The sequence below is a fragment of the Pristis pectinata genome, chromosome 21 (genome assembly GCF_009764475.1).
Source record: "Pristis pectinata isolate sPriPec2 chromosome 21, sPriPec2.1.pri, whole genome shotgun sequence".
Lineage (NCBI taxonomy): Eukaryota > Metazoa > Chordata > Chondrichthyes > Rhinopristiformes > Pristidae > Pristis > Pristis pectinata.
In genome coordinates, this window is record NC_067425.1 from 15,047,384 (window position 1) to 15,468,268 (window position 420,885).

A 420,885-nucleotide genomic window follows, 5' to 3' on the forward strand; every position below is an offset into this window, starting at 1 on the left:
AGCCATCTCCCCTCTTTTTTTCAGTCCAGATGAAGGTTCTTGACCTGAAACGTCAACTGTCCATTTCCTTCCATAAACGCTGCCTGACCTCCTAAGTCCTCCAGCAGTTTGTTTTTTTACATTATAACTAGAATACAGCATGATAGACTGAAAACTGTCATGGCAGAGTTGAAAGCTGTGGAACTTATGCAAAGGAGGTGACTGACAGCAGGAGGGATCCAGTGACTACCATTTGTCAAAGATCAGAATAAATGCAAAGATGGAGAGCCTTAAGAAGCTACCAAAGTAGTGGTTGCTGCAGCTGAGTTCATTGTATTTCATTCATTATTGGATACCATGTATAACTATTGTAGAAGTTGATCTGATTCATTTGTCCTCGTGTTAAGCTTTATGTGAGGAATTTGAAGTACATATGGGAAGACGGTAGCCGAGAATATGCAGTAAAATTTATTCAGAGTAATGAACACAATTACATCAAGCAACAATTATAGAACTGGATGTGAGGCCTATTTGAAGAAGATACCCAGTGGAATTATGATGATCTAGAGTAGATATTTCTGAGGTGTTAAGTGCAGATTACAGTGAAGGGTTCAGTGAGTAAAAAATGATGAACTTACAATTAGTTGAATTTACATATATATTGATGTAAATGGTTAATTGTAATTTTATGTAAATAGTTGATGGTTGAGATGTTTTATATACTAGTTTGGATTCCCCTTTTTAATTAAAAAAATAAGTATAAATGCATTCTTAAGAACTGAGCACACCATGTTATGTGACTTTTGATACATTGTCATAATAGACATCATTAGGTGAGTTACTGCTTTCTATAAGGGATATACTATTGATATTTCTACCTTTTTTGCTGCTTGCAAAGGAAAATAACAGAAGACCCTATGGATGCACTGACTTCAACCATGCTTTTGGGAAGTGTAATCCAGATCACAACTGCTCGTTGCATTGCAATAGATTTCTCAAATCTCTTTTGGTTCTTTTGACAATTATCTTTCTTCTGATTTTTGACCCTTCCCCAAGTGGAACTGTTTCTCATTATTTACCCTCTCTTGAGCCTTCATGAGTTTGTACACTTCAATCAAAGCTCCTGTCTTTTCTGCTCTGAGAGGATTAATTCTAACTTCTCTAATCTGTCCAAGCACCTACAGTATCTCATTCCTTGAAATTCTAGTAAATATTTTCCCCATTAAAATGTGAACCTATTTCATGAGCTAGAATAATGCTGAGTATCCTGTGTACATACTGTAGCAATGAATCAATTTTATTGTTGCTTTGTGGGGCTTTAGAAACCCAACAAAATGGAAGGAAGTTCTTGAGGATATTCTTGGTTGATCCATTCCTCTGTTTCTGTGTTCAGGAGGAAGCTACACATTTGGGCTGTGGTGATTTTGAGGAAAGGGCAGAAAATGAGGGAATAAATCCAGAAGATAATGACACTTTCCTTGTATCAGCATAGTAAATTGGATGGTTATATAGAGTGCTAAATAGGTTTACATTAAAAAAAATTATTGGCATGTTTTGTAAGGGCATCTTAAATTGTAACTACATATCCTACCTCAGATCTGTTGTTTTCTACTGGAGTGAAATTAGTTTATACACATCTCCATATCTTGGATTCATCTGTTGAAGTCTGAATGAAAAATCTTAATTTTCTTTGAATCTTACTTTGGAATGTATTATTTATTTTCCATCTATCAATCATTTGTGGCTATGTACTCAAGTGATTGTAATAAATGGTACATGTTTTAATATGTCATATAGTGGGATGATGCCTTGCATTATCATGTCATCAATAGTGGGAGGGCAAAGCGATTGTTTATAATCCTTACAGATATTAATGGCAGACCTTTTGTCACACATTAGAGATTGTATGCAAATATTAAAATTTGTACAGGTGACCCCCACATTACAGGGGTGTTGTGTTCCCAGAAAGCAGTCTGTATTGTGATTTTTTTTTCCGTAATGTAAAGCATTACTGGTAAATATTTTGCATCAGTATTTACCAAGGAGAAGGATATGGAAGATAGTGAGATCAGTGTGGAATGTGCTAATATGCTAGGGCATTTTGAGATTAAGAAAGGGGTAGTGTTTGAAGGAAGTTAAGGTGGATATGTTCCTGGGGCCTGATGGGATGTACCCAAGGTTACTGAGAGAAGCAAGAGGTGAAATTGCTGGAGCATTGACCAAGATCTTCATGTCCTCTCTAGCCACAGGCGAGGTCCTGGAGGACTGCCAAGTAGCTAATGTTGCTCCATTGTTCAAGAAGGGAAATGGGGATAATCCTGGAAACTAGACCAGTGAGTCTCACATCAGTGGTAGGGAAGCTATTGGAGAGGATTCATAGGGATAGGATTTATGAGCATTTGGAAAACAATAGCCTACTTAGGGACAGTCAGCATAGCTTTGAATGGGGCAGGTCATATCTTATCACCTTGACTGAGTTTTTCGAGGAGATGACAAAGGTGATCGATGAAGGTAGAGACGTTGTCTAATGGATTTTTGTAAGGTGTTTGACAAGGTCCCTCATAGTAGGCTCATCCAGAAGATTAAGATGCACGGGATCCATGGTGACTTGGGCATTTGGATTCAGAATTGGCTTGCCCATAAAAGACAGAAGGTAGTGGTTGTGGAACTTATTCTGGCTGGAGATCTGTGACTAGCAGTGTTCTGCAGGGAGCCATACTGGGATCTCTGCTGTTTGTCATTTATAAATGACTTAGATGAAAATGTGGATGGGTGGGTTAGTAAGTTCACAAACAATACAAAGGTTGGTGGCCTTGTGGATAGTGTAGAAGATTGCCAAAGGATACAGTAGGATATAGATCAGTTGCAGATATGGGCAGAGAAATGACAGATGGAGCTTAATCCGGCCAAGTGTGAGGTGTTGCATTTTGGGAGATCAAATGTAACAGGACAGTACACAGTTAATGACAGGACCCTTAACAGCGATTAGGTATAGAGGGATCTTGGGATCCAAGTCCATAGCTCCCTGAATGTGGCTGCATATATTGATAGGGTGGAAAAGAACGTGTGTGACATACTTGCCTTTATTAGTTGAGGCATTGAGTTAAAGACTTAGGAAGTTATATTGCAGCTTTATGGAAGTCTGGTAAGGCCGCATCTGGAGTATTGCATTCGGTTCTGGTCGCCCCATTACAGGAAGGATATGGAGACTTTGGAGAGAGTGCAGGAGATGTTTATCAGGATGCTCCCTGGATTAGAAGGCATGTTATATATGGAGAGGCCAGACAAACTTGGGTTGTTTTCTCTGGAGTGGCAGAAGCAGAGTGGAGACCTGATAGAAGTTTATAAAATTATGAGAGGCATAGACAGAGTAGACAGCTAGTATCTTTTTCCCAGGGTTTAAATGTCTAATCCTAGAGGACATGCATTTAAGGTGAGAGGGGGTAAGTTCAAAGGAGTGGTGGGTGCCTGGAATTTGCTGCAAGGGGTGATAGTGGAGGCAAATACGAATAGAGGCATTTATGAGGCTCTTGCATAGGCACATGAATGTGCAGGGATATGGACATTGTGTAGTCAGAAGGGATTAGTTTAGTTAGGCATTTAGTTACTGGTTTAATTAGTTTGGCACAACATCATGGGCCAAAGGACCTTTTCCTGTGCTGTACTGTTCTGTTTTCGAATGTCATCTGCACATGTTGATATGCAAGTCAAGAAAAAATTATTTACGTTTTTGCACAAATTCTGTGATAGCAAATTTTATTCCATATCTCAAATTTTTGTGTAGTGATTTGTGAATTCTGTAAGGATGAATTGCTATTAGCTAAATGGCTGTAATGCAGGGGTCGCCTGTACTAAATTGTAGTGGCAAGACGTGGGTGTGACTAGCAGCAAGTTCAAAGTATCTTTTCATACAATCTCATGTGCACATAACTATTTCTCGCCAACAACTTGTAACTGTATCTTTGAGAGGAAAAAACTGATTGCACAGTATTTAAAATCAACAATCTAAATGCTTCTAAGCTTTGAATTAATGCATGTGTTGTCTCTGATTTATTTTTATACTTAGCCAAGCCAAGACAGAAAGAGATACTTTGATAATGTTCTTTGATAAAAGGGAGTCTCCTTTATTTTAACAATCCTTTACAGGCCTGTAAATCATGCTTATCAATAACAGGTGCAAGGACTGTTTTTCTGTTTAAAACATGTTTGGCCATTTCAAAAGAGTGGCGAAATTGCTGCTTGTTTCTTTTTAAAGTATAAATAAAACAGAGTTTGAAGTTCAATTAAATTTCTCCCAAACATTGTGCACAATGCTTAACTCCTGAGAGGTTCTAAAAGAATGACTTTGTATTCATGGCGATAGAGGGAGTGGTGCTGTTTTGTATTCCAAGCTGGGGTAGGAGGTAACCTCCAATAACTTAAAAATTAATGTATTGCCTTTCACAGACTCAGGACACTTAAAAGTGCTTTATAACTAAAGACATCATTTTTAAACTGTGGACTCTGTTGTAACACAGCAGCCATTTTCAAAGATCCCACAAGCAGAATGCAATGATGACCAGTGGTGATGTTGGTTGGGGAAGAAACATTGGTTAGGGTACAACTGGAAAATCTACTCAATATAGTACAATGGGATCTTCTTGAAAGAGTAGACTTGAAACTAGGCATAAAAGAGCATTCTGAGTATCAAATCAGAATAATTGACTCTATAAACTCTTACTCAATAGTCAAGAGTCAAAGAGCACTGAAAAGGGTCCTTCATCTAAGTCTGCTCTAACAGTCAACCACCCATTTATATTAATCCCCATTTTATTCTCCCCACATTCCCATCAATTCGTTCCAGATTCTTCTACTCACCTACACAAAAAGAGCAATTAATACTATCCCATTAACCTACCAAACCACACAACTTTGGGAAGTGGGAGGAAACCAGAGCACCCAAAAGAAATCCACACTGAATGTACTGGGAGTCAGGATTGAACCTGGGTCGCTGGAGCTATGAGGCAGCAGCTCCACTATCTGTGCCACTGTGTTTAAGCATTTTAAAGGAATCTTAAGTACATTTATTTCATCAAACAGAAAGCAGCTTGGCAAGTAAGCCAATTCCTCAATAAAAACAACCATCTTAAGATAATATTTTGAGCAACTTGTGACTACATTATAACAAATTCCCAAATATGTTAGTATAATGTTTGAAAAAGGCTACTAGTGAGCAAGAAATTTCATATTATCATCATCATGTTTTGTTTAAAATGGAGAACCTTAGCAGTTGCACCAATTGTATACACAATTAAACTTTGTGACAAGACATTTAAGAGACAGAAGGTGAATACAAATGAAGTGTGGAGCAAGAGGCAACAGGCATTTGAGATGATTTGATCATTTTAATTAAAGTAATTTGATACTTCATGGCCCAGCAAATCCTTACCCTTTTCTCTAAATATTTCTTCTCAGGATATCCATTTGCTGCCCATCCATGTTATAGGAAACTAGTGCTTGGTAGGGAATGGCTGGCTGCTTTTCCAGATGATAATGAAGGAACAACATCAATATTGCCATCATGACAGTGCATAACTTGAAGATTATAGTGCCTCATTACGTTGCTGCTCTCTGTGGTAGAGTTCACAAAGAATAAACTGACATGCTGCAGTGATTCCTGTAGGTACATTCTGCAGCCATGGTGTGCCCTGCACCTCTATCAACATTCTTGGGAGCACAATTGACCAAATCACTGAAGCAATCCTATTGCCGCAATGACTACCAGAATAAGGCAGAAGCTTTGTTCTTCTCCGGTATGTTGATGTAATATGTGGAGTCCCTCCCAGCTCTTATCCTGAGTCTGCCACTTTGTTTGCTTTGCCAGTAACAATAGATTAAACTTTGTAAACTTGTTGGATCTGCTTTTAGCTCTCTTTTCAGTGATCTAAAACTTACATCCAGCTTCTTGCCTTCTCTCAGCAGATAGCATTGGACAGTCTTACTAGAACACTTAATGTTCTAAGCAATGTAAATCTCGTGGATAGTTCATAAACATCTGAGAGAATCCACTGCTATTTTGACAGGTGGCAACAAAATACCAGAGTAAAAACAGATAAAACGTCACAGTACTTGGCATTCATCTTTATTCTAGTCCCTCAACAGCAACTTAATTGTTAATTTGTTCCTTTTCTATACATGAGAGCAGATAATAGGGCACAGCGCCTGCACCAACATTTACACAAGCGTGTGGGCTTGTTAGTGTAGCAATCTGAGTGTTTGATTTGCCATCTTGTTTTCAGATTCTCAAAACTGACTTCCCTTTGAATCTGGTTAAAAGTAAATATAGGATAATGTTGCTCAATTCATAGGCCAGCAAATAACCTAAACTGTGAAAGCACGTGGCATATCTTGCATTGTAAGTTCTAGACCTCTTTTGCATCCTTAGGATGTCAGTGAAACGGATAAGAAATTTACAGGTGTATTAGCTAGATGATCAGTTCATATCTTGGATAACTTCCCCCCATAATGAGCAGAAACCACGAAAATTAAATTCTGTCCACCCTCAGAGCTGAGAATTGATTTGGAAGATTTAAAAATTGGAAATGACAAGCAAAATGAATAGATGATATTCAGTACAAAATAGTATTTCAAATTTTGATTAAGAGGTGGAAATATTTGAATGTACAGTGGTTTAGAAAAGGGTAAAAGCTTCTGTTTAGGAATCTTTGCTAGTTCTGTAGATGCTAATATGATCAATGCTTTCATTTTGATAATTGTTGAGGAATATGAATAGCTATTTCAGATTGTGATTACCCTCCTTTCTCTGAATGTTTAGGCCAGAAGAAATATAACTTGGATTAATACTTGTGCTTTTAGTGAAATTTACTCACAGCACCTATCTTCTTTGATGAGAAATTACTTGGAATATGATCATTTAAGAAATGTAACATACACATGAGCAAATAACACATTCTATGCATTCTTGTTGAAGATATTAACCAGTCTTTGTCAAGGTCACGATATAGCTAGATCTTTTCATAAATGCTAAAAGTTAAACTAAAGAACATAAAAATAAGAACACGTATCCCTTAAAGTCCACAATTTTCATTACACTACAATGATAGTTCACCACTGGAAAAAGAAAAGTTCCAGCTAAGTATAAGAATTAATATATTTTGATTTGCAACTTTTAAGTGCCTCCTATTTTGAATGCAAATCATGTGTGTAAATTGAAATCAATCTCAGCTCTTCATGCCAGAGCACCCATTGGATCCCAAGCTGGAAGAACTTTAGGTTCCTGCTCCAGTACTTTAAGAATCTCTGCTGGCACATGCTTCTTATCCACGACCACTTCATAGACGTATTCAGTGAACCACTCATCTGATAAAACAAGGTAACCTTTTTTCAAAAAGAAAACAGAGAAATTAATGAATGTGCAGAATAGAGCATTTAATTCTTTTATAGATATGTCCCCATAGAAAGTAGGACGTGTACATTCTTGAAAAATTTGACATTGCTTTATCAGAAGCATTTTCAAAATCATTATTGATGATCAATCCATGAATCCAAAGCTGCACTTATTTTTCATCAGCATAAAGCTCACCTACCTTTTCTCCTAAGATAATAAGATAAAACTATAATAAACTCAACAACTTATAAATAAATTCGATGGAGAGGTAACAAAATTGCATTCTGTTTTTTAAATATACAAAGCTTTGGTATCTTCAAACAAGTAAGGGATTTTAACCATTTTATACCATATTCACATAATGTAAAATCTATTCACCAGTGCAAGATTGCCAGTTCTTTTCCCTTCATTTGACACACCACTCGTCATTTATCTATTGACACTAAAAACTCAAGTATTTATAAATTTGTTCTTGCATCACTTGTCATACACGTGTTCCTTCTTGAAAATAAGGAAAACGTTCACCCCTGAAGAAAGCATAGCTCAGTGTCTTGCAATATCATGGATTGTTGAATTTAAGTCTTAATCTGCTATGAATTCCCATTCACAGAATTATTTTCTGTCAAGCTTTTTTATAATGGCGATGCCTTATCTGAAAAGGTCAACACTTTATATTAGAGACAGAGTAAATCAAGATAATGGCTGAATTATATAATACTTCTCCAAAGTATTATATAATTCAGCCATTATCTTTATGTACTAATATGTTAAAGTTTTAATCAGTGACTGATATTTATTTTTAAATATTGCAACATTATGGCTTGACACATCAATCACTGACTATTTCAGTGTAGTGCTGGTAACGCCTGCAAAGTTTTTTTTAGAACATTCTATCGTAGTCAAAGAAACGTAAGAGACTGAATGGTCAGCAGATGTTTTGAGTACAAGTAAAACACAATTCCTTTATATAGCATTTCAACATAAGACCTTAGACATAGGAGCAGAACTAGGCCATTCAGCCCATCAAGTCTACTCCACCATTCCATCATGGTTGATTTATTTTTCCCTCTCAATCCTATTCTCTTGCCTTCTCCCCATAACCTTTGATGCCCTTACTAATCAAGAACCTATTGACCTCCACTTTGAGTATACCCAATGATGGCCTCCACAGCCATCTGTGGCAATGAATTCCATAGATTCACCACCCTCTGACTAAAGAAATTCCTCCTCATCTCTGTTCTAAAGGAACGTCCTTCTATTCTGACGCTGTGTCCTCTGCCGTCTAGTCCTAGACTCTCCCACTACTGGAAACATCCTCTCCACATCCATTCTATCCGGGCATTTTCCATATTCAGTAGGTTTCAATGAGATTCCCCCATCATCCTTCTAAACTCCAGCAAGTACAGGCCCAGAGCCATCAAATGCTCCTCATACGTTAACCTTTTCATTCGCAGGATCATTCTTGTAAACGTCCACTGGATCCCCTCCAACGTCAGCACATCCTTCCTTCGATATGGGGCCCAAAACTGCTCACAATATTCCAAATGTGGTCTGACCAATGCCTTATAAAGCTTCAGCATTATATCTTTGCTTTTATATCCTAGGCCTCTCAATGAATGCTAACATTGCATTTGCCTTCCTTACTACCAACTCAACCTGCAAGTTAACCTTTGGGAAATCCTGCACTAGAACTTCGAAGTCCCTTTGCACCTCCGATTTCTGAATTCACTCCCCGTTTAGAAAATAGTCTACACCTTTATTCCTTCTACCAAAGTGCATAACCATGCACTTCCCTACGCTGTATTCCATCTGCCACTTCTTTGCCCATTCTCCCAACCTGTCCAAGTCCTTCTGCAAACTCCCTGCTTCCTCAACACTACCTGCCCCTCCACCTATCTTCGTATAATCCACAAACTTGGCCACAAAGCCATCAATTCTGTCATCCAGATAATTAACATATAATGACACTTGTTTACCAGAAACATGCTAAGCTCCATTTATGTTATGTTGCTTTAAGATGCAGTAAGCTTTTGTTTACACATGTCACAGCAATAACCCAAATGACTAACTGGTTAAAGGGAGGGAGAATATCAGTCAGACATGGCAATGACTATCAAAAAAAATGCCACACAATTTTTAAAATCTACTTGATTATCAAACAGACAATTGATTAATCATGTAAACCCTGATATCTGTCTTTTGATGACGTACACATATGCACATGCACAGCAGCTGTAAGTCAAAGCATCAGTAAAGGCACTAAAGAGCTGAATTTGTGAGGTGAGGTAAAAGTGACTACTCTTCACAAGGCAACTCTTGAGCAAGGCATCAAGTAACTCCAGCAAAACTGAAGTTAATTGCATCAAGAGGATAACATTCCACCAGCTGGAATCGTTCCTCACGCAAAAGAAAATGGTTGTGGTTGGTGGTCAGTCATTCCACCCCAATATATCACTGGAGGAGTTTGTCAGGGTTGTGTTCTAGGCCCAGATATCTTTAGCTACATCATTAATGACCATCCTTGCATCATAAGGTGAGAATTGGGGGTGACTGCTGATGATTGCACAATGTTCAATTCCATTCTCAACCCCTCACTCAACAAAGTGACGTCCACCTGCATGTAGCAAGATTAAGACAATAAAAGGCAAGAAATTTTTGCATCACAGAAGTCCCAGGCCATGGCTATCTTCAATAAGAGTTAGAAAACCACCCACTCAATTACATTACCATCACTTAGTTCCCAACCTGCACCATCCTGGGGTCACTGTTGACTAGAAATCAACTGAACCAGCCATTTAAAGCTGGCTACAAGAGCAGGTTAGAGGCTGGGTATCAGGCAGTGAGTGACCTGACTCCAAAGCCTTTTTGACATCTATCAGGCACAGTTCAGGACTGTGATAGGATGCTCAACCTGCCTGGATGTGTGCAGGTCCAACAACTTTTAGATAGCTTGACACCATCCAGGTGCCCCATTTCCACCAGTGCAAAATAGCTCCACTGTGTTCCATCCACAAAATAGACTACAGTTACATACCTGGACCAGTATGATCTCCAAAGCTACAATCTCTAAGAAGAGCAGTGGATACATGGGAACGCTATGACTTGCATGTACCCATCCAAGTCTCATGCCATCTTGACTTATAAGTATCACCTTCACTGTCTCTGGGTTTAAATACAGGAACTCCCTACACAATAGCTTTGTGGGAGTACTTTTACCAGCAGCACTTCAAGGGGGTGCTCACCACGACCTTTTTAAAGGGCAGTGAGGAAAAGATGATAAATACTGGCCTTGCCAGTCACATCCATATCCCAAAAAATGAATCAATGATAAGAAATGTATCTCTGCCACATAATGCAACTTATTAAAATGTTGATACAAATATTAAATAATGTTTGAGAGAATCCAAAGTATTCAATAATCTATTTTAGGCAGCTTCATGTAGGTAGGATTATATTTGGCAGTTTATAGGCAGAGTAATGACCGGTTTGCAGGCCTGATTTAGTTTTGGATTAACGTCTGCAGAAGCAGCACAGCAGTCTAAATATCCCCCAAACCACATAGAATACCTGAAGCATCTATGAATATAAATATAAATCAATGAGAAGGAAGATTAGGAGTGGCCATAGGCTCATTAATGCCCACTAGTAGTGTCTTAACTTCACAGGGCTTTCCAACCACTAGTACTGCTAGCATCTGTAAAGAGAAAACTAAAACTGTGATCTATGGCCAAATACAAGAACCCATGTGAAATCTCCACCATGACATTCTCAGGCAAACAAGTAGTCTGTACAGTAGCAAAGTTACCTGACCTATGACTCATTTCAGTGATACAATGACACTCGTCTCCCTTTCTTCCTACTTCTTTAGAAGCGCTGGACTACTGCATTGGGAAAGATGATGCATAATCAGCTGACATTCTAGATTTCTTATCCCATTGCACTTCAAATAGCCCAGTCTGTGAAGAGTACATGCACCACCTTCACCAACCACCTAGTAAAATGTCTACACAGGAAAATCAACAAACAAAGTATGACATGGAGTCACTTTAGGAAATAATGGTGAGAATGCCTAAAAGGTTGGTCAAAGAATTAGGTTAAATGGTGCATCTTGGAGTAGGAAAGAGAAGTAGAGAGATTTAGAGAGACAATCCCAGAGTTTAGGACCTTAGCAATGGCAAGCAATAAAATTCAAGGATTAGATCAGATCTTAGGCCAATCAGCACTGAAAGATGGCTAATGTCCGTGAGCATTATAGATATTGAGATTACAGATATAATGGAGCAAAGCCATGTTGGGATTTGAGGAATTTTGACTTTAACAAATAAAACGTGCACCTTTATTTCTCTATGCCGGAGTTCAATGTAATTTGTTGTTGGCAATGATACATACTTTGTTTGGATCCTTCCACTGGCTCCACCAACCAAAAGGAACAATGTTACATCCAAACAGCCAGGATGATGAACGAGTCATTCCACCAACAGTTCTAAGCCAAACTTTTAAATGAGTTAGATGAGTACAGCCCTTAGCACTACTTGGAACATATGCCGGGACCGGCAAATCATGTATATAGTCAGGTACGAGAGGGTTAACGTCACTGGAAGTACTTATATAATTTAAACTCAATATCTCATGGGTAAGCAACTAAAAACAGAAAGATATCAATAAGAAGCCCTGTGAATAAATAAGTGTGCAATATCAGTAATATAACATATAAATCATTCAGTAATTGATTACAGTCATATCAAACAAACTGGTAGTTTTTGAGAAATGATCTAAAACTTTAACTTTGGCAACTATTAATTAACAAAATAGTTTTCCATTGAGAAATAAGTAAAATGTACCCCTTTATTTCTCTGTGCCAGAGTTTGATGGAATTTGTTGATGGAAATGAACTAAAATCAAATTGAAAATATGATTAGCTTAGCAGTTATTATAAAGTAGCTTTTATTACTCCCTGCCCTGCAATGTATTTACAGCCTATTTGGTAGTTAACTGTTTGTTATTTTAATACTAGAATATGATTAATACTTGAACACAACAGAGGGCAAAATCATTAATTTCCCAATTATTTCTAAGAAATTGAAATGGTTTTCACCTGGCCTTCGCAATCAAATCCTGTGCATATTTGCCAATAACTGAAAGCAGGGCAAGTTGTGAAAATGATTCTGAAGCTAGTTTTCCAGCATCTGCTCTCAGATTAATACTCCAGCACTCTAAACATCACACACTTATTATGCACTAACTGTCAGCTTTTACAGTGCAGTGTGAACAGAATGTATTATATCATGGTAAATGAAGTTTAACAGTTCTCCAGGACAGCAGTGAGAGCCTACTAAAGTTTATCCACACTTAACTTCTACTGTACCATGAATCTTCGATGTTACTAACTTGTTTGTGCACATAACTTTTTTGAAATTTGTAGCACATTATTGTAGAAGGACATTTTTCCCCAAGATTATATATTTTTTAATTATTATTCAAATACAATATACTGTTGATGCTGGAAACCTGAAATAAGAACTGAACTGCAGAAAACTCAGCAGGCCAACCAGCATTGTAGAGAGAGAGATTAACAACCCATAACCCTCCATTTTTCTACATTCACATGCCTATCTAAGAATCTTTTAAATGTCTCGATTGTATCCACCTTTACCACCACCTCCGGCAGTGCATTCCAGGCACCCATCACTCTCTGTGTTTAAAAAAAAACTACCTCTGACATTTCCTCTAAACTTTCCTCCACTCACCTTAAACAGATGCCCTCTAGTATTGGCCATTGCCGTCCTGGGAAAACAGTGCTGGCTGTCTACTCTTATCTATGCCTCTCATAATCTTCTACACCTCTATCAAGTCGTCTCTCATCCTCCTACGCTTCAAAGAGAAAAGCCCTAGCTTGCTCAACCTTTCCTCATAAGACATGTTCTCTAATCGAGGCGGCATCCTGGTAAATCTCCTCTGCACCCTCTCTAAAGCTTCCACATCCTCCCTATAATGAGGTGACCAGAACCGAACACAATACTTTTAAGTGTGGTCAAACCAGTTATATAGAGCTGCAACATTGCCTCGCGGCTCTTGAACTTAATCCCCTGACTAATGAAGGCCAGCACACCATACGCCTTCTTAACCACCCTATCAACTTGCGCGGCCATTTTGAGGGATCTATGGACTTGGACCTAGAGATCCCTCTGTTCCTCCACACTGCTAGGAATCCTGCCATTAACCTTGTACTCTGCCTTCAAGTTCGATCTTCCCAAGAGCATCACATCACACTTTTATGGATTGAACTCCATCTGCCACTTCTCTGCCCAGCTCTGCATCCCGCCCATATCCTGAAGTAACCTACGACGACCTTCTAGACTGTCCACAACACCACCAACCTTCGTGTCAACTGCAAACTTACTAACCCACCCTTCCATTTCCTTGTCCAAGTTATTTATAAAAATCACAAAGAATAGGGGTCCCAGAACAGATCCTTGTGGAACAGCACTAGTCACTGACCTCCAAGCAGAATACGCTCCATCTGCTACCACCCTCTGCCTTCTTTGAGCAAGCCAATTCTGAATCCACGCAGCCAAGTTTCCATGGATCCCATGCCTCATGACTTTCTGGATGAGCCTACCATGGGGAACCTTGTCAAACACCTTGCTAAAATCCATATACACCACATCCAACGTGCCACCTTCAACAATTTGTTTTGTTACCTCTTCAAAAAACTCAATTAGGGTCGATGAGGCATGATCTGCCCCTCAAAGCCATGCTGACTATCCTCAATAAGACTGTTTCTTCAAATGCTTGTAAATCCTGTCCCTAAGAATCCTCTCCAATAGTTTGCCCACATCTGATATAAGAGTCACTGGTGTATAATTCTAGGATTATCCCTATTATCTTTCTTGAACAACGGAACAACATTTGCCATCCTCCAATCCTCTGGTACCACTCCTGTGGCCAGGGAGGACACAAAGATCATCGTCAATGTCCCAGCAATCTCTTCCCTTGCTTCCCTTAGTAACCTGGGGTATATCCCCTCCAGCCCTTGGGACTTATCTATCCTAATGTTTTTCAGAAGCTCCAATAATGCCTCTTTCTTAACCTCGACATGCTCCAGCATATTAGCCTGATCTATGCTGACCTCACATTTGTCTAAGTCCCTCTCCCTGGTGAACACTGAAGCAAAGTATTCATTAGGGACCTCCCCTACTTCCTCCTTCTCCAGGCATATGTTTCTCCCTTTATCCCTGAGCGGCCCTACCCTCACCCAAGTCATCCTCCTGTTCTTCACATATATGTAGAATGCCTTGGGGTTTTCCTAATCCTACTCGCCAAGGCCTTCTCATGTCCCCTTCTCGCTCTCCTAAGTCCCTTCTTAAGCTCCTTCCTGGCTACCTTGTAACTCTCAAGAGCCCTGTCTGATTTTTGTTTCCTAAACCTTAAGTGTGCTTCCTCCTTCCTCTTGACTAAATGTCCCACCTCTCTTGTCAACCATGGTTCCTTCACCCTACCAGCCTTTCCATTTCAGTGGGACAAACCTATCCAGAACCCCGTGCAAGTGGTCCCTAAACAACCCCTACATTTCTGCCGTGCATTTCCCTGAGAACATGTTCCCAATTTACGCTCCCAAATTCCTGCCTAATACTATCGTAGTTAGCCCTATCTCAATTAAATACTTTACCATATCATCTGCTCCTAGCCTTGTCCATGGCTATGCTAAAGGTCAGTGAGTTGTGGTCACTATCTCCCAAACGCTCGCCTACCGAGAGGTCTGTCACCTGACCAGGTTCATTGCCTAGTACATTGCCAAGTTCAGTGCCTAGATCCAGTATGGCCTCTCCTCTAGTCGGCCTGTCCACATACTGTGTCAGGAATCCTTCCTGGATACATCCAACAAACTTTACCCCATCTAAACCTTTTGCACTAAGGTGCCAATCAGTATTAGGGAAGTTGAAGTCACCCATGATAACCTTCCGAAACCTGTCCACTTGTCTGCTTCTCAGTGTCCCAGTTGCTATTGGGGGGGGGGGGGGGGGGGGGTGCCTATAGAATACTCACAATAGAGGAATTGCTCCTTCCCTGTTTCTGACTTCCACCCACACTGATCAGTAGTCAATCCCTCCACAACGTCTTCCCTTTCTGCAGCTGTGATACTATCCCTGACTAGCAACGCCACTGCCACTCCCACCCCCCCCTCTTTTACCTCCCTCCCTATCCCTTTTGAAACATCTAAACCCTGGAACATCAAGCAGCCAATCCTGCCCTTGCGACAGCCAAGTCTCTGTAATGGCCACAACATGTACTGATCCATGCTCTAAGTTAATCACCCTTATTCTTAATACTCCTCACATTAAAGTAAACACATTTCAACCCAAACAACTGACTGCATTTATGCCCTATCCACTGCCTATCCTTCCTAACAGTCTCTGCACATTGCATCTACCTTTACACCAACTGCTCCATCATCTGACCTAACACTCTGATTCCCATCCACCTGCCAACCTAGTTTAAACCCTCCCCGATACTCCAGCAAACCTGCCCACAAGGACATTGGTCCCTTTCGAGTTCAGGTGTAACCTGTCCCTTTTGTACAGGTTATGCTTTCCCCAGAAGAGATTCTAATGATCCACAAATCTGAAACCCTGCCCCCTGCACCAACTCTTCAGCCATGCATCCATCTGCCATATCTTCCTATACTTGCCCTCACTGGTGCGTGGCACAGGCAGCAATCCAGAGATTTTGAATGAAAGATTATGTTAGGATTGGAAATAAGTGCTTGAAAGGCAAGGTCCTGATGTATTAAAGTAGCCCAGCAAATTTCTAAAATATGAGGTTTGTGCAGTAAATGTATACTTCTTTAAATGGTAGTTGCCTGATGTAGCAGACTGTAAATCTGAGCCCCAATGGTGTAATATCTTCAAGCCAAAAAGGATGAAAAAGTCTGAGATTTTATTTTCTCTTGCAGTGAAATCAGTTTAGAAAGGTCAATTGAGATACCTTCCATAACTTGGAAGAACTTTATTTTTTTCAAGATTCAGTAATAACTGATTATTATAATTTTAAGGCAACTTGCAAAGCTAACTTTGCTGGAGATAACAGCTTAATTTTCTTCTTTGCAACTAATCTGTTATAGATCTTGTCTAAAGTATTCATGGAAAGCTAAGTTATCACATAAATGCTTTCGTATTTGGATTTTGTCCAATTGAAATTGGATAATTTAATGCAAAAACCATTTTTCTGCTTACTTTTGATTCTGAATATCATTCTCCAACTAACAAATAGAACCTAATCCCTGGACTAAACAACTGACTATTTAGGACCTTGCTTCCCTGTTGGGTGAAAAGTCTCAATGAATAAATAGTCATGGCAAATTAGATTACAAATTGCAATAGTGATTAGTTATTATTCTTGACAATTGTAGTTAGGTGCTTGTATAGTTTAGGAATGATACAGTGATTGTTGGTGTCTGCAGCAACTCAATGGTAGACAGTCTGCATGACAAATTTTGGCCATTCTCTGTACAGACTGAAGAATTTTATTAAAGCAGATTAGTTTAGGATAGTGAGAACAGGGTCAAAGCTATATTAGACTACCAACATTGATTTCTCGGAAATAAAAACAGAAAATACTAAAAATATGCAACCTGAGATCCATGGTTAATTCCATGCATTCGATATGTGTATGGTCCTGACTTCTCTCTCCAATGGCACTCTATCTGAAAGCTCTCCAATTCTGCAATCACAGGTCAACTTTCACCATTTTGATGCTTCAACAAAATAAATCTCTCTTTCCATTCCTTCATTCCGTTGCTTATCAGAGATTGCAAACAACTCTCTTTCTTGATACTCCTCTTTCTCTCTGCTTCACTTTCCTTGACCTCCTGTCATCCCCCAATTTCTACCCCTTGCTGGGTTTTCACTATACCTTCTGATCATCCCTCACATCCTGAAAGGTCAATCTTTGGCAGAGACTTCTACTTCATTACTCTTCATTCCCATCTTGCCGAATTCCGAGCCTGGCATAACGTTGAGCTCTTCATCTGCCACCTTTGTGTCCACGCCCAATTCCTTCTCCTGGAGTTTTTATCCCAGACCAAGGCTCCATCTTCAGAATTCCCAATCCAAATGCAACCCCCCCACCCCACCCCACGATCTATCTGTTGCTAACTGCCAACATGACCTCTCAATTCTTCCAATATCCTTGCTCATCCAAACCCACCCCGCAGGAGTACAACAACTAGATATTGAAAAGGTTTGGTAATGAAGAGACTGACACGCATTATCAAGTAAGCTTGCATTGTCAAGTCATTTACCTGGATTTTGCAAGGAAATGCTGGGAGTTCCACATGGAATTTCTGGTATTTCCATGTGTAGGTGCCAGCAGGTTCAGAATTTCCTGCATTCATGTCTGAAAGTCTCAACCTTGCTGACACTATTTGCTTGGGTTCCTTTGGTGGCATACTGACACTCATCCCCTCTTGGAGCATGGTAGTGGAACATGAAGTTGCAGCAATTTCCCCACAGCTCATAGGAGAATCTCCTCAAACTACCTGGAGAGTCTCTCCATTTAAAGTAAGTGCTAGTAATTTTTTTTTGAGTTCATTTGAATGTATCAAAATGTGGTTTAGTTTTCTTTAAAATAACTATATACATTTAAGTTGGATTAATTTGTACTCATCTTAGAATGGTTCTGATCTCCTTCACAGCTGACTAGCCATCTGTCAAAATTCCTCACAGCTCTTACTTGGACAGGGCTTGTTGCAGGCATTGCCCTATGATGGATTTACATGCCGTAGGCTCTATTTCCATGCAGGGCTTCACTATTTAAGGGTATCATTGGCACTTTTTCACATAATTCTCATCTGGGGAATCCCATAAGTACCATTAATTTTCTATCAGGAGCTGAGTGTCTCCTGCATTTGCAATGTATTTGCATTGGTAGCTGGCCTCTGACTGCACATCCTGGTCCATTATACCTCAAAAAAGTCACGTTACTTTCTGGGCAAAAGTATATACAACTTGGTGTGAAGACAAAAAATAACAAACTCAAGAATGAACATAGCTGATTCCAGGAAATATTTTAATTTTAGATGTCTTGACACTTTTTATTGATGTATTTGATTACAAGACCTTAGATGAAGCCAATGTCTGTTCAGATTTGAACAGTAATTAATATATTTCTGTATTGACTGCTAAATTTTAATCATTCACTAATACAACTTGATTGAAGAAGATTTTGTTTAATTAGTTAAACAAGGCCTTTCAAAATTTCCATTTTTTGTGAATCCTCCTTCCCATTGATGGACTGTAATAAACTAGCACCAGAGTATAGTAAAACCTGTATACATTTACCAGTAAACACTGTTTTAAACCATTAAGCTGAATAAGTTTCTTCTGGCATCACCATTTGCTAGCTGCTGTTGTTCTCTTATTGTTGAGAACAATAAAGAACTAATACAGTACCTGGTTTGCTTTGTACTTTATATCACTTTGCACTTAGCTTTGTACTTTCTGGGCCAATTCAGTAGGCAGAGAAGGTGACAAAAATTCTCTGACAAATGTTTTTTTAGATTAACATACAGTTCAAACAATGATCTTTTTGCTCGTCATAAATGCCATGTCATAACATGAAGCAATCAGACAGCTGATAAATATCTATTGTAATTGTATTCAAAGTCATACATCTGCACACACGGTTCTTACTATTGCTAATTCCCACATCTACCTTCTATAACCTTTAAATTCAGCACACTGTCTTTCTACCCTCCCCTCAGCACTGCCATGGTTATCATTATCAGACATGTTTGTATACCAGTTTCCATTATAAAGTTGAACTCAAGCATTTAATTGACATGCAAAAATAAGCAGAGAGATCAGAACCTTAAAAGGACAAAAATTTTGTTTGTATTCTCTGGACCAATTACTGTCAAGCCCTCACTCTACCTGAAAATGACACTGATAATGCAATGCTGGAAGGAACTAATAACACGACACAGACTTACATCTGCATGCACTCCTGTCCATACCTTCCATCATGACTTCCTATATTCTCATATAGGATGGAAAATAGTTGTGGAGACTTGTCATAATGTAATTACACCCTCTATCATTGGAAAGCACTGCACTGCCACCAGTGGCAGAGATGTAATTATTGTGCAAGAAATTCATACGAACAGTTTCTATTTTAAATGCAAATGCTGTAATGCTGTAAATTATAATGTAAAACAAAAATAAAGCCACAACAGGAACTGAATTCTGTCAGTATATCAGAGCCCAACCTTCAAATGACCCTTAACCCAAAGGCTACACCTGATATTAAATCTCTCCACACAATGCCTTGGAAGATTGACAATCTTACAAAATAATTATGAAGAAGGTCATTTGCTGTCCTAATTTATTTGTTCATGATAAATCTTCATTGCTGTATTCAACTGTTTGCATGATCCTAGGGCATTTGTTCCTTTCACTTCACCCTGATAGTGGTGAAAATCCAAATATCAATCCTAAAGTTACCTTTACTAGTTCGATTGCTTTTCCAAAGTGCAACACAAGCTTGAGGAGCAGCACCTCACGTTCAGGTTTGGAACATTACAACACCGAATTCAGCCATTCCAAACATGAATCTCAATTTTCCAGCAGTGTTTTTCCCTCTCTCCCTGTATTCCATTTTTCCTCCGACTTACACCTCATCCAGATAAATATTTATCATCATCTGCATCATTCAATTTCTCATGAACTCCACCTTATCACAGGCCTTCCCTTTTGTTCTATTTGTCCCATCCCCAACTTTTCCTGCAACTGAAAACTTGTTTCATTTCTAACTTTCCCAGCTCTGATGAAAGCTCATTACCTGAAACATTAACTCAGTTTCTCTCTCTCCACAAATGCTGCCCACCTTAGTATTTCCAGCATCTGCAGTGTTTTGGATTACAAAAGTTAATCTTTACTATAATTGTTTACTGTTTAAAAATGTCCATTAAATCATTCCCCAGAATCTTGCTAACCAGAGTGAAAAGCATAAATTTCTCCTGTCTTTCTTAACAACTCAGATTGATAATACTTGCGCTTAGCCATGTGTCTCTTCTTCAAAGTGTACACAGTACACAGATTCAGGATGGCTGGAATGTTATTCAGTTTGATTATGACCTCTGATTTTTATTCTGTTTTGGTGTATAGTGCAACATTCCATTGTCCTGGTATGAAATTTTCCACAGCCCTGCACAAGCATGGCTTTCACAAGTATTCCGAATAAAAAATATTTGTTAAAAGAACGTTAAAAATCATTTGTTCTTTTTTTTTTAAGAGCAGAAAGAACACAAAGTTGGTTACTAGCAGACACTTAAATGAGAATTAGCACAAAGTGGTCTACATGTGAAATGTTAGTTAGCCTCACCGGCTGTCATGTCTTTCTATCTGATTACTTTTCTCCAAGTAATGTCATTGTCCTGCTATTTCTTCCCTTCACTTTCATCTTTCTCCCACCCAACAGCTTTCAAATTGCTCCATGCATACATGTTAAGAGATAAACAGAAGCGTAGCTGTGTGAACTAAGGCACCTCTCTCTCTTCTCACAGGGCTACTGTAAGATTTTATAAGTTGTCTTTCATATCAAGTGCTTCCAATATAAGTTTATGTCAGAAATAAAATTCAGCGAACCTATACATATTTGGTTCAGTTATATTACAAATCCCAGTTAGAAACCTATTTACCAAGTGCAATGTGATGTACAGCTGACCATCCTCAGGCATATTAAAACCTTTCAGTGAAAGGTAAAAAAAAATTAGTGCTGTGCAAAGCTAGAAATGATAAATAGCTCAAATGCATTAGGTTCCACTGATGCACTAAACTTATTAGGAGATAATTGTTTGGTGCATCATATAGAAAGATATGACAGGCAGTGAGACTGCACCCATAAGCTTACCAACTGTCAAAGACTCAGTGTCATTGAGGTTTGCAAATATATTTGATGTTCACAGTTAGTAAAACTTTGAACCAACTTTTAAAAATATTAATTATATAGTTTAACACAAACTAAAAAAAATAATTGGAAGAAAAGATTACGCCACTAACCTTTTTCCTGGCAGTCAACTTCTCCCATTCATTTGAATGGGGACTGTTATACTTGCGCTCAGTTTAACCCAAGAGGTGAGAGGCCATGCAGAAAATCACAATGACCCTTTTTACTCCATGAGGAATCTACCAGTGTTGTAGAGGAGCAGCATAGCAGCTGCAGTGTGGGAGATGGCACCCTGGGCTTAAGACCATATAGGCACTGGAAACCTGGGTTTCCATGAGAATAGCAAGGCAAGTCCAAGTATCAAGATGGAAGATCTGCCCCTTTGCCATCACCATTTAAAGTTTTAAAATGGGGCTGAACTGTGGCAAAGTACTGTAACTAAAGTCACAGAAAGTGAAAAGGAAGATGGACAGCAGCAAGAGATTTATCAAACTAAACATTTGTTTAAATGTTCATGAATAGTTCTATTTAAAGCATGCATCCTGTAAGTTATGCAGCCCATTCAGATGCCTTTTTCAGTTGCTGGACACTGGAAGTGAGAGTTCCACCTCTGTCTATTTTTTTTTGTCTATATTCCATAACCATAATCCCCGTCAGTTCTCTCAGAAAGTTTTATTGGTCTTCCAGACCTCAACTTGACCTCCACCGTTCCTGTTAACTGCCATTTCTTAATCACATTACAAACTGAGGAAACGGCTACCTGAAAACGCTTTGCTATTTTCTTATAGCCTTCTCCTGCTTTGTGGGCATCATTTACTTTAATTTTCAAAGTGCTAGGCAGCTGCTTAGAGGAACCCATGGCTGCTGATTGTGGGACAAGGTTTGAGGAGTCAGGGTATTTATAAAGCTTTGAAATTTGCAGCACCTGGTCTTTCCTAAGGATGACTATGAACAAGCCATAGCCCTAAGAAGCTAATGAAGGTCTGAGACCTTGGTAAAAGTTATCTGAGAGCTCAAATCTCTTGGGGTGCCCAAACTTTTGCATGGTGCTGCTTCCCTTTTTCATTCTAAAATTGTACAAAACAAAAATAATACACTAATCTTGCTTAAAATGTTGAAAAGAATGTTTCATCCTTAACTTTGACTTTTGGAGATCAGTTCATCATCTACTCACTTAATTATTCACAGTAACACAAATTCCCAAACTTTTGCATGCCACTGTAATTTGTTAAGAACATAAAGACAATTTAACTGCATGCCTCATCACCTGGAATTTCCAAGTCATCATTTCTTGTTCCTGTGAACGAATTAAATTTATTTAGCTCCATAACTTTTCTTTCTTTGCTTCCTCCCCTGAAGATATTCCCTACATGGATTCATTTTCACTGATGTCAGTCATGTTATGGACTCGGTGAATGTCCCTTTAAGATAGAGTAGTTGTGTGTGTGTGTGTGTGTGTGTGTGTGTGTGTGTGTGGCGTGCTTACGTCAACAGAAGATAAAGGAAGTAATGACGTTGTTGAAGAAGTCAGTCGAGGAGGGAGAGCGGGAGAGAGGGAGAGTGGGAGACCAGCCTGTTAGTTTCTCTATCGATGGATGAGAAACAATAACTGTCTGTCACTGCAATCCACGTATGGAAATTGGAAGTAATCCGGTGGAGTTCACTTTGTTGCTGACCTGTAGAAGGAAACAGGTATTTGTGTGGACGGCCACGATTCGGATGCTTTTCGGGGTGAGGAAGTCACTACCGAGTAAACACTGAGGTGTCGTTTGGGTTCCATCGTGGAACACATGGACTTCGTAATTACTCTCTCTATGTTCTCTACATCTACTACTTATCTTCAGACAACGGTGGTTGTTGAAGAAGCCTTTGCTCATGGTTCACCTTATGGCTTGCTGAACTGAACTTTAAGATTCTTGGACTTGGAGTTTGGGACTTTGCCACACACACACACACACACACACACACACACACACACAGTTTAGTTTTTGGGGTTAATGTTCAAGGTTTAACATTTTTACTTCTAACATACTAACATTTTTACTTTTATTTTTCTTATTATCATAAGTGGTGATTAATAAAATAGTTTTTAAACACTGAATCATGACTCAGTGTGTTTCATTTGTTACTGGTTCGTGACAGTCAACTCTTTGGCATCATGCCTTACTGGCCATAATTCACACACAAATCAAATCATGTTCATCCCGTGTAACCAGAGAATCAATGGGAATAGATTACCACGTCATGTACCCTACTTGGTTTTATCCTCTATAAGGGAAGAATGAAGAAACAGTGAATGCTTGTCAAGATCAGCTCACCTAACACAAATTGCAGAACTGATTGGTCAGTCACTGACCTTGTTAAGATGCCTGAGAATAGAGAGCAATAATCTATTTTGAAGGTGGTATTTTTTTTTACACACACAGCAAAGGTAATTTTCCCTAGATAGTGATCTCAGTGGTTGCTTTCTTGTCTGGATGAAAACCATTTGCAGAGTCGCAGTTAATGTGCGTACCACAACAACAGACCTTTCTTATAAGAAACCAGAAGGGTTGTTTAAATGCTGAAAGCACATTTTTCTGTGCAAAATAAATTATTTTTTCCAATGTAAAGGCAACAATAGCATCCAGTGTCAGAAGAGAACATGAATGGTACTTAGATACAAACTCTTTAGTGAAAAGATTATGTCAATTTACACAATGGAACAAAGCTTCACATGCACATGGCAACTGAAGCAGTTATAGCAATTGGTTGAAGCAGTCGATGAACTAATGATATAAAGAGAATAGCAGATCAGAGCTGGGTTTGAAATGCATGGTTTAGTTGCTTAAAAGATTAGATTCATGCTAATGATAAGGGTGTATATAAATGATGTTCTTTCAATTGATTGATTAGTTTACATGTGTTGCACAACAAAAGAAACAGGTGTGTTCTATTGTGAAGGCTGCCATGGACATACAATGTTTATCTCCCTGTGTAGTCAGCACTGTATTTTGCTACCTGTGCTTGAATGAAAATGGGAACATGTATAAAGTATTGTGGGAATTATTGATAAACCTCCACAGGTCATGCAGCAACTGGAGAGAGTGTTAACATTTGAGCTGAAATAATTGTTCTGTTTCTCTCCCTCAATTTCCCGCATCTCTGGTGCTTTGCTTTCATTGAAACACTTGTGTCTTAGAACTAGTTCACAAAACAATTGTAACCCTGAACTCTTTTTAAAAGATTAAAAGCTAATAGAAAAACACTTTAAAAAGCTACACTTGGATTCAGATGAAAAGGTTTGATGAATAAACCAGTGCAGGTGGATTTTGGGAAGAAGCAGTGAGCTGAATTTGACATAAATAACCAGGAATTGTTCATTCATTACTGGACCAGAAACTATTCTGAAGAAGATTAATTGGGCCAATGGAGGACTTTGCTATCTTGTGCTTTTAGAATTAACCATTCATTTACTGGGCTAAATGGTCCATTCTGTGTTTTCTTCAATAATAAGTGCCCTCTTCTTGAAGGAGCTCAACTCAAACTAAATTGTTACAAATTTTAAAACAGAAATTAATGTTTTTTATTACTCATTCATGAGGGTGTGGATGCCAGCATAGACTGTCCATCCCTGCTTACCCCCTCAATAGAGTACAAGGTTAAGAGTTAAACACATTGGCGGGTCTGTAGTCACATGTAGGACGGCCCAGGTAAGGATGGCAGATTTCAATTCCTGAAGGATATTTGAGAGCCAGATATCTTTATGACAAACCTCCTATAATTCTTATGAATTTCTTTAATTACTTGAATTTGAATTCCCCAGCTCACAGGATTCAAATACACATCACTGGATCAATGAACACAAGAAAAGAGGAGTAGGAGAAGGTCACCTGGGCCACTCCAGCCTGCCTGCCAGCCATTCAATATGATCATAGCTGATCTGCCCCAAGGCATCAACTCTTTTGTGCTAGTTCCACATGACCTTCAGTTCCTCAATCCATCAAAAATTTATCAAGCTGCTCTAAATACCTCCTGTATTCTAGCCTCCACAACATTCCAGGACCAGAGAATTCCAGAGATTAACCATACACTGAGAGGAAATTCCTACACCCAGTTTTAAATGACTGCTCTCAAGACTTCAAGATATCTTGAAACTATGTCCCCCTCAGACAAGGCTCTCCTACTAGTGGAAACATCTCAACATCTACCTTGTCATTGCCCCCTTAGAATCTTATATGTTTCAATAAGAACTGAACTCTGACCACTAGGTCAGTAATTTAACCATACTATTGGCCCCCTGAGATTAATTCATTCTCATCATTATTGATGTACTGAGTCCCTCAGACTTCCAGGTTGCCAGTGGACACTTCCTCCCACTCCAGAGATCCTTGAGAATGAATGTAACCAAGAGAGGCAAATAATTGGGCTGGACGGTGGATGGCCACCTTAGCAAAGCCTCAAGACAGTCCTGTTTCTACATGATTAGTCAGTGAATAATAATCCAACTGTTTTCTAAGACTAAATCTATTCCCTCTCACCACTTTAAAAAATGTATTTATTGTAGTGGTGCAGGCAGGAGAGCTACTGCCTCACAGCTCCAGAGATCCAGGTTCAATCCTGATCTCTGGAGCTGTCTGTGTGAACTTTACAAGTTCTCCTTATGACTCTGTGGGTTTCCCTTAGGTGCTCCAGTTTCCTCCCACATCCCAAAGATATATGGGTTGGTAAGTTAATTCGCCACTACAAATTGACCCTAGTGTCTAGATGAGTAGTAGAAGTTGGGGCAGATGATGGGAATGTGGAGGGAATAAATTACAGGAAGTAGAAAAATAAGATTGCTGTGTGAGCCAGCATAGATTTGATGGGTTGTAAGGAAAACTGGAAATGCAAACAAATGCTCGGGTAGAAAATACACCACTGGAGATGAAAGGCAAAGTGGTGTAGGTATGGTTAACCGATCCCAGACCTCCTCCATGAAGCCTTGAGGAAAAGTGCAATTAAAGCAACGGAACTAAAGTAAAACTGATATCTGAACACCCCATGACCTCAAACTCTAACAGGTTTGTCAAAAAAATGATTTCCCTCCTATAAATCCACATAAACTCTGCCCCATCCTTTTATTATTTTTCAAGTGCTCTGTTACCAATTCCTCAACAATAGGATCCACTATTTTCCCTGAAGCTTATGTCAGGCTAACTGCTCTCCTTGTGTTTTCTTCTTAAACGGTGGGGTTACATTTGCTACATTCCACTATGAAAATCTATTGAAGTTAGGAAGATAAAAATCGACACATCCACCATCTCCAATAGCTACCTTCTTCGATACACTGGGACACAGGCTGCAGGACCCAGGGATTTTATTGCCATTTGGCCTTTTTTTTAAACTAATTTGTTTGTGCTCCTCAAATTATATTAATAAAGTTTGAAAACAAACCACTTTCATTTTTTCTCTCCCAAATCTTGACATCACCGGTGAGGTCAGCATTTATTGCCCTTGAGAAAAAGGTGCTGAGCAACAACACTGAACTACTGCAGTCCTTCTGGTAAAGGTACTCACAGTACAGTTGGGTAAGAAGTTTCAGGATGTAAACAGAGTGACGAATGAGGAATGTTGATGTATTTCCAAGTCAGAATGAAGGAAAACACATACTGGTACACCTCAAGACACCTATGCACCTGAACTCTCATCCTTCTTAGTGGCAAAAATCGAGGGTCTGGGAGTTCCTATCAGATTGGCCTTGCTGAGTAATTCATTGCAAGGCAACCACTATTATCACTTCAGTTTTACCAGGACTCCTTACAAGCTTAGTCTGAAGCTATGTCAATGCCAAGTCATCCCCTCTGAAATTCAGCTCTTTGGTTTATACTTGGTGAAAGGCTGTGATGAACTCTGGAGCCCAGTCATCCGGGCAAAACTCAAACTGGATGTTGGGGAGCAGGTAACTGGTGATAGAGTGCCCCCTAACTGCATGGTCAATGATATATTCCATCAATTTGCTTATGATTGTGAATAGACTGATTTGGCAGTAATTAACCAGTTTTGATTTGTCCTGCTTTTTGTAAGCAGGACATACCTGGGTAATTTCCCACACAGTTGGGTAGATCAAATGTTTTAATGGACCAGCTTGACCAGAGACAGATTTATTTGCAACCTCTTCAATGATACCTTGAAGATGGATATGAGCTGGACCAATTGCAGATACACTGAGCAAAAATCTTGCATCCTGGATAATTCATTGCTTCTATTTTGAGTTATAACCATTCCAATGCACCAACACATAATCCTTGATAGCAAAGGTTGTTATCATTTTGGACCTTCAGTATATAAAACACTTCAGTGAAAAGCTGAAATTGAAGTAATAATTCATGAAATTATGTTCAGGAGATCAGTTAGTGCAATGAAAAGTTTCTATTCTTTGACTTTGACCACAGAAATGAGGTCTGCTTAACACATCTTTCCTCACAACTAAACTTTTATATTGGTTGCAAACTCCCACAAATCTTTGAGCCCTCTCTATTGCTAATCACAATCCTACAGTATCAGCAGTCAACTTGTGACCTAACCTTTTATACAGTTATTGTATGAATTATTTGCTCACAAATATTCTGTCTTAGACAATAAAAGGAAGTAACCTGTATGCCTTTTTAACGAGCTCTACAACTGTTTTCAAAGATTTTCTTGAATGGCTGTAGGAGAATCTGTCAGCACAGTATATTAGCAGGGGCAAAGAGTACTTTAATCTGTTATACAGGGAGCACCAGTAATTGCCATTATTGAACAAATTACTAGTTAATGGGTTTCATTATGCCAAGTCTGATAAGTTCAGTTCACTTAAGGCAAAATGCCACAAGACAATTTGTTTAACATTATGTTCATTGTTGAAATGGACGCATAGCATGAATCCAATTTACCCTAAAAACTATCAATGGTGATTCTGCCATTAACCTTTTGAGTTCAAGTGGGTAGACTTGTATTTCCAACACTTGCTTAAGTAACTCTAAAAGGAAAGTACTGTGAGATTCAGATAGCCAGATGTGCATGTTCAGCACCCTCTACTTATGACACAATGTATTTCCTTTCTTGTAGGTTTGAGGCTCACTTGCACTATTCAAATATAAGGAATAAGTATTTGAAGTGGATAAATATTTGATAGATTGAGCAAGAGGGGTATGGAGGAATAGCACAGAAGAGGAGTTGAGGTCAGCATCGTTAAGCCATGATCATATTAAATGGAAGGACAGGCTTGAAGGGTCTGATTTCCTACTCTTGCTCCGATTTTATGCATGTGTGTGTGTATGTGCTGTTAAATTGTGGTTAAATAGTAAGCCCAAATTAGAGTACAGATGCAGCCCATCAGTTCAGCTCACAGATAATGCTGATGAGGTAAGCTGTTAGAATGGCAAATTAAACACTGATAAACTTTCTATTACATGCCCAACTGTAGCCCTCTATATATTAGGATTTGCAAACCCTCCAGTGATCAAGTCATCTGATCAGGTCGCACCAACAAAGATCATCTATAGTTCAGAGCTATTTCAAAAAATTAAATACTGATTTACAATCCTGATAAATCTGGGCACCTTTGAGAATTTGTTTAAGGTAATCGGAGACACTGAAATAGAAAACTCTTTGCTCAATTACAAAACAAAAATCGGTGGGGTTGAGGTAAAGGAGGTGGAAAAAAGTGGGGGGGGGAAGGGGTGGGACAGGAGGACGTGGTGGGCATGTGTGTGAGGGTAGCTGTTGGCTAAGTGAGCAGTGGATTGGGGTAATCATTGGAGACTTCACTGGTGGCAGTTTAAAGTGGCGAATGTGGGGTGGGGTGAATTTCTGTCACAGGCAATGTCAGAAAGTGCAATGAAAAGATGGGACTTTTTGCAAAAAGCTCTCAAGGTTAACTTAATTGAAACTGTCAAAACCATAATAGGTGATTTTTTTTAAGGCAGGGAAATTAAGTAGGCTGTATGAAATTAGGATAAAGAACCACCTTTTTGTAGTAGAACTGGCTCAAGAGGCTAAGTTAACTACTCTACTTTGATTTACTTGGAACACTTTATAGAAGGTAAAGGATCAAATATTAAAGAACACAAAGTAATTTCCCAAAAAAGATCAATATATAAACAACATTGGTTTAATTACCACTGATGAACATTACTTCCATTGCATATGATCTGTTAATGAACTGTATAAACGTTCCAAAAATAACAATTTGAAAACTTCTCATGCAAGTCTACAGAAACCAGGTTCCTAATTGTGGTGTAGTTTTCCACTCAACATAGCATCAAATTATTGCTTTTGCTCTGATTATCCTGATCCAAACACAACATTGGTTTTAAGAGCTACACTTTTATCAGGATTCAAACAGTGAGATTCTGGTCAACTTTTATATATTGGAAACTTACCCTTGTTCCCACTTTCTTCTCCCCATGAATTTTCCACTCTCCATTTTTCAAACTCTACTTCATTTTCACCCTGTGTGCCAAAATACACAATCATCAGCAAGATTTTCAGCAGTGTTATTCAATGTGCATTAATTTAATGAATAAGTAGTTTGGGAATAATATAACAGTTGACTTGCATGCAAGTTTACAGTAGAAACAATAGAAACAGTATGCATGTGGAAATATCTTGAAAATGTGTGCAATTTGAATTCTATCCATTCTAGCTGTATGATTGCAGTTGACATTCACCTTAGGTTGACATCAAGCATAATTTCCATAGTGAACGAGTTATTAAATCCTTCTTATATTTTGGTTTTTTAACATTACAGCAAAACTATTTTAGTACGATTTATGCTCATCTTAAAGTTGTGATTTCCACCCCTTCCCTATTTATATACACCTTTATAATTTTCCTTTCAGATCACATTGGAATCAACAAACTTTGCAAAACAATTGTGAAGCTTAAATCCCACTTTCACACAGGAATATTTTGTGATTGGACTGGCTTCAATTCCTAATTCAAAGACTTAAATGACTAAAAGAATATATTCACTGGGAATTGTGGTCAAACCTGATGGAAATTGTGAATCTGAAATGAGAACAACTGTGTGACAAGTTATTAGGCATCAGATTGAAGCTGCCAAGGTATGCTACATCGAGTGTTATTTACCCAAGCTCATTGACCCAGTGAAATGAGCTTTGATGGGTCAAATAGGTTTTCTCATCCATGACTTTGCTTGTGTTGCTTTGGATTGCCTGGCATTCAGCGTGTTACAGAATGGAAACCTGAACACAAGATCAAAATGTATGCCCAACAGTACCTGAATTCACTTTGTAATAGAAAAACTGGAGAGTAATGGCACTTAGATTTGAACCGAAACTTAATTCAACCCAAGTAAATTTGCAACATTCAGAACTTTTGTAATTTTTAAAGACTGGGGTTACTTAGTTTAGGGCGAGAAGTGAAGTTGGATCATCAGCAGTTTAGTGGGAACAGGACAGATACAGGAAGAGATGATCCACTTTGTTTCGAGGAACCTTTAACCTTAAAAAAATCTCTGAGCTTTGTCACAACATTGTAATAAAACACACAAAACAGCAGAAACTAAATAGATTACATGATCCACTATTACTAATTATTGCTGGTTGCATCAAACTTGGTGATCAATTTTCTAAAATTTTTCTCTTTAATTACCACTTCTTTTGCCCAGTGTGGGTATAAAACATTTTTACATTCCATTTATTAATAACAAATAAGGGACAAAAGGGAGGTGCATATTGTAGTAGTTTCTGTTCAAAGTGGACAACGAGGTGAAAAATGTAGGGAAAAAAATTCCTGCCACAATGCAAATCTGCCTGATTCTGTAGCATTGACTGTGGAAACAGAGCTTTGAAAATCCCTCAGATATTTAATTATTAATAAATTGACTTTAAAGCCTCATACTCGTGTCAGATGCAAATACAAGGTTATCAAACAGCGATTAAAGACAACATTCAGGAAATCTTTCACCAAGTATGATTTAACCAGTATTAACAATGGCTTATAACAATGTTGTGACAAAGCTCTGCAGTATCTAAGATTAAAGAAACAGCTTCTGTTTAACTGAATGTACATTTTACCTGTATTTATCTGGTACTAGTTTAATTCCCTTTTAAATGGAGCACGAATGACTGCCATGGCAGGCAGTTCCAACTGTGCTACAAAACAAAGACACACAAAAAGCAAAAGACATGGTGACGTCCTTGCACATACTTCATACCATAATTTTTTAAAAATTCTGTTTCAAATTCATTATAGCTTCAATCATGAATTTCTGATTATAATGTATATTTTTAGTCTCCTTATTTAAGGATGGATGTTAATATGTTAGAACCTGTTCAAAAACACTTTACAAGATTAATACCTGGAGTTGGTGTATTGTTTTAAAAGAGGAAAGTTTGATCAGGCTAGGCTTGTATCTGGAGTTTGTGAGTGAGAGGGGTCCTAACAGGATGGATGTGAAGAGAACACTTCCCCTTCTGGAAGAATCAAAAATGGTTTGAAAATAAGGGATCATTCATTTAAGATACAGATGAGATTTTCTTTTTCTCACAGAGGGTTATGACTCTTTGGAATTGTCTTCCTCAGAGGTCAGTGGAAACAGAATCTTTTTAAAGCAGAGACAGATGCTTGTAAGCAAAGGGCAAAAGGTTACCACTGGCAGACAGGAATGCAGAGTTGAGGACATGATCACATCAACTGTGATCATATTAAATGACAGAACAAGTTTGAAAGGCTAAGTGATGTACTGCTACTTCTAATTCATACATTTGTATGATATTTTTGTGTTCATTGGGGCGAGGATCATTAGTGTCAAGGAAATGACTGTTTCTTTCAAATGCCCAGTGTGAGCACCAAGATCTTCCAGGCTGTGGATACAGTATCTCAAGGCTTGATGAAGGTCATTTTACTCCAGTGGCTCTCAAACTGTTGTCCGCAAACCCTCAGGAATGTTACAAGGCTATCATGCTGGGGATTGCAAGGAGCAATGCCTCTGCTCCAAGATGTACAAATCTAGCATTTCAAAAGTTACATTTCTGACTTTGTATTTATTTCAAAAAGTATTCTAATTGTATCCTGTACCTTCACTCCTGGACAGCATTTATATACTTGAGAGGATTGTTGTAGCTTCAGATTAGACTGGGAATTGTGAAGAGTTTGTGTGCAGGACCAACTTGGCACCAGGGGTTGGTTTCTGCCTGGTGCTGCAGTTGCATTCTACTTAACAGTGACACAAGAGACTGTAGATGCTGGAATCTGGAGCTTAAAACAAACTGCTGGAGGAACTCTGCAGGTCGAGCAGCATCTGTGGGGGGGGGAGGAAGGAATAATCGACTATTTGGGTTGAGACCCTGAATCAGGACTGAGTGGAGAGGGAAGATGGCCAGTATAAAGAGGAGAGGGGGAAGAAATTGTAACTGATACCTCCTGTGCTCCCCCCTCTCTCTCCTGATCCACCTCTTGTCCTCCCATTTGTTCCCCTTTCCATACCACCCCCCCCCCCCCCCCCCCCCCCCCCCCACCTCCCCAGGACCTCCTATCACCCATTTTCATCTCATTTCCCCTCCTGGTTCCATCCATCTACCGCCCACACACTTCACCCATTGTATTCCTTCCCCCATCTGGTTTCATCTGCCCTTCATCTCTCCCTTAAACATTTCCCATTATCACCTTCCATTCTAATCAGATTCCAGCACGTAGCCTTTGTGTCACCCTCCAGCCTCCATCTTCACCCTCCCCTCTCCACCTGGCTCCATCCTGCCCTTTTTTCCTCTTGTCTGTTTCCACCTATCATTTTCCTGCCTGACTCCCAACTCCACCCACCCCCACACGCCTCCCCCTCCGCCGCCATCGTCCTTCACTCCTCCTCAGTTCACCTATCACAGGGCCCTAGATCACCCCTCCCTCTCTCCTTTATACTAGCCATTTTCCCCCTTTACTCTCAGTCCTGATGCAGGGTCTCAACCCGAGATGTAACAATTTCTTCTCTCCTCCCCCCCCCCCCCCACCCCCACCACCAACCAATGCAGCTTGACCCACTGAGTTCCTCCAGCAGTTTGTTTTTTGCTCTGTTTAACGGTTCCTGGTTGAGAGCAAACTTGATTGTAGTGGTGACATAAAGTAGAGTGAGTTTTGCATGGGAGTGGGTAGGGAGAAGGCAGATTCATTTTGAATTGTGAGGTATTAACTATGAACAACATGCTTGGCTTGAGTGGTGTTGGGGGGTTAGGGCAGGGGCAGCTATTTTTTTTTAAAAAAGCCACACTTAGGGACAGGGGAGGCCACCAGTGTAGGAGGTTGAGAACCATTGCCTTCTTGTTTCCCCACACCTGTTGCTTTACACAGAGAGTGCCCACTTAGTCTGAAGTACGAACACTATTGATGTTTACTCCATCTTTACTGGACAGCCAAAGAAGTGGACTGAGTTTCACCCCATCAGAATGGGCCAGATTTGAACCTAGTCTTACATGTTTCAGTGTGTGACCTATTGTGCTACTACAGTGCACGCTTGGAGTGCTTTTATTTTGTCTAAAATTATTTCTTTCTCCATGCATTAGATGGCTTTCTGTACCAGCAAGGAAATACTTATTGTCCATCCATTATTGCCCATAAAATCAGTACCATTTCACAGGACAATTTGGAATCAATAAAACTGTTGGTCTGAGGTCACAATTAGGTCAGAACAGGTAGGAGCCAAAGGACATGATTAAACTAGATGAGTTTTACGATCACGCAGGAGTTTCTTCATTACTGTTACCAGCTTTCTCATTCCAGATAAATTTAATGTCCTGTTTTGTGCTGTATGGTTCTATGGTTTAACTAAATATATGAACTGCCATGATGGGATTTAAATTTGTGTCTCATAACCTTTGGTTTAGTCCATTCGGTTACTGGTCCAATAACAGAACCACTGTGCTTATTGGGTGGTGAGTTTTGGTTATGTACTCACTATGAGCACTCTACTAAAGCTGCAAGGTGTAATTAATGATAACATCATCTACAAACACTAAAAGGTCATTGGGTAAACGAACACAAAAATAAAATAGATCTGCTTACATTAAAGTCTGCATCCCAATACAAATGTGTATATGGGTTTTACAGGTCCACAAACCAGATGGTCACCGTTGACTGATACAAAACTGGTGACGCTAATTAATTACATTAATGTCTTTATGCATTTGAGTCAATTACTTGAGCTGATCATAAAAGGTACTAACTCAAATAGGTTATAGTCCTAAGGTGGCGTCATTTGATTCATTACAAGTGTGACTTGCCAATCCCTCGCACAGCAGACTCGCACAAAATCAGGGTCTGCAATTCTATCTCCGAACATGTGTCTCTTCTTCAGATGAAGAAATTAATCTGGAAATGTTCAATAATAAAAAACTACAAGCTAATTTGAAATTTCTTCGAGCTTGCAGTGTGGTATGAAAATAAGATGGGTTTTAGGCATCAACCTCACTCGGAATGCTCTCAATCAGTCCAGAAAAATTAAGGATGTGGAGAAATTTAAGAAAGGCATTGTATTATTGGCTCCATAAAGAACTATAAATCAACATAATTGGCTTGGTGGAAAACAAAAGGCAAATATTTGGAGAACTTAAGAGTAGTCTCAAGCTTGTTCTGCTATTCACAAAGGTCTTGGCTGACTTGTGACCTCACTTCAAATAGGTCTTTTCCTCCAATACATTAATACCTTGGGTTATCAGAAAATCAATCTCAGATTTAAAATTAATAAATTGACCCCTTTTGAAAAGAATTTCTACAAACACAGGATGGTAGAAATTTAGAAGTGTTTTCTAACCCCAGTCTTAAAAGGCCTAAGGTGGTCACTGGTCCTAGTTTATTTTGTGTTGAAGATTTGTCTACAAGAGAGCAGAAAGTAGATTCTCAGGTTCTGAAGTCATTGCAAAATCACTTCAAGAAATATTTGGAAGATATTAATGCAAATAGGTACATGTTGCAATAGACTTTAAGAAACCTTATTGAAATGGCAAGTGGTAATATGCCTACCATTATTGAAACATTAAATTGAGAATGATATTTCCTAATAGAGTCTGGTTTGTGAATGGTCTTTGAAGTTTATTTTTACTCATAATTAGTTTAGTGATTTTAATGAAAAACAGTATCATTTTTAACTTCCCATTTTGTGACTCACTGAAGGCTTTTATTTAATAGCCTTTTACATTGTGCTTTGTTATCTCCTCTCCAATACTGCTGTCAAGAGCCAGACTGCGTGAGGTTCTTCTTTACACATTTACAGTACTTGGTACTGTATTTTTGAGTCAGTGAGTAATAGCAAATGTTGTAATAAGGAGGCTGTAGCTTTTGTGTTTTACTCAGTCTATTTGGTTTATGCAAATACTAGGAAAAGGGCATCCAAGGTACATTCACAAAGAATTGGTCAAATTACTGATTTTAAATGCATCAAAATTAGGCAATCAAGTAAGCAACAATAACATGCAAATTACAAAGGTATACTGAGGAACTTTGGACAAATTATTAAAATTTAAAATTCTTAAATTCAAACAGCTGCACAATAGGCTTGCTCAACTGTACACTTTTATGATGGCCACATCCAATCTTTGCAAATTTACAAACCAGACCCACTTCTGTGAAGCTGAAAGTACGCAGCAGCAATGTGCAAGAGCCAGACTTCAAAACTAATATCTTAACTTCTGTTAGAAGAATGCATTCTATTGTGTGTGCAATTGTGGCTTTTGCAGTATTTCCCTTCTCTTTGAAAAGCATCACTACAAATCAAATGTCTCTGGACAGACCCAGTCATCAACATCAACAAATCCTGCAGGGAGCAGCTAACCACAGAATGCAACTTACCTTTTCAGAGAAACCAGTTAGAACCATAGCATGTGTCATCAGTGATTCGCCATACATCAGCCTTTCTGCTTTGCCCAAATTCCTCAGACTAACTCCAAACAGTAGCTCTCGGTTCAGACTGCAAAATATTGAAATTTCTGAGAGATGCCAAGACATTTTTATTTTTTTGAAGTAGTGTTTATTTTTGCCATCATTTGGTCTTGCTTCTATAACTAGTCTGCTTCTTTGTAGCTATGCATTCCTTTTCTTTACAAGAAGATATTCTTGTGAAGCCTGTGCTAATAATATCCATTTTCCCTTGCTCAGTCTGCGAACAGGTGGGAATGTTCATCCACAGCAGAACTTGCATCAACAATCAAAAACACTTAACTCAAAAAAGTTCTTAGCCGAGAAATTGTAAAGATTGGTGCCAAGCATAAATTTGTGATACATTAGTTAAAACTTTTGCATTAATCACATAGGCAGAAATTTTTCCACTAAAACTGACATTATTTATTATTTTAAACTTATACGGTCTGCATTTACAAGTAGTAAACTCCAATTCCACTCATTTATTACAGGCATTCTGTTTGAAATGACAAAAGGAATTTAAAATCACATTTTTGCTATATTGTTTCATAAAACTTTCTCTTAGTTGGGGTTACAAAATACAAAAAGTATATGTTTGCATCAAAAAAAGTAGTGAAACATAATTAAAAACATCATTTTGCTTGATTTTAATTAAATCCTCTTTCGTTTCCTTATCCAAATCCTCACCTTGTTACAAAGCACTCAAGTTCTATTGCTTAGGGTAGAAACATCAGGGAATATTATTAAAGAGCAGTGACTCCTGACCTCAGGTGCTGCCTGTGTGGAGCTTGCGCGTTCTCCGTGACCACATGCGTTGATAAGTTAATTAGCCACTGGTTGGTGCATTCTCGATGGGCCGAAGGGTCTGTGGGGTGTATCCTTCACTAACTCTATAGGAATGGTCTTGATGTTAAAACAGAGGAAGATTCCAAACAGGCTCAGGTGGTAGTAGAACTGTAGTTAGAAAGTGCCTAATTATAATTTTACTTCTTAGTTTTCTGATATTAAGGAAAGGCACGATGAGCTTATAGATGTGAAATCTAAACTCCATTATTCAATAAATGTAAAAATAAAATTTGGAGATGCTGGGAGGCTTTAAAACAGGAGCATGAAAGTTACTGAAGAGGTTTCAGAACAAATCCAAATCCCTAGACTTTAAGGGAAAGCTCTTCACATGTGGCTGGCAGTGAAGAAATAGAAAATATTTCAAAAGCTTTTGGGATCAAATAGTAATGCTCATAACTTATGTAATTAGGACAACTGAAATAGATGTATGCTGAAATTACTGTATGTCAAATATGCCCTGGTCATCAACTTCCACCCCACCAGCCTGCACATTCAATGGCTCATCCTTTGTAATTTGCACCAACTTCAACAAGATTCCACCATCACAGACATCTTCCCCTCCCCTTTCAGGATTTCCCTCAATTTCCTGGTCCACTCTTCCATCCCCACCAATCACTCTTTTTATGGCACTTTCCCACCTTCCAAGGATTCAAGAATCCTTCCAGATAAAGCAGTGCTTCCAATCTGGTGAAGTGTATTTGGTGCTCACAATGTGGTCTCTCTACAATGGAGAAACTATATTCAGATAGGGTAACCACTTCAAGGAGCATCTGCATTCAGTTCATGGGGCAACATTGAGCTTCCTATTGCATGCCAATTTAATTCTCTATCCCACTCACACTCCAAACCATCCATCTATGGCCTTTTGTACTGTTGAGGTCCAACAAAGGCTTGAGGAACAGCATCTCATCATCCATCTGGTAATATTTCAATATTGAGTCTGGAAGGTTGCATTCTGTAACTCCAGGCAACTTGTTTTTCTGGCCATATCAGAACTGGTCATATCTACTGTAAGTCATTCATCTGTGACATTGGCTCAGTTTTTCTCTCTCCATTAGTACAGCCCAACCTGCTGGGCATATTCTACGATCCCATATTTTGCAACATTTTACGATCCTTTGTTTGTACTGTCACTTTCTAACTGCCCCATTTCCTCATTATTGGATGACATCTAAAGCTTTTCTCCATGGCAATCCTGGCTTCACCCGATCCAATTTATTCCTTTCTCGTAACCATCCTTTCTTCTCTTCCTCGGCAAATTAAAACCAAGTTGTTTTCTCCCTTTCCCAACTCTGATGAAGAGTCTTTGAGTTTAAATATTTTTTACTCAATTTCTCCTTCCCCAGATGCTGTCTGGCCTGCTGAGTGTTTCCAGAATTTCTGTTTTTTAATTTAAATATTGGATTGTGCTACTTTTAATCCATACACCGCAACTTTATCTCAGTCTTATACTTACATATTGAGATCATTGATTCCTAGCTTGCTACAAAATTGTTTGCCTACATCACATCCAAACCAGACTGCCTAAAAAGTAAAGATCATTAACAAGATTAGTCAATGGACAAAAGAAGTTGCAATTTTATAGCACCATTCATGATATACCAAAGAGTTATTGCCAATGAAGTATTCCAATGAAATTATTGTTGCAATGCAGGAAACATGTCAATTTGCACAACCTGTTTTAGTGTTGGAAGAAGGATAAACATTGACCAGAAATAAAGAACACTCACGAGCTTCTTCAAAAAAATTTACATAAGCTGAGACCCATCTGCCCTGTTAGGTATAACAACTGTTACAGTTGAACAATGGAATCTCTCAAAATGCTGTGCTGATTTTAACTTTCTTTCTGTGCTCTCTATCGACTCTAGTTAGACCACACTTAAGAGTACTGTGTTCAGTTTTGGTCGCCGCATTATAGGAAGGATGTGGAGGCGTTGGAGAGGGTGCAGAGGAGATTTAAACAGGATGCTGCCTGGATTAGAGCGTACGGAATATGAGCATAGGCTTAAGGTGCTAGGGCTTTATTCACTGGAAAAAAGGAGGAGAGGAGACATGATAGAGGTATATAAAATATTGAGAGGAATAGATAGAGTAGACAGCCAGCGCCTCCTTCCCAGGGCACCAATGCTCAAGACAAGAGGGCATGGCTTTAAGGTTATGGGTGGGAGGTTCAGGGGAGATGTCAGGGGAGGTTTTTCACCCAGAGAGTGGTTGGTGCATGGAATGCACTGCCCGGGGTGGTGGTGGTGGAGGCAGATACATTGGACAGGTTCAAGAGTTTGTTGGATAGGCACATGGAGGAATGTGAGATAGAGGGATATGCAGGAGGAAAGGGTTAGATAGTGTAAGGGTGGTTTGATGGACAGCACAACATGGTGGGCCGAAGGGCCTGTTAGTATAAGGGTGGTTTGATGGACGGCACAACATGGTGGGCCGAAGGGCCTGTTTTGTGCCGTATGGTTCTATGGAACAAAGTCAGCTTAGATCTTGAATTTGGATCTATAGATTAAATCTTCAACTAATAACGTTTCTATTCAGTACAAGGCTACTACCTGCCTAGCCAAGGCTGACAACTGTAGCATTTAGAGATTTATTACTACTTTATCATACAAATGAAAATAGTTTTGTTTGCTTTTAATCATTAGGTGAGGTGAATAGCAGGGCGCAGCTCTGCTGACTGCATCTCTGTGTTATCAGGGCTCTCTGTCAGAGAGATTTTGGAGTATTTCCACAGAAGATTTAGTTTGTGCCAGCAATGTCATGGTCAGAGCTACAGAAGGAACTGAAGTCATGGCTACAGGTGTGCACACTGGCAAATGACCAAGGTGAGTAGGGAGAACACCAGGAATGGGAACTGTAAAGCTCCAGCAACAGTTAGGTGATAAGCAAATAAAGTATAGAAAAAGAAACTTAAAATGTGTAATAAAAAAGGTGGAGCTGCAATAAACAAAAGAAATAGAAACAGGAAATGGCCATTTGGTACCTTGTGACTGCTACTACACTAAATAAAATCATGGCCATCTCATTACATCAGCATCGCTCTCCTGCACTAACTCCAAATCCCTTTACTCCTGTACTAACTAAGAACTCATATGCCCCTCCTATTCTGGTCTATTAATCACCCTCAAAATTAATCACTTCCTCCAGTGGTAAATATGCCTTCAGCTGCCAAGCCCCCAAGCTCTGGAACCTCTTCATAAAACCTTTCCACCTCTTGTCTCCTTTTGGTTGCAGCTTAAAACCTACCACTCTTTCATGGTGTATGAATAAGGGATAGCCTAGGGAATAAAAGAAACTATCTTATTACAAGTATTTATCTAAAATAATGGAGTTTAATGCCAAATCCCATTTTGAAAAGGATTTATAAAGAAATTTCAAGAAAAAAAAAGAGCCTTGTTGCAGTTGCACAAAAGCCTCACTATTGATATGATCAAGAAGAAATTTTCTAATTAAATCTGACTTTTCCTTGATTAAACTTTCAGCACCATCATTAGGAAGTCTATCAAGCAGCTAGCCTCTAACTGACATTTCTAGAAGTTAAGAATTATGTTTTCAATCTTAGAGAGCCATCTTCTGGTCTGAGAAGTGACTCCAACCCAAGGGTACGGAAGAGTAGAAGTAGGGGAACTTGAGGCAGGAGGAACTGCTCATACCCCACACAAAGGTGCAGAAATAGGTCTGTGTGAAAGAGTGAGGGAGAGCTGCAGCAAGAGAGTGAGAGAAAAATGAGATCACCCAAGGCATAAATTAAATTCACCATTGGTGTGACTTTCTGACTCAAAAGGTGAAACAGTTCTGGTGAGATTTCTGAGAAATGACATTGTTATTTATGTTAAGTCAGTCAACTATATTCAGAGTAATAGAGTCGCACAGCATGGAAACAGGCCATTCAACCCTCCACATCCATGTCAATCAGAGGGCACTCATCCACGTTAATTCAATCTTCCAGCACTTGCCTTCTATACTGAGGTGATTCAGGTGCTCATCTCGACACTTCTTAAATACTGTCAGTGACTCTGCTTCCACCAAATCAAGTATTCTCATGATATGTGTCTTCTAAAAGGTGGAAGCTAAGTACACTTCAAATATTGCTTATGGGGAATTGCTCACAGCTACTTGGTGACTATCATGATGTTTAACTGCTAAGGCAGAGCTGTGATTAACCTTCTCCTGCCCATGTTCTCTATGGGAAGGGTGGTGGTATAAATTGGTAGATCCTGAAAATTCCATGCCTTTGGAAGATGACAGTATAGAATTTTGTGTGTGTTGCTCCAGATTCCAGCATCTCTATAAAACTCAGTATAAAGCTCTTTGTAGATTTGAGAAGGGATACAAGTTAATGGTGTGGAGCTGAGAGAGAATTTCACGGATTCTATAACAGTTTCCACAGAACGGAAGCTAGCAAATGTAATACTAAAAAAAGTAGATAAAATGTATAACTACAGACCAGGTGACCCAACATCAGAAGAAAAAAAGGTAAAATCTATTTAGAAAGTAGTAACGGGGACTTAAGGAAATAATAATAGGATTGGGCAGAGTCAACATGGATTGATGAACAGGAAGTTATGTTTGACAAACTGTTGAGGTTTTTTTTGTAATTAGCAGAATAGTTAAGGGGCAAATAGTGAATTGCCAAACAAAGGGTTATTACACTAAATTAGAGCACATGAGATTGGGTTAATAGACTGCCATAGTTTGAGGATTGGTTAACCGAAACAGCGTACAAATAAATGGGCCATTACCAAAATGGAATGCTGTGACGAGTGGGTACAAAGGGATTAGTGTTGGAGCCCAGTCTGTTACAATCAAGATCAATGATCTGCACGAGGGGAACAAGTACAAGATGCCCAAGTCTGTTGATGACACGAGGCCAGGTAGATTGTGAGGAGGATGCAAAAGAGGCTTCAGCAGGTTGCTGACAGGATAAGTGAATTGGCAAGGACATGGCAGCAGGAATACAATGTGACAAATTGTCATAGCATCCACTTAAGTCAAGAGAATAGAAATGCAGAGAATTTTTTTTAAAATATAGTGAGTGATAGGGAAGTGTTGATGTCCAGAGGCACCTGGGATCCTTGTAGACAAATCATTAACACACAAGTACAGCAAAGAATTAGGAAGGAAAACGACAGGTTGGCTATAGTGCAAGAGGATTTGAATGTACAAGTAAGGATATATCGTTCCACATAGAGCCTCGGTGAGACTGCATCTGGAAAATTGTGTACAAGTGTAATCTCCCTACTTAAAGGAATATATATTTGCATTAAGGGAGTACAGCTCAAGTTCACCAGATTGATTCAGGAAATGGGGGACAATTCTTTTGCTGACAAGAGATTAAGCAAACGAAGCCTATGCCAGCTGGAGGTAGAGGTGATCTCATTAAAACACAAGATTATTATGCAGCTCAACAGGGTTGATGCTTTTAAGATCCAAGGGTCAAAGTCTCAAAATAAGAGGTTGGTCATTCAGGGGAAGAAATTTCTTCACCCAGAGAGCGGTGAATCTTTGGAACATTCTAACCAAGAGGGGCTGTGGATACTTAGTTTTGGAATATATTCAAGAAATTGACAGATTTTTGGTGACTGAAAGAATCAAGGATTATGGAGTTAGGGCAGGAGACTAGTGCCGAGGTAAAAGGTCTTACCGAATGATGGAGCAAGCCAATGATGAAGGTGCTCTAGCAAAAATCATATAGGTACTGAAACTAATCACTGAACTGGACAAGAGGGGAGGCACATATGGTTGACCTTTGGGGGGATTAAGGGTCGGGGTATCACTTGGGGAAGTGGGTTCGGGGGAAATCAAAACCTTAAGGGAGAGGTCATCAGTGGGACGTGGTTGATCATAAGTGGGTTGGGGGGCGGACAGTGGAGTGGTATGGTTTGGGGTCTTGTGAAAGTCCATTTCTGCATGAGTAGCTTATCCCATCTGTGGTCCAGCTGTGGCGAAGAAAATCAAGGTTTAGGTGTCCGGAGGGCTATTCGTGCCATTGGATGACACTGCTACATCTGGGCTCCCAGGTTGCATGAAAAATCACAGGCTCCATGGACTTCACTGGCGGTCCTGACTGTGCTTCACACTCAGTTTTGCAAAGAAATTCTACTGCACATACACGTAAATGTTGTGTTACGTGATGCAATTTCTTCATTAAAATCTCTATTGTCAATGGCTCCTCCCTCTTTCTAGTCACAAAGCAAACAGGAATTCCAACACCAGGAATAATAAGAATCAACAAACCTCCTTTTAGTCAAGCATCCTTCACAAATCACCATCAGTTAATGCACCTGGATCATTATTTACAATGTCAGAAATATGTAATTTTAGATAATGCTTTCTCTCAAAACTCCAATGCACTTGTGACTTAAACCTTCAAGGGCAGCAGCAAAATGTAACTGCAAAGATCAATACAGTATTGACTCAGATACAGAATCGACTTGTAATTTTACCTCCACCTCAACTCCAAGTCTGAATTACATGGTAATCGTAGCCAACAACCTGAAGATCTGCACTTCCCCATGACAGTGAGGTCATGACAGTGAGGTCATGAACAGCTCAATGTTCCCAGCCCTCCATTATACTTTCCCCACACCCAAGGTGAGGAGCAGGGTGGAATTCCAAATGACATTTCCTTGATGCCTCTTTGGAATAGCAAAATATTAGTATAATACAAGTACACAACTAAGACCCAAATGATAAAATTTCCTCTTTGGAATGCTCATATCTTTCAGATAATTGTTTTTGCCTAGAATCTACATTAAGAGGCCAATTCAAGCATTGTAGGAGGTTTGCCCATTACCAACCGGTGTTTGCTTCCATAGGTTTCCATCAGAATAGATTGCACTGTTTTTTTTGGTCAATGATTTAATTTCATTACAAATTCTAAAAAAAAAGGATACATTTTAAAATATGCAAACCTCTCCATCTTTGATGGAAGCAGCGGCCATCTGCTTTAAAATCTCAATCGGCTGGTTGATGTATAAAGTCTTCCTTGCATTTGTCATGTTATTCAGGAATTCTACTGTGTACAACTTTCCATAGGGATTGAAGGATCTAGGATCGTTAACCAAGCACACCTATAAAACAAATAAAGAATCCTGAAGTATAGTGATTGGTACTGGCAAAATATAACAAATATGGAAAACTAAGCTCAATCCTAAACATTTTGGTTGCAACTGCCCAAAATCCATTTGTTGATGCCTGATATCATTAACACTAGGGTAACAGTGATCAACACTAAGGAGCTCTAGTGTGATAAAGTAACTCACTGGATGCCTTTCAGCATTTTCTGTCATTGATTTCTTTTACTGTGTTTGTCATATGCCAGTGCTCTGAATTCCACCAACAAGCGCCATCACGGGAATGCAAGGAGGAGTAAAGCATACAGCTCCTTTGGACTGCTCCACAATTCAGCACAGTCATCTTCAGGTGATCTTCCACATCACCTCCAATTTATTCCTCTGGGATAGCAACATCTCAAAGGTTCTCAACCCTTTGAGTGAAGAATTCACTTCTAGATGCAGTCCATAAATGGCCAACCTGGAAACAAGTCTCCCAGTTGCAAACTCTTCAGGCAGGGTAAAGAGCTTCTCAACATGTACTCAAGCCCTTTAAGAATCTTCTATGTTTCAATGAGATCACCTTTCATTCCTCTAAGTGCCAGAGAATGCAAGCTCACTCATTCTCATCCCAGGAATCAAGCGAGTGATCAGTTCTGATTAAAGATCATTAGTCTGAAACATTAACTCAGTTTCTGTCTCCACAGATGCTGCCTGGTCTGCTAAGTGTTTCCAGCACTTTGTTTTTAATCTCACATTAGCATGATTTTATTACTGGTCAAACCCAAAAAAACTGTGATGTAGATACAGCAAACTAAAAGAGGGGAGTCAGACAAAGCATTTGGGGGAAGATAACTGGAGTATAAATGTCACTGTATATCACTTCTGGTCATTCAAGCCCAACTACTACTAATACTGCTCAAACCTCTCCCGCAACTGCATCCAGGCTATTTTTCAACTACTGACTGAGTCCTGCATTCTCACTGCTCTTCTGGTAAAGAGGTTTCTTACTTTGATGGTCTCTCATCTTGCTCTTCCACACAAATGGAAGCACTTCCTTTGAATCCATACTTTCAAAACCCTTCATAAATTTTAAAGACCTGTATTATATCACCCCTCAACCTCCCTGAGGGGAGAGATAATTTCTGTTCAAATTGGCTAGTTTCAATGTTGTTAATTTAATATCATAATGAACATTGGCATTAAGCAGTCAGTGCTTAAATGCACTCAAAGGAGAAGGTAGAGCAAAAGTAATACCCTCTACTGTAAGGTGATCACACCCACTCAACAACTCTGCAGATTTTTTTTCCTCCTACCTTGTCTTTCACGTTGAAAAGTGGCTTCACATGCTCTTTGTAAAACTGAAGAGGCGTGATTGGCCCAATCTTATGGTAGTTTTTTTCTTTGTCTCTGAATTCCCATGTAAAAGTTTCAGGGGGCGAGCCCAGACAAATGTTGATGATTCTGAAGATCTGGAATAGACAGCAAATATTTACTTCAATGGCAGGTAATTGAACTACTGCTTAACGAAAACATTCTGGTCAAAAATATTCCAACCACAAATGGATGGAGTAAGATTACAGCATATTTTAGAATGCCTCACAGCCAGGCTACTTAATATATGTGCAAACTACAGTCAGCATTGCAGGCATCTTGAATTGCATTCATTATGTAATCTGTGGAGGATCTGTTGTGCAGTTTCATTGATCATTTTTATGAAGTCCCCAGTGCCCAAGCTGTTGTCATCTTCCCTCTGTCAAAATCCGAGAATTTTCCACCTATCATCATGGAAACACTTCCAATGTGGCACCACATCTAGAATATTTAAGGTAGGTGGATTTCTAGATATAAAATGCATCATAGGGTAGGGGAGAGAGCAGGAATATGGTACTCAGAAACAAGATCAGCCATGATCGTAATGAATGACAAGTAGGCTCGAAGAGACAAATTGCTTACCACTTCTCCCATTTTCTATTGTGCACAGGCCTGGTCTCCCACCTAGGAAAAGATACATTTGCAATAGAGAAACTACAGCAAAAGTTCACCAGATTGATTCCTGAGGTGGGTATTTGCATGTACAAGAAAGATTAAGCAGACTAGGCCTATATGCCCTGGAATTTAGGAGAATGCAAGATGATTTCGTAGAAACATCCAAAATTCTTAAGGGGCTTGGCAGGTGGACGCCAAGTTTATGTTTCCTTTGGCTGGGGTGTCTAGAACCAGGGTGTCCGTCTCAAAATAGGGGGTTGGACATTCAGAACAGAGATAAGAAAAAACTTCTTCACCCAGAATGATAGCAAAGCTTTGGAATTCTCTTCTTAATAGGGTTATAAGAGATTCAGTTGCTGAATATATTCAAGACAGAGATTGGTAGATATTAAGGGAATCAATGGATATGAAGTTGGTACAGTAAAGTGGTGCCAAGGTAACGATAATGATATTGAATGATGGAGTGAGCACAAGGGACTGCATGACTTGTTCTTGCTCCTATTTCTTATGTATCTAATGAGAACTCAGAGTAAAAGTGAATATAGTTTAGTGAGCTTCACCCACATCCCATCAGAAATAGCAAACTAGAATAAGGATTCAAATCATTAAGACATTTTCAATTATTCCTTTATTTTTGCACAAAAAAGATTGACTCATCTTACAGCTCTATTTTGTGCTTTTGAAGTTCACACACTTTTGATGTGTTAACAGCATTGGATGTTAATGGTATTGCTCTTACAGGTGACAATTTGCACATAAGTGATTGTGCTAGTCATTTAAATGTTTTGAATCTGGCTGCCCACATTTTCCAGTGCTGGGTAGGTTCTGGGAAAATTGCATCGTACTGGTAGGCTCCTGTGTGGAACAAAGTTATCGCAGGGCCACTCTCTCTCCAAGACTTCCAATATCTAGCAGCACCCAGTTGCTGGAACCACAGGGATAAAGAATGCACCCACCAGTTTCTTCTCTTATATTACAACACCAATATAAACGCTTTTATGCACCCATGTGACAAAAATTATACTTTCAAATGAAAGTTACCCAATTGGTTCAGGCAGCACTTTCCAATAGTGAAAAATTTAATCATTAGTTTGAGAAGAAGAATTTGTCTGGAAAATTCAACATAAAAAAGGCAATGGGATTTGTAATAACACTGTCCAGGACAAAACAAAAACAGTAACACAGGCATTCCCAAATCAGCACACACAAATTAGAATAAATTGTTTCCCTTCAAGACAGTACAGTCTATTAGGAGTTGCTGCCTCACAGCAACATTGGCATGGACTTGGTGGGCCTATTTCTGTGTTCCATCTCTACAACCCTAAAACATACAGAATACATTTTCCTCAGAGTGGTTAGTGTGGTGTTGGTGCTAGTGGAGGTTGCTCGCAGAATCATGATCCCCTTTTATGAAGCACCTTTAACTCCTGTTTCAAGTCATCCAAGTGAAGTGTTTTCTGAAGTGCAGCTTTTGTTGCAATGTAGGAAATGAGGCAAGCAATTTGTACACAAGCTCCCACAATCAATATTGTGTTAATAGGCACATTATCTGTTTCAGAAATGTTAACTGAGGGCCAAGTATTGGCCAGGATACAAAGGATAACTCCCAAGTCTTCCTTCAAAGTCATGCCAGATCACCTTGAAGAGCCAAAAGACAGTACCAATGATTCTTGAGCACTGCAGTAGAATGCCAGCATAGACTTTTTTGTGCTTAAGTCTCCAGAGTGGGACTTGAACTCATAACCTCCTGTGTCAGAAGCAGAAGTGCCATCTATTGAACCAGTGACAAATCATAAGGAAAAATGCAAAGAGAAATCATAGTAGCATTCAAACAACAGTATAATTTCACAGACCACTCATCCTATAACTGTGCAATCCCAACAGGCAAAAATAGTTTTTAAAAAAATCTGCCAAGTTTCTCTACACTGCAGCAAGACTATGGATGCCTTCATCTCCATATCCAGTACATTTACTCACATAGTATTTGGAAATGTTGTCTTCTCTCACTAAACATGGTCATATAAAAAGGTGCACTTACATTGCATCTTTCACATCCTATAGATGTCTCAAAACACTTCATATCTAATGAAGTACTAGTGATATGTAGTCACTGTTATAACCCAAGCTAGCATAGAACACACAGCAAGAACCAACAGTCAGTGTCTTATAAATGGCTGCAGAGGAGGAAATTGAAATTGGTCTACCATTGTTTCTTGTACCGAGGAAAAACTTGTCATACATACCATTCATACAGATCAATTCATTACACAGTGCATTGAGGTAGTACAAGGTAAAACAATACAGAATGCAGAATAAAGGTGTCACAGCTAACAAGAAAGTGCAGTGGTGGTAGACAATAAGATGCAAGGTTATAATGAGGTAGATTGTGAGTTCAAGAGTCTATCTTATCGTACTAGGGAGCCATTCAATAGTCTTATAACAGCGGGACAGAAACTGTCCTTGAGCCTCAGGCTTTATCTTCTACCCAATGGGAGAGGGGAGAAGAGAGAATGTCTGGGGTGGGTAGGGTCTTTGATTATGCTGGCTGCTTTATCGAGGCAGCAAGTAGTATAGACAGAGTCCATGGAGGGGAGGCTGGTTTCCATGATGTGTTGAGCTGTGTCCACAACTCTGTGCAGTTTCTTGCGATCACAGGCAGAGCAGTTGCCATACCAAGTTGTGATGCATCCAGATAGGATGCTTTCTATGGTGCATCAATAAAAGTTGGTGAGTGTTAAAAGGGGACATGCTAAATTTCTTTAGCTTCCTGAGGAAGTAGAGGCACTGGTGAGCTTTCTTGGCCATGGCTTCTACATGGTTGGACCAGGACAGGGTATTAGTGATGTTCACTCCCAGGAACTTGAAGCTCTCAACCTCAGCACCGTGGATGTAGACAGGAGTATATGCACCACTCCCTTTCCTGAAGGGAATGACCATTTTAGAGTCAATTACTCTAATTATACAAAATAATTTGGGAAGATAAAAACTCATCTTGTACTTCAATAATCTATCAATAACTTCAACTAGTTCACTAAATTTAAATGCAGCCTGTGTAATTTGATTTTAGGATGGGAAAATAGTTTTATAATAGATCAGTTTTCTCAAATTTTTTGGAACAAAATAAAATTATACTCCTTAGTAGTTTCTATTCCAATCTGCCAAGCTAAGTCTAATTATGTAAAAATGATGTAAAATTGGGAAGGAGCAGACAGTTCATTACCAGGTCTTCAAATTTTCTACATGGAAATTGTGGTCAAGAGTGTTTAAATGACATGAGTCCTCAAAGCAGCCTACAGGGGTCTATGCAAGTTCATTGCAAATTATAGGTAATAGCAATAATCTGATTCCAGAAAATTGTAATCAACAACAGTCATCTAATGCACTTTGTTGTCTTGGCTTTGAACTAGCAAACACAATGTTACAGACATTAACCATGAATTCACAGAACTATATTACTATCTTCCTACAAAACAAATGGGCAGAGGTATCCAAGGATCCACACAGCTGGCAGGGGTTCAAGGGCAGCAGGTGAGTTAACAAAGTTGTGGTTGCTTTGATGTTGACGAACAGCAAATCATGGGCAATGGTCCAGTGACAATCCCGTCAGCTACAAGCTGCCTGAGAAGCCCCATTGTTTGTGTGCAACTTCTTAAAGTCACACCCTGGTCTCAAGGCAATTGTGAAGAAAGCACTCATAAATGATCCCATTAAAGTTTTCACACACATAGTCTTTCAGGTGAACAGTGTCCATAGCCCAACACCCTTTGGGTAAATTTCTTCAAAGAAGCCTTCTGTGAAGAAATTCAAGGAGGTTGGAAAAACTACAGGCCAAAGCACCTGATTTACAGACAGCTGTTACATATGAACCAAGCTCACAATATTATTAAATTCACAAGTCTGATACAAGTACACATGTTCATTCCTATGAATGCAAAACAATTTGCCCCCCCCCCCCCACCTTTAGAAATTGTTCTTTCTTATCAATCTTGTGTGCTTTTGATGCCATTCATTACAATAATGTGGAGGTATGGTTACCATATTAAGTGATTTTTGTGTATTTTCCGACTTACGGACAGAATCAACTTAAGCACATCTGTAAAAACGGAACCGGTCTATTACCCAAGGATAGCCTGCGATTTACAAATTGCTGCTTAAATGGCATCAATTCAAAGGCATGTATTCAATCTACAAAAGGTACTGGCAATTTATTCAATAAAGGTGCCACACAGTGGGTAGGAATACACTACACCAAATGGATTTCACTCAATCTTCAATTTACAAAATTTCACTTAAAACATTTAAGACAGGGTATCTTTATTAGTCACACGTACATCGAAACAGTGACATGCATCTTTTGTGTAGAGTGTTCTGGGGGCAGCCCGCAAGTGTCGCCACGTTTCTGACGCCAACATAGCATGCCCACAACTTCCTAACCTGTACATCCTTGGAATGTGGGACAAAACCGGAGCACTCGGAGGAAACCCACACAGACACGAGGAGAACGTACAAACTCCTCACAGGCAGTGGCCAGAATTGAACCTGGGTCGCTAGTGCTGTAATAGCGTTACGCTTACTGCTACACTACCGTGCCTGCCTGTTTTCCCAGAACACATACCTTTTGTAAATTGAGGAAGGGTTGGAATAAAACAAAGTCTTGGAAAAGTAGCTTTGGACCTTGCAAGGCAATGGACAGAGTATTTGCAGTTAGTTTATAACTTGCAGGCAGTTTGGAAACTACAGATTTATAAAGCCAACAGCATTCAAAAGTTAAAATGCTGAAGTACAAAGCACATTGAAAACAAGTCTGTGGAAAAGCTTCAAAAAGAATCTAATCATTGCCTATACCACATCTCATTTGTGATCTGTGCCACTGTGTTATATTTGGGCAGATTTGAGAAGAACATACTGTGGGGGGGAAAAAAATGGCTTCTCCTTTCATGTCTGAGTGCACTGCCAGACACACAAAACAACTAAAGACTTCTTAATGTCATCTTAAGACTGGGCTTGACAAATGGATTTAGAAAAGTACAAGTTAAACTATTCCAGAGGGCATTCTGGTATCAATTAATGTCATTCCCAATACTGACATGAAATTAATGATCCCACTTATTTTTCACCCACGCAAATAGGCACTCAAAATGTAATTGCTTTAATCCTCAAATATTCACTGCTTTCATTTTATTTATTACAAATGCAGGCAGATCTAATTGTATGCAAGGTTAAAGATTCAATTTTGGCTCTGCATGGAAAGCATTGACTTCAAATTGACAACAACTATAAAAGTAGATGGACAACAGGTCACTTGGAGCACCGTCACCAAGTTTAATCTTATAAATGTCTCCACATTTTTGGGATGATGACGCATAAAGGGACCTACTAAAGCAAGCTGATAGATGGGTGAGCTGTGCCAATGACCACAGTTTGTGAAAGCAAATGCAGTAAATCTGAAAACTAAGCTCCACACACCAGGAGGATCAGAGTCCAAAATATAATGCAAAACAAATAAAATCCCCAAAAATTTCAGAAGCACTCAGCAACTCCAAAGGACAAGAAGAGAGAAGACCAGCTATTACACTGAGAGGCATTCAAAATAGATTCACAGGCCAATTCCTGGGATGAGAGGGCTGTCCTATCAAGAGAGACCAGACAGTTTGGGGTTTTATTGCTTGGAGTTTAGAAGAGTGAGGGATGACCTTCTTCAAACACAAGGGAGCTTGAGAAGATAAATGTTGAGGTGTTTACACTAATGGGAGGATCACAAATGAGGACATACCTGCAAAATAAGGGACCAGGCATTTAAAACTAAGGTGTGTGGAAGTGTCCTTCCTGAGGGTAGTGAATTACTGGAATTCCCTGTCCCCAAAGGCAGTGGACGCCCCATTATCAGATATATTTATCTGTCTCCACCTTAAATATATGAAAGACAGACGAATTGGGGAACTGGCACAGAAGAGGAGGGGTTCAGGCCAGCATAGATCGGCCGTGATCATATTGAATGGTGGGATGGGCTCGAGGGGCTGAGTGACCTACTTCCTTGTGTTGGTCAGTGTTCGATGAGCTGATTTTGTCCCAAGAAGGCCAGAGAACTCAACTGGAAAGGAGACATGCAAGGAAATTTAGGTGACTTGCCTGGTCTGGTGGCTGCTACGAGATAATGGATGTTGGCTTGGACTCAGCAGTGATACACCCTCAACAACTTGTCCAGCCACAGAAAATGAGGGAAGAATGGAAACTTGGCAAACATGTTTGGACACCTCCCAATTCACTGAATAACTAGTTATTTTAACAGAAGTGGAAATTTAACAAGCCAACTGGTAGAAAATGTACTGAAATAAATGTTATAATCTAATAGATTGATAAGTGAATATGGAGTTACATTACACAAGTGGAAGATAGGTGATGTCAGACAGTGAATTGTGTAACTGTGTAGCAGTGAGCCAGCAGATAGCAGGTAATTAAACAGTTACACTCTGCAGAGGGTTTCCCTCCGCCATCACATTTCTGAACAGTCTATGAACACTACCTCATTATTCCTCTTTTGCACTATTTATTTTTGTAACTTACATTAATTTTTGTTCACAACATTTGTCAGTGATAATAAACCTGATTCTGATGAATGTCACTGTTGACTATTTCAATTTTAATTTTATTTTCTCCTCCTCCTGCCCCTGGGGTGAAGACGATATTCACTGATTAAAGTGCATGGTGGGCTGCACTGATGAATTCTTTTGTTCTCATAGCAATTAAAGCACAAGTGCTTGTAAAAGAACAAAAATCATTGTCAGAATATTATTGTAATAAATAGAAGCCATGTTAGTATACATCTCCAATCCTGTGAAAAGATGCAAGATTCGAATAAGATAGTTTACACAGAAATTAAACAAAATACCTTTCAAAAAGTAGACTGCTTTAAGTGCCACAGCGCCAAGCCATTATTTTATCCTCAAAGGACTTGTTCTATCAATAGAACTTTTCTCAAATTAGTAATAGCATATTGACAAAGGTTTATAAAAAGTATTCAGTGCAAAAATTCAGAATGTAAATAAGCATGATAAGTGTTCACCAGAAGGTGGCCTGCTGCTTAAGATGTTTACCTCAAAGCAGCTGATGAACTGTCAAGTCTCAGTTTGCACCCCAGCATATATCAATGTCTAATATTAAATTTCACATTTGTCTCACCACTTAGACAAGACTGGTATAAGCACACATTATAAATGGATAATATTTAGTACTATGTTTGTAAGCTCATGAACCACTTATAAACTGGAGAATCATCCAAGCACCATATATCATTGGACAGTCATAAGAATTGTTAACACAGAGACTAAATTTCAAATATATTTTATTTGCTCTGAAGGATCACAGGGTTTTTTCTTAATTTAAATTGAAGTCTTTTCAAAGCAAAATAATTTTAACTGCCATGGTTAAATCACACACAATTTACAAATAGTTTACAAACAAGCCAGCTTTCCCCTGAACTATTTTTTTTGAAGGGTGCCCTAACAGGATTTTTTTTTTTTTTTTTTTTTTTTTTTTTTTTTTTTTTTTTTTTTACACACAACTTCCCTTCACCCAAACCATGACAGGAGGTTTTCTATTCTAACGGTCAAGATCAAAGCCTTTATCACCCAGTAAGTGGGCACTTCCAGGACAGATTGCTGCAAACATAAACCAAGAAAGCTCTGACCTGTTTTTCCTCGATAGTAAGAATACTGCAGAAGCCAACTGTTGTGCTATTGTCATCCGATGGAGGCCAGTTAACTCAGCACAAACAAATCATGGTCTGTAATTTCAATCAATTATGTAAACTGGGGAGCTCAAATATATATCTTTGATGGAGCCATTTCATGTCTTCAGTGACTGGTAATGCCAACATTTGCTGTCAGCTTAGCAGTGCAAATAAAAAGAGGAAAATAAAAACAATGCAGATGCTAGAAATCTGAAATTTAGACAGAAAATACTGGAAACACTCAACAGGTCAGGCAGAATCTGTAGATGAAAAATAGTTAATGCTTCAGGCCAAAGGCCCTTCATCAGAACTGAGAAAAAAAGAGAAAGCCTGTTACTCTAGCGTTGAGTCACTGTGCCAGTAACTCCTAGTTTTAGACATCTTTTTGTTCAAATCATTGAGTCCCAGAACATGTCTGTAAGGAGTTTGTACGTTCTCCCCGTGTCTGCAAGGGTTTCCTCCAGGTGCTCTGGTTTCCTCTCACATTCCAAAGACGTACAGGTTAGGAAGTTGTGGGCATGCTATGTTGGCGCCAGAAGCATGGCGACACTTGCGGGCTGCCCCCAGAACACTATGCAAAAGATGCATTTCACTGTGTGTTTCGATGTACGTGTGACTAATAAAGATACCTTATCGACTGCTAACACTTTTCCAGGCCAATGTCAATTTTTTTGAACTACCATACTCTTCCAGTTCAATTGCACATTGCAATTAATTCAGCAATAACTGGTACTAACATTCACTGAAATCCAAATGCACCTTTCTTCTATTTTAGCCATTTTGAAACTGATACCAAACCCTCAAAATAAACCAGAGGAACAAACATGAAACACCACCCGTTCATGGACCCACTGCACGAGCCGACAAGTGGGTGCAGAAAGAAACACTCATCTTAACACTGTGGGCCCCAAATTGAACCAGTAACAGAATTGAAACCAAATCAAACTTCCTGTGACTCACAGTAAACAAAAGCTTTTATCCCACCGGTGCCATACCCGTAAAATGAAGAGCTGGTGCACAAATCCTCTTTAATACCACGTACTGAAGAAGTGTCAGGTCCAAAAGTACAGTCTGAAGGGCAGAGGTAGCAATGCTTGAGCACAGCAGGAAGAGGCAAGGGAACACAAAGCTGTCACAGGCATCTAAAGCAAAACATGTGTTCCTTATGTTTTACTTTAAATGCCTATGACAGCTGCAGTACAGCTGTGCTAAGTTTGCCATTCAAAAAAAATGACAGACTGCAGGCCACATGAAAAAGAAACCACAACCAACTCATTTCCCCTCTCAGGACTAGTTTCTCACTCTGGACAACAGAAACATTCCCTTTGTTTAAGCATCTATTTAAATAAAAAATACAGAGCAATGATGCATCATCCCTAATTAAGCAGCCCCAAAATAATTACTGGAGACCATCTCAAATCAATGGTCAATTAACCCCCTAGCAATTAACCTCTGACCACCAGCAAATTGCTTCCGGCTTGCAATCACACTGCTGTAATATTTTCCAACTGACAGTTAGTTGCTAATTAGGCTATGCATAACATACATGAAAAATAGTAAGTCCAAAAGGTTTTGTTTTAAAGTTTGGATCGGTTGAAACATTCTGGTTCCAGAATTAAGGGCTGTATTAGTGACCCCTGCTCCAGAGATTAGAGCCCATAATATTAATTTAGCCTTGAAGGAAAAGTAAACTGTTGAGGATACCATTCACAGGTAAGACTTGAAACCACCATTAAAGCTGTCACATTAGATACAATTGAAGGTAAAAAATCCCTTGTCATTTGAAGAGAAGCAAAGAATCACCTTAAAGTTCTCTGGTCAATATTTGTATTGCTCAAGCAACACTAGCATCAAATTATTCACTCACCCAGATTGCTCTATGTGTGACCCTACTCTGCTCAAAATGGCTACCACATCTTAACAAGAGACTATGCTTCACTGCTTTGAAGCATATGGAGATGCCCTGGGATAACAGTGGGATCCCGTGTGAATGCTTCCCCAGTAGAAGAGGACAAATGATAAATAGAGCAGGAAGGCCTTTTGGTCCATTTATCTCACCTTGCCCTGGGGACCTCTGAATTTGCCTGGTTCCTAATACAGGATCTTTAATGATTTAAAGAAACACCCAATCAGATTTTAGCAACACATCTACTATCCAATTTTTAAATATGGAATCTGTTTTTACAATAAAGCAACTTAAGAAATTATTCTTTCATAAGAAATCAGTCACTCAGTGAATCTATTGGGCATTGGCTCCAAGGTAACAACCTCCTTTAGGTACGAAGACCAAAGTTGGACAGAGTTCTCTAAATGTAATCTCACCAATGCTCTCCTGCTTTTATATTCCACCCACATTGAAATAAAGGCCAACTTACTCCTTACCCAACTCCTGGACTCAATACCCTGACCAAGGAAGGTAAGCACTGCAAACACCTTCATCATCCTGTCCACTTGTGCCCCCACTTTGAGAACTATGTAATTGGACCCCTAAGTCTCTCTGTCCTACAACACTCTCCAGGGCCTTACCATTTACTGTGATCACTTAATATAAAATTCTGTAAAGTTGCTCAAAGTGTATCTGCAGATTCTGGCCAGTAGCTAGTGCTGTGGAGCAAATGTTTCAAGTCTATCCCAATTCTTGCCATTGTGTAAAGAAATTTAGCAATGGACTGTGGGGAAAATATGCCTGCTGATTAATTTAAAATTAAATGAGAACCAATTCATAGCACGATGTGTTGAATTAAAATAAAACTAAATCAGTGGAATAGCGAGCATCTGTTTTATTCTAATGGCTACAATGGCTCATCCATTTAAATTTCCATTCACTGGTGAGCTCTCACACACACATTCCTACACACACCCTGCCTCTACCACCCCCACAATCCCTCAGGATATAGAATAGAGGGTTTGGGGATGATAATGCTTAATCTCTACCATTGTTTCATTAAGCCTTCTACTTAAAGCAGTGCTAATGACTGGGAGAGTGTTTCTGCTTCATAAAATAGTGTTATTTCTACACCAGACTACACATTATACAAAGACAGATTTACTTTGCCTCAGGATATCCCAAAGTGCCCAACATCCTATTTGTCTATATTATCCATAAAATGCAAAATGAATCATACCGTCTTTTTGTTGACTACGAGGAAGAGACCTGGTTTCAAACCCACTCTGACATCTCCCTCCTCCCCAATTCTTTCTCCACTACATGGGCAACTGCAATGGTGATGCTTCCTGCACTTGTGTGGAACTTATCATTTTTAACATCATTGCTGCTAACTTCCACTCTACCCTCAAATTCACTTGGACCCTTCCTGACATTTCTCTCCTTCTTCTGGGACTGTCTGTCTCCATCTCAGGAGACAAACTATCCACCAATATTTACTATAACCCCACCAACTCCCACAGCTACCTCAATTATACCTCTTACCACCTTGTCTCCTGTGAGGACACCATCCCTTTCTTACTGTTTCTCCGTCCACACTGCATCAGTTCTCAAGATAAGGTTTTCTATTCCAGTAAAACATCTTTTTTCAGGAAACATGGCTTCCCCTCTACTGTAATTGATGGAGCCATCACTTGCATTTCCTAGACATTTCTTCTCACCCATCTCCTCTCTGCCCAGACAGAACAGAGCTAGAGTTCCCTTGGTCCTCACCTTTCTTGATCAGTTCCAATGAAAGGTAATCAACCTGAAACATTAATTTTTTCTCACTCCACAGATACTGCCTGACCAGCTGAGCATTTCCAGCCCTGTTTTTTTTTAATTACTGCAGTTGTTTCTTGAATCCAAATTGTAGAACCACTCTGCTACCATACCCCATGCGATACATGATAGTGTAATGTGTCTTAATAATGACTTTTTTTGAAACCATCATATTCATGATATGTGGGTGTTGCCGTCAGGGCCAGCAATTATGACCCATTCCTACACTGCTGAGCTGTTTCAAAGTTTTCTGCTTTTATTTCAGATTTCTGGCATCTGCAAATGTTTGCTATTGTCCACTTTGTTTCTGTCACAATCCCAGTACGTGCAAGTTTAAATTTAAATTCAAATTCAATATAATTTGAGAAATTTGAAATAATTGAGTTTGAATACTTCTCCTGGATTGTAAGTAAACATCAACTGGTTTCTAATACCTGGTTCCAGTCCAGATCTCTGCAATGGACTCTTAATATTCTCCAAAGTAGCCCAATAAATATTTCTTCTTAAAAGGAGCTCACCAGATTCTCAGGCCTTGCCAATACCACGTGCACCCCATGCAGAAGTAAACTAAAAGAACAGATTAACATAATATTAACTGTACATGATATCTTCCATAATGCAGATTATGAGAGGCATAGATAGACATCTGGTATCCTTTTCCCGGGGTCGAAATGTCTAATACTAGAGGCCATGCATTTAAGGTGGTGGGGGGGGGGGGGGGGGGGGGGGGTTGTAAGTTCAAAGAATATGTGCAGGATCTTTTAAAAAAAAAAGTGGCAAGTGCCTACAATATGCTGCCAGGGGTGGTAGTGGAGGCAAGTACAATAGAGGCGTTTAAGAGGCTCTTAGATAGGCACATGAATGTGCAGAGAATGGAGGGGTATGGACATTGCGTAGACAGAAGGAATTACACTAATTAGGTGTTTAAATTAGTAGTTTGATTTGTTCAGCACAACATAGTGGGCCGAAGGGCCTGTTCCTGTGCCGTACTGTTCTATGTCCAAAGACTGGCAAGAAATATAAATAGGTGTGTGTAGGGGAGAACTTGGCAGCACCAAGATGGGGAAGCAGGAGAAGTGGCAAAGTCAAGGAGGGGCACGGCTTCACCACATCCCACTACTCTAGTTATTTAAGGCATACTTAATGCACTGTTATAAGAAGCTACACACATGCTCTCCTATAACATTAATGACATGCCTCTCTACAAACCATTCACATGTACGCCCCCTGGAAATTAGTAAATGGAAAATTGCAAAAATAAAACTTAACACAGAATTTCAAAATGGTTCGAGTTCCTTCTTTTCTACATCCAGGAGAGAATGGAAGAAATCTGATATGGTCCATTTAAGCCCAAGTGCTGGGCTATTATGATTGAAGTTTAGTACCCAAAAAAAAAACCACAGATGGTGCTCAGTCTGGTAAAATCCTTGGAATTCTGCTACATAAAACACATAATCAAATGATGCTGAAAATAGTAGCAGAGACCTATTGGATAGGGCTTCTTGGCATGAGCTCATTTTCCACTTACTGGCTCATCCACTGTATGCTGGAAAATATTTTTCTTTTCAATGATACACAGTGGGGTGGATCACACCTTGTGGCTGCTCCAAAATAACTGGATGTGCAGAGAGCCAAAATATTTCATTTTGTTTTTGTTGTTAACCTGAAAAATGATAACCTTTCATTTTGAGAAATATTACATTTTATGCTGAAACTCAGAAATATGGCTTGGACCCAAACAAGAGCAGCTCCTTTGTGAACACTGCCATGAATCTAACCAGCCTCCACACTGCTGTATCATTGAATGGTTTGATGTTTCTTAACTGTAAAATATGCACAAAGTCTCTGCCCCATGGAACTTCTGCAGCTTGGACCCAGACTTTACGGCAAACATTTCTGATTGCTTGAATTGACTAATAGTTTTTATTTTACATACAGACCAACACCGATTAATCAAGTTTGACCAGTTCGATGATTCACAAATACAATGACAAAGAGGCATCAGTTATTTTCAATAATTGATGATTTATCCAAATTCTCTGAAATGGCATTCTCTAGCAAGGTGTAAATAATTCACTTAAATGAAATCTTTGCATTCTGAATGAACTGTAATGATAGATCCTATATTTCAAGGAAGCTTCCCTTTTTGAAATTAGAAGCAAATTAATATAAGTAAACAACCATCTTAGCAACGTAACAGCTTGATACAACTCAAGTAAAACACAAACTGCTGTTTTCTCAGAGTACTTACACAGGACAATTTGAAATGGATGAAGCTGGCCTTGAACATTCAGCACACTACAGATTAAACTTCAATTCTAATGAAGGGTCAGCAACTTCACACATTAAGTCTTTTCACAGATGCTGCCTTACCAACTGAGAGCTCCCAGCATTTTGTGTTTTTATTTCAAATTTCTAGCACCTGCAGTTGTGATTTCCAGAATGAACAATGCAGCGTGGACGAATGTACATACAATACTGGTGTCCTCGACTACAACTTCCTATTTGTTACGACAGGAATCAAATCTTCTCAGTGCTGAAGGCAATGTTACACTCTGCAAAGACATTTAACTAATTTTGTGACTATCATGTTTGGGACCCTTTGATTCCCAAATAACTTAACCATGAATTGCTGAGAGAGATACATTTCCCAATTTAAGATTATTGAAAGGAACACAGAAAGAAGGCAGGGTTGGGAATTGAGTAATCTGGTGTTCGAGTGCTCCAGTGCTAATGAGTTTGAGTACGAGTACTCGATTCTAATGCCAATAAATGTAAAATTCCAAAGGAAGTATTTGGAACACACACTGTTCTCCCTTTCATTTGTGCTTTGATGAATCTACCTCCAATTAGATTATGCCAATGAAATGTGGTCTGAGTGGGATTGATAGGGCAGATAGCAAGAGGCTCCTTCCTCTGGTTGGAGGATTTACAACCAATGACCCAAGTCTCAGGGCAGGGTTTGTCACAGGGCTGAGATGAGGAAGATTTCTTCAGAGGGTAGTGAACCTCTAGCATTCTCTCTCAGAGTTGAGGGTGCTCAACCAATGACTTCCCCAACACCGAGACTGATTAATATTTGAACCAACTGAATTTAGCACAAGAGTATGCAACAATCACTTTCAGATAACTGGGCATCAAATGCTGGACCACTCGGTGTACGTTGCCTTCACAAATAAAGCAAAGTGCTTGATGCTTACAATTAAGAACCATCCACTTTCAAATAATCTCCTGCATCCCCTGGAAAATTGCTCAACTGCTTGTCAAGCAGTGGGATGGGCTGTGAGAAGGATGAAGAGAAGTTTTAGGGAGGTACGGACAGGCAAGGAGTTGGTAGATGGAATGTAATGTAGAAAAATGCAAGGTCAATCACTTTGGTCGAAAAAAAATAGTAACACAGCTTGATTTAAACGGTGAGAGATAGAAAGGTGTTAGTGTTCAGAGGAACTAGTGTGTCCCTCCACACTCGTCATTGATAGTTAAAATAATTTGGAAGGCAAATGTATGTTGCTCGAACTGCAAGATAATTTGAAATACAAGAATAGAGATATCTTCCTCAATTCGATAGGGCCCTAAGGAGACGGCATCGAGAATATTGTGTATAGGTCTGGTCTCCCTACAAGGAGTGAACTGTTGAAATTAAAGATAAAGGAACCAGAGGCCATTCAGCCCCTCAACCTTGCTCTGCCTTTCAATTAAATCATGTCATAGCCATAGAACGATACAACATGGAAACAGGCCCTTCGGCCAAATTCATCTATGCCGGCCATGGTGCCCACCAAGCTAGTCCCATTTGCCTGCATTTGGTCCATATCCTTCTAAACCCCTCCCATCCATGAACCTATCCAACCGTCTTTTGAATGCTGTTACTGTAGCTGCCTCAACCACTTTCTCTGGCACCTCATTTCGTATACACACCACCCTCTGTTTGATCTTGCTGCCCCTCAAATTCCTTTTAAACCTTTCACCTCTCACCTTAAACCCATGCCCTTTAATTTCTAGTTCCCCTTCCCTGGGAAAAAGGCCACGTGCATCCACCCGACCTATACCCCTCGTGACTTATACACCTCTGTCACCCCTCAATCGCCTACATTCCAAGGAATAAAGTCCTAGCCTACCCAACCTCTCCCTATAACTCAGGCCCTCGAGTCCTGGCAGCATCTTTGTAAATCTTTGCACTTGCTCCAGTTTAATAATGTCTTTCTTGTAACAGGGTGACCAAAACTGAGACCAAGTGAAGTCTCACCAACGACTTGTACAACTGCAACATAACGTCCCAACTCCTATATTCAATGCCCTGACTGAAGGCCAGCATATCAAACACCTTCACCAACCTGTCTACCTGCGAAGCTACTTTCAGCAAACTATGGATTTGTTTTACAAATCTGATGGATTTGTACTGACTTGCCTTAGCTTCATATTTCCTAATATTAATGATGAGCAAATAAGAAAAAGAGGGTTAATCAAAATACTTTCCCTCAAGAAATCTCACACAGAGATTTTCATTGTTTATGCACCATCTGGAATAGGGAACACATTAACTGTCTTACAGTGACACCTCCTGGTTAGTTATGAAAATTACAACAGATTTCTTGTTTTGAAATCTCCTCATTCAGATGGGCATACCTCACACCAATGTGATCCAAAAAAAAAGGGCATCAGTCTCCAGGTACACACGGACATCACACAGCACTGCCTCGCTGCTCTTTAAGCTGTCTTTAAGTTATCTGCGCTGATGGGGAATGATATCCTCCAACTAAATACTGGCCTGTCACAAATCCTGTTTCCAAGTCACCATCCCAGTTTTCAATTATCTAAAATTCAACCAAACTCTTTACAAACATAGTGTCCTATTAGACCAAGAGAATGGCTTCAAATCATACATTCATGCCATCTTCAAGGGCATCTACTGTCACCTCCATAATATCATGAAACTAACAAACTTCTACAGATGTACTGTTGAAAGTATCCTAACTGGTTGCATCATGGTCTGGTACGGCAATTCACATGTGCAGGAACGCAAGTAGCTGCAGAGAGTAGTGGACTTTTGCACAATACATCACAGGCACATCCCTCACCACCATCGGTAGTATCAACAGGAGGCATTGCCTCAAGAAGGCAATATTCATCAAAGATCCCCACCATCTGGGCCATGCCATCTTCTCACAGCTGCCATCGGGCAGGAGGTACAGAAGCCTGAAGTCCCACACCACCATGTTCAAGAACAGATACTTCCTTCAACCACTCAATTCTTGAACCAACCAGCACAAACCTAATCATTACAGTTTAGCAACCACTATAACCACTTTGCACTAAAATGGACTTTGTTCTTGTAAAAATTGTGTAAAATTTATGTTCAATTTATGTTTTGTCTTGTGAATGCTGCTTATGATGCTATGTGCTTGTGATGCTGCTACACTCAAGTTTTTCATTGCACCTGTGCATATGACAATAAACTCAACTTTAAGACATTAAACATATTTGCCACAGCTGCTAGTGTGGAAACAATTATCTGGGTTTTATTACGTCTTGGCTCGATGGTTCTTCCGGTCTTCTTTAATCTACTTTCTATACATGAAATCATTCCAAAATTGTGCTGTCCATATACTACCTCATCAAACACAAGTTCCCTTTGCTGACCTTTTTGGCTCCTATCACAATTCTTAAAGTTGTCACTTTTTGTTTTCAAATTCCTTCACTGTTTCATCCCTCCCCATCACTAACCTCCTCTGATCCAAAATCTCCTCTAACAATGGGATCTTGGTCATCTATCCAAACGTGAATAAATGAAGATTACCTTGGGTTCCCCTTTTTTTTTAAAGCAGCCAACGGAATCATACAGATGGTTATTAGAAGAGATACTATATTATAAATTTAATACATTTGATAGATTAGACTGGATTGCACTACTTTTGCCAATAAGGATTGAATATATAGTTTTGTATGTAATATAGTGTACACTTTCTGGTGCAGGGATCATGCCCGCTGCCTGTTTATGCCAGGAGGATGCCACTATCCATTTCCAACCCTTCAGGTACACTATTACTCATGGGATGCAATACATATTCAGGCCATTACACATAATGGACCAAAAAGGTCCATATAACAGCAAAAGAAATTGTGCATCTGTACTGTACCAGCCCTAAGAAACTTTCAAGTTTCTCTGAAAGCAACCAGCAGCAAAATAACACTGGAACATCTTGGCAGAAGGTAGGTAACAGGACATTAATTGGAAAGTCATTGGAGTTGGACATGCATTTATGTAAGCACATGACATAGTAATGTCAGTACATTGTCCTCTGCTTCTGAAGTTCACTTCATTAACTTCAATGGCACGAATTTGGGAACTCGAGTATGATGTATTAATGTTATTACATTTCGCACTTCTTAAAGGGTGGGGGTGAAATTCTAAATAGATAGTTACCCATTCTCCAGCAAAAATCACTATTTATTTATCGAGTGAAAGTCATAGTTCTACAGTACACATCACATGGATGTGTTTCCCAAGTGATGCTGAAGAGACAACAATAAATACCAGATAACCTTACATGATGATGATGTGCAACCTTACAAGTATAAGACACCAGCTTCAGGGTATTTGATATTTATATGTGGCTCAATTATGTATTTCATGAATGGTGCGATGGTACTAACAAGTTAGAACAGTGAAGACAAACCCTGCCACTATAAGTAGATGCCTTTCAACATTAAGTTCTAGAGCAATAAGAAGACTGATAGAACAGCAATTCTTGGACCATGCATTGGATAACACGGCCTTCTCCTGGGTAATGACACCGTTATAAAAATATCTCTTTCTCCTCGAGAAAGTGATGGTGAACTGAGTTCTTGAATCACTATGGAGCATTCAACGCATTGAATGGTGTGCAATGTTGCTTGCAGATCAGGTTTCATTTACCAGTGCCATATTAACTGTTAACACCAAAGGCTGCAAACTGTAACAAACTACCAAAAGTTGTAAGCAAAAGCTCACCTGCTCAATCATATTATCCACCTCAGCCGAGAGTTCCTCCTCAGACGACCCATTCTCCACCAGCTTTCTCAGACGCCAACAGCACTCTCGCAACTTAACAGAATAAAAAAAATTAGCAGCTGTGATAGAAAAAGTAAAACAGTGAAATAAAGATGAAGAGATCATCTAACACCCATTGTCAATCCAGCTCTTATCTGCAACCTTTCTTCTCCCAACCTTCTTTTGTCATTTTTCTGATCTTTTCTCCTTTGAAAGATGGCCATGGCTTCTGTGGACCTCTTCTTCCCCCAAGCTCCAAGTTTTTATTTAAAATCCATTTTTCCACAATGTGGGCATCACTGGCAATGCCAGCATTTATTGCCCATCTCTAATTGCCTTTGAGGTTGAGATGAGTCACCATCTTGAATCATCGCAGGGTTTAGGGTTATGGATTGGAAGCCAATTAACAACATTGCTTTGTCCTGGGTGGTGTTGAGCTTCTCAAGTGTTACTGGAGTAGCAGTTGAGAGTTTTCCATCACAACCCTGACTAGTGCTTTGTAGACACTGGAAGGGCTTTTCAATCTTACCAGTAAATGAGCCACTTGCCATAGGACCCTCGGCCTCTGAACCGCTCTTGTAGCCACAGTATTTAGACAGCTGATCCAATTGAGTTTTGGGTCAATGGTGACCTCAGGATGTTGGTAGTCAGGGACTTGGCAACAGTAATGCCAATGAATGCGAAGAGAAGGTGGTCAAACTCTCATTTTGGAGACATCATTACACAGCACATTGTGGTCAATGTTAATTGCCACTTATCAGCCGATGTGCAAGTGCTGTCTAGGTCTTGCTGCATATAGACATTCACTGGTTCATTTGATAAGGTGTTGCAAATGGAACCGAACAATCATCAGCAAATCATCCCCACTTCTAACCACATGATGGAAGGAGATTAATTGATAACATAACTGAAAATGTTTGGGTATAGGACACAGCCCTAAGGAATTCCTGCAGCAAAGTATTGTGGCTGGGATGATTAACAACCAAAAACCACAATCACCTTCTTGTGTGAGGTATGATTCCAACCACTGGAGGTTTGCACCTTGATGCCTACTAACTTCAATCTTACCAGGGCACATTAATGCCACATTCAGTGAAATGCCACCTTGATGTCAAAGGCAGTCATTCTCATCTCAGGAGTTCAGCTCTTTAGTCCATATCACCAAGGTTGCGATGAGGTCTGGTGTCAAGTGGTCCAGACAAAAACCAAAATTGAGTATTGGTAGGCTCATTATTCAAAACTAAGCATCTCTTGATAATACTGTTGATATCAACTTCCTTCACTTTACTGATGACAGAGTGCATCTTTCTCCAAAATGTCTTCATTGAGTTTAGATTAACACTCATTGCAATGTGCTCAAGGTCTAATGAAGTGGTTGAGGCAGGTACAATAACTCATAAAGGACATTTAGACGGTAGGGAAGGTTTAGAAGGATATGGGCAAACCGCAGGCAAATAGGTATTTGGTCAGCATGGACCAGTTGGGCTGAAGGGCCCATTTCTATGCTGTACAACTCCATGACTATTGACTTTGCACCACTTTCAATCAAAGTACAATTTGAGGCAAACGTGTAGAATATGAAATGGCAGCACTGCCATGGTCATTTTATTTATTCATACCTTGTGATTCAGAACATCATTCATGGCTCTGCTGGCTTCTGAGCTATGAGATTCAGGGAAGCACTTCTTAGGCATAACTCCATATTTTTCTGTAAGGCAAACAACTTGCTTTTAATATCCCAAAGTACAAATTAAAGAAAAATCTTCTTACATCGTCAGTTTTGTTGTCTTGTATACACTAAATGAAGCTACAAAAAAAAATTGAAGCCATTTGATGGATAATTTTAAACTTATACTGGATTCGAAAAGAAAATTGGTGAAAGGAATATTTTTCCACTTGTCCACAGAGTGTACAGTGGGTGCTGCAGGTAGTGCCGCCCTCTCAACAGCTCCAGCTACCCTAATTCTAACTTCAGGTGCTGTGTTGTGTGGAATGTGCACATTTTCCCTATGACCACAGTGGTATACCCAAAGGTGCTCTGGTTTCCTCCCACATCCTAAACATATGCTGATTGTTGGGTTATCTGGCTACAGTAAATTATCCCTGGTGTTGGTGACTGGTGGGAGAACCATGTGGCTGAGAAAAAGGGAAATGCGTGGGAAGGGATTGATGGGATTAGGCTGGGAGCTCAAAGACTCAATGGGCAAAATAGAAATAATGGTCAAAAACTCCCAAAGCACAGGGAAGATTTAAAGGAATTTACTCCCTCATCCATTTCAGAACAATGCCCTTTTCCTAAAGCACTAAATTATTCTACTTCTATCATTTCTTAGTCAACTCTTCCCAATGGGACTACCCTCAAGGAGGTTTCAGCTCTACCAGTACAAATTGAGTCAAGTTTGCTTAAACCCAGTTACAGCAGAACTTTCAGGATTAGAAGACAGAACTCAGGCCGCACGTGCTCTGGACTGTTGCTGGAACAGGTATCAGGAATGATACAAGAGTCCCTCTTCTGGGCACTAAAACTGCCCAAAATCCCTCGACTCAAATTTCCTTCATACATGCATATTTTTAATCCAACAACGAGAAATACTGAAACATTTGTCTTCTACAATCCTAAATCCATTGGCACATAAAAGAAATTTAATTGTATGCTTTTTTTTTACTCAGCGTATTGCTTCCACTCTTCCTCTGACCCCCGCCCCCCCATCCTCCTGTCAATAACTTTCTTCTCACCACAAAGCTATTGACTTGTTTTGTTTTTCTTGTGAATGCTTCTTATCCGATCGCAATGTGCAGGCATGGTAGTGTAGCAGTTTAGTGTAACGCTATTACAGCGCAAGCGACCCAGGTTCAATTCCGGCCCGCTGTCTGTAAGGAGTTTGTACGTTCTCCCCGTGTCTGCAGGGTTTCCTCTGGGTGCTCCGGGTTTCTCCCACATTCCAAAGACATATGGGTTAGGAAGTTGTGGGCATGCTATGTTGGCGCCGGAGCGTGGCCACACTTGCAGGCTGTCCCCAGAACACCTATGCAAAAGATGCATTTCACTGTGCGTTTTGATGTACATGACTAATAAAGATATCTTATCTTACCTATGTTATCTTATCTACTGATGCTGCTGCGTCACAGCCAATTTTTTCATTGCACCCAACACGACTTTGACTCTTATGGAATTGGTTTCTACGCAAGTAGCCATTATCAGATGCAAACTTTGAAAGATTTGACAAAATGATCTACCAAATTTTTCTAACTTGAATTACAATGGACCTCTCCACACTACATTCAGAAGGAGTTGTTAGGCCGCTGGTCAAGCTTTGCCACATATCATTCTCAATCAAGAGAGGCTTTAACTGCTGGAGGTGCAAAGTTTCAGCAACAACCATTTGTCTTCTGCAATCCAATCATTTATATCTATGAACTTCGGAATATGAACTTGTACTTTCAGCTTCCACTTTTCAGTTGTTCATAGCAATATTTATTCATCAGTTATTTAACAGACATCTGCCTTCTTTATAGGTTTTAGAAATTCAGGTACAACATTTAACTCAGGTTACATGTGAATTAAAGAGGCAAGTTGGTGGAACAAATAATAATGGACTATAATTTGGCTGTCAAAATAACATCCAAGATTATAACACCCAACAGTGTTCAGGTGCAAATTCAGGCAGGGCACAGAAGCAAATCAAAAAGAATGGGTTGAATTTGGTGCACTCATGCTTAGATAGTGAACTCACCACAGAATCTTAAAGCTCCATTTCAGTCTAAGTTCCTTTATAAAAATTGGAAAACCATTAATTACCAGCAGTCAATCTCTTTGGCACTGGAAGTTAATCGTTACAAAAGCAGAATCTCAATCTTACAGGTTAAACATTTTGTTCTATTTCCTTTCACCTAATCTAATCTGTCCTCCACACTCTTTAAACTTCCCTTTTACTAAGTGATTTGCTTACTTACATATTACACACAGGAGGCAATTCAATCTATGCCAGCTTCCAGCACACCAATCCCTTCCCTTTTCCATATTTTTCCTATACTCTTGAAAACTAATCCTCTCTCTCACACAAACCCCCCGTTTGACTCTTTTTAGCACTTAAATACGCTAAAGGGGTAATTTACAAATGATGCTTCAATGGTCCGTGCATTCACAACCCTTCCACCCCATTGGTTAAGGAGATGCACCTGTTTTACTCAGGCCCTTGATGCTTTGCTTCCCTTGATGCAACATTATCAGCCTAAACATAAAATATAGGACACTACAGTACAGCACAGCACAGTACAGCACAGCACAGGAATAGGCCCTTGACCCACAATGTCTGTGCCAGGCACGATGCCAAATTAAACTATCCCTTCTGCCTGCAGACGATCCATATCCCTCCATATTCATGTGCCTATCTAAAAGACTCTTGAGTGCCACTATCATATCTGCTTCTACTACCACCCTGGCAGCACCTACCACTCTGTTTTAAAAAAAAAAACTTGCCCCACACATCCCCTTTAAATTTTCCTCCTTTTCACCTTAAAGCTATTGCCCTCTTGTATTAGACCTTTCTACCCTGGAAAAAGGATTCTGGATGTCCACACTATCTATGCCTCTCTAAGCTTATAAACTTCTATCAGATCTCCTCTCAGCCTCTAACACTCCAAAGAAAACTTGCACATTCACAAAATTTGATTTTGATTAACTCAGAAGTAGAACTGTTCACTGTCCTCTGACCCAGACACCGAAATCTGTACTAACATGTCACAATTATATACATAGATATATAAAATGGGATCCTACCAATGAGGTTATGACGAGCCATATCCCACTGGCCTCCATCGTTTGAAGGATTTGCTAGCAGAAACTGTGACAGTCTACCATCAAAGGGTTCTTTTTCCTTGCCAGTTTCTCTGAGCAACCTCAATGAATGCATTCAAGTGATAGTAACAACGCTCAAGCTGAAAAAAAGAAAATACTTATTTGCATTCAAAGACATCAGTATCACAAGTTTGCATACCAGTCAAGGGCATCACTTTAGGCACGATGTCTCAAACAATCACTATATTTTCTCTTTATTTTTGTGCAGTAGATACTTTTGATTTTTAGAGGACTGCTTCACAATCACCACAGTGTTTTTTTGGTGGCTAAATGACAGCATTTAAAAATGAGGGCAAGTATCTGAATATTCATTCATAATTTTTCCAAGAACACTGGATATCTGCGACTATGCAAATCAGGCTCCCAAAAAATTATGAAAAAAGTCATACTACATAAACATTTAATAAAAATGTAAATTCAATGAACCACAAGGAGCAAAGCAAAATGCTTCATGTTGTTATGATGGGTTCAGAGAATTTCAAGTAATGTGCAGGAATTTATAAAATACGCACATCATAAAAATCAACATTTACCATACACGGCAGGGCAGCATGGTGTCACAGAGAGTAGAGCGACTGCCTCACAGTGCCAGAGACCTGGGTTCAATCCTGATCTCAGGTCCTGTCTATGTGGAGTTTGCACATTCTACCTGTGACATCATGGGTTTCCTCTGCGTGCTTCGGATTCCTCCCACATCCCAAAGATGTGCTGGTTGGTAGGTTAATTGGCCACTGTAAATTGCTCCTAATGTGTAGGCAAGTGGTAGCATCCGGGAAGAGTTTACAAGAATGTGGGAAGAATAAACAATGAGATTAATACAAGATTAGTGTAAATGGGTGGTCGATGGTCAACATGGACTCAGTGGGCCAAAGGGTCTGTTTCCATGCTGTATTTCTCAGTGACTCTATGAGTCTAAATTCAATATCACTGTCATTTGCGCTATAACCTTCCATCTCACTTTCCCAGTTATTTTAATCTAAGATTTAACATTAAACAAATACTTCAAAAACCAAACATTGACAGGTCAGAGCTTCATGATAATGCTCATCTTTAAAGGACATGGTATTACCATTGTTTATTCTTCCCACATTCTCGTAATCTGTATTACCACCCCTTAAAGTATTCTAGCAAACAATACAAAGATGCATTTCAGATACAAGTGGTTCTGTTCCTAACAGGATAGTTACGTTCATAAGTCTTCACATTACAGAAAGTCATGTTATAGCAGAACTGGCTGTAGTCGCCTTCAAAGCATAGATTTAAACAGGTTGTTCTCCACTGCTGCCCCCCGCCCGCCCCCCCCCCCCCCCCCCCCCCCCCCCGCCAATCGCAATATAACCAATGCTGCCTGCATAATGCAAACAGTGTTTCCTAATCCATCAACATCAGGTTTCCATAATACATTATAACCAATGCACATTATGAAAACACATTATAGCAGAACTACCTGCACTTAACTAAATTATATGGCACAGCTTTTAGGTCTCTTCCTTAAAATGACGCACTTGACAGAGACTGAAAAACGTTTTCATTGTACCTATCCCAATAGAATAAATATGCTTGGCTGAACTCAAATTCTTCAATATTAAATTTCTTCATAAATGGAAGGCGCATCACGTTGAGGCAGGAAAAGATCCAGCACCGCCCTGAAAATATTTTACATAAAAAAAAGTTTACAAGAATGGAATGGAATGGAGAATATCTTTACAAACTCACAATGGTGACAAGAAAATTCTCTCTCTCTCTCTCTATTTGTTCCTTTCTCGTGTCTTTGGACATGAGCAAATAACAAAGGTGTGATGAGGTTGGGGGGTTGAAGGGACAGGGAAATTAGAAAAGAACTTTATGCTTGAACTACCAATGCACATTTCAGAGTGTCTGGTTGACGAGATGACTGCAAGGCTCTTGCCTCCCTTCCTCAAGCCTAGGCAGGTTGCTCAAGATCAGGCTAGAGAGCATTACTTTGAAATAATGGGACTGTGTTCACGGACAAGAAAAAGGAAGAGTCCATTATCCAGAGAAACTTTGAGCTAAGAAAGTTAAATCTGTTATTTTCATTTCCTTATTAAAAGCATAACTGCAATTATAATTCACAATATCATTTTCTCTGAATTACAATGAGCACTGCCTCTGAAGATCCAGTAATTTTAAATTAAACAGTCAGAATCTTTTTTAGAGTTTGAATTTTTCCAGTTTTAAAACAAACAAAAACTCATCCCTAAAGGCCCATCTGCAAAATCAACTCAACTTCCACTGATGAAATGCTACGTCAGCAGTGTCAACCATCCAGGGTTAACATTTGGATTCACTTTGCACTGAGACAGCATGTGATTTTCAAAATGCTCATTTAGACCAATGCTATTTGTTTGTGGGAATGGGAATGGGAATATCTCACCGGCAAAAAGAAAACAAAAGGATGTTGCAATCACACGAAAGAAAAAGAATTTAAGGCAAAGCCAGAACCAGTCTTCATGCGTAATTACAGATTCTGATGGATGTGCATGCTTTGGTGATCATTATTAGAACAGTATAGCACAGGAACAGGGCCTTTGGCCCACAATGTTGTGCTGAACCAATTACATTAGTAATAAAACACCCAACTAAACTAATCCCTTCTGCCTACACAATGTCCATATCCTACTACTTCCTCACATTCATGTGCCCATCTAAGCTTCTTGAACGCCCCTATCGTATTTGCCTCCACCACCACCAAAAATCTCCAATTTTGCTGAACACACAAGAACCAAACTGAATCTTAAAAAATCCATACCTTAGATTTTATAAACAGGCCACTAAAATCAGGTTCAGATAATTCACAGGCATGCAAGCTTCACCCTCCTTGCATATACTGCCATCTACATTAGGTATCATGATGTGCTTGTTGTACTTCAGAGGTTTCATATACAAAATATGTCAGGTTCTTATTTAATCCATATACCAACTAATCAGGTCCACTTTAGGTGTTTTTTTTCTCTGAACCAACCAGTCTAATCCCAATAATTTTGCTCAGCTCCCAATGTCCTTGCACATTGAATGGAGGTGTCCTGTAAAGCACTTACTCAGTCTGTATTTGATTTCGCCACCATAGACAAGACTACACCGAATGCAAGTAGTGCAAGTGAATTGTTGTTGTTTCACCTGGAGGAATGCCTGTGTACTCAGACGGCTGGGAAGAGCAAAGGTAAAAGGACAGATAGTCCATCTTTGCAGAGTACCTCTGTTCATTCCACCAGGTGACTGAGCTTCCAATTGCCTGTCACCTTAATTCTTGGACCTGTCTGTATTTGGTCTCTTACACTATTCCAATAACCCCAAGGGACACCATTTCATCTGCCCACTAAGCACATTACAGCCCACTGGACTCCACAATGAATTCGACTACTATTTGAGATAAAAGGCCTTTCCACCTCTGATGAAAGGTCATTAACCTATAACATTAAAATCGGTTTTCCTTCCACCATAGATGTTACTGGTCCTGCTGTGCATTTCCAGGATTCACTTTTATTTCAGATTTCCAGTAACTGCAGTGTTGTGTTTCTCACAGTCCCAGCTTTTTCTTTTTCCTCTCTCCACATTCAACTTCCAGTTACATCTCATGAGAGATCAGCTGTGAATGAAAAGCCTTCAACACATTCTGCAGACAGCACCACCACTGGTGGCATAACTCTTTTGATCTCCACCCCTGCCCTTCTCTGCAAGTTTAATTTCAAACTTCTCCCAGTTCCAATGAAAGGTCATCAACCAGAAATGCTTAGCTTTCTCTGCCCACAGATGCTGTCTAACCTGATAATATTTCCAGCATTTTACTTCAATACTAGAGGACATTTTAAATAAAATACAGCAGCTATTAAAAATACATCATGGGCACATCCCTCCCCACCAGTAGCAGTATCTCCAAGAGGCACTGCCTCGAGGCAGCAAAACCCAAAGATCCCCATCATCCAGTCCATGTCATCTTTACACAGCTACCATCTGGTAGGAGGTACAGAAGCCTGAAGTCCCACACCACCAGGTTCAAGAACAGCTACTTCCTTTCAACCATTCGGTTCTTGAACCAACTGGCAAAACCCTAATTACTACAGTTTAGCAGCACCATGGCCATTTTGATCATTTTGCACTAAAATGGACTTTATTTTTATTTTGTTCTGATTTTATTCTCTCATGTAAAAACTGTTTTTATTTTGTTCTAATTTTATTCTCTTGTAAAAATTGTGTATGTTTTATGTTTTTATTGTGAATGCTGCTTATACAATGCTATGTACCTGTGATGCTGCTGCAAATAAGTTTCTCATTGCACCTGTGCATAACTGTACTTGTGCACGATGACAAACTCGACTGACTTAAATTCGCAAATTTCTAATGCCATGAAACAATAAGCTACAATAACAACTATGAAATTATTTCCCACATAGTAATCACAGTGAACCAATGAGAATAAGGAGTCCATAAACAATCCAGAACTTCTGTTTTGTGCGTGGAATGGGCTGCCGGAAATTGTGGCGGATGCTGATATGTTAGGGTGTTTCAACAGACTGTTAGATTGGTATATGGAGCTGAGTAAAATAGAGGGCTATGGGTAAGCCTAGTAATTTCTAGGGTAGGGACATGTTCGGCACAGCTTTGTGGGCCGAAGGGCCTGAATTGTGCTGTAATTGTTCTATGTTCTATGGTCTCAAGCAAGGACTATAAATGGAGCATTATGGATCACCAAACATTTTGCAAAACATAAATGCAAATCACTAATATAAATAAACACTTTGTTTAAAATATTTCATGTTATTCCTAGCAGTGTCAAGTCCACAATAATCCACTGTTTTAGAACAATTCTCCACAGTCTTTTACCTGTACTTTTTTGGTTGGTAACTGGCTTTCCTTCTGCAGGGATGACATGCTTGAATACTTGCGAAGTTTCTTGAATAACTTGCCTATGGAGGTAAGCCTGCAGAAGGTCACCACTAGTTGCCACGTTCTGGGCAAAGCTGTAATGTGGGACAGCCTTGAAGTTTTTGGTGAAAGTTGTCACCTTCTCTTGGGATAGTCCTGAAACAAGAATCAAAATCGAAAATTAAGGCCAAGTTTATACTTTGGAGACAATTACTCCATCTTCTTTCCAAACCCAGTTGACAGGTTTATCTGATTACATTCAGTCACTTAACTCTCTTTGGCAGTCCCTCAGGATCGAGGATGACTTTCACACACTCCATGTTGTGAGGTGGCTGATGAAGCTAATGTAGAAACTGCAGAGCAACAAAATCTGCTGGAGGAACTCAGTGGGTCGAGCAACATCTGTGGGAGGAAAGGAACTGTAGATGCTTCGGGTCGAAATCCTGTATCAGGACTACCCAGCAGATTGTTTATTGCTCCAAATTCCAGCATCTGCAGTCCCGTGTCTTCATTGTACTACTCCATTGCAAAATCTCTTCAAGATATGCCAACCTTGGAGAAGTTTCCCTCCTCCCACAGAAGCCACTCAATCCACTGAGTTCCTCCAGCACCAGGACTGAGAGTGGAGAGGCGAGATGGCCGGTATAAGGAAGGAGGGGGAGTAGTGCGAAAGGAGTCCGAGGTGATTGGTGGACTGAGGAGGGGTGCAAGCTGACAGGTGGGTTATACCAGGAGGAGGGGAGCAGTTGGGAGACAGTGGCAGGTGAATGATAGATGGCAGCAGACAAAGAGAAAATGAAGAGGCAGACGGAGCAAGATGGGGGGGGGGGGGGGGTCGGTTGGTGGGAAAAAAAGAGGGGAGTGTGAAGATGGGAGACAGCTGCTGGAGGGATATAAGCAGGAAAACAAAGGGCTACCAGTGCTGGACCCTGATAAGTAAAGGAGGTGAGAATGGGAACCATTAGGAGAAAGGTAGATAGCAGCTGGAACCAGAACTGGGTGGGTGGGTGGGTGGGAGGTGGAAACCTTGGGGTGAACTGTGAGTGTGGTGGGTTGATGGAACCAGGAGGGAGAGAGGGACGAAGATTAGTGAAGAGGTGGGCTGGGGACGCTTGAGGGAAAGGGGACAAAAATGGGAGGACTGAAGGATGAATAGGAGAGGGGGAGGCTGAAGGACAGGGTGTGGAAGTAACTGCAGACCCTTCCACAGATGGGGCAGGGGACGACTGGCAGTGTAGGTGACAACGCAGCTCCTTCTGCCACTTATGCAGGGCTTCTGCATGGGGTCAAGGCTCTCACAACTATGCCAAATGTCCCTCAAGGGGTCATAGGGCAGAGATTCCCAGGAGCCAATGGGATGTTGCATTCCTTCAGGGAGGCTTTTGTTACGGACTCAGTGAATGTCCCTTTAAGATAGAGAGTGTGTGTGTATTTGTGTGTGTGGCGTGCTTACGTCAATAGAAGTTAAAGGACGTAATGACGTTGTTGAAGAAGAAGAAGAAGAAGAGAGAGAGAAGGGAGAGAGACACCAGCCTGCTAGTTTTCTCTATCAATGGATGAGAAACAATAACTGTGTCTGCCACTGAAATCCATGTATGGAAGTTGGAAGTAATCCGGTGGAGTTCACTTTGTTGCTGACCTGTAGAAGGAAACAGGTATTTGTGTGTGGACGACCACGATTCGGATGCTTTTCGGGGTGAGGAAGTCACTACCGAGTAAACACTGAAGTGTCGTTTGGGTTCCATCGTGGAACATTTGGATTTCGTAATTACTCTCTCTATGTTTCTCTACATCTACGTCTTATCTTCAGACAACGGTGGTCGTTGAAGAAGCCCTTGCTCATGTTTCACCTTATGGCTTGCGGAACTGAACTTTAAGAACCATTCAGGAACTTGGAGTTTGGGACTTTGTCTCACACACACACACACACACACACACACGCGCGCGAAGAGTTTAGTTTTGGGGTTAACGTTCAAGGTTTAACATTTTTGAATTCTAACATACTAACATTTTTACTTTTATTTTACGTATTATCATAAGTAGTGATTAATAAAATAGTTTTTAACACTGAATCATGCTCAGTGTGGTTCTTTTGTTGCTGGTTCGTGACACTTTGAGCACATCCTTGAATCTTTCCCTCTGTCTGCCTGGAAGTCGTTTCCCATGACAGAGCTTAGAAGAGTGTGCATTTCAGAGAGAAATAAAACAGAAAATGCTAGAAACACTCAGCAGGTCAGGCAGCATCTGTGGAAAGCGAAACAGTGCTAATGTTTCAGGTCAGAGACCCCTTGTTTTCTATTTTTCCCAATTCTGACAAGTTAGTTTTTTTTAGTAGCAGAGAAGGTAGGGAAGAACAGAGGTAACATCTCTGATAAGGCGAGACCAAATGGATTAATACAAGTTAGACTCAAGCTATGCCCCTTTGTCGGTGCGATGAATTGCTAATACCAGGGCTGTGCGACCTGCCCAGTAGACCAGGATCTCTGAATGGGGAGAGAAAAACTGAGCTAAAACTGGCAGAAATGGCTGGGTCTGATAAGCAAAAAAAAGTGAGAATTCAACATTGAGTCTGCAAGACTGCAGTGTGCCCAAACAGAAAAACCAAGTGTTGCTCCCCCAGCATGTGTTGGGGCTGGTTGTAACACTTAAGATGCCACTTACCTTTTCCATCTCGCTTCCACCTGCCTGCCTGTGGCCTTCTGCACTGTTACGATGACCAACTCAAGCTTGAGACAAAACACCTCATCTTCTTTCTGGACACAATGCAGCCTTCTAGACTCAATATTGAATTCTTGCATTTTCTTTCTGTCTGTACCAGAACTGGCCAATTCTGCCAGTCATCCATCTGTGATTTTGCCTCAGCTTTTCCTCTCTTCCTTAGTATAGACTGACCTGCTGGGCATGTCCCACAGCCTTGCTATCAGCAACACATAACACAGGCAAAGAAACATAATCTGATTCTAACTGCCACATTTGATCTCATTCTATGAGAGACAATCTCCTTTGTTCTCCCCATCCCTCCTCCAGCTTCTCGGCTACCAAAAACCCAACTTGTTTTCTCCCTTTCCCAGTTCTGCAGATTTTTTGATTTTCATTGCTCTGCCCAGGACCGCAAGAAACTGCAGAGAGTTGTGGACACAGCCCAGCACGTCACAGAAACCAGCCTCCCCTCCATGGACTCTGCCTATACCTCTTGCTGCCTTGGTGAAGCAGCCAGCACAATCAAAGACCCCACCCAGCCAGGTCATTCTCTCTTCTCCCATCAGGCAGAAGATACAGGAGCCTGAGGGCACATACCACCAGGCTCAAGGACAGCTTCTATCCCACAGTGATAAGACTATTGAACGGTTCCCTTATACAATGAGATGGACTCTTGGCCTCACAATCTACCTTATGACTTTGCACCTTATTGTCTATCTGCAATGCACTTCCCTGTAGCTGTGACACTTTACTCTGTATTCTTTTATTGTTTTTACCTGTACTACCTCAATGTATTCTGTACTAACTCAATGTTTCTGCATTGTGTAATGAACTGATCTGTACGAATGGTACGAGTCACAATAATAAACCAATACCACTGTCCATTTCGGGAGTCTGGTGACAAGCATGCAAGCAGTGTGACCTTCTCAATGCAGCTGGCCGAGTGTATCTGGGACTTCAATGCAGGGCATGTTGGTCTAGGAAAGGGCACTGGCCCTGCTCACATCCTTCCAGGAGAGGATTTTTCAGAGACAGCTTTAGTGGTATCCTTCCATTAACTTAATCAATTTAGAACTATATTACGAACATGATAACAGAGCATACAAATAGCAAGTTTGAACTTCAAGTCAAGGACTGGACTGTGTCCACTACTCTCTGCAACGTCTTGCGTTCTTATGCATTGGAGATGCACTGTTGAAAGTACCAGTCAGGGCCCTTTCAACAGTACATCTGTATAATACACATGCCAAATCTCACTTGGCAGCAAGACAAAAATCAGAGGTTACACCACACGATGGTAGTTTTTTCCCATTTAAAATTTAGCAAATCTAGTCCATGAGGACTGATTTTGATATTGATCAATACACTCACCCTGCAAGACTGCACATCATTAGGGGAGCATTGCAAGATTATCCCTGCTACCGTTTCATTGTGTTGTATCACTAGCGACACCCAACACACAAGTACAGCAACTTCATACAGTTCTAAAAGCGGAACTAAAACGGGCGAGAAGCAGAGCACTTCAAGCATGAAGTTCCCAATTTTCCAGGAAGTTTGCTACTTGATATAGCACTTAATTCCTAAACAGGTCGGCACTTTATTGATTTTACAGACATAATCTGAAGGAAACACATCAGCATAGATGTTTCGCGCTTCCTTCCCCACTTTGTTCAACTTATTTTTAATTAATTTTCCTCCATGGTTATTAATGGCGTCCAGGGGAATACTGGAAGTCGTTGGGAAATCACAAAGAAAATCTTAAACCCTTGTACAGCTATGCACATTTATCTGCAGGCCTTAGCACTGATTCAGCATCCATTGAGCTCTATTGAAGCTCCATTTGCAACTCAGCCACACGTTGGAACAACATATAACTGGGCGAATCAGCTCTGCACAGCCCTTGCATTGTAAGACTGGTGCTGCAATGGATGGCCAGGGACGGCCAGCGCAGGGAAGGAGAGGCTTCTTACCCGCTGCCATTCCGCGACAAGACAAGCAGAGAGAAAAGTTCCCGTCTTCAATTTCTGCCAACTTTGAAGATGCACTCGACCTCGGCGGTAGCTGCAGCTTCTTAAAGCAGCGACCGGAAACCGGAAACGTAACTTGAGCCGGCAGAGATCCTGGGATCCTGCAGCATAGAGTTTTGTCTGAATATGGAGCTTTGTCTGAATATGAAGCCGGAGGCTGCCTCTGCCCCGGACCCGGGAGAGGCAAAACTCCGCGCCACGGGCACGCTTTACATCACCCCTGCACTCCGATTTTCAACCTCCTTTCTCCATCTTTATGTTGCATGCAAGGGTGATCCAAATAGGCAGTTGCACAGTCCTAAAGTGGATTGATTTTATGATCACGATTTGATTGTTGATGATGTGCATTCCCTCTAATGATGAGGACAATAGGGCCTCTTTCCAAAGTCCACTTTTCAAAACTTTCATATCACATTTGATATAAAAACAGGGAGGGGAGAGTGTGCAATTTGCCTTCTGGCAAATAATTGCCAACAGAGAAATGCTGAGACTTTAATTGCTCCTGTTAAAGTTATTGACAATAAAAAGTTGCGAATTTATTCTCTGCTGGGAGTTTAGGAATCTATAGACCAGGGATCCTTATCTAATGTCAGTGTTGGTAGTTAGGTGAAGGTTATCAGTGCATCTCTGGAGCTGCTCCAACTGATTCCAGTTACTTGGGTGTGGAAGTGGGTTGTTCAGGTACTGGTTTATAGCCAAATGTCCCAAGGTACAATGAAATCTTTTTGTTTGCATGCCATCCAGGCAGGTCATGGCATATATCAGTACATTGAAGTAGTAAAAGGAAAAACAGAATGCAGAATATAGTGTATCAGCTACAGAGAAAGTGCAGTGCAGGTAACAAATAAAGTGCAAAAGAATGGGCTCAGTTGGTGGATGTTGAGTAGGGGAGGATAAGTGGTGACCATAAGATATAGAAGCAGAATTAGATCATTCGGCCCATCAAGTCTACTATACCATTCAATCATAGAACATAGAACATTACAACACAGTACAGACCCTTCAGCCACAACGTTGTGCCGACATTTTATCCTGCTCTAAGATCTATCTAACCCTTCCCTCCCACATAGCCCCCTATTTTTCTATCATTCATGTGTCTATCTAAGAGTCTCTTAGATGTACCTAATGTATCTGCCCCCACAACCTCTGCCAGCAGTGCGTTCCACGCACCCACCACTCTCTGTGTAAAAAAACTTACCCCTGACATCCCCCTTATACCTTCATCCAATCACCTTAAAATTATGCCACCTCGTATTAGCCATTGTCGCCCTGGAAAAAAGTCCCTGACTGTCCATTGGCTGATTTGTTTCTCTCAATCCCATTCTCCCGCTTTCTCTCCATAACCCTTAAGCCCACTGCCAATCAGTAGGTCAAGCAGTATCTGTGGAGGCAGAGGGATCGAGACCCTACACCAGAAGATCAGATTGAGCTTCTTTAAGTGTATAATGTGCTGTTAATGGTAAGGCTGTGGGACATGCCCAGCAGGCTAGATAGAGCAAAAAACGTCAAGAAACATAGAAGGGGGAAGCGTAGATCAAAAAACATAAAGAAAGGAAAAGCAAGAAAGTGGAAGCTGAGACAAAATGATGGAAGGCTTAAGTGGCAGAAAGAGAAAGAAAGAAAGAGTGAGCCATCTAAAGCTGGAGAATTCAACACTGAGTCCTGCAAGGCACAGTGTGGCCAGACAGAAGATGCAGTGTTGCTCCTCAAGCTTGTGTTGGGCCCCGTTGTAACAGAGCAGGAAGCCACAGACAGAAAGGTCAGACTGGGAGCGGCATGGTGAATTAAAGAGACAAGTATTTGTGAGTCCTGGAAATTGAAGCAGCTGCATGAGAATTTACAGCAAGGTTTGATTCCTTCTTGGATAACCAATACACAGCTTATTTCTCTCACTGAGCAGGCCCATTTAGCAAACATTCCTGCCTGTCAATTCTGGAAAATTACCCTGGTTCTTGTACACCTGCCTCTAAAAGAGCCATTGGTTTAAACTTGGGTTTTATAACATGTTAATTCCATTCCATCATTCCATTTTATGCCAAAGGTCATAAAGGGATATTGCCTTACAATATCTGTTTACAACTTTCCCGAGGCTACCCTCACATTTACCCATCGGACATTTTGCTTTACTCCCCAGTTCCCAACTCGTTTTAGCCTTGTTGATTTGGTTGATATTTATAAATATGAGACTATCTCCATAAGTGTCACTGATTCCTTTTGCAATAATCTTCATTCTTATCTACAACAATATGCCAATAATATTCCTTTGTTCCCTGAACATCTTGAATACACTAGAGAACAACTTTCTGCTTCACAATAAACCCTCATTAAAGTTTTACAGACTTCCCAGGGTATACAAACTGCTAATGTTAAAATACACACTTCCACATGGTGGGATGATTTGTGGACCTGGGGATCCGGTATCCAAATACATCTGTGGATACACCATATTTCACATATTGCAGTTCTCATTATTGCAGTTACACTTACTTGGCTAATTATAACTGCTATTATATTCATTTGTTGGAAAAGGTAAGTTACTCAGCAATTACATTCATCATTTAGGTTACTTAACAAGCTCAGGAAACCTGTTACTAAATCTAAGTGCTAAATATATATATACCCATTATCTCAGCTTTAGCTTCTAATTGAGAGAGAGAGAGTTACAGCCCTGAGAACATCCAATTATCCCTGAACACAGAGGAAAACAGATAAGGATATTCTAATGCACACAACTATTTTGGGATACTGCGTACCAGGGAGAGTCTGGTAAATTTTACAAGCTTAAGCTCTGATGGCCAAGGTGATTATGGCAGGCAGCTGGAATCTGAAGGAATTAAAAGAAACAAGTATGTTTAGGAGAAGTAGTGGACTCATGGACATACAATAGGCCAAAGAATCAATGCAATGTCTAGGAGGTATGCAAATAAATGTATAAAAAAGGTGTCTCACAGGCTGATCGGAGGCAATAACTCCAGAGATCAACAATTGCAGAAAAAGACCCTGAATCAGGAACTTGGAGAAGAACTAGTGACATCGAACACCAGCCAGATTCATCCAGAACGGGTAATATCTAAATGCAAGTAGTGGACTTTGGAAACTGTGAAACTAACAAAAGAGTTGTGTAACTAAAGAGTCTTGTTTGAAACTGCATAGTGAATCTTTGAATTGTTTGAACTAATTGAGATTAATAAAGAAATATAGCTATTAGGCAGTCATTGTCTGACGTGTTTTATCACATGCTGCATTTAATCGGCAACAGAACAAAGACAAAGGATTGTAGGAGTTGAAGAATGCAAGGCTGCAGGATCTGTCTGCCAGGTGAGGCTGTGCTAATGGAGAGAGAAAAACCAGCCCAATGTCACAGGTGGAAGACCTGGCTCATTCTCTTACAGAGAAAGCAACTTACCTGGAATTGCGGATATTGTGTCTCAACAGCTGAAATGCGCCCCAGCAAGGTGCCATCCTTCGAATTTATGCTCATTATAGTGGTGCGGGAAACCACTGACGGAGAGATCAGAATGGGAGTGGGATGGAGAATTAAAGTGACAGGCAACAGGAAGCTCAGGGTTGCCTCTGTAAACTTTTAAACTGCATGCAATGTTCACCAAAATAATGTTCCGCTGCTTCAGCTGATCACACCTGCCAGCTGCCATCACAGTGAGTCAGGCTTGTTCAGACTAGTTCCCGATCTAACCCAGACCCATCATCCAGAACTCTCTGGAAGAAGACACACACCCTTCTTGTTCATGTAATCGTGTTCACCACTGCCACTTTTTTTGAAAAGTGAGGTTATTTTGCTGATAGTTTATACATGGAGCTCTTTCAATAACAGACAATATTTTGCACATTTTTCCTTTACGCAATCCATATGTGTAATCATATTTTATTTAAACAACCTACTAATGTTCTATTCATACTCTGCCTGTAAAGGAGCCTTGGTGGAGTAACGTTACAGTGGTCTCACCTGATAAGACCTTCACATTATTTGCACCTTTGATGCGTTCCTGATGCTTGGAGTATGTTAGTTGGAATTATTCAATCGTGGATGGAAAACAGATTCTGAGTGGGCCACAGGGCCGCTTTCATACAATTGATGGTCTTCCAACAGTTATGATTTAAGAGGCTCTTAGATAGACACGTGAATGATAGAGAAATGGGGAGCTATGTGGGAGGGAAGAGTTAAATAGATCTTAGAGCAGGATAAAATGTCGGCACAACATCGTGGGCCGAAGGGCCTGTACTGTGCTGTAGTGTTCTATGCTCTATGTTCTATGATGTCTGCCTCCCTGCAAACAGCCTGTAGAATGCAGAGTTCTGTATTATTGAGTTGCCAGGAATGAGATGGGACAGATATCAATCCATCTTTCTCCATACCTTCCATGCAAAGGGGCAATCCAGTCAGACTTGAGGGGCGGTCTCCCTCCTGTGACAGCCTCAAGGGCAACATGGGGGCACTGAGATTCCAGGAATGGTCAAAGGACTGCACAGGGCTTTCCTCACCACAACCCAGACTATATCCAAATTCAGGTAACCCGCTCTCCCTCTGTCCCTTTTGTCTCTCCTCCTGACCTACCCAGTTCTTCCTACACTCATCCTGCAACCCATCACCCTGTTTCTTTCCCCTCCTCCATCTGCCGAGCACCCACGCACTTCTTCCACTGATTCACCTCTCCCCACTGATCCCATCTGCTGTCCCCACCTGCCTCGCTTGATTCCATGCTCCACCTTCCTCTCCTAATAGATTCCATCATCTGCAGCCCTTTGTCACCTCCACCTCTCACCTCTGTCGCTATTTCCACATCTCCCTTCCTCTATCTGCCTGTCGCTCCCCCTCAACTGGATCCACCGATCGCTTGCCAGCTCTTGTTCCACCCCTTTCCTTCACCTTTTTATACGGGCTGTCTCCCCTCTATCTTTCAGTACAGATGAAGGGTCCCGACCCAAAACGTCGACTGTCCATTTCCCTGACCCGCTGAGTTCCTCCTGCATCTGCTTTGTTGCTCCAGATTCCAGCATTCGCAGTCTCTTGCCTCTCTATATCCTGTGCCTGGTGGACATCTCTGGTGACAAGGCGTCTTGCCAAATGGCATTAACCATTCAGGGAGATTTCTGTGTTATATCTCTTCATGGACTCCATGTATGTTCCAAGGCTACAGCACTGCAGTTCAGAAGGAATTCATGAATGCATCCTCAAGAGAGAGGTGATGGGATGTAGTTGCGGGGGGAGGGGGGGGGTGGGCAGGTGCTGGAGGTGTCAGTTTGTGCCAGCCAGCATAGTCAGATTCAGTCTTCTCGGGGGAGGACAGGTGGACCCCACCACCTTGGCTGGTGCTCTACACACCTGAGGCAGCCTCAGCCAAAGGCGGCAATCAGGATTTGCACAGCATTGGAAATGCTCTTCCTGCCTTTGCCTGGAGCCTTGTGCATGGTGCCCCTGCGGACTCGTTCTACCTCCAGACAAAGTGGAAGGTGGCCAGTGTGACTATGGACAGCAGTGCTGCAGGGAGTGGGCCACATGGTTTCACCTTCATAAGATATCTATATTAGTCACATGTACATCGAAACACACAGTGAAATGCATCTTTTGTGTAGAGTGTTCTGGGGGCAGCCCGCAAGTGTCGCCACACTTCCGGCGCCAACACAGGATGCCCACAACTTCCTAACCCATACGTCTTTGGTATGGGGAAGGAAACCCACGCAGACATGGGGAAAACGTACAAACTCCTTACAGACAGTGGCTGGAATTGAACCCGGGTTGTTGGCCCTGTAATAGTGTTACACTAACCACTACATGACCGTGCCTGCTCACTTCCTACAATGTACAGTGAGGGAACAATTCAGCACCTGGCCAGCTTCTGTTTGGGCATGGCAATTCATTCCTTTCAGTTTCTGGTACAGATCTGGGAACCACAGCAGACTGAGGGATGTTTGCTTCTCCTGGGAAGACAACCTTGGTGATCAGAGTCTCAATGACAATTACAAACAGTGTTTGTTCAATGATGTCACACACCTTGTGACATCAGCAGGCACCAAGGCAAACTGGCAACCTAAATTTCAATACAGAAGCGTTTGAAATGGCCCATTTAGAATTTGTACCTTGCCTATCATTGGAGACTAGGAGCAAGAAGTGACATTAGGCAAAGTCAGAGATGATGTCAGTATCCTTGTGTATTTGAATGTATTAATGTGGTGACCCCACTTTCAGAGAGGAGTTCTGATTCTCATACAATCTATCTATTTGTAAAAGTGGATGGAAGGAACATGAATTTCATTTCCTCCTCACAATCACCCCATTCTGAGTTCCACTGAATGTAACAGATGAGAAATACACTTCCCTTGCCTTACCCTACCAAAAAATGCAGGTGTTTTAAATGTTTCTGTGTACTGCTGCAAAATTAATTATTCATAGCCCAGAGTTGTTGATCCCCATGTAAGTGTGTCTTACAGATTTATCGAGAAACAAAGTCCCATGAACGAGGATGCAATTGCTCCAATCTCATCAGTTATGACTCCACTTCTCCATAAACAGCTCGGTAAAGTGTCAAGCTGTTGACTTTATAAACCAGTGTTTATAGACTTCATTTAACAGCCCCAGAAATGATTATAGTTTGAAGAGAGTGCAGAAGAGATTAACTAAATGAATACCATGTATCATTCTGTGATTCAGTGATCCAATGCACTCCAAATGTGTGTGTTTGTTCTAATTATTGTTATCATGAATCCACATTTATTGAAGTGAGTTTGGAATAACTTAGTACTACTTCTGTTTGCTTGTTATTTTATTCAGTAAAACAATTGCTCTAAATTAAGTAATTACCTTCCCTTTAAAATTAATGCTGGCTAGCTTTAATTAAATTAAAAAAGACTGCATGTCCTGTTAATTTATAATTTAGGAAGAAACCATGATTGACCAATTTCAAATATCACATTGTACATGTATACTGCATTACTTTAAAATCAGTGCCTGTTGCTGTGAGGATCAGAATATATTAAATTATAGTGAAAGTGTAAGAATAACCTTCGAGCGACATTGATTTATTCTGAGAGTGAGTGTACGAGAATGATATGGCAAAAGGTCTTTGATAAGGTTAAACGGTAGACACTTATCATTTTTATTATATACAAAATATTTGTACAGATAAACATAAAATAGGATTTTCTTTCTGTGTGTAATAATTCATAAAATTTTCATTCTAATTCATATTCTCAGAATATGTCCCTTATTCTTAAGAATTCCATAGAACAAATAGGATCTTTTGTGTTTTCAGTAGTTCCAGACTTATTTTCAATACAATCAGGTAAACCTGGTGGATGGATTAACAACAACATCTATATGAATTTCCTTTGCCTATATTATTTATGAGCATTATTCTGATTATTTCTTTGAGATACAACAAAGTTAATATTTCAGGTCAGAGATCTCTCATCTGATGAAAAGTCATTTGTCAGAAACATTAAATCCATTTCTCTCTTCACAGATGCTTCCTGAGCTGCTGAATATTTTCTCCTCCTCAATATTTGTTTCTAGTGTCTATTCTCGTATTCTTGTTTAAGACTTACAACAATAATTGGGGCAGGTAAATAAAACAGCAGTATCAAAAAAAACTAATCTGTACTTCCTACGGGTTCTGGGAAGAGTGACTCACTATCACTAGCAAATATCACAAGGGAACTTCAGTTTGCAAATGAGGAAGTTGCATTGACTTTTACTTCAATATTCACACTGAAAATGCTGATCAAAAAACTGTTGGACCAGAGCTGTGCATCAGTGCTTCAATATTCATTGAACCAAGGCTGCATTTCAAAAGAATTTAATTGTATGTAAAATTACCCCTTTGGGGTATTCTGAGAGGCACGACAAAAGCAAGTTTTTATTCTTTCAACCTTCATCACCTAGTTAGCTTTTACTTTCTCCCAGGTGTTCTGGGTTGAGTGCAATGTGGTGGTAAGATTATATCACAAATTGTTGGTAACATTAAATTTGCCCCATGCTAAATTTAAATGCTCCAGACAATCAAAGAACATTCACGAATATTTTCTCTGTGTCCAGAAGGACAGCAACTAAACTGCAAGAAACCTGTGTACGGGTGGTCACACTGCTACTAATACTCAAACAAGCTACAGTGCTTTAGATGTCCAAAGAGGCTTCATAGGACATTGGTGTAGTGGCCATAAGTTTTCCCAATGAAGTAGGTTTTAAAGATCTTCTTAAAAAAGGGAAGGAGAGTTAGAGATTTCAGGAGGGAAATGCAGAGTGTCAGATCATAGCATGTAAAGACATGACCACTAGCAGTAGCACAATTAAATTTGGAGATGATCTAAAAACCAGAATTGGAGGAGAGCAGACTTGAGGTTAAATGGTTGGAGAAGAATACAAGATAGGAAGGGAACGAGCACAGAGGGACTTAAAAATAAAAGTAAATTAACTTTGGCAAATTAAAAATACCGTGAATTATGTGGAAGGAAATAATAAACAACGTGTAGCGACTCACCATCCGAGCAAGTGAACCAGCTCAGTGGTCGGGTCGCGCGTCGTCGGAGCAGCAAGGCCCAAGATAGCATTGGGCCTTCGTCCTCCCCGAGCGACAGGGAGAACCCGCGCGTGGGAAAGGTTTGATGACGTAGCGTAGACGTCATTGCTGTTTTTGTTCAGGGGCACACCTTGGGCACCGTTGCAACGACCATACGAGGGGCCGTTCCGAGTCATCAGGAATAATGGGTCCACCTTTATTTTGGACATTGGGGGCAAGGAAGAGGTCTTCACGACGGACCGCCTCAAACTGGCCCATTTAGATCTGCAACAACCGGTTGCAGTTCCAGCACCGTGACGCAGAGGCCGACCTCCTAAGCAACAGCTAACACAGCCCACGGACCTTGGGAACCATATCGCCGGTTCTGATGGGGGGGTTGTGTAGCGACTCACCGTCCGAGCAAGCGAACCGACTCGGCGGTTGGGTCACGCGTCGTCGGAGCAGCGAGGCCCAAGATGGCGTTGGGCCTTCATCTTCCCCAAGCGACAGGGAGAACCCGCGTGCGGGAAAGGTTTGATGACGTAGCATATACGTCATTGCCGTTTTAAGTGGGCAGGGACAGTCTCTCTTAAAAGGCCCGTGCAAGGCGGGAAAATAAACCAGTTCTTTTCTGAAACCCTTCAACTAGTGTCTTGTTTTCACATCGCGGTAGCAGCCGCTACAAATGGTTATTAATGCTCACTTTTCAATGGAAAAAATATTAAGAGGGGTGTAAGATATTTCACAAGTTAATATTAACCAAGATATTTCTATATACATTTTTACCCAAACCAACATTCTTGGTCCGTTTTTTTAAACAGCTCAGAAATTATTCTTAAAGTATTTTTTCTCAGAGGCACAAAAAGAATACAAAATTTGAATTGACTGATATGTAAAATGTGAAATTATTATGTTTACTGAAGAATAAAATAATCTAAAACAAATCAGAACTAATAAAAGTTTTGCCAAAATATAAAATTATGTAGGAAGTACCATGCAGCTTTGTAGACGAGTTTAATTTAATTAAATAACAGAACAGCTGTTCAACTGAAATCCATAATTAAGGTGGGTGGGAGGAAGTGAAATTCAACATGGACAGTAGAGTGAAGGACAAAATTGGTATAAGTATATTCCATCTTCTTACATTCTTCAAGGCTTCTCTTTATTTTCATCTTTGTGTCTTTGACATTAAGCGCAAATGCAATCTTTTTATCTTGGATTAAATTTCAGGAAGTGGTGCGATTCCTCCCTGCTACTCTGTAATAATTGTGCAAAGCCATTAAAACCTATTTGAAGCTTGTCTTTAATTAAAGTGAAGTACAACAGATGATAAACGATACTTACAGTACTGCCTTCCTATTGCGTTTCATTGCATGTGCTGGGATTCTTGTTCTTTCCGCAGCACTGGTAAAACAAAAGATCTTAAGTGAATTTTATTTGCGACCGCATGTATATTTTGCTCATCAACGTTCTCAGATGGAGCCTGAATACAACAGAAGTGTCCCTCAAGACTGAAAAACAGAATGCTGGAAGAACTCAGTGAGTCAAGCAGCTTCTGTAGGTGCCAAAGGTGTGAGTCAATGTTTCAGTTTGAGGTCCTGCATTAGGACCTCATCTTGACCTAAAACATCGACTTACACCTTCTGGCTCCAGAGGTGCTGCTTGACCCGCTGAGCTTTTCCAGCGTTCTGTTTTTTTGTTCCATATTCCAGCATCTGCAGTCTCTTTTGTCTTCCCCCAAGGTAACGTGGGACTATTTCATTCACCAGCATTGTAGCCAAGGTTCAATTGATCCATGTGAGTAAAGCTCAAAGCTCCATTAATGGTCTGAGTTGGTTTTACAGGCCTCACTATTCTCAACAGGAAAAGCTCAAACCGTTGGAGATTTGGTGAAAATCTGTTCCTGCCACAGTGATATAAATAGGAGAATGGTAATTACTTTGTAATTAATAAACTATTAAGAAAAAAATGCAGCATCTGATTGCAATGAAACATGCCAGTGCTGAGGGTGACATTCGTTAAGTTAGGCATTGATGGTAAAAAAACAAAATCAGGCACGCCCTTGATTTCCATTGTAGCAGAATATAGCACATGAATGAATGAATCCCTGCTCCGATTACTTTAGTGGCATCTCTGTATTTCCTGGTGAGTGGCAATTCACTTTAAAAAATCTGAGCATAAAGCTCAGGGTATCACCACTCTGCAAGTGTAAACTTTTGGGTGTAACTCACTCTGACATATTGTAAGGTCATGAAGATTGTTTCTGCATTGCTCCATTTTTTGGGGATTCTCATCCCTGGAGGAGACCATTACAGCCAGTCCCTGCAGGGGTCTCCTTACGGTGGAACCAGTAGGGCTCCTGCTAACCTCCTGGTACACAGGACCTCCTTTCTGTTGTGTATCTCATTGACCAGGACCTGAATGCCCCTTTGGGTGAATGTGGGAGCTATCTTCCTCTTTCTTGTAATCTCTGTCTCCTCTGCAGCAGCCAAAATGGATGTTACTACTGTGTGTCTAGAGAATGTACCTTTAAGGACAGAAGTCCTCCCTGACTGAAAATGCAGAAAAGTATCAGGAGATGCACAATTCATTGTAAACCATATAGGTTCTGTGTCAGTATTTGTTTCTGGGAGTATAAACCATACTAATATCATTCCAAAGTGGATGTTGGCCAATCTCACAATTTTTGCAGGGGACCTGTTACGGACTCAGTGAATGCCCCTTTTAGATAGAGTGTGTGTGTGTGTGTGTGTGTGTGTGTGTGTGTGGCGTGCTTACGTCAATAGAAGATAAAGGACGTAATGACATTGTTGAAGAAGTCAGAAGAAGAGAGAGAGAGAGAGAAGGGAGAGAGACACCAGCCTGCTAGTTTTCTCTATCGATGGATGAGAAACAATAACTGTGTCTACCACTGAAATCCATGTATGGAAGTTGGAAGTAATCCGGTGGAGTTCACTTTGTTGCTGACCTGTAGAAGGAAACAGGTATCTGTGTGGACAACCACGATTCGGATGCTTTTCGGGGTGAGGAAGTCACTACCAAGTAAACACTAAAGTGTCGTTTGGGTTCCATCGTGGAACATTTGGATTTCGTAATTACTCTCCCTATGTTCTCTACATCTACGTCTTATCTCCAGACAACGGTGGTTGTTGAAGAAGCCCTTGCTCATGTTTCACCTTATGGCTTGCGGAACTGAACTTTAAGAACCATTCCTGAACTTTGCCACACACACACAAAGAGTTTAGTTTTGGGGTTAACGTTCAAGGTTTAACATTTTTGAATTCTAACATACTAACATTTTTACTTTTATTTTACGTATTATCATAAGTAGTGATTAATAAAATAGTTCTTAACACTGAATCATGCTCAGTGTGTTTCTTTTGTTGCTGGTTCGTGACAGACCCAATTGGGTGTTAGCGCTAAGCATAGTCATGTTTTAACACACCAAGAATGGGTGCAATCCAATTTCTAATGTTTTGTTTAAATTGCTCGATAGTATCACTGCTGTGTTCAGGGAATGGAGAACCTTGATCCTAATCTTGTTTTATAATTGCAATAAATGTGCTTTATTTCAATAGCTTTCAATAGAATACGTGGACGATTTGGTTGCCAGCTAACCTTAACTGAAATGTTAACCTGTAAACAAATATATATGTCACATTTAATTATAGAAGTGTGTTATTGAGCGTCTCTGACCTGAAGTTCATGAACCTCTTCGGATCATTGCTCAATACAAGATGTATATTGCTCTTTTTACACCATACTTAGCTGAAAAAGGTGTAAAGTACAAGCCATTAGCTTGCATGTTCAATGTAGTTTTTAGTATGTAAGGCAGCAAAATCCTTCCTTAAATCCTCAGACATTGGGCCAGATGTTTCTTGTACATGCTATCACCCACAATCACTGCCTACAATTTCCCCATGCCCCATATTTACTTGGTCTTTTTCTGAATAAATTCAGTCCACAACTCTAAGAGTTTCTGTGGCGGTTTTGCTGAATCAATTTTCAGTCAGAAACAATAAACTCACTTTTCTTATTTAAATATTCTTTAAATCCTTTCAGTGCAAAAGCTTCAACTTTTAGCTGGGTACATACAAGAACCACAGCCTTTTATTTAACTTTTGAAAGATAATCAGCTGATAAAAGCAACCTACTAGTGAAGAGGTTCATGAATTATATCAGTTAATGACCTACATACACACAAGTAATCAAAGAAAAGATAAAACTGTTTCAACTGCTCTGCAACTCTAAGTGTTATAACCAGTGAGCACTTCTGATGAAAGATCAACAATCTGCAATGTTAATTTACTCCAGTATTTTCTCTTTTTGTACCACAGGGAACCTTTTACTTCCGGGCTGGGGAATATAGTTTTCATATATTTGAGAAGGGAAACTCATTCCTTATGCGGTTTTGCAATTTCAATGAAAACAATATCCATTATTTCCATTTTAGTACCAGTCCAGAAGGCGTCATGTTATTGAAGACAAGATCAACAACATTTAATGCAAGGCTACATTGGTTAAAAGGAAAGCATAATTGTCTAGAAATTGGTTGGTGCCTCTAAAGGTGGATTAGTCAGGAGGCTTGCGATAGGTCACTAAATTCATTCAAGAGCCCATTGCTGGCAAATTCAGTAGCCACATGGCCAAAGGCTTGAACAGAGATGAAAGCAGGAAGAGGCTTTTCACCGCTGTGGAGTGTGGTTACTCCACAAGGAAATAACATTGGGACCAGGTGGGGGGGGAGTGGATGGAGAGAGGTCTGGGGATGGGAAGGAGGATCAGAGACTGGAAAGTGGGTGGGGCCCACTGGGAAGCTTAGGGGTCATAAATGGAAAAGAGCGAGGAGATCGGCAGAGATTGGTAAGAGGTCTGGGGCATGAGCAGGCTGCAGCGGAGCATTGCGATATTACTGAGAAATTCAGTAGTGGATGAATTGCATTGCAGAGCATGTGAAGGAAATGAGTGGGTTTGGGTCAGGATTGTTGGAGAGAGGCCAGGCTGTGGAATTGAGGGGTTAAGAGTGATAAGGGGAGTGTGGGGAGGGTTCAGAGCCAATCAATGGATAGAAGACCAGTCAGATGATAGCAGACAGGGATCGTGGGTAGTAGGATTGGTAGTCTGGGGTTAGTTTTGGTAGTCAGGGGATTGACAATTGGGATATGGATGGTCTGGTAGGATTGGTGGTGGGGGTACGTTTGGTAGTCAGAAAGTAGGGATGGTGATTGGTGGGTGGAAGGTGTTGTGAGGAGGTACAATTACACACATGGGGTGCAATTCTTGTCTGGACTATGTGGAGAGGGTAGGTAAGTACAAATGATCATGGAGAAGATCAGTGGATGGGGATGAAGTTGGATGAAGGACACAAGCATGGGTGCTGGTGGTTGTTCGGATGGAAGGAGAGCTGTGTGAGTACTGACCTAAAAGATCTCCTTTCATCAGGTTCCTGCTCAGGCAGACACTGTGAACTTCTGCCTCTACTTGAGTGGCCCATGGAAGTCATGTATGCACATTGACTAAGATTGGACATGCATTATATCTAGTAATCCAGGTACCTTTGTGCTTTACACTTAGGCTTAAACCAGACACAAAGAGGAACGAAATGAAAATTGCAAACATTGTGCAACTTGCATCAAGTCTCTACTTTCAAGCTGGTGTCACTTTTCATTGAAGGTGGATCATGTAACACACAAAATTATGGATCCAATTTCTTGGCAATAATAACTGCTTTAGAATACAAAGACATTGAAATACTTCTGCACCAAAAAAGTTGGAATGTATTGGGAAATGCAGGATTAGAATAAGTTTTATTGCCATGTGTCACACTGAACAAGGTGTTCTTTAATGTGCAGAAACTTTTCCAATTGTCACTGTGATTGGTTTATTATAATTCCTACTGTTAAAACATAGTACATAGAATAAATAGGAACTTTGAAACTAGGATAAAAAGATGGTCTGGAGTAATAAATTCCCGGGTCCAATTGTCATGAAAGCTCTATTACAATGCATTTAAACTGTGGCATTCCTTAAGAAACTCTGCCATTTAATATGGAAACTGATAAATAGGCTGGCGCATGACATTTAATATCTCCCTGCTACATGCTAGAAGAACTATCTTCTAATCTGTCGCAAAAGAAGTACCCATCTGGATGAATTTTTCACTGTTACTCCACAGAGGGTTTGTCCAACACTAAACTGTTGGTTGTTGGTTTGCTTAACAAGTTTACAGGTGTCATCTGTCATCTGTGCAGCTCAGGAATCATCTTTCAACTGAAAGGGGATTCTGATCTTGTGCCAGGACTGGCGGGGATCTGTCACTCACCTTCATCCTGGACTCAAGGCTGGGATGTACAGGTCCAGGGAATACTTACCTCCTTCAGAAGCTTGTGGCCACTGCCAATCAATTTAAAGCATCTAAACATAATAAATTCATTTAAATGACAATTGACTTTTATACATTAATTTAAAAATTATTAATTTAAAAAAGCCATGGGTTATCTTTTTAGTGGTGATCACATTCAAATGATCGATGCTGTGCTAGATATACCGGCGATGGCTGGTGTAAGGCTGACGGACCAGATAAGCAGTGTATCCAGTTCCTTGGCTCAGTATGTCAGAGAATATGCCTGGAGTTAGTAGTGAACAATAGTTCAGATGGGCCTCTGTCCTACCTCCAGCGTCCTCTTACCTCTGTTGCAGTGTGCAAGCACAGGGCTCTAGAATTAATTAAATGCACATTGCAGATAGTTGGCAGTTCCTTGTGGAATTGTTGAATCAAAAGGAGTAGGAACTGGACCAGTGGTTTTCAGTGGTCCAGGAATTGCTACCTCAGAGCCCATTTCACAAGTAAGATAAGATTTCAGTGAATGGAAATGTGGAGTGTTTGTCAGAGTGAACCTTCATATTGACACTAAAAAAAAGAATGTTACAATGAACTTTCAGCAGCATTTTTGGTGGTATGAATACTAAATGAGCTGTACTGTGAATCAAATGCTTGTGGATGATAGTCTTGCTGCACAGTTTATGGATCTTTCTCTCACCTGCCTCAGTCTCCCATGGTTTGTCTGCATGACAAACCATTTGCAACCTGCTCAACGAGGCAGAGAGATGGACAACACCCAGATTTCCACAAAGTCTAGACTTGAACTAACTTTTGAGACCAACAGATGTGCAGAATTAGAGGAAAAGAGAAGAAAATGGAAGGAGAGGCAGCAACAACAGAAGCCCGATCTGCCATCTGGAACCACCTGTCCTGAATGCGGAAGAACTTTCAGAGCCAAGATTGGACTCATAAGCCACTTGAGAGCCCATAAATAGATCAACAGAACGAAGACCATCATCCTCGACCTCGAGGGATAGCCACCACAACAACGAGACTTGAACTAGTCACTGGAAGCAATGAAGTTGGTTTTAATCCTTTTCTTCCTGTTGTGATGGTCTCCAGTGAGATTTACACATTTTACCTTGATATCATAATCAAAATTTTGAACTCACTGCAGTGATTCCTCACAATGTATTCTGTCACAGAACCATATCTTATGTCTCACCAACCCATATTTTCAAATTCCGTAATTCTGATGAAAGGTCATCAACCTGTTACCTGTTTTCCTCTACATAGATGCTGCCTGACTGCTGAATTTCCAGAACCTCCTGATTTATTTCAGGTTTTCATTATTCAAAGTATTTCATTTCTGCCCTTGAATGTTTGCTGTTCAGCTTATTCTAGATAATTTTATTTTCCAACACTCACCTCGATAATTTTATTCCACCGTGAAATTATTCCAAAAAGACCGGTCAACAGGATAACCACTACCCCAGCGATGACTGGCTCAATTGGCACTTCATATGGTTTATCTGCCAATCAATATGATGAATGTTAGTCCAGCAATTCAAAATATTTAAAGATAGATTTATGAATAATCTGCTCAGATTTTGTCCAAAGTAGGTTGATGTTGAAAGTACAGCATGCATTCAATACTTTTCTAGTAGAGTTCAGCCATATCTGCACAATCTGTGCTCAGTGCAAGTCTATAAAGGTTAACTGTGAAGAATCAGGAGCAAGTATTTGACAATAAGATAAATCATACATTATATTAGAAAATACTGAGTCTAAAGTATTTTGAAATCGAACATTTAGGGGAAGGAGAATACATTTCTGTGCATTTTCATTTTGCTATTCTTCTTGACCACAAATGTTGTGAATTCTTACCTTTCACATTTAGATGGAAGGCCAAATTTCTACTTCCAAGTGTGGAATTAGCTATGCAGATGTATGTCCCATTTTCCACTTTCTGTACCTTCTTAATAGACAGTGTAAAGGCACCGCTGTCCCAGTACACATAGTGTTTGCCTGCCACCAACTTGAGGGTATCATTATCTTTATACCAGGACATCACAGCTGGTGGATTGGACTTCACTTTACAAGTTAGTGTTGCATCACTACCATTATACACTTCCACTTGCTCATCACCATTCCTACTCAAGATAGGGATAACTGCAACAAATTAAACACAAAAAAACTAAGCAAAACCTTAAAGAATTTTTAAAATATTCATGATTATACAAGTTTTAAACATGGAGAATTAACATGTCTATCCAAAGGACCTTTCACTGCATACACTTTCCAGAACTCAATGTCACTGATGCTTCAAAGAGGTCAACTGGAAATCCCATTAATAAGATTAGTGGAAAGTCTGGAGGCCACTTCGGGAATACGGCAAGTGGTTATGAACTGGAACACATTATCCAAAACAAGGCAAGCAGCAAAACAATAGTGACTTTTAAAGGTACAGTGAATTAAAAAATTATTTAAATTGTGGATGCTGGGAATCTGAAATCAAAACCTGAAATCACTATAAATATTTAGTCAGTCAGAAATCATCAGGGAAAGAAAACCAAGAGTTAGTATTTTAGCTCTGAAGAAAGGTCTTTGACTTGAAGTGTTTCTCCCCCCCACAGATGCTGAATGAACTGCTATTTTATACTTGCTCACACTATTTGCTTCTCTCTACTGTTATGACACCAGTATTGTATACTTCCATTGTCAACTGAATGACAAAAGTATCCATTATTTACAGACATCTTCATCCAAAGTTTGAATAGAGAGCTGCTTGGAGTGAGATGAGAAATATTTTAGGAAATGCTTTACCAGCTTTCTGAGGTGCCAGATTTCCGTGATGTTGGGGGAGTACTTCAGTACCATGAAAGTGCCATCATGTGTTCCCTAGCATTTTCACTCCTGTAACATTAGAGCTCGAATGCCCAAAACATTTCCTGGCATCTGTATCAGTGTCAGGGAAGCAAATGGTCATCTACCTACCCTCTCATACCAGCACAACATCGGTACTAGTCGTAGAGTCGACAGCACTGAAAGAGGCTTTTCGGCTCACTGAGTCTGCACTGACATTCAAGCACCCATTTACTCTAATCCCATTCTATTCTCCTCACATTCCCATCAATTTTCCATAAATTCTACCACTCACCTACACACCAGGACAAACTACAGTGGCCAATTAACCCGCCATCCACACTTCTTTGGGATGTGGGTGGGATGTGGGTGGGAACCACACACAGTCACAGGGAGAATATGTAAACTCCACACAGACAGCGCCAGAGGCCAGGATTGAACCTGGGCCACTGGAGCTGTGTGGCAGAAGCTCTACTAGCTGCCGATGTGCTGTTCCCTGTACCAAGGTAAGGCAATTAAGAAAGTAATACTTTAGTTTGTATGTTGATCAACTGTAGAACACAAAGGATTACTTTAAAACAAAATTTTTGGCCACAGAGGAACCCTTTTTGCCAATTGCTGAGGTGACTTAAAGGCTAACCAAGTACCTGAAGTCAGTGGCATGTCCATTACTGGGGCAAATGCTCAATACCTTGACACAGACCATGAAAGACAGCCTGAATCTTGGGAAGGCTTCTGGAGGAAAACCCTCCTGCTGTGACCAGGATTAGTCAGGTTTCCCCAAAGTAAAAAAATCTTGGACAAAATCTGTTTGATGATTAAGGTGAATTTCAGCCATGAAGTGGTGGTTCCATCACTTACATTAACTCCACGTTTCCATAATGTTAACGGTTAGTTTCCAATGGGTTAACTATTAGTTTCTAAATATTCCTTTTGCCTGGCTTAGCACAAATAACATCCCTATAACCAGCATAACAATTTGTTCAAACTTTGACAACCTGACGTTATATATTCTCCCCTTTCCCTCCCACTATATTCAACACCAACAAATTTTATCCTTCCTTGTCAGCCAAAGTACTTAAGACTGGTATTATTCTTGTAGTCCGTTATTGGTACTGCTTCTTGTGGCCATGAAGTCTCATTATACAATTGCCTTTATACAGTATCAGGATTGTCCCATTGAATTTTCAACCTGTCAATCTCATGATTTATTGTGACAATATATTTGCATTGGTAACTTCTGTTATGTGATGTCACATTATCAACCTATGATCATTGTTTTTTTGTGTTTGAATTTTTAATGAAATTGTTGTTGTGTCATAAAATTTATTTCAATTTCATCTAGTGATTGTATATAAATTAGAATCAACTTTTTTTTAATCATTTGTCTCTCTACCGAGTCCCTTAAAACTACTGGCTTCTGAAGATTGGTAGGTTTACTCACATCTGATATCCAGAAGCACGCTTCTTTTGATTGTAGAATCTCTGCTTAAATGGCAGCTGAATGTAGCATCATTGTCATCAGCTGTGATTGGATCGATGCACACAGTGCTAACATTGATCCGATTCTTAGGCTTCAAGTTAATTACTCTGTCTCCCCGAAGCCAGACCAACTCTTCATCCTGGGTGCTGTTAATTACTGTGCATTTTAATGTAAGAGCATCTGAGATATTCATGACGAGTCTGTGGTTTTCTGTCCAATCATTAATGGCGATGTCTATACCTGGTTAAGGAATAACAGCATTTGTTTGCAAGTATGGAAGAGGAAGAGAGTTTAATAGGAAAATAACAGCACAATAAGTTACATTACAAAAGGGCCCTTTGACCATTTCCAAAAGTTAATAGAGTTATTTTGAAATTACTACAATGTGGAAATACCATAAAAATCTGTGGTTCTGTAACTATAACATCATTACTTTAATAATTCAATATAACTAAATATGACAGGTCAGCCTAACCTGAAGACAAAAAGTAGCTTTAAATGATTGCCCTGTAGCCAATTCCTTCATAAGAGGAGAAGACATTCCATTACTCTCTGAAACGAATTGCACTTTATCCGTACACTTCCACCATTTACGATGTAATCCATCACTCATTTTTCTTTATGCTGAGATATTGTAAAGGAGTTTTTCTGATTTTACATAACAAAACTCAACATCTCATATGCCTTGCACAAAAGGACATCATCTGAAATGATGTTTGCAGATAGTTTTGGAAATCATAGGAAAGTTTTTGAATTGCTTCTTCACCATTCAACTCAACAAAAACAGAAAAGTAAAACATGACTATTTTGAAAAGCACGAAGGGAAGAAAGTCAAGAGAATTATGCTCTAAGCTGTATAAAGTGGACTACAGTTATAGAATTTGTTCTTTGTAATAAACTGAGATCTTGAAAGAGCTGGGTACAGAGCATTCATTTAAGTTTTATTTTACTTTTCAGAAAAGACTCATCTATTATGCCTATTAAATTGTTATATACTGTGACTGCTGACATTCAGATCTTGCTCTCTCAAGCAAGGACTACCTTTCCCATCTTGTCAAGCTCCACCTTTAAGAACATAGAAATAGAGCAGATTACTTAGCTCCTCGAGTCTATTCCACCATTCAGTTAAATCACAATTGATCTTTCCCTCAACACTATTTAACTTCCCTTGATTGCTTTCTGTCACCAAATAAAAATCAATTACAGATCAATCACAGATCAATTGACCGCAACATCTACTGTATATCTTTCTGAGGAAGGCCAGTTAAAGATTTCCATTCCACTTTGAGTGAAAGTGTGCTTCCTGATTTTGTTCCCGAATACCCGAGCTCTAATTCTTCATTCATCGTTCATTTCCCAGTTTGACAGATGTTACATGCTGGAGTTATTGGCGAATATACAATAAATGGCATGCATAAGGGAGTCATAAAATATTAATAATATTTAGTGTTTTACTCATTTGGCTTTAAAACAGCAACATAACAACACACAAACATAACAATTAATTATTCAAAACATATTAAAACTTGGCATATTTTACCAGGTAATGGATTCAAAAATACTAGGGCATTGAGAATACAGCCAGATGTTAGACGGTCTGAGTTAGTTGGTGGAGAGGTAAGCTCCATGGAGCAAATAAGAATTGCATCCTTGGTTTTGCTGCTTCAATATTCTTCTAGTATCATAACAATAACAGAATTTCCATAAGTCCATAAGATATAGGAGCAGAATTAGGCCATTCAGCCCATTGAGTCTCCTCCGCCAATCAATCATGGCTGATTTTTTTAACCCCATTCTCCCATCTTCTCACTGTAAACCTTAATCCCCTTACCAATCAAGAACCTATCAATTTCTGCCTTAAATACACACAATTACTCACCCTCTGTCACAATGAATTCCACAGATTCACCACCCTCTGACTGAAGAAATTCCTCCTCGTCCCAGTTTTAAAGGGACATCCCCTTATTCTGAGGCTGTGCCCCCAGATTCTAGACTCTCCTACTAATGGAAACATCCTTTCCACGTCCACTCAGTCCAGGCCTTTCAGTATCCGATAGGTTTCAATGAGGTCCCCCCTCATCCATCTGAACTCCATCAGGTAGAGTCCCAGAGACATCAAACACTCCTCATATGTTAAGCCTTTCATTCCTGGGATCATTCTTGTTTACCTCCTCTGGACCCTCTCCAGGGCCAACACATCCTTCTTTAGATGTGGAACCTAAAATTGCTCACAATATTCCGAATGCAGTCTGACCAACGCCTTATAGAGCCTCAGCAGTACATCCTTCCAGGTACACATAGTTTAATGTTGCTAATCAGTTATGCGGAAATGTATTCCTGTGAAGTAATTTGAAGTCTTGCTCATATAGCTTAGCATTATTACATAAATGTAATTTATAATATATAAGTACAATTGCTGCTTTATTATATGCCATAGAGTATAGTAAGGTAATGGATATTTTCACCAGGCTTTTGGATGAGACTGGTACAAATTCATGTTTTCCAAAACTGTATCAAACTCTTTGAAATTATTGAATGTATTCACTTGTGAGTGATGTAAACTTTCAAAAGCCAGATTTTGTTGACTTTTAATGAACTAAGTACACCGGGCACACTCTTAATATATATTCAAAATAATAGCTGAAATGAAATGAGTGTAACAAATTCAATTCAGTATGATATTAATAAGATACATTTATAACATATGCTGAGTTTAACATTAATTTTTATTAAACATTTCCTGTATTGTTAAACTAAAATGTGACAGCACCGAAAGAATATGCACTTAAATAATCAATGTAACTCACAAAATCCAGAGGATCTTAAAACAGTTTGTTCTATTATCTGTGTTATACTACGAAATCAAGCTAATATGAAAATCCATACCTGTACACCCAGTAACAAAATAAAAAGCCACAATACAACTCAGCGTGAAGATAAGGTTCTCAAAGGTCCACTGAGCCATATTTCACAAATAATTAAAGAATTTGTACAACACCAAGGGATCTTGATTATTCCTGGTAAAATTCCAAAGATAAACAATGTTCTAGTGAAAACTGCACATTTATCAAAATTTCTTTACTTTTTATCCTGATATTTGTTCAGTGGTTTGCTTCAATGGATTTGCTAACAATTGACTGCCTCAATAAAATCACGTCAGATATATATAGGATGACACCGGAAATAGTCATGACTAAATCAGATTTCATCACCAAATTTTATACATAATCCTTTGACATAAATTATTTGATTTTTTTTATAGCATCAGTAAATTACATTTGAATTGCAGAGTTTATATCTCACCATTTTTATTTTATGGTTGATGTCAATAAAGATTAACAACTGAACAAGGACAAGATGTTTACCTATCACCTAATCAACCAAAGTGTTTAAATGTTACTGCAACAATGTACTTAAGTTTATTTTGACAATATGAACTTGTAACTTTGCTGAATAAATATTATTTCATCACAAAAATACAAGTAAGGAATAGGTTTTAATATCTTTGCAGTTTTGTTCCAATGTACTCATCTGTATAATAAAAGTTAAATATTCAACTGAGTTCTATGTGAAGATACGTCCCTAAAAAGTGCTTTCTCATTGTAAAAGAAAACATCAGTCAAAAAATTGTTTTATTTATTATTTGTTTCAACTTTTGTAGCTGCCTCTCCTCCACAAAATAATATGGAACTTGTGAATTCCTTTAGTTTGGAACAGTTAGCTGTGATGCGTGTAGTTATCTTTGTAATTACTAGTGGGTAGTTTAAGAAATGAGCAAAGTCTTGAGGAAATAGTTTAAAAATCAGAACATGGAGTCTCTGTAACTGTTAATTAAAAAGAGTAGAAACACAGACCAAAAGTTATAATTAAACCATAAATAAAATGAATGAGAAATTAAAATGACTTTAATTAAGTTGGTACTTAAGTGAATGACTAAATGTTAAAAGGGTTGGAATGAGGAAAATGTTGAGAAACAGCTTATTTACTTATTGTGGCACTCATTCTGAAAGACAACTTGTGATTGGCACAGTCATTTACGAAAGAGACCTCCATAAAAACCAAAAAGGAAGATACTACACATTATAACTCCAGTATATTGCACATACTCTTACAAATCAATCAAATATAAAATGCGTGATTTATTAAATGTTGTTCATTGTCCTGGTTGGAGCATTTTATTAAATCTTTTAAATTCCTAAATTCAGCTCAAACCCTTTTATGTGTACTTCTCTATAAATTCCTCTTTGACTAAAAATAGCACCACTAAAATTAGATTTTCAAAGAAAATTGTTAAAGGACATAATTTCCTCTCAGTGTACTGGTTTATACTAATTAAGGGGGCATTTCTCAGAAGACATATCCACAGCCTACAGGTCTTTGAGGAGAACATCACATTTTTCAGTGTCACCAAGGAGCCCTGTATGGTGTGCCTTTGTTTCACTAGTGAGTAACTCCAAAACTTGATTTGGAATTAATATTTGACTAAACAGCAGTTTGGTTCAAATATTGTCAGTTAAGCTGAATAAAAACCTGCCTGTGCTCTCATACAAGCTATACCTTCAGGCACAATTGCCCCTTTATACTGATTCTTCAGTCTAAGCTTGGAGAGTACATGAGATACCGTATAATGTGAATGGCACCCATGAGCCAGGAGAAACCATGAACACAGCCGCTCTTGGGAGGTAGAAATTCTTCTATTATATGTGCTAAATGAGTGATATTGTGACTTGCATGGAACCATATTTCAGAAGTAGAGCTCAATAAGTAACCACAGGTACATTGCACTTTTGGTGCATCCAACAGAGAATGAATTTTATCCCAAGAACTGTTACATTTTATTTAGATCTATTCATTGAGAATATGATAAACTCATTTCTCCTGGTATAGAGATCTTTGGGGCACCTCCCTGATTTAGTGATGAGCAGCAAAAATGCAAATATGTGGCTGAGGTTACCTGTTACAGTCTGGATTGGTCCATGACATTTGCTAAAGGATCACAATAACCTTGATGGTCGTCCACGCTGCTGTCCATTGACTTGTTTATTGTAAAGCAAAAACTAACGATCAGTGATAAGAAATCTTTATAAAGCTAATCAATCAAAGTGTTAAATTATTTTGCAAATGATAAGTTCACAAAGCAGCTCAAACCTAACTTATCAAATAAGAAAATCTTTTCATCTAAGTGATTATTTTGTTTCTATTTATACTGATGCTATGAAGGACAAAAATACTAATTTAAATGTTTACTTGAATCAACCACAGACTTTACCTGATGAATCTGCATGTCTTTTGTATTTGGAATTAAAAGATGTGATGTCATAGGTCGACACTGGATACAAGTCTATTAATTATTAAGATCTTTATGGTTGTCACATAACTATTAAATGGATTCAATTGCACTTTTGAAACTGTTCAAAAACAAATAAAGAGAAAAATACAGTGGATTCTTAGATTATTTTATAAATTTCTACATTGGTTGGCATGGATTTATTCAGCAATGGATTGTTGAAATGCTTACAGCAATCAGAGACAGATGCATTTCTTCAACTATAAATAGATGAAAACAAAATATACTTTTATATTTATTTAAGGCAAAAACATTAGCAAAACAGAATACCAGAATGTATTCCAGAATTCTTTCTATCAATGTAGAAAAAGAGTATGCTTATTTAACAATAAATAAAAACAGAAAATACTGAACATAACCAGCAGGTCAGGCAGTGTCTTTGAGAATGAAACAACATTTCGGGGTGAAGACCTTTGAGTCAGCATTTCTGGTCAAAGGCACTTTTCTCGGAATGTTCTAATGAAGAATTCTTGACCTGAAACATTAAATCTGTTTCAGTTTCCACAAACACTGCCTCACTTGCTCAGTGCTTCCAGTAATTGCTGTTTTTATTTCAGATTTCCAGCATTTGCAATTTGTTGATTTTCAGTGATCTTAAGTTTGATTTAGGTCATGCTTAGCCAACAGTAACAAATTCCGTGTAGATAAATAAAAACACCCCTAGCAAACAAAGATTCTTACTCCAGAAGCAATTATTCATGCTGACATCAGTTTTAAAGGGTCAATCCCATTTCATAAATAGTTAAAATTTAGGTCCTATAGAGTAACTAGAAAAAGGAAATTAAAGCAGAGTTATTGCTTCTTAAATGTCATTATTCAAATTTTTTCTTCATTATTCGATTATATACCTTGCTTACAATTCAATTATAGGATGTGGGCATTGTTGGCCACGTCCTATAATTGTTGCCCATCTTTAACCCTCCTTGAGAAAGTGGCGCTGAGCCAACTTCTTGAACTCCTGTAGCCTTTCAGCTGAAGGTACTTCAACAGAGCTGTTGGTTTGGGAGTTAGATACAATAATGGCTGAGGAAAGATGTTATATTTCCACCTCAAGATAGCGTGGGCTAGGAGGGGGACCTGCAGGTTGTGATGTGCCCTTATACCTGCTGCCCCCATCCTTCTCAATGGTACAGCTCAAGGTTTTGGGAGGTACTGCTGGAATAGCCTTGATGAGTAACCACAGTCCAGTTTGTAAATGGTACACAATGCAGTCATGCTGCACTGATGGTGGAGAGAGTGAATGTTTAATATGGTGGATGGGGTGGCAAAGGGTCTGTTTGGGCCTGGCTGGTATCAAGTCCTCATGTCAATTGAGCTGCACTCTTTCAGACAAGAGAATATTCCATGATGCTCGTGACTTGTGCCTTGTGGATACTGGAAAAGTTTTGGGGATGAGTCATCTGACACAGAATATCTAGCTTCTCACCTGTTCTTGTAGCCTTGTTTTTATGTGATTAGCACAGTAAAGTTTCTTGACCATATTGACTGTCCAGATGAAAGTTCTCAACCTGAAATGCCGACTGTCTATCTCCCTCTACAGAGACCACCTGACCAGCTGAGTTCCTTCAACAGATTGTTTATTGCTGGAGGGATTCAGCGGGTCGAACCACATCTGTGGGATAAAAAGAATTGTCGATGTTTCAGGTTGAAACCCTGCATCCAGTCCTGAAATGTCATCAATTCCTTTCCTCTCACAGATGCTGCTTGACCTGCTGAGTTCCTCCAACAGACTTTTGTTGCTCCAGATCCCAGCATCTGCAGTCTCTACTGTCTCTGAGTTCCTCCAGCAGTTTGTTTCTTGTCCTTGGTGATTCGCAGGTCATGACTTCCATGCCTCCGTGTTGTCCGCGTTTTGCTCACTGAAAGCACAGGATGCCTAGTCTACTGAAGAATTGTAAGCATCTGCAAGTACCCTCATTGTTTACTTAATCATTGACAAAGCAGCTACAAATGGTTAGACCTGAGGTACTTGCAGGAGTGTGGCAATATTCGAGGGAATGGGAGAATTCACCTCAACAACCATTTTCCTCTGCGCAAGATACTTCTATAGCTATTGATTCCTATTGACTAGTTTTACCAGGGTTCCTTTATGCCAGACTCAGACAAGTGCTGCCTTGATGTCAAGGGCAGTTATTCGCACCTTTCCTCTGTATTTTCCAAATTTGCACTAAGTCTGTGATGCTTGGAGCTGAGGAATCCTGACAAAAAGCAAACTGAGTATCGGTAAGCAGGTTGTGATAAGATAAGATGTCTTTATTAGTCACATGTACATTGAAACACACAGTGAAATGCATCTTTTGTGCAGAGTGTTCTGGGGGCAGCCCGCAAGTGTCGCCGTGCTTCTGACGTCAACATAGCTAGTGGTGAGTTAGACCAGCCAGATAGCGTTGACCACAACACCTTCCATCGCTTGGCTGTTGTTTCAGAGGAGACTGATGTGTCATTAATTAGCCAGATTGGATTTTATTGACAGAACACACCTGGGCAATTTTTGACATTGAGGTTAATCAGGGAGTATCAGCCTGGACCTAAAAGGCAAATCATATTTGACTAATTTATATGAAATTTTTCACAATGCAGCAGAGAAGATCGATGAAGGGAAAACAGAGGATGACGTCTGTGTGGATTTTATGGAAGTATTTTATAACATAAAATGCTGATCAATAAAATTGAGACATGGAATAGGAAACAAATAAATCTGCAGATGCTGGAATCTAAAACAGAAACGCTGAAGGAACCCAGCCAATTAAGCAGCATCTGTGGAAAAAGAAACCAGTTAAATCCTTCGTCAGAACTGAGAATGACACAAAGCAAGCTAGTCTGAGTAACGGAGAAGGTGGGGAGGGGAATGAGTGGAACAAAGGGAACATCTGTAATATAGAGTGAAGTGATGGACAGAGTTAAGTTCCTTTGTCTGTGAAATGTGTTGCTAATATTAAGTCTGGGTAATGTTGTATAGTCTGGCCTACTGGGATGTGCTGAGCAGACCAGGATATATAGATGAGACACAAAAGGGGGGAGGGGAACGGCACGTGCAAGTGGCCAGGCCTGATACAAGAAGAAAGAAAGAGCAAGTTACGTGAAGTTGGAGAATTCAATATTGGGTCCTGCAGGCTGCAACATGGTCAGAAAACAAAATGAGGTGTTGTTCCTCAAGCTTACATTGGGCCCCATTGTAATAGTGCAGGAGATCACATACAGAGTGGGAGTGGGATGGGGAATTAAAATGGCAGACAACCAGAAGCTCAGGGCCACTTCTGCGGACTGAGCATGGGTGCGCTGCAAAGTGATCACCCAATCTACGTTTGGTTTATCCAATGTAAAGGAGGCTGCATTGTGAACAGCAGGTACAGTACACTTGATTGGAAGAAGTGCAAGTGAATTGCTGCTTCGCCTAGAATGACTGTTTGGGTCCCGGGATGGTGGAAAGGGAAGAAGTGAATGGACAGATATTGCATTTCCTCTGTTTACATGGGAAGATGCCATTGGGTAGGGGTTGGTGGGTGGGAATGGAAGATCAGACCAGGGAGTTATGAAGAGAGTAGTCCCTGCAAAATGCAGAAAGAGGAGGAGTGGGGAAGATGTGACTGGTCGTGGGATCATGTTGTAGCTGGCAGAAATTGCAACATTGGACGCAAAGGCTGGTAGGACGGGAGGTGAGTATCAGGGGAACTCTTTGTTCTGTCCTGAGGAGAGAAGGTGAGAACAGACATGTGGGAAGTAGAGGAAATGCGGCTGAGAGCTCCACCCGCTACGGTAGAGGGGAAGCCATGTTCCGGGAAGAAGGAGGATATTTCCGAGGCACCAGAGTGAAAGGCCTCATCAATGGAACAAACGTGGTGGAGATAATGAACCTGCGCAAAAGGAATGGTGTCCTAACAGGAGGTAGGGTGAGAGGATGTATCGTCAAGCTAGAGGTCTGTGCGCTTGTAAAAGATGTTAGTGGCTAATCAGTCTCCTGAAATCGAGACAGAAAGATACAAAAAGGGAAGTATCAGAGATAGACCGTGTAAATGGGAGAACAGAGTGGAAAAGCGATAAATTTTCTGGGTTCTGTATGGGCACAGGAAGCGGCACCAATGCAGTTATTAATGAATCGGAGAAAGAATTGGGGGAGGGGTCCCAATCAGCCTGGAACAAGGATTGTTCCACATATCCAACAAAAAGATGCTTAGCTAAGGCCCATGCAAGTTCCCATGACCGTGCCTTTAATCTGGAGAAAGTGAGTGGAATCAAAGGATTCTGGAAAAGTGGAATTGGGAGGTCATTATCAGTCTCAATAAAAAAATAATTATTTACAGACAGAAAACAGCAAGTCGCGGTTCATGGTTTTTCAGACAAGGGGATGATAGAAAGTTGCAATTCCTCAGTCCTTGCCAGCCCCAGAACTTTCCAAAATACATATGCTTTGGATATTGGAGAATAGATTAAGATTTCAAAATTTAACAATGATGCTAAAAAGTAATGTTAAATTGAAGAGTCCCCTTTTGTGTTAGGCTTCCAGTGGTTATGAGAGTATCGGGGATTTGTGGGACAACTTGTGTGTGCATTTTGCCTGCAGTTACTAGCTTTCCCTTGGGGAGGTGCTGTATAGCCGATGGTTTCGTTATAATCTTTGTGCTCATTTCCTTCTTCGTCAGAAAGGGCGACAAATTGGGAGTTGCTAATGGAGTCAGCTGGTAGTGAGGAAATACAATGGCAAACGGTCGAATTAAGAAAGTGCGGTGGAAAAAACGTGTATCACAAAATATATTGCACCAAAATGGAGCAATTCCCAGCAGATATTCACAGGTTTTGTGACCCTCAGTTGCCACATGGGCGAAGAAAAGAGCTGGTTCAGTTACTGAGGAACATCGATGAAATGACTTGCCAAAAGTTGCAAATATTATTTTCGTTTTCTGTTCCAAATCAAGAAGCATTAACCTTTGTTGCAGATTTAAAGCAACCTGTGGTTTCTGCTGGCGCTGTAAGTAATATATACATTGCAACATGACATGATCGTGCTGTCCAAATCCAAAAATTTATTGTTGTAGCTGGGGCTGTTATATTAATCTGAAACTACCGAGTCTGGGTTTAACGATGCACGCCCCTCTCTCAGCTCATTTACAACATCAGAAATTTCCACCTGCCTGCTAAAGCTATATATTCAAAATGAATTTATCAACTCAGTCAGGGTGCATGACTAGAGTATGTTGCAAAATTGGCTAAGAGTCTCATTCTCATAATCCTAGATACTAATACTAACGTGTTTGAAAATGTGCTCACATTTTAAAGATGAACGTGTATTGAGAACAGACTTATTCGTCGCCACTCTCCTGTTTAATCTTCCAGCTCCTCCATCATCATCCCTCGATACCACAATGCCTGTGTACCTAAATAACGATTTAGTGGACAATGTATACTCTGCAGTATTAGGCTTCTATCTCAGTACTTTTGGCCTGGGCCCATCAGTGGTTGATACTGTCCTGCTGTTTTGTAACACATTGACTTCCTCTCTCTTACCCTCACATACCAACTCTTGGTTGGGGACACCTGGGTTTGGTGAGGAGAGAGACAGACGGCGGTAGAGTACAAGGGACAAATGTGAGGAAGGACTGGCAAACAGGAGGCTGGGTGAGTGTCAGAGAACAGGAAAATTGGTTGGTGTGGGAGTCAACCCCTTCTCAATGAGGGGCAGTCAGCAGGCTGGTGGGTCCTTGTCTTGGGGCTGGGTTGAACCTGGGTGTGAGAGGGAGTGGAGTAGCAGTCGCGCCCTTTGAGGAATCGGTGCCGTTCTGCTCATCCCTGCTCTCCGCTGAAAAATGATGGCCATCAGCTGAGGAAGGGCAGCAGCTGGTTCTCAACAGAAGGTACATGACACCAACATTATTAATCATAAGCAATAGGGGGAAGACTAGGCCACCTGGCCTGCGTCACCATTCATTACGATTGGGGCTGATTTTGATTACCTTAATGTCCAGAAATCTATTGATCTTTGTTTTGATTGAGCTAAATGACTGAACCCCCACAGCTCTTTGGGGTGAAGAATTCACCAACCTCTGAATAAAGACATTTTTCCCCATTTCAGTCCTAATTGTCCTACCCCTATTCTGAAATTGTGCCCCTGTGTCCTAGACTCCTCTGCCGGGGGCAACATCCTCCCTGTATGTAACCTGCCAAGCCCTTTAAGAATTTTGTAAGTTTTAATGAGAACTGCTTTCATCCTTCTAAACGCTAAAGAATATAATCCTTGGTCTACTCAGTCACTCTCCATACAATAGTCTTGCCATCCCTAGAATCAGGCTGGGAAATCATTGGTGCACTCCCTGGGTGACAAATGCATTCTTAAGTAAGGAGACCAAAACTACATAGTACTCCATGTGCATTCTCAGCAAAGCCCTGTAAAATTGTAATAAGTTTTCCTTTCCAATTAAATTCAGGCACACTCATAGCTTAGGCTAACATACCATTTTCCCTCAATTCAGTTGCTGCACCTGCTTGTTGGCCTTCAATGACTTGTGTACAAGCATGTTCAGGTTGCTTTGAATGTCAACATTATCCAGTCTCTCACTATTTAACAAATACTCCATTTTATGTTCACCAAAGTGGATAAACTCTCAGTTTTCTACATTATGCTTTTTCTGCTGCTCGCCCACACGTCCAGCTTGTCCATTTCCCCTTGAATCCTTTTAACATCCTCCAGCATACTTACAATCCCAACTAGTTTGGTATCATCAGCAATCTTGGAAATATAACATTTGGTCCCCTCAGCCAAATCGTTGGTCTACCTTGTGAAAAGCTAGGGCCCAAGCTATGATCCTTGCGGTAAACCTTTAGTCACAGCCAGTCTGCCTGAGAATGATCCATTTATTCCCACTCTTTGCTTTCTTTCAGGTGCGTTAACCAGTCCTCAATTCATATCTGTATATTACCCCCAATTTCATGTGCTCTAATTGTTATGATCAATCTTCTATACTTTATCAATACTTTATCAAACACATGCTGAAAATCTCAATACACCACCTACACTGGTTCCATCTTATATATTCTTCTGGTCAGATCCTCAAAGAACTCGAGTAGATTAGTCAAAATGATTTTCCTCTAAATGTATCCATCCTGCTCAATCCTATTCTTCTTTTCAAGGTGCTCTGTTACTACATCTGTAGGTATGGGTTCTGACATTTTCCCTTTCACTGACGTTAGGCTAACAGGTCGGTGGTTCTCTGTTTTCTCTCATGCTTGTTATCCTCCTTCCACGGGAACAATTCCAGAATATAAGGAACTTTGGAAGTTGATGACCAGAGCATCCGCTATCTCTAAAGCCACCTCTTTCAAAACTCTGGGATGTAAATCATCAGGCCCTTGCGATTTGTCAACTTTCAAGCTCACCAATTTCTGTAGTACTATCTCCTCATTCTCATAAAGCCCTTGATTCTCAAATGTATTCCTTCAGGTTTTATGTGTCTATTGTGAAGACAGATTTTTGTATTTACCTGTCTTTTCCTCCTTATATACCTATAAAATCTCTTAGTCTGTTTTTATGTTTTTCGATGGTCTCCCTGTCGTATTCCATTTGGCTTTCCTTTAGTAATCTTTGCTGAGTTGTAAATGCTCCATGTCATCAGGCCTCCTGTTACTACTAACCTTACAAGCCTCTTCCTTGGATTTGCCACGATCTTTAATTTCTCTTGTCATTCGTGGATGAATCAATTTTCCAGTTGGGGTTGGTGCTTAAAGGAATAGATATTTTTTATTTATTCATTATTTCTTTACATACTAACTGTTGCCTGAACACTGACATACCTTTTTCAATGAATACTCCCAGTTAGCCATAGCCAACTCTCTTCTCAGCATATGTCAGATTTAAAATCCTGGTTTCACATAGGACTACATGAGTTTCAAATTCAATGTCAAATTAAAGTCACTCTTCCCCAACGATCCCTTGACAACAAGATTATCAATTAACCCTTTACCATTGCGCAAAACAAGATCCAAAATAGCCTTTTACTAGTTGATTGCTCAACATATCGATCTTGAAAAACCTCTCATACACTTTCCATGAACTCATCTCCCACCTTATTACAGAATGTGGTTCGTCTAATCTATATGTAGGTTAAATTCCCCGTGATCATTGCCTTAGCCCTGCCACACCCACCTCTAATTTCCTGCTTTATACCTCACCCAATATTACAACTACAATTTGTGGCCCATAAATAACTCCTGCCAGTGTTTTCTGCTCTTTATTATTTCTTAGCTTGACCCAAGTTGATTCAAGTTCTACATCATGTTTCAAGACGATTTATCACCACTTCACTGATCTCTCCCACCACCCGCTTTTCCTTTTTGCCTGACCTTTCTACGTGTCAAATATTTAGCTCCTAGCTTTGGTCACCCTATTAGCCAGGTTTCCCTAATGGCAATGAGATCACACCCATTTAATTCTGTTTGTATCATTAAATCTTTTATCTGGTTGCAAGTGCTGTGAGCAGTCAGATACAGCTGCTTTTGTCATGTTAACAATCTGTACTTTAACCCCCTTTGCTGCTTTGACTTTGTTTTTGCCGTCTATTTATTTCACTTACTGTTTTCCTACTGTTTTGTTTCTCTTCTTTCTGAATTCCCTTTGAAGTTCCCATCCTGCCAGCCAAGTTAGTTTGAACCCTCCTCAATAACACTAACAAACATCCTGCAAGGATATTGCTTTCAGCCGTGCTGAGGAGCAACAGGTCCAATTTGCACAGGTCCCACCTGCCCCTGGAATGGTTCCAATGCCTCAAGAATGTAACGCTTTTCCTCCTGCACCATCTCTTCAGCCACACATTCATTTTCTTTATCCTGTTACAGATATAATGTTTTCAAAGGTGTAAAAAATGTTAATGTAGTGTAAACTGCTTGCCCCCCCACCCCCGCTCCAGCCCTCAATAATCCAACTCTCAGCTGCAAATCACTGCTATAGATAAAATGTTACTGCTATATATAAAAATTTAATACGGGTAGTCACGGGTTCCCTTATTACAGACATGCTTAAGTCAATTTGTTCATAAGTCAGAAAATACACAAAAATCATTCAAAATGGTAACAGAATTGTAATGAATGGCATCAAAACCGTATATGGCTCATAAGAAAGAACAGTTACTGAAAGTGGAGAGAGAGAGGAAAGTCATTCTGCTGTTTGTGGGAACGAATGAATGTATGTACATGGACCTTTGAATTTAATAATATTTTGGTAGCTCGTTCGTATGTACAGATGTCCTTAATTTGGGTGTTTGTAACCCAGGGATAGCCTGTAGTACTTTTCCATATTTTTGTCTGGTCGGCAACTCAGCCACACGTTTTTGAAGTTCATTCATCGATTGAGGTAGTGCCTTATCTCTGCCTCAGTTATTCTGTGTGATCAGTGAATTCCTTGTCGCAAGAATCAGAGTGAAGAAAGTTTTCCAATCTAATCAGAGTTGGTAACCTCCTGTCACTGACTGCTCATTCGGAAATATTTTCTTCCATTTAATCCAACCAAAAAATTATGAATATCTTTAATACATCTCGGCCTTTTCTCAACATATGTTAGACATTTTGAGAAGATAACATCAAATCAGGAAGAAAGACAGATGATGTGACATAGCTAAACTTCCAAAATGATTAAGTACCAAATAGTGACAAAATAGGACATCGGTTTATTTGGCACTGAATGGGCTGTCCAGAGGGCTTTTGCTGTGATTTCTTCAGTTCACAGTAAAAGATTGAGGATCACAGTGTTATTATATTAGTGGGAGACACAAGCTGAGGGGAAGGAATACTGACTCCAAGGAGGACCACAGGAATTTAAGTAAAAGCCTGTCAGAGTTTGCCTTTTGGCTGATCAATGACCAATGGAATTAAACATGGGTAAAATGTCTGGAAGCAAAAGTAGGCATCATATGTTCCCCATGTGTGGAATAAAACTTGCCAAAGGAAATGCTGAAAGAGGCCTGTAGTAGATCATTATGCCTGAAGATCAAAGAAGTGACTTGGATGGTAGGTTTTATTTCAACAATAAATTTAGTTCAAATTGCCAAAGATCAGTTTGAAGTTCAGACAGAAGAGACTGCAGATGCTTTAATCTGGAGCAAAAAACAAAATGCTGCAAGAACTCAGCGGGTCAAGCAGCATCTCTCGATGGTCGATGTTTCAGGTCGAGACCCTGCATAAAGTTGCACAGATTATTTCTGGATTACCGTACACACTTCAGATCACCGAAATCAGCAGTTAACCAAGCTTCTGGGATCAAAGAATCTGCATCAGAGAAAAGTTATACACTTTTAAAAATTACTATTTTGGGAGAATAGCATCAAATAACTAAAGGACTCAACATTTTAACCAGCCATGTTTAATTCTGTTTTTCTTTATATATAGGGAACAGGATACTGGGAATATTTGCTTCAGTGCAACGGAGTAGACGTGATATCTTTTGACACAAATGAAGTTTATCCGTCAGAAATGCGATATTCAGAGATTTTGGTATGTGGTACACTTCTTCAGGGTGATCAGAGTCATAAGCAATGTGCTGGGTTTTATCTGACAAATCGCATGTCCCATTCAGTTAACTATGAATTTTATTGTTTCCTTTAAATCTTCAAATTATTGTCTAATGCAACAATGTGTTTATTTTATCTTTATTTTGATTCTCATGTGTATGTTCACTTTGACATAAACTGTAGATTTAATTTCTGCAGTTAACAATGATAATTTGCAATAAATCCACTCTTAATAGAATCATACAGCATGGAAGCAGGCCCTTCGGCCCACTGAGTTCATGCCAACCATCAAGCACCCATTAACACTAATCCCATTTTATTCTTCCAACGTTCCCATCACCTCATCCCAGATTCTACCACTTAGCTACATATTAGGGGCAATTTATAGTGGTCAATTAGCCTATCAACTACCATGTCTTTGGGACGTGGGAGGATGGGAGTGAACATCACCAACAGCCTGTCCTGGTCAAATCACGTAGATGCCACAGCCAAGAAAGCTCACCAACGCCTCTACTTCCTCAGGAGGCTAAAGAAATTTGTTTTGTCCCCTTTGGCTCTCACCAACTTTTATCAATGCACCATAGAAAGCATCCTATCTGGATGTATCACGGCTTGGTGCAGCAACTGCTCTGCCCAGGACTGCAGGAAGCTGCAGAGAGTTGTGGACACAGCCCAGAGCGTTACGGACACCAGCCTCCCCTCCTTGGACTCTGTCTTTACCTCTCGTTGTCTTGGTGAAGCAGCCAGCATAATTAAAGACCCCACCCACCTGGGATATTCTCCCTTCTCTCCTCTTCCATCAGGTAGAAGATACAGGAGCCTGAAGGCACGTACCACCAGACTTAAGGATAGCTTCTACCCCACTGTGATAAGACTATTGAACAGTTCCCTTATACAATGAGATGGACTCTGACCTCACGATCTACCTTGTTGTGACCTTGCACCTTATTGAACTGCACTTTCTCTGTAGCTGTGACACTTTACTCTGTACTGTTATTGTTTTTACCTGTACTACATCAATGCACTCTGTACTGACTCAATGTAACTGCACTGTGTAACGAATTGACCTGTACGATCGGTTTGTAAGACAAGCTTTTCACTGTACCTCGGTACAAGTGACAATAATAAACCAATACCAATCTACACGACTACAGGAAGAACGTGCAAACTTCACACAGAAAGCACGAGTTCAGGATTGAACCTGGGTTGCTGGAGCTATGAGGCAGCAGCTCTATCAGCTATGCTACTGAGTTGCCCAGGCTGTGTCATTGTGCAACATTGCATTTCATTGCAAGGTGCTTCACAGAAGTCGAGCAGTGTTTGAAGAGTTACGGGAGTGAGTAAAGGGTGAACGAAGTGGCATGTTTAAATAAAGGCAGGGAGTTAGCAAAACAGATACTAAGAGAAAGAGGGAAGGTATGTCAGGGAAAAGAATTTCTAAATGGGATGAAGATGTAAAATTCTGTACATAGGGCAGAAGCCATTACAGGCTTGTGAGGACGTGGGAGATAGAAGAATGTGGCTGGGTGAGGTACAGGAAATGGTTTTGAACTGGTTGGTCAGGCAGCATCAGTGGAGATTTCCAACATCTGTTTTTCTTTTCCTGTTTTCTCTCTGCACAGATGCTGCCTGGCCTGCTGAGTTTTTCTGGGATTTTTCTGCATTTTTTAGATTTTCATGTTGATTTGGATCATAATAACGAGAACCATGTTTCCAGATTCTGTATGCAGTTGTTCTTTTTCTCTGTGCAATCAACAAATAATTTTCTTTTTGATTTTCTAATTTCTGTCTATCAGTGTTTATCTCCACATTCTTGGCTGTCTTCAGCTTTACCTGATGACTCTAAAATTGTAATCACCCAATTCAGTGCTTGCATATCCCTCGGCAATATATCGGGATGCTCCTAAGTCTGTCTTTCCCCACCACTTAAGGACCAAATTTGGCCTGGGATATGAGAGGAACCTGGAGGAAACCCATGCAGTCTCAGGGAGAACATGCAGGATTGAACCCAGGTCTCTGACATTGTGAGACAGCAGCTGTGCAAGAAAACATAGCACTAGTTTCTAGGCAATGATCTTTTTAGCAATGTTGGCTCAGGATAAATATCAACCAGGACACCAGCTCTCTTCAAAATAATTTTATCTTGCATCACTGAAGGAGGCCATTTGACCATGAGGCCCATGCTGGCTCTCAGAGGAATAATCCCATGAGTTGTATTCCCCTCTCTTTATTTCCCTGTAGCCCTTTGATTCCTTTTGCAATTAACTTTCACTCAGGGAGATGCTCACAGTAGCCGGTTAATTTACCTGTACAATCTTTGAATGTGGGAGGATACTGGAGTATCCAGAGAAAGCGAACAGGGTCACAGGGAGAACATGCAAACTCCACGCAGGCAGTGCCTGAGGTCAAAATCGAACCCGGGTCCGTGGAGCTGTGAGGCAGCAGCAATGACTACTGCACCACCATGGTACCCTAAATGCCATGACCATGGGATCTTTTACCTGTGACTGAAAGAGCAAGCATGGTCTTAGCTGACTGCTGTATTCAAAGGGCACCACCCCTAGTGTAACGCTTCCTCAGTGTTGTAATGGACTGTTGGCCTAGACGTTTCTCCCCAATGCCTGGCATGTGATTTGAACCCACAACCTTGCAATTTAAAGGCAAAATTGCTCTGAACCAACTCTGAGTAACTTCTATATAATTTTGTCAGTTATGTTATTACAACTATTGAAAAGTTGGAAGAATTAAGCACTCAACATTGGCATTTGCTTTTGCAATTTCAGACTAGTGGGCCTGAAATCCTGGAACAGTTTCCTGACAGAGTTCTTGTTCTGGCCTGGCCGGACACAGATGGTAAGAAAGGAGGGGGTTTTACTCTCCTCATCTGGTGAGAATTTTCTTTGGATCTTCACAGCGGCATGTTGCAAAATGTTTTAAAATTAGCTACATTGCTCAGAAGGATTTCAGTGGGACTTGGCTTGTTTCTTCTCAGAATTCACATCAATTAACAGAATAAAGCTTAATTGACCTCTAATGAAATAGGTGAAACTTTTTTTGGACAACGTATTTACACGTCCTCCCCAGGTAACAGCAGGGTTCCATTCCTGATGCAGGGTTGGACCCTCCCAAAGATGCTGCTCGACCCACTGAGTTCCTCCAGCAGATTGTTTGTTGCTCCAGGTTCCAGCATCTGCAGTCTCTTGTGTTTCCATTCCTGTGAACTGTTCATAACCCGGACAGATTGGAAGCTGGAAATGCGGCCTTGAACTGAGCTCTCAGGCGGCAGAAGATGCTTGTGGCCCTACAGCAGCCTGCAAGTCCATCCCCCTGCTCTCCCAAACACTCGTTCATATGTACGGGCTGCCCTTAAATCAGACATTCATAACCTGGAAAGGACGAAAAAATTTTGCAGACAGATTGTGTTTGTTTGTTGTGGCTTCTTTGAGTTCAACTGCATAACAATTTATCTGTGTAGTAAATATTGTAATTTCTTTTACAGTTACAGTTTTTTTGTATTTTAGCAAATAATTAATCAAAGAACTCAAGTGTCTAATTTGATGTCAAGTGGGCGAAATTGTAGTAAATGGGCCATGTTAAGCCGAGTGACAGCTGGCAGTTCCGTAGGGAGCGGTTCAGCTCATGTTGGCCAAAAGCAAACAGCTGTGATGAGTGGGAGGCAGCTGATCTCCCGTTCTGTTGTGTAAGCCCAGTGGCAGAACACTGTCAGGCGAGGGAGAGGGGTCAGGTGTGCTTCACATCTGGCCCTCAGCTTTAATCCAGAGGATGCTGGATGAGAAACGGCAACACTGTGGAAAAAAATGTAAGTGTTTAAATTATTTTACTTAATTCTGTTTTAATATTTTTAATTATTTGCTGGTATTTTAAGGTACAATTTTAATTAAATGCATTTTTTTAATTTTAACATGCATATTTTCAATTATTTGTATAGTTTATAAATATCTCTGACTATCAGAGATATTTAAGAGCAGTTCCAAAGTTTAAGGCAACCTAGTGCTGTCACAAGCAGCAAACAATCTGCTGGAGGAACTCAGTGGGTTGAGCAGCATCTGTGGGAGCAAAGGAATTGTCGGTGTTTTGGGTCAAAAACCTGCCTCAGGACTATCCAACAGATTGTTTATTGCTCCAGATTCCGCAGTCTCGTGTGTCTTTATTGTACTATTCCACTGCGAAGCTTATTCAAGATATGCCGACTTTGGAGAAGTTTTCTTCCTTCCAATGACGCTGCTCGACTTGCTGTTCCTCCAGCAGATTGTTTGTTGGTCCAGATTCCAACATCTGCAGTCTCTTGTGTCTCCCTCATGCTGTCGCAGGCTGGGAGGGCATATTGGGGGCAGGGCCTCAGCTCTGCATCACTTGAGGCCAAGTTGCCCCTCACAACCCACTCCATCTCACGAGATGCCTCTTAGGCACAGAGAGTCAGGTGATTTGGCCCTTTTTATTTCAAGAAAGGAAGTGCGGTTGGGCACTGTGAGTGGCGAGTCAGTGTGATGGGGTTGGTTCAGCAGATAGCCTAATAGTTCAAGTGGCTAATAGTTATGAAGTCATTTGTAAATGTTGGAAATTTTTCTGCACTTCCAGAGACATTTAATTATTGTTTTTCTTCTGCAGAATCGTCAACGTTTTCTCTCGATTGCCTGAGGCATTTCAGAGGGGATACCATCCTTCATATAGGCGAGTTACTGGGTGAAACACTATCAGCCAATCAGTGGGGACAGTCATCATCTCGTGATTTCCAGCTGACACTTGCAGAAGATTTCTGCTGTTTGAGCAGAATTAAACTTCCAAACTGGCCAGGCCACTTAGACTCCTTAACCATGTGGAAAAGAAAGAGCACTCAACCAGTTATGTGTGATGGAGCACATTTTCATTATGTGAACACTAAGTGTAGAGTGTATTTATAATTAATCTGAATCAGATTCATATGGTAAATGCTGCCTTTTTTGATTTTTTAGTATGCAGTCTCTCATGCATTTTGAAAACATAAATTGTTTGCAAACTATCAGTGTGTTAGAAGATTAAAGTGTTGATATACTGGGAACACAGAGGTTAATGTGCTTTATGTCTCAGAGTGAATTTACTTTCCTTGGTTCATTTCTCAGAAGTCACACATATTCTATAAGCCTGATGGGTCTCCCGCACCAAGCAGTTTTGAAACTTTAGAACAAATAAATGCTCACATGCAGTTTGAGACAAACATTTTTTGACTTTTATTTGAATATTTTAATAACTCAAGTTATGTTGCAATGAGATGATAAATCAATCTCAATACACAGTTGGTTGTTCTTTAGCAGAATACACTACCAAGTGTACTATAGAGATACAGCCCCTCTGTGAAACTCTGTTGAGGTATTGGAAAAAGATTTACTCTTGAATGCGGCGGAGTGACTGGATCTGGCAGGTCTGGGCATGAGATCCCCATTCTCTCCAATGCTTGTATTCTCCAGCATGGCGATCACATTCCATAATGTACTGGAAGCCACGGTATCCTGGGTACTGATAGCACACCCATCTAGGGCCATAAAACAACACATTTAACTTAAATGAAGCTTGAAACCTGATTAGTTTCACATGAACATAGTAAATGAAAAGGTAATATAAGCTAATGCCCATATTTTCTATTTGAGTTAAGTAGCTAATACCAATAGATTTTGTTGTTCTCATTTAGCAGTTCCTACCAATGAAATACCCCATGCCTACAAAATTCAAATGAAACAAAACAGAGGTATAATTGTGAGTAGGACACAAGTGTAGGTGTTCAGAGGCTGCAGAAGACTACTGGAGACAGCATGCCTTTGATTACTTGAAAAGCAGCTGGAACTGTTCAAGTAGGATAATTATTTATGATTCAGGCCTTAGGTAATCTTTTATTTTAGAAGAAGAAACAGCAAATTTGATGTGATTGTGTGCTTCTAAATGCACAAGACTTTACTGGATCCATCTATGCTTTGTTCCTTACCATGCAGTAACCCAACCTTACTATTTAAGTGTGAAAACATAACTTACGCGCCAGTTTGAATCTTCATGGATCCAACTTCATTGTTGCACCAGCCCATGGCTTGCAAAGAGGGATAATCATCACACATCTCCCACTGTCTACCAATGAAGTTTTCCTTCTCAAAAATGACTATTTTGGACTCTTTATGGTGCTGAAAAAAAAGCATATTATGGACATTGAACAGATTTGTAGGTACTGCAATACAGTACATTTGCAAGTGGACAAAACAACTTTCAAGTAGAAACCAGAATATATCTTTACCATTTATTCTTTTGCAAATGTTGCCATCCTCTAACTTTCTTGAGTTTAAAATAAGCTTCTCTGACCTTTCCTCAAAACACACCACTTTGCACTAGATGTTAATCTTGTTTTTTCCTTGTCCTTTTAAATTCAATGTTTTTTTATGAAGCAACACAAGTACAGCCTGACAAGTATGCGATAAAGCTTCAGCATAACTGCTGGAGACTTGTGTGCTGGATATATATTCAAGGACAGTTAATGTTTTAATTGTATTGCAACATCAGATATTAACAGTGATGTTCCATCATTATTTTCTGATCCCCCTCCATGCCTTTTCAGCTAACACATTGTCTAAAAACTAGTGGAACGACAGAACAGCTAAAAATTAATCATGTAAGCTACTGCGTAATATGTAAACTTATTTTCCAGTGTATGTTGCGCTGCCAATTACGCGGAGAGTATGCTGTTCTAGCATCAAGTCTGACAAATATTGACTAGTGAACCAACTTACAGCAGAGCAAATGGGGCGGAAGGACATAAGCCTCTCGGTGTGGTAGGCGTTGCTGCCACTCCAGGCATCCCAGCGGGGATACTCTCCTTTCTCCAGGATAAATTGTTGCCCAAAGAAGCTAGAATGTTCATAACCAGCCCACCTAGAAGAAGAAAATTACTTTCATGTCAAATTTTCGAAATTAAATATACTTATTCTCACACTATTTGAAGATTGAGAAATTCAATTAACTTTTAACCTATTAACCATCAGCCATAATTTTCTGATTTGTCCAGAACACTTGCACAATACGCAGTAGATACTAGCCCTGGCTGAGGAAGCTTTGAAGAAATTGCTCCCATAAAGTGGATCTTAAGATGCAGTTCACTTATTGAATTAATCCTTTCAACAGTACTTAAGATAAGGTTACATCCTTTAAACTATATAGAACTAATAGAGATCATGAGCAAGATCTGGAATTACAGGATGATTAGTTTAAATAACTGAGGTGGCCTGAGCCTTTTAGTGTATCAGATGGAACTTCCTGTTGTCCATAACATGTCAAGCTGCTGTAGTCTGGAACCATAGCCTACTGAGCCCCACAGTTTGAACCACCAAGCTCCGTCAACTAGTGTGACAATGAATTATGCAGCACAACTACAACATGGTCAATGTTCCATTAAAAGAGAATTTATTATCAGAGAATCCTCTGATTGTGCTCATTCAATAGGAAGGAGGTGGAGGTGGTTTGTGATATCTCTCAAAATTGAAGCTATATTATCAACTACAGCATGAAACAGATAATCTTGTCTTTTAATTGCAATTTTTTGGAAAGAAGTTATCCATACTGAAGCCTGCTCTGTATTTTCAATATTTCATATTTCTATGTATTTCTGCAAGTACATAAAAATGCCAAAAGATTAATCACATATAAAATGCAGGTTTCTAAATGTGCCAAGCTCAATATGAATGAATACTGATTCAATCCATAGAAATATACTGCCGTTTTTCCCTTAGGCTCCAATTACTAATACTGTTGTACGCTGCTTTTTAGTTTTTTGGTGTGGACACTGATATGGACATGTACAGATGTGTGTGTTATGCAGACTAGTTGTAAAAACTATTTAGTTAGGAGAAGAGATGTTGGAAGCCACAGGGGAGCACATTGTTTTTTTGGAATTTCTATTGTCCGAATGCAAAACTGAACTGTGTGACCTGGAGCTGTACTGCTACCCAACCATTACAAATTCATCTCCAAACCTTCAAATATATGGGCTTTTAGTCCCCTAAATTTATTTTGTCACTGCATGTGGAAAGTGTCTTGCATTAAAACAGAACTTTGTAACTGGATTCTAACAGACATATTTACATACTTTAGATCATAAACTGATATGATGCTGGTCTATTCCCTCCTTTGTATTAATGTCTAAATTAATTAAGCTGAATCACAAAGAACTCAACATCAGCAATATTGCTTTATCTTAAGGTATGTAAAGATAAATAAAAGATACATTTCTGTGAGCTGATTAATTTGACCTGCAAATAATGGTGATATTTTTTAAAAATCTATGATTAAATTTTAATGATGTTTGGTTGTGAATATGTTTGAGAGCAGCTGTTAGGGGTGCAGTTTTTTGGTAAAAAATATGTAAAGGTTATTGACTCACGCTCCGCAGTCGACTTTGATAGATCGAATATTGTCAAAACCACACTCCATGATGTTCTTGCAGGATGCTGTAAATTCCATCCTTTTGCCTTGGAAGTTTTCTTGATCATAAACAGTAATCTGCAATTGAAACAAAATTTTTCATGATATTCAGTAAAAAAGGACAGTAAAAGAAACAAGTTTCAATGCTCATTAAATATGTAGAAAATTAAAATGTTAACCTTGAAAAGTCCTGCTGGGTTTGTCTGCGCCATGTTTGTAGTTTGGAGTTGTCAGTCCTAAAAAAATCACATAGTAAAATTTCACTTCAAAATTGAGATTTAATGAAACTTTGACACATGAAAATCTTATCTGCACTCACATGTTGCTTTAATTTAACAGAATTGGTGCTAGAGACAATTTATAAAGCATGAATAAATCTCCAACAAACTGAGGTAAATTGGGCAAATCTGAAGTTAAAATGAGATAAAGTAAAATTGCAGACCACACAACTTACCAAAGCTGGGCTGCAATGGGAGATTTCCGAAGATGATTCTGTTTTGAACTTCACCTCCACTATTTATAGTCAAACTTTCAATAGAAAGTGAGAAGTGTGCGAGTCTGATTTGAGGTCCAATGAGCAGCAGATACTGACGTCAACATCTCATTGTTTGTAGCTGATCCCATGGATTTCTATTTCAACTCTGCTGTTGTACGAGCATAAAGATTAAAATCTGCATGCCCAGTGCATGCATGAATAACCCTTGGCCAAAAACTGAAACAAAACTGTGTTTAATATGATTTATTAAATCAATATGGTTTATTTGAAAACTACAAAACTCTTAAATTGTACCATAGCTGTCCAGCAAACTATCACACTTATTGAAACTTGCCTCTCTATTGCTTCAATTGGTCCATTTAGAATAGCTGAGATATTGTTACTGTAAAATAGCAGGGAGCAATGTCAGAAAAACATTATTAGATTTCAACTGTTATTATTCCATGGCCTAAATACTTGGAAAATATAACTTAAAATTAGGAGTTTAGATTTTCACTCAATAGCTTAGGCTGTACATTTTATATGGTTAGGATGGTCACATGCACAGTTCTACTTTAAGAACATTGGAAAGCAATCCACAGGAACTTCATTTAAATTTATGAAGCACACAGGTAGTTCAAGATATACCACAGCAATAATTAATATTTACTTCATACCACACTAGAGTTATAGTGAAGTTGCAGACTTAGCATTATGAACTTCTCAACCTTTGAACTATCAGACTTTTGAAAACATGCTGCAGCTTTTAACATTTATAATGTTAATAATTCTTCAAAGAGATATGATAAACCGTGGTTCAGATGTTACACTATTAATAAATGCAAGGCCGTTAATATTCAGTGTTGTTAAAGTGAAAATCAAACAATAATTATCAGTGGTGACACAAGCACACTTAAAAGGTATCAAAGTTACTTTGCTCCTCCAGAATCCTCGCTAGAACATTGAAGCACATAAATAAATATTACATCTCCACCAGTTAGCAGAAAATTTTGTTGTCTCTCTTGACAGGTGTTGCTGATCTGATGAGCAATTATTTCTTTTCCTGATTTTATTTTAGATTTACACCATCCTTGATATTTCGACTTTGGATAGATGTGAATGACTTACATGATAAAAACCATTAAAGTTACCAAAAAAATGGTGCTCATTCTGGTGTCAGCACTTTTGTAATTTGTTGTACCAAGCAACTTTTCTGCCACTAAAAAACAACTTTTAATGGAGATCTACGATTTTTTTATAAATACTTCTGTTTTTTATCCCTCTCTGTTAATTCCATATTTCTTTCTCCCTATTTCACTCTCAGTCTGTGACTTTTCATTGAATTAATTATTTTGACTTAAATTTCTCAGTTCAGACTCTCTGTGTCTCAGTAAAAACTTTTGAATCCGAGTTATAAAGTAGATGCAAATTCCCAGATCCCTGATTTCTTGCAGAGGGCATCACATAATTTTGGCTTTTCAGTCATGGCAAAAGTTCATGGGGCAAGTGTGAATGTACTAACAGGCCTTTCACCCTGACTGCAAAATTCAGGCTAATATTGCACTTATAAAATGGAAGTATGAATCATTTAAAAATCAAATGGTTAGAAATCAGCAGAAACAGTGCCAGTTTCAAATCAGTGAATTAAGGCAATAACACACATTTCTGGCATCACAGACTGCAATATTGTCTTTCTGTGATTATATATGTATCAACAGTGCAAATTATGCCACATGATTCCATTTTAGTTATTCAAATGAGCAGTCCTTAAATTTTAATAATTTGTCTTGTGCCACTGTTGATCCCCTAGATACAGGGGATAAGGATATTTGAAAATAATTTAGCCTTTGTTTCAATGATTTTCATTGGAAGATTAATTCAGAGAAATGTTCCTTTGCCATGTCACTGAATATTTCTGCTTGGTATTCCATATTGGCAGCTACAACGTATATGATTTCTTAATATTTAAACTTAAAAGTAGTGCTGTTTTTCACATTTACCCTTAAACAAACTTTAAAATATTGACTTCTGTGATAATAGAATATAACGAATGGGCAGGGTGCACATGGAAAGGAGTATACTGGAGAAAGTTCTGCTGGTTTGAATTCTTGATCACTCTTGCTGAAAAGTGCACCTTTGTGCCTGAATATTGGCCCAAGTTTTGAATCAATTGGATTCAATCCATGATTAAATAGCCTGCTGACACACTTAAGAATGGGTAACTTACATGAAATACCAAGCGTTACTTGTTGATTCTTACCTCCAAAATGTCAATGTCACTTTGAAAGCAGGGTAAAAAAAATTCAATGAAAAAGAAACATGTTGCAAGGATACTTAAATCAATATTTGTCTTGTGGGTGCCAGATTGTGGGAGTTTTACTGTAACTCCATACTGAGAATATTTTTTAAGGTCCCCTTTGACTGGAAATTCAGGTGAGTGGCCTAGGGGAAAGCATGAAGGAAGATGCTGCCAAGTGTCATATGGCACGTGTAGCTGGAGTCAAGGAGTGCACTATAATTGGCCTTTGAGTTAGGGTTTGGGTCCTGAATGCATGCAAGCAACCTAAGTGCAAATATGAGAAGTTTTAATGAGGCAGTAGTTTTACAAGGATAGAATGTTAAGACAAGTTTTCTGTCTTAAGAGGGTAATGGTGCAAAGGGGGAGCATTGCCGAAGAACCGGGAACTGTAAAACATGGGGGCTATTTTTGAAAACTGGGTGATCAGAAACTTAATAGAATCAGGAGAGATGATAAGATCAGAGAGAGCATGGGGAGAGATTAAACAAAGATATGTGGACTCAGGTAAGGGAAGGAGGAGTTTGTGGGAGGTTTGTAATGAAGTGGAGGGGCTGCAAGGTGGAGGAGAGAGGTTGGTGATATGTGGCTGATGCAGCTAATGAATGGTCTCAATCTGAGTGACAAGGCAGTCTGAGAATTCCTCAACCTTATCATGAGGGATTGGGGAAGAGAAGAAGTTTTGAGGTGACAGTTAATGATGGAGAAAAGAAACAGGGGTTTATGTCAGTTTTTCAGGATGCTTCTTTTGTAATATGTGATTTTGGTAGAGGAGAGCAGGACCTATAGTGCTTGATGTGGCAGTCATACCTGCTTAAACAAATTCAGATGGGTTGTACACAAAGTAGCCCAAGACAAGCATAGACATGTTAGGCTGATTAGTTTGTGCTGTAATGGTTCTGCGAATCTATGGTTCAATGTCTGCAGTCCTTGAACTTAAGGAGGCAAAACTGAGGATATCACTGAGCTGGTAAAGAATAAGAGGACAAGGACATAAAGAAATAGAGGTGAGCAAGTGGTCGAAGTTACAAAGTGAAAGTGAAGTTACAAATGTTGGGAATTTGAAAGTGTAGTTGCAAATGACTTAGAGGAGAGTTTCCCCATGGCTGGTGTAGAAGAAAATGGGTTGAAGTGAGGTGACGGAACGTGGTTGTGAGGAACTGAAGTGTACATTGGTGGACGCGCTCTGATTTGCATTGGTGGGAGTAGAGAAGCTACACGTCATGACAAGGTTTATGAGGCCGGATATGAATATGGTAAGGAGATCTTATATGGTAAACCTTATGGAAGGGTAAGAGACATAAAGGCAAGTTTACCTATAAATTGAAATCACTGAAGATCAATCATTGATTATTTCAGAGAGTGAGGGAGGAAACTGGGTGGGGTTTGGGGGTAGGAAGGTTAGAAATTTTAAAGGAGATGTGAGTGTGTCGAAATAGGATGAGGTGATCAAAGGGACAGAATTTAGAAGACAATAACCTTGCAAAGACGGAGAAGTACGCTGGGAGGAAGCTGACACTTATGAAATTGTAACTTGTACCCCACTAAGGAATTAACCATTGGTAGGATTGAAGTACAGTTCCGGGTGTCAAAGTGTCTGTGCTTACGGACCAAGCAGAATATCAGGGAGACGGTAAAGTTCACTATAATGCAGAAGCACTGCACGCAATCATTGGATCAAAATCGTGGGTGGTGAGGGAATGTGGGGGAGTGGGCAGCAACGTTGTCTGATTTACTTGTAGTACAGGAAATGATATTTAATCATCTGTTCCCATATCTACTTTAGTGGATTGGGGACAGTTAAAATGGTTAAGACAGTAAGGAGTCTCAAATGCACTTTTGTCCAAGCACCCAGGAATTCTTAATCTGACCAGTTGTGCATGGTTGATACTATAGTATCATGAACTCTAAATACAAGTTGCAAATTTAAACAAAAGAGCTGAAGTTTGTAAGGTGAAAGTTGTTGGTTAGATCAGCACATCCTCTTTAAGTTATAAGCTTGTACTCTTGCTAAACGGAAAAGTTTTTATAACACTTACAGCATAAACCAAACAAAAGCTTTACAAAGCTGTCTACCAAGTCAGCTCTTTGTTCTAGGGTACACTTCTGTCTACAGTAGAACTGTAGCTTTTGCTGATCTGTGCCGCGTCGCAATGAGAAACAAAGCAAAGAGCTGGTGTCAGCTTCTGCTACCTCTGTGCAATGCAGTTTGCTTTGTTTATCTCTTTGTGACCTAACCTGGTTCAAAAGGGGGAGAAAAAACAAGAAGCAAATCCACTGGGGATATAAAAAGGATGAGCTGAGGTTTCTACATCACTTCCATATTTCTCTTGTCTGGCAAAGGATTGAGCTGTTTTTAGGTGAGCTGTTGGAATATTTTCAAAGGGGGTAAAATTATCTGACGTGAAAACTTAATTCAAGGGGAGGCATCACTAATAACATAGGCATGAAATATATATGATATCCAAACTAAATACATTTGTTTTATTTTGATTATTATTTTAGCTGTTATCACAATGTCTCACAGCGGAACTCAGGGTAGTATTGGAAGCCATTCTGCTTCTGGTATTCGCAGTAACAGGGTAGGTGCATTGTTGTATTTCCATTTAAATGTTATCAATAATCTATTTTTATTGGGATAAATGTGCAGTGCGCAATAATGAGAATAAGCATTGACTATCACGCAACTGCTCTCATTTCTGATTTCAACCTTAATGTGAGGTAACTTGTGGGTCATGAAAAGAATGTTGGCTACTGGGATGCCCAGTGTCAGTTCACTTATTGAATGAGTTTTCATGGCATGCACAATGGGATCTCACATTATTAAATATTACTATAGTGCAGTATCCTATATTGTACTTGTTATTTTACTCTCCTAGTATTCATTTGCCTAAGATAATTTTACCACTTACATTTTACTGCAACTAATACTAACAGTTTGAAAAGGGCACAACTGAAATACAAGATGATAATAGCATATTGTTCAAGAAATCCTACTTTAGTGGTGAACTAAACCAGCAAGCATCAGAAAAGCTATTTCACCATGAAGTCCTTAACAGGCGGGACTAATCTTGATCTTTACACTTCGACATTTTCCAGCAACAGTTAATGGATAACAACTAGGTGTGAGAACTTTGGTTAATTCTTTTCTTCATACTCGTTCTTCTGCACCAACTCACTCAGTGCACACTAGATGTTCTTTATCTGAATCGGGAGTCACCAATTATGGTTGCAGTACCTGGAATGCCTTGTTGAACTTAAGCTACTTAGTTTGGTTTAAGTTTGCACTTAAGCTGCAATATTTTGGTTATGTAGTGGTGATTGAGACTCAGTCATCTCTTTTTTATTCTTAGATTATCATTTATGAGCATGAAAACTTCCAAGGGCGTTGGGTGGACATTAACACAGAGTGCAGAAACATCTGCGATCGGGGATTTGATCGAGTGGGATCCATTCGTGTTGAATGTGGACCGTGAATATTTTCTCTATTCTCCTAATCATTTATACTGAAGTGCAACCATGTGTTAACTTTTCTGATGTTTGTGGTTCCCTCCAACTTTAACAGATTGGCAGCAAGCTCTTAAAATTAAAAAAATATATTGATGATGTTTCTGACTAGTGCTTGAGCCCAAAGAAGGTCAGTGCTTTGCCAAGATGATGTGCAATTCCTTCAGAGGATATTGGTGATGCTTTATATAATGGGATCCACAACTGTGGAGAACAATGCATCTGTAGGCATAACTGTGTGTCACAGAATAGTATTCTTTAAATATGGAGTGCAGAACACATATGCTTCATTACTGAGGTAGATCTCGCTGGCTGTTGGTGACAGTTCTGATTTGAGCCATTGAAACTGCAGTTAGTGCCAGACTTACTTACATGTACAGTCACGTTTGTCAGTGAAGAAGCTGTAAGTGGGGTCAGTGGGGTCCAGCAGCAGAGCCCTGTCTTATTGGGATTCCCAGTATAATGCTTTAAGGCAAGATACTTTAAAAATGATTTTACTTTCTTTAATTTCTCTTTAATTATTTACTTTTAAATATTGTTTAGTTAAACTTTATATTTTATGTTTTGAAACACAGCAGTCCTTCTGATGAAGGTTACTCCTACAGTACTGTTGGACAGGAAGTTTGATAAATTTGATTTTTTTGATAGATTTATATTAACCTGTCCTAATATATGCTTACGTGGCTTGGTGTCAATTTTTTTTTATAATGCCCCTGTGAAGTATTTGGGGATGTTTTATCATAAAGGCATTTTTTAAATCCATATTATTATTGATGGCAGGGCATGTTATTTGTAAACCAAAACAAAATAGTCCCATAAAGTTATGCTATTTACAATATATAGGTCCCTGGAGTCTCCAAGTACTGTGGCCTATCCAACATTATGCACTGATTCATTATTACTTCTTTCTACTCAATGCCTTTTACCACATGCACCTTTCTTTTCAGAGACTCTACATCTGGATGCAACATTTCCTCATTTTCCCATTTTATTATCAATTATACCATTTAAGATAAATGTTTATCTTCACTTCCTTTTCCCAAATGTATCACTTCAGAAGAATAATTTTGGTACTGTTTCATACTTTGTGATCTTTATGCATTTCAAAACTGTTTGAAAATGTAATCAGAATCAGAATCAGGTTTATTATCAGTGACATATATCTGTGTTCCCAGTGACCAGGTTGGATAGAACCAAATTTTCCATGTGATACTAAAAACTTATCACTGAGCAGTATCCTTCAAATGCATGATATGAGTTTTATATTATTAATTGCAGAGGAAAATTTGACTTTTCTTGCAATCACTTGTTTTCCAGATGGGTGGGTTATGAACAACAAAATTTCTGTGGTGAGATGTTCATGTTGGAAAAAGGAGAATATCCTCGCTGGGACTCCTGGTCCAATAGCTATCGCACTGACTGTATGATGTCCTTTCAGACCTGCTAAGATGGTAAGAAGAGGCTTTCTGTGAGGCTTTATTGTATTTCCTCAAATGACTATTAGAACATGAGAAATACATTAATTTAAAGTGTTTGCTTAATGCATAATGCCATTTTTCCTGTTTGAAATGGAACATTTTCAAATATTTCTGAAATAAATCCAGAGGAAATGAAACTAGTAAAAACAATAACATGGATTCTGTTCTATAGAATTAAAGAAGGTGGATTTTGTGGGTGATACCCTCCAGTATGATTGCAGAAAAATAGATAAAATGATCAGGGTCATGAATTGATGCCAAAAAGAATGTGTGAGAATGAGAGATTCCAATTTCAACGTACATTAGCAACAGTAATGGGCCATGAAAGAGGACTGCTGTACCTCAGCAAGTCTGAGTCAAAAGAACAACAAAAGATTATAAACTGGTAAAGGGAGGGAAGGTTCATTAGGTTATAAGAAAAAGAGAGATTGACTTAGAAAGCGATGTAAGGCCTGGAGGTGGCAGTAGGACTGGCAGTACCTGCGAGATCGATGGTGAGTGAGAAGTACAAAGGGAGGCAGGTATAACGGGAGCAGCTGTCTTTGGGAGAGGAGAGGCCATTTTGAGAGGAGCTGTGAGGTTGAAGTGCTGCTTTTGAGGTCAAATGCGGGCTTCCGTGAGGAGGGGGAGTGCTGACCAGGTAAGATTCTTTCCCTTTTTCTTCAGTGGAAGAAAATGAGGATACAGAAGCTAGGGCAATGGTATGCTTCTCCTGCAGGAGATCAGGGACATTTTAACAGGTGACTATACCCACAGGAAGTGTCTCCAACTGCAGCTCCTGTCAAACCACATAGAGCAATTGGAACTGTGGTTAGACTCACGACAGAGCATCCAGGATGCAGAAACTGTTGTGAGTTGAGCACATCATAGGTACAGAAGGAAAGAAGATGGATGACCATCAGGAAGGGCAGTAAGGGCAGGGGAACAGTGCAGGAGTCCCTTGTGGTCATGCCCCTCTCAAACAAGTATAATATTTTGGATGGGCATTTGGCCCATCAGACGAAGCAGCAACCAAGTTTGTGGCACCACAGCTTGCTCTGGTGCACAGCAGGATGGGGACAGCCTAAGTGAGCAATAATGGTGGGGGATTTATTAGTGAGGGGAACATTCAGGTGCTTCTGTGGCCGAGAGCGAGGCTCCAGAATTGTACGTTGCTTTCCCTGGTGCCAGGGTCAGGGATGTCTTGGATCAAGTAAAGAACATTCAGAAGAAGGAGGGAGAACAGCTTAAAGTCATGGTACACATTGGTAGAAAGAAGGATGAGGTCCTTCAAAGTGAGTTTAGGAGTTAGGCAGAAGGTTAAAAGTAGGACCTCTACGATTGTAGTCTCAGCGGTTTCTCCCTGTGCCACATGCTAGTGAGGGTAGAAATAGGAGGATAGGATAGATGAACATGCAGGTAAAGAGCTGATGCAGGAGGGAGGGCTTTAGGTACTTGGATTATTGCTATCACTTCTGGACCTGTACAAGAAGAATGGGTTGCACCTAAACTGTAGGGGAATCAATATCTTTGCAAGAAGATTTGCAGGAAAGGCTACTTGGGAAGGTTTAACTAATTTGGCAAAAGGTGGGAAGCATAGTAACAATGCAGAAGGTAGGGAAAAAATCTGGAGATTAAATCAAGCACGACCTGTCGGCAGAGCAGACAGAGGCAGTTAGGAAGCATGGGAGGGCTGGCAGGCTCAATTGCATTTACTTTAATGCAAGGAGCCTTACAGGTAAATCAGATGAGCTTACAGAACAGATTAGCACTTGGAATTATGATGTTATTGCAATCATAGAAATGTCATTGAGGGAAGGGCAAGGATTGGTAGCTTAAACGTTCTGTGATATAGAAGTTTCAGACGTGACAGAAGAGAATGAAAAGAGGAGGCACAATTGCAACTACTGATTAGGGGGAACATAAAGGCATTAATTAGAGAGACTATCCTGGTGGGATCATCCAGTGAGGCCATATGGGTAGAATCTAGGAATAAGAGAGGGGCGATCACTTTGCTGGGGTTATACATAAGCAATAGTCAGTGAGAATTAGAGGAACAGATATGTAAGCAAGTCACAGAAAGGTTTAAGAGCAATAGGGTTACAATAGTGGGGGATTTTAACTTTCCCAATATTGACTGAGATTGCTTTAGTGCAAGGGGTTTAGATAGAATGGAATTTATTAAGTTCATCCAAGAACGTTTTATGAACAAGATGCAGAGAGTCATACTGGAGACAGTGTAGTACTCGACCTTAATTAGGATTTAGGAATTGAAACTGGGGCAGTGGAAGTTTTGTTGGGGTTGCACTTTGGGAACACTGAGCATAATTCTATAAGTTTCAAGGTAGTTATGGCAAAGGATATGGTTGGTCCTCAAGTTAAGGCCTTAAACTGGAGGAAAGCTGATTTCAATAGTGTAAGGGAGGACCTGATGAAGGTAGGTTGGGAGCAGATGCTTGCAGGTAAAATGACAGCTGACAGGTAGGAGTCCTTTAAAAGAAAGTTCAAGGCCAGCATGTTCCAGCAGAGTGAAAGGCAAAGATGACAAGATTAGAGAATCTTGGATGACAAAGTATATTGAAGGTTTGATCTGGAGAAAAAAAGAAACATATGGCAAGTACAGGCAACTGGGATCGAGGGAGTCTCTTGAGAAATATTGTGTGTGTAGGAAAGAACTTAAGAAAGGAATTAGGAGGGCAAAAAGGGGCCATGAAATATCCTTGGCAAGTAAGAATAAGGAGGATCCAAGACATTTTTATAAGTGTATCAGGAGCAAGGTAAGTAGATAGTGTGGTGAAGAAGGTCTATGCTTGCCCTCTTAGGTCAGGGCATAGTTGGGACATTATGTTGCAACTTTAGAAAACACTAGTTGGACAGCACTTGGGGTCACCAAACTGCAGAAAGAATGTGGTTGTATTGGAGAGGGCGTAAAGGAGATTCACCAGGCTGTTGCCTGGATTGGAGGACTTTAGCTATGGGGAGACATAGCTGGACTTGTTTTCCCAGGAGCGAAGGAAGATGAGGGGGTGACCTGATAAAGGTATACAGGTTGAAACCCTCTAGTTCCGGCACCCTTAGGAAGTGACAGGTGCCACACCACAGAAAACCCGGACCACAGGAATTGCCCCTGATCATCTTCCCCTGAGCAGGAGAACTGTTCTTTTTAAGTATAGACACTCCCCAGGTCAAGTAAGGGTTGCAAGAAAGGTCTGTGACCCAAAGTTTCCATAAATTGGAAACACTGTCAGCTGAGATTGCAAATATTGCACTGGTAGGTTAATTAGCCACAGATTAATCTAGATCTTAGTTAGATCTTAGTTAGAATCAGTTAATTAGTATAGATCTGTACTGCAGATTCAAAACATGCCAGACCAGAGAAGTTGCTGGACCACAGAATGCTGGATGAGAGAGTTTCAACCTGTATAAAATTATAAGCTGTATAGACATGGTAGATAGTGAGAATTTTTATCCTGTGGTGGGGGTATCAAAAACAAGAAGGCATAGGTTTAAGGTGAGAGGAAGGAGTTTTAAAAGGGATTTGAGGGGAATTTTTTTTTACACAGAGAGTTGTTGATACCTGGAACAGCCCGGTGAATCTCCTTTACGCCCTCTCCATACAAACCACATTCTTTCTGCAGATACAATCACTACATTTAAGAGATATTTAGACAGGGTTTTAAATAGGCTAGGCATAGAAGGATATGGACCTAGTGTGGACAAATGGTATTAGTGTAGATAGGCACAAAGGTCAGCATGGACGTGATGGCTGAAGGGCCTGTTTCTGTGCTGTACAACCCTGTGACCCTAGAGATAACAGTAGCATAAATCCTCAAGAGCAGAAGATTAAAGAGAGTAACAACAAAATATCTAACTGAAATAAAAAATCGATCCATATTAACTCGCCTGTATAATAAACTATAAAGCATTAGTAACAAAACTGAGGAATTGGAGATGATAATTAGAAGTGTGGAAATAAATCTAAGAGGAATAACAGAAAGCAGATGGAATAGAGTTGGCACTCTAATGTTACAGGTTATGAGGTATTTAGGAATGGTAGCAAGAGAAGAAGGAATAAGAGTTGAGTTAATGATAAATAATTTAGCGAGAAAGGATACAACTAACAAAAGGAGAGAAAAAAATCCAAATAGGCTGAAATGAAGCAAAGGACGGGATCGTTATTAGAAGTGTACTGGAGTCCAGCAGATGGTGGAATGGAAGTGGAGGGAAAAGTAGGCAGGAAAATACCTGAAATGAGGAAAATATGCAGAATCACAATCATGAAGGATTGAACTGCCATCAAATAAACTGGAAAAAATCAGGAGCAAAAGGTGAGATGGGTGGAGGTTTACAGGGGACATCTTTTATGACCCAGAGTACAATTAATTTTGCAAAGATAATTAACCCAAAGACATAATGTCTACATGGAAAAACATCCAGGTACCAGTGATCACAAGTTAATGTTTAACTTGTGTTTTCAATAAAGCCTGCAGTAAATGTACCGCTTTTCAAAATAACACAATGAAATAACTTACATTTCTTAAAACTCTCATATCAGGATGGCCAGGATCACAAAATTTGTCTTCATGAATGTGCCAACTTTGATGGAAGAAAAATGGAGATCTGTGATGAGGACATTCCCAGCTTATGGGCCTATGGTTTCCAAGACCGAGTTGCCAGCATTAAAGTCATTGGTGGAACGTGAGTAATAGCCTTTACCTCAAAGGACAGTTTTTAAAAATTGGTCCATTTGTTTCACATATTTGAATGAATGGCATCTTTGGAATCCTAAAGAAGTCCTATAATTATTTTTATCCACTAACAACTTGAATAATGTGGTATTCTGATGGAGAAGTGTAGCTCAGAACAAATTCCACAGGGGAATAGAAGATGGGAGGTATACAGGAAAGAAAATAACTAAAAGGGAGAGAAACTGTAAGCCTTTTTTTTGGGGAAACCCATCTGAGCACTCATGTAGTGGCTGGAATATCTCCCTCTAATGCTGGAGTGATGGGACTGGTAAATGAGCATTAGCTAATAGAGCTGCTGCCTTACAGCACCAGGGAACTGGTTCAATCCTGATCTTGGGTGCTGTCTGTATGTCCACATGGGTTTCCCTCAGGTGCTCTGGTTCCCGAAGACATGAGGGTTGGTAAGTTAATTGGCTACTGTAAATTGCCACGAATGTGCACAATCTGGGGGAAGTTGACAAGAAGGTGGGAAGAATAAAATATAAGATTAATGCAGGATTAGTGTAAGAAAGGTGGTTGATGGTTGACATGGACTCTGTGGGACAAAGGCCCTATTTCCGCACTGTATCTCTTTATGACTCCAGCTCAGAGTGAAAATTGTAACCTGGGACATATAAACAGAGAAGATCTCATAGATTAGGTAAGATAGGTCAAGACTCTTTGGGTTTTGAGAATGAATGTGGAAACCTTTAAGCAAGGAAAAGGTTGACTACAGGAATATGTGAAAAAGGACACATGGCACTTTGTTTTGAAGAAATAAACTCCATGAGATACAGGATGAATACAGTGATGTACTGAAAAACTGCAATATCTGATAAGAAAGCAGATTGTTTTAAGACTTGATCATTTTCTGAAGGGTCATGAACAAATTATATAAATTCATAATATTATATTCTTTTCTTATTTTGATGTTTAGATAAAAAAGTTATGTTCCACAAAGACTTTCACTTGATTCATTTGAATAAGCACCTATAAAAAATATTTCCTGTCGCTGTTCCACTCTTTTACAAAGCCCTTCAGTTGGTATGGGGCATGGTCTATTCCACTGCCACTGTCCGTGCCTATCTTTACCAACTAATAACTATTGTGCATCAGTGAATTGCACATAAATGTTAAAGTATGTGTGCATTTTTCTATATTATTCGTATATTCTATGGAAACTATGCACCATTTGTACAGAAAATGTATACCATTTTTATCGAAGATGCAGTTTATAAGTTGTGCCACTTTGAGAGAAGTCATCATGAATGTATGTGTCTTCATCTCTGGTGCTTCTTTTCCTCGTTCAAAAATCAGTTCCTTTTGATACTCAGCATTGTTTACAAATTACACAAACACAATTCACGTAGCAGCAAATTAAGTATCATAAAGGCACAGAAGGAGGCCTTTAGACTCAGTGAGTCCATTACCTTACACCCTCCCTGCAACCCTGCAAGTTTATATCTCTCAAGCTACTCTACAATTTCCCATTGAAATCATTGATCATCTTTGTCCACAGTGAGTTCCAGGTCATTACCGCTTACTGCATAAAGAAATTATTTGAGATTTATATCTTTTAGACATTTAAATATTAAAAGAATTTGGGGAAGGTGGGGGGGTAGGTGGTTAGTCAGGAAAGTGGCACAGAGGTAAAGGATCTGCCATAATCTTATTGAATAGTAAACAAGTACAAGGGGCTGAATGGCCATCTTTTTCTTACGTTCTTCATTATGTTCTAGGTATAGATTTTGACCAGAACCTTAAATCAGTGTCTCCCAGTCATTTTACCATCAGTTATAGGGAACCATTTCTTTTTGTCTGTCTTATTTAAACGTGATAATCTTCTTTAAAATCTCCCTCAACATCCAAACTAGACAGCTTCTGAAACCTAAACTTGAAATGAAAATCCCCCATCCCTGGGATTAATTTATGTGTGTAAGAAGTGGCAGTATTCATTATATTTGCATCGTAATATAATTGGACATTCCTCTTAATCAATATTTTTGTATTTCTGTGTTTTATAGATGGGTTGGCTACGAGTATCCGGGCTACAGGGGTTATCAGTATGTGCTTGAATGTGGACCCTACAAGCATTGGAACGAATGGGGTGCCAAACAGCCTTTGATTCAGTCCATGCGTCGTGTGAAGGATCAGCAATGGTACAAAAGGGGCTGCTTTGAGTTTGCTCATTAAAATGAAACGTGCTTCTAGACAGCCATGGGAATGATTTTATTGTTTTCATAACAGAAGTTAAAAATCAATTTCAAGCAAAATTAATCCATCTCAAGTACTGTTATATATCACCATTTCCCATTTTAAAATGATAGTCATTTTAATGTCTTTGACATTACTTCCTTTTGCTGACAACAATCTTAATTATCCTGGAAGCATTACAAAATGACTTCTGGTTTTAATCCAGTTTATGCCTTTTAGCTCTCTGTCCTCTGAGCACATTATGAATGATATTATTTTTGTGGCCCTGAATATGATTTTGGGAAAATGGAAAATGGATGACCTGCAGTGTGGATGACTCTTCGCTGTGTCTTACTCAGGGATGCAGACATCTTTAGTAAACTTCGCATGCATACCGCAACTTTCATTTTTTGTCTCCTTTTCATTTCCATTATTTTCAATATTTGTAACCCATGTCATTAATTTTACCAATAAAAGTAATCTCTGCTGTCTTACAGAGATGATAAAACTATAGCTTCAACCATCTGGCCACTGTTTGCTATTTTTATTGCACAACATGCTTATAATTCAGGAACCTTTAAAACACTAACAGTTAATAGCACATTTCTGTGAGTCATCATGCTACAGGAACTTACACGCCAACATATTTAAAAAGAATAAAATGTATTGACTTTGCAAATTCCTGTGAGTAACAACATTTCTACCAATATGAGGAATTTTAAAAAAGGGGATAGTATTTGGGTTTTATTTCCTCCAGAGTTGAGCACATGCAAATATTATAATGCCTCATCTTCCTTCCATTTATTTCAAATGGAAGCAAAGTCAGGTCACTTCTGTTGCTTGCATGAAATCCAACTCAGCAGTTCTTTTTTGATGTGTAAGGTTCATTCCAGTTCCAAACAGGCTTTTTAATTGGTTCTCTGATAAATGTGATGTGAGCATTCACTCCACTGACATCTTTGACAATAATATGGAAGTAGGAAGTAGGAGAATTAGAAATTTGAGGAAAACGTTAGGAACATATGAGTCCAAAACTCCATGTGTTGATATACCAAATCAGAAATTTTCTTTCCTTATATTACTAATTATTATACCATTAAAATGCACAGGATCTGGTCAATCAGTGGGTTTCATGTGTCCCTTACATCTGAGATATATATGAAACAACATACCCTCAATAAACAGCTTGACTCTACAAATAATTTCTGAGTAAATGATGAGAATTGACAATCCTTATGAAATGAAGCTGTTAAAAAGATAAGATTTACAGTGCAATTGGCATATATGCACGAATATGATCAAAGATGTAAATTGTGAAATTAAATCTTTGTTGTTCTGTTCAGAAGGACAAAAGAACACTCTCATAACCAATTTTGCTTTAAACATGTAGGGAAGACATTCATCTTTGGTCACAAGTGTTAAATCTGCACAGAAGTATTAGCTGATAGTTGTGTTACTACTGCACGTTCATTTCCAATGATTTCAGTGGAATTGAATGTGCAGGAAGTGAGCACATGTGGTGACCGGTCCGATTCATGGTCAGGACCAAAGATGAATTTCTTCCCCATGATTAAGAAATGTGACTGTTCGAAGTTCGATGAAACTATTTTTCTGCACAATAGCTTTAGTGAGGATTCAATGGAAGCTTTTAAAGTAATAAACAAGACAGAAAACACTTTAATTTGTAAACACATAAATTATATTCCATTTAACATATTTCAAACATAAGGAAAGCTGGTCCAATTAGAAAAATTAAAGTTTTCCACCTGTAGGTGTAGCCTTGAATGAAATGCTGAACTTTGCATCTCAGTAAAGAAGAGAGAAACAACTTTTGCTTCCACTGGAAGTTTCACAATCTCAGTATGGTCCAAAGCACTTTTCAGCCAGTGAGTTGCTTTTGAAGTGCTTTCACTACGGAATTCAGGGATTGCAAAAGCCATTTTGTACTAAACAAAGTGCCACAAACAGAAATGAGATTAATAAACGAGTAATGTTTTGGTGATCCTAGTCCAAGGCCAAATATTAGGATATCCGGAGAATGCTGAAACCTTTTTTCATTAAGTGATGCGATGTGATCCCTTACATGCACCTTTGGTTCAAAATCTATTCTAAGAAATGGAAAGTTCAGCCATCCCTTAGAGCTATACTGAAGCATCAACCTTTATTTTATTTTCATGTTGTTCAAGTAGCATTTGAACCCACAACTTTAGACTAAACTATCATTAGGACAAGACTGACATTTTCAGGTGCCGATGCAAAATGCCTGTAACACTTAGGAAAATGTCAAGCTTACTAAAGGCAGAAGTATCAAAAGCCTCCAAAAATGTACTTTGTATTCACAAGGAGTTCAATATAAATTTAGGATTCTGTTGACTCTTTTATTTTTTCTTGAAAAATGCAGCATTTCATATTTTGCATTTGTGACAATTCCACCCACCCACCAAATTTGTCTATGTCTTCATAGCTGCTATAACCTTCCTTTGTCTATGCTCCATAGACAATGCTCCAACATCAACAATTTTGATGGTTCCTCAACATTCAAATCTTCTATGCAGTCAAAGAACAAAAGATATTTTAAAGTAGATACTTAGGGCACAACATCAGCTATTCCTGATAACCATACATCCATTTATTTCTCTCCACTTGCTTCAACTTTACCTTTAGTACATGACCTAATCTTTGCAACAAAGGTTATGCAAAAAAAATCTCTGATCTAGAGTCCAATTTAGTCTAGATTCACCCAAAATAGTTTTTTTTTCATTATTCTAAGGGCCCTTCGCTTCCTTGAAGGCTTTGACTTTTGCGAGCATACAGTTTCTTGGTTAATGGGAACATGTCAGTATCTTCCCCAAATGATCATTATTAATGCATCACATCAATGGTGATTGCTAGCAAGCTATTTAGCTGTGAGAGGCAATGTGCTTAAACCTGATTCTACACATTCATTTCTTTCCAATATGCTCACATTTATATCAAAATTCACTTGCTGGTACTCAAGAGCATAGATCAAGCCTACGGCAGTACAATTATCCATAACATCTCAGCTGCTGGCTTGATTGTGATAACCTACTTTACTGCAGACTTGGCACCAAATGAGACATGCTCCTTTATAGCTCTGCTACTTAAACTCACTCAAACTAATTAAATGGTTTACAAATAAATTTAAAAATGATAAGAATTTCATGAATCTTTAAAAAATATTGATTTTGTGCTTCAATGAAAACTGTGTGAAACTTTGTAAAAATTTCTCACATGTTTACCCGGGGGATGTTTAGTTCCTCAAGAGGTAATGCACAGGAAACTGGGCATGCTGGCACCAGTTTTAAGGCAGGCAGTGTTGTAATGTATCAAGAACGACATCCACAGCACTCTAAGACACTCTTGATGTAAATGTGCAGGATGGTACCTGATAAAGGCATTGGTGGGCGTGCAGGTAATGCCTCAAGAAGAACACAGAACAGGCAGATGATGGCAATCAGCTTGTACCAGGTCCAACTGATGGCTCCATAATATCTCATTTGATAAGGCTCCTATCCTGTTCACAACCCATACACATCGCAGCATGTTTAAAACTTGAACCTTGCTGCCATAAGAAAAGTGATATAAATGAGAACAAATCATTGGTGTGTTGAAACAAAGATCCTCCCCTGCACCAGTCCAAAGGAGATCTGTAGTCCTCAACTGCATGGGTCTCAAGATGCTGCATGTTGCACGATCTTACCATCCCCTGTCACCAACCATTAGATGAGAAGCAGAAACACCAACAGGAAGAAGAGGAGGAGGAATAAGAGGGGAAGGCAACTTGCAACTTTTTCTGCTGAGGTGGGACATGAACATGTGGAATCAAGTGGCAGTATTTTCATCGTCATGTTTCCTTGTTCTTTTACTTTTGGTCAGATTACATCTCTTGGGTATCTGAAAAGAAAAAAGTAGCGTGTAAGTTTGTAGTTATGTTTACACCATCCAGAGTGTGTAAGTCTGGGATTGAAGGATATATAGGATATGAGGAGGAGGATGAAGCATGAGATTATCAACATCTTCAATGGATCCAACCCTGCCGCTGTCCTCAACAATTGCCCATCCATTAATAATCAGTTCTGTTTCTTAAATAGGGCTAGAGCATGTAGGTCCATTTCCCATCAGTGATTGGTGGCTGCTAATATTGATTGTATGCCACCTTCTCCTGCAAGAGGAAGGGAAGCATTCCATGCAATATGTTTGGTTGATAAGGCTGATCTGGTTGAAAAGCTAGTGGTGTGATCAATTTGTGAGATGTGGATGTGAAGCAGCAATGCCAGGTATGTGAGGGTAAGATAAAGCATGCAAAACATTTTAGTCCTGAGTTACTACTTGGTTGGGATTGTTAGGCATGGGATAGCCTTCAGGAATTATGTGGATAGCAGGCATTGATACAAACAAGAACCAGTCTTTAAAAAAAACTGTTCAAATGTAAACTACAAGCAGTAATCAGTTTTGAAATTAAAACGGCCAGCTTTGTAAACAGACAATACTGTCTACAGAGCACAGGCTACTGACCCACAGGAAGAGGCCACTCAAAAGATATGGTTTGTAAATTGACATAACCATGAGACATTCTTGTATGCATTAGGCACTGGGCTATGTTAATTGGCCTACATCAAACTTCTTCAGCTCAGTTATTTTGCACCCTTGTGCCAGAGACCAAAGAGCACTCCCAGACTGGATTGATTTTGTCACTTAGCACATCAAACATGGTCAGAGGCATCCTTGCTCTGTTTGTCAAAAATTGGGATATTTGTACACCCAGAAAGTCAGCTCTCACAACACTCAGAAGTTTTTAACCATCCACGTGAATTACTTTGTCCCAACAAAGATGTTTTGAATTTTCAGACGTATCTTGTCAGTTACGATGTGCTCCCATGGCAAATACGTACTTCGAAGGAAGCACTTGTTGGCATAAAATATTGAAGTAAACTATGTAATTGTAACTATTGAAATTATTTTTATCACCCACTGATATCTTTGATTTTAAGAGAATAAAATCTTGGTGTATTTTGAATTCAGAAAGATTCTACTGGGAGTGTCTCCAAGAGAGTTCCCTCCTTGTTGGGATGAATAAAGACCTGTTACATCCACCAGCTTCAGTCTCCAGTGGTTTTGTTTGAGTGTCAACACTGCTGTGTAACTGGTCTCCAATAACAACAATGGGATGATGTAAGTTTATGCAACATTATCCCAATGTTTTTGCCTCTTAACATTCAACCATTCTCCCAATAAATGACCCTTTGAGGAACTTGACAAGAGGACTCCTCAGTCAATGAAGTCACAGCAGGGTCTGGAGCTCCCTATGATGTGTCACATGGTATACTTATGTACTGCAACCTGCACAACCTTGTCATGTGGAGAAGGAAAGATTTAGAAGAGAAACAGCAAGGGCAGCACACCTCACAGATGAAATTAGATTGGTGAGGGAGGAACAAAAAAAAAGTGTCACCTGTAAGATCCACAATAAAAGCTGCCAAGGATGATTAAATGCACAGAAGTTATGACATCAGGTTTCTCCCCCTCCCTTGAAAACTGTGCATTATACCCTTCATGAGTTCTGATGCAGGTTCTGCATGTGCTGCTACATAAAAAGTGAAAGCTATTAGTATCTAGTGAGGAGACAGCAAATCAAGAAGTGAGTTTGTTTGGAATATCAAAGAGAGGTGGTCCAGTGTGCCCTGTCCCTAATGATGAATGAAATGAAGGAAGGAAAGGAGATGTCAAGAACCCTTGGGCAGAGGGTGAAAGGAATGTTGTCAGATGAGGGCAGCTCGAAAACATCATAGCTGATCCTTGGTTACCAATCTACTCAGCTTATTGGATCTGGTGGAGCGGGCAGCCTGCCATTATCATGGTGCAATCACCCCACACCTTTACCCAGTTGATATGGATGCAACAGGTCCATCCCATTGCCGTGAAGCACTCCAGACTCCGGAAATAAGAGCTAAGGGGTGGCAGGGATTCCAGTGGTAAGCTGAAGAAGCCTCACCTTGCAATGCCTCTGAAAGCCCTGCCAGTCGTCAAGGGTTTTTAAATGTCTCTGAATTTCACCTATAGAAAAAATATAAAAATATTTTAAAAAGTAAATAAAATCAGTTAAAAGATATATAATTAAAATATTAAGCAAAATCAAAATAATTTTAATAAAAGGAACGTACTCTACTTCTCTACAGCCCTATAATCCTTATCGCCACCAATAGGGTTGTGAGTTCTGCGTCAGGAGCAGATTCTCTAACTTAAATATTGGGTTCAGCATGAGTGAACTCACCTGAGCATTTCAACAGGTATTGGGCACTCCACTGCCAGTACATTTGGAAATTTTGCTTTTGATTACAAATACATGGAAGTCCCTCCATTTAATGTTGAGGGTTCCCTGGGCCAGGGTTAACTGTAACAAATGAGAATAAAAAATTTCACCAGGAAGACATTTCCTATTATAAAATAGTAACAGTTTTGATGAATAGGTAATCTGCAATGGGTATATTTAAGCCATCAAAGCGGTTAAATGAAGAACACAACTTTAGTGTCTAATTTAATCACAGACATATTGCGGCATCCCTTAATAATTCAACTGACCAATTGAAAGCTAGAATGAATAGCATTCCCACTACTGCATGTAATCCCCTCTTTCAATACACAATTTAGCCAAACAATTAAAACTCATGCTGGCAGATTGTATGCACATGTTTCAGCAGCAACTTCTAATATTGTTAAAATAGAATAGTCATGATTCCAGCACAAAACTGAAAAAAAAATCATTTATGGCATTGTTTGTCTACTTTTGTCTCCACTATTACTTACTGTGTCTATTTGTGTTTCCAAGATAAATCCATGAGATAAATCCATGGGAAAATACAAAGATTGAAATCACTTACATGACTTTCAGTAGGAGTACACAATAAATATGATAATATTCTAGAGAAAGAAAGCTGTTTATTTTGGGTATAATAATTTATGAGACAAATAGGAAGAGAGTATTATTCTTCAATCAGAATATAGAAGAGAAAGACTAAGTATGTTTGGAACAAGAAAAAGTTGAGGTGGTAAAGAGAATGATGAAGGGGAGGATTTATTAAAAGCACTGCGGAATGGGGGTGAAAATAGTAATTTTACACAGCTATTATTCACCCAGCTAAGGATATAGACAGAAAGTCCTTTGCTGGGTTCTTCATTCCGTATCTTGCTTTGGTATAAACTGTAATGTGCTGCAAATATGTATATTTGCACTTTCTTTGAATGTTTTCATAATTCATTATGTAATTGAAACACTAAAAATATTTAAATGTCTGTAAATCATGAATGCATTTGGTATAATGTTTTGTATTGCTCTAGAGAGCAAGGTTGCTGCTTTAAATCATTTCTAGAACATTCTTTGTTTTCAGCTGTGAATGGTTTACAAAGAAGTTGTACAATTCACCCCGGATTATCTGTAAACACTTTTTTTTTGTCATTTACAATACAGTAACAGTTTTAGAGACAGTTTTAGTTTGACCTGTGTAATATCAGCTCAGTGTAATCATCAAAAACTCAAATGCACTATTGGCTCAACTGCATTTCCATCTACAACGATCCTGCTTTGCTATTTTTTACTTCTTTCCAGAAAACTTGTCAAGTCAGAGCAGAGGGTAGTTCTTATCCAGGTGAGTCAAGTTTGCTAACCTGTAAATAGAAGAAAAATGAAGAAGTTGCAAATATTTTCATTTAAGCATTTCTGTGAGTTTTGTTTCATGTTATAATGTGGCTGGCTGCCTTTTTTCCCTACATTAGAAAGACACCTTTGCTTTAAAAAGCTGTAAAGACTTTAATTGGTTAAATAGTACATTAGAACGTCTTAAAGTTGTATAATGCCTAATATACAAGCGCGTTTTCTTTTCCCTTCTCTTCCTCTCATTTTTTTGGAAATATTAGGGACATTAAGTCTGTTATAATATTTTGCTATCATTGATGCATTTGCATCTGTACTGTCAGTATTAATCATTTCAACATTGATTCAATCATTCCAATCTACTCACTAATTTGCCCAACCTAAATTTCCCAATATGTGAATGGGCAATCAGTGGGCAAGTTCTTCTGCTGAATGTGCGATTGTGATATTCCTAATAATGGTCTGGTGACTTACTGCACCTCACCTTCTTTCTACACTGTCATCAATATGGCTTGACTGGGATTTGAGACTTAGAATGTGCAGAATCTAATTAGATACCAAATTAATACAAAAGAACGCAAATCTTAAGTAAATGCTGAAAATATCGAAAGTCAACTGTGAGCATGTCAAAATCTTTTAAATAAACATCTGGAGGTTAATGTTTCAAATATTCCAAATCCATGAAAAGATAGCCCATTTTTCCCTTGATGGGTTTGGTTTACTGTGAATTTTGAGCCTTTTTTGTTTTAATTCCCATCAATGTACCACTTTTTCCCTACATTGTCATATAAGAGGCATATTTGAAGAACTAGTGCTCCAAGTACAGCTATTATATTTCAGTGTACACAAATTTTCAAGGTTTATTTGCCAAAGTATCATACTGCAGGAATCCATTGTACTTTGAAACAAATGCAATAAATATGTTATTCTTTGATATTCTTCATGTTAAATTGTCAGATAACATTTTGAAATGCTTATTAATAATTTTATGAAGACAGCTTTCATAAGAAAGCATCAATTTATATATATGTAGTTTATTGAAAATATATAATTTGGAATACTCAAACCAGAAAAGTTAAAATATCTTATAATTTCTACACAAACCATACAAGGTAATTGTGCAAACATTATTTTTTTGATTTTTAAATCTGCCATTATGTGATAGACATAGAACATGGAACAGTATAGCATGGGAACAGGCCCTTCGGCCCACGATGTCTGTGCTGACCATAATGCCAAATTAAACTAAGTCACTTCTGCTTGCACAAGATCCATGTTCCTCCATTCCTTGCATATTCACATGTCTAGTTAAAGGCCTCTTAAATGCTACTATCCTATCTGCTTCCACCACTACCCCTGGCAGCGCGTTCCAGGCACCTACCACTCTCTACGTAAAAAAAGAACTTACCCCGTACATCTCCTTTAAACTTTCCCCTTCTCACCTTAAATGTATGTCCTCTAGTATTTGACATTTCTACCCTCGGAAAAAGATTCTGTCTACAATATCTATGCCTCTCATAATTTTATAAACTTCTATCAGGTCTCCCCTCAGCCTCCGATGCTCCAGAAAAAAACAAATTTGTCCAACCTCTCCTTATAGCTCATACCCTCTAATCCAGGCAATATCCTGGTAAACCTCTTCTGTACTCTTTCCAAAGCCTCCACCTCCTTCCTGTAATGGGGCAACCAGAATTACACACAATAATCAAAGTGCGGGCTAACTGAAGTTTTATATAGCTGCAACATGACTCCCTTTCTCTAATACTCAATGCCCCAACCAATGAAGGCAAGCATGCCAATAATTTTTGTTACATCATGGGACTGCAAGGTTAAGTTTTGGGTCTAAGCAAACAAAATGTCTACACCAAAGCTATGATTCAAAACTGTATATGTTGTATAATTAAACAAAATGATTGCACTATAATGTGGTGAACACTATTTACTATTTTACATGTGTGATAGTCTCCAGAGACATTTAATAGTATTATTCATTCAAGTTATCAACTCAATTGAAAATAACAGACAAATTTGTTCCTTGTGCATTATAGTCATATCCACCAACATGGATCAAATACAGATAATTTATAACTCTCAAAGTGTTTGTTAGTTTATATTATTTAAAGACAGATAACAGTATTTTGTATAGATACGGTTACTAACTTGAAGTTGATACATGTCAAAAAAAGGCTATTCTGCATTTGGGAGGAGTTAATTTGATTTTCTTTCTTTTCTACAGATAAAAAATGGGTGATTGGTCATTACTTGGCCGACTCCTAACTGAAGTTCAGAACCATTCCACAGTGATTGGGAAGATCTGGTTGACAGTGTTGCTGATTTTTCGTATTCTGCTGGTCACATTAGTTGGTGATGCAGTATACAGTGATGAACAGTCCAAATTCACATGCAATACCCTCCAACCAGGATGTAATAATGTTTGCTACAACACATTTGCTCCTATTTCTCACCTAAGATTCTGGGTTTTCCAGATTGTTCTGGTTTCAACCCCATCCATTTTCTACATAGTGTATGTTCTACACAAAATAGCAAAAGATGAAGAATATGAAATGAAAAAAACACATAAGATGGACTTACCAAACAATTCTGTATCTCATGGAATCCTTCCAGAAGATGAAATCTTGGCTCAAAGATCTGATGTCATCAACTCAGAGGGAACTAAAATTGATCTAAGATATGGAGAATATGAAGTTGAGGGTCTGAAGATTAAAAGAAATGGGGACCCTATCTATCTTTCAAACAAGGTTTTATCCGTATATGTCATGCATGTACTGCTGAGAGCTGTTATGGAGATAATATTTTTATTGGGACAGTACTATTTGTATGGATTTAATGTTCCTTGTTTGTTTGTCTGTTGGACCTATCCTTGTCCAACCAAAACAGATTGTTTTGTATCCAGAGCAACAGAAAAGACCATTTTTTTGAACTTCATGTTTTGTGTCAGTCTTGCATGCTTTTTGCTGAACATTGTTGAGCTCCATTATCTGGGCTGGGTCTACACTGCACGGGTTTTGTGCACTACTTGCTCACCTTGCTGCAAGAAGAAACAAAGAAAAGCAATGGATCAGTATTCACAGCAAAACCCTCTTCTCTTAGCACTAAAAAATTCATTTTATGACAATTTGATATTGAAGTCATCTGTAGAATTATTGCAGCACAGACCAGCCTACCTCTCACATCAGGCACCAATTTCAATTGAATCCGAATCATTAGAAAGTGTAAGAAGGAACTTTGATGAAAAGGAACATGTCAAGTTGCAGCAAGGGAATCTAAGCAAATCTGGAAAAAGCAAGAAAGTTTGGCTTTAAAATATCAAAGATTACAGATTCTTTGAATTCAAAGCAGCCACAAAATGTTTGCTCTGAGTATAACAACTTGTCACCAGTAAGCAGAAAAGAGCAACTAAACTGAATAAGAAGTTTGGTCTGATACTGCAATGCCCTTTTTATAATGTTGCAAAAGGCATTTCAAATAGTAATAAATCAAGAAAATACATTAAAATGAAACTGTAATTGAAAGAATTAACTTGTAAAAAACTGAATGAAGTTCTCATTTTGCAATAAATGTCACCTCCCCAGAAAATTATATCCAGCAGTGCACTTGAAAGCCTAAAAATCACCTTGCCAAATTCTTCTAATCAGGGAAGTTCAATGTTAAGATTCAGTGGTTTTAAAATTTACAGTTTCGCATTACATTTACTCAATACAGATTTAGCTGAAAACTTTTCTGCATATTAATCCTTGACTTATCTTATTCTGCATACTAATCCTTGAATTATTTTTTATAGCCCTATTACTTAGTAGTTCCTGACTCCAACAAACTATCTGTAATGCTGAAGAATCATCCAATGAGATCACTAACATTCGATAATCCAAAACAAAAATGCAGCACATGATGGAAATGTGAGATAAAACAAGAAGTGCTGGCAATTCTCAGTAAGTCACTCAACATGTGCAGGGAGAGAAACAGAGTTAACTTTTATTTTTTTAAGTCAAAGATTTTTGACCAGAACAATAGTTCAGATGCTACGTCAGAACAGAGTATTGCCAGCTTTTACTTTTCATTCAAAATAAATTGTTGGTTCATCTCACTATTAAAATACTTCTAGACTCATTGTCCTTGCCTCATTATTCTGTAACCTGAATGATATTTTTTCTTGTTGCTTTTAAATACGAGCCCTACCATTTGATTTCATAAACAAATTGCCAATTGGGAAAGAAATCTACATTATCCTTCAAAGACCTACTGCATTAAGCACAACACAAACAATATATAAGTTACTATGAAAATCAATAATTCAGCGTTAAATCGGACTGATTAAGGGATGCTTTAATTGACTATTTAAAAAGATTAATAAATGCTTTGGGAATATTTAGAACAAGGGCAAGAACTTAAAATAAAACAGCTGGACCATTCAAGGATGCTCTCTGTTGAGGTAAGTTAAACTGAAAATTCAAATCTGAAACTGATAAGTTTTTGTTGAAAAATACTGAGGAATACTGAACCAAGATAGTGAATGTAGTTAAAAAAAACAAATCAGTCATGATATAACTGAATAGTGAAACAGCTGGATGGCCTATTTTTGCTCCTGTGCTTCTTTGCCATTGTCACCCTTGGTTTTGGCATCTTAAATGATACCAATTTCTCTGTGTCCCCAAAACCTTTAAAAGCAACCATTTAATTTTTGACTAGAGCATTGTGTTAGCACCATTTTCTTCAGTTCAGACAGTACTGAAATCAGTCTGGACAGTCTTAACCCAATTCTGCATTCAGAGACTGTGCATTGCAAAATTGTTTATCATCTAGCTCTGTCGAAACAGATTTGCTCAGAAAGACCACAAGGATAAGTGGTTGAAAGTAAAACATTAGAATAGGTAATGGAGAGTAAGGTAGGGGAATATACAATGTTTTATTCTACAACTGATACTTGCCAATGCTAAATTAGGAAGTTTGTTACATGCTGACAGCTGGCAACTAAAATAAAAACATTGTTCTACTCTTTTGCCCTAAGTTTTATCACTACACGTAAACAAAAGATTACTCATGATATTAGTGGTAATTAAAAACAATAAGAAATAAAAAATTTATGCTATTTGAAAAAAAATCTGAGGTTGCTCCATGTGAAGTGCATTAAAAAAACAAAATCAACAAGCAAGAAGGAAACAAAATAGATATTAATTCAACAATTATGTGTAATAAATTCCATTTAGAAAGAATGTGAATTTACTTGGTGCCCTTTACAACCATAGGAGCTCTCAAAATGCTATACAGAAAATGGTGTACTTTAGAATAGTTGCACCATACGAAATATAGTAATAATTTGCATATGCAAAAGTAAATGACAGCAATGAGGCAAATGACAATTATTATTATTTGTTGTTTTGGGCATCAGTGTTAGCTTGGATACCAAGAAATATCATTCTCTGAACATTACAATTAAACCTTTCATGTTCACTAAATTAGGTAGATTTTGGTTTGGTATTTCATCCGCAATATAGATTATGTTCTTGAGTCTCAAGACTGGGTTTGCAGGATGCAAAAACTAGAATGTCGTCACGAAATGAAAGTTAATATCTAAGAATGGGATTGCCTTGTTATTCCATGGAGCTGCACTAAAAATATTGTGCCTGAAGTCACTTACAGAAGCAAGTCATCTGCACTCATAACTGCCTTCTGGATAAACATCAAGTTCACCTGGAGTGATCTGAACAAAGCTAATTTGCAGAAGAGAATCAACTTGATTCCTCGTGAAGGAAGAAAATTTTCACACTTGAGCAAATCTAGAACATGCTCAATGCATGCCTGAATATGCAGTGTCAACTGTAATTTTCAAAATGATAGATTAGGGAAGGGCATCAAGAAATCGTGATCATAGGCAGCTAAATGGATCTCAAGTACAGCTTTAATTTAATAGAATGACTGGAGGAATTGAATGGAAAACTCCTGTTCCTAAGTCCTTAGAAAACTTAAAAATATTTCAATGCAAATATCCATAGACAGAAGTGAATTTTCATTCTAATACAATTTTGTAAAGTGTGTTTACACTGCAGAGGTTATTAGTTAATCCAGGGTTAATTTGCTGTAGACTTAATATGTCAATTTAAATAGTTCTTGGCTGTAACGTACACAAACCAGTTTGTGACTGATAGATGTTGAGAAGAAAGTTAGATTCAAATTATAGATCCCAAGATTAACTTTGAACAATATGAGATTTTGAAACCACGTTGGAGAAATAATTTCACCATGTCTGTCCATGGAGTTTTAAGTGTTCCCAGCTTATAATAATTTTACTTCCTTATTTTGCTTTGAATATGCAGCAGCAGGTGTGGCATAGACAAACATGATGGAAACTTAATCAAATATTTAATGACTCACTGCAAAAATAGAACTTGCAATTGGTTTCACAAAGAGATAAGAAATGAAAAATATGGACCCAGGCCATTCAAAGGCAATGCCCCACTTTAATGATGCCTCCTAGATGTAGGGGGAGATATTCATCACCCCCCAAAACAGGAAGAAACCAAAGAAGGCAAATCTGATGACTTTCCAGGAAGTCAGCAGCAAAGCATTGTGCCTTGTTGCGGGCTTTGGTGCAGGAATTGGCTCAATGCCCTAATCAGTGCATGGAATACTGAATACAATTGCACATTCACCTTGATCCTGTTATGCCTATCGTCACACTTGACAAGAAGACTGATCCTAATTATATTACTTCTTAACTTGCAAGCTCATCCATCCTTCTTTCCATGCCCTTTCTGATATTCCATCTGTTAAACCGCCATTTCTACTTCCCCTAATCCTTCTGCAATTTGATGCCTTTGCCTGAAAATCATCTTCACCAAAAACACTACATCTATCGGTGATCACTGCCATTACTCACACTATATGACATTTCTTGAATTTTTTAAAAACATACTCATGTTTTCGATTAATAACTAAAATTCAAGTAAATATAAATCTCAACATTTTGTCAGTTTAGGTTTTGTGTCCTTAAACTAACAAGGAAGATGTAATATTGTGAAGAATATTGTGATCTTTTTTGAATACATTTACTCTCAAAAGAGAGGCTTTAATGCTTTGCAATAGCTTATAGTTAGTAATTGTAGAAAATAACTGTTTATAAATTACATTTATAAATTAGACAGAAGAAAGTACAAAATATATTTTGCTTTCAAATAAATGATAAATTTATTTTGGTAAGTTAGTGGATTCTTCTATTTTGCTCCCTATTTTAAACCTCAGTGCATATACAATAGAGCCAACGCACACATTGCATTCTTGTGTTATGCCACTGTGCATCTGGGTGCTGAATGTATAAGACAGTCCAGTCCAATGACCTCTATGATAACCTAATAATTCAACTGAAATTGTGAACCTGAGTAGAAGGCTCTGTGGACATCTATGATGGTGCACCATTAGGTTGTTTTTCAAAACCATTTATATTTACATTGAAAGATTAAAGGTAGATTTTCACTGTTTTCACAAAAGTCTAGGAGATAGGTATCAATAAAAAGGCTATCTCATCGAGATTCTTAGCTCAGCTAGAGAGCCAGGCATTTCAATGGTATAAAGATAGTGGCTGGAGTGCTTTGGAGCTGTTTTCAAAAGTTAAAATACAGGTTTAATCTCATCCATCTTAATTAAGCCAGCATGGGCGGATGTTTAAAAGATGCACTCTATTTCAAGATATAGTGTATTGCACAATAGAACATAGAACATTACAGCACAGTACAGGCCCTTCGGCCCACGGTGTTGTGCCAACATTTTATCCTGCTCTAATATCTATCTAACCCTTCCCTCCCACATAGCCCTCCATTTCTCTATCATTCATGTGGCTACCTAAGAGTCTCTTAAATGTCCCTAATGTATATGCCCCCACAACCTCTGCCGGCAATGCGTTCCACACACCCACCACTCTCTGTGTAAAAAGACTTACCTCTGACCTCCCCCTTATACCTTCCTCCAATCACCTTAAAATTATGCCCCCTCGTGTTAGCCACTTTCGCCCTGGGAAAAAGTCTCTGACCATCCGCTTGATCTATGCCTCTTATCATCTTGTTCACCTCTATCAAGTCATCTCTCATCCACCTTCTCTCCAAAGAGAAAAGCCCTAGCTCACTCAACCTATCCTCATAAGATGTGCTCTCCAGTCCAGGCAGCATCCTGGTAAATCTCTGAACCCTCTCTAAAGCTTCGACATGCTTCCTATAATGAGGTGACCAGAACTGAACACAATATTCTAAGTATGGTCTAACCAGAGTTCTATAGAGCTGCAACATTACCTCGTGGCTCTTGAACTCAATACCCTGACTAATGAAGGCAAACACACCATACGCCTTCTTAACAACCCTATCGACCTGCGCGGCAACCTTGAGGGATCCATGAATGCAGAACCCAAGATCCCTCTGTTCGGAAGAAATTCGTCTTCCAAAGTGTATCACTTCACACTTTTCCGGGTTGAACTCCATCTGGCACTTCTCAGCCCAGGGCTGCGTCCTATCAATGTCCAGTTGTAACCTACAGTAACCTTCTACACTATCCACAACATCACCAACCTTCGTGTCATCATCAAACTTACTAACCCACCCTTCCACATCCTCATCCAAGTCATTTATAAAAATCACAGACTCAACTTTGTGATCGTAATAACACAATTCATATTTTAAACAAGTGTTATATTAAACATTTTATATAAAATACAAATTAACACAAATGAAATTAAAATGTGTGTATCAACAAATCAAGCAAATATTAAGGTTACTATTATTTTTCAATAGATTGTTACCACTGTGATTAAATCAATGTGGTTTCCAATTTTAATGACACTAATATACAAATCTGCAATAGGAAATCACAAATCACAGGAAGATGCCTTTAGCCTACATTGTCAGTGCTGGTGACTTGCAGAAGCTGTTCCATTAGAACCACTCCCTGCCCTTTCCCATAGCCCTGTTGGTTTTTCCTTTACGAGTACTTAGCCGATTCTCTTTCAAAAACTATGATTGAGTCTGCTTTCACAATCCTTTCACGAACTGCAATCCAGATCACGCAAGAAGAATTCTCCTCAATTGCTTTTAAGGTCTTGTGTCAATTATTTAATCTGTGACTCTGCATTCTGGCTGCCCTTGAGGCAGAAGTTATTTCTCTGTGCTTTTTCAAAACCTCAAACCTTTGAATACCTCTATACAGCTTCCACTTAATTTTCCATATTCTAAAAAGAACAATCTTAGTTTACTGCACATAACTGAAGCCCCGTCCCCCCCCCCCCCCCCCCCATCCCTGGTATTTTGTCTGGTAAATCTCCTATGCACCCTTTCCATGCCACCTTGATATTCATCCTAAAGGGTGATCCCTTGATTTAGACATAAAATTCCAGGTGAGACATAACCTGTGCTTCACAAAACTCTCCAGAGCTTCTTTGCTTTTCTACCCCATGCCTCCCCTTTGAATCCAATAATCTGGATGCATTTCAATAACTCAGTAAACTAGTCCCACTAACTTTAAAGGTTATGTGAACTTCAGCCCTCTCTTCTTCTTGCCCTTTCATATTTGTATCATTTAGCTTACATTGCCACTTTTGGACTTTCACTCAATATTTAAAATAAAATTGAAATTTTAATTAGAGTAAGTGCATCCAAATTCAACCACTAAGAATCTTCCACTGGCAGATGGATATTGGTAGATTTTACTAATTTTTGCAGCCACTAGTATTTTTGAATGTGCAATATTGTGTAATGTTTCATTATGCAATATCTGTTCCACAGGACTCTAACCTGTAGATCTTGTTCCCATTCCTCCGAAGGAAATATCACGAGTTGAGTGAAAAGCAATTTCGTAATTTGGAAATGAATTATACTGACAAACACAATTTATACTGACAAACACTACCTTTCAGAGATGTTTATACAGAAGCCAATGATAACTTGGCAAAAACAGATTTTAGGGTGAGTGAATTCAATTTGACCACCGGGAAGAAACTGTGAGCATTCCGTTATGAAATGGCTCTTCCATTGCTGAACAAGGCTTCCTCCAGATTCCTGTGGGAGCATCTTTAAGAAATGAATTAAGTTCTATCTGAATTCTGAAAGGTGAATGGTATTTTGATGGAATTTTAACTTGGTCTTGAGTGGGACATCAACTGCAGTTGTCTGTAACTCATTTTCCCATGTGGGTCTGTCATCTGCTTGCCAGTGGCTACCCAGTGAGAGTTAAAAACTGTCCTCCTGTCTCCAGTTTAAACATTTCTGTAGCCTTGCTGAGTAAATAACCTTTGTTTATGGAAGCAATTGAAAGTCGTAATGGACACAATGTTTGTCAATATAAATTTAGTTTATTTGTGTTCTCATTCATCTCAGCATAAATTAAACCAAATACCCAACATAGATTTCATGCTAACAAAAAATATTTATGTGATCTGTTCCTCTTGCCATTTCAACATATATTATAGTAAACAGAAACATTTTGGTTTTATGTGTTGTGGTGATTTCATAAATATGAAGAAATCAAAATAAAAATGATTGTATGCATGCAGCTATCCCAGAACTTTGAACAGATATCTACCCATGTGTATTCATACTTTACCTGGATGAAGGAGTTGGCCTTTAGCACAAAAAGGATATTTCTGAGAATTGGGCATGTCCACGTCTTATGGAATAAATTTCAAAATAAAGATGATCAGAGAAAATTTATGACCTGGAAGGAGACCAATTGGCCTCCTCATCTTCCCTGCAGCTTTGGAAGCCTCTTTTGTCTCCTTTTCAGTTCTGATGAAAGGTCTCTAACCGAAAAGGTTGACTCTGTTTTTCTTCCCACAGAAAAACGGCCTGAGCAGCTGGGTATTTCCAGCATCGTTTTTTTTGTCTGAGAATTGAAAAATGATGGTCAAAACCACTGCAATTTCTTCCCTTGTTTATTTCATCTGGCCCTGGTGATTTATCCATGTCCAATGATACTACTTCTTTTCCTATATGTTTTTCTATTCCAATTTTTGAGACTCATCCTTAACTACAACTATTTATACCCTTCTAGGCTTTCTGTTATATTAAGTGCTTGGTATCCCATATAAGGCTCATATGATTCCCTGTTTTGCCTTATCTTATCCTCATTGCACCTTGTGATCCAGGTGACTTTAGGTTTGCCAGTCCTGTCCTTTACATTTATGAGAATATGTTTACCATGACTGTGAGTCTCCTTCTTGAATGCATGGCACAGTAGTGTAGCGGTTAGCATAATGCTATTACAGCACCAGTGACCTGGGTTCAATTCCGGCCACTGTCTGTAAGGAGTTTACACGTTCTCCTGGTGTCTGCGTGGGTTTCCTCCAGGTGCTCCAGTTTCCTTCCATATTCCAAAGACGTATGGGTTGGGAAGTCGTGGGCATGCTATGTTGGCGCCGGAAGCATGGCGACACTTGCAGGCTGCCCCCAGAACACTCTATGCAAAAGATACATTTCACTATGTGTTTTGATGTACATGTGACTAATAAAGATATCTTAATGCTCCTATTGCTGTTTTCAGTTACATGTCAGTATAATTATCTTTAGCATAATTTAGAATCTTTTGTCCTTTTCCATAAGTATGTTAAAACTAACTGAATTATGATCGCTACCACAAACACGATCTCTGAATTCCTTCTGCCTACCCTGCTTCATTCTTTAAAACTAACTCCAGATTAGACCTCTCAACACCCACCCCAGTTGTGCTTGTTATATATGGACTAAAAAGGATCCTCTGCATGCATGTTAGGAATTCTATACTGTATGGAAGCACTTAGACAGGCACATGAACAGGCAGGGAATAGATGGATACAGGCCAATGGGAATAGTTTAAATTGGCATCATATTCGGCACAGACATCATGGGCCAAAGGGCCTGTTTCTGTGCTGTATTGATCTATGTTCTGAGTTCTATATACCTTTTATGTCCCAGCTAATGACAAGAGGGGAACAGTTTCATCTTCATGAACACACATTTTGATTTGTAAACAACATTGTAGATATGTACTTGGTATTGAGTTTGAGGCCACCATAACATTAATAAATAGGAATCAGCAAGAATATGAGATATAACATTCCAGCTGATATTTCATTGTTACAGATTTTTGAATTTATTTTAAAGTCTGGAATTAGAGGGCATATTCTCAGAAAAGGGTATTGGTCGCTTAAGTCTGAGGAGGAATTTCGGTTCTCAGAGGGTGGTGCATTTTTAGAATTCTCTATCCTAAGAGCTGTGGGTGCAGAGCCTTTTAGTATATTCAAGGCTGAAATCAATTGATCTTTGCACTACAGTGTATTCAAGGGCTGTGGGAATCGCCAGGAAGATAATCCATATGCCAATGAATCACATCAGCCTGATCTCACTGAAAGACAGAGCAGGCGTCGGGAGCTATATGGTCTAATTGTACTCATATTTCTTATGTTCCAGTATAATTAAGATATTTCTGCATACGAAAGTACAGAAAGAAATGAACAATTTTCAGTTTTATAGGTCCCTCCACATTATCAGCCTAGCCCAAAGAAGTTCTTTTGAAATGTAATCACACTTGTCATCTTGGCAAACACAGCAGTCAAGGGTCATACAAATGAGAAAGAGATAAATGGCCTAATAAATTTTGGCCAGAACATCAGGAGATCTTTCGTACCACTTTTAAATAATGTTTTGGAACCTTTTGCATTGCTCTGTGAGGCAGAATGTTGCAGTGTATTAATGAATAGAAAAAACAGTAATTCTCCATTCACCCTATCACAATGTTCAGCTGGATACAGTAGCACAATGATTATGTTAATTAATGAACTCGGATCTCAACTTGAGAACTTAATTCAGCTTTTGAAACTTAAGGAAATATCTGACATTTCCAAAAATCAACAATAAAGGTGGTGAAAACTCAACTGGATTACATGTCTTCCTTGCCTGATCTAATTTACATAAGACTCCAGTCCTACACTATTTCTGTCCACTTTTACTTGTTATTTGAAACACATCAGCATGTCTCAGTTTCAAGAAAGACAGTAAGTGTCAATCTTGCCAACAAAGCTCACTTCCTGAAAATTAGTAAACAAAAATGTATTTTTAAGACATTTATTCAGTCTCCTCTTAGCATCCAGTGGAAGTGGTCCTAGATTCTCAAATATTTCCTCAAAGTAATTGTGTCTCATCTCTCACCCTTTTGATTATCATTCACTACAGCTTTACATTGCAAGGTTCTCAAAACTATATACAGTGCTGTAATGGTGCCATAGCATTTGTTTTGCAAATAGTCATTGAACCAAAAAAAAATTCTTTTTTAGCTCAACAATCGACGAAAAGGGTATGAAAGTTGATATGGTTTCTAACTCTTGAATACCACGAATAGGTTGAGGTGACAAAGTGGGGTGATATGTTTTGGTCATACTCACTGAAAATCCATATACTTCCTTTAAAATGCACTACATTCTCAGGGAAACAAGAAATAAATGATAAAGTTGCAGATTTGTTATGTCCTGCATTAATTTTTTTCTCAATCTTGAATGATCTCTTCCGCTTCAAGATTTCTATAGTCCACAAAAATGAATACAAATGACATCTAAAGAAGAACATAAATATTAAAAACTGGAAAAGTTAAGAATTTAAAAGAACAATGAGAAATTGGAAATGTCTAGTTTTGGAAATGTCATGAAAATATTAAATGACAAGTACTGAAAAATAATTTTATAAATTGTAATGAAAACATTGCACAGTTCACATTCAGTAAAGTGTCACCTGGTGCAAAAACAATTTGCACATTCATTACCGTGTGACTCATTACTCAAATTCACAATTGTGAAATAAATATCTAAGTCATTCAATTCAATGGAATGTGCTAAGGAGTGATTAGATCTGTGTTCATTCCCATGATTACATACAATGAGTTCATATCTTAGGCATTTTCATTGAGTGAAGGCATTGAAAGAGGCAGAGATGTTTTGTAAAAGTCAGAGGATGTCACCCTGTGCCATTAGTGACTAGAGCCTCATCAGCTGGCCTCACAGCTGTGAATATTGATGAAAAATAAATCTTTTTTATTTGCCTTTGTTCACTGTTTCCAAACAAAGACATTTACAATGCACACCATTGTGCATTAATTAATCTAACTTACACTGTCCAAAGTAGTACTTTGAACATCAAGTGGCCCAAATAATGGCGCATGAAACTAAATCTCTGATTCCCACATAATTTTTTGATCTAAATTCACTCCTTCCCATTTTGAAAAAGTATCTTTCATCTTTTTTGGGTCTCTGTGTTTTCACCTGAATTTTATTTGCTTTGACGTTGCTGCAAATTTCCTTCCACCTAGCCAAACCCAGCTCCCAAAGGTAGCCAGGGTAGTTTTAATTTTGTTCTTGGTATTCATTCTTTTTCTGTGGTGCAGTACCTATTCTGTGCTGAGCTCTCTTTCCAATAAGGATTCCAATCAATGAGTTGCAATTAGCTGCTACCCTTATTATTGTAAACTATAAAAGATTCTATGCAAGAACATTAAAAAGCAAAATCTGTCACCAAAATTCCAAGGCATAGGGTTTTGACAAATTAAGGGAAGCACAAGATCATATAGGGATCTTCAAACAAGAAGAAAACTTTCAGGTCAATGTGTTGCTTAACCAGAAATCAACATCTATGAGTCGAAGGTGAATGAGACTTGATGCGAGTTATGACATGGGCAGCTGAATTTTGGATTCCCACAAGTTTTATGAAGGGTAGAACAAGAGAGGATGGTCAGGGGTACTAGGAATTGTCACAGTTAACAGACTTTCAGTAATCAGATAAGGAGAGGAATTGCAGAGCTGGGGGATGTTATACAAGAAAAAATTGACGGTATTAGTTACAGCATAGTTGGAAACTCATTTTGGCTTGGTATATTGCAAAAGATATCTTTATTAGTCACATGTACATCGAAACACACAATGAAATGCATCTTTTGCGTAGAGTATTCTGGGGGCAGCCCACAAGTGTCGCCACATTTCCGGCGCCGACGTAGCATGCCCACAACTTCTTAACCTGTACATCTTTGGAATGTGGGAGGAAACCAGAGCACCCAGAGGAAACCCACGCAGACACGGGGACTCTTATATGGTGATGGAAAGCAAATTAAATCATTCTCACCAGACCATTGCCAGGGAGAGGGACGGAAAGTGTTGAGGTGATTGAAAATAAGGGCCTGGGACTTCCCAGATTTTAGTTGGAAAATATTTCAAACACAAGGCTTGAGTTTAGTTTCCAAGTTCATCCTTACATCTGCATATTAACTTTTGGATTCTGTTACAACAACACCAGGAGAAAACCTAGAACATAGAACAGTACAGCACAGGAACAGGCCCTTCAGCTCACCATGTCTGTGCCAACCATGATGACAATCTAAACTAATCCCATTTGCCTGAACATGCTCTGTATTCTTCTATTCCCTGCCTGTTCATGTGTCTGTCTAAATGCTTCTTAAATGTTGCTATCGTATTGGTTTTTACCACCTCTCTTGGCATTCCAGGCACCTACCACTCTCGATATAAAAAACTTGCCTCGCAAATCACCTTTAAACTTTCCCCCCTTACTTTAAATCTCTGCCCTCTAGTATTTGACATTCCCACCCTGCGGAAAAAGACTCTGATTATCTACCCTATTATGCCTTTCTTTATATTTTATAATTTTATATATTTCTATCAGGTCACACTTCAGCCATTAACAGTCCAGAGAAAACAATCAAAGTTTGTCCAACCTCTCCTTATATCTAATATACACCAATCTAGGCAACATTCTGGTAACTCTTCTGCACTGTCTTCAAAGCCTCCACATCCTTCTTATAGTGTGGCGACAAATCTGTACACAATACTCCAAATGTGGCCTAACCAAAGTTTTAAACAGTTGCAACATAATCTCTAAGCTTTTTTACTCCATGTCTTGACTGATGAAGGAAATCATGCTGTATGCTTTCTTTATCACTCTATCCACTTGTGTTGCCACTTCTAGGGAGCTATGGACATGCACCACAAGATCCCTTGGTACATCAATGCTCCAAAGGATCCTACCATTTACTTTCATTTGACCTCTCAAAATGCATCACCTCACACTTATTCAGACTGAACTCCTGCCATATCCTTTGACAACCTTCCTCATTATCCAGCACTCCACCAATTTTTGTGTCGTCTGCAGACATACAAAACAGACCACCGACATTTTCATCCAAATCATTAATATATTCTATGAAAACAGAGGTCCCAAAACTGATCCTTGCAGAACACCACTGTCAGAACTCCAGTCAGAAAAACCCCTCTACCACTGCTCTTTGTCTTCTATGATCAATTTTGGATCCAATTTACCAAGTCACCATGGATCCCATGTGACTTCTGGACCAGCCCACCATGAGGGACCTTCTCAAATGCTTTACTAAAGTCTTTGGAGACAACATCCACTGATGCATCCTTATCAATCACCTTCATCACTTCTTCAAAAAACTCAATCAAATTTGTGAGACAGGACCTCCCCCACACAAAGCCATACTGACTATCTCTAATAAGTGCATGCTTTTCCAAATGCGAGTCTATCCTGACTGAAGAATCTTATCCAATAATTTCCCTACCACTTATGCAAGGCTCACTGGCCATAATTTCCTGCTTTGTCCCTATTGATCTTATTAAACAAAGGAACAACATTGGCTATGCTCCAGTTTTCTGGCACCTCGCCAAGGCTAAACAGGATACAAAAATCTTTGTCAAGGTCACAGCAATCTCCTCCGCCGCTTCCCTCAATATCCTGGGATAGATTCCATCAGGACCTGGGGATTTATCAACTTTAGTTTTTCAAGACAAACAACACCTCCTCCTTCTTAATATTGACATGCCCTCGGATATCAACATATCACTCTGTAATCTCACCGTCATTCATAGCCTTCTCCTTGGTGAATACTGACTCAAAGTACTTATTAAACACCTCAATCACACACACACACACACACACACACACACACACACACACACACACACACACACACACACACACACATATATATGATAAAACCTCTGGCTCCGGGCATAAATTCCCTCCTTTGTTCTTGAGTGGACCTACCCTTTTTCTAGCTACCCTCTTGCTCCTAATATAAGTATAAAATGTCTTAGTATTCTCCTTAATTCTACTTTCCAAGGACATTTCATGGTCTCTTTTAGCTTTCCTAATTTATTGCTTAAGTTTTTTCCTGCTACCTTTATATTCCACAAAGGACTTATTTGATTTCAGCATCCTAAACCTCACACATGCTTCCTTTTTCTTTCTGACTAAACTTACAATATCTCTTGTCATCCAAGCTTCCCGAATCTTGCCATCCTCATCTTTCATCCTCAGAGGAACAATCTGGTCCTGAACTCTAATCAGCTGGCCTTTAAAAGATTCCCACATGTCAGATTGGGATTTACCCTCAAACATCCACTCCTAATCGACTTTCTCCAATTCCTACTGTAATTAGCCTTCCCCCAATTTAGTACTATCACCCAAGGACTAGTCTTACCCTTATCCATAACTATCTTAAAACTTACGGAATCATGGTCACTATTTCCAAAATGCTCCCCCACTGAAACTTTGATTCTCTGGCCAGGCTTATTCCGCAGTATAAGATCTGGTATGGCCTCATCCCTAATTGGACTATCTACATATATTTTCAAAAAACCTTCCTAGGTGCACCTAACAAATTCTGCCCCATCTAAGCCCCTGGCTCTAAGGGAGTTCCAGTCAATTTTGGGGAAGTTAAAATCACCCACTACAATAACCCTGTTTTACACCTTTCCATGATCTGCCTGCATATCACTCTGCCTACTGATATACTTCTCCAGTTCCCATCCCCTGCCACATGAGTTTAAACCCTCCTGAGTAGCACTAACAAACCTCCCTGCAAGGATATTGGTGCCCTTCCAGGTTAGGTGCAACTTGTCCTTCTTGTACAAGTCCCATCTGCCCAGGAAGAGATCCCAATGATCCAGGTATATGAAGCCCTCTATCTTACACCAGCTCTTTAGCCACACATTCACCTGTACCATCTTCCTATTTTTAGCCTCACTAACACATGGCACAGGAGGGAGTAACCCCAAGCTTACAAACCTAGAGGTCCTGCACTTTCAACTTTCTACCTAACTCCCTAAATTCTCTATGCAGGACTTCAGCTCTCTTCCTGCCTATGTTGTTAGCACCAATGTGGACCATGATCTCTGGTTGCTCAGCCTCCCACTTCAGAATATCCTGCACCTGCCAAAAGTCATCTTTAACCATGGCACTAGGGAGTCAAGAAGCCATTCTGGTAAATTGGTTTATTATTGTCACGTGTACCGAGGTACAGTGAAAAACTTTGTTTTGCATGCCATTCATACAGGTCATTTCACCACATCAGTACTTTGAGGTAGTACAAGGGAAAAACGATAATAGAATGCAGAATAAAGTGTTACAGTTACAGAGAAAGTGCAGTGCAAGCAGACAAAAAGGTGCAAGGCCATGACAAGGTAGATAGTGAGGTCAAGAGTCCATCTTATCATACAAGCTTCAATAGTCTTATAACAGCAGGATAGCTGTATCATTGAAATATTTTTCTTTGAACACTCATATATCAGTTACAGAACTATTGGAGATTGTCAAAAAAAGGTTGCTGAGACATTTGGAAGGAAACCTCTGAGAACTTGTCCAACCCTGTGCTGATAGCTTGGTCCATATTTTGCTGGCTTTTGCCAGCAGCCCAACTTAGAATTTTGTGGGTTTCTAAGCATTTGTGCAAGTATTTTTCCTGACCTATGTGAACATACAAGTTACAAACTCACTTGGTGAACTCTGCCAGCAACTTCCCAGCTAGTTTCCACAGGGTTCAAACACAGAGCAGATGCTTGCTGAGATTCCCATCACTTACATTGAGGATTAGCCTAGTGCAGGATCCATGAGCACATTCTTTTGAATTTAGATTATAGGGATGTGAAAGAATGGAGAATGTCATTTTTTAAATTACTTGCATTTTGTGTTATGTTTTTAAATATTAAACATATTTTATGGTTTTAGTTGACTACTTTTTATCTTTAATTATTACTTTTAACAGTTGATTTCAATGGTAGCAGGTTTTAAATGTTCTGCAATGTCGGAGTTATTTAGAAATATAACAGGACGGTTGACAAACAACAAAGGTGGAAGCGAGGCTTTGTAGTCTGGCAATTTTTTTAAAGGAGCTTCTAAGGTGGGGCTTTTTCCGGTTCATTCACATCATTTTATTGTGTTGCTCAAGACTATTTTGTCACTCAGGGCCTTAACAATCAGCCCTAACTCCCCTGGATCTAGCAAAACTCACTTCAGGGAATGGAGCATCAGGTAGAGAGAAAATCTAGGGTCACATTTTCAAGGAAGGTTTTGCCACCTGGGGAACAGAACATATTAAATTATAGATAAAATCACCCACCAATGCAAAATGGGGAGATGCACCAACTTGGTGCTCCAAGTGTGGCCTCCTCTACATTGGTGAGACCAAACGCAGACTAGGTGACCATTTCGTAGAACACCTGTGCTCTGTCCATAACCGCGACCTGCATCTTCCCGTTGCCAGTCACTTCAACTGTCCCTCGCACACTATCACTGATATGTCAGTCCTCGGCCTCCTCCAGTGCCAGGAGAATTCCAAGCGCAAACTGGAGGAACAGCACCTCATTTTCCATCTTGGAACTTTGCAGCCTAACAGCATGAACATTGAATTCTCCCACTTTAAGTAATCTCCACCCCCCATCCCCACAACCACCCCCCCACTATACTTCTTCTCTTCTTCCCTTTCCTAGCCTATCTCTCTTTTTTCTACCTTTTTTTTCCTTTCTGTCCTTACCTTTGATCCATCCCCTGGTGGATCTGCTCTCCCCTCCTCCCCCGCACCTGCCTATCACTATCTCTTACCTGCATCTACCTAGCACCACCATGTGCCCACCCCGCCTCCCCTCTTTTGTCCAGCTATCACTGCTCTGCTTTTCCCTGCTATATATTGGACTTCCCCTTTTCCTATCTTCAACCTTGAAGAAGGGTCCTGACCCAAAATGTTGACTGCCTGCTTTTCTCCATGAATGCTGCCTGGCCTGCTGAGTTCCTCCAGCATCATAGTGTTTTTCATCTGGATTCCAGCATCTGCAGTCCTTTATTTCTCTATGTAGATTGAGGATTGGTTAACAGACAAAAAACACAGAGCAAGAATAAACGGATCTTTTTCTGGTTGGGAACCTGTGACCAGTGGGGAGGCTATGAAGATACTAGCGCCCCTTTTGGTTACAATTTATATCAATGATTTACCATAAGACCATAAGATATAGGAGCAGAATTAGGCCATTCGGCTCATCGAGTCTGCTCCACCATTCAATTGTGGCTGATTTTTATTCAACCCCATTCTCCTGCCTTCTCCCTGTAACCCTCAACCCCCTTATCAATCAAGAACCTATCAATCTCTGCCTTCAATACACCCAATGACTTGGCCTCCACAGTCCTCTGTGGGAATGAATCCCACAGATTCACCACCTTCTGGCTGAAGAAATTCCTCCTCATCTCAGTTTTAAAGGGGTGTCCCATTCTTCTGAGGCTGTGTCCTCAGATCTTAGACTCTCCTACTAATGGAAACATCCTCTTCAAGTCCACTCTATCCAGGCCTTTCATTTGGATGAGGGGATTGAGCGTAATATATCCAATTTGCTCATGACAGTGTGGGTTATGAGGAGGAAGCGAAGAGGGTTCAGGGGAATGTACATAAGTTAAATTGATGGACAAGAACGATGCAGATGAAACATAATGTGGGAAAATATGAGGTTATCTACATTTCTGGAGGGTGAAAGGCAGAAAAAATTTTAAATGGTAAGAGACTGAAAAGGGTTGATGTGCAGAGGAACCTGGGAGTCCTTGTATACAAATAACTTAAAGTTAACCTGTAGAGGTTTATAAAATGATGCTGGGCATAGATAAGGTTGATGGTCATTGTCTTTTGCCCAGGGCAGGGGAGTCCAAAACTAGAGGCCATATATTCAAGGGATATAGGGCTAGTGCAGGAAAGTATTGCTCAGATGAAAGATAAGCCACTATCATAGTGAATGACATGGCCGTTCTGAGGGGCTGAATGGCGATTCCTGCTTCTATTTCTTAAGTCCTTAGGAATCATTGGGAACAGGCAGGCTCACTGAAAAACACTAAGTGTATCCAATGATCCAGATTCAGTAACGCATAACTCATCACTTGCCAAGTATTACTCCAGTGGATTGCCAAATTTCGGTGGAAAAATACAAATTGGTTTAAGTCTGGTTGTAATGTTGAATAGTGTGTTCCCTTTGAAGTATTTATGCACATGCATCACCTACGAAGGAGTCGCTACATAATTTACATTCCCAAAGGGGAGTGTGCATTGATGCAGCCGCTGTCCCGTTTGAACCTCTGGGGCTCACAGCGCCCATTGACAGTCCCGCTGCAAACGGACGTGCAGAGCAATGATCAGCTGTCTCATACGTCGATCATTTCCAAAACCTCTCCCGCCGCTGCACATTTAGTTTCTGTTGCCCTCAAAGCATTGCTGTTTCCAAACATGTTTATGTGCCTCCACCAGTCCAGGGCCAATTGCCCGGGAGCAAGCTGACAGCCTGGGAGGAGCAGGCACGCACACACACGGACACACACACACACACACACACACACACACACTGGCGGACGCTGCCCCGGCTGCTGCGTGCGCGCGCGCGCGCGCCGTGCCCCCCTCCGCCTGGCGCGCAGCGCCATTTTGACGGCGGCGGGGTCGCGCGACGGCGGCGCGAGCGGGAGCGGGAGCGGGAGCTCGGGCTGTCAACGGCCGCGGCGGAGGAGCGACACCCACGAATGATGCGCGCCGCCGCCGCCTCTCCTGTCGGTGAGTACCCTCACGTCCATCGCCTTATTTCAAAGCACAAATAACAACAACTAAACAAAAAAAATCAGCCTGCCGATCTCATCCTTTGTTGCTGTGTATGTTTTACCTTTGTGTGTGTGTGTGTGTGTGGGGCGAAGGAGGGAGGTTGGTGTTTTCAGGAAGCGAATGCCAGGCATTTCCAGGAGGAGGGGAAAAGAAAAGGAGACAGGCACTGATGAAGCCGAGATCCATATCCAGAAGGGAAATTAAAACCCCGTTTGAGTGAATGAACGGGCTTTGACCAGCGTGCGTTTTCCTTCTGCACTGAGGTTTTATTTTCCGCCCCTTCCCTCTATTGTTTCTGGAATGTGTCGCTGATTTTGAACTGTAGGCCGAGCTCAGTACCTACAGCTCTGGCCTACCTTACAGCTGGCAATGGGAATTTCACAAGGTAAGAGGTGTAATCTGGGTTTGCCCTTTAAAGCAACAGTCCCCGCACAGGGGGTTCAGACATTCCAACCCCTCTTGCTACTGCAATTTTTTTGAACGCCGAATCTTTCAAAAACCGAATTGTTATAAAAAAAATTGTGGTAACTTTTACTGACGACAAAATGTTTTGATTTTTTTTATTTGCCTGGAAAAATCGAAAACCTAAATTAAACTTTACTGACTTCAGAAGGTGGTGTTAAATGCTAGCATTGCCTTGGGAAAACTTTGGCAACATCTTTCCAATTTTTGTAAAAACCAGTGTGCATTTAAACTGGGGGAGTTTATTATTTTCTCTATGCATTGTAGCTAAATAACCAGTTGTATCATTTTTTTCATCTATTTACTAATTAGGTAAGTGTTATACCAGTGTGGACAGGCATTTGAGAATTACCTAAACAGTTCCAGTACCTTACACGAACTTGTATTGATAAGGAAACTGACAAAAGTTTAACCCGTGAACCGGGTTAAGCTTTATTATTCATCGGTGTCTAATAATGCAGGAGACACTGAGACATTGCTGTTGGCTACAACAAAGTTATGGTATCAAAATTATCTTATAATGTTTAGTTGTGTACTTAATTTGGTAAAGTTTCACTTGCACTGAGTACACGAGTTCTCAGTTGTTAAAGATATAATTATTTTGAGATCCTAAATTCATAAAATAGACATTAATAAACTGAACACATGGTAAAATTTCACCATAGTAAAACATCCAAATAAATACTTGGAAATGACATTCTGTTTTAACGAGAAAGGGGAGGACCTGTTTTTCTTTGTACAGTGCTCTTAGTGGGTCATTTAATTAAGGGAGAAAAAAATGAGCATATTTGAGATTTTTGAGGTTTTTTTTTCTTCTTAGTCTATCAAAAAATAAGTCAGGGATGATTGGGACATCTGTCTTCCTTAGGAAATTTATATTTGGACATGCTTTACTGTGGGATATCAGTAATATTAAGTGCTGCTTACAAAACAGCAAGTTTTCGAGAGCTATTGACATAAATTAGTATTTATGTTTGTAGAATTTTAAGTTTGGTTGTTTTTTTTAGCCTAAATGTTAAACAGTGTTGGGATGCAACTTGTTTAATAAGGGACTTGGTATGATGTGATGGCGTAGCACATTAATATTCCATATGTTGTGGAGAAAGGGAGGTTTACAGCTGAATTATTTGGGACTTGCACATCTTTTTGATTTGAGGTCAGAATGGAAAAGTAAATGATCAAGACTACTTGTGTGTTTAAAGCTAAAAAGGCACCAGAGTGCAGTCATGATAGTTCCTAAATTAAATAAGCAAGTCTAATGAGCTGGGAGTAGAGTTGTGGTATGCACTAAGATGTTTGTGGTTTGAGATAACATAGTCTCTAACTTATGGTAGTTTGGTTGGGTTGGTTGGTTTGTCCTTTTGTTAGAAAACAGTAGATGCAATCTCTTTCCTGGAATTATGCTCTTAATTTAACTATTGGAATGAAGGAATATTGCATTATTGTAGTTACCTTTGGAAGCTATCAGAGCTTGGGTCATCTTCATGTCTTCAAATAGCCAGATTCCATTGTGCTAATTGAAGAGCAACAAGTTTATCTCTTTCTGTCAAGATTTAGCAGGGGTCATGATTGTCCATTTTATTTTTGTGGGGATTTTACTGTACATAAGCATTGAATTGTTTTATTTTAGAATATTATGAATAGGCAGTCACCTCTTTGAAATCTGGTAGGCTGTTTATGGAAGTCACTCATTTAAATGTACTGATTTCTGAATCTACCACACAATGCAAAATTGATCAATATACATTAGGAACCCGTAGCTTCAGTTATTTTGGAGACTTCATTGTTATCTAAGCAGAATATTGTTACTCTGTCTGTGGATTTGCCCCAAGATTAGGGGAGAGAGTAACTGACATAGCATGCCTATTGGCAGAAACCTAAAGTGCACCTAAATAACATGCTACCACAGGTAATTTGTTTTTGTTTTGTGCTGAAACTGTGAATATACTGTAGCTGACTGTGGTGCAAAATTGCTGTGAGATTGCCACTGATGTAGTAATTAATGCTGTTGCATAAAATGGGAAAGAATTATTCTTTTAGTGTGAAGCATACAAGTATATCTCTTTCATTCTAGTTAGGCTGCAGCCATAATATTTTAAATTGTATGAAACTGAAACTTTCAGAAATGTATGATATGTAACTTAACTTGTGGGTCTTTTGAATTGTTCAGGGTTAATGTCGGAAGTTGTGCATTACCCTGTGCACAATGGCTATGAGGATTTTATTTCTCTAATAAAGTCAGACTATTGTTAAAATCAGGATTTATTTTACTTCTGTTTTTCAAGTTGTATGATAAATTGCTGCCTTTTAGTGCAGAAGTGGTCTCAAGAGAAGAATATCTTTTGTTTGGTAACTTCACTGCAAGTAGCAATGTATTCTTTCTACCCTTGTACAACTTTACTGTGAAATAGTTGAGAATGGACATTTCCCCAGTGTATAATACTAACACTATAAGACTTCCTACTTGTTCCATAAATTGTGGGTCAATGGATTACGGCTTTCGACTCCCAATTGCTTTGTATGCATTTAATCTGATATTACAGAAGTCTGCATTTTTTGTGATGGATGGACTGGCATTGTTTACTTCCACTTGTGTTTGGAATTTATAAATCTATTGCAAAAGTTTTCAATTATTGACTAGAGGTAATAGATTAATTAAACCAAATATACAAGATAAATGATATGAAAATGGGTCAAATAATAGACAAATTAAAATTTTATGCTGCCTGTTTAATGAACCTTGCATCATCTGGATATCAGGATAAAATAATATTGTTACTAGAGATCTTTGGGGAAAAAATCTTCCCATTTTGCTTTGGGTATTAATCACAATTTATGATATTAGCTTAGGGGCTGCTGAGCTATAATATTTTTGGATTTATTAATGCACCTCAATTGCTATATTTATTAACTCTTTTATGAATGCTGTAATCAAAATTAAGGCTGACAAAAGCATATTTTAAAATGATGTTATCCAGTACTTTGTTTACAGAGAGAGTGGTAATCTTCTCAGTTGACCTTCATCCACTCTATTACGTTGACAGGATTGAGGAAAACCATTAGTTCATCCATTTAATACTGTGGATGTTACTGCCACCCCTAGTTGGCCCATTACTGCACCATTTCGGCGAGTCGCTAAGTGTCTTTTTTTTGTGGGCCCAGAGTTCTGTATAGGCCAGACTATGTAAGGATGGGAAATTTTGTTTCCTGACAGAAGTGTTTTTACAACAGCATAGTATTCTCATTGCCACCATTCTTGTTACAGAAAAATTCCAGTAATCTGGCACCTTAGGGACTTTGGTGCTGGACTGCTTGATTTTTCTGAACTATTGGATATTACTCCTACTAATATCCCAACCCACTTTCTATTCAGTTTTTTTGTATATTATACAGTAGCATAATAGTTGAACCAGGTGAGTTTAAAGGGAGTGCTGGAAGCCTGCTCCTGGAAAGTTTAAAGGGAATGTGGGAAACAGAACGAGGTGAGACAGATGCTGTCAGGAATTCCAAACAATGTGATAGCAGATTTTCAGAGCTTTTACTATATTAGGGTTTTCTTAAATTCTAGGTTAATTATCTTAATTTACGTTCCCCAGCTGCTATGGTGATCTGAATCAGGGTTTCAGACTACTTGATTAATCACTATGCTAATATACCAGAATCACCCTGCTGCTGTAAATGCATTAATCCTTGCATGAATAATTTTCTGATATGTTTTATATTTTCCCTTTCCTGGTTTGAATCTACTCTGATTTGTATTTCCTGATTATCTATTTCCTTTTCCTTTTTTAAGTAATCTTGTATCCCTCTGAAGGAATCTGGGTAGCACCTCTTCTAGGATTAAAAAGACCAAGTTATTCTAATCTTGTGTCATAATCGGAGCTGCTCTCAACTGCCTCTTTGTATTAGCCTTGTGAACGCTCATAAAATCTTGAATGTCTTTATGACATTGCATGTATTCTTAGGAACGTATTCTTAGGAATCAATTCATTGAATCAATGCAGCACTGACTCCAGAGCAATTGCATACAGACACCAAAAATGTAAGTATTTCTCCTAATGAACTCTCACCAAAACCGAACAATCTCACCAATTCTTCCTGGCTCTCATACTTAAATCACCTTACAATAAAGGCTAACATGTTATGTGCCTTCCTAATTACTTATTATACATGATGTTTGCTTTCTGCATCACATAAACTAGCACACCAGGATCCCCCTGTTAATCAACTTAGACTTGTTCCTCACTATTGAAAACCTGTTTTATTTTTCTTGAAGTGAATAACCTCACATTTTTTCTGTATTATATTTCACCTGGTTTCTTTTTGCACATTCAGTTAATCTGTCCAAAAATCCTCTTCCTACCTAATTTTCCTCAGTTGTATCATTGGGAAAACTTGGATATGTTACATGGTCATTTCATCTTAATTCTTAATATAAATAGCTGAGGAGCTAGCAGTGATTCCTGTGGCAAACATTCTACTAGAAACAAACCACAAACTTGAAATATGGATCTGTTTATTGTCCGATAACAGATCTTCTACCCATGCTAATATGTTTATCTGCTCTCCCCTCCCTGCCCACAACCCTTTATGGTACCTTATCAAATGCCTTTTTAAAAAAAAATCTAGATGTAAAACATCCACTGGTTTCCCCCATTCTACCCTGCTAATTGCATCCTCAGAAAACCCTTTTCTCTTCCAGAAAACCCTTTTCTCTTCCAGAAAACCATGTTAAGTTCAAGTTATACTTTATTGTCATTCACCCATATGCTATAAAAACACATGGAGGAACGAAATGTCGTTACCCCCAGACTCTCACAACAGAGGACATACATAGAACAGAGGACGTACAATAAACGCAGACAAAAAAAATTTTGCAAGTACAAATAGTGCAAAACGGTATGTACAGAATACAAAATTAGTGCAGGGTTAACTTTACCTTTTCAAAGTTATGATTTTCAAGATGCTCTGACACTGTGTATTTAAAGGGGGATTCCAACATTTTGTAAACAATTGATGCCAGGCCAACATATCTATTGTTTCAAACTTTTGCTTCCTCTTATTTCCTAAATAGTTGTGTAATATTTGCTGTATTCGAATCTGTTGGATCTGTTACAAAATTTTTGGAAATTTTAGAAGGTCATCACCAATGCATTCATCACTTCTGCAGCCAGTTCTTTTAAAAATCCCGGGATTTCTCTGGTTTTGATCCCTTTTAATTTCTTTATAACTTTAATGATATTAATTACTTAGTGTCATTAGACACCTGGCTGCCCTACACTTCTGCATTTATTGTGTATTTGCTTAATATTTCAGCCATTTATTCCGATTATCTCTCAAGTTATTGTCTCTGTGGGACCCCATCTATTTTGTTTTTTTTAACATTATATAGCTCTTCCAATCTTTTTTGTCTTTCCTGTTAATTTTCTCTTGTCATCGATCTGTATCAACGTTTATATCATTTGTTTCTGCTTTCTAATTCTTTACCAATCCTCAGGCTTGTTACTCTTTAGGGGAAATATAATTAAAACGTTGTTCCCGTCAAGATTTAGGGAAAGTAAAATTTACTCCTTCCTCCCTGTATCTTAAGAACCGGCCATTTGTAGTACAACTCTGCCTGGGATCAATTAACTTAATGCAGAGTAGGTGTTGATATTTGAAGTGTTCAGGGTTGGGCAACTCAGTTCTGTATTGATTAGCCAATGTACCAAATTTGCTATTTAGGAAGTTAGTGCATGTTAATTATCATTTTATTATTTAAACTATTATACAATCCATAATTGATGATATGGATTGCAGAGGATATTTCCTAATAATTAAAAGATATCAGTTTTAGGAAAATGAATATAAGGATTGTACTGTTCATAGTTTGTATTTCTATTGTAACTATCATTTCGATGTCATTTCAGATACACAACACCCTAATTCGTCATACTGGATTACGAAGAAAAGTTACTTGCTCTGATTTCAGCTAGACCATTCAAAAGATCCTATCTTTATTCATTCCTTTTTTCTCCATTCTTTAACAATAGGCACATAAAGTAAACTTTTTGAAAATGTTTAACTTAATTAAAAAAGACAAAGATAAAAAGGAAAAGAAAGAAAAGAAGGAAAAGCGGGAGAAAATGTCTGCATCAGAATTGAAAAGCCTTGAGGAGGTTGGTCTTCGTAGAGGACTCTTTAATTTGAATCGATCTTCAAAGCGTGATTCGAAAACCAAACTGGAAATCTCAGCTCCTATCCCAATAAAAGTAGCTAGCAGTTCCGATCTCAATCTTACTGATATTGATTCAGACACCGTTAGTAACAGAGGAAGCATGATTTTTGATTCTGAGCAGTTGAGTACTGCTAGTTCCAGTGATGACCTCAAAATAGATGACAGTAGTTTGAAGGGATCAGTACTTCAGCGAGCAGCTCTGTTTGGCTCTCTTGCTAAACAGAATTCAGTCCAGTTAGTAAAAAGATTCTCTTTTTCACAAAAGAATCGAGAAGAGACAACATCAGAAATATCAACTCCGTCAGAAAACTCTGCAACTCCTTCACCACAAATTGAAATGAGAAATGAAAACCTACTACTTGAGTACCTGGAAGAAATGCCAAGAAATGTATCAAGTACAGTGTTAATGGAAAGCCTTAATATTCAAATACCAGAAGTTGTGGATAAAAGTTTTGCCGCTGATCTGAGGCTACCCCCTGTGGTACCACCTTTGCCTACAGAACCTAGAGAACTTGTATTGCAGAGAAGAAATACAGGAGACTTTGGTTTCTCTTTGCGGAGAACAACCATGCTAGACAGAGGACCTGATGGACAAGTGTATCGCAGGATGGTTCATTTTGCAGAGCCTGGAGCTGGTACTAAAGATTTAGCATTGGGTCTGGTGCCTGGTGACAGACTGGTTGAAATTAACAGTAAAAATGTTGAAAATAAGTCACGGGATGAGATAGTCGAAATGATTCGTCAGTCTGGAGACACCGTGAGATTGAAAGTGCAGCCAATCCCTGAGTTGAATGAACTCAGTCGTTCTTGGCTGAGAAACCATAAAGGGATTCGTCGAGATGCTTTTAGCGTAAGTACTACGAAAAAATGTAGCTCTTGCTTTTATCGAGCCTTCAGTTTTGAAACTATTGTCCAAACCGCTGGATGGATTTTTACTTTTTCATCCTATTCAAATCAGAGATCCAGCTGATAATTGATAACTGAACCACAAGTTTTATTACAGTTTTTCATGGTGCAGTGGGATTATATTAATGTTTTTCATTGGTATGGATCTTGAACCATTGCAAGCGTGCACATTATAAAATGATGTGGCTCCTGAAATTGTTACATGCATAACAGCGTGCTTGGTATGCTCAATTTTGCCTTTTTTCTGCTATAATTAGTGACATGACCATTAAAAGATATTTGTATTTCAACCAATGCCAGGGAGTTCCACAGAATACTTATAAATTTGACTTATTTTTCAATCAGCCATTTCTTGATTAACATAACTGAATAATAAAAGATTTAAGAAAAATCAGAAATAAATTGCTTTTTGCAAATTAATTCTAAGTAACATTTTATATTTATTTTTGTTGCACCTTTGTGTTGCCGTCCTCAAAATTTCACGACCAATCATGATATTGTCACACTTAAAGGTTCATTTACTTTGGATGCTTTAAATAAAATTCGAGTGAAATTGGTCGTGGGCAATCAAGCAAAACATGCAGTAGTGAATGGATACCTTGTTTTACATGAGACTGATTTTACCTTTCCACTTAATTACAGTGGTAAATAAAATCTGGCATAGCCCAAAAATGGGCTAAGGGACACAATTTCTTGTACGTCTGTATTATGCATTTGTGTGACATTAACATATCTAGAGATGCTTGTATTTGAGGCAAATACCTACATAAAAAAAACCTTGGAAACTCTGGTGTAAGTATATTGCATAAGTTGTTATCCTACACCTGAATTTCCTTGGCCTTTCATACTTATCTATTGATCCCATGAGACATGCAACAAAATGCATTTCAGTCTATAACAGCACTACCCATTCTTATATCCTGCAATTCCATTAGTTTTAAAACTGTTACAAAAATTAAGACCAGAAACCTAAGAAATTATCAGAACTACAGAATTTCCTGCTTTTCTGGAATCCATTTAATGCCAAATCTTATTGAAACAGTTTCATTGTTATAGGGGCATGAATTTCATCTGAATTTTGTATTTCATCCCAGACATGTGTCTTCTGGGTGCAAGCCAGCATATTTATTTGAAAGATTGGTGGACTTGTGTGTGTGAGTTTTGAGTACCTGACTGAACTTCTTCATTCTTTGATAGCCTTTTATCTGATCAAACCTCCATTTATGAAGTTTGCTTGACCCCCAGTTTCACTTTTCCAGATCTAAAGACTGCCTTAAAATAATAATCATATTTTCAGGTGGAACAAGGAAGATGCATTCTTCTGTATTCAATTAATTTTTAGGATTATTTTTTAATGTATTGTGCTTTTTATTAAGTAACATTTTAAAAACTGAAAGATGTTCCCAATTGGATGTTTTTAAACATGCTTTATTTAATATGTCTGAATAATAGGGAGAGGCAAGGCGAGCTTAATGGTGTGGTTTTAAGGAATTGTAAGGAACATGGGGATCTGGCAGTTCACGTCCATGGATCTTTGTAGGTGGCAAGACGTATTGCGAGAATAGTTAGCAGAGGATATAGGTTTTTGGGTTTCATAGAGTATTGAGTTCAAAAGCAGAGAAGTTATGATGATCCTTTCTAAAGCTCTGTTTGGACCACAATTGGATTATTGCATCCAGTTCTGGTTACAGTCTTTGAGAGACTGCAGAGGAGATTTACCAGCGATGAGGGATTTTAGCGCTATGGTTAAGTTGGAGAAGTTGTGATTTCCCTTGGAGCAAAAGAAGCTGAAGGGAGATGTGATAGAGATATACAATGTTAAGATTGGATTAGATAAAGAAAAGTTATTCCCATTAGGTAATGTCACAAGGATGAAAGGATTTAGGTTTAAGGTTTTGGCAAGAGATGCAGTTACAGAGGGGATATGAGGAAGAATGTTTTTGCTCAGAATGGTAACGACCTGGAGCTTGCAACTTATGAGGATGGTGGAAGCACAGATGATCAATGATTTCAAAAGAAATTGAAGAGGCACTTGAGCAAAATTAGTCTGCATGGCTCAGGGTCAGAGCAGGGGAATGGAATGGACAAAATTTCCCTATAATCAGCTGGCGTGAACTTGATGAGCTGCATGGCTATCTCCTGTGTAGGGTTGATTCTAAATGTTTATATGTTTTGAATGTATATTTACACATGTTGAATGAGAATAACAGTACATTCGAACATAATTCCACAATTTGATTGTGACAAACTTGGTGTGTAAATGAGTGTTTTGAGTCTAACTTCTGGGTTACATGAAGAAAGAAAATCCATACAATGTGTTGGGCACATCTTGAATGAATGATGACTAAATGGCATGAAACCTAAATTTTAACATTTTATGAAGGAACATCTGTCTTCAGCTTGGTACCCAATTCATTACATTGATTTCAATTTTACACCAAATTGTTTGTTGTTTTATTTATTAATTAGATTAGGAAGATGTCTGGCTTCTTTCTGTGTGGTATTTTTGTTTTACTTCTCAAAGACAATATTTTCTCTTTATGCATTTAATGCTTCTATCCACATTCTAACGTTGTAATCAAAAACAACAGAAAATAAATGTGTGTATGACTTGGTTTGTAATATACCTTTTATATATGGTATTTTGTACATTAGAAAGGAAAAGGCTAATTATAGACGTATGTTGATTGTTTGAAATTGTTTATCCAGTTTGCTTTCAAGTCTGTTTTTGGAGAGTATTTTCCAAATTTAAACTCATGGCATTAAAAACAAATATCGCTCCCTGCCTCTAACTCTTAGCCAGTTAACTTAAGTTGGAGTCTGATGGTCCTGACCCTTTGTGGCCAGTTTCTTTTTAAATCTTTTACATTTTAAAAAAAATTTTATTTACAGCGTGGTAACAGGCCCTTCCGGCCCAACGAGTCCGTGCCGCCCATTTTAAACCCAAATTGACCTACCCATACGTCTTTGCAATGTGGGAGGAAACCGGAGCACCCGGAGGAAACCCACACAGACATGGGAGAACGAACAAACTCCTTACAGACAGCGACGGGAATCAAACCCCGATGGCTGGTGCTGTAATAGTGTCGCACTAACCGCTACGAAATCTTCCCTGGGCTACTTGGAATGCATTTATGTCCTTCCTTAAGTACTCCAGATATGGTCTCACTAGAGCCCTACCCTACGAAAGTATAACTTCCCTACTTTTGTACTGAATTCTCATCATAAACATTAATACTGTCAGCTTACCTAATTACTTTCTATATCTGCATACTACCTTTGGCAAGTCATAGCTGGGCTGCAGCAATCATAATATGATTGAATTTTACTTTCAGTTTGAGGGACAGAAGTATGGGTCCAAGACTAGTTTTTTAAACTTGAATAAGAGTGGTTTTAGTTGCATGAAAGCCTAGCTCGCCAAAGACAACTGGAAAGTTAGGTTCAAGAATCGGTCAGTCAAGGTGCAGTGGCAGACATTTAAGGGGATCTTTCAGAATATGCAGAATGAATACATCACTAGAGTGGTCAACTAAAAATGTTAAAAGACTATCAAACTTGAAGAAAAATCATGTGATTGCACAAAAAATGGGTGTTTGGTCAGAAGATTGGACAGAATATTATAAAAACAGCAAAGGATAAGCAGGAAGGAAAAAACTAAGTACAAGATAAGACTAGCCTGAATGATAGAAACAGGGTAGGAGTTTCCATAGATATTTGTAAAAGAACAAAGTTAACATAGTTACAAAAAGTTAATATGGGGGATTGATATTGAAAAGTAAAAAGATAGCAGATGAGTGAACAGGTATTTTACATTGGTCTTCACTACAGAGGATACAAGTAACATCCCAGTAATAGCCGCAACTTAATTAGGAGGAAGGAATTCAGGAAAATTACAATCACCAGTAGGTGCTACTCTGCAAATTATTGGAGGTGTGGGCTGACAACTTGCTGGGACTTGCTGGACTTCATCCCGGGGTCTCCAAAGAAGCGGCTCGGGAGATGGTTGGTGTTTTGTTTTAAAGCTGACAAAATTCTGTAGATTTTCCCATTACATTGGAACATATGTAACTGTCTTATTCAAAAAGGAAAGGAGGCAGAAAGTATGAATCCACAGGCTAGTTAACATCTGTCAGAAGAAAATAGTTAGAAGCCATTATTAGAGATGTTATAGTGGGGCCCTTCAAAAAAAAAGGCAAAATCACTGTGGTTTTATGAAAGGGAAATAATGTTTTACTGAAGTTGTTGGAGTTTTTTGAAGTAACCAAAGATTATTAAATCTGCTGTTGACACCAGGAGGAAAGTAAGTTGTGTAGAGGATATAAGATAGGTTAAGTGAATTAGCAAAAATCTGACAAATGGAACATAATATGGAAAATGTCAAATTGACCATTTTTGCAAGAAAAAAAATAAAAATTCAGCTTTTTCTTAAAATGGCAAGAGGTTGTAGAGCCAAGAGATGCTGGGGGATCTAGGTATCCTAATGTAGTTTCTCCTTATTTATTCTAACAATCTCAGTATGATTTTTGAGCATTTCCATTATCTGTGTTTAAAGGAGAACAGTCCTGACTCTAAATAAGTAGTCTTGTATTTCTGGTACCATTCCAGTAAATCTGCTTGCTCTCTAATCTCTTGATACCCATCCTAAAGTCTAATGCCATCTGTTTACAAAAGCATGGATTCAAACTTGTACTAGTCTTAAGCATATACAGACCTCTGTTACCTGCATCTTCTTTAAAATTATATCATTTAGTCAATGTTGCTTTTCATTATTCCTATCAAAATGCATCACTTTATACATCTGTGTTAAATTTATTTCAACTTTGTGTTTGCCCTTTTCACCAATCTGCATTCTCTTGAAGTCTGTTACTATTTCCTTCCTCCTTCCTGCTTTGAGTAACCAGTATGGCAAAACTAAATCTTTTGCAAATGTGCAAATGCTGATGCCATTTAATTCCTGTGGTCAAAGGGACATATTTTGTCATTTTGTACGATCCTATTTCCAGCAAATGGTTCTATATAATTTTGAACTTCAAAAATGGTTTCTTTAAATTGCAAAACATTGTGATGGTCAGCATTATATATCTTGACTACAAAAGCGAAATATTTGATTGCAAAAGCAACAGGCTTTATGTACTTTTTAGACCTGTTTTGCCAGAGTTGTTTTTTCAAACTGTACTTGTTTGCCAATTGTCTCAGAATGGATTATAACAAACATACAATTATGCAGATTGAAGTAGGAATTAATAACACATTTTTGAAGTCCCCTTGATATAGTTCTGTGGGGAACTCCCAACCCACCCCCAAGTGTAATTGCATTTTTTAAAAAAAAACTTTCCCTCCCTGGTATTTTTGGAATTCTTATTTAAGACAGGTGGTTTTGCACATTCTACTTGGAGAAGTTGTTTTGTTGTCTGAATTGCAGTTACGAAATATATATGCGTGGAATGTTGACCAGAAACAAGGCTTTGTGTTCATAAAATATTATGCTGTCACTGGGTTATCAGGAAATAATTTGGAGCCTACTGTAAGTAAAGCCTGAACTGCTGATTGTAGAGATGTCAGATGCGCTACACACGAAGTTGAAAATTCTTGCAATACTTCGAGTTACTTAACAGTTATTGCAAAATTTTCTGAATAGCTTTTGTTGGTTTTCCAGCTTAGAAATTGTGCTTTGAGACCCTGTAAAATGTATGAAAACTAAATGTGAACAATATTTCTTTCAAACTTTATGGAAAAGAGCTGGACATATTACACAATTTTTGAGAAAAGATTATATTATTACACTTCATGGTATTTAATATTCAAAACTTTTTAATCATTTAATTATTTTTAATGCTGTTCTTATTAGTGACACAATATTTGTAACCTTTCAAATGCACCTAAAAATGCTGTGTAATAGTCAAAACAATTTGTAGAACACTTTGTTGTATGCTTTTAAATTCTGGATAACTGAAATACTTTTATTAAATAAAATTATGAATGTGTATTATAATTTATAAAAAAAACTCTCACTAAGGTAGATACTGATGTAGGACAGAACGTGTAGCTACCAATAACTCATTGCAAATACCTGAGCTAATGTATCTTTTGTTTTATCCAATAAATAAAGATACAAGGAAGGAAAATAAAGATCAACAAACTATCCCTTTGTACAATATTGAATTGATATTCACCACCACAAATTCTGTCAGACTAAATTATATTTGAAGGTGCCTTTTTTGCCTCCTAGTTCCTAACAGATGATTTGGAAGTCGGTCTCTTGTTTGCAAGTAATAAAATTTGACTTTGACAAAAAGTCTTAAACAGTTTCATATGTATCAAGACATTATAAATTCACTTTGCTATTGACTATTGCCCTGGAGAAGTTATTGGTATTTGTCACTGACCTCCGATTTCTCCCCAAACATTTAGTGAATTTAGGGGTAAGAACTTTTCCAACACTGACTTCTATGAGGCCTCAATTCAATGAGGCTGGCTGAGCAGCCAGTCTTTGCTTTCGAGATTCACCAGGATGTTGCCTGGAATGGAGGACTTCAGTTACAAGGAGGGAATGGTTAGGCTGGGATTGTTCTCACTGGAGTGCAGGAGGCTGAGGGGTTACCTTTTATAGAGTTTCATAAAATCAGGAGGGGCATAGAAAGGGTAGGTAGTCAGTTTTCTTCCAAGGGTAGGGGAGTCTAAAACTAGAGGACATAGGTTCAATGTGAGAGGGGAAATATTTAAAGGAGATCTGAAAGGTAAATTTTACACACAGAGGATGGTGGGTACATGGAACAAGCTGCCAGAGTAGGTAGTAGAAGCAGGTAGAATCACGATGTTTAAAAAGCATTTGTACTAGTACGTGGATAGGAAAGGAACAGAGGGATATGAAAAATGGGATTCGCGTAGATGGGGAGCTCGGTCGGGCATGGAAGAGTCAGGCCGAATGGCCTGTTTCTGTGCTGTGTGACTGACTCATTAAAGAATTCTTGCACTGAAGATCAGGAAGCAATTTTTTAATAGCTTTTCAAGCATGTAGACTTAAATAAAATAGAAGTTAAAAAATATTTTAACATTTATTCTAAAACTCCTGTGCCAGGAAATTGCAGTCCCCAGACATAAAATTGGCTTTCTTGGGTCAGAGAGATTTCCAAGCAGTTATATATATTAGTATTGCATTAAAACATTTGGATCACATTTCCAAGAGCAGGATTTTGTAGTGGGTTGAGTTTGTATGAAAACAGTGTTGCTTGTAGAGCACCAGTGATTTACTGAGGTCTCTACATTAAATTACAAGGGTGCAAAAATATTGAAACTAATCAGCAAAAATGGAGAAATAAAGATGAACTCAGTAGTTTTATCATCATTACTGTCTCAAAATCTAGGCCATTAAAAAAATTAATTATATTTATGTCAGAGACACTTCCTAAAGCATTTGTGGCCAGATGTGCGTTAAAAGCCCTAAGCAGAAGCACAATTACTGGTTTCTGGGTCAACCCTTGTCACTCTTAATTCCTACACAGATTGAATGCTGTTGATAGACTTTTTGGTTGTTTGGTTGATGATTTTTTTTCAAGGGGTTTCAGTATCCTTTAATATGAATCACAGAAAGTTAATTGCCTGCAGTATCTGCATGCTATGAGGGCAGTGATATTTTGGTCTTTTATGATGAGGAGATTTAAGAACAAGAGTAAAGGCATCTTAAAGCAATAATGTAGGGCCTTAATGAGACGAACCAACGTGGGCTATTGTGTACAGGTCTACACTCCCCGCACCCCGCTTTCATCTAAGGAAGGATATACTTGAGATAAATGGTGTAACAAAGGTTTGCCATTTGGATTCCTGGGATGGGGGAGTTTTCCTATGAGGGGGCATTAAGCAGACTGGGCCACTGCTCAGTTGAGCTCAGAAGAACAAAACTCTGAAGCATAGAAAATTCTTACAGGTCTTGATAGGGAGATGCACTTAACTCAGGCTGGTTTAATGGACAGATGCCATTTGTAAAAACATTGAATTCAATCCTGATCTTGTAAAGAATCCTTCAAGTTAAATAAGCATTGCTTGGTTATTTGCTATTCAAATTCTGTGGAACAGCTCAGAGCTATATTAATTGCTGATAGATGATCACACACTCCAACATGGCTCAGTGAAAACAAAGTACTCTAATGAGAGTTTTTTCAGGAGGAAGTGTTTCCAGTCCAATGTACTTTTCCACTTTGCTTCCAACCTTAAAACACTAATACCTTTTAAAATGATTGCTACTTCATAATGTAATATTCTCATTTTATTTGCACAAAAGACTACCCAATGGTTGACCTGCTCTGTTTGTTTTTTAGATTGAAGGGGCTGACATGTCTGGTTTTTATAAGGTGGGAATTTATTAATTGAGAGGTTTTTTTAGATTCTTCTCAATCATTGGTAGTATAGGGAAGAAGGAAAGTTAGTTGGTTGAACTCTGGCACAATTTGTATATCTTCGGAACACTTAGGGAGTTACTCTTTGCAGTATGCTGTGCAAGGAACAAATACGAAAAGATTTGTATATAGCATCATGTAGTTTCAGTTTTAAAAGAGAAGTAATGCATTCTTCAATTATGAAGGTATTATCTGAGAAACTGGAAAGGAAACATTTTTAAATATATTATTCATAGAGCGAGGATGTGGGTTTGCCTTTGTGGTTTCAGATAACGAAATCTGAGCAATATTCAGAGTTGTATGTCCCTTATGGTTCAAATGTGGTTTTTAGATGTCTTCTTGTGGGATTTTAAAACTATTCTGTTACATTGTATTTACTTTATTTAGCATCATCTTTCTTTGAATTTATATCACACTAACAAATTCCTGACCAAAGAATGTTATGACTGAACTGAATCACCAGAGAGATACTGAAGCTGGTGATATAAAAGCCTTTACTCATCACGACAAGCGGGCATTCTCCTGGAGACCCTCTTGGTAGAGACTGCCAAACTCAAAATACATCAGATTTTTATACTCTTGAGAACATGGGTAACAGCAGGTGATTCAATACAACTTCAAAAGCTACAATAACATCATTTACTTCAATACTTTGAGTCTGACAGTGCTTCCATTGAGTTACAGATCTACAATGGGAGACGCTTCTGAATGTTCAAACACCTTTGCTGGGACAAAGTAATTCAAGGATGGTCTAAAAGCTTCTGAGGACAGAGAACCCAGACACCCAAAATATCCCTCTTTTCTTAGTGTTGAGGGATGGCTCCCTGAATTATACAACCAGCCAGAATATTAAGTGACAGAACAGACATATCCTGAACTTTGCATTAAATGGCAGGAAATGTCTTTAACAATGTGTTAATACAGTAGATGGCCCCTTAACCCTTTCTCTGATCGCATCCTGAAGTTTTCAATGACTACCAATTAACATGAACATTCATCTATTGTGTTCCCCTGTGTACTTTCAGTGGTACAGAGTTAGAATGTCCCTCACTCAATAATTTAGTTCTGATGAGCTTAAAGTATCAATTGAAGTTAAATAGTGAACAAATTTTATTTCCTGAAGATGAGTTCTCATTTTAATTAATATCTGCTATCCATAATTTCATAACTCCAGAATAATCCCTAATAAAGAATATGCAAATTATTATCTTCAGTGAATTCTCAAAATCCTCTACATCTGCAAGACCAAGAGTAGACTGGACAAATGTTTTGTGGAATACCTATGCTCTGTCCTTAATGGTCAACCTGACCTCCTGGTTGCATGACATTTCCCCTTCCCATTCTCTCACCGACTTGTCAGTCCTTGGCCTTCTCTACAGCCAGGGTGAGGCTAATCACAAAATAGAAGAAGAGCTCTTCATATTCCACCTGGGTCGTCTGCAACCCAATGGTATGAACATACTCCTTGTGTTCCTTTCTCTCTCCTTCTGGTCTTCAACACCCTTGCCTGTCGCCCAGATTCATTCTGCTCCCCCACCTGGTTCCACCTACCTATCACCCACACCCTGCACCTTCTGGTTCTCCTATCCCCTTCCCCCAAACTGGTTCCACCTGCCCCTCATCCCTCCCTTATCTAGTTCCATCTGTCACTTTCCTTAGTTTCCTGTATCTGCACTCTCTTGTTTCTACTTATCACATTTCAACTTCTGTCTCTACCTCCACCCTTCCCTCCCCCCCCCCCCATCTGGCTCCATCTTCCCTTTTTTTTTGTTTTCTATCCTTTTCTGCCCTGGGAACCAGCCACTGTTCTGACTCCACCCCTCCCCTTTCCCCTACCCCGGCTCTATCTGCCCATCATCTCCATGTAATGTAAATAGTATACAATCGAGGGCCAAGAACTGATCCCTGAGGCAGTCCACTAGTTGCATCCCTCCAGCTTGAAAATAACCCATTTATCCAACTCCTTGTTTTCTATGTGACAGTCCATACCACCTTCCTCCAATACCTTTCAATTTATGTGCCATATATATGGCAGTTCCAAGCATTACGTTGATTAAGTATTGTGAACCCGATTTTGTTTTTCATGGGCTTTCTATTACCAAGTCAGCATAGCTTTGATAGAATTCTGAAGTGAACAAAATTTTGGATAAAATTGCTGCAGCATTGTGGAAGGACATCAATGGAAATTCAGGTCCCAGTTTTGCATAAATAATTGTGAACATCTTAGAATTTTGTGAAATCAGTAAGATTTTATTTGAATACAAATAAAAGAGAGAAATTTTTGAAAGTAACTGAACATATGAAGGTGCATTATAATGTATTCCCAAACATTTTGGAAGTCAGATTTGGTAATGGCAAAGAGACAATTGCCAAGGAACTTTGTTTCCTAAGCTAACTACAAGTAGAACAATTCCCTTTCCTGGATATGTTTGTGCAAGAATCAAAACATTCCTAACCAGCACAGCCTGAGGAGAAATCACGGCCCTCTGGAGGTTGGCTGGGCACTTCCAAATTGGAAATTGCTGAATTGTTGCTGCATCAATGTCTTGATGATGGATGTGCACAGCAAAATCTCACTCCTTTTGTAGCATGTGTTTTAGAGCATTTCTGGTGGAAATTATTTATTTATTCATGATCTTTTTACAAGAGAAGGAAGCCATTCGGTCCATCAAATCTGTACCAGCTCTCAGAACAATTGCATCAATTCCATATTTTCCTGCAATCCGTCTCTCACACATGCTAATTAGCACCTTTTTATTTTCCTACCACTCACTTAGAAAAGGGGTGATTTACATTTTGGGATATGGGAGGAAACTGCTGCACCTGGGAAAAGCCCGTGTTATCAGAGAGAATTGCAAATTCCAATTCCAATTTCCACAGACCGTATCAGAGATCAGAATCGACTGGAGCTGTGAGACAGTGTCACTAATGACTTTCATCCAAAATACTTGCATGGGAATCAAATTTTCATAGTTTTACTTGTTCTGTAACAGTGATTTAAGGAGCCATCATACTTTCTCTTCTAATGCAGAGCATTTTGAAGGATGCCTGCTAATTTTGAATACTAATGGCAACCATGTATGCTCATGTTTGAAAGCTCCAGGCACTTGCTATCTTACTGCAACCTCTTTGAGGAGCATTTGTAGAACTGGAGCATGCCAGAATTTCTTTGCATGTCCAAGATGCGATCACTCTCATAGTTGCCTTCCTAGTCTCAGCCTCATTCCAACCCATTGTGACTGAATTATGCTATATTGGTTTTCTGATCACTATAACAGGGAGTCTCTGATGCTGTCTACTCCAAGAAAAGGGACTTTCGTACTTGCTCTTTAGCAAGGGAGGTGAACCTGATTGCATGTAGTTTTCCCAGCATAGTTGGCTTCCTTAACACTTGGGTAGTGATAGACTGCACTCAGGATCAGGTCCTCTTCATGAATTTCAATGATTACTACTCCTTCGGTGTTTGAGATGTGGCTGACCATGAGAATAATTTAAAGGAAACTTGTATGATTTCTACATTTTTAGGGACTCTGCTAATCATCTTTTTGGAGCCACAATATCTATCCCTGGCTTCTAACTTCTAGCAGATCAGGACCCTAATGTCACATGCCAATGCATTAATCAAAATAAGATTCCACTGTCTATGCAAGTTTAGGGTGCATTACATAAACATCAAATGGGTCTTCTACATCATTATTGTCTGCTGTATCCTGCATAATATAAACAGCAGGAAAGCTCAGCTCTTTCCTGAATGAGTATGCCAAGAGGATGAGAAGGATCTGCATCAGCCACAAGAAGTGTCAGTGCATGATTTATGTGAAGGAGAGAGGCTCTTTCTGGACATGCAAGTACAAACAGTTTAATTACATGTCGATTCTCATGAACATTTTGCTCCATAGTTCATGACCTCAAATCATGGATCTTGTATTGCAAAAGAGTGCCATGATATATTATATTGCAGCCTTTGGTCTCAGTGGATAAGGGCCCATGATAAAATATTGCTGTCCAAAGGCCAATGTTCTCTTCAACTTCATTGGACCTTGCATGCTGAGCCAAAAGAAACACTGCTTCAGTGTAAGAGTTCAAGCATGCCTGAATATTACCCAAAGTTGCATTTGGCCAATATGTAGTTTTGTTATGAGATTGCAGTATTATGTTTATGATAACAACATGTGAACTGTGGAATCAAGCAGAAGAATCTTGCGCTCAAAAGTGCTGAAAAGAATTAACATGAGGCAGTGTTGTTGTTGAATCACAACACTTTGCTTATTAGCACCACTCAGTAATAAAGGAATATTGTCTCATAGGTTTAAGTTGTTGCCATTAAGATTCTTTGTCCATTGTGCTAAATAATCAGCTCTATTTATCTTTGCAGCAGCAAAGTACTATTACATGTTAGTACTCATATGGTGGATCTTCTGATTCCTTTAAAGTAATTGAGCTTATGTCAATTCTTAACATAGCTGGCAGTAGTTGACCCAGGGAAAGAAGCACAATTTGTGGACTGAAGACATTTTAAAAAATTATCTGTTTCAGAACACTTGAATTGTGAAAAGAACTTTGGGAATTAGATCCCCTTTAACTTTCATTACTGACATCACTTCTGAGCACCAGTCAATCATTGAACTGCATATAAGGCAACCCAAGGACAAGAGACACGTGTTGTAGTGGAAGATAGGTGACCTTAAATCATCAATGTGCCAATATGCACAATGCTGCTAATACATAGTTGTGGCTTGATTTGAACATCACTTGAGCTATCATTGGAGCAAGGTGAGACATTTGCGGAACGGAAACCTTAATGGTGCATCATTTAAGTTCATATCTCTGGTATCAAATAGCCATTGGAATATGAATGGAATATGGCTCTGACAGGGAAGCACTTGGTTGAATTAATTTTATTCATTGAACTGTTGGCTGCTTTCTCTTCAGTGGCCATCAAAGCCAGTTCCCACAAATTTATCACTGCCCATCCATCAATCGCAACCTCCGAATAAACTACAATTGTTTTTTGTTGTGCATCTAAATTTTGGGACCAGTGTGAAATTTATTAACCATTCATCTACTTCGTGTGTCATGAGTTCATGTGCTCATGAGGCAAATACTAGCAATAGTTCATTCTGATTTCAGTTGGCATTCAGAATATTTGGCTTCTCCTTTATTATTGGGGAAAGGCAGAGTCCATTAGCTGCTGTGTCTTGAGGAAATGTCCTCTGAAGTCATTCTGCTTAGTCTTACATTGAGCATTTCCATGAGAGATTGATATAATAATGAGGAATACAATTTCTGAATTTCCATACAACATAGAAGGAAGCCATTTTGTATCATGTCTATGCTGGTTCACAGACTAATCTCATTCCCCATTAATTTTCCCCGTAACCTATTTTTTCCTACATTCCCATCAACAATACCCTTTCCATCCCCCACCCCCAAACACACATATACACATACACCCCACCATCCACCTACACTAGAGCTAATGTACCAATTAAACTGCATCACTTGGGATGTGGGCAAAACTCGCAGCACCTGGGAGAAACGGGAGAACATGCAAACTTCATACAAACTTTACCAGAGGTCAGAATTGAACCTAGGCAGCACTCTAGCTATGCCACAGTGCTACCCCCAAGGACAAGGCATTAAGAACAGAAAGTGCTGGAATGGTCATTGGGTCAGGCATGAGTTCTGGAGAGAGTGCTCACATTTGCATTAAAATCATCCTTGTGCCTTTTTTGTGAGTATCTTCCAATTTGGCATGGCAATCCTATAGCGTTGACAAAGTTTTTCCACCCTAAAATGCTTTTGACCCTGTCAGGCTATTTGAAAGATCATGCGTTCCATTTCACTAGGAGAGAACATAAGGAGGAGAACAAACACCAGCAGGGGGAAATTTAGGGAGGAGGAAAGGTAGATTTATTATGCCTAATGATGCTAAAAACCAGCTCGGATACTGGAAACACTAGGGCAAAGAATAACACTTGACAGACGATCGGATGCATGGAGAGTCCATACAATAGTACACCCACCATAAATTCAAAACCTGGAAAGGCCAGATTGTAACTATTTTGTGCTGCCATGCATCTGACATAACAGGCTGTGGGTGAGTGCCATGTGTGCTGATGTTTGAAAGCTCCAGGCACTTGCTATCTTACTGCAACCACTTTGAGGAGCATTTGTAGAACTGGAGCATGCCAGGATTTCTTTGCCTGTACAAGTTGCCATCACTCTCAAAGTCACCTTCCTGGTCTCAGCCTCATTCCATACCCTGAGGGATAGGAAGGGAGAAATGCTGACATATTTGGAGGGTGATATTTTACACTTCCCAATCTCTTAGAAACCCTGAGGGTCCTTGGGTATGGATCTGCTATGACTCCTGATTATCCTTCCCACATTGTACCCTCCAGACCAAGCTTAAGCTGCCAACCACATCCTGCATAACAATTCTTTGATCCCTAGTGACTTAATTGTTCTTTTGGAGGCCAGTTCTCAGTTTTGTCAAAACAGCAGCCTGCTACCCAGGAGGTCAATCTGTCCCTTGGTGTGATGAGTTAATGCATAGCATGGCTCTGCTGCTTGAAAATAGTAACCTGCTCTTGGGTGGCATCTATTTGTTCTCTTAAGATAGTAACTTTATCTAGCTTACAATTATTGGAGCTTAATGGGATCAATCTGAGACTCGACAGAGTCATGATATTTGACTTCCGTCTGTGTCTCTGTGGAAATTGAAATATGACCCATCTGCAGCTATATAACAAAAGTGTCAATTGACCCTGGCATAGAAGTGCATATAACCTGCAGATTGGAAATGATGTTCTCTTGGTTCTGCTCATTCTTCTGTAGGAGGTTGGAAATGGACTTCTCCATCCTCTTTGCCACCTTGTGCATTTGGTGAGACAGCCATTTTGGTATGCATCCACACCAGCCTTCCTGTGAATGTTGCCTTATAATAGTTCTAATCTGAGTCTTCTGGGGCAGTACCGATGTGTGGACTCCCCCTCCATCCGATTGCCTTTGCCTGACTGCAACTTACTAATGCTAGCTGTTTCTCCTTGTGTAGTGCATTGCCCTTGTGTCACCAGTATTTGAGCTAGTGCTCAGCTGCAGCTGACATAACAGTTTTTTCTCCTCCTTTAATCTCATGCTACTTGTGCTTATCATTGCTATTTTGCTCCTCCTGTTTTGCTAATCGGTCTGGGATTGTGGATGTGTCTTGGCCTGGCCTAGAATGAAAATAACAAAACCGAGAATGGCTGTGCTGCATGCATTGTCCTTTTGGGGAAAGTGAACAATTTAAATGTACACAACCATCCATTCAGCAGGGAATGATGGTTTGTGAGGTTGGGGGAGGACAGAATCTTAAGATGCATACTTATCATGGAGATTAATGGCATCAATATTTCCAAATTTATGTATTTCCTTATAACATGGAAGTTGATAATTTGGCCCAGTGAGTTCAAGCCTGCTCACAGAGCAATGCCATCAGTCTCATTCCTTCTACGTCAGCTTGGGCTGTGCCAGTACCGGTGAGGAGGAGGATCATCAAATTCTGAGCCCAAGTGGTTCTTTGTCCCATCTAACATGCCAGCCTGTGGTTCCTCACAAATTTCAGTTGAAAGGCAAAGGACAGACTTCATTAGTATATGAATGACCTTCCTGAATCTATATGAGGGCTCAAGCAGGAACTGTTGGCAGCACATTACTTCCTTGATATGGAAGTATTGTTAGAAAAAAGGCCACCTGACTTATGTTTTTGCATTAGGATTACAAACTAATACTTTGGGATGAATTGGTGTGTGTGCACCATGCAATGATGTTTTAATGCTTCATATAGAGAATTCATAGATTTTCACAAAAATATATTTTGATGCTAGACTCTTGAGATTAAGCATATGAATGAAAAACAAGAAAAAAGTTGTCTTTTACGATATGTGCAAGAAATGTAGATTGTTCAATTTTTTGAATTGATAGTAGAATTAAAATAGTTTTGGGTAATTGGTCATGTTAAACTGCTTTGTATATAAAGTTAAATGAGGGAATCATAAAGATTTGTGCTAGAACAATATGTAATACCATAACATGATTCTGGAGCAACATTGTATATGTAGAATTAATTACACAATTAAGGTTTATATCAGTTGGATCATATAAAGTGAAGAGTAAATGATTTGAAGTTATAACTTGATTTTAATATCCAATGTTGAATGATCAAGTTTACAAATCACACTTTGTATACTGCAACTTCTAACAGAGAAGAATTATAACTCCTGGTTATTTTGAATGCGATCTCAGGTAGACAGGAAGTGTAGAGGCCATTGTGTGGTCAGGAAGCCAGTATGAGGCCATTGGAGGTCAGGAAGCTCCTCCACTGCTTCTAGGGCTATGCAGCAGTTTGCTTACGCTGAGAGTCAAAGGTTTGCCATTATATGCTCCTCATTGTGAAGCCAATGTTTGGGCTAGGGAAATATTTGTTGAGTTAATTGGAAAGTTGTACCTTCTGTGAGGTCTTGTTGATAAAGATTTGTGCTATTATGCTCTCTTGATTTTCTTAATTGAACATAAACTCACAGCGTGGCTAATTGTAGTACACTGTGATCTAGTCTGTAACACCATCTTAATCTAATCAATAAGGTATTGCAAAGATGCTTGCCCCTTCCACAATCCTGTCAAAACTTTGGCTTTTCTTCTTCATTTTCATTTTGTTTAGAGATCAGTTGCTACCATTCTATTTGCCCCAGCTAAAAAGGCAGAACAAGAATAAACCAAATAGAAATTCATTTTTGGATGCTCCCACTAAATGGAGACTAGGGTAACTGCCCATTGGTTAAATTGACTTCAGGAAGAAACTACAGAGTATGGAGAAAATACAGGATTGTAGCAGATGGTTCATAGTTAGCTGCACCTTCTTAGTGCTAGCAGACAAAGAATAATTCCCACTATATCACAATGTGGCACTTGAATGGAACATGTCAGATGGCAGCATTTCACTGATTTGAAAATCTCACCAAATATTAACATGAACCTTGGTAACGTGTGGTGATTAAATTTCTCAAAACCCTAATTTAAGATCTTGCAGCAGTGAATTGAATATCTTGTGACTACTGGAATGAAAAATTACTTTTAATGTGATGCCGGTAACCTACAAGCATATGCTTAAGTGCAATTGACTCAGTTATCCAGGATAATGAGAGAGTACCTCCATGGATAACGCAAAACAATTAAAATACAACAAATGTGTTGCATGGTACTTTATTTAACAAAAAAGTTGGCCATATTTGTTTGAAAGTTGCCTTACAATGGTATCTTTCCTCAACTTTCTAAGCACAGAGTTTCCTTTCAATAGTCAAAACTACATATTTCAACTTGCATGGCTTTGCAGGTATACTTAGGGCACAGTTTGACTGTCCAGAATGTGTAAATAAGCTTCTGTAAAGTTGAAAGTTTCACGCAACTTTAATGTACTCTTTCTGCAGTTAAAGTGCCAACTGTGTATTTTTACTATTACTGGACTTGCACTTCTACTGTACTTGAAGTGTGATTAATATACTTTGTTATTACACTAAAATTCCATTGATTCAGCATGTTCGGGACTTTGGTGCCATATGAGCATATTTTCCAGACTATTGGATGTTATTGTATTAATGCTCCAATATACTTTTACACATTAAAAATTGTTACACAGTAGAATCATAAGTTTTCCAGTGGACTTGGTAAGTGTAAAGGGAGCACAGGGAAACCCCCTGTAGGTTTCAAGGGCTCTGGTGAGTAGAAGGGAACTTGGGATTTGGGGCCCAGGTGAGTGGGAAGGAAGCATGGGATCCAGTGCTCTGTTACATTAATGGGAGCGTGGCAATTGGCACCCGATGTGCCAGGTGCCAAACAAATGAAATTTCTGAATATTTGGTTAGCAGATTATTTGAGTTTTATTGTATGATTAACATAATCCTACTTTATTGTTGCTGTGCTATATGGAGGCACTGTTTAAAAGTGACAGTGTGGGGTTTTGAAACATTGCACTGTAAACTCATAAGCAGATAAATCAGTGCTGATAAATTGAAAGTCCACTGTGTATGCATTTACCCATATTTTGCAGGTATTAGTATGCTATATTGTGAATGCTGAAAGAAAATTTCTGACATTGATCATTCCATATACCTAGAATCACACAATAGTTACAGTATAGGAGGAGATCACTTGTACATTAAACCTCTGCTGACTTTGTAGAGCAAACCAGGGTGTCCCATTCCCTTGCTCTTTCTTCCATAGTTCTGTAGTTTTTTTTCTTTTGAAAGCTATAATTAAACATGCTTTTTTCAGGCAGCGTATTCCAGATCATTATTGCTTGCTGTGCAAAAAGGTTTTACCTGGACCATCCCTGAATGTTTTGCCAATTACTTTTCTAAAAAAAAGAAAACACATAGCTGAGAATTTGAAGTCATACTTAGGCCAGAAAAAGTAACGATCGTAGATTTCTCAAAGGATAATGGTGAATCAAACACACTGTGATCACCATTATTGATACCAGGTCTTTCATTTAATTACATGGAGTTAAATTCTCCAGGGATGTGAGATTAGAATAGATCTGGATACTGGTCCAGTAATCTGTGCCACTTACTTCCAGCTCATTTAGTGCACAGATGTACTTGTATGCTTGCTTAACATCTATGAATAGTATTGGATTGTCCCTTTCATGATGTGCCCACAAAACCTAAGCAAGATTTCTGATTTGAAGCTATATCTAACCAGCTGTTTTAACATATTGGCCCAGATTTTTTGATGCCATTACACAATGAAGCCGACAGTGACTTCTAGAGGACACATGAACAATTAAAAGTGGAAATGTAGAAAAAACTGTCAGTGATTCTCAGTTCACAGTTGGAGGGCATTGTTTTGCAACCTCTCCAGATGTAATTGGTGAATAAATGTGTTCAGCTGTTTATGTGCTACTATTGCTTTGCTTGAGGAAAAAACATGAAAATGCTTTGTTTTGTTGCATTACTGGAAATGAGGTTTAATGGTATACATGGATTAAAATTGGTTAACTATTCTGACCCTAAAAAGAACCTTAATTTTATATACTGGTGGTTGTTTCTTTAACGTAAGCCCATTAGAAAATAAAGAACTGCTTTATATTTATCTTTTGCCTTAATCTTGTATATGTTCCCACCTTTAACATTTTAACCATTTTACAGAATGAAATATAATTTAAAAATTGTGCCTTCTCCTGTCTGTTGTTTTTTGGCATAACTTATTTTCATATTGGCTCGAAAATCAAAAATATAGTAGGTACTAAAGTGCTAGAAACCAAAGTTTCAAAAAATCAGACAGCAAGGATTGGGTGTCATTAAGTTAATTAGTTTAGCACAACATTGTGGGCTGAGAAGATCCTGTTCCTGTGCTGTACTGTTCTGTGTTCTTTATGTTCTAAATTGATTTTGGTGGAGCACGTTACCTAATCGTAAATCAAGCACCTTTGGCACTTCAGCGATTTCTTAATCACCTTTGTTGCAATCCACACTTCTATGTTACAGAATATTTTAAAAGTAATTTTAAGGAAGCACGTGTCTATGACCCACTGTCACATTTGCATGCCATAAATCTGATATTGAGGTCTGTTTTTAAGTTGACTGCATTACTGGAGCTATGCCAATATATGTAAAGTTTTTCATCAGTGTTTATTTGTTTCCAAGTCAGCATGTTTCCAAGTCAGCATGTCTGAAAAATGAGACCTTTTTAAAAAGAAATACCCTTTTTTAAAACAAAAACAAATGAATCCTTTCAGTTTGAGATTTTGATTTGCATTTTGGCATTTGTCCCATCAAAAGTTTATACAGGATCACTGGAACATTTCCATTTTAGCAATACCAAAAGAATCAGTATAATTAACTTTCTTTTTTTGAAAGCCTATTATATCCATTATATTTCACATCCTTAATATAATCCCATCCATCACGTTTCATCTCAAAATATATCAAACATCAGTACTACTTTCTGAAATTTATTCCAGTTGATTATTTTCTGTTGAACTGGATGCACAGTCATTTAATTTTTAATGAACCACTGTTAAAGAATTACCTTGTCTTTACATGGTTTAGCTTAAACTCCCTTTTCTGTCATTGAAGAAAGGTGTCGTACAAATTATTCTCCAGTCCTTTGGCACACATCTATTCTCAATAGAATTTGTAAATGTAATTCCAAGGCCATTTATTCTCTGGCTCTGCACTTATTTTTTTCCTACAGAATTCTTGAATGTATCCCAAAAAGTGACAAGATGTATCTTCCTTTAGTTTGGTTAACTTCTCTATTACTTCTATTTTTACTCAGTATAATATCTCATTTCACTTTCAATTTCTTCAGGATTTATTTCCTCCTCTTTCCTCTGTCCACCTTTGTAAATCATGTAATGAAACATTATATCACTTTGCTAACTTCTTTTCATTTTGTCCAGGATTCCACCTTGCATTGAGTAATTATTTCTTTACTGGTATAATTACATACATTGCTGTTATTATTTTGGTTCTTCTACTTGCACTTGCCTTTCTTAGCCTTATCTTAATTTTTCTTGTCCTCTCTCTTACATTGAATTGTACACTTCTTGGCATCAGAGAAAATAATCTTAACTTTTCTAAACCTTGTCAAATTTGTTTTTCCCTGTGAAACCTCGGCTAAAAATGGATTTTTCTAGTAACAGTTCTATGAATTATTTTAGAAAAGTTTTGACAATAGTCTCTCGTATCCATTTTTTTTCGCTTCTGCTTCCTGAAATCTCCTGCTCTGTTGGCTCCATCAACCTGGCTCTAAAATAACAGCAACAGGAGAAATGCACTTCTGCAAGATATTCAATGTTGAACTCTCAAGGATTCTTTAAACATAGCTCTTTTGAGCTGCAGAGTGCCCAAGATGTCTGGGTTACCCTGAAATCCACTGCACTTGGCATTTGTGAAGAGATATTTGGCTTTTCTACTGGAAAGAACCAGGATTGGCTTGACCAGGAGATTCATAAGCTAATAAACAAACAGAAGATGTTCCTAGTTTGGAAGCTCCACCATGTCGCAAAAGAAAACTAACAACTTTACAAGCACCTAAAGACCGAGGCCCAAAAGGAAACCTGTGATCTAACAAACAGATGGTGGCTTTAGAAAATGCAGGAGGTTTGCACAGATTCTTCAGCATTGTCAAGTTCATCCAAGGCCCAACACTTCCACCCAAATGAAAGCAAAGAATGAAGATGAACACAGCCATTTGGTGCCTGCTGGAGGGAACACATCAAAGGCATCCTCAGAAGGGACATTCTCCTTGATGTGAACACCCTTAATCCATCTCACAGCAAACTATCTCATCTAGCCTTACCACTAGATCTGAGTGAAGAGAAGAAAAGGACAAATGCCAAACAAAGAATAATAAGGCCTCTTGAGCAGACGTTGTCTCTGCTAAATTTCTAAAATTTGGCAGTGAGAAACTTCAGTCACAATGACAAGCTCATCTCCCACATTTTGAAAGATGAAGGTATGCCGGGAGACCTTGGAGATTTTGTAATCGAGACCAGCTTCAAGATTAATTGACCTAATTAATTAACTAGATCTCCCTGCTTTCTGTACAGGGCAAGTCATCACCAGTCTTCTTCCCCAAACAGTGACTAAAAAATGGCATCCAGAATTGCAATGTAGATTCTATCCACCTGTAAGTATAAGGAACATAATCTTCACTGTATGGCACCTTTAAGAGAATGAACATCCTAATTCACCTTTAGGAAGTACGTGGAGGCTTTGGAAAGGATGCAGAAGAGGTTTACCAGGATGCTGCCTGGATTAGAGAGCTTGGGCTATAAAGAGAGGTTGGACAAACTTGGGTTGTTTTCTCTGGAATGGCAGAGGCTGAAGGGAGATCTGATAGAGGTTTTTAAGATTATGAGAGGCATAGATAGAGTAGAGAGTCAGTATCTTTTTCCCAGGGTTGAATTATCTAATACGAGAGGGCATGCATTTAAGGTGAGAGGGGGTAAATTCAAGGGAGATGTGCGTGGCAAGTTTTATTTTACACAATGTTGGGTACCTGGAATGTGCTGTCAGGGGTGTTGGTGGAGACAAATATGATAGAGGCATTTAAGAGGTTCTTCGATAGACACATGAATGTGCAGAGAATGGAAGGATATGGACATCATGTAGGCACAAGGGATTAGTTTAGTTAGGCATTTAATTACTAGTTTAATTAGTTTGGCAAAACATCATGGGCCAAGGGGTCTGTTCCTGTGCTCTACCATTCTATGTTCTAAAAGAAATGTAGGGAGCACCACCAACCATTATGTAACCTTTATTAATCTTGCAAAAGTTTTTGACTCTCATCAAGAGGAATTTTGAGCATCCTCCTCAAATTATGTTGTCCTGTGAAATTTATCTCCATTTTATATTTCCTTCATGATGACATGCAAGCCACAATCCTAACCAGGGGTCCACAATAGATTCAATCCTGGTGTAGACTGGCATTAAGCAAGGCTCCATCATTTCCTAACAATTTTATTAATCTTTCTTGCAGCAGTTCTGTATCTCACCTCCAACAAGCTGCTCAATTGGTATGAACTATCCTACAGGCCTAATGAGAAACCATTTAACATATATTGTGTTTGCTCTAGAACCAAGGTCACCCTGCCTTCAGTAGTAGAGCCGCAGTAGGAAGGTGATACTTGTGTATCATATGTTTGGAGGCTGAGCTCAAAGTTGTCATGAACTTGTTTACTGAAATACGTGAAGGTGTGCCTTATATGTAACATCCATAAAACAAAGGTCCTCTATAAACCTGCCCCACTGTATGAAACTGTTCTCTGACGATAAGGATCCAGGACGAGACTCTGTAAGACATGGAACACTTTCAATACCATAGTCTCTTGGCAATGGCAGGCATTCATGTGGAATTCCCTACAGCACCGTGCATTTGAGGAAAAGGGTGTTTGAAAATCTAGACTTCAAACCCAGCAAAAAGCTCTTGGTTTACAGTCCTCCTGTATTCTTCTGAGACTAACTATTTACAGCAGTCATCTCAAAGCATTCAAGAGGTATCACCAACGCTGTCTCTGCGCAGTCCTCCAAAACCACTGGCAGAATAAGTGGGCCAAGGTCAGGGCACTCACCCTGATCAATGTGCCTAATTACATCCAATTTGCTGTTTTGGTAAGGTCGTGTTGTTTGCATCAAGAGATTATCATGTGGATAGAGGAAAAGATTTGTGTATATTCTCAAAACTTCCTTGAAAGAAGTGCAATATATCCACTGATGTCTGGGAATCCCTGGTCCATGATCACACCAGGTGGGGAAGAACACTTTGGGATGGCACTGCGACCCTTAAGTCTATTCACTGGGAGCAAACAGAATCCAATGGCAGAGTCTGCAGGTCTTGCATTGGCCTTATCAGTTGCCTTGGAAACAGCAGAACTGGAGAGAATTCCTTGATCCCAAGGTGCCAACTAAAAGAGAAGAGGAAGATGAGCCTTCTCTGTTCATGTAGCCTAGTTTGTTGCTACTGCGCTTCAGATGAACCATTGGGAGTGTTACGAACCAGCAACAAAAGAAGCACACTGAGTCATGTATAAGTGTTTAAAAACTACTTTATTAATAACTACTTATGATAATAAGAAAAATAAAAGTAAAAATGTTAGAATGTTAGAAGTTAAAAATGTTAAATCTTAAACATTAACCCCTAAAACTAAACTCGAAGTGTGTGTGTGTGGCAAATTCCCAAACTCCAAGTCTAGGAATGGTTCTTAAAGTTTAGTTCAGCAAGCCATAAGGTGAAACGTGAGCAAAGGCTTCTTCAACAACCACTGTTGACTTAAGGCAAAACGTAGAGAGAAAATAGAGAGTAATTTCGAAATCCAGTTGTTCCACTTTGGAACCCAAACGACACCTCAGTGTTTACTCAGCAGTGACTACTCCATCGTTTCTGCCTCACCCTGAACGGCACTCGAATCGTGGCCGTCCACACAAATACCTGTTTCCTTCTACAGGTCTACAACAAAGTGAACTCCACTGCTTTGTTCCGCAGTATTTGCCACCCTGAAAAGCATCTGAGATGTGGCCGACCGCACAAATACCTGTTTCCCTCTACAGGTTGAGAACAAAGTGGACTCCACTGGATTACTCAAAATCCATATGTGGATTGTAGTGACAGACACAGTTACTGTTTTTCATCCATTGATAGAGACTAGCAGGCTGGTCTCTCGCTCTCTCTCCTCTGACTGATTCCGACTGACTGCTTCAAAAACATCATTACGTCCTTTATCTTCTGCTGTCGTAACCACGCCACACGCACACACATACACACACACACATACACACATACACACACACACACACACACACACACACACACACACACACACACACACACACACACACACACACACACACACACACACAGCTCTATCTTAAAGGGACATTCACCAATAGTAACCTAGTCCGTAACAGGAGCCACTGTAAAATTTATTTATTGAGCATGGTTTACTTATTTTTTTAAAAATGGAGCTTTGTGAATAAAAAAATGTACCACTGGCCTTGCATTCTCTGCAGCACTGATTTCTAGACGCTTTGGTTCAGTTTTTTTTCCCGCATACACTCACAATGTCAGTGAACATTCTTGTGCTAAAACTGGGCTAATGCTGTTCCCTTCAGAACTTGAGCAGTAAAAGTTGATGCTTGAGTATTGTCCGGTTGGGGATGCTACTACAGCCCTGGAAGCATGCCTCAAACCACAAGCAACAGACAGCTTTCCAGAATTTCATATGTGGCTTGACACCCTTGATTAATCCTGAATTCTATTCATTTGTTATACTTTGTTGAACTGATTTGAATATTTAAATTTATAGGATGCAATTCTTTCATAACCTTATTGACTAGGATATTTACTTTGTCCTTGGCTCATTTGAGTGTGTTCTTACTCTGGCTTTATCAGTTCTAGATATAACTTGTTTTTCGTTACTCAGTCTGTGATATTTATGCTTAAAATTGCCTACCAAAATGGTAGTGCCAACTGTGCTTCTTTTGGTCCAGCTTTGTGTTGACTTCCTCTGTTCTCAATGCTGTATTTATACTTAAAATCAACAATTTATTTTCTTCACTTCAGACGTGTTTAGATACAGTGTAATGTAAAGATTTATTTGTTAGAAAAAATATTTCTAATTATCTGAATTGTGAGATATTAGTTCCCATACATCTTTTAATTGTAATTTAGTATGATTGTTCAAATATGTTTTTGTCCCATTTCTTTAGTTTTGCAAATGTAGTTCTGACAACTTCTATGATGCTGAAGCTTGTATCTCATTTTAATGATCTTGATGTACAAATGTTTTATTGACTGATGGAAGTATCTCTGATGAAAGTAAGTTTTGCCAGGAAGAATGCCATCTTCTTATTTGAACATGTTAATAGAACTGATGAACTGTGACTTAATGTTTCTTTGGAAGCATTATCAAGCTTACTGAAAACTAGGTTATTTTTTAAGAAGTAAATAAGCTATCATACCATAATTATGGTACTCTAAGAATCAAATCTGCTTTAGACAGTGAAAAAAGAGTACATTAATCTGTCAAACTTGGGGCCTTTACAGTACAATTGTACACATAGAGGAATACTATACTGTCGGGGTGCTATCTTTTAGGTGAGATATTAAACTAAAATTTCTTCTGGTTCCTTGGATCCCATTTTTCCATTTGAAAAAGAGCAGAAAAATTATCCCTAGTGAGCTGGCCATTATTATCCTTCAATCATTATCAATAAAACAAAATTCTCATCATTATCATGTTGCTGTTGGAATTTTCTCTGTATAAATTGGTTATATTCCTATATAACAACATTTCTATGCTTCACAAGTACTTAGTGGTGGCGGGGGGACATGTGGATGGTTCTGAAGTTGAGAAATGCAAATCTCCATTCTTGAATTCTAGGCTTAACATAGCTTTGGAAACTTTCCAGTGCCACCAAGGCTCAATGACTGGTATTCTTTGCCTCTCTACTGAAAGCTTCTGTGTTCAAGTTCCATTCTAGCCTGGTGAATTCTTTGCAGGGTGCAGAATTGCACTTCTATTTCTCCTGGTTCAGAAGGAATTTACATATTTATCATGAACTTTTCTGGCCACACTACAGATTTGGCAGTATGTTGACATCTTTATTCTTTCAGTTAAATTTTTATTGAACATCAAAAGCATCAATGGACTGCAGTTTTTCAACCTAAGTTTGATGTCTGCCATCTGGAGTGAGCAGCCTTCCTGAACAAGTGGTGTGATAAATTAGAAGCTGCATTGTGTGGGAACTATTGGGCATTATTAATTGCCTGCTCACCCAATTTATTTAGCTCAGAATGGTAGGCCACCGAGGAGTAGTCTGTAAGATGCTATGTTCCATTACATGATGCACAACTTCATACATTAGCAATCATATCCTAATATAATGTTATACATAATGCATGATGTTATTATACGCTCCTACAACTTAACCTTGTTGTTTGATTTAAAACATTTTAAACAGTTTAGTTGGTAGCCATCAATTACAAAGTGATATTGTTCCAGATCTTCTCCTTTTATCTCTGCAATTACATAGAGATTTGGATTTCCAAATGAAGGCAGAAATCCAGAACTTCCAAAGGTTCTAAGTGTGAATTAGGAGCAGGAATAGGCTACTTGGCCCCTTGGGTCCCTCTGCCATTCCATAAGATCATGGCTGATGTGATTGTAATCCCAATTCCATATTTTACACTGCCCACAGTAACTCTTGCTTACTGTGTCCATCTTTCTCTGCCTTAACACTTTCAAAGTCTCTGCTTCCACCATTCTGTTTGAGGAAGGGAGTTCAAAAGACTCAAGATCCTCTGTGAGAGGGAAAAAATGCCTCTCCTCTATTTCAAAAGACAACCTCTTACTTTTAAACAGTGACATCTCGTTCTAGATTTTTCCACATCCACCCTGTCAATATGCAGAATCTTGTATAGTTCAATTTAGTCACCTCTTGCTCTTCCGAGCTCTAGTGAATATAAGCCTAGTTTGTCCAACCTTTCCTCTGTAATATGACCTGTCTATTCCAAGTATTAATCTATTAAACCTTCCTGAACTGCTACCAGTGTGTTTACATCCTTCCTTAAAAAAGATCAATACCATACACAGTACTCCAGATGTGTTCTCACCAATGCCCTCAACAGCTGAAGCATAAACTCCCTACATTTGTATTCAATTCCCCTAATAATGAGCAATAACATTCTGTTAGCTTTCCTATTTACTTGCCTGCTAGCCCTTTGCAAATCATCTACCATTACACTTGGATATCTCTACAATTCAGAGTTCTGTAATCTCTTGTTATTTATATAATTTTTAAATTTTATTTTTCCCATATTCTACTCCATTTGGCAGACTTTTGCCCACTGAGTTAACCAGTCTATATCCCATTTTAGTCTCCTTGTATCTCCACAATTTATTTTCCTGCCTGTCTTTGTGTTATCAGTAAATTTATCAACCATACTTTTGGTGCCTTCATCCAAGTCATTTAAAAATAGTTAAAAGTGATGAGCACAAATCCCTATGGCACACCACCCATTACATCTTGCCAACCAGAATAAAATCCATTTATGCCTGCTCTGTTTCCTGTTAGCCATACAGCTGATCATTACTGACAGGACAGCTGCATTACCTGGTGGACAGATTCAAGGCTGTCCATAAAACATCCTTAAAGTTCAACATCCCCACTAACTCTTGGGAATCCCTGCTCCTTCACTGCTCAAAGTGGAGAAGGTGCATTTGGAATGGCATTGAGAACCTCCAGTCTTTTTGATGAATGCACTCAGGAGCACGGCATAAATGACTAAAGGAAATCGCCAAATATCCTGGCTCTTACCTTGTCAAACAATTACTTCATTTGTGACAGAATTTGCAGATCCCACGTTGGCTTCATCAGCCATGTCAGAACTCTCAGAATGGAGTGGAAACAAGTCCTTGATTTCAAGAGTCTGCCCGAGATAGAGTTATACAGCACAGAAACTCCTGTTGGCTCAATTTGTCCATGGCAACCAAGATGTCTACCTGAGCTAGTTCCATTTGTCTGCATTTGGCCCATATCCCTCCTAAGCCTTTCCTTTCCATGAACTTGTCCAAATGTCTCTTAAGCATTGTAATTGTAACCTCCTCTACCACTTCCTCTGGTAGTTCATTCCATATACTCACCACTCTCGATGCGGAAAATCTTGCCCCTCAGGTCCCCTTTTAAATCTTTCCCCTCTCACCTTAAATCTATGCCTGGGAAAAAGACTGTGATCATCTACCTTCTCTATGGCCCTCATGCTTTTATAAACCTCTATAAGATCACCTCGCAGCCTCATATGCTCCAGGGAAAACAGCCCCAGCCTATCTGGTCTCTCCTGATAACTAAGGCCCTCCAATCGTGAAGATGATTCTGAAGTGGTCTTCTCAGAAATATAGGGAATGAGTCAACTCATCACAGATTTCCTTATGCTGGGAAATCTGCCTGCTGAACCTGATACGAGTCCAGAGATTTCATTGATTGCATTAACCCATTGTTTTTTTAAACAGAGCAAATTGGCTGGAGTGGAATAAAACAGTCCATTTTCTTTCTTCTATTTAAAGCTCTTTTATAGTTTTCTAGTGTTTAAAATTTTAATTTAAATTTTAAAATAATTTTCATATTTTCAAAGTAACTTATTTTGAACATCAAAAAATGTGCACGTCAGGCACTCCAGACATTTCTGTGATCGGATTCTGTTAGTATTGATTGGAAAGGCCCTGTGCTGCATTTGGCCTTGCTGATCAATGGGGAACCAGCTTTCCAGCAGAAGATTGCACGGGAGGACTGTTTTGGGAATGAACATGCTTTGAGAATAGGCGAATGGTGAGCATAATTTGCTGCTTGACCATTGTTAGATTTAAGTAAATCTGTGGCAAATGGTCTTCCACATAGGCAAATATAAAGCCACCCACTTTGGATGAAAATAGGATAGAATAGAGTACCTTCCGAATACTGAAACGAGAGGCCTATTGAGACTATTGCATTTTTCTTGGACAGAAAGCAAATGGAATACTAGCTTTTATAAGTGGAGGACAGGAACCCCAAGGGGATGGATATTATGTCACTTGTACCGAGCCCTGGTTACTCATACTTGGGAATACTGTGTAGTTTTGAACACTAAATTTAGGGAAGAAAGCTTGGCACCAGAACAAGTGCAGCATAAAGTCCATACGATGATGACCTGATTAGAAGAATTAAATTATGAGGAAAGGTTGCAAAATCTAGGATTCTGTTCTTTGGAATTTAAGATAAGATAATTATTTATTAGTCACGTACATCGAAACACACAGTGAAATGTGTCTTTTGCGGTACTGAGAATGTGCTGGGGGCAGGTAGAGAGAAGCTGCAAAAACAAAACACAACAGATACTGGAAATATGAAATTTAAAAAAAGAACAATTACATCTGTAGTGAGGAAAAGAGTTAGTGTTTGAGCTCAGTCTTTTCATCAGTGGAAAACCACCTTTGCTGGTGGGTATTCTGAACCAGGAGGGCATGGTCTCAAAACTAGAGGCAGGCCTTTCAGAAATGAAATTAAGAAGTAGTTTTTTTTTATTTGAAGGTTGATGGAAATTTTGAACTGCAATAGTAATTGATGCTAGATCAATGAGAGATTTATTATTTAATCAAGTCTCTAAATTCTTGAACTGTGCATGTATGCCATAAACTGTATGTTGGATGTATGGAGGACTCGGAAGGAAAATTTCAGACTTCATGATCCATACAGTAAGTCTCTTATTTTCTTCATCAAACATAAGAAACTCAGTTGTGTACCACTTGTAAATATTGCATCAAGTGAAAGAATTTCTAAGTCAATGTTTTTATTGGCAGTATAGTTGGTAATTAGCTGAGACAGACTTAAGGTGATTGGCAAAAAGTACAGAGGTGATATGAAAAAGTAATTATTACACTGTGTTATGATCTGAAATGCTCTCACCTGGATGAATGGTGGAAACACATTCAATGAAAATTGTAAAAAGGGGATTAGGATGGGTGCTTTAATATGCTGGGCTGTGGGGAAAGAATCTTGGGGTTGACAAATTAGGTAGTTCTTTTACAGAGATCCAAATCGGATGCAGTAGGTCAAATAATATCCTTTTGTATGGTTCTAGCTGTTTTTCCCATTCTACATTGAAAACAGTGGAAATGAGTCTGCAGCTAGTTATGGACCAGATGCAAGTTAATCAAATGTGAAGTAACAAGTTAGTGGGTGGTAGGGTAATTACAACAAACACATTGAACAATTGAAGGAACTATGAATTAATATGACGGAGTATTGAGTGGAAAATAGAAGCAAGTGTGCATGTGTGTTAATGGAGTTTCATGGAATTAAAGTACCACTATGGCAAATGCAGTTTGGAAGGAACAAACATCCATTTCAGTTGAAGGCCACACCTACATATAACAAACTTATTAGTATAGATAGATGCTTGATGGTTGGCATGGACACGGTGGGTTGGAGAGTCTGTTTCTGTATTAAATTAATAGGACAAGATGGCTATACTGATGTACCAGCGGCAAAATGAAGTCAAACTGAGTGACTTACTAACAGTTAAGTGTGCACCAAAGTATCATATATTTGTTGTGATATGGAACATCTCAAGTGCCTTCCCTGCAAATAGCATCAACCTTATTTTATACTCAGAGGTGGCTGATTTTATTTTCTTTGATTTAAGGCACCTTTAATAAAAGGAAACCTTTTTCTTTTTATGTATGCTGTATTTTTGTGTAGGCAATTGCTTCTAACAATACAAATTCCTATAGGTGTATTTTTTAATACTTGATTAGCTTAGACGATTAGTTAACACTTTGCACTAAGAAAGTTGCATATAGAAATCTGAGTTTGCAAATGGGGAACTGTTATTTTTATTTGTTTTGGCTTATTTCAAACATCAGTAGCAATGCAAACAAGTCTCCATGCCAGAGCAGGCCTGCTGGATGACTGATCATGTGTGTACTCATAATTCTTTATTTATGGGTTCATGCATATTCAATTGTTGAAGTACTTTATATTTCAACATTTCATAGTTACAGTTGATAGTTTAGAAGTCCAAAGAATGTCCAGGGAGTTGTTCCAACTCTGTTAATTTGTTTATGTATGGAACTTCTGGTACATTTAATATCCTGATAGTATAAACAATTGTTTTGGATAGCTGCATAAAATTGTATTTGATACTTTGAATCCATTGAACCAGCACTTGGCCTAGTCAAAGGTAGAGTTATCAGAAGGTGTTGCGAAGTGTTGGACTTTTGCCTTGGATTATTTATAGATGATCAGAGATAAAGTAGGGAAAAGAATGTCCAGAATTTAATGTTAGAATTACTGTGCAAGTTGGTATGTTATAGAGCTCTTTATTGTAGTACTTGTAAAGCCAATTGAGACCCTAAAATTTAGGAACATTATGCACTCTTGCCTTTTTGAAATTGCTTGTCACAAGTTTATTTAATTATACAAATAAGACAAATACTAGTAATAAGATTCTCATGATCTGAATGGGAATGTGACCTGAATGCGGAAGTCCTTGTGTCCTCCTACAGTTTTTCTGAATCCAGACTGAAGCACTTTTCTGAGATACAAATTTTTCAAACAGGAAATGGGCATATAGTTGGAATCAAATCTTAAGCAAAAACCTTTCTAAGAACAAAGATTGTCTTAAGTCTTTGTAGTACTCATAGAATAATGGAAATTTATGTCACAGAAGGAAGTTATTACCATATTTCCTAGCTAATGGTCTAAGACTAGGTAGGCTATCATTCTACAACTAGTCATCCAGGTAAGTGGTGAGGCTTTTGACCTCCTCACCCTCCCAGGCAATGAGTCCTAGACCCCACTACTTGTTGATTGAAAATGTTTTTTCCTCATCTAGGTTGCCCTCACCATATTAGTGAACTTTTTTGTTATGGTGTTTCTTGAGAACCTGACTGGCTCTGAACTTGAAATATAAGTTGAGTTTGCACCAAGGGTGAGAGGCTATATCTATCTTTGTTATTTTGAAATTAGCTAGGAACTCATTAGACATTAAAATGCAAACTTATCCTCATGCAGGAGTTTGAAACTGTAGGCTAAACATTTCACAACTTGGGCAATCATGCTTTAATATATCATTATTTAAAATTGTGGCCCTTCTAGTTATAATATAAATTCACTTTTAAAATACAACAATCAAAATAACAGTCTTCAATGCTTTGTGGAGAAAGAACAATTAGAACTCTATTCCAACTCTGCTTTAGTTTAATTATTTTTCACGAACTGCAGTAGTGAGAGGCAAAGGGATACTAAAGTTCTAATGGTATTTAGGTTATTTTGTTTAAACTTGAAATGCAATGCTAGACATTTTCTGGGACATGGTGCATATTGATTTATAGTTGAAGTGTGAGCTGTGAGCCAAAAATTCTAGGAACCTTTCAAATCTAAGTTTAGATTTAGAACTCCAAACACAGAATGGAATATGCATCCGGAAGCAGCTGTTTTCCATCTCACTAAAGGCCTGCTTGGTTGTGCATTTAGTTTGAAATTTTGCATTAATTTCAATGTCAGTACACTATGTTCCCAAGTTCCAGCTATAAAATAACTGGAAAAAACTCTTTTTTCTTTGTTTTTTTTTCTTGTAATTTGTCAAATACTTATAAATTTGTTTACTTTATGAACTTTGATATTGCTAAAGGAAATTTTATTAATGTGAGATTATTGTGATTCTGAGCTGCTGGTTTGAAATAAGCTATTATTTAAAAGAGAATTCCTATTTTTATTTAAATTTTACCTGCATAAATGGTAAAATTTAGTCTTGGTAAATCCGGGGAGTTTGGAGGTAACCTTTATTCAGTATGAATACAATATGACACTTATTACCATAGATAGTTGATGTGAATAATATAAATACAGTTAAAAGCAAAGCTAGATAAGCACACAACAGTAAGATAATGTACTACAATTAGGAGAGAGATAGGAAAGAAATGCTAATACAATATGCCAAACTCCTGAAATAAAACTCATTGAGTCATAGCAACAGGCCCTTCGACCCAACTGGTCCATGCTGATCAAGATTCCCTTCTAAGCTAGTCTCACTTACCCATGTTTGGCCCACATCCCTCTAAACTTTTTCTATCCATGTACCTGTCCAAGTATCTTTTAAAAGTCCTTCTATCTTCTCAACAATGGAGCTAAAGATTCCAATTTATTTACAGCATTAGTTGCTGGATCTACAGAGTAAAACTAAGGTTTGTAATTGAGTTCATTATTCAGACAGAGGTTTCAAATTGGCTAGGGAGATAATAAGATACTTTTTCTAATGATTGCATTGAACTTGTTTGGAGCAATGAAGAGGGGAAAAAGATGAAAAAATGTCCAACCAGGAATGGAGAGACAAATTTATGTAGTGAGCTGCAGGGAAGACCTGAGCCACAACTGGAGACAGTAATTCAGGCCACCTTTGGCCTTCCAGTTTTGCAGACAAACAGTATATAGTAAATGTCTTGTACTGCACTGCACTGGACTGGAGAAAGTATACCTGAAATTCCTTCTCATGTGGAACACATGTTTCCAGGCCTGGGACAAGGTAAGTGGATGGATATATCTGCTGTATTTGTGTGGGGAAAATTGCAGAGGGATGTCAACTTGATGTATAGTTGCTGCAAAGTTAAACAAGGATACTCTGAAGAGGAGTAACACACAAAATGTTGGAGGAGCTCAGCAGGTCAGGCAGCATCTATGGAGGGAAACGGATAGTTGATGTTTCGGGTCGAGATCCTTCATCAGGACTGGAAGGAAAGCGGGGAGATAGCCAATATAAAAAGGTGGGGGGAGGGGGTGGAGTAAGAGCTGATTGGGGAAGTTGTGGAGAATGATATGTTGGATGTCTGAAGAGTGAAGTGCTTATGCAAAGTAGACACTGGAAGGAAAATATGATCAATACTGGGATTATGTTTTAGAAGGTATAATGCAGAGGTTAATTCATTGATGGGGACAAAGTTGTTGTGGTGCTTATGTTGATTGCTGGGTGAGTATTGAAGCCTGAGGAATGGGAAAGATGCAGTTGTCTTACCTACCAAGAGGGGAAAAACCTGAATGTGTTTGAGAACATTTCAGAAGATTTGATATTAAAACTGGTCATCGGTGTTAACATAAGATGGTAGAAACTAGGTTGTTGATAATTAGTGGGCTTTTGTATCTGAAAAGTTTATAACCAGATTTTATTTGATCAATATAAGTTGAGATGGGCAATGTGCGAACTTGGTAACACTAGTCAATGGCATTATGGTGTAATGACTTGATCGTTTTCTTAAGCTGGTTTAATGAATCTGCATGAGACATGCTAAAGTAACTTGTTTACTAGAATTCCCTCGCCCTCTCAAGAAATTTGATGTTTCCAAATACATAGCTTGCCATGTGGGGAATACCATCCTGTGAGTTGATTTTAGCATGCTGTTATATTGACGTGTAGATCTTTTAACAGTTAATTGATTTTGCAGCAAGAATGATGGCTTCAAAACAGTCAGAGAAAGTTTTTTTTTGTTGAAAGGTCCTGAGGGTCCTATAGAAAACTTTTTGTATACTTTAGCCATGAGACAGCAATAGAGGACATGTCTTACTGAACGTGCTTGATTACTGCTTCAACAAATTTTTCTTTGAACGTACTGGAATCTTGAATTCTGTTCTCAATGCCTACCCTGAAAATTATTTACCACTACAACTATATGGTTTAAGTCTTATAGTCTGGTTGAGAATAGTTTCTGCAATGCTTTGATTAATTCTCTTGGATAGGTTAGATAATTTTGTTATTCAAGTTCCGGAATAAAGAGACTGAAAACTGGAAAGTTGTCTTTGATAATAAAATCAGGAAATGCTTTAGTTTATACATGTCCAAGCCCTGGGGAAAAGAGAAGTATTTCTGCAGCAAAATTTACTGTTAAAGGTTCAAGAATTTAAGCAATGGAATTTTGCAATGTTTTCCTGTAAAATAGATTTCTGAAGCTATGGGAGTTCCATTGAAAGTGCATGGGTTACAAGAAAAGTATTATGGAACTTTGCCTTCTTGACAATGTTTTGTTTTATTTTAGAATTTGATCATTGCAGAACTTTTCTACCCAAATGAGATTACAGGTACTTCTTTTTGTATAACATTTGGTAACTTATTTGAAGCGAATCTTTCTGTATTAACAAAAGTGGAAATGGCACATAATGCTGGTCACTTTTGCTAATGTGTCCATTAAACCCTTAAATGTAAGCATAGGCACACCAGCAGTAACTTTATTGTGAAGCTCTGCATCATAATTGTATTATCTTTTCCAGAAAGCATTAAAAAAGGGAAAGAGAATGGTTTGCTATTCAAGGTATAAATTCCAAAATCCACTATCTTTTACAATATGGCTGAGAAGTTCAATCCCATAACCTTGCTTATTTTCATATTCCGTAACTCTAAATAGATTTAATAACAACCATTTCTATGTCTTTTTTTTGTCACACCAAGAATAAACTTGAGGCACACAAGATGTCTGATTTATCCCTTAAAAGGATCAATACATGTGCCCCTGCCATTGAAGACGTATCAGTTACTTTTTGAGTCCTCAACATGTTTTCTACATCAAGGGCACATGGCTTAACAGTATATTAAGGTGCAGCTTCTGATGATCAAACACCAAGTTATATGCAGAAATCAAGGAATTGCATCCAAGTTGCCTTATTCCTTCTTTCTGTAACAGTATCTCGTCAAGCGGCTAGGAATTAAAACATATGGAAGGTTGATAGTTACCCACAAAACTTCAAAGTATTGTCTGTGTGGAGAAAAACAAGTTAATACTTCAGGTCAAGGACCTTCATCAATTGATCTTTTATTGACTTGAAATGTTTACGTCTGTTGCCCTCTCTCCACAGATGATACCTACTGATTTTTTGGTTACTTACAGCATTTCCTATTTTTATTTCTGATTTCCAGCATTTGAGGCTGCAAGCTTTTAAGTACTGCTAAGCAAACTTTATCATATTGAAAAGTAAATTATACAAACATGGAATCTCATTCTTCCAAATTTTAAGCATGAAGATGCAAAATTAAATTGAATAGTTCTCACTTACTTTTTATTTGAGTCTCTACTTCTGTTATTAATCCTTTCCCCTCTTTATTTCTTGTGATATGTAGGATTTAGCATTTAGATAAATAATTCAAGCTTCAAGACTCTGGCTCTGGAACTATTCTTCAATCTGCTTAAGGAGATGAACATTTGCTTTCCATGTTCATTGTTACCTGAAAATATGCCGCCAAGATACTAGTAGAGGGGTCTGCACTAAAATGACTCTCAAAGCTCAGTAAAATCTAGTTCAAATGGGTATAGAAAGTCTGTGAGGATGTCTGACTGTAAAATATAGCCTATTGTTTTTTCCATTTATCCCATTCATCATTGCCATTTGAGATGGTCAGTTTGTCTAAACCAATTTTCTTTTTGCAAGCCGATTTTGTTTGCATTAATTGGCAGTTAAGTAAATAATGTTGCCTGTGACATTTTTTCCTCCATGGACAACTTTCCTGAGAGGGGTGGGGAGGCTAAGTTTGGTGGAGTGAGTGAATTTCTTTAATAGTGTGTCTGGAATTAGAAACTGAAGATGTTTTAGTATTGTTGTCTTAGATAAATTTCTTAGAGAAATTTTGGTGGTATGGTTTTTGCAATAGTTACATTATTAAATAACAATTGTTGATGATTGCTGGAAAAGTGAAAAAAATTGACTGAACCTTGAACCATATTTGAAGCTATAATTTGATTATTGAACGAAGCAATGTTTTGTTTTCCAGTACAGATTTTCTTTTATTTTAGATAGTGTATGCTATTTTTATTTCAATTTGTTCAAGGGATATGTTTTGGCTCTGAAGCCTCACTTTTGAATTGGCACGGCATGGTGGTACAGCCTCACAGCTCCAGTGAGCCAGGTTTGGTCACGGCCTCCAGTGTGGAGTTTGCACATTCTCCTTGAAACTATGTAGGTTTCCTCAGGGTGCTTTGGTTTCCTCATGGTGCTTCTGTTTCCTCCCACATCCCAAAGAATTTTTGGTACCCCGGTACATGTGACAGTAATAAACCAATTTACTGTAAATTATGCGAACATAGATGGGAATCAGAGTGGACATGTGAAAGAAAATAAGCTATGGAGAAATAGATGGGGGAATCAGATTGCTCTGATAGCCAGCTTAGATTGAATGGGCTGAATGGCCTCTTCTTTGTTACGAGAATTTATCCAATATTATAGGGGGCAAAATAAAAGCTGTCTTGAAGGTTATGTGTAAAATATGTGCTTTAGCATAACCTTGCAAATATTCTCAATGATGTCTTTGTAATCCATTTGTAAACTATTTTCTTATGACAGCACAGTGGAAAAAGTGCTCTGTACCTGTATTATAGAAATTCAGGACACTATTTTGGCATTATTCTGTCTTAGCATAGTTTATTAGCATTGCATTTAAGTACAGCATACGATCTGTATGGAGAAAAACTACATCTTTTTGTATTTACATTATTTGAAATCTTGGCAAATTGGTGTGGCTCACTGAGCCTGTCATTGAATTTGGCAGTGGGCTTGCATCCACAACTATTATCATGGTTTTAGTCTGTAATTTATGTAAATTGGGTGATCCATGAGACTCCAGTGTGGCTGATGGATTACACAGTATCCTTGCCCAGTTCAGAAATTTAAGAGCCATTGACAACATGGTAGGTTGAACCCAGTCACTGACTATGAAATGGCAGTCTTCCTGTTGCAGGGATCTCCTGTGCTGTGTTAGACAATGCTACCAGTTAGTACCCAATGTCATAGAAAAGGTTACTCATTTGACCACTACTGGATGTAATTTGCTGATCCTTTTATTTACTCATTTTCTTTTAAATATGACATGGAGAGAATGCTGAAGATTGACATTATTACCAATATGATTATATCCATCCAATGTTTCACAGTCTCTTGTGTACTCAAGGATGATTTGTGTGAGAAATGTAGAAACTGTCACTTTCATAATAGACCTTTTCTCTAAACCTGGACGATAGCCACATTTGGCATAGCAGAAGGTCTATCCCTTGAATTTCAGAGCTCAGGTGAGGCTTCAGGGATCTTCTACACTGTTTGAACTATACTATAGAACAAGATAATCCTGTGATGATTTTTTTTAAAGTAACATTATTGATTTGTTTTCCTTGCACTCTGCACTTAAACAGGATTGAGGGAACTTTTAAACAAGCTTTGGTATATGATTAAAAGACTATAGGCGGTTAGGATCCTTTCACCTTCTGCTGTTGTGGATGCTACAATCACCATTAATACTAATCTTTTGTTTTAATCAAATGAAACACAAAAAAAATCCCCTGTTGGTCCTTTTGGACAAATGGATCATGAGTTAATTCCAGAGGATGGGCAGTGAAGACAAAATTGAAATCTTAAGGTATTTGTAAAATAATACTTTTGAGTTTTGTGCAATTGAACAAATTACTGGTAGCAAGTGGCGACATCTGTTGGTAACTTATGAGTAGTTGCATGTTTAATTTTTGTTGTGCTCTGCCTAATATTTAGAAAAAGACATTACAGTATTTCAAGGGTAAGTCAGAGGAGAGGGAGGAAGGAGAAAACCTATAAAAATCTCTTTCTGGCAGGCTGCCCATAAACAACTCACTCGATTGATGCCAATAAACAAAAATCCTATGCTCCATTCATCATCATCTTACTGTTATGGAAAGAACGGAGGAAAAGTACCTGTTTGGTCACATTGCAAAAATAAAATTAAATCTGTTTTTGCTTGCCTAAAACAAATTGGCATGCAATGTCAGCTTTATTACCTTCTGTCCATTCCCTTCAAATCCTGTTTTCTGGATGCCTTTTTGATTCCTCTGGTTCTAATCAAAATATTGTAATATTGAATAATCTTTCGCTGGGTGCCAAGAGGAACAAAAAGGATCTTGCAGTGGTTTTTATTGATCTAGCCAAGGTCTTTAACTCTGTTGGCCACAAACTAATTATTAAAGCTGTGGGCCGTATAGGGGCTGATGTCCATTTTATTAACCTCATTTCGGACCTATATTAGAATCCAACTACTTGTATTGAAAATGGGTACAGGGAAATAAGGAGATGCAAATGGTATTAATGGGAATGCTCTCTTGGGAACCAGCATGGAATTGATATCAGAATAGCTTCCTGTATTGTTGTACATATAAGAGATGAGAAAATCCAGATGTTGGATGGCTCTGCTTGTGTTCCAATTGAAGTTGAGATGCCAGCCTTCAAACACTGCACTTTGGTTGTGTCTGCATGTTCACAAAAAGGTCCACAATGTCCATGCTGGAAAGAAAAAGTTCAAAGCATTGTGCAATGTCCTGTGGAGTTGATGTTGGACTCCTCCATGCTCTTTTTTATTTCACACAGGATTCCTAGCCTGCCTGCCAATGCACGAAGCATTTCAATTGTGCATTCCTAACATTCACAGAAAAAAATTTCTTCCATCTCACATTTGTATCATGTTGGCAGGCAAGCCACGTTCCTAATTTCAGGTTCACAGCAGGTTCAATTTCAATGCAGACTTGTCTCAAGCAAGGTTGCATCTCGTAGCGGTTAGCGTGATGCTATTATAGCACCAACGATCGGGGTTCTATTCCCGTCGCTGTCTGTAAGGAGTTTGTACGTTCTCCCGTGTCTGCGTGGGTTTCCTCCAGGTGCTCCGGTTTCCTCCCACATTGCAAAGACGTACGGGTAGGTTAATTTGGGTTTAAAATGGGCGGTACGGACTCGTTGGGCCGGAAGGGCCTGTTACAATGCTGTAAATAAAATATAAAATTTAAATTTAACCTCCTGATTTACATTGCCACTCCAGAATGAGCTCCAAATCATTGTTGACTGCAGCATAAGTGGGGGGTGGGGTTGGGAAGGAAGGGCCTTGCACTTAAATCCGCTAAAGTCCGATACCAACCTGCCCCTGCTGTACAATATTACCACTGAAAATATGGACAATTTCTCTTATCCTGGGAGCCTTACTGAAAGCAGACATTGATGGAAGAACCATGATCATCTTCAGCGCACCAGCACAACCTTTTGGCAGTCTGAGGAATAGAGTGAAGCTCAAGTCCTCAAAGAAAGCATGAAACTTGTAGTCTACCAGGCAACAGTGATTCCTATCCTAAGATGTGTTTCTAAGACTGAGACTATTTACAGCAGACACACGAAGGCCCTGGAGAGATTTCATCAATGCCGTCTCTGCAAAATCTTCTGAATCCACTGGCAGGATAAGTGAACCAAAGTCAGTGTCATTTCTCAGGCCAACATACCCAGGACTCGCTTGGTTCTGTTGGACATGCCATGTTATTTGCATGCATAGAAAGACACTGTATTCTGTTGCAGCAAGAGATTACTAGCTGGATAAAGTACAAAGTTCAAGGATGTTCTTCTTGAAAGAGGGCAACAATTCCCACGACTCGCAACTGCTCAAAGCAGGGAAGGAACATCTGGGATGGCTTTGAAAACCTCAAGCCCACATGTCAGGAGTACACAAAAGACTAGAACAAATGGTGGAGAGAGCACGTCACCTCCCAACCTACCCACACTCCTGCCCAGTCAAGCATTTCTTGACCCGTATGAGGCTGGGTCTGTGGATCCCACTTTGCTCTCTTCGACTACTTAAAAACTTATAAATAATTGGAAACAAGTCATCTTTCATCCTGAAAGACTGCTTAAGAAGAGAAAGAGAAGCACAGCCACCTTCTGTAGGCTGCACCATCAAAATAGCAATCTAAATCTTCTGCAGCAGAAGTTGTGTGTGATTTCACTCTCTGGGTTGCTGGCACTGGTGCTCTCCTTTTCCATTGATCAAGCTGTCATACCCCATACCTGAATAATATATGTGATAATGCACAAGGGTGAAAGATTCAACTTGACACCATCAGGTTAAGAGCAGTTAATGTTATTTGTTCACATGGTTAATTCACACAATTGGAATCAATATATGGCAACATTATCTCTCCCAGGGCATGGTAAAAAGAATGTGCATCAACAAGCCTAGAGTTTTCAAATTCTGATCCTTATTTTCAAATTCCTCCATAGATTTGATTCTTTTCATTCCAAGATCTCTAACCTAATCTAAACCTGGCCTCTTGAGCATTACTGATTATCATGGTACACCAGTGGTGGCTTTGTTTTCCGATGCAAAAAATTTTGACTTTGGCGTTCCTTTGCTTGAATCTCTTTGACTATCTCCTGCACTCTCCTTATTTTGAACATTCTTTTAAAGCCATGCTCCTTTGTACAAGCTTTATTCATCTGCCCTTGTATCTCCAAAAAGCTATCCTACTGCTAAACAGCAAAGCCTGGAATTTTTTTCAGTCTGAAAAATATCTTTTTGAGTGCGGAAACCACTAAATGATGATTGTGTTAGACGGAAATTAGACTGGGCACTTGTGATCTTACTTTACACTTGCAGATAGCCTGTTTGTTCCAAAGAACGTGTCAGTCCTCAAGAAATGCTCATCAGGTTTTCCATTTGACACCATTGTTTGTCATTTCAGCAGAAGCATGTTTTTCTAAGCATTGAATTTTGTTGAACTATGCAGTTTAAAGTTGATAAAAACAATTTACACATACATCCATTGTAGAACAGTGGATAGTGCCTACTGATTTTGAACCCTGTGGATATTTACCAGTGACTTTGGGTGAAACACATTAATTTCTGTGTTTCTTGACTCTTTGCCATGGGTGTTTTTGTGATACTACCACTGATGTGCAATGTTTCTAATCTTGGTAAAAACAGAAGGGTAGGTCATATGACCCTTCAAATCTGCTTTCCATTCAATAAGATTGTGACTGATCCTGTGTTTTAAGTCCACTTTTCTGCCTGATCCTCATTGATTCATTGATTTCCTTGGTATCCAAAAATCCATTAACCTCTGGCTTGCATGTTCTCAAGAAGTGATGATCTACAGCTTTAATGAAAGGTCATCATCCTGAAGCGTTACATCCTTTTCTCTGTTCAGTGACGCTGTCTGACCTGTTGAGTATCTCCAGCATTTTCTGTGCTTTTTTTTTAATAAAGCATCCACAGTTCACTCAGCTTGAAATTCCAAAGATTTACAACCCTCAGAGACGTCCCTTCTCATCTTTAGTCCTAAATGGTCATAATATGATAGAATTCACCCTGCAGTTTGAGAGGGAGAAGCTAGAATCAGATGTATCAGTATTCAGTTGAGTAAAGGTAACTACAGAGGCATGAGAGAGGAGCTGGCCAAAGTTGATTGGAAGGGGACCCTAGCAGGGATGATGGTAGAGCAGCAATGGCAGGAGTTTCTGGGAGTATTTCGGAAGACGCAGGATCAGTTCATCCCAAAGAAGAAGAAGCATCCTAAAGGGAGGATGAGGCAACCATGGCTGACAAGGGAAGTCAAAAACAGCATAAAAGCAAAACAGAGGGCATACAATATTGCAAAAACTAGCAGGAAGCTAGAGGATTGGGAAGCTTTTAAAAGCCAACAGAAGGCAAATTAAAAAAGCAGTAAGATGATAAAAAATGAAATATGAAGATAAGCTATCCAATAATTTTAAAAGAGGATACCAAAAGTTTTTTCAGATATATAAAGAGGAAAAGAGAGGCAAGAGTGACATTGGACTGCTGGAAAATGATGCTGGAGAGGTAGTAATAGGGAGCAAAGAAATGGTGGACCAATTGACTAAGTATTTTGCATCAGTCTTCACTGTGGAAGACACCAGCAACATGCTAGAAATTCAAGAGAGGGCAGAAGTGAGTGAAGTCGCTATTAGTAAGGAGAAGGTGCTTGGCAAGCTGAAAAGTCTGAAGGGAGATAAGTCACCTGGACCAGATGGACTCCACCCCAGGATTCTGAAAGAGGTAGCTGAAGAGATTGTGGAGGCATTAGTAGTGATCTTTCAAGAATCACTAGATTCAGGAATGGTTCTGGGGGACTGGAAAATCGCAAATGTCACTCCACTCTTTAAGAAGGGAGGGAGGCAAAAGACAGGAAATTATAGGCCAGTTAGCCTGACTTCAGTGGTTGGTAAGATGTCTGAGTCCATTATTAAGGATGAGGTTTCGGGGTACTTGGAAGCACATGATAAAATAGGCCGAAGTCAGCATGGTTTCTTTAAGGGGAAATCTGTTGGAATTCTTTGAGGAAATAACAGGCAGGATAGACAAAGGAGAGTCAGTGGATGTTGCTTACTTGGATTTTCAGAACGCCTTTGTCAAGGTGCCGCACATGAGGCTGCTAAGCGAGATAGGAGCCTGTGGTATTACAGAAAAGGTACTAGCATGGATAGGAGATTGACTAACTGGCAGAAGGCAAAGAGTGGGAATATAGGGGACCTTTTCTGGTTGACTGCCGGTGACTAGTGGTGTTCTGCAGGGGTCGGTGTTGGGTCCGCTTCTTTTCATGTTATATGTCAATTATTTGGATGATGGAATTGAGGGCATTGTGGCCAAGTTTGTGAATGATACAAAGATAGATGGAGGGGCAGGTAGAGTTGCAGAAGCAGGGAGTCTGTAGAAGGGCTTGGACAGGTTGGGAGAATGAGCAAAGAAGTGGTAGATGGAATACAATGTAGGGAAGTGTATGGTCATGCACTTTGGCAGAAGGAATAAAGGCGTAGACTATTTTGTAAATGGGGAGTGAATTCAGAAATTGTAAGTGAATAGGGACTTGGGAGTCCTAGTGCAGGATTCTCTAAAGGTTAACTTGCAGGTTGAGTCAGTAGTGAGGAAGGCAAATGCAATGTTAGCATTCATTTCAAGAGGACGAGAATATAAAAGCAAGGATGTAATGCTGTGGCTTTATGAGACATTGGTTAGAACACATTTGAAGTATTGTGAGCAGTTCTGGACCTTGTGTCTAAGGAACAATGTGCTGGTGTTGGAGATGGGTCCAGAGGAGGTTTACAGAAATGATCCCGAGAATGAAGGGCTTAACAGATGAGGAGCATTTGATGGCTCTGGGCCTGTATTCACTGGCATTTAGAAGGATGAGGGGAGATCTCATTGAAACCTACCGAATATTGGAAGGCCTGGATAGCGTGGATGTGGAGAGGATGTTTCCAGTAGTGGGAAAGTCTAGGACCGGAGGTCACCGCCTCAGAATAGAAGGACATCCCTTTAGAACAGAGGTGAGGAGGAATTTCTTTAGGAGAGGGTGGTGAATCTGTGGAATTTATTGCCACAGACTGCTGTGGAGGCCAAGTCATTGGGTATATTTAAAGTGGAGGTTGATAGGTAGGCAGGCACGGTAGTGTAGTGGTTAACATAATGCTATTACAGCGCCAGCGACCCAGGTTCAATTTCGGCCACTGTCTGTAAGGAGTTTGTACGTTCTCCCCATGTCTGTGTGGGTTTCCTCCGGGTGCTCTGGTTTCCTCCCACATTCGAAAGACATACTGGTTAGGAAGTTGTGGGCATGCTATGTTGGCGCTGGAAGAGTGGCGACACTTGCGGGCTGCCCCCAGAACACTCTACATAAAAGATGTATTTCACTGTGTGTTTCGATGTACATGTAACTAATAAAGATATCTTATCTTGTCTATGTGGGAATATAGGGGGCCTTTTCTGGTTGAAATCTTATCTTGATTAGTAAGGGCATCAAAGGCTATGGGGAGAAGGCAGGAGAATGGGGTTGAGAGGGAAAAATAAATCAGCCATGATAGAATGGTGGAGCAGACTTGATGGGCTGAATGACTTAATTCTGCTCCTGGGTCTTATGGTCTTATGGATGGCCTCTTATCCAGAGCCTTTTTCCTAGTTTTCGACTCTCCCACTGGGGAAACATCCTCATGCCATCTGTTCTATCATTATTCCTCCTGATTTCTTAATATACCTCAGTGAGGACAATCTTGGTGAAGAGTGGCTTGCTCTTTCGAAGTCCAGCTCTGAGCATGGAAGCCTGCAAGTCTTTGGGTGATGACCCCATCTATTTCTCTTCCTACATGGTCTTTGTGGCTCTGATGCCTCTGGTAGGGAGTCACAGAGTCATACAGCACAAAAGCAGAACCTCCAGACCATCAAATTTATGCTGACCGTCAAACACCCTATACCAGTTCTACAAAACCCATTTTAATTTCCCCACATTCCTATCAGTACCCCTCCCTCAAATTCTGCAACTATGACTATACTCATCTCCAGATCTTGGGCAATTTATAGCGGGCAATTAACGTACCTTGGAGAACACAGAGGAAACTCGTGTGGAGTTGTCTCTATGTCATTAAACAAGAAAAATGTTAGGTACCAATAAATCCCGATTGAAAGTCAGTCTGGTGGTTGAAAAAGCAAAGAAGGCTCAGTCATTAGTGTGACTATGTATGGCGCAGAGGTGCACTTAAGAATACTGTGACAAGCCTTTAAAGAGTTAAGCAACTGTTCGCAGCAAATATATAGTACAAAATAGTTCTGAACAGGAAAAGGAGGGGCTTTATTTTCCACTGAATGGAAATTACGTCAGTGATTACCATGGTATTGTTTTCCTCCACCCAAAAAGAGAATTAAAAACATCAAAAATTTGCCTTGAATATTATCAGTTGGTGGCGTATTTTCCTAGTGCTGTAGCATTTTATACATAACGCTGTTTTTCAGTGATTTAATTTGGGAGGTATAAAGTTCTAGTGAAGCACCAACTGTTAGAACTGAGCATGCATTCTTTGATATTTTTAGAAGGCCCATAACTACCCAGCTGTCTCATTGCAGTATCAGTGAAATGACACTTTGACAGCCTATGACATTTCTCCTTCACTCTGAACGGAAGCTTGCATCAGTGGCTGCAGTACTTCTTCAAAGCTGTTCTAGCTGGGAGTGTGTGTAGTTGGCAGCTTGTGTTTTGTTTTAAAGCTAGATGCAAGAAGCAAGAAGAAAGGTATTTGGAACAGTTACTTAAATTTCTTCATGTGTTTTTTAAAATACCATAGATTGTACAAACTTTCCTTTGCTATAAGTTAGTGATCTGTTTTACTTTGGCCAAAGTATTTTGCCTATGCCTATTTTTAGTGGTCCAGAAAGTGTTACAGGCATGTTTGGTTCTATTGCTGAATCATTTTGTCTAAATGGGCCGATGAGGTACCCTCAATTTTAAATACTTTTGCTTCTTAATATTTTTATAGAGTAGAGAAGTCGATTCTAAGTTTAAATGCTTCTTGAACCAAAAGAAAGAAATACAAATTTCAGAATTGGAATGCATGGAAATATATTTTGTGTAACCTTTCTTAATCCTTGGAAAGTATGTAGTTTAGTGACATGTCTAATTTAGTTCCAACGCATTGAGAAGGTTTGACACGACGACTTTTCACTTTTGAAAGGTATTTCCTTTTAGTTACAAGAAAGAAAATGTATTCGTGTCCTGTCCTTTGAAGAAATAATGTAGTGTGGCTGACGTAATAGTGTAAACACCATATGGACCATTACTTTTAAGAATTTAGTACAGTTACTTTTGAGATTCAAAATGAAAAAAAAACTGCAGATGCTGGAAATCTGAAATAAGATTAGAAAATGCCGGAAACACTCAGCAGGTGGGGCAGCATCTGCGGATAGAGCAACTGAGTTAATGTTATCTGAAGTGTTAATTCTCTTTCTCATTTCTCAGATGCTGCCTGTCCTGCTGAGTACTTGCAGCATTTTCTGTTTTGGTATTAAGCAATTTTTAAAATGTTAAACAAATCTAACTCTTTTCTCACAGTTGTATAGCCTAAACACTATTACCTGCCTCAGCATATTTTCCAGGAAAACTATTCCATACCCCAGTCATATCCCGATTCACGAACTGCATGCTTTTCTAGCTAGTCTTGTATTTTCTACCATCTGTAAATTTTGGCAGATTCAAATCTTTATTCTCTGTACACTATTTCATGCAGTTTTAGTCATCTATCACCCTTATCTTTGATGACCTACATTGGCTTTTGATTCTTCAGCATCTCCAGTTTAGAATTATTATCCATGAATTTTAAACAATTTCACAGCTTCACATCTGCTTGTCACAATAACTCCTTCCAGCTTTGCAAACTTCCCTGAAACTCAACTGTTCTGAGCACACCTGCCTTTTTTTATATCTTTAGTGGCCATGTCTTCAGCTGTTCAGGTACTATGGTCTGGAATTTTCTTGCAAAACCCAATTGTTTCACCCCTGTTTTAAGACCCTCCTTAAAACTCTTTGATTAATCATTTGCACCCCTTCTATCTCTTCTCCTCCAATTGGTTTTATAAAAAAATTCCCTTGGCACACAAGAAGCCTTTGGTATGTTTTTTTTCCATATTGTAGTTGCTATTTAAAAACAATTTGTCGCTGATTTAGTGTCTTTTGAAGTTTTCTACAGATGGCTGGGAAAGAAACTGTTCATAATATTCAATATACTGACATATTGAATGGGAGGAAAGTATTTCATTAAAAGGAATAATCAAATTGAAGTACCGATTTCTGTGGAAAAATAAAGTATTGCTAGCTTATAAGGAGGTAAAGAAATGTATTCAGTAATGAGAACAATAGATGTACATTATCTACTAGAGCAAAAGGAAAATGACTTTAAAGAATAGAGCAAGATTTATAGGAAATAAATAGCAAGATGATTCTGTTTTTCACAGCAGAAATGTGAACATGAAAAGGATTGATTAATTCATCTGTCCCCCATCCCTTGAAACACTATTACTGGGAAATAGAGGTTTTATAAGCTTGTGAAAGAATACCAATTGCGCAACAACCAATTGATAAAGGAAATGTATCTCCATTGTAAGGGCATATTCTGCACTTTTTTTGAAAAAAAATAGAAATGAAATTGTGCTTTAGAGAGTGAGACTGTCCCAAGTCGAAGAATTATGTTACTGTTTTTGTAAAAAAAATCCTTTTTATCCCTCCCCATCTGCCTGCCAGCCTCAAGATAAACTACTACATTTGATGAAATAATACTGATTTGTAGGGAAGGAGAGGACTTAGAATAATAGTGCACAAAATAATATACTGGTTAGAGGAGTTTAGATGGGCTGGGGTCTTGAGAATGCGATTTACAGTTAAATTTCAACAATCCAAGTTTTCTTCCTTGTATGGCATGCTCAGTGATACGCAAGATCTACAGACTTAGAAATGGTGCTAGTCTTGTGTTGCAGGTACCTTATCAAATCACAAAGCTGCAGTTAAGACAAATGTTCTGCTTTGGTAATAATTATAATATTCCTAACTGAAGAAAGCATTGAATATGGAAAGTACATAAAATGAATGTCAAATAGGGTTTGGGTATTAGTTACCATTCACTTCCCCTGATCAGGAGGTTAGGTTCCTGCCTACATATTTCCTCCTTGGTTCCACTTCGTCTTTGTTTTCTTTTGCAGTGATCTATGTTATAGCTACTATATTTATACCTAATTTAAAAATGATTGGCTTTGAACTTACTGGTTTCAACTTGTATTATCCTCAACTATAATTGAAAATCAACAAACTGCAGATGCAGGAAATCTGAAAAACAGAAAACATTGGAAGCATTCAGCAGGTCAGGCAGCATCTATGGAAAAAGAAACAGACTTAATTTTCCAGGTTAAAGGCCCTATGTTAGAATTTTAACCCTAAGTTGTGAGTTATTTCTGGTTCCTCTTATCAATTCATTTTCCATTTTGCTTTTTTGGGTATAAACACATTGCCATCTTGTTGGGTTTCGTCATCTGCTATGTAGGATAGAGCTCTTTTTCCCAGCCTTGTGGCCTTGTTGCTTACACCCTACTGAGCGTACATGTGTCAGTATGATATTAGTGTATTGGTATGTTTTCTCATCATTATTTTCCTTCCTATTTTATAATCTAAGCTCATTCTTACACCAGTTATATTATAGTTGTGTTTTCGGTTTGCTACAATAAAACGTACCAACAGTGCATTTTGGTATACCTAGAAATTTGAAAGATAGTTATTTATGGAGAATTCAGAGAAAGACTTAAATACTAGAATTTTGTACCAATGTATGGAAGCTAGGGATAAATCATAAGCTTTTGTGACTGATTACATTCAGTTTTCATTATTGTCCATAAGGACACCTACAGTAAATACTACAGTGAATAGTGAGGCTTGAGATTTCTGTCTAAATTTATCCCTGTTGAATGGTAATGTTGATGAGTTTACTTTGCTTCTAAAATTCCCTTCCATTGATGGTGGTAGTGTGAACTTCAGAGACAGAGTAAAATGCACTGATACTGCTATAAATTGAGTCTGGCAGAAAGGCTAGAATGTTGGAATTGGTTCCTGTGTTGTAAGCTTCTTGGATACCATCTTGGCCCAGGTGAAGGTTTTTTATGAAGATAGTATTTTTAATAAATGCATTTTTGGCTGTCATTCAGGAGGTTGAAATAATAAAGGCTAAAAATCCATGGGCAGTTAATTTGCCTCAGGAGTTTGTTTATCCCAAAACAAAGTCTGTCATTACATAATAGTGACCTATATAGTGGAGCTTTTGAAAGCAGAACCAACTGGGAAAGTTTCATAACATGCTATTTTACTGTAGTGACCACATTTCAAAATATTTCAATTGGCAGGAAGGAATAATAAAAGTGAAAATCTGTGCCATTGTTCTCTCTCTCTTCCTCTTCTTATTATTTCCCTTCCTTCTCACTTTATATATTACTCTCAGTTTTGGCTTTTTAATCTTTCTCTTTCTCCCTCCACCTCCACAGCCCCAGCTACCCCCACCCCCCTCAGATCCTCCTCCATTTTTTCAATTGCCATGAATGAATGTGCAGTATATCTTTCAGGAAGCTGGAACCTTGACCAAATGTTGAAAGCATAAATATGGGTATGGCCTCTTTTGTAGTGATTTATTGCCCTCTCTGTAGTATCTTCAGCATTTTTTAACCATAAGTTTTTTTTCGTTCAGTGAGCCATCTAATTTGGAAGTTTGGATTGTATTTGAACTGAAGGTTGTAATACTGATGAGGCACACTGAGTTCAAATATACACATGAGATGCAATTGGATTTTAAAAAAAAACTTAAGTGGCGTCAGGAAAATGACCATCATAAGTTCTGTGTTTCAGGAAGAGGTTTGTCACTCCTATCTGGTCTAGTTGTTGTAATAAATCCAGTCCTTTCCTTGGGGATCTCAGAGTAGGCAATGCACATTGCCCTCCAAGGTGTTTCCCAAAACACAAGAATATATGCTTTTAAAATTCACAAAGAATTATGAGGAAAAATATAATTAGAGGGATCACAACTGTTAATGGTTTTTGTTAGGCTGTGGAGGAAGACAGATTTAGAGTAACAATCAGGTTCCATTTCATAATTTGGTTTTGAATGTTTGGTTTTCATATATTGAGCTATAACTTCTTATCAGGGTGACAGACTTTTCAACAATATATGCAGTTATCTGTTGATTATGAACATGCAAGAGCACAGAATTCACTGTCTTTTTTCCACAATTTTCATGCCTAGGACAAATCGAGCTACAAACCAAGTCCACCTGACTTTACAGCATGTGTACTTGCACCATGTCATTGTCACACTCCACCTCAGGCTTTTCTTACTGTGGTTTGCCTGTTAGTTACAGTGTGTGGTAACTTTCACAGTGAACAGACTTTTTTGAGGAAAATGTTAGTGCATTCATCGCTGAACCTCAGTATAGTTTATTGTCAAGTTTAGTTAATTGTAGTTAGAGATATTTACCTTAATTAGGCACTTACAGGTTCTATGTTAAAATGAAATGGACAATTAGCGATAAAATGATTTGTGGTTTTGTTGGTAGAAACTTGTCCTTCATGCTGTCCATATCCAGAGTAATTGACTGTAAGAGGGAGCTCAGTGATTTTTGGAATCAAATATTACACAGTTTTCTCCTTGTGGTTCAACTTCCTTTTTAAGCTATTCAACTGATATAGCGTACCATGATGAAAATTTAGTTTTTAAAAAAGTTGAGTGAACGGGATGTTTGAATTGACTAAATTGTATCCACTTCCATAACTTAGTTTCTTATCAAATTCATTGGATTGTAGGCATAAATATAAAATGCAATATGACTGATTAAGTTCAGGAAGCTCCCCTCCAGTCCGTTACACTATACGTAAGCAATTATGACCTCCATTGCTTTTTTTTTCCGTATAGTTAGGCATTTAGTAGGAAAGGTATGTTTAACCAGTTCTAATAGTCCATGCATCCTATAATTAGGTATACTTTGGATGATAATGTCAAGTTCATGTCATCCCACGGTTACGAATATGCTTCAACCATTATGTGTTTTGACTTATTTTCATTCTTCAAAGGCAGTATTTTCATTCTTCAGAGCATAGATTGTGTTGCTATTTGTAGAAACATTACTTTTAGGAGATGAAACTTGCTTAAGTCAAGATTGTATACAGATCATTAATGTATAGAAGGAGATCATTGAAGATTGAAGTGTGCTTTGTTAAATTTATTTATATTTTCCAATAGCATTAATATTCTTCATTGATTTGTACTCACTTTTGACAAGATCAGTATTTACTTAGCTACACTTTGGACAAAATGAAAAGCAAAGAACTACTTCAGTGTGCTGTTCTTTAAATTTACATATCATGCCATGTACAAGTCTGATGATATTTTTTGATATTAAAGTAAAACTTCAATAATCCAAGATCCAATGATTCAGAAATCTTGATAGTTTGGCATCTGGCTTGATAGGTAAAGGTTGCAGTGCAGCCTTTGCACTCACTGGGGTCCTGGTTTCCATGTTCCCTCTTCACTCACCAAGGTCCCGGTTCCTGCACTGCCTCTAACAGAATAGGACCCGGTTCCCCCACTCTCTTTCAACTTACAGCTTTGCTGGAAAATTTAAAATCATACTATGTAACATCTTTAAACAAAAAAGTAAGTTAAAAGTGTATGGAGGTACTAACAGGAAAAACATACAATTGCTTGGAAAATCTGACAGTTCAGTACCACCAAAGTACTAGTGTGCTGGATAATCGGAATTTTATCTGAATTTTCTTACAGGTACAAAACTGTTTGCTTACTGTCACCTGCAATCTATTTGCACTGGATGTTTTGGATATTTTTAAAAATATTTTTGAAAGAGGAAACTAACTAAGCAGTACTTTTACAGTAGGAAGAAGGCTCCCTTACAATAGATCCCAAAGTGTTTGACTGGCAAAATGTTCTTTTTTCAAAGATGAAGAAAGGAAGGCACTTATCTGAGTAGAATATAGAAAGGGGCCTGAAATGAAAATTATCATCAGATTTTGATAAATTTTGGGTATAACTATTTATAAATCTATCGATGCCATGTTTCTGCTGTTCAGGCACCAAATGTTATTGTTTTCATGCTGTGCGAATCAGTAAGTTTGTTTTAAGAATTTATATGGCTAGTTAGCTGAATTCCTAAAATATCTACTCTTCTACATCCAATTTAATTTTTCAACTGGATACAGTAATGTTTCCCAAGGTTCAGTTTTCTCAAGAGTAACCGGCCATGAGGAATGTTCTATTTGAAAGATATCTGGAGTGAGTGTGTGTGTACGTGTCGGTGGGGGGAGGAAGGGTGGCTGCAGTTTTTTTGTCAGTAATTGTATTCCTGCTCCATAGGAATGAAATTTAAAGGTTTGTTTGAAGGTAGTTAGACTGTTGAAGTGTTGGAACAAGCGTGACACCATGCATATTGCATGCTTTACCCATTTGCTCACCAAAGTTGCTTTGGAGTTCTAACATTATTGTGATGGTCCAAGTCGCACAGCTGAGGTGGCAGACGCCTTTTTTCAGGTTGATACAGTGCCCACTTGGAAGTCAGTGCCTTGCAGTTGTTTAGCTGTTAGTCACGGGGAGATCTAATCCAATATTTGCCCTTCCAACGCTTTTTTTCCCCACAGTAAAATGAGAAGGTCTAAGGCTAAAATTCACCTCCAGGTCTCCAACATATTTGTTTGTATAGTGCAATCTGCTACTCAGACATTTATGATAGTTATTTGAAGTTCCAAAGGATGTAAATGCTGCATTCTGGAGTCTTGGTATTTGCACTAAATTGTCACCTTGGTGCTTAATCATTAAGTTTCCATTTAAAAAACAGAAAGATGTTTTTACTTCTGGCTAACATCCACTCTCCCTGGAGCAATGGCAACTCATTTGCTCTGCAAATTATATAACTGGCCTGTATGGATTTTAATAGTCATATTTTTCCTTTTCATTGGCAGCAAGCATTAATATAGTTAAATTATGCTTGATCATGCCCACACCTGTCTCATGTTTGCCAGCCCCCATCCACAGGTTCTGTAATTCCATGTTAAAGTCAGCAAGAGGTAGTATTGTTTTTACCAGCCATCCCTTCGATAAAGCTGAGAGGCAGGATGCGAAATTCTTTTGGCCCCTCTGCTCAGGAATTTGTGTTCAGAAATTGCAGGTGGTGCCAAGACCTGTGGCAGAGCGAGAGGTCTGACCATCAGGTTGTCTCTTACTTCCTCAATGCTAGCTACAGGTGCCTAAGCCAGAAATAAACTCAGCCACAAGGAGGATTTAACCAGCACTTCTCTTCATAACTACTAGCAGGGGCAAGTGCATTTCAACCTATTATTGACCTAGAATCCTCTTCACATCACTTTCACTGTTTTTCACATACCTGCTCCATTTCTACGTATAACAAAAAACCAAACAACTTTTAATGTTTTAATAGACTGAAGCAATTCTATTTTTGTCAGCATTTACATTAGTGTGGAAGTTGGAAATAAAATGCCCAAGGAATGTGCATGTATGGCACAAACCAGTTGATGAGCAAAGCAAAGAAATTCTGATCATTCTAAAATATTACTCCCTTTCACCCGGGTTTGCAAACCATTGAAAACTGGGGCACTTGCACATGAATACACTTATAGATTATGACATAGAGAATGATTTCACCTCAGGCTGTGAACAAAACATCCTGAAGATATGTATAATCTATGCATTGATGAATACAGCTTGTCTCCAGTATTAGTTGAAAAGCTTAATGAATACTCTATAGTTCCAGCAACTGACAACAGTTCTCCCTATATTAAAGGGTCACAGTTGGTCACGCTAAAATCCTTACTTGACTTAAGGCCCTCAACTTAATGGGGCTTCTTTCATTATAATGAGCAATGTTTAATGCTAATAATAAAGGTCAATAGAAACCCCCATTGACTGGAGAGCAATTTTTTTTGGCATAGCTGGTAAAGGGGAAGAGATAGGAGAGTTGTGTAAAGAGACAGGTGGGTGATGGGTAGAGTTCATGGCAGGATCAGGATCGTGGAAAAAGGTGACTAGATCCAGGACAAGGAGAGGACTGGCAAGAGCCAGGGGAGGGAGAGACTACTGGAAAGGGAAAGAGGGCCAGCCAGCAAGAACTAGGGAATGAAAAGAAGGTGGAAAGAGCTGGGGAATGGAACAAGAGCTGAGGGACAGAGATATCTTGTATATTTCAGTTGGTAGGCACCCCAAAAGGGTACATAATTAAATGTTATAAAATTATACATTGCTAATAAAATATTTTATTGTTCCAGATACTTTTATTGGCATATTTCAATGTGTTTAGGGGTTTCTGGCCAAAAATTCAAACTGTACAATGTAACCAGAATTTTTACATTGAAGCTAATGGGAAAAGCTTTCTCTTTTTAGGATTTTTTTATTCAATGCAATATTTTCCCAGATTATAATCCCTTTGGAAAAAGAAGCTTATCTGGACAGGGCAGTTCTTTTTCAGCTATCCATAATTCTTCAACATTTAAGCCACATTGGCTATACCTCCCCAGTTCTGTCTTTTGGAGCTCCGCTATTCACAATACACATCAATAATTTGGTTCAGCCAACCTAAAGCAGTATTTCTAAGTTTGCTGATGACTTAAAACTGGATGGAGTTGTGAGGAGAATGCAAAGAGGCTTCAAGGCAATTTAAACAAGTTGAGTGAGTGGGCAAATACTTTGCAGATGTACTATAACATGGTAGATGTGAAGTTATCCACTTTGGTATGGAAAAACAGAAAGGCAGAATATTATTTCAGTAGTGAGGGATTATTGATGTACAAAGGGACCTGGGTACTCTCGTAACACTAGTAACTGAAAACAAACTTGCAGATGCAGCAAGCAGTTAAGAAGGTAAATGGCAAGTTGACCTTTATTGCGAGAGACTTTTGAGTACAGGAGTGACAATGTTTTGCGACAATTATACAGGGTCTTGAGACCACTCTGGGAGAATTGTGTGAGGTCTTGGTGGTCTTAAAGGATATACTTGCCATAGAGAGGGTGCATTAAAGATTCACTGGACTGATTCTTAGGATGGCAGCACTGTTGAATGGAGAAAAATTTGTGTCAGCTGGGCCTGTATTTACTAGCATTTAGAAAAATGAGAGGTGATCACATTGAAACACACAAAACTCTGAAGGACTAGACAAGCTGTATATGAAGAGGCTATTTCCTCTTGTTGGGAAATCTAGAACAGAGGGTCATTGCCTCAGCATGTGAGGTAAGAAATTTAAAACTGAGGTGAGGAGAAATTTCTTCAGTCAAAGGGTGGTGAATGTGTGGAATTTTCTTTCACAGAGGCAGTGGAGGTCAAGTCACTGAATATATTTGAGAGGTCTAGAAGTGTTGTACTAAGCTTTTTTAAAAAAAAGACCAAATGCTCCATTTACTATATCTGCTTGAGTTAATATTCATTCATCAAAAAATAACCTACCTATCAACGAGGGTCTGTATTTCCTTTGTACCACGCACAAGTTTCTCCAAAATATTGCTTGCATTTAATTGTCTTCAAGGTATTTGTACAACTCCTAAGCAACGTACATCTGAAATTACTTGGTTTCAGGTTTTGTCCATCTCTAAGCTAGTTCAACATGAAATTCTGAATTTTGTTGAGTTTTATATGTCTCTATTTTTTCTGATTGGCAAATTGTGTATTTCTTATTCAAGTCTTTCCTTATTTCGGCTCTGTGATTTAGTTATCCTAATCACTAAAATGATTTCCTAATTGGAAGATACTTTTGAAACAGCAACAGCCAGTCAAATATTTTGGTCTTGTGGTGTTGTCTTCCCTACTATGCTCAACTCAGTCTGTAGCACTATATTTTTAACTGCTTTGAAATTTTTCTGGATGAAATTTAGCTTTGCTGTTATAACTGCAATAACTGTTTAGTTTTTCTTTAATTGATCTCTACTGTAATTTTGTGCTTTCCACTTTTTCTGTACTTGCAGTGTCCATCACGTGTGTCTCCAGTTGTTGCTGCATTGCCATTGTCCAGGACATTCCAATGTGCCTCACCAGTATCAATTACTAGGAAGAAATTGGGCTCCAGGCAAACTCCTGTTTTGTAGTAGACCTCTTTTCATAATTCCACTTATCAATTCATGACAGCAGCATGGCATTCTCATCACGGTTTGCTTTCTGGGAGCAAAAGGAAAGTGCATTTTTAACCTCCAATCAAACTATAAATGTCAAATCAGGCTAGGTTCACTATAGAATTTATATTCAGGGTTTACTGTACCACAGTTACTTAAAAATAATAAAACATTATTTTTCTCAATAAATTGATTTACATTGCCAATAACAATAGAGATAATTTTTTGTCACACTAAACTTTTCTTGGAAAACTTTGCATGCTTATGGTGGTGAGGTATTCGGATGATTGCACAAAGACCTGTTTCAGATTTGGGTGCTTTGTTTACTGTTGTTCGTTATAAAGTCACCACAATACACCAAGTAAAGAACAAAAAAAGTTGGACCATCTTTAAATGTATTTGCCCCCATACTTTCACAATAAAGTTTAGAATATATATTCTTACATGCATATGAATATATATTCTTGCATTCTTAGTTATTTGCAACTGTACTTTTGGAATAAAGTTCATCAGTACTGAAAGGTTCTAAAGGTCAATAGGAAATTAGAAAATTTTCATGGATTTATTATGGTTGATATAGACTATGAAATATTTGATTATTTCTGCCAATTCTATGTGGCATTAATTCTGCACCTGTGACACTCCGGCAGAGAATTTCATTTTATTTGAAAGTTACTGAAAGCACTTTAAAGACTTGAGAACAGAACTGAGGCAGTAATAAAAAGAAACAAGGAATCTCTGAAACTGCTCATTGCGAACATAGTTCTAAAATTTAGCAACTGGGCATAGAAATTAATGCTTTTCTTTAGTGAAATGGACTGACAGTTTTATGTTCAAATTTCTGGAACATTGCTGAAGTTTTCCCAGAGTTAAAGTTTAAATTATGTTTGCATTTTTTTGGAGATTTTTATTGAATTGTGGTAATGACAGCACTGTAGCATATGTTATTCAAGCTTTGGATAGTGATGTTGCATCCTCATCCTGTAAATAAATAGGTTAAAGAGGAAAATCCTGTTTCAAAGAAAAAATCTGTACCTACTCTCAGATCAGAAAATCCAGATGAAGATGAAGAAGGAAACTTTGAACCATCTGTAAGTTTCCTAACATAATGGGTGTTCTTAAACATAATAACAGTTATGATCAGAGCAAATTTACTTTGAAATCCATCAGGAAACTAATCCACATATTTTCCAGTGTGTTTGACTTGTATATCATTTTAGAAAATATGACCTGAGCAAATTAATGGCATAATAGTTTTCTTTAACATATATAGTTTGCCTCTTTTTATAGAAAGATTTTGGTGAATGTGGTAGTAATCTTGTCTTTATCTGCATGCCTTACTTTAATGTGCCAAAGCATTGATGTTGTGGTTACCCCCCTTGATGGAGATACCAACTGATACTGCACCTGTAGGTGCAGTGGATTTGTTGATTTCCTTTGGGCCTGGAAGGGTTCTCTTCTAATCACCTAGATCATAGGAATAACATGAAGGTTAGCTGATTTTTATTTGGAATTCTTTAAGCTGAGACAGTTGTATGGCTTAGGTTAAGTAGTGAACAATAACATAATTGACAATATGATTTGCAACATGAAGCAAAATTTTGTGGGTGGATATATCAGGAAGAGATCTAGCAGTGTTGCTGAATTTCATTCAGCTATGTTGTGAAAATGAGATTTAGTTTTCTTGTTTGTTGAAACAAAAGCCAGCATGGGAGATTGTGGTAAGCCTGAATCCTACACGTAAAAATGCATATGTAATGGTACATGAATAGTTATGTTGTTAAAGCTGTCTACCAATAAGTTAACACAAAATTAATTTATACAAGAAATAATGGTGACATAAGAAAATTACAGTATTGGGTATTTAGTTGTTCATTGCAATTTTTGGCAGAAGATGAAATACAGTTAGACACAATTCTGGAACAATACAAATATACTAAAAAAAAATGGCCTTTATAAATAGCAACCAAGCCTTGCTGCAGTGCAGCACTTAAAATAAAATCATTAATATTGTTCATTGAGTATTGCTCGTAGATGAAAAATCTCTTCACAAAATTGTTTCTTTTTTCTTCAAACTCACATTTACTGTTCAGTAAATATCATTTAGCCATACAATAAATCCCAGAATTACATGAAGGGAATGTTGATTATCTGCAGGCACTTTGATTTGTCCAGCAGCTACATATATCTCTTCATTGTCATTTGAATTAGAAACATCAACTACTTTACAAAGTTCTAAGTTATTTGTACAACAATATTTACCCTACCAACATAGTGCATTTAATTTTCATTCTGTTTCTGTCATTGTTTCAATCCAGTTTAGGATAGATAAATAGTTTGCATAAAAATTCACTTTGATTGCTGTTTTATGGGAATATTTGATTTTTCACAATTGATTGAAAGAGAAACCCGTGTTATGTTGATAATTGATTTTGAATATTTCTCCATTTTAAAAGCAACTTACACAACTTGTACAATATCTTGGTTTTTATATAATTTTAATGCTGTTGTAGCCCAACGAGCTAATTTGTCCTGTATACTTATTTATAATTGTCTTTTTATTGAAGTATTGTGTACATTTCTGGTCGCCCCAGGAAGGCTGTGAAGGCTTTGGAAAGGTTGCAGAAGAGGCTTACCAGGATGCTGCCTGGATTAGAGGATATGAGCTAAAAGGAGAAGTTGAACAAACTTTGGTGGTTTTCTTTGGAACGTTAGAGGCTGAGGGGAGACCTGATAGAAGTTGATAAACTTCTGAGAAGCATAGACAGGGTAGACAGTCAGAATCTTTTTCCCAAGGTAGAAATATCAAGTACTAGAGGTCACTCACTTAAAGATCATACACTTGAGCTGAGAGGGAGAAAGTTTAAAGGATGTTGGGCGGGGGTGGGTGGAGGGCTGGAAAGGCAAGTTTTTTTTTACATAGAGTGGTAGGTGCCTGGAACGGGCTGCCAGGGGTAGTGGTAGAAGCAGATATGATAGTCGCATTTAAGAAGCTGTTAGATAGATACATGAATATGCAGGTAATGGAGGGGTATAGATCAAGTACAGGCAGAAGAGATTTAGTTTTATTCAGCAGTGTGTTTGGCACAGACATCTTGATGACCTCTTCCTGTGCTGTACAGTTCTATGTTTATTTTGTACATTTTGAGGCTTTAACATTTAATACCATTTTGATGTACTGTCCATAACATTGTTAGATTTGTAAAACTAACAATGTAGATACAGTGTGCCATACAGACGCAAAAATATTTGGATGCATTAACCCTGCATTATTTGTGCAAAAACTTAAAGAATATACAGTTAAATTTTTGTTTCTGCTTTTACATGTTTTAGATTTTTACATTAATTTGCTAATTTGGAAATGGAATTAAGGAAAACACCCATTATACATTGATTGCTGGATAGGATAATCCTGTCACATGCAATGTGACTGTATTGCAAAATATAGATAACCCAGCAGTTTTATGTGACATTTGCACAGTTGGAGGTAAAACAGGGACTTTATTTTGCAAAGTCTATATTCTTTCTTGATATCATTTCCACACTGCATTTCTATTTTTCTGTTTTCCTTTGCTGCTGCATTGTTTTTCTTCTATTTCAATTCATGTGAAGTTTTTTCTTCTGCTGCATAAATATAGTCAGAAAGAAGTGAACATAATAATGCACTGAAAGCTGGGACTGAAAAAGTCTGTGGTCCACAACCAGAGCTAAATGGAGAAGGTGAATGTTCAAAGCGATTTTCTGAAAATGCCTATAATGCACAAGAGGAGCTGAAGAATAATATGAATACTGCAAATCAGCACGAGTTGCCTCAAGAAGGTGAGGGATTTCCTAAGAAAAAAGTGGTTAAAATAGTAAGGAAAGTGATGCGGAAGGTTGTGCAAGCTGAAGGAGGAAGTGAAAAAGAAAAGGTCACAGTGGCGAAGAATAAAGAGCAAGCAATAGAGAAAAAGATGGAAAGCAAAACCATTTTGGAAACAAAGGTAGGATCGAAAACAATAAAGTTGAAGGTTGAGAAAAATGTTCCTATTTCATCTAAAGCAGAAACAATGATTCCAACAAAGAAAATGGACAAAGATGATATCTCAGTGGGCTTGACTAGTCTAATGGCTAGAGGGAAAACTAAAGATCGCAAACCTCGATTAAGATCCCCTGAGAAGAAAGAGGATATTTCTGATCGCCGTCCTGATCAAATGCTTGCTGCAAAGCCACATTCACCTACCTCGGAGTCTGTAGAAGTACTAAGTGAGCCACAAATGGCAGAATTGCTGCAAAGCAAGGTACAGTTTTTCCAGCTAACTAACCAATACATGCATGCCACTATGTTGGAGAAAGCAAATGAACCAAAGAAAATATTTTGCCAAAAGCCTGTCTTAGAACCATAAGGAATGTTGTGGTGGTTGCTTAAGATTATCAAGACGGCATATTGACAAATAGTTATTGTATGCTGTACACCTTAGATTCATTTAAATTGTGGAAAAAAAGGGAACATGTTTATGACAAAATTCTGAAGGCTGTAGAATGAGACATCAAATTATTAATTTCAGTAGTGTTTTATGATTGAAGTATGATATTAGTATTTATAGTTTGAGATTATTTATTTCCAGATTGGAACATGTTGCATAGATGAGAGTAAGAGTTTGTGCATGTGCAACAGGAAAAGTTTTGGAACTAACACGGGTGTGGTGCTAAGTTAATACCATAAATGAGAAATGAAATGATTATGATAATCTAGTTGAGACTAATCAAATAAAAATTTGATAATCTGGTAAAGAAAGAGATTGAAGTGGAAACTTGAAGTGTGGTTTAAGTTTCTAAATGACTGACCTGCCGTATTGCATAAGCACACAATTTTTCCTGTTTGACTTGCTTAAAGGAGACCACATCTTCCAGTGGGCAACCAAAACCAGATCAGGAAATGTTGCCTTCACTTATTGCTGAAGAATTTCCAGCAGATGACATAAACCAGGTGTGTGGCTTTAGGAAAGAAAAGTGCATGTGGGGATGTGGGATGATGATGGCAGTGGGAACAGTAAACAACAAAAAGACAGTATATGTACTATGGAATCGATCCAGGAAATTTCTTGTTTAAAAAATGTTGTTTGACAAGGTATTCTAGTATTCATAAACAAGAATCAATATTCTGCATTTCTCTGTCTGGATAGAAAGATCAACCAAATGGGCCACTGGAACATATTCTCTTCATAACTTTCAGTACTGGTTTTGCTACAAATTATATAAATGTTATTGTGCATTTTGTGTAATTAAACAGTATGTGGTATGTTGCTACATCTTTTTCCATTATGTATTGTGCAAAAGTTGACATTTTCAAGTTATCTTCCATTTCAATGGGGTGAAAAGGGGCAATAATGTGAATAGATTAGACAGTGAGTACACAATGATCCTTATTACTCTGATTATTACTAGTTGCATGTAAGAGTGCTTTTCACCCTTATGCAGCAGTCCGCTGAAATGTGAAAATAGGGAATATGGAACTGAATGCAATTGCGATTTCTGTTCCTATTATGATGAAGGGCCAGATTTACTTCATATCTGGCTTCTCAGCTTGGATATCTAGCACAGGTCTATTCATTTGAATGAAGCAATCAATCTTCATTAAGAAGCAAAGCTGTATTTAATAACATTTTGAATGCCTTTATACGAGCTAACAGTGTTTTCAAAATTTGAAATATATTTCAACTGTTTCTAAAGCCTTTGATGATTGGAGGTGTTTAGACATTTTGTGAATACCTTTAGACAACACAAGCTGTCCAAAAGCCAATAAGGCAACCCAGGAGTGGGGCCTTGGGATCCACTGCCTGAGGACTCACCACTGCGTGCGAACCATTTCACTTTTGCCTTGTTGGGATGGCCTTAGCAGCAACACCTCCAGAATGTAGGGAGCTGTAAAGCAGCAAAGGTTAATGCATCTGCAAACAAAAGGCAAAACCTAGTAAAGCATGATCTGTCACATTAATATTGGCCCGCTTGACTGAGAGAGACAGTTTTCTCAATCTCAATTACAATCTATAGTGAATCAGTGAAAGGATTCTGAGACTGCTGCCTGAGATGAAAATGGCGAACTGGAGGTTGTATTTATGTTAGCTAGTAGGTCTCCAACACACTGTTCACCACTCTTAATTACATTTTGTTTCTGAGTTGACGATATCTAGGAATAAAAATGTTATTGCTGCTTGTGTGATCTTTAGGCTCAGAGGAGACCACAGCTATTGACCCCCACAGATGAAGCTCAGATGAGGCTGGAAAGAATTTTCAACACTCCAGTAATAAAAAAAATTGCCATGCATTGAATGTCTCTTGTGTTGGGCTTTTGGTATATGCATGCCTGGAAATAGAATCCTGCCTTAATATTGTATTCACTAGGCATTTCAACATTAACCAAAGTTCCAGATGATTTTAGTAATCGGTCAATGAAGTGATGCTACCAATACACTCAACAATTTCACTTAGTTTATTCATGTTTAAATTGCGTATCAGATATAATGATTGATTAGTCTGATTAGTACAAACCTAACTGAAATAACTATATTGCAAAACATTGGTTATTGCTGTAGTTCATAGAGAAAAAAAGTCAGTGGCCCATCAAGGATTATTCTTGTGGTACCTGATAGGTTATACAGTAGATTCAAATTTAAATTTTTACTTTTCTATAATTGCTCACATAATTGCAGCAATTATGTTGCGCACAGTATCTAAAATAAAATTTTCAAGTTTCTTATTTATGAACAAACAGTTTCAGTAGTCAAAGGATCATGGTGTAGACTTGCAACCCAACAATATAACAACAATTTTCATTTCTATAGTGACTTTACTCTCTCAGAACCACCTGAAGTGGAGCAACAAGAGTGCTAGCAAACAAAAATCCATCAGAAACCACAAATTACTAGGGTAATTGATCAAAAGTTTGGTCAAAGAGATATCCTGTAAGGAGTCTTTAAAAAAGAAAGATTTAGTGAGGGAATTCTGGAGCTGAGGGCTTGTCAGCTAAAGGCAAAGCTACCAAATGTGAAGGAATTAAATTTAGGAATCAATATGAGAGAAGAATTAGAGGAGTGTTTACTACCTTGGAGAGTTAGAAAGTTGAGGGAAAAATGAGCGTGATAATTTTAAAATCAAGATGTTGCATAACTGGGAGACAGTGTAAGTCAGCAGATATATGGGGGAGGGAGAAATGGCAAACAGGACATAGTGCAAACTAGGACAGGGGGAGAAGTTCTAAATGACATAAAGTGATCACAAAATAGAATGAGGAAGGTCACTCAGAATTATGTTCAAAGCAGAGGCATCCACAAGGGCAGACAATCAGGACATGGCCATTTGCACACATTCCCCAAATATTAGATTGACATCATATTTTAATTCTTACACACGTTCCTGATTAAAATAATCAAGTCAAGTGGTAACAAAAACATGGACAAGATTTCATCCCAATGTCCTTTGTTGCTTTTTTCCCTCATGGTGTGATGCTAGTGTCAACCCTTCAAAAGCATTATATTTTAAATTAAACTACTAATCTTCCCTCATAGCCCTGCATATGTTTCCTTTTCAAGTATATTTCTAGTTCTCTTTGACAATAATTAATTAATTCCCTTCCACCGCCCTTTTGACAATGTTTTGCAGATTATAATAACTCACTGCATAATTTGATTTCTTGCTATCCTTCCTCAGGCATTTTCGCCGGTTATTCTAATTTGTTTTATGGTTTAGGGCCCTCCTACCAGTAACCTACCATGTTTGTGGGGAAAAAAAATTATTGATACCCTTCACAGTTGAGTTATTTTTTAGAAGTAATGATAAAATATATTAAAGCACCTTTAATCCAGTCTGACATTAACTGGAAACACTAATTTTATATTTGCTGCTGGAGTGTCAAGTATGCTTACTCATCCTAACTTTAATTAGTTTACATTTTCTGTTAACTTTTTTTTAACCTACTTTAAAACGTCAGCAGTATTTCTACTTGTGTTGCATGTCAATACGAAGATAGATGTGAATTGTAGAAACTGGCTTCTTTCTGTGTCATTCTGTGCTGTAAAGACATAAGAGAGAATAACAAAAAATAATCAAGTTGTTTGTGATATGTGCAGGCTTGAGCATTCATCATCTCATTGGATTTAATAATAAGAAATGTTATTCCATAAGTTATGACATTTTCAACTTGAGTATTCTGCAGTTTGTTACAGTAAGCAGAATTTATCATTTTAAATTGTGAACTGCATTCAGTTCTCTATGTAAAAACTGCAAGTTTGAATGTAGTCCTTTTCAAAAGTTATTATTCATTTGAAATCCTATTTACTTCAGTTTTGTGCTGTAATTTGAGGATTATTAAGCTGTAGTTTTATATTTGACTATTGCGTCAAAAGTTCTTGGAGAGAATCTATTAAGTATAAACTCACTCTTAGCCACTATCCATGACCTTCCAAACATCTTTCAATTCCTTGAATAAATCTGCTACGACGGTTTAAAATAAATTTTATGACAATTTTAGATTGCGTAAGTGCAATATTAACACTTGGTTTTTACGATGTGGCAACATTACCGGGAGCCATGTAGATCAAAATTTATAATAGACACCTTTCTCGTAATACACTTGATGGAGCATTCATGGGAGTTTTGCCAGAAATATCTTCATTCAGTCAAAGTATTAAGATCTTGCAATCACAGTTTTTGCATTTCTATTAGTTATAAAAAAAAGTTTTTAAAGTTACATAATTCAGTTTAGTTTATACAGGGAAACTAATTTCTTCCACATGCCAGTAAAAATAAAAAATAAAAGCTACAAATGCTGGAAATCTAAATACAGAAAATAATGGAAATACTCAGCAGGTCAGGTTGCATCTGTGGGAAGACAAATAGAGTTAACATTTCAGGTTGAAAACCCCCCTTCTAAAGAACTCTGAAGGAGTTTGGTTTCTCCAATCTGGAGGAGACCACATTGTGAATACTGAATACAGTACACTAGTTTGGAAGAAGTGCAAGTGAATTGCTACTTCACCTGGAAAGACTCTTTGGGTCCCTAGATGGTGAGAAGGGAAGAGGTGTAATGGAAAGTGCCATTAGAAGCGGATGATTAGTGGGAGTGGACGGGAGTCACGAAGGGAATGGTCCATGTGAAATGCTAAAAGGCAAAGAGGGGGGGAGATGTGTCTGAAGGTGAAATCACTTTGAAGGTGGCAGAAATTGCAGAGAATGGTCCATTAAATGCAAGGGCTGATGGTGCGGAAGGTGAAGACCTGGAGCACCCTTTCCTTGTTCTGTGCAGAAGGCAAGAGGGTAAGAGTAGAGGTGCAGGAAATATATAAGATGCAGTAAAGGGGTTCCTCCCCACCACCTTGAGACTCAAACAGTCTAAGTGAGGGAGTGATTCACAATGTGGTCTTTCCTACATTGGATAAACCAAACACAATATTGCTGACCTAGAACATAGAACATTATAGCACAGTAAAGGCCCTTTGGCCCACAATGTTGTTCTGACATTTTATCCTGCTCGAAGATCTATCTAACCCTTCCCTCCTATATAGCCCTCCATTTTTCTATCATTCATGTGGCTATTTCCTGCTGACTACCTGCTGATTATCTCCAGCATTTTCTGTTTTTATTCTTCTACAGTCTTTGTTTGTTAGAAGAATGCAGTCCTCATCATACAGTTATGAAATATGCAAAATTTTGGTGCTGAGTATCACACATTAAAGTGCAAAACTACAGAATGTAGTCTCTTTTGATGGCAAACCAAAGAAAAAATATAGAATCTAAATTTTATAATTTTTCGATGCTATGCCAAATGACTGTCATATAGCATAGATGTAATTGTCTATGCCAAATGACCAAGTAGATATGTTATTATAACAGTCTTTGTTGCATTTTGCTTTTGCTGTATTTTTATCTATGCAATTATTTGCTTGATGACTTCATCTTCCTCTCTTCATTCTCATTTTTACATCTGGATTTTGTTTCTTTCACATTGCATTGCTATCACAGCTGGAACCTGTGGTCTCATCTACACAGAGCCTTGATTCCAACGCCCGCTCCAACGATCTCGCACAGGCAGGTGTCTGGGCTGGTGTCTGTGCCCGTGTGTCATGCTGGACTGTAAGGCTGCCTTCATGTCTATCCTATGGTGCATTTTTTCCTCATCTTTGTGTGGTCCTTTGTTTGCCTTGCCTGTTTATTTCCTGCTGATGTGTTTCTCCAGTGGTTTACTAATAAAGTTGAAAAACCCCTATCAATATTCAATAATCTGTTTTTAATCGGGTAAGTTAAAGGTTTTCAAAGAAATGTGATTCTTAAAATATGGGTGTTTAAAGGCAATACTTAAAAAATTAATTAGCATGTGATTTTCCCGGGTGAAATGCTGCAATTTTTGATATTTTTTTTACTTTTAGATCTTGGAAACTTTAGTGTTACTTATTACCTTCTACATACTGCATATTGTCACAAGTATCTGGAATTACAATGGTATTCTAACAACCTATTGAGCTAATGTGAAGGGCTTGCCAAGAGGCTCAAGGGCTTTGAAAGAAATGACATGTTCGATGTGCAAGAAAATCTGTTGGTATTTTATATACTAAAAACACCTGTAACATTGTTTTCACGCAAATTCAGTTTTGAAGTTTGCCTGAGCTGAAACGTGACCTAACCTTCCATCACTTCCCTGGCCCCTTTCATCCTTGCACTTTCTTTCTCCATCCGATTCTGATTCTTGCTTGTTTAAATTGGGACTTAAAAATAGGAAAAAATGTAACTCTCCCTATTTTGTTGAAGGAATTTATTCCAAATAGAAATTTTAACCAAATGGAGGTTCGGTCACATTAGGTTCAGAATATCAATTTTTGATGAAGCTACTACCCACAAGACTTTTTGATGTTAAAAAAAATGGCACTCTAGATAGCTAACTTTGAAATAGCTTAAACATCGAAAAAAAACCAAAATTCTACTTTTTCTGAATGCTGAATTTACTTCATGTTACCATGTGCAATGAAGGGTGAGTTTGACGATAGAGGTACATAATTTTAAAAAAGTGCTGTATAAGCTGGAAATTAAATTAAAAAGAAGCACGGGAAATACTTAACAAGTCAGGCAGCCGCTGTGGGGCAAGAAACAGAGCTAATGTTTCAGGTTGACCCTTTATCAGAGCTGGAAAAATCACAATATTCTTCTATTCTCACCTTTCTGATAAAGGATCATCAACCCGAGACGTTAACTCTGTTTCTCTCTCCAGATACTGCTTGACTGCTGAGATAAATGATTATACTAGCAGAACATCATGTACTGAGCTTGAAAGATCACACTTGTTTCTTCTTTCAATTCTGGTTTATTCATGACAATTTATTCTTTGCTTGCTACTGGTCACTTGCATTTCCCACTTCTTTTTCTGTCTCTGGCTCAAGCTGGCAGTGCATGCCAGCATTCATATCATATTTCAAATTCTGAGGAAAAGAGATGGCTTGTCATATTTGAAGTGTTACCTAATTGTCAAGTTATGTAGTTATTTTTTTAATGTTTTCAATTCCTATCAAATCTGGTAGGTCTTTATTTAATGTGGAGTCTTGCGCAAATGAAAATGGCTAATGACGTGGGTTTTCCTCAGAATATTACAATTTAAAAGTAAACCCACCAAAATTATCCAAAGCTGCTAATCTGTTGTTTTTGATGCACTCTGGCATTTATGCATTTGGATTGTAGCTAATGGTTACAGCTCACAGTGTCATGAATTGGCAACATTGAAATGAGTTTCATACCATAAGAAATCAGTTTTTAAGTCCTATATCCAATGTAATCACTTTGACATAAGATTATAGTCATTGCAGTCACTCTGCCATATATTATGCTCCTCAATGTGAATATTGGGCTTGTATGTCCGATTCTCCATTTTTATTTTATTTACCATATTTGGGTGATGTTGGCAAGGCCATGTTTATTGTCAAACTATTAAATAGAAATCTTCCAGAAGTATTTGGATGTGCAATCATAATATTAGAATTGTATTCAAAAGCAAAGTGCTGCAGATGCTGGAAATACTCAGCAGATCAGGCAGTATCTGTGGAGAGTGGGTTAAAAAAAAAGGTTAATATTTCAAGCTGATATTGAGCCTAATGAGCAGGTCATTGGCCTGAAATATTTTTCTCTCTATGCCTGTTAATAAGTGTTTTTTGCTTGACTCCTTTTCATAAATGATTTTGATTACAATGATGAAAGGGGTTTGTTGAGATACTGCTGTTAATTGAGAATAATAGTGCTGTAGAATTCTTAAAAATACCACCCTTAATTGCTTTTGAGTTTGCTTAAATTTTTGTAATTTTAGAATTGTAGATAATTTTGGCATTTGAACATTAAGACGAAATTCCTTATCCTTCAGAGCTCATATTTTATGTTATATTATTTTTATTATCTGTTTTCCCACCCCAACTAAAGGTATTCAGATATGTTTACTGGTACTAACTTGAGTATAAATTCCTCATCTGAGTCTTAGTAGCACAAACTTTTCACTGTCTGTGATAACTTGATATTTTCATCACTTCAAGTCATATGTTTTCAAAAATGAAAAATGGAGTGTGGCTGTAAGTCAGAAACTATCTTAGTGACAGAAAATAACATTCTTTAAATTTGGTTTGCTTTTCTTTGCTGTGCTTGGCTTGTGCTGCTGCTCACCAGAAGGTGGAAGAGGTGCCAGCAGCTGTGCTACAGTCTTCCTCAGCATCTGCCTCAACCCAGCCTCAGGTTGGCATTCAAATTTCCATGCTGCTATTGTGAAATTATTGTTGGGAAGTACTTGCATGTTGTAGAATAACTAAACTATCTTTAATTTTTCATTTTATCATGTTAAATATATGATTATATGCTTATTCAAATTATTATATATAAATTCTGGTGGTTTGTAATTTTTCATAATGTTGGAATATCTTGTGTATTGGAAGTAATTATTGATTTGGTAATCTTTTTGATCACAGCTGGTCATGAATGGAAAATTTGAGTAAATTAGAAATGTCATTTTAAATAGAACACAAGTTATTGCCTTTATCTTGCTTTATCTACACAATTCTGTGTTCTGTGCTCATTCATTGTCAGTGCATTCAAAAGCATAATGTTGGAAATCACAAATAATGGAAAATGCTGGAAATGTTCAGCAGGTTAGGCAACATGTTGGAGAGAAATTGTTCATATTTCAGATCAATCACCATTGCGACTTAAAAAAAAGTTTTATGATACAAAAAAGGGGGGAAGGGGAGATGAGAACAAAAAAGAAGATTAATGAGTGAGTAAGAGGCATGGAAAATTTAAATAACCAATGGGATAGCAGTACAAGGCAAATGATGCAGTAATAGAACACATAAAGGAATACAAAATGTATAAAGAGGAGGTATAGACGTGAATAATAAAATTATTGGTATTGGTTTATTATTATCACTTGCACTGAGGTGCAGTGGAAAAACTTGTCTTGCATACTGTTCGTACAGATCAATTCATTACACAGTGCTTTGAGGTAGTACAGGGTAAAAACAATAACAGAATACAGAGTAAAGTGTCACAGCTACAGGGAAGTGTATTGCAGGTAGACAATAAGATGCAAGGTCATAACAAGAAAGATTGTGAGGTTAAGAGTCCATGTCTTAGTTAAAGTCTGTCCCATATCCAGAAGCCTTTTTGTCAATCAAAAGGTTAGGTACTGTTCATCCAGTTTTATCAGAACTGTATAAGAGATGGTCCAAGTAGGGGGAGAATTAAAGTACCTGGTAACTGAAAGCTCAGTTTTACTTTTGCAGACTGAGAGACTTGTTCCTTTGGGACAGACATCACTTGGATTGGACTGACATTCAAATACCCAGGGCTTTAGATAAGGTTTTAACTAAATTGTTTGGGGGAGGTAGAGGAGGGTTCTGCTGAGGGAAATTTTGAAAATTAAAACACAAATTTATTATGTAGAGTACCAAATAAGTGTTGATCGCCAGACCTTTTCAGGAAGGGATGCAAGCATTAAAATACGCCTCCAATTTGAGCAGGGCAAATCAAAACCGACAGAAGTAAAGTAGAATACAAGTAATCCAGTTAACAAAATAAAACTGGTCTGTAAAAAAAAAATCTATAGATATGTGGAAAGGAAAATATTAGCAAAAGACAACATGGGTCCCTTATAGATTGAAAGAAAAGAAATTATATTAGGGAATAAGAAATTGGCAGTGAAACTAAATACGTATTTTGTGTCAGCTTTCATGGCAGAAAACCTGGAAATGATGGGGAGCAGGTATAGAGTGAATGAATAGCTGAAAGAATTAGCATTGGTAAAAACTGGTGGCTGTGGAGATAGTGGATGCACTGGTTGTCATCATCTAGAATTTCAATTGATTCTGTTAATGTTCCCACAGATTGGAAAGTAGCAAAAGTAACCTCACTACCTAAGAAATGAGGGAGAGAGGAAACAGAACTAAAGCGCTGTTAGATTGATGTCAATAGTAAGGAAAAGTCAGCATGCATTTAAGAAAGGAAATACTTTTTTAACATTTTAGATTTTTTTGTGGCAGGAGTTATGGGGGAGAGGGAAGGGGGGAGGTGTTGTAACTAGTAGAATAGATAAAGGCCAAACCAAAGACTTTCAGAAACATATGATAGGGTGATGAAATTAGAGCAACTTGGGATTGGGAGTAACATAGTGTTGTGTGTTGACATTCGGTTAATGTCCAGAATACATTTGGAATGAACAGGCCATTTTTGGGTTGGGAGACTGTGACTAATGGTGGTGGGATTGTGCTGTGGCCCAGCTCTCAATCTTATATCACTTATTTGGATGAAGGGATCGTGTGTCATATTTGAGTTTGCTGAGGATCTGAAAATGGGTAGCAGTGTGGATTGACAGTTTATCCTATGTGCATGGTATATAACATGGAAAAATGTGAAGTTGTACATTTTCATAGCAAAATAGGAAAGTGGAGTGTTTTTTAAATAGTGATACAATGAGAGGGACCAAGGTGACCTTGGGCATGAATAACTGAAAGTTAACATGCAAGTAATTAAGCACATTGGCTTTTATTGCAAGAGAATTTGAGGACAAGAATAAAGACATTTTATTGGAAATATATAGGACCCTGTTGAGATTGCACCTGGAATATTATTTACAGGTCTGGTCTCACTATCTCAGAAGAGATGTATACAGTATATGTGTGAGGATGTCCAATGAAGGTTCCCCCGTTTAATTTCTAGGATTATGGCATCCAGTGATCCTCCTATGAGAAGAAATTATACTGACAGGGCCTCTACTCTCTCAAGAGTTAAACAGATTAACAGACAATCTCATTGAAACATACAAAATTCTTCTGTGGTTTGATGGATGAATCCAGGGATGATGTTTCCTCTGGTTCTGGTGTCTAGAACCAGAGGTCAGTGTCTCAAAATGTGGAGTCAACCATTCAGTGCAGATTTGAGGAAAAACTTCTTCACCCAGGAGTGTAGAGGCTTAGCCCCTGAGGTCAAGGGAATTGAATGATATAATATTGGTGCAGGAAGTGGTGCTGAGGTAAAAAAATCAGGTGTGATCTTATTGAATGGCCTTCTCCAGAATCTGTTTCACATTGATATTATTTCTGTAAAGCATTCACTCAGTGTATATTTGGCCTATCCTGTATAGGAAAGATCACATTGTGAGGAACAAATGCAGTATAGTAAACTGAAGTAAATACAAGTAAAAGTTAACTTAAAGGTTTAAGATTGTTTCTTTGAAATGGTAGATTTGCCAATAAATGTGTGTGAGCAAGATGTGAGGAAATGTGTAATTTACTTTTTGATCTGAGGGACATCATTGTAGTATGTAAGATTTTCCAAATGGCAGTCAATAGTCAGTTTTTATTAATGGATTCTATTTTGTATAAATCATACAAGATGTTGTGAGCAAAAATGTACTTTAGTTGATGGAATATGATACTAAATATTTAAATACAAATTTCAGCTGATAGGAACTAAGAAAATAACATAGCAATTATACTAACAATATTCCTTATGTAGTTTTCTGCATTGAGTAGTTGACTCTTTAGTTTCTTTGAAAACAATAATGCCCCAACATATTTGTAGCCCTGAAGGATTCAACAAATTATATGGCCCAAAAATGGGTAAAATTTGATCCAAATGTTGAGACAGAATGTTCTGGCCAATAATAAAATAGGTAGTAACCCAATTGTCTTAGATAATTAAAAAAAATGATCAATGCAATAACTTGTTTTAAAAACTTCTATGGTGTTGCATCTTTGTCAGGGATGACAAGAAGTCTAGCCTTAACCTTACTATCGACTAATTTGACATTCCCTATCCTTTATATCCAATTACAGGTGAAGACTGAGGAGCAGATTGCTGCAGAGCAAGCATGGTTTGAAGCAGATAAGGTGTGGCTGGTCCACAAAGATGGGTTTTCATTAGGTAATTATAAATGGAAATTTCTATTCCTTATTGATTGTATGTAAATTTTGCATTATTCTTGAAATAATGAAAAATGGGAGTCGGGAAACTGGGAGTGAGGCAGGATAAAGAGGGACACAGAATGCATGATGGGCTTAACCCTTTGAGTCAACATGGTAAATCTCAGAGAAAGAGTGGTCATTGCAGTGGCAGGGTGATGGGAAGGACACAGAATTTAGTCTCTGGAAAACTGGGGATTCAGCCACAGGATGTCCAGCTAAAAAAGAGGCATTCACGTCACTGATTAAGAGGGTATCATGGTTTGGGAAACACATTCAGACAGACAATGTGCAAAAATGTGGGGATTGAGATTAGCCAGGCAGGAGGAGTGCTTTTCATAGGATACGTTGTCAGTGGAAGAGAAGTTGATGGGTAGCAGGGAAAAGAAGGCTGGGAGCAGGGTCCTTTGGAAGGGTGTTTGGTGGAATGGGGCATGTTGAAATATGGACAGCCAACTGGTGAAAGGATATTGAGGAAGAGATATACAGTTCCGTGGGGAAGAAGGAAAAGAAATAGGGAGAGACAGCAAAGGAGGGTGGTGGAATGACAAGGAGGGTGGTGGAATGACAAGGAAGGTAATTTCAAGTTATTGGCTTTGGGGCACAGGAAAGGGTTGGACCAAATGTAGAAAATTTATTCTGCAATCAATTATATTATTACTGAATGTTTTTCTACTAAATTTTTCTATTTAAATACTCATGTGTTACATTAAGTGCGACTTTATTTTGTTTAAATTGTTAGCACATCTCTGAACTTAAGTTTTGCTGTTATTGGAGGCATTTTCCAGCTGCTTGTGTTGAAATTCTAACAAATGGTTGAGTTGTAAATGGCAAAGTTGTAATAGGTACCTCATTCTAACAATTCACATGCTTCTAATTTCTGCTTTGAGTAGTGAACACTTGAGCTTCCTTGAATATAATGCACTAAATATTATACTCAAGGACATATTTATGCACATGCATATGCAACGGCAGTGGTATCAAATGGCAGGCAACACAGGCTTGCTTTGACATTAGGTTAAAGGGTATCATGGCTTCCTGACCTGTTGCTAAGGTGTTCTTTGGTAATCATCTGGCAGGTAGGTTCTTAAACTGTTTTGTTTGGCGTTCTGTTCCATCACTCTTTCTTGTTGCCGATCTCATGCCAGACTCCCACATCCTTGGATCTCAGTCTAACTTTGTGTCCGACCCAATATACTACTTCCCTCTTACCACTTCATCATCATCTCCCATCACCCCTGCCAACAAATACAAGACTTGTCCCTCACTATCATCTCCCTTGACCCTTGGTCTGCTCTCATCAGTACAATGTTCACGATAGATGTTGTGAGCAAAATATATTCTTTCCTCTAATGTCTCTTCTCATTCCCCAACCATCCCAAACACTTAAAAAGATGGAGGAAGAAAGACACGTAGTCAATTCCTCCACATGCATTGCCTTGGACTTAAAGCATTATAGGGCATTCTATCAAGGTCCTCACTCAAAACTAGCAGAGGCCCACTAAAATAACATCACTATACCATACTTTTTATGGTGTTGAGGGACATTTAAAGCAATACAGCAGTGTCATTATCTCTTAAGTTGCTTAGCAACCACTCATTTGTATCATTGGTAGATTGTTTCCACCATAAGGATTGTAGTGGTTCAAGAAGCTAGATTATCATCACTTTTTTTTTGAAGTGTAATTGGAGTTGAGCAATAACACCTGCCATAAATACTCACATCCTTGAATTAAAAAAATGAAAATTCCGATGGATTAGAGGGTCACAGTTGCTCATGAAATACCTCAAATGCCTCAGGCATCTGATGAACTTGGTGGCTGGAAGTGGCCAATGGCAGGTATTATGCACTATTTTTTTCTCGGGAAACCTTGACACTTTTCCCCAGATGCACTAATTGACAGTCATTGTAAATTAATATGAAACATTTTGTTGACTGTTTTCCACATTGAGGTGCTTTGGCACACTGATTTTTTTTTATTCTAAACTAAATTAGAATTTTAATTGAAGTTAGATTAGCTCCAGATATGCCTTTGTTACACCAGAAATTGTAACTAGTTACATTTTTAAATTAAATGATATGTAAAATATTGCTTTTTTTTTACATTGCATGCAGCATGCTTAAGATCCTATTTGTTGTTGCAGCTGCTTGTTTAAAAACTGATGCAGCAGTCTCCAAACTCCCAGAAGGTAAAGTGAAAATTAAACTGGATCATGATCAAACAATTCTGGATGCAGATGAAGATGATGTGGAAAAGGCAAGTCTAATGCATCTTACTTAAATGACCACACAAATATTTTGATTCTTTGTTATTATAATTCTGAAATAAATTTTATTTTCCTTTGAAGTTTGGTATAGAGTTACTTGAGTGCAAATTATTAAATGTACTGAACATGTAATAATTCTCAATCTATATGCTTATAACCAAAGGCAGCAACATCTGCATTAAAAAATAATGATTTTTCAACAGGGTTCCACAAAGGCTTAGGCCATGAAGTCCACTTGTTAAATTTGAGTTTCTGGGAGTATATTTGAAGTACAGTATTTCTCATGCCAATACTGATGACCCTCTTCCTGCAATAATTCCTGCATTAGAATGAACCTTTTCAATCATTTTACTAGTTTTAATTGGTTTAAAATGCACCAATACTCCTGTGCATATTTTGGAGGTGAAGCCTTGACTCTGTCAGTCTGGACCCAAGTCTGCTCTCGGGTTTTATTTCAGTGTCACAGCAGGCAAATTGAAGTGCTTTGTGTAGAGATCGTAATAGTCGAATTTAGGACGGAGTCTTTCTGCATGAAGTACTCCCCTTGCTTTTAAGGTTCTTGCTATGAGGAGGAAAGTTCTGAAATTTTGCTTCAGCAACAGCAAGTTTGAGACAGAAATCTGCTGGCTTGCCACTGAAAATCCTCTTTGGTGACTTTTGTTGGCACAAATCCATTGGCATGCTTTAATTACTGATTTTTAATTGAAATCAAGTCTTGTATTCTTTAACTTTTATTCCAAATGTTCATTTAACAGGCCAATCCACCAACCTATGACCGAGTGGAAGATCTTGCTTCCTTGTTGTATCTCAATGAATCTAGTGTTCTGCACACAATACGCCAACGGTATGGAGGTAACCTAATCCACACATACGCAGGGTCAAATATGGTAGTGGTCAATCCACTCAGCTCTCCTTCAATGTACTCTGAGAAGGTATGTTATTAATATTCTGGTATTAATTGTGAATATTAAGTATTAATGTATTTTGAACCATAGAATTTCAGTCACTCTCATTATAGAGATTCCTGCAATTCATTTCAGTGTTTCTAACTTGGAATCAAAATAGTTTTGGCCAATTGTATGATTATTATATGAAAGTCATACAATATACTGTCTAAGTTGTGCCTTTCTTTCAAAAATTACTTGCACTAAGCAATTTATATAAAATGATGTGGGGTTTTCTTGCTGTAAAATACTTAATAAGTAAGTAAGCAAAATGGAATAAGAATTTTTTTCCCCATCTTTTTGTGATATTGATGTCAAAATTAACTAATAAAATTGCACAAATATTAATAATAGCCTAAAAAGTAATTTTGTTTTTTAAATGTTCTTGGAAGAATTCAGTCTTTTCTAATGCTGATTCCCTTTATGAATATGTAAAACATAAAACTTCGAATGTTCAATTTAGAAGTTAATTTTTGCAGTCGTTTACATTGACAAAAGACAAATTTGAAGATCGGCTTATGCTGTGACCAGACCTCTTGAATATCTTTGAAAAGGAATACTAAATCTAAAAATCAATCCTGAACAAAAATAAATGGGATACTTCTAAAATTTATTAAGAAACATCATCTGAGGTCATTTGGTTTGCATACATTTTACAGTGTGTGTAAAGAATAACTTTACATATACTGTAGTTTGGAAATTGTATCCATCTTGTAATTCTGAATATCCTAAGCTGTATATTTTGTCAACATTTATTTGTATCAACAAATTTGTCGATGGCTGTAGTTCTTCATTTAATTGTCAGATAATATTTGATGTTGAAATTGGGCAGTTTGGATATCTAGTTTAGCAATAAACTGATCTGGTGGTCTTCTAGATACCAAGAGTTATGAATTGCTGTTATGCTTTTTTTAAAACAAAGGAACACCAAAAAAACATTTCTGGACCTTTCTTTAGAATCTTACCTGTGTTTTTTACTTTAAAAGTGCAAGCAGATGTGTGGGTTCATTGGAAATTCCCAAAATTCCAAAGAACCAAGGAATCTTCTATGCCTTTAAGTCATAGTGTTCTTTGAAACTGATTAGGATCCAGGACACTGAATTGGGCAAAGAATAAAAACAAAGTTGAGTTGTAAAAGTAGATGTAGCAAAAGATGTACCATGAATTTTTCTGTTAAGGATGATCTAAAATTTTTGGTACTATCATGTTAGGTACTGCAGTTCTTTACAGGTTACCTTAAGAAGACATCTAATGTCAAAGCCTGAGCTTGATTTTGAAATTGTTGATCGTACACTTGTTTTCAATTTTTATTTTGTTTTCCATTCCCCTCTCAAAGTTCTGATCAGGGAGGGACTGATGTTAACGGTACATAATGATGAATTTGTTTTTCAGTTGAGACCAATAGACCTTTCATTTTGAGTTTCAGTAGCAAATTCCATGAAGTAAAGAAGTAATAAAAAGCCAGAAACTAGACTTGCTTGATTGCTCCTGGGTCATGTGACATAAGCTGAAAACACTAACATTTCTATTCTTATATTGTCATGTAAATGTTCACAAATAGATTTGTGTTTGTTATAATTACTTTCATTTTAAGTAACTGGATGTGAAATGCGATCCATCTAAGTACAGTAAAAACATCTGACGTTTTCTCTCATAAGTATAGTTTAGTAATCTGTACAAAACTTTATCAAATACTCATGTTTTAGGTTATGCACATGTTTAAAGGATGTCGCAGAGAAGATACCTCCCCACATGTGTACGCTATTGCACAAGCTGCCTACAGAAATTTACTAACTACCAGGCAGGATCAATCCATTGTTCTTTTGGGCAGAAGTGGCAGTGGGAAAACTACAAACAGTCAGCATCTTGTTCAGTATCTGGTTACAATTGCTGGGAGCACAGGGAAAATTGTGACTGGTAAGAAAAAAATGTTTGACCTTTAGTATGCCTACATCTTGCATTTGCTTAATATTATAACATATGCATTTTAAATCCTCCATGGCCTATCTTCTGATTATCTGAAGACTCATAGAACCAAAATTTGTTTTTTATTCAAAGGATGAAAGGAGTAACATTGCATACAGTAATGTTGCATCAATACCCTAGTAAAACTGTGGAAATGATCATTAAGAGCAAAGTTCAAAATTACTAGTTTGATAATCCATAAGCAGCCTGTATGAATATGGAAGGAAGACCATGCTATCTGACCAACTTGATTTCTTTTGCTATGAGGTGGTGACCTCTCACAATACTGTAAAAGCAGTTTGAGATAATGTCACAGAGTGACAGAGAGAGACAGTATGGAAACAGGACCTTCAGCCCACTAAATCTGCATCGAACATTAACCACCCATTTACACTAATCCTACATTAATCCTTTTTTTTATTCTTCCTACATTCTCATCAACTCTCCCCACATTCTGCAACTCACCTATACACCAGAGACAATCTGCAGTGGCCGATTAACCTACCTACCAGCACATCTTTGGGATGTAGAAGGAAAGCGAAGCACCCAGAGGAAGTGCATGCGTTCACAGCACGAAAGTGCAAACTCTGCATAGATAGGATGCTGGTGGTGTGAGGCAACAACTTTGTTAGCTGCACCACTGTGCCACAATGTTCTTTTTGGAATTTGGTCCATTGAACCAAAACAATACCAGGCAGAAGAAGTTCTGTACTTAAGATATTGTCTAATGAAATAATAATATTTTTTATGGTTTTATACCTCAAGACAGATGAGACACATTTAAGTTCTGAGCAGTTCATCTGAATTCTAACAATATATTGATTTTAGCATGGTAGCAGAGCTAGTAGAGTTGCTGCCTCACAGCATCAGCAACCCGGGTTCAATCTTGACCTCTGGTGCTGTCTGTGGGGAGTTTGTGTGCCTCCATGTGACCATGCGGTTTTCCTCTAGGTACTCTGGTTTCCTCCCACATCCCAAAGGCAGGTTGATAGGTTCATTGGCCACTGTAAATTATCCCTAGTGTGTAAGCGAGTGGTAGAATCTGCAGGGAACGGAAGGTGGGGATTGAGAGGGATGTGGCAAGATTTAAAAAAATGGGATTAGTGTAGGATTTGTGTAAATGGGGGTTTGATGGTCGCATGTACTTAGTGGGGCCTGTTTCTGTGCTATAGTGTTCAATGACTATCGCCTCTTAAGCAGAAAATCATGGGTTTGAGTTCCACTTCGGGTACTCAAGAATAAAATCAAGCCTGACATTTCTCACTATACATTAAACTAACTTATGTTTTCTCGCTTGAGTGAATGTAAAAGATGTGTGGAAGTATTTAAAGAAACGTAGGGAGTTTCTTCCTTTCATGTGACCAATGTTTATTCTTTGGTCATTACTTTCTTCCTGTTATAGGCCTTGTTTTCTAGACATTGGCAACAGTGTAAATATTTATTTACAAGATGAGCATTGCAGACCAATATGTTGTGTTGCCCTTTCCTGATATGCATTTTAGAAGCTGGCAATGAATTACCAGCTTGAACTACTGCAATCTATGTATGGAAGGGAACATAAGAAATAGAAGCAGAAGTAGGCTATTTGGCTCTTTGTGCCAACTCCATTTTTCAAGGAGATTGTAGCCGATCTCCTACCTCACCTCTTTCCTGCATAAATCTTAAATCCCTGTTTTCCTTTATATCTAAAAATGTATTGATCACTATCTTGAATATACTCATGGCCGCCTTGGGTAGAGACTTCCAAAAATTCATGGGTGAAGAAATTTCTTCACAACTCTGTCCTGAATAGTTGAAAACCAATTTTGAAATATGACTCCTGGTTCTAGACACTTCAGCCGGGAGAAACATCACGCTTATATTACAACAGAATTTGAGTACAGGAGTAAAAATGTTTATTGCAGTTATACAAGGCCTTGGTTGAAACTATACTTCATTATTTGGCCTCCTTTCCCTTTGTAAAAGGAAATACTTGTCAATGAGGGAGTGCAATGAAGTTTCCCCAGATGGGTTTCTGGGTTACTGGATGAGAAGAGAGTGAGTAGATTAGGACTATATTGTGTAGAGTTTATGAGAATGATAGCTGATTTCATTGAAACTTAAAAAATTCTTGCACAGCTTCAGGAGGTGGATGTAGGGAGGACATTTCCTCTGCTGAAAAGTCTAGAACCAGGGCTCACAATCACATAAGAAGTCGGCCTTTTGGGACTATGATGACGAGAAATTTCTTTACTCGAGGGTGGCAAATCTTTGGAATTCTCAACCCCAGAAGACTATGAAGGCTGAGTTCATTCAAAATGGAGATCAAGAGATACCTTGATATTCAGGAATCAAGGGATATGGGAATATCGCAGGAAAATGGAGCTGAGGTAGAGGATCAGCTATGATCTTGGTAGATGGTAGAGAAAGCTCGAAGGTCCAGATGCCCTAATCCTGGTCCTGGTTCTCATGTTTATATGTTATACTGTGCTTTTATCCTGTCAATCCCCTTAGAAGATACTCCCGTAGTACCGTTGAGGACTAAGTTCTCAAATTTTATATGGCATGAATTAGGTGAAGTCGGGTCATTGTGTTTGGATGAGCTGAGCAAAGCTAAATCATTTTCCACATCAGATTTTCTGACATGATCAATTCAGGGAATGATTTGCCTTGGGACTTAGCATTTAGGTCCAATAGCAAATAGCATATGTTTTTATCCTTTATCAGCTTTGGATTTTCATGTGGAACTTATGGTTTGAGAATGACTAGTGGGATGATACCAGTGAGCTATTATTGTATACTTGGTCTGTACTAATTTTTCCTCAATAGCACATGATTCTGGATTGGCATGCATGATTTCAAATTACTTAGTTCTACATAATACATTAGACTGTTGCGGAATGGATGAAAATCTTGTTTATAAGTTCCGTAATACTAGCATTGTTTGGTAAAATAGGGAACCAGACTCTTTGAACTTCCTTCAATAATTATTCACTGAATTGAAGTTATATCATGGTCGGTAGCAAATTAAATCACAGTATTTCAACTTTTAAATTTTCTCTAATTTCTCTTGTGTTTTGGAATGTGAAGTCGAGAAATGGCAGGCAGTATATTCTGTTCTGGAAGCCTTCGGCAATAGCTCAACAAGTATGAATACCAACGCCACGCGTTTCTCAGAGATCATCTCACTTGACTTTGATCAGGCTGGTCAGGTGGCTTCAGCTTCCATACAGGTGAGAAATACATAACCATTTTCTCTTACAGCTGCCATGTTGGAAAGTACAGTATGCAGTGGGATGTTACTAGAAAATGCTGGCACTTCTGTGAAATGCCAGCAAATTCTGGATTTTGACATGTACATACTTGCATGGAAGCCTCAAACCAACTGAAAGCTAATTGTCAGCTTTTTGTCAATTATAACACTGAATTCCTTGTGGAGTTTATCGATGGAACCCAAAATTACAGAATTTTTTGCCATAAGGAAGCAGCTCACACAACCTAAACATGGAGAATTACCACTACAGGGGATTAAAGTGAACTTTTTCTTAATGGTTTGAGTTTATTTCAAAACTTTCAATGTCTTGAAGGACAATATTATTCCAGCCTAGTTTACTTCTTCCCTGACCTGGAATCATTGCCCACATTTTTCTAACAAGAGATATAGTTCAGCAATCTGGTCTGGATGGCAAAAGGACTGGGGTTTAACAACAAAGAGGCCCTGTCCATGAAATGTCCAAGCAACTTTTGATAGATGCCAAAGCTGGGGACAGGGCTTTACTGACAAAAAGTTGAAATTGATTCCAATAATTTTTAATACCTTTGACATTCAGAGGTCAAAATATGAAATTGAAATAAATTTTTAAAAACTGTTTTAAAAGGATAAAATTAAATATTATTGGTTAACACTTATAAATAATTAAATACATGTAGAGCAAAACAATTTTTTTAAAGCAGTCAATTACCCTTTGCTTCCTAATTCCTTCCAGTACAATCCCACTGAAATTAATAAGGTCGTGGCTCCTGCGCCAGGACCAGAGAAGCAATTCTCCAGTGGAGGTGAATATGCAAAAATCCAGGACTTCGATTTCAACAATTGAACCTTGACTGTTCTGACAATACTTTTGAAATTTTTTTGAACGTTTCAGAAACATTGAAATGTTTGATTGCTTTAATATCCAACATGGCTTAGCTGCCTGTCAAAATTTCTTTTCTGGCTATGCTGTGGTATGAACATTTTCTGCCCCACTCTTCCTGTCCCCAGCCCTCTCTGTAATGGAGTTTAATGCTCGGAAGGCCCTGCTGCTATTTGGGGCTTCATCAATGAGCACTTGTATAGCAGATTTCATCAGGTTCTTACCAGGGAACTACACAAGGAAAGCACATTCTCTACTTGTAGGTCATGGGCAAGTGCAGTTAGCTTGCTACTGACCTCAAATTCTGTACAATTAGAATCTTTGAATATTGATCAGCCCCCATTTTATATTTCTATTGTTCATTTGTTTACCTTGTAAAATTGCCAGAAGACCTTAACAAGTTGCTTTGTAGAATATACCCTTTGTAGAATATATCTAGGGTACTACCATCTGTGTTCTGTCCTGCACAACCTTGCTTGCTCATTATCGCTCCCCTTGCTGATAGTTCTGGGATTCCTTACATTCGACTTAAGTCCCTCATTGGTATTGGATTTTTTGATCTCTACAAAGAGCTCTAATCCATTTTCTCTATTGTAACATTGATTGTTTAATTCTTGAATTTTAGTCATTCTGATATTCATGGCATGCTGTCACCAATATTCTGGAATTTCATTTTCATATCCCTTTGCCTCTTCATTAAATTCTGGTCAACTGTTTGATCACAACCTTTAACATCTCCATCTATGATATGAATTCATTCCTTCAATCTGTTCAGTCCTTTTCTTTTCACCTCCTATAAAGCATTAGAAGAGCTAGTGTTTCTGTATTAATGTCTAGTTATGTCATTTTAAATTCTGAATGAAAAGTAGACTTCATTTACACAGAAGGGTATATTTTACAAAGCTATCTGGTCAGCAAGCTTCACTAGATTCAGTGTTGTTTTGAGAAGTCATACCTGTTGGTGTTACAGTTTTGCATTCAAATAGTATGTGTTTTGAATGAGACTTACAAATTCATTTCAGTGTGCCAAGACTGGTGGATGCGGTTTATAGATTTAAATAATTACACTGTGTGGCGACTCACCGTCTAGTCAGGCGAACCGGCTCGGCAGTCGGGTCGCATGGCGTCGGAGCGACGAGGCCCAAGATGGCGGCGGACCTCGTCTTTCCGAGCGACGGGGAGAACCCGCGCGCGGGAAAGTCCTGATGACGTAGGACTTACGTCATTGCCGGTTTTTTTGGGCGGGAGTTTTTCTCCCTTAAAGGGCCCACACAAGGCGGGAAAATAAACCAGTTCTGTTGGGCAATCCTCCGAGTAGAGTCTTGTTTTATTCCGCGGTAGCAACCGCTACAACTGAATTAATTCAATAAAACTTGTTTAATTATAAAATTCAGATAATTGAGGTAATGTTCTCTTTTTGCAGACTATGCTTTTGGAGAAGGTCAGGGTATCCAAGCATCCAGGGAGTGAGGGGACATTCAATGTGTTCTACTATCTAATGGCTGGTGCTGACAATACTCTAAGGTACAACAGTACTTTAAAAGCTTGTTTTGCTCTGCGTTTGCACCTATTTGGAGATGATTTCTTTGTTTTGTTTTGAACTTTATTTAATTATTTAAAGAAGGACTAGCTGGGTGGTCAATCCAATTTTATTCTGGATATTTTTAAGGAGTGGTTTGATGTAGTTCAATAACTTGCATGGGCCATTTCAAAGGGCAGCTAAGAATTAACCATGGTGTTGTTGGTCTGGAGTCACATCTAGGTCAGTCCAAGTAAGAAGAAGGGATTTCCTTCCCTAAAGGGTGTTATTGAGCCAAATGAGTTACTATGGTAATTTAATTTGTTTCATGATTCTGCTTAACTGACACCAGCTTTTATTTCTAATTAATTAATTGATGTTAAATTCCCCAGATGTTGTGGTTGAAATTTCAATGTGTTTCTCCAGATCATTTGTTTAGGTCAGTTGATTACTGGTCCAGTTTTTTAAAAATGGCTCAGGATGAATTTTCTTTAACAACATTAGCCTTGGGATGGTTTTACTCCTTCAAAGACACTATACAAACAGAAGCAGTTGTTGTTGGTGTTCCTGGGTCATTACTCCATGCCTTTTGATTATTCTTCCAGTAACATAACTACTATACAACTGTATAATATCTTTGAGTTATTTTTTTCTGTTCATAGGAAACCCTCTAGACCACACATGTTTGTTTTCAGCTGATAACTGGAACTTGTTATTGAAAAATCATTCACTAGATTTCTGATTGCTCATTCTTTAATTCTCTAGGAATGTATCCCTCAAACATTACAAAGTTTTCTGTAGCTACAGACTTCATTTGTCTTTCAGGATAATCTGATGAATATACTCCTTCCTTATAACTATTAGTGCCAAATAGATAGCCTTTTCTCCAATAACAAATGCCCCTAGACTTCCAAGTTTATTTGGGAAGGAAAAGGGGGTAATGTGGAAGAAAGTGTGTTTAAATCTGAAATATTCTTCTTACTGTATTTCCACACGTTCTAGCTTTCTTTTGGTGTCTTGTTCAGTGGCTTTTAGTAGTTAAAGATGGAAAAAGCTGGAAGGATTTAGTGGGTCTAGTAGCATGCATGGAGAAAGAAACAGAGTTGATGTTTTGGATCAACAACTGTTCATCAGAACAGGAAAAGTGAGGAAACAAGTATGTTTTAAATGCTAAGATGGATGGGGAGAACTGAGGAAATATGTTAAAAGGTGTAGACCACGGTTGTTAAAGTAGCAGTTAATATAAAAACTTGTAGTAAAAACTGAATAGAAAAAAAGAAACACATTTAAAACAAAAAGGTATAACCACATCTATGGATTGAGAGAGAAATTAAAGGGTGGTTACCTGAAATTGTTAAATTTGTTATCAAGTCCTGAGGGCTAATGTATTTCCAGTTAGAAGATGCAATGTTGTTTCTCAAGCTTTCATTGGGTATTGTTGGAGCAATGTAGGAGACTGAAGGCAGTGGTCAGAGTGGGAATGAGGCAGAGAATCAAATGAAGAGCGACTAGAAGCTCAGGTCCCCCTTACAAACTGAAAAGAGGTATTCAACAAAGTGGTCACTCAATCTGCTCTTGGTTTCTCCTGGTATAGAGGAGACCACGTGGTGAGTACCAAATGCAGTGCAATAAACTGGAAGAAATGTGAGTCTCTGCTTTACCTGGAAGGAGTGTTTGTTCATGGCGAAGAGGTAAAAAAGCAAAAGTTGCATGGGAAAGTACCATGAGGGGATTGCTTAGTGGAGGTTGAAGAGAGAGCCAGGGAATCGTGTAGGGAGCAATTCTTTCTGAATTCTGAAAGTAGAAGGGAATGACAGTTGTGCCTATGGTAGAATCCCACTGAAACTGGAGGAAATTATGGAGCATGTTGCATTGAATGTCAAAATTGGTGGCGTAGAAGGTGGGTGTTAAGGGGAGTCCTATTCTGGTTCTGGCTGGGAGGAGAGGGTGAGAGCAGAAGTGTAGAATATAGAGGGAAGCTTATAATGATATTGGTTGCTAACCTATCTCCTGTAACGAAAATAAAGATGTCAAGGGAACAGAAAATTGAGATATGGACCATGTGAAAGTGAGATTAGAGTGGAAATTGGCGGCAAAGGTAATAACATTTTCAAGTAGTGTATAACTGCCGGAAGCAATACCAGTAAATGCCTCCTGCTGCCCTACAGAGCTTGATCCATTATAAGCTCACAGACTCCCACACCCATTTTAACTATACCTCCTTCCACTCTGCTTTTGGTAATGATCTTATTTTTCTTTTAGTTTCCCTGTTTCCATCATATCCAGTCTGATGATAATGTTTTCCACAGTGATGCCCTTTTAACATGTCTTTCATTTTTGCTTAACCATTGCTTCATCTTTGTCTTCGTTCATAGGGTTCTTGACTACAACTCCTCCAAATCCTGCACTTCTGCTCTACTTTCATTCCAGCCAGAACAAGGTTAAGCATCCCATTGTTCCCAGTCTCCATATTCATCATATCATCCTCCATAATTTCCATCATCTTGGGATTCCAGCACCAGTCACATCTTCCCTTCTTTTCCCCCTCCTACCAAACCCCCCTCCCACCTTCCCCAACCATCTTGCAGCATTCAGAAAGTCAGAAAGGACCATTTCCTTATGACTCCCTGGTGCACTCTTCCACCTCCATGAGCCACTCCCTTCTCATGGTATTTTTCCCTGTAACGCTTCCCAACATCCAGTGATCCAAATTGTCCTTCCAGGTGAAGCAGTGATTCAGTTTAAATACACTAATTTGAAAGAAGTGTATTCAGTGCTCACAATATGATCACCTCTTTCTTGGAGAAACTAAATGCCAATTGGGTAACCACTTTGAACATTTCCGTTCAGTCCATAGGGTGTTCCTGAGCTTCCAATCGCCTATCACATTAATTGTCTATCCCACTATCACTCTGACCTCTTTGTCTTTAACCTGACACTGCTGCAGTAATGCCCAACATAAGCTCAAGAAGCAGTACCTAATCTCATGTCAGGGCACATTGCAACTCTCAGGACTGTAATGAATTTAATAAGTTGAGTAATTTTTTTTATCTGTCTGGCTCTCGCTCTCCCTCTTCTCAGATGTGACCAGACTTTCTCTTCCCCCCCCCCCCCCCCCCCCCCCCCCCCCCCCCCCCCCCCCCCCCCCCCCCCCCCCCCCCCCCCCCCCCCCCCCCCCCCCCCCCCCCCCCCACCATAGCTTATAAAGTAACTTTAACAACATAGACCTGTACCTAATCACAGGGAATCCCTCTGTTTTGTGTACCCTTCCCCCTCTATGCAACTAAAAACATGGCTATTTTCTCCTTTTCAGTTCTAATGAAGAGTTCTTGACCTAAAACATTGACTCTGCTTTCCCTCTCCATTAATGCTGCTTGGCCTGCTGAGTGCTTTCAGCTTTTACTATTTGGATTTCCAGCATCTGCAATTTTTTTTTGCATCATGGCTTTTAGTATCATACCAGGTGTACACTTAAAATGTGATCATTTGACCATGAGTGCAGAACCTAACTTCCCCAATTCTGCTATTCTAGTAGGTAAGTAATCAAGAGTAGGTATTGTATTCAGCTTTTCTCCTCTTAACCTGGAGGATTGAAGTCAATTGCACTGTCCCTATTGTTTTTCCAGGTGAGAGTAACTAACTCAGTGTTAACAATGTACCCAGTGATCTTATGGATCTTAACGGCTCAGTAGGTTGCTGGGTAAATTTGTCACCTATCCAGAAGCTCTGGAACAAATAATTTCTCTAAATAACAAAAAGAATTCCTGCAGTCCTGGAAATTGGACCAAGCTGTTGAAATTAAGTACAGATATTTTTGCATCTTGTAAAGTAATTCAATTTCCACCGGCTGTGAATCTAAACAAAATCCTGAAAATTGATGGCTGCACAAGTATTTGTGTTGACTTCTGTTGAAGTTTAATCGAAAGGAAAAAATTGGTTAAGTTGTTATATGAATCCTATTTTACGCACTACCACTGAAAGTTAAAAGTAACTGCTTGCTGCTAACTTTATGTATTACAACTAACTGGTTTTCCTATTTTTGTCACTTACAGAACAGAACTTCATTTGAGCCATTTTGCAGAAAACAATGCTTTTGAAATTACACCTTTATCAAAGGTATCTTTAGACTTCAGAGATGATGACTTTTTTGATGTAATCTTCTTTGATGATTGCAAGCCAAAATTCCCCAGAGTTACTCAGTTTAACAATTACTCATATGATTGTAAAATGGCATGGAATTCATGGGAGGTTCCAGTTTTATGTATTTGAATAGTTAGAGTGGAAAAGGAATAGTTCAAAGCACATTTTTGGCGCTATTTTGTTCAGTTACGTGATGAGCAGGGTATGTTTTCTTTTCATTTTTTGGGATGGTTTTGAGTTCCTTGAGAATTATTGGAGCTGCATTCATCCAGACAAGAGAATTCCACCAAGCTCCTGACTTGTGGTCTTATAAATGGTGTCAAGGCTTTAGGGTGTCAGGAGAGTAAATGTTCATTCGTAGAGCTGTCAACCATACCTTGCATCACTTTCCTAATTGAGAGGAAACTGATTGGGTGGTAATTATCAGGTTTGGATTTGTCCTACCTTTTGTGATCACAACTTATCTGTGCAATTGTCATGTTGTCAGAAGATGTCAGTGTAACTACACTGGAATATCTTGGGAAGAAATGCCGATAGTCACTGACTGCAAGTTTTGAGTATCACAAACAGGATGTTTTCTGGTCCCATAGCTTTTGCTGTAATCAATGGTCACAGCTGTTTCTCAGTATCATGAGGATAGAATCCAATTGGCTGAAATCCTAAAAATTAGGTCTCTGCAATGATCCAAATCTCAGGAGCACACCAAGGTAGGTCATCCACTTGACATTTCTGGCTGAACTTGGTATTGGTTTATTATTGTCACATGTAATGAGATATTTTGTTCTGCGTGCCATCCAGGCAGATCATGCCATACATAATTATATCAAGATAGTGAAAAGAAAAATAGAATGCAGAATATAGTGTTGCAATTACAGAGAAAGTGCAGTGCAGTTAGACAAATAAAGTGCAAGGGCCACTGTGAGGTAGATTGGGAGATCAAGAGTTCATCATTTAGCATTTGAGAGCTCTAAAAGTGTAATAACAGCGAGATAAAAGCTGTCCTTAAGTCTTGTGGTATGTGCTCTCAGGCTTTTGCATCTTCTACCGGACAGGAGAGGGGAGAAGAGAGGATGAGCAGGTAACAAATTGGTTTATGAAGATTTGATCATATGATGAGACCAGTTGGCTGTAAGATCGCTGTCATTTCATTTGTTTGAAGTATCACTTGCCAGATGATAGCTGCAATGACGATAAACAATTAAACCATTTTTCCATTCTGTGATAGATTAGGATGGTTTTGAATTCCTTGAGTTCACACTAAGTACTGGTATACTCTGCTATGGTAAACAATTTTAATTAGTTACATATTATTAGTGGATGAACTGAAAATATGTGATAATGATTTTGTTTATTATGTGATCCAGTGGTCAAATATTCATTTGTTTTAATTGTCTTTACAGCCTGAAGAAAAGCAAAAGGCAGCTCAGCAATTTAACAAACTTCAGGCTGCTTTGAAGGTGCTTGGGATTTCAAATGAAGAACAGAAAGCTTTTTGGCACATCCTGGGTGCCATTTATCACTTGGGGGCAGCAGGTGCCACTAAAGGTACTGTGTTGAACTCATTAAGATTTGATAATCAAGTTTTATGTAGGGCTATTCTAATTCCATTTATTTGGCAGAAATTTCATTCTCATATTATTTAATGTCACATTTCCAGTATGGTGGTTGGGCAATGGGCAAGTATGCAAGGGAAGAAATTGGCTAGTCTTCTTGCATTCGGGAATGGGCAGCCAGTGCTTTGGGGGTTGGGATTGTGATTAATCTTGTGGTTAGGGTAGGTGAAGGATATAGGGTGCTGGAAATCGGACAGTTTTTATGGTGCCAGTTGAATTAGCCAACCTTGTTGCCTAAGGTGGGTGGAGGAGGATGAGGTTGGTGGTGTGATTAATAAATCAGCCATTGTCCATTTGTGGCCAGGGTGGGTGAATGGAGTAGGGGCATTGAGAACATGGCATGATTACAGATTTGTGGGAGAGATGAACAACAATAAAGGTGGACAGGTTAGTCAGAGCACTGAAGAAGGGCTGGTGCTGGGGAGAAACGTAAGGTATGGTTCATGAGTCTATGATAGATATCATTGTATGTGTCCCCTATGCATAAATTGTGTTGGTTTTGCTTAGGAAGTACTTGTTGTATTTAATGATTGGCCTGATTTGATTCTGGAAAGGTCACAAGCATGATTTACTCAGAAGTTAATTTTCAGTCAAACAAGCTGGGAAAAAAAAGCACTATCCAATTCATTTTCCAGACAACAGTTGTCTGTTAGTTTGCTCATTCAGAAATAACATTTTTAATATCATATTCTTTTAGTTCAGATTTTAAGATAAGGTAAGATATCTTTATGAGTCACATGTACATCGAAACGCATCTTTTGTGTAGAGTGTTCTGGGGGCAGCCCACAAGTGTGGCCACACTTCCGACGCCAACATAGTATGCCCACAACTTCCTAACCTGTACGTCTTTGGAATATGGGAGGAAACCAGAGCACCCAGAGGAAACCCACGCAGACACGGGGAGAACATACAAACTCCTTACAAACAGCAACTGGAATTGAACCCAGGTCGTTGGCACTGTGATAGCGTTACACTAACCGTTACACTATCATGCCTGTCCAGCTATAGATTTTACCTATAAACACCAAAAAACACTTTTACTTCATGGAAGCTCTTAGACATTGTTATGTTGACATCATTGCAAAGCTCTTTTCACAATATGGCTATATAGACATGCCTTTAAGCTAGCGTAAGATTAATGGAAATATTGAAGCAGGAGGAGATAAGCTCGCATTCTTCCCTTGTGTCCATTTTAGTGCAAAATGATCAAAGTGGTCATAGTGTTGATAACTCTAGTGATTAGGGTTGTGCTGGTTGGTTCAAATCCCTAAAAAGGCTTTCTGCTCTTGAGTGAACAATGGCTCACCTTTATTTTGAGCTGTCCAAAAGTCAAAATCTTTTCCATAGATACAGGTATGTAATTCACGTAATATGGCTTTCTATTTGTTATCCACAAGAACTTGATCTTGTGCTGGCAGTTAAACTATTCCAACACCTCACTGGATCATCTTAACATGGACTTGTATTTTAAATGTGGTTTGATAATATAAGCTTTAAGTGATTTTTAAAGAGAAATGGATCCTGCAAAAAATTGATTTATTATACTTTTTCAAATGTAAATACATGCAGATCTTTCAAATTATTTCTTCTTATGGAGGAGTGGAGAAATAAAACTAAGAAGATTTGTGGCAGTTTCTGTTTAAAATGTTCAAAACAAAATAGCACTCATGTTGAGGTTGATCAATTAGATTCAGTAAGTAGCAGAAAACTGATATTTGCTTGTAAAAGTATTTCCAGGGAACCAGAGGCTGATAAGTCATATTGATACTTACATTGTTAATTATTACTACTTCTTTTGAGAATTAGAGTAGATAACTTTTTATACTTTTAAATGTGAATTAATATTGCTTTTTGGTATTCTATTGAATTACTCACTGGAATGCAAGTAAAAACTTGAGTGTTTTCCGTGTATGTTTCCATTAAGCATGTAGTAATTAATAGTCCTTTATTTTCTCACAAATGTTTGTAAAACTTTTATCATTTAATGTGATATGTAACTTCTGTTTATTTGCCTTGCTCTTATTCGGTATTGTTTTTCCTGTGATTTAATTGCTGAAATTGGTAGTTAATAGTAAAAGCTCTCTCCTCTCCATCCCACAACCCTGATGCCATGCAGTACTAATGGTTCATGAAGTATGATACTTAACGCCTTTTCAGATGCTGAATAACCAAAAGGTACCAAGTAAGCAAAGATAGTCATTAATCAGCAATAATCTCATTAAATGTTGGACAAGCTAAGTAACATATATACTTGTATTCCTATGTTTTTACTCAATTGTGGTTGCTCTTCAGAAGGGCGGATATTTCTAATGCACTACACCAGTCACTTATGCTAATTTACAACCATTTTTACATTTGGTAATATGATTGACAGGATATTTGTGCGTAGTTTGACATTTGTAGAATCCCATAATTTCAAATGTAGCTTCCAAATTTGGCCTGCTTTTTTTTAATGAAAGCCTATCAGTGAATGAGTTGTTCAAATTTCTGTCATGAGTCCTCTGGTCAAACTACCTCCCAATAGTTTGCTGTCTAGGCTTGAATGGGAAGTGCTGATTTGGGTAAGGTTCTGAAGGGCTGCCAGTGTTTCGGAGGGATATGGGTATGTGTGTGCCTATTTTCGGGAAGGAAGAATAGGGAGAAACATATTGAAATGTTGCAGTCATTTGAAGTAGATTTAGTTTTATATTTGAATATCTCTTGAAGCTGCCGTTGTTATTTTGTAATTCCTCCACAAGATGGCACTGCTACAAAGTATTTTAAGGGTTTTCATTTAATCCATGGTTATACTTCGATATAATATGGTAGAAAAATCTTTGAAAACCTGTTCATTTGAAGTCATATTCTCTCCCATGGCCTAAAAAATATGAAAATTGATACTGATGCACCCTTTCCCTGCTTCATTTGTCATCCTGCATACTGTCAACTCCCAGTGAGCATCAATTGACCTTAACATAGAAGAAGTCACCACTTAAATTCTGAATGTATTAAAGAAGCTGACAATTTATACCTGCATTGAAAAAAATATATAAAAAAGGAATTTGTTAGGGCGATCAATGCATGTACCTAACTACCCACATGCACAAAAGTTTCCATTCCAATTCACAACCATTCATGACCCTTGTATTGGATTTACTAATTTACTACTCTGTGTGTCAAACACTGTATAATACTTTTAGTATATTTCAATTTTTGGTATATTAGACCATACACAATGCAATCATTTTTCTTCAATGGATTAAAAACTAAACGTAGTTGCATTTTTAGAACTACAGCAGAGTTATTAGCTTAGAATTTGCATTTGTAATGATGCTGAAATTGAGGGTACTTGTCATCATAACTGTGTAATGTTAAAGCAACTTCTAGCTTTTACATGTGCAGTTAAATGTGGAAATTTGGAATTTGTTGTCAGGATTTCCCTGCCCTTCCACATGATGTCCTTTTGCACTCTTCACAAATGCAACCAACACAATATCAGTGACTTAATGTGAATGATCTGTGCAGTATTCTTATAAAACCAACGACGACAAAAAGCTTTCTTGAATGAAGCTGAAATAGAGTTTTACTGTTTTATTGTTTGTTTAATATTCTGCTTTTACTTTAATCCAATGTACGTCTCACTCTTTATTTCCCTATCTTTAAAATAATTAAAAGCTTAATTAGATTCTTTTGCTACATGCTTTATTGTAGATAACCCTTCAGCCCGTTTCACTGCTCAGATTTTGATGATTTCATTGTTCTTGGATGTCACAGGTTACTACAAGTGTTGCCAAAATGAATGTTGGGATAGGAGAAATCAACAACACAGCTTCTTGCAAAGATTTAGCATGCACCTTGGAAGCTGATGTCAAGCGACTTTCTTTTGTAATTGACAGTGAAGTCTGGGCTAATATGGGTGGTCTATTTTTAAATGCATCTATTAAATTTATATGGCTTATTCATGGCTTAAATTTTTTCGAAGAAGTTGTGCTAACATTTTGCTTGATCATTTTAGCTCTCTAACAACTGAAATTGCCAAGGAAGAGTTCTGACCAACATGCATTTTTTCTTAGTTATTTAATAACCTACAAGCTATTGTAAAATAAGAATTGGGTTTTGGACTTTGTTTGGCATGTGGAACAGCAATCTAAAATCCTGGTCTTATTATGTTTATCTTGAATTCTGGCAAGTACTTTTTTGTGTGAACTAAATGGTGCAGATATGATTGTTGGAAAAAAGTGGTTAGCCATGGAAAGCGTTATTGTGCATGTTTTGTAGTGCAATGATGTTTTTTAAACTGCTGAATTTTTAAAAATGAAACTACCTTCTAACACTTTTTTTTTGTTTGCATGTTGCATGCTGTTCCATTACAAACCAGATGGTGATGAAGGTAAAAGAACTGTTCATTGTTTTGTGCTTATACGTACATATATTCTCTGTTTTTCTTTGAAATGTTGCTACTTTGCTGCATAGTCTCGGTCTTCATAGAACTTGAATGTTATTAAACTTTTTCATCTTTCACCTTGACATGTAACCAATCATTCATCTAACATATTCTGCAAAACTCCACTAATGCGTGTAATGTTTGAATTTCATTTTACTGCAGATGCAAATTTTCAAATATTTTATGCAAATTGCCTTTTATTGTGAATGATTGGTCCAGAATCCCAAATGAATACAACAACTTAATGATGAATAGAGAAGCTGGTTTCTTTAATTCTCCAAAGTTCTCTGTTTTTTTTCCCTCACTTATCTTGGCTAAATTTATGCTAAAGTAAATTTGAAGTGGAGTAGGTCATGCAGCCTATTGAACTTGGGTTGTCATTTCAGTTGAATCATACCTGATCTGTTTTAACTGCCTTGGCTTCCAGTCCTTTGATTTATTTAACAGAAATCTATTGATAGGTGTTGAAAACTTCAGTTTTTCCAAATCCAATCTTTTGAGGGAAGGATTACCAGATTTCTTCTGCCCTTTTAGTTAGTAAAAATTACTTGCTGATTTTCCTCCTAACCTTGAATAAATTTGATTATGCTCCTTTGATAAATATTTGAAACATTTGGTTCCGATTAACTCTCATCGTTACTGGGTTTCCAAGCCACCTATCCACCCAATCCTCCTAATTTATGTCTTTGATCTCCAGAGCACAATGAAACTGAATTTTGGGAGTGGACTGCAAATCTCTGCACCACCTTGTAGTATATTCAGTGTCACTGACCATGGATGAATCCTAGGTGATTGAGTCATAGATATATACAGCGCTGAAACAGGTCCCATGGGCCAACTCATCCATGCCGACCAAGATGCCTATCCAAACTTGATCCATTTGCTTGCATTTGGTCCACATCCCTTCTAAACCTGTTTTCATTCATTTATCTGTCTAAATATCTTTTAAACATTGTAATTATACCTGCTTCTACAGCTTCCTCTGGCAGCTGGTTCCAAATACCCACTACCCTCTGTGTGGAAAAAGTTTCCCCCTCAGGTTCCTTTTAAATCTTTCCCCTCTCACCTAAATCTATGTCTTCTAGTTTTAGACTCCCCTACCTTGGTGGGGAGAAAAGCTGTAGCCATCCACCTTATCAATGCCCCTCATGATTTTGTATACCTCAATAAGGTCACTTCTCGGCCTCCTATGCTCCAGGGATAAAAGTCTCAGCCTATCTGGCCTCTCCTTTTAACACGAGCCCTCCAATCCTGGTAGCATCCTCGTATATCTTCTGCACCCTTTCCAGCTTAATGACATCCTTCCTATAGCTGGGCAACCAGAACTGCACACAATACTCCAAGTGTGGTCTCACCAATGACTTGTACAGTTGAAAAGCAAAAAAAAACCCGCAAATTCTGGAAATCTATTGAATGTTTATTAACCTCAAATGCTAACTCTATTTCTCACTCTACAGATGCTGCCCAACCTGCTGAGTACTCCCAGTACTTTGTTTTTATTTATGAATTCTTAGTTATTGCATTTCCAAAACTCTCAGCCTCTACCAGTTGAAAGTCAAGGGCATTGGGTCTATGCAAATTCAAACATCTTCAAATTCCCCTAAAAGTCTCATCATGTAATGATATTTTTTTTATCGTTGCGGTGTCTATTACTTTGAGTTCCCTGTCTCCACTACATTGGAGAAACCAACATTGATTATGTAACTGCTTTGCAGAACCCTTCCTTTTGGTCTGCAAAAGTAACCTTGGGCTTTTTGTTCCCTGTAACTTTAGTTCTGCATCACCCTCTCGGTCTGACCTCTCAGTCTTTGGCATCTGACACTGTTCCAGCAAAACACAACATAAGCTCAAGGAACAGTATCTTTTACCTGGCATGTTGTAGCTCTTGTGACTTGTTACTAAATTTACTAGTTGGAGGGATGTGGACCATAGGTAGACAGAAGGGATTAGGTGTCATTAGCTTAATTAGTTTGGCATACCGTGAGCCGAAGGGTGTGTTCCTGTGCTGTACTGTTTTATGTCTATGTTCTATGTCTATGTTCTATGTCTATGTGTAGTTCTGATGCACTTATAACATTAGCTCAGTTTTATTCTCTGCAGATGTTGCCTCATTTGCTGTGTACTTTCAGCATTTTGATTTCCACTGGCTGTTGTGTTCTGCATCTTGAGGTTCCAGCATATTCTTTTGTTTTTTCTTCCTCCCTGACTGCCCTCATTGATCTATTAATTAAATGGCATTGAAAAAAATGCAATGGGCCGAATGGCCTAATTCTGCTCTTATGTCTTATGGTCTTAGTATAGACTTGAAGGTCTGAAATGGCCTTTTTCCATGTTCTGTGCATTCTGTTCCTGTCTGGAGAATGACCTACAGGGGGCATGACAGTTGTACCTGATCTTGCCCTTTAACCTTGGTCATCAGGAAGCTGCCAGATGAAATGTTAGAGGCAGGTACAAATATAACGTTTAAAAGACATTTAGACAGGTACGTGGACAGGAAAGGTTTGGAGAGATTTGGGCCAAACATGAGGAGATATTGGACAGGCAAGAATGTTAGTCCCTGCAACATAGGAGAATGAGGGGTGATCTTATAGAGGTGTATAAAATCATGAGGGGCATAGATAGGGTGAATGCACTCTTTTTCAAAGAGTTGGGGAATCAAGAACAAGAGGGCCTAGGTTGAAGGTGAGAGGGGAAAGATTTGATAGGAATTTGAAAGGCAACTTTTTTTACACAAAGGGTGATATGTATATGGAACGAGCCACCAGAGGAAGTGGTTGAGGCAGGTACTATAACAACTTCTAAAAGACAGTTGGACAGATACATGGATAGGAAAGGTTTAGAAGGTTATGGGTCAAACGCGGGCAAATGGGCCTAGCTTGGATGGGCACCTTGGTTGGCATGAATGAATTGGGCCGAAGGGCCTGTTTCCATGCTGTATAACTCTATGAAAACATTATGTCACTTAGACATCATTTGGTCTGCATTCTATATCAGATGTTGCCTATCACAGACATTGCCTTTATCCTTCCCCTCTCAACAACTTAAAACATTCTTGCTTTCTCACTTCTCCAGTTTTGGTGAAGGACTATTGATCTCAATTGTTAAGTCTGTTTCTCCATTTCAGAACCTTGTTTATTCTAGCACCTGCAGTTTTTTTTGCTTTTCAAGCATTGTGGGTTACTTTCACCAGGTGGTCTGAAATGGGTGAAGTTGATAGCTTGTCACCACTTTACAAAGAACAATTAATGACTAGAAATAATTATTAATGAAACTCAAACCCTGCAAATGAAAAACAGAAGTCTCTTTGGACGTTAAATTTCCAGTTCCTTGCTGTTTGAAAATACGCAAAGCTTTTTTACCATAGGATTGCATATTTGTTTTAAATATTCCTTTCATTTCCTGCTCCCATGTAGCTACTATCACTTCCTGGGACAGACATGCTGTACCAAATGGCCTACTGTGTCAGAAATTTTCTATAAAAGGTTGATTTTGCTGTCCTGGGACTGTTGCCTGTGCTCTGCATTCCATTGACTTTACCTTGATTAAACCTGGAAGGTGCATTTTGCTTGCCCAAACATTCTTTGAGCTGAGTGATGGAAGGTCCACAGATGAGATGGTGGAGTAATGTACTTGGGCCAAAATAGCCCTGCCCCTAAAATTTCTATGGAAGCTTTTGACAGCTGGCAAAATTCCCATCCTCAGCCTTGTGGCGATTTCCTTGTCAGAGTTGAGAATTAGAATCAGGTTTATTATCACTGTCTTATATGACGTGAAATTTGTTGCTTTGCAGCAGCAGTACAGTGCAAAGACATAAAATTACCATAAATTACAAAATAAATAGTGCAAAAAAAAAGGAATAATGAGGTTCTATGTATGGGTTCGTGGACAGTTCAGAAATGTGATGATGGAGGGAAAAAGCTGTTCCTGAATTGTTCAGTGTAGGTCTTTAGGCTCCTGTACCACCTCCCCGATGGTGGTAACGAGAAGAGGGCGTGTCCCAAATGGTGAGAGTCCTTAGTGATGGATGCCGCCTTCTTGAGGCACCACCTCTTGAAGATATCCTTGATGTTGGGTCAGGTTGTGCCTGTGATGGAACTGGCTGAGTCTACAACCCTTTGTAGCTTCTTGCGATCCTGTGCATTGGAGGGTCCATACCAGGCTATGATGCAACCAGTCAGGATGCTCTCCACAGTTCATCTATAGAAATTTGCAAGAGTCTTTGATGACATACCAAATCTCCTCAAACTCTTAACGAAGTAGAGCCATGCCTTCTTCATGATTGCTTCAATGTGTTGGGCCCAGGACAGCTCCTTGGAGATGTTGACACTCAGGAACTTAAAGCTGCTCACCCTTTCCACTGCTGACCCCTCAATAAGGACTGATGCCTGTTTTCCCAACTTCCCCTTCCTGAAGTCCACAACTAATTCCTTGGTTTTTCAATGCTTCTATATTTCTCTGACATTCAGAAACAAAGGCTATTAATAATGGAATATTTTTTTTGAAATTTAAGAAAAAGTCATCTACAATACTTAAAGACATTGAATTCATTAAAATAGTGACAAAAAAAACAATTAATTAAAAAGTAACATATTTTTCCCTTTCTTTCCCGACAATCCCATTCATTTGAATGGGCTCATTGATCCTGTGCCGTGTCTAACTTGGGAAATTGCAGTGACTTTCTTCTCTGCACTCAGTCCTGTGTGTAGCCATAAAATGGCTTACAGAGAAACAAAGGACTGCAGATGCTGGAATCTAGATGAAAAACACTATGATGCTGGAGGAACTCGGCAGGCCAGGCAGCAGCCGTGGAGAAAAGCAGGCGGTCAACGTTTCAGGTCAGAACCCTTCTTCAGGACTGAAGATAGGAAAAGGGGAAGCCCGATATAGGAGGGAAAAGCAGAGCAGTGACAGGTGGACAAAAGAAGGAGGCGGGGTGGGCACAAAGTGGTGATAGGTAGATGCAGGTAAGAGATAGTGATAGGCAGGTACAGGGGAGGAGGAGAGAGCAGATCCACCGGGGGATGGGTCAAAGGTAAGAAGAGAGAGGGAAAACAGACAAGGAAAGGGAAGAAGAGAAGAAGCATGGTGGGGGGGGGGGGGGGGGGGGGGGGGGGGGGGGGTGGGAGGGGAGAGGTGTTTGTGGGGAAGGGGGGTTGGGGATTACCAAATTCAATATTCATGCCGTTAGGCTGCAAGGTTCCAAGACGGAAAATGAGATGCTGTTCCTCCAGTTTGTGCTTAGAATTCTCCTGGCAGTGGAGGAGGCTGAGGACTGACATATCAGTGATAGTATGGGAGGGGGAGTTGAAGTGACTGGCAATGGGGAGATGCTCCAACTTGGTGCTCCAAGTGTGGCCTCCTCTACATTGGTGAGACCAAACGCAGACTAGGTGACCGTTTCGCAGAACACCTGAGCTCTGTCTGTAACCATGACCTGCACCTTCCCGTTGCATCCCCTCTTTTGTCCACCTACCACTGCTATGCTTTTCCCTCCTATATTGGGCTTCCCCTTTTCCTATCTTCAGTCCTAAAGAAGGGTCCTGACCTGAAACGTTGACCGCCTGCTTTTCTCCACAGATGCTGCCTGGCCTGCTGAGTTCCTCCAGCATCATCGTGTTTTTCAAATGGCTGATAGATCTTGACTGATAAATTTGTGACTTATGGATTTGCACTTGAGTGCTATCACTTACTGGCATTTATGCTGAGAAATACTGACATTCAAACATACTGAAATCTGTGCCAACCATTTCATGGCACCTTTCCATTAACTTTAGGGCACAGGCAATTTAATTGGTGGTAACATTATCCTTTAATGTCCCAGTGTAAGTAGAAGGAACACTCAGAAACCTTTTCACTGATTCATCTGTTTACTTTTATGAATTTGCAAAGAGTACAAATTACGATGTGTCCTTTGTTCTGAGAATATTCTTAGAAGTTTACATAGAATTGGTCATGTGGAAAATGTATTCCTGTAGATTATGATACTGTATCTTCTGTGAATCCAAAATAAGGCTCTCTTCCACAACATTTCAGAAATATAATAAATAAGAGCCATCTGCTATACAAGCAAAGGTCGCAATGTCTTTATCTGACATCTCCATACCATGTACCTTGCTCACAGTCACCCTAAAAGATGAGGAAACAGGAGGCAGCTTTGGTCCTTTCATAAAACCACAGCCTGTTCTTCCAAAAGCACTTCATCATTATGCTATCGGTGCATACTGGTTAAATGGAAGAGTTTTGCTATTTATCAAAATGAAAAAGATATCAGTGAAGTCATTCGACCATATTTGTAAATAGATTAAATTACATCAGGGTTTAAAACCCAATTCCTTCATAGAGTTTCATTTATTGAGAAGGGAGGTAATACAAAAAAGTTTAATGAACAAATCATGATTAAATTGGAGGAAAATCCATTTCAAAAAGATTATTTCTACAACCCTTTTTTCACAGCATCAGGTGAATCTGGCTTTGCAAAAATTCGTAAACCTGTGTTTTCATCATGACATTTTTTAAAATATGCAATGCCTACATTTTTATGATGGTCAATCTCAACTGAGAGGATGACTTATTTAGCAAATAATTTGATTTAAGGAAAGTGCAGTGCTTTAAAAACATTTTAAAATTTTAGAAACCAGGCAGAGGCCTGTCCTTACTCGATGGAATAGGATGATGTAGTTGGGCCAGAACAAGCTCTGTCATTATCTATGAACAGAAGATAATGGTCCATTGGTGGTTATATTACTGCTTTTGAATGCTGGAAATTGATTTTTAGTGTACATCAGTAACAACTTAAGGAATCTGCATTTTTTTAATATCTTAATGTGTTAAATCAACTTTTCTTCAATTTGCAGTGCTACAATGTTTGTTCTCATAAATCAGAATGTATATTTGCTCTTTTTTCCTTTAAAAGCATGACAAATCTTGTTATATTTATTTTTCTGTAGTGGAATCTTAATTTTGGATATGCAAAGATAAATAAGGGTCATAATGATTTCTTCTCTACCCTTGCATTGTATAAGTGCATAAATGATATAAGTAACCACTTGTAAGAGAATGCGAAATCTGAGTGGACCTAAAATGAATAAAGAAATGGACTATAATTGTATTTCACTTTTACTCATGATAATATATATGTAACAGATATCTTGACTGAAATCTCGATTACAGGTGCCAGTCAGATTTTGGTGTCAAATGCTTGATCGTGAATTAACTGTTGAGATGCTGTTGCAATGTTGTTAGTTTTGTTGTTTTACTAGTTTAGTTAGCTCTTGTGTATTAAATGTGTGTTTTACTTTGTAGTCATCTCCAAATGATCATTACACTGATTTTTATTATTGCATATTCCAGCTGGAAGGAGACAGTTTGCTAGACATGAATGGGGCCAAAAAGCAGCCTACCTGTTAGGCTGCAATTTGGAAGAATTATCCTCTGCATTGTTTAAGCATCAACTAAAGGTTCAGAGGTCAACTTCATTCCGGCAAGGGCCAGATGAGAGTGGGCAGGGCGATGGCTCAGGTAACTCTTTTATTTGATATATCATTTTTATAACCAGTGATTTTTATCATATAACCTTGGGAAACGTTCTGGATTGTATACACTTTTTAATTAATGTATCAGCATTTTGTCAAAGTGCTTGATTAAGGTATGATTAGTTATTACCATTTAGAAACAATAATTAATATTTATATGCCTGAGCTTAGTTAAGTATCCTTAGTGTCTCACAATATCCCAATGTTCATTATAGTCAATAGATTGTTTTTTTATTTCAGCACTGTTATGAGGCAAATATTGAAATCAATAAGTGGGAGGCCATGAATTGCAAAGAATATAATTTGGTTCAACCACTAGCTTGGGATATTGTGCTTGAACAGAGTGGCAGAGGTTTAAGGTATTAGAAGGGATAGAGGCAAGTTTACAAAAAAGATTTTTCACCTGTTTAGTGATGGGGATTGGGAACCCACTATCTGAGTGGGTGGGGAAGAATAACCCATTTCACATTTAAAGTACCTAGATGAGCAGCTGTTCTATTGAAATCTACAAGGTGATGGAATTTGGGTAATGAGAATAGGGCAGATAGCTTTCTTTTGGTTGGCATGAACACAGGTGAGTTGAATTGCTTCCTTCAAGTGTTATAAATTTCTGTATGTGCAAGTAAGATGTGGCATAAAGTTGTCATCATCTGGAGTAGTAAGTCTGCTTTCTTGTTATTCTGTGCTGTAAACCATACTTGCAGAAGTGGTTAATGGCGCATGACTGTGAAATTGTTCCCCTGGCTGCCACAGTCATTGATTTCATTCGGTAGATTTACACACATTCTTTAGTCCTAATCTTATGAATACCACTGAGCTCCACTGATTTATGAATGTGTGCCATCACACAGATGTATATGGTTCACAAATTCAGGGAAATTGATTGTCAACTTCAAGTAGTGATCACTACAATCAGATTTGTGTATAAATCTGAATTTATGATTTTTACTTTTATTTCTTTGCAAAATAACTCATAATTATTGTGAGAATAAATTGTTTGTTAATTAAACATACAAGTCAATATATTGGTCTTGATGAGATTTCATAAATTGTCAAACTAATATTAGGTATGCATTCCACATATTGTAAATAGTTCTGATATACATGTGTTTTTAAGAAAAAAAAGGTGCAAGAGATTGTGCATGGATTTATAATATATGTGTGTACGTGTTTTAATAGGCCCCAAGATAACAGCAATGGAATGTCTAGAAGGAATGGCATCTAGTTTGTATGGAGAGATGTTTATGGTGCTAATCTCGCTCATTAATAGGTGAATCTTCCATTATTTTCACTGCTTGGATTGACATTTAATGTAACTGCAAAGAGGTATTTGTGGATTAGACATCTTCCAAAATTCATACAATTCACATTTGCTTAATCTTTGAGGTACAGAATTTTACTGCACAAACACTCCTTAATATTTATAAATACCAATAGTTACAGAATATTATCTTTGTCATAACTTCTAGTCTTATATCCTCTTGTTCACATCATCCTGAACTCTTTTGAACTCTGTTCTTCTGCTTTCTTGATCATTTACCTTGTTTTTACTTTTCCTTTGATACTGAAGCCTCATTCTATGAATTCTCCACATACCCCACAAAGGTTGTTCCTCTCCATCTCTCTCTTCAGTTTTTCCTTTAAATCCATCTTTTTGTCCCAACTGCAACTGGTACAGCTTGTCTTCCATTTATTTTTCTCATCAAACTTAAAGTACTTTGGCACATTTTTTTGTGATGTTGGCTAAATATATTTGAACATTGAAGATTAATATTACTGAAACATAATGGACTATGGAGAAATATTTCATTACTGATATCCTTTGAAATCACATTTTTTTGGTGCAAAGCACATGCCATAGGTATTTAGTTTAAAACACAATACTTAAAACAATATTTTTTCCAACTGTGTTTGACATTCAAAAGTCTGTTATCACATTTAAGGGTTTGTTATGAAGCTGCCAAGATATCTATGCTTGCAGGTTTAGTATGATCCAATACCAAAGAGATTCAAATCTGTAAAGCCAAGGAATATACAGACTATTGTGATTTTAATCAGGTTTGGTGTTTCTGACAACGCTGCTTTCCATTTAAAATAGGGCTCTTAAATCCACTCAACATTCACTTTGTTCCATAATGATAGTGGATACCCCTGGATTTCAGAATCCAAAGGTCACATCACCTGAGAGAGCTGCAACTTTTGAGGAACTCTGCCACAATTATGCACAGGAACGCTTACAGATGCTCTTCTATGAACGAACGTTTTTGAAAGAGCTTGACCGATATAAGGAGGTTAGTTGTACATCACAGCATGCCTTAACAAATCCCTTTAAGTGCAGTTTATGCAAGCTGTGGTCTGTAAATAACAACTCAAATATTTTTAGCTAATAAGATGGATGAATTTGCATCCACTGTTCATGAATTGTGTATTCAGGCAAACAAATAGACCTGAGCAATATTGGGTTATTGTGGTAATGGTACCCTCTGCAATTTATGACATTTGGTAATGTAAGAATTTGAACAGAATTATTTTATTGTGAAAAAGCAAAACAAAATAGATGCTGAAATAAAAACAGAGAATGTCAGGCAGCATCTGTGAGGAGAGAAACAGAGTTAATGTTTTGAGTCAATAATATTTTATCATAACTGGTTAGCAACCAATATCTCTTATCAGCACAATTTCCCACAGCTACTTTGAATACACCATTTCCCACTTTGTTTCCTGTAATGACTTTATTCAATTCTCCCAGTATTACTGGCTCCATCCAATCTGTTCTGATGATGACATCTCGTTACCAGTACTTCCAAAATGTCTTTGTTTTTCCTCAGCTGTGATTACACCTCCATTGTAGTTTTCAGGGCTCACAGACGTTTCCTGCTCACTCCTCCTCCTCCCACTCAGCACAAGGATGGGGTTCCCCTGTCCATTCCTTCCGTGATTTCTGGCACTTTCAACAGGATGCCAGCACCAGATATATCTTCTTCCCTTCCCTTTCAGCACACTGAAGAGGTCATTCCTTTTGTGAGATTCCAGTTCACTTTTCCTTCTTCAGCAAGACTCAATTCCTCTTCTTATGGCACCTTCCCATGTAATTGCAGGAAATGCACCACCTGTCTTTTTACCCTTTCCCTTCCCACTATCCAGGGACCCAGACTTCCAGATGAAGCACTTGTACTCCTTCCTATTCAGTGTACTCCTGAAAACCGTTGTTCAATTTGCAAGGGTGACTCTTTTATTCTGTAATTTGAATTCTCCATCTACTCCCATTCCAATCTCTCAACCTTTTGGCCTCTTACAATGTTCCAGCAGAGCCAATTTAAGCTCAAAATTAGTATCTTCTCCAAAGTAAGATATCATTGATGACGTGAAATGTTATCTCTTTTGCTGTCTCATCTACTGAGTATTGTTGCCATTCTTTCTTTTATTAATATCTTGTCATTTAATATATCTATACCAATGTTATTGAGTTGCAATTTTAATCAGAATTATGCTCTCTATTTCTTCTGTCCCATACAGGAAAACATAGAACTTGATTTAGATGAAGTAGAATCCAGCTGTCCTTTTTCTGTAGGTGCCATAGATCAAACATCTCATCAAGCGCTGGTAAGGAACTGAGGCATGAGCATTGAAGCATTGTATGGCATTTCATTATACATATATTTTATATTAGATGGCATGAGATGTAGTGATTAAGATTTGTCTTGTTTTCTGTGAGTATGGACATCACAACATGATGAATAACTTAATAGCCCTTCTGAAAAGTTGTACTTTTCTTCTCCATTGGCTGGTTGAGGAAAGAAGTGTAGTTAGCATTGAGCCACCCAATATTTAGTTGAAGAACCCACAAACTCTGTCTTTCCCTTTCCTAATTCATCCACCTCCTATTCCTGTATAACGAGACAGATGGAAGTGTATTTCCCTTTTAATTATTCTGAAACCCACTGAAGTATTTAATCTATAAATTTAAATTATATAATTACGCTAGGTTAAAGGCAAACTTGTCAACTGCCTGAGAGTGTTCAAATAATTTATGCTTTTGAAATGTAATTTTACCAAAATACACGTGAAACAACTTTTGCCTTGATTAAAAAAAAGGGCTTTTTAAAAAAAAGCCCATCTGATTTCATAATAATGGAATGTACTCTCCAATTCGCTTATTGTAATGTGTCTTAAGTTGTATGGTTAAATAATTTATTATTAGCAACCATTAAGCCGGATGCTATCAAGACTTTTTAAATATTTCATGAGATATTAGCATTACTGTTAGTATGGTACTTCTGTGCAATATGGGTGTCTGTATATATATGTCTCGGATGTAATAAAACAATAAAATGTATTTTGCACTCATCATTGAGAAGAAAGCATTGCCCACTTCTTTGGGAAATGAGTTTCTCTGCTGAATTATTATTGAGTGAGTGAAAATATTGTATAGATCACAAAGCTATGGAAGTGTTATCTGGAATACACAGTTAAGAAGTAATGCATTTTACATCTCGTTGCTAGGTTCGAACATTGGCTAGGACAGATGAAGCAAGAGGACTACTTTGGCTGTTGGATGAAGAAGCACTAAAACCTGATGGAAGTGAAGACACGCTTTTAGAGCGACTGTTCACATACTACGGTCGACAAGATGGAGACAAGAATGGTGATTACCCATAACTAAAATAATTAGCATGAAAACTGTTTGAATATTTTATTTTCTGCGTATTTTTGAAAGAGGCTTTTAAGAGTGAATGGTGGTTGACTTCTATATCCATGAGCATTGAACACTGGTATGTTCATTCAATAAGATTAGGCTTGGTAGAATAGGATGTTTATTTTTCAAAATGTTATTTGTTGACACCTGTACTTTTATATTTGTTGATATTTTTCTGAACTTGAAGTAATTAGTAAAATACCACAGTAAATTAGTATTGAATAGGGTTTCAAAACTTGAATTTTTTTTATGATTGCCCTAAAGTTTACAGTATTTTATAGCCTAGAAAAGGGTTTTCCTTAAATTGAATTTCCCAGAAAAAGGAGTGATTTAAGACACTGTTGTGAGTTACAAACCTTTTTTTAATAAACAGTAAATTCTATGTAATAAAACAGAACAAATAACAATACAGAATGCATGCCAATGAAAGTTTGACCAGCATTCGCTTCAGTTTTTGTTTTTTATAACAAAAATATATAACTAAAAACATATCCCTTTTTCAGATATGCAACACGGATCTGATCTAGAATAACAGTTTTCCATTGCATGTTAATGAGAAAGGAGAAATTTAAAAACCTTCAATTTATTTCCTTTTTTATAGGCCAAAGCCCATTGTTGAAAAGCAACAAGCCTCATCATTTCATCCTAGGTCATTGCTACAATACCAATTGGGTGGAGTATGATACAACAGGTTGGTTGAATTATGCAAAACAGAACCCTGCTACTCAAAATGCTGCCACCCTACTTCAAGACTCTCAAAAGTAAGTAGTTTTCATTACAAAGAAATTGTTGAAGAGTTTGTAAGAAACAGTTTTGATGTATACAGTTTTGATTTTTGTGAAGATTTTGAATTTTGATGTGATTTTCTGATTTTTTTTATGTTATTACATAATTACAGTACAATTGCATTCTTTTTTTCAGGAAAATCATTAGCAATCTGTTTATGGGTAGAGCCGGAACTGTATTGTCTGGTTCAATTGCTGGCCTGGAGGGTGGATCCCAGCTTACTTTGAGAAGAGCTACAAGCATGAGAAAGACTTTCACCACTGGCGTAGCTGCAGTAAAGAAGAAATCAACATGCATTCAGATTAAACTCCAAGTGGTTAGTAAATTATTAAATTAACCTCTAGGTATGTTGTGTTTATGATAAGAGTTGGGTGCATGTTCGTGGGGAAGAGTTAGAAGTTAATGATTGTCTAAAGAATTATTTGGTATCTATTCATCTGCTGCTTATAACGGTTTTTCTTCTATGCAATACTAATTTGAATTGCTTTATGCAATACCACAATGTTTTAAAATCTCTGAGAATTGCGCAATTAATTGGATCAATTAACTTTCAAATGTTACATTTTGGTAGGAAGTATAAGAAAAGGTAATTTGTACTACAGGGCACAATTCCAAAAGGGGTACAAAAATGTATTTAAAATCATAAAGGGTATGGATGGAATAGAAAGAGGAAACTGTTCTCTTTGACAAAGAATAGGGAATATGATATGAGAATGATTGGCAAAGAGAACAAAATTGATATGATTAAAATTTTGAGACAGCATGTGGTTACAAACTGCAGTGTTTTGCTAGAGTTAATGATGGCAGATTCCACTGTAGCATTCAAGAGGGAGCTGAATAAGTAACTGGAAGGAACAAATTTGCAGGACTGTGGGGAGAGGGCAGGGCAGTGGGACTAGCTGGATTACATTGAGCAGATACAAACTCACTTGAGCCAAATAGTGTCCTTCCATGTTCTTTGAATCTTAAAAGCTTTAGAGATTGCTTTTAAAAAAAAGTCAATAAGTTCTAACTTGGTAACTGGATTAAATTACATTTATTAATATTAATGTACAATAATCAAATTTGTTCATTTACAGATGGTAATTTTAGCTGTTTTTTTACTAATGCTGTACCAAATCCTTTTTCACTTTAACTATTAGATGGATTTATAGTTTTTTTGCCCTATCATTTTTAATATAACTTGGTCAGAATTGTAAAATGCCACTTGTTATTAGAGAAGCTCTAAAAATAGCATTAAAATTTTAACGTTAAAACTTCATGAGCCTCAAAACTGTTTCTACAACATATTAAAGATTGCACTTTTACAGTTCACCTTTTTTGCATATGTTAAATTATGTATTCTAAATTTGAATTCATAATCACAAGATCAAAATTAATATATGTCTTGATTTTGCTAACAGAATGCAAGTTAATTTGAAACATGGATTAATTCAGCTATATTTTTGTAGGATGCTCTTATTGATACAGTGAAAAAGTCCAGGATTCATTTTATCCACTGTTTGTTGCCAAAAACTGATGCCTTCACTGAAACAAAAGTGTCTCCAACCTCTTCTCTGAAGTCTGGAATCATAGAAACTGATGTCCAGGCAGAAAATTTTGAAGCAGGCCTAATGCAGCTGGATGTACCACTTCTTCGAGCCCAGATTAGGGGCTGCAAACTTCTTGACGCTCTAAGAATATATAGACAAGGTAGGTTCTTTTCAATCACATATCACATTGAGGAAATCTGTGTACAACATCTGTATAAGGAAAAAGTCATAAAAGGTCCTTATAGTTTCTTAATCACAGAAGTAAGCTATTTAGGAAGCATTGGCCTGGTTATTAATGTATGGATTACATGGGTAGGAGTGGATGGCCTTGAATTTCTAGCAAGAAATTCAGAAGCCCAGACATTAGCATGTTTTTTTGTTTTGGTTGTCACCTGCTTGGCTGGTAGTGGCTTGTTCTGTCTTCATAAACTTGGCTGGGAACAAGTCAAATTAAAAAAAAATTAAATCTCCCCAACCCATTTTCACTTTTAAAATTCACCCCTTTGCACTTGGTAACATGGCTTTACACCTTATTGCCTACACTTTCATTGTCTACACTGCACTTTCTCTGTAACACTTTCTTCTGCATTGTTATTGTTTTCCCTTGTACTACCTCAATGCACTGTAGTAATGAAATGATCTGTATGGAGGGCATGCAAAACACGTTTTTCACTGTACTTTGGTACATATGACAATAAAAAACAAATTAATTTATACAGTGTATCATTTAAATGGATGCAAACATTTAAAACAGCGCTCCTCATGGTCAATAAGGTTAATGCTTATCTTACTGCTCAGAGTTCCTTACTTGTATAAACAAAATTCAAGCACACCAATACCAGTTATTAATTATTCATCAAGCTCTTTTATGTTAGAGGTTTTCATGTTTTGGAAATCATTCCTTTGCTTATGACCAGGAACCTTGTTTTGTCTTGATCTTGCCTCCCTTTATCCTCAATCCAATAAAGTCAAAGTCAAGTTTATTGTCATATGCACAAGTAAATGTATGCACAGGTGCAATGAAAAACTTACTAACAGCAGCGTCACAGGCACGTGGCATCAGATACGCAGCATTCACAAGAAAAACAAAAATTAAACACAATTTTTGCAAGAGAAAACACAATTAGAACAAAATAAATCCACTTTGGTGCAAAGTGTTGTTAAACTGTAGTGATTAGGGTTTTGCTGGTTGGTTCAAGAACTGAATGGTTGAAGGGAAGTAGCTGTTCTTGAACCTGGTGGTGTGGGACTTCAGGCTTCTGTACCTCTTGCCCAATGCTAGCTGCAAAAAGATGGCATGGCCAGGATGGTGGGGATCTTTGATGATGGATGTTGCCTTCCTGAGGCAGCGCCTCCTGTAAATACTACCGATGGTGGGGAGGGATGTGCCTGTGAGGTATTGGGCAGAGTCCACTACTCTCTGCAGCTTCTTGTATTCCTGCACATTTGACTTGCCGTATCAGACCATGATGCAACCAGTCAGGATACTTTCAACAGTACATCTGTAGAAGTTTGTTTAGAGCGTTTGGTGACAAGGCGAACCTCCTTAACCTCCTAAGAAAGTAAAGACACTGGTGCACTTTCCTTATGATTGCATTTATGTGCTGGGCCCAGGACAGGTCTTCTGATATGTTAATGCCCAAGAATTTAAAACTACTGACTCTCAATAAAAATTAAACGCTAGGTGTTTTGACCATTTTAAGTCTGTAATCCTGATGTTAATGCTATTATAAAAGAATAACCTCTAAAATAAAGGAATAATTTCTTGTTGCTTGTGGATCATTTTTAAATTTATTCATTTTTCAGGATCTGGTGTCAGTGGTAAGGCCAACAATTATTGACTTTCCCTAATTATTTTTGAGTAGGTGGTGGTGAACAACAGCTTTAAATCACTGCAGTCCTTCTGCTCAAGGTTCTCCCAGACTAGTCCTTCACACATATATCAGGGGACTGGTATCTAAGCAGAGTGCTGTCCTACAGACTAGTCAAGCAGTAGCCTAACATTGTCTGTAAAGAATGATGCTGTGAGTATGACAATATGCTAGACTTCTCCTACACAGTCTCTGGGTATGCTCATTGGCAAGACAGACCCACTAGAGATGACAGCACAGTGGTGTACCAACAGGAGGGAGTAGCCCTTGGAGTTCTGAGCATTGAGTCTAGACCCTGATGAAGTCTCATGGAATTACATCAAGCATGGGCTAAGAAACTTCCTTCTGACCTCCACTTACCACCCTCCTTCAGCTGAGGAATCCGAACTCTCCACATTGAGTAACACATGGAGGAAGCTTTGCGAGTAGAAGGGGCACAGAGTATACTTGGGCGTGGGACTAAAATGTTCATCGTCAGGGTTGTGTTGGTAGTATTAGCATTGACTGAACTGTCAAGTCCTGAAATTTATAGCTACCAGGCTGAGTCTGTGGAAAGTAGTGAATGACCAACATGAGAGATAAATTTACAATTATCCTCACCAGTCAGCCTGTGTCTATTGCACCTGCCCATAATAGCATTGGTGGAAGTGACCACTGCTTATGGAGTCAGTCCTGTCTTCACACTGAGAACACCATCCATCATGTGTGTGTTACATGGCACTACAATTGTTCTAAATGAAGTAAACTTGGAACAGATCTGGCTCTTCAAAACAGGGCATCCATGAGATACTGTGGACCATAAGCAGGAGAAGAAATGCACGCTACCACAGTATTTAATCTCCTAGCCTGACATATTCCTCACTCTACCACTGCTATCAAGCCGGGTATCATCTCTTGTTCAATTTAGTAAAATAGGAACGCAGGACTACATGTGTATTGAACAGCATGCAATGGACAGAGCTCAGTGGTTTCATAACCTATGGGATTGGATTGAAGCTCTGCAGTCCTACCACATCTAGTCATGGCTGATCATGGATAATTAAACAGCAGACAGGACGAGGAGGTTCCAAGAACATCCACACCTTCAACAATGGCAAGGCCCAGCAAGTGAGTGCTGAAGGCAAGGCTGAAGCATTCGCAACAATGTTTCACCACATGTGCTCAAAAGGTGATCCAAATCGGTTTCTTCATGAGATTCCCACGGAAGCCAGTCTTCTGTCCATTTGATTCACCCCCATATGATATGAGGAAATCCTGAGAACACTGTATATCACAAAGGGTTTAGAACCAAACTGTACTTTGCTTCAGAGCTAGCTGTGCCTCTAGCCATGCTGTTCCATTTCAATCATAATACTGGCATCATCTGGACGTTGTGGAAAATTGCCCAGGTATCTCTTATTCACAAAAAGTGAGACTAATCCTAACCAGCTAATTACTTCACACTCAGTCTACTCAGTCATCAGTAAATTGATGGAAGGTGTCAAGAGATGAGGTTAAAGGGAATGCCTTTTGCATCAACGTAGCATTTGACTAAGTGTAGTATTAAGGAGTGCTGGTAAATTTGGAGTCATGGAGAAAACATTCAAATGGTTGCAATCCTGTCTTGCATAAAGGAAGGTAGTTGTGGTTGTTCTAGCTCCAGCACTGCGGGAGTTCCTCAGGGTATTGTTCTCAGTCCAACCATCTTCAGGTACTTCATTAATGATCTTTCTTCAATGATAAAGTCGAAAGTGGAAATGATCAGCTTCAATTTCGTTTGCAACTGCTCAGCAAGTGAACCAGTTGGAACTGACGCAGTATGACAATATTCAGGCATGGGCTGAGAAGTGTAAAATAATATTAGCACCACAATAATGCCAGAGCTGACTACAAGAGAAGTCTAACCCTCTATTCTAAGCTCCTATCTTTGGGGGCAGCGGGATCAGAAACTCTGCTGGACTAGCTACATGAATACCGCAGCTACAGAACTGGATCAGAGACTGGATCTCCTGTGACAGATGACTGACTTCCTGACATCGAAAAGGCTTTCCACCATCTATGAGGCACAAGTCAGGAGGGTGACGGACGGAATACTTATCAATTGCCAGGATGAGTGCAGCTCCAATAACACTCAAGGAGTTAAACACTACCCAGGGCGAATCAGGCTGCTAGATTGGTATCTATTCACCACACTAAATGTTCATTTCCTGCACCAGCAGCACACAATGGCTGGAGTGTGTACCATCTGCAAAATTCAGTGCAATTGCTTGCCAGTGCTACTTCAACAGCATCACCCAAACTTGTAACCTCTATCCAAAGACAGGCAAGGACAACCGGCACATGGGGATACCTGGTGATTCTCCTCCAAGTCAAACACCATCCTGATTTGGGAATATAATGCCAGTCTTTCATCACTGGGTCTAAATCCTGGAACTCGCTCCCTTGCTATACAGTGGAAGCTCCTTCCCCAGAAGGATTGCAGTGGTTCAAGAAAGTTCATCACCACTTTCTTGAGGGCAGTTTGGGATGGGGAATAAATGCTGGCCTTGCCATGGATGTCAGATACCAAAAAATCATAAATAGAAGATAGTTTATGTTTTTGCCCTTTGCATTTAAATCTTATTTATTGCATCAAAACAAAAATTTGCATATTTTTTCAATGTGAAATGGGTGTGCTTCTAAAATAAATGAGCTGTGTCTTTCTTTCTTTGCAACATATAGGCTACCCGGATCATATGGTGTTTTCAGAATTCAGACGGCGTTTTGATGTCCTTGCACCACATCTTACTAAAAAACATGGGAGGAACTATATTGTTACAGATGAAAAACGGGTGAGTTAACTGTGGCGATACTTTATAATTGACTGCCCTGGTACTCAAAGTTCATTTTCTCCAAAATGTTAAATCTTGCAAGCTTAAGGGAATCTGGGCATATGAGGATAGTGCAGTAACTGAGGCAGAAGATCAGAAATGTTCATTGAAAGACAATACAGGCACGGGGGGTTGAATGGAACTGAAATATTGTAATCCATTTTTTTTGTCTTGGAAGTGCATGTATTTGTTTTGCATAATCCAGGGAGGAAAAGTGCAAAATTAGAATTGTATTTATGTGCATTTAATAAAACTAAATTACTACGGAAATCAGGTATATAAAAATTGATTTTATTAAAGTCTATTGTTTCAGTTCTGTACTCGACTGTGGGACCATGTATTGAAGAGGGTGACAAAATGTTGGGGAGTAGCCCTGAAGAGGCTAGGTAGCAGGGGTTGGCTGACAGCCCTCTTGGAGAGAATGGAGAGTGAGCAGCTGAAGAGAGGGGCCAACAGAGGGATCAAGGGGGCAAGGAGAGCTAAGAGTGAAAAAGATGAGTAAAGGGGGAGGGAGCTGAGAAGGAGAGGTATTGAGGGAGTGGGAGACTAAGGAAGGTAGTTAGAGGAAAGAAGATAGAAATAGGGAGATTGAAGGAGGAGGCAATCAGGATAGGGCTCAAGTGTGTGTATGTGTGTCTGGGATCAGAGTGTGTGTTTGCGGTTAGTCAGCACAGAATAGCTTGGTCTTTAATCATCTTGGACTTCCTTGCCATTAGACCATGACCTTGTTATGTATGACCATATGGTAGAGAGTTGCAACAACCAATCCACATTTAAAAGAATTCTTGCATAGGCATCTTTCATGCCTCAGAACTTGAGCAGAAGTAAGTCATCTTCGATCCTGAGGGACAACCTAAGAAGAGTGTAAAACAAGAGAACTTGATTAACTGGATGAATTGGCTGACTTTTTAACAAACTCCATAACATAAATTGTATTGTAATGTTTAATAATATCTTGCCTAATTTCAAAAAATGTTTTGAACAAAATTGTTGGAACAAATAAGTAGAGCAGTGGTGGAGTTTAACCAACAATGCCCATTCATGTGGTACACTGTGTATTGACATTCAACAATGCCCATTCATATGGTGCGTGTTTATTGACATTCAAACAATAGAGGAAGGTTGTTTTGAACTAGCAAGCAAATAGTGGCCAGGAAAATTAATACACAAAAGGTAATGCCCATATAAGGCAGGTACTTGCCACGCAATTAAACTGATCACTGTGGCAACTAATAAACACAGAAGTCTTTTTAGTGTGCAGTGTTTGGATCTTCTATTTAAAATATAACATTGTAAACCAACCACAAACAACATATTGGTAAACTTAAATATTGTGTGCACAAGCGTCTCATATTCTTACTGTTTAAGTCATTGCAATTGTCTTTTTCACATGGAGGCATTAAAGATGAAATGTTTCAAATGTAAGCATGTTCATCTGTTTATATTTCTAGTGAAATAAGTGATTGTGCATAAGCTATTTAAAGTGATTATTTAGCAGTACTGTCATCAGTCTTAATGAAAACAGTACTGATGTATTACTGTTGTGTTTTGCACCTGTTCTGTAAACTGAAATTTAAAACATTTAAGCATTAGTCTACTTGTAATTTTTGTATTGTATCAGAATAATCAATGAGAATGATAATTATCTTAATTTTTAAATGGTCATAATTTCCTATTAACTTACTGTCCCAACAATATGTTTTTGAGTCTAACTGCTGTCACCACAAGTTAGTCTGATGGCAAGTATTGTTAAAGAGGAGGGGGTGCAGGCAGCACAACCTCCTAAGCTGAATGCCATTTCATTTTTAATAACTCTAACTGCATCATGGATCTCCAAAATTAAACAGCTGGTGTACTGATGCAGTTGGTGCAAATCCTGAGGAAGGCATACGAAGCATCAAATGTGGTATTTTTATATTTGGAACCATGTTGTTCGTTCACTGTGTTCTTTCTTTTGAAGTAAAATTCTGTCATGGAAATGTCATTTTAGAGAGTATTCACAACATATCCTGAAGTAAAATTTGAGAAAACATTAAGTATAGCATAGATGAAAGTTATTTTCAATAAGTGTTTCTTTTTTTTCCTTACAGGCTGTAGAAGAGCTTCTGGAGTCTCTGGATTTAGAGAAGAGCAGTTATCACATGGGCCTTAGTAGGGTAAGTAATTTGATTAATAAATTGAGTTGTCTGTACAGATAAGTAGCTGGCACTTGTTCCAACAGTCATAGGTTTTTGCTACATAGCCATTTGGGATAAAAGATGATTTTGTACATTTCTAAACTTCCTCCAAAGTAACTTAAGTTCTCTTATTGTAACCTGAGCAACTTAAACAATGGTACACAGCATGCCATAGCATGATAAGTGTAATAATTGACCCCTATTGTGCCTTTTGTTGTCTAGCCATCTGCCCATATATCTGTGCAGGCCCTCCTCAATTCCAGGTATTTTTAACTTTGCAAAAAGCTTACAGTGTGATGCTATCAAACACCTTCAGAAAATGTATATATAATAGTCATTGCATTTCCTTTATGCAATCTAGTTATAAAAGCATGATCTGTGTTTTATAAATTCATATTGATTGTGCAACCACCCCTGATTTACCTATATTTTTCAAAGAGGTCATTGATTTTGTTCCATACGCAAATAGAAGTTGTTTTACCACAATTATCATTTCTAGAGTATCTTTGGAAACACAAGTTCAATGCCTCTAAATATCCTTAGTGTTCAGAGATGCACATCTTCTGGGCCTGGTGACTTTTATGTCACATAAATATGAAAATGGAAACCACAATGTAAAATTTCAATCTCATATAGTGCCTTTCAGTATATTCAAGTATAATGTTAGTTCCATTTTCAATCTGTCACTTCCTCCTTTTCCTTATCTCCGCTCCCTTTGTCATTCTCCTGGTTCCCATTCCTGTATCTTAAAGGGTTTATCTTCATGCTGTTATGTCCTGCAAAGTATGAAACTTTCTATGCTAATTTACAAGTGTACCATTCAGAGAGTGCTTTACCTCCATGTAAAAGAATGCAAATTGGGATTTTTTTGTGTTTTGTGTTAAGGCATTTCAGTGATTTTAATAATTGTATTAGTTTGTACCCAAGAAAAGCATTTTTTTGATTCTGCAACAGAGAATCTTTTTTAGGCAAAAAAAATTGTTTTGAAAAAATGTTGTTGAGAAATGTAAATGTAGGAATAGTCAGGCACATCCTTTTTAGATTTGTTATCTAATCTACACAATTGAATTTAGGTTTATTGTAAAAAATCTAGACATTAAAGCAAGTTACTTTTGTAGTCCACATGCCAACAGGAAGCCAGATTTAATACAAGTCACAAAACTATGATGAATAAGTAGCCTGCAATTTCAGTAATCAGGAAACTTTCAGTCTGCCATTTTCTCTGAAATCATTTGCAGGCACATCCAAGTGAAGTTGATTTAGTTGCAGTTTTTAGAATCTGTTTTGTATTTGAGTCTTCCTAAAAATGAATGGCAAGCTCACAGACATCTTAACAACCAGATTTTTGCAAAGAACATTTGTTCTCCATGAGCACACAAGTCCCACATTTCCTCCATTCATTTACATGGAGAGAAAGAACTGTGAGGGACAAATGTAAGTTCCAGTTAAATTATACTTTTTGATTTTTGTTTTGTTTTAATTTCTTTCAATACTTTAAATCATTTAAATCTAGCATTGACACCAACTAGCATAGAATTGTCTTTCACCTTAAGAGTGGAAATAATGGTCTCTTTTCTGTGTGCAACTTTCAATGTCAGGTCAGAGATTTATTCCTTCATGCTTTTACCCATGCTGCGGATTCTGCCCTACCTCCAAATTTCTTCCCCATTGCAATCCTCACGCGAGTTCTCCAGAGCAGTACTAGTTGTGGACTGCCCCTCCAGAGATCCACCACACTAGGTTTTCTTTGTCTCCTATGTTACGAACTAGGTTACTATTGGTGAATGTCCCTTTAAGATAGAGCATAGTGGTGTGTGTGGTGTGCTTGTGTCAACAGAAGATAAAGGACGTAATGACGTTTTTGAAGCAGTCAGTCAGAGGAGAGAGAGAGACACCAGCCCGTTAGTTTCTCTATCGATGGATGAGAAGCAATAACTGTGCCTGTCACTACAATCCATGTATGGATTTTTGGAGTAATCCGGTGGAGTCCACTTTGTCGTTAACCTGTAGAGGGAAACAGGTATTTGTGTGGACGGCCACGTCTTGGATGCTTTTCAGGGTGGCAGATACTTCGGAACAAAGCAGTGGAGTTCACTTTGTTGTTGACCTGTAGAAGGAAACAGGTACTTGTGTGGACGGCCACAATTCGAGAGCCTTTCGGGGTGAGGAAGATGCGGTGGAGTAGTCACTGCTGAGTAAACACTGAGGTGTCGTATATGTTCCATCGTGGAACATTTGGATTTCGTAATTATTCTCTATTTTCTCTCTACACCTACGTTTTGTCTTCAGTCAATGGTGGTTGTTGAAGAAGCCTTCGATCATGTTTCACCTTATGGTTTGCTGAACTGAACTTTAAGAACCATTCCTGGATGTGGAGTTTGGGAATTTGCCACACACACACTACGAGTTTAGTTTTTGGGGTTAATGTTTAAGATTTAACATTTTTACTTCTAACATTCTAACATTTTTACTTTTATTTTTCTTATTATCATAAGTAGCTATTAATAAAGTAGTTTTTAACACTGAATCATGATTTGGTGTGTTTCTTTTGTTGCTGGTTCGTAACACCTAACTGATTGCAATCTCCTTGTACCAATGTGTCTCTTTCTTTAGCTATTATCTTCTATGCTCACTGTGTCAGTACCAGAGCTTGGTGGGGTTAGGTGCAAAAGTGGCTAGCTGTCTTAACAGTAGTTATCCTGTAGGACACAATGTAAGTCAAGAAGTAATGAGAATTTGTGAGAAAGGCAATACAATAATCATATTGTTTGGAAAATCAAGTTGGCGAGGGGAACTTTGAGGACAAGAGTGTATTTGAGATTTTTTTGAGGGGGGGATTTTGTTTTTGGAGCAATGCATTGAGTAACCAACCAAGGAGTAAGCTATTTTAGATGTGGTGTTATTGCAATTAATGACCTCATTGATCTCATTCTAGGATAGAGTGATTGTAGAATTTTGAGTGTAAATTAGTTTCAGACCAAAGTTATGCCCTAAACTTAAAGGGAATTGCAATGATAGAAGCACAAAGTTGTTTGCATTAGACTGGGAAAATAAAGGGCAAGATGATAAATCAGCAGTGCCAGACCTTTAAAGAGAGATTTCAGAAGTCTTGGCAAAGGTTTATTCAAATGAGAACGGCCACATTATGAATAAACATCTACTACCTGCAGTTTTGGTGCCTTTGTAGTCAATTAACTAAGCATGAACAATATTTTATTGCAAAGTAATGTGCCTAGCCATTGTTGAGAGTCCTTTCCTTTTAAGGATAATACTTGCTTGGGTTAAAAATGCCACCACTTCATTTGCTGGAAAGTATTCACATTCTTTGTTTTTGTCTACTTTGTTTCCTGACCTTTTAAAAGCTACTAGTAACAATGGTACCATTTAGTAACAATCCCACTCACTCAAATTTAAATGCATAAATCTTTAAGGAGGAAAGACAACATTGTGCATAAAACCATGAAAAGTTATTTGGCACTTAGTATTACAAGGAAGAGTAGGGGAAAACATGTTCATTGGCTTTTGTTACAGGAGATAGATCTTTATATCCAAAAATCTGGAAACAAGGGAACAAGGTGGGACAATGGTAATGTGTCTTTCTTTTCCACTGTAATCTGTATCATTGAATTTTTAACAATGTGGTCTGGCATTTGTCAAGACCAATACTTGAGGATTTTATTCAAGATTCTTGTTTTTAATGAACCTCAAGTGCTGCTTTGTATTCTAAACTGCATAACCTTAGTTCAGTGGTTTTAAATGTTACATTGCCAAATCATACCTAGTCAAGTATATTGCAGTATTCTATGTTATTCAGATGATTAGAGACAGATTCTGAATGGCAAAAGCAGGAAGTATTAATAGGCTATATCAATAGACTGGTTGTACAAACAGATTTTATTTTTGTTGATGATAATACTCAAGCATATTTAGTAAATTAGTGATGCCAGAAAGCTTATTTTCTACACTCAACCAAACCCACCATGGTAGCATATGTATTTGTGTTATAACTTTGGTGATTATAGTATCATGAGAGTCTTGAGAAAGGAGATGTCTATTCAGCCTTCTCTGGGCTATTTATTTCAATCAAATTACTGATTCATGCCTTTGTTCTATGGTCAAATAGAATTGAAATACATATCAATCATTTAATTGGATGACTGATTTTCTTGTGCGTCACTGTAAATACTGGACCAGTTTCAAATGGTTCAGCATTTACGGTCTTTTGTAAATGAACTGTAAACAGCTGGGATCCAATCAAACCATCATACAATTAAGGCACAACTTCTTTCCATTATATTCTAGCCCCATTTAGAAAAGGCCAATGTTCCATTAGCCATTCTGGTCAATTTTGTGTACTAGATTTTCTTTTAACTGCTCCATGTTTCCCAGTTTCTCCAGACTTGGATTTGTCTGTCTTTGATACACCATCCTTCATTGAACTCTTTAACTTTTGTCTGTTCACTTAATCCATGTCCTTTTGTAAGTCTGTGCTCTCATCCATGCCTCCCAACTTATCTAGAAGGTTATAAAATTGTAAGAGTAACTGTACTTTTTCAAAAAAAAACATTGTGCGCTTCTCTGACAATGTGGTGAAAAATAACAATCAATAATTTAGTAAGAAGAGCCAAAGCAGATGAGTCTGGTTACTTGTGGAAAAATAAGGAATTATTAGAAACAGCTAAGCCACGACATCATACAGATATCTCAAAATAAAGATCAAGTTCATAAATCATTCAGATAGTCTAGAAAATAACATACGTAGAAAGAGAGAAGGAATTTTGTTGCCATGTTTAGTTGTTTTTACCCTTTGTTTTCATTTGCTGAAATTGGAGTAAAACAGTGTTAACAATTCTCTTCTAAAAACTGTGGAAAGGGGAGCAGAATTAATTATCAAAAAATATTTATTTTTCAGTATCCTCGGGACTGCTTCTAGGTCAGGAAGACTTGTTTCTCTTTCAGTACTTTTTATTAAATTCATAGGTTGCTGATTTTGCTATTTGAATTGTATTGTACTTTTTCCTTGTGGTTGAAGGAGTGTGTAAATGGTTTGAACTTGTGACATATGTGTTAACTATTCATAGGTCAAAACTGTATAATCCTGCAAAGTAACATAGCAAATTTATCATCACTGCACAAGAATAGTTCATGAGAGAAATGTATCCCTTTGTATAAGTAGGTTATACATTCTAGTCTTGAAATTCAAACTTGCAATATTGCTTATTTCAGTGGTCCATGACTGAAACTGAACTTTTCCTGAAGTGAAATGTAATAATAACCATTTCCTGGTTCTTATGCATCACTAAGGAAATGTAATCTGGTGCCATCTGGTGTGGGTGGTCCTTGTACGTCTTATCAAATGATGTTATGTCATTACCCAGAAATGAGGGAAAATGTTTGATGGTAATAATATTACTACTAAAGCAAAACACTATAGATTCTGGAAATCTGAAATAGAAAAGAAAATACTGGAAATGCTAAGATAATTTTAGCATAAGCTAATTTCTTACCAAAATTCTCCACTAGCTAGAAGAGTGCTGGTTGCATTAGGGTGGACCTTTTTAAGGGCTTTTTCCTGAGAACTGTAAGAAAAGATGCTATTAACAGTGGAAATTCAAATCCTAACTTCCTGAAAGACAGTAACATTACATAAGAAAGCCTGCTAGTTCTGTTTGGAACTTGTTTTAATGAGTATTATGGTTTTGTTTAAATAAAAACTTTAAAAATTGTCTTGGGGAGATTGTTGATGAAGTTTTAATTTAAGAAAAGTGGTGCAGCTGAATGTCTAGGCCGACCAATCTTGTAGTTGTGCGTTAGATGTATAATTATTTGTTTACCTTTTCTTTGATGGTCTTAGGTGTTTTTTAGAGCAGGAACTCTTGTTAAATTGGAAGAACAAAGGGATGAACAGACCAGAAGGAATATCACTCTTTTCCAGGCAGCTTGCAGAGGATACCTTGCACGGCAGTATTTCAAGAAGAGAAAGGTAGAATGTCAACAACACTTCATAAACCAAACAGTTTTATCTGTATTAATTTGGTGTAGATTGTAACACAGTTTCAAAAAGGTTTCTTTTCTTTTTAAAATTAATCTAAAGTTTATGCCCATCCAATGATTAAAGCTAATTTAATATATTTCTTTTCAGATTCAAGATCTAGCTATTCGTTGCATCCAGAAAAACATTAAAAAAAACAAAGGAGTCAAGAATTGGCCATGGTGGAAACTATTCACTACAGTTCGGCCATTAATTGAGGTTCAGTTAACAGAGGAGCAAATACGAGGCAAAGATGTAAGCACTTTAAACTCTTTTTCAATTTTTTACGCTATATTTTTGCTAAGCCATACATGAAATATGCACGTGCATGTGCACATGTGTACACACAGGCACATTTCTCTTTTATTCCTTCTTCCACCTGACTTTGAAACACGTTAATTAGGAATGGGAAGCATAGCAAGTTTCTTATATCCTCCTTATCCATGGGCCACAAAGTTAATGAGACAGTATAGATTGAATGCCCTTGTGATGGAGATAATTGGGCATCCAATGTCATACTGATGATCAGCTGTTCACTGAGAGGGGAAAAAGTGAAAGTTCTTGTTTTACTGAATTATGTGCAGTCAGTTTTGACACCACAGTTCTTATTGTCATTTTTCTCATGGCAGTACATTCAAAACAAGTTTTTTAAAAAAGTTATATTTATTCAATGCATTTGTTAAAATTAACATACTGTCTGAAAGCACTGAAGCTTTTCCAAAACGTTTCTGAAAGTTGTTTTAAAAATTCAAATGTTGGAAAGAACAATGTCAAGGTTTCGTCATTCATGGGATTTAATCTCTCTTGTGCTAGGTAAGGTTAAATTTTCAGTTAATTTCACCAACCATTGTGTAGGATCTAACCAATAAACATGGTGTCTCACTATATTAGGAGGAGATTCAGCAGCTCCGCAGCAAAATAGAACGGGTTGAAAAGGAACGCAATGAATTGCGACTAACAAGTGATCGTCTAGAAAGCAGGGTAAGGTTATACCTGGGATTCTTTTGTATATCTGGTTATTGCAGTTTATGAAACACTAGTTATTTTCCAACTGTCAGCTTAAGTTATTTGGTGCAATGCAGTAGATGGTAAGTGAAATTAAATGTTAAGTCTTCCCAAATATTATGTTGGCTTTAAAGAATGGAGTTGTTGCTACCCATTTTAATAAATGAAATGGAGCATTGTGGTAAATATTCAGTAATGGAAGACTGCTTGAAATTAGTTGAAAACCAATTTAGTTAAGATCAAAATCTAAAGCTTCTTTGAAGCATTATGCAAAATATTAAGACCGTACTTGTTTATTGATCCAGTAAGTGGATTTATATCCAATATGGAGTTAACTTGAATTTCGGATATTGAAACAATTCAAAGTTGCAAAACATATATGGAGGGATTAAGAGTAACTTTATGCATCCTATAGTTAAGGAGAAACAAACTAGCATGGCAATAGCTTGGATTTTGATGTTAAATGCTGATTGTTCAAAAAAGGACAAGTGTCATATAACTGCCAAGATCTCCAGAATGTTCATGTGAGCAGCCAAACGTGGAAGTCACAAACTTTGTGAAGAATACTAGATACCATATCTGTCAAAACACTTCACTGCTGATCTCCCCTGGATTTTATTTTTATATATTCATTTTTCAGGCCCTAGGCCTAGCTGGCAAGACCAGTATTTATTGCCCTTCCCTAATGAAAGGTGGAGTGAACTGCTGCAATCCCTCTGATGAATGTACTTCCATAGTGCTGTTGGGTAGGGATTTAGGATTTAGACCCAGCAATGATGACAGACCAATGATATATCTCCAAATAAGGATGGTGTGTGCTTGATGTGGACCCTGTAGGTGGTGGTGTTCCCATTTGTCTGCTGTCCTTGTCTTTCTTGGCAGTAGAGGTTGTGATTTGGGAACTGCGAAGTTAGAGCCTAGATGAGTAACTGCACTGCATTTTTGAAGATTCACACATTGCAGCCACTGTGTGCTGATGTTGGAGGGAATGAATGCTTAAGGTGGTTGATGAGGTGCCCATCAAGTGGACTGCTTTGTCCTGGTTGGGATTAACTTTCTTGAGAATTGTTTGCACTGCACTGATCCAGGCAAATGGAGGGATGATTCTAATTTGTGCTTTGGCGATGGTAGAAAGGCTTTGAAAAAAAGAGAGGTTACTTACCTCAGCATATTCATCCTCTGACCATCTCTTGCAGTCAGAGAAATTATGTGGCTGGTCCAGTTAGGTTTATCATCTCTGGTCACTGCAGGATGTAGACAGTGGTTTCGGTAATGGTTTTGCTGTCAAGGATTGGTGGTTAGACTCTTTCTTAGAGATGGTTATGGCCTAGCACTTTCATGGTGTGCATGTTACATTGATACTTATCAGTCCATGTCTGACCTTTGTCTAGGTCTTGCTCCATGCAACCATACACTGCTTCATTTGCTAAGGAGCTGCAAATGGAATTGAACATTGTGCAATAATCAGAGAACATCTGTATTTTTGACTTTGTGATAAAAGGAAAGTCGTTGATGAATAACTGAAGATGGATGGCCCTAGAACAATGCCCTGCAGAACTCCTGCAGTGATGTCCTGGGGCTGGGATGATTCACCTATAACAAACACAATATCTTCCTTTGTGTGAGGTTTGACTCCAAATTGATAGATTGAGGAGTGTTTTTCCTCTTGATGACATTGATTTTGGTTTTATCAGGGTTCTTTGAGTCCACACACAGTCAACTGTAGATTTAATGTCACAGGCAGTCATATTTATCTCACTTGTGGAATTCAGCTCTTCATTTGTTATGAGGTCTGAAGTGGACAAAGTTCAAACTCTGCATTAGTGGGCAAATTATTGTAAGTGTCTCTTGATCTAACTGTCGATGACACATTCCATTACTTTGATGGTGATTAAGAGTAAACTTGGTGATAATTGGTCAGATTAGATTTGCCCTACTTTTGGTGAGCAGGGCATACCTGGGCAATTTTCCACAATGCCAGGTAATGGAGCAGCTTGGTTATCTGCACAGCTAGTTCCAGTCTTCAATACTAAAGCTGGCCTGTTTTCTGGTGCCATTGCCTTTGCTCTATTCAGTCATCTTAACTGTTTCTTGATGTAACTTGGAGGTAATGAAATTGATTGAAGACTGGTTCCTCTGATGATGGGGATCTCGGGAGGAAGCTGAGATGGATCATCTAGTTGGCACTTCTGGCTGAATGCTGTTTCAAATGCTTCAGCTTTGTCTCAATAATTGGGAATGGTTTTGTTCTTGGAGCATCCTCCAACTGTTTGCTGTTTAATTATTTACCAGCATTCACAACTATATACTGTATGGTGGAAATGTAAAACTTCTTTGATCTGATCTGTCAGATGTGAGATTGCTTGGCTCAGTTTATTGTTTGGTGCTTTTGCTGTTTACCTGTCCTCTGTGTAAACTTGGCACTTTGTTTCCACAAGGACAATGGGGTAGTTACTTCTACCAGTGCCAACGTAAACATGTACATCTGCCACTGATGGATTGGTGAGGACAAGGTCAACTTGGTTTATCTTGCATATTGATTCACTCACGTTATACCACAGACTCAGTCTAGTAGCCTTGCCCTTTAGAGTGCTATCAATGGTTATATTACCAAGCTACACTTTGTGATGAACATTAAAGTCCCCTATCACACTTTTTGCCCTTTCCTATATTAGTATTTCTTCCAAGTATTGTTTAAAATGGAGGAGCACTGATTCATCAGTTGAGGGTTGTATATTTGTGATACTTCATGGGGTCTGGAATCAACCTTAATGATTCCAAAAGCTAATGCCTTCCACCTGTATACCACTGTGCCGTCACATCTGGTCGGTTGGTGCAGATGGTGGGACCAGACATAACCACAAATTGTGGTGGTGGAGTCTGGCATATTGTGAGTACAATTGTGTCAGGCTGTTGCTTGATTAATCTGTGGAATGGGTCTTCCATGGACACCAGTCTATAGCTGAAGAAGGTTGTCTAGGGTTACAACAGGATCTAGATCAACTGGGGAAGTTGGCAAGGAAATAGCTGATAGAATTTAACTTTGGAGTGTTGTCAGTTTATGTATTGCCATCAATCAACAGGCAATTTAATTAATCCATTGCTGTAGGAGAATGATGAAGACTGGTTTTGCAAAAGTAAATACAATTTTCTTTACATTTGGAAGCTAATTTGTAGAAGTTCTAGTGCAAAATATTTTAAAAAATAATTAATACAGCATGCATAAAGTATTTCAGGATTCAGATGGAAAGGTTTAAGAACAATTGTTTTATTCCATTGTGCAAAAATATAGTAACTCAAAAGAAAACATACTGAAAAAACAATACGTTATTTGGGCACACATATCAGTACTTCATTACATATGCAATTTAATTTTGTCCACTACAATATGTAGTTATTTTACTCACTTCCATTTCTAATTTCTTGATCACATAACCTGTGTTGAACTAAAACTAGTTTGACAATTTTTGATCTATAATTTAAAATGTTAATTTGCTGCATATTGATTCAGATCAAAAATCATTTTGGGGTTCAGAATAGGACACTATTAAGCTTAGAATGCTGGTTCCCTATCTTCAAATTAGTATTGATAATTTCTAATAATGTTTATTGTTACAAATATGTACAAGTATAGACAGTGGTTTTAATTATTTGATTTCAATAATAGCTTGGAGAACTGACATCAGAATTAACAGATGAGAGAAATACTGGTGAATCAACATCTCAACTTCTAGAGACAGAAACGGCAGACAGACTTCGGTTAGAGAAGGAAATGAAAGAGTTACAGGTGAGTTAAGAATTATTTTTCCCTTGAAATTCTGGTAGCCATTGCAGTACAAATTTTTGAGTAGCACAATTGGAAAAGAGGTTTGTTAGTTGTAGAACCAGTTTTTAATTCAGCCCTCAGTTCAGTAGCTGATTTTTTTTCTTGACCTGGAAATTTGAGAACAAAATTTCCCTTTGAATGAGCCCTTTGAATGTAATTAGGTATCTCAAGGTATTACACAGAAGTGACATAAAACACCAAGCTTCCTAAATAGGTTTCAGGGTATTCAAACACTGAGTCAATGGGCTAGATTATAGGAAGTGTCTTAAAAGAAGAGAGACATCTGGAGAAGTGAAGAAGCTTAGTGAGTGAATTCCAGAGATAAGGTCAAGGTAGTTGAAGACCCAGGTACCAACAGTGGTGCAATTAAAACTGTGGATATGCAAGCTGCCAAAATGGGATGTAAAGACTTTGGAAGATTGCTGGCCTGGGAGAGACTAGATATAGAGAGGGGAAAAATCTTAGGGTGGGATTTGAAAGCCAGTCTGAAAGGTATTATCAGATTGGAAGCTCGTGTAGATCAAGAGCAACATGGATGATGGGTGACTGGGACTGTGCAAGATATGGGCAGCAGAGTTTGAGTAGGAGAACACTAGAGTAATCAAGTATAACATAACAAAAGCACGGAAATGGGTGTCAGCAGCAGTTGTGCTGAGGAAGACACAATTACAGAGAACTAAATAGGCAGTCTTGGAGTAGAATAAAAGCAGAAAATGCCGGAAACACAGCAGGCAGCATCTGTGGAAATAGAAGCAGAGTTAATGTTTCAGGTCAAAGACCCTTCATCCCTTGGTGGAGTGGAAAGTTGATGAATCTCTTATCTGAGTCAAGAATTTCTTGATTCAAAAAGTCAAGAAATAATAATTTCTTTAATAAAGAACTTTTTATAAAATATTTGTATGTATGCAAGTATGTGAAGCAATTTCAGTTATCTAACACATATAAATTTTGAGAACTGGTCATTTGTGAAACATCATTTGGTTTAGGCTAAATGTGATGGAATGAAGAAACAGATGGATTCAATGGAAATGGAAGTGATGGAAGCTCGGCTTATCAAAGCAGCAGATTTAAATGGAGAATTGGATGATGATGAGTCTGGTTAGTGGTTCATTTTCATTGTTTGAACATTTTAGACATTATTCTTTTATAGCCAGGAACCAACATACTCTTATCTGCAGATTTATCAACAATTTCCACCATTGTGTTATTGTTCCATGTACTCAAAAAAGAAAACAGATGCAACTGCAAATTTTATTTTCATATATTTAAGATCTCCTGCTATCATGAGCTCTTGAATATAGCAATCCATTCAAAAACCATCAAAATTTCATTGTTGAAATTTAGACAGGTTTGAATATACAGCAAAGCTGAGATCTTCAGTGCAGTTTTTTTTTTGTTGTTTGAAGTAGTGGTTTCTTTTAAAAGTACCTCTTTATTTACATAATGCAAAATCTTAATAATGGCATGTTGGATGGTATTTACATATATGTGAATTTAAATGGGAAACTTTAGGCTGTTGGCATATTGCTTTTATTTTCTTCCCATAGGTGGAGAATGGAGAATGAAGTATGAGCGTGCAGCAAGAGAGATAGATTTCACCAAAAAAACGACTGCATCAGGAATTTGAGGACAAACTGGAGGTTGAATTACAGAGCAAAAGGCAAATGGAGCGAAAAGTGAGGAGAAATAAGGAACAATTATTAATAAATATTTTGCGTATATTTATAGATGAATATTAAAGCTCGGAGTGGTGCAGCACCTTGGAGCACTGACATTTGGTGCCTTTGATAAATTAAACAAAGGCACCAAATGTCAGCTTTCTTCCTTGCCATTGCTAGCTTGCCTCTTAAAATTTTGTCTTAAAGGAAACTGCATTTATTGTTTTCAGTGTGACTCTTACATGAGGCTGAATCTTGTAGGCTGCATTTGTCAATTTCAAAGGAAATCAGTTGCTTAGCTATTTGAACAGAAGCAAGTCCCAGGTTTGTGTGCACCTGCTGTGGGGGTAAAATTTACTGAGTAATGGTTAGCACTATGAGTCTAGGAATGGAGCCCAGTCTTGCTGGGAATCTCTGGCATTATGGTGGAGAACTATATCTCAGATTGTGTTTTGGTCCAACGGTGCGAGATCTGAAGCTCCATTGATTTCACTGGAGATTCTAGGCCTGTAGATTAGGAGGCAAGAGGGGTGTAAATTATTATATTTGTTTATTTATCTTAATACTTTTCTATGTTTATTAATCATGGTTTGTTTTAATTATTTTATTTCAATTTTAATTGTTTTGTAATGTCTCTAAATCTCAGACGCTTTTTTTAAAAACCATTAAAATCACTTGCAGTTTTGACAACAGTCGAAGCTGCATCTTAAAGCTTGTCAGGGACATTCTAGGAGCAAGTCCTGGAGTCAGCCTCCTGAGGCCTAGTTGCCTTCCGGACCTTCCTGTTCAATTTGAAGGCTAATGAGGTTGTCCCTCCACAAATGAGTGAGATAAAATGATCCCACTCAGAATTTTCTTATCCACTATTTAAAATAGTACTGATTATTTGCAAAGTGTTTTTTTTTGTTGATATAGAAAAGTGAATTGTGTGTAAGTGGGAGGGCTGAGAAAGCTTCCATTTGCAATTCGTCACGGACTCTAAATAAGTTATTACATTGCAATATCTTTCCACAAATATTCTTTCCCCAAATCTTTTGATTGTGTAACTCTTATTTTGCCGAATTAATAGCTGCATTACACTGCAACCAACTATTCAACTCAGTTAACAGGATAAATTACATATTAGAAGTTCAGTTACAGGAATTCTTCACTGTGGCAGTTCAGAACTTCAACAAAATAGCGTCTTGATGTTATTTGACTCCACAAATATCCTTTCTTTTATGGTCCTCTTAGTGTGTTGGGTTTCAAGTCCAATTTCTTATCCATCATCAAAATCTTTTGCTTCTGCCTCAGCAACAAAGCATATCTCTATCTGTACTGTACCCCTATATATGTACTGTACCCCACCATCCAACCTTGCTTCCATTTTGGTAATTCTGTGGCCCTTAAACACATCTTTGGAACATTCAGGTGCTACCTCTATATTGCCTCCCTTCGCTGACTTAAAATAATACAGATGCAGTTATCCTATCTTTTTTAAATTGCCTCTAAATGACCAAAGAAGCTTTATCAAATATAAAACTTATTTTTAATTTTTGAAAGGCAGCTGGAAACTAGGGAGAGAATGAGAAGGCAAACAGTATTTTAGGACATTTAAAACTGTCTTGGGTATCACTTCTTTGACATGTTCAATATTAATGATCCTCAACTGACACTTACCACCACATCTTACTTGGTTAAATCCAAGTAATTAATGTAATGTAAGTTTCCATATATCAATGTGTATTGCATTCCAAAATTAACTAACAGCTAAAAATTCTGCAGCTACTACACTGATGCCTTTTTTAAAATCAATATGAACAAAGTCTTGCAGACCCAAAAGATTTTGTAAATAATTTGGCTGCAACTATATTAACATTAATACCTAACACTTGCTCTTGTGCTTTCAGATTGCAGACTTGCAAGCTGATAATGAAGAAATGCAACGTAGCATTCAACAGTTGAAGAAAAAATCCCAGCGACTTACAGCAGAACTGCAGGACACTAAGCTTCACCTTGAAGGTCAGCAAGGACGTAACCATGAATTGGAAAAGAAGCAACGAAAGTGAGTAAATTCACAAAACCCAAATTCTGAGAATGTAACCTCCTTTATTTGTTTGCCATAGGCTGGTTGATCTGGTACATCTTAATTTAAATCTATGTGATTTACAAATAGTAATGAGCTGCTGGTAATGGTGTTCATGCAGTACTAATACTGCCTATTATACATTTATGAAACAATGAAATAACCTTTTGGAATTGTGCAGTTTTACAATAATGTAATAGCCTTTCTAATTTGGAGCACGAGTCGGCTATTTAATGTCACAAGCCAAGTTTTTGAACATTATACAGCAGCTTCTTATTCCCTCGTTCAGCAAAAAAAAATCTAAATTGTAGAATCATTAACTGAGCTAAATCTACTGCTTTTTGTGGGAGCTAGCTCCCAGTTCTAACAGCTATCGTGCAACAATTATTTCTTTAAAATGTTTGGTCCTCATTTTGAATTGTTCAACATTCTTTCACTGTCCCAAAAAGAAATTGTCTTGATCAGCTCTATCAATTCACCCCTTTAATTTCTATATTGCATGGAATACAGTTCCCTGCCATCATCCAACCTTGCTTCCATTTTGGTAATTCTACAGTTCCCTCCTTTCAAGAGCAATATGTATCTTTCAATGGTACAGTGCCTGGAACAACATAAGTACTTCATGTAATAAGAGCAAGAAGAACCTGAAATCACTTAAGTTACATTTGTAGACTGGAATATAAATTCACTTAAGTAAATTTTGAAGCCTTGTAGGGAATAATTTTTAATTTTGCTCGTGTTAAACTGAAAGAAATTGCAGCTCATAAGAATGATATGGGCAAGAAGTTTCACATCACAGAGATGGGAGAGGTTGATGGAGAAATAGATCACAATCTTCATAAGCATACATGTTTGAAGCTAACTTGCACATTAATTCATCAAGGAACAGCAGTATAAATGACTTGGAGGAAGACTGAAGGATAGATATTTTGGGGACTGTATGGGTTTGGGGACTGTATGGGTTTGGAGCAATGAATGATTAGTTATATGGAATATATCTGAAGCACAATTGTATAAATGACTTGGAGGAAGACTGAAGGATAGATATTTTGGGGACTGTATGGGTTTGGGGACTGTATGGGTTTGGAGCAATGAATGATTAGTTATATGGAATATATCTGAAGCACAATTGTATTTTTTGAAGTGGAGCCAAATGAAGGAAGTCCCAGTGCTGGACTTTGAAGGAGATGTACATGATATGATTGATGGTATAAAAAACCTTGGAGAACTGAGGAGGGATATCACAGGCAAAGTAACAGAGAATGTTATTTGTGACTTTGCTTTCAGAGAAGTGGGAGCAGCAGAAACCAGATCTAGAAATACAGTTAGGAAGATGTGGGAAACAATAGATATAACCTTGGGAAGCATGAAAGTTCAAGCATTTTGGAATGATAGCTTGTAAATTTGCATGGGAGATGGGTCAAGGATGAGTTTTTGAGGGAGGAACAGAGGCTTTGAAAGGGAGTTGGGGTGACCATATCTTGCCATTTGTGAAAAGATAGTTCTCATCTAGATTTTCTGGTGCATAAGCGGGAACAGAGTTGCAGCGCTGTGCAGATTTTTAATATGACTATTTGAATATTTCTTTAAAAAAAATACCAAGTTTTATTTTTAAAGTCCAATTCAGTATGTCAAATTGTGAGGGCATTTCAGTTTCCTACAAAACAAAGCATAGACATTATACTAGAATATCGTGTGACATATAAACCCTTAATTTGTTTTATTCACTTGCTGCCAAGGTCAGCATTTATTGCCCTTGTGAAGCTAGTGGTGAGCTAGTTTCTAGAACCACTGCAATTATTATGGTGAAGATACTTGCATGTGCTGATGTTATTGTAGAGAATTGCATGATGTTGAACCAACAGTGATGAAGGGATGATGATATACTGTATGTACAAGTCATGATGCTAAGTGACGTGAAGGGGAACGTAGTTATGGTACACAGGTAGTTTGAATTATTAGACAATACCTAAGCTGTGGCTTTGAGTCAGCATATGTCTAGTTAACAACATACTTTTTAAAATAATGTGTCTCATGTCTAGGAAGCTTTAAATGTATTGGAAGAAAATTGATTTTATGACATCTTGGGGATTGTCCCATGTGTAACACCTTATCACCAACAGCAAGTTAGAATTATGCTGTTTGTTCTAATGTTTTCTTTAACTTTCTTATTCCAGGTTTGACAGCGAGTTATTGCAAATACAAGATGAAGCTCAAAGAGAAAAAATTCAGAAAGAGAAACTGAGCAGAGAAAGAGACAGTTTTATAGCAGAGATATTCAGTCTAAAGCAACAACTGGACGTATGTACCACCATAACCATAAAAAAATTGATCAAATTTGTTAGCTTTGATCAGGATTTGCAAATAACATTGAATAGACCAATAACATAAATCAAATCTTATATTGTCTTTCTTTTTCTCTATGCTTCATGGATATGTTGATTGAAAATTTAAAAATGGTTCATGGCTCATAAATTGTATTGTTAATAGTTTTACTACACTGGCTAACAAGACTTGAGCATCTGTAAATTTGTAGAACCTTAAGCAACAGAAGTTTTGTTTTTAACTTGTTTACAGCAGGATTTTACTATTGATCTATGGCCTGGCACAAAACTTGTGGATTACCAGGCAGCAGTGATCCCTGCCCTATCTGCTTTGAGATCCAGGTTATCTACAGTACCATATAAAGGCATTGAAAATATACCACCAATGATTTCTCTGCAAAATCCTCCAAATTCACTGGAAGGACAATTGAGTCAATGTCAGTTTCCTCTCATAGATCAATATCCCTAATATTGAAATAGAAACTAGAAATACTTAGTCAGATGCATTGGGCCAAGGCATATTATTCACATGCTTGACACCAGATTCCTCAAATGGAAATGAGTGAAATTACCTGGTGGAAAACAAAAAAGATTCAAGGATGTGCTCAAAGCCACTTTGAAGAAATGCAAAATCCCCACCACATCTCCACCAACTCCTGTGAATCTCTGACCCATGACCAAAGTGGGGAAGGAGCATTTGTGATGGTATTAAGAATCTCAAGGTGACAATGGGGAGCACACAGAGGCCCTGTGTAAATAGCAGAAAGAATAGACTACCTCACAAACTAATGTCGGCCATTACTTGCCCCATTTATAGAAGTATTTGTGATTTCCAAATTGGCCTCATTAGCTAACTCCAAGCCCACAAAACCAAAGTACAAGTAACTTTGATCCCAAGGGACTGTCTGCAAAGATTGTATTTATTGAATTTTTTTAATTGAGCAAATTTCTTAATGTAATAATATTGAAATTTGTAATGTCCCAGTTAAAGTTCTTTCCAGCATCACCATCCACAGAAGGAAGCCATGTGATGCATCATTATCTGTGCCAGCTCTTTGAAAAAGCTATCCAATTTGCCACAATCCCTGTTCTTTCCACACAGCCTCACAATTATTTTCTTTTCAATGATATATCCAATTCTTTTAAAATATTGAGTCTGTTTCCAGCTCTGTAAAACATAATTAATTATTGTTAATCCTGTTTTTTTGCCAGTGTCCTCTGGTTACTGATATTCCTTCTGGTGGAAACCTTATTTTATTGAAATATTTCTTTATTTGAATGTCTTAAAGGAACAAAGAAAGGTGGGATGGTAGTGAGATTTAGGGAAAAGAATCCAGAACTTAGGGCTGTTGAAGGTTCTACACTAGCATTTCTATATCTGGTTGCCCAAAATATCTGTCCTCAATTTTCAATCTATTTCTCATCTGTTTTGCTGCTGCTCAGCCACACCATCCATAAAGACCCCATATGGTTCCATAAGTATACTGATGACCTCCAGCTGTACCTTGCCATCACCACTGGTGATTTTCTACTGCTGTAACATCTGACTATTTGAATATATTCCTTGATACCCTCCTTTGCTCAATCCTCACTAAATTCATTCTCTAAAACACTACACTCCCAAGTCCTACCTCATTGCTGTACTATTTACCCATCACCTCTGCACTTGCCTACGGTGGTTTTCAGTCCAGCAACATCAGCATTTTAAAAATTCCCATCTTGCATTCCTATCCCTCTGTGACCTCGCCCGTTCCCATCTCTTGTTTCCTCTGTTTCTCTGCAGGCCTCCAATTTTAGTGTCTTGGACAATCTAGGTTTTAGTTGCTCTACTTTTGATCTCCGTGCTTCAGCTACCAAGCTTAAGTTGGAATTCTCTGCTTGAGCCTCTCCATTTTTCACCCAATTCTCTTTCTCTCCTTTGTGATGCTCCTTAAAATTTAGCAGTTTGACCAAACTTTTGATGACATGCCCTACAAGCACTGCCTACCTTGATGACAAACGTGGTTTGAAAATGAGCTGTGAAGTGTATTGAGACATTTTTGCTACCTTAAGGATGCTAAATAAATATTTGCTGTTATTGCTGCTTCTTTTTAGGCCTGAACATTTAAATGTTCATCTGCATGGATTTACTGGTCAAACCAGCGTCCTCCATGGTGACCTATTTTGTGACACAGGAAATATTACAAATGAAAACATGTTTTCTTATCTGTTTTACACAAGGATGCAATCATTCATGACATTTCACATCTTTCATACTCTCCTCAGAATTCAATCAACAGCTAATATAGCTCAAAGCAAGAATACAAGTTGAACTTCTTTAAGCCACATGGCCGAATCAATCCTGTGTTTTCATACTTGTCAACAAGTTCATTTGATTTATAAAAGTAATTATTTGGAGTTAAGTACCATATTTTAAATTTCACAGATTTCATTCATTTTACTCTGTGACTATGGTGTCTCCTGGTTTATCCGCTACGTCATAGTCAAACAACTAATTCACAGCTACTGTTTTAAATGCAACTGGTTAATTGTTGATTTTTGTTTCTCTTTACATTGACTACTAGGATAAAGATTCTGAGATTATCACTGTAACCCAGAGGGCAGAGAGATTGGATGCAGAACTGCAGGATCTATCTTCTCAAGAATCTAAGGACGAGGCTTCACTTGCTAAAGTGAAGAAGCAGGTTCGTGAGTTGGAGGCCAAGGTTAAAGACCAGGAGGAGGAGCTGGATGAACAAGCTGGAACAATTCAGATGCTTGAACAGGTAGAATCATTTTCTTGAACGAACAATTTAGTATGATATGGAAAGCACAATGCTCATTAATAAGTTGTCAAATTGAACACTTAGAAGTTGGAAGCAAAATATATTGTACTATTGAATGATGTATGAAGTCTTGACATATGAATTTGGAGCTTCCAGTCTACCAATGTATCGGAAAAAGTGAAAATGCAATTGCATTGTTATAATGCAGAAATGTTGAACAATTGATAGAATGCACTGCAGCTTCTCACCTAGGTTACCTATGCACTCTACCTTCAAGAAGGACAAGGGCTTCAGGTGCATTGGAACACAATCTCCAAATTGTATACCATCCTGATTTGGAAATATGTTGCTGTTCTTTGATTTTCGCTGCGTCTAAGTCCTGGAATTCCCTACCCAACAGCATTGAGGGAGTGGATTCACCAGGAGAACAGCAACAATTTGTAACAGTAACTCAGTACCACCAATCAAACTCAGTTAGATATGGGCAACAAACACTGGCCTTGCCAGCAGCATCCAGATACTTAAAAAAAAGTAATTTTTAAAATACTTCTTGATGCCCATAACATTTTTCATCTTTTCCCTCTGTTTTTTCTCCTTTCAATAATTATACTTTTATTTTAAAATTGCCTTTCTCCTTCAGTTATCTTTTTGATCATAATGCTACACATCTTGTATTAGGAGAATTTTGGTATGTGAAGTGCACACCGTAAGAGTATCATTTTGTTCTGCAATTTGTCAGCCATTTAAAAAAGTTAGCATTTCCAATGAGTGATGCAGAAGTGAATACTGTGACCTTGGCAGTGCTGGATCTATTCATTTGAACTTCTGAGTTGCTCATTAACTCTCACATCCTTCCAAGCCACTTTAACAATTTCCATGTCAGTCAGCAATTTAGAAGCTCCTATATCTGATTATTATCCATTGACGTTCTGTGGAAAATGTGGGAATGTCGTAACTGTGTGAGAACAAGGTCAGGCTTGTCTGCGATGACTACAGCATTAAATCACTTTGTCTGGGATCACGCTTGGTCAGGGCACTGGGCACCTAACAGCCAGAGAATTAGTACCATGATGAAAGGAGAAAATAGTTTCAAATAAAGCATTGTTACTTTGCACATGTCTTTGGTAATTCATTTCGATATCAGTTCAGTTCTCCCAGAGTACAATGTTTTTCCTCAAATTCAGGCCAAACTTCGGCTGGAAATGGAAATGGAGAGGTATAGACAAACTCAAGCAAAGGAAATTGAGAGCAAAGAAGAGGAAGTGGAAGAAATTAGGCAGTCTTGCCAGAAGAAGGTCAGTTTTATTATCGTAATAGTTATTGACATATGAATATTGTCATTAAATGGGTAACATTTGAATATCTAATTTTAGGCATGCTCATAGCTGCTGCATTGCATACACATGGTATTTTTAATTGTATTTGGGCTGTGTGACATGAACATATGAGAAGTTAAAATTAAGATGAGCATTTACAACAATCAGGTTTTTCTTAAAATCAGCACTGATAAAATAAAATAAGTAAGAATAAATGTATTCTTCCGTAAAAGGAAATTTATTACAACTTTAAAAAAAAAGGCATAATAGTTTCTTGGCAGCTAAGATAAAACTCCTTTCATATTGATTATTATATTCTTCAAAGCCACCTTAGTTAAGATCAAACTTTCTTTCTGAATATAAGATAATTTGTGATTAGGTATTTATACATATATTATGAAAGATCAATACTTTGCATGTGTGGAGCTAGTCAGCTGCCAGATAAGCAATCCCTGTTTGTCATTTTATTGTACTCATTATAAATGATTTGATGCAAGGATGTAAATTGATAAATTGGAGACTGCAAAATAGGAGCAAGAGAAAATAACCTTCTGTGTGTTGTCAATGTGACTGTGTGCCTTCCTGTTTATTGAATAGCACACCTTGTCACTTTCTGATGGGATTTTATGCCAGTGATTGTCTAGAGTTTATAATCTTCTGTAAACTGGTCGAACAATATTAGCCAATATTGTTCTGCAATATAAGGTAACTCACCTTCTCTGTTTATATCAGACTGACCAGTTCTGCTGTTGGTCATCTATCTGTAATATTTTCTCATTCTTCTTCTCTTCATTAGCGCCACTTGACCTGTTGTGCATTTCCTACAGCTCTGCATTTCGCATTTTTAATGTTACCTTGTGCACTCCCTTGGTATTAAGGGAATTGAAGTATTTGGGGTGAATATGGAAAGACTATAACACAAATGGCAGCAGGAATAACCAATTTGGCTCCTCACACCTGTTTTGCTATTTAGTAAGATCATGGCTGAATTTTCACCTTAGCACCACATTTCTACCACTAACCCCATATCCTTTGAAATAACTGCAGAGCTGAAAGATCAGCCCTGATCTTATTCAATAGTCGAGCAGGCACAAGGGTCCAAATCCCTATTCCACCTGCTATTTCTTATGTTCAGGTCTTAGATTATTCCAAAACTCTCCTGGCCAGCCTCTCATCTTCTGTCCTATATAAACCTATGCTCTTCCAAACCTCCACAGTTTTTATACTTACTCATTTTAGCATGGTTGCCACAACAAACACACCTCAATTTAAAATCCATCCTTCCCTACCTGGTTCCTTGCCTACTCTGGCACATTTTTTCAGATTTCACATTTTTTTCCCTACAAGGGATGACAAAGGATATATGGCAGAGAAACAGGCCATTTGACACAATTAGTCCATGCCAACATTTATGCTCCATTTAAGATTCTGCCATCTTTCCTCAGAAGCTTAAACATGTACAATTTGTTCACCTCTTTCACTTGGTGTACCATGTAACTTAAGACCAGAAAATAAAATAATATAAAATAAAGAAGCTCTTTCTGAATTCCGGATTGGTATCTTATATTGATGTCCTCAAGTAATACTCTTCCCTAGAAATGGTAACATCTTCTCTCTATCCATTCCATCAAAACATTTCAAACTTTAAAGACCTCTACAAGGTTATTTCTCAACCATCTCTCCAGAGAAAAGATACCTGGTCTTTTGTATCTCTACAATCAGATCAGCGTTGATCTCATTAAATGGTAGAGCAGGCTTGAGGGACCAAGTGACCTGTTCCTGCTCCTGTTTGATACATTCATATACTTTACTGAGATATTTAGCCTTCCATTTCTAGTACTCTTGTAAGTCTTGACTGCATGATCTCAATGGCACTTTATCATTGTTAGAATATGTGACCAGAACTGTGTCCTTGATTCGTTTGGACCTGTCATTCTAACCTCTGACTCATCTGATTTTAATCACTTTGTGGCTGGTCATGCTTCCACCTTTTGGGTCCTCAGCTCTCCCCACTGTGCTCCCTCCCTCAAAGCCTGCTTCAATGACCAGTCCTTTGGTCATCCGTCTTGATGTATCTGTTGCTTGGTATCAGTTTTTTGTTTGATAAGTACTCCTGCTCAGTGCCCTGGAATATTTCATTTCTTAAGAGGGAATCTATATTTATACTGCACACATGCATGCCACTTACTCAGAGAAAAAGATCTATTTCTACTTGGGGAGGTGGGGGGATTTCCATATTGAGAAGCTGGAAACTCTGGTTTTCACCACAAAGACACCCACACTGCCCCTACTCCTAATTGAAAACAATGACCCTCAACCGATTACTTGATTAGCAACCTGACTCTGACCCTTAATGAGACGTGCCTCTGATTTTCTCTGCTAACCCACCTTCCTAGACCATTCCCCAGAACTCAGCTTCAGTCACAGGAAGTTCATTTGTTAAAGATGAACTCTTGATCTTTCAATCTACCTTGCCATGACCTTTGCACCTTATTTGTCTACCTGCACTGCACTTTCTCTGTAACTGTAATACAATATTCTGCATTTTTTTTCTTTTGTATTACCTTGATGTGTATGGAATGATCTGTCCAGATGGCATGCAAACAAAAGCTTCTCATTGTATCTCAGTACATGTGACAGCAATACAACAATTACCAATAACCATTTTCAATGTTGACCTTTGGTGCAACTGAAATTTGTAGCATTAACCCACAACTAAACCAGTCATTGGCGTTCTGTTGCAATGACTATTGAGCATACCTCGAAGTTGCGCTGGAATTTCTGGACACATCCGAAGAGCTTAATTAGCTGCAAATTGCTTTGAGGACTTTGAGTTTAAGGAAGACACTATTAAAAATGCAAATCTTTAAAGGAGATTTGCAATTAAATTTGACAGGGCATTGAGGAAGACCATTCTTCCTTATTCCCTAATCTCACAGGAATACACCCCATCACCCCATACAGATAGGGTAGCCCTGCTAAGAATTGTGCCGTATTATTCTTGGAAGCAATGCTGAATAGACTCTTGAAAATCTTGCCTCCCTTTGACTGTATAAACATTTTCTTTATTCCAGTCGATCTTGAGATTGTTAAAATTGATTTTCTTTAATCGTGAGTGTAATTAATATGATTTAAGGTAAGGTAATATTACTTAAGGTATATTCATAAGGTAATATTTTTTGTAAGGGGCACTGCATAACTTCTAGAAGGTAAGTGGAGGGCAATTAACAGATAAATCTGAATCTCTGTTTAGCATTACCTAGGCTTTTGTGATTGCTTACGTAAGTGATTTATAAATAAATACGAATCCATTTATATTGAAAGATGTATTATTAAATTTGTGTTCTCATACCTTTTCATTTTTATTTTCTCAGTTAAAACAATTTGAGCTGCAATTAGAAGAAGAGTATGATGATAAACAGAAAATTTTGAGAGAGAAAAGAGATCTGGAGAACAAACTTTCTGTAGTCAGTGAAAAGGTAACATTAAATCCTACATGAAGAATTGAGTAACTGTTCAGTTTTGATGTGACATACAAGATTTTGAGATTTAGTTGGATTATAAAAATGAGATCCACTAAAGCTTAAAATCAATAATGTTGAGCATTTTGTTTACTCATGCAGTGCAGAAACATGACAATGACCATTTTGAGTCAGAGGGCCAGTTTTTTTCCCGTGCATTCTATGTAATTCATTTTAAAAACATTAGTACTTTAACTGTGGCTTTTGGAAAACAATACTGCTTAGAAAATAGACTGTAAAAGTGGCGAGGTTCTGAGAAGTGCATGAATAGAAGCCCCAGTGAGTTTCAGGGGAGTGTGGAAAACATCACTTGTGAGCCAGATGCTGAACCATTGAGATTTTCAAATAGTTAGGTAGTGGATTATTGGAATTTTACTGAAAAGAGGAGATTTTTCTTCTGTCTCAAGTAGAGATAGCTGATCGCTGGTCCAAATGGTGTCTGAATCTACTTTGAAGGAAAGAATAGTGTGGATAAACTGCAGAATATATTTATATTTATATATATATATATATATATATATATATATATATATATATATACTATATATATATATATATATATAAAATGAGCTTCCCCAAGCACCCATCAATGCAATAAGAAGAAAATAATGTAAGCTAAAGAACCAGGAATAGACTGTTTGGCCACTCAAATCTGTTCTGCCATTCGTTAGGATAGCGGCTGATTTGATCTGATCAACTTCCATGATTGTTTCCCATAACCTGTCATTCTCCTGTGGTCGAGAAGTCTATCAATTCCAGCCTTGAATATTTTTGATGGCTTAGTCTCCACAGTTGCCAGAGATAAAGAATTCCAAAGATTCATGACCATCTGAGAAAAGAAATTTCTCCTCATTTCCATCTTAAACAGGCAATTCCTTACTGTGAAACTGTGCCCATCAGTTCTTGGTTTCTCCACAAAGGGACTATATTCTATGTATAAGATCACCTGTATTTCTTATAAACTCCATTGAATACAGACCCAAACTGTTCAATTGTTCCTAATTAGATAACTTCTTCACCCAGGAATGGACCTAGTGAAGCTTGCCTGAAGTGCTTCCACTGAAAGTAAATTCTCCTTTAAATAAGGAGACCAAAGCTGTAAGCAGTACTCCCAATGTGGTCTTACCAATACCCTGCATAGTTGTTGTACTCCATTGCCCTGGCAAGAGGAGCGGGTCTGAACGACCTTGGTTCGAAAGTAGGTCTGGGGGAAGGGAGAGTTCCTTCAGCATTGAGAAAATGGAATCCAGTGTGATGATAGCCTCGTTTCGTTTTTTTTAAAGAGTCCAAAACACCTTTTTTCACAAGTCCAAGAAAAGAACCTATAATTTATCTACTGAGTCTTTTTCTTGCTGCTGGGCAGAGTTTCCACTGTAAAATATGTTTACACCATAAAATATGTAATTTTTTGAGAAAAGTTTATTACTGGTAAAACTATGAATAGAATATTGAAATTACTATAAAATTGTATTGGTTAGACTTGCAATTTTAGTGCAATACAAGAAGTTTGAATCTTAAGATATTACTGGCTTTTTTTAAATTAGGTCAGTGAAAGAGATTTTGAAACTGAAAAAAGGCTACGCAAGGACCTTCGACGTACAAAAGCTCTTCTGGCTGATGCCCAAATAATGCTGGACCACTTCAAAAATAATGCACCTAGCAAAAGAGAAATTGCGCAGTTGAAAAATCAGGTAATCCTTTCTAGTCTTGTTCATTATATAGTTTATAGTTTCTTAAAGTGACCAAGTATTATTAATCAAATTCCTCTGATGTTGAAGTTTAGATATTTGAGAAAAATACATTTAAAAATTCAATATAATTTAAAAAAAATATATATGTGTGTGTGTGTATGTATATGTGTGTGTGTGTGTGTATATATATATATATATATATATATAAATATAAAAATAAATCCACTACTCTCCAACTGTACCTATCCCAGCAGACTAAAGGAGACTAAGAGAACAGTAGAACACTAATCATAATTTTCACAGGAATTGACCAAAAAAATTTGAAGGGAATAAATATTACCATCCTATTCAAGGAAGAATACAAGCAGCCTAATAACTCATCATCTGTCTGAAATGCACACCAGTTGTGAGTAGGTCAGTTAGCCTTGATTGTGTGTAAATTCTGAGATTCCACCATCTCCATCCCAAGTCTGATGGAAGACCATCTTTTTTTCATAATTCAGGATTCCATTAGTGTAGCTGTCAGCTAGATTTAATCTAATATCTTCGCAAACCCTGCAATGTAGAGTCCAAAACTGATTCTGTAATATGGCTACAGCTTCTTTAGGTGTGCAAGATGAAACAATTAAGATGGCACACCTCCATTTCATTTCTTCACTGCTTGAAAATGCTCAGTCAGTGCTTTCAATAAGCTACTCAGCAAAACTTCCAGACTTCATGTTCTGTTCTATAAGCACATTGACACTAATAGCTAGTTTCACTGATTTACCTAATTCTGCTGAACCCTATCTCCTTGTTTACTGGCTTAACCTTTCTTGGTCTGTCTTAGCATTTTTGGCAAAATTTGGAATATGCCATCTTAGCTTCAGGTAATATTCTGTCCTTTTATAACTTCAGTAAGTAATTCAATAGTGGCCTTGGTTGTAGGCCATTACTGGCAGCAGACTTATCTCATCATCCATCCCACAGCATATGCACTGGTAAGTTTTGCCTGAGTTCAAACTTCAGGATGATTTTTGCCTTCTAAATCAATAAACTTCACAGAATATTCATGCTTTTTGTCTCCAAATTCAATTGTTCTGTGGTAATTAATATTTACACATTCTATCACTGCCAGAAATACTGGCTCCACTATGTTAAAATGGATAAAGCACAAATGATTAGTGAAGCAGATAATTAGTATATTAAAAAAGTACAGGAATTGACCATTTGCAGCACTGGTGTAAAGAAAAACAAAATCAACATTTCGCCCACTGGTGAAGTTAAATTTCTGGTCAGCTGTAAAATTCATAATGTTGATGGTCATGTTTTCTTGTGAGAGGTAGTCTTCATACTTCTGCTTATCAGCCCAAGGCTGAATTTTGTCCAGATCTTGCCAATTAAGGCAATGGCTTCTTTATAACCTATACAGTTGTGTTCATTTCTAGTCATGCTCCATAAATGTCATCAGTGCAATAAACCAAATTTAAAAAGGAATCAAAGTCAACAGAAAATGCAACTTTTATATTTACCAGTTCCTTTACCAAGTTTAAACCTGCACTAAATAGCAAATGTTGGGCAATTTTGATGAATGTTAGTGCTCTTTTTACATTTTAAAGTTCCATTCAGTTTTTTGTAGAGCCTAATTATTTTTACCATTGTTTCTGTACTAATTGCAAATACTGTTGCAAGTTTCTTTCATCCTGCAATCCATATGTTCAGATTTGTTTCAGTATTCATTTTAGAAAGTAGACCATGAAAAAATTTAATTCTGCTTTGCATGTTGCAGGATAGTGTCTTAGAACTCTGCAGACATAAGTGCTCCATGAACAAATTTATTGAATTAATCAATGTTCTCTCAAAGTTGGTATTATAAAAATTAAACTGCCCACTGTCGTAAGAGAAACTTTTTGCTGGAAAAGTAATACACAGTAGTGGCTCTGCCTTGTGCTCTGCTTCTGAAATTCAGTTCGGTTCTATTGTGGAATTGAGTTTCAGATGCAGATTGCACTGCCATTAATGTGTTTGGTGTTACCAACCAAGGATGAATTTTTAGCCATAGTATTGGTATCTCTATGCTGCCACATTCATTGAAAGCAGTTGAGGGAAGTCTGTGCTTTCAAAAGATGGGAACATAATTAAGGTCCTCTGAGAATATCTCCTTTATTAGAGCATGCCACTCTTGAAACAAAAAAAGTAAAATTGATGATGGGCTAATAATTGCCTTGTTGTGGAATATTAATTATAAGTAGAGAGGCTACTGACTGGTCATATTGAGGTCTGACTGGGTGTAGAATTGGAGAGGCCCAGAGAGTCCAGGCTTTATGGCTGAAACATTGCATGGAATCCAGTGATACAATATATCAACAGGTGTGGTACATCACCCAGTAAATTGGTTTGTGCAAGTTCTTCTGTCCAAATGGCTAAATGCTGGTAGTTCCTTTTGTCTCACATTATAATGATGGTGTATGGAAATGTTCTTGCTTGCATTACAACCACAACATCCAGAATTCCAATGTACTTTGTTGCTATTAAAGAGATCTTGCCCATTTTCTTTATGGTTAATTTTTTTCTTCTTATGGCTAATAAAATATGTTTGTTTTAAAAGCAGAAAAAAAGCTATACAGGGCAAGGGCAGTGGCTTTCCTTTGCAAGTGTTTGGCAGAGAGACGAATGGCATTCATCTAAGAGAATAATCTTCAGGAAAAGTGGCATTTTTTAATGATGTATTTTGGATTGCGAGTAAATTTATACAAAGAAATTTCATGAAATAGTTTCTACCAACTTTCCTTTCTCTGACTTTTTTTTGTTCTATATTATTACAGTTCACCTTTTTACTTGACCAGGTAAAGTGTAAACTATTTGTCTGTTGTTAGCTTGAAGAATCAGAGTTCACCAGTGCAGCAGCTGTCAAAGCTCGAAAATCTATGGAAGTTGAAATGGAAGATCTGCATCTTCAGATTGAAGATATCTCCAAGGCCAAAGTTGCAGTAAGTATATTTCTTTGCAACAAAGTCAAATTGCAAAACTTGAGATTTCCAGATGAATGCATAGAAGTTTACAAGTCATTTGGGTGCTTGGAATAATTGCATGTGCTATGATAACACTTAAAACGAGCATTAAAATTTGAATAAATGTGTTGCTGGTGAAATTTCACACTGTTGAATGACTTTTCAATGTGGTGATATAGTGAATTTGATGTAATGGTACCATTTAAAATTATCAGTACTAATTATTTAAGATGTATGAGGGAATTGGAATATATTTTCTACATTGACAGTTAGGTCATAACTATGCCCTATCCCTTCTGATAAACAACCATTATCTACTGCAGAAGTAAATTGTTCTTAAGTTTCAGTTGATGTACATAGTGTTCTAATTTTAATTCTTAAATAGAATAGCGGAAGGCAATACAATACTTTTGAAGGATAGTCACTTTAATAATGTAGGAAGGCCTGGTACCAAATTTGCATATAGCAAGCTTGCACAGGTGATAATTTGACAGATAGTACGTTTTCAGTATTGTTGGCTGAGGGATAAATATTGGCCAGAAACTCCATGCCCTGCTTTGAAATTGTACTGAGGGATTGTAGCACATTCATTTGAAAGGCTGTTGCTGCTAGGAGCAGAACTAGACATGCTTTAAAATGAGTGTAAGCTGGTGAAGTTGCAGCACAAGACCACATGTATGCTAACAATCTCACAACCAACACATCAGATAAAAGTCTTACATTCCTGCCAGATCTGGTTGTGAATGGTGGGGGGCAATTAAACAGCTAAAGGAAGGAAGCGACTTCAAAGACTTCATTTTGGCAAGACCCAGCATATTAATACAAAGCATTTGCAACAGTCTTCAGCCAGAAGTGCCAAATGGATGACATATCTCAGCTTCCACTGGGATTTTCCTCTGGAGCATCCCACTATTGCAGAAGCCAATTTTCAGCCAAATTCAATTAACTTTAACATCTAAGAAAAGGGCATTGGAGACAGCAAAAGACATAGGACCAGAAAACATCCCAGCTGTTTCACTGAAAACTTTCACTCCAGAACTAGCCATAGCTCCAGCCATGTTCTTCTGGTATAGTTACAGCACTGCAACTATTCAACAACATGAAAGATTGCCTAGGTATGTCCTGTTCACAAAAGAATCCAGTCTGACTAGATACCATCCAATCAGTCTACTTTCAATCATCAGGAAATTGGTGGGTGCTATTAAGTCTGCTCACCAATACTCAGTTTAGATTTCATGAGGACCACTCAGTTCAAGACGTTTTTCTTTTTTTACAGTGTTTGTCCAGCTGTGGATAAAACAGCTGAATTCCAGAGGCAAAGTGAGAGCAAGATCTTAAATCTTCTAAATTGGTGGATGGTTCCTGCTAGTGGTAATCCAGGCTGCTGCAATCTGAGTCAGTACACCTGGATTGCTGGAACTCTTTAGCAAGTGACTCAGCCCACAGAGCCTCATATGAAACTATTTTGGATGTTTGGTCATGACTTTACCAATGTATTATTTTGAAGTAAATTATTTTTCAGGTGTAGTTTGTGCTGTTTATTCCGTGAAGCTGGATTCTGAGATCAGGATTGTGGTTGTGAATTCAGCTATGACTTCCAAACTGTTGTGTTTTTTTGCAGCACTTGTATGTTTGCTACAGGACAACTGCTATGTGGAATGTTTCATTAGAATGAATTTTACTTTAGTTGTTTTAAGTGTGAGACCTTTCTTAGTAACTTTATCTAGTGTGTAGGTGAGATCTCCTTCTCTTGCTCATGGTTTATCCTAATTGTATATTGGCTGTTGCTGTTCTAGAAATATGTGGGCTTCAGATAGAGACAGGGTTGGATTTGGTTGTCATGCACCCTCTTCCTTTGCTTGCTCCATACCCTCTGTTATCTTTTCTGCTACACAAGGAGGCACATAGTATTTGAGGATGCATACTATCATAAGAAATCACCATGTGGAGGAGAGGATAAGTAACTGAAGATAATTATATTACCACGTTCAGGACAGCTGCTTGTCAGAAGTACACTGATGATATTTAGTTTTCTTATCCTTGACACCAGCAGAAAAATCAAAGTGATTCTGACAGCTTGTGAAACTTAAGTTTGGAATAATAACATGAATTTTCACATTGGTATTCACTCCTTTGCATTGATTCTCTGATTGTAAGCTTGAGGGAAAAGTTGTCAAACTGTGAAATCTGTGTTTTATTTTGTTTTTCAGTTTCATCTCCATAATGAAAAAGGACAGAGATACCTGTTCCTTTTGATCTTTGAATTGTTAGATTAGTCAAGATTTTAAGTGTCAGATTGTGTTGTGCTTGAACTAATGGAGTTATAAGTTGGCACTGCTGCTCAAGTTAGTATCAAGGATTATTTATATTAATTTTGTCTTTCCAATATGTTCAAACCTCAAGTTAATCATGTTTGACAAATCATCTGTTGAAATTTTTTGAAATTGTACCCAGCAGCATACATAAGGATGAAACCCATTGATGTGACGTGTTTAGTCATTCAAATGTCTTTTGTTAACATGCAACACAAGTGATTATTAAACAAAATTAAAGTGTATAGTATTACGGGTAATGTGGATTGAGAATTATTTACAAACAGAAAATGGAGAGTAAGAATAAGCAGGTTGTGTTTGGTTGGGATGCTGTAGTTGGTGGAATGCAGCAGAGTTGGAGCTGGAACTCCAGCTGGTCACGATTGATATCAAGGATTTGGATGAAGGGCTGAAGTGTAATAAATCCAAGTTTGCTATTAATACAAATTTGGGTAGCAGTCTGGGCTGTGAAAGGACTACAGTGAGGCTTTGGGGGACATAGACAAGGTAAGTGAATGGATGAGGAAATGGGTGATGGAAAAAATGAGGTCATCCAGCTTGGTTAAAAAAAACAGTATTTTTAAAATGGTAAGAGGTTGAAGGGTATGGTGATCTGAGGGGCCTGGGTATCCATATACAAATTATTGAAAGTTAACATGTAGATACAACAAATCATTGGAATGCCAGATGGTTTCTTGGCTTTTATTACCAGAGGATTTGAATGCAAGAGCAGAGATGCCTTGCTTCAGTTTTATAGGGCCCTGGTGACACTGTATCTGGCAAATTGCACATAGACCTGGTCTCCCAAAATAAGGAAGTATGTAACTGTGATAGGAGTGCAGCAAAGGTTCCCACTTTGATTCCTGGGATGATAGGCTTGTCATATGATGAGCAGTTAAGAACATCCAGCCTATATTCTATAAAGTTTAGAAGAATGAGAAGTGATTTCATTAAACAGTTCAAAATTCTTAGTGTTTGACAGGGTAAATACAGGGATGATATTTCTCCTGATTGTGTGTCTAGAACTGGGGATCAAAATCTCAGAATAAATTGTTGGCCATTCAGGATGGAGTTGATAAGAATTTTGGTCACTCACAGTAGTGAAATTTTGGAATTCTAGAATTGGATGATCAGTCACCAAGTATATTTAACAAAGAGATCGATAGAATTTTAGGTTTTGAGAGAATCAACATACATGGGATTAGTGCAGGAAAGTGGTACTGTGGTATATGTTCCTTACTGAATAGCAGATGAGGCACAAAGGCTGAAGGCATACTCTTGTTTCTATTTCTTATGACGTGTTCTTAAGACTAAAGCAAGAAGATTTATTATACTTCCATCTTTTTATAGGCATTAGATGGGAATATCAAAAAGAATATGTTGAAAGCATCCAGTATAAATACAGCTTTGTTGGAAGCGCTGTCTCCTCAAGTCAGAAATGTGTGGATGCAAGCTCCACCAATGATTTGTGGGATGGTATATTCCAGAACTGAAGACAATAGAGGTTATGCATTTTGGATGAAGAAGTAAATGAAGCCACGCATCTGTTCAACCAAATGCAAAAGATCATATAATCATATTTAAAGATCATCAGGGAGTGCACATAGTAGGACCAAGTGGATTGGCATCCACAATCTCCAATACACTGTTTCCAACCTTCCATGGGAAATAGAGCCTCTCTCACAAGTTAAGGGAAAAATAACCTGAACCACCCTTGCTCATCTTCTGAAAGTATGGTTTTGAGTGGCCTTAAATGAGGTGCAGTTGAGCTTTTCTTCTGAGTTGTGGTCGAGTGATGACGGAAGACAAATGAAGGGGCAAGAGTAAGATGAGGAAAAACATTCTGAGTTGATAAATGTGATCTTATACTGTTTAACAGGATATATCTGACATATTTCTGCACAGCTCTATGATATAGAAAGGATAGTAGCATTATTAAAATTCTTAAACAGAATTTACAACCACATTCTCCTACAGCTTGAAGAGCAGCTGAGTCGTCTTCAACGTGAAAAAAATGAGCTACAGAGCCGTCTTGAGGAAGACCAAGAAGATATGAATGAACTCATGAAGAAACACAAAGCCATAGTGGCTCAGGTAGGTAGTATCTGATTTCTTTTTTAATAAATCTACTAACTTCACAACCTTTGTGGTTTGCAGAGCAGAATTTAAAATGTACTGAAAATGAGAAATTTTATATTAAAAAAATTGACTAATTCTGTACAACTATGGTAGTGAGTAGATAATTTTTTTTGATGGTTATCTCCAGCAGTTTTAGTTTTATAATTTAAGTCTATCTATGGCATAGAATAGGTCAGATCTTCCATTGAGCACTGCCAGCAGATAAGCTTGAAACAGGACTGTTCCCCAAAGGAGGCTGTAATGGATCCTTCCACTCATTAGAGTGCTGGCTGCAGGACAGAAACACTACTGGTGAACTTCTTGTTCCATCCAACAGGGCAAAGTCAGCTTCTGCAGTTTTGCCAGCTTTCAGGCTGATAAATTTATTCCCTGAACCTGTGCCAGGTTAATTGGGTACAAGTATGCAAGGCCATTAAAATGAATGGGAGAAATTGTCTGCCAGGGTAAAGTAGCTTTTTTATTTGATTTAAGTTTGTAAGAGTTTTTTAAATTGTATACTGTGTCCATGTGTTCAGTCTTCCAACTTTTAAATTTTTAAAACATTTTTTGACTTAATTTTTAATAGGTCCTTAATAATTTTTAAATATTTGTGCATGTTAAAGACCTTCACTAACAATGACCGCCATTGAGTGTACGGGTGGGAACTCAACTGTTATCAAAGCAATTCTGTCATCTTCTGGGAGTAGCAGTCTGCTGCCCTGGGCCAAACTGAGGACCTGCCTGCATGTATGGTCCAGGGGCTGGTGAAAGATGATCTTAGAACAACAAAGATTGTGTTTTGTATCTGAGATAGAATCTTCCAAAAAGTAGAAGATCCTGTATCCTGAAGAACAGGTCTATTTACAGCCCAAACTTTTCCCCTTCATTCCTGAAAATTAATCTTCTTCAAATTCATATCTATGAAACTAAATATTTCCACAGTCATCCAGGGACCTGGGCCAGATTAATGAACTGCAGTCACAACTAGATGAAGCCTATAAAGAAAAACAAGAATTGCAAGAAAAGGTATGTAACTTATTCACTTATCATGGTTTCTTCTCATGTCATAATCAATAATTGTCATGCTGCAATACCTAGACAACTTACAGGTGGAGCAGGTGGCAAGTAACATTCATGCCCCATAAGTGCCAAGCAATTAACATCTTCAACAAGGGAGAGTTTAATCACCTACCTTCGACATTTATTGGTATTTCTACCATCAATGTCCAGGTGTCCACCATTGACCAGAAACTTAATTGGATCAGCCACATAACTTCAAGAGCAAGTCGGAGATGGGGTAACCTTGAATTTGTGATTCACTACTTGTTTCTCCAAATCCTTTGCATCATCTCTGCAAGGCACAAGACAAATCCTTGATGGAACATTTTCCACTTTCCTGACTGAAAAGCTGAACACCGTACAAGTTAAAGCAGTCCATTTGATCAGCGTCTGATCCACAACCCTAAATATTCATTCCCTCCTCTACCTGTAAATGGTGGCTGTAGTTTGTACCATCTATAAATTGCATTCCAATTACCCACCAAGGCTACTTCACAAGATCACAAGACAAGGGAGCAGAAGCAGGCCATTTGGCCCATCGAGTCTGCTCCAAGGAAAAGGGAAAAAAGAAATGAGAAATGGGGAATGGGGAAAAAAAACCTATTCTAATCCCAATTTCCGGCCTTATCCCCATATCCCTTGATATCCTGACTATTTAGATATCTATCTATCTCCTCCTTGAACGCCCCCACTGATCTGGCCTCCACTGCTGTACGTGGCAAGGAGTTCCACAAATTCACCACCCTCTGGCTAAAGAAATTTCTCCTCATCTCTGTTTTGAAATTGTACCCTCTAATTCTAAGATTGTGCCCTCTGGTCCTGGACTCACCCACCAAGGGAAACAGCCTAGCCACATCTACTCTGTCCTTTCCTATCAATATTTTAAATGTCGCTATGAGGTCCCCTCTCATTCTTCTGTACTCCAGCGAGTACAGTCCAAGAGCCGACAAACACTCATCATACGTAAGCCGTTTCATTCCTGGAATCATCCTCGTAAATCTCCTCTGAACCCTCTCCAACGTCAGCACATCCTTCCTAAGATGTGGGGCCCAAAACTGCGCACAATATTCCAAATGAGGCCTCACTAGTGCCCCGTAGAGCCTCATCAACACTTCCTTACTTTTATACACTATACCTCTCGAAATGAATGCCAACATAGCATTCGCTTTCTTTACCACCGATCCGACCTGGTGGTTAACCTTTAAGGTATCCTGCATGAGTACCCCCAAGTCCCTTTGTACTTCCGTACTTTGAATTTTCTCTCCTTCTAGATAATAATCTGCCTGCTTATTTCTGCTTCCAAAGTGTACAACTGCACATTTCTCAACATTGAATCTCATCTGCCATTTCCTTGCCCATTCTCCTAAACTGTTTAGGTCCCTCTGCAACCTTCCTATCTCCTCAATACTTCCTACTCCTCCACCTATCTTGGTGTCATCCGCAAACTTAGCCACGAAACCATTTATTCCATTGTCCAAATCGTTAATGTACAAGGTAAAAAGGAGCGGTGCCAACATCGACCCCTGAGGCACACCACTAGTAACCGGTAACCAACCAGAACGAGATATTTTTATTTCCACTCTTTGCTTCCTGCCAACCAGCCAATGCTCCACTCATTCTGTTATCCTACCCGTAATTCCATGACCTCTCATCTTATTAATCAGTCTCTTGTGAGGCACCTTATCGAAGGCCTTTTGAAAGTCTAAATACACAACATCTACCGCCTCTCCCTTATCCACCCTACCTGTGATTTCTTCAAAAAACTCCAACAGGTTGGTCAGGCAGGATCTTCCCTTCACAAAACCATGTTGGCTAGGACCTATCTTGCCTTGTGCCTCTAGGTATTCCATAACCCCATCCTTGAGGATAGATTCCAATAATTTTCCCACCACTGACATCAGACTAATAGGTCTGTGATTTCCTTTATGCTGCCTCCCACCTTTCTTATACAATGGAACTACATTTGCGACCCTCCAGTCCTCCGGAACCATGCCGGAATCTATCGATTCCTGGAAAATTATCACCAATGCCTCCGCTATCTCTAAAGCCACCTCCTTCAGAACCCGGGGATGCACCTCATCCAGTCCGGGAGACTTATCAGTCTTTAGCCCATTTAGTTTTCCTAGCACCTTCTCCCTAGTAATTTTAACTGAACTCAGTTCCATTTCGTGAGACTCATGACTAACCGGCACATTGCTGATGTCCTCCATGGTGAAGACCGATGCAAAATATTCATTCAATTCCTCTGTCATCTCTCTATTGTCCATTATAATATCTCCTGCACCGTTATCAATTGGTCCCATATCAACCCGTGTCTCTCTTTTACTCCTTATGTATTTAAAAAAACTCTTAGTACCCTTTCGAATGTTATCCGCCAACTTCCTCTCATAATTCATCTTTTCTTTCCTAATGACCTTCTTAGTTTCTCTCTGCAGGTTTTTAAAAGCTTCCCAGTCTTCTGTTTTCCCACTAATTTTTGCTTCTTTGTACGCCGCCCCTTTTGCTTTTATTTTAGCCTTCACATCTCTCGTTATCCACATTTGTGCCCTTTTTCCATTCAAAACCTCCTTTTTTCTTGGAATATATCTATCCTGCATTTTCCTCATTTCCTGTAGAAATTCCTTCCATTTCTCCTCCGCCGTCCCTCCAGCTAGCTTACTCTTCCAATCAATTTGGGCCAACTCTTCTCTCATACCATTGTAATTTCCTTTGTTCCGCTGAAATGTCGATACACCAGTTATCAGCTTCTCCTTCTCAAACTTGAAACTGAACTCAATCATATTGTGATCACTGGTTCCCAGTGGTTCCTTTACCTTTAGTTCCCTAATCACCTCCGGTTCATTACACAGCACCCAATCCAAAATAGCCGATCCCCTGGTGGGCTCTTCAACAAGTTGCTCCAGAAAAACGTCCCTTAGACATTCCACAAACTCACTCTCCTGAGTTCTACTGCCTTGCTGGATTTCCCAATCCACCTTCATGTTAAAATCCCCCATAATTATCTTCACATTGTCGCTCTGGCATGCTTTTTCTATCTCAAACTGCAACTTATCATCCACTTCCTGACTTCTATTAGGGGGCCTATATATGACTGCTACTATTGTCCTTTTACCCTTGCTATTTCTTAGCTCCACCCATAAGGATTCCACCTCCTCTGACCCAATGTCCTTCCTTTCTATTGATTTTATATCACTACTGACCTTGTACTTGTATGTACTTGTAGAATTGCAGAATGATTAGAATTTAATATCTTTCTAGATTAATAAGTTAATGTGGGCTGAATAGCCTGTCTTAGTTATAATACTCTTTAGATTCAGTAGTAAACCTTTGAAACTCTGCCAGTAAAAGTCATTTGTTTTGAAGGGTAAAATGAAATGGCAAAGAAACCTTGCATTTCCTGAAATCACAAAACATTCATCCCATCCCTTATGTCACAAATCTTTATGTGAAGATAAGAATGAAGGAGACAATATTCAAAAGATGTTTCACGCTAATACACAGAGAGTGGTGGGTGCGTGGAACGCACTGCTGGCAGAGGTTGTGGGGGCAGATACATTAGGGACATTTCAGAGACTCTTAGATAGCCAAATGAATGACAGAGAAATGGAGGGTTATGTGGGAGGGAAGGGTTAGATAGATATTAGAGCAGGATTAAATGTCGGCACAACATCATGGGCCGAAGGGCCTGTACTGTGCTGTAATGTTCTATGTTCTATTAATCCTTGTCATGACACTTGAACCTTCTCTATGAAATGAATGTGTGCATCATGCAACCCAAACTGGGCACAATAGTTCAACTTCTCTGTACAAACAATGCTGATCAGGATATCATGTTACTTAAAGGTGACAAATAACATGGATTTACTTCACTAAGGTGGAATTGCCCCTTTCAAATTTTAGCTAGAACATTGAATAAATAGCCCTGCTGAGTACCATCTTGGTTTAAGCACAAAAGGTCTTCATTTTTCAAATATGTATGACAGCCGAGTGATCTGATCAGCGAAATCCTGGGACTGCAAGGTTATGTGTTTTACCTTCTATCAGAAAATTATGATGCCACCATTAAAAGACTAGAAATCTTTTTGAAGAAATATTGTTTTGTGTGTAACAATACACTGATAGAATGTTTGCTTTAATTCAGTTACCTTCATTATTCATTCTTGGGGAATAAATGATTGAGTAGGACATTTATTATCCATCCCCAGCTGGTGGTAGAATTGCAATTTCCATCATGTTATAGAATTTCAGGATTATAATAAGACTTCAATGGAAAAAATAGAAATGATTGTCCAAATTAGCATAGTTTGGAACTTGGAGGTGAGATGGTAATGTTTCTGTAGCTGCTTTTACTCTTTCAGGTGACAGAAGCATGAGCAGAGGGAGGTACCCCCAGAATGAGTGACGAACAGTAGTGTATTACATCCTGTAGATCATGTATACTGCAGCCACAGTACACTATTGGTAAAAGGGTGAATCTCAAGCCCTTTTTCAGGAATGGCAATTTATTAATCTTTGTGTTGAATAAGGGAAATATGTTTTATTCTGCTGACTTCTATTCAATTGCAGCATTAGTTTTAATCAATATGGCTTTATACATTCTGATATTGCTCTTTTCTATGCAACTTTCTCCAGTTACAAGGATTGCAGAGTCAGCTAGATTTTACAGAACAATCCATGGTAGATAAATCCTTGGTGAGTAGACAAGAAGCCAAGATTCGTGAACTTGAAACCAAACTGGAATTTGAGAAGACCCAGGTCAAACGTCTTGAGGTACGTAGTTGCAGCAAATCTCACTCTAGATTCCTTTGCATTCCAGACTATTGAAAATATAAACTTAAAAGTATATATTTAAGACTGAAGCAGAATGATCATAACAAAGAACTTGTCTGTCCAATACCTTTACTGAAAGTTGCACTGTGACATTAACATCATAAATTACCTTACAAATCAAATTTAATTAAAAAAATTACAAATAGAAAATAATTGTTTTCTCAAAGTTGAGTTTATTGTCATATGCACAAGTACATGTATGCACAGGTGCGATGAAAAACTTACTTGCAGCAGAATCACAGGCATGTAGCATCATATAAGCAGCATTCACAAGAAAAGCCTAAGCTAAATATAAATTAAACACACTTTTACAAGAAAGAACACAATTAAAACAAAAAAAAACAAAGTCCATTTTAGTGCAAAGTGATCAAAGTGGTTATAGTGTTGCTAAACTGTAGTGATTAGAGTTTTACTGGTTTGTTCAAGAACCAAATGGTTGAAGGGAAGTAGCTGTTCTTGAACCTGGAGGTGTGGGACTTCAGGCTCCTGTACCTCCTGCCTGGTAGTAGCTGCGAGAAAGATGGCATGGCTTGGATGGTGGGGATCTATGATGGTGGATGTTGCCTTCTTGAGACAGCACCTCCTGTAGATACAACCGATGGTGGGGAGGTATGTATTGGGCAGAGTCTACTACTCTCTGTAACTTATTGTGTTTCTGCACATTCGAATTGCCGTACCAGACCATGATGCACCCAGTCAGGATATCAGCAGCAGGACATTTATAGAAATTTGTTAGCGTGTTCAGTGACAAGCCAAACCTCCCAACCTCCTAAGGAAAGTAAAGATGTTGGTGCGCTTTCCTTATGGTTGCACCTATGTGCTGGGTCCAGGACAGATCATCCGATATGTTAACGCCCAGGAATTTAAAGCTGCTGACTCTGTGCACCACCGATCCCCCAATGTAGATGGCGCATCTTCGCCCTCCTTCCCATCCCTGCAGTCAACAATAGTTTTTAGTTATGCTGACGTTGAGTGAGAGGTTGTTGTTGCGGTACCACTCCAGTGGAGTGAGATAGGTGTCCTATCTCACTCCGGTAAGCTGACTCATTGCCACCTGTGATTCGTCCAACAACAATGGTGTCATCGGCGAATTTGTATACGTCATTGGAGCTGTGCTTAGTCAAACAGTCATATGTGGCTAATATGTTTTGACAGAAATAGTATGGAGATAACTAACAGACTTAATGTCACAGATCTAGTTGATATGCTGGAACAGAAGGACCTCTATTAGTATGTGTATAAATCTTTGGAAGTGACATTACATAATTTGGAGGGCATATGGAATCCTGGACCACGAATAGAAGCGTACTGTGCAAAAACAGGGTGGTTATGTTAAATCTTTACAAAAGTCCTAAAAAGAGTGCAGAGAGATTTATTATGGATAAGGGACTACAAGAATGGAGAACCTGTTTTTTTTCCATGGAACAAAAATGGTTGAGAGGATATTTAATAGTGTACACAAGATCCTCCTGTGTTTAGATTGGATAAATAGGGAGGCTGTCCCAGTTAGCAGATGGAACATTAGGGGAATCAGATTTAAAGTGAAGGGCAAATGAATTCTGGAGAATATGAGGAAAAAGTTTTGTGCATAGAGTGGTGGTGATCACAAGACAAGGGAGCAGAAGTAGGCCATTCGGCCCATCGAGTCTCCTCCAAAGAAAAGGGAAAAAAGAAATGAGAAATTGGGTGGGGGGGGAGCAAAAAAAACACACTATTCTAACCACAATTTCTGGCCTTATCCCCATATCCCTTGATACCCCAACTATTTAGATATCTATCTATCTCTTCCTTAAACGCCTCCAATGATCTGGTCTCCACTGCTGTACGTGGCAAGGAAATCCACAAATTCACCACCCTCTGGCTAAAGAAATTTCTCCTCATCTCTGTTTTAAACCTGTACCCTCTAATTTTAAGATTGTGCCCTCTAGTCCTGGACTCACCCACCAAGGGAAGCAGCTTGACCACATCTACTCTGTCCAGTCCTTTCAACATTTTATATGTCTCTATGAGGTCCCCTCTCATTCTTCTGTACTCCAGTGAGTACAGTCCAAGAGCCGACAAACGTTTATCATACGTAAGCCCTTTCATTCCGGGAATCATCCTTGTAAATCTCCTCTGAACCCTCTCCAACATCAGCACATCTGGAACTTGTTGCCTATAAGGGTGGTTGAATCACAGTCAATCAGGTCTTTTAAAAGGGAATTGGATAAACACTTGAAGTAAAGTCATTTACATGTCTACAGGGAAAGAGTGGGGGAATAGGCTGAATAGATGGTCCATGATGAAGGAGGCAACATGTTGGCACAGATAGAACTGGATGACAGGAAACCGAGAGTAGGCATGTGGGGCTTTCTTGGGTGGGAAAATGAAAGGAGTGGTGTGCCACAGGGTAAGTGCTGGAACTTCAACTTGTTATAGTTTTTATAAATGACTTGGATGAAGGTACCAAAGGTAAGGTTGCTGATGACACAAACATATGGAAGTTGGGAAGAGGACATAAAGAGGGTGCAAAGGGATACTGATTTGTTTATTAAGTGGGCAAATGTCTGTCAAGTGGGGTTATAGGGGGAAAAACCATGCTGGCAAGAAATATTAAAGTGAAGTATATTATATAAATGGTGAAATGATGCAGAGGGATGTGGGTGTTCTTGTACTTAGGTTGGTGTGTAGGTACAGCAAGTAACAAGGAAAATTACCAGAATGTTATTGTTTAATGCTCAGGAAATGGAGTTCAAAAATAGGGAAGTTACGCTTCTGGGCATTGGTGAGGCCACATTTGCAGTAACTTCTACAATATTGGGATCCTTATTTAAGCGAGATTAAACATGCATTGGGAGCAGTTTAGAGAAGAATGCCAGGCTAATACCTGGAATGGCAGGGTTGACATTTGAGGAAAGATTGGACATGCTAAGCCTATAACTGCTGGAACTTAGAAGAAGGCAAGGTGATTTTATTGAAACACATGCAATCCTGAATGGTCTTGCCAGAGTGGATGTGAAGAGTATACTCCCTCTTGTAGAGAATATAATACTATAGGTCACTGTTTTTGAAAAGCAAGGGCCATCCCTTTAAGAAGGCAATGATTTTTTTTGCTGAGAGTTGTAAGTCATAGAACGGTGGAAACTGCTTCTTGATAGGCAAGGGAGTGAAAGGTTATTGGAAGTAGATGATGGTTATAGAATTGAGGTTATAATTAAATCGGCCATGATTTTATTGAATGAATGAGCAGGCTCGAAGAGCCAAGTGGTTTCAATGGGCTAAATGATCTCTTTCAATACCATAAATTTCTATAATTTAACTATTGTTGTGATGTTGACTATTAATGGTGAGGCGGAGAAGACCCATAGGGTAATGTGCAGATGAAAATGTAGTCTAGTCTAGATGAATCACTGTTTGTGAAGGGAGAAAGCAGGATAGAAATCATTGGACAAATGGAACCAGAAGATGCAACAACTGTGGGTTAGGATTTTTGTAACAAGGTGCATTGGTAGAGGCAGTGTGGGATATAGAAGGAGGTATTGAAAAGGGATTGTTTATTAGAGAGTAAACTGAGCTTGGATTTCAACAGTACTTCAAAGTTCTGCATTTTTGATCTGAGTTGGAAACTGAGAAGCTTGACAGAGGCAAGAATTGAACAACTTAAATGTTTATATGAGCTCATTAAACTAGATAAGTTTTGCTTATGTTAAGTTGGTGCAAGATAGAGCTCACTTAATCTTGATATCGAAGAGGACTCTATTTAGAGAGTCCAGCAGAACCATTGGGCTTCGTGAAGGAAGCATAAATATAGAACTGATTTTCAATAGTTTTTTGTTTCCATGCTTCTGGATGATATTAAAAACTGTAAACACATCAATGAAGAGATGATGTAAACTGCAGATCATGACTGCGGGTTCACCAGAGGTGACCAATTACACATTGGAGAAAGGTTGCAGGTAATCTGATTTCTCTGCAGTGCTAGGCAAAAATGAAATAGGAGGAAGCAATGTTATGGAACAAGAGCAAGTAAAGAGAACTGATGAAAGATGAATGAGTAAATAGTAAAATGGAACAGACAGTGAGGCACTGACCTAGGACTGATGTTGTTATAATGTTCTTCTTTTCTCCTTGCTGCACTTTGTCTAAACGAGATATTCAAAACTGTACAGCGACACTTTCAAAAGCAAAGTTTGGAAAAATTAGGCAGGCTGGGATAGTAGTGGTGAAGAGTAGCCGAATTCAAAAATAAAGTTGAATAATATTGGAAAGTTAAAGCACCTGAGTATGGATTGATTATAGTTCTAGTTTTTGGGGCAAATATTATAAAGTTTACTTAGAAAAAAATATAGTGCCTTTTATGAAAATGTCAGTAAGACAGTTTCTGTTTAAAATATAGATATTTTTATATTTTCCAAGGAAGTTGGGGAGGGGGGAATGTTGGAAATTGGGGATGGGCAAAAGATGCATGTTAACAGCAAAATGAATTTAACAGGAATCATCTCATCTTTAGTAAATAATTGGAAATACTCAGCAGGTCTCACAGCATCTGTGGCGAGAGAAATAGACCTTAACATTTCAGATTGATGAAGGTCATCTACCTGAAACAGTAACTTGGCTTCTTTCTCCAGAGATGTTGCTTGAGCTCCAAAGTACTTCGTGCATTTTCTGTTTTCATTTCACATATTGGGCATCTGTGGTATTTTGTTCTTGCACGATTTATCATTAATTGTGGAATTACTGCATGGGGTATAATTCTTCAGGATCATAAACTTAATTTTGGAATAAATCTAAATGACCTTAGAATTTATACTAAATTTGCTTAGTTGAGCAATCATATACTCCTGCTCTCTTGAACTGGAAGAAAAAAAATAAACCTTAACTATCTAATAAATTTCCCTGGTTGTAAGGAATTTTATTACATTTGGTGAGTGGGGGGGTGGTGGGGGGGAAGGTGCAAATTGTAAATGCAATGAAGGGGAAATTGTTAATGTCAGCAGCTGCATCTTTCAGGATTTCTCCTTTCTGTTTTCTTTTTATTATTATCAATATCATATATATTTAATTGCCAAGGTAGGACAGGAGAATGAATGCCTCTTTTCTCTTCTCAAGAACACTTCTAGTTGAGGTTTATGTTAAGTGTGACCACGAAGAATTGAGGAGAGAGGTGAAACTGATTAAACAACTGACATATATAATACTTTCAAATTCATGTTTTCATCATGGAAGCATATGGGCATTTTATATTTCTGTTAAAGCAAGAAGAATTACAATTTATTTTATAAATATTTATGCTGATAAATCGGATAAATAAGTAACACAGTTTGAATTATGGTATTATATTGCTGTGTTCTAATCCATGCAAAGAATCTGATAGTAGCTCAATAGGTAATTTATTATCTTTTTACTGTTTGTATAGAGCCTAGTTGGTCGTCTCAAGGAAAACCTGGAAAAACTGGGAGAAGAGAGAGATCAGAGATCAGCTGCTGAAAATCGTGAGAAGGAACAAAATAAGCGACTGCAACGGCAGCTTAGGGATGTTAAGGAAGAAATGGGTGAACTTACCAAGAAGGAAGCAGAGGCCAGCCGTAAAAAACATGAACTAGTAAGTGAACAATTATTAATCTTTGTGACTACAATTCATTTTCATTTCTTTAAATAAATGCTAGAATAGAATATAAGTAAGCAGGTATTTGTGTGGAAGGATAATGATTGCAAGTGAATGGTGGACATTTTGGGAAGTTAAAGTAATTCCCTCTTTATGCCAATGATGAAATACAACACCCCCCTCTCCCTCCCCAGTCTCCTGTTGACTTTTGGAATAATGTTGGGAGGGCTTCTCAAAGAACCATGAAATAGTGCAAAATGTCTTACAATCCCATGAATGGCTTATTAAATTGTATTAAGAAAGACTTCTTTACCTGTTAATTGTAGTTAGTAGAGGTGATATTTAACATAAATGATATTTTAACTATCTTGGTGTACAGTGAAAGTCTGATAATCCGGCTGATTTAGGACTTGGCTGCCACTCGGGCAGATTTTCCAAATTGTTGGTCATCACTCCAATTAATACTCCCAACACACTTTTAATTCAGTTTCTTGTATGTTACACAGTACACTGGTATAATAAACTTTCCAGTGAAACAGGTGAGTTTCAAGGGAGCACAGGAAATGGAACCAGGTGGGTGAGAAGGCAGTGCGGGAACCAGGGCTTTGGTGAGCTAACGGACAAAGGGGAACTGGGGCCTTGGTGAATTTGAGCCTAGCGCAGGAACCAGGGCCTCGGTGAGTTAGAGGGCAGTGCTGAAACCAGGGCTTTGGAGAGTTCGAAGACATCAGCAGATTTATTTAAAGAAAACATTTGCCTGTATTTTCACTCAGCCTGATTTTTATTCCTATGGAAGTCTTAAACTTGTAAATAAATTCTGTAGATAGTAAGAGATGGTGTAGTACTTCATCCAACTGATATTCTTTCTGTAACCTCAACGAATGTGTGACATCGATTGATGGACCATGCCCTGACCTACTCGTGTTCCATTTAAATAGAGGGGTTCTAGATGGTAAAGACTGAGAATTCAGAGCCATTTTTTACTTCATTTTTGAAGCTGTTTTAACAATTAATCATGCTGGTGTTTTTTTTATATAGGAAATGGATATTGAAAGCCTTGAAGCTGCAAATCAGAGTCTACAGTCTGACCTTAAACTTGCTTTTAAAAGAATTGGAGATCTACAAGCAGCAATCGAAGATGAAATGGAAAGTGACGAAAATGATGACCTTATTAATAGGTATGTTGTGTGTGATGGGCAAGATTTCAACCTTTTATTGCAAACTGTAAAAGTTGTTTCAAAAGTCTAAAGATGTGCAAACAGACCGGAAGACATCACCATCCTACTAAAAGGCATTAAGTACTTTCAGAAATCAAAATTTATCAAACTCTGTTTTTAATGCTTACATGCATTTCTTTAAGTGAAGTTCTAGAATAACATAGTAGTTAGTCACATAGAACATTTGAAGCAACATTCCCGCTTGTATGTCCAGTGCAAGTGAATGAACAGCATTATCGTGTGGTATTGCTGCATGATACTCAAATTCCAAAACAGAAAATGTTAGAAACAGTTTTCAGATCAGGCAGGCTCTGTGAAAAGAAGAATTAATGTTTCAGGTCAAAGTCGAGTTTATTGTCATATGCACAAGTACATGTATGCACAGGTACAATGAAAAACTTACTTGCAGCAGCATCACAGGCACATAGAATCATCTAAGCAGCATTCACAAGAGAAAGCATAAATTAAACATAAATCATACATAATTTGGACAAAAAAAGTCCATTTTAGTGCAAAATGGATTGCTTTCAAAGGAATAAATTGAAATTTCTAATTATTTTACTATATATATATATAGATAGATAGAAAATGTGCCATAGAAATTCAGGTGTTGGAAGAATTGTAATTGGCTAGTTGGACAATTTTACAATTAAGTTCAACTATCAAATATTAAAAGTATACCAATCATACATTTTCATTAAGAGGTTTGAGCTATTATTCATAGATCATCATCTCTTTATATTTATTACTGTTTATTTGCAATAGCATATTCTTGTCTACATTCTTCCCAATCACTCTCATTTCTACCCAGAACGGTGTATATTTTTGGTTTCTTTGTGTTCACTTTTATTTTATTTGCAGTTTGCAAGATATGGTGACAAAGTATCAAAGGAGAAAGAATAAAACGTGAGAACCATATCAGAATGCCTTAAAACATGTATCCAGATCTAACCTCAGCATGCCCTTAAAAGTGATATTTAAGTTTATATCTGCATGGCACAACTTTTAAAGCAGAAGAATGCATGTGTGTATAAGCCACAATAACACTGTCATATGAGATCTCTGCTTTTTTGAGAGAGAATGCCATACTGACTAATTTAACTGAGGCTTGCGATGGCATAATTGTATTAGTTTTAAGGACGTGAGTTCTCAAACATGTATATAAATTGAAAATAAATTGACTTTTAGCTAGTAGTGAAGCATAACGATAGTATCTATTCTACATAGTGCTAATATCATTTTTAAAAAAAAGTGTGCTGGTAAAGCTTAACTAATAGGTTGCCATTCAAGAATTAAGTATGACACCAATTGTAATTTGATTTCTCTTACAGTGCTAGCAATTAACAGTAAAACCACTAAAAAGGCAAGAGCGTTAAAGTTGAGGTTTGAGAGAAGTACAAATTCACAACTGATAAGTTTTATCCAATGTTGTACAGCTGTAATAATGAATTGAATGGTGGATGCTGTCTACCTCGGGCAAGGTCCCACATGGGATCCAGTGTGAGGTAGCAAATTGGATACAAGATTGGCTTGGTGGTGGGAGGCAGAGGGTGGTAGTGGAGAGTTGCTTTTTGGATTGGAGACCTGTAACCTGTGGTGTGCCACAGGGACTGGCGCTGGATCCTTTATTGTTCGTCATATACAGTATATTAATGATTTGGATGAGAATGTAGGTGGCACGATTAGTAAGTTTGCAGATGACACCAAAATTGATGGTATAGTGGACAATGAGAAGGTCGTCTTAAGTTATGATAGGATCCGGATCAACTAGGAAAGCAGGCAGGTGAATGGCTGGTGAAATTTAATTCAGACAAGTACAAAGTGATGCATTTTGGTAAGTTAAACCAGGCCCGGGCATACACAGTGAATGGTAGAGCCCTGAGGAGTGTTATTGAACAGCAAGACTTCAAGATACAAGTATCTTGTTCCCTGAGAGTGGAGACACAGGTGGACAGAGTGGTGAAGAGGGCATATGTTTGGTTGCCTTTATCGATCGAGGCATTGAGTATAGGAGTTAGGGCATTACGTTACAGTCAAATTGTTGGTTAGGCCGCACTTAGAATTGTGTGCTGTTTTGATCACAATGCAATAAGGAGGATCTGATTAAGCCAGAGGGGGAGCAGAAAAGATTCACAGGAATGTGATCTGATTAGGAGAGCTTGAGTTATAAGGAGAGATTGGATAGGCTAGGACTTTTTTCCCTGGATCAAAGAAGACTGCGGGGTGACCTTTTTAGAGGTTTATAAAATTATGAAGGGCATAGATAGTCATAGTCTTTTCTTCCTATGGTGGGGGAGTCTAAAACTAGAGAGCATAGGTTTAAGATGAGAGTGGAAAGATTTAAATGGGACCTGAGGGGCAAGTTTTTCATACAGAGGGTGGTGGGTATATGGAACAAGCTGCCAAAGAAGGTGGTAGAGCCAGGTACAGTTACAATACTTAAAAGACATTTGGACGGGTACATAAAAAGGAAAGGTTTAGAGGGACATGGACCATATGCGGGCAAATAGGATTTGCTTAGATAGACATTTTGGTCAGCATGGATGAAGTGGGCCAAAGGGGCCTGTTTCCATGGTGTATAACTCTATGAATCTATGGAACCACATAATTATATTGTACTGCAGGAAACATTAAATTTTCATTTGTATTGTGCCTAAAATTGTGTCTGAATTTATGACAGCTGTGTTTCTATCTTAAATATATTCTAAAATTTAGACTGTAAAAAGTGGAAAAAAAAATTCTCCCCTCAAAGCAATCAGCTAAGTCTGACTAAATCTTCATTCTTTTATATCTTTGCCAATATTTTCATTCTCACCAGCTCTGTAAAAATCTGATGTTTTGTATTACTGTGCCTGTTGTCTGGATAATTATTTTATCTATTTATTGATAGCAAAGTAACAGGTGTGTTTCCAAGCCTGCACTTCACCTGGCTTAGCATTTTAAAACTTGTTCTTTGTACCCAGAATTCCTTTCGGGTGTTTCATTATAGTTACAAAATATTACCTCTCAAGTATTTTTGAACTCTCATTTTTAAGTGAAAAGCATTCAATAAACCAAAAAGACCTCCACATTTTTGGCACTCAAACATGAAAGTTCACCAGAAATCAACTCTTTTTTATGTGTCTATTTAAAAATGGATTGGGTAAACTGAGTGGTGCAGTAGGTTGAACACTGATGTTTCATCTCTTGACACCTTTGATCAAATCCTGCCTGCATTAATGTGAGGAGTTTCCTCTATCTACTCTTTTTAGGGTCCCATATCAGCTGAGATTTAGACAGCTTCAATCAATTTCTTAGTAGGCAAAAAGTATAGTAACTTCACCAAATTTAGCACTTAATTGGTAATTCCAAATTAACCACATGATGATCGTTGATGGAAACATTTTTTTTAAACTTGTGGCATAAACTACAGAATGTCATACTTAGCTTATGTTAATGCTGACTTTAGAAGTGAAAGATCAAAGATTTCTCCCCACAATGAGTGTCCCTCACCCTAGACATCAAAAATTTGTTGAAAAGCAGCTTATATTTGAAGATCTGTATTAAAGGATTACGTATATATTTTTCTTCAGAAGATTGGGGCAGTTATTACCCATTTCGCACAATGCTGCATCAAGATGTGATATTGTTCATGAACCTGAAGTGCAGAAAGAGATTAGGCATTTTGACTAACTCATTATGTATTGTCCATAGGATCTGGGCAACATATGCTGAAGGAGTTTGGCTTGACTTCAAAGTTTCAGTAATAATGACTGCTCCCAGACATTTGATGGTATTTATTTTGGAATGCACTTAGGCTGTCTCCTGGGATCAAGGATGGGTTCTGAAGTGGCTAATGAAGCCAGTGTGGGAACTGTTTCCATTGATAGAGCAGGTAGTTTGTGATGTGATACACTGCTTTCGCTTCTTTCACAAGGCTTCCTATGTGCATCACAGCAGGGAGAATATAGGGCACAAAGCAGGACTGCTGGAAAAGGGAGGAAGTGGGGTAGAAGAGCTCAGCATGAGGCCATTAGCACATAGGAGGGATGCTTCCTGAAAACTGTAGGTGAACTGAAGGATCTCCTCACTAAAATATGCCACACTTTCTAGTCTTGGGATACTTTGTCAATGTTGTCAAAGTCTCCAGGGCCATGAGTGTTGAACTATTGGCTTTTTTTCCCATACAGTACCAGGTTATCTACAAATTAGTATATGGGAGCTCATGGATGTTCTCTGCTCCAAGAGAACCATGTATATTTCTTCTTTGCCAGTGAGCAGCATGTGATGGTGCACGTGACTTCACAAGAGTTACAGGCTGCCCCAAATTACAAGATACTATTGACTATATCAGGTTATGATTTTTCATCTTGGAGAAATATCACAAATAGAATGGATTTCATTCCCTCATTTTCAACTGGCCTGTAGTCATCCACTTGGCATGATTTCATCATTCAACTGCAGTCTGCTGTGCCATTTGTATTTGAACTACCAAGACACACTAGAGGGTAAAAGATAAAAACTTGATCATTTGGCTCATGACTCTGGCGTGTGATCCTCACACAAATGCCCATTGCATACATAATATGAAATGCTGTGAAGCAAAAAAATTGGCATGCCCAATCAATGATTTTACTGCTGAGATCATACTAGAGAAGTTTTGCTATACTGATCTAGGCCAGTCTCAAGATTCAATGCCGTCTGCTATATTCTGCACAAATCTTGCTGTTATAAATTCTTGGTCTTTGTGTCCTGTTATATAGCCAGCATACGATAAGGAGGAAGAGGCATTTCAACCTAACCAGTTCCTTTTTGGCCTTTCTTTGATAAACCCATCAGGTTATGCTGCCAATCAACACAACCTCAAATCTCCATTGAACTATAGTTCTGATTTTCCTTCCCTCCATGGTGCATTAACTATGGAGCCTGTGCTCTCCTGTGTTGTGCCATGAGTCATTCAGCAGGTTGCATTTACTGACTTCTGTTACCTACTACAGCCACAATGCATTTCTTTTTAAGAGCAAGCCACATTAAATCAGTACATGCTTATTTTAACTGATGTGCACAAAAATGAACTATCTGCTCTGGCAATAAGGCAATCTACAGTGCATTTAGCACTGGCCGAATGCTAAACTTGTAATGAAGAAGTAGGATAGCTTTGATGTGCTAGGGATATCAGGTCAAACTTAGACAGGGTTATCACACAACATGATCCCCTTGCCCCTTTCTAGGCAGTTTGGTCTCAAATGCTTTTAAATGGGATCCTTCATCTTAAATTGTCTTTTTACTTATTTTATTAGACCTGGTCTAGGATCGCTGGATTAGAGTGGGCAAAGTCAACCAGATTGCCTATTTTGCCTAGTTACTCGGTCACAAGTTACTTCGTAATACCTGATGAACATATAAAAGCGTTCTTCGTGTGGGCACAGTTGAGCTCGCTGATTGTTAGTCTTATTAGTGCATTATTGGCCTGTCAATCTTATTATTAATATCTCTATGTGAATGATAGCCTCTTGCATAAGGCTTTCATAAGAGAGGGTGAAATACTAAAAGAAAACTGGGATACTCCCCTCTTGCTCAAAATCAACCAATTGTCTAGAAGTTTCAGATCACTGTTTTATAATAAATAATATTTACATTAGAATTAAAGTTTTAAATGGAATAGTAGATAGGTCTAACTGCATTTGTTACCAGTTACTTAAGAGCATTAATTGATGTATGTGAAATAATATAGCTAATTACTAAAATCTACAGGAGCTGGAATATAACATATAATACTTACTGAAATGGATCACCTTGCTTCTGCATGAGTGTTCTGTACTCTTATTCCTGTTACCTGAATATATCATTATTCCTTAAGAGAGAAATTTATAAACATGTCTTTTCAATCCATGTCTTGGAACAGTGAATGTGATTCAGACACAGACTCTGAAGTTGAAAAACGTGTGGATGGTGTCAAATCCTGGTTGTCAAAAAACAAGGGCTCAGATGATGGAAGCCTAAAAAGCTCAAGGTCAGTCTAAAATCTGAATTAATTCAACACATTTTCTATACACTGCTTCAATTCTGAAAAATACACAGTGGTATTCTCACTAATGTTATCTTTAAAGAAGATCAAATTGAATATTATTTTCCTACATTAATAATTGCAAAACTAAGATGGCTTTGCAATTTTTTCTAGTAAATAAAATCAAACAGTTGTTAGGGATTTACCTCCCATTTGTCATCCAAATTGAGCCATCAGAAGTACCTACTTCAAAAGTTATTTCTGAGTGTTTTTTCCTTTATCTTTTTCTTTAACTGTCCATACTGTTGTATTTGTTCTATGCATTCTACTTTATGATTCATTTACCTTGGTTTTCTTTTCCTTTGTTTCCCATCTTCCTGTAATCAGATTTTCTGTTAGCTTAGACCTGAAAGAGGGGAAGGAAGGAAAGGAATTAAAGGAAGGGAAAGAAGTGGAGGACTCTAGACCTGCTTCTGTAATGAGTTCCCTCAGCTATCGTAAACGAGGGAATATGAAGGATTCTCTCGGTGGTAAAAGCAATAATGACTCGCTTCTCTCAACGCTAAGTAAAGAACGGTCAATGTCACCTGAGAGATCATTTCGAAAAGCAAAGAAAACCACCAGTACAGACAATTTAAATGACAGCTTTTCTACTACTTCATGGAAAAAATTCCAAGCAGCTGATGATTTAGATGATGGGGGATCTATTATTTCTCAGGCATATTCAGAGGCTACGAGTAGAGCAAGAAAAGGGTTAGACAGGAGATGGGCCTTGACCAGTCCTGACTTTGACAAAGCTTCTACTGTATCAGTTCCAGTAAGCCGAGCCTCCACGAGACGAGGTCTGGAAGCTGACGATGATGCTAAATCATCTATGAGTTTTGCTTTAACCAGTCCTCCATCCAGTTTGAGACGAAGCCTTTCACGACTTGATGACAATCGCAGTGATATGTTCAGTCCAGTTAGTCCTTTGCTCAACCGTAGATCAGAATTAGGACTACAAAGCCCAACACTTAGTCGTATAGATACAAGATCATCCATTTCTAGGAGCAGATTGGGTGAGTTGGAAGATGATGATGCTGCAGTAAGTGTGGCACTAAGTGAAAGGTCATTATATGGTCAGCATTCTGTAGGGCGAAGTTTCAGTGTTCCTCCCAGACCTAGATCATCTGTTTCAGATGAAGTGCTACCAGAAAGTTCGGATGTCAAGCCAGTAGGTCACAGGACTTACTTGGATCCAGATTTAGAGGCTGCCATTAATGAGGTTCTGGATTATAAACCAATTACATTTAAAAGAAAAAGTCTAGACCCGGAAGCTGATGAGAATGAGGAAGAAATAAATAAGCAATCAACCAGCCTTCGGAGATCATCATCCTCATTAGATGTAAGTAAATCCCAAAATAAGAAATACAAAGGCAAGAAAAACAGAAGTTCTGATTCTGAGTCATCCACATCGGAGGAGGACCATCGAAGGAAGGGCTCCAAGAAACACTCTAAAAAGTCTAAGAAAAAATCTAAAAAGGAAAGTGACTCCGAGTCATCAGAATCATCCAGTTCCTCCTCTTCAGGCTCCACAGTCTCGTATCGAAGTATCAACAGTGTCAAACGAGGTACGAAGAAGAGAGAAACTTATTCACAAGACGGTGACGGTAAAGAAGAGAAAACTGATGAAAATTCTGGAAAGAAAATGAAGAAAAGTGACAAGAAGAGAATGAAGCAAGTAGACAGTGTGATGATGAAATACTTGTACAGACCAGAAAGTGACTAGTGAAGTAGGTTTATCTGAATCTTTGTGTGAAATGGAGAAAAGATGCATGATTAATTTTTAATTCACTTTCCCTAACAACTACTAATATTGAAAAATAAGTAGGTTTATACAATTATCAACGTGTTCTGTAGCAATAATGAAGTGGCATGGGAAAGAATTGGGTTGTACTTTGGGTTAGGTATGAGGCTGAATTCAAATCCAGCTCTTATTCATGGGATGAAAGTCTCCTGTTTCAGATATTGTGAGGGTCCTAGGTTAAATGAGTTGGGACGATTCAATCAATTCCTAATGGGTGTGGGTCTGCAGCAGAGGCCTGACTGTAATTAGACTCCATTGGTAATTACAGAGGCTACATAATGATTAGTGTGTGAAATGAATAAAATATCTTATCAGTACAGAAGCAGGCAAATTACTGAGGTTGGGGCAGAATAGTGGAAGCTTTGTGTTGCAACTTACTGCTGATACTGGGTAGAAGTAATTTTAACCTAACCGAACATCTATTTTATTGTCAAGTGAAGTGTGAATAAAATTGGGTGGGAGGCATTAACATAAGGTCCCCCCAAAAAAAGGAAAAAGATGAAGGCAGTCAGCAGGCCAAGCCATGTTGGTTGATGTTTTTAAGTAAGGGAATTGGAAAAAAGTGAGAAAACAAGCAGGTTTAAAGTTGCAAAGAAAAGGATGGTGGAGATAACAGATTAGGGTGTAGAGAAAAGTTGTAAAGGGATCAACAACTTTAAGAACCTGCAGTTGCAAACAAAAGAGAAAATAAGGAAATGCATTGAAACAGAAAGATATAGCCTCATGTGAGAGAGAGGGACAAAAGATGCTCTGGTTGGTGGTAGGAAAGAGGTAAAAGGGAAAGTGTTGTTTCACTTGTGGGTGCTTGGGAAACTGTTATGAGAAGGGGAGTTGTTGGTGGAGATCAAAGTGTGCACTAGGAGTTGTGTATGGTATAGTCTCTTTAGAATGTTGAAGGGGAAGAGAAGGGAGGGAAAATGTGTCTGGTGGTGAAATCCTGTTGAAGGTGGTGGAAATTATAGAGGATTATCCACTGAATGTGGAGATTTTTAAGTGAGGATAAGAGGAACCTTGTCATTCTTCTGGATAGGAGGTGAGGGGTAAGAGCACTTTTTTTCTGTCCAGCAGGATAGGTTAATATTAGCCCTGGGATTCTGAAATGAGCAACTATTTCCTGGCACTTTTATTCCTCATCTTAATGAATGTATAAAAAATGCATGTTTTATTTTATGCTGAAGCAACTTTAAACTGTCTTCAGTAGTATTAACATCCTTCACATTAAGTACTAAATATATATGCTGAATATTTTGTCCAATTTCCTTGATGTGAAAGTTACTATTTGTAATTTTTTTTATTCCTCAACCTTTACATATTTAGTATTAAGCCTGTGTATTTTGTCTTGCTCAAGAGGGAGGTAGGGGATTAAAGGGTTACTATTTGTGATTCTATTGTCCCAAAGACGCAGATGTTGCACAAGTTCTTTTTCAACTAGTCCTGAACCTTTATTCCATAATATACCAGATGTTATGTCAATGCAGTTGAGAAATTATGCAGTAGTAGTTATGATTAACAATACTCAACAACAATTTGCAAAATTACTGGTGGCTGGTATATATTGCCTCAAAATGCCTTGTAGCTGCCTGTCACCAAGCTTTCTTACCTCTGGCAAGTGAGTAATATCTGTAGCATGAGGCTAGTTGGAGTTCACTGCACAGTGAATATGTTCCAGTCTGCAGAAAAAGAAAGCTGAAATCAGCTCTCTTAATATTTAAAGTAGAATTAGTGCTAACTTTCAGTAGTTAGTTTGGTAATTGTTAGCCCAACATTGCATTAAATTTCTGATAGAGAAGTTAACAGAAACTAATCCAGTAACTGGTTTTCATAAATAAAGCAACAAAATGAGAGTAGAACTCCAATAAACTGGCATCATATTGTTCCGAAATCTTGATGGTCAGGCTCACTCACTCAGTCCAGAATGTGAGCTGAGGGTCCAGAGTGCTAGTGAGGTGTGCCATCAGATCAGCGGTCCAGAATGCAGCCAGGTTTGGGGGGACCAGACTCTGAGCCGGGTGTGCAGTCAGAGTTGCAGTTCAGAACCTCAGAGGTGAGGAATCTGGAGCCAGGGTCTGGAGTGCTTGTATATTTCCTGCTCCTCTTAAATTCACTGGGTTCACTAGAAAATTTATCATACTACTTTACAGCATGTCAAAAAGGTGAAGTAAATGTTTGTTTAGGTATTAATAGAAGTAACATCCAATAATTTGGAAAATCTGCTAGACTGGCACCACCAAAGTCCCAGGGGTGCTGGATTATTAAAGTTTTATTGTATATGCATTGTCATTTTATAACCTCTACAAAAAAGCTATTAAACATTTGATACTTTAACTTGAATGCACATTTTAAAACTGAGACTACATCAAAACTGCAGAGTTGTAGCAAAAATGAACCCAGGGAAGGAAGGTGGAGTCAGGTTGAAAACTTCATGTTCCATCAAAACTCATATTTTGTACTAATGATACATTTATAAATATTGCATCAATAGTTTTTATCCTCTTGTGTGACAAAGTTTTTTGTAACTAAACTCCCCACCCCACCCCCATCTTTTTCACAGTCCTCCTTTGTATCGTCGACACATGACTGTTATTGATTCTGATGATGAGATGGATGGTGTGGAAGACTACTTCAAATCCAAGATGGCAACAAGACGACCACTAAGCAACAGTGATAATGACAGTAAAATTGTGGAATCAAATGCATAGCAACAATCATGGTTCTTTAACAACAGGTTCATACTAACTAAAAAAGTACAGCAAATGACATCTGAATTCTTGGGATAATACTTCATTGTTAAACTATAAAAGTGATTAAAAACAAACAGGATGAATGAAGTATGAGTATAATTTTGGTAATAAGTTTGCATGTTTTTGATAGACTGCATTTACTTGAAATTTAATTTGGTGAACTAAGATTGGTATTTCTTACAAGTATGGATGCTGCTGCTTTCATTTGAATATTTTGGAACCTTGAGATACATGGGTTTATTTTTGTCTCCCTATTGCTTTGGCTGAATTTTCTCACAATTGCCTGCTTTCAAATTCTAATTTAAACTTGTCATCTCTGGTTGGATTTAGGGTGCCACTTGAGGTTTACATGTAATTATTATTACCTAAGCCAAAGATTAGTTTTTCTTATTTAGCTGTGGTAAACTGGAAACACAAACTAAAATAATAGCAAAACAAAACTATTGGCTTCAGACTTTTTTCCCTTTGAGGTGTGTGTGCATATGTTAATAGTTTTTGAAAAAGAACACATTTTGTGTGAGTAGTTTGTTGATACCTATACTCTTACACATTCTGTTTATCTTACTGTTTTGAGTTTCAAATTATGAGATGCAGTTGATACCATACATCTCACAATATACACTGACACAAATACAATTAATAACTTTTTGTATATTTAATCTTCATTAATTAAGGTATATTTCCAGATGATCAGAAAGTAATTAGGAAAGACACTGGGAAGAAAAATGCCTTTTAAAAGCAATTGTTGAGTTCCAATAATGTATATTTTTACCTCATTGTCCTGCATGTTTAACATGAGGAAAATAATGCACAATGTCAAAATGTAATAAATAACATCTTTTGATCCCAATTAAATCTTTGTATAATTTGGATCAAATTTGATATGATGTCCACAAATGATGATTTGGGGGGAAATGGATGTTATAAATTCAAATAGGTGTGTTTCTTAATACCCATACCCACCTCATCTCTTCAAAGGATGGTAAATCACTTCATTATGCTTTTTCTCTTTGATTTTTGGGTATGTTGTACATAAAATCACTCCTTGTAGTATTATTGTTCATCAATTCAATTTAGTGACCATTGAAATCAAGGTTGGAGCTTTGATACATTCTATGAAATAATACCATCTTTATATATTGACTCAGTTTTCATAAATTTGCATGGATTGTTTAAATGATTGTCTAGATTACTAAGACACTTCTGTATAAAGCCAACTGCAAATACTACTCTGATTACTTTTCTTAAATGGTCAGTGACTCATTATGCCGTAAGTATTGGATATGAAAATCTTATCTAACTGTGCACTTTTCAAGAATGCAGTCTATGTGCATCTTTAGTTAGTACAGATAATAGCAAACAGATTGCAGTGCTGCAAGGTTTATTAATACTTGTACTGAAATGTTATTAAACGGTACTATTTGATTCACTTAATCAAAATGTAGCACTGATGTACAAAGTCCTGTTATGCAATTAATTTTCAAATTGAATTGTTACGATAAAAGGAATTGTGTAGTTCTGGCTTCAAAGTTTTCTCTTATAGTTTAAAGGAAACAGATTTACCAGAAGAACAAATGTGTAAGATGAGGATCAATTTAAATTGCTTTGAAAGATAGCAAACATCAGAAAACCATACTGTTCTCAATTGTGTATTTTTTTGACTATTTATGTTTCAGAATAAACTTTTTGGTTGCCTTTAGAGGTTCCAAGATTAGTTTTTTTTTAACTATAATGTACTATGTTTTTCAAAAAAAGGGAAATTACTTAAACCTTTTTTGTTTGCAAAGATGCATTTATATCATTTACATTATTCTTTTCATTCGGTCTCTCTTAGACTGCATAATTTATGGAACGTCACAGAAAGCAGGGGTCCTTATTTCTTATTTGCTAACCACACTTTATGCAGTAAGTTGTACTGGAAGTGTTAACTTGAACTTAATTCATTGGTGAAGACCAGTGGTTTGGTGTTAAGAAGCTACTAATTAAATAGCGTGAAACTTGATTATTTTGAGATTGAACAACTCATTATGAATTTTTTTTTTAAATTAAATATCTGCCATTTGTAAAATGACACCAATGTCCAGATCCAAAAAATTAAGAATTCCTTAAATTTATAAAAAAAAGTCTGGTAAAGGTTACATTAAGAGATTACCTATTTCTCAAACAAAAATAAAAGCAATGAGGTTACAGGTATCAATTTAGATTGTCTATTGATATTTTGTAAAACTACAAGATTGTAGCTATTAAATAATGTGTTCCTCATCAGTACAGTAATAATAGCAATTACATATTTGCATTTACTTCTGCAATTAAGTAATAATCGGAAAACTTCAGATTTCCCTTGACTATCACTGTTTTCTTTCAAATGGTACAGATTGATTTCTCCCAATTTGTAATTCAATAGAAAACAATTAGGAATACTAAAATGACATTAAACTACCTAAACCACGACTCTATATATTTCTATTCACTCAGTACAATTTTTTTGTAGACTTATAAAATTCCCTTAACCTTCAACTGTAGTCAGTTGGTCCAGGAATGAGATGTTCACCCATCAAGTAAAAGGTAAAAACTGAGAAATGATTCATTGAAATACACATTTGTGAATTACTCAAACAGCATTAGCTCAATATCAGGTTATTTGCTTGGCTTCTTGAATGAGGATGGGTCTAGTTAAAGTAGGAATATTCATCAAAATTATCAGTTGTGATTCCCATCAGTAAATGGCATTAAATGAGACAGTTTTGTGATTCTTGGTATGGGACTGCAAACTGAAATGCAAACTCCTGCTCCAAAGATTATCCTTTGATATCTAGTTTCAAGAAATGTGAATTGCTTTTGAAGTGCAGGCTCTACTGTGCAAATTTTGTAGTGGCTATTTTGTGCCTAAGCAGTACCCCTGAATAGCTGTGATCCTAATATGTTTACTTTTTTTGAGAAGGGTATGTTGCCTGAATGAATACAAATATGCCACAGAGCTTTTAGTATCCACTTGACCAGATAGCCTTTATCTCATTTCACAACTCAACTAATTGTCAGCACACTTTCAGGTCTTTTCTTGTGCCCAGTTCACCTAAAACCACGAGCAAAACCCACCATGCTCATTTATATGCCTTTTTGTTTTAATAAGGAACCAATTACTGGTTAAATACAATTAAAGTAAATTGTTCAACTGGAGATCATTCAGAAACAAAAAAAATGCAGCAAAAACTCAGCAGGTCAGGCAACATCTGGAAAGAGAAACAAGAGTCAATGCTTCAGCATGAAGAGCCTTTGTCAGAACTAGGAAAGAGGAATAGGGTTAGTTTTAAGTTGAATAGAAGATGGGGAGGAATGGATAGGATAAAGTAACATCTGTCATGAGGTTGAAGCCAGGATTTCTGCAAGGCTGTGTTTTTAATGAGGCAGTGAGAGGGTGACAAGGAAATGTGATGTGTTATAATTCCAGTAGCAACTCTTGCTCACAGTAACCCTAGCTCCAACATATCACAAATATTCCTTGACCTATCGATCCCTTTCCCCAACCTTCTTTGCAACTTAAAACTAACTTTTCTCTCTTATCCAGTTCTGATGAAAGATTTTTCATCTGAAACATTAATTTTGATTTTCTTTTCACAGATGAGTTTTGACTGTGTTTCCAGAATGTTTTTTTTTGTTTCCAATTTCCAGTATCTACAGTTTTTATTTAATTTTCATTTACTGGAGATCATTCAGAATTCTTTTCTGAATTGCAGACTCCATTTCCCAAGGTTTATATATCTTTGACAAGTAGAGAATTGCTCGCATGGTGGGCAGAAGATGATGTTTCATCTTGATTTATCGTTAACACTGATGATGAGATTCTATTTCTGGAGAATTGTATCCTATTTTTCATTCTGTGAGAGATGACACTTGTCAGGTAAGTGATAAAGGATGTTTCAAGACACACCTTCTATGGCACTTTTTATATCTGTGTGTAATCAAACAAATATAGAAAGATATCTAATCCAAATGACTATTCTGTTTTTGGATAACTCCCCCACCACACATACAATGTTTACAAGCCTAGATTGTCAAAGAGATCAATATTCTGGGTAATAGCACCACATAACCAAAATAGGTCTTCCATATAGTCACAAAGACCTAAAATACATAGCAGGAAAATGTAATCGCAGCTGAGGGGAAAAGTTTCCATAGTGGTGCCTAACGATGCCAAGTTAAAATACCCTTTTGAAACCTATGTTTATCAGGTTGAAAACGTAAACCATGAAGGTAAGGTTTTTTTATATAAATTAATAATGATTGTAGGAATTAGATAAATTAGCTATTATATAACTTAAATTCTCATTTTTTTCAATATTTATGATATCCAGTATTGCTGTCTGTCCTTGTACTATCTCATATGGAAATTATTCTCTTAATTGGCATGTCAGAATAAATTTTTGTTCTATATGTCTGTAACTTAAAATGAGCTCAAACTTCCAATTTCCCTTGTGGTGAATCTTAATGCCCCAGCAGCAGCCCTGTCAAAAATAATTCTTTGTACTGCCGTTTTGGTGATGGCATAATTTACCTAAGTCATATTCTATTAGTGAGGAAAGTCCCCGAATGTCTGTATGTTATTCTTATTTCCTGTGAGATGGGTAGATTTAGTCTTTTACTAGAATTGATTATTTTGATTAAAAGAGATGTGTATATTTTGTATTGAATGTATAGTTCATTTTTAACTTAACCAAAAGGCTAAAGTCATCCAGGGTTTGTATTGGATGGGATAATGTAGAAAAAATGCACAGGTTTTTATATGCTTTACTGAATGTGCTCAAATTTAATGACATTAAAATAGGGAGTGGTAGCAAAGTGCTTACAATAGTAAATTGGTAATAATACTGGCAGGCTGGAGCTAAGAATTCAAATCCCACCACAAGTGGCTGGAGAAATTAATTCTGTTAATCAAGTAAATTTAGAATTTATTTTCTAAAACTACCTTAAGCAAGGAAACCTGCTGTCCTTACCTGGTCTCACCTCTGACTCCAGATCTGTAAGTTGACTCTTAATTGCCCTCTGAAAGGGTTTTGCAGACCACTCTATTGCACCTACCTGCCATTATAAATGCATTGAGAGAAAAGGTAATAGTTCGACAGTGCAGCTCACAATCACATTCTCAAAGGCGATTAAATGTTGGCTTCGCTAGCAATGCCCGCGTCCCAAGAGAATAAAAATAAACATTATGATAAATGGGTGCTCTGGAGCAAAACAAATCACACACACAAGTCCTTCCTTGGATCAAACAGAAATGTATTTATTCATTTGATCTTTCATCCAGAGAAGAGAAAGGGACCTGATCACTTTATATGTGCGATCTGCATCCACTCTCCGATTATAAAAATATCATGCTTTGTACATATTGTTGTACTTAATCTCCAAAATATATCACCAGAATTTCAGTTATCACCTCCTAATCAATCTGAAACAAAAAGATGCATGACCAGTTACTTCTGACATTTTCCCCATGTGACCATTATGTACCTTGGAGACCCTTGCCTCTGATCAATATCTGCGTGGTCTCAAAATAAAGCATCCTGTTGACTCACATAATGCTTGATTACTAACTACATCATTTCAGAGACCATTTGTGCACAGGCTTGGAGACATAAGAGACTGCTGGAGGAATTCAGTGAGGCGAGCAGCATCTGTGGGAGGGAAAGTAATTGTCGAAGGTTTGGGTTGAAACCCTGCATCATTACACAGGCTTATTATTCCTAACCACGTTTTAACTGGTGACCAACAGCCTTGCCACTTCTACCTGCATATCTGCAGAGTCTAAATGTATCTGAAACCAGCCTCTATCCACTTTATTAACCCCACAGGGGTTATCTATCTAAAGACAGACTCATTATTTCTTCTCTACAGTCTTTTAGGAACCTTCCATCCAGGAAACAGGCCCATTATCCCAGAGCCTTTATGGTCTGACAGAACATAACATATACTATTGACTCCAAATATATCAATCAAGGCATACATCTGCTTATGCTAACCTAGGTCCCCAAATGCTGTGGAGTTGCTACAAAGACCATAGAGTCATACAGCACAAAAACAAGCCCTTTGGCCCAATTGGTCCATGCCAACCAAGATTCCCAGCTCAGTTAGTCACATTTGCCCATGTTTGGCCCATATCCCTCAAAACCTTTCTTATCCATGTACCTGTCCAGGTGTCCTTTAAGTGTTGTTACTGTAACTGCCTCAAACACTTCCTCTGGCAGCTTATTCCATATAGGTACCACTCTCTGTATATTAAAAAAAAAGTTGCCCCTTAAGTTCCTACTAAATCTTTCCCCTCTCACCTTAAACCTATGCCCTCTACTTCTTGATTCTCCAACCTTAACGAAGAGACTGTGTATACTCACCCTATCTATGTCCCTCATGATTTTGTACACCTCTATAAGATCACCCCTCATTCTCCTTCACTACAATGAATAAAGTCCTAGCCTGCGCAACCTGTTTTGATCCCTCAGTCCCTCAAATCCTGGCAACATCCTTGTAAATCTTCTCTGTATTTTTTCCAGCTTAATGACATCTTTCCTATAACAGGGTGACCAAAACTGAACCCAATATTCCAAATTTAGTCTCATCAATGTCTTGTACAATCGCAACATCCCAACTTCTATTCTCAATGTCCTGACTGATGAAGCCCAGCATCATGAGAGGGCACAAAAAATTGCAATAAATGGGTACTTTTGGCAGTGCTGATTCCTCAGAACTTGGGGTACCTGGGTTTGATCCTGACCTCAGATGCTGTGTGTGGAGTTTACACATCCTCCCAATAACTGCATGGTTTTCACCAATTACTCTGGCTTCCTCCCACATCCCACCGACATGCAGGTGGATTAATCCCCAATTGTAAATTATCCCTTGATGTGGATAAATGGCAAGAACCAAAGTGGTGTTGTTCAGTATGCAAGAGGGAATAAGCTGCAGGCCTGAGGGAAAAGAATAGGGGAATAGGACTAATGGGATGATCCTGCAGGGAACTAGCATGGACTCAATGGGCTGAATGGCCTCCTAAACGGTAATGAATAAAACAGGAAGTTATATTTAAAACAAAAATATTAGACGTTGTTGCACGTTATAACTTCTAATCCAAGTTTACTTGCTTTTATCAAAGCTAATTTCCACACAGTCTACTCTAAATTACCAGCATAGTTGAGTGCTATTGAGCAGTACTTACCAAAAACCTGTTCACCTGTGCCTAGCTCGGGTTTGTCAAGAGCACTCAGCTTTCGACTGGTTTACACCCATGATGCTAACATGGACCAAAGAGCTAAATTCTAGTGATATTATCAAGGATAGTTATTCTCATCTTATTGCAGCATTTAACTGGGATTTAACTCATTGCTGCATCAAGGCACCCTGATAAAACCGAAAATCAATGAGCAAAGGAAAAATGCTCCAGTGGTTGGAGGCATACCTTGCACAAAGGAAGATGACTGTGGTTGTTGGAGGTCAATTATCTTGGTGCTAGGCTATCACTGCAGGAGTTCCAACCATCTACTGCTTCATCAATGGCTTTCCTTCCATTGTAAAGGCCAGAAGTGGGAACTTCACTGATTGTTCCATGTTCAATTCCATTTGCAACAACTGAAGCAGTCCATGCCTGCACGCAGTATGACCAAGGCAACATTCAGGCAAGGGCTGATACATGGGCAAAAAAAGCATATAATATTCAATCTACAAAGTGCTAGGCAATGACCATCTCCAAGAACAGCATTCTAATCATCTAAATTTAATATTTAATAGCAATACCATTGCAGAGTCCCACCATCAACAAACTGGGAAGTCACACAAAACTCAACTGGACCAGCCACATGAACCTGCCTTTGTGACCACAGTGTTCAAGTCAGCACCATGATGGAAAACTCATTTGCCTGGATGAATGCAGCTCAAACAAATCTCCAGGAAGCTTGACACCATCAAGGTCAAAGCAGCCCACTTGACTGACACCAGATCAACCCCAAAACGTCCATTCCCTCCATCACTGGCAATGGGTATTATCTACAAAATGCACTGTTAATCACCCAGGCACCTCCTAAACCTACAACCTTTACTACCAAGGAGTACAGGGGTAGCAGGTACATGGTTACACCACCACCTGCAGCTTCCCCTCCATCCTAACCTGGTAATGCGTAACTGTTCCTTCATTGACTCCAAATCCTAGAATTGCCTACCCAACAGCATTGTGGGAGCACCTTCCTCAGGACTACAGTGCTTCAAGAAGGCAGCATACCACCTTCTCCAGGGCATTTAGGGATGGGCAATAAATGCTGGTCTTGCCACTGATGTCTTCAAAATGTTCAACAATTTCAATACAAATGAAACATTCCAGAGTTGATGGGTACCTAACACCACAATAGTTATGTAATATTACACGCCAATGCAGAATAAGCACTTTGTAAATATCTATTAACATGTAAATACAGAAATTTAACTGATTTTGTTGTCAAAAATATACTTTACCAGGTTTGTAATGCTCTTGTTGTTGCTTCATCTTGAAACACATGCACCTTCATCTTCTGTCTTTTTTTTGATTATGCCAAAAAGGCTTAGAGGAAGGAGCATCATGACCGTCTTTCTCTACTGCCAAATGTGATTAAGCCAAATAATGGCACGATTGAGAGTGACCACATCTAATATGGTAGGAATGGTATCCAATGTTTTTTTTCCTCCGGGCAAGAATATCTATCCACTCAGCAGATTCCTGCACGGAGACCACAAACTCAGCCAAATGCAGGCTTAGTCCTGCTTTTTTTCACACCATTGCTCAAATATATGATCATTCATAAAACTAAGTTCAAATAACATCTAAAACATAAGTATTATTTACAATTACCTTTACATCTTTTCCTATAATGACACAGGAGGCAGCCATTCAGTCAATCAGGTCTATGCCAGCCCCCAGGGAAGCAATCCCATTAGTCTCACTTCCCTGCTCCTTATTTCCTTGTATTGCTACAACTTATTCTCCCTCACACAAGCCCATCAACTCCCCTTTGATATTTTTTGCCATTAACCCTTCGGCTAATTATCCTCGGGGATAATTCACAGTAGCCAATGCTACTACAAGTAGCCATGTTATTGGGATATGGGAGGAAACCTGAGAAAATTTGGAGGAAATCCACACAATCAAGTGAAAACATGCAAACTCCACACCTTCAAGCATCCAGGTCCCTGGAGCTGTGAGGCAGTAGCACTAACTGTTACACTACTTCACCATCTAGTATTGAAATGTTAAGATAGAATCATGAAATTATTATTTTACTTAGCTTTATACAAAATTGTTTTGATTATTTAAAAAATGTTGTATATAAATTACCTTTTTCCCCCATTCTGACGAGAATTTCCAGATGATTCCTTCAGTAGAATAATGCAGCACATCAATAAACAAAAACCAATATTTGATCCATTAGTCAGTTGATTCCTAATAAAGTGGTAGATTCATAGTGTTACACAGCATGGAGACAGGCCCTTCAGTTGAACTTGTCCACGCTGACCAAGATGCCTACTTCATCCCATTTGCATTTGGTTCATATCCCTCTAAGCCTTTCCTGTCCAAATGTGTTTTTTTTTAAAAATGTAACTGTACTTGCCTCTACCACCTACTTCGGTGGCTCATTCCATACACCCACCACTGTGATAAGACTATTGAACGGTTCCCTTATACAATGAGATGGACTCTGACCTCACGATCTACCTTGTTGTGACCTTGCACCTTATTGCACTGCACTTTCTCTGTAGCTGTGACACTTTACTCTGTACTGTTGTTTTTACCTGTACTACCTCAATGCACTCTGTACTAACTCAATGTAACTGCACTGTGTAATGAATTGACCTGTACAATCAGTATGCAAGACAAGTTTTTCACTGACAATAATAAACCAATACCAATACCACCTTCTGTGTGAAAAGCAGATCCCCTTTAAATCCTTCCCCTCTCACCTTAAACCTATGCCCTCTAGTTTTAGATTCCCTTACACTGGGGAAAAGAACCTGTGACTACCTACCCTATCCATTCCCCTCATAATTTTACAAACCTCTATAAGGTCACGTCTCAGCCTCCTTCTCTCAAGGAGAAACAATCCCAATCTAATCTTTCCTTATAACTCAAGCCCTCCAGTCCAGGCAACATCCTTGTGAATGTTTTCTCCACATGCTCTAGCTTACAAACATCATATGTAAAAGTCAACATCCTTGTGATAAAACAAAAAGCAAAAAAAAACTGCAGATGCTACCAATGTGAAATAAAAACATAATGTGGTGGAAATACTCAACATGTCAGTGACATCCACATTCTGGGAATGAATAAAACAAAAAGCTAAGATCAGATATTTGGACCTGGAATCTTATAAGTTTACCCTTTCTGAAGATACTAAATTTAGGCATTCAGTCCATTATTGTCTTGTCTTTTAGGAGTTGTTGCCCAATTTTCTGCTATTATTTTCTGGATGCTGGAGGTAGGAAAAATGCACTTGTATTACTAAACAAAAATGCTGCTTTAGAAACAGAAAGTACTGAAAATACTCAGCAAGCCTGGCAGCAGATGCAGAGAGAGAAACAGTTAATATTTCAAGTCCACAATCTACCATCAGCTGCAAAGCATATTAAACTGAAGGGATGTGTCATATCTGGCAATACATGGATGAGTTCCTGTGATTCTAGAAATGTATTCTACATAAATGTAGAACTTTCTTCTAAATTATCACTGTATTTATGTGACATGGTGCAATGTTTTTGCAACAAAGTATGCTGAATTATGGAATGTAGGATCCAAGTTAGTCCCTGAACTATAGAGTTACAGATCTCAGTTGCGTTGCTAGAAAAAAAAACTGAGCCAAGGCCAAGATCGTTTGTTTGGATGGAGAATCATTAAGAAAGAAGTCAGTCCTTAATTTTTATTGGATTTTTTCCCCAGCTGGCTGTAGATCCTTCATAGTCCAGGTATGAACGACTAACTAAGAAAAACTGATGAAATGTGAAAAGTTTGCTTTAAAAATAACTCAGCCAACTTCCTTTTATTGGGATTGACAAGGATTCTAATAATTACAATGCTCACTTTACTGCAGGAAGGGGCTGATGGTAACTAGCCACTGCTGCTGTGAACTGACGTCTTTTTTGATACTGATGTCACAATGTAACATAAATTACAAACACCAAATTGGGCACGTTCCGATCACAGAAAACTGCAACATAGAATGACTTCCAGCAACCTTCTAGGCTGAGTTAGCAGTTTTACTCTGCAACACTTCATTATATATATGTTAATTTTATAGTTCAACAGAAAAATTGTTTATGTGGACCATTATTCCAAATGTTTTGAGTTTCACATTTTCTGATTAGTGTCCTATCACCTATTGATGTTCCCTTCCACCCAAACCCCAGGCAATTCTATTTTTGATTCAGTTCCATCCCAGCAAGTCACATCAGTTCGAAAGCAGAAGCAACAAACCGTATACTCGGTCATAGAGCTGCAAGGTATATTTTTTGCATTAAGTCCACTATAGAGCTTCCATAAGGGTTGATAAAAATTTAAACTGACCTGAGGTGCATCAGTTTTGTCTTAAGATTTTAAACTGATGGAGCCAAGGAGGCAAACAAATCCTACAGAGACAATGTTCAATCCAGTAAATCCAATACCTTGCTGTTCTCACTCTATACTTATGGATACTTGCAAGCAAAACTGTGTTCTGGACCTTGACTACAGTTAGCACCTTAATCATTAGGATCCATGTTACATTACAAAATAAGTGCTATTTTGAAGAAAGATTTTTTTTTTAAAGAACAAGTTGAGGAATCCTGATGAAAGATTCCATGTTCTCTTCTTCTTAGGGATAGTGAATAATTTGCTTCCATTCTGGTTTTAATCAGCTCTGGGGTGATCAATGAGGTCAACGTGAGAACCGCAGACTCTCCGACAGATGGAGCAGGTGTTGTGTTCCTCCCGCTGCACATGTACAGCTTTAATGTGTTCCTGATACATGGGCTTGAGCATTCAGGGTGGGATTGAGAACGTCCTCTGGGATGTTGCATTTTTTTCAAGGAGGCTTTGAGCACATCATTGAATTTTAGTAATCTCTGCCCAAGGCAGAGCCATACTCTAATAACTCCCTATGAGGATGAGCGGGATAAAATCTCCTAATCACTCTAAATCAAATGATCTTAAATGTTAACTGGCTGCGTTTGTCTCCACATGTTACTAGGACCCTTCATAATTTCGAACCTCTCAGATTACAAATAACCACAGATGGTAAAGAAAATAAAGACCCTTACTTTCTCAGGCCCCCTTTCATAACTAATGCCTCTGTCCCATTCTGATGCTTTCTGAAATAATTAACCCAAAACTGAATGCACTATTGATTTGTGCAGCAATAAAAAAATGTCAAGTCTAATAAACATATGACTTAAAAAGGGGTTCCTCATTTCTTGTGTCCCAAGTTATCATAACTAATGAGAAAATGCTTTCTTGTAATTGTGAAAAAAAATCCAGTGTACAAGATTCTAATTTTTTGTTGCTTTAAGTATGTGAATAACAGAGAAAAGCCTAGAAAATTATTTCTTTTTTGCCAGGAAAATGGCCTTAGTCAGACTTAAAAGTTAAAAAGAGAACAATAATCCGTTAGGAAAGTTACATAAACTTAAATCGTAAAGGGAGCTACTTAAGTGTGCCTTTCATTTTCCTCTTACTGAGTAACTCTATAGTTCTAAGTTAGCCACGTAACAGCCAGTTGTTGTGTAGGTTCTCCATTTCCATTACGAATGGAAGCAAGAGTGCATAATTCCCCATTCATGTGATCACAAAAGGAGTATTATTTAAGTCCTTAGTTATGCACGACAAAAACATTTTTCCTTGCTTTCAAAGATGTATTTGAACCGACAATAAAAGAAAATCAGTGATCAATCACATGCACATTTCTGCATTACAAAGAGCCAATTATTTTATATTCTAGAGGTAATTTTCCACCACTGTGAGCCTCTAATTAAGAAATCATACATTTACTTGGCTGTTTTCTAATTAACCTGACTACCCGCTTAAGAACAATTAGCTTCTAATTGACTCTGCAATTAGACCTTATGATCTTAAAGGGACACAAAGGTAAACAATGCTTAATTTTTAGCAGGAGATTAACGTACATGATAATGAAGACAATTTATCTTTATCCTTCAACCTATTTTGAATACTGCAGGAGGGATGTCCTGCTGTATTTATGGAGGACTTTGATGAGACTAACCACACCTTGACTATTGTGTGCAGATTTGACTCCTTAACTGAGAAAGTATGTTTTTTGCTTTGAAGGGTGTGCAGCAAATGTTCACCAGACTGATTACTGCGATGCATGACTGACGTATGAAGAAAGATCAAATTAGCCAGGTTAGAATTTAGAACAATGAGAGGGAATCTCAGAAACCTGTAAATCTCATAGAAACTAGAAAATTGTAACTGCACACATGACATGTGGGAAGCACATTCCTGATGGTGGGAGAGTTCAGAAGCAGGAGTCTAAGGATAAACGGTAAACCATGTATGACCAAAATTAGGAGAAATCTCTTCACCCAGAGAGTGGTGAACCTGTAAAATCCTCTATTGCAGAAGGCAGTTGAAACCAAATCATTAAATATATTCAAGGAGTTAGATCTAGTTCTTAGGGCTAAAGTTCAAGGGATATGGGGAGATAACAGAAACAGGCTGGTGAATTGGGATGATCAGCCTTGACCATGTTGAATGGTTTACTTCTGCTAATTTCTATGCTTCTTCTAGTGAGCAATATCACAGGAAATCTGACTTACAAAAACTCGCTTAGCACATCTTTAATAAGCCATTTTAAGTCTTCCAAATCGAAATATAAACCAATATTAAGAGAGGATTAAAGAGTTAATTATTCATGAATGTGTGTTCTTGCTTATTAAATCAGAAATACTGACATTGTAAACTGAGCATTTCCTCCTAGCCTTCCTTTGCTGTTTTAGAGCAACTGACTTTGCTGTCAGAACATTTAGCAGCTGGATTTTCCATTTTATGGCAAAATAATGCTATCTGTCACTAACCTTAACTAAAGTCACCTGCAAAGATCTACTGATCTCTAAAGTATGTACTTCCCCTTTCCTGATGCAAGTTCCTGCCAGGTGTCAATTTAACAAGACCCAGGCTGTCCAGCAACTGTAATATGATTAAGGTAGTGAGGAGCCAATCACAGTGAAGGGCAAGCAATGACTCATGCAGCAAACTAGTAAAACAAAGTTCTTAGCTAATACTTTAAACATTTCTCAAGCACAAATAAAGATTGGCTACAAGGGATTAAGGTAGAGGCTGAAATATGATAATAAAAATACTTTTTAAAAGTTTTTTTAGGGAATTATATTCCACATACATAAAATGAATTTACATAGAGCCAGAAGGTTTGCTAAGATATAATTGTGGCTAGAAATATGAATTAATGTCACCTATACCTCACGAAACATTTTCAGGATATTTTACAGCAAAACAATTAAGGAAAAAATATGCAAATACCCAAATCTCTTCGGATTACCCTTACCAATTTATCTCAATTACCTTGGAGAAGGCTGCAAAACAGCACTAGCCTGCAAGAAGAGTTCTGAATCACCGACAGCAATTTTGGGATCAGACTAAACAATACAAAGAAATACTTAAATTGTTGCCAATTTCAAGGCGTAATGACAGCGAAGATTACCACTGTAATGACAGTGAAACTGTCAAAGTATTGGCCAATTTATAGTTTGCAAGTTGCTATAAGTAAGGCAGTTGCCATGGCTTTTCTTCCCTTGGTGATAGAATTTGTATCACAGATAAGAAGCAAGCTTCCTGAATATTTCAGTTTTAAATCTGTGTGCCTGTAGCAGAAACTCTGCAGGTAGCTCTTTTACCTTTCACCACTCTGAATATCACAGTGTTATTTAATGTTTTGGGGAAATTGGGATCTAAAATTGAAAGTTTCCTTATCACATAACACTGATAAGATGAATCACAGTGAGAAACCCAATCTCAAACAAGCGGATTTAATGGATCAGCACTACAATATGTAAAACCCTGATTTTACTTGCAAGGAAGAGAGAAGTCCCATCACAGTGGTATGCATTGCATGACTAACAAAATATTCTATGGAAGATCAGACTATACGACTTTGCATGCAATTCTCAATTCTACTAAACAGTTTTGACCACTTTTTGCAGAGGCCAGATGTTGCCTTTCAGTACATGTGTGTCATTGGGAAAACATCCTGAGTTATTCTCAGTAAACAGGAAAACCTGAGTCAGCTGGCTCTTTTCTTAGCTGAGCAAAGAGCATTTCAAAGTGTCAGAGAAACAAAGCACTGCAGATGCTGGAATCTAGATGAAAAACACGATGATGCTGGAGGAACTCAACAGGCCAGGCAGCATCTGTGGGGAAAAGCAGGCGGTCAACGTTTCAGGTCAGGACCCTTCTTCAGGACCGAAGATAGGAAAAGGGGAAGCCCAATATATAGGAGGGAAAAGCAGAGGTGTACAAAAGAGGGGAGGGAGGGTGGACACAAGGTCGTGATGGGTAGATGCAGGTAAGAGATAGTGATAGGCACGTGCAGGGGAGGAAGGGAAAGCAGATCTACCGGGGGATGGGTCAAAAGTAGAGGAAAAAAAATCTGACACCTCTCTCTCCTTCCTCGATCTTTCCATCTCCATCTCAGGAGATTCCTTATCCGCCGACATCTTCTACAAACCCACTGACGCCCACAGCTACCTCGATCACAGCTCCTCCCACCCTGTCTCTTGCAAGGACGCTATCCCTTTTTCTCAATTTCTCTGCCTCCGCCACATCTGCTCCCATGATGAGACTTTCCACTCCAAGACATCTGAGATATCTAACTTCTTTTCTAACTGGGGCTTCCCCCCAGCTGTGGTCGAGAGAGCTCACACCCGTATCTCTGCCATTTCCTGCACCTCTGTTGTCACCTCCACCCCTCCCAGACCCAACAAGGACAGGGTTCGCCTTGTCCTCACATTTCATTCTACCAGCCAACGTATCCAACACATCATTCTCTGCCACTTCTGCTTTCTCCAACAGGACCCCACTACTAAGCGTATCTTCCCCTCCCTACCCCTTTCCATCTTTCGCAGAGACCGCTCTCTCTGTGACTCCCTAGTTCACTACTCCCCCACCGAACCTGCTCCCACCCCAGGAACTTTCCACTGCCCCCGCCATGGGTGCAACACCTGCCCCTGTACCACCTCCATCACCGCCATCCAGGGACCCAAACAGTCATTTCAGGTGAGACAGAGATTTATCTGCACCTCCCTTGATATCATCTACTGTAATCCCCACATCCCCAACCATACTTCTTCTCTTTGTCCCTTTTCTAGTTCTTTCTACCCCCCCCCCTTTTTTGTCCCCTTTCTCTCCTTACCTTTGACCCATCCCCCAGTGGATCTGCTCTCCCCTCCTCCCCCACACCTGCCTATCACTATCTCTTACCTGCAACTACCCATCACCACCTTGTACCCACCCCACCTCCCCTCTTTTGTTCACCTATCACTGCTCTGCTTTTCCCTCCTATATATTGGGCTTCCCTTTTTCCTATCTTCAGCCCTGAAGGGTCCTGACCCGAAACGTTGGTCATCTGCTTTTCTCCACAGATGCTGCCTGGCTTGCTGAGTTCCTCTAGCATCATCATGTTTTTCACTTCAAAGCGTCATCTCCAGTGGGTGTTGACTGCCTGTCTTTTTCCACAGTTCTTCCCTTAGCAGGTGAGGCCTTCGGTGTTTCGGCATCAGGTAGCTTTGACGGTGCTGAAGAATCTGTACAAGTCATGTCTGAGAGAGAGTTGCTGGAGCCCTCGTGTTCCTTCTACCCACCATTTGTCACAAGTTTTTTGACCTCATGCCGGGGTGTCATTGCTCCATCACTCCCCCCCCCCCCCTCCACCCACCCCCACCCCCCAATCTTTCTCACTGCATCTCACCTCCAATAAGCTTCTGGTTGGATTGGAACTAATCTAAAGGACTAATAGGAAACTGTTCAATCTATATTTCACCTCTCCAGAACCAAGGTCATCCCAACTTCAGTGCCATATGACGTTTGCTCATACATGCATTCTATGGTCAAACTCCAATTCAAATTCACTAGCATATGAAGGTGTTACATTCAAAATGTGTGAAGCAAAGGTTCTTTACCAACTTGGTCCCGCTTTACAACACCGTCATCTAAAACTGAATGTCCAGTACAAGAGTCTGGAAGACATGGATCACTCGGGACCCACCTTCCAGCAAAGACAAACATGAAATTTGCCACTAGCTCCAGTGCACCAGCATAACCTTTCACCATCTGAACAAAAACGCATTTGAACATCAAGATCTCAAGCCCTGTGCTAAGCTCATGGTCAATTGGGCAGCAGCAATCACTGCCTTCCTGTGTGCTTCTGAGACTTTGGACTACTTAGAGCAGGAATCTCAAAGCATTGGACAGACACCGCCAATGTTATTTCTGCAAAATCCTCCAAGTCACTAGCAAGATAAGGAAACCGATATCAACATCCCCTCCCAGGCCAACATTCCCAGCATTAGGCCCCATTTATACTCAGTCAGCTCTATTAGGAAGGGCATGTTGCTTTCTTGACCGACACCAGACTCCCCAAACAGACACACTATTCTGAGATCTGTCACAGGAAGAGACTACCAAATGGACAGAGGAAAAAAATTCAAGGAAATCCTGAAAAACGTGCAACATCCCCACCGATTCAATTGCTCTAAATGGAGAAGGAATATTTGGCATGGCACTGAGAACCTCAAGTCCATGCATTGGGAGCTCAGAAGTCCGAAATCAATGTAAACAGCAGAAGGAGCACACCTGTCTACCCCGCCAAGTACCTTGTGCCTCATATGTGGCAAAATCTGCTGGTTCCACATTGGCCACAGACACCACCAAACCGGTGTAGAAGCAAACCATCCCTGGTGCCGAGGTACTGCTTCCCAAGGAGGAAAAGGCAGCCAAACAAGACACAAGATGTGGAGACCACACAGCAGGTAAGAAAATTAGTGTCCTAACGATAAGGAACTTTTCAGATCTAACTCTCTTTGCCCTCTGTCTATAACATTGACCTTGTTTAAATTAATACACAAGTAAAAGGTCATCCCTTAAGTTCATCTGTACACTGCTTGTGTGTCTGCTACAACGAATCAAAGCTATTTTTCTCCGACAGTGTATTAACCATTGCCAAAATGAATAAAAGTTAAAAGAACTAATAGATCAGAATTCAATTTGAGTTGCTGAACTTAATCTTTGAAATACAGTGACTGGCTTATACAGTGGATTCTTGTTGATTTTTATCAAGACATTGCAGATGGAAAACTTACACCATGCCAATCCCTCGCGTCCTTTTCCTTCTCCTTCGAACAACAAAATACCATTAATGATTCTGGCATGATCAGCTCTCAGTTATCTCATTTATAACACTGGATAAATTCCAGCCATTTTAATTCAATCATTTAAAAATAACTTCAGTTTCTTCTGGGAGTTTTCCAGAAAAGAATTACATAAACTCACTATTTCCCGCTCTAAGCTTTTACCTTGCACCATTATTTTTACTGATAAAATAATTTCTCCATGTGAATTATTATTCAAATCTTTACCGTTGCCCTAAAGCAAAGACTTGAATGAGAAACGATGAATTTTGAAAGGAGAAAGATCATAGGATGGTTTCTTTCCAATACAGAGCTCAGAGAGGACTTTTCCAACCACTGGGGCAAGCTTGAAACCATGACCTGAAAAAAATGTGATCCATAATGAAAGATTATAAAGCTGCTAAATATAATTAACTCACTTTCAAATTCTAGGACTGCCAAATATAATTTACTGCCATTCTTGGAATTAACAGAGTAAATATCAAAAATACTGTAAATATGTTCCATGCTGCGCCGGTTCAATTCATTTATATCACTTAAATATTAAACCCAATGAAACTGCCGTTCCAGACCAAGTAATGAGAATTGTTCTCAGAGCTGCCATCGCAAATACAACAAAAGCACCAACAGCATCTTCTCTTGGACCCACAAAAGGAAGTAAAAGCATTATTTGTTTGGATCTTCTGACTAAGTAACTAACTCTGACTATTTGACAGAATGACTTAAACAATTTTGAGACATTCTAAATAATTTTTACAACAAACCATTTCTCAAATTTAGTCATTTTATAACGTAAGCTTGGTAGAATATTTACGTGTTACAAACTTCTACAAAGAGCAATGAACATCTAGACACTCCACTGAGATATTGGTTAAGGGATAATCGTTGTCCAGGGCATAGGGAAAATTTTGTTCTGTAAAATACCCAGAGTTACTTACTTGAGATGATTGACCTCAAAGCCAGTGAGGTCCTTGTTTCAATATTCAGATCAGTTTCTATTAATATCTTTGGACCACAACTATAGCTTTAACCCAGACTAGTGTCTCTTTGTCCTGGTCAGAAGATCCAAACAAATAAGGCTTTTGCTATATTTGTACTAAAGCAAAACACTCAGACAGATGTCTTCAAATAATGTCAAGGAATCTTTTAAATTCACCTCAACGAGCACAATGGGCCTTGGTTTAATGTTTCTTCTTAAGAAGAGAACTTCCCTATGCTGCAGCATAAGATGCAGCCGTCACTCAATTCTGCATGGAGGTATCAGCCCAAATTCTTGTGCTCCGATCTCTGCACTAGAATTTGGATTCACGACTTTGACAAAGAATCCAGTGCGTCAACAACAGGACCATGGCTCAGGCTGTTGTGACCCATTTAATTGGTCATCTGTCTTTTTACACCATCTGGGATAGTGTTAAAATTGCAAGAGAGTGTGTTTATGTTTTCCAGACTCAATCTTGTTCTTTACTTTCTTCAATATACTGCCTATACCAAATGCATAAAATAGTGTATCAAATTATACAAGCTTAGCAACTTGCAGTAAAGACGTACTTCACAGTACTGGAAAAGGATACAGAATTAGTATGTAATTGGTTTTAAATAGAATAACATTTGGCAGGCAGTGAGTCACAGGTTGTAAGAATGAAGTGTGATGATCAAAAAGAGGTCTCTAATCATGTTACTATATCAGGCTTCATTTACACTGTGGCCTGGATGTGCAACTATTACTCAGACAGTTCAATTTGCAGCCTCCACAACTCTAGTCTGTTATTCTGTTGTCATCACAAATCAAGCCCTGACTGCCACGAGGGAGCTCTGTAATGTGTTTGTTTGTGCCTGATCATGTTCACACACACATATAAACAAGTTTCATGCCTAAAATATTCACTAATGTTTAATGCTTTGACAGAATGGCCAGAACATTCAAGGGAAGTATTCTGATTCAGTTTATAAACAACCTGGAAGGACTAACAAGGAACATTTTGTTAAACCCATCTCATACCTGTATGAAGGAGGACTCAAGGAATGGAACTGACTTCACTTAAGATTACAAAAGAGAAGGTGCTAGGAAAGCTAAATGGACTAAAGACAGATAAGTCTCCCGGACCGGATGAGGTGCATCCCCGGGTTCTGAAGGAGGTGGCTTTAGAGATTGCGGAAGCACTGGTGATAATTTTCCAGGAATCGATAGACACCGGCATGGTTCCGGAGGACCGGAGGGTCGCAAATGTAGTTCCGCTGTATAAGAAAGGTGCGAGGCAGCATAAAGGAAATTATAGACCTATTAGTCTGACGTCAGTGGTGGGAAAGTTATTAGAATCGATCCTCAAGGATGAGGTTATGGAATACCTAGAGGTGCAAGGCAAGATAGGTCCAAGCCAGCATGGTTTTGCGAAGGGAAGATTCTGCCTGACCAACCTATTGGAGTTTTTTGAGGAAATCTCAGGTAGGGTCGATAAGGGAGAAGCTGTAGATTTTGTGTATTTAGACTTTCAAAAGGCCTTCGACAAGGTGCCGCACAAGAGGCTGATTAATAAGATGAGAGCTCATGGAATTACAGGTAGGATATTGGAATGGGTGGAGCACTGGCTGGTAGGCAGAAAGCAAAGGGTGGGAATAAAAGGATCCTGTTCTAGTGGGCTACCGGTTACTAGTGGTGTTCCACAGGGGTCGGTGCTGGGACCGCTTCTTTTTACTTTGTACATTAACGATTTGGATGATGGAATAAATGGTTTTGTGGCTAAGTTTGCAGATGACACTAAGATAGCTGGAGTAGTAGGGAGCATTGAGGAGACAGGAAGGTTGCAGAGAGACCTAGATAGTTTAGGAGAATGGGCAAGGAAATGGCAGATGAGATTCAATGTTGAGAAATGTGCAGTTGTACACTTTGGAAACAGAAATAAATGGGCAATTATCTAGAAGGGGAGAAAATTCAAAGTACAGAAGTACAAAGGGACTTGGGGGTACTCGTGCAGGATACCCTAAAGGTTAACCACCAGGTTGGATCGGCAATCAGGAGAGCGAATGCTATGTTGGCATTCATTTCGAGAGGTATAGTGTATAAAAGTAGGGAGGTGTTGATGAGGCTCTACGGGGCACTAGTGAGGCCTAATTTGGAATACTGTGTGCAGTTTTGGGCCCCATATCTTAGGAAGGATGTGCTGATGTTGGAGGGGGTTCAGAGGAGATTTACGAGGATGATTCCCGTAATGAAAGGGCTTAAATACGATGAGCGTTTGTCGGCTCTTGGACTGTATTCACTGGCGTACGGAAGAATGAGAGGGGACCTCATAGAAACGTTTAGAATGTTGAAAGGACTGGACAGAGTAGATGTGGCCAAGCTGTTTCTCTTGGTGGGTGAGTCCAGGACCAGAGGGCATCATCTTAGAATTAGAGGGTACAGGTTTAAAACAGAGTTGAGGAGAAATTTCTTTAGCCAGAGGGTAGAGAATTTATGGAATTCTTTGCCATGTACAGCAGTGGAGGCCCGATCATTGGAGGCATTTAAGGAGGAGCTAGATAGTTATCTAATTAGTCAAGGTATCAAGGGATGTGGGGATAAGGCCAGAAACTGGGGCTAGAAAGGAACAGGTTTTTTTTTCCTTTAGCTCATGGAGCAGACTTTTCCCCCCAATTTCTCATTTCCCCTTTCTTTTCTTTGGAGCAGACTCGATGGGCCGAATGGCCTACTTCTGCTCCCTTGTCTCATGATCTTGTGATCAACAGGTATTAAAGTCACATGGGACAAGACCTTCTTCCGAAGTGGATCTAAACCATGCCATTTGGAAACATTTGCATTCTAACTGCAGTGTTTCAACTCACCACAAGATATTTAGCTGAATTTATTCCAGAATTTTATTTCAACTCTGATTTCAACTCTGAGGCAATGAGGCCAAAGGAGAATAAATTCAAGTTCTCAATCACTTTCCAAGACAGGGTCAGCCAGATCTATTCAGTGGGGAAGGCAGTGAGGATGATGTTATAGAGGGAGCAGGTACAAGAGGACCTGTGCTTGGATGGTTCTCAGAAATACAATACCTAGTGTGACTGTAGCATGAATTACCAAATTATAAAATCTTGCCATGATTAGTTCCTTTATGTTTCTCCCACAATGTACATGTTTTCTTTATCACAGGTAGGAGTAACTTATGCTGCTTTGACCACACACCCCATATCCCCCACTCTAACCCAAGTTCTGAAGTTCATTCAAATGATTAATTCTAGAAATGTTTGTGTGGAGCAACGTTACAATTACTACCAGGGACATTCCATTTGTGTCCCCCAAAAAGACCGCTCATTCATTAAAGACCGCTCATTCATTAAGAATTGATTTCTCTTTCCAAGTAACAATTGAAAATTCTAGACTTTACCCTCCCTGGCTTCCAGCAGACTTGAACCATAGAACAGTACAGCACAATACAGGCCCTTCAGCCCACCATGTTGTGCCGACCCTTAAACCACGCCAAAGACTATCTAACCCCTTCCTCCCTTATCCTCCTATTTTAAATTCTTCCATATGCTTATCTAACAATCTTTTGAATTTGACCAATGTACCTGCCTCCACCACTACCCCAGGCAGCGTATTCCATGCACCAACCACTCTGGGTGAAAAACCTCCCTCTGTTATGTCCCTTGAACTTCCCACCCATTACTTTAAAACCATGCCCTCTTGTATTGAACATTGGTGCCCTGGGGAAGAGGTGCTGGCCGTCTACTCTATTTCCTCTTAATATTTTGTATACCTCTATCACGTCTCCCCTCATCTTCTTCCTCTCTAAAGAGTAAAGCCCTAGCTCCCTTATTCTCTACTCATAATCCATACTCTCCAAACCAGGCAGCATCCTGGTAAATCTCCTCTGCACCCTTTCCAACACCTCCACATCCTTCCTATAATGAGGCGACCAGAACTGGACACAGTACTCTAAGTGTGGTCTAACCAGAGTTTTGTAGAGCTGCATCATTACCTCGCGGCTCTTAAATTCAATCCCACGATTTATGAAAGCTAACACCCCATAAGCTTTCTTAACTACCCTGTCCACATGTGAGGCAACTTTCAGGGATCTGTGGATATGAACCCCCAGATCCCTCTGCTCCTCCACACTGCCCAGAATCCTGCCATTAACCTTGTACTCCACCTTGGAGTTTGTCTTTCCAAAGTGTACCACCTCACAATTCTCTGGATTGAACTCCATCTGCCATTTCTCAGCCCAGCTCTGCATCCTATCAATATCCCTCTGCAGTCTTCGACAGCCCTCCACACTATCCACAACACCACCGACCTTTGTGTCATCTGCAAACTTGCTAACCCACCCTTCTACCCCCTCATCCAAGTCATTAATAAATATCACAAAAAGTAGAGGTCCCAGAACCGATCCTTGTGGGACACCACTAGTCACAGCCCTCCAATCTGAATGCACTCCCTCCACCACAACCCTCTGCTTCTACAGGCAAGCTAATTTTGAATCCACATGGCCAAGCCTCCCTGGATCCGATGCCCTCTGACCTTCTGAAGAAGCCTACCATGTGGAACCTTGTCAAACGCCTTACTAAAATCCATGTAGACCACATCTACTACACTACCCTCATCAATCTTCCTGGTCACCTCCTCAAAGAACCCTATCAGGCTTGTGAGACATGATCTTCCCTTCAAAAAGCCATGCTGGCTGTCCCTGATCTGTCCATGATTCTCTAAATGCCCATAGATCCTCTCTCTAAGAATCCTTTCCAACAGCCTGCCCACCAAAGACGTAAGGCTCAATGGTCTGTACTTCCCTGGACTATCCCTACTTCCTTTTTTTGAATAAGCGGACAACATTAGCCACCCTCCAATCCTCCGGTACCATTCCTGTGGCCAATGAGGATTCAAAGATCCTAGCCAACAATTCAGAAATCTCCTCCCTCGCCTCGCGAAGCAGCCTGGGGAATATTCCGTCAGGCGCCGGGGACTTATCTTTCCTAATATTTTCTAACAGCTCCAACACATCTTCTCTCTTGATATCTACATGCTCTAGAACATTAACCTTACCAACAGTGTCCTCAGTGTCATCAAGGCTCCTCTCCTTGGTGAATACTGAAGAGAAGTATTCATTGAGAACCTCACCCACTTCCACAGCTTCCAGGCACATCTTCCCACCTTTGTCTCTAATCGGTCCTACCTTTACTCTCGTTATCCTTCTGCTCTTCACATAAGTGAAAAAAGCCTTGGGATTTTTCTTAACCCTACTCGCCAAAGTCTTTTCATGTCACCTTCTTGCTCTCCTCAGCCCCTTCTTAAGTTCCTTCCTTACTACTCTATATTCCTCATGAACCCTATCTGATCCTTGCTGCCTACACCTTATCTATGCTGCCTTCTTCCTCTGTCGTTCCACCTCTCTTGTCACCCATGGTTCCTTCACCCTGCCATTCCTTCTCTGCCTCAGCGGGACAAATTTATCCCTAACATCCTGCAAGAGATCCCTGAACAATGACCACATCCCCATAGTACATTTCCCTTCAAAAATGTCATCCCAATTTACCCTCACAAGTTCTAGCCTTATAGCCTCAAAATTTGCCCTTCCCCAATTAAATATCTTCCTGTCCTCTCTGCTCCTATCCTTGTCCATGACAATGCTAAAGGTTATGGAGCGGTGGTCACTGTCCCCCAAATGCTGACCCACTGAGAGATCTGTCACCTGACCTAGTTCATTACCTAATACTAGATCTAATATGGCATTCCCTCTAGTCGGCCTGTCAACATACTGTGACAGGAATCCGTCTTGGACACACTTAACAAACTCTGCCCTGTCTAAACCTTTGGTACTAAGCAGGTGCCAATCAATATTTGGGGAGTTGAAGTCTCCCATGATAACAACCCTATTATTCTTGCACCTTTCCAAAATCTGCCTCCCAATCTGCTCCTCAGTATCCCTGCTGCTACCTGGAGGCCTATAGAATACTCCCAATAGAGTAACTGCTCCTTTCTTGTTCTTAACTTCCACCCATACTGACTCTAGAGAGGATCCTTCTACATTATCCACCCTTTCTGCAGCAGTAAAAGTATCCCTGACCAGTAACGCCACCCCTCCTCCTCTTCTCCCCCCTCCCCCATCCCTTTTAAAGCACTGAAATCCAGGAATATTCAATATCCATTCCTGCCCTGGTGACAGCTAAGTCTCTGCCAGAGCCACAGTATCATAGCCCCATGTACTTATCCAAGCTCTCAGTTCATCACCCTTATTCCTGATACTTCTTGCATTTAAGTTAATGCACTTTAGCCTATCCACCTTTCTACTTTTATACCCTATGCTCTGCTTCTCCTTCCTCAAAGCTTCACTACATGTTAGATCTGACTTTTCCCCACGCACTTCTTCCTCTGACCTACCCCTCTGGTTCCCATCCCCCTCACAAACTAGTTTAAACCCTCCAGAACCACACTAGCAAACCTACCTGCAAGGATATTGGTGCCCCTCAGGTTCAGGTGTAACCCGTCCACTCTGTACAGGTCCCACCTTCCCCAGGCGAGATCCCAATGATCCAAAAATCTAAAACCTTCCTTCCTGCACCAACTCGTCAGCCACGCATTCATCTGCCATCTCCTCCTATTCTTACCTTCACTATCACGTGGCACTGGCAGCAATCCTGAGATTGCTACCCTTGAGGTCCTGTTCTTCAGACTTCTGCCTAGCTCCCTAAACTCACTCCTCAGGACCTCATCCCTCTTCCTACCTATGTCGTTGGTACCAACATGTACCACAACTTCTGGCTGTTCTCCCTCCTGCTCAAGAATGCTGTGGACCCAATCAGAGACATCCTGGACCCTGGCACCTGGGAGGCAACCTACCATCCGGGATTCATGCTCACTGCCACAGAACCTCCTATCTGTTTCCCTGACTATCGAGTCCTGTATCACTACTGCCCTCCTCTTCTCCTCCCTTCCCTTCTGAGCAGCAGGACCAGTCCCAGTGCCAGAGAACTGGCTACTGCCGCTTGATCCCTGTAGGTCATCCCCCTCAACAGCATCTAAAGCGGAAAACCTGTTACTGAGGGGAACAGCCTCTGGGGTCCTCTGCACTGTCTGCCTGTTCCCTTTCTGTTTCTCTCCCCTGACAGTCACCCTTCTATTTGCCTCCTGGACCCTAGAAGTACCTTGGGGGGGGGGGGGTGGTGGTGACTGTCTCCCGATGCACAGCATCTACATAACTCTCTCCCTCGCTGATGCTTCGCAGTGTTTGAAGCTGCGAATCCAGCTCATCAATTCTGAGCCGAAGTTCATCCAGCCTCCAGCACTTACTGCAGAAGTGGTCACTGTGCACCCCAGCAGGGTCCACTAGCTCCCACATCAAGCAGCTGCAGCACATCACCATGTCCTCCATCTGAACTATTCTTTCCCTACCTAGTTTTATTCTACTTAAAATTTATAACAGGTAAACCTTACCTTTACTTACCAGCTACTCACCCACCCCGCCCCTTTACCGCCTAAGCCTGATCACTCTGCTCCCTCTCACTCCGCTGCCCGCTCCGACGCTGCCCGCTGGATATGGTGGTCTTCTTTTTAAATTGAATTCTGACAGATTTTAGTCCACAAAATCTTCCAATCCCCACTTCAATCCAGTTGGATCCCTGAAGACTTTTCAAGCTTTCCACCTCAGATCCCATAAATCCCCTTTCAAATCTTAACTAGGCTCCGGATTACTCCAGGTATTCCAGATCCAAGAATGTGTTACAGCATTTCTACCCTTCATTGTTATGCCACTCCAAATTTTTTTCAAATGGGGGGGATCCTTTGAGTAACGCTAGACTTTACGTCCCCAATCTGTTACTCCAGCAAGTGAGATTTGTGGAACTCTCCCAATGTATTAAATATTTCAGTAATATAAAACTGAGAATAAATCTGAGATCAATGATTTTTTTTCCCAGTAGTTAATGAAAATCAAAAGAACTGCTGGTGCTGGAAATCTAAAACAAAATACTAGAAACACTCAGCAGGTCAGACAATATCTGTATAAAGAGAAACAAAGTTAGCACATCAAGGGGAAGACATATCTGCTCCGATGCCTGGAAGTCAGTTGAAACTGTTAAGACAAAAGCTGTGATACAGATTGAAGTGGCTACATATAGGTCATGTTGTTCTAAATTATACCAGTAACGTCTCATTGGAATGGAATTTACAGCTGCTCTTTAAGTGCCTATAAAATTTGTCAAAGAAATGGTCACAATTTCTTGAACAATCATTTGTTATTTCCAAATGCAATGTAATTTATAAATCCATTAGAGTTGGCTGGTCCGCATAGCAAGAAAATATATTGTTATATACAGTGGTTGTGTTGGACCCAATTGGTAGAACCCTAACTGGCATAAAGAAATAGCCTGGAAGGGAAATCTTCAATCTAAAGTAGATTTACATTCATGATGGTTTTACCTTTATTTAAATTATAAATTGGCTGCAGATTGGATTTGTGGCTTGAGGGCTTGTTCTGTATTTGCCCTGACATCGTAACAAATTGGAACTGAACTTCAGGAACAACCAATAAATTACAAAGCTACAGTCACTTACTTAAAGCTAGTGTGTTTAAAGGAAAGTTTGATATAATGAACCAAAGTCTGGTTAAATCCTGGTTACTTCTGATAAATAATCACTCTGAACAACATATTTTGAGCATAAACATCTGGCTTCCAATAAGTGCTGGTCACTGTAATGCATTTACATCATTGTGGAAAGCTTAAACACAACTAATGTCTTTTTCTCATGTCATTGGCATTTATGTTGGGCCTAATTTTGCCTTAGTTGTCCACTCCATGAATATCTGATTTCAAGGTTTTTTTTTATTTCAGTGTGCAAATTTCATACAAGAGTCTCAATCAAGTTCCAAAAATTTACTTTGGGCAAAAAGCAAAAAACTGCAGATGCTAGAAATTTGAAATAAAAACAGAATACTGGAAATATCCAGCAAGTCTGCCAGCCTTTGTGGAGACAGAAAAATTGAGTTAAAGTAACAGGGTTAGGTTAGTGATCAATATCTATTACATCCAAGACTCCCACAACTACCTTGACTACACTTCCTTCCATTCAGCTCTTCCTTTCCATTCTCCTGATTTGTCTGACCACAACATTTTTATTCTGAAGATGAAATTTGCCACATCAATATATTTTATTATCCTAACAGTAGCTGCTCCTCACATCACGGCTCCCAATCACATCTGTCCTATTTCCTTCATTTCCGCTCTCAACCCTGCTCCTCAAACCCAGAGCAGGGGGTCCCATGGTCCTACGCTTCCATCCCACCAACCTCCATATTCAATGGATCATCCTCCATAATCACCATCAACTTCAGTGCTTAGTCACCACCGGTCACAGCTTCTCTCTTTTCCCCCTTCTAACTGAAGGGACTGATACCTCCCCAACTCCCTTGTTCACTACTCCACCACTAACATTCAACCTCCTTCTCTCACCATCTTTTCAGGCAATTGTGGGGGGTGCAATATCTGAACTTTCACCTCTTCTATTTTTGCCATTTAGGGTCTCAAACATTCCTTTGAGACGAAGCAACAAGTAACTTGTACTCCATCCAATCCAGTGCTCCCAAGGTGATCTCCTCTACATTGGGGAAACCAAACACAAATTTGCAAACACTTTGAAGAACACCTCCGTTCAGTCTGCAAGAGCAACCCCAAGCGTCCAGTTACTTGTCCCTTTAATTCTCTATCTCAATCCCATTCTAACCTCTTCCTTTGGCTTCATACTCTTTGAACAAAGCCCAACATAAGCTCAAGGAACACCAGCTCATCTTTCAACCAGGCACACTACAGCCCTTAGGGTTCAATGATTTCAGATAAGCAGCCATTTGAACTGGCTAATTCTGAGTAAAAGCTCATCAACACACAAGGTTAACTCAGTTTTTTTCACCCCACAGGTGCTGCTGATCTGCTGTGCACTTCCAGCATTCTTTTTCAATTCAGATTTCTAGCAACAGTAGTGTTCAGTACCTCACTGTTTTTTTTCCCCTCTCTCTTCAACCCTCATTCAGCTCCTTACTTTCCAAGTCCTCCAGACAGATGAGCTACGATTAACAAGCTTTCACCATTCCCTTTCTCTCTGCTGGTACCACCACAGTTTCCACGGTTCATTCTCTCTTGGTTCCTACACTATCGCAGACTTGCACATTTCTCCACCCCTCCCCATTCTCCGCGAGGTTAAAACATGCCTGTTTTCTAACTTTTCCCAGTTCTGATGAGAAGTCATCAACCTGAAACATAAAATGGTTTCACTCTTCACAGACGCTGCCTGACCTGCTGAAGCTACTTTAGGTGTTAGTTTCCCTTTGTTTCATATTGTTACAGGACACTGTGACTTACCCAGAAAGTATGAAAATAAGTTATGCTTACTGAATTGCAAACTGTATCAGTCTCTCCTTCAACCCCACCACCCTGCTCTGCACGGACTTTCCAAAAGCTGTTATTTCAAATGTATGTTTAATGTTTATGAAGTTTAAAATCATTTTTTTCTCATGTGTGCAGCCACAGTTCACCAGCTATGTTTCATATGTCCTTTTTACATAACACTCTCTCCTTTTTTAAAAATACCTGCAAAATCATCAATCTAAAAAAATGTACCTTTAATCTCTCCAAAGGTTTTTGTTTCTCCAAATTAAAAAAGATAAATCATTCTACTTTGTTAGATACAGATTATTTAAATAGTAACGGAATTAATCTTTTCCATGTTAGCAAGTCAAATGTGTTACTGAAGAGCAAGAATTCTTGGAAGAGATGTACTGAGATCACTATTGTAACAGCACCAACCTGAGAATCCGGCTCCAATGATGATGTTCCTGTGATCGGGGTGATGATCCAGAATGAAATCCAGGTCTGGAGTATTCTGTTAAATAAAGAGATGGGATTCACCCTGTGAAAAGCATGGCTTTTAATGCAATTTCTCCATTGCATTAATGATAAAGGAAGCAACTTTAGGATTGGTGTACTTGAGGGCCGAGGTGAACCAAAAAACATCTTGTCCTCCCCAGTGAGAGTCTTGGGAGACTTTACGGTATTGGCTTTCAATGAAATGGCTGACGTCAGACAACTTTCTGAACCCAGCAGGATACTCAAGCTGCCCATGGAAGTGAGATGCTGGGAAACAGGAGAAGCAAGCAACCTAGAGCAATTTAATTGCCACCTCCCCCATTTCTACCAGGCTGTGGGATTAAGGATCCATTCCCCACCTCGGATTACAAGTTCTATCAAATCCAAGGTTTACATTTTTTAGGGTTGCAGATGAAGCTAAAATTTCAAAACAACTTTTTTTGTTTAGAATCAAGTTTGTAATATCAAAGCTATTATTCTATTGCCTGTGGATTTTAAGGCCTTTTTGATTTCATTCATTCATGAAAAGCATAACAAATCATGTTATATTTAGACTTTATGAATGCGAACAGGGGCCAACTCAGAAATATGGATTATAATGATAGAGTAATCCATGACCAGAGGGAACATACCAAGCCCTAAGGTAGCTGGTTCAGATGGTGGTGGGACATTGGGGAAAGAGGGTACCTTCGGTTGCTTTGTGGGTTCCGGAGGAGAAATCCTGATTTTTTTTTATTTGCCCCACAAAGGAACGAAAAATATAGTAATAGATGCATATTTCAATGACACTCCTGATCCTGGCTCCTATTCCCAGCAGCTTGGAACTGGCAGGGAATCACAGTTTATTAATACCATCGGAGCCTCACCTCCACATAAAAGCGGGGCCCTTCTGCCTACCTGCTGAAAAGAGCAGGTTTAATGTTGGGACTCAGTTGAAGACAGTGGGATCAAAGAGCTAAGTGGGCCATAACATTTTAATTGCCCACCTGGTGCAGGGTGTTGGAGTTTTACCCTCTCCCCAGCCCATGCCACTTACATTTTGTTTAACCTTGCAGATAAAGCTGAAATTTTTAAACTACTTTTTAAAAAAATGCTTGATATTAAAGAGTTGAGGTATGAGGGGATTCATTTATTCATGGAAAGCACGTCAAATCGAGTTATCAATAACCATTGCGAACGCGAACAGTAGCCAGCTTTGAAATATGAACTATAAAGACTGTTTCTTAAGTGAAACAGTCAGCAAGTTGAGTTTCCAAATTAAGTGAGTGCAATGAAATCAGAGAGGGTGCTAATGATGAAAAGTGGATCCTCAGCATGACTTCCTGCATGTTTTTCTTAAAACTAATATATCATTGCTGTTTGTCTTGGAAATAAATTTTACTTGGTTCAAAATATAGCCTCAAGAAACAAAACATTGTGAGTCTATATGGATTAAATTTAAGTGAGCCATTACATTGAGGCTCTGCCTGCACTCTCAGGTGGACAGAAAAGATCCCATGGCAATGAAGAACTGGTAACCTACCCCTGGAGACCTGGCCGGTAGTTTTCCTTCAATCAGTCCCACTAAAACTGATTACTTGGTCATTATCTTATTGTTGTTTGTGGGGCCTTGCTGTGCACAAATTGCCTGCCATGTTTTCAACAGTGACTACACTGCAGAAATATTTCATTAGCAAAAAAGCACAGCGAGGTTGTGAAAGCCACAAAATAATTACAATTCTTTCTTCCTCAGAAGAAAATAGTACCTCCATGAATCATTATTATTCACAGAGGTTCTAAGCTTTCCCTGGTGCTCAAATTGAATAAATATTTCATTGTTTTACAATATCTTGCTTGTGGCAGTTGATATGCTGTAAAAAATGGAGTGGAGCCATTGAATCAATTCCAGGAAGCTTCACTGTGCTGCTATCTATGCTATGGTGATGGCATCAGTAAAAACAGTTGATGATGCTATTTTTTTAAAAATCAGATGAATGACAATAGTGTCAGGAAACATAGTTCAAAATATCTTTAGAACGCTAAGACTAAGTCACTATATTTTTACTCAGCCTACTTCCAATTCTTTCTCATTATATTTAAAAAGACAACAAGGATAATTAACAGAAATAATGCTAAAATTGTTTTATTAAACGGTCTTAGAAAATATTAAGATTAGCAGTTCAGCTGAATAATAAGGAAGGGATGGGAGATTTTAGCAGTGCTGTTGGAAATGTAATTATGGGAATCAGATTCTAATGGACATAACACTGCTCCATTGGTAACAGCAGATATTTATAGTGTAAATAATACGAGTACAGGGGAATAAGTTCAAGTCTGTGGCTCAAATAATTATGTTTTAGACAAATGTGTGAAGCATAAGGAGCAAACAGAATAAAATACAGGTACAAGTTCAACTTGGATGGTATGACAAGGTAGATATTATTGAGAACAAAGGCGCATTTAGTGATTAGTCAGGAGCCATATTTAGTTCATAGCTTAAAGGTGTTTGAACATTATTTTTAATTGAAGTGCATCATATAATGACTGCTATGCAGTGTTTGAAAGGGAGAAATACAAACAGCTTCAAAGATTTGAGATTTAGATAGGTTCATAGAGTTATACAGCACAGAAAAAAGGCATTTCGGCCCAACTCGTCCATGCCAACCAAGAATCCCATTTGCCTGAATTTGGCCTGTGTCACTCTAAGCTTTTCCTTTGATTTGGAGGAAGGAACTGATGGCATTGTAGCCAGGTTTGCAGACGATACCAAGATAGGTGGAAGGATAGGTAGTGTCGCAGAGCCGGGGAGTCTGCAGAAGGACTTGGACAGGTTGAGAGAATGGTCAAAGAAGTGGCAGATGGAATACAGTACAGGGAAGTGTGGGGTTATGCACTTTGGGATGAAGAATGAAGGGGTAGACTATTTTCTAAATGGGGAGAAAATTCAGAAACCAGAGGTGCAAAGGAACTTGGGAGCCCTAGTTCACGATTGCCTCAAGGTTAACTTGCAGGTTGAGTCTGTAGTTAAGAAGGTAAATGCAATATTAGCATTCATTTCGAGAGGACTAGAATATAAAAGCAAGGATTTATAAGGCATTGGTCAGACCACATTTGGAGTATTGAGAGCAATTTTGGCCCCCATATCTAAAGAAGGATATGCTGGCCCTGGAGAGGGTCCAGAGGAGGTAAACAAGAATGATCCCAGGAATGAAAAATTTAAACATATGAGGAGCGTTTGATGTCTCTGGGCCTGTACTTGATGAAGTTCAGAAGGATGACGGGGGGGATCTCACTGAAACTTATCAGATATTGAAAGGCCTGGATAGAGTGGATGTGGAGAGGACGTTTCCATTAGTAGGAGAGTCTGGGACCAGAGGGCGGATGTCCCAGAATAAAGGGACATCCCTTTAAAACTGAGATGAGGAGGAATTTCTTCAGCCAGAGGGTGATGTATCTGTGGAACTAGTTACCACAGAGGGCTGTGGGAGGCCAAGTCCTTGGGTGTATTTAAGGCAGAGATTGAGTGGTTCTTGATTGGTAAGGGAGTTATAGGAAGAAGAGGGGAGAATGGGGTTGAAAAAAAAAATCAGCCATGATTGAATGGTGGAACAGACTCAATGGGCCGAATGGCCTAATTCTGCTCCTATATTTTTAAATGTTGTAATTGTACCTGCCTCTACCACTTCCTCTGGCAGCTCGTTACATAAACCCATCACCCTCTGTGTGGAAAAACTTGCCCCTCAGATCCCTTTTAAATCTTTCCCCCCTCCCCTTAAACCTATGGCCTCTAGTTTTAGACTCCCCTTCCCTGGGAAAATGCCTGTGACTATCTATGATATCTATGTACCTCATAATTTTATAAATTTCTATCCAGTCACCCCTCAGCCTCCTTTGCTCCAGGGAAAGCAGTCCCCGTCCCTCCAATCTCTCCTTACAACTCAAACCCTCCAGTTCCAGCAACATCCCTGTGAATCTTTCCTGCACCCTCTCTAGCTTAATCACATCCTTCCAACCTTCCTATAGCGTGGCAACCAGAACTCCATAATATACTCCAGGAGCGGCTTTCAGAGAACTATGTACTTGTACCCCAAGGTCTCACTAATCGATAACACGATGTATTTCCTTACCTTGTTTAACTTCCCAACATGCATCACTTCACACGTGTCTGCATTAAATTCCATCAGCCATTCTCTTGTGCACTTTCTCAGTTGATATAGATCCTGCTGTAATCTTAGACAACCTTGTTCACTGTCCACTATACCACCAACTTTGTTGTCATCTACAAACTTACTAATCATGCCACCTACAGTCTCTTCCAAATCATTAATACATCGGTGACAAGCAATAAAGGACCCAGCACCAATCCCTGCGGCACACCACTGGTTACAGGTCTCCATTCTGAAAAGCAACCCTCCACTACCACGTTCTGCCTCCTATCATCAAGCCAATTATGTATCGAATTCGCTATTTCACCTTGGATCCCAAGTATTCTGATCTTCTGGACCAGACACTGACTTCAATGGAATGAGGCAGATTGTCTACTATAAACTAAGACATCTCCTCATGAGTAAAAAAAGAGTAGATGTTCAAAAAGAAAGTACTGTGATATTTCTTCCTCTGGCTGAAAGAGGTAAAGAACCAGATTAAAACTAAAATAAAGCCTACAAAAATTCAAAAACTGGGGCAGATTCTGGAGATAACAATAAGTGAAAAAAGCTGCAAAAGGGATCTGTTGAAACAAATACAATGGCCGTCAGAAAAAAACATAACTACATCTTCATAATTGTATTAGAAAAAGTTATGGTAGTCGGAAGCAACAATGCCCTCTTCAAAAGTGCTTGCACTGCAAGTGAAAAAGTGTGGAAATCATGGATGTACTGAATAATTACCATGCACCAATATTTTCCTTGAAGGATCTTAAAGGAATTAGTTGAGAGTTCAGCCTAGCTATTATTTCCCAGTTTGCTTGATTCAGGAATAGTTTCTTCATTTTTGAAAACCATCCACTTTCTAAGGAAGATACATAAGCAAGAAGTTATGGATCAGTTAACCGAAAGCTGCCAAGGGTGCCAATGGCACAACGGTAGACGGCACTATAAGCATTGTAGATGAAAGCATTCAATTATGAAGATATTGATAAATTAATTCAATGTACAAAACTATGGCAACTGAATTTCAATGTGGGCAAGTATAAACCAATCCATTTTTGATCCAAGAAGCACAGAAAAGTGCACCTTCTAAACTAGAAAGGTGCTGGAAACAGCAAGGGTCAAAAGAGACATTGGGATCCATATACGTGAGTAAAAGTACAGAAAATTATCTGAAACACATTAGAAATCAGTTACTCACTACAGACTTGGTTTTCTATATGCTTTGGGTGGAAAAATGGGTGGGAGACCAGTATGTTGATAATCAAAGGGACCCACCTTAGGGATGATATATTGACCTTGAGGAAGAGAAGATTTACCAGAATGATACCTGGATTCTAAGAGTTAAATTATGAGGAGGCATTACACAAACCAAGACCCTCTTCTCAGCAATTTATAAGGCTAAATGGTACTTTGATCACATGTTTTCATGACATTAAGGACAAAGGTGATGTAGAAGGGAGTAACTCTCTAGTGATTGGAAAGTCTAGGATGAGGAGCCATGATCTAAAAATTAGACCCAGGCCTTTCAGGGGTGAGCATGAAACATGCAGATTGATAGAAGTTTGGAACTCCTGCAAAAGGCAGGTGATGCTTTGCGACTTGTTAATTCTCTCAACTTTAGATTTATAATTCTAATCAGGTTGGGAATATGAAGGTCGCCTATGATCTGGCTGAATGGAGGATAGGCTCAGGGGCAAAATGGACAACTGCTATTCCTCCACTATGCTACTGGAAAGAAGCAATAGAATTTTTTTCAACATCTTTGTGGACTAATGTAGATGAAAGTAACTATATTTGCATTATTAATTGCACTTTTAATGCTGCATCTTCAAAAGAAAAGATTGCATTACTTTTGCAGAAGTAATAAGGCAGAAAGTAGTTCAGAACTTGAAGTCAGCAGTATTCCAAACACCCAACATTTCATGTGCTCATTTTAGTCAGAGATGGAATTTAAAGCCCTTTGATCAAGTCTTCAAACTAGTCCAAAACACCGGAAACTGGTTTTAGAGAGTAATTTTGAAAAGGCATTAATATTTATAGGGGATTATTCTTTCTTTTGCAATTCAAAGATATGTAGATCCTCAAAATCTAAAAGAGGCAAAGATGTCTACTCGGGTTTTTAGAAGTAATTCTGGCAACTTATAGTTAAAGAAACTGATACTTTACTGTGTACATGCAGTATTCAATAACAGCAGGCTTGGGATCCAAACCAGGAAACTCTTTGGACAAAAAGTCACTCAAAAGGTTTACATCCTGAGAAGGCAGTCGAAAAGCGATATCACGTTCATCTGGATCAGAGTCATTTCCATTATGGTAGCACACCTAAAAAAGGAGAAATTTTGCATTCAAGGTCAGATGTAATATTTTGTTAACTTTTGATAGGAATGTTTATTTTGGAATATATATATATTCCACAGAGTCTTCATTTTCTCTTTCAAACCAAACCACAATGATGCTGCTTTTTGGACTAATCTTTGCTGTATGTCACATGTACTGTAAATAAGGTAGTGCTAATAGCTATACCAACTGAATTCCCTCTGGCCTCTTCAAGCTAACAGATGGCAGCAACCTTTATCCCATGAATGATTGCTGCATTCGTACATCGGGCCCAGGAATGAAATGATGGCATTCTCGTTCTCTGTGCAACCCTGTTTAGTGTCAGAAATGATACCTTACAAGACCACAGCTCCACATCAAAAGAATCACATGCATGTGTGTAATTGTGAAGAAAACACACAAGATCCAATTACAACCCTCCACCCAACACAAACTGATAGAAAAAACTATCCACAACCAGACTTTTAACTTGTTAAACTAATATCACTTAGTGGTTCTTTTGACAGATGGCTACACAATGAGCCAGCTCAGCAGTCAGGTTTCAGCAAGGTGAGACATTTCATCCAACAACCAGGCTGTAAAAGGACTTCTCGATCACCGTCGATGTGGAGAGACCAGCTCATTACCGCAGATGTACAAAATGAATAAGGCTCAGACTGCTCTAACTGAAATTCTCTTTATTTTTTAAATATCTATGCTGGATAAGGCAATTTTTCCCCAAATCAGAAATTTACTGGGAATGTATTTGACCGTAGTGAAGGAGGAACCGCTTTATACTTAAGTAAAATATTTGAACATTCTTCTGCCATAGAGAAATGGTTACTGCAATTAATTCCAGCATCAAGGCCAAGCGTTCAACTTGATCTTGATTACTGGAGTAACATGATGTAATGTGAGGTAATCAAACCTACAGAGGAGCCATTAACCCTCACATACGAGAGGTTTCAAGCATTCACAGAACTTATTTTGAAGCAATGATTTTATCATCCTCATGAAACAGGTTTAGACTTCCTTTCACCTTTGTCAAGTCACTTCCATTTATTTTTAGCCCATCGATTATGGTAAAACTTTTTTTTACATATATGCTATATATGTGTGTATTGAAATGGTTTATAAAGAATGAACGCCCTGACATGCTTCCTGCAGTCAAGGTGGTATTTTATTACATGTTTCCTTACAGATATTACACACAGCAAATCTTCTCCAACAGGCCTTAATTCCAACCTCAGAGAAAAGGGTAGTACACTGACACTTTTATATCCCACACCAATTACATTTATTGCCTTTCTGAGTAAAACAGTCAATTTAGTATCTCACTGTGGAAAAGAAATCGGTGCTCTGGACCTACACCAACAATGCAATGAGTTGAGGCTTCCCACCTCATTTTCATTCAGGATCCCTACAGCCGGCAGAATGAAAAACTTTATCTTAATCATCAGGATTGGATTTAAATATTAATCTCAGAATGAAGAGTGCGCAAAACCACTGCCTTTAACTCTCTAATGTCCGCTATTTTCAATGTCAATTCACATACACCCTGAAACGCTATAAGCACTCTTGCACACCATGCTCACACGTATATCTGATTTCCTGTGGTGCTGCATACAGAAATCCTACCCAGGAGCTGATATTATTTTGTTTAACAGAGAACAATTGAGATCCTATTTTCAATAATAATTTTTTCTGATTATTGTAATATTAATTTTCAAGCATTTATGGTTAGATTACAAAATCTATAGCAATTTGCAAACAGAGGAAAGCTGGCTGGTGTGCCAGCATTTCCCAGCAAGGGTATTAGTCCTTGTAAGACTAAGCCTCTACAGCACCACTCTAGCAACAGATGCAGTCAAAGCATCACCAGGGCCTGCTATTTCCATTGTAATTGTGGGCAAAAGAACTTATTATAGGAAAGCTATACTGGCAGCAAAATGTAATAAGAAATAGTTTCGTAGACAACCTAAGATTTTAATTCATTTTAGATTTTTCTTTCTTTCTTTACATGAAATCCATCATAAGAAAATTAGGTGTTAGTAATATAAAGCTTAATTTTTTTATTGTGCATGTGCATGTGTGCGTGTGTGTGTATATATGTAATTAGTGAATGTCTAGAGAGACCTTATGTATGAAGAATCAACATACGGTTTTCCAAAAATTTCTTATTTAACTGTACAGGCCACTGATACCTCTATTCTTCAATATCTACACTATTATATTTAAAGAAAACTTCAAACACTTTCTTTAAAAATAAAGGAAAAGTCAGGAGCATAAACAGAACATTTGATAGCAAGAGATGATGGAATTATCCTTCCAACTCCAGATGGTTATACAAAAATCTCTCACCCAAAGGAAAGTGTATAACTGTGGGAAATTAGTGGGCAAGAACCTTGGATTATTCCATCTCATGTTATGACAATTAAAGAACAATTTGCAATTCACAGGCAACGAGTGGTCTGTTAAATCTCACCTAGCAGATTTAGCCAAGACAAACTTTTCACCTCCGTCTTTAGTGGTCCAGGCCATGATGTTAACAATAAAGATATAATGGCACAGCATGGGCTAGGTAGCTGGTTAGGAAATGATCGTGTGCTCATATTGTGCAAAAATGGGAGTAAAGTGTAGGATGTGCAAACATCAGAATTGTGTGCGTTCCGAAGTGTAGGCTTAGTCAGTTGAATCACAGCTGAAGGAGGCATTGAGCTAGTCAGTCATCTCAAAGTATGTTCTGCCCAATCTATCTGAAGATAGTGCTCTGTCTGATCTATCAGGTAAGTTAGGTATTTGCAAATAGCAGAATAGCTTAAGTGATTTGTAACACGGGTGAGCGTATTCATATTATTTGTAGGTGGTAATAACACCCAATCCGAATAAAGTTATTTGGTGGTGGGATCTTCGTCATCTGTCCTGTTATAAATTGCAAAGTCAAACTTATATAAAAAAGAGACAATAGATTAGGAAAAAGTCTCTTTTTACAAGACATGAACTATTGCTCTCAGACTCATGAGAAACCAATAAAACAGCTTAAGTCTTGGAGCAAGTGCTACACCTGTCGAGGTCAAGTACACATTCATCTGTTCTCCATTAAAAATACAGACCCAAGTAGTAGTTACATCTCCACGTTCATAAATCCATTTAGATTTGTATGTGACGAAGGCTATGTATCCATACCTGTTTCTACTCCTTGTAGATATACCATTTTTATTAACACATCTTTACAGAGGATTTATCACTCATTTCAGATCTAATGTCTTAGTTGTAATTTAAATAGATTTTGCAGCAAAATAAAGAACAATCGCCATGTACTAACCTTCATAAGTCCTGGATATTCATTAGAAGGAAGTCCATAGAAATGATGTTGAAATGCACTGCTGAACATCCGAAGAAAACAGGGAAACCCCTTGGAAATTCCATACGTTCCTGGGACTTTTTCCTTCCAGTAACAAACAATAATCCTCAGGGTCTAGCAAGATTTTAAACAGGATAAAATCAGATGATAAATTCTCCTATGAAACACATGATTTTGCAGCACAACAATGTATTCATGGGCAACATTTCACAAGTGATCAAACAAGAATGCAGGATAATATAGAAGCCAGAGAGTAATAAGGGTCCTTCAGACAAGTCAAAAGCATTCTATAATGTGACAGCACTGCCAGATTTGTTACACAATATATTGAAAAGCTCAATTACAAGCAACGCTGGTGAGTAATCTATGAAGCATTGAAATTTACCTGGTTGGAATGGCTAAACTGAAACAAAATCTCTGAAAATTACTGTGCTTTGAGTAAAGTGAAATACTACGAGGTGTCACTGAAATGAAACCAAGATGAATGGTTACAACCAGATGGTGTCTTGTTCTTCTGCAAATGCAGTATCCCTGCCTTAAAGGCTAGTGCCCATAGATCCCCACTGGTACTGCTGCAACTTTTCTGTCAAGGAGAAGGGTGAAACATTCCATGCTCAAGCTTTTTTTTTAAAAAACAGTAATTGCAGTTCAAGCTCTGGCTGGTTATTTGTAGATACACTTCTCATGGTCTCAACATACGACAAGGACTGGTGGTCAGTGGCTCAGAAGCTCCATCCCATCTTGTCTTCCATTTTTGGACTGTGGCAAGTCGGAAAATTAAGCACAATAAATGTGTAGCTTCATGGTAAATACACATGGCTTGCACGTTGTTAGGTCTCCAGGGGATTTTTATATATAATTAAAATTATGATGTAGTGAGGTCCTGATAATAACATAGGAAAATTAGAACAGGATTAGGCCCTAGTCCACAACTGAATAAGATCAAGGATGATCACCTACCTCAACACTATCTTCCTGCACCATCTCCATAACCCTTGATTCCTCTTATGTCCAAAAGTCTATTGATCTTTCTTTTGAATGCAATGATTGAGCCTGCACTGCCCTCTAGGATAGAGAATTCCAAAGATTCATCACCCTTTAAGTGAAGAAATGTCACTCCATTTCAGTACTAAGTGACATACACCTTATTTTAAGATGCGACCCCCTAGATGTAGCCTCCTTGGCTAGGCAAAACATTCCTCCGGATGTCCCCTGTTGAGTTTCCTCGGAGTTTTGCATGTTTCAGAGGTTCACTTTTATTTTTCTAAGCTCTTAAAAAAAAGACTAGCCTTAATCTCTTCTCATATGACAGATTTGCCATCGTCTGGCAAATCTTCACAGTATTCCCCTCTGCAGAATTTCCTTTTTTCAGCGAGGAGATCACAGTTCTACATGGTCTCACCAACACCCTATATAATTATAATGTTGAGTGTTGCACCGTGAGCCCTTTTCCCTTGGTTACAGATCACACATTTCTCCCACCCAAACAGGTCGAGCATCATCATCCAGCTAATGTAGCCTTTAAGTGGTAAACATACAGGAGAACATCCTTGAAGGAATATCAAGACACTTGCCCTGGTGCAGGGTTTCGACCCGAAATGTTGACAACTCCTCTCACCCCACAGATGCCGCTTGACCCACTAAGTTCATCCAACAGATTGTTTGTTGGTGAAGACACTAGTGGCAGGTTACAGAAAAAGTGCAACCATTTTCATCTTCTGACTAGAAATAATATGTTGGCAAGTTGGTACACTGTCTGAGTGAATGAAGAAGAATGGAGACCCAAGAGGAATAAACTGTGTCCATAAAAGCCAGAAAAACAAACCCAAATCGGGCTGCTGGTCATTTTTAGACTGGGAGGAATAGTGCACCTATGGCAAAAGTAAAGGGAGAAAATCACTGCAGTGTTGACACCACACACTCTCTCTCTCTCTCCCAAAATTATCAACTATTTTTAAAACATCTTTATCATGATATGTTTTCATTTTGGAACAAATGAAGTAATTACGTAATAGCCCAACATTACAATATTCATAAGCACCATAGGTATTTTCATTTTGGCCCATCATTGCCCAGGTCAACCAGAAAGAGCCACAGCGTGCTGAGGAATGCCTGTGGAGAATGACTCCACCCCTCCTCCCAGTGTAATGCTATTTCTACTTGAAGATTAAATGAGAACATAAAAAAATAGGAGCAGGAGGAGGCCATCTGGCCCATTGAGCCTGATCCACCATTCAATAAGATCATGGCTGATCTGACCATGGACTCACCTCCATCTACCTGCCTTTCCCCCATATCCCTTAATTCCCTGCTATGCAAAAATCTACGTATCTAACTGTGTCTTAAATACTGTATATTTAATGAAGTAGCCCCTACTGCTTCCCTGGCCAGAGAACTCCACAGATTTACTACTCTCTGGGAAAAGCAGTTCCTCCTCATCTCTGTCCTAAATCTACTCATAACATGAACATATAGTCTTTTACAATAAAAACAGAAAATGCTGGAAACACTCAGCAGGTCAGGCAGTATCTGTAGAAAGAGAAACAGTGCTACCATTTCAGGTCAAAGATCCTTCAACAGAACTGGGAAAGGAAGTACACAAGTTGGTTTTAAGTTGCAGAGTGTGGAAGGAATGGATCGGACAAGGGGAGCATCGCTAAAAGGATGATCACAAGGTTCAAAAATGAATGTAAAGCACTTTCCCTCTCAATCTCAGTAGAAGGTTTCTGCAAGGAGATGGTAGATGTCTCAGGGAGAGATTTTAGAATGTGGTGGTACATATTTTCGAACAACAAATCCTGTCTATACAAGTTGCTGTGCTGATAAGCTGCTGGTGAAACCAACTGGTTGATAGAGTGGTTAGAGGAAGAGAACACAAACAATGAGGAACTTAAAAACTGTGAAATGCAGAGCTGTAGCAGGCGCCTCTCAAATAAATGGAGAGCCAATTAAAATTTTGCCTGCCACTCAGACGGCATGGGTGGTCTTTCTACATGATTAATGGCTAAAGTATCAACTCTATTTTGTTCTGTCACTCTTTTCTCTTCCAACACTCATTCTTAATGCATCCAGTCATCACACAAAGAAGGTTAACCTACTAAATTATACTTTGTTATAACTTAAGTGGGGGGGGGGGGGGGGGAAGAGAGAGAAAAAAAATCTGTATTAATATTGTGGTTTAAAAATATAGTTAATTTTCTCCTGGGGTATCGTGCATGCATATAGATTTTCCTGTATAGACAGGATTTGTTGCTGGAAAATATGCACCACTACATTCTAAAGTTTCTCCCCGAGACATCTACCATCTCCTTGCAGAAACCGTCTGCTGAGATTAAGCGGGAAAGTGTTTGTACATTCATCTGTGATTTATGATTCGACACGTTTCCAAACTTTGCCCAAGGTGGTAGACAACAACCTTTCCCTCAATGTCAACAAAACTAAAGAGCTGGTCATTGACTTCAGGAAAGGGGGCAGTGTACATACACCTGTCTACATCAATGGTGCTGAGGTCGAGAGGGTTAACAGCTTCAAGCTCCTGGGAGTGAACATCACCAACAACCTGTCTTGGACAAACCATGTGGATGCCATGGCCAAGAAAGCTCACCAGCACCTCTACTTCCTCAGGAGGCAAAAGAAATTTGGTTTGTCCCCTTTGACTCTCACCAACTTTTACCGATGCACCATAGAAAGCATCCCATCAGGATGTATCACGGCTCGGTACAGCAACTGCTCTGCCCAAGATCGCAAGAAGCTGCAGAGAGTTGTGGACACAGCCCAGCGCATTACGGACACCAGTCTCCCCTCCTTGGACTCTGTCTTTACCTCTCGTTGTCTTGGTGAAGCAGCCGGCATAATCAAAGACCCCACCCACCCAGGACATTCTCTCTTCTCTCCTCTTCCATCGGGTAGAAGATACAAGAGCCTGAGGGCACGTACCACCAGACTTAAGGACAGCTTCTACCCCACTGTGATAAGACTATTGAACAGTTCCCTTATACATTGAGATGGACTATGATCTATGACCTCATGACCTCAAGATCTACCTTGTTGTGACCTTGCACCTTATTGCACTGCACTTTCTCTGTAGCTGTGACACATTACTCTGTACTGTTATCGTTTTTTTTTACCTGTACTACATCAATGCACTCTGTACTAACTTGATGTAACTGCACTGTGTAATTAATTGACCTGTAAGATCGGTTTGTAAGGCAAGTTTTTCACTGTACCTCAGTACAAGTGACAATAATAAACCAATACCAATAGAAGAGACTTAAGTATCTGTTTTTATTTAATAGTTTGTTTTTGAAGAGCCATGATGAGAGCTTTTACATTATTTGGTATCTTTCTGGGGATACAAATGAGGCAAGTTATATCAAGATTTAAGTTGCTTCACCAAGAAACGATGGAGCTCATCTCAACTGTGTATCCTATATGTGTTTCCCATGCTGAGATAGGCAAACTAAGTCCTGGTTTTGCCTGAGCCACAGGGTATTCTATAAACTGTTCTGAAATAGCAGCTCAAGAGATATATGTGGCAACACTCCCTTCTTCTCCATCTGGAAAAGCACCTGTTTTCTGCACTGTGGCTTATCTAATGATGCCTCTCAAATCAAGACTTTATCATTATTAGGGAAACAAATGGGTGTTCCTATGCTTCATTACATAGCAAAGCACACCACTATATTAACTCACACTGCCAGAAGGCTGTTATTATTTAACACTCAAAGCCCAAAATCATTTTGCCTTTGTCCCAAGCTTTTAATGGGCTTAGCCAATTTCTGATGCGTAGAGGCAGACAAAGTGTGGGTGGGATGTGTGTGCCAGCGTAGAGTGAACACTGGATCACCTACAGTTGCCAGTAATTGAACAGTGCATCCATCAATAGTCTCAGCCAAAGATCAAACATTCATAAGCAACAGCTGCACGGCCTCACTACTTGAGTGGGTGAGTGATTGGAGACCAAAAATATTATTGCTGCACTCCTCTCTCTCAACAGCCGCACTCTGCTATTCTTACTATGGGAAGGATATAGTTTGCACACTGGGAAAGTTGATCACAAATTAAGCAGCAAAAAGTTGGTGGGAATTGTATTTATTTACAGTTTTAACTAACACCGAGAAGAAAACAGAACACCAGGAAATCTTTAGTGACCTTACAAAGGGGTTCAGGTGCCATCGTGAACTCTAACTGTGAAACTCAGACATTATCAGCTAAATCCCAAGTTAAGACAACGGTCTTGCAATCACTGCCTTCTTTATTTTGCATACCCTGTGTCTCAGTTTGTAACCTCTGTGTCAGAAGTGGAGGGTTCAAATGGGGTTTTAACAGGAGTTAAAGAATTACCTGAAAGATAATATTTTACACGTAAAAGTAACTGTAGGGATTTGTTTTGACATATTTAAATTATTTATCTTTTCACATGTTCCTGTTGTCCATTAACTAGTGCAGTATCGAGGGAGTAACAGAGCCACATTGTCCAAACAGGATCTTTAGTTAAATGGATAAAGCACAACTTCATCTGCTCTCTCAGATGGATGGAAAAGATCCCATGGTACAAGTTTGAAGAGCAGAATGTCATTTACCTCTCAATCAACATCATCAGAACTACTCATCTGTCATAATACTGTTTGTGGAGCTGTGTGTGCGCAAATTGGCAGCTGCACTTCCTAAATCAAAACACTGATGATACACCACTTATTTCAATGGCTGGAAAGAGCAATGGAATACCTGGAGGTTGTGAAAGATGCTAAAGAAATGCAGGTCTTTTGTCATTCCACTGCACTTAGACAAAATGCATTTATAAGGACAGGTTCTCAAGAATTGTCAGCAACACTATTTATGAGGTTAATTATTTATTCGAGGAGATAGGATGGATTTCCTTAAAATTGCCTCAATCAAAAATGCAGGATTTTAATATTTAAGGAATTTGTTGGGATCAGTAACGGTGGTGCGAGGTGGCCAGGAGTATGTTAACAGCTAACGGGAAGGACATCAACAGCGAGCAGTAATGATTACAAAGCAGTCATTGCTAAGTTTATTCAGTGAGAAATCCCCATTGATTACCAGTACAACACTGTCAAGGCATATTAGGTCCAAGCAAAATTTCTGGAGTGCTCCACGGTAATGTAGCTTTGATGTACTTGGAGGTAATTTTAGATTGAACAACATAAAAGGATGATGTTAGTGCAGATTGAATTTAAGCAAGATCCAGCAAATACCTTCAGAGGAAGCTGTAGTCCCACAAGGTTCAATAGTTTATTTGTCCAAGGTCCAGCAGTAATCACCAGACTTTTTGCTCTGTAAATTCCTGTGGTGGTTGTCACGGCAACCAGACTTCCAGGATGTATTTCAACAACTTTTTCACCATCACGAATGGTTCCTCCAAACCTCCGGAACAAATCCTACAAAAGATTCAATTCTGTCTTGTGAAATCATGGAGAACACGTCATTATTTCTAATAATTATTTCTCTACCATCCAGAAAATATATTTATAATATTAATGGAATTGAAGAACTTTTTACCCCATTTAAATTACTACTTTTTTCCCTCATATTCCAGATATCTGTTAACCAGTTCTTTGTTTTTTTTATATCTCTACAATCCATTATCCTACTAGAGCAGAATTAGTTAATAATATCCTGTGCATTGATACATTTCACATATCTATCACATCATGAAAGTCTACCATAACACTGAAAGATGTGTATGCGAAATTGTTATCTGATATTTTAAATCATTGCATAACTTAAGCCTAAATCTAGCATCAACTATATAAAAATCTAGGCTCCAACATTTTGAAGTATTAAAATTAAGTATTTTACAAGTTCACTATTCTACAATAGGTAGGCAGATCAAAGCATCCCATTTCAAACTGCTCATGTCTGCTTTGCCTGCAGGTGGCACTGTGAGGGGGTTTATCAATACTTTGTCTCAGCATATGTTAGTAACATTCCAGCTGTGAGCAGACTTAGCTGCAACTTTACATATTGGGACCTGTATACAATGCGGATCATTTTTGGCCTCTACAATTCATAGGGCCTGCACAGAAAGAACTGAATTAAACTAATGGCAACAAACTCAATAATCAGCTCTGTGATCTCTGGAAGTTTTAAGCACTTAGTCTCACTCCAACATTCTCCCCCCTCTCTCTCCCCCCTTTTCTTCAATCACAGATGATTTTCTTTAAGTCTTCCCCTCACCTTTTAACCCAGAGGGTGGTTGGAATCTGCCTGAGTATTTGGCAGAGGCCCTCACACCATTTAAGAAGTCTCTTTCTTCTCCCTCCTTCTCTTAGATAGTTTGCGTGCTTTCTGCTAGCACCCTCCATATCCTTATCTGCTTTAGCCCACGTATACCTATGCCCTCCAAACTTTGAAGACTGCCCTTGGCCTGGACTCTGAATGCAATGCCACAGGAGATCAACTCATTTCTTTTCATTATACAGCTTCACCCCACTTGCACCATATTATAAGAGCCGGTGTCTTTTAACAACAAACAATCTGTTGGAGGAACTCAGTGGGTCAAACAGGGAAAGAACTGTCAACATGGAGTCAAAACCCTGCATCAGTCCTCGACAAATGCTGCTCTACCTGCTGAGTTCCTCCAGCAGATTGTTGGTTGCTCCACATTCCAGCATCTGCAGTCTCTTGTGTCTCCTGGTATCTTTTAAATCCAGTTCTAAGCACAATCAGAAGCAACATTAAGGATACTTGATGCAGGCATTTTAACTGTGTTTGGCATTACTGCCATGCTTCATTTTCTTTTATATATATTCCACACTGAATCCACAGCATGAACATTAATTACTCCTCTGCTTGGACTCTGCAGACTTGTAAACTTAATTATGAGGCTAATGTATTTTTCTTCTGAGCTGATATTTACTTTACATAAAAACTAATTGCTTCAAATACAACCATTTATCTTTTCACACATCAGGTGTAGGAAAATCAATATCAACAAATATGTCTTGCCATCCTTTTAAACTTGATAACAAACCTCAAGTTGATACAGGAGAATAGGCAGCAGACCAATAATCAGTTATCCAGCACTTGGGCACTGAAGAGCTCTAACAGGCAGGAATCTGATAGTAGTTTGTTCACGTCTACTTTTAGATTCAGGAATTACTGTCGCAGTAGGAGCTCCAGACTGCGGAAGGAGAGAGTGCAGTATCCAACAAATTCCTTGATTTTCATGTTGTTATTTGTGAACAGATTACAGTTTAATCAGATGGCATGATGGGAACCTTGGCTGAGTAAGGGTTAAAGAATTATGCAGCTTATCTGTATACCATGCATTTGTTAACCTTTTGGTTAACTGTGGTATGGATCTATGCTTTTGTAATACCAAAGAAACTACAGAGCTGCGATGAGATTTAAATGCCTAGGGACCTTTCTCTGCAGTAACCATAAGTCCAATTAGTTGCCTGTTTGCTATTTAGGAAATTTGCAAACAACAGGCCAGATGGAAGCTGTTTGATCATGAAGAAGGAGGAATTGCTCACAAGATCAAAGGTCTGCAAGTAGAACAGGATAGAATATGAGGTGTGAATGTAACACCAAACAGTCTGGGGATTACAGCAGAAAGTAACTGAATTACCATGCGAATTGCACATTAAGAATGCAGATTGGTAACCAATGAGGATTTAAACAAAGTATAAATTGGTTTCTTCAGATACATCCGAGTGGACAGACTATGGTCAAAAGAATACAAGAAATGGACAGAAGTGGTCTCCCAGGCGAGTTCAGGAGCACAGATTCTGGTGTAGAGTTTTGCCAAGAACCTGGTGCCACTGTTAACTATTTTCTTTGAGGAACTTAAACTCAGCATAATGTCAAACTTGAGTCTGCAGCTGCAAGGTCAAAGTCAGCAAGTGCTCCCATGTTTACAAGAGGAAGCCATGAGGCATTTCATACACTTGTTTTCATTCAAAAAATGAGATATCAGACATTCAGAAAAACTATAAAATTATTTTCAGCACTGTCACAGAATCCATTTCTGTTTGAAATCCTGAAATCTATACTTTAAGATTGAAATAGCTCTTGCATATGTAATATCATTATTTTTAATTCAGGATTAACCCTGTGTCAATTATTTCCCAGGAGATGAATTGAGCTCAAAAGATTTTTCTATAGTTAGAAATGGATTAATCAAACTTATTTCTAAGTACAGGCCATGTTGGACAATTAAAAGATTCTGACCCATTTGTCTATTTAGGGTAAAATGTAACAAATAAAGTTCTTTAATTTTTTTAATCCAAAATAAACTTTATTCATAATAAAAGACAAACTATATACAATAATAAAACAGTGCAAGCCTTTACATTCTTGTACAGATCAATCATTAGTGTTACCTTTTTATATATAAAAAACAGCACCAATGCCACTCTTGTGGCTCCCTGGGGTGATACCCCAAACCCATATTTACAATATTTAAGGGGTGTTCTCGCCTGACCCCACCCCTCTCTCTCCAGTGGCAGAAGAACCCTAAACTGTAGTCCTTCCCCACCGAGCCCTTGATGTGGCTGCACCCAGCTTCAATGCATCCCTCAGCACGTACTCCTGCAGCCTGGAATGTGCCAGTGGGCAGCATTCTTTAATGATTTGAATGAAGGTGCATAAGTGTAAAACTCCATGATGTTGAAGAATAGTTACAGCCTGCTTATGCAAAGCTAACAGCCTGGAACTTGTGGTGACAGAAGTGGTGAGACTATGAGTGTCCACTGTTTATAATTTAAGACATATGAACTGCTGGAGAATGTACGTTTGTAGTCAGACACAGAAAACCAGAAGCCGATGTCAGTGATTCACTGGGTGTACTGTTGCAGACTTTCCCAGTGTAATCCCAGGGAGATATCAGAGGAAGGTTTTTTACCCAGAGAGTGGTTGGGGCAATGGAATGTGCTGCCTGGGGCAGTGGTGGAGGCAGATACATTGGTCAAATTCAAGAGATTACTAGATAGGCATATGGAGAAATTTAAAATCGAGGGATCTGTGGAAGGGGTTAGATAGTCTTAGGCGAGGTTTAAAGGTCGGCACAACATTGTGGGCTGAAGGGCCTGTATTGTGCTGTACTGTTCTATATCAGCAGAAATCAGTACACAAATGAAAAATCCAACTACTCACAAACCAAGTTTGTTCTGTGTTGCAGCTCATTGAATGAGATACATGAGATCTTAAGGATACACCAAAACATAATTAATGCACTGAACAAACTCTTTTACCCCTAAAATCTACATCTAGATTATTATCCCCTTGATTATTTCCAAATTGTGTGGTTTTTATAAACAGAAGTATTTTTTATATGGGGGTTTCTATCTCTGTTAGGCTCATCTGCTGCAAATACTTTGCTCAATGTAAATTGGTCAAAATAACTGTGAGAATTATTCAATGAGATTGGTTGAACATCTAGTTTGATGGTATCATTGTTGCTAAGTACCAGGGATCTCCTAAAACAGAGTGACAGAAACCACTTACAAGGAAAGGGGAAATTCTTATCAGACTAATCACTTGGTCTTTGTGGATAACCTTCTTTGGAGTCAGTAGTGAACACTATCATTTCGCTGCTAATTGCAAAATCCATGCCATCAATGTCTCAGGAGAGGAAGGTACATTTCTAGTGAAAATGTAAAATGAACAGGAAAATCCCAATTATTGAAAGAATTGTTCTAGCCTTATAATCCAAAGCAACTCCTTAATGATGAACAAATCAAAAGACTGCGCAGAAGTTAATCTCTTAGTTTAAAGGACACTATTCAATTTACCCTCCTCTGAGGAAATGTATGTTCTCTGTTGAAAATAACATGGTTTTTCAATAGCAGTGAACCATTATTTTGTCTGCAAATCTAAAGTCCAATGGGGAAAAAAAAACATTAACCACCAAAAACAAAAGATCCAGTTTACACTTCTGTATCTGACGGGGGTAGTGGCCCAAATTTTATAATGTCCCTAATAAATAGATGGTGATTTGAAACATCTATTTTTTAGCTACCTTCTTTACTAACCCATTATTTACTTCATTTTTCTTTCCTGACCTGCTGAGTACTTCCAGCATTTCCCATTTGTATTTTATATCACCCAAATTTACAAATCACATTCAGTGCTACCCAGAATAATTCAGAGTAATGTCTATTCAAGTAAGCACCCAAATCTTGCTTAACAGATAATTAATGAACATGCTCAATGAACTCATGGTATTAGGATAGTCAAACAGCCCCATAACCCAGAGGCATCTCAAACAGAGAGAATATTCAGTCATTAGAACTGCTGAAATGATCTAGATGTAGATTTAACTATGAGGATGTGACTTGTATGTAACAAACTGTCAATGTAACATCAAGGGTTGCAACAGGACCAATGGTATCAGTGAATTTAGACTTCTTTGGATTTAAATTTACTGAAATAATTGCTACAGGCATGTGGAAACTGTAATATTATGTGATAGTTCCTGGGCAGACAGATTTCTCAGAAGGAATACAATGGTATGTTGTGGACTTGGGGATATTCCTGTCCTCTCTTCCCAATTCTAAACTCTGACAGAGCACAGCCGAGCTGTTTGAAATATTGGTCTGAAACACAAAACCCCTCCCCTTATTAAAAAAAAAACAAAAAGAATGAGAATGAGGAACATACTTTTTGCAATGGGAAAAAAGATGTATATAAATGCAAAGATTTTTTTTATTTTTTGTTCTTACTTCTGTTTAATTTCAAAAATCTAAATTATCCAGGTGTTAAGGATTTTGTTGTTGCCCAAGGGTTCTAGCAGATGGTTCTCCATTATTCTTTATCCTTTCCCCTGTCTAAGACGGCCATCATTGCAAGGAAAGCTTTTCCAGACCAAGAGTGTACAATTGTAGCTGTTAAAAGGTTCCAAGCAGAGAGAGACTTTCAGAAGTACAATTTGGATTGACTGCCTTACAACCACTGTGGTTTCCACTATAACTGCTTTTCAGAGACAAATTCTTGTTTTAAAATTCTGTTAAAATTTTTTTGAAGGATTACTAGTTTAACAAGACAATTTTAATGAGCCACAACAGTTAGATCTTGAACATTTTATAGTGATGTGCACACCAGTCTTGAGGTTGTCATGGCTTTTTAAGTTTGAGAGCCTGTTCCAAGAGCAAAAAGTATGCAAACCTTGAAATACAGATGACGATTCAAAAGGAAAGTTTCCTCAGTTGATCAAATGTACCAAAAACTTAACCATGGATAATGGTTTGACAAACTTTGTGGGCATCCAACATTATAATGCACTCAAAATATTCATCAACTTCTTCACATTTCAGTTGTTATTCATGGAGTCATACAGCAATATAGCATGGATACAGGCCCTTCGGCCCGACCAGTCCATGCTGACCATGGTGCCCACCCAACTAGTCTCAATTTCCTGATTTCGGCCCATATCCCTCCAAGCCCCACCCCTCCATGTACCTATCCAAGTGCTTCTCAAGCGATACTATTGTACCTGCCTCAACCACTTTCTCTGTTTATATTGTTTACAAGGACAAACTGCAGTCTATGAAATTCACAAGACATGGTAATTTATCCCATGACAATCACCAGATTTATTAGCAAACTTCCAAACACTTATTCTTGCTCTATTAATTAAAAATAAAATTCAAGAACACTCATTTCAGTTATTCCAGATCTTAAAAACCTGTACCAGTAGCAGCTGTTGCATCTCCCAAGTGACATTATCTGTTGCAAACTCTTTGTATTTGCAGCTCCATCACAAAAAAAAAATCAAACTGGGCACGTCCCCCACTTTACCAAGCAATAACCACAAAGCCCCAAAGTCTGGTGCTTGCCGACCAACACTGGCTCCTTGTTGACCAATGCCTCAACTTGAAAATTCTCATCCTTGTTTTCAAATCCTTCTGTGGTCTTGCCCCCATCTCTGTAATATCATCAGCTCATCCAGCACTTATAGATTACAACAGCTTATTACAACAGTTATTACAACAGCTCATAGGCTTCAGCTGCCAAAGTACAAAGCTCCAGAATTCCATCACTAAACCTCTCTGCCACTCTACCTCTTTATTCTTATCTAAAATATTCTTTAAAAACTCTCTTTCTCAAGCTTTTGGTCATTTGCCCTAATACATACTTTTATGTTCAGTAATGCTCTTGCGAAGCATATTTGGCCACATTAAAGAAGTCATATAAATGGAGTTTGCTCTTGTTCAATTTTGTAACAGATTTCATTTCGAACAAAGAACAACATCTCATCACAAACACATTTGATGCTGCTGATAGGAGCTTCCTATATGCAAATTCACTACTTTCCCATATTGTAGCAGTGAAGCACTTTTGAGATGAACCTCGCTTGTGAAAACTGCTGTATAACTGCAAGTTTCTTTCTATTATGACCAAAGGACTTCTTGCAGTTGTAAGTGAGTATGAAGCACAAGGCTTTGCTGAATGGTTGCTAAGAATAATAGTTTAATCTCCCAAATGAAAGAATGGATGAAGATCAAAATCTTGAGTACATATGTTCTAGTGTAGTACAGAGGGAATAATAGACTGCCATTTTTTTGAATGAGACACTAAATTGAGATCCTAGGACACTATTTTGCAGAATGGGGTAGACTTGTCTGGTGTTCTTGCTGTTCACAAATTGACAGGCATAATTACAGGTTTACAACACCAATTGCACTTCTGATAGTTTCTTTGGCTGCAAAGCATTTTGGGATGTCCTGCAGTCACAAATGGTACCATGCAAGTCCTGCCTTTTCTTTCTCTCGCGTTACCTGTAGAGTTTTCAATGCTCGATCCGCGTACAAGATTCCAGCTGTTTCATCGAGAATGGCAGAAACTTCTTTTGGAAGCCTTATGGCTGGAAATCTCGTTGAAAAATCTGCAGATGTTAATGTCATCATGGGGACTTTGTTGTCAACCAATGTTGACTTCACGCATTGAAAATCTGGGTCCTCTTCTTGACCTAGAACCAATAACCCTGTTTGCCTGCAAACAGACAAGGTTAATCACATTATTGTAGAATCACTCATTGATACTTTTTACCCTATTTCCTACCACTTGCTTTCCCTCCCTTTCTCTTTCCAGGTGTCGTCGGTGGTTGCTGGAGAACAAGATTACATTCGTTCATGGGTACCCAACTCCAGTGGTAACAATGGAGACACAAGAGACTGCAGATACTGGAATCTGGAGCAACAAGATCTGCTGGAGGATCTCAGGGGGTCGAGCAACATCTGTGGGAAGAAAGGAATTGTTGCCGTTTCAGGTCGAGATCCTGATGCAAGGTTTCGACCTGAAATGCCGACGAGTCCTGATGCAGGGTTTTGACCCAAAACATCAACAATTCCTTTCTTCCCACAGATGGTGCTCGACCCACTGATTGTGGATTGTTTGTTGCTCAAACAATCCCACTCCAGCGGATTGTTTGTTGCTCCAGCGGTAACAAGTTATGTTTATGGCTCTGTAACGAGTGCCTGTAAACTATTCAATTGGATCTCCAGCCAAGGTGATCCAATTCTCATCCAGTGTCCTCTTGCCCTTCCAGCAGAGGTCTCGCACAAGACCTCAAGGGGGGAACCCTAGTAGAATTTCCCCATCCAATCCAGACGCAAATTTCACGGCCCCCATCAATGCAATTCACATAACAGCCTAGGCTAAGGGATAGAACCTGGTTTCAAGTCAAAGCCAAAACACTGCAGATGCTGAAAATCCAAAATAAATCCAGAAAGTGACAGCATCTGTAGAAAAGGGTTAATGTTTCAGGCAGATGACCTTTTAAAATCAGAATTAATGACAGGTCATCGATCTAAAACATTAATTTTATTTCTCTCGCCACAGATGCTACCCATTGTGCTGTCCATATTCTTTACCTTATTTCTGTACAGCTCAGCCATAGGCTGTTTTATCTAGCTACAGATCAGGGAAGCCCAATGATCTGCCCCTGAACTGGGTCTTATACCATAACTTATTGATCTAGTAACACCTCTGGTGAAGAACAGCCAAGATTGAATCTTTGCCTTGTTAAAATAACAACACCAGAGAAGCTTCTCTCTGGCTCTTGGCTGAATAGCCAATGGCAGTGGAATGCTTTATCACAGTGGGAAGAAAAATATATCCGGATATCTACGCTGTTCTTTAAAGTAGATTTATATTGATGGTGCTATGAGCAATTCCCTGACACAGCATCCATCTCTCCCTCTGTGAAGATGTCAGAACAGAAGCAGGAAGGTGGTAAGATTTAATATATAAACCATCCAGCCAGATATTTGGTAGAAAGATTCTTGGCCTTGAGAAAATGTTGGGAAGCAAAGAGTAGAAGGAGATAGCAAAAAGGTGCAAACAGCAAACTGTCACATGAAATGGCCAGAGACCATGGAAGGACTGTTTGGGAGGTTTACGTGAAAGCTCAGTGATAATATTATTTTAATTACACTTCAGACTTACTCCACATTGTGACATAGAACTAGAACATACAATAAATGTAGATTATAACCTTAATGTGGGAAACAGTCTAACATTTTGAATTTGGATTATAATAAATTTCAAGGCAAAACAATTTGAAACTTCTGCAACAAATCCCTCAAAATATCCATTGATTTCTACACAATATTTTTATTTACAATTTAGCTAAAATACGTTGTTTGGGCATGGGAGTGGGAAGAGGTGGTGCTGAGTAAAGCATGCTTTAGTATTCACAGTCTCAATTCTGACTCGATGTTTAAATTAAATGAAATTATGATTCTCCCCACTCTCAAATAAATTCGAGCCTTCACCATGACCTCCTATGTTCGAGCAAGTAGGTGAATGATCTGCATTGCTTCAGCATCAGTTCTGCTTTGGTCAATAAACAAGACCCATTTTGCAACAACATTGTAATATAACTAGACTTCCCTTCATTGAAAAAAATAGTTCCAAGGGATTTTGGACACACTCCCTTAGACTACATGTTAAAATAGAAGACTCTCCTTCCATGCCAAGTAACCATGTACAGTTTTACTCTGGGTCACCATTCTCCCCACTGCTGCTGATTAAGGGATGACAGTAAAGGCTCAAGAGGTTGTTAACAAAAGTCAATAATACTCAATGTGTTCAAATGGGGCCAAGTTGTTAAAATAGTTTCTTCCATATTGCAGAATAGGGAGGTACCATTAAATGCAGCATTTTATAAACCGATGGTGTGAATTTCTGATGATGAATGAAAACGCACATTTCTTGTGACCAAAGGTGGAAATCAGTGAATGGCTTACAGCTGGGAACTGAGAAGGTGCCCTGAACATTACTAAGAACACTGGTCCAATTGTACAGATAGGAACAGAGAAGACCATGAACAGAAGATACAAGGAGAGAGTCAAGGGGAGAAATTTATGATCTGCTGAGAAAATATAAGGACAAGAAAGAAAAATAAAGATTTTTTGAGAGGGACAAAGGAAGAAACAGAAGAAATGTTGCAACTCAGTATCATATCATGGAAAAAATGATTCCCATTTTCCCGACCCCATTTAACACTTTTATTTTGGAAAGCTGGGGATGTGGTTGCACCATTTTGGATCCACACCTTCTTTACTGGCAAACTGACCTTTGCAAAAAAGTATAAACCTGACCCGACTTGGGTTCTGGTCCCTTGTGTTCTATCCCTTAGCTAAGTCTGTATCCTCATTGTTGTAGAGCCTTGTAATCCTACAGACTTCAATTGTGACATCAAGCCTAACATGCAGCTCTGTATCAAACACCTTTTGCAAGCCACATCCACAAGATCAGTTACACTGGCCTCAGTTACATCCACCCTCTGATAACTAAACAAAAAACTCAAGTCAAACACAATTAGCTCTTAAGATTCCACAGCCTTTGCGGGCTTATCTTTGCAAGTTGAACAGTTGTTGATAGCAACTGTTCAACTTACAAAGTGTACCAGAAACACCACAGCATGGTTTAAAAACAGAACTTAAGTCGTGATGAATGGAAAACTGCTGATAATACAAATAAAGACTGGTTACTGTATTACTAGGGCATGGCAGACTGATTCCAATCAGTTTGAGATTGAATATTGAACCTGTGGTACAGATTTCCAAGGAAGCTGAATGAAAACTTTTATAATTCACACCAGCAAAGATGGAAGATTGAAAAGTATAGATCTATTAATAGCACTAATTGGCATTTCTCAAGAGAAGCACAGAGAGAGGGAAGTTCTGAAATTAAGGGTTCACTAGCTGGGTGAAAGCCAGAAATTCATGGAAGAATCATCAGACACGGTGTGCATTTCATTTTTATTACTGGTGTAAAATGATGGTTTTAACACCATGTGGAGCTGACATACCAATGTTCTTGAATGATGAACTCAATGGAAAGGAAATTTCAAGTGGTTTTGCAATGTGCAACTCATCCACCAACTGCTAATTACACTCTTTGGCAAGGATAAATCAACCCTAACAGCCATGCATAGAATGGCTTCATATCCAAACATGTCCCCTTTAACTTTGGTCAATGGCCCAGGTGTTGTGTGCAACAACAATGGGAAAAATAACAGTCCTCGCCTCTGTTACTCAGCACTACTGCAGCAACTTTGAGGTTTTTGTACATATAATTTAATATGAAATTCCTGGTGTTACTCTGGGAGATCAACCGTGTCTACACTAGCTATGTAGCTTCCTCCACTGTAATCAATCCGAAATCACTTGCACTGACCTGAATTTGGGTTTGAGATTAATTTTTCCCACGGTAAACATCATGAAAATGTTATGTTTTGTTCCAGGAGAGTAATAATGGCATACCAAAGAATACACCTAATGACATACCAAACCGACATAACGGTTTGGAAAATATCTTGCACTAAAAACAATAATATTATGAATGATTGCTGTAGTTTCTTTGCATGAATTATTCAAAATATAACAGGCTAGAAATTCTTACACATGACTCCAGTTGACCAAAATTAGGTGAACCTGTAACGCAGCAATTGTGCACACATTTCTTGGTGCGCTTATCACTGAATTTTTAGGCTGGATTATCATTCTGCCTTGCACTTCCCTTTCTCCCAATGTTAAACTCCACCAAATGACGTCAATAGTGCAACTTACAAAATTTATCTGCTGCAAGATCTTCAGCCTCACTGGTCTGAAAAATGACAAGCAACTAGCTTTTCCTAACACCTGACACTGTACTATTTAAAAGAGCGAAAACTCAGACTGTATTGTTTGCCCTCAGGGAGATCAGTCACTTCCTACAACCTCAAATATAACTTTACCTGTACCTTGACAGCTTTGTCCACAGAGATCATGGTCACATTCATTCCTGGTTCCCTCACCTCAGAATTATCCCAACCTGATGCAGTCGAGGGAAAGTATACAGTTAAAGGCAGGATCCTTAACGGAATTGATGTGCTGAGGGATCTTGAGGTCCAAGTCCATACATCCCTGAAAGTAGATAGGGTGGTAAAGAAGGCATATGGCATGCTTGCCTTCATTGGTCAGGGCACTGAGTACAAGAGTCATGAACTTATGTTGCAGCTATACAAAATTTTGGTTAGGCCACACTTGGAGTATTGTGTACAATCCTTGGCACCCCATTACAGGATGTGGAAGCTTTGGAAATGTGCAGAAGAGGTTTACTGGGATGCTGCCTGGCTTAGGAGGGCATTAACAAACAGGAGAGGTTGGACAAACTTAGACTGTTTTCTTCAGAACTGAAGGGAGACCTGATAGAAATTTATAAAATTATGAGAGGCATTGATAGGGTAGACAGTCAGAACCTTTTTCTAAGGGTAGAAATGCCAAATATTAGAGGACATGCATTTAAGGTGAGAGGGGAAAAGTTTAAAGGAGATGTGTAGGGGAAGTTTGGCTTTATTTTGCAGAGATTGCTTGGTGCCTGGAACGAGCTGCCAAGGTTAGTGGTGGAAGCAGACAGAGCAGTGGTGTTTAAAAGGCATTTAGATAGGCACATGGATATGCAGGGAATAGAGGGATATGGATCACGAGCAAGAATAGATTTAGTTTAATTTGACATCGTGTTCAGCACAGACATTGTGGGCCGAAGGCCCTATTCCTGTGCTGTACAGTTCTATGTACCTGCCATTGCTGCATTAAAGAGGTCACCCAAACTCTATCCTTGAGGACAGAAGGCTTCAGCTCTTCCTGCAGCCCACAGGAGCTGGCAGAGCAGGCACACGAATTTACCTCCATTGCAGGCTGCTCCAAAATGTAGGCATTCATAGACTATGCTTATGTCCCAACAGAAATCTCCTTCACCACCTCTTACTACACTGCAGCCTTGGAAGTTCTCCATGGCCGTCAAAGAACAGGCCTTCTCTGGGCACTATTCTTCACTACACTACCCAGATCCCCCTGACCCCTTGGGAGCACTCTCACCACCACCCACTCCTCCCGTTATTGCAGCAATCATGCCTTCAATAGTAACATTCCCCTGCAGCTCAAAGAGTGTGACTTCCATTGTGACAAGAGCTGGCTGCAAAGATCACACCTGCTGGGCTACATGCCGAGAACTATTAACACTTCAGTAGAGAACATAGTGTTGAAACCCACAATGGCAGTTTCAGCACAGCACTCCACAGGGAAACATGACAACATTGTTCTGTGGACTTCACCACTGGAGTTGGCCTTCTTGTGTGACTTTCAGAACCAATGTTAAAGTGACCCTCAATGTTGTTTCAATGCCTAAACAAAAAAGGCACCGAGCCAATGAGCTTTAAAAGAGTTGAGTAAAGTTTACTTTAATTACAAATATTTTCAAATCTTTAGTTACCACTCAGTTTGATGTTAATTGAAAGTTAATTAAAAGGTTTCCCATCTGTGATTGTTTCTTGATGTGACTAGATCCTCAGCCAGCTTGATGACATCATAGCTGTAGACGCCAGGGATCCCTTAAACTAATGCCTGACAACAATAGGTACTAGAAGGTAGAAAACAACCTGACTGAGATCACAGTAAGGAAATTGTGTTTCTCCATTTAAAGGAAACGTTCATTCACCACCACTGGCAAAAATATGAAACCATTTGTGTTGGGGAATTAAACATTTTTAGTAGTGGGAAAGAATTTTACTACTTTAGCAATATGATTCTGACATTGGATATGGCTGCCTTCCTGTAGCAGATGTTAGTGAACGTCCTGTGTGAAACTTCAATGCAGCTGTGCATTACCCCATCTATTCCACTTCCCAGGCATCCACTTCCAGTACTGATGAGCAGCAAATGGCAACAGAATACGAAACAACATCAACCCTTCCTAGAATGGACATTGGGGAACAAAATAAAGCAGCCTGCAAAACAGGGATTGGCCAAATCGGCACAATCCAACTCGAGGTGGGATTCGGGGGTGTTGGTACTGAAGCAGTTGATAAATCACATGAGGCCTGGGATATTTTAATTAAAAAAAAGCCATTTACAACAAATACTGCATCAATAAAGTGAGAATCCATATGGACTTTCACCCAATTAAATACTGGCCTCAGCTGTTAACTTAATAGAAAATGTCTGCTCATCAAGAATTGACATCTGGTATGTGATTAATGGTCGGATGAAGATTTGTTGGATAGTGAATTGTTACCATTGTAAGAATAACAAGGGCCAGGCATTGACTTCGCATTGCAACAATGTGCAGTCTGCAGTCAGCACAAGTCATGTCACCATTGGCAGGTAGGGAGGGGGTGGGTGGAGATGTTGAGGCTTCTGTGGAAGATCCACAGAATTAGTCACAATTCAACCAAATACAATTGCACAGCTCGACAGAACCAATATTGGGAGAACGATGGCTTGGGGTTAGTCCAAAACTGGAAGGGGTCAAGGAAGATCAAGAGCTAGAAGAAGAATTCCTACTTCCCCCTAACTCAGTTAAAGAAATTTCTTTCAAGATAATTCATTTGCCTGAGACAGGAAACTAGCTGGCCATGCTTGGACCCGGGGTTAGAATAGAATGTGTTCACCAATGTCATTGGGAGACAAGTTAAATTAGGTGCTCTCGCCTCTGGATTGGGTGGCCTTTGTGTGCTGAAATTCAGGCTTATGGATTGTGAAGTGGTGAGGAAGGATGGTTCAAATCAGCTTCCAAGACCTTCCTCTATCTTTTTTTTAATACAGATCTGCTTCATACTAAGTGAATTATTTTGTACCTTCTGGGCTTTCAAGAATATTGTGGAACTGAAGTATTTTCTTTTTAAATCCCCTTAAAAACAGGAAGGGTACTTGACTGCCAAAATCCAAGGTGTTGTCTTCCAAATGGATTACGACAGCTGGATGGTGGGGCTATAGGGCTTAAAGGCAGCTACTGTAAACTCATTTTGGGCCAATCAGTAGGATTTTGGTTGTAGTCCTTTATCTAGGAGTTGAAAACTGGATTTCAGAGTTTAATAAATGAAATTCAAGTAAATCAGATTAACGTTAAGGCCTTCACATTTCTCTGTACTCACTAAACCAAACTGCTCCAGTCATAGAAAATCTGCACGCATAATTTTGAAAGAGAAAAACTGAACAATGCAATAGAAGGAAAACTTAATTAACTGGGGGAAATTGAACAATGCCAGTGGTGCAGCTCATTACCACAACAACCCCAAGTTCATTTTGTAGCGTCTTTGCAACACCAGCAGTTATGTCAAGGGGTCTTCCATTGGTATCAGTGCGAGGGTACCTGTTGTTGAGAGATAACACAGGTGACCATTCACTGCTGAAGGAGTGAGGGTTCTGTATGAAGAGCACTTTAATCTCCATTCAAGTCTTGTGAAAGTCATTCTTTAAATGAGAAAGCCACTTTGGATAAACACAAACCAAAAAAATATCAATAAACTATTGATAGTGAGTATTCACATTGGATTTTCGTCCAACTAAATAATAGCCTTGACTGTTAGTTTATGAAAAATGTATTTCTTAGCAAGAACTGATATTTGGATTTGATTAATGCTTTCAATTGCAGATTAGTTAGAATGCGAACTATTACTATCATTTACTGTTTGAGGAAGAGCAATTAAGTGACATAGGTCAAAAATGAATGAATTTACAATTTGTAACCAATGCAAGTTTTTTTTTTACAAGGAGTTACTTAAATTGAATCTGCAGTTCACAATAATTGATAAGGGATGTTGGCACACGATAATTTGGGACATTCCAAGCATTTTACAGAAATATTCATCAGTTATTTTTACTGACTGCACTGTTTAAAGCGTTGTTGTATAAACATAGCAAGGTAAATAACTCATAGAAACAGATTAACTATAAATAACTTGGACCAAACAGTAGCGTCTGACTGAGTAGGGATGACTGGAACCTACCCAAGACTAATGCAATCTATATTCCTCAGGGGAAACAGCCCTAACTTTAAAACAGCTCAGAAAATCCCAGTAGATCAGACTGCTAGCTAAAAACACAGGAGAAGAAGCTGCTGCTGAATGTATTTAAAGCATTATATTGAATGAATATAAATCACTAGGCTGTACCTTTCTAATGTCTCATTGTCAAGAGCAACTATGCTTTAAAGTAGCAGATTTATTTTAATAAATGATAAGTTTTTCTTTTGAAAAGAAAATATATTTTGTTTTCCTGCAAGGAGTCAATGCAGGAAAAGTATATGGTTCTGGCAATCTGAGCCTCAGACTTCGAACAGAGCTCTGGCTCCCAAATGGTTGTGGACTGTTTCAGCTTGAGATAGGAAATGCCAATTTTTCTTTATTTCCTCTATGATCTCTACTCAACCATCCTCCCTCCATAAAATTGCTCTGCTCGATACTCTATCCATTGACTGAAACATTTCAGTTCCTCTGTTGGAACTTACAAAGCACTGAGCTGACCATAATGTGGAATGTTCCAGTCAGTGATGGAGTCTTCCAAGGTCTGACAACATGCATGTGTTAAACATCACATGGTAAATGCTGAAAAGTTACCCCCAACCTGCTCCTATTTAGGATACATTTTTTCAGCTGATGCACGGAAGTCCGACAGCAGGAAGACATTGTGTAAAATTGGAATTGGATATTGAACACGTCTGCTTTTATAGAATCAAGGGCAAAATCATTGCTGATGCAGGAAATCCAAAATAGAAACCGGACACTGGAAATACTCAGCACATTGCATGCTAACTCTTTCATTTATAAAATCACTGAGCCTCTGTTTATTTTAAAATCATTTTTCTTGTTGACTTTAGCCAAGAATTTCAAAGTGAATCCCTAATCTGGGATGCTTGGGTGCTAATTTACCTGAATAGTTCAACGTTGGCTTCAGCTTCCAGTTGCTTCCAGAGCTGGTAGCATTCAGTCATCATGTGTGTATAACAAGTCTTGGAATAAGCTTTCCGAATTATTCGTGTCTGCCCATGAGAACTTCCACGAGAATGAGGCAAGGCAAACTGAAAGCATATAGAGATTTCAAAAGAATGAAGATTAGCGTTAAAAAGGTATCAGAACAAAGGAGAAAATAGACACTTCTAACTCAATTTGACAGTGATCGCAGGTTACATGTGAAATTAGTTGATGGGTTAATCTATCATTCATAGGATACAGCCTCTACACATGCTATAGAGAATTAAAAAGAAGCTGCACTTTGCCTAGTCAAGCATGAAAGTGAAGTTGACTTATTGACTTATTTTTAAAATAGGGCAGGGTAGAACAAAACTGTCTATGTTACACGGTCACTCTCCAAGGACTTTTCTGTCTGCAAATTAAATTGACAAATTCTGCATTACTAGATTTGTGGCTACCAATTAATAGGACATCCGGTCATCCCGAGGAGGATAGACAGAGTAACGAGCACCTGTTTGCTTAAAACTAAGCCAGTTAATTTTCCAACAGAATATTGTCAAACCTTAAGAAATTAATTTCAACCCCTTAAAATAGAAATGCAGATAATTTTTAAAATGGGGAGAGATTGAAAACCATTGGTATCCATGTACATGAATTAGCGAAAGTTAACATGCAGGTACAACAAACAGTAAGGAAGGCAAATAGTGCACTGGCTGTTACTGCCAGAGGATTTGAGTACAAGCGTACAGACATCTTAGTCTAATTAAACAGATACTTAGTGAGATGGCATCTGGAAAATTGCACTTAGGTCTGATCTCTCTATCCAAGGGAGGATATGCTTGCCATCAAGGAATGCACTGAAGGTTCATTGGTTTGTCAGAGGAGAGACTGAGCAGACGTGGCCTATACACTCCTGGGTTTAGAAAAATGAGAGATGATCTCTTTGAAAAATAAAATTCTTATGAGGTTGAGAGGGCAGATCTGGAGTTGATGTTTCCCGTGGCTGAGATTTCTGGAAACAGAGGTCATAGTCTCAAAATAAGGGGTCAATCATTCAGGACAAAGAAGAAATTTCTTCACAGATTGGACAAAGTATCTTTGGAATTCTCTACTTAAAGAGGGCTGGGGAGACTCAGCCAGCAAGTCGATACAAGACAAAGGAAGACTAATAGGTTTAGATATTACGGGTATCAAAGGATAAGAGGTTAGTGCAAGAAAGTGACACTGAAGTAAAAGATCGGCCATGATCTGACTGAATGGAGCAGGCATGAGGAGCCAAATGGCCTCCTCCTGCTTCTGTTTCCTATGTCCTTGTACACAGTAAAACCAATAATCCGCTATCCGGAAATAGCGATGGTACAGCATGTGATCACCGAGTAGTGCTTGCTGTCCAGTCGTCGGGGCCCTGGTTCCCACACTCCCTTTACACTCAGCGGGTTCTGAAAGATGTAGCTGAAGAGATTGTGGGAGGCATTAGGAGTGATCTTTCAAGAATCACTGGGGTCAGAGAGGGTCCCAGAGGACTGGAAAACTGCAAATATAACACCCCTGTTTAAGAAGGGAGGGAGGCAAAAGACAGGAGATTATAAGCCGATTAGCCTGACCTCAGAGACTGGTGAGATTTCAGAGTCCATTATTAAGAATGAAATTTAGGTGTACTTGGAAGTACAGGATATAATAGGGCGAAGTCAGCATGGTTTCGTTAAGGGGAGATCTTGCCTGACAAATCTGTGGGAGCTCTTTCAAGAGGTAACAAGCTGGTTAGACAAAAGGAGAGTCAGTGGACATCATTTACTTGGATTTTCAGAAGGCCTTTGACAAGCTGCTGCACATGAAACTGCTGAACAAGAGCCCATAGTGTTAGAGGCAAGGTACTAGCATGGATAGAAGACTGGCTGACAGGCAGAAGTCAGAGAGTGGGGATAAAGGGATGGCTGCTGGTGACTAGTGGAGTTCCACAGGGGTCAGTGTTGGGGCCGTAACATTTCACTTTATACATTAATGATCTGGATAAAGGAACTGATGGCATTTTGACCAATTTTGCAGATAAAACCAAGATAGGTGGAAGGACAGGTAGTGTTGCAGAGGCAGGGAGTCTGCAGAAGGACCTGGACAGGTTGGGAGAATGGGCAAAGAAGTGGCAGATAGAATACAGTGTAGGGAAGTGTGGGATTATGCACTTTGGCAGGAAGAATAAATGAGGAGAAAATTCAGAAATCAGAGGTGCAAAGGGGTTCAGTAGTCCTAGTTCAGTAATCCCTCAAGGTTAACTTGCAGATTGAGTAGGTAGTAAGGAAGGCAAATGCAATATTAGCATTTATTTTGAGAGAACTAGAAGATAAAAGCAAGGATGTACTGCTGAGGCTTTACAAGTCATTTGTCAGACTGCATTGGGAATATTGTGAGCAGTTTTGGGCCCTGTATCTAAGGAAAGACGTGCTGGCCCTGGAGGTGTTCCAGAGGAGGTTCACAACAACAATCCCAGGAATGAAAGGCTTATGGGCCTATACTTGATGGAGTTCAAAAGGGATGAGGGAGGATCTCATTGAGACCTATCAAATAATGAAAGGCCTGAATGGAGCGGATGTGGAGAGGATGTTTCCATTAGCAGGAGAGTCCAGGATCCGAGGGCACAGCCTCAGAATAAAGGGATGTCCCTTTGGAACTGAGAAGAGGAGGAATTTCTTCAGCCAGAGGGTGGTGAATCTGTAGAATTTGTTGCCACATAGGGCCATGGAGACCAAGTCATTGGGTGTATTTAAAGCAGAGATTGATGGGTTCTTGATTGGTAAAGGGGATAAGGGGAGAAGGTGGGAGAATGGGATTAAAAAAAGCAAAAAAAAGCCATGCTTGGAACTCGATGGGCCAAATGGCCTAATTCTGCTCCTATATCTTGTTGGCCATGCTCCCTTGAAACCTACTGGGTTCACTGGAAAAGTTACTAATTTACTGCAAAGCATCTTTTAAAAAGTGAATTAAAAGTGCGTTGGAGTTTTAATAAAAATAACGTCCAACAGACTGGAAAATCTGTTAGTCCAGCACTAAAGTCCTGAGCGTGGTGGATTAACAGAGTTTTACTGTACTATCTGCTGCTTGTCATCTTGCAAGAGCTGACAATTTTTAATAAGTGAAATACGAATTCTCACACCGTGTGCATTTTGATTATGGACCCTTTAAGTTTTGCCAGTTTTCTTCAAGCATCATCTCCAGCCAGTACATATCAGAACCAGTAAATATGTGGCATGACAAGGATGTAACATTTTCCCACTTCCCTTAAGTAGGTTAAAGATGTGTGTTAATTTAGAGAATATTTTCTCTTTTGCATCCATCTATGAACTCAACATGACAAAGTAGTCATAAATTTACAGACTGCTGTGCCCTCTCAGTCTCTTCAAAAGCAAAGGATCTGTTTGTAGTTTGCACGTGGACATTTCCATGTGACTGGATCAAAATGTTCCAGAGGCACAATTTGATTTTAGGTTAGATCCTCCTGATTTTTATGCAACCGAGATTAAACATTGATGACAGATTGTGACCTTTGACAAGAACCTTCTGAAGGATATAATGGCTTATGAGAATTCACTGACATGAAACCAAGAATTTTTTGTTAAATGAAGCTGATCTGTGTACATGAAAAATAATATCCTTCTAAGTCTTAGTTCTAAACAAAAGTAGGCTGATTTAACCAATGTTCTTTGGTGATTAAACATCCTAACATTAAAAAACCTGATAAAGACTAAATTTGGTTTTGGAGCAGCGTTTAGGATTATAGTAGCAATTTAGAATAAAACCTAATGAGTAACAAGTTTGTATCAGCATGCAATGTCATTGCAGGTGCTCTTGTTTGTTGTGAAATTGGAAAATGAATTACTATTTTTAGTGCAATAATATTAATTGTGCAGGAGAGTCATCATATTACTTTAAAAGTAGATTCAAATGTGTAAATATTTTCATCAGGGACAACATAGAAAGACATTTTGTTTTACATTGTTGAGGTAATCAGTTGCATTAAATTCACAGTGAGAGTTTAACCGTGGACTGAGAAGCCATGAATTGGTGCTGCTGATTTTGCAAGTGATGGGTCCAAGTTTTAGCCATGCTGTTATGAGGAATCTGCTGAGGTAGATAATGAGTCACCTTCAGGCATATCTGTCCCACTTTACTAACTGGTGACGGCCTGACATTGGCAGATGCCAGTAAACAGGCAAACTGCCTGCTCGCTCTGGTCTTCATAGGAAAATGTTGTGTGTGCAAGCTAAGAAAAAACTGACAGACAGTTCAGTCAAACAAGTTTAAAAGATTAAAAGGTGTTGTGTTAATTCTTAAAGTGCTTTTACTGGCAAATCCCCTTGATCCTATGGATGTTTCAGCACATTTTATGATAGAACTTAGTAAAAGGTTAATTAAAGCACTTGGCTGAATTATGTACCCTAATTGATTCTGAAACTACTATTCAAATGTAAGAAGTTGCAATATTCATAATTTGCCAAACTTTTCCTTTTTCTCCTGTGCTCAATAATCAAAATGGTTGCTGAAAATGGTGTCCCTTTGTCTAGAGGACAAGCAGCAAGAGGGTAAATGTTATGGCCATGCAAAAAAAAGCATATACAAAGCAAACGTTCTTAAAGCCTGACAACATCTTAACCCAGGGAAGTGAGGATGGCATTGACTAGCACTGGAAATGTTTGGATCATGCCCTTATTTGGAGAAGTGAAGATACCAGTGCAGGCGGGGCTGAAAAACAGAATCCTGGCCAATTATGCCTTGGGGAGCCCGGGTTAAAGGAGGTCATTAGGATGTCACCTAGTTCCTGACTGAAGCAATGGTCCTAACGTTGGCCACTTGGAAATCCAATCAGATGGACAATCCTTTTTGCCTCCTTACTAACACACTCACTGCAGAATAGTAAAGTGACAAAACGTTGGCCACTTGGAAATCCAATCAGATGGACAATCCTTTTTGCCTCCTTACTAACACACTCACTGCAGAATAGTAAAGTGACAAAAAGCATCCTGATACTCATATGCACTGCTTCACTCCATCTTGGTGGCAGCATTCCATATGATATTTATTGACACTGTAAGCAAGGAAGAAATGTTGGCCAGCACTTCCAGTGATTCAGCAAGGGCGTCTTCTCTTATTCTCCCAAAGGTTTACAGGCTACCTTGTCTTTTTCCATCAAGGCAATGTAGATATTTACTTCATTTGGACACCAAATGAATAGCCTCATGCTTCCTATGCTAAGTTCTATCCGTGCTTGTTTACCTAGCCCATGTCCTTTCAGAACTTTGATCCAACTTATTGTGCATCCTAATTTAGTGCCATTTGTAGATCTGGATATTTAGCTCTATTCTTTCACCCTTGTCATTGACATACAAGGAAAAAAAATGAAGGAATAGGGCTAAATATCCAGACCTACAAATGGCATGAAATTAGGATGCACAATAAATTGGATCAAAATTCTGAAAGGACATAGTTTAGGTAAACCAACACAGATAGAACTTAGCACAGAACCCCAGAACAGATTGTATGGAAGTAGCACTGATATCCTTTATCCACATTCTACCTCCTGGCTCCCAAACAATTACCACATGGATATCACATTGATCCATATGTTTTGGGAAATGCAGCTGTGCATGCAGCCATAGTGGACAGCCATGCTATGCTGCTATTGTTGTTTCACGTTAAAGATAATGAAGGTAGTGCCTATGCTGATGATGCTTTAACAAACATGCAATAACTGACACCACAGTTGATTCCCAAGCTGGAAGGTACATTTAGGCTAAAGGTGACCTTGAATACCACCGGCACTGATATCCCAGTGATGCAGGCTTTCTGGCACTAACTCCAGCTGGCCTGTTTAGCTGCCTAAAACGGTAGTTTGCAAAAAAAAACCAGCTTCATTTGAACCTTGTGCTGCACTTACTTAAATTAAGCAAAGTATTGTTCTCCATCCACTGAGAGTGGCACTACCTTGGACATTGCTTTTGGCCCATTGAATGGGATTAGAGGATTAAATGAGCTGTGAATATGGGCCAAGGCTTTACAATCACTTACTCTCTGATGATACAGTACAATTATTATTCAGTTTTGCCAAAGGTTTTTTGTCATTGTTTTTAGTGAATTTCTTCGAATCAATTGTTATTTGAGAGCTTTATAAACCAATGTACAAAGAGTCAATGCTGGCTTAATGATTGCCTTTAAATTTGCCTGTCTCTGAAACACTGAATTCTTGGCAGAGTAGAAACACTCAGAGAGCACGAGAAAGGAACCTGAACAAAGAAGTTTACAAGGGAGGAACGTGGCTTCTAAATAGAAGCCAAACATTACTGTGGCTTTCAGTAAGTTAGCTTTGAATTATTGATCAGACTTACTCCAATAAGATAGAAAAGGTACAAGATGGAGCAAGGCAATGTTGGGGAGGTCAGTCATCAGACTCCAGTGGCTTGAGGCAAATGGAATTGCAGGGTCTGGGTCAATATGGACTCAGAATGAGTTGTGCTCAGTGTTCTGAAGTAAAAAGTAAAATTCTGCGGATGGTGAAAAATCTGAAGTTAAAACAGAAAATGCTACAAACATGTATCAGATTACACAGTACCTATTAAGATGGGAGGTGGTACAGAGGTTTAAAGTCAATGCCTTCTGACTCCACACATGCTGTCTGAACCACCACATTTCCTGCTCTTATTTCAGAGGTTGTTATGATTCTGCCCCGTTCACCGATGAGGAGGCGTTTAAGAGTGAGATAGGTCAGCTGGTTGAGGGGTGTCACAACAACAACCTTGCACTCAACGTCAGCAAGACCAAGGAACTGATTGTGGACTTATAGAAGGTAAAGTCGGGAGAACATGCACCATCCTCATTGAGGGGTCAGCGGTGGAAAGGGTGAGCAGCTTCAAGTTCCTGGGCATCAACATCTCATGGGATCTATCTTGGGCCCAACACATTGATGCAATCGCGAAGAAGGCTCATCAGCAGCTCTACTTCATTAGGAGTTTGAGGAGATTTGGTATGTCACCAAAGACTCTTGCAAATTTCTACAGATATACAATGGAGAGCATTCTGACTCGTTACATCACCGCCTGGTATGGAGGCTCCAATGTGCAGGATCGAAAGAGGCTGCAGAAGATTGTGGACTCAGCCAGCTCCATCACGCGCACAACCCACCCCGTCACTGAGGACATCTTTAAGAGGCGATGCCTCAAGAAGGCGGCATCCATCATCAAGGACCCTCACCATCTGGGACATGCACTCTTCATGTTACTACCATCGAGGAGGTGGTACAGGAACCTAAAGACCCACACTCAACGTTTCAGGAATGGCTTCTTCCCCTCCACCATCAGATTTCTGAACAATCCATGAACACTACCTCATTATTCCTCTTTTGCATTATTTATTTTTGTAATTTATAGTAATTTTCCTCTTGCATAGTACTGCTGCCGCAAAACAACAAATTTCACGAGGTATGTCAGTGATAATAAACCTGATTCTGTCATCTGTTCCAGACCTGTGGCCCTGCCTTCTCTCTCATGATTAGTTGTATTTCTGGTTGTATCATACCCTGGGGGTTGAAGAACCTTCAAAAGTTGGGCGTGGATCTGAATGAACACAATCATGGACACACTCCTAAATATCTCAAAGGAGGTTAATACCTTCAAAGCCAAGGATGATATTTAAAAAAATGAGAAATTTTGACATGTATTGGTTACACACATAGCTCTTTCAAAAGAACGTAGAACAATACAGCACAGGACAGGCACTTCAGCCCACGGTGTTGTGCCGACATTTTATCCTGCTCTAAGACCTATCTAACTCTTTCCTCCCACATAGCCTTCCATTTTTCTATCATTCATGTGCCTATCTAAGAGTCTCTTAAATGTCCCTAATGTATCTGCCTCCAACACCTCTGCCAGCAGTGCATTCCATGCACCCACCACTCTCTGTGTAAAAAACATACCTCCGACATCCCCTATACTTCCTCAAATCCCCTTAAAATTATGTCCCCTCATGTTAGCCATTGTCGCCCTGGGGAAAAGTCTCTGACCGTCCACTCGATCTATGCCTCTTATCATCTTGTACACCTCTATCAAGTCACCTCTCATCCTCCTTCTCCCCAAAGAGAAAAGCCCTAGCTCACTCAATCTATCCTCATAAGACATGCTCTCTAATCCAGGCAGCATCCTGGTAAATCTCCTCTGCACCCTCTCTAAAGCTTCCATTTCCACATCCTTCCTATAATGAGGCGATGTGATCTAACCAGAGTTTTATAGAGCTTGTGGCTCTTGAACTCAATAAGGCCAACACACCATACACCTTCTTAACAACCCTATCAACTTGCATGGCAACATTGAGGGATCTACAGACGTGGACCCCATGATCCCTCTGTTCCTCCAACTGTTAAGAGTGCTGCCATTAATCTGGCATTCTGCCTTCAAATTCGATCTTCCAAAGTGTATCACTTCACACTTTTCTGGGTTGAACTCCATCTGCCACTTCTTAGCCCAGCTCTGCATCCTATCAATGTCCTATTGCAACCTACAGCAACCTTCTACACTATCCACACCACCACCAACCTTCGTGTCATCTGCAAACTTACTAACCCACCCTTCCACATCCTTATCCAAGTCATTCATAAAAATCACAAAGAGCAGGGGTCCCAGAACAGATCCCTGCAGAACACCACCTCCAGGCAGAATACTCTCCATCTACAACCATCCTCTGTCTTCTATGGGTGAGCCAATTCTGAATCCACACAGCCAAGTTTCCCTCGATCCCATGCTTCCTGACTTTCTGGAAGAGCCTTCCATGAGGAACTTTATCGAACACCTTACTAAAATCCATGTACACCACATCCACTGCTCTACCTTCATCAATGTGCTTTGTCACATCCTCAAAGAATTCAATCAGGCTCGTGAGGCACGACCTGCCCCTCACAAAGCCATGCTGACTGTCCCTAATCAGCCTATGCTTCTCCAAATGCTCATAAATCCTGTCTCTAAGAATCTTCTCCAGTAATTTGCCCACCACTGAAGTAAGACTCACTGGTCTGTAACTCCCAGGGTTATCCCTACTCCCCATCTTGAACAAAGGAACAACATTTGCCACCCTCCAATCATCTGGCACTACTCCTGTGGCCAGAGAGGATGCAAGGATCATCACCACCAAAAATGTAGCAATCTCTTCCCTTGCTTCCCGTAATAACCTTGGATATATCCCATCTGGCCTCAGTGACTTATCGATCCTAATGTTTTTCAAAAGTTCCAACACATTCTCTTTCTCTACGTTGATATGCTCCAGCATATCAGCCTGTCGTACGCCATCCTCACAAATGTCAAGGTTTCTCTCACTGGTGAAATCTGAAGCAAAATACTCATTAAGGACCTCCCCGACCTCTTCCGACTCCAGGCACAAGTTTTCTCTTTTATCCCTGATCGGATCTGCCCTAACTCTAGTCAGCCTCCTATTCTTCACATACAAGTAGAAGGCCTTGGGGTTTTTCTTAATCCTACTCACCAAGGCCTTCTCATGCCCCCTTCTAGCTCTTCTAAGTCTATTCTTAAGCTCCCTCCTAGCTACCTTGTAACCCTCCAGAGCCCTGTCTGATCTTTGCTTTCTAAACCTTAGGTAAGCTTCTTTCATCCTCTTGACAAGATATTCTACGTCTCTTGTCAACCACGGCTACCATCCTTACCCTGCCTCAATGGGACAAACCTATCCAGGACACCATGCAAGCACTCCCTAAACAACCTCCACATTTCCATGTGCACTTCCCCAAGAACTGGAAAGTTTGAGAGCCCATTATCCAAGAGATTTCACAGCGGCCAAAAGTTTTGCAGTAGAAAGAGGTACATGGTCACAATTCAAAGTTAACAATATACAGAAGTGCAAACAGAATCCCCAGAATAGGAACATATTCTTACACTCCTGTGTGATGTATCTTGAATTTAACCCATTATGTCATCATACACCAGTGTCCCATATCTTAACATGTAAGCATTTAACACGCTCCCCACTCCCCAAAACATTACAACTCCAGTTTACTAGAATTCCAACAGTATGGCACAATTTATCCAAACAGTTTAGACACTGGATCATCTGCATGCAAATACAATGTTGCTAAGTAAGATTCCAACAGTGCAGACGTGTAACCCAACAACTACTAAAACTAACCAAGTTTTACTTCTGGCAATGAAAGGCAAAAGGCCAATACAAGGTTACTTTTATTTTGGTAAAAACTGCTTGAGAAGTGTATGCATTTGAAGTTAGGAATGAAGATTAACATTGCCATCTCCGTGTTTAGGCCCCCGACGGTGGATTATCCCAATACAGACGCATTTCCACTTTGACACTCTAAACTGTTGAGTGAACTAATATGGATGGAATGTCACACCTCTGCAAACAACTTGAATCCACATACCTGATCTATTAACAGCGTCTTGCTATTTTTAGAGAGATGATAGGCGGTATAAGATCCTTGAATTCCTGCTCCAATAACTATCGCGTCAAAGTCACTCACCACCACCATTTTACAGTTTAGCGAAAGTTGTTGAAAGCCGTTCTGAATCACGTGCCTTCCAAAGGTCACCTTGTTAGAAAGGTAATCGTTGATTAAAGTTTAGGCAACAATGTTTTTTTTTCTGCAGCTCGGTCAACTAAGAGTGTTCATGCACTATTGAAATAGCCTGCTGCAGAAAACTTTTATGTTGCAAGTTTTCAGGGGGATTTACAGTGGGGCGAAGCTCTGGGATCATAGGCAAGTCTTTGCCAGGAACTGAACCACTGGCTCGATCCTCGGGAGGGAAAATGAGAACATCATGGGCACCTAC

The 420,885-nt window shown here is 38.7% G+C and overlaps 8 protein-coding genes and 1 long non-coding RNA gene across 10 annotated transcripts; 4 read left to right on the plus strand and 5 right to left on the minus strand.

Annotated features, from left to right (window-relative positions):
* Positions 1–4,063: 4,063 nt before the first annotated feature.
* blmh (bleomycin hydrolase) lies at positions 4,064–79,054 on the minus strand. Its single transcript, XM_052035849.1, is given in 13 exon segments — positions 4,064–7,356; positions 29,695–29,764; positions 36,113–36,230; positions 38,484–38,551; positions 43,942–44,100; positions 45,399–45,554; positions 64,498–64,590; positions 66,156–66,244; positions 69,317–69,410; positions 69,412–69,476; positions 70,933–71,040; positions 74,237–74,434; positions 78,949–79,054. Coding segments are annotated over 13 exon segments (1,377 nt in total). The 5' UTR covers positions 78,959–79,054; the 3' UTR covers positions 4,064–7,207.
* A 9,827-nt stretch (positions 79,055–88,881) lies between these two features.
* LOC127581492 (transmembrane and immunoglobulin domain-containing protein 1-like) lies at positions 88,882–98,378 on the minus strand. The gene is made up of 4 exons (XM_052035953.1): positions 98,147–98,378; positions 95,725–96,009; positions 95,266–95,369; positions 88,882–88,998 (listed from the first exon to the last, which is right to left on the minus strand). The coding sequence occupies exons 1-4, from the start codon at positions 98,376–98,378 to the stop codon at positions 88,882–88,884; spliced, it is 738 nt and encodes a 245-aa protein (XP_051891913.1).
* A 9,822-nt stretch (positions 98,379–108,200) lies between these two features.
* LOC127581394 (uncharacterized) lies at positions 108,201–119,073 on the plus strand. The gene is made up of 4 exons (XM_052035775.1): positions 108,201–108,498; positions 113,901–114,005; positions 116,806–116,875; positions 118,652–119,073. The coding sequence occupies exons 1-4, from the start codon at positions 108,295–108,297 to the stop codon at positions 118,942–118,944; spliced, it is 672 nt and encodes a 223-aa protein (XP_051891735.1). The 5' UTR covers positions 108,201–108,294; the 3' UTR covers positions 118,945–119,073.
* Positions 119,074–119,404: 331 nt separating this feature from the next.
* On the minus strand, positions 119,405–122,560 carry LOC127581493 (beta-crystallin A1; the record flags this gene model as incomplete). Its single annotated transcript, XM_052035954.1, has 4 exons — positions 119,405–119,552; positions 120,047–120,189; positions 120,790–120,931; positions 122,436–122,560. Coding segments are annotated over 4 exons (558 nt in total), but the record flags the coding sequence as incomplete, so codon positions are not given.
* Positions 122,561–127,763: 5,203 nt separating this feature from the next.
* On the plus strand, positions 127,764–137,131 carry LOC127581293 (beta-crystallin B3-like). Its single transcript, XM_052035544.1, is given in 6 exon segments — positions 127,764–127,829; positions 128,601–128,719; positions 130,072–130,186; positions 130,188–130,205; positions 134,767–134,909; positions 136,963–137,131. Coding segments are annotated over 6 exon segments (630 nt in total).
* A 9,912-nt stretch (positions 137,132–147,043) lies between these two features.
* On the plus strand, positions 147,044–148,123 carry LOC127581304 (gap junction delta-2 protein). Its single transcript, XM_052035575.1, has one exon. It carries the CDS (start codon positions 147,044–147,046, stop codon positions 148,121–148,123), a length of 1,080 nt encoding a protein of 359 aa, XP_051891535.1.
* An 18,456-nt stretch (positions 148,124–166,579) lies between these two features.
* Positions 166,580–348,486, plus strand: LOC127581194 (unconventional myosin-XVIIIa-like). Its single transcript, XM_052035300.1, is given in 43 exon segments — positions 166,580–166,694; positions 173,111–174,268; positions 241,028–241,138; positions 243,701–243,766; positions 247,360–247,447; positions 249,631–249,743; positions 250,509–250,685; positions 252,404–252,614; positions 255,732–255,874; positions 258,198–258,298; positions 262,346–262,409; positions 263,834–263,978; positions 275,820–275,987; positions 277,181–277,271; positions 278,100–278,292; positions 279,518–279,604; positions 280,505–280,646; positions 281,299–281,458; positions 281,619–281,799; positions 282,935–283,175; positions 287,587–287,696; positions 289,826–289,891; positions 295,767–295,895; positions 296,055–296,198; positions 296,835–296,924; positions 300,616–300,735; positions 301,761–301,872; positions 302,322–302,374; positions 302,376–302,450; positions 304,322–304,476; positions 306,675–306,798; positions 309,386–309,586; positions 310,771–310,881; positions 314,277–314,381; positions 315,968–316,114; positions 318,970–319,083; positions 323,394–323,510; positions 324,477–324,560; positions 329,226–329,363; positions 334,819–335,004; positions 336,046–336,185; positions 342,109–342,216; positions 346,608–348,486. Coding segments are annotated over 42 exon segments (6,270 nt in total). The 5' UTR covers positions 166,580–166,694; positions 173,111–173,257; the 3' UTR covers positions 346,756–348,486.
* LOC127581195 (uncharacterized) lies at positions 342,556–351,842 on the minus strand. Its single transcript, XR_007957927.1, has 3 exons — positions 351,789–351,842; positions 345,657–345,726; positions 342,556–342,616 (listed from the first exon to the last, which is right to left on the minus strand). It is a non-coding gene; the product is annotated as an uncharacterized LOC127581195 (long non-coding RNA).
* Positions 351,843–363,772: 11,930 nt separating this feature from the next.
* Positions 363,773–420,590, minus strand: pipox (pipecolic acid oxidase). 2 transcript variants are annotated; one of them, XM_052035560.1, is made up of 8 exons: positions 420,477–420,590; positions 410,018–410,166; positions 394,444–394,531; positions 393,072–393,254; positions 386,815–386,967; positions 383,340–383,495; positions 376,984–377,059; positions 363,773–365,571 (listed from the first exon to the last, which is right to left on the minus strand). In XM_052035560.1, exons 1-8 carry the CDS (start codon positions 420,582–420,584, stop codon positions 365,447–365,449), a joined length of 1,038 nt encoding a protein of 345 aa, XP_051891520.1. In that variant the 5' UTR covers positions 420,585–420,590; the 3' UTR covers positions 363,773–365,446. The 2 variants fall into 2 exon arrangements, with proteins under 2 accessions (XP_051891520.1, XP_051891519.1); XM_052035559.1 differs by lacking the exon at positions 394,444–394,531 and adding an exon at positions 400,599–400,812.
* Between the last annotated feature and the right edge of the window lie 295 nt (positions 420,591–420,885).

Excerpts from the sequence above, each read along its gene's own strand:
- pipox (XM_052035559.1), bottom strand. The coding sequence starts at position 420,584 with ATGGTGGTGGTGAGTGACTTTGACGCGATAGTTATTGGAGCAGGAATT. Across the intron at positions 393,255-400,598 it reads GAGCATTGAAAACTCTACAG|GATTTGTTCCGGAGGTTTGG; the intron begins GTAACGCGAGAG and ends AATCTTTTGTAG. Across the intron at positions 377,060-383,339 it reads TTGAATACTGCATGTACACA|AATACTCCAGACCTGGATTT; the intron begins GTAAAGTATCAG and ends TTTATTTAACAG.
- LOC127581304 (XM_052035575.1), top strand. The coding sequence starts at position 147,044 with ATGGGTGATTGGTCATTACTTGGCCGACTCCTAACTGAAGTTCAGAAC.
- LOC127581492 (XM_052035953.1), bottom strand. The coding sequence starts at position 98,378 with ATGAATATCTCAGATGCTCTTACATTAAAATGCACAGTAATTAACAGC. Across the intron at positions 96,010-98,146 it reads CGTGCTTCTGGATATCAGAT|TTATCCCTATCTTGAGTAGG; the intron begins GTGAGTAAACCT and ends AATTTGTTGCAG. Across the intron at positions 95,370-95,724 it reads CTTCCATCTAAATGTGAAAG|ATAAACCATATGAAGTGCCA; the intron begins GTAAGAATTCAC and ends ATTGATTGGCAG.
- LOC127581394 (XM_052035775.1), top strand. The coding sequence starts at position 108,295 with ATGGAGCAATTCCCAGCAGATATTCACAGGTTTTGTGACCCTCAGTTG. Across the intron at positions 108,499-113,900 it reads CTGTGGTTTCTGCTGGCGCT|GGAACAGGATACTGGGAATA; the intron begins GTAAGTAATATA and ends CTTTATATATAG. Across the intron at positions 114,006-116,805 it reads TGCGATATTCAGAGATTTTG|ACTAGTGGGCCTGAAATCCT; the intron begins GTATGTGGTACA and ends TTGCAATTTCAG.